This window comes from Tiliqua scincoides, chromosome 1 (assembly GCF_035046505.1).
Source record: "Tiliqua scincoides isolate rTilSci1 chromosome 1, rTilSci1.hap2, whole genome shotgun sequence".
In the NCBI taxonomy this organism is placed as follows: domain Eukaryota; kingdom Metazoa; phylum Chordata; class Lepidosauria; order Squamata; family Scincidae; genus Tiliqua; species Tiliqua scincoides.
Genome location: NC_089821.1, coordinates 106,708,335 through 107,276,631, shown reverse-complemented (window position 1 = coordinate 107,276,631; position 568,297 = coordinate 106,708,335). Strand labels below are relative to the sequence as shown.

The following is a 568,297-nucleotide window of genomic DNA, read 5'->3' as shown; positions in this document are numbered from 1 at the left end:
AGTTTGATCTTCTTTCCTAACACTAGAGGGCAGAGACTGATTAGGTGCCCAAAGTTGGGCACTGTTAACAGCTGTTCATAGTGTTGTTATCAGATAATAACAGATAAAATCAGATTTAATTTTATTAAATGTGGAATGAAATAACACTTCCTGTATTGTAGTAATGTTTCTCTTTTTACCAAGATGTTCTGCTCTTTGAAACCCATGAAGCAACGCTTTGATCTTTAGTGTGCCATTGTTTTGGCACTCTTGATCTGTTTGCTAGCATTGTGAAAAGACAAAAGAGCTAAATTTTAGTATACTGAAACATTCAGAGCATTCTACCAAAATGCGTTAAAAGACTGTCGAGACCATGTTTCTTTCATTGTCTTCTCTTTGGTAACGTTTAAGGTGTGTAATACTGTAATTTCAAATGTAGGTTATTCTCAGTAGTATCGCTAAAGAAGATTGCACTGAGCCAGCAGGGTTTTAATGGGTCTGTTTGAACCCTAGGAAGAGTGTGTGTATGGGTGAGGTGGGGGTGGGGAATCCCATTCTAATTGGTTTGTTGTGGCATGTGAACTATTTTAAGAAAGGGAAGTTGAGCTCTAGCCATACAAGTAAACTACAGCCATGAATAAATCATGTCTAAAAAAAGAATGAAGAAGCATGTTTACTTGTACAATTGTACCAGAAGGGCCAGTATAGTTGTGAATATGTCATGTTTTACTTGAGAGCATTATTGTGATCTTTAAAAAAAATAGATTTTTTTCAAGATGTTTTGATTTAAATCTTACATCATATGCTTGCCCAAAGACATTTTATAAGCTGTAAATCATAATATTAGGTATATAAACATGCAAAGTACACTTTATACATTCAGAGTTTTATGAAATTATGGTTTGGGAAAAAGCCAAGCATTGCACTGCTGTACATTGGGATGGATTGGTATTGTAAGCGAGAAAGGCCACCATTTATTTCTGTTTATATTATAGAACTGATTTTGAGAGTTTCCAGATTCAGCGGAAACAACAGTGGTCATGGGTGTTGCTTGCTTTGTATGTAACGAAACTGATCGATTTTTAAGTTTATTTTGTGTGGGTCTGACACCAGTACAGCATAACTAATTTAATGCCAGTGCTGTGAACTATACACTGAATAGCTCTGTGTGGGCTTTGTAGTCTACAGGGATATCACATTATTAGCAATCATATCTGCTTAGGCAAAGCTGGCTTCTACAGATGGCTGCTTTCAAGTGCAAATGAACTGGTTAGACGTGTCTTGTTTAATACATACTCAAGATTCACAAATGGGTATTGATTTTTTTCAGCCAGTGTTTCTGATAGCAATGAAAATGGATTAAATGGCCTCCAGGGAATTTAAAGGAACACAGTCACTTTTAATTAATTGTGAACTGGTAGCTAAAATACATAATACTTGTATTAGTATGTCAGAATGTATTTAATTAAAAGTGACTGTGCCCACTTTGCTAAAACAATGAATCTAGCCACTTTGAATGGAACAGGCTATTCCAAGAATACTTGTACATTAAGCACCTCTCCTGTCTACAACAGAAAATCATACAATGTTCTGGTCAACAGCTATTTTTGCTAGCTGCCATTAGCATAGTTGCCTGCCACCAAGCCCTATTGCTGCTGCTTTCTCTCCCCAGCTCTTCCCCCACCCTAACAGAACCACCTCTCTCTTTCCTCCTCCTCCTCTTCTCCCTGCAAAAAACAAGGAGTCTTCGTTGGAGGGTGCAAGGCTAAATAGAATACCAGATGCTGGGGAGTGTCAGCAAGATGCAAGTCTCTCTGATGCATCTGGTGGACCACTGTGAGATACAGGAAACTGGACAAGATGAGCCCTGGGCCTGATCAAGCAGGGCTCTTCTTATGTTCTTCAGGCTGTATATGAGGCATTGCCTTACAGTGGACGATCTAGGTCTCTTCCTCATCCTGGATAGCTCCACAACTTCGAGAATGCAACCAAGGCTGATACCTAACCAAGAGGAATAGCATCTGCTGCTCCTGGTTGTCACACCCAAAACAGGAGTGGGCCTTGTGTACTGTTTTAAACAGCTTGGGGGTTAAAAATGTGAGGGAGTGAAGGGGAGAAATAAAAGGAGTGAAGGGGAGAGGCCTTGCCAAACATTCCTGGAACAGTCTCTCCATTGGAAATGGCTTCTCCATCTTTGCATTGCTTGAAATGGCTCAAGGGAAAAGGAAGGAAAGAAAGGTAGACGAAAGGAGAAGGTAACACCCAACACACACCCCCATGTGAGAGAAGGATCAGATCCTGGGACCCCCAGTTGGCAATCCCTGACATAGGTATTTCATAACATAATCTCAAGCGTGGGTAAATGCAGCTGACATTTATGGACCAATTAGTATATGTCACTAGTTTTAGTTTAATTATTCTTGAGTTCAGACATTGCTGCAGTCTTCAAACTGCCCTATCTATATTAGTAAAATTTCATAAAACAATAACTTAGTTATTCCGTAGTAATAAATACACATATATTGATGAAAGGTAGCTATCATAGCATCAGATATTCATTGTCCAGCCAGTTCCTTCTGAGAAAATTGAATGTGCAGTACAAGTTGAGTCTCATTATTTGAAAGGGTTCCATTCCCAGAACTCACATGTATGACAAAAATCGCACTAAAGCAAATCAATTTTAAAAACAGTCCCTTTGTTCGAAACTTTTAAAAACAACCTTGCTGACCTTTTTGATGTAAAAGAGGCATTAGGCAGACCAGGAGGTCTGGTCTAGAGGGTAGAGCCTCCGATAGCCCGAAGATAACATCAGAAGGTCGCCAGTTTGAGGACACTGGCAGCTCCCTGAACGGCTGAGAATGGCGAGACCTTGAAGCACCGCTAACAAGCTGAGCTGAGTGATTCCATCTGCTCTTGGTGTGAGCAAGAAGCGTCTTGGCTGCCCTCCAAGTGAGAGATGGAGCTGCTTGTCAGCCTGCATGGGAGAACTGGAGGCCAGAAGTGAGACCAAACCAGGAAGAGCCGTTCTGAAATGTTGGTTCTTGAAAGAGAGAACTTCTATGATTGTAAAAATCCCCTTGAGGGATTTAGAAATGCCTGCCTATGTAAACTGCCTTGAATAAAGTCAGAGGAGTAATTCGATGACCAGAAAGGCGGTATATAAATACCTGGTTGTTGTTATTATTATTATCATCATCATCATCATCATCCATCAATCAGTCTCTCTCCAGGCAAGCCAGCAACCCCTCCCTTCACCCAGAGCAAAGTGATCTTTCTTTCAGGTGCTCAGGGGAAAGGGAGAGGACGCTTTGCCTTGGAGTGAAACCTGGAGAGAGAATGATTGATGGATTATCAACTGACTGCTCTCTCTCTCTCTCTCTCTCTCTCTCTCTCTCTCTCTCACACACACACACACACACACACACAGACAGACACATTAACGAGGCTATTGTTAAACAACTGTTTTCCTTTAATTTAAAGAGCCTTTCTCATCACATTGAGATAGAAAAATCTGTGGATAATTAGGTTATACCTGTAATTCCTTGCATAACTCTCTCTCTACAATAGTAAGAAAAGCAGTTCTTTTAAACTGTGATTTTAAAGGGATGCATTTTTCCCCTTCTCCAGGGATCAGCACATTCCTTCTCATTTGCAGGGGCCATTTGTGTTGAGTCAAATCCGTGTATTAAAAATCTGTGTATAACAAGGTTGGACCTGTATATTGAATGAACAATATAGTGCCGTATCACGTCAGGAACATCAGTAATGTTAACGGATCTTTATGCTACCTGTTGCCAAAACACAGAAAACCATTTGTTTTGCAGAACCATAAAACTGAACCACTGAGTTGAAAGGCCTTGTTTCTGTCTTAGATTTTCTTTGTGTTGTATGGAACTCTTGAAGAAAGTCATATTAACACCCTTTCTGTTCTTACCGTTATTCTGGCCCAGCCTTTCCCTGTAGTGCCTGTAACTGTTTTACACTTAGGGTACAGGTAGAAAGAAATCCTGCATGATAATTACATTCTCTGACGTTTGGGTGGCAGGTGTGTGACTTGTTTTGTAGCTGGTCTGATTACTGGGTTTAGTGATGCAAAATTTCTTTCAAAATCACTTTCTCATGCTGAATTCTGGCCTTTCTGTGTTACCCCATGAGATGGAATATGGTCTACATAGTCCCATAATATTTTTACCAACACAACCTGAATCCCTACATTTTCCCAAACAAATCCTTGATACGAGCACATTAAAATGCTTATTCCACTGTCCCATGTCTAAAGCTGGCATGAGACATTTTTATGTTCTTAGGGAAATATTAATGCCAGCTGCTGCACTGGCTTCCCACATTCAGAGCCAAAGCCCACAGTGAGGCAGCTACTTACAACTCCATTTCATGGAGGCTGCTGTACTAGTAAACTTTTCCTGTACACAGAATACCTTATACACAGATCTGGTGACTTTCTCCATGGTACTATGGCCCTTTTAAAGTTTATTTCACTGTAGTTTGTGGTGGCATGGAGAACATAATTGGATTACTGGGCAAGGCAAACCCCACAGTTTGCTGTGCGGAAGAGCCTCTACCTGGTAGCCATCTCATTGCTGCTTGTTAGTGAGCATTGGTTCTGGCAGGCTGTGTTGACTTACTCCTCCATCTCCAAATACCCCAGACTTTGTGCTTGCCATTTCCTATTCCTGTTGAGGAAATTTTGTGCATGCTTTGTGCTTTCATCAAGTCCTCTGTTCCATCAGCATCAATTGTTATTAAAGAATGGAGCATGGAAACATCAAGATTGAGGTGGAAACTAAAATTCCCTTCACCTTGGTGTTCCTGCCTGGATATAAGCCAGAGGTACCCAAACCGGGGCGCCCTGACACTCCAGCCAGGGAAGCTATGTCGCTGCCCCCTTAAGGGGTCAGGTGACAGCAACAGTGGTGTTGTGATTGCCACAATTGTGCCACCACCAGGGAGGAAAGTGGTTTTTAAAAATTCAACTGGGGGTCACTGTGACTCTCTGGAGGGTCTGGGGAGCCCATAACCCCCTATGCAGGCCTCTCCACATTTCCAAACTGTTGTAAAATGCTTTAAAAAGCTACATCCAGTTTTTGCCACGAAACCAGAAGTGGCATATTTTAGCATTTTATAGCAGTTTGAGGCATGGAAAGGCCTGAAGAGGGGATTATAGGCTCCCCGGACTCTCCAGAGAGTCATAGTGACCCCCAAGTAAATTCTTAAAAAACCCTTTCCTCCCTGGAGGTGGCGCGATTGTGGTGATTGCATTGTAACTCCTCCCTTCCCCCACAAACACCAAATTCTTCTTTAGAATTAGGGGACTACTGGTGTAAGCCTATAAAATTCACCTAGCCCAGTGACCTCTCTGCCTTTTTTCCCTGCCTTTTTTTTTTTTAATGGAGATTTTTCAAGATGATGGACATAGGTTTGCACATATAACAGCATTTATTGGGAGAGGGGGAAAGTGTTTGGTGATTTTAAGATTGGACAGTACTTTGTTTGTGGAGAGAGAGGCAAAGTCATCCTGAGAATCGTTCTTAAACCAATTTGATAATGGTAGTCACATATGAACTTTGTTGATTGGAAGATAATTCTCACATTGGTGTCTCTTCTGTTTAGCAAGATGATTCTGGAATAAATAATTGAGGAGGAAATCTAAAAACACCATTTCCATTACATACCTGTGTTTAAGGATGCAAAACAAATGCACAGTTGACATTACATAGCAAAACTTGATAGCAATGTTGTTTTCATTATTTGCAGCAAAGAATAAATTATGATTACATATTTGTCAATCAAATTCTGCCCAAGTCAAGAAGTTATAGCTAGAGAATGCTTTTTTTTCTGAGCAGATAGCATTTGATTCAAAATAAGCATTGCTTTTTAAAATACGGTTTATATATGCACTTAACATGAATGTCGTAATCCACTCTCGTTCTATTTCTTCTGTACACAGGCTGCTGGGAAATACAGACAGCAAGGCCGGAATTATATAGTCGAAGATGGAGATATTATCTTCTTTAAATTTAACACACCTCAACAGCCTAAGAAGAAGTGAATATAAGATTTGTTTGTTGATTAGAATTAAACTCTGTTACTTAAAAAAGCATATGACTTTTTATTTAGATAGGGATATCTGAAAAAAGGCTACAACATGTATGCCTAAGGACAAATAACCCCACAAATGCAGCCCCTCTTGTTTGTTTTAAATTATGACACCGTCTGTGAACGTACAAGTTCACTTAAATGTGAACAGCTCTGCATTTCAAACGATTAAGACTACTCTAAATTGCTGGAGCTTTTCAGGAACCATATTACTCTCATGATACTTCATTAATCTCCATCATATATGCCAAGCCTGACATGTTTGACAGAGAGGACAATGTGGCTTGCTCCTTTTTGAATCTACAGATAATGCATGTTTTACAGTACTCCAGATGTCTACACTCAATAAAACATTTGACAAAACCAGCCTCTGTGTGTTTGGGGATGTCTGTATTGACTGAATGTGGTGTGCTGAATGTGATACGGCACCTGGTGGATGCTGATTACAGAATTTTAAGACGTGTATGATACTGTAACTGGCAGTGGGGGCAGCTGCAATTGTATCTTAAGAGGGAGCCTTTCATTTGAATCAGATGACTAGGATGCCAATGATTTGTTTCAAAAAAGTTAATGTATTTGTAGATTGCCACCCCTTTCAAGTGGATGTCTAACACGATAAAAAGATATATGCTTTAAGTTATTTTGAGAGAAAGTAAAGAACATGTGTTGAAATAGCATTCTTTTACCACTTGCGCAAAAGAAATGTTCAACATGATTTAATACTTTCCTTGAATATTATGAAATTGTGATGCTTAATGTGCTTTCCTCTGAGAGCAAGATAGCAGGTCATTGACAGGCACAAAAACCTTTTTTTACAAAGAAAGTGCAATGTTTGAAGCTTTCTAGACTGAAAACACGCACGCGTGCATACACACACACGATTAAGAGGGCATGCGATTGAAGCTTATACAATTATGCATGGTGCAGAGAAAGAGAAGTTCCTCTCCCTCTCTCACAACATTAGATCTGGAGATCGTCCAGTGAAACCAACTGGCAGATGGTTTGGAGTGAACAAAAGGAAATACTCCATCATGTGTAATCTGTGGAATTCATTGCCACAAGGTGTAGTGAAGGCCACTAGCTTAGATGACTTTGAAAGCAGGTTTTTCATGATGGGCATGTCTATCAGGGGCTCCTGTTCATGATGGCTATGCACTGCCTCTAGATTCAGTGGCAGTATGCCTCTGGATACCAGTTCCAGGGAGCAATGATGGGAGAGAAGTATACAATTGCCTCCTCCTTATTGGTTTCCCAGAGACAGTTGGTGGTTCACTATAGAAAACAAGATGCTAAATCAGATGGGCCTCTGACCTGGTCCAGTAGGCCACTGGCCTGATCCATATCTTTTGAAGATAACCTTGAAGAGAAGGAGAGGGCACATGCCTCTCCTTTCTGAATTTTCAGTGACATGCTACAGCCGTGGCCAAGCAGTTTTTGGTGAGTTGTAGAAGAGCAAATTTCAGTAGGTTACAAGTTTTATTGTGCCCTCATTTCTTTCTCTGAACTGCTGTTGTGATTCATTTAGATACTTTACTGAACAAAGAACCATGTGGACATGAGAATTTAACTGAGCCCTGAAGGGAATGTAAAAGGGGAATTAAAAAATACTGCAGATCTGCAAGTCTTAAGTGTGCAGGCAACCTGGTGATGTTGTAGACCCAGTTGACATTTCTCTTTGCAACAGAGCAATTTCCAGGTCAAAGTCCACACTTGCGAAATACTGGTCACTGTGCCCGACAGTTTGATATGGGAAAGCTGTACATCATACATAGTGTCCTCATAATGGGAGAGAAATGGAAACACATATGTAGAGGTGCTTGTTTCAAGTGATTAAGATTACAGCCTAAGTCTTAGTGAACACTATGGGCTTACTTTTGAGAAAGGTAAATAACATAGTTCTCAAACATCTCTATGGAAAAGGCAAGAAATTGCACTTGGGGTTGCAGTCCCTGATAGAAGAAAAAGCGGTGTTGATATAAGAACACCTTGAGGATTTATTTATGGAAGTGCTATAAATAACTTTTAATAATACTGTAGTAATTTTATCCATGAACTGGCTTATTAAGCAGTTAATATTAATTAATTATTATTAATTAATATGCATTAATATTAATGCATATTAATATGCATGGATATTAAAAAAAAAAATTAACAGTTTCAATGCCACAGTAAACATGTTAACATGTAACATCAGTCCTTGTTGGGCACCTTTCTATGAAGGTGGTGCAACCAACTCCAGGTTACTTGGGAACACCCTCCGTGAAGAGTTGGCCATTGCCGATGTGGGTGGTAAACATTATAGCCCTCAACCAGCAGTGCAAGTTTACTTGGGCCTATGCACACTTTGTTTTTTGAAGTGTTGTATGAATTAAAAATTATAGAATTACTACCATTTAATAATTCATACTTCAAATGGTAGATACTCAGATCTGTGGTAATAATAAAAGTAAGTGGCTCAGTCAGTCTATAGCTGCTTTCACCACAGACTTACCCCATTCACATTAAATACTTTTTTCTGGGGCATGCTAGCTGGTGAACCATATGTGCTGGGAGCATGTGGCCTAAAAGATTCCAGCATGTCACACTGGACTTATGCTTTTAAGTCTCTTGGATTTGGTTTCAAATCTCACCAACAGTATTTGCCTATCTGGGACTTAAAAATACGGGTGCTTGCTTTGTAAAACTGTCATCAGAAAAGTGATTGTGAGTTATCATTCTCGCCATAGTTATGTTACTGTCTTTTGCTACATGGGAATACAGTCATACGTTGAGTTACGAACATTTTGAGTGATGAGAATTTGCAGTTACAAGGAGTTTTGAGAGCCTCTGGGCAGGCTGGCAACACGTGACCATGCCACAAGCCACTCAGGTTGAGAAGTGTGGTGGGACCAGGGAAGCATCTGTCTCCTGCTCAAATCTATGGCTGGAGGCTCTCGGGATATTTACCTCCCCATCTCCCCAACCAAGACACGGTGCATTTGCGACCCTGACAGGACCTAGCCAAGCCACCTCCAGTCACTCCATTCAATTTCTCCACCCTTCTTTTATTTGTGAGTAGGAATGACAGAACAATGACAGCAGAAACAAAACAATAAAAGTGAAGGGGGAAAATATGTATATAACAGTCATACAGATTACAGAACTTAACAATCTGCAAAAGAAATAAGCATTTCATGCATAAATATCTTTAAAAGGCTTCCAAATATCCAAAAATATAGTAAAGTTTTCTATAAGCCAACATTTCTCAAACTGTGGGTTGGAACCGAATAGGTGGGTCGTGACCTCATTTCACGAGGGTCGCATAGCACATAGCTCAACCACTGTCAGGTCAGCAGGGGAGGATAGCCCTTGCTTTCCGATGGCAGAGTGGCATGGGAGCATAGGGAAATAGCACAAGAAGCCGGCGATCCCAAACAGAGCCAAAGAAGCAGACACAGGCTTGTTTCCTGCAGAAGCATGTATTGGTAAAAGGAGCAGGCAGAAGAGTAGTCAGTCAAACGGTCCACAAGTCAGGGATACAGCAGGTCACAGTCACAAGAAGGCAGTCAGTACACAAACCAGCAACATGACACACAGAAACTCCACCACAACAATCCACAACTGGAGTCTGTGCTTGCCCCCATGTATACGGGGCCAGCCAGAGTAGCGTGACCTCATAGTCACAAGACAGTCTTGTGACCCACTCTGATTGGCTGTCCAGTGGTGCATTGCACCATTCCTCCATAGCCTACATGACTCAGTACTCATCTCTCCCCAAGTCACTTGACTTCCACCTGCAACAGGTGCAGTTGATTGCATCAGCTGTGCTGCTTTACATATTGTTTCACACCAGGGCCTCCTGCCACATCCTGGCTAATAATCTCAAGCCTGGGATGCCAAAAACGTGACAACCACTATCAAAAATAGCTGAAAATACAGGGTACAGAGCTGCTGGGCAGGGCCAACCCCTGGTAGGAGAGAAAATATGATACTGAATAGATGGGAATATGGAACACTGGAAAGTGGGGAGATCTGTGTTGTTGTTGAAGGATCCAGGTCTATGTTCTGCTTTGACTTTTGAGCTGGAACATTTGAATTCTGAGCTATGCAAAATAACAGCATGAGTGCACTGTGTAAGTGAGACATTTGGCTGATCATGGCTTAGGTTTGAAGTCTAAATTGATGGTGTCACTTCCAGCCATGACTTCCAGGCCATGATGTCAATTCCAGATTAATGTCATCACTTCCAGTGGGTCCCGACAGATTGGGATTCAAAAAAGTGGATCCGGGTGCTAAAAAGTTTGAGGATCACTGCTATAAGCCATACGTTCAAACGCTGATAAACTTAAAAGGTTCTCAGTTCATTGAAGAAGTGGGGTAATTTCCAATACTTCAATATGAAGCATCTGGCTACGGTTAGGGTACAAAGAATTAATATCTGTTGACCTGCAGATAACTTCCATAAAATGAGTAGATCATTCAAAAAAATATAAGCATCCATCAAATGGCATATTTACTGATGCAAGTAGATGTCCCAGACAAGCGACAAGTTGAAATTATTGCTTGATCTGCAAGAGGAAGGAAAGAAAGCAGCGCTTTGGTGTCATGTGCAATATAAGCAAGTTTAGAGTACTGAGTAATGACTACTGTGCCAGGCTACTTGGCTTTGTAAAGTTGGGGGGGGTGGAGTCATAACCCGATGCAATGTACATAGTAATTCCTAAAAACTATCTCTTTGGTTTGAATGAGAAACTGATAAGAAATACCATAGCATTGGCCAGATCTCTTGCTGTGTTGAAAGGGGATGGAAGCATTAACATTTTTAGAAAGCACTGCAGACACCCGCCTATTAGTCGATCCCACAGATAAGTCGAATGCAGGTTTTGAGCCAACAATCATGGAATTTTCTATGACCCTTGGATAAGTCAGGGGTTACACTTAGGGGGGTGTCTGACTATAGTTTTGTCTGATTTTACCCGAAGCCAGATCCTGAAAAATAACCTACCAGTAATTGTTACCTAAGAACTGTAGTTTCTAATTTATTTAAAACATAGTAAAAGATCATAAGATACATTTTTATTCTTTTTAAATTCTGGTCTTCACCACCTTTTTGTAAACACTATCAGAGTAAGTGCACTGTAAACTACATACTAGTAAAACAGTGGTTCCCAACCTGGTATTCATGTACTCCCAGGGACACTCAACAGGACCTTTAGGGGTACTTGAAAAAGAATGGAATAATGGCAGAAAAAGGCAGGTCATGCTCCAGAATGCCTTTCAAGACAGGAATGCCTTGCAAGGACCAGCAAGGCAGGAAGGGAGGTAGCTAGTTGGCTGTGAAAGCCCCACCAATAGCTAGTTTTTTTGTCATCAATTCATGTATAAAACAGTGATTGACAACCAGCACAGTAAAAAAACAAACATAATATGGAAAGTGATCAATCACCCAGAATTTCTCAGCACACTTCTCGTGCAAAACAGTGCAAAGGCAGAGTCTTCTGTTCTTCAAGCAGATGAAAAGAGAAAATATGTGATGAATACATGAAGTCTGGGCTTTCATATAGAGGAGATGAGGGCTTGTATTATTAATTACAAACATTTTGCTAATATGAAGGATACAATTTATGGAAATGGGCTGCCAAGGGATATGCAAGTGAAAAAGGTTGGGAACCACTACAGGAGAACCATGAATCAAATCCACCTTTAAGGTGTCTGGTGTGTTAAGCCAGAAGCTCTACATATAACATACAACCCATAACACATAACTGAGAGCGTGCGATTCAATTCACAGCAGAGAGATGCAGCTGCATATATTTGCAACCCCCTTTACTCAGAAGTAGACCCACTGCTTTCCATGGGAGTTATTCTTAAATAATGGTGCACTGAATTGTAGCCTGGGATTTTATTTGTAATGGAAAGGAGCATCCCATCCTGGTGCTGAAAAAAAAGACTTCTGCCAAATGGAAAAAGGAAAATTTGCAAATTTTCCATTTGCAAAAAGGAACCAGGTTGCAGCAGCAAAAGGGAATGGAGGAGAATAAAAGGTTAACTTTGGCTGGAATTTCCCTGTGAAGTTGCTGTAGAAACAAATGACCTCATCCCTGCCTGCTGCAAAACTTTTCAGAGTTGAAAAGCTTTGTCCTCTGATTGAGATAAGGCGAAGTGATAATTGGAGCTTGATTGTTTGACAAAAACTTTTCTACTATACTTGAGTATCTACTTGAGAAGTTAAGTTTTTTTTTTTTGTTACATTTTGAGTGTTAATCTACTTTTCTAGTGTTTAGGTACATACTGAATCTGTAGGCACTTTGATCTGTGGTAGTAGTTTTAGAAAGTGTAAGATGTGTACACTGCATCTGATCTGCTCTCAGAGGCTTGAAGAATGATCCTTCTTGTTGAAGCAACTAATAAACATCTTGAAGTTATCCTTGAAGTGAAGAATATACTTTGGTTTTCAAAATATCCAAAGAGGTTGGGATAGAATTGATACAGAGTGAGGCTTACCACTGCAGATTATTTTCCTCTCTCAAATATCTAGTGCACTGTTTCTCAAACTGTGGGTCAGGGCCCACTGGGTGGGTCCCCATTCATGTCAATATTTTATTTTTAATATATCAGACTTGATGCTACTATGGTATGTGACTGCATTTGGGGAAATGTTACAGATCTGTACTTTTAACAGGCTACTATGTATATGCTTTTTAACAATGATAGTAAATGGGACTTACTCCTGGGTAAGCGTGGGTAGGGTTGCAGTCTAGGATTGTTAAAAATTTCTGACGATGATGTCACATCCAGTCATGACATCACTTCCAGTGGGTCCTGACAGATTCTCATTCTAAAAAGTGGGTCCCTGTGCTAAAAGTTTGAGAACCACTGATCTAGTGGTTTAGATCTTAACAAAGGTGTTCTTTCTAAATAGTTGTAATACGTCAGTGAGTAGGATCATGCAACAAACACAGCCAGAGGGGAAAAACATGCCAAGTTACTTCTAAAGCAGTGTTTCTCAATGTTTGTCCCCCACCGTACCACTTTGCATGGTCCACCTATTGGAAGTACCACTGGAAGTAACTGGTGATGATGTCATGCTGTCATGATGTCATGGTGATGATGTCATCACCTGCAGTTGTCTAAGGGAGAATGCATCCTCGGCATCACCTGGCAGGACAAAGTTCCAAACAACACAGTCCTGGAATGAGGTGGAATCCATAGCATGTATGCACTGCTGGAACAGAGACGCCTGTGTTGGCTCGGTCATGTCATGAGAATGAATGATGGCCGGATCCCAAAGGATCTCCTCTATGGAGAACTCATGCAGGGAAAGCGCCCTACAGGTAGACCACAGCTGTGATACATGGACATCTGCAAGAGGGATCTGCAGGCCTTAGGAATGGACCTCAACAGGTGGGAAGCCCCGGCCTCTGAGCAGCCCGCTTGGAGGCAGACTGTGCAGCATGGCCTCTTCCAGTTTGAAGAGACACTTGGCCAACAGACTGAGGCAAAGAAGGAAGGCCCATAGCCAGCGAGACAGACCAGGGGCAGACTGCACTTGCTCCCAGTGTGGAAGGGATTGTCACGCCCGAATTGGCCTTTTCAGCCACACTAGATGCTGTTCCAGAACCACCATTCAGAGCGCGATACCATAGTCTTTCGAGACTGAAGGTTGCCAACTGAACTGAAGGATGTCATCACCAGTTACTTCCAGCTTAGGAGACCAGGCATGAAGCAACAAACACTAGTAAGAGACTCAGGGCATAGGGGAGGCACATGAGCATGTGTAAAGCACATGCTGGAGCTCTCTCTGCCTACCATGCTGTTTGTCACATTGCGTTTAGGTCTCACTGCCAGGTGGCAGGGTTCTGGGGATCCCACAAATACTACTGGATACCACCTCAAGTACTACCGGTGGTATGAGTACCACTAGCTGAAAAAATCTGTTCCAAAGGAATGTTACAGCCCTAACCATTTAGCATGGTACTTCTCACAAATATGGAAGCACTGATTCTTTGTAAGATGTGCTACAGAAAACGGGGATATCAATTGTTCTTACCCTAAGCATGTAACATCCTTATAGAGCGGACATTTCTTTTAATGTTTGCTTGGCAGCCTGGGATCATGTGGCTAATGCTATTCAGCTGCCCAGCAACTTGCGTCTCTTTCTGTCTGAGATGACAAGGCTAGGGGCGAAGTGCACAAGGCACTCAGCTCTCAGCAGGCAAGGCATTTGCCCATAGCAGAAACTGCTGGGCAATCATGACCATATTATTAGAGCTTGGAAGGGAGCTCATTTGAAGGTAAGCGCAGCTCAAGCATCCTCATTGGGAAAAGAATCCATTTTGGTATAAAAAGGCACATTTGCAAGGATGCAAAACAAGGCTCTTGTCTAGCCATAGTTTCACACAACTCACACCATGAGGAATGTGCTAGTGAACAGAATAAATGATCTAGTCAGCAATGTCAAACTACCTTATGCATTTACGGGATCTTGGTGAGATGTTAGGAAAGAGAAGCAGATCTTTGTAAAGGTTGGGATGCCGGAATGGCAAAAGACCAAACACAAGGGAGAGAGGGTTTTTTTGATCATCGCTCCATGGTACAGAAGGCATTGTGCTGACTCTTGTGCAATTAAGGAGCCAAGGCTAAGATCAGCACTGCCGTTCTTACCTGCATCAAGCTAACATATGGCTGTTGAACCACAAGCAGTATCAAAGGCTTGAGAGCTAGATCCTTCATAGAACACACCTCTGCTTACCCATCTCCCTGGTTTTAGTGCAGGGATACGTAGCAGGAGTTTGATAGCAAGTCTGCCTTTTCTCAAACTGGTTCTGTCACTCACTCAGTTCAGTATGAGCTGTACGCTGCTTCCTTTCACGGAATACATGCATCTATTTTCAACTGTCAATCACTATAAGGTATGAATTTAGCTGAAATGATGAACTGGAAAGCATGCAGACCAAAATAGACCAAGCTACTATAAACAATTATCATTGCAATTTATCAGAAAGGGAAGAACTGCAAGGGAAGAGATTTGCGTACGGTTTATTTTTACACAGCATTCGAGACTGTAGGGCACAAGATCCGTGCCTGTTTAATACGCATTGTACTGAATCTCATTGTTGAAGAAATATGGGGAGCGTAACTGGCAGGGCTGTAGGAGAGGCTACTGTGACCACTGTGAAAAACTTCCTCCACTAATTCTTCTAGCACTCCAGATGCACCAGGAATAGCCGGTCTCTGCAGAAAGCAGAGGAGGGGTACTTAGTGGAAAATACGAGTAATAAATAAATTGGAGCATTGTATACTCTATGAACTGTTTGAGAAACATAGGGCCAATGAAATTTATTTTATTGGAGCAATACTCATTAAAATATTCCATATTCCAGAGAAAATTCCAGAGAAAACTCATATTCCAGAGAAAATGTAGTCACCGAAGAAGCACTGAACAACATTGAGTGCCTGCCTGTGCTGGAAGAGCTTGACAGTGAACCAACCCTAGAAGAACTTCACGTGGCCCTGGACTCCCTTGCCTTTGGCAAGGCACCTGGAAAAGACAGCATCCCTGCTGAAGTCCTAAAATGCTGCAAAGAGATCATCGTCACTGAGCTGCATGAAATCCTCTGTCTCTGCTGGAGAGAAGGTGGAGTACCTCAAGACATGAGGGATGCAAACATCATCACGCTGTACAAGAACAAAGGTGACAGGGGTGACTGCAACAACTACCGCGGCATCTCTCTCCTTAGCGTTGTAGGAAAGCTGTTTGCCCGAGTTGTACTAAAGAGGCTCCAGGTACTTGCAGAGAGCGTCTATCCAGAATCGCAGTGTGGATTCCGAGCCAACAGGTCCACCACTGATATGGTATTCTCCCTTAGACAACTGCAGGAGAAATGCAGGGAACAACGACAGCCACTCTTTATAGCCTTCATAGATCTCACAAAGGCTTTCGACCTGGTCAGCAGAGACGGCCTCTTCAAGATTCTCCCCAAGATTGGATGTCCACCCAGGCTCCTCAGCATCATCAGATCTTTCCACAAGGACATGAAGGGCACTGTTGTCTTCGATGGCTCCACATCAGACCCTTTTGACATCCGAAGCGGAGTGAAGCAGGGCTGTGTTCTTGCACCAACCTTGTTTGGGATTTTCTTCGCTGTCCTGCTGAAGCAGGCCTTTGGAACTGCAACAGAAGGCATCTATCTCCGGACCAGATCAGACGGAAAGCTCTTCAACCTCTCCAGACTGAGAGCAAAATCCAAAGTCCAGCTGAAATGTCTGCGTGACTTCCTCTTTGCCGACGATGCAGCTGTCACTACCCACTCTGCCAAAGATCTCCAGCAGCTCATGGATCGTTTTAGCAAGGCCTGCCAAGATTTTGGTCTGACAATCAGCCTGAAGAAAACACAGGTCATGGTTCAGGATGTGGACTCACCTCCCTGCATTACAATCTCTGAGCATGAACTGGAGGTTGTCCGTGACTTTGTGTACCTTGGCTCAACGATCTCCGACACACATTCTCTCGATACCGAGCTAAACAAGCGCATCGGTAAAGCAGCTACCACGTTTTCCAGACTCACAAAGAGAGTCTGGTCCAACAAGAAGCTGACGGAACATACCAAGATCCAGGTCTACAGAGCTTGCGTCCTGAGTACACTTCTGTACTGCAGCGAGTCATGGACTCTTCGCTCACAACAGGAGAGGAAACTGAGCGCTTTCCACATGCGCTGCCTCCGACGCATCCTCGGCATCACCTGGCAGGACAAAGTTCCAAACAACACAGTCCTGGAACGTGCTAGAATCCCTAGCATGTATTCACTGCTGAAACAGAGACGCCTGCGTTGGCTTGGTCATGTCGTGAGAATGGATGATGGCCGGATCCCAAAGGATCTCCTCTATGGAGAACTCGTGCAAGGAAAGCGCCCTACAGGTAGACCACAGCTGCGATACAAGGACATCTGCAAGAGGGATCTGAAGGCCTTAGGGATGGACCTCAACAAGTGGGAAACCCTGGCCTCTGAGCGGCCCGCTTGGAGGCAGGCTGTGCAGCATGGCCTTTCCCAGTTTGAAGAGACACTTTGCCAACAGTCTGAGGCTAAGAGGCAAAGAAGGAAGGCCCATAGCCAGGGAGACAGAGCAGGGACAGACTGCACTTGCTCCCGGTGTGGAAGGGATTGTCACTCCCGGATTGGCCTTTTCAGCCACACTAGACGCTGTGCCAGAACCACCTTTCAGAGCGCGATACCATAGTCTTTCGAGACTGAAGGTTGCCAATACAAATACTCATTAAAATACAGATGACATTTTAGGCACATTTTCTTAAGCAAAGAGTAAAAAAATAACAGCTATTACAAGTCTGGCCTGTTCTGAGCCCAAGACTCTTGAGAACAAAGGAACAGGAAGGTTTGACTGACTAATAATAAACTAGATTAGAAGTAGGCTACTTGCACTGAGCCTCCTGAGGATTCGCCTCTTCTCCCCCACTGGTTGACAAGTGAGCTTCGCAACAAGGAACTACCATAGATACTTGCCTATAAGTCGACCCCACAGATAAGTCAAGGGTAGGTTATGATCCAACAGTCATGGAATTTTCTATGACCCTCGGATAAGTTGGGGGTTAAACTTGGGGGGTGTCTGACTACAGTTTTGTCTGACTTTACCTGAGGCCAGATCCTGAAAAATAACCTACCACTAATTGTTACCTAAGAACTGCAGTCTCTAATTTATTAAAAACATAGTAAAAGATCATAAGATACATTTTTATTCTTTTTAAAATTCTGGTCTTCACCACCTTTTTGTAGACACTACCAGAGTAAGTGCACTGTAAACTACACACCAGTAAAACAGTGGTTCCCAACCTGGTATTCATGTACTCCCAGGGACACTCAACAGGACCTTTAGGGGTACTTGAAAAAGAATGGAATAACGGCAGAAAAAGGCAGGCCGTGCTCCAGAATGCCTTGCACGTGGCGGGCCTCCCAATGAATGCTGGTGCAAGTGGGAAGGCTCCACAGAGACACAGACAAGTTATTTTGATCAGAAAATAAATGCATGAAATAAAAGAAAAAATTATGGTGCGTCCAATGATGCAAGGGTTCTAAAACAACCATTGTTCATTGGCTCTTTAAGTATATAAATCTTCGTAATCGTTGTTGTTTTGTGCAAAATGATGCCCCAAGTGATGTTCCAGTTCTCTAGCCATGGGAGCAACCCCGATGTACCCCATGTATTTGTGCAGCCTTACTTGGGATTGAATACTTCTGTGGTTGGCTGCAAAGTTAGTCCAAGTCCAAAGCTTTGTTATGGTCCTAGAGGGGGAAAGAATAAGAGGGGATTTCATTCTGTGTTCCTTAATTTCAGTGGAAATATTTTTACTTCCGCTACCTCTTCTGCAAATATAATGTTATGCCCTTATCAGGAGCAGGACTGACCCTTGACCACACATAGAATTAGGACTAAGCTCTGTTTTTCCTCCAAAGAGCCCTGAATTCCACCCCAGCTTTCATCTTATTCTGCTTGTGATAGGAACTGCCAGTGCAATGGTGCTCCTACACCAACAGAGATTTCCCACTTCATTATATTTAGGGTTCCATTTTGGACTCCATTTGGGAGTACCCCTATCCTGGACCATCAGGAATAAGCTTGGGGAATGAGCAACAGTATGTATTTCTTTTCCAGCAAGGATGCCAATAGGGAGATGAAGAGCTCATAAATGAACTGCTTGATGGAGAGTCACTCATGGATTCAAAATTATTTTAAGTAAATATAATTAATTTTTCTTTCCTTCCCATAAATGACAATTTAATACCTGTCCATGCCAGTATGTTTACTAGATAGTACATCAAATACCTGGAGACACTCAAAAGCATAATTACAGTACTCTGGACATATCATACATGCTTACTAGGGAAAACTCATCATACTGGATGGAAGTTTGTTAAATATATGTTACCAATGACAATAATTGATAGCCGATATACCAGCCACCTCTCTCAGTCAAAATAAGCTTGCACCAAAATGCCCATTATAAGAGGAATGAAAGCAACGCTAGGCCAGGGGTGTCAAACATAAGGCCCACGAGCCAGATGCGGCCCCCATTATAATTTGGCTCTCCCAGCATGAAAATTGCTCTCCTTCTCTTGTATCTTGAAATTATTAACAAGATTTGCACATTTTATCTTGCCTGTCATCTGCTTAAAGATGTCACTTCCTGCTTAATTATGTCACTTCCAGCCGTCAGCAGGTGCCATGAATGCTGTTTGACCCACTATACAGAATAAGTCTCATACCACTTTAGGCCAAATTGGATGTTACTTGAAGCAGATGACTGGAGCTAGTGTGCTCATTTGTTGGCTAAACAGTAGGCAAATAGGTACCCTCTATGAACTGGGACCATGATGTACACTTATGAGTTTTAACCTTTTGCCCTGGTCCCAGTGTGGATCTCTCTGTCCCATGGCTTCTCTGTGCCCTGGGGAAAAATGCTCTCATAAGATGTTAACCCCCTCCTCCCCCTTCTATTCAATCTGAATAAAAACCAGAAATCTAGTCTTAGTCTGATGCTTAAAATCATGTCTAGTTTGACCCTTGGTCTTTCCATTCAACTTCTATGCTTGTCCTCACTTATTTCAAGCATACAGTTACACTAGATATTTGGTATCTATTGGGTAAGAGTCACTTTTTCAAGTGGGTGCTCCTCTTTTTTTTAACAGGGGGAGAGTAACTGGCCCACCTCACCCCAGCAGTGTCTGTTCTAGTAGCTGTCTGCTGGTATTCTTTTGCATCTTTTTAGATTGTGAGCCCTTTTGGGACAGGGAGCCATTTAGTTATTTGATTTTTCTATAAACCGCTTTGTGAACTTTTAGTTGAAAAGCGGTTTATAAATACTGTTAGATGTTAGATGTTAGATGTATCTTTGGGGTTTTAGAAAGTAATTGACTAATTATGAGGACTCCCATTTTTCAAAGACATGTCATCTACAAATCACTTTTTAAAATGCCGCCCTACACTATGAAGCTAGAGATTTTTGGAAGTGCTTATAGGTTATAGATGGCTGCTTTGCAAACTTTTAATGTTGGAAGGCAGGATAAAAAACTCCTAAAGAAAATGAACCAACAGCCACACAAAACACACTAATTGTCCCTACTCATGACTATGCCTTTGCAACCTATTGGGTTCATGCATGCACACACCCCCCCTTCCTTTTCAAGACATCTCACTGGTAGCAGTAGTTGTTCCTGTGTTGTCATTTTTGATTCCCCAATTTTTTTCTAACCTTTTAGAGATCTGTTACAGGATTGAAGGTGGAACTAGTTTCACTGGAGGAAAGAGAATCTGACACTGATGTGAATTTTTAAAAGTAAAGATGAAATATCTGTTGGTATGTGCTGGGTGACGGATCACCTTTCCAATGTTGCTTGCTGTGACTTTGAGATGGCGGCAGCTGCCAGTGCTGTCTCAGAGAAAGGAAGCCATGGACAAAGCATTTCTAAAACAGAGCCAGAGCATGAATGCTTCCCACTTGTACCTGAGACATTGTGGCATGTTCAGTTATCCCACAGGCACACAGAGGGAATGTGCAGGGGTCAGCTGCACATGCATCTGAGACCCTGCAAACTGTGTGACACTTCTACTCAGGCTACCAGCAACCTCCACTGATCTGTACATTCTCCATGTAAGAAAAAACTCAAGGGCCAAGTCACAGGCAGCACACTTCAGACAATGCTGATCTTAAAAATGTATAGCTTATCTTGCTTTTCAGTTATCAATAGCAATCTCATTTAAAAGCAAAGGAAAGCATAAACAGCCCTCTGGATGGGAGGGCAATCTGGCTGTGACATCTGTCACCTCATTGATCGCCAGGGTTGATTCAACTGATCTGGCTGGCTAGGTGGGTGTCCCTTTCCTCCCTCACTGCTTCATGTGCGTCCCTCCCAAAGCTGCACGCTCAGCGGAAGAAGATGACCATCCCAGACAGGAGTGTACCATTCTTCATTCAAGGGTATATAATAGCTGCACTCCACTGCTAGAACCTCTAAACAGCCCTCTAATCAATGAAATACTTAAGGCAGAACCATTACCATTTTCCCCACTTCATCCAGAAATTCCCAAGTCTTTGATCAACCTCATTGGACATGGCTTCTGGAAATGGGGCAGCACAGGTTCCGGGGCTGCAAAAGAGAAGGTGCGGTTGGTTCTGTGCACTCTGCTTTCTTCATTCTGTAATATGGTGGTGAAGAAGATCAAAAGCAATAACAAGACTGGACAAGGGTGTCTAATGAACTGCAAGTAGCTCCCACTGGGTTACAGCCAATAGTTTCCTTCCTCTGAAAGAAGAAGCTTCCTCTGGAGAGACTTTCTGCAGAGGAAGAACTTTCCTCCAGCATCCTTGTTGTAGACATCTTGCTTCAGAGGAAGTCAAGGACACAATCTGTTTTTTAACCCATTGCACTACATTCAGAGCTGTGAATGTTGCTGTCAACTTGAGCAGAGGTTGCTTTGTTGCCTTGCTGACTGCAAGCATTTCTTTTTGTAGCTGCAAGTTTGGTTTGCAGAGGTAGTTGGGAGAAGACCATCCTTAACTACAGGATCCTGAGCACAACTGTTTTCCCCTGTGGCTGCAGGTTACATGTGTTTTAAAAAGAACTGCTGGTGACAAAGCAGACCAGGGGACAGTTCATAGAATCAGTTTCAGCAGATTCTTAACCAGGTCCACCAGTAGAAAGTGTCTGGCAAATTGGAGAAAAAATTGCAAGCACTGCTCTACCACTGTTTCTCAAACTGTGGGTCGGGACCCACTAGGTTGGTCGCAAGCCAATTTCAGGTGGGTCCCCATTCATTTCAATATTTTATTTTTAATATGTTAGACTTGATGCTACCATAGTACGTGACTGCATTTGGGGAAATGTTACAGACCTGTCCTTTTAACAAGCTACTACAGGTGCAACCTATTTATCCACGGATTTTTTATCTGCTGATTTGTCTCAATTCGAATGGGGGTGGGGGGAACTGAAAGTCACACACACCTTTGACTCCTTTGCCCTGCGCTCCCTTTCCAGGCAGCCCAAAACACTGCAAAAAGGCTCTGCCTCACCCAGGCAGGGAAATAGCCCTGGAGCCATGGAAGAGGTTCCCCTTGAGAAGGAACAGTAACACTCTTGGAGCCCCTGAGCCTGCAAAGAGGCTGAGGAGGGGAAGGGGGGCAGAAAATCTCTGTAGCCAGAGCAAGGAGCCAGAGCACCTTGCAGCAAGGTGGAGCTCGTGCTAGCTCGCTCGCTCTCCCCCTCTCCCTCACACACACACACAGGTGTGGTAGCAACAGAGGGGATTGCTTTAAAAAACCCAGGGAGTGTTTGCCCAATTCTCCCCCCCCCCCCACTGAGGTGCTGTAGGCTCTCCATGCTCCAGCCTGGGAGAGCTAGAACAGACAAAAGAAAATATTTCTTTACTCAGTGTGTGGTTGGTCTGTGGAACTTCTTGCCACAGGATGTGGTGATGGTGTCTAGCCTGGATGCCTTTAAAAGGGGATTGGACAAGTTTCTGGAGGAAAAATCCATTACCGGGTACAAGCCATGATGTGTATGTGCAAACTCCTGATTTTAGAAATGGGTTATGTCAGAATGCCAGATGCAAGGGAAGGCACCAGGATGAGGTCTCTTGTTATCTGGTGTGCTCCCTGGGGCATTTTGTGGGCCGCTGTGAGATACAGGAAGCTGGATTAGATGGGCCTATGGCCTGATCCAGTGGGGCTGTTCTTATGTTCTTATGCCTATGGAAACAAAACAGCCCAGCAAGCAAGCCTTCCCAGCAAGCAAAGCATAAGATTTAGGCAACAATCCTCTCCACTCTTTCCTGGGAGTAGGCCCCATTGACTACAATAGGGCTTACTTCTGAGTAGAAATGCATAGGACTGGACTTTTAAAAGCTCAGCATCCCACCTGTGAAAGGGGGAGGAGGGAGAGGCAAAGGAGCAGCGGGAGGGGATTGATAACAGCTGCCTTAGTTTCCTTCCAGCCCCAAGTGTCAGGCTTCAGCGTATTTGCTTAACTTTATGGCAGTGTTTCTCAAACTGTGGGTTGGGACCCACTAGGTGGGTCACAAGACAATTTCAGGTGGGTCCCCATTCATTTCAATATTTTATTTTTTAATATATTAGACTTGATGCTACCATGATATGTGACTGCATTTGGGGAAATGTTATAGACCTGTACTTGTAACAAGCTACTATGGATATTCTTTTAACAATGACAGTAAAGGAAACTTACTCCTGGGTAAGTGTGGGTAGGATTGCAAACTAGGATAGTTAAAAATTTTCCTGCTTGATGATGTCACTTCCAGTTATGACATCACTTCTGGTGGATCCCGACAGATTCTCACTCTGTCCCAGTGGGTCCCAGTGCTAAATGTGTGAGAACCACAGCTCTATGGAATTTAGCACAGCACGTTTTTTTGTTAATTGTGCCAGGTCCCAGAACGGAACTAACATGTATAAATAGGCTCCACCTGTATATATATTCTTTTAACAATTATAGTAAATGGGACTTACTCCTGGGTAAGTCTGGGTAGGATTGCAGCCTAGGATAGTTAAAACTTTTCCTGCTTGATGATGTCACTTCCAGTCATGACATAACTTCTGGTGGGACCTGACAGATTCTCATTCTAAAAAGTGGGTCCTAATGCTAAATGTGTGAGGACTATTGCTCTAGGCTATGGTGGTAAGGATCTCCTCTATGGAGAACTCGTGCAGGGAAAGTGCCCTATAGGTAGACCACAGCTACGATACAAGGACATCTGCAAGAGGGATCTGAAGGCCTCAGGAATGGACCTCAACAGATGGGAAACCTTGGCCTCTGAGCATCCTGCTTGGAGGCAGGCTGTGCAGCATGGCCTCTCCCAGTTTGACGAGGCACTTGCCCAACAGACTGAGGCAAAGAGGCAAAGAAGGAAGGCCCACGGCCAGGGTGACACACCAGGGACGGACTACATTTGTTCCCAGTGTGGAAGGGATTGTCACTCCTGGATTGGCCTCTTCAGCCACACTAGACGCTGTTCCAGAACCACTTTTCAGAGCGTGATATCATAGTCTCCCGAGACTGAAGGATGCCAATGATGACAGATTTGATTAGCATTCCCTCTACTCCCTCTATAAGTGAATGAGGGAGTACTTGTCAACAGCTCATCATTACCCTGAAGGGGAGTAACAACTGGTTTGCTTTGGGGCTCTGGCCTGTGTCCCCGTGTTCAATATCTTTATAAGTGATGAGCTGTTGACAAGTACTCTCTTGAGTATAGTTTGTCAGCCAGCCACTGTTTCACCTGACACCTAATCTGCATCCCACCAACTTGTACACCAGGATGATATGGAGAAAATTGTCCAAAGCCTTACTGAAGTCCAAATATATAATGTCCACAGCATTCTTCCCCCCCCCCCCAATCTACCAATCCAGTCACTCTGACATAGAAGGAGGTAAAGTTGTCAGCTGGAACACTGTTGCTGCTGCTGAATCAAGAAGAAGAATCAAGAATAAACCCATGTCCACCACCATGGTAAGTTGGGTACCCAGATAAGAGGCTGCCTACCAGACATCACCTTGAGAAGGTTCCCCTCAAATCTGGAGTCAATCTTGAGTTGTTGCATATGATGCATTTTTAGGACATCTCTACCTTTCATGTTTATGTTGTTTACTTCAGTATTAGACCAGTGTTTTCCATAGCAGACATATAGTGCATTGTATACATGTGCCATTAACCCTTGAGACATATATTTGGTCCAATTGTGGTTCTTAGAGTCTTTTGCCTTCCCCTCCACTTACATTCACATGTATTTAAAGATGCATGTATGTGATCTACACTTTACATTTTTTCTTTAGGGAAACTGGCATCTGTATAGCAGACATGTTTACCAGGCAGACTATGGAGCTGCCCTGATATTGCTTCATTCTGGGTGCATGCAAAATGGTCTGAGGTTGGGAAAATCTGGTGCGCCCTCTACAGGCTTCCCCCCAAAAAATGCTGTGTGCATACAGAGGTAGTTGGAAGTCATCAAAGGTCTTCCTAGCCCATTGACACAGTGCTATGGCTGAGTTCTTACTCAGTGTCTCGGCACAGTGCAACCACCTGCAAATTATCCTGTTTCTTTCATGCCAGCCGCTCCAGTAGCAAACACAAAATCACTCTAGGAACACCACCTGCAACTGCTCCACAGTCCTTCATCAATGAGGTCGGAGGATACAAGCAGTGAGCAAAGAGCTCTGCATGTTAAATTGACTCCAAATATTGAGTTCTGGAATGGAAATTAGCAGAAAAACGTAGATGGGAAAAAAATGACATATGTGTTCAATTAGATAACTAAATGGTGTTTGGAATTCAATACCAAAGAAAGGGGTTAATTCCCCAAGTTGGAATGGGCTGTAGGGTTATGGCCAAGACAAATGCCATTGTGACCCTAATCATTGGGGAGATAAGCATTTTCCAATGTGTTCCTGTAAGGCAGGGGTGTCCAAAGTTTTTGGCAGGAGGGCCACATCATCTCTCTGACACTGTGTCAGGGGCCGGGGGGGGGGAAATTAATTTACATTTAAAATTTGAGTAAATTTACATACGTTTACATAAATGTATATATTAAAGATGAACTTATATGAATGAATGAAGGTCTTGCAATAGCTCAAGGCCTATAAAAGGCCTTGCACAAAGCAAGGCCAGCCTCTCCTTCGCTGCCACTGCTGCATCACAGATGTGAAACTGCAAGCAGTGGAGGAAGCCCTCATCCCACAGCTCACGCAAGAGGTCAAACAGTCGCCCTCAAGCTGAGAGCAGTTGCGTCGGGCCAGTGTGGGCTCCAGCAAATCTCCAGAGGGCCAGAGGCTCATTGGAGACTGGGGGCTCCCTGAGGGCCGCATTGGGAGTCCTCAAGGGCCGCAAGTGGCCTCTGGGCCGGGGTTTGGGCACCCCTGCTGTAAGGCAATGTGATGATGATGATTAAGAATATTTATAGACTGCTTTTCAATAGTAGTAGTTCATTAAGATTGGTGCATATTTGAAGGTTAAAATACATCTCAGTATATATAGTTATACAAACTACAGTCCTTGATGGACCTATTCTGTGATTCAGTAGCCCCTTTTTGGCATATAGCAGTATACTGTGTACAAGCAAAATGTACTCTTATTAGTGCAACAGAACAAGACAAAGTACAAATGCTATAGTGCACATAAAACAAACAAAAAACCTTTTTAAAAATGCCCAGTGCTGTAAAAGTATATATTATTATTGATTGATTTATATCCCGCCTTTTTGCCCCATGGGCACACAAGGCAGCCTACAATTGAAATACAAAATTGACAATTAAAAACAATAATTAAAACAGTTTTCAAATAATTAAAAATCTAAAACAAACCCCGTGGATTCTAATATAAAAGGAAAAAGAAAGCCAGCCAGCCTGTCGACAGTTAAAAGCTTTTTGAAATAAAAAGGCCTTCAGTCCACGCCGAAATATTAGTAAAGAGGGAGCAGTTCTCAATTCTAAGGGGAGGGTATTCCAAAGTTTGGGGGCCACCACCGAGAAGGCCCTCTTCCTGGCCGCCGCCCCTCTCACATCTCTTGGTGGTGGCACAGTCAAAAGGGCCCCCCCCCCGATGATCTAAGAGCAGGGGCAGCATTGTAAGGAAGGAGGCGATCCCTCAAATACCCTGGGCCCGAGCCATAAAGGGCTTTAAAAGTCAAAACTAGCACCTTGAATTGGGCCTGGAACAGAACCGGAAGCCAGTGTAGTCGCCGAAGCAATGGCTCAACAGAGTCAAACCGACGTGCCCCAGCAACCACACGAGCAGCCGCGTTCTGTACTAGTTGTAATTTCCGGACCGTCTTCAAAGGCAGCCCCACGTAGAGCGCATTGCAATAATCTAATCTAGATGTCACTAGGGCATGGGTTACTGTGGCCAGGTCCTCGCAGCTCAGGTACGGTCGCAGCTGGCGAATCAGCCAAAGCTGAGCAAAGGCTCCCCTGGCCACCACCGCCACCTGGAACTCCAGGTGCAGCTGTGGATCCAGGAGAACCTCCAAGCTGCAGACCTGCTCCTTCAGAGGGAGTGCAACCCCATTCAGAGCAGTATACTAACAGAATATTAGTAACTGAGGTTCTACTTTAATCAAGTGAAGTGTTTATTTTTTTAAACTGAATGTTCTAAATATTCTTGTCAGTTGGAGAATACACATATTGCAGGTATAAAATTGTACCATGATTGTTCCATCCTTTAGAAAATGAGGTTGATCGTTTTGTATTTGAAACATTTAAAAATCTTAGTCAATTTTTGAAACATTTTAATATTTGATTTCTTTTTAATGGAATGTTATACCATTCTTCAGCAAGGCTGTCAGGGATGATGACAAAAAAACCCCCAAAACAACCAAGTCATATCGGGTGTACCAGTCATATTGGGTTGTGTCCAGTGTTCCCCCTGAGGTGAGCAGCTGCGTGGCTGCACATCTCTCAACCAAGCTCTGGGCAACTTAGTGTAGCTTGACTCGAGTCAAGTCACAAGTCTTGATGATGATGTGATGAAATCATTGATGATGTGATGATGTCATCAGCAACCACCAGGAAAATGCCAACATGCTACTGTGTAGCACAGAAGGACTCTGTGCAGTGGTGCTGAATTTTAGAGGTAATACTGGTTGCAGGGATGGGAACTCATCAGGTGACTCGAGTCCGAGTCACAAAAACATGTGTTTTTCGCTGACTCATACAGAGTTGAGTCACCTGCATTGATGACTCGGGCATTGACTCAAGTCTGAGGCCACTGACTCAGCACTCAGTCCCTATGCATGCAGAATCGAGTCTATTTGTGAATGTGTGTGCTTGCTTGCTTTTTTCATGGTGAGCAGCAGGGAAGTTCTAACCAGGAGGCAGGGAAGGGTAAATGTTTTGCTTTTGCATCGAGTGGGGGGGGGGCGAGGGAGTGGGCTCTCTTGTCCATCTCAGAAAGAACCAATGGTCATTGGATGAAGGATGGTGGTCTGATTTGTTTCTTTGGATGAGGTTGAGCAGAAGGAGGAGCGTAAGGGAGTTCTTGCCTTAGAATTGGCTGGAGAAGATCAGGGAGGGGAAGGGAGTGGGGAAACCAGGGGGGAAGGCAGTTGGTAGCGATCATGCTTTTCAACCACATGGCTCCTTTGGGTTCCATTGTTACTTGGGAGGAAGAAGCCACATTGAACAACTAGCACAAATGCGACTATTTCTGAGTAGTGCTGCAAAAGATCCGGTCATACTGGCAAGCCTCCCAGCTGCTGTATGTGACACTCCTCTCTCATAAGATACATCATAAGATACATTTTTATTCATTAACTTTTTAAATTCTGGTCTTCACAACCTTTTGTAAACACTATCAGAGTAAGTGCACTGTAAACAACATACCAGTAGAACCTGTAATCAAATCCTTCTTTAAGGTGCCTGGTGTGTTAAGCCAGAGGCTCAACATATAACATACAACTTGTACCACATAGCTGGGAGTGTGCAATTCAATTCACAGCAGAGAGACAAGCAACAAGGCATGAGCAAGTGCAACTACACATGGTTGCAACCCTATTTACTCAGAAGTAGACCCACTGCTTTCCATGGGTGCTCTTCTTAAGTAATGGTACACTGAATTGTAGCCTGGGACTTTGTTTCAAATGGAAACGAAGATTATATCATGGTGTTTTAAAAACCTCTGCCAAACATTTGCAAAATGGAATGAGGGTGAAGAAGGGTCTGCAAAAGAGAACGGAGCTTGCTTGGTTTCAGTGGAAGCCTTGAGCCCTGGCTTATGTTTTTTTTTTTTCTCAGAGGAGAACAGAAGGTTAACTTTGGCTGCAGGGTTCCTTGAAGGGGTTGCTGTGGAGACAAGTAGCCCTCTAATTATCTCTGCATTGTCCTCTTGCTTGTCCCCCTGCCCTAAGCCCTGAGTGAGCTTTCCGGTAAGGCAGGGGTGTCCAAACATTTTGGCAGGAGGGCCACATCATCTCTCTGACACTGTGCTGGGGGCTGGGGAAAAAAAAAGAATTAATTCACATTTAAAATTGGAATAAATTTACATAAATGAATTTATCAGAGATGGAACTTATATGAATGAATGAAAGTCTTGCAGTAGCTCAAGGCCTATAAAAGACCTTGTACAAAGCAAGGCCAGCCTTTCCTTCACTGCCACTGCTGCATCACAGACGTGAAACAGCAAGTAGTGGAGGAAGCCCTTGTCCCACAGCTCAGGTGAGAGGTCGAGCAGTCGTCCTTATGCCGAGAGCAGTTGTGTTGGGCCAGCACGGGCTCCAATAAGTCTCTGGAGGGCCAGAGGCTCATTGGACACTGGGGGCTTCCCGAGGGCCAGATTGGGAGCCCCTGAGGGCCACAAGTGGCCCCCGGGCCGGGGTTTGGGCACCCCTGCGGTAAGGCAAGGGTAAGTTGGTGAGGAGATGATCTAGGAGATGAGCTTGATTTATTGGCAGAAATTTCTCACCTTATAGGTGAATATCTATGGTAATTTCAATAGTGCTTTGTGATAATATTTCCATTGTTTTAATTCACTTACAGCCCAATCCTATTGGAGGATTATCCTGGCAGAATGGGCATTCTGCCAGCATAACCTCCTTTACAGCCTTCACAAATGCAACTCCTTCACAAATGCAACTAGGCCAGTGCGGTGGACTGACAACCCCTGCAAATGACTTGCAGTCAGCTCTACATGCCAATGGAAGCCAGAAGCCCACCCAAAGGATGTGAGTTGGCACAGGGGATTGGGGGAAGGCAGGGTGGGGATTGAATTCAACTGGAGGTAGAATGGGAGAGGTGGGTAGAATGGGGTAGTAGTGGTGGCAGGGAGGACAGACTCAGGAGGAGGGTGGGATAAGTTATGGCAGTGGTGCCCATCAAATGGTCAGCGCCCTCCTGGCCTATTCTGCCTTCACACAGCAAAATGGACTTTCACCAGCAATTGAGCTGGCACAGGTCGAAGTTGTCCCATGGTGGCTGCTGCAGCTTGTTGAGGACAAATGTCCCCTTACGCTGAAGAGACCTGCAGCAGCTGAAAATCCCCCTCGGATGTAGCAGAAACCACACTGGAATTTAGGTAAGATTAGGCTGTTATTTCCAAATCCTGTCTCCCACCTCCTGTGCTGACTTTTGCATGCCAAAATGGTGTCTGCTGCTTCCTGTGGTGGGGGGCACTCGGATAGCCTGCAGGAGTTAAGTAGAAATATTTTTACATACCACTTGGTAGGAGCAATTGCTCCCCTTAGGCATATACCACCACACCACTTTTGATGGTGTAAGTCCCAAGAGAGAAAAGGGGCAGGGAAAAGAAAGGGATAGGAGCCAACGTATGCCAGTGTCAGTATCCATGTCCTCCTGTTCCTCCCTGCTCTGGTTCCTCCCCCCTCCCTACCCAGAAACACCTTCTGTCCTTCCATTCCCTTCCCCATCCTTCCAACCACCCACTCCCACTGCCAGCTCACGTTTTCCAAGTGAATGGAGGCCTTGCTACTGGCCCGTGTGCATGGCCACCAGTGACTCCACAGATGGCTTCATTGTGCTTGCCTGCAGTGCTGGGCTGCACAACAGTGGGGCATGGCATCTGCCAGGATCCAGGTACTTCTGCATTCTGCATTCCTCAGCAGATAGGTTTGAGCTGCCCATTGTTGTTGTCAAAGTTCACCCAAGACCATTTCAAGTTTTCAGCGATTAACTGAAATGCATTGTTGTCTAAGCAAAATTCTCATTGGCATTCCATTCTTCTTCATAAGACAGAATCAGCTGATATGGAAATTAGCACACAAGAACTCCACACCCTCCAAGAATAAAACCCCACATTTGCAACAAGGTAGCTGATTTTGGCAAGGTGCCCGTATATATTTTTGTGTGTTGGCAGAATTTTCAATTTTGTGGGTGAGGAGCAGAAAAGTCAAGCGCAGGAGAGCACACATAGAACAAATGCCGCTTGTTTGGCTTTAGATACCTGTGTAGTCATGTCACCTGTCATTAGCCTCAGCACCGAAACATGGTGTGCTATATTTTCCTATGCTTGAGAGAAAAAGGGAAGAGAAGTTAGTAGGGGTCTCAACTTCAATAATGGGAGATGGAGTCTAAATTGGAAACCCTCTGAACCACCACATAATTAAATAAGAAGAAAAACACCATCTAAAAAATTCAGAGTGAAAAATTAAATGTCATTTAGCAATCCGCGTGTCCCAAATGAATAGCAATGCATTTCTCATGCCTTCCATATCCATAGTTCTGCTCAGAATGACCTTCATTTGCTTGATCCGCTCCTCCTTGGACAACAGAGAAGCATTTTTTGGCAGTGCTCTCTATCATGTTGATAAGCTATGAAAGATTTATCTATTTTACACATGCCTTCTTTCGGAAGTCCAGGAGTCGGATCTCTGAACTGTGGATCCCCGCTGAGCCTATGCTTATAGTCATTGCCACTGTTTGTACAAAGCAAGGTGGAATATCTGCTCCATAAAGATTGCTCTCTCCTTCGATGTCTTTCGACATGCAGTTGTGTCCTTATTTTCCAAGCCCAGGAAATGCTAACAAATTGCCATCTCTACACTTGCACTTCTTCTGATTCTCAGTGCAATCAAGGTTGCCATTGGTGAAGACTTGAAGGTGAATAGAAATCATTCGTTTGTACTGATGGGGGACTCTCTCTTTCTCTCTCGCTCTCTTTTTGCAGAGGTGATGTATTGATAAAAATAGCAGATAACAGTCCACCCCATAATAGCTTCGTCTTTAAGTTCATGCAAGTTTAGAGAGTTGTAAGTGGACTAAAAAAGACGACTGGCTCGAAGATTCACTGAGTGATACTGAAAATATAAGGACTGAAATACTAAAGGAGTACATAGACCTTTGCCCATTACATCAAGAAAATGAAAAAAAGTTAGAAAGGGGAAAAGGGGGTGATTCCTATCTCATATATTTCAAGTCCTTCTCCAAAAGGAGGGGGAGCCAGCCTATTAGTATAGGTGCCGGGAAGCTTGCTTTTCTGACATCTTCCCAAACACACCTACATTCACTTGACCACAGAAAGATCAATCCTGTTTGAAAACCACCCATTACCTAAGACATCTAATTTATATTAGAAGCTCGCTAAAAGGCACTGTCTGGCCTCCAACCTTCACTTCCAATGATAAAGAGGATGTTTTACACCATATGTGACACTTAATCAAAACCAATATTCTTTAACAAACCCTTAACCTCTCGCACGCAAGAGTCACCTGAGGCCAAGGGACAAGACACTGAGCCCGCGCAGGGTGGCATATCCTTTGATTAAGATGATAAAGATTTCCCATTTTTATCAGAGCGACAAATTCTGGATATGCCCCTTTTTGATTTGTCAGCATTACATTTCACTAAGAGGTTCAAGCCAGAGAGAGACCAGGGACTAGTTCTATCTTCAACTGGGTATTAGGAGATAATTTCTAAGAACCCTTGACTGTAATGATCCTCAGTTTTTCTGATCTTTTGGTAAGCAAGTTTTCCAGAGAACCTGGATTTAAACTGGTACAAGCCTTGCTTGCATCTGGGTCCTTTCTGAAAGGGGGAGTGTCTAAATACATTTATTCTGTCAGCCCAGATTGAACCTCCCCCTGCCTTCCTTGGGTCTTTTTTTTTCTTTTCTTTTCAAAGAGACCGATCTTCAAGTGAGTCCTTTCACCTTCTCTTGGATTTCTGGTGCAGGAGGCTTACTTACCCAGCCTACAGTACTTTAGGCAGGGGCTCTCAGGCTGTTTCGATTACCGGCAGTACTATCTTTACCCAATTCTTCTTTCCTTCCTTCCAGCACAATATTGCTAGGATTTAGAGAGAGGAAAAAAATACCTCTCATACAGGGAACTTCAGTGGTCACACATGCAAATGAGGAAGCCCCTGCACAAGAGATGTGTATCATTAGCAGTGTGAAAGAGACCTCTCTTTGCAGAACAGAGCATCTGAGTATGATCTGATTTTCTCATGTGCTAATTTTTCATGAACTGGTTGCATCAGAAAAATAAAGTAGTTTGCATATTGAAACCTCTTTCTTTATCTGGAAGGGGATCTGCATGTCTAGTTCTAAAAAACATATTTCTTCTCAGTTTCCTGCATTGAGAGGTGAAAGGCTGACACTCTCAGTAGCCTAGTTGTTGTCAGATCATGTTTGCTTGCATAAAACCAGGCCATATGCATCCAGAACGTTCCAGAAACAAAAACTGGTAGTTCCTGGGCACAATTGTGTTTCTCCATGAAATAGCGAGTACAGTATATGTGCATACTAATTCCTTAGCAGAGTCAATATTCTTAATTTGAAAAATGAATACAGTGTAGAGCACAGACAGTTGGAGAACATGAGTTACAAAAACCCTGGTAAGATTCAGGATGGAATCGACTACATCTCAGCAGCTTTGATGACTGCATTTGATAGATGGCCATGATTCCGTTTTAGGAGATTGAAGGCTAAGCTTTACTAAGTTTGTATTAAATTCAGATTTCATTTTAAACCAGATTGTTGATTTTATTTTAAAAGGATACTGATTGTCAAAGTTGCTGTAATTCAGGAGATCTGTTCCGATCTGATCCCCCCCCCCTTTTTAAAGTTTAATAACCTGATTTTTGGAAGGTTGTGCACTGAAGAAGGGAAGATTAACTTTCCCCCTCCCCAACCTGGGCCATTTTCCCATCTGTAAATAGCAGTCTTAGAAAGAGTATTTTAATTGAACAAATGGGGCAGCAAAAATATTAAATTAAAAAGAAAGATTTGAGATCTTCAAGCAGAGGCTCAAAAGCTACCTGCTGGAGATGCTGTAGGAGGATTGCCTCCTCCAGGGAGAGTGTTGGACTAGATGACCTTAATGGTCCCTTCCAACTCTATGAGTCTTTGATTCTATGATTCATCCACCTTGGGTCTATGCAATAAGTGCTTGCTACCCATTCCCAGGCACCAAAGTGCCTCAGCTGTCTCTCATTTTAACATCATCCTTGCTTACCAATACCTTCAGCAAACACACACATGCAGGATTAACTTGGTAGGTGCCTTGATATCAATAATAAGTGCTGAGACTAAACCAGAAGTAACTTGACTTGAATGAGGTATAGTGATGAGGTATAGTGCTTGAGGCATAGTGATGAAATGTGCTGAACATGTTTTCTCGTTTGAAAATTGGGTTGATTTTTGTTATTTTGCTTTCAGTCATGCAAAAAAAGAGGACATGGAAGACTTGATTGAAAGCTCAGCCCCTTACAATGGTAATGCAAGTTTTCAAAAAAGTTACCATCTGCTCTGTAGCAGAAATAAAACAATAAAAATGCTGGGGCATTCCAGAGTCTAGCTGGATTTTTGTGTCCTAATGGGAGCAAATTGGATTATGAAAGGAAAACCTTTATGTCCAGAATGTTCAGAAAGCTTCATTTTTCGTAATACTTGTCCCATTGCTCAATTTTCAGCTACAAACTGTGTAAACGAGTGATGACCCTTAAAACATCCAGAGTATCCCTCAAGTACATAGAAAAGTTAAGAATCAACATGCCCACCTTCTAGGAGCCATTAGTTATTTGATTTGCTCTGTAAACCGCTTTGTGAACTTTTGTTGAAAAGTGGTATATAAATACTGTTAATAATAAATAATAATAATAGGAGCAACAACAACAACAACAACAGTATTTATATACCGCTTTTATAAATATATGAAATAAATGTCGTGTGTTAATGCATGAAGTCTGTCTTCACCAAGAAACAAAAGGGGAGTGTAAAGCCATCTCCATTTGCAGCTGTGTCTAAGATCAAGGGAGGAAATATCTGTGGTCAACACAGATGTCAGCATGTTAAATGAGGAAAACAATGCTGACAAGCTGAAATTTAGAAAGTTGGTCTAGATTAGAATGCCAGCATATATGAAAGGTCAGTTTCTGCTTGGAAAGTTAAGTTAGTATATTTTTAGCATAACAACAAGATCACTAGATTGCATATGTACATTATGGCCCATTCATCTCTTCATCATAAAGCACACTGACATTTCCACCCACATGTTTAACAGGACACTGAGTTCAAAGCCTTCCCTGTGAAGGTGCAGAAAGGAACAAGGGCATGCTGAATCCTCCAGGATCAAAATCAGCACATCATTTGGGTAGAAATGGGCCTGTATTAACTTTTCTGGGATTGAAAAGTCCTGAAACACAGTTCTAAATCTGAAGAACTGGAGAGTTTCTTGATGGTATGCATATTGAATATGCCTAAGTGAGACCTAACTGAAGATTCACTTAGAGCCCCATCCTATGCCTCAGCAACGGCCACCACAAAAGTGCCATGGCAATTCGTGATGGCTGGGAGTCAAATGGCATGGCCACTCAGCACTGGGCCTCTGTGCTGGCTGCAGTGGTGTTGCTAGGAGGGTGCGGGCTGCACCGGATGATGTGCCAGCGGGGTGACGCGCCCGGGGGGGTGTTGCGCTAAAATCGCATCTTTAGGAGCTACTGCATCATGCCATACACTGTTGGATGCTGAATGGCTGGTGGAGTACAGTGCAAAAAACAGAATTGAAATAGCTCCTTTCCTTCAAAAGTTATGGCCAAAAAACCGGAAAGAAAAAATGCATGGAGCCCTATGGAAAGTGAAAGTGAACCATATTGTGCGTTTACTCGTGAATAGGCACACTTGCTATAGTCTGTCAGAAAGGGCAGACTGAGAGGACTCCAAGGACTTCAGAATGGTACTGATCCAATGAATGCAACCCCCAAAACACCTGAGAAGGAGGTCCCTCCCTCCCAGCTGCAGTCTATTGAGCCCTATGGAAAGCAAAGCAGCCTCAAGGTCGCGTTTATTCACGAGTAGGTAGAGATGCCTTGGCTGATGGTCAAGCCAGGCAAAGGGGAATGTGAGGACACCAGAATGGTCCCAATCTGATGGAGCTGGAGTGCAACAAATGCTCCAGAAGGCAGCCTCTCCCCCCCCCCCCCTAAAAAGGACAAAAAAGAGGCTTCAACTGGTAAGGGGCATGTTTTCTATTTTGCACTTGCAAAGCCAGGTGGGTCTTTATCTTGATATGACTGAAATAGAAGAACTTTAAACTGGCCACTGGGGAGGGCTGAAGATCTCACTGATTCTTTTTGGAAGGGGGATTATTCCAGGCAAACTACAGAGTAAGCTCCATTGACCACTATGGGACTTACTTTAGAGTAGACATGCATAGGTTTGGACTCACAGGCTGCAATCCTACCCACACTTTCCTGAGAGTAAGCCCCATTGACCACAATAGGACTTACTTCAGAGTAGATTCACTTGGTGGAACAGGACTGGCTCCCCCTTATTTATTTCTTTTATTTTAATTTAATTATTTATAATTATTTATTTTAATTTGCTTGATGATGTCACTTCTGGCCATGACATCACTTCCAATGGGTCCTGGACAGACTGTCATTCTAAAAAGTGGGTCCCAGTGCTAAAAGTTTGAGAACTGCTATAATAAGGTGCAAGTTGACACAGGGTGTGTGTGCGACTCTACAAGTTTTCAAAATCACTAAAATCAGAATTCGGAGGAATAAAACCATCATGTTATATATCAATCAACGCGTAATTTCATGCAGAATGCAATGAAACAAACGACATTGAAATATCTGTGTTCTAACAAAAGGTACAGCCAAAAAACAAGTGGGGGCGGGGTGATGGTACGTGGGGCGTTGCTCTGCCCACTGCATGGGGTGATGTGCAGGTCTCCCGCACCAGCTGATGAGAATCCTAGTGATGCCACTGGCTGGCTGGACAACTGGTAGCACCTGCCAGTGGTAAGTTCCCCACTGAGCAGTGGGGAGGCATTCTTGTATAGGAAGAAGGCAGAGAGGACAGCCCAGGGGCAGTTCAGGCCCAGCAGCGGAATAGGGACAGCAACAGAGGCTGCCACCAAATCCTGTTTTTCCCCAGCAGGGATGATGCGAGTTATGGTGGTGATAATTAGCATCTGTACAGTGCTTTCTAAGGGGAGCACGAGTTAGATCAGGAAAACAGCTGGGGGAATCTCCCTTATCAGAGAGGAAGCCTAATGGTGCAAACCTACCCTGTGCTGGAACAGGCAAGCCAAGAGGCTTGCACTGTATCCAGCGCAGGATAGGGGCCCAAAGCGGCTCAGCCAGAGGGAGCTTTTCCCCTTACCTCCGGGTAAAGCGCCCTTGCCCCAATGGGTCTCCTCAGACTTGTGCCACCTCCTGAGGCGGCACAAGTCTGAGGAGAGCGGAGCAGCTTGAAGCCACTCCAAACTCCCTGGGAACGGGGATTGGGATTCAGCATAAGTGCTGGATCCCAGCCCTGCCTCCCTCTCTCCACCCGCCTGCCCCCAGGGCCGCCCACCACCTGCCCTCCCCCTGGCCAGGAATGCCTCCCTCCCGCCTCTTTCCCACCTCCTCCCCACCCACCCCAGAGCCTCATGTAGGCCCATCCGGGCTGCTGCAAGGCTCACTGAGCAAGGCGCCACAGAGGCTGGATTCAGCTTCCATGTGCCAGCGCATCTACGTGCGCCAGCACGGCTTACTCCCAAGGAGGCGCAAGCATGTCTTATGGCACGTTTGCTACCCTCCTGAGCCGGTGCAAAGGACTTGCGTCAGCCCAAGTGAAGGGCAGGATTGCACCCTAAGTGTGACTGGTTCATTAATGGCCAGCCTTCTTTGACAGGTGACATTGATGCAAACTCATTTTGTGGAATCCAAAAAATGGGTGACAGCAGCAGTCTGCCTTAGTTACTGCCATCATGGGAATGGTTGCTAGCTGAGGTCTAGTCTAAGCAGCTGCCTATAGGATATTTCTGCAGTAGAAATGAATGCTCATTTGTTTTGAAATATGAAAGTTAGTGGTATTTTGACAAGAATTGTCTTGTAAGAAAAAACACCAAGTACTGACAGAATTGCAGAATTAGCCAGAGCACTGTGGGAAGGGACACTTGCTATGCAAGAGACCATGGGTCCTGCGCATAGCTCAGTTCCTTTACAAATGGCGCTGGAGCTCCAGTTACACAAATGCCATGTGCCACTGCAGTTTTTGGTAGGCCTCATACCATACCTCTGGGGTCCCAAGGCCGGTAGCTGCAAGGCCCCACAATAATAAGTAGTCACCAAAAGGAAGCCTCGTGCAGCTTTGTCCATATTCCACTGCAGTCATACCACTGGGGGACTCCTGCCGCTTGTTCTGACAACCACCTTTCTGGAACTTTTAGAGTTATCATAAAATAAAATTGCTGGGAAGGCTGCTTTAGTATTTGAATATGGAACATCTGTAGGACAAGGTAATTGGTGCAGGGGTCCACTTTCTTGACAGTAATTCTTGACATCAGGCTGGAGCCCACTGGCTTTCCGCTCCATTGAAGGCCATTTAAGAGAAACCGTTTTTAACTTCCAAAGATGTGGGCAGCCTCAGATCTGAGGTCCGCCTTACAGCAACTAAAAGAGAGGCTGTCAAGAGGCAAAACTAGAGGGAGAAAAATCATACTATTAGATGGCAGGGGATTTAAAAGTAAGGCTGTCATCTGTCTTCTATCCATTACAGCAGAATAGAGACAAAAGGCATCCATTACGTTCGGCGGCTTCACAGCCCAGTGTTGACATTTCCTGTGTTGAAGTGTCGACAAATGTTAATAGCTAAAACTCAATTAAATATTAGTCTAGAAAGCAAACACAGTTTATAATGGCCTGATGCTCTGGGGGAAACTTTTTTTGAATGGCAAGCGTGATGTGTCTATTTAAAAAAATTGTAAGAATATACCTCAGCTGCCTGTTTTCTGAAAAATAAGGGGAGTAAATGACCACTTACTTGTGGCTGCAATTAGGTGCGAGTGTAAATTGCTGACAGTTTCTCAAAATGATCAACATATCAAATGTCCCAGCTTGTCATAAATTAAAAGGAGGGAAATGGCAAAAATGCTCATCTCATCAGATAATAACTTACCCGATTCTTTCAAATGCAATACAAAATATATTTCTGGGTGTTCAGAATGTCTCTTCCATGGCAGTGGAACTTTGTAACAAATGTCCCCGACAAGCCGATTCTGAAAAGGAGAGAAGTGTAAACAAAAAGAAATGATACACAGCATATTATTAAATCCACTAGAACTGGTGAACCAGAAAAAGTCTTCATGCGGTTTATTAATAACTTACTCATCAATTAAACACAAGATAACATGGTATGACATCATCAATATCATGGCATGACATTGCTCATCAGTTACATGGCACGACATTGTTGCACAGTGATGCACAGGGATGGGAACTCGAGTTAAGTGGCTTGAATGAGAATCGAGAAAACACACATTTTTCGCTTTCTTGTGTGGACTCAAGTCATGCATGTCAAAAACTTGTGCAAATACTGTAGTCTGGGGCTCCTGACTCAGAAAGCACCATGGATTTGGATGACTTGAGTCATTCAAACACTGCTTGGGGGTGCTACTTTTGTATTCTGATGTTGTGCGCTTCCATGTCGCCTGAAAGACCTCATGTGGTGATGCGGAAACCTGGCATTCAGATCTGCGCGAGCAGTCGCAGGGTACATTATGTTCAGTCAGATGGCAGAAACAGGCTGGGGTGGAGGGAAATAGTTTGTTGTTGTTGTTTGGGTTTAAGGGTATTGGGCTGCAGATGCCACTAGCTGCAGAAATTAGCTGGATGCTGTGCATGTCCAGAACACAGGGAAGGATCTTGCTTCTTCTTGTCTCACGGACTATCCATTGGACGGAGGATGTGTTCTGATATTGTGTCTCAGGGAGAGGGGGGGAGTCTCACAGATGGGGAAAGGGGGTTTTGGCCATAGGGACAAGTGGGATTTTGCAAGCAGGGAGGAGCAGGAGGAGGCAGTTCCTGGAGCAACAGAAAACGAGCTACCCACAGCTTGTCTGCTCATCGAATCACTTGCTCCCACGCTGCAACAGTTGGTCTGCACGCTCTCTCTCTTGTGCATTCTCTGCACCCGGGCAGCATTCCTTTTGGCTGAGCAGGCAGGCAAGGCAGGGGTGTTTTGAGATATACTTCTGCAGCAAGCCAGCTGGCTTAGCCTTTCTGATGTGAAGGGAGGTGGGTTTCGTCGCAGCTGGGGATCATACAGAAGGAACCTATCCGTGCATTCTGCACTGCTGCCTTCACTTGAAGAACAGTGTGGCTTTTGTTTACTGATGGGATGAGAGGGGACATCAGGGGAGAGTTTAAAGAGAACTCCAACACACACACCCCATCAGCAGCTCAATTTTTTTCTGCTGAGCCACAGCTGACTTTTCTTGCAGAAAATGCTCTGGGTAACTTAGAAAGTCTGCCCCATAGGACTCATTTTCAAGTCAAGTTAAAGGGGGACTCAAGTTAAACTTGAGTCAAGCCATGCTGGATTTGTCTATTTCTGGTAATACCTCCCTTCCTCCACATCCATCTTTAAAATCCATCTTTTCCATGAGCCCTTGGGCACAACTTCTTACCCATGCTTGCTTTGTCAGCATATATATTAAAATTGGTACCTCATCCCTTCTTGAATGTAAGCCAATGTATGTATAATTTCAATGAATGCATATTCTTTTTCAGCTTGCCATCCCTCTTCCTAACATCTCCCCTCCCTAGTGTTTCCTTCCCTATATTGAATTATAGATTGCAAGTTCCTAGGGGCAGGGACCTAACTTTTCCTTATTGCTCTATAAATCTCACAATGAGCATTGATGGAAATAATATAATTATTATATTATACAGGAGTGGGGAGGCCTGCTAGCAAATTGCACCACCAAGGGGGCAGGCGGAATGGATCATTCCTATAGTTCCCTCCATTGTACATTCTTCACAGAGTCTTTCAGAACCCAGTCACGTCATGACAGTGACTGTTGAAGAAAATCAAGCTACACATTATGGCAAATGCAGAATGTGGCACTGTGCTTTGAGATTTTTGTAAATACTGTACTGGTGCTCAGACAGAGCAAAACCATGGAGGGGGAGAGGGCACTTTAGCACTTTGCTCTGGTTGCAATCCTAATCATGGCCCCAGATACATTAATTATATTAGAAGATAGCCAGTTCGAGGCCACCGGCACCGTGCGACCTTGAAGCAGCTGGCAAGCTGCAGCTGAGCTGTTCCATCTGCTCGGAGCGTGGGAGGATGGAGGCCAGAATGTTAAACCAGATCAGAGTGTAACATCTTGAATGTGGTGGTTCTTGAAAGAGAGAACCTTCTTTCAATTTGTAAAAATCCCTGCGTGGATTTAATAAGCCTGCCTGTGTAAACCACCTTGAATAAAGTCTTGAATAAAGACCAAGAAAGGCGGTATATAAATACTGTATATTATTATTATTATTATTATTATTATTATTATTATTATTATTCAACTCAATACAACTAATGAGGAAGAGGGTGTGGTCAGAACCATGCAAGTGCAAAGTGTTAAACCTCCCACACATTCCCCCATGGTTTTATCCCATTATTCCCCCTCCTCGTGTGCTATTTTGCCTTTCAAAATACAGTCTGTGTAATTTCTAGTTTGACCCTTATACAATTCCCGTCATGTCAGCCTGCAACAAAACAACAACAACTAGGGATCTTATGGCTCCTTACAAACCAATAAATGTATTGTAGTGTAGGCTTCCTGGAGTACCACTGTACAGCATCAGATTTATTATTGTACTCCATGAAACCGTATGAGACCATAAATGTGTTGGTCTTTCAGGTGCCACAAGATCTTAGCCAAGCTTGCTCTCAGACATCCTGCAGCTAGTATTGAGGAGAAAGTGGAAATATACTTTTGCTCCTCTATTCTCGTTGGAGGAAGAGCAAGACAAAAAGAAAGAAAAGTTAAACAGGGGAGCTTATACAGGAAAGAAATAATAATTACAAAGGGCTGAAGATAAATCATACTGATTAAAATAGGTGTCGTGGCATGTCTACTGATGCATCTACACTGAGCTTTCCTCAGGAAACAAATCTGATTAGCAGAGCTCAGCCCTGGCTGGTCCCTTTGCTAAATGCCATGCCAAGAGTGGGAATTGCCTGGGCTGTCCTGAATACGCAGTACTACAGGCCTCCTCTTCTTATGCATTTATATAGAGTTATCTATCTCAGGTGAAAGGCACCAATCTATCCAAGGAGGATCATTTGAAAGTCCAGTATCATTTTATCAAATATTTCTCAAGGACCTTGGAATGCATGTTCAAAGATCTCTAATGGCTCTCTAGGTCAGTGTCATAGCAATGGAGGGGGGCACAGGGTGGTCCTCCCTGGGTATCAGCCATTAGAGGGCACTAAGGGGGTGCCCTCTTCCTGCCCCAGTCACACCAGACATGGTGTAGTGGACAGGAGAGTCAGCAGAGCTGACGCACACCCTCCCTCTTGGCAGCGAAAGCTCAGCAATTCTGGCACACCCTCCCTCTTGACAGTGACTCCTCCCTCCAGCAACCTGAAAGTGATGTGATGATGTCATCACATTACTGCCAGTCTTTTGGGTTGCTGAGCTCCACAATGCCACTGCCCTAGTCTCACTGTAACATCAGAACAGGAAAGTCTATAATACTTTTATGGCACCCTTGCCTGCAAAACTCCACTATGACATCACAACCACTCATCCATTGCCAACGAGACAGGCAGAGCAGGAAAAGGAAGACAGAAGCTGAGAGAATCAGGCTGTTGCACAATGTGATGAATGTTCCTTAGGTAAGATTGAGGAGATGCTATGTTTTGAGGCTTTAAGATTTAAATTGGGTCATATGCAAAGAGCAGTAGTACTAATGACTTACCTTCAGCATTGGTTTAAATCCCTCCATGTTCTACACACTGCCTAAAACATAGAATGCAGTGTAGCAGTGCTGCAGTAAAATGAAAGGTCCACAAGAGAACAATTCTGCGTATTAACAGAAAAATTGGGGTGATCTAATAAGTCTTCCCCACTGTAACTTCTTGCTGCCCACCCCTGTGCACGTTGACTCAGAAAGTAATCCTACATTCAGTGGCACTTACTCCCATGTGCATAGGATTGTAGCTTTGGAAAACTTTCACATTTTTAAAGAGTCTTTCTGTTTTTCTAAAACAATTCATGCTCCAATTATGACAAATTATAGCCCCGATTAAATGTGTTTAAACATTGAAAGCGCCTCTTTCCAGGATTGGCATTATCCTCTGCTGATGTTTTCTGTTTACTGGCTCTCTTCCATGGCTTCGGTCATGGATTTGTTAATTCAGGATAGGGTTATTATTAAATTAATTGGGAAGCTTTCGACTGTCATTCCAGTTGTCAGTCTTGGACTGTCACAGCTGCTGTCCATTTGGTTGTTCTACATTATTTGCTCACAGTTAGCTACTTGCTTTACATTATTAGTTAATATTGATTTCTCAAATGCTTGTTCTCAAGCCAGCATTCAGCCCAGCACAACTACAGAATTTTCATTTCTCATTTCTTATCAATGTAAATAAAATATACATAGCCTGCATCTTATGCAAGGGTTAGGTTCTGAAGTTAGCACATAAAGTAAAAACCGTGTATAATCAAAATTACTCTGAAATCCAAAAAAATAACTACTGTCTCTTTAAAAACAAAAATCACACAAGAGATGCATGGGAACAGAGATGACAGCAGGTTCATTCTCCCATCTCATGCTCAATTCAAGGCATATGCTTAGTGAGTGGAATGGCAGGCTGAATTGCCCGCATTATTCAAACTGTTATTCTTTTTACCTCTTTTTTATTTGTTTGCCAAGCAGGTATGCTTGAATTTGCATGAGTAAAATGTGCATAAGTTGCAGTCTGAGTGTACTGCCACACAATCCAATTCCCAGCTCACAACTTCTGCTTTCATATTACATCTGTATTCAGAGGCATTGCTTGCTCCTGTGAAGATCTGGGGCTTAAACCTATTTTCTTCTTATTCTACTCTTCTTCCAAGGACCTCAGGGTAGCATACATGGCTCCCCCTTTATCTCACAGTAGTCTCCAAGTACTGTGGAGAATACTGCTGAGAGCTGATGATTGGGCCATGGTCTCCCAGTAACGTGAGTGAACCAATGTCTCCCTTTACACCTCACTGCTCTTTTAATATATGGACTTACAGCCCAATCCTATCCTTGTGTAATACCAGCGTACTGCAAGGCGTGCTGGCATTCCGCAAGGTCCACTGGTATGTCAGCCACTCCACCAGTCTGTGCAGTACTGCTGCCAACATGGCAGCTTGGAAAGCTGCGTACTGCCTGCAGGTTTCTGCTGATGGAAGGGAGGAGACCAGAACGAGATGGGGTAGGGGCAGGTCATGTTGGCATTGGTGTCTGCCATGTCCCAAAAGCCCCTCCCATCTCAGACACACCCCCAGCAGGCTCCTTATAGCTATGCCAGCAAAAACACTGGCATAGATTTGAGGAGTCCCATCAGGGACCATGCAACACTCAGGAAGGTAAGTAAATTTTTTTCATTTCTTACCTCTCCCAACCAGCCTGGTCCCCAATCTGCACACTGGATGCAGAGAACGCTGGAAAGCAGGGGGTGACGTGATTATGTCATTACATCACCCTTGAATTCCTGGAATGCTAAGCTCCTCCAGATAAGTGCTGCATCTGGTGCCACTCACCAGGGACACCTCTAAGTGTACTTGAGCATGACATCAAATAACTAAGGGCCCAATCCTATCCAATTTTCCAGTTGCAGTGCAGCCATGCCCATGGGGCATGCACTGCATCCAGTGGTGTGGAGGCAGTCACAGAGGCCTCCTCAAGATATAAGAACATTTGTTCTCTTACCTCAAGGTTGCATTGCAGCTGCACCGGTGCTGGAAAGTTGGATAGAATTGGGCCTGAAGACCACATTTCTAACTGAAGAGAAACAGGAGCTATTTTGAAAGATACTTCATTGTGGAGGCTCTGATCTAGGTCAGACTCTGAAAGTCCAGTGAACGGGATGGTGTACTTATGAGTATGTCAGGAATGGCTTCCTATATGGGCTGAGCAAAATCAAATTGTTAGATTTTAAGGATGTGTTTTCCTGAGTTGCTCTTTTCCACATCTGTTCCTTAACAATATGAAATTCAAAAGCAACAGTTGAGCACTTTGAACATTTTAAACACGTCCGAAGCCCAACAATGGATTGTGATTAAACACATGCCCATTTATCCTAATGAACCAGGATGTGACCTTGATTCCGACAATTGGGCCCTCACAAAAATGGTACCATCTCTTCAGCATTTCAGTGCTTGCTGGACAATCATGATGCTGAAACATTTTGAGTTCTGTAATTTAACACATCTTAGGATAATAGCAGGTTCCTAGAATGCTCCAGGTAATCGTACATAGGCTTTTAAGTATTTCACAGATTGCTATATGCTATAGGTGCTTGGTTCTAGGTGATATTGGTCATTGTCACAGCAAGAGTTACTCTGGCTACCCTCATCTCTAGTCAGGAGGATTGATACTCAGTGGGCTCCCACAGTTCTTTCTTCAAAAAATGGATTCTTTCAGCTTCTATAAACACCATCTGTGAGCATCGTTTTCTGTGTAGCAATTACTTACACAGTTGAGGTGATCCTCCTAATGCACTGAGTGGAACAGTGTCTGCTTCCTTTTCTACTTTCTTTTTTTCAAACTTGCCTTTGATTCTGGTAATTTGTGCAATTTTAACGCCCAGAGCAAACTCTTCATGAGGTCTTCTGCACAGGCTCTTTTATAATGCAAACCTTTCAGTCTTTAGGTTTTGTGGGAAGAGATGCTGTCAAGAGCTAGCCTAACCCATTGTAAAAATGTAGAATACGTTGAATTTTCACTATTATATCGTATATATGACACGTACATAGAACATGTAAACACATAGATAAAATGGCCACACTCAACGTTATAGGTTCTTCAGCCCATTGCCTTCAATTGACTTACAGCGCAATCCTAACTTACCCCAAAGGCAGTGGCCTAGGTGCACTGGCATAGTGTAGGCCATATCCAGAGGCAACAGTTGTGCTGCATCCAAAGGTGCTGGGGCAGTTGACTGGCGTAAACACCAAAGAGGACAGAGGTAAAAGGCACACAGGGAATGGGGTGGCACCGGCACAGCATCTGGGGCATGTCTGTGCAGCGCCCACCAGGTGACCGAGCCCGGGCATCCCTAGTGACCAGGGCACACCTGTGCAGCGCTTACTAGGTGACTGAGCCCAGACGTCGCTAGCGACCAGTTGTGCCACTGCCAGGAGGAGTGCAGGAGGGTGGCATGGACAGTCAGCAGCAGTGGCATGCCAGTGGTGTGGGCCACACTGGGTAACACGCAAGGGGGGGTGACGCACCAAAATTGCGATGGTTAGGAGTAACCCCATCATGTTATATACTGTTGGATGTGGAATTTCCAGCAGAATGCAATGAAAAACACTGGAGTGAAATATCCCTTTCTATCAAAAGTTATTGGCAAAAAACCGTAAAACAAAAAATGCATGGAGCCCAATGGGAAGTGAAACCGAGTCGTATCGCGCAATTACTCGCGAGTAGGCAAACCTGCCTTGATCCGTCAGAAAGGGCAGGCTAAGAGGAATCCAATGACACCAGAATGGTCCTGTTACAATGAATGTAGCCCCCAAAAAACACCCGAGAAGGAGGTCCCTCCCTAATGCATTAAGCCTTATGGAAAGAGAAACTGAGCCACACGGTTGTGTTTACTCGCGAGTAAGCAAGCGTGCCTTGGCTCCTGGGCAGGTCAGGCAAAGGGAAATGTGAGGCCACCAGAATGGTCCTGATCTGATGGAACTGGAGCTCAACAAATGCTCCAGAAGGCAACCCCCCCCCCCATAAAAAGAATGAAAGAGGCTTGACCGGGTAAGGTGAATTTTTTTCTGTTTTAGGCTGCAATCCTATCCATACTTTCCTGGGAGAAAGCCCCACTGACTATAATAGGACTTACTTCTGAATAGATAGGCATAGACTTGGGCTCTCAGACTTGTAAAGCCAGGTGGGTCCTGATAGTAATATGCTTGAAATATAAGAACTTAAATTGAACTGGGTATTGGGAAGGGGTGAAAATCTTACTGATTCTTTTTTTTTGGGGGGGGGGAGTGTTATTGCAGGCAGGCTACAGAGAAAATTCACTTGGTGGAACAGTGAAAAAACACTTCTTGTTTACTTTAATTATTTATAATAATTTGCTTTATGATGGGTCCTGGACAGTTTGTCATTCTAACAAGTGGGTCTCAGTGCTAAAGGTCTGAGAACTGCTCCAGTAAGGTGTTAGTAAGTTGACAGCCTGGGGGGAGGTGACACCACTAGTGACCAAAATCACTAAAATCACAGTTTGTAAAAATAATACCATTATGTTATATATCAATCAATGTGTAATTTCATGCAGAATGCAATGAAACAAACTGTGTTGAAATATCTTTATTCTATCAAAACGTGCAGCCAAAAAACCAGTGGGGGCGGGGCAATGGTAGATCACCATGCCCACCACCTGGAGTGTTGCCCCGCCCACTGCATGGGGGTGACATGCTGGCCTCCTGCACTGGGTGACATAAACTGTAGTGACGCCACTGGGTGGCGTGGGTGGTCAGCAGGTCCAACACCCACTCCCGCAACACACCCCAGCAGGGTGTTGTGGGCCTCCAGACATCTGGCATTTGCTCCCCAGGGCTGCTGTCACTGCTGCCTCCATGTCAGCACCTATGCCCCCACCACCTATGCTCCCCACCACCGAAGTCCTCCCCTGAGAGGACAGGGTGATATAGCCCAGGCCATGCACCCTGTTCTCTGAGGGAGTGTAGGCCCTGGGGCAGGGCTTTTATGGGGAGGCAGGTGCAGCGGAATTGGTTGCCAGAATTGGACCGTATCCTAACCTTGTCTGGCTGGGGCAGTGGCTGAGCTGGTCTGTGGTTGCTATGTGTTTTCTCCACTGTAGACCCTTACATGGACTCCTATGGGTTTCATTGAATCTGCACCACCTCCATCGGCGGCCATCTCCTTGGAACGGCCCTAGCGCCGGACTTCCTGCATCAATGCAGTGCTTCTCCCAAGTTGTGCTGGCCCAGCGCCCCGGAGGGATTTGTGTCAGCACCCATGGTGTGCCGGATGCTTACGGTGCCGCTCCACTGGCATACCTACAGTTGCGCCAGTGCTTCTGTCATTCTACCAGTGCATCTGCAGGTTAGGATTGCACCCTTAAGCACATAATTTATTTATGTCAAACTATGGCCAAATTTATTGTTCTTGACGTTTTGAATCTTATAACAGCTTCTCATTTACAAACATATTTTCCACAAAAAGGTTCTCCTATGGGTTTCTGTTATGCAATAATGCAAGTCTTTTTAAAAAAAGCCATGTGTCCATAGTTATGCACTGATTCAGGTTAAATCTGTCTTTGCAATCCACTGTAGTTGCTGCTTATGGTAACATGCTTGGATTGGGATTCATTTTCTAGTTATAGAATGAAACTGATCTTTTTAAATTCCAAGGTTTATTTTTAAAATGAGGAAAACAGTGTTCCTAGGTTATGCTGAGCAATTTCTATCATCTGACAGGGCTGCTTTGTAAAGGGAGATGTGACATTAAGTGAAAGAATTCAATATATTTGGAATTATATATTCTTGCTTATTGCTTATTCTTAATTAAGTTTGGCAGAGCTATTCAGTTTGTTCTTGCTTGCTCAATGTCTATCTGTTCTTTTCTATTGTTTTTCTTAATGGTTATGAATGGGAATGTGCTACTTAGGGCACAATCCTAACCATGTCTACTCAGAAGTAAGTCCTATTTTGTTCAATGGGGTTTACTCTCAGGAAAGTGTGGTTAGGATTGTAGCCTCAAGCTATTAAAATAGCTGCCGTTCAGCTATTAAATTAGTTTCGTGTTCTGTGTTCTGCCACTCTGTGGCTTGAAACTACAGGTACCGGAACATATCATCCCTCAAAGTGGTATACTCCATATTTCATCCACATTCTAATATGAAATGTAATGATAGGCACTCCTTAACAGCGCAATCCTATTTATCTCTAGCAGCAGCGCCGCAGTAGCTGCGTCGTTGCAAATGTTCTGTAAAGCACATTCATGACAACTCACGTGTAAATAACACTGGTAGAAAGGCCTGCAGCAGGCCCGCTGCCACTGTACCCAGAAGAAAGGCCCCTGGTGGAGGTGAGTACTCTGCTGAGTGGTACCGGAGAAGTGGGAGGTGGCAGGAGGGCGGAACAGAAATGGGGAGTGGGTTAATGGGGCAGGGGAGGGCAAGAGGGTGGATCAGGGCCAGGATGGGGCAGGACTGACAGAGGAGGTAAGTAATTTAAAACTTTACAATAAGCATAAGTTTAAAAAATTTAAAATAAAGAGGAACCCTCCTAACCTTCCCAAGCAGTTGCAGATCTGTTTTAAAAAAAAAATATATCCCAGCATTCCAAAGGCTGCAGTTGTATCCACACTCACCTGGGGAGTAAGCTCCATTGACTAAAAGCATACACTGCAGATAGTAGCCTGTTAAAAGGACAGCTCTGTAACATTTCCCCAAATGAAGTCACATACCATGAGAGCATCAAGTCTAATATATTAAAAATAAAATACCCATTGAAATGATTGGGGGCCTACCTGAAATTGGCTTGCCACCCACCTAGTGGTCCCAACCCAGTTTGAGAAATGCTGGGAGAGTACATGATTTTTCTGTACAAAATAATACTTCAGACAGGCTATCACAGATGAGGATTTCCATTGTCTCAGCTTCTGTGATTTCACAGAATATTTATAAACATTTTAACTGCTGTGGGGGATTGGCTAGTCATAATAGCAGCAAGCAATAGGACTGCTGCGAAGGAAGAAAAAAGGTCCATTTGCACTGGGGCAAAAACCTCATGTTAGGACTTGAGAATAAGAGGAGCATCATGTAATGTTTTTGGGAGTGTTGACCAAATTTCTCATGGCACCTTTGGTCACTGGCTGCTAAACTCAGCCCTACTGGTGAGAGGGTCACCTTTAAATGACCATGGGTAATAGAAAGGTACAAATTTATTTCGCAGACACCAGGGTGAAGTTGAACAAGAATAAAAATTTTTATTGAGATATAAAAGGTAAAGCTTTGTTAAACAGAACAAAGATCCCCTTCCTAAACCCTCTGCTGGGCAGGTTATTGGAATGGAGGGGTAAGCATGGTTTTCTCCTTTGGCTGGTACTCTGCTACTGGAATGCTAGATCTTTGGGCAGAATAGTCTCTGGTAGGTAACTTGGACCACGGATGGAAGTTTGGGTCTTGGCTGGAGCTCCAGTGAATCTTCAAGACAAGTAAGGTCTCTCCCTGTTAGCCCTTCTCCAGAAGACTCTTTGCAGACCTCCTTCCTTGCCCACAGTGTGCCTCCAGCTGCAGTTTGCTCTCCTTTTTATATGCTAGTCTCATGGAACCTTCCAGCTGTGCAGCCAATCACAGCCCACTTATTTGCATAACTGTCACCAACTGTCTCCAACTGTCAACTGGGAGGGGCTGTCAACAGTCAACTGGGAGAGGGTTTAACTTTCTATAAACCAATTACATAGGTTTTAGAAAGATACTTTGAAACACAGAGAGAGAGAGAGAGAGAGAGAGAGAGAGAGAGAGAGAGAGTGGAAACAGAAGTATAAGCAAGCTAAGGACTAGACACTAAGGAGTCGAAAGACAGGTGTCTTGTGTGCTCCTTGAGGCATCTGGTGGGCCACTGTGAGATACGGAAGCTGGACTAGATAGGGTTTCTGGAATGGCTCCTGTTTGGAGCCAAACCAGTGTAAGGGTGGGCAGGAGGGCCCAGATCGCAACCCACTGTGTTTGGGCTCATGACCCACCAGTGAGTCGTGACCCACACTTTAGGAAGCGTTGCATTAGGCTATCACCCATCGAGACCAAGACCAATTTTGCTCCTGCAAAAGGACCTCAGCTGTGCCCCTCAAGATCAAGTTTATCTATGCTCCAGCACTACGACAAAGAACCTATTGTTACATCTGAGGTAAAAACATAACCTACGCACATAAGTACACATTCTGGGGTCTGCGTGTGTATTAATTTTTAGAAAATAACTTGGGGAGGAAGCAATGAAAGTGCTCGAAACTTAGAGGGTAAGAGGGCTCTCATACTTTGCCCCACCATGGTTTTGATCCAAACTGCAGTCCTGCTATTTTTAATGGGGAAAACGTTTCTATTGGCTTTCAATGTCAGTGTATGCGGTAGGTCATGACCAAGATGGAGACCATAGTGGGGACATCACACTAACCCTCTCCTACTTCCCACGGTGGTCTTAGTCCATTTTGTAACCCTCCATGCATTTCCTAAAGCAAAAACAAAAACTCAGAAGATTAACTCATGTGTTTAGGTCACATCTAGTTTGACTCTCAATTAACAAATAAATATAGGTTTTCAGCTGAAAGGAGGAAGGAGGATTACAGTTTTTAATGGATCCTACTTTCTGGCAGAACAACAAATTGGTGGGGGTTTTACCCTTCAAGCTGATGTTCCTGCTTGCAGAAACCTAATAATTACACCAAAGCATGTTAAGGCTGGGTGTCTACATGAGGAGTGCCCTGTGTCTGTCGAGAAAGAAAACAAAATGTATACTGTAAGTCACAGCACAAGCAGGGACAAAAATTACTGTATGTTAATGAGCTTTCCTTATGTTACCTTTCCCTCTTGGGGGGGGGGGGGGAGGAGACTGCTGTGGAACTCTGCAGATGGCCCCTGTTCTGCCGCCTTAATAATAAGGTAATAGTGCAATCCTGGAAATAAAAGGGAATCAGATGAGTGTTTTGCCAGCAGCAGCAATGGTTAGAGTCCCTGCCATTCACTAAGAAAGAGTAGATACTCCCTGCACATAGCTGTTGCAAAAGGAAGGGATGATTAGGCAACATGGCTTATAGTGAAGACACATTTGATAATTCTGGAGTATCAGTATTGGAAGGTGGAACAGAGACATGAGACAGAGATGCAGCAAAAGGAGACTGCGGCATGAAATTCCCTTCCCTCCCTGGCTTACCTTACTTCCCCTGTTGGGGCAGTGAAGTAGAAGTTCCATGTGGGTACTTTTTGTGTGGAGCCCTCCTGGGCAGGACGAATACCTACAACTGGAACTCTGAGAAGACAAGCAGCACAATATCTTGCTGTCCTTGTTGTGAGAGGCATGAGGTTGTTCAGAGTATTGGCTTTGTGCACCAAATGCGCTTTTACCATGGTTCCCATAATCAGTGTTTCCTTTAGATAGACCAGAGAGGTATAGCCCCATGCTGCACTGTTTCTTGTCTGAGCTGTAGTTTCCCAAGTAAGGACTTACATACTGGGGCCAGAGTGCTGTAATTGGCTGCTAAATGTAGTCTATGGATGCTATTATGTTCTGTTGTGGAGAAGTGGGCAGGACTGGACTGCAGGAGATGAGATTTCCTAGTGTTTTTCCCTTCCCCATTGTTCCCTATAGAAACACCTACTTACACCAGATCTACTATTGGTGTATAATTTTTCTGGCACTGGCAGCATATCCGTCATCTGAAGGGTGAGTTGGTATATGGCTTGTATCAACTCCCCCACAACCCTCCTATATCCTTCCCACATCTCGTCTTGGTCTCCTTCCCATTTTAACCTCTCAGATGGCAGAGTTATGCTGGTGCCTGAGCTATGTCCGAGCTACATGTTGGCACGACCTTTTTCTAGTGTTGCACTGGTGTCTGTGGTGCAACTGTTGGCACACAGATCTTTACGCTGGCGGGTCTGTCATTGCACCAGCATGCATAAAGAAACACCAGCATATCTCGCAGATAGGATTGGGCTGTGTTTTATAGATTAATATATCTGATTGATGGATTAAATGTTGTAGACCTGGTTTATTTATTATGCCTACATCATGTTCTTACACAGAGCTCCAAGCAATCTCCTGTCCACAGCTGCCCAGCTTTGTCAACTCTGCAGTGCCAGGTGCTCCCAGGTGATTCACTGGGTCCCAGTTGACTCAATTTTTCTTCTTGTTCAAAAGCCTTACTTGAAGGTTTGCAATCCGGGAGACAGTGTCGGAATCATTATCTGACAGGTACCCATGAATGATAGATTTAATTAAGAACAGACAGCAAGAGGAATATATCCATTGATAGTTCTAGAAATATGAATGTACATAAAATCATATCATTACCCATTTAATTCCTCATGTTGAATTATGGAACCTATAAATACAATATCGCACAAGAGCCAAACATATGTGAATGGCATGATATCCTATTATTTCGACAGTAAAGAGAATTTTCATAAGTCATTCATACTCAATTGAATAAATGCTAAGGCTTACTGCTGGCTGTTAATTATCCTCTGTAAAGATCTGGATATTGTGTTCAGCTGTCATAAAGGGAACAGTTGTTATTGTGCATGTTGAAAGAATGGTACCTAAGGGAGAGCTGAGGAAACATGCTTGCCGAGAATTTTAACAAGTGAAGCCCTGCAGCATGGAAGGAATCCTGAGACTGTGATTTTAGTTCTGAATGCTGAGCTTTGGAAGACTAATGTTTCCTCTTGAAAAGCCACGGACAGGGTGTTTATGTGTCCCTATTACAGTTGTGTTTATTAAGGACATCAGTAGTTCAGATGGAGCATGCACTGCATCCTGTGGGGAAGGTGCAGACCAGAGGTTCCCTTACCCAGCAGTAAGCCTCTAGTGCCAGAATGGGTCTATGATTTCACTGGTGCAAGTCTGAGTGAACCCAGGAAGGCAGACTGAGGCCTGGAACAGGGATAGGATATTAGCTGCCACTAATATCAACCAATTCCAGGTCTTGTTCCACCCCCTGTTCCGTACCATCTTCTCCCTGTTCAGCCCCTCTCTACATCCCTCCCACCTTTTGCACTAACTTACCAGTGCCAAGGAACATGGATAATGCTGTGGAGCAGTGGCCAGTTGCCACAGCAACCCAGCTCCACAACATGGCACGTCACCTTTTGTGACAGCTGTAAAGGATCTTACAGCATCAGAACACTAGTTCAGGTGGTATAAGGCCCACATAGGATTGGACTGTAAGTTCCCAACATACTGTATGTACTGTTTCCATTATGGAGGTCTGTCCAGAATGTTTATACCTTGAACAGAATGAAAGCACTACAGAGGACCTCCATGAAAGTGCCAATACAGTCATCTGTAACTCAGACATCTGTAAGTCAGATGTCCATAATTCAGAGAGCCAGAGTATGTCAGAAATTGAGCCAGATTTATGAAGTGAGGAGTAAAAAATAACCTATTGCAGTTTAGTGGGCCCTTGGTATCCATGGGGATCAATTCCAGGATCCAAGTGAATACTGAAACCTGTGGATGCTGGAATACTTGGGGGGGGGGGGGTGGCACAGCACCACAATTAATCACCTTAGGGCTGCACTGGGTTCTCTGGAGGCAAGCTCCACAGGCATCCCTGCCTCTTCAGAATGCCTCTTCGATATGACTGGAAGTCACTTCCAGTTTGTGGTTGCAACTTCCAGTCACGTCCAGGTGTTCTGAAGTTGAGGAAGGCCCATGGAGTGGGCTGTGGGCCTCCCTGCACCCAGAACACCTCCCAGATGCAAACAGGAGTGGCTACTGGCCACCTTGGAGGCCCTCTGAGGCATGGGCGTGGAATCTGCCGATGATAAGCCCACAGATACTGAGAACCCACTGTAATGTTTTGCATGATGCTGCTTCCTTCAGCGCTACTTGTCACATTGCTCTTTGACCTAGCATTTGACGGCTATGCCAGCAATTGAGAGCAGTGCATTCTGGAAAATGTGGGGCCAGTCAGCACCAGCTTCCTGCCTTATCTTTATCCGTATCTCCTATAGACTGTTTCACACAGTGCTCAACCCTCCAGAACATATTCCCCACTTTTCAAGTCTTCTTCATCACCTCTTTTCAAGACCTTTCTGTGGTCCACAATGCTCCTCTCCATTTCTTGCCCCATCCTGATTGGCTCTAGCTGGAGGGCTGTCTGCATCTTTCCTGGCTCTGTGATAGGGCAATTACATCACTGCTCTGCTGACTGAACAGAAAAGCCAATGGCTCCCTGTGGCCAGGATGATGGATGTGCTGGATACCACAGCTCAAACGCTGGCAAATATAGCCATTCATGCTATTGAATTCCAGATCTGCAGTATTGCAGTACTCCAAGTAGCCTTTGTTTTTGTTCTTTTTTAAAGCCCAAGTCAGGTTAGAACATATGAAGAGCCTTGCTGGATTAGGCCAAAGACCCATCCAGCTTCCTATATCTCACAATGACCCACCAGATGCCTCTGGGAGCATGCAAGGCAACAAGATACATGTATTCTGTTACTACTCCCTTGCCTCTGGCATTCATAGATAGGCTACCTCTAAAATCTGAAGGCTGCATACAAGTCATCATGACTTAAACTATGTTCACTGTGATCACAAGCAGCAGCAAAAACACAACCCACCAGCCCTTCCTGTTTCTCAACCCATCATCTTTACTTAACAGTTCTTGGTTAATAGCTACTTCCCTCTTTATACTAAAGCAACCTTTGATCTACAGTCAGAACATGCCAAGAGGTCTGTTGAAATATTATGGTGTTCAAATGTAACAGTCTCTCAGACAAGAGCCACAAACTCTAGGATCACTTTGAGAGTTTCGCAGTTGCTAATTCTCATTAACATTTGTAGATATCACTGCTTAAGTGGTTAAGACAGCCCATGAGAGTCCACCAGTGTCTTTAAAAGATAACAGGAGAAATAGCCCACAGTGTGGTTCCTGCTTCTAAGTAGGTGGCCCTCTGCCAGGGCCTGAAACAAAACTAACTTAGCTGAAGTTCACATTTGATGTTGTGCAGTTCAATCCTGAGCTGACCGGTATGTGGGGCTGCTGTAATGCCAAAAATGGCTGCCGCTGTATCCAGCACACCCCAGGCAGCCGCTGCCACCTCCTCAGGAGAAGGGGACTTTTGTTCCCTTCCCCTAGGTCAGGGGTGTCCAAACCCTGGCCCTGGGGCCACTTGCAGCCCTTGAAGCCTCTCAATGCGGCCCTCAGGGAGCTCCCAGTCTCCAATGAGCCTCTGGGCCTCCGGAGATTTGTTGGAGCCCACACTGGCCCAACGCAACTGCTGTCAGCGTGAGGGCGACGTTTGACCTCTTGCATGAGCTGTGGGATGAGGGCTCCCTCCACTGCTTGTTGTTTGACGTCTGTGATGCAGAAGAGGCAGCAAAGGAAAGGCCGGCCTTGCTTTGTGCAAGGTCTTTTATAGGCCTTGAGCTATTGCAAGACCTTCATTCATTCATATAAGTTCATCTTTAATATATTCATTTATGAAAACTTACATAATTTTATTCAAATTTTAAATGTAAATTAATTCTTTTTTCCCCCGGCCCCCGACACAGTGTCAGAGAGATGATGTGGCCCTCCTGCCAAAAACATTGGACACCCCTGCCCTAGGTAAAGCGAGTAGCCCCACAATGGGGAATTACAGGGCTTTTCAAACTGGGGCTTCATGAGGCCCCAGCCTGTGGGCCCTGGCCTCTTTCCCCTTAAGGGGCAGGGGTAGCAAGGACACAAGGAGGAGGCAGCAGCGCGATCCCCAGGATCGCACCACTCGGGGCTGCAGGGGCTTGGCTGTGCTTACCAGAGCCTCCTGCAGCCTCCCGGAGGTGCGGGGAACCCTGCACGACTATCTACAGGGCTCCCCAATGCTTTAGAAGTTAAAGTGAAGCTATCGCGCCCCACCTCTGCTAAACCGGAAGTGGAGCACAATTGCTCCATTTTCACTTTTGAAGCATCCTTCCCCCACCCCTGCTGCCTCCCTCCCACCCCTGCAAGAACTTAGAGCAGTTTCCAAACTCCCAGAGAGTTTGAAAACTGCTGGGCTATTCAATTCTATGACAACCTGAGGGTCTGCATATAATTTAGAGCCTCCATGTCAGGAAAACGATCTGACACGGAAGCTCAGGATCTGGTGGAGCAAAGCTCCACTGGTCCCGCCTCCATCCCGCAAGCCACCACCCCGCCCTCCTTCCACCTCCTCCCACTCTGGAAGCATCCTCCCTGCCTCCCCCCACACACCCACCTACCTCTCTGCTGCCCAGCGGTCCATGCAACCGCCAAATGGCAGAGGTCCAGTACTCCACCTGCGCTAGCCCAGTGCTGGGCTAGCGCAGCACTCCATTGGCGGTAGGGCCCACAAATGTGGTAGGGCCCCCTTATGGCATATTTACTATATTGCGTACCAGTGATGAGCCAGAGCACACTGAATAGGAATGGGCCCTCAGTCTTTTACAGCCAATCCTACCTAAATCCCTGCATGGCAGCAATGGCACCGGCTATGCTGCATCCCACAGGGAATTTTTGGCTGCTGGAGGTTCCCTCAGGATAAGGGAATATTTGTCCCTTTGCCCCAGGCTAAGCCCAGCAACTGCAACAGGTCAACTCAGACCTGTCTGCTTTGATCCGTGCTTTGATCTGGTTGGGATTTGGCATGCATCGCCACCACCAAAACTGCCACCTCCCAGGTCTGATCTGCCAACCTGCCCCATCTCCTCCCTGTTCTGCCCTTTCCCCCTCCAAGCCCCTCTTCATCCTTCTGCTGCCCAACTCAACCCCCTGTGCCAGGCTTGCCTGCTCTTTTGGACCTCCACCTTTCTACTGGCACACACGGGAAGGCTCCAGCCTTCTGGCTGGTGCACTGACTCCCTACACTGCTGTAAAACATTTTATGGTGCTTTTGCAGCAGCCAATGCTGGAGAATGCAGGTTTATGTCTTTATTGATGTCTTTATTGGACATCTTTACTTTGAATTAATGTATTAATACTCCATGGATTATCACTTCATCAAAGCTGTAATTCCTTGGATCAATACTAACATATCCCAAAGAAATTTAACAGTGTTAAATGTTTATAGTTTTTGTTCTACGTGTTCCTCTAACCTGAGAAAAGGGAAAATGCACTTGTTTAATTAAATGGTGAATAAGATTGGATGCAATTATTTACTCTTGTTCTGTTGAATTGGAGAGTAGTATTAAGATTAATTTACTTCTCTGATTTTATTGTAGTTAAAAGAAAAAGAAAAAGAAGAAATGGCCATCCTAATGTGCTGAAGAGGGTTGTTATTTATTGGTTCATAAAATGGTAAAATGTAGCTGATTGGAAAGATTGTAATTTAATTCCATTGCTCTGAAGCATGGGGTTCCTGTTATAAAGCTGATCATTATTATCATTATCTCAGCAACAAAAGATGAAAATGAACTTTTAAAAAACTCTTCGAAACATCTTGCACCAACATAGCACAAAAATAACGTAGAGTGTTACATAAAATGTTGTTTAAAAACTGAAACAGTCACTCAATGGCCCAATCTTTTACATGTGTAATCAGAAATAAGTCTCATTTTGTTCAGTGGACCTTACTCCTTGATAAGTGTGTTTAGGATTGCATCCTTTATTTTTCTTTTTGCAAAGTAGTACGAAGAAGTAATCTTTAGCTTTTATATACATGCTTTAGTCAGTCACAAAAAAGATGTTGACAGCTGGATGGAGATGCCAGACTTGTAGCCCAATCCTATGCTTCCTTGCACCCGCTGGGGCAGCGGTGCCAAAAAAGCTACTGCTGTATCCAGCAGGTGCTGGAAGCTGCTGGGAGTTTCCTCCCTAAGTGCCGCAATGGGGCTTCTCAAGTCTGCGTCAGCTATTTTGCCGGCACAGACTTGAGAGACTCTGTGTCAGGCTTTTCCAGCCCAACATGGAGTTTAGGATTCAGCAGAGCAGAGCTCCACCAGTCCCAACCCCCGTGCTCATTCCTCCCCCACCCTCATTCTGTCCTCCCTGTCCCCCAGAGGCTGCATCGCCACCTGGTGGTTTCATTTACCTGGCAGTGGCTCGTAATCCTCCTGCCAGCATGGGCCTGGCGCCTGATTGACATGGACCCAGCACCAGCACTCCTTACTCTCCTGGTGCCATAAAAGCACTTTACGGCACACTTATGGCACTTGGTGTTGGGAGGGTTCAGGTTTGGGCCCTTAGAGTCACCTGGTTGGCCACTGTGAGAAAGAGGATCACAGACTAGATAAGTCTTTGATTTGATCCAGCTTGGCTTTTCTTATATCTTTTTGAGATGCACATTTAATTCAGATGCACATCCCATACAAAGCACTACGATGTAGGGAGACTGCGCCTTCAATTGAGTATGCATTTGAATGCACAATTTAGTTCCCAATCTGGCACATAACATGGGTATGTAATCTGTTTCTGCACATGGATCTCCTTAGATGAATCAGGACACTACTCTTTTGTGCAGGGCATGAAGTACATACAGTCAGGACAAGATGGGTCTATCTTGAGCATTCAGCAGTGGCTATGTGCATTAATGTTTGTGGAGTATCTAATAGCAAGACAGCTGAAAAAACTCATTTCCTTTTCTAGCTTCCCAACATTAACAAACTGGCCATGGATGAATGAAGTTGCTGAAGGCTGGAACCATACAGTGTATAGAAGAGTTGCATTGGAAGATGGCCAAACAAATCCTGAAATGAACTTGCTAGGCAATTGCTCAGTTTCAGCAGAGTTTGGGCCCCTTAATCAAGTGTTTCCTGCACTGTGCCACTTCAAACTCTCGCATGTTTGAAAGTCTCCAATGAAAAAAATCTTCCAGCAGACAGAAAATTTGCATGTATGTGAGAATGTCTAAGTTTTTCCTTGACACACGATTTCTCTATGCAGAGGGAAGCTTCACCCCCATGAGGAGCATTCATACAGAATGCTGTATGAGACCGTGTTTAGAAAAAAAGTAGCAGCACATAGCCTCAAGGATACCCTCCACAAAGTCTAACAAACCAAAAACCTGTTTATGCCTGTTATGTATGGGTGAGATAGTGTTGTTATCACTAAGGCTTCTTTTATTGTAGTATTGCTGAATGGCTAAAATGCTTCTGGGGTCTGCTTTGGCCAGTGGAAAATTGTGCTTTTCTGTCTGAGAGACTCTCTCATTACCTATTTGAAGTTCATGCGTCTCACCAGGTCAGAAATGACCACCTTCACACTGGAAGTAGGAAAGGGAAGGTGGCAAAGAAAGAGACTCAGTTGCTCTTGTTTTCCTCTAACTGCGATTCTTTTGCCATCCTCTCAGACTAATGATATCTGTGGAAAGCATTCTCCAAGTTGCAGATAATTTTTCTTACTATTCCATATTTGGATTCCATGACTGGGAGATATAGCAGTACAGGAGTAGTGTCACCAGTTAAGAAGTCAGGGCCCAAACCTATCCAACTTTCCAGTGCTGATGCAACCATGCCAGCAGGGCATATGCTGAATTTTGCAGTCTGACAACAGTCTTGGAGGCCTCCTCAACTTATGTTCCCATACCTCAGGGCTGCATTGCAGCTGCATTGGCACTGGAAAATTGGATAGGATTTGGCCCTCAGCTCTCTGTAACTGCTCATCAATTCCTGTTTATAGTTTCTTTCCCATTTCAGAAATGCAACATCATTCAAGATCACGTCCAGCTGATGTCTACTGCAACCTCATCTGAGTTAACACCTTCCAGAATTCACTGTCCTACTTCCTTATGTGGCTTCCAGATAAGCTGCTCCAAGATGAACACATTTGCAGTTGTCTACAATAAGATGTACAGTATCATGAGGAACAAAAGGTGAATTGTGACACAAAACCAGGATGGAGTCTCTTAAAACACAAATACAGGTTAGTCAAAGTCGATTATTTGATTACATTATCTTCAGTACTTTGGTTCATTTAGTTCCCTGACTGCAACTCAAACTGCAGCTCATATTTTTCTTCTCTTTGTGTGTTCAAATCCCAAGGATCTGGGCAGATGTAGTCAGGGGTTTTCCCTCTGGTTGTTTTCAGTTCAAAATAACTCTCTCCAAGCTTATTTAATAAATTGCAGGGATGAAGAAATCAGGGAAGATAAAGCAGCCCATATTACCATGCCTCACAGTATGAGGGTGACTAATAGCCCAATCCCATCCAAGGCTTGTGCTGGTAATAAGGTGCTTGGTGTCAGTGCAGTAAGCAGTTGCATGGGGAAGCTGGCAGTGCAAAACAGTGACAGAGGGCCCACCAGAGCAGGTAAGCTTGGCACAGGATGGAATGGGGTGGGGGAGGGCAGAGCAGGACCAGGAAGGAGCTGGATTCAGGAGGGGGTAAGGATTTGGCAGGTGCCAAATCGTAACCCCCTTCCCAGGGCCGATCCACCTGCATGGGTCAGGTCGGACATGCGCCAGCGATATTGTTGGCACAGGTCCAAGTTGACCATCACAGCTGCTGGGGATTACCCTGGGTCAAGGGGAAAATGTCCTTTTACCCCGAGGAGATCTCCAGCAGCCAAAAATCTGTGGGACACAGCAGTCTTTGGCAGTGCTGCTGCATTGCCGTGTGGGGATTTAGCTAGAATTGGGCTGTTAGAGTGGGAAATGAATAAAGTTGAAAAGGCTTAAACAATTTTGTTCACCATTCTTCTGCCATGACTTGCTGCCTGTCCATCCTGAATTTAGCTTTTAAAAAAGGAGGGGAACCCATTCACACTGGTCTAGAAATGGGGACACTGCTGAAGGGACACATGTATGAAACTTTACCATGGCCTGATCATTATCTGGTAAGGGCTCAGATAGCAGCTTCTTGGAATTCCCAACATTTCTATATATAGATTTTCCCTAAAATACATGTGTTACGCAAAGTGGTGGCTCATCCAAATCACTCCTCCATGCACACTGATGAACCCATCTTGAAATCAGAAGATTGTTGTTTTGTCTGAATAGGCCCACTGAATATTTGGCTTGCTTCTTCATAGTGAAGTTCACGTAACGCTTGAACCAGCCCTAAGATTGATGTTGGAGTTCAAAGTTCAAAATTAATATGGTAAGGAAAAGCCAACAAACCAGAATGTCTGTGAAGTTGCCTCAGGCAATTCCCACAAGGCAATCACCCATTGTGCTTATTGCCTCACATTACTTAGTGTGTGATTAACCTGTGAAACTTTGTGCAACAGGATGTGGTAATGACACCTAACCTAGATGCCTTTAAAACGGGATTGAACAGATCTATGGAGGAAAAGTCCATCACAGGTTTCAAGCCACAATGACTGTATGCAACCTTTGGGTTTAGAGGAAGCCTATCTCTGAATGCCAGTGGCAGACAGGGGCAACAGGATACACATATCTTGTTGTTGAGTGCTCCCTGAGGCATTTCATAGGCCTCTGTGAGATAAAGCAGGCTGGGCTAGATGGCCCTTTGGCCTGATCCAGCAGGGCTCTTCCTATGTTCTTATGACAGACTGGAGGGGGCTCCTGCCTCCTCTGCTCCTACTCCTGCTTCCTGGATTAAACAAAGGGTGAGGACAGCAAACAAAAGGAGAGGACTAGAGTGACTTCCTTTTCAAGTTCAGGGAGTGGAAAGAGGAGGTGGGGTGCAGGAGTCGTCCAGAATACCATCCAGTAAAGAAGGATGGCATTTGGTGCATTGCTTCAGACACTGGTATCCTTGGGGGCAGCCCTGCCCAAAAGGTATCTGAGATTAATAATTTTTGATAAATTAGAAGAAATGTCTGCTGGCATAGTATACATTAAAAGGAAAATTGCTTAACTGAATAGAATTCTAACCACCATAGCCTAGTATAGGTCCAAATACAACATCTGCAAACTCAGTTTTTCCTTCCTTGATACCAATAAATGAATTCCAGTGTAACTCAAACAACAAATAAAGTAACATAATCCCATTTTTCTGTCTGTAGAAAATTAAGTACTGTTTTGTGATTTTTGCCCATCAAATAAAGTTGATGATGCCACAAGAAAACAAGCTCATATTTCACAGGAAAATGAGCGTCACTTTTGCTTTTGTTCCTCTATAAAGCCACACAAAAGTATGAAAATAAGATTAGTAAAACTCAAAATGTAAACAGAAAGCAATTTTTCATAATATTAATCATGTTCAGCTTTACAACAGGAAAATAACAGCGGATTTTGATCTTTAATGTCTTGCTTGAGGTTGAAGTTTGTTCCTTCGCCAAAAGCAAAAGCATGTGCCTGGTTAAAAGCCCACTGACTATATATTACAAAAGCAAAATATGACCCAAAGGGAAATGTTGATACATCATTAAAAATAGAACTTGGTTACTTTGTGTAAGGAAATGTTGTTGGCAACCTTCAGTCTCGAAAGACTATGATATCGCGCTCTGGATGGTGGTTCTGGCACAGCGTCTAGTGTGGCTGAAAAGGCCGATTCGGGAGTGACAATCCCTTCCACACTGGGAGCAAGTGTAGTGTGTCCCTGATCTGTCTCCCTGGCTATGGGCCTTCCTTCTTTGCCTCTTTGCCTCAGACTGTTGGCCAAGTGTCTCTTCAAACTGGGAAAGGCCATGCTGCACAGCCTGCCTCCAAGCGGGCCGCTCAGAGGCCAGGGTTTCCCACCTGTTGAGGTCCACTCCTAAGGCCTTCAGATCCCTCTTGCAGATGTCCTTGTATCGCAGCTGTGGTCTACCTGTAGGGCGATTTCCTTGCACGAGTTCTCCATTGAGGAGATCCTTTGGGATCCGGCCATCATCCATTCTCACGACATGACCAAGCCAACGCAGGCGTCTCTGTTTCAGCAGTGAATACATGCTAGGGATTCCAGCTCGTTCCAGGACTGTGTTGTTTGGAACTTTGTCCTGCCAGGTGATGCCGAGGATGCGTCGGAGGCAGCGCATGTGGAATGCGTTCAGTTTCCTCTCCTGTTGTGAGCAAAGAGTCCATGACTCGCTGCAGTACAGAAGTGTACTCAGGACGCAAGCTCTGTAGACCTGGATCTTGGTATGTTCCGTCAGCTTCTTGTTGGACCAGACTCTCTTTGTGAGTCAGGAAACGTGGTAGCTGCTTTACCGATGCGTTTGTTTAGCTCGGTATCGAGAGAAAGAGTGTCGGAGATCGTTGAGCCAAGGTACACAAAGTCACGGACAACCTCCAGTTCATGCTCAGAGATTGTAATGCAGGGAGGTGAGTCCACATCCTGAACCATGACCTGTGTTTTCTTAAGGCTGATCGTCAGTCCAAAATCTTTGCAGGCCTTGCTAAGACGATCCATGAGCAGAGTGGGTAGATCTTTGGCAGAGTGGGTAGTGACAGCTGCATCGTCGGCAAAGAGAAAGTCACGCAGACATTTCAGCTGAACTTTGGACTTTGCTCTCGGTCTGGAGAGGTTGAAGAGCTTTCCGTCTGATCTGGTCCGGAGATAGATGCCTTCTGTTGCAGTTCCAAAGGCATGCTTCAGCAGGACAGTGAAGAAAATCCCAAACAAGGTTGGCGCAAGAACACAGCCCTGCTTCACTCCGCTTCGGATGTCAAAGGGGTCTGATGTGGAGCCATCGAAGACAACAGTGCCTTTCATGTCCTTGTGGAAAGATCTGATGATGCTGAGGAGCCTGGGTGGTCATCCAATCTTGGGGAGAATCTTGAAGAGGCCGTCCCTGCTGACCAGGTTGAAAGCCTTCGTGAGATCTATGAAGGCTATAAAGAGTGGCTGTCGTTGTTCCCTGCATTTCTCCTGCAGTTGTCTAAGGGAGAATACCATATCAGTGGTGGACCTGTTGGCTCGGAATCCGCACTGCGATTCTGGATAGACGCTCTCTGCAAGTACCTGGAGCCTCTTTAGTGCAACTCGGGCAAACAGCTTTCCTACTACGCTAAGGAGAGAGATGCCGCGGTAGTTGTTGCAGTCACCCCTGTCACCTTTGTTCTTGTACAGCATGATGATGTTTGCATCCCTCATGTCTTGAGGTACTCCACCTTCTCTCCAGCAAAGACAGAGGATTTCATGCAGCTCAGTGACGATGATCTCTTTGCAGCACTTTAGGACTTCAGCAGGGATGCTGTCTTTTCCTGGTGCCTTGCCAAAGGCAAGGGAGTCCAGGGCCACGTGAAGTTCTTCTAGGGTTGGTTCACTGTCAAGCTCCTCCAACACAGGCAATCCTTACACAGTGTAAGGAAATAAACACTGAAATAGTGTGATTATTGGTGTGCACATTGTATTGCATACAGCAAGCTCTGTATTTTCAAAGTGCAATCTGAATTTCAAAACTGGGGCAAGTTTTTTTCTGTTCTACAACAGAACAGAAACAGTTCTACAACAATTTCATATGTGGTCAAGTGAAAAAAACAACAGTCTAATGACTGTCTCAGCCATTGATGGGAATGGGAGCAGATTTTCCATATTACGCTTATGCTCCCCTTCCATTGTGCCAGAACACTCCCCAAAACAGGCACCAGCCAATGAGGAGGACTGGTCTGTTCTTTTGTTAACACGTGGATGCTCTGATGTCTCCCTTTGAAGTGTGTTCTCCGTGCCTCTTAAACTATCTGATGTAGTGAATTGGCAATGCTTTTGCCACAATGTGTCAGGGTATCATATCTGTGCTGTATTATTACTATTGTTTTTCTTTCTTGGAAATTTACCACACAATGGCAGGTGACTGCTTGTGGACCAGTACTGGCCAGCAGACAACCACTTTGAGTAGCACCGTTCTAGGCTGCAATCCTAAAACCATGTAGTTGTGAGTAAGCTTACTGAAGAGATCCAGATTTCCAAGGACAAGGGTTGCAGCATTTTCCATATTCATAATTGTTGTTCAAAAGTCATATTGAACTGAATGTATATTAAATGAAAAATGATTTGCTTCTGCTTCTCAGGTAGGAAGCTTATTTGGCCTGGAATAACAGCATTTTACATAAAGCATAGGCAGCTACCTTGCTTTTAATTTCTAAAACTGCCTCATCAGATTGAACAAATTCAGAAGTGGCATAGTATGGATTAAAAGCATTTTTAGCACCCTTCCAAAATCATGTGTCATATACTTCTATAGGAATCTTTGGCAGAGACCCTGTTCCATGCCCCACAAAGGAGGACCCAAAATCATTTGCTGCTTCAAACTGCAGCTAATGTGTTGTCCTATTCCACAAACCTTGTCACCCTCCCACCCCCATATATGTGCTAGTTTGAGCACACTAGCTCCCCAGCAGCAAGCAGAACACAAGTGCCTATGTGCACATGCATACTCCCCTTTAAAAATATATAGGTAGAGTCTTGTTATTCATTCACGTGAATGGCAACAATGGATTTTTTTTTTGCTCAGTGATTTAAAACTCTTTGCTCAGTCATTTAAAAACAGCCTTGCTGACCACTGTAATGCATCAAGCAGACAATCAGTCTCTCTCCAGGTGCTTAGAAAGGCTTCACTCCCAATCCCTTCCTTCACTAGGAGCTGCAGCATGGGAGGCGGTGGAGGAGGTGATAATCACTGCCATTTAGCATTCTTTCATGTGCTCAGGGTAAGGGAGGGGCCACTTGCCTTGGAGTGAAGCTGTTCTAAGTGCCTGGAGAGAGAATGATTGATGGATTGTCAGTCAGCTGCCCTCTCTCACATTAATGAGGTTACTGTTAAATGACTTTTCCCTTTAATTTAAAGGGCCCTTCTCATCACGTTGAGCTAAAACCCGTGCCAGAGTGTCAGAGAGATGATGTGGCCCTCCTGCCAAAAACTTTGGACACTCCTGCTCTATTCAAATATTCTAAAGCACTGTCCCAAGCAAAAAAAAAAGAGTGTTTTCCTTTTTGGAAGTGGGGTAGTGCTTTTCTTGTCTTGCAGCTAGCTCTGCTGTTCTGTTTGCAAACAGGGCAGCAGAGCAATGTACTTGAGAATGGACAAGGTGAGGCAGCTGTATAATAGTCAATGGGTGCAGGATGCTGCCTGCACCCACCCACTACCCAAGGCAGCCTGCCTCACCTCACTTCATGACAGCCAGCTCTGGCTCCACCATTGACAAAAATTCAGTTGGTGGGATTGCTGTAACAGAGGAAAAAATAGTTGAGCAAGCAAACAATAAAACAGTTTTGTTTTTAAAAAAATGCAAATCTAAGAACATAATTTTATAAACTTATTAAAAATAAGAAATCATGAACACATTAAGCAGTTACGTTACTGGAAAGTGGTGTGAATGTGTACACAGTGTGTCCTGTTAGAAGAACCATACTGAGTTTCACTTATATTTCACTTTATGCTCATATCAGCAAAAAATCAGCAGTAGAGACAGAATTCTGAGAGCTATTCTGAGAGCTATTGTGATACCATGGAAGGGTGAATATATTAAATGGGATGATCCGCCAAAAACCACAAGGAAAAGTTGATACATGAAAAATGCAAGATGGTTGCTATCAAAGAGTATTTTAAGACATTGTCTTTTTACAAGAAATCTAAGGAATATGTTTTTGGTATTTTAGGTTCATTTTTGGCAACATAAAACATTCACTGACATTTCTAAACTTCTAAAATTATTTAGCTTGAGCTTGAAAAGATGTTCACCTCTTGCAAACCTCAGCAATGATAATGTTATGTAGCCCCCAAATAACAATAGGATTTCTGAGCCATTTTCCACATTTTGGGCGCAATCCTAACCCCTTATGTCAGTGCTTTCCAACTCTGGCATATTGGTGCCAATGGGACAGTTGGGTGTCACCGAGGCCTCCTCAAAGTAAGGGAACATTTGTTCCCTTACCTCAGAGCTGCATTGCCCTTATGTCAGTGCTAGAAACATAAGGGCAAACATAAGGGCATAAGGGGTTAGGATTGTGCCCTTAGTATATCATTAGGCTTTTTTTTGTTTTCTAATGTGGTGACCACATCAGTCTTGCTTCACTGACCAGAATTGTCTTTATCTGTCTGGCAACTGTATTCAGTAACTATTCATCACTGATACACCTACCACACAAGCCTAGATATGTCTGTTCAGAAATAAGTTCCATTGAGCTGAGAGAAACTTACTCCCAGGTAAGTCTGTATAAGATTGCAGGTTAAGAATAACAACTTCAGTGCTACTCCCACCTGCTGATTTGTTGTACATTATGTTGCTGTACATTATGTTTCCATTCTTGTGGAAACAAACATGAAACCCAAGTATGTTGGGAAACTCATATGCTTTAGCATATTCTCTATTTTGGCTAATTTTGACCCATGATTTTAGGCAGTGGTTCTCAAATTCTCTGGGAGAGTTTGAGAGCCACTAAGTACTTGCGTGGGCGGGGGGGAGGCAGTGGGGGCAGGGGGAAGGCAGTGACACGAACCCCAGGATCGCGCTGTCCAGGGGGGCTACAGGGGCTTGGGTGCACTTACCCAAGCCTCCTGCAGCCTCCCCAGGCTGTGGGAGCCCGGCGTGACCTGCAGCAGGGCTCCCCGCAGCAGTGAAAGTAAATGCGGAGCGATCATGCTCCGCTTCCGCTTTAGTGGAGCGAAATCGCTCCACATTTACTTTCACTGCTGCGGGGAGTCCTGCTGCAGGTCGCGCTGGGCTCCCCGCAGCCTGGGGAGGCTGCAGGAGGCTTGGGTAAGTGCACCCAAGCCCCTGCAGCCCCCCCTGGGCAGTGCGATCCTGGGGGTCATGCCGCTGCCTCCTCCCTGCCTCCAGGCTGCCGCCGCCCCTTAAGGGGGCAGAGGCCAGGGCTCACAGGCTGGGGCATCGCAACGCCCCAGTTTGAAAAGCCCTGATTTTAGGGGACAGAGGATCTCAAACAGACTCAGTACCTTATTTTCTGCACAAATGAGAGCTCATAGGGAGAAGGGCTAGTTGATATGAGCTTTGCTACTCCACAGCATCCCTAACAAGGGCAAGAAACTAAACTATACCCAGCCAACTTAAGGAGACTTGAGTATCTTGGGGAGCTAATAGGGTCCTTGCTGACCTTATATAAGGATTGCTCTGAGCTGTCTGGTCTGAACTTTCCAACCACAGAAGGTGGTGCTAACAGATTCTTATTTATTTATTAGTAGAATTTATATCCCACCTTTCCACTCCAGAAAGGAGCACTCAAGTAAGATTCTTCTTGCCTTACTTCTCCAGCTGTCTACCCTGAAACCTGACCACCAGCCTCACATAGACCACATTATCGAACTGTTGTATCCCCATTTACCCAATGGAAATGATACTAAAACCTGACTACCAGTCCCTATTGGTCTGCTTTGACCATGCTGTTTACATCCCACCTCTGGGCCCTTACAATAACATTCATAGCCAGATTTTTTTGTAAGAAGATTGGAGTAGCGTTTGAGAAGGCTATTCACAGTTCCTATACTTGTTTATTTCAAATCAGAGACAATGGCATGGACATGCTTGATGAAAATTTGAAAGTTGTGCCATTTCATAATAGTTACCCATCACTTTGATCTTAACAACAGATTGGTGAAACATATTTCCTTCAAAAAGAAATATTATTTTTAAAAAATCTCAGCAGCATAAGGATTGACAGTCAAACCGATGAAGGTCAAGAGTCGAATATGCGTTGTAACATCTTGAGCAGTAACATCTCTAGCAGTCTTAAATGTCTTCTGAAGCAGACACTATCTATCATCACCTTGATTTCTTATGTCTTTTGTTTTTCTGCACCATACACAGATTACACAGGTCTGCAAAAAAAATTTTTTGGACAGCTGTTTTGGTTTTGTTGACTGATTCTTACATTTTTTGGTGCACTGAATCAAAAAATGATAGCAGTTTTGTCCTGGGACGTCAGGTTTTCGAACAAACGGGTGGTCATCGTTTTAAAAAATCTCTTATTTACATGAAAAATATTAACTCATTTGCACAGGTGACAACAAAATTAACACCACACTCAAGTAGATTGCTTGTGAAATCATCCTTTTTTAAACTCTAAACTTCTTTTTGAGCTTTTCCTCTTGTAGGTGGCTTCCGGAAGATCCCTATACAACATCCAGCAGTAGTCAGCCATCATCGTTACACTCCATTTCCCTTGAAACCTTCTTTCCATTTCTTTTATATCTTGATGGAAACATTCTCCCAGCTCTTCACTCACTGCTCCCAAATTTTCAGGAAAATAGTCAAGGTGTGAGTTGAGAAAATGGACTTTTAAGCTCATGGAGCAACCAAGCTTGTAGAACGCTTTCAACATTGTTTCCACTATTTCCTTGTAATTTGGGTCCTTTTGGTTTCCCAAAAAGTTATTTATGACCACAGTAAAGGCAACCCATGCTTCTTTTTGAGTTGGAGTCATTGAACTGATGAAGTCTTTGTCGGATATGAGTTTTCTAATATCCGAGCCAACAAAAACCCCCTCTTTCAGTTTTGCCTCCGTTAAACCTGGAAACTTGGATCCCAAGTACTTGAAGCATTCGCTATCTTTGGGAAGTGCCTAAACAAATTGCTTCATTAATCCTAATTTTATATGGAGTGGTGGTAATAAAACCTTCTTAGGGGGTACCAATGTATCTCTGAGAACATTCTTTTCACCAACAACTAGACTTCTTGGTGGCCAATTTTTTTGCTTCCAGTGATTTTGTCGGTCTCTACTGTCCCATAAACATAGAAAACAAGGGTATTTGGTGTACCCAGCCTGTTGTCCCAGCAGCATACACAATACTTTTAAATCCCCACATACCAACCAGTTTTGGTTTTGATAACCCACTTTCTTGAGTACCAACTCCAAGTTCTCATAAGTCTCCTTCAAGTACACCGAATGAGCAACAGGAATGGACGCATAATGGCCACCATTGTGAAGTAAAACTGCTTTTAAGCTTCTTTTGGAAGAGTCAATGAAAAGCCTCCATTCAGAAGAATCATACTGAATGTGGAACTGAGCCATCAACCCCTCTAAATCAGAGCAAAACACCAAATTGCCCTCATGAAAAAAGACAGAAAGTCTTTTTCCCGATGTCTGTACCATGCAAAAGATGTACCTTCCATCAACAAATTTTTGCTTTTAAGTCTAGAACCAAGTAATTCAGCAGATTGCTTAGGTAGATCTAGGTCTCTCACCAAATCATTGAGTTCCTCTTGTGAGAAAAGTTTTGGTTCGTCAACTTCAACATCTGAAGAACTTGATCCATCTTCAGGCTGAGGTACAGTTCCATTCTCGTCAGGACAATTGACTTCATCCAGGTTTGTAGGAGGGTCGGGCACAGGGATGTCTGGACCATGGGGAATGGGACGAATAGCAGAAGGAAGATTGGGATACGTGATGGTGTACTTCCACTTTGAATTGTACCCCTTCACATCACAGGAACAGAAATAACAATCATCACTATGATTCTTTTGCTTGCGCCACATCATAGGAATTCCAAATCGAAAAGCTTTTATCTTGCCTTTTGACCAATTACGAAGATTTTTGACGCGCCGCTTACATACTTTATGAGGAGCCCAAACTTTATCTTGGTCACCAAGTTTTAATTTAAAATAAACGAAATAAACTTTCTTAACAAAATCCGTAATATTCAACTGCTGCTTTTTCACCATGAACTCTCCACATATGAAACAAAAACTGTCAGGCGAATTTACACACTTTCTTGGAGGCATTGCACTAATTTTGAACCACACAGACAATAGCAGGATGACGACTAAAATGATTCTAGATGCAAAGGTAGCTTTGCACGTATAACTTTCTTGAAGGGTTACCCCAGTCTACATCCCTGTATACAATTCCACTTCTCCACTTCAATGCTTGACTGTTTCATTCCACAAATCCTATAAGACTTCTGTCATTCTTGCATTGTTCATGACATAGCGTACACAGCCCATGCCCAGAGTCTTGTCTTCTATCTGGATGAACTCCCAAGAACTGCTTTTAGTACAGGTGTAGACATGGTTGGATTGCTACTTGATTGTATTGCATACATGTTAGAAGCACTGTAAAAAGAAAAAAAGCACAAAGATACAAAATTACAAATATTTCAGTGAAAAGCTATGTACCTATAAAAGTGCATTGTTGGACAGAAAAAATATGAGAAGTTTCTATGAATGTTTTATGTTGACAACAATTGATAACCTAGCCCCAACTACCCCTTTTAGACACCAAAAACAAGGTGGGATATAAATTTCTTAAACAAAAATTTGGGGGGGGGGGGCAGCTATCTTGAATTTTAGACCTGACCAATTTTCTTCACATCTTTGGGACAGTCACTCTAGTAGTTCATTGTATTCTCTGTCAAAGCAGCCATTAGACCTTTGGAGCAGTTAATAGGTCATGGAGTAATACTGCTCTTATTCTATAGCCTAGTAGTGTGCTAGCAGCTGTCCCTATGCTGATTTGTTGCATTAACTGTAGTGGTCAGTTATTTGATCAAAATATATTTCACAATTAAAATCAAATTTGTCCTGATGTTAGACCTATAATATAGATAGCCCCAAATATTTGTTTACTTATGACCACTTTTGTTCTAAGAAATAATTAATATTAATATTAATGCAGTTGCCTTTAATCTTAGGCTCAATTGACTTTGTGAATTCAACAATAAGTGCTTGGCAAAATGACAAAACACAGGAAAAAAACCAGTTTAAATAGTGAAGGTAATTCCATCTACTAAATACATGCCTGAAACTAAGCCTTCTATCAGAGAATGATGCAGCTGTTCTTTCAGTTCTGCTGGATCTTTATAACTTTTAAAGAGACAGTATCTATTTTTCAATGTCAGGGATTTTTAATGTTATTTTGAGTATACATGATTTTAGCCTTACGTGCTGACTCTGGAACACAGCCCTTGTGTAAGATGTGGAGGGTGATTGTAATAATGAATTCTGCAGGCATGAGCCTAGGACTAAGGAACAGAAAACAGAAAATAACAAGGAAATCGAAGAGAATTGGAAGGATTTTTCAAAGGGAATTGGGATTTTTTTGGCCAACTATTTCCAAATGTACCTGCCAGTATGGTGGCGGGGATATTGCCTGCAGATGACTATGACCCACAAAATGCCTGAGCCTATCATCCTTTCTCACAGTATTTCCCTGTTGTGGTTGGCCACTGAAACTTTGACATAGAAAGACCTGAAGAAATATATATAACAGATGCCATAGAGTGACAACACCACATATTACAGTACTGAAAGCTTCCCTGAAGCCTAAGTATTTTGATGACTCACTTCCATCTCATAAAGCAGCCCAATCTGGACTGGGGCACAGTCTAGAAAAAAACTTAAGGTACTATGAGCAATTATTGAAAAATGTTGCTCCTGTTAATGACAATCATAATCAAATGGGCATGTCCCACCCAGTTTCACTTATGACCTTGTGAGAGTCTTCAAACCACACATGTCAACAGCTCCAGCTGTGCTGTGTGATGCAATACAGATGGACAGCAGCATAGGCAGATTTATAGCTAGGTTGTTATCCAGCTATGCTGGATAAAAAGCAAGATAAAAATAAAGAAAAAATTTAGTTATATGTAACCTTTAAAAAACCTTTTGCAGAGAGTATGTCTGGGAGTCAGCCGATTCTAATACAATGGGCCTTACTTCTCTGTAAACATGCATAGGATTACACTGCACAATTGAAGGTTACATAAATACATTAAAAGTTAACATTCAGGGTGCAATCCTATACTTAAATGTCAATGCAACCCACACACAAAAAATGGAGATGGGGAAAAAACCCACCCACTGGAATACCAAATTTGTCCTGCCCTTTACACCCCACTATACCTAAACTCTACAGCCAATCACAGCACTCCTGCACCACAAATGAAATCAGAGACCAGAACGCTTGACAGGGTCTATACCTCTCTGGCTTCATGTTGTGTACACTTAAGAGGACAAATTGTTGAACTTTGGTGAGAATATATATGGGAAGAGTACTTTGTTAACATTTGTCTCCTCCAAACTTGTATTACAAGTACTGTACTCTGCCCCAGGAAGACAACATACAATACCCCAAAACCCATAGGGAATGCACGGACAGTGCACCTCACAAAGGAAAGTGGGGCCAGGTGAAGAATCTCATGCCTAAAAGTATGAATGATGCATAGATCTCTCTTATTCTGCACCCCCATTGTCACTTTTCTTTGCTATATAAACTGTGTTGATCTTTCCTCTCTCCCAAGAGCTAATAGCAGTGAGTGCCGTTGCTTTGTGAATGCCAGGAACTCCAACCATTGCTACTGCTGGCCAAGCACTCACCATGACCCTGTTGTGTTTTCAGGATTGCAGCCTCACCACATGGAACAGACCTGGCACCACTACTGTGGCTCCACAGGAGAGGGAAGGCCAGAAGTAGCAGGGAAGCATGGCTTAAGAGAGCTGCACCATGCTTGCACATTGGTGACATCACTCAGTCCCAGACACTGATCATGCATCCAGGTACAGAAAATGTATTTTGCTGCCAATGACTGTTGCTGAACTCTGTCTTTCTTTGCTCTCTGATCTATTCAACAGGGACCCTATTCCTGTGCAGCCCACAAAGGATGCCCACAGCATTCCTGGCAGCAGTAACCAGTGTGATTCCAGCTGTTTCTCTATGTGGCTGTCAACCTACTTATTCCAGATGGGTTCCTGTGGGTTGGCAAATTCCATGACAGATGGTGATGTAACTAGTGTAGTGGATCCCACTAACACCAGCTGCCTTGCTATCTGTCCTGCAATGTGCAAAGGTGTAAGAGCCCTGCTGAGAAGGAAGGGTTAGCAACTTATGTGCCTTCCTTTGAGATACCACTCAATATCTAATAGTTCAGTAAGTTTTGACACTTGCACTTCTTGTCACTTTGTTACTAGATGTAAGCAGATAAAGAGCCCTTTCCCCTACCTGTTTACTTCAAATGGCCTCAGGGTGGGACCCTGCAAAGAAAAGGGCAGAAACTGCTCTGTTACCAGAGCAACGTCTGCATCATCTCAGCTCTGATACATTTGCTCCAGGGTGGGAAGAGAGCAGACTCCACAGGACATGGAGGAAAAATCCATTACAGTTAACAAGTCTTGATGATGGCATGCAAGCTCCGGGTTTTAGAGGTAGCATATCTCTGCATGCCAGATGGCAGGGAGTGACAACAAGATACAAGTCTCTTGTGCTCTTGTGTGCTCTTAGATGTATTGGTGGGCTGCTGTGAGATGCAGGAAACTGGACTAGATGGGCATTTGACCTGATCCAGCAAGACTTTCTGTATGTTCTTATATGATTTGTAAGCAGCGCAGTTACTGCAGCCACAATGAATGAAGCAGTCAGTGGGGTTGGACGAAGGGCAGCATAGTACAGCTCTGCAGGGGAGATAACCAACAATGTGTGCAGATTGATGCTGTGTATTTGGCTAGATGGGTCAGCAGATGCAAAAGTCAACCTGTCAGATGCCAGCCGAATGACTGGTGTCTTCACACCTTTTTGGTGTGTGTGGGGTCACACTGTAGAGTCAAACCTATTCCACTGTGCTAGTCCTTTATACATAGTCACTGTGTTCCTGGCTGGATCAGTTGGGTAGCAGTGCAAAATGCTGAATACTCCTGCCTTTGCTCCTGACCTGTCTTCTGCTGTTGCTGAAGACTTATCTTATAGACTAGCTAGTATGAGTTTGAGACCTAGCTATTCTTCCTTTGCCGCAGTCATTTCTGAGTTCAGCCTTCATTATGGAAACCTCCCTAGTTAGATTTAAATTAGGCTTTTCTGGATCCTTGTGGAGTGAGCTACCCGCTTGAGTGTAGTTGGGGTTCCCCTTGTGGCTTGTTCGAAGTCCTCTCCTGCAAAATGAGAGGACCTTCACAGGGAATGAACCCTTGACCTGGAGTCACCTGTATGTATTCTAAATGGCTTGTGCTCTCTCAAAAGAGCCATTGGTGCTTTCCTTGAGCTAGTACATTCAGAAAGGTTCTTCTTGACAATGTGTTTTTGTCATAAGGTGATCTGAACAAAGAACTAAGATTTCTGGTACTCTATTTTTGGTCCCTTGCTCCATTTCACAGTAGCTCCTGCTGTGGGAGGCATGGTGGCATCCTTGTGTCTCGTGGGTAGCGTGTGGTATGTTGACATACTGCTGTCTCCCTCTCATCATGCATTGACTGGCTCCTTCACAGTCCTGCCCATGTGGGGCACCATCAGCATGTTGCCCCATTAACACTGGTTTACAAAATAAATTTTTGGCACACAAGAAAAACTGTACAATCCTAACAGTACTTTTTAATGCTGAATTCAAATATGTTACTAGTGTTTCTCTATGACACTGGGATTTTTAATGACACACAGGTTAAATCTGAAAAGTTGTGCATTTACATATAATTCCTTTTATTAGCTAAAAAGTGGCACTTGATTATTTTCTTCTGTATTTAGCATCTGGAACATCCTTCTTAAGTGTCAGCAAGCATGCTAGAACTCCACTTTTCCATGATCAAAATGTCTTGGTGAAATAGCTTGCCATGTTTGTCGCTGATGGCACTGAGATTATCAGGGAAGAAATACAAGTGGGAGTCCAAGAATTTTAAGGGACATATTACACCCCATATCTTTGATACATTAGTATAAAAAAGTATAAGAGTTAGTGAGACACTCGTTAGTGTCTCACTGAAGTAGATTTCAGCCTCTCAGTTTTTAGACCCCAAAAGTTCAATCTGTGTTTTGGACCAAATCCCAAACAAGGTTGTTTAAATCATCTTGAGTTAAAGGATGTGGTTCAAAAGAAGAGGTACTCGCTTCTCAGTACAAGTCATGTTGTACTTGTACTTGTACTGTTGTACTTCAACAGTACAAGTCATGTTGAACCAGGCGAGCTACACTGTTTTCTGAGTATTCATTTTCAACAGTTACGTTTACTGAAGTCTGTGGTATTGGTAAGGCTCACTGTGAGGAATTGGCCTGATAGCAGATGGTATTAGGATTTGTTATTCCTTTTATGTCTCTTAAACAAAAATAACAGTTCGATGAATGACCTTTTCCTCCAAACCATGGGAACTGCAAACAACATAGGCCAGGCACAATTTACACATTTTGTCAGACACTTCACACAGGTTGAACAGCTAAATAGGGGCCTAGTTCTTTTCTTGGTCACATACCTTTTAGCAAAAATAAAGCTCATAACTTTTTTAATGAGTTAAATGTCAGTTTCTCACACACATAACAAAAGGTATTTGGGTGATTTAAAGGACTTCCTTGGCATAATGGCATATTATCAACCACAACACAGTTGCACAACAATCTAATCACTAGACAAAAGCGAACTCAAACTCTCTCATAGTGCAATCCTATCTCATGCTGGAACAGGCAGGCCAGGAGGCAATCCAGTGCATGATTGGGGCAGAAGTGGCTCAGTTGCAGTTGCTCAATCCAGTTGCAGAAGTGGCTCAGCCGGAGGCAAGGGGAAACTCTTCCCCTTACCCCTAGGTAAGCCACCACAGCCCCAATGCATGTCCTTGGACTTGTGCCACCTCACGAGGTGGCACAAGTTCAAGTAGAACGGAGCAGCTTGCAACTGCTCTGCACTGCTTGGGGAATGGGGTTGGAATCCAGCGTAACAGCCAGGTCTCAGCCCCACTTCCCACTCCCCGCCTGCCCGTCCACGGGACCACCCTCCCCAGAACATCTTCCTCCCCTGTCCACCCCAGACGCCTGCGTCGGCCAAGCTCAGCTGATGCAACCCTCTCTCCCCCAGTCAGCATGGAGGCTGGATGCAGCCTCTGTGGGGCAGCGCACATCCCTGTGCCAACCCAGCCAACTCCCGAGGTGGTGCAAATGTGCTTTATAGCACGGGGAGTCAGGATTGCGCCCTCTGTGCATAAACAGTGAAAGCCGGCTCACTACTGGCACAAGTTGCTGAGACTAGGGACATGTTTATGTCAGATCATGCAGCATACCTCATCTGTCTGCCACTAGCCTATATATACTAAAGCAAAAAAGCAAGCATCTGGTGAAAAATTACATAACCAAATGTGACAAAATAGGTCATATTCAATATATTTATTAATAATGAAAAGCTTCATCACAGATAAACAGTGGGCGATAGAAACATTCTGATTCTGATTGTATATTCGAATTCAGTGTGAAAACTTATGTTAGAAACATCCTCATTGTTCTGTGTGCCAAAAATTGTGTTGACCAACTGTACGTACTGGAGGTGTTGCCAAATATGCTGAGGAAGTAGCTGGCAATTGCTCTTTGCTCCTCCACGCTGTATGGATTAGTATAGGATACAAACTAGTTAAGCTAACTGGGTAAGTAGTGGTTCTTATATTTAACAGGGTTGTGTGTGTGACCATGACAACAATTTTCCCTATCCGTACCAACACAATTTTTTTTCCAGTGAACATTTACTACTGCTGCTCTCTCTCTTTAAAAACTGCAAGTCCTTTGGAGCCAGGAAGCTATGTATTCATTTAGCAATGTAACGCTGCAATCCTAACCACACTTTCCTGAGAGTAAGCCCCATTGAATAAAATAGGACTGACTTCTGAGTAGACCTGGTTAGGATTGTGCCCTAAGCTATTTTGTAAACTTCTTTGTTTCAGTGGCAGTTAAATATTTAATAAATAACAATAAGCTTTGTGAACAGATGACCCAGTTATGACTATATTTATTTTAAAAAATTATATCCCGCCTTTCCCATGCTGAAGGAAATGTCCAAAGCAACTTACAAAGTTCCACACTAAAATGTACAATATGTAAAAACAAATAAAATAATAAAAATGATAAAGGCATGGGGGGGGCAACTACTTGGACCAAAACACTATTACAGAGACACAGAGGGCAGACATCAACAAATGCCAGATGAAACAAAAATGTTCTGAGAAACAGAAATGTTTTCTTGCCACTCTCAATAGGCAGGATACCTACTCAGAGAAAAATAAAAATCTAACTTCCTTCATGTTCTGTGTAAGTTATCCAAGTTACAGCACAACCTAATGTACAGCACCTACATTGACTTCAATGGAACTTACTCCCAGGTCAATGTGTATAACATTGCAGCATTAGTTATTTTAATAGACATCAGAAAGTCTTGAACAAGCTATTGATATTTTTAAATTCATGCAAACCTAGCTGCTTTAGGGTGCAATCCTAACCAACTTTTCAGCACTGGCATAGCTGTGCCAGTGGGGCATGTGCTCCATCCTGCAGTTGGGAGGGACAATCATGGAGGCCTCTTCAAGGTAAGGGGATGCTTGTTCTCTTAACTCAGAGTTGCATTGCCCTTACCTCAATGCTGGAAAGTTGGTTAGGATTGCGCCGTTGATCCTATATTTATTCATTTATTTATTATAGCACACTACTACACGCTCACTTAAAGTACATATTTATTTAGAAGTAAGTCCTATTGTGTTCAATAGGGCCTACTCTCAAGAAAACGTGCATAGGATTGCAGCCTTAGGACCCAATCCTATCCAGTTTACCAGCACCGGTGCAGCCGCAATGCAGCCCCACGGTAAGGGAACAAATGTTCCCATGCCTTAAGGGGGCCTCTATGACTGCTGCCCTACCACAAGATGCAGTGCATGCCCCATTGGCACAGCTGCTGCACCGGCACTGGACAATTGGATAGGATTGGGCCCTTAGACAGTTATGTCCCATGAACCCATTTCTGCCCAGCTCATAGGTGTACACGTTTGATCCCTGTTGCGTATATGCAACGTTAGGCAGAAATGTTAAACTCAAGCCTTACATCCAAGTAAAAACAGATGGAATCACCTCCAAATTCTGTAAAATTCACTGTATTAGGAACATAAAATAATGGCCTTACTATTTGAATTTTGTTGTCAAATATTAGCTGATCCATCTTACTAGGCCACAATATATGAAAAGCTCTAATATTCCATACATTTATAATTTTGACAAAATAATACTGATCCTAATTTGACAAGCACTTGAGGATTAAAGCATGATCCATCAGAATAAATGGAAATGTCTTCACTGATCTCAGTGGGAGGTGGGATTGCTTTCCTGGCAAACAATTCAAAACCATTAAAATTAATGGCAGCTTCAACATGGACTTTAAAGGGATGTGGTTTGTGCCTTCTGTCCTTAAGGCCCAGTTCTTCCAAACATGCTTGCTCTGTAGACTTACAACTTGTAGTCTGAGGGAATTTTTCAAAGTAGATACAATCCAGACACTTAAACTTTTTAATTATTTGTATGAAACATTTCAATATGCAATATGACTGATTGTGCTGCAAGCTCCTGAATTTTGGATACAAGTCAATGGTTGGCAACCTTCAGTCTAGAACAGGGGTGTCCAAACCCCGGCCCGGGGGCCACTTGCGGCCCTCAAGGCCTCTCTATGAGGCCCTCAGGGAGCCCCTAGCCTCCAATGAGCTTCTGGCCCTCCAGAGATTTGTTGGAGCCCACACTGGCCCGATGCAACTGCTCTCAGCGTGAGGGCAACTGTTTGGCCTCTCGAGTGAGCTGTGGGATGAGGGCTCCCTCCATTGCTTATTGTTTCACGTCTGTGATGCAGAAGCAGCAGGAAAGGAAAGGCTAGCCTTGCTTTGTGCAAGGCCTTTTATAGGCCTTGAACTACTGCAAGACCTTCATTCATTCATATAAGTTCATCTTTAATATATTCATTTATGTAGATTTATTCAAATTTTAAATGTAAATTAATTCGGCCCCCGACACGGTGTCAGAGAGATGATGTGGCCCTCCTGCCAAAAACTTTGGACACCCCTGGTCTAGAAAGACTATGGTACAGCAGCCACTATTCCCAGGTGGTCTAAGGGTAGAGCCCAATCCTTGGCATGTTTACTCAGAAGTTAGTCTCATGATAGTCAATGAGACTTACTTCCAGGTAATTGTGGATAGGATTGCAGACTGAGAGCCCAATCCTATGCATGTCTACTCAGAAGCAAGTCCTGTTGTGTTCAGTGTGGATAGGATTGCAGCCTCAGTTGTGAGCCAGTGTGGACTAGAGAATCTTCCTGCCGTGTGAGAGTGAGGCTCAGTACTTTCAAATCACTAAGGGTGCAATCCTAACCCCTTCTGTCAGGGCAATGCAGCTCTGAGGTCAGGGAAGAAACATTCCCTTACTTTGAAGAGGCCTCCGTGAGTGACATCAACTGCAGGATGCAGCACACGGCCCATTGGCACCACTATGCCAGTGCTGGAAAGGAGTGTGCCCTAACAGTGGAGGGGCCTCAATGTTGCCTGACTCCAACACCTCCGCCTGGCGCCCTGAGCAATCCTTAGCATGTGTACTCCAAGTAAGCCCGGCTGTGGGGCTTCGCTGGGCCTTGCTCCCAGGGAAGCGCGCCTAGGGTGGCAGCCAGCGAGGCCTGCCTGGGCCAAGAGCCCAGCCAAGCCGACATTTTAAGTGCTTCCCCCTTTCTTGCAATAGGCGCGGCCTCCGCTCCGCTCCCTCCGCCTCCCCAGCGCCGCTGTCAGCAGCGCTGAGTGACAGCCGGAACGAGGGAGATTTCAAACCCCGCTGAGAGGCTCCCTGGAAGCCAAGCGCCGGCCTGGCCTGGCCTGGCCCGGCCCGTCTCCGAGGCGCTCCCGGCACCTTCCTCCAGAGCTGCAGCGGGGGGCTCGCTAGGAGGGAAGGCCTCTGAGGTTCACAAGGCCCCTTGAGACGGGGAGAGCAACCAGGACCCAAAGGACCGGGGAGCCGCCTCAGGCGTCGCCGGGGTCCTCTCAGCGAGCACGACAAGGCGGCAGAAGGCCTGCGAGCCGTCCCGGCCTCGCAGGCCTCGGTCATTGTCTCTCACACAAACCCTGGCAAACAGGAAGCCACCTCGGCAGGGGAAGGGAGGGGGCGCGCGGCAGCTGAGCGACAAGCGGCGCGGGCCAGTGAGCGCTACGGCCAGGGAGTGCCTCAGCCAATGAGCTCGCGGGAGCGCGGTAGAGGCGGGAGTTCCGGACTGGCGGGCGGGCTGGCAAGGCGTCGGCGGCGTCGGCTGGGCCCCTCTTCCCCGCCGCAAGCCCCACCTTTCGGCTTCCTCACACCGTCAATCAAAACAGGGGAAAACCCTGGAGTGGGCTCCGGGCCGCCGCCGCCACCTCCGCCTGCGCGCACAATAAGCATGCCCCCCGCGGCAGCCGCCTAGCCCCAGCGGCGGTGGCGGCAGCAGCACGAGCGGGGCCTGCGCGCGAGAGACAGCCAGCGAGAGCCTCCCTCCCTCCCTCCTTCCTTCCCTCCCTCCCGCCAGGCAGAGGCTCCCAGTGCCGCCGCTCTCGCACACCATGACTGGTACGTACGGGCCGTGTCGCCGCCGCCGCTGCCGCTCCTGGTCCGGCGCCGGGCAGACGTGTGTCTGCGGCGAGCGTGGCACTGACTGAGAGCAGCAGGAGGAGCAGCGCCAGGGGGAGGAGGGAGAAGAGGGGCAGGGGCAGCGGCGGCGGCAACAACAGCGCGGGGAGGAGGCAGGGGAGGAGGAGGGGAGGGGAGGCTCCTCTGCGCGGGAGGGCGGCGGGAGGGCGGGCTCCTCTGGCGGGCGGGAGGGAGGGAGGCAGGCCGGGGCTATGGGGAAGGGAGGGGGCGAGCGCTCCCGGCGGTGACTTCCCCTCCCCCAACGCCCCCCCCCCGCTGTGCCCGCAGCGCCCGAGAAGCCCGTGAAACAGGAGGAAATGGCTGCCTTGGACGTGGACAGCGGCGGCACCCACGGCGAGTATCTGCAGCACGGAAACGGCGGCTCTGCGGCCGCTTCTGCCGACGCCTCTGACGAGGCCGGCACTCCCCAGGTGAGCGCGGGTGGACGGGCCTGGCCGGGACCCTCGGCGCGTTCCCTCTCCCCTCCTCCCCGAGGCGCGTCGCAGGCGCGGGACTCGGTGGCGCCGCCGCCTGCGCGTGAGGGGGTGCGGGGGGGCCGCGAGAGCCGCGCGCTAACCGCCCTCCCTTCCCCCTCCCGGCCGAGCAGGACGCCCAGCCGTCGCCGCTGGCGCTGTTGGCGGCTACCTGCAGCAAGATCGGGCCGCCGTCACCGGAGGAGGAGGACGACGACGACGAGGCGGCTCCTCAGTCTGCCGGAGCGGTGAGTGTGCCCGCCCCGCCGCTGCTCGCACGGCCTGCCGGTGGGAGAGTCAGCCAGATCGCCCGCCCGCCCGGGGGGAGGGACGGGAGACACCGCACAGCACTGCCCGCCCGCCCGGGGGAGGGACGATCGCAAGGCCGACCTGCCAAGGGGGTCCCCAGGCTCCCCTGCCTCTCCAGGGGGAGGCGGCGCCGGCACTGCCCTCGCCTCCCGCAACACCTTTCTTGCCCGGGGGAGGCGGTGAGCCTCGCTCTGCCCTTCCCCAGGGAGGCCGAAGCACCGTCCTCCCCACCGCCTCCTTCCCGGCTGCGCTGCCCGCCACCCGCGCCACACAAAATGAAGGCCGGGCAGAGCAGGCAGAGGATGCGCCTCGGCAGTAAAATGGCTGTTGAGAGGCGCTGGCGGAAGCTGCCTGTTCCCGCTGCCTGGGCGCCTGGACCTGCGCTGCGGGTCTCCCCCTTCCGTAGCCCAGCCTGCAGGCCCCCTTGAGAAACTTCCTCCTGGCCTGTCGCCGGTGGGGCTGCCAGAATAGAGTGCTGGTGCTGGCAGGGACACCTCACTCCACACGCCCTTCCTGCACATCTGCAGTTTGAGCAGTTAGACAGGCAGGGAGGGGGACGGTGGTCGAATTGACGCTAAAGTTTGAAGCAGCAGCTCTGTGGTTGCTTGATGGTCTTACCTCACACTGAAACGCATCTGAAATTTGAACTTAAAGTTCTTGCTGGATTGTGCAGCGAAGGTGGCGGAAACGAGCGCAAGTCTTTTTTCAGATTTTTGGAAGCTGTGACGTACACTGGGCTGTCATGTGCTTGATGATTAATGGAAGCCTCTTATTTTTGTGTGGTTCTTCTAGTTGTGCTGCAAATTATATTAGGCGTTTAACGACCAACGCAAGATAGGAATTGTAGGGGAAGAGTGACAGGGGCGTTCTTTGTACTTGTTTAAAATTGCAGGTACCACACTAGCTTTAGTGGGACCTTAGCTGCACGTTACACTTAGCAGGATTTATCTCCATAGCACACCAGGAACCTGAGATGTAGTTCAACTTAATCACTTGCCCACAGCCTCAGTGAGTTAGTGTCAGAACCTGGAACAGAGCCAAATTTTAACTTGCTCATCTGTGTCCTTCCAAATGTGACGCAAAGGAAAAATAATGTAGCAGTGTGGTCTCCGATTCTCAGGCAGTCTGAAGCAACGTTTTGACATTGCTGAAGTTCTCCGTTCCCATGATAAGCACGTTAAAATAGGAACTAGAATGACGTTCAAAGTTAGTTTTTAATGTGAGCTGTGCTTCTAAAATGGGTGAGGTTTTTTAAAAAGAGGGAGGAGAATCAGGAAATGGGGCTGGGGGGCAGGCAGGCAGGAAACAAATATATGAGAGAGACAGTAAAAAAAGACTGGCGAAGAAAGAAACTGGTAGAAAGATTTTTCCACACGCAAAACAATTGCTTATAAGGTTCTTAGGGTCCAATCCTATCCAACTTTCCAGCACTGCTGCAGCCGCAATGTAGCCCCAAGGTAAGGGAACAAATGTTCCCATACCTTGAAGAGGCCTCTGTGACTGCCTCTCCACCACAGGATGCAGTGCATGCCCCATTGGCAAAGCTACACTGGCACTAGAAAATTGGATAGGATTGGGCCCTTAAATATTTATGCAGTGGGCAGTTGTTGGCATAGTTTAAGTGGTGATAGAGGTATTTCACTTACTTATGTCTCTCCTTGTGTCATCCTCAGGTCAGTACTTTTGAAACTGATCTAGTATGTATCTGAGACCCATATGAAATTCCTTTGTGTTTTTCTTATTGTTAGGAATTTTGGACTTTTTACAAAGATTTTTTCATCATAGGTATAAACATTGGAAGTAGTAGAAGAGAATTGGGGCGTAAAGCACTGGGTATGAATCTCTTAGAAAGGAGTCTTTCATGTCCTTTGAATATTTTTTTAATAAACATTTATTGGGGGTGTTCTTTAAGGAAAGAAAATTGCAATTGAAAACGCCAACATAGTAACAAGAAAATGATTTCATTTTAATGCAAAATGCAGAGATCAGTAAATTTTCATGAGTGAGAGAAGAATTCCAGATGCATGCTTAGGCACACAGGTAAGTAAGGGCCCAGTCCTATGCACCTTTCCAATACCAGTGTAACCACAATGCAACCCCAAGGTAAGGGAACAGATGTTCCCTTACCTTGAGGAGGCCTCTGTGACTCCCCACCACAGGGTGCAGCACACACCCCATTGGCATGGCTGCACCAGCACTGGAAAATTGGATAGGATTGGGCCCTAAAATAGAATCAAGGCTTCTATGCCCAACTGTTAATCAGCATTGAGAAGTTACTAGAAGTAGTTATTGACTATATAATTATTGAACAAAAAGTATTTACAGGTTTTTTTGGTCCGTAATTGATGTGTGTCCGTTTAGTTTTTTCAGAGCTTCTAGTTCAACAAGGTAGGAGAGACTGGAATCACTAATTTAGCTTGTATAGGATCAAATCAAATATTGCCAAATTGAGTTTTACCAAAGTGTCTTTTCTGGCATTCAGGTTATTTTGGATTACTACGCTGAAGTTTACTTTAAATTTTTTAGCAGGGAGTTGGTTTCAAATGTGTTGGTATGTAGTATTTTGAGGTGGGCACGTAGTACAGGTTCTTCTCTGTAGCAGCACCCAGGCTGTGAAATTCCTTCTCTCAGGAAAGGAGAGTTCTGGTCGCCGCATCTCAAAAAAGACATAGTGGAAATGGAAAAGGTGCAAAAGAGAGCGACTAAGATGATTACGGGGCTGGGGCACCTTCCTTATGAGGAAAGGCTACGGCGTTTGGGCCTCTTCAGCCTAGAAAAGAGACGCTTGAGGGGGGACATGATAGAGACATACAAAATTATGCAGGGAATGGACAGAGTGGATAGGGAGATGCTCTTTACACTCTCACATAATACCAGAACCAGGGGACATCCACTCAAATTGAGTGTTGGGCGGGTTAGGACAGACAAAAGAAAATATTTCTTTACTCAGCGCGTGGTCGGTCTGTGGAACTCCTTGCCACAGGATGTGGTGCTGGCGTCTAGCCTAGACGCCTTTAAAAGGGGATTGGACAAGTTTCTGGAGGAAAAATCCATTATGGGGTACAAGCCATGATGTCTATGTGCAACCTCCTGATTTTAGAAATGGGTTATGTCAGAATGCCAGATGCAGGGGAGGGCACCAGGATGAGGTCTCTTGTTATCTGGTGTGCTCCCTGGGCCATTTGGTGGGCCGCTGTGAGATACAGGAAGCTGGACTAGATGGGCCTATGGCCTGATCCAGTGGGGCTGTTCTTATGTTCTTATGAAATTCAGGCTGCTTGACATCCAGTGGTTTTTACGCTTATGTGAATTTGCCAGCAGCCTCTGCTACCATCCCTGCTCCGTCCCAGGCTTTAAACCATCCTGCCCTAGCTCTGAAATGCCAACCAACTGAGTGGTGGGGACACTTACTACCTCATATAAGTAAGTAAGTACATGTCCCTCATGTAAGAAACCTCTTCCACGTCCCGCCAGCACAGATTGATTCTCTTCAAAATATTTGAGGTATTTTCTGCTCGCCTCATCCCAAGTCTCAATATTTGGTGTTATAGGCCAGTGGTGTGCTGCAGTACTGAGGCTCAGGGCTAGAAAACCTGAAAGGTACTCAACAATCTTGTGCTATATTCTAAGAAGATGGATTTCCCAGTTTATCTTCCACCTCCACCATTTCTTAAGTACTGTATATCAATTTATATGCATTTCTCAATGTGTCCATCCATGCCCCCCCCACTTGTTCTTACCCTTCCTGGGGGTGGGTGGGGGTGGACGAGTTTCTTCTCAGTACAAGTGCCAACTCATATTCACCATGATCGTGAAGGTATAAGGCAGTGGTTTTCAAACTCCTGTGGAGAGTTTGAGCCACTGTAAGTCCTTGCGGGGGTGGGGGGGAGGCAGCGGGGGCGGAGGGAAGGCAGTGGCGCAATCCTGGGGATTGCGCCGCTGCCTCCTCCCTGTCTACAGGCTGCCCCCGCCCCTTAAGGGGGCAGAGGCCAGGGCCCACAGGCTGGGGCGTCGCGACTCCCCAGTCTGAAAAGCCCTGGTATAAGGGCACACAGACCTTTGTTGAACTTAGTAGATAGTCTTTTCATGCTAGCTAAGTATGCTCATTTGCTTCATTAGTGGTCTTAGCCACTGTGGCACCCAGGTATGCCGCAGTCCCAGAGGTCCTCAGAATACCTCCAGGAGGAGGCATTGGGCGCAGGCGGCACAGCTTGGAAATAAAGGCTTGCTGAGTTGGACTCCAAGACAAAACCTGAAAGCCAGAGATCAGTGCACAGGGAGCGCCAAATGCTGCCCCTACCCCACCCAGGAACGCCAGAAGTACCTCCAGTCTCCCCCTGGAACTCTCTCCTCCCCGGTACACCTCTGGTTTTTACCTTTTCGGTACTCTTCTTTCTCTGGCCACCTTGATCTTTTTGGTGGTTTTTTGAGTTTTTGCTTGCTTGGTGTGAACCTTTTGGCTTCATCTTACTGTTATTTTGCCTTTCTGCTGGCAGCATTCCTCTCACTGTGTACTTTCTGTACTAGTTTTACTCTTACTCTACTCCCTCACTCCCAATGCTGTTCAACAACTTCAGTAGCTCAACTGCCATAGAATCTGGACTCTTAAAGGCCCCCAATGCATTCTGTGTTTGAGGAGAAGCTTTGTACCTTTGTGCACTTTGAAACTTTTTACTGCTTGTGTGGCAATAGTGATGATTTTATAGCTTGATGGCAAATTTCACAATTCAGGATGTCTTTGCTTTAACTTGAAGCTTTTGCGTGGGTTTCAGTATTAGCAGTCAAACACTCTTAAGAAAATCTGAACTCTGTAGACTGATTCATTAAATGAGTTGTTTACCAATTTGTTGTACTGTATTTTCAAAAGGAGTTTCCAATAACTAGGTATATTGAAGGTTTCAAATGTAATATTCTAGACTGTTTTTGAGAATAAAGTAGCATTATAAGCTAAATCAGGGTTGCCCAAATCCTGGTCCGGGGGCCACTTACAACCCTTGGGGACTTCCAGTCTGGCCTGTGCGGAGCCCCCCAGTCTCCAGTGAGCCTCCGGCCCTCTGGAGACTTGCTGGAGCCTGTACTGGCGCAACGCAACTGTGCTCAGTGTGAGGGCGACTGTTCAACCTCTCACATGAGAGGTTGGAAGATCTAAGTGATTTAAGTTGGTTCAAAATTAAAGGTGGAACCTCCTTATTTGCAATATTTTTAATGGTGAAGCTGACAATGCAGGTCCCCAGGACCTGAGCCCCACCTGAGCCCTCTGGAGGTGACAGGAGCTGCACTAGCTGTCCAGTCGCCTCTGGAGGCGTTCTAAGGCCCATGGAGGGCCTCTGCAGGTCCTAGAGAGGAAAAAAATCAGAAGTGCTTCTCTAGGACCTCCGAAGGCCTTTCCAAGGCCCGTGGAGGCTACGTGCAACCTCCACGTGCCTCAGAAGGGCCTCCGGAGGCGACTGAAGCACAGGCCTCTGAGGCATTGGCCAAAAACTGGAACTGCCCTTCTAGGACCTCCGGAGGCCATTTTGAGGCCCATGGAGGCTGTGCGCAGCCTCCATGGGCCTGAGAACAGCTCCGGATGCAATGTCGTGTTCATAGGTGGGCGGAGCCCAAATTTTACGTGACTTGGTTCCATACGAAATTTGGACTTCGCATGGGTTCCAGGCACGGAACCCTCGCAAATAACAAGGCTTCACCTGTGTGTGATACTTAACAAGAGCAGGCAGCAAATGTATGTGTTCTACCTAATCTGTTTCCCCAGTATCTTGGTTACCAGAATGACAGTTAAACTTCCCCTCCTGACTGATGACTTTTTTCAAATTTGGAAGATGTATCTCTGGACTAATGAAAGGAAGGAGATTTTCCCTCTAGGAAGGAGGTTGATTGAGCCTTCAGAGGCAAGGCTTAAGTTCATGATGATCACTTTATGCATTCATATGCTTTAGCCATCAAAGAAACAAATAATGCCCTGTACTTGTAATTTTAAGAATGTTTAATTTGAAAGGTATATTGAAGTTAATGGGACTTTCTTCTTAGTTACTACCTAGATTTAATGGGTTTAAGCTGCAGGAGAAGATATTTTTTTTCTGGATATCAGGCAGAAATTTTTAATGATAGGAACACTTCAACAATGGAACCGGTTATCAAAGAAGGTGTTGGGTTCTCCCTCACTGGAGGTCTTCAAGCAGAGCCTTGGCAAATGCTAATTTGAGATGCTGTAGGAAGGATATTCCTGTTTTTAGGCAGGATGTTGGACTAAATGACCTTGAAGGCCTCTTCTAATTGTGATTCTATGCATTGAGGTGTGCATCTAATAATGTTTACAATGCACTTTAATAGTGTGCTATTATGTGCATGTTCCAATTACATCGTGGCAATATCTAACAATAATAAGGTGCTCTTAGGAAGCTTCTAGGTCACCATATATTGATTGCTTGTGTCTTTGGTATGCTTTGAAGATTGGGAATGTGAGTGATAGTGAGCTTACTGGTAGTTGTATAACTGTAGTGAGTACTTACGCATCTCATAAGATAGGTGCCTGAAATAGTCCCTGAAAACAATCTCCTAGCTTTTCATCTTCTGTGATTTTCATGTCCCTAATATGACTGAAAGTCTCAGAGTTGGTTTGTGATAACCAGCAGTTACGCATGTAGAGCTAGTTCAAAATTAATGTAGAGTTTAAAGTTGTTTGAAAGCTTTTCCTTTCTATTGTAGAAGCAGTTTGCTTAGTGATTCCCTTATTTTAAAGCAGGGTGGTCCAACACACAGTCCATGATGCCTTTTTTGGTGGCCCTCAAAATTATCTGTTGTACTCACCACCTCCTCCTGCTTCAGTGGCTTTTCAATCTCCCTGCTGTGCCATTCCAGCTTCTCCTTTGGAGAAGGAGAAGCCAGAATGACGAGAAGCCCCACTGCCGCCGCTTCCTCCATCTCAGCCTGCTTTTCCTCCTGCCTCCTCTTCCCCCAAGTGACTTCAGTGACTCAGAACCTGGAAACAATTGGTTAGTGATGTTGTCATGTCACTGCCAATTACTACCATATCTGTGCACTTGGTGTGGGGGTGTTTGGGGTGACGTCAGGGTCTTATGGGTGCCCTTAGTATTAAAAGGTGGACTGCCCTGTTCGAAAGCATCTAAAAGTGCTTATACAAAATTAAGTGTTAAAACTTAGAGTAGCCTTGTACATTCACTGGTGGTTCTTTTCTCCATCGTGTAGAGAGAAGCATGTGCAGACTACAGGAACATGCTTTTAACATTTCCAGATCACTGGAGCTGAAGTGTTTCATATAAACCTTATAGGGCAAGTTTGGGTCTGAATAATATCAATGAAACGGGCAAGTTAAATTCAAACTTGTTGCCTCTTTATTGTTCGCTTTCCTCACATGAACAACATTAGGAGGCCTTATGCCCATCACTGCTTCCACAGGTTAATTGGTTTATGGTGGATTGATGGGATCTAGTCTCTATTAGGCTGGTAGAAATTGAATGGAAAGGGAAAAGAACATGTATGTTATATGTTGTTAGCCGCCCTGGGTCCCTTTGGGGAGAAGGGCGGGATATAAATAAAGTTTTTATTATTATTATTATTATTATTTATTAAAAGAAGAAAAAAATTACCAAATTGCCGCATTGCATCTTGTTAGATGCTGTTGAGTACTCAAATGCTAGAGGGCTACCTGCATCCCTTAATTGTGAGAGCTTTCTAGCAGTATGTTCTGACTGGCAACAGCAGTCTTGCCATTTTGAGAGAGAAGGAAAGGCACCAAGTCATGGCGCTTCTTAATGTTCTTAGCTATGATATAAATAATTCTTTCTTTGTTGCTTTTCTTGGATGTTCTCCATCTTCGTAAAATAATGCAAGTCATAGAATCACCTCCTTTTTGTAGTCATTTCTGAGTTTACATTGGTATTTGATGTGCTGGCATATATTGGCATTGAGAATGTGTGAATATTAAAATGGTGTTTTGTTCCCAGTTTTGTTCCATTGATTTTGTTTGCATTTCTATGTTTGTATGCATTTCTAGGAAAAAAAATTGATTGGATTGTTAATAAAGAGAATTTTTTTTCCTCATACACATCAGTGTCCTTATTTATATGGATAATATGGAAAACCAACATGCTTCGTTGTAATGCTCAGGCATTGGTTTACCCATTGCAGTTTCCCCCCTTCTTTTATACTTTGTCTACTGGAAGAGGAGTGTTTTGAATATGCGCTTGGGAACTGGCATTCAGCTAGATACTGTGTGCCAATAATTCCTTGGAGGCTAACTCCTTGTATCTCACTTGTGCAAGAGTTGATTCTACTGTTTTTTTTTTTGTTCATCTGTTAACATGAATTTATTGAGCAATTTGAGGGAATAACACCTTTCTGATTCAGTTCTCTGTCCTTATCTTTCTGTATTTTGAAAATAACTTTAGTGAAGGGGCCAGAAAATGCCTGAAGGCATGCATACTTATTTCGGAAAAGTTAGGTGTGAGTAAAGAATTATGAACTTAGGAGAGGTTGTCTTGCTGGAATCTTGCTGTTGTAGAACTTTCCTTCTTGCTGCTGAATATGAGAGGAAGCTTTACAGTTCCTGGCCAGTTAACGGAAGTGCCAGTATTCTGATCCTCAGAGGAGGAGCTATCACTTTGACATCTTACAAAGAGCAGGAGAGCAGCTTCACTGTTACTTGTTTTTTTTATTGGCAATGTTTGTACATCATATCTATGTATATTTAAAAAAGTTAAGGAAGAAAATCTGCATGGAGGGACCATGCTGTCTGTCCTATAATAGAGACCTTGCCTTCTGATTGGTAGCTTGAGAAAATATAAGCATTTTTTTAGCATTAGGAAAGATTTGGAATATTATTTATTTAACTCTCAAAATTGTGCCCCATAGTCAAGGTGTGGGTTAAAAATGCATAAAAACACAAAACACTGTCTTTTTGGTGTTAAAATATCTGAATAAAAACACAAAACACCACATTTTGGTGTTTAAGATATTTACCAGAAGTTAAGAGAGATTACTTTTCCAGTTAGAAATAATACTGTGGCTGCATCTGCTGACACTATATTGTCTATATCAGTGGTTCTCAAAATTTAGGAGATTTACTCCCAAGTAAGCCTTTACAGGGGTAGGGGCGAGGACAGTGACACAGTCCCAAGGATCACACTGCTAAGGGGAGGTGCTTTCACTTTCATTCATGTACGGCTGCTGGAGGCTCCAGGAGGTGCGGGGAGCCTCACGCAGCCCTCCTCAGGGCTCCCGGATGCTTGGAATGTGGAGAAATAAGCAAGCACAAAGAACTTCCTGTTTGTGATGCAAAGAGGAAGTGCTTTGCACTTGCTTATTTCTCAATTTTCCAGGCATTGGGGAGCCATGTGGAGAGTTGCACGGGGCTCCTTGCACCTCCTGGAGCCTCCAGCAACCCTACATGATTAAAAGTGAAAGCACCCCCCTTGGCAACTGATCCTGGGAATCATGTTGCTGCCTCTCCCCTTCCCCTGCCCCTTAAAGGGACAGGGGAACCTTTATACAAAGTGGTGGGTTGTGACCTACCAGTTTGGGAATCACAGGTCTATATCATCTGCAAAGTACATTTTTAAGCAGTTATAATTTATTAAAATATGCCCTTGGAATAAAAACATGACACCAGAATTTCCTGTCTTAAACAGGAAACTTTAGAAAAAACTTCACCAAAACACAGTCCTACCCATTGTAAACTCTTCTTGGAAACGTATGTAAACTAAGGAATGATTCAATAACATTCAACGTAATACCAGTGGGGTCTCTTCATCTCCGGATTCATGACCCGCTGTTTTACCTCATCTTGGGTCCTGAATCTGTGAGTCTCTTCACCTACTGTCCTCTGAATGTGACAGGAGCTGTGCTTTTATTGTATTCTGAGGGCCTATTGGGCCCCTGGAAGGCCAAAAACCAGCACTTCTAGTTTTCAGCCAAAAATTGAAGAGTCTGTTTTTGGCCTTCTGGGGCCTCAGAAGGCCTCCAGTGCAGTGTTTCTCAAACTGTGGGTTGGGACCCACTAGGTGGGTCGCGAGCCAATTTCAGGTGGGTCCCCATCCATTTCAGTATTTTATTTTTAATATATTTGACTTGATACTACCATGATATGTGACTGCATTTGGGGACATATTATAGACCTGTAGCTTTTAACAAGCTATTATGTATATTCTTTTAACAATGATAGTAAATGGAACTTACCCCTAGGTAAGTGCAGCCTAGGATTGTTAAAGCTTTCCTGCTTGATGATATCACTTCTGATCATGACATCACTTCTGGTGGGTCCTGATAGATTCTCATTCTAAAAAGTGGGTCCCGGTGCTAAATGTGTGAGAACCACTGCTCCAGTGGGTTGGGGTTGCCACCCACGGCCTCTCTAGCCCTCAGAAGCATCTCCAAACGTGACCAGAGCTCAGCAGGTGGAGAGATATGTGGATTTGGTTATAAGTAGGAGGTCTGGGAATGGTTCCTCCATGGATAGTGAGGCACCACCAGTACAGGGGCCCCCGTATCCGTGAATCCTGTATACACAGTTTTGCTTAACCACAGATACACTACCCCTCCTGCACCCTCTGAAGACTAGGGAAGCCCCTGGCTTCTGCAGGCCTCAGAATGGCCATTTAGTCTAAAGTAACTTCTGTTTTTTGTGTGTAAAACCAGAATTTTTTTAGGGCTGGGAAGTTATTATATACACATAATATAATTTAAAAGTTTGCTGTGAGAGACCTCATTGTAAATGACCTTATCTTCTTAAACTTTACAAAGGTATTTACTTTACAAACACTTCTGTTGAGCTGCAAAGCTGAATTTTTTGACTCTCCTCTTAGACATCAGCATTCTAATACATTCAGCAGCTGTCTGTTGGGATGCTATAATGGTGTATCCAAGCTTTGGATGCATTGTGCTCGAATTTGTTTTTCTTCTGCATTATGAGTTTGCTTAACCTTTCTGATTGCTTGTAAAACATGGTAGTATTTCATCCACCTTAATCTGTAGAACTAGGTTTGAAGAGGAAAAGAATAAGAAATGAAGACTGAGTAATGAAATGAAGGCTTCTGTTATCTTTATGTCCTGATTCAGTATCATATTTATTTTTCGTATAATGCTATCTGTGTACATGGTGCTTTACACAGGTATAGTCTCTGCTCCAGAGTGCTTACAGTCTAGACATGAGAGACAATAGAGGGAAATGGAGGAAAGGATAAAGAAGGAGAGGAATATGCATTTGACTCAGTAATGCATACCTAAGATTTGTTACAGTAAGAAAAGAGAATGAAGGTGCTATGGAAAAGGCTTTATGGAAAAGGAGAACTTTAAGAGGTTTGAAGGAAGTGAGTAAGGAAACATTATGCAGGTGTTGCAGGTGGCATTCATATAGGGCAGCAAAGGAAAAAGGGCAGAAACTTTTGTGAGAGCAGAAGTCTTGAGTGCTTGTAAACAGTAGAGCTAGAAAAAACGAAGGACATGGTTGGAAGATCATGGGAGTGAACTGAGAGATAGGGCAGGGCAATATCTGAGATCTTTGAAGGTAAGAGCAGGGAACATGGTATATCTAGTACTGGGGAGGAATCCAATGAAGGGATTTAAGGAAGGAGGTGACATGATCAGAGTGACAAAAGAGGTGAATTCTTTTTTGGCAGCAGAAAGTTGGATGGAGATGAGGGATCAGAATGAAAGACCAAGGTTGAAGTAGTTAAGGCAAGCAATGACCAGGCATGAACTAAATTTTTTGCTGAGGGAATACATACAGATGTACTTGTGTGTGTGTTCGTGTGTAAGGAACATCATGTTTTGGCAATGGACAATACAGGAATAAAAGGGAGAGAAAGAAGCTGAGGCTTTGAGCCTGATCAGCAGGGTAGAAAGATGGTGACATTCCACAATTTTTCAGGGATATTCAGGAGGGTGTGGTATTTTAGTTTGGCTGTCTTAAGTAGAGAAGAAATTAAGCTGAAAGGGTAGCATGTATTATGTCTTGCCTTAGTTTTAACTAATTTCATGAAGAATTGTTTCTTTTCATAGTCTTCAAAATAAATGTCAGTGATCAGCATTTTTTTCACTAAACCTAGAACACTGAGTGTTTTTCTAAAACACTTTTAGAAATATGAAATAACTGATTCAGAAGCCAACATTTTCAACAGAGTACATTTGACTAAGGAACATGCAGCATATTTGGTCCCCCTTCCCCAATCTGTATGCATTCTGTATCTGTATGCATTAATTCTTTTCCATATGCTCCTTGGCCTGGAGTCAGGGGCTCAGTGGGGAAGCAGTGTCCCACATAGTACAAGGAGCTGTAACCAGAGGGGGAAAATTCTCAGTGTGCATGCACAGACATGCTTGTCCATGAAAAATGGACTCTTTAAATTCAGGCTTTAGTGATAAAAAAACCCAAAATATTTCAGGATAGATCTTTTGTGACTGCTGACTTCAGAATTTGGCAGCAGGCATCTTAAAAGTACGTATGCGATATATTCACTGGAGTGGGTGGATAGTTTTAAAATAAGTTATTTGAACAAAGCCCAGTGCATTGAATTACCGACGGAAAAGTAATGGTGGGACAACAAAATGCTTTATATAAATTTAACAGAGTCTTAACAGTTACTTTTCAGCAATTGACTGTTGACTTGGGGCCCAATCCTATCCAACTTTCCCGTGATGATGTGGCCATGCCAGTGGGGTGTGTGTTGCATCCTGCAGTGGGGAAGTAGTCATGGAGGCCTCCTCAGGGAAAGAGAACATTTGTTCTCTTATCTTGGGGCTGCATTGCAGCTGAATCAGCACTGGAAATTTGGATAGAATTTGACCCCTAAGGTTCTTGACCAATAGAAGTGTCTTCAGCAGTTTTAACATAGCTATAAGCCACAATCCAGCACAGACTTAAGTATGCTTAAACCTCACTGAAGTCAGTGAGTGTATTTAATTTAAGTGTAAATCGCATAAAGTGTATTTAAGTGTAATGCAACAGCATTACAATTAAAGCTCTTTGCATATTTCATTTAGATTAGAAGGATAATGACCTATAATTCACATGTAAGTTGGCATAATGATCTAGATGTCCTAACTGTGTTCTTTCTCTTCAGACAGGAGATTTGGCCTCTGTACAATTAGCAGGAACTCCAAATAGATGGGAGGTGTTGTCTGCTACACCTACAACTATCAAAGATGAAGCTGGAAACATAGTACAGATTCCAGGGTCTGCCACAGTAACATCAAGTGGGCAGTATGTTCTTCCCCTTCAAAGTTTGCAGAACCAACAGATATTTTCTGTTGCACCTGGATCGGATTCATCAAATGGTACTGTGTCCAATGTCCAATATCAAGTAATACCGCAAATTCAGACAGCGGATGGTCAGCAGGTTCAGCTTGGTTTTGCAACCTCTTCTGACAATGGTAGTGTAAATCAAGAAACTGGTCAAATTCAAATCATTCCTGGCTCCAATCAAACCATTATTGCCTCTGGAACATCTTCTAGTAACATTCAGAATATTTTATCACAGACTGGCCAAGTCCAGGGGGTTGCAATTGGTGGTTCATCTTTTCCTGGGCAAGCACAGGTAGTTGCTAATGTTCCTCTTGGACTGCCAGGAAACATTGCTTTTGTTCCCATCAATAGTGTAGATCTAGATTCTCTGGGACTCAGTGGTTCTCAAACCATGACTGCAGGCATTAATGCTGATGGACATTTGATAAGTACTGCGCAGGCAATGGATAGTTCGGACACTTCAGATAGGACTGCTGAACAGGTTTCTCCTGAAATGACAGAAACCACCACCGATACAGACTTATTTGTGCCAACATCATCTTCATCACAACTGCCTGTTACCATAGACAGTTCTAGTATATTGGAACAAAATGCGAACAGTTTACCCGCTACTCCTGGGCAAGTACACAGTTCTGATCTTCAGGGAAATTACATCCAAACATCAGTCTCGGATGAGACACAGGCTCAGAATATTCAGGTCTCCACAGCACAGCCTATTGTACAGCATATACAACTTCAAGAATCTCAGCAAGCCACCAGTCAAGCCCAAATTGTACAAGGTATTGCGCAACAGACAATCCATGGGGTGCAAGCCAGCCAAGGTATATCGCAGCAGGCTTTGCAGAATCTTCAGCTTCAATTGAATCCTGGAACGTTTTTAATCCAGGCACAAACAGTGACCCCGTCCGGGCAGATAACTTGGCAGACATTTCAAGTGCAAGGAGTCCAGAACTTGCAGAACTTACAGCTTCAGAATGCTCCTGGCCAACAGATAACTTTGACACCTGTGCAGACGCTCACTCTTGGTCAAGTTGCAGCTGGTGGGGCTTTGACTTCAACTCCCGTTAGTCTAAGTACTGCTCAGTTACCAAATCTACAGACAGTAACAATAAATTCCATTGATTCTGGTGGCATTCAGCTGCACCCAGGAGAAAATGCTGACAGTCCTGCAGGTATTTATTTCACTATAATCATTTGTGTAAAGCTGTCTGCACTCCTTATGCTTTGAATGCTGATAAATGCTAATCACATTCGCTCGCCCTTGAAGCACCTAAGCCTGCTTGTAACCAGAAATATTTTCTTTCAACTGCTGCAACTCGCAAAGTAGACAGTTTACTTTCTAAGGTGTACAATTCTATTTCTTCTGTTTGCATTAATTATCCTGTTCATGCTGTCAGAAGTTCATGTTTTATTAATTGTATTCAGACTTTAGGTCTCAAGATTCCAGGCACCAGGTTTAGAAATGCTCCCTTGCATCACATACTTCCAGGTTAATGACGTAGGTTTTAAGACCTGGTGCAAAGGCAAAACATTGATAGTACTTTTTTGTTCTTCATTTAGCTTTTAACTAAAGGCCAGGATTTGGAGAGCCTATGACTTTGTTCCATGAGGTCAAGGGGGCTTTAGACTTTTTTCTTCAAACATCAGCCCATCGTGCCATATGACAAACTGCTTTTGAAGCTAAGGGGAGTTTCAGTAGCAGTCATATTGTTGGCATAGGAATTTGCACTTCTGAGTAAATGTCAAATAGTCAAATGAGCTAGAAGATGTTCCTTGCGTGATCCGAAGCAGCCGCTTAGAAAAGTATTCACATGTATTCATCTTTAAGACCTCTTCTCTATTTATTCACTGTTTTTATTCACATGATAGGGCCATGTAGCTATATCAATCACCTTGCTATTTTGAAAAACTGCTTTCTTTCCTTTTTTTTTTGGAAAGGAAATTTTAAAATTTACAATTTTGTATAATATAAACAAAGTCCAGATACCTACATCAGTTTTTAGAGATTCAAGTGCAGTTATACTTGCACAATATTATTTATTTACTTACTTATATCCCACTTTATCTCCCTAGTACAATATCTCACTTGCATATACATTGAGCTAACAGTTCAGTGTTAAACATAGTCTTTTTTTCCTAGTACAGATTGTTGCTATTTATCCAGCAATCAAACTTTAAAGTTCTATACCAAAAGTACTTGCATAAATCAGGGTTACTGAAACAGATTTTTGATTTCAGAATTCACACACACAGTTTTTATTCTCCACATGAGCCATACGTGAGAGGAATTGTGGGGCAGAAACTTCAGTATGAATTGGGCCATGGGTGAATACTGTCTGCAACCATTTCTGTGCTCCTGGTGGTCTCTCTTACAGTCAGTAAACTTTTCTCATGAGCACTTTCGAGAGTGAGCCTGATGTCTTATAGATGCTAACAAAGACTTCCTGAATTCTTCACTCCTAACTTTGGGATACCTCAGTTCTTGCTGCTGAGTTTAAAACAATATTTTTTACATCTTTCCCCAGAACCAATATATGTATGTAAAGTTGGAATACAAGTTTGAACTTTTGCTTTTTAGTTGGACTTCAGCAGGTGCATATATGCCCTAGTGCATTGTTTCTCAAACTGTGGGTCGGGACCCACTAGGTGGGTCGCAAACCAATTTCAGGTGGGTCCCCATTCATAAGAACATTCATTTCAATATTTTTAATATATTTGACTTGATGCTACATTTTATAATGATTTGATGAAAATTTGATTTGAATTGATGATACATACATTGTATGTAACTACGTTTGGGGAAATGTTACAGATCTGTACCTTTAACAAGCTTCTACATATAGGCTTTTAACAATGATAGTAAATGGGACTTACTCCTGGGTAAGTGTGGGTAGGATTGCAGCCTAGGATTGTTAAAAATTTTCCTGCTTGATGATGTCACTTCTGGTCATGACATTACTTTGGGTCCTGACAGATTCTCGTTCTGAAAGGTGGATCCACGTGCTAAAAGTTTGAGAACCACTGCCCTAGTGTAACATTTCCAGAGAATGTAAAATATTGTCAAGGGGCTCAGGGCTAGAAACAAATATGAGTGAAGGTTAGTGTGTTCCATGGATTAAAACACAGATTTTACATGGCTTACATTGTGATGTTTGATCAGGCCAGATGCAAGGGAGGGCACCAGGATGCAGGTCTCTTGTTATCTGGTGTGCTCCCTGGGGCATTTGGTGAGCCACTGTGAGATACAGGAAGCTGGACTAGATGCGCCTATGGCCTGGTCCAGTGGAGCTGTTCCTATGTTCATTTGCCCCAGTATAATTTGGTTTCAGTTTTTTATTTTCAGCACAAGAGCAGAGGAGTTCGGGTTAATTCAGGAGTGATAAAATAAACTGCAGAGTCCACTACTATTTCCACTTTCACTCCAACTTGGTGATCAACTTGTTCTGGCTAGTTAGAGAGCAGAAACACTGCTGGCTTACACATTTTTCCCTGCAACTTGTCAGTGTTATAAGCTAGTTTTGAAAACTAGATTCCAAAAATGTAAGTAAGATCTTGTATGCTTTCTTCAAGTAAAGAGTATCCTGTTCCTAAATTCACTTTAAATCCAGTTACACCACATATCAAGCCATTTGTTATGCATGCACAGGCAGAGAGACAATGTGCTAACGATTTCATTAAAGAGGTGGATTGAAAATGTCAGTGTTGATAATTTAAAAATTGGATACCCAGAGTAAAACAAGCACACCTAGTAGGACCAGTCTCAGAATCTGCATCTTTTTTCATGTATTATAGCCTGCAGAGTTACTATCAACATCACTTGCTGGATGCAAGAAGGAAGCAAATCTAAAATAAGTGTAAAGAAATAATCTGTAAATGAAATTAAATCCATCACACATGCACACTTACACTCTTTTGCTGGATTTATTGTCTCCATTTATAATATGTATGTTTTGAATGCATCTTCTACAGATCAAATATGGAATCAATACAGATCAAATATGGAAAAAGTGAAAAAAAAGTGAAAGTGAAAATCATTTCTGGTTAAAAAAAAATCAGAATATAATCCGGGTTAAAAAAGAAAACTAAGTATTAAGTAGTGAGTTATCCCATTTAATAACTTACCAAAGTGTTAAATTTTCATATTTAACCTATATTGACCATGATTGTCAAGGTATAGCCAACTTAATAACTCTTACTTCCATTTTAAAAGGGTGAAAAATTCACTTTGGGAGCCAACAATGCTTGACTGTCTTGGTGTTTCTATAGGGTCTCTGGTACTTAGGCAGCAAAATTTATTTCTTTCCCTTACCCTGCCTGTTTAATAGTTGCTAATTTGTTGTCTATCATGCAGAACCCAATCCTATGCAGAACTACTTCGTAGTAAATCCTATTATAATGATGAACATAAGAACAGCCCCACTGGATCGGGCCATAGGCCCATCTAGTCCAGCTTCCTGTATCTCACAGCGGCCCACCAAATGCCCCAGGGAGCACACCAAATAACAAGAGACCTCATCCTGGTGCCCTCCCCTACATCTGGCATTCTGACTTAACCCATTTCTCAAATCAGGAGGTTGCACATACACATCATGGCTTGTACCTCATAATGGATTTTTCCTCCAGAAACTTGTCCAATCCCCTTTTAAAGGCGTCTAGGCTAGATGCCAGCACCACATCCTGTGGCAAGGAGTTCCACAGACCGACCACACGCTGAGTAAAGAAATATTTTCTTTTGTCTGTCCTAACCCGCCCAACACTCAATTTGAGTGGATGTCCCCTGGTTCTGGTATTATGTGAGAGTGTAAAGAACATCTCCCTATCCACTCTGTCCATCCCCTGCATAATTTTGTATGTCTCTATCATGTCCCCCCTCAAGCGTCTCTTTTCTAGGCTGAAGAGGCCCAAACGCCGTTGCCTTTCCTCATAAGGAAGGTGCCCCAGCCCCGTAATCATCTTAGTCGCTCTCTTTTGCACCTTTTCCATTTCCACTATGTCTTTTTTGAGATGCGGCGACCAGAACTGGACACAATACTCCAGGTGTGGCCTTACCATAGATTTGTACAACGGCATTATAATACTAGCTGTTTTGTTCTCAATACCCTTCCTAATGATCCCAAGCATAGAATTGGCCTTCTTCACTGCCGCCGCACAATGGGTCGACACTTTCATCGACCTGTCCACCACCACCCCAAGATCTCTCTCCTGATCTGTCACAGACAGCTCAGAACCCATCAGCCTATATCTAAAGTTTTGATTTTTTGCCCCAATGTGCATGACTTTACACTTACTGACATTGAAGCGCATCTGCCATTTTGCTGCCCATTCTGCCAGTCTGGAGAGATCCTTCTGGAGCTCCTCACAATCACTTCTCCTGGGACTTACTCCTGGGTAAACATGGATAGGATTGCATCTATCATGCTCTAACAGAATTCCCAGTTCCTGCCCAGATAGGTGTACATTTGAAAAGCTTTAGTTTCTGGATTAACGTGAGTGGTTCAGTAGTTGGAATTGCTTATTTGGAATCAACCCTTTACCTATCATTGAAAATTTTAAAATGCTCGTTTTGAATAAGTTTTTGTGGTTCACTTTCAAAAGTCCTACCTCTTACAGGACTAGTGTCTGACTTTTAAGATATTAATTGGTTTGGCTGGTTTGTCACTCTGCCATATCTCAGCTTTTCTCTATTAAAGAGGTACAAACCTTTTCCCAAGATAGTCATTTGCTATGGCTAAATTCTTTGCTATTCTAGTTCTTTGACAACATATGCTTTAAGGATAATGGAGGCTGGCTATTTGTCTCCTAGCCCCATAGTTCCAACTGGAAATGAACTGTGACTTAGAATACTGTCACTGAAGAGCATGGAATAGAAAACTTTTTATATATTTATTGTAATGATTTATATCCCACCTTTCCATGTTAAAAACAGGCAGAAAGTGACTTGCAATATGAAACTAAGTGCGCAATCCAAAACTGCGCTGGAGCAGGCAAGCCAGGAGGCTTGCACTGCATCCAATGCAGGTTCGTTGGCTGCAGCGGCTCAGCTAGAGGCAAGGGGAAGCTCTTCCTCTTACCCCTGGGTAAGGGCTGCCCACCCCAATGGGTCTCCTCGGACTTGCACCACCTCTGGAGGTGGTGCAAGTCCGAGGAGAGCGGAGCGGCTTGAAGTCGCTCCGTTCTCCCTGGGGACAGAGGTTGGGATCCGGCATAACCACCAGGTCCCAACCCCGCCCCCAGCTCCCTGCACGCCAGCCCCCGGGGCCGCCCATCACCCACCCTCCCCCCACCCAGAAACACCTCCCTCCCGCCTCTTCCATGCCCCCCGCCTACCTTTGCCGCTTATGTCGGCGCAGGTGCACTGACACAAGCAGCGGTGCGGAAGCCGCTGCAGAGGCTTCTGCTGGCCTCCGTGTGTCACTACATCTAGATGTGCCAACGCAGCTTCCTCTCATGGAGGCACAAACGTGCTTTACAGTATGTTTGCGACCCTCCCGGGGCACCTCTGCCGGCCTAAGTGCTGGTTAGGATTGTGTCCTAAATAAAATACTATGCCAGTTAAAATTAGTATATGAGCACTAGTCCAAAATGTACAAGGTTTGTGCTGCATCCAAACTTAGGATACAACTCCATTGCTGGCAGCGCTTTCCACAGAATGAAGTAGCTTCTGTTTTACTCTCATCAAGACTTCTCTGCATGGCAGTGAGTTCCCCTTAAGTGAGCATGATGCACCTTCTGCTCCCTGAAGGACCTTTTCACAGAGCTGTGCCATGTCCAGACATAGGATACACTCAATTACAAATAAAAATATAAAATTAGGAGTCTGAAAAACAGATAAACTTCATTGATCTGATAGGGTTGCAATCCAAAAGCCAGACAAAATATTCAGGTACCATTAAAAAAAGCAGCAGAAGGAAGGAATGGAACCGGTTGTATGCCCTTGAGTGCTGAATTCCACAGATGTAGAACTGCTGCTGAAAAGGCCCTGTCTTGATACTTGTCAAACATACTCCATTTAAAGGCAAGCTAGAAATCAGGGTCTTGGTCACCAATCTAAGGGCTTGGCAAGTTCACACACTGTTGAGTGGTCAGAGGCTCTGTTCAAGGTGGCAGGTCTCTTTTATTTGGCAGGGGGAGAGCAACTATACCTATTCAACTCAGCATGGTGTCTCTTTCAGTGGCTGTTAACCCCTGCTAATTGGGTAAGAGGCACTTTTTCAAGTGGGTGCTCCTTTTTTTAGCAGGGGGAGAGTAACTGGCCCACCTCACCCCAGCACTGTCTGTTCTAGTGGCTGTCTACTGGTATTCCTTGGCATCTTTTTAGATTGTGAGCCCTTTTGGGACAGGGAGCCATTTAGTTATTTGACTTTTCTCTGTAAACCGCTTTGTGAACGTTCAGTTGAAAAGCGGTATATAAATACTGTTAGTTAGTTAGTTAGTTACTTGTGTCTTCCTTCACAGTTTTTTTCAAATTGATTTTCTTGCCCATAAGTGGCTCACATATTCATTCCATTAGCTATGAAGCTGTTTTGTGAACTCACTTTTTAAAAGTGGTATAGAAAATATGAGAGTAATGGTTCTGCCCAGCCCACAGGTGTACACATTTGATCCCTGTTGCGTATATGCAGCATTGGGCAGAAATGGCTTAAAGCAGTGATTCTCAAACTGGGGCGCTGTGATGCCCCAGCTAGAGAGCCCTGGCATCTGCCCCCTTAAGGGGCAGGGAGGGGGAAAGGCAGTGACATGATCCACTGGGTGGTGCTGCTTTGGAGGGGCGCAGGGACTTGCTGCACTTACCAGAGTTGGAAGCAGCCTCTTGGGGGTTTGGGTAGCCCCGTGCGAGCCTCCACAGCGTCTCCACGCTGCAGTAAAAATACGATTGCAGCCACTTCAGTTTCATGAATGCAAACCGTAAGTGGTTGCAATCACAATTTTGAGGATCTCCACAGTGTGGGGAACCCTGTGGAGGCTGGTGCAGGGGCTTCCAGCACCCTGGGAGGCTGCTGCAGGCTCTGATAAGCGGCAGCAAGCCCCTGCACCCCTCCAAAGCAGCGTGACCCAGCAGGTTGCGTCGCTGTCTTCTATGTACCCCTACACACACTTACTGTGGCTCAAACTCTCCTTGAGAGTTTGAGAACCGCTGGCTTAAGGTTACCTACCCCCTCTTAAAAATATCTATTTTGTTTATTTCCCAGTTGATCAGATTATCTGAGAATAAATGTATTTTTTCACATGCCTGATCTTGTCTGATCTTGGAAGCTAAGCAGGGTCAGGCCTGGTTAGTACTTGGATGGGAATACCGCCTGGGAATACCGAGTGCTGTAAGGCTTGTACCATAGTCTTTCGAGACTGAAGGTTGCCAACCATTTTATAACTTATACCTACTTGCTAAGCACTTTTCTTAACTGCTATGGGTAAACAATTTTTGAATTTGTAAATCTCCTAAGAGACATTGAGGTGTTTCTAAAAAATCTAGAAAGAAAAGTATTAAATGCACATTTGGTGCAGTGGAAAGCTGTTACTACTTGTTAGATTTCAAAAATTACAGTTTATGTTGCAGTATAAGGTAGCTGCTAAAAAATAAACAGCCCAGCACCTTGTAGACCCTGGATTTCTTATACTAGGGGCAGGCAGAACTTTGGGTGACCTGCAGTAGATTGGCAAGGAATTCTGACACTGAATTGTTAAAAGAGTTGCAAGAAAATTTTTTTAAATTTACATTAAACTGTTGAAACCTTAGGTAAAAACTAGGAGGGATTTTTATATGAAAGTACAGGCTTCCCCCCTTATTAAAGTAGGTTCCATTCTGAACCACCTTCCCCCCCCCCCGATAGCTGAAACCACGAATACGGGTGAACACCTAGTCCTAGGGGGCCACCCCCTTCCAGAGGTGCAGGGAGCTCCATTCCCCTCACCTCTAGCCTCTGCCAAGCTCAGACTGTAAGCAAAAAAATGCTACTTCTGGTTTAAGTGAATCTGCAGATATGGGCCCCCCCTGTATTAAGAACTTTCTGGTATGGAAAGCACACGCCCGGGGGAGCATACGTTCACACCTGTGCCCTTCAAATCTAAGGCAGGTAGCTGAGAAAACAATATGTATCAGACGTGTATAGTTTCTGTGTTTTTGTTTTTTAAAGAGAGGGCAAACCTGAAATAGCATAGAGCCTGTGTACTGTATGGATTTTAAACTGTTGCCAGAAAGGGAGTGGGTTGGCAAGGGAGGATAGTGGGCCAGGAAGCAAGGTAGGCATTGCATTGCAAGCATACTTCCTTATGAGTGGCATACCAAGGACACCTCTGGACAGGTATAGTTTCTTCTATCACTGCACTGCCATGGAAACAACAACTTCTGGTTAAATTCTCCCTTCTCTGTATTATGGAAGAGTTTGAACCTGGAAATCTTAAAGGGCAGCACAGCTGAGAGACATGGAGAGAGACTAACATTACTAGAAAAATTAGGATTCAGTGGATGGAGATAGCAGCTTGATGGGCCCGGCCAATAGCACCAGGATTTGCTTTGTCCATGTCATTTTTCATCTTGATAGATAACTCCATCTAGGAACAGCTTTTATTGGTAATTAAAGTAACTATTTAAAGTATTGGCTTGCTACATCCTCGAGTGTATCAGAATGAAATAAATGAAAACCAGTCCATGTATAATGGTAAATATGAAACTTGAGAACAAGGGCTTTTGAGCATTGTTCCCCTTGCAGCCTCTGACATCTGAAAGAAAAAAAAAAACACTGGTAAGTTTGGGAGCTCTCCTGTTCGTAACAGCACAAATAATAGTGTTTGAAGTATAAGTTATGGAAGCCATGGTGTGTGCATAGAATTGTTACGGAGTTTTGGAACCTCAGCTTTTTGCATCCTTCAAAATTCTGTCAGTCTTATTTGACTGATGGGATAAAATAGGATAGCCAGGATGGTGTTTCAGTGCTAAGCCATGAAGCTTCCTGGTTGACTTTGGGCTAGTCACTATCTCTTAACAGAATTGTGAGACAGATGAAGCTGTGAGGACAAGAGAGGAGAAACCATCTATACCACCCTGAACTCCTTGGAGGAAGGATGGTATAAAAGTGTGAAAAGTAAAAAAATAAAGTGTTAGTATTTTTCAAACTTATCTTTCTATCCTAGCTTGTATAGCAGGAGTAGCAAATGTAAGCTGTAGGTAATTACTATAATTCAGATCTCCTTTTGTCTTTTTTGGTAGTAAAGAATTCTTTTATGTTTAATTAATTGAGCCTTATTGATAAAGGATCTAGGCAGGGGCTAATTGTTTAGTAGACTCTTGGTTTTGAGAATTCTGAACAGTGTATTTGAAAACTGATCTGTGTTATTAGAATTTTAACGGCAGAATTAGAATTTTAACTTTTTCTTTTCCTGATCTTAGGGAAGCGACTTCTATCTCCTGAGTTTATCCTGGGTACAACAGCCATTTCTAAATTATTTTTGCTACTTGCTTTCTTTGACCAGGATCCAAAGGCTGCGTGCATCAAGGGTTTTCAAGGGGACCAGAGCAGAATGCAGTGTGTTGTGAGGCGTTTCAGGAGCGGGAAAAATACACAGAGTAGATGTTCGTGAAAATATCTTAGACGCATGTATTAATTTTTGAATCCTATGACCCTCCTTTAGTTTTCTTGGAAATATAGGCTGCAGTGCTAACCACAATTTCCTGAGAGTAAGACCCATTGAACAAAATAGGACTTATTTCTGAGTAGACCTGGTTAGGATTGTGCCCATAGACTCTGAAGCAGAGAGGATCCCAAAAGACCACCTGGGTGTTTTGTTATGAAACCATTTATCTGATCTTCAAACACCAATGAGAGTAGATAACATTGTCTTAGTAATTGCAAAATAAAATGACATTTTAATTCCTAACACATTGGGTTTTTTCTTAAGGCAAGTGAGTGGAAGGAAGGCCGTGCAAGTGAACTTTGCTGCCCCAACACAGCAGCTTCCTGTGCCAAACAAAAATCCACTTTGAGTTAGGGGATATTGGAAGCAGGGGAGTGCAGGTGTAAGGGGAGATCAGTGAATATTCCCCTCTTGTGTCAACAGAAGTTTCCACTGTTAGGATGCAACTCATTCTGTAAAAGTACTGCCGACAAAGGCTCAGTCAAATGAGGCTGCACGTGTGCACTCTTTTTCTTGTAGTTCAGGAATCCTTTTTATACCCCGTGCTGGAAACCTGAAATGTGATTTGGACGGAGAGACGGGGAACACTGTACTGTTGTACATTCCTGTGATACAATGGTACTTATATGCTTTTCACATTTTTCTAGCAGTGAATTATTTAGTATCTGCAAACACAAGCAATGAAGACACCATTTTGGGGGTAGGAGGGACATTAGTTAGGCATGGTTAATGACAAATGTATACAAAATAGGAAGAGGATGACTAAGAAAGGGAGGTAGTTCTTGTTTTGGAAAAGTCCTTACAAACTAGAATTAGTTCCTTCTCCATGCAAGTGATTTTCCCAGACTTGGAATGTATTATTCAATGTTCAAGCAACTAGTACTAAACTACACATATCAATAAATATTCAAGCAAAAATGAGTAGCAAGTGTATCTCTTTTACCAGTTATTCCTGTGTATTTCTTGAATCAAATTCTCAATCTATAATGATTTCTTCTTGGAATTGCCATATGAGGCCACTTAATAGCTATAGCTGGTGCACTGAACAGCTGCCCTCATTCTCAGCATTGTTGGGAGGCCTTATTTCTAAATATGTACACATTTTGGATTGTCATATATTATTAAGCAAGTAGTTTTGAAGGGCAGCACAGTAAGTTGGTGTGTGTGTGTAAATTTTCTTTTAAATAGTGAGAGAATTAATTAGTTGTATGCTGCAATGGCATTTAAAAAAAACTTCAAACTTCATTAGATGGACCTCCTTTCAGGGATGGAAACATTCAGGCATCAAGTCATTCTGGAAACCTGCTACTGATACAGAGATTTATTAGTGCTTCTTTAGGAGCCTGGACTTTGTACAAGAGAAAGCTACCACCATTCTCCTTTTTCTGCCTCACAGCCTCGAGCTAGCTCTCATCCCCTCAGCTAGCACTGATAAAGTGTTGTACTGGGTTCTGATGTGGTTCTGTAACTGCAGCAACAAGAGAGAACTAAGCAGCAGCGGAAGGCTCTAGAGATGAGCATTGTGTTGAGTACATACATGAGAACAGCCCTCTTCTCACCAGTACAACTGTCATAGCTGTAGAGGTAGCACTGCTGCTTTGGCTGAGACATGCAATGGTGTTTCATACGCCATCAGTCTAGTATCTTTATTTTTATTTTAGAAAATTTATATTCTACCTTTCACTGGAAATTCCCTTGCTGTTCCGGAAACATGGGCATTCTTCTTGCTGTTGTACTAGTTCACAACTGTCAACTCATTTGTTGCATTAATTTCAAGAGATCTGCAATTTGTTGGTGATTCTGTTTGCATGTCAGCTAATGAAACATACAATGTATCTATTATTAAATCATTTTATTGAACTTTTGCCATTTTATCAGCTTTTTGAGTGGTGACAGTTTTACGTTAAGTTTGCATAGCAGTTGCAAAGAGTAATTTAGAGGGATTTTAATAAGCATTCTTGAAACTTTTTTCATCTTTGAGTTCCTCTCTGGTTTCAGTTAAAAGCAGTTATTTCATTCAGAGTTTTTGTGATAATTCGCATTAAAGATTGAAACACATCTTTGTAGTAGATCAAGGCTGTGTTTTTCCATATATGTACTTTTTAAATTCCATTCCCCTCCCCCCACACAGTTGTGTTTCCATCAATTGAGTATTTGAAGCTTATGGCTAAGTATACTTTTTAAACACAGTGCAGGCACCAAGGATGTAGCCATAATACTGACAAGCAGTAAAAGCCCTGACTTTTCAACTGGTGCGCAAAGCTGTATATGGTAAAGGGGCAAGATCATTAAGTTTTGCTTCTCTTATTTTAATAGGCTAGCTACTGATTTGTGGTTCTTTTCCTCAGATATTAGGATTAAAGAAGAAGAGCCCGATCCAGAAGAATGGCAGCTTGGTGGTGATTCGACACTGAATACCAATGATCTGACACATTTGAGAGTACAGGTGGTAGATGAAGAAGGGGACCAGCCACATCAAGAAGGGAAAAGATTGCGAAGAGTCGCTTGTACCTGTCCTAATTGTAAAGAAGGTGGTGGAAGGTATGCACTTTTTGACTTCTGTGTAGTGGATGTCCTTAAAATAAATGAGGCAATAGAGAGCGGGAGAGAGCTCATTAATTTGCTCACCTGTAGCTATGGGAAATCTATGCTTCTGGTACTTCCATTGCAAATGGGCAGACAACTAACGGAGGGATGTGGCCTGTACTGTGGTTCTTTAATTCAGCTGTGACAACTCCTGAGCCAGTTAGAGTAGTTAATCCTTATCACTGTATACTGACATGTTTGCATATCTAAAGATGGTTATTCAAACATGTCCGTACACATTTATAGTTCAGCGAGTTCAGCAAAATGTACTATGTGCTTTAGTTGACAAAAATATGTTGAGTAACTTTGTTTTAATGCATAACTTGACAGGGGCACCAGTTTGGGGAAAAAGAAACAGCACATCTGTCACATACCAGGTTGTGGAAAAGTATATGGAAAAACATCACATCTGAGAGCCCATCTCCGCTGGCATTCTGGAGAACGTCCATTTATTTGTACTTGGATGTTTTGTGGCAAGAGGTTTACTCGCAGTGATGAGCTCCAGCGGCACCGGAGAACACATACAGGTTACCGATAAACCCCCCCCCCCATTTTTCTTTTGGGTTTAAAAGTAAAACACCAATCAAGTGTTTAAAATGGCTTTAAAACTCCTGTTGTGAATCTCTGAATGTTTGGGGGAAGTTTAGCCTATAATGGCTTCTTCTTATAGTAGTGCACTTAAATACATGGCAAGTCTATGATCAATTAAGATAAGTTTAACCCCTAGCTCTGTTGCACTGGAAAGCATTTTGTGGGCATTAGTGTGAAATAACTTCTTGCCTTATATTTTCCACAGGTGAAAAGAAATTTGTCTGTCCAGAATGTTCCAAACGCTTCATGAGAAGTGACCATCTTGCCAAACACATCAAAACACATCAAAATAAAAAGGCTATTCATGCTAGCAGTACAGTGCTAGCATCAGTAGAAGCCACACCAGAGGATACTTTGATTACTGCAGGCGGAACAACACTTATCCTTGCTAATATTCAACAAGGTTCTGTTTCAGGGATAGGAACTGTTAACACATCTGGCACCAGCAATCAAGATATTCTTACCAATGCGGAAATACCTTTACAGCTTGTTACTGTTTCTGGAAATGAGACAATGGAATAAATATTACACAAGATACCTATTAATTGTGGTTATTTTTATACAGTAGTGAGAAGAATATTGTTCCTAAGTTCTTAGATATCTTTTTATTGATGTGCAAAAATTTTTGGATTGACAGTAACTTGGTTATACATGACACTGAAATGCCTTACTTTGTATGATATTCCATAGTATATTAAAATGGTAAAATTGCATGGGTTTTGTAGGTACTTTTGGAATCTAGAAGAGATTAAATTTTACCAACTTGTATAAAAAGAAATTTAACGATGGAAATGGTAGTCTAATCAAATGCATCAATCCTTTGTGGTTTAGTGTAAAAATGAGAACATGTTGGTATTTATCTATTGTAAGATAAAAAGTTGATTGGTGAAATGAAATCATGTTATGATAAAAGAAATTTTGTAATTTTCTTGATGACTGGAATTTTTATTATGCATAACTGACAAATCAAGTTTCCAAGCAAATGTTACATAGTGTAGGCTTTACTTAGCTCATCAAGTTGTCATTTTGAGGCTAATTATTTTAATTAGGTTAACTATGTACAATATTTTAAGCATTACTCTTGTAAGATTTTGAAAGCTACATTTTAACATGGAACTCTAGGGATAGTCACCTTTTAAAATCCTGTTGAAAAGCCATGTTTAAGGTTTAATTTTGCCAAAATAATGTCTTGTTAATATTCTTTCAGTAACCATTTGGGAATATAACCAATGTTTAAAATTATTCAAAGACTTAAAAAGGTTGCAGCATTTGGTGGTAAAACAACGATAAAAAAAGAGATCCCCTTTTCTTGAATATTAGAGGACCAAAACCTAAGGGGTGTTCATTTCAACAGTGGTTTTTATTTAATCTTGTCTCCAAAAACATCTGTCTGCCAGGGCCTTAAAAGCCATCATGTAAATTACCAGTTAAAAACAAACAGCATATGCAAATAATAGAAAATCAGTTCCATGGGGCAATACTCCAAATCATATTGATACTAGTCATAGTGAAATAAGGGTTTTACAAGGCTTTCTTCTGTCAAGCTTTTGGTTAGTTGATCTGCATTTAAATGTCCACATCTTTCCTTTATGCTTCTTCCCTTAAATTGTATGTATCCAGTACATTTAACTGATAAACATATATGTTTTTTATTAAGCTGAATTCTTTTTTATTTTTTAATTACTGTTTATATTTTCAGTTATAGATAAATGTACAAACTTAATTTGCATAGCCAATCTGTAAGTGCTATCCCATTTTACAGAAAAAGTACAATAATTACACCAATTCACCTATTTACAAACATTTGGAAATCTGTTCATTTGTTTAAACCACCTGAAATTTAAAGGCTACCTTATTGTACGTTTAAAGTGTATTATAACAGTGTGGTAGTTAATAAAACACTATTTTTTTTTCCTTTTGACTTGGAGTTGCTAGTTTTTGTTTTTTTTAATGTTCTTTTATGTTAAGCGTGACAAGTTTTTTCTGTGCTAGTTGCAGTTTGGTAACAGGTGATCTATATCATTTATTTATCTGAATGACCACCCAGTCCTGAACCCTCGCAACGAAGGTACTGAGCCCTAACACGGGTGCTGTGTGCCATAAGTGTGCCACAAAGCACATTTACAGCACCAGAAGAGTAGAGAGCACTGGTGCTAATTGGGCCGGGCCCAGCACCGGAAGAGGAGGACCCACAGCACCAGGGGTTAGTGAAACTGCTAGGCAGCGGTGTGGTTTCCAGGGGGAGGGTGGAACAAGAGCAGGGTGGTGGGAGGAACCAGGGCAGGGCGGGTGGGATAGGTGGAGCTCTGCTCCTCTGTATCCTGAACGTAAAGTTGAAGAGCCCAACATGGAGTCTCAAGTCTGCACTGGCAAAATAGCCAGCGCAGACTTGAAAAGTTCCATTGAGGGGGGCTTCCCCCCAAGAGACTCCTGGCGGCTTCCTGGCTCCCACTGGATACAGTGGCAGCCACTGCTCCAGTGGGTGCTGGGAGGCAGAGGATTGGGCTATGAATTAAGTACAAGTCTGCTGGTGAAACAGAAGAGAAACTTCATTGCTTGTACTGGAAAATGAGTTTTCTCTTGTAGAAAGTTTGTGATTCCCATGGACTCAACTGCAACAGTGGACAGAGCTACTATCTACATGTGGGTAACTGGAGGAGACAATTCATACAACTGGTACCTCATTGCAATTACTTACATGTCACGAGTCTACTCGTGGACCCACGCAATCCTGCAGGCAAACCCGTGGGAACTAGTGAGCATCTTTACTGGTTCAAAATTGTGCTATTTCAATACACAACTTTTAATACTTAGATATATTATACCAAAAATGAAGCTTTGTTCCCTGCTATGACAGCCATGCAGGGAAATGAAGGATGACAATATTTGTTTCTGTGGCAAAACAAAGAGCTCTTATGTGGACTAATTTGATCCAAGTTTCATTAACTCTTATGTGAAAAGTATAGACTATGTAGGGCAGATAAATAGGTCACAAAAGACCTTGTTTGAACAATGTTTTTAGTTCCTCATTAATAGAGACCCTGGCCACTGTTATCCATACTCTAGTAATCTCCTGGTTGGACTACTGCAGTGTATTTTACATAGGGTTGCCTTTTGCAGATTGCTTGGAAACTGCAGCTGGCCTGGAATACCTCAGCTAACTGGAACCAGATGTTGACCTTACCAGTGCCTGTCATAAGCCCTATATGCTCTGGAACCTGGGTACCTAGAGGTATGTCCACCTTCACATCAACCTACCCATGCACTGAGCTCATCTTCAGAGGTTGTCCACCAGACACCACTACTATCTGAAGACGTGGCTGGTGACTAGGGAGAGAACCACCTTGATTCTGGTACCCAGCATTTGAAATTCTCTCTATATGTAGGGAACCTTGCTTGCACCTATGTTCGTGATATTTTTCGTACCAGGAAAATATTTTTTTCCAGGGCATTTAATTTCTGATATAATTTAAATACTCCCATTTTGTGTTTTTTTAATTGATTATTTTTGTCTGGTTGTATTTACGTTGTTTGGTGTTCATTGTCCTTTGTAAACTACCTTATTGTTTTTTAACTTAATGGCAGTATATAAAGTGATAACTATGTTAGAAAAAAATCTGGTAGCTTATTCCTATAACTGTTGCATGACTTCTGGGAGTTTAACCTGGCATCCCTAGAATCCCACTGTTTAAAGTTTTATACACAGAATGTCTGCACTGTCATGTCCCTAATGTGCATATCACATAGAACCTTCTCTTGATGGTATCTTATTTGTTCACCCATTTGAACAAACATCTCAGCAGATTAAATCTGATTTACATTAAGCAGATATATCTAGAGACCTTCTCTTATCTAATAGTCTGCAGTGCAAATGTCCTCAATCTTGTAATTAGCTTATCAAGGTCATAGCTGTATTGTGAAGGAAATATTAGGATCACCTATATTTTTCTTGAGTACAGGCGTACACCACAATGATGGGGGTATGTTCTCCAATCCCTGTTATGTGATTAGGTTGTTAAGCGAACACCCAGCCCTATCTAGTGCCTTTGTTGTGTAAACAGACACTCTCCTGTAGGCTATGGGAGTCCTGACTGCCTCATTAAGAGCCTCTTCGTTGTGCTTTGACCACCATCATTTACGCGGTCTGTCATTAAGCAGAAGGTTGCTAAGTGGCTCACACCTATATTGCAGTTTAATTTTTAAGAGTTGCTATGGTGTGTACTTAAGAGAGTTCTGCCTTCATTGCTCAAGCCCTAACTGTGCCAAAGAAAATGAACCAGTCAGCTACAGAGACATTTGCAAGTTGGATGCTTTGTCTAAGAGGGTCAGTCCTCTAGCTATGTCTGCAAAATAATGTAGAATTGTTGGGCATGGTTCATTCTTGAGCCCTTGTTGCTTCCTACTTTGAGCTGTCCATCAACTGAAGCCATTTATGAACCTAGGGTCTCTGGCTCGCATCCTGATCCAAGCCTGTGATTCAGTGAATGCTCAAGATAGTTTCAGTTCTTTCGGAAATTTGCATGAAAATGTACATGAAATATACATGAAAATATTTCTAAACATGAACAAAAATGTGCTTTCTGCCCATGATGCTTACAACCTATATTTAGACTCTGCTAGTGGTGAAGCTACACTGCCCCATGGGAAACACAAATGGCTTCACTTGAGGGCAACAACTACCAACTACTTTTGACTATACGGCTTGGCCACCACCAGTAGCCAAAGTGTGCTTGATGGATATTTTAGGGGCAGCCCAATCCTATCCCACACGGGAACAGAAAGGCCAACTGGCCCGTCCCGTATCCAATGTGGGGTTGGGGCCGAATGTGGCTCAGCCCGAGGCAAGGGGAATTCTCCATGGGGCTAACTGGATCTGTGCCACCTAAAGAGGCGGCACAGATCCTAACTGCTCTGGGCTGCCTGGGAGTGGAATTAGGATCCGATACAAGTGCTGGATCCTGGCCTCACACTTCCCTGCTCACTCGTGGCCCACTCATGAAACTGCCCCCCCACCCCGAAATGCCTCCTTGCTGCCCTCCCAGACCCCAACACCAACCTGATTTGGCTGGCATGGGCTTGCCTTTCCACCGGCCCAACAGGGCTTGGACTGGACTCTGGAGGCTGGCACAGGTCCCCCTCCTCAGATGGTGGCGCAAAAGTGCTTTATGGCAAGGGACTTGCGTCAGCCTAAGTCCATTCCTGATTTGAGCCCTAAGTCTATCAGTTGCTGAGTTCTTTATGTTCTATATCAGGGGTGTCACTCGTTTCATAGAGGGCCGAAGTTAGCATTCAGGGCTCCAGCTGAGGGCCGGAAGTGATGTCATTAAGCAGAAAGTGACATCATTAAGCTGCTAATGGCCAGAAATCAGACCCTGTTCTCATATAGAAACCCATTAACTGCAAATGACAAAAGAGAAAGTATGCAAATTTTGATCATATTTCAAGATTTGGGAAAGCCCAATTTTCATGTGGGCTGCCATTTCAGCTGTAACACCAGCAGCTGAGAGCCTGAGGGCCAGATAAAAAGCTTCTGGGGGATGCATCTGGCCGGCGGGCCTTATATTTGACACCCCTGTTCTGTATTCTCTGGCATTATGCATTATTGTCCTGTAAAGTGCACTGATTTGATTAAGAAACCAAATCCAGCATGGAGCTGTGCAAGTTGGAGCAGACTCAATTGTCTATAGCTCCTATTAAGTTTTGTGGGATAAAGTAAATTGGCCGTAGTTAGTAAAGTGCGAAAAGGCATCTTCACATCCACTAATTGGATGACCACAAATTCCCAGTCTTCATCCCAACAGTGTCCCCTTTTATAAATGAATAATTACTGTTTGTTCCTATGGAGAAAGTAGAGTACTGTACATGGGGATATTGTGATTGGTGCCAATCACTGCAAGATATTTTCTCTGTGTGTGCATGTGCACATGCCCAGGAAAATTTGTCGCAGTGTGTGGCATACAGAGTCTCTCTCAACTTTGCCCCACTTGTCATGAAGGTAATTTATTCATATTCCATAACACCTAGATTCTGATCACAAACTTGTGATCAGAGATCTAGAGTAGGGTGGGGGAAAGGAATGGGAAGCTTGTATGACAGCCCCAGGGGGCTGTAGAATGTGCTCAGTTGAATGGTGCTAACCATTTTAAAATGTATTAATATGATCCTCATTTCTGCATCAAGAAAGAATAGGGCAGATGATTAGTCTGTAACACAATTTTTAATTTTTTTTTTTAAAGGAGTGAAATTGCTGAGGTGCTGTGATTAATCATTAACCACGCTGTGGTGCATTGTAAAAATTTCCATATGTTTTCATACCAATTTTTATGTAGGAAATGTGTCCTAAATATATAATTATTTAACAGCTTGGAATTGCACCAAAGGAGCTGCCATTGCCCAAATATAGATTTGCAAAGAATAGCTATTTCTTCCTGTAATGTTTCCCCCTTTAATTAGTTGAATATTTACCTGGGGTACTAAAAGGGGCCCTTTTTGAAAAGGTTAATTAATTATAATTTTTTAATTAGCCATATTATTATGTACTTACTCAGATTGAGTACATTACCATATTATATAGGTTTTTTAAAAAAAGAGTTAACAGACCAAAGCATTCAATAAATAACCTGCTCTAGAGGAGCTGACTTTCTGTTTTTTATTTTATATTAAAATTTGCACAGAGGCACATGTACAAATGGGGAAGTAAGAACTCTTAGCCATACAAAATGGGATTCAAACACAGCCTAATGGGTTACATGCTGGAAATGTTACTTACGTGCCACCTGAAAGTGCTCGCTCTCGGCGAACATGCTGAACAACCCCAGGGCTTTAGCTGACATTTAACAATTTATATTTGAGAGTAACTCTATAGAACAGGGGCTGTATGTAGCTCAGTGTACAGCCATTCTATGCAGCTTCACTTCCTGGTATCTCCAATTAAGTTCTCTGATATTGTCTTGGAAAGACCTTTGCCTAAGACTGTCAGTCAGAGCATATTTTGGGTTAGATTCACAATTGGTTTGATTCCATATAAGGCCATTCATTTGCTATTTCAGAAATAGGTCTATGGGTCAGAATAGGCCTTCCTGTTTGAAAGCCACATTCCAGTAAAGCTTTATTAAGATTCTTCTCCAGGAGTTGGGCCCCTGGCCAGCCTGCTTGCTGGAGTAGAAGAACCTTCACTATCGCAAATGGCCGCCCACAGTGTGCAGAGTGTTCCATTGATGACCATTTTGGGCGTGCTGCTGCAACAGGTGGCAGAGCTCCGTTGTCATCATCAGTTCCCACCATGCCTGCTAGAGAAGGTAAGGCAGGGGTGAACAGGGAGAGATGCAGGGGTGAACAGGGAGAGGAAGGAACAGGATGGGGTGGCTGCAGGAGGGGATGGATCCAGTGACATTGGCACCTGCTAGATTCTATTTCCTCTTAGCAGCCTTCCCACTCCTTCCTTCGGACGTGTTCCAGCAATGGGTGCAGGGAGACTCATTGTGGAGCTGGAGGCTTACTGAACAGTAAGGGAAAATAAATCCCCTTTGCCTACCAAGTTTCCCAATTCACACACACATGCCCCACTAGAAACAACGCGCTCGTTTTTGGGACAGCTGCATCAGTGGGGAAATGATAGGATTGGGCTCTAAAACAACCTCCACCTTGAGACTTATAAATGTGGACTTTTGGGTCCTAGTTGATCAGGTTCAGCTTCTGCCGCTCCTCCTTTTTCTTTTCTTACCATCCAGCCTAATAAAACTTTCTCATGAACTTGAAACCTTACTGGTCAAGCTTTTGTATAATTTTGGTTGATCTGAATAAAAGTATTTTTTCTAGAATATTCCTTAGGGGCCAACACTGTTGCCTACATTTTCACCCTGGTTGGCATCCCTAACGTGGCAGCTAGAGCTATTTGTGGCAGACAGCATTACTTTTAAATGATGGGGCTGTAGATCACTGACATGGCTCATCACTGGCGTACCCTGGAGGTGTCAAGAGGGGGCAAATGCCCCAGCATGCCATACATGTGGGGGCACTGTCACCTTCCTTACCCTCAGAAGGCCCCTGTAGTGGGAAGGGGCAGCATTCTGCAGTCCTGGCTCCAGCAGCACAGGGATCAGGATCACCAGTGTTGCTCATGCTTTTCAGGCAGAAGATTTCAGGTTCAACCTCAGGCCTTTCTAGTTGGAGCTGGGGAAAACCCCTCTGAAAATCTGCTGCCAATCAGGGCAGATAATACTGATCTAGGTGGACCAATGGCCTGCCATGGTATAAGGCAGGAGGAGAAATGGAAGAAAAGGTAAACACAATAATAGAGACATCTTTATACTTGTGCTCCGATCACCTCTTCCAATCTTAAGGTTCATTTCCTGTATGGGTCTCATAAGTTAATTACTTCCGTTTGCTTTTATGTAGGTTAGTTTGATCTAAAACACTTTGGTAATTCTTTCAGTAAGTTTCTGGAAATAATAGTTATGGATAATTGTGCTAAAGTTTATGAAGAGCTAGGCTCCCGTGTCAGATTGTCTTTCACAAACTCCTCTGCAAGTTAATATAAGCCTTGAAAGGGGTCAGTTTTGGGTCAAGATTAGAAGGTTCAGCAGAGCACACATAACATCAACAAGTCTCTCAGCTTCCACCATTGTGTTTTGACTGTGGCCAGGGGCTGCTTCATAAATTTAAGCATTAGCTATCTGAATCATTTTAATTACTCAGAATTCATTTTCCAAATTGGCACAGTAAGTGATGATGGGTACTTGCAAACATCAAAACATCTGCACATCAGTGTATTACATTTGTGACACCATTTATAATGTAATGACTGGTGGATGTCTGCACCAGTGGTTCCCAAATGTCTGCTCCAGTGGTTTTAGCACCGGGACCCACTTTTTAAAATGACACTCCATCCAGACCCACCTAGCTTTGTAAGACTTAAAAGAAAGATGGTCTAGAAAGAAATGATATTCTTATTTATTTATAAGAATTTATTATTTATTATAAGAATTCTTATTTATTTATATTTATTTATAAATATTTTATTTATTTGTAAAAAAAACTCAATCCATTTCTCATAATGAGGCAGCCCTAATGAATAACCTCAAGGCCTGAGGGGCAGGCAGCCTAATCCTAACTTGCACTGGAACAGGAAGGCTGACTGGCCTGCCCCATATCCAACGCAGGGTTGGGGCTGCATGCGGCTCAGCCCAAGGCAAGGGGCTTACCCCAGGTAACTCTGTGCAGCCCCAATGGGGCTACTTGGATATGTGCTACCTAAAGAGGTGGTGCAGATCCGAGCAGCTTGTGGCTGTTCCAGGTCGCTTGGGGCTGCTCAGGTCACATAAGAGCCAGATCCTATCCCCACCAACCATGACCCACCCACAGGCCCAACCATCGCCTGCCCTGTTCCCGTCCTAGAATGCTTCCTTCCTGCCCTCCCCAAGCCCCTGCGTCTGCCTGCCTCAATGTGGTGTGGCTTACTCTTCCACCAGCTGACCGGGTCTCTCTTCAGCCTCTGGAGGTTGGCACATGTCAGTGCACCAGCCTAGCATGGTGGCGCAAAAGCACACCTCTGGGCCAGTGCAAGGGACTTGCACTGGCCCATCTGCAGGTCGGGATTGTGCCTTTAGTTATGTGACCCAGCCTTCACCTGTCCTCGCTACCTGTCATTGACATACTTGGGAAAAAATACCAGAAAAAAAGATACCCAAACATTTATTTCTGTATATTTACACAAGCTTGTAAACTGCAGGAGCTCAGCTCTTTGCAGTGCAGTTAGCAGCTATCTGATTTTTGAATAGCCTCAGGGGTTTAGGTAATTAGTTATCTGATCTTTCCATCACCTTTTAATGAAAACATCAATGTGTTTTCATTAGAGGCTCTGTGGGACCCATTAGGCCACAAGCCATAGTTTGAGAAACTCTGGTCTACTCCATAGGTACCTGTTTAAAATTATTACTTCTTATGGTCACTTGGGAACTGCAAAGTTGAAAAAAAAATGCTTTTTGGAATGCAGAATTGAGACCAGACTGAAGAAGCAAAAGTCTGACCATCATTTGTTTGTTTCTTTAAATGGAATCTGCTGTCCTTGTAAATCTAATAATATCTTCCAGAGTTATTTAGGCTATTTCTATCCCACCATTCTATGTGATGAAAGTGTAAGGTGGCTTAAATAAAATATAAAAACCTAAATTGAATCAAATAAAATAAAGTCTCATCAAAAACAGAAATTAAAAGCAAAAAAGAAAAAAGAAAAAAAGAAAAAAAACTAAAAGACAGCAAATAGAGTCAATTAATTCAAAGCCTGTGAAAATAATGAAGTTTTTAACAGATGATTATGCAGCAGCTTATTAATTAGATGGTTGGGGGATAGGGAGCCAACTGGATATCCTGGATCAGGTAATTTGACATTTTGGGGGGCTACCACAGGGAAGATCCTTCTCACACATTGCCACCAACCAAACGTCTGTGAACGTGGTGGGAAAGGTGTGCGGAAGGCCGTCTCTGGCTGATCTTAATCAGTGAACAGGTTCATATAGATCCAGTTAGTGAGATAAAAATGCAGTGGCAAATGAGAAAGCCTTGAAAAAGGCGACAGATCCCTGGTCACAGCATTTTCCATATTATATAACACCCATTCAGACAGCTTTGCAAAGCTGCTGCTCAGAGATGCAGGTAGGCCCCTAAATGAGGGATATTGGCTACACTAGTTCTCCTTTTACAACCCCAAATTCCTCAAAAACTCAAGAATTACATGTAACTAATTGAGCACCAGCTGCAGATTCATAGCTGCAGATTCAGCTGCTCGGACACTGATTCATAGGATAGAGCTATAGCCTGCCCAGAAACTTTTCTTTCCTTCGCAGCTTCCACTTCCAGTCAGGTTCTTATAATGCTGATCTGAAACAGAAAAACTCAATGAAAAGAACTGCATTATAAGAACCTGACTGGAAGTGGAAGCTGTGAAGGAAAGAAAAGGTTCTGGGCAGGCTATAGCTCTATCCTATGAATCAGTGTTTCTCAAACTGTGGGTTGGGACCCACTAGTTGGGAACAGGAGGTTGGTGGTACAGAGTGATGCAATACTAGCCACTCTGGCAACAGTGTCTGCCTACATCCTTATGTAGGAATGATCAGAGGAGGCATCCAAGCATCCAACTTGATGATGTTCTACTTTTAACTGTTTATACTGAGAAACAGATTTCTCCATATACTCACAGTCTCTAGGTTCTGTCTCTTTGGAATGGTCAAAGTTACAGTGTTTCTCAAACTGTGGGTTGGGACCCACTAGGTGGGTTGTAAGCCAATTTCAGGTAGGTCCTCATTCATTTCAATATTTTATTTTTAATATATTAGACTTGATGCTCCCATGGTATGTGACTGCATTTGGGGAAAGGTTACAGCTCTGTACTTTTAACAGGCTACTATGTATATGCTTTTAACAATGACAGTAAATGGGACTTACTCCTGGGTAACTGTGGGTAGGATTGCAGCCTAGGATTGCTAAAACTTTTCCTGCTCGATAATGTCACTTCTGCTCATGAGATCACTTCCAGTGGGTCCTGATAGATTCTTATTCTAAATAAGTGGGTCCCAGTGCTAAAATCTGAGTACCACAATCATGCATACTGTCTGTACATGCTATTGTTGCAGCATCAAGGGGAGGTACTTGCTGTAAATCTGCTTCAGGTACCTGGAATGCTGTCCATGTGACACTGCAGGAGAGGAAAAGTTCTGGCTGCATGTGCTTAAACAGTAATTGGAGATGGGGTGGAATCAATGATACCTGGTCTAGGATGTTACATAGGAGACTCACAGCCCAATTCTATGCATGTCTACAAAGAAGTAAGTCCCATTAGAGTCAATGGGGCTTACTCCCAGGAAAGTGTGGCTAGGATTGGGCTGTCACTTAGTTCTGAAAACTACCACTTAACTTCAAACAAATCATTTATACACACACACACACACACACACACACACACACACACATTAGATTAGGGTTTTTGTTGTTTAGTTTTGGGTGTGTGAGATCCATGGAAAACCATTAGCATTATTGCTAACAAGAATTTGAGCTGCATGACTTTTGAAATGTGTGCTAGGATTTCTCCCCCACCCCTTCTGATGGTTCTCAGCAGTTCTCACCTGATAGCTTCATCTCCAAGGTTTAGAGCTCGAATTCTGCCTGGAAAAACAATGCCTTATGTGCTCCCAAACCCCTCTTTCTACCCTCCAGCCTGACACTTCCCTGATCATAGGAAGGTTTTTCACGTTTTTCTTGCGCTTACTAAGCGATGAGTTTGAACTATAAACTCTCTGGCACTGGCTTGTATTTGCCCGAGCTCTTACGACAATTACTGGCATTCAGAAGGTCTTGCCATTGTGTTTATAAACAATTGTTTCATTGTTTACTTATAAAAGAGATGGTGCAACCTTAGGCAACTGTTTTGCTCAAGTTGCAGTGACTGAAAGGTCTTGTACTGCTCAGCTGTCACTGTTTCAATCACAAGGAAGATCCATTTACCCAGAGCCTGCCTTAGAGAGGGTGATATTAAATAAATGGGCAAGGGAGGATCATTGTCCCTGTTTGAGGAATGCTTAAAGCGTTATCTCTTGTTAGTGTGCTTTGCTATTTGACAGCCCTCTGAGAACAGCATGGTGTGATGCACCTCAATCTCAGAGTGTTTCACGGGAGCTGTTAATGTGCTTGTTTCATGAATTGGTCCTGTGTGTGTGTGAGAGAGAGAGAGATTCTTTGCAGCACTTTCATTGGAGAAATGTTTTCTTCTCCCCTTAGCCACAGCTGTCAACTGGAACAGTCTACCCTGTTGGAATCTGGAAGGCATAGCAGCTCAGATTCCTTCCTAACACTTGTCCAGAATACAGCTAGCAACCTGAATTTTACCTTGGCCAAGGATGAACGCATAGATCACATCAAAGAGCTAGCCTTCAAGTCTTTTAAACTGAAGGCTGAGAAATGGAATTGCTTCATCTCAACAGAGGGGAACCAAAGGCTTTTATTGGATTTCTTGGATGAAGGCCAACAACAGCGACTGGTCCTTTTCACTGGTCCTGGTGGCAACTTGTGTTCAGGTGATGGGCAGGTAAGAGAGAAAATACAGATAGTATATATTCAAAATTATAAGAACCTCGAATAACACTTAATTCCTAGTGACTTTTGAATCACCCAGTATACTATAGGATCATCTATAAAAGGCAGTCGTCTCTTGGTGTGCATAACTAGGGGAGGGCTTGTTCAATCAGCTAGTCTTATGGACATTGGATGTTCTGAGTCAATTGTTCTCAAGAGGAAGGTGAGCTCTTTGAATGTTTGAGTTGGCAAGTGTGTGGGAGAGTGGCTAAATAAATATTCATTTCCATAGTTTATTGTTCTGGTGTTCTAACTGTAACACAAATGTACGTGTGTGTGTGTGTGTGTGTGTGTGTGTGTGCGTGCCATGCGTGCATGTACACACATACTGCATATACATACATAAAGAGACAGAGAGAGCTTAAGATGTATGTTTTATAAACTTATGTATCAGTCCACCAGCCAAATCCACCAAAATGAGAAAAACGGTCATTTTTGGTTTCCTATGCCACTCTTTTATACTTAAAGCAAATATATTACATGATTTCTCATGTAATAGAAATTACATTACATGTAGAAAAAGGGATTATGATTGAAAAAGATACTGTTGTTTTTTTTCTCTGCTTTGGAGGGGGGCTATCTTATGCAATTTCGTAGTTTATTGTCACCCACATTCTTTTCCAAGTACCTTTGCAAAAACTGAAATGGGGGCAGTTGTTGCACCTTGGGTATAATGAATCTCCTGACCAGAACTACAACTGCGGTCTCAACAATGTAAATGCAGCGTCTTAAATGTTATAAAAGCTCTTGGATGGCTTTTGGTGCTGGTGGTACAAGCAAATATTGTATGTCACTCAGGCATCTATTTCATGGAAAACAAAGCTTTTGTATGTTTTACGGAAAATGACAGTGACAAAAGTATCCCAGTCTGCCTACAAGCAAGAGATGGAATTAGGAGAGGTCTCATACAGGCTTCTTGAGCAAGTTCCCATTCTCATCAGCCAGGTAATGTCAAATCTGTAACTACATGTCACTTATTTTCTTTCACATTTTCTGCATGATTTCATTCCACTTGTATTCTGTGTACAGATTTGTATCTAACAGGGTTGGAGGCAAGGTACTGGACAAGGGGGGGCAACTGGGCCCTTGCAATTTATATTGTCTACTTGATGCTCCTTAAATTCCTTTGAGGTGTCTTTGGTGAAATAAAAAGAGCTCATTACAAAGGATGCTGAGAGGGCCATCTCATCTTTTCAGCTACCTTACCAAAATTAGCTATATGCGCAAATATATGCCATCAGCCAGCAAATATTTTGCTGAATAGTTAAAATGAAGTTTGTTTAAGTGGCTCAGCAAATTTAGTGCTTGTGTGCACAAAAAAAAAAAAAAAAAAACTAGATAAAGGGGAAAACATTTTGCAGCTATCTTCCTATTATGTTTCATTACTATTTTGTAGGATCTAGTGCTACTAAGAATAGTCCTCTTTCCCCCTCTCCTCCAGATTTTAATTCTTTACCAAATCGTAAACATGTATTCATCTGGCTGGCAGGTTCTGTTGGTTATTCTTTCCAACCCAAACTACTACAGTGACTGGCCCAAAGTCATACTACAAGATGCAAAAAAGCATGTTGAGATGCTGAAAAGTACAATGTATGTTCTACAAGGACGTGTAGCAAAACTAACATACCTACCGCTCCCAACTTCTATGGAACACATTGATGAAGTGGCAATGTAAGTAAGCAATGTTGTTTCTGTGCATAATGACCAACTTCCTCGCATTTGCCTCTGAGGAGACTTTGAAATGAGGTGAAATGATTCCATCACCTTTGGAAATGAGGTGGCTAAGGCCAATGTGGAGGGATGGGTTGCCCAATCCTGAGCTGCCCAGTGCACAGGGCTGCAGTGGCACCGAAAATGGCTGCCACCGCATCCTATATACTCCAGGCAGCTGCTGCCTCCTCCTCGGGAGAAGGGGGCTTTCGTCCCCTTCCCCAAGGCAAACTGAGTAGCCCTGCAATGGGGCTACTCGTAGAATCAAGAGCCTCCGTGTCGAGTGGCCAGCCCAGCACGGAGGCTCTGGACCTGGTGGAGCAAAGCAGGTAAAGTTCCACCTCCCTGCTGCTCCCTCCCCCAGCACACCTCCTCCCCTCCCTCTCCTGCCTTCTCCCCACCCCAGAATGCCACCTCCCTGCCTCCCCCCACACCCCACCTACCTCTCCACTCAGTCCTCATGACCATCAAGCTGCAGAGCTCTTGTGCTCCACTGATGCTAGCCCAGCACCGGCCAGTACTGGGCTAGCACCGGCGGAGCACCAGGTCTAAGACCCTCAAACCCATCCAACCTTCCAGTGCCAATCCATCCGCAATGGAGCCCTAAGGTAAGGAAACAAAGAGGCCTCTGTGACTGTCCCCCCACCAAAGGATGCAGCACATGCTCTGTTGGCATGGCTACATCAGTGCTGGCAAGTTAGATAGTATTGGGCCCTAAACTGAAGATTGTTTAGTTGTGTTGTTCTGAGTTCCTTTAAAAGACAGTTATTCAGGGTCACAGGTTTACTAACCAAATTCTTGTTCTTCAACACTTTGCCATTTTAAAACACTCCAGGAATGAAAAACCCAGAGGACTGAGTTCAGCTAAACACAATGCAAATGTACTTTAAAAATGTGCATTGCCTTCCCTTCATCTCAACTGCCACAAAATCTACAATCACTTTCATTCATCTTATTCCCCTCAGTCACCTTGGTGAGGGTGATTGAGGAGTTGATGCATGACAATGTGTGTTTGAAGCCAAGATGACTTGTGAATGTACAGTGGGACATCTTAGCATATCACTGCCTACAGTGCAGTAGGCCAGGGGTGCCCAAACCCCGGCCCCGGGGGCCACTTGCGGCCCTCAGGGAATCACAATCCGGCCCCCATCTTCAATGAGCACCTGGCCCTCTGCAGACTTGCTGAAGCCTGTGCTGGCCCGATGCAATTGCTCTCAGTGTAAAGATGGCTGTTTGACCTCTTGCATGAGCTGTGGGACAAGGGCTCCTCCACTGCTTGCTGTTTCACATCTGTGATACAGCAGTGGCAGTGAAGGAAAGGCTGGCTTTGCTTTGTGCAAGAACTTTTATAAGCCTTGAGCTATTATTGCAAGACCTTCAACCATTCATACAAGTTCCATCTCTAATATATTCATTTATGTAAATGTATTCAAATTTGAAATGTAAATTAATTCAGCCCCCCAATGATGTGGCCCTCCTGCCAAAAAGTTTGGACACCCCTGCTGTAGGCCAAAGTAGAGTGCTAGAATTGCACAAGCGTAATGGGTCTGAATGAGCACAGAATGGATTTTGACATTGGAAAGAATTCCAAGCATATCAGCAAATGGGCCACAGTATCTGAGGAGCTAATTCAATACAGTCATCATTTATAACAGGATCGGAAGTAGACACAGGATCCTTGTGCAGTTTGAGAAATTCATTTGCTATAATTAAAAAGGTGTATAGGACCTTTACTTAGTGCTATGCCAAATGCTGAGGGGAGTCAGTTTTTTTGTGTGAAAGTGGAGGGATTGTGGAAAGGGAGAGGCAAAAGTTCCACGTTTTAAAAAGCCTATCTTCCAATCCTTTGCACTTTTCCCACATCTTATAGTAGCATTTGCTTCCCTGATATGCTATGTGGACAGTTTCACTGCCTGACAGCAATATATGGCAAGACTTTTTTTTGTTCCCAATTCAGTTCTAACCAAGTACACATTGCAGGCTGGGTCAAAATGTGTTGGGGATGCCTTTTCAAATGCACATGCTAATGTGGATCCCATAGAAAGTAATGCTGTGTGAGTGGATGACGTTTATATTTGGAATGCATCTGCATTGGAGGTTGTCCATCCTCAATGCATAATTTCTGATGAGATGCACATCACGCAAAGGTGCCTTTCCATCCATATTCTGCTCAGAATGTGTCCATTCTCCTCATTGCTAGTCATACTTGACTAGTGTCAACTTGGTTGCCTCAGTAATGGGGACATCGTCCAACTTCCAACCTGATTGGCACTCCTTTTCAAAAACAGTTTTGTATCCTTTTGCAAAAAAGCCAAAAAGAAAGGGACTATGGTTGTAGGAATGAAAATGTCCATGAAACATGCCCCCTCACTTCAGCCACTGCTTTGAATGTTCAAGATATTGATCTGAGTTATCTTCCCAACACTGGGAAGTAGGGCTCCAGAATTCCCATTTGACTGGTGAATGCTGAACCTTCCCAAAGTTGCACTGGGAGTTTCTGGCTCAAATGAATTTGATTGCAGGTGTTCTAGGATACAAGTTCCAACTGACCTTGATAATTTCAAACTATCATAGCATAAAATGTAATCTCTCTCTCTCTCTCTCTCTCTCTCTCATATGACCATGTAATTGGAGGAATGGAATCTGTACTCTTACTCGGTATAAATAATAGAAGCGAAAGTTAAACGGTTACATGTTTCCAGTAGGAGTATTTGATTCCTGCTTCTTTATTGCCCCAGGATACCATACATCGACACGACTTTGCTGTATACAATTGAAACCATGGTAGTCCAGTGGACCCATCTGATATCTGATGTGTTAAAAATGGATTCTGTATAGCTGCTCTTACAGGGAGAAAACCCCGGACCTGCTGAAGAAATACAGTTCTGGCAGAGGCAAAAGGAAAACCTGCTGGGGATTTTTGAGCAGGTGAGACACTGCTAGAAAAGCTGTATCAGTAGAGAGTGAATGTGGAGTTTCTGTTGTGAATCATCAATTAGCCACTTTATGGCAAGTGGAGAAAAGGGGGATCAATATATTGCTGAGATCCCTGCAGTAGTGCCTGCAATTATTCTCTCCTCCCAACTGTGTTCCAGGTTAATTTTAACTTGTCCTTTAAAGTTCAGTGGGAGACCTGAGCATTTGATTTATCTGCATAGCCCCACTCTTTTGTCTACATAGCTCTGCTCTGGGTTTTGTTTCTTACAGCAGTAGTTCTCATACATTTAGCATCGGGACCATTCTCATTTTAGAATGAGAATCTGTCAGGACCCACCGGAAGTGATGTCATGACCAGAAGTGACATCATCGAGCAGGAAAATGTTTAATAATCCTAGGCTGCAATCCTACCCACACTTACCCAAGTCCCCTTTACTAGCATTGTTAAAAGAATATACATAGTAGCTTATTAAAACTACAGGTCTGTAACATTTCCCCAAATGCAGTCACATACGATGGGAGCATCAAGTCTAATATATTAAAAATAAAATATTGAAATAAATGGAGACCCACCTGAAATTGGCTTACGACCCAACTAACGACCCAACCCACAGTTTGAGAAACACTGTAACTTTGACCATTCCAAAGAGGCAGAACCTAGAGACTGTGAGTATATGGAGAAATTTCAGTATAAACAGTTTTTCAGTATAAACAGTTAAAAGTAGAACATCATCAAGTTGGATGCCTGGATGCCTCCTCTGATCATTCCTACATAAGGATGTAGACAGACACTGTTGCCAGAGTGGCTAGTATTGCATCACTCTGTACCTCCAGTCCAGCATTTCTAAATGTTTGTCCTCCGCCATACCACTTTGCATGGTCTGCCTATAGGAAGTACCACCAAAAGTAACTGGTGATGATGTCATTGCCAGAATTGGGAGGCTAGATGCAATGCAACAAACACTGGTAAGAGGCTCAGGGCAGACAGGAGGGCATTCAGGCATGCGAAAAATGCATGCTGGAGCTCTGTCTGACAAGCCAAAATTCCTAAGGCTGCTTGTTGCATTGCATTTCTGATCTCACGGGGCTCTGTGGGTCCTGCAAGTATCACCTGACACCACCTCAAGTACTACTGGTGGTACGGTTACTACTGGTTGAGAAACACTACTCTCGTCTTTGCTGAAAGAATTCCAATTGGGTCAATACTCATTTCACTTTTGGAACAGTGGGAAGGTGGAGGGGCAGGTGGTTCTTTGGGATCAGGAAGTTGCTAACATTCCAAGCTTCTAAACTATCAGGGTGCTGCTTACAGAAAGGTGGTTGGTTTTGTATGTCTGTAATTTAAATAAATAATTGGCAGCAGCATTCAGAAGGGATCTAGGCTGAATGGATTATTGTTTTAGTCATATGTTGTTTCTGCTCTGCTTTTATAGTTGCAAAACCCAAAGGTTCACAAAATAATAGAGCTTCTGAAAAGGACAAGAAGCAGCTATTACCCTAGTTTCCAACAGCTCACCTTAAAAGTGGAAGAAGGTATGAGCCATGTATACCTGCCTAATAATTTCCTCGCTTCATCGAACAAGAGGTCTAATTAGTTGAGGGCTGTGGGGTTTGTCCTAAAAAGTGGGCAGGGATGAAGCTTCCAAAGGCAAAATTCCCCACCACAGCAGAGCAACCCCCTGTGGACCCCGAAAACACACCTCTAGACCAGTGATTTTCAATTTTTTTGGTCTCATGGCACACTTGACAAGGTACTAAAATTGTCAAGGCACACCATCTGTCTTTTGACAATTGACAAGGTGCACCATGCTGCCAGTGGGGGGGGGGGGGGAGGCTCACATCCCCATTGTTCCTACTAATAAATAACCTTCCCCCAAATTCCTGTGGCACACCTGTGGACCACTCACAGCACACCAGTGTGCTACACCACAGTGGTTGAAAATGGCTGCTTTAGACAGTCAGGAGACCCTTCAGAATAGGACTGTATGGGATGCAGAAGGTTAAATTAAGTTAAATTCTGTTTGCAGAAGAGTAAGGATTAAGAGTAACCTTTTGTCCCTAACAGCAGTCAGTCAAGTACTCCTCTGAAGTCTACAAGCATAGCATGACAGAGACAGCCATCCCATGTTTGTCTCCACCATCTTGTTATAACCAAAGACTTCTGCTTCTGAATACAGAAGCTCTGTTTTTATCTGCCATGAGTAATCACCACCAAGAGTCCTCCATAAATCTGTCTTATCTGTTTCTTGTCAGACCAGTGGCCCATTTCTCTGTGACTGGCAGCAGATCTCCCACAGAGGTATTCCAATCCTTACCAGTTATCCTGTGACCTTATGCATACAAAACTGTGCTCTGCGGTGAGCTGTGAACTTCTACTCTATATGGCCCACCAAGATGTCCTTCTTTGCCAGTGCAGCAGTCTGCATGACTTCCCTAAAAACTGTATGCTTCCTAAAGAGATGGAGGAAAGTAGAGGCAGGACTGGAGCATTTAGATCAGGGTTGTCCAAACATTTTAGCAGGAGGGCCACATCATCTCTCTGACACTGTGTCAGGGGCCGGGAAAGAAAGAATTAATTTACAATTTAAAATTTGAATAAATTTACATAAATGAATATGTTAGAGATGGAACCTATATGAATGAATGGTCTTGGAATAGCTCAAGGCCCATAAAAGGCTTTGCACAAAGCAAGGCCAGCCTTTCCTTAGCTGCTACTGCTGCATCACAAACGTGAAACAGCAAGTAGGGGAGGGAGCCCTTGTCCCACAGCTCAGATGAGAGATCGTACAGTTGTCCTCATGCTGAGAGCAGTAGTGTCGGTCCAGCACGGGCTCCAGCAAGTCTCTGGAGGGCCAGAGGCTCATTGGAGACTGGGGGCTCTCCAAGGGCCTGATTGGGAGCTTCCGAGGGCCGCAAGTGGCCCCCGGGCCGGGGTTTGGGCACCCCTGATTTAGATGGATGCAATTCAGACTGTGAAGTATTTGTTACCCCAGCATCAGAGTATCCAAATCAATGGTAGATAATACAGTTTTCCTCAATAAATTTTCTTTCTACTACCATTTAGCGGTTTCTGAAGCTGAAGATATTTACTTGTATCTGGGCCCTTTAAAACGCTACATTGCCGACTTGGAAGAATCCAACTTCTCAGATGCTGAACGTCTCATTGCACCCCTTTTCCATACCATCTGTCTGATCTGGACCCATTCCAAATACTACTGCTTTCGCAACAGAATTGGTGTCCTGCTACAGGAGTTTTGCAATCTTCTAATTGACAGGGTAAGGAAAATGTACTTTACACGTTTCAGTTAGCAAGTTATATGTTTCTTTGATAAAGGATTTAAATAGCGACATCTGCCATAGTAAGTTGCAGTTTATGGATTCCAGTTAGGGCGCACAAACTATTTAATTACATTCTCTTTGCTGGTCTGAGTTGTGCTTTGCCTCGCTGAAAGTCAACATTAATTGTCAAAAGAAATGTTTGTATCGTTTACCAGCATGACATCTAATGTTTTTAAGCATTTTAGGGCGCAATCCTAACCAGCTTTTCAGAACTGAGTTAAGGGCAATGTGACTCCAAGGTAAGGGAACAAACAGTGCCTTACCTTGAGGAGGCCTCTGGGACTGCCCCCCAACTACAGGATGCAGCACATGCCCCACTGGCACAGCTATGCTAGTGCTGGAAGGTTGGTTAGGATTGTGCCCTCAGTGCCATGATTGGAATATCTGCTTATTCTAAGATCGTTGGAAATCCAGTAGTTTCATATGATTTTTTAAAAAGAAGTTCTAGATCAGGGGTGTCAAACATAAGGCCCAGGGGCCGGATGCGGCCTGCGGAAGCTTTTTATCTGGCCCTCAGGCTCTCAGCTGCTGAGCAGTGCTGTTACTGCTGAAAAGGCAGCCCGCACAAAAATTGGGCTCTCCCATATCTTGAAATATGATCAAGATTTGCATATTTTCTCTTCTGTCATTGGCAGCTAATGAATTTCTAAGTGAGAAAAAGTGCTAATTGTTGCTTATGAGTTGTTTAATGGCATCACTTCCTGCCTAATGACATCACTTCCGGCCCTCAGCAGGCATCATTAATGCCATCTGGCCGTCAGTATGAAACAAGTTTGACACCCCTGTTCTAGATCATGAAAATAATTTACGCAAAAGCATAAACATGTTAACCAGATAGAAAGATTTATGACTCAGATTTTCAAGTGTGTCTAATGATTTTGGGTACCTCCATTTAATATCATGGAGCTGTAGGGAGCCTCTGAGGCCACCTAGTCTGCTTACTGAAATATGGAAAATTCACTCTGTGCATAGTTCTTTGGGAAACCAGTTTCACATTTTAAAATGGAATAGGAGAATTAAATGTTGTCCTCCTGTCGTTGTTTATATGGTTGGCAACCTTCAGTCTTGAAAGACTATGGTATAAGCCTACAGCACCCGGTATTCCCAAGTGGTCTCCCATCCAAGTACTAACCAGGCCTGACCCTGCTTAGCTTCTGAGATCAGACGAGATCAGGCATGTGCAGGGTAACAGTTGCTTATAGGCAGCTTTTAAAATGGTGGGTCTCCAATGTTAAAGGGAAAAAATTCCACATACAGTAAGGGTGACATGTGCATAAGCAGGCTACCAATACAAATTATGATACCAATAGTGCAATTCTAACCAGCCTTGCACTGGCAGGACATGCATTGTTTCAAATGTGCCATAAGGTGTGTTGTGGCAGCGCTGACTATTGTGGTGCCAGCCCTAGTGCCTGTGCCAGTTGAGGGCCTGCGCCCAATGGAGCAGGTAGGCTCTCCATGGGCCATAGAGGGATGAGGGGAACAAGTGTATGGTTGGGGGAGGGCAGAATGAAGGTGGATCAGGCCCAGGAAGGGGTGGGAACTACTGCTGTCTCCTATTCCCCCTACTGGCATGAGGCAGCTGAGAACTGCATCAGTGATTTTGCTGGTGTAAGTCTGAATTGCCCCATAGTGGCTGCTGGAGCTTACCCCAGGGCAAGAGAAGGCTACACCAGAGGCTATACCAGCACCACTGTATTGCAGCAGAGGCTGGCCCAGCTCCACTGTATCACAGCACAGCATATTCATTAGGATTGGGCTGTTAGACCCTGCCACCCCAACTGGTTGAATTTGGATTTTTATGTCTATGAGGATGTTTATCTCTTTCTCCACTTGTTGTTACACATGGCAAGGTGTGCGTTACTAGAACTGAACTGGAACTATAGTCTGCAGGAACATGTTCAATCTTTCCTGATAATACAAGATTTCACTTGAAGCATGCAAGTGCTTGAATTATAGGGAGGGGACAGTGCCCAAAGCTTTTGTGCCAGCCATCCTAGTTACTACAGTCCCATTCTATCCAACCTCCCCAACACTGATGCAGTGGTGCCAGCGTGGCCTCTGCTGCATTCTATTGGGCTTGTTGGAATGCTGGTGGGTTCAGTGAGATAAGGGGACATTTGGGGTAAGCCTGAGCCATGTCAACCAAGGTCTTCTCAGTTCCATACTTGCTAAATCTCTGGTACAAGTCTAAGTGGATCCATCTTCATGGATCTGCCCTGGGAAGAAGGATAGGATACAGTGTGCACTGCTGCACTCATCCTGCCCCCCTCCCAAGCCTGACCTGCCCACTCTGCCCCGTCCCCATCCTCTTCCTGCCTTGTTACACCCCTCCCCCAACCCCTCCACTGCCCAACTCAGAGCTTACTTGCATGCGTCAAGGCCTGCGCTGGCACCAGCATGATAGCGCAGGCCTTCCTGCTGGCACTATTAACTTCTGTGCTGTCACAACATGCTTTACGGAGCAGCAGCACTATAGGATTGTACCATTAGAAGGCTATAAGGTACTATGATGCATATACACATACATGGTGTGTATAACACAAACCTATGCATCTGTCTGAATCAAGCCATTTTGAGATCAATAACATAAAAATAGATGTAACTAAAATGACCAGTCAGTTTCTAAAAAATAGTTAGCAAATATATATTGATTTAGCAAAGTCCCTTATTGTATTTATATTATTTACTGTAGCTGATATAAGGACCTCAATCCATGAAACATTTATATGGACATCACTGGAAAATCCATGAACAGAGCAATAACTGAAAACATTGTATTTGGATGGCCATTGTATAAATCCATTACATTTTATGTGGAGACCAATGCACATTTTTAAAGATGGAAGGTACTCATTTAAATTTAGGCCTTCAACACACATATGTGTGTGAGTGAGAGAGGGAGAGAGAGAGAGAGAGGGAGAGAGGGAGAAACATACATACACAGTTCTTTGCAGGGTACCCACCCTTCTCTTATGTTTAATTCCATTACTCAAAAATGCAGAAAACTGAGCAATATTTTGCTCTGTCTGTAGAGCATGTAGAAAATTACATTTTCTGTATGGCCTTGATTTCTGAGGGAACTCAAAGGCTGATGGAAAGAGGTAAATTTTAAGATGCTGTTTAAATAGAAACAAGTAAAGGAAGATGACTTCAGGAGGGCCAGACCTCCAGAGAAAAAGGGAGGGGGGGAGAGAGAGAGGTGTACAACAGAAGATGTAACATGATGTTGAGCCAAGAGGATAGTTTCAACTGAACAGAAAAAAGAGAGGACAAATAAGAACAAAGACATAATAAAGGAGGGCCAAAAGAGTGAAGAGATTTAAAATCAAAAAGTATATGGATGTATAACCTACTACAAGAATTCAGCAGCACAGGCTAAATCCTAACCCCCATTCCCAGCCCATCACCCTTACATGGGCCATTTGGATTTGTATCAGCTAATTCTCAAAAATTACAAATTTGAGAAACCCCATAGGGGAAAAAAAATCCCTTTACCCCGAGTTGTGCTCCAGTCAGCACCTATCTTGTGCTGGATACAGTGCAAGCCAGTTGGCCTGCCTGTTCCAGCGCAAGTTAGGATTGGGCTGCCTGTAATGGTATGTTTGAATCAGTAGACCATAACATTTGGTTGGTAATGTGTAAGCTTAAAGTTTAACTACATATATACTGAAACCAATTGAAGCATTTAATATACAAAGTACAGACAAATGCTTTTGCAGTTTGTGTGTCTTTTTCAAAACTATGTACCCGTCCTTTCTTCTTTCTTTTCCCTTGCCTCCATTGCTCCTCTGACTTCCTGAATAGGAAATGAAGGAGGGGAAAGAGCAGAAGAGGAAGTGTGAAGGAGAGGAAAGTGGTGGCCTAGAGCACCACTGACACTTGGAACATCAAAGACACTCCACCACACCACTCTCCTCTCCTCCAGTTGTTTTCTTCTGCTCCTTCCTGTAGCGTTGCTATATAAGTGCAGGGCATAGCAAATGCACCAGGCTATGGCTGCTGAGAGGGGCAACATCAGGGGCTGGGGGGCAACATTGGGGCAGCCCCACCTGCATGCGAGTTGCCTTGGGCTGCTGCAGCCCTGCCAGGTGCCCTCGCACTGCGTTTGGGCAAGAAGGAGGCGAGGAGACGCACCGCGTGTCTGTTGCTGGTGGAGCCTGGACAGGGGTTGAGCAGTAGGCACTGAGTGGAGAAAGTTTGCAGCTCTGCTCCGTTGTGCCTGAGACCTCGGCAGGGCTTTGGAAGGCTTTCGTGGGGCACTTCAATGCGGGGAGAGGAGGTGCAGGAGAGGAGGCAGCTGTGACAGGGCCTCCTTCTCCTCCCTCCCTCTGCTGAGAGCCAACAGCTGCAGGCGCTGAAGGCTTTGTTTGCCCCTATCCCACCAGAGCCAGCAGCGGGAGGGAGGATGAGGCGCGTCGCCCCCGCCGCTGCCACCACCACCAACACCACCACCTCCTGCACGGCCTCAGAGCACAATCCTTTGCATGTCTATGTAGAAGTAAGTCCCATTGTGTCCAATGGGACTTATTCCCAGTAAAGCATGGACAGGATTGGAGCCTCAGTCAGATAGGCACAACTTCCTCCTGCCTGCCTGCCCCAAGACCCAGGTCCTCCTCCGCCCCCCCCCAGCTGCAGCAGGAAAGCCTTCCTTTCACTCACCCACTCAGAGCCAATCCTTGGCATGTCTACTAAGAGGTAAGTCCCAGTGTAGCCAATGGGGCTTACTCTGAAGAAGGTGTGGAGAGGATTGCAACTCAGAGCCCAAGACTGTGCTGGTCTACTCAGAAGTAAGTCCCATTATAGCCAATGGGACTTACTCCCAGGAAAGTGGGACTGGGACAGGAGCCTGACAGCCCAGCCCAGCTCAGGCAGGTCTACTCAGAAGTAAGTCCCATTATACCCAATGGGGCTTACTCCAAGGTAAGCGCAGATAGGATTAGAGCCTCAGTCAGTCAGGCGCAACTTCCTCCCCCCTGCCTGCCCTGAGTTCTCCTTCCCCCATAATCAATGTGAACAGCGGCTTCTCCACAACCTCCTCTCCCCCCCCCCCCAGCGGCTGGACCCAAGCTGTGCCACCAAACAAAACCCCACCTCCCCTCACACGCACAGGGCTCTCCTCAATGTAGCCCATGGCCCAATGTGCCTGGCTGGTGGGGTGTGTGCCAGTGGTGGCAGGCTAATTCTCCCCCCCCCCCCATGAGCCTGACGGGGCTGCAGGAGCAGCCCAGTGTAAGACCTCAGAGGGAATGGAGGTGAAGTAGGAGGGAGCTGGTGCTGGGGGGAGGCAGCTTGGGGGATGTGGCAGATTTTTTATTTTTCACTTTTTAAAAAAGTGGGTGTGACATCAAAACCTGGAAGTGATGTAACTTCCGGGTGTGACGTCGCTTCCAGGGCAACATCTTGAGCTCTGCATCGGGCAGCAGGATCATTAGCTACGCCACTGGCTCCTTCCTCATCTTCCTTTTCCAATATCAGCATGTATTGGGGGGAGCAGAAGCAAGCCCATCACCAGGTAAAGGGGGAGGGGGTGACATTTGGCACACTGCCTCAAACACTGGGAGGTCTTGTGCCAGCCCTGAAAACAGTATCTCTTTACAGCTAGACTCACATAACAAGAAAGTTATGGCAGCCTTTGGCAATCTGGACCTGCGTGAATATGTGAGGCTTATGCAAGCAAAAACTTAGGAGGCCTGAAGTCTCAAAAGCAACTCTGAATGTGCATTTCAAGCTTAAGTCCTTTCTACACAGTGCTCAACACTTTTTACTGCTGTGGCTCTTGGAGCTGTTTTTGTTTAAAAGACCAGAATAGCTGTTCCTCGGCATGTGGCCCCTCCCATTGTAATGGAGACTCTCATGCAGAGAAAACATGAACATGTGAAACTGCCCTTCCTTCTTTCATCCATTGCCTTTTGCACTAGCTTTGTTTCTGGGACAACTGCACATGAAACTGCAAACTTCACAAAACTAATAAACAACAGGAGGGGGCAGGCTTAAACTGACAAAAAGCAGGGAAATCAGGCTAACTGTGAGCCTGTGAGCTCTTGTCCTTGCGTGCACAGGAAATACAGCACATATGGCAGGCAAAATCATCCTGTGTGTGGAATCCCTGCTGTATGTTGCCATGCCAGAGCCGAAGAAACACAGGCTTTCAGAGTTAACTCTCAACTGCCTGGCCTGCTGGTGTCAAGGCCATACAGGTGAGGATTGCATCAAATGGCCCAAAGCATTAAATTGTTGCAGATCGCTCTCTTTTCTGTTAGGAAACAATTCATTTCATTGGTAGCAAATTCAAATTCAGCCATTGGGAGCAAATAATTTAATAATATTAAAATTCTTGATCAAGTTAAAAAATGGAGAAATGTCATTAATATATATTCTTTTCTTTCTTTTTTCCCTTTCTTTTTTTCTTTTTACATTTGTTATTTTGTTCAGCAATTGTATTATTGTATCGTTGGTTTATTATTCACCAAATAAAGGAGAAAAAAGTAAAAGTGCTATGAACCCAGCTCCTTCTACCTGAAAATAGCCATCCGAAGCCACATAAGATCCACTGTACACACATTGTCTATGCTGTAAGGGATGCAAACTAAACTAACGGATTCCTCCACTGCAATGAATGGATTATCACTTGCAGAGTTCAAAGCATTTGAAGGAGAAGCCAGAACAGTGCAGCCACACCCAATGCCTCCTCTGCCTGATTCTCCTGCTGCCTCCTCCTGCAAGTGATTTTGGTGACTCAGAACCTGGAAGTAATTAGCAGTGATGTCATCATGTCACAGCCAATTATTTCCACGTCTGCCCAGTTAGGGGTGATGCTGGGGTTTTGTGATCCCCTTTATAGTAAAAGCTGGTCAGTCCTGTTCTAGACAGAAAGGACATTAATACATTGTACAAGTAAAATTGTAAATGCATTCTACTAGTCCATCAGAATTTGCTCTAGAGCAGTGGTTCTCACTCCTTTAGCACCAGGACCCACTTTTTAGAATGAGAATCTGTCGGGACCCACCGGAAGTGATGTCTTGACCGGAAGTGACATCATCAAGCAGGAAAATTTTTTACAATCCTAGACTGCAATTCTACCAGTATTAAGTCGAACTTACTATTATTGTTAAAAGCATCTTCATAGTAGCCTGTTAAAAGTACAGATCTGTGACATTTCCCCAAATGCAGTCACAAACCTTGGTAGCATTGTCTAATGCAGGGGTCTCCAAACCCCAGCCCGGGGGCCAGATGCGGCCCGCAGCAAGCCTCTATCCGACCCGTGACAAGCCTCTTGTCCCCTGAAAGCTTCTGGCCCACTTGGCTGAATGTGACAGGAACTATGCGCTTGTTGTGTATGGAGGGTGTTCTAAGGGCCAGAGAGGTTGAATGAATGAGCCCATTCATTCATTTATTCACTCATCTAAGTTCTATCTTTAATTTATTTATATAAATTTTATATTTAAATTCTTTTTCCGGCCCTCAACACTGTGCCAGGTATTTGCTGCGGCCCTCTGGCCAAAAGGTTTGGAGACCCCTGGTCTAATGTATTAAAGATAAAATATTGAAAGAATGGCAACCCACCTGAAATTGGCTCATGACGCACCTAGTGGGTCCTGACCCACAGTTTGAGAAACACTGCTCTAGAAGATTGGGCTGAAAGTGATGTTAGGATGTGAATTGTTACAGCAAAGGAAAATTGTGACTGTGAAGAGAACGCTTGAGTAAGATTTTGAAATACCGTTTAAAAAATAATTTCAATTTGTTGGGTCCTTTCTATCAAAATAGGCTTTTGCATATCTGATCCCTGAGGAGATTTTTACAATGGACCTAGAAGAGGGAATGGAAAAAATAAAGCAAACGCTACGGATATTCAGAACTTTCAAGAAAACATTCTTTACATATCGAGAAGAAATGGTTTGTGAGCATGGTAGCGAAGCCAGTGTGAAGCCATGGGACTTTCCCTCTCATTTGGTGTTCTCAAGATTTGATAAGATCCTCCAGAGGCTGCTGTATATTGAGGTAAAAAAAATCTTACTTTTAATTAACAACTTTTAATTTGTCAACATTGAACTCCAGTGCCTATTTATCATACCATGTGCTGGTGGTACTGTTAGGCTCAAACTCTAAACATATAGGTACTACTTCTGTATTTGTTAAAGGAAATAGTATGTTTGAGGATAGAATGAAATGGGTTCCAACCACTGCAGGGGATAGGGGGATCTTTAATTCTTTGCCCAGGGGTGACCAAATGTCTATCTAACTTTTGAACAATTTCCCCTGATGAATATTAGAATTGTCTAAACAGGTTAGGCATGATTTATTACATAACAATTGCACTTCGTTGGCTTTACTTGTTATTCCACATTTGTCAGACATCTTTCAAGTCGCATTTGTATTGTTGGTTGTATCTCCTCAAGTACAGGATAGTGTACTTCCATTATATTAATTCTGTCTGCACATGTTTCCTATTTATTATTCATGTCTTTCTCGGCTATGAACAAGGTCTGTCAGATATTGAAAACTTTTGTCACACTTTAATGTTTGTCCTGTCAGAGCACACCCATGACTGAAAATTGTGCAGTACTGAATTCAGGAATGAAGTGCAACCTACCTTGTATGCGTCTGTGCATCATTATTCAATTCTGAGATCATTTGTCATAGAAATATTAACTTGTCACTGCTTTAATCTTCTTCTTAATTTAACATTATTTCAAATTGAAGACCATAAGATGCTTTGCCACATTTTTTTAGTGTAAAGAATTAAATGTACACAATGTGTAATATTGTTCAGTTCAAGAGTTTAAGAAACCTTTATTGGCATATTTAAAATACAAACAGTGTAAAACAAAAGACTGGATGGATGGATGCATGAAAGACAGTTCACCTCCAGCTGTAACCAACCAGATCTTACTACATAGGCTCAACCATTTGTGACCATCATAGAGATACATCTCTTGATTATCATATTTATATACTTAGCTACCACCCCAGAAAGCTCCTCATTTGCCCCACTGAATGTAATATTGTAATACAGGCATGCCCTGATATCCACAGGGGAGTCTGTTCTGGAACCCCTCATGGATACCTGAATCCATGGATACCAGGGATGCCCCCCACCTCTCAGGCCTGCAGAGGCTGCAGGTGGACACATGTGGCCTCTACGAGGCTCAGAAGAGCCTCCGGAGGATGCAGGGGTGCAGGGACCCCACAACCATGGTTAAGTGAAACTGCGGATACGAGAACCGCAGATAAAGAGGGCCCTGTATTTGTTATACTGGTACATTTACCATACTGGTGGATAACCATAACTAGAGTAATTTTAAGATAAAATTTTATGTCCCAATTCTATCTGGGATTGGCTGGCGTGAGCAGGGTTTGCCACAATGGACCAGAGTTCTGTTGTTGTAAAATAGTTTCTAGCAGCTCACACATTTTAGGTGTGCTGCCACAACCTGCAGTAGTGCAGGAGACCTACTATGGGACCAGCACAGGTAAGTGTGGAATGAGATGGGGTTGGGGAGGAATGGGGATTATCCTAAGTGGGATGGAGGGCAGGGAGGTAGTTGGACCATGGGTGGTATTGGAATCACTCGTGATTGCAGCTATTCTAATCCAGGGGTGTCAAACATAAGGCCTGGGGGCCAGATGCGGCCTGCGGAAGCTTTGTATCTGGCCCTCAGGCTCTCAGCTGCTGAGCAGTGCTGAGGTGTTACTGCTGTAAGGACAGCCCACATGAAAATTGGGCTCTCCCATATCTTGAAATATGATCAAGATTTGTGTATTTTCTCTTCTGTCATTTGCAGTTCCTAAGTGTTCCTAAGTGAGGAAAAAGTGCTTATTTTTGGTTATGACCTGTTTAATGACATCATTTCCTGCCTAATGACATCACTTCCGGCCCTCAGCATGCACCATGAATGCTGTTTGGCCCTTGGTATGAAACGAGTTTGACACCCCTGTTCTAATCCCATCTGTCTCCCTTACCTCTGCCACTACACGTCTCAAACTTACAGGAATATATATGAGGAAATCCATGGTGGTGGTGAAGGCTTTCCCTGGGGTAAGTGAACAAAAGTCCACTTACCCTGATGAGACCCTTCTGACTGCACAGCCCAGGAGATACAGTGCACACATACTCCATTGGCTGCATCAGCAGCAGGATTTGGGTAGGATTGGGCTGTTAACAATATAACCTATATGGAAGAAAGAGTCCTAACTGAATCTGTTTTTAATTTAAAGGAACTTTTTACGTCAGCTATTGACTTTATTAAGTTAGAAAAAATTGAGATTGGGGGCCTGAGAGGGAAGATCCTCAGTGAAGAGATTCACTGCATGAATGAAGAATTTCATGAAAGCTGGAAGATTCTGCAAGAAAGTAAATATGATCCGCTGGACTACAACTGCATGGTATGCAACAATATATTTTGTGAATATAGGTTCCCCTGACCTAGCTAGGAGCCACAAACATATGGAAACAGGCTGTACATTGGTACAGTACATGAAGTGCCGCTTCTGATCTAGCTGTCAGGGCTACAACAGTGCTTGAACAATGAGAAGAGGATGTTGGGGTGGGGGATCCTTAGTGAAATCCACAATCTTCATTCCTTTAATTATAGGGGGAAAGCTAGGAAGCCCTAAGTGAAATTTATAAGCCTCACCACTAACTTCCCCTTACTGTATCCAGATCATGCCTTTCTAATTTTCTAATGGCTTAGCTAATAGCAGTAGCTAAGGGCACTGTCACTAATGGAGGTTGGGCCTCCTCTAAACCACCTGAGATAAGGCTGTGCAGGAGGTGGGAGGGAGGCGGGAAAGGGAAGGAATGGGGTGGGCAGGATGGGATGGGAAGGCAATGGGGTGGTGAGGAAGGGGGATCATGCCCAAGAAGGCAGAGGGTTTGGCAGCAGTGGTACCTGCTGAATTCTGACTCCCATCCCAGGTCTGATCCGCCTTCACTGGTCCATGCAGACTTGCAAAAGCGGTATAGCTGGTGCTGGTCCAAGTAGCTCCAGCAGCTGGGCACGGGCTCATTCTGTGGCAAGGGAATGAATGTTCCCTTACCCTGTGGAGCCCTTCTGAGGCTGAAACTTCCCCATGGATTGCAGTGGACACCATGTTGGCATCACTGCTTCACAGTGCAGGGAGTTAGGAAGGATTGGGCTGTGTGTCAGCCATTCAAACAATATGTATCGCAACATACAAAGACTAAGGATGTTATTGGTGTTGATTAGACCAATGAACATGACCATTTTCATAGTGGGATTTGTGCTGAAATATACATTTTTCAGTTGTTAGCAGTAGTTTCTAAACATACGGCTGCATATTCAACTGTAAACTGAAATGCAAGTTTATGTTTTCTATACGTTGTCATACAGGAATTTCTCTCAGATTACACAAGATGTATTCAGCAGATAAACGACTTTGATAACCGGTTAGGAACAATACTAAATCTTGCTTTTCAGGAGCTAAGAGGACTTGAATCTGCTTTTAAGGTAAACATATTTATTGCTGTTTTAAAAACTAAATTTTTTTGGGACCTCTGTTATATAAGCTTGAAAACTCCACAGATCTCCACAGTGTCTGATATGGTGTCATGATGTCTAGGATAGCACTGAAAGAAACCACATTCAACTCTGTGAATCTGTGCTTCTTTCTACCCTCAGATCACGTCAGCACATATATTGCACACTCTGTCATACACGCATCCAGTTTTCTTTTCACTGCCATACTGCCAATGTGAATTTATGGCCATGTTACAGGCCTTCCAACCCAACTGATGGGATCTGTCTTTCACCAACAGCCCTCACACTGAGTTACCTGAGGAGGAACCAAAAGGAGACAAGATCTGGATGAATGGCTCCTTTCTGTTCCTCTTTCTCCACAAACATACACATATGTTTCTCCACAAACATACACATATTCAAGACTTTTTGTGGGTAGGGCTTTGATGGAGACAGGCTGTAGAGAAGTGGACCTAGTTAACCAATTGTTCTATAGGTTAAAAAAAAAGTGAAGTTTATATCATCCAAACAAAAAGTTATACTGAGAAATAAAGCAGGACAAGGGAAGAACAGTCAAAAGTTATCCTTGAGATCAAAATGTCAGGTTCAAAAGAAATTTAAGCGAGTTCTAACTAAGACTTCCCTGACTTAAATAGTACACATTCAATTAAACATCAGGCACCAGGGAGAAATATCTTCTTAAGAATCAACCTTGTCCTGGATAGACCCCAACAAGCTTTCATCCTGACTGAGTTCCTGCAATTTCACCTAGTTGGTTAGTTTCTTTTGCCCTATTTTGGGGAGATTAGCCCCCAAGGTCCAATAGGATGGCGTGAAATTAACAGTTCTTCCACTTTCAAGTAAAGTAAGCTGACTGGATTAATGACTAGGCGTGACCTAAACCCAGCAAGGATCTTGGAAGGTTTTGGTTAAGGCTTTTATTTCCTAGGCAATACCAGGCATCATAGGACTTAATAAACATTTAAGGGGATGTTGGCATCCTTCAATCTCGGAAGACTATGGTGTCACGCTCTGAATGGTGGTTCTGGAACAGTGTCCTCTCCAGTGCGCGAAGCCTGGGTAAAGTAGGTATGGAGGTTAGGCTGTTACCCATGCAGCAAATCCCCCCTCTCCATGTCACTGAAATGGTCATTAAGGGGGGAATGCTATATGTAGTACATGTGATACATAGCTTTGGACAGATGGGGGCTGAGTCCCAAGTTAGTCTCAATATACACAGAATGCTGTCATTTAGGGGGAAAGGGGGTCCTCAGTTGAGGCATGCTTCTTCATGACACATGGATAATTATTGATTTTCAAAAATTCAGTAGAATTCAATCAGTATAATTGATAACAACATACCCTTGAGCTTTCCAATACATAGGGATAACTACATTACATACTCTTAAGAGGATTAGAATGTCACTCCTGTGTTCTTAATTTTTGTTCAGCTTTATTTTCCTATCACATCTAATTTGACTCCATCATCCTACTTTTCTCTCTTCACACCAGAGACAGGGCTGGTCAATTTATGAGGCCCACTGAAGTGGTCACTTCAGGCAATAGGTTGATGGGAGGCAGCCCAACCCTGTCCACTTATATGCCTTCTCCTGCTTCTCCTTCTTCTTCCACTCTTTCGACTGGAAAAGGAAGAGGGGGACAGAGAAGAAGAGGAAACATGGAAGGAAGGAGAGTACTGGGCTAGGACATTGGAAAGTGGGAAGAGCAGAAGCTAGCACATCATTGGGTATGGAGGGCAGCAGTTGGCATGCCACTTCAGGTGCCAGGACATCTTGGGCTTGGGCTGGCTCTGACTAGAGATATACTGCAGACACTCACCCATAAATCAATCCCACAGATAAGTCGAGGGCAGGTTCTGAGCCAACAATCACGGAATTTTCTATGACCCTCAGATAAGTCGGGGTTAAACTTAGGGGGGTGTCTGAATATAGTTTTGTCTGATTTTACTCAAGGCCAGATCCTGAAAAAATAACCTACCACTAATTGTTACCTAAGAACTGTAGTCTCTAATTTATTAAAAACATAGTAAAAGATCATCAGATACATTTTTATTCTTTTTAAATTGTGGTCTTCATCACCTTTTTGTAAGCACTATCAGAGTAAATGCACTGTAAACAACATACCAGTAAAACAGTGGTTCCCAACCTGGTATTCATGTACTCCCAGGGACACTCAACAAGACCTTTAGGGGTACTTGAAAAAGAATGGAATAATGGTAGAAAAAGGCAGGTCATGCTCCAGAATGCCTTGCAAGACAGGAATGCCTTGCAAGGACCAGCAAGGCAGGAAGGGAGGTAGTTAGTTGACTGTGAAAGCCCCACCAATAGCTAGTTTTTGGTCATCAATTCATGTATGAAACAGTGATTGAAAATCAGCACAGTAAAAAAACTGAAACATAATATGGAAAGTGATCAATCACCCAGAATTTCTCAGCACGCTTCTGGTGCAAAACAGTGCAAAGGCAGAGTCTTCTGTTCTTCAAACAGATAAAAAGAGAAAACACTGTGATGAATACATGAAGTCTGGGCTTTCATAGAGAGGAGATGAGGGCTTGTATTATTAATTACAAACATTTTGCTAATACGAAGGGTACAATTTATGGAAATGGGCTGCCAAGGGATATGCAAGTGAAAAAGGTTGAACCATGAATGAAATCCACCTTTAAGTTGTGTGGTGTGTTAAGCCAGAAGCTCTACGTACAACATACAACCCATAACACATAACTGGGAGTGTGCAATTCAATTCACAGCAGAGAGATGCAGCTGCATATATTTGCAACCCTTATTACTGAGAAGTAGACCCACTGCTTTCCATGGGTGTTATTCTTAAGTAAGGGTGCATTGAATTGTAGCCTGCTTCAGATGGAAAGGAGGTTTCCCATCCTGGTGTTTCAAAAAACAGACCTGCTTTGCAAGCATTTGCAAAGCAGTACCAGGCTGCAGCAGACGGAAGGAGAATAAAAGGTTAACAAATTGCTTCTAAGGAGCTGTGCCTGCCTGCTGCTTGAGAAACTTGGCCCTGTCTGTCGCTTGAGAAACCAAACTGTTCAAAGGCTTTGCCCTCTGATTGACCTTGAGATAAGGCAAAGTGATAATTTGAGTTTGATTACTTGGCAAAAATTTCACATACTATAGGCGAGTATCTACGGCAAGGGTGCTCAATACGTCGTTCGCGATCTACCGGTCGATCGCGAGGCAAAATGAGTCGATCACAGGCTTCTCTCCCGTCCACTCATTCCTGGGAGTGAGCCCCGTCCTGGGAGTGAGCTCCCTGGGAAGTGACGCATCCCTGGGAGTGAACTCCTGTCCACGCATCCCTGGGAGTGAGCCCCGTCCTGGGAGTGAGCTCCCAGGGAAGTGACGCATCCCTGGGAGTGAGCTCCTGTCCACGCATCCCTGGGAGTGAGCCCCGTCCTGGGAGTGAGCTCCCTGGGAAGTGACGCATCCCTGGGAGTGAGCTCCTGTCCACGCATCCCTGGGAGTGAGCCCCGTCCTGGGAGTGAGCTCCCTGGGAGTGACGCATCCCTGGGAGTGAGCTCCTGTCCACGCATCCCTGGGAGTGAGCCCCGTTGACTTTACTGGGGCTGACTTACCTTTCTTCTGTTTTTGTACTGGTATGTATTGAGATCCCCCCCCCCCAAACTTCCATCTGTTGGTTCTGTGTGCAAGGGGTTTTGCAGTGGTCTTGCTGTGATGTCTATATAGAGATCTTCCCTCCCCCACACCTTTCCCCTGTTTTTGCACTGGTCTGTATAGAGATCTGCTATTGTGTATTGGAATCAAGGAAGAACTGGTGAGGAGGTAGATGTGGTGTCAGCAGTGGCCCCTTTAAGGGTAAGGTCTGGGCATCCAGCAGAGTGTGCTGCACAGCTGCAGCCACTTGAAGGCAATAGGGCCCTCAGGGATATAAGAGCACCTGAGGCAGGAAGGGCTCCACTTATTTATGTGAGTCAGCCTTTTCCTACATGAAGATCATTAAGTCCAAGTACCATTCCACCATGACTGATGAACATTTGGAAGTGTGCTTGAGGCTGGCTGTCAGCAGCTACTGTCCGAACTATACATCCTTGGCTGATTCACTTCAGTGCAAGTCATCAAAGTAAACTCAAGTAATTACAAAAAATGTTTATAGTTAATTATGTTGTGTTGTGCAATATTGGCTCATGCGGTTATGCAAGGTACACCAACATACATTGTACACATAAATGTTATATGTTATGATGGCGCGAACATTGTAAAAAAAACTCTGGTAGATCTCTGGGCCTTGCTGGGTTTCAAAGTAGCTCTCGAGCCAAAAAAGTGTGAGCACCCCTGATCTACGGTATACTCCATGACACTGGGAACTGATCAAAAGCACAATTAGGTGTTACATGGAATGTCAACAACTCAGAGTCTATTTCTTATTCTTCTGTGACTACAAATGTTCTTGCTACATATCCACAGAAAATTCACTTAATGGACTAATATGATATTGGGTTGCAATAGCAATCATTATTCTTGCTTCACATGTAGGAAACTGAGTTTGAAGAGGATGTACCCCCAGGGTCACCCAGCGAATATATGGTGGCACTGAATTTAAAGTCAGGTCTCCCATATCCAAATTCAGCACTCTGTCCACTAGGCCACACTGGGAAGTTGTACCCATATTCTTTAACTTTTCCAAAAATTCAAAGACAAAAGAGAGTGGAGCCATTATGCTTTCAAGCTACAAAGAAATTTCAGGGCATTAGAAAGAAAAAGAAAAAAAAATGAATTTCTAACCATAAGGCCCTACACTTTTCAAGAGTTGCCTGGATTTAGCAGCACAAATCCCATTATAGTCAATGGGGGTTATTTAAGTCAGTGGGAATTGTATGCCTGGATCTTGTGCAAAACCTTTGAAAACCTAAAGGAAAGTGACATTCTGTATAGGGGAAGAAGCCAAATATAAAGTATCAAAGAACAGCGTTACATGAGAAAATTAGGAAAATGTCTCACAAAATGGAAATGCTGATGGAAAAGAGAGATGGGAGGAAAGGAGATGGCTGAATCGCTGAGTTAGGTAAGAGTCTGAGAGAGAATTCATAGGGTTTCAGAAAATACAATTTCATCAAAAGCTGAAGGGAAATGAAAAGGAAGACAGCAGGTGTAATTGCTGTGAGGAACAGTTTCCTGCTGAGACAGGAGAGTTTTACCATCAGCTCTGTAAGAAAACATCCAAGCAAATACAATAAACATAGAAATAAATGTATCATGAAATCAAGAAGGTAGGACAAAAAGGCTTGACATATGCACTGGAGAAGAGTCAGAGCAAAGGGTGAATAGGATGACAGTAGGAAAAGAGAAGTGAGAAAATTACATCTCCATGGCACCCAACAGGAACAGGGGAAGAGGACAAACAAGAGGATAAGGATACTTAAAATGTAACAGGAAGAGGATACTTAGGAGCATACTGCAGAAAGCAGCACAAAGTAGTGCTTCTGCATCAGAACTATGGTGTTGGACAGCTGTAAAGCATGGCTTCTGAATGTCACCATTTTCACCAAGAACAAGAGAAATCTGGTAGTTGGTTGTAACAGATTTGGTGACAGTTACAACCGATTGCCTAGTAACACAATACCTAACACTACAGAATTGGACTTCAGTGCTTTTCTCACATTCTGATTTCTAGTCATGAGACTGCTGTTACACCTCTCCAGCAAAAATTATTATCTGGGAAGGGTTTATCAAGATGGCTGCTTGATAAGAATTCAGGGGTGGCTTGGCATCCTGAGTGAAATCATTCCACTTTATATCTTCGATCATGGGAGTTTCTCTCAGACACATTTCTGTGACGGAAATCATCCATTGAGAAGCCACCGTGTGATTTGTATTTCAAAAACTTGAAGATTTATTCATCTGGAGCCTATAAAAAACAAATGGCATTTAATGGTCTGACTTCTTAAAGCCCAACATTAAGGCCTAATTCAACAGCCCCCCAAAGCATAAAATATAGTGTAACCAAGGGCCAATGGGGGGGCCATGGGACAAATTCCTGAGGTCTGACAGTCCAGAAGGGCCTACGGTCAGACTATGCTACATATATTTTTGTCTTGTGTAAAAATGTTAAGCCAGTCTACCATTGCTGGGGGGAGCCTGAATATTTTTTCATTGAGTTCCAAACCCACTCACAGCAGTCTGAATGTATCAGCTATTGTATTCATATAACATCAAAAGCATGATGTGATTGTTACAGTTACATCATTTCATATGAACCCAGTCTAACAGCACAATCCTAGACATTTGTATCAGAAGCAAGTCCCATTCAATTCAGTGGGACTTACTTCCATGTAAGTGGGTTAGGTATTGTAGCTAGGCAGCCCAAGCTTATATTCCACCATCCCAAACCATGAAGTGCAGTTGACAGAGTGCACGCTGCATGCTGAGGGTGCATGTGACCAGATAGCCCAAAAGAGGTAAATAAAAATATTTTTTTTACATTTTACTTACCTCCCTGTAGGTCTCGAAAGGATCTTCTTGGGTCTGTGCCAGATCTGTTTTTCTGCTGTAACTCCAAGGAGATACCTGGAAACAGGTCTGGGCTGAGAAGATGCAGGGGATAGAATTGTGACATGTGCCACTGCCACTACAGCTTATATCCTCTTCCTCTTGCCCATGAACCACCCCCAGCCTAGCCAGCTTTCCACCCTGAACTGCCAGCAGTCCTCCATTGAACTGCCTCCACTGCAGACCGTCCTGTTCTGGCTGTTGATGGGTGGCTTGCCACAGTCACCATGGGGCTTCCTGGCTCCCATGCCACTAAGAATAGCTCTGGTCTACATTGTGCAGATGCAGTGGTATCAGGGAAGTGTGTACACTTCATGTAAATGCCACAGAGCAGGTCCTGAGATGGATTTGAGCCTATGTTTAATTGGATTGTCACAAGTCTTCAGCATTGCTTAAGTCCTTGTTCAAATTCTTGCATTGCCCTCAGCTCCCTGGAGAGCTGAGGGAGCTATACAGACTCCATCAAGTTGGAGACAGTACCTAGGAGATACTATATCGATGGTCCAAGTTATTTTTTCTATATCAGGTTGGCACCAAGGGTTGGTTGGGATAGCTACTAGCAGGAGGCTCATGCCCATCAGAGGGCTCATGGCTGAGTGACCCCTGAACCCTCAGTATGATAGCTGCACAGGGGTTTGTTCCAGGGCCCCCAGAGACTTGGTGCTGACATGGCTGATTCTCCTTTGCTACAACCCTCCAATTCATTAACCCCATCTGCACCTCCTAAAAAGAAGCTCATGCAAAAGCAAACAAAAGGTGATTTCAACCTTTCAACCCAGTATACACTCAGTCATTTTCACAAACCTTCCTTCCTTGACTGAGCAGGGAGTTGGATCTAGAGCTTCTCAGGCATTCAGGTAAATAAAAATTCTATTTTTGTAGGGCTATGTGGGAGACATACATTATGGTTTGGGGTAAGTGAGATATTCATCTAATGGGCATGTTGCATGACATAATTGTCTAAGAATTCAGATTGATAAATTTTGTTGCAAACAGCAAACAAGAATGACTAATAAAAAAGCAAAACAAACTGTAAAAAGCACACAACAGTTTGCCAGAAGGACAAACAGCAGGGGGATACAGGTAGAGGGCTTGAATTGATGCCAAAAATGGGAAGGCGCAACAGAGATAAATAAAACACACAGCAAAGATGCAATATAATAAAATGCTGTAATTTGGACTGCCAGCATGAGAGTGTTGAGAGTTCACAAAAGCAGGGAGTGAGTTAGCTTTTATGGGATATTTAACCACAACCATCAGGAGAAGCCACTGCCGTCCGTATTCAAATAAAGCAACCATGCTATTGAGGAAAATGATATAAAATCACTTCTGTAACTTTTTGGTTCCATTTCTTGTGTTTGTCCAAAACACATCTGCATTTTACTTTTTGGTGGCTGTATTTCTGACCGTTCCCAGAAGGTTCTGGCTGGCAAAATGTTCTTCACAGTATCCCAAGCAACGATACTATCAGTTCCTGTGTATAATTAAGTGTTGCATTCCGACACAGCAAATTAACTGTGTTCTGTCTGCTTAAGTATGGTACAGCTCAACCTCCTCATTCCCCCCACTTCTTTTTCCTTAGAAACTCTACTGCAGGCCTATGCTTTAGAGCAGTGATTTTCAACCAATTCCATCTCACTGCACACTGACCAGGCGTTAAAATTGTCAAGGCACACCATCGGTTTTCTGATAATTGACAAGGCACACTATGCTGCTGGTAGAGGGCACAAATCCCCCAATTTCCCTACTAATAAATTACCCTCCCCGAACTCCTGCAGCACACCTGCGAACCACCCACAGCACACCAGTGTGCCACGGCACAGTGGTTGAAAATCACTGCTTTAGAGCCTGTTTGGGAACGGTATATAATAATCCTGTTTAATAAACTTGCCTGTTATGCTAGTGGTTTCCAACCAGGGTCATGGCACCCCCCACAGCCTCTTCTTGCAAAATCTCACAGCACCCAAATCTCACAAGATCCAAGATGGTGGCACCTGGGAGAGTAGGTAGGGGGGTGCCTGATGTGAGCTAGTAGGGGTGACCTGGAAGAGCTGGTAGGAGGATGACTGGGTACCCCACCTGTGAGTCTGCTGCGATACCCTAAGGCACCACAGTGCACAGTTTGGAAACCACTGTGTTATGCTATTGATGCCTATGGAACTTGAATTTAGTAACCAGAACAGCTTATTTCCAAACAGGAAATGCAGGCAATTTATTTTCTTCAATAACTAGGTAATACAAGTTTATGTCTGGATTGCATGCTTTCAGGAAGCATTTGTGCATATTGAAATATAAAGCAAACTGAGCTTTAATTTATTTAATTTTATTTTTATTTTACTTTTCATTTTATTATGTGGACTTTCACATAATAAAATTATCAGAACTTTGAATTCTCATACAAAAGAGAAAGCCTGAACCTGAAGCCGTTTTGAGTTGACACTTGGACTTTCCAGGGCAATTCATTCCTCTGTAAACCATTGTTTGAGTTGTCAAAGAACATAGCTAGTGTCATTTGAGTACAAGATGCTGAGCCCGAGCACTGTTTCTTTAAGTTAAATGTGATCCCAGGTTGACTTATGATAATCTACAAAGGCCTCAGTTTCTGCACTACATTTTTCTTCTGCATAATGGGGCTTATGTACATATTTCTTTCCATTTCAGAAAGGTAGAATGCTATGTTAATTCAACTCAACTATCTTGTGATAAAATGCACTGGAGTAGCTAGAGGGGGGGCAGCGCACTAAGTTTGCAATGCTTGAATTTGCTCCTCTTCTGGTTCCGCTCCCCCTTCCCACCAGCATAGTTCTTTCGTGTGGCCACATGGTTTTAAAATAGTATTCATTGGAATGCTAACATGATGAACCAGAGTCATTGTTGATCAGGATGCAAGTGAAGTTGCAAGTTTTTACCGAAACAGAACACAACAAATAACATAAATATGGCAACCCTAGCTCCCTATCACTCTGCAGCTTTTCTATCCCTCAAAAGTTATAAGGGGCAGTGTCATGAGTCAGGCAGGCCATGTACTGGCCCAAGTGAAGGACTCAGGTGCATCAGTGGGCCCACCTATCCAATGTGATCTCCAGAAACCTCCAATATCAGGAGTAGTGGTGGCAGGATCGCTGAGAGCTGGCATTGGTGCTCTGTCACCAGTAAAATGGGGATGGGGTTGTCCCAGGGCCTTCAACAGCCTAGTGCTAGCTCTGATGAGAGGTGTTGGATGAGAGTGAGCACAAGTATGAATGAAATTGGGAGGGGGTGAGTGTTAACAGATCAACAGGAAAGACTGAAAATAACTGGATTTTGTCACGTAATATCTGATTTCTCATGACAAATTCTGCTGCTGTTTACTAAAGAGATTATGCAGGAATGTAAAGAAATAAATTTAGTTATAAAATTCTATTCCATTTCAAACCCATATAGTAATTTTACATGAAATACTGTACTGTTCAAAGACAAATCCGCAAATGACATTCTTTCAAAACATAGAACACAAAGAAATTATTTGACCCTTCATATTTTTTTTAATAAAACTTCCTGAAATGGCATTTTTAAAAAGAGACAGATGAGAACTGATACAGGTGCTGCTCGTCTTAAAGAAACTATTTCTCTAAAGATTTTGCAGATATTTGGAAAACTTCTGGAGCGGCCTGTCATCTACTCTCACTTTTCTCCACACGTTGCTGTTCTTCTTTCAATGTTTGATGAGGAAATTACCTGCTGCAAGCAAATCTTTGACAATCAGATAGAAAAAGTGGATAACAGCCGTTGGCATTCTAATTTATTATTGCTCATTATTTACTTATTTATGATGAAATTAATTTTATTTTCTCCTCAGTGGGGCAGCTATGGGGTTAAACCAAGTTGATGTTTGCTTGGTGTTTTAGTACAAATGGAAAAACAATTCTCAAAAAGTTGATCACTTTCTATGTGTAGCTTTCCAAGTTACAAAAATATGTATCCAACATGTCCAGGCTGGGCAACATGTCAGGCTGGGCAACATGTTAAAATGCAGCTTCCCAATGTGTTGTTCTTATTGTTCTTATGTTCTTATCCTACCTGTCCTCCAAAGAGTTCAGGGTCATAACTGTGGGTCACCCCATTTTATCAAAATCCACCCTGTGACATAGGTTGGATTAATACAGGAGTGCTGTATTAATACAGTAAAGTTTTTAGCCAACACATATTTATTTATTAAAGTACTCATGTCCCACCTTTCTCCTCCTGTAAAGGAGGTACTGAGGTCAGCTTACAATCCACATAAAAATAACATAATAAAACACAACAATTAGGCCCAGTGGATAGAATTTCCAGTGATGATGCACCTGCCTTGAGGAGGCCTCCATGACTGCCCACCCACCACAGTGGTAGGGCCCAGTACTAAGCTAGGCAGGCGCAGAGGGGCCACATGGCCTTTGCTGTACCCAGCACAGCTTCAGAGCAGGCTGGAAGTCTCCTCAGGGTCAGGGGATATTTTTCCCCTTAACTCGAGTAACATCCCTGCCTGCCCTATGGGGCCACTATCTGCGCCTACTAAATAGCATGGATGGACAAGTCCAGCACAGCTTGAGTCGATCATAAGTCTCTGTCCCCCATGACTTGACTTGAAAATGAATTCTAACAGGTGGACTTTCTGAGTTGCCCAGAGCTGTTTCTCGACTCGAAAAGACTCAAGTCATGAGTCTCTTTGATACATGTGTCAAGTGCGGCTCTGCAGAAAAAACAGAGCTGCTGCCAGTGTGTGTGTGTGTGTCTGAGTTCTCTTTAAACACTCCCCTGATGTCCCCATCCCATCTGTAAACAAGGCAGGAGGGGGTGGGACAGACTATGTGAGAGAGGGGACAGAAGCTGCAAGAGGGAGGAGGGTCACGTGCAGCAGCTGGAAGGCTTATCAGTATGACCCAATCCTTTGCAGCTTTACTCAGTAGTCCCATTTGTGCCAGTTGTTCAATGAAGCTTCCTCCTCCCAGGTAACAGTGGAGCCAAAAGGAGCCATATAGTTGGAAAGCGTGATCGCTACAAACCGCCTCCTCCCCCCAGCTTCCCTGCCGTCTTCCCCATCCTAGGCTTCTGCTGCCAATTCTAAGGCAAGAACCCTCTTGCGCTCCTCTTTCTGCCCTACCTATCCAAAGAAACAAATCAGACCACACAACTTTCGTCCAATGTCCATCGGTTCCTTCAGAGACAGAAAAGAGAGTCCATTCCCGCCTCTCCCCCCCCCCCCGATGTAAAAGAAAAATATTAACTCTTCCCTGCCACCGGGTTGGAACTTCCTTGCTGCTCATCCAGTCTGAATGATGGCCCTCACGATGTCGTTCACATTGAAAAAAGTAAGCAAGCACACCCAGATATAGATAGACTCGAGTACGCATACGTGGGGAACCAAAGTGCAAAATCAGTGGCCTCAGACTTGAGTCAATGTCCAAGATCGATGCTGGTGACTCGAGTATGCCCAAGTTAGCAAAAAAACATGTTTTTGCGTCTTGGACTTGAGTCACCTGACTCAGGTTCCCATCCCTGCTAAATAGTCCTGATTTGCCCCCATTCTGCCTGGTATATCCCCTCCCTGCCTCCAGAATGCCCTCCTTCTCCCACTCTCTGCACTACTTGATGCTTCATTTACCTCCACCTGCAGCTTGAGGCTTGGATTCAGCAGCTGCAGGTTGGCTCAGGTCTTCCCACTGATGCTGCCTGCACATCACAAATGTGCTTTATAGTACATTTGCAACACTATAGGCCAGCACAGCTGGTGCTGTGCCAGCAGATAATCAGTAAAGGATTGCACTCTCATTTGCTTAATGGGTGAGAAGGAGAATATGGCAGCTGTGGCAGCCGTGGGCATGTGTGAGGTTTAGGGGGGAGGGCAGCAGAATTTGCATGCCACTTCAGGTGCCACTTTGGTTCAGACTGGACATAGGTTTAGTGCATTTTCAGAGACTGCAATATAGAAAACCAAGGGAAGAAGGGCTTTGCTGCAAGATGCAGTAAGAGGAGAGAATAATCACTGGACGGCCTTGGGGAAGATGAGAGAGGAAGAAAGTTGGCAGATTTCCAGTCATGAGGTGAGGAGGTGAAGAGCTTAAACAGCTTAAAGGGAAGAGATAAGAGATATAAGCAGATGATGCAGGAGCGAGGGTAGCAAAGGGTTTCATTCTGAATGATCTGGTTTTTACCCCAGCATACAAGTATGAGAATATATTGTCAGACAGGGGACTATATATCAGATAAGACAACCATATACTAAATTTCTCTTTAAGGGAAGAAGCTTTAAACAATTATTGTAAAGCCTCTGGTTTGTACTTTGGCCCAATTAAAGACATCTTAAGGTCATCTTGGTTTAATGTTCTAGAGCAGTGTTTCTCAGACTGTGGGTTGGGACTCAGTAGGTGGGTTGCGAGCCAATTTCAGGTGGGTAATCATTTCAATATTTTATTTTTAATGTATTAGACTTGATGCTACCATGGTATGTGACTACATTTGGGGAAATGTTACAGATCTGTACTTTTAACAAGCTACTATGTATATGCTTTTAACAATAATAGTGTGATTAGGATTGCAGCCTAGGATTGTTAAAAATTTTCCTACTTGATGATGTCACTTCAGGTGGGTTCTGACAGATTCTCATTCTAAAAAGTGGGTCCTGTGGGCCACTAAAGTGGGCCACTAAATGTTTGAGAACCACTGTTCTAGAGAGTATCCTGATGCTCTCTTCCAGTGTACCTCTTAATTTCAGGAAATGCAGCCAGAATAGTCATGGTGCTATTCTTCCCTTACACTAGGTATTGATGGGAATTTTCTCAGCTATGTCAACAGATAATTTTGGATTATTTTCATTAATACAAGATATTTAAGGAGCCTAATTCCTCAGTTTTAATCCCGCAGCCCTAACAACATGCATTCAGAAGTAAATCCCACAAATTTCAGTGGGATTTCATTCCAAGTAAGCAGATTTACAGCCTAAGCCAGATTCACTGGGTAACTTTTGCATTCACCTCCAATGGGAACATTCTTGCAGGTTTTACTGTGGTGTATTGACAGTCCATCATCATAACAGTTTCTGTTTATTTAAGTTAAGGAATGGAGGCAATGTACTTCATAAAAACATGCCAGTGACTGCAGGCAATTTAAAATGGTCTCAGGAGTTACGAGAGAGGCTGCTGAAGCACAGAACACATTTTAGGCACATCAATCATCTGTAAGTATTGCTATAAAATTGTACAATAGGGCTTAAACCACTTCCCAAAGCACCTTCCACTGTGTACTTAGAAATGACATTGAGGAAAAAATCCTTTCTGTCTCTCAAGGATTCTGCAGACAGAGGAAACCAATTTTGTCTTCCAAAAATGTGAGAAAGTGTTGGAATTATTGGATAAACATGATGAGGAAATGTATACTTCATGGAAGGAAGATCTAAGCCTTCTTTGTGAATCACATCTCAGTCAACCAATTCTCAGATATGATGACTGTGGATTATTTGAAGTAAACTTTAATGAAAAGGTAACCGAGGTAGTTAATTTGTCCTTTATGATAATCATTTAAACAACCATCAATCTTTATGTGCCTTTCAGGGGATTTAGACTAGAACAGAGGTTGACAGAGCAGCACCCTGGTGAGCTTCAGAACTAACAAGATCCTCTACAACAGGGGTGTCCAAAGTTTTTGGCAGGAGGGCCACATCATCTCTCTGACACTGTGTCAGGGGCCAGGGGAAAAAGAATTAATTTACATTTAAAATTTGAATAAACTTACATAAGTTTACATAAATGAGTATATTAAAGATGAACTTATGTGAATGAATGAAGGTCTTGCAATAGCTCAGGGCCTATAAAAGGCCTTGCACAAAGCAAGGCTGGCCTTTCCTTTTCTGCTGCTACTGCATCACAGGTGTGAAACAACAAGCAGTGGAGGGAGCCCTCATCCCACAGGTCACACGATAGGTCACACAGTTGCCCTCACGCTGACAGCAGTTGCACTGGGCCAGTGTGGGCTCCAACAAATCTCCGGAGAGTCAGAGGCTCATTGGAGACTGGGGGCTCCCTGAGGGCCTCATTGAGAGGCCTCGAGGGCCGCAAGTGGCCCCAGGGCTGGGTTTTGGGCACCCCTACTCTACAAGATCACTCAGAGTTCAGGCCTAGTAGGAAAAAGTACTCCTGGTACTAGTCTCATTGATAATCAGGCAGAAAGAACCCTCCAGACTAGATAAACCAGTACGAATGCAGGACCCTGGCCTTTAGCTATTGTTCCTGCTCTTTTCTGCTGTTTTCTAGGTGCCAAACTTCTTGCCAAGAGTTCTTGCCAACTTCAGCCAAGGCCAAGAGTTCTTGCAAGCTTCAACATTCTCTGGTGTCTTGCTTTTCTTTGATACAACTTCTGTCCATGTTCCAGTTATGGTTGCCCTACTTTATTATTGTTTCATCCACTCCAGCAGCTCAATTCCGTATTGGGCCAGCCCAGCATGTGCAGTGATGCTGATGCAGCCTCCACTGCATGCTATGGGCTGGCTGGGGGCCAGACAGTGATGGAGAGGTAAGTAAAGATACCTTTTATTTACCTACTCTGCCACTGTCTTGTCCCCAGTGGGCTTACTTAGGTCTGCATCAGCTCTTTGGCTGGCTTAAATCCAAGGGGGCATGTTAAGCCTGGGCTAGGGGCATGGGATATTGGCACTGCCACTGATACCTGCTCCCAGCCCACCCTCATCATAGCTATTCTAGATCCCCTACCTAATCCTCCTCTGGATGAGTCTGGAATGCCCCCCCCCCCGACAACTTACATGCTCTGGTAGGGGCTCCAGAAGTCATTGGCACACAGTTGCAGCTGCCAGCCAAATGCCCTGTTGACCCCCAGCCTGTGTGCCGTTGCAGTGGCTATTGCACCAGCAGCTCAGGCCTTGTGCTGACAGAACATGAGTTCCATCAGCATAAAGGTCTGGATCTGATTGAGCCATAAGTTGCTTTCTTTGCTGTGATCTTCTGCAGGTTGGGACTCTGCTCCAGTCCCTGGAATGCTTCCTTTACTGTTTTCTCAGACCATTCCAGCCTTTGCTTCCAAGATGATCTGCAGTAGGCCTTCATCAAATCCAACACTCCACTGCCCCCCCACCCCCACACCAATTTCAGGAAATACGGGCCATAATCCTTGCCAGGCCTTGACAATACATTAGATATTTTTTTATTGCAAATATGGATACAACACTTTCAAACTGAGTTTTCAGATGTATCCAGAAGCACCCCTCCTTTGGTGTTTGTGATTATTTGTATGTGAGAGACAAGAGCAGTGAATGTCTCTGTTGCTTCCTTAGAACATAGTACCTTAGAAAAAAATTAAAGGGAACCTTGCTGGATCAGACCATCTAATCGAGCTTCCTATTTTCCAGCAGGGTCAGCCAGATGCTTCTGGGGAACCCATGACCAGGATATCAAAACATGACCTCTCTCCCACCATTGCTCCCCTCAACCTGTTATTCAGAGGCACACAAACAGGTCATCGTCATCACTAGTAGCCATTCATTGATTTGTCCTTCATAAATTTGTCTAATCCTGTTTTAAACCATCTAAGGTAATGACCATTGCCACATCTGGCATTATTCTTCCCTCTAGCATCTTCATATCAGAGTGTACTACGCAGAGGGATAAACATAGGACTCAGTGTTTCTTCTCCCCCCATCTCCTTGAGGAGGACACTTAGTTTTGTGTGTCTAAAAAATATATTCATGCTCCTTCCATACACAGGTGCAGAACCCACAGGCGCTCAGAGCATCATGAGACATAATCCTTGTTTTTTTTCCAGGCTACTCTGGGGGACAGAAGGCCTGGGGCACTTCCTCTGTGCCATCCAGTGTACTTTCTCTACTCAGGCGAGATGGGGATATCGCAGGCACTATTGTTCCCTAAAGATTATCTCCATGTGTAGGGACTGTGCCTACAGGGGAGGATCATGCCTTATAAGTGTTTGCACATAAAATCTCAATTAGTAACACAATGAAGAATGTGTGGACAGACATGAGTCTGCATATGGAAGATCTGCCAGGCATCTGAAGCAAGATGTCCCATGAAGCAGCTGGAGAATTTTGCCAGAGGGAAGTTTGAATGAGTGCGCTCAAGGTGAGGACATTTGAAGTAGCTTCTTGTAGCATAACAAAATCATTTACATCTTTCCACTGCAGCTCTCTGCCATCCTCCGGGAAGTGAAATACCTTGAGTTTTTAAAACATCCTGATATTCCAGAGGTTGCAGTGCAATTGTATTCCAAGAGAGAAACTCTTTACAAGCTAAATAGAAGTGATTCTATATGAAAGATGTGTGCGAATATAAAGAAAGGGAAGAAAATTGACATAACTGTAGTAATCTGTTTGAGTCTCCAGCCGTCCTAAACCCAAAGCAGAGTGCACAACTATTTTTCCTAATTATTTTGTCAGCTGAATGGTTGTTATATTGTAGTTTGTAGTTAATCTTGTATTTCAATCTTACTGAACGCATCTGTGTTCCTTTGAATACAACGGGCTCTCTTCTCCTTGCCATTGAATTAGTTTGCAGTCCTATTGACAGCAAAATAGCAGTGTTCAAATTACAAAGGGGGTGGGAGGACCAAGCACTTCTACTACATTTAGGGTCTCCACACTTTCCTTTTCTTTAAAGGTACTGAAGAAAAAGGGCCCTTTATTCTTCCCCACTTCTCCAATAAAAGCCCTGGAAAATAGGTTTCTCAAAGCAAGAATTCACAAAAGGAGGTGGAATAGACAGATGCCTTAATGGACCGTAGATTCTTTATGAAGACAGTGCCTAGTACTAATTCAGATTTTGTCCAGTAGGGCTGTGTCAGCAACAGCAGCTTCCTGTAATGTTGAGTGCACAATTTAATGGTGAGCCGGAAGTATGAAAAGCACGAAAGGAGGTCCAAGATTTTGTGGGGTTTGGTGCTAAAATTTCTGACCAATCCTGTGTTTGGACTTTGTCAGCCATGTGGGACTTGTTTTTATGTATTTGAAAGACCTGCTTTTTTAAAAACAAGAATGGGGAGAGGAGACTGGGGTGGGGATGAGCATGTGTTAAAGCCAAAGAGGGGGCAGTATTGACAGCAGCATCACCAATATCCTATCATACTTCCCAGCCTCATTCCACCTACCCTGGTCCACTTGGACTTGCACCAGAAAAATGCAGGTCCCAGTGGGACTGCAAAGGCTTACCCTGGACAAGGGAACAAATTTCCTTTACCTTGAGGAGGCCTTCACAGCTTGAAACTTCCCAAGGGATGCAGGATGTGCCAAGTGTGCATGGCTGCATCAGCACCAGAAGAGTTGCTGTGGATTGGGCTGCCTGTGTAGGATTTGAGGTACAATTGTACCTTCCTCAGTATAGCTGCATGCTGAGGAGAGTGTAGCATCTGAGAGCCCAATCCTGAGCTCTGCTCGCCAGCTTACCACTGGCGTTCACTGTCACAAATGTGCTGCAAGACACGTTTGTGGGGCTTAGTGCTGGCCCAGTGCCAGAGCTAGCCCCAGCGTGAGCTCGCGTTGGGCTAGCACCAGTGGAAAGTCGGTGCTCTGCCACTGAGCAGTTGCTTGAACTGCTGGGCGGTGAAGAGATTTGTGGGGGTGTGGGGGGAGGCAGGGAGGAGGTGTTCTGGAGAGGGGGATGTGGAGGATGGGGAGAGGACGGGGAGGAAGCGTGCCGGGGGAGGGAGAAGGGAGGAAGAAGCGTGGGACCAGTGGAGCTCAGCTCCTCCAGATCCTGATTGCTGGGCTGGGCTGCGTGATTCGATGCCACAGCAGCCATTTTTGGCACCACAGCAGCCCCACGGTCTGGGCAGCTCAGAATTGGGCTGCCCATCAAATAGCTGATTGCCTTGTTCCAGCAATCTATTAGTCATAGGTTATTGCACATACAGAGCAAGCCAATCCTCTATGGTTTCCAACTCATTCCATTTAGGAAGCCAATCTATGCATAAAGTCTTTGGTTCCTACAGCTTTGCTTCCTCCATTGGAAGGTAAGTATCAGCTCTGAGATTTCATTAAGCCATTTCTGCCCAACATTGCATAATCGCAACAGGGACCAAATGTGTTCAACTGTGAAGAGGTGCTTTTCAACCTCTTCATAAATGACCTGGAGACAGGGTTGAGCAGTGAAGTGGCTAAGTTTGCAGACGACACCAAACTTTTCCGAGTGGGGAAGACCAGAAGTGATTGTGAGGAGCTCCAGAAGGATCTCTCCAGACTGGCAGAATGGGCAGCAAAATGGCAGATGCGCTTCAATGTCAGTAAGCGTAAAGTCATACACATTGGGGCAAAAAATCAAAACTTTAGATATAGGCTGATGGGTTCTGAGCTGTCTGTGACAGATCAGGAGAGAGATCTTGGGGTGGTGGTGGACAGGTCGATGAAAGTATCGACCCAATGTGCGGCAGCAGTGAAGAAGGCCAATTCTATGCTTGGGATCATTAGGAAGGGTATTGAGAACAAAACGGCTAGTATTATAATGCCGTTGTACAAATCTATGGTAAGGCCACACCTGGAGTATTGTGTCCAGTTCTGGTCGCCGCATGTCAAAAAAGACATAGTGGAAATGGAAAAGGTGCAAAAGAGAGTGACTAAGATGATTACGGGGCTGGGGCACCTTCCTTATGAGGAAAGGCTACGGCGTTTGGGCCTCTTCAGCCTAGAAAAGAGACGCCTGAGGAGGGTCATGATTGAGACATACAAAATTATGCAGGGGATGGACAGAGTGGATAGGGAGATGCTCTTTACACTCTCACATAATACCAGAACCAGGGGACATCCACTAAAATTGAGTGTTGGGCGGGTTAGGACAGACAAAATATTTCTTTACTCAGCGTGTGGTCGGTCTGTGGAACTCCTTGCCACAGGATGTGGTGCTGGCGTCTAGCCTAGATGCCTTTAAAAGGGGATTGGACAAGTTTCTGGAGGAAAAATCCATTATGGGGTACAAGCCATGATGTGTATGCGCAACCTCCTGATTTTAGAAATGGGTTATGTCAGAATGCCAGATGAAGGGGAGGGCACCAGGATGAGGTCTCTTGTTATCTGGTGTGCTCCCTGGGGCATTTGGTGGGCCGCTGTGAGATACAGGAAGTTGGACTAGATGGGCCTATGGCCTGATCCAGTGGGGCTGTTCTTATGTTCTTATGAACCAGGCAAAACTGTTAATCTGTCCCTAATTAACTAATTTTATTATTTTTATTTTCTTTTTTCTACTTCTTCTTATTGTTATGTCAGTACATTGGAAAGTTAAATTTAATTACCAGGCAGTATGACCGGCTAAGGAGGACAATTCTGCCTGAGGAAGCAGAGCTCATAGCACATGAGATTGGGAGAATTAACCAACAGTTAAAGCCTGCTTTTGATGCATTGACCTGGCAGACTGAAGACCTGTGGACTTATATTGAACGGACCAGGGTACTTGTTCAGAATGTAGGCAGCAGGCTCCAAAACGTCAAGGATAATGTCGAACTGATCCAGATGCTGCTGCACAGACTGAGTGAAACATCATTTCTTGTTCAAAAAACTGGTGCCACATCTTCCCTGCTGTGTCTTGTTAACAATGAAAAAATGTGCCATATACATGGGATAGGTCGAGAGATGGGCGAGAGGATCCATCAGTTAGTTCAGGTGACCATGATTTTTAAAATAATAATTACTGAAAGTTGGTATGATATAGCACAGTGTTTCTCAAACTGTGGATCGGGACCCACTTGGTGGGTTGGGACCCAATTTCTGGTGGATCCTACAGAGCCTCTAATGAAAATAAGGATGATGGAAAGATCAGACAACTAATTGAATGAATCACTGAGGCTATTCAAAAATCAGATAGCGGCTAACTGCCTAGCAAAAACTGCTCCTGCAGTTTGCAAGCTTGTCTAAATATATGGAACCAAATGTTTGTGCAACTTTTTTTCTGGTGTATTTTTTTCCAAGTTCGACAGTGACAGATACTGTGGGCAGGTGAAGCCTGGGTCACATAACCAAGCCCTTCAAGCCTATTCATTAGTCCTGCCATATTATGAGAAATGGAGTGGGTTGTGTTTTTTTTTGTTTTTTGTTTTGCAAATAAGCAAATAAATAAATAAAATATGTTTGGTGGGGCCCTGGTATCTGCAAGGGATCAGTTCCCGGACCTCCCGCTGATATAGAAAACCACAGATACCAAAATCAGTAGTTTTGGCCCCTTTAAAGCCTCCAAAGGTGACTGGAGCTGTGGTCGCCTTTGGAGGGCTTTCTGAAGCCCACAGAGGCTGCACATGTCTGCCTGTAGCCTCTATGGGCTTCAGAATTGCCTAAAAGGGCAAAAGTATGTGACTTCCAGTTTCTGGAGGGAAACTGGAAGTGACATTTTTAATGCCTTATAAGGCTTTGGGAGGCCTGGGGAAGACCTGGAGGCCCAGTAGTTCAATTGGCAGTGATCTGGAATCTTCCCATAGTGGGATCCTATATTTGGAATACTTTACCATTAGATATCAGGTTGGCTCTCACTGTGCCTTTATTTCAATGGCAATAATTTGAAATTTGTTTTCTTTCTCTTTGGAGACTTATAATTTTTTCTGTGGCCTCTTTGATCTATTTTGTTCATTACTGCTTTAGCAAATTGCTCTGTTCTCTTTGTTTGGTTTGGTTGTTTTAATGTTTTATTGTATTATTTATTGAAAAGATTTCTATCCTACCTATCCCAAGCTCAAAGGGGCTAAGAAAAATTAATAATAAATTTTATTATAAACAAATGATAATAAAATACATAAAAATAAAACAATAGAATCAAAACTAATCTGTGTAAAAACCCCATTATTACAGTTTTACTTTTTTTTCAAATTTGTTGTGATCTGCCTTGGACATCTCATGATGGGGATATAAGTATTTTAAATACTTAAAATACTTGGGATATAAGTATTTTAAAGTAAATAAATGTCCATAACCGTGAATAAATCCAAGGCCAGTAAGTCCCCATATCTTACAGGTTTGGTGTGAGGATTAAATAAGAATACACTTAACTATACCAGCGTCAGCTTCTTGTAACAATGATGACAATTAAATCGTAAATTAAACTACTGTAAATTTCCATTCTAGTAGATTCCCTTTTGCTCCTTTATTACCCTTCTTCATTTAGTTCCCCATCCTGTCATCTCATTCTGGGGCTTCCATTTTAGAGTCTGAATTATATTTAAAAGATCACACTTTTAACAGTTTCCGGAGACAAAAGATCTGTTGGCTACAGTGTAAAATGTTGTATGCTAATATAGCATGCACGATTTGCATATTCATAATTTGCATAACCTTTGCAGCTCCCAGATGACCTCCCACATTGGTGTTATCTTTTATTTTGAACATTGTTCAGTGGTCACCCTAGTGATCAGGCAATTAGGTTGTAAACAGTGGGAGAGCTTTTCTTCCTCCTGGAAAAGTTCTCTGTACTTCTGAAGTGGTTAATTAGTTGGAATAGGGAATCTTTGCCAGGAACTCCAATTTTGTTGCTCACTTCTAAATTGCTTCCTCCAGAACAATCAGGACTTGCTTCAGGCAGACCCTCTTTCTGCTGAATGGAAGGCCTACACTGAATACATAGATCACATGATTTCAGATGGACTGTTTAAAGCTATCAAGTGTTCTCTTCAGTATCTGATTGAAAGTACTGAGACAACATCAAGATCCTCTCCTTTGTTTGAAGTGCAGCTCATCCTTGATGGCAGTGAAATGACATTTAAGCCTTCTTTGGACTGTACCATCAGAGGCAATTTCTCTGACATAGTGGAGGGTCTAATCCAAAACATTTACTTGATTGCATCAAATATCAACAGAGTTGCCAAGCATCTTGGGCAGGACACTTATCAGGTACTATTACCTCTACATTCATTATCTTTCTTTTGGGTCACTGTCCCTTTTAGCAGTCATATTAGTGGGAACATCTTGTCCATTCAGGCAGGTCAGGTCCATACAAGAGGCCAACTGACCTGGGTGTCTCAAGAAGCAGCAGAAGGCACCCACATCTGTCAGCCCACATTTGTTTTCACTGATCCTCCTCCATGGATGGGGAAAAGAAGAGGGGAACCGGATAGAAGAGGGAGTGTGGAGTGGTGGGAGACACTCTAACCTCTCCAATCTCCTTTCTTCCATGCTTCCACTTTTTATCCCTCTTCCTTTTCCCATACAGGGAATTAGGAGCAGAGGCTGGCATATCGCCAGAAAGTGGAGGGCAACATTTGGTACTTAGGTACTTGGAGGTCTTGGACCAGCCTTCCATCCAGATGACCCTGTGAGTGCTTTTTAGTGTGCTGTACTTGTGATGAACCAGGTCCATATTGTCGACTGTTAAGGTCTGACTGGCTTGATGGCTTAAAATTCTATTCTGAAAAACACAAAGCAGTCACCTCTAATAGTTGTGTCTTTTTCTGTCACCTAGAAAACACAATCTAGCTGTCTCCTCTCCTCTCATGCTCATTCATTTTATACACCAATAAATACCCTGGGAGGAACTGGTCAGATTATCCCATTGAAGTGTAAATTAGGAAGTTTTTCCTCCCTGGATTTTGAGTTTAAACATTTAAAGAGGTGTGATTACCCATCTCCACACACAATGTCATTCATGACTTGCTCATTTCTAATTGGTAGAGCACTGGAGACATGATCTAAATACCAAAATAGGGTATCTTAAATTTTAAAACAGATGGGATTAGTAGTTTTTTCTGTTCTATCTCTTGCTTTGTGTTGCATTCAGATGGCTAGATTGGTTGGGTTGAGAGCCTAGAGATTGTGAGGTTAGTGCCATTTTAGAGTCTCTGAAAATTTCTGAACAAGGGGTTGTTGAAATTGCTAATTTTTTGATACTTTCTTGGTAATTCAACTTGTCAAGAATTGAAGAAACAGATTTCCTAAATTTTAAATTAAAAATATCAAAATGGCCTGCAACGTATGCATTAGAATAAAACAGGTTAAAAAAAGAACACATCAACAAATAAAAAATGAATGGCAGCAGCCTAATACAGCAGAAAATAAAATCACTTTGAGTTGCAGTGTAATTAGGATCAAACCATATATTACATGTAACTTGTTTTGGGTGCTCTTATTCTTTTTCTTAAAATATTTTGTGACACAGTTACTCATTAGAGTTATTTATAAGAAGGGTGTTCCACCTTTATGGATACAATTACACATTAGAAATGACTATGTTAAGGAAGAATGGTTTTCCAAAATATCTTGCAAAAGACAAAAAGGCCCATTATTACGTAATAGAATCATTTGATGCTGGCAGAAAATGTTGTCAGGTTATTAGGGTATAATTGTTTAGACATTTTTGGATAGGATTCTTTTTAATTGTTTTCTTTTATGCATTATGGAAACGTTAGTTATTTTGGGGCACAAACCTATGCATGTCTACTCAAAAATAAGTCCTGTTGTGTTCATTGAAGCTTACTCATAGGAAAGTGCACACAGGATTGCAGCCTTTATTCTGTAAATTTTAATAACAGCAAAAAAAAAAAAAAGTTTTGCACCCAATTGTATTCAAGGTGTTGAAGATATCTAGGTGTTAAATGCTTTCTTGAGAAGAACCTTGTTTTGTTTTGTTCTTTTAAAAAACTCTGATCCAAGGTGCCCTATCTCCCTGATATAATTAAAGATAGGCTGGTAGCAGCAATTAAGAAATAATCCTTCCTTTAAGTGGCATCATATTTTATCCCATTTGAATTATTCCCATACTTCATATTTGCAGGAATCACTTATACGCAGCCACCAGGTGCTGATGCGAAGAAGTATGTCCCACTTCCCCCCCCCCCTCAAAGCTAATAGCAGCTTTGGGCACTGGGAGGGGGGGTGACAATTTAGATCTGGAAAATGCCACAAGAGGAAACCCCTTTTCAGTCATTTGGAGTAAAATAAAAATACCACAGGAGATCCTAATCATAAATCTCCCACATCAGATCACTAATTGAAAATCAGAAAATTGTTGTTTTTATATAAATATGCAGTACATATTCTTTTGGACTATCTGGTCTTGCATGTAGTGCAAGCCAGCCCATCTGTTTTATACTGGCTCATATCTTCAGGCATCTTCTCCCCCCCCCCCCTTGTCAGATTTTGTTCTTCTACTTAGAAACAGCTTGCCATGGCAACAGCATTTTGTGCTGTAAGTCGTCACTTCTGAAATTGCATGCCAGCAGATTCTTGGGGGAAAGAGCCCAGGCTGGAACCTTGAAGAAGATTTACGATGTGGCCTCTGGCACTTTGTTCATAACATAATTAAGACGTCTATCTGTTTTGTGGCTGTTTTCCCTGTAACCGTGAGATTAGTTTATATATGTGTGCAATTGGACTACTATCTTGAACTGGAGGTCTCGCTTGCAGGCTAAATCTGAATCCCCCCCCCCCCCCACACACACACAATTTATATTAAATCATTGGTCTAACTCACTTGGTGGTTTTATTTTCACATTTAGCATGATATGGACCAGATGGATACACTGGAAGAAATGCACCAAGAAATCATGAGCAGGGTGCGCTCGGTCACTGTTAATGTTCAGGAATATCAAAGGTACTTTAGGAAATACAGCCACTTATGGATGGATGATAAAATCAAATTTATGAAGCAGTTCCTTCTCTATGGACGATTTCTCAGTACTGAAGAGGTAGAATTATATGCAGACTATGAACTTCAAAAATGCTCCCCGCAGTTAGATCACTTTAAACAACAGGTGCTTTTCCAATATTTTTTTAAAATCTTTTGATCTATTTCTATTTGTTCTTCTTATATTAAGTTATTACATTATTTTGCTCTTCCAATTAAAATTCAGAATTGTAATCACCTATTATTCCTTAAGATCAGCATTTATGAAACACTGCATCAAGAAGTAAGTGAGTTTGAAAATCAGAAGACTTTTAATGGCTGGTTCCATGTTGATATTAAGCCTTTTAAAGTATCTTTGATGAATACTATTAAAAAATGGAGCTGGATGTTTAAGGAACATCTGCTCAACCATGTGACCCAAAGGTAAGCTACTTCTGATGTCTTTTAAATAGACTCTGCAGTTTTACATTTTGAAAAAATCCTGTTAAATATTGAGTATGGTAGAAAAGAGAGTATGAAGCAAGTGTGCCTTTTTCTCAGTACATAGAGTCCTATCTCTGTTTCCAGCTGCTGACAGCATAATAATAATAATAATAATAATAATAATAATAATAATAATAATAATAATAATAATGGTAATGGTAATGGTAATAATAATGGTAATAATACAGGTATTTATATACCGCCTTTCTTGGTCGTCAGATTTCTCCTCAGAATTTATTCAAGGCAGTTTACATAGGTAGGCTATTTAAATCCCCGTAGGGATTTTTACAATTGAAAGAAGGTTCTATCTTTCAAGAACCACAGCATTTCAGATGTTTCTTTCTGATCTGGTTTCACATTCTGGCCTCCATCCTCCCACGCTCAGAGCAGATGGAATAACCCGGCTCAGCTTGTCAGTTGCTTCAAGGTCGCACGGTGCCGGTGGCCTCGAACTGGAAACCTGCGGATGTTATCTTCAGGCAAACGGAGGCTCTGCCCTCTAGACCAGACCTCCTGCCCTATATGTAGCTTTGGATCTGGAGTTCCATGTACAATGGCACAAGGGATTGTCTCAAACTCTCCTTCCCATTGCAGTTTCTTGAAAAGCTGATACTGAGGGTTGGGGGCCCTGGGAAAAGACTATGTGTGGAATTCCTCCCACAGCTCCTCTCTGCATGCACCGCATCCCATTCAATTCCCATGAGTCCCCTAACCTGCAGAAGCAGCTTTGTTTGAGGGGGGGAACGAGGATTGTAGTGGGGATGAGTGTGCAGAAAATCTCTTGCCCTTGAACATAAATCTGGATTCAAGACATAGCATTCCAGGTGACCTTGTGCAGGGGACATTCTCTGTTTGATACCTAAACATCTTCATCAATAAGATGAAGTCTGTGATATCTTTCTGGTTTCCAGAGCTGCTCATTGTAAACCTGATCCTTCAGGTGCATGCTGATGGCCACATGGAACTTCTACCATCTCAGAACAAGCAGACCTAATGTTGAAATCCCTGATGTTGGGAGCCCTAATGTTGAAAGATTTGGTCAACCCTGTGCTAGCGTTTCAAGTCCTTTGCTACAAGCATATTTTATCTGCTGCTGTGCGTAACTTGCTTCCATTGAAATAAATCGAAATTTAATTTTAGCTATATCATTGTAGTGATTTTAGTGTATATAATTGTAGTGATTTTGAACAATAGGTCATATAATCATTTTAAATTTTCTGTACACACACACACACACAGACACCATTAACAGCCTAATTCTATCCTCCCCCCTCCCACAGTGGTGCAATAAAAAATGGGTGTGCTGTATCCGGAGGGGGACAGGAGTGGATTGAGAAGCTTCAGCAGAGAAAGGGGATTTAAACCCTTAAATCCCCTTCCCCCTGTGTAAGATTCTTGCTCTACAGTGGGTGCCCTCGAACCTGAAGTAGGTTCAAGGACAGAAATTGGGGAGAGAAACTCCTGCCAGAGGGGATAGAATCATTTAGTGAAGCTCTTAAACTATCTTGATGGGGCAAACTATTGAGATGTTTTTGATAACTGTTGTGATTATGGGCTAGGCTCTTAATATGTGAAAAATAGCAGAAGTGAATGGAGAAAAATGCAGAAACAACAGAAATGAAGACCAATTAACAGTAATTGTTTGCAGCAGGTGTGGATATATTTTCAGATGATATTGTTCCCAAGTTTGAATTATTTTATTGGTTAGTGGAACAGTTTCTTAAATAATGACATAGTATATCAATTTTTGGTAATAATTTAATGAAGATCAATAAAAGTTGACATCACATTGATGTTGTAGGACCATAGATCAGTGATTTTCACACATTTAGCACTGGGATCCACTTTTAAGAATGAGAATCTGTCAGGACCCACAGAAGTGACATCATTAAGCAGGAACATTTTTAACAATCCTAGGCTGCAATCCTACCCACACATACCCAGGAATAAGTCCCATTTACTATCATTGTTAAAAGAATATACAGAGTAGCTTGTTGAAAGTATAGGTCTGTAACATTTCCCCAAATGGAGTTGCATACCATGGTAGCATCACGTGTAATATATTAAAAATAAAATATTGAAATGAATGGGGACCTACCTGAAATTGGCTCACAACCCACCTAGTGGGTCCCAACCCACAGTTTGAGAAACACTACCAAAGATGATAGTGACAATAGTGCAATCACTATTCTCATTAATGCAGTAGTTTGCTTGCACCTGGAATAAACACACTTTTACACCACTTTTATTGGGGAAATAATATTTCATCATAATTATTCATTCATCAAATTGGACCGTACTGGCATATTTGGATACCTGCCAACTGAGCAACCCCGATACTTTCTCTTGCTTTCCTTATTATTAGTATTACGGAGCTAGCAAAGTTCATCCATGACACTGAAACAGGGTTAGCTAAGAAAGTGAAAGAAGGAAATTATGCAATTTTGGTTGAAATAATGGGACATCTCATGGCTATCCGTGACCGACAATCGACCGACAACATTTTCAAACACTTAAAATCCATGGTTGATCTGCTACGAAGTTATGGACAGCAGCTGCCGGAGAAGATTTATACAGAACTTGAGGTAATGACTCAACTGGTATTGTATACCTTCTGATTTTCTCATATCCAAAAATTAATCTTTCGTATATCTCATTGTTTTTAGATATTTTTCTAGGTGAACCTTTTGCAGGTCCTGCACCCGTCCCTAATTAACAGCAGAATCCTATGCAGGTCTACTCAGTTCCATTGTGTTCAATAGGACTTACTTCCAAGAATGCATGTACGGTATAGTGTCTTAGTCCTATGACAGTGTCCTATTAGTCCTTAGTCCTATTCACTTTCCTGGGAGTAAGCCCTGCTGAACTGAATGGGTCTTAGTTGTGAGTAGACATGCATAAGCTTCCCAGTGCTGTTATTGACATCTCCCCAGGAAAGCACTGTTGGCCTAGTCCTAAGGAGCCTTTATGCTGCTGGAATGAGCATTGTAACCCCTTTACGGTTATCACAAAAGTGACAGCACTGACAGATACGGCCTGGTCAGCATTGCAAGTGGCAAGCAGCAAACAACCAGGTCAGTGCAACAACAGACAAAGAACACCCACTGCTGCAGGTAAGGCCGTGAAAGTAAGGCCATGCAGGGGGTGGGAAGAAGGTGGGTTCAGCAGCAGAGGAGACTGCCAAATCCTAACTCCCTTCCCGGGTCTGATCAGCCTTCCTTGGTCAGCATGGACTTGCGCCATCGGTATAGCTGGGGCAGGTCTGAGTTTACCCATGGCAGCTGCTGGGGCTTAACCCAGGGCAAGGGAACAAAAGGAGGCCTCAACACGCTAAAACCCCTCCATGAGATACAACAGAAGCCACATTGGCACCACTACATTGCTGCATGCACGGAGAGTTACATAGGATTGAGCTATGTATTGGTTTGGCACCTGAGGAAGAATGGTGAAATGAAGGAAGGACTGAAACAAAGATTATCTTAACTGCTGTGCCTTGGAAAACAAAAATGTTACACAGGCAGAATTGCAGGAGAGATAACAAAGAAAGGGATAAAACAATTGTTTAAAAGAAAAGAAAAGATTAAGACAAATCAAACATTAGCATCACATTTGTTCTAACATTTTGTTCTAATTCACACTATCTGTGAAATGCGGCAGTATTACTGGGTTAACTGGGCCAAATTTTAAAGAAAGGTCCCATTCTGGGCATACAGCTGCTGAGCTTTTCCTATTTTGTTCCTTGTTTTTCTTTTCCCTAGTTGCATGATTTCCAAGAAATGAAAATACTTCATGCTTGATAAGAAACTTGGAAGCCTATCTCCTTGATTGGTTTACTCTTCAGTTCTAAATTCTCATTTACTGTAAATACTTCATTGGAAAACATATTTTTACTATGGAAATATTGTCTTTAAGTTGCAATTTATAGGCAGAAATGTCTTTGTGCCCTCATTTATGGATTCATTGTCAGTAGATTGCTTATGTATATTGAATTCTCTGCCCAAGTGAATGAATGACACATTTTACATCCTATAAGAATCTGGTTTTTCAGCTGTAGGATTTCAGGGAAGTGGCAAGATTTAGCAGCAGGAAATGACTTTCCTTGCTAGTAATAATAGTTAGTTGGCAACCTTCAGTCTCGAAAGACTATGGTATCGCGCTCTGGAAGGTGGTTCTGGAACAGCGTCTAGTGTGGCTGAAAAGGCCGATTCGGGAGTGACAATCCCTTCCACACTGGGAGCAAGTGCAGTCTGTCCCTGTTCTGTCTCCCTGGCTATGGGCCTTCCTTCTTTGCCTCTTAGCCTCAGACTGTTGGCCAAGTGTCTCTTCAAACTGGGAAAGGCCATGTTGCACAGCCTGCCTCCAAGCGGGCCGCTCAGAGGCCAGGGTTTCCCACCTGTTGAGGTCCACTCCTAAGGCCTTCAGATCCCTCTTGCAGATGTCCTTGTATCACAGCTGTGGTCTACCTGTAGGGCGCTTTCCTTGCACGAGTTCTCCATAGAGGAGATCCTTTGGGATCCGGCCATCATCCATTCTCACGACATGACCGAGCCAACGCAGGCGTCTCTGTTTCAGTAGTGCATACATGCTAGGGATTCCAGTACATTCCAGGACTGTGTTGTTTGGAACTTTGTCCTGCCAGGTGATGCCGAGAATACGTCGGAGGCAGCGCATGTGGAAAGCATTCAGTTTCCTCTCCTGTTGTGAGTGAAGAGTCCATGACTCGCTGAAGTACAGAAGTGTACTCAGGACGCAAGCTCTGTAGACCTGGATCTTGGTATGTTCCGTCAGCTTCTTGTTGGACCAGACTCTCTTTGTGAGTCTGGAAAACGTGGTAGCTGCTTTACCGATGCGTTTGTTTAGCTCAGTATCGAGAGAAAGAGTGTCGGAGATCGCTGAGCCAAGGTACACAAAGTCATGGACAACCTCCAGTTCATGTGCAGAGATTGTAATGCAGGGAGGTGAGTCCACATCCTGAACCATGACCTGTGTTTTCTTCAGGCTGATTGTCAGTCCAAAATCTTGGCAGGCCTTGCTAAAACGATCCATGAGCAGCTGGAGATCTTTGGCAGAGTGGGTAGTGATAGCTGCATCGTCGGCAAAGAGGAAGTCACGCAGACATTTCAGCTGGACTTTGGACTTTGCTCTCAGTCTGGAGAGTGAAGTCTGCTCCTTGCTAGATAGCCCTGGAATCAGAATCAGTCTTGGCTATTACCCAGTGGCATAGCTAACGATCCTGTTGCCCGGTGCATAGCTCAAAATGATGCCTTGGCAGTGACATCACACCCGGAAGTGACGCCACTTCCAGGTTTTGATGTCACATCCAATTTTTTAAAAAAGTGTAAAATAAAAAATCTGGCACCTTTCTCCAGCTGCTCACTGCCTCCCCTGAGCACGAGCTCCCTCCCACTCACCCCCAAGCCCCTGGAGCAAGGGGCAACAAGCTGCTACCACTTTTCCAAAGGTTGCTCCAGAGGTCGCTCCCCACCTCTGTTCCCTCTGATGTGGACTCCTCCTCATGTCTCCTCTTCTGCTGCCACTGCCTTGATTCCTCTGACCAGACTACTTTTGGCTGCGCCCCCAGGAGCAAACATCAGGGTCAACAAAGCCCTTGTGCAACTTACCTCAGGCTACTACAGCCCCACCAGGCACACTGAAATACGGGGGGGGGGGAGTCATCCACCCCCATTGCCATGCGCCCTGCCAGGCACACTGGACTATGGGGGAGCAACAGTTGCCCGCTGCTATCACCATGCACGAGACTTACATTCGGGCTAGATTGTTGCCCCCCCCCCCGAGCTGTACACAACAAACAGTTCGGTTGTGTCGCAACCAGATTGCTTGTTGTATGCTGCTGACTGCGGGTTCAATTAACCCTTTTGCAAGTTTCATTTTAATGGACTTATAGAAAAGTGTTGATCGACTTTGATCTATGAGGCTCAGCCCTTGCAGAAATATTTTGTATTAGTTTGGCTGCATCTGTCTGTCTACGCAATCGTCACCAACTTTTCAGCACCAAGGTAAGGGCAATGCAGCTCCAACGTAAGGGACAAACATTCCCTTAATTTGAGGAGACTCTGTGACAGCAGTATCAGTGCTGGAAAATTAGTTAGGATCTGGGCCTAAATCAATCATATTTTTAACCGGCCTTTCTCCCCCTAAGAGGACCCAATGCAGCTACCACAGCTAAACAAAATCAATAGTTCACACTTCAAAGTACAGTAGTAAGGAAGTAAATCTGAAGTAGGTCTGCAGAGATCTGATCTGGAAATGGCCCCTTGGCCATGTGCCTGATCTAATTGATTCTGGCTTACACCATATGTGGAAACAGTTTTCAGAAATTATGAACAGATATCATGGAGTGACATGCACAAGCATTTCAGGATATAACTCTAAACAATAGTCTTGGTATAGTTCAAGCTGTTTCCAAGCAGCAGTTTCTCCAGAGACTGCAGTAATATAGGAACTGGGAGGAAAATATGCCTCTGATGTATTCTCCCAATATCTTTGTGTACTGCCTCTTTTAAAGTCAAGCTCAGAAGGCCTTGGGATGAGGAAGGCCATGTGAGAGAAACAGGGAATTAGTTTCAGTTTTGCAACAAAAGCCTGTCTGAGTGGTTCAGGCTCTGATCTCCTCAGAACCTGAACAGTTCTAGGCCTGTGTATAGATGTGGTTTTGACAAGTTGCTTCCCATGCAATTTTGTGTCCCAAACTTTTCTGGCAGGAATGACAGAGGCCAGGACATGCATGTGTTGTAAGTGCACATATCCTTTTATCATATGAGGCTGGTCAGGCAATAAGGGTATCATCCAAGCTGGCCCACTGTTAGCTTTTAAAAGCCTTTTAAAAGACTACTGCAGAGCATACAATATATAAGAGATGGGAAATACAATATACAGCATTGAGGGTAACCTGAAGCATGTAAATGGGGGGGGGGGAGTTGTGCAGCAATCTTGAGTATGGGTATGTCCCTATTTTTGTCTGCCCTCCATGTGAACTAGTGGTACTGGTTCTGAACCTGTGAGCAGGGCCACTGATTGGGCCTGGGGCATGATGCCTGATTTTCCCCTGCCTCCCTAAATGCACCAGAGTAACAGAGGTGTACTGAAAGTGGATTTAAATTGTAGTGGAAATGCAGTCTGGATAAGCTGAGATTGAGGTACCCAAATTGGTTTTGTAATAAATTTGTTTTGTACTGTATAGTATGGTCATGGCCCTGGAAACCTGGGCCCTGGGGATTTTGCCCCTCCCCTATGCCTTTCTCCTCAGACTGCCTGTGAGGGTTTAAAAAGCAATCACTTGGAGGGTTAGTACCAGGCATGTGCCTTGCAGGTGAGGCAGAACCACGCCATGTGGTGCAGGTGTAGCAGGTGAGGCAGAAAAACCTCATCATAGTCCATCGAAAAGCACCACAGCTGCCCTGCCTGCTTACACCTGAGGAGGCTCTCCTTACACCTGAGAAAGCTGGTGTAAGGAGAACCTCTTTGGTTGTAAACAGGCAGGACAGCTGTGGTGCTTTTCCATGGACTAAGATGGGGTTTTTCTGCCTCACCTGCTACACCTGCACCACATATCCCTGGTTAGCATAGCCCTCTGGGACCTTCCAGTGTCTGACACTTAAAAAAAAAAAAAAAAGTCCAGAAGAGTTATCTGACAATATCCAAGATGCTTGGAGATTTTTTTTTTTTGTTATAGTTCACATGACATCACTTTGACATGAATTGTGTGGGCTATTCATTGTGGATTCCAGTAATTGAGGTTCAGAGAGGATGGTCTCAATTTTCTATAGATGTCAATAAAGTGTAGCTACAGAAGAAGTACTACTCAAAGGAATGTTGAGTTCATTTGCAGGTTGACTATACATGAAACACATTACACTCAGGTACAGACTATTGTACCCAAACATTAACTTTTTAAAAAGCCATTTACAAAAATTATATATTTTAAATTACCATGAGCAATGGGTTGCAAAGAATAAATAGGTGGAGAGTAAAAGATACATATCTACTAGAGTGGAATAAAAGGGACATTAGAATAAGATGTCTGTATACTCCTTTGTGAGAAGGAAGGGTTGCTGGCTCGATGTGCAACTAGCAAACAATATCTGTTTGTGTGTTGTTAGGAATTACCTGAAAAGTGGAAGAATCTTAAAAAGATTGCCTTCACTGTGAAGCATGAAGTGGCTCCTCTACAGTCCAATGAAGTGTCTGTTATCAGAAGAAAATGTGTACTTTTTGAGGTGAGATCAGTTCTGTGCTGTGAACCAAATGATTTTTTCGTTTTTTGTTCCGATAACAAGCTGGTGGCAAGCTTCACTGAACTGAGAAATTGTAAACTCTTAGAAAAGGCTGTCTAAAGATAACAATTCAATGTTTCTTGGTAATATATTCTGGATGAATCTGATAATGTAAAGCTCACTTTGCCCAAAATGGGAGTGATGCTTGTGTCCTCTTTATCTTCAATTATGTCTAATCTGTTTCTAATTCAAACATGGTGCTGCTGTTGTCACATCAACTGTAGATTCGAAATTGTTTTATGCTTATCCACTGGGAACGCCATCAATGCATGTGAGCTCTCTGTTGGGCCTGTGCCAGCTGTAGCTAATGAAGGTTTAAGTAAATTTAAAGGAAGTAAGAGTAACTTAAAATGAAATGGTTCATGAGATGGAACATATTTAATGGACTGGTGGCAGCTAAGGAAAGATTATGGTATAGTCTTAATGGATCACCTGCTTAACCTTTCAGGAATCCTACTTCAAAAAATATTTGGTGTCTTCCAGGTTAAACAGCAAGAGTTTAGAAACAGATTTAAAAATGAAGTCATCTTCAGGTTTGATGCCAAGGATCCTTACTCATATATAGATAAGGTAAAACTGTGTTTTTTTTCCTGACAGTATCCTCCACAATACACGTGTGACACAAAGAACATTAAGAGCCATGTTTATAGTTTATACATGGTAACCCTAACACTAATAGGAATTCCTAGTACTGTAGATCTTCTGTTTTAAACAAGGATTTCTACCCACTCCTAACAATTTGCAGTTTGCTTCTGCAATACCTGTTCACCTCAGAGAAGAACAGAAGCAAAGCCTTAATTTGAAAAGTTCATATTCTGACCCTTTCCAATGTATACAAAAAGCCCTGCTGTTTTCGTTTGATAAAATGTTTCAAGATGGCTTCCTTGCAGACTCATAAAGACATTGCAAAACTGGAGGCAGAAATGAAAAAGCTGCAGGAAACAGCTGACCTTTTTGAAGTGAGTGTGCCAGAATACAAACAGCTGAAACTGTGCCATATTGACATTATCTTGCTGAAGTCTGTCTGGGATATGGTGGTGTTTGTCCAGGTAAGGGCTTTCTTTTGCATTACAAAAGGGATGCTTATTAAAAGAGGGAACATCTAGGACAAAATGCAGGAATGCATTTTTATTTTGTGAATTGGTCATTCCTGTGGAGAGATTGATTTTGTTTGTGACTTGCTGGGTCATGGAAGCAAGTGACCTGCTTCAGATGAAGACTGGAGCAAAGTGTCTAAAGACAATTGAGAACCGGACATGAAGGTGAATCATATCTTTGATAACCTTGTCCCCACCTCCAGCTGTTCAAAAAACAGTTAGAGTGCAATCCTAAAATTGCTCTTGGGCCAGCGCAGGTCCCTTTCACCAACCACCAAGTGTTGCAAAAGTACCATAAGACACTTCTGCGCCACTGGGAGAGTTGGCATGCTGGCACATGGAGGTGCATGCTGGCCCAAGGTAAGTTTGCACAGGTGGTGGGCTGCTGGCATGGGGGTCTGGGGAGGATGGGGGGAGAGCATTCAAGGGGTGTTCCAGCACTGGCAGAGGGTGGGCGGCAGGTGGGCTGGTGGAAGGACCAGATCTGTGAGGGGGCAGGACCAGGATCTGGCACGTAGGCCAGATCCTAACTCCCCTACCAAGCGGCCTGTCCTTCCATCAGGCCGTTCAGATCTGTGCCACCTCTTTAGGTGGTACAGATCCAAGTAACCCTATAGGGGTTGCAGCCATGCGTCACGGGGTAAGGGGAATAAATTCCCCTTACTTGGAGTTGCGTTGCAACCCAGGCCAACCCTGTTCTGGATGCAGTGTAGGCCAGGCGGCCTGCCTGCTCCAGGGAAGGTTAGGATTGGGCTGCTCATCTTACAACATTCCAAACACAGCTGTATCAGGTCTAAACTGTATCTACTCCATCAAGGGCCATTTAAGGTTAAAAGTTTTTACTGAAGTCATAAGCCATCTTGGTGACTATTGGAGTAGGGAATCAGCCTGTACACTTTTAAAATGAAAAAAAATAAAAATAAATGCTGGTGCTTGTTCATGCACTGGAAAACTTGGGGTAGGCCTATTTTTTCTCTTGTATCCCTGGATTATAGAAATATTCATAGCTAATACCCTACAAATGTGACGCTGTATGTTCCGCCTCTTATTAAGCATTGATAAAAGAAGATTCCCTTGAAAATTAATTCCATTCTTTCTCTGCTTAGTGCCATGTGGCAATTGCATGTATGACAATGTTCAGTTATTTATGGATATGTGACTAAAACGCATGAAGCACACAGGAAAAATGCTAAGAGAAACCAGATGCTGAAGAAGCACATCAATATTCTATTTGATGAACTTCTGTCTCTAATGATCTTCGGATTTCCAGTTTGTATAATTTCCAAGTCTGTTTTCAGGAAAAAAGCTAAATAGGGGACTTTAGTGATAAACTTTGAGAAAGGAAATAAAAGAGGAGGTTCATGTCTTTTTCATATATATCTACACTTCGCAATATCCCATGAAAATATTTTAGAGTATGTTTATGTTATGTTAATTGATGTAGCCTATTTTTTAAATTAAGGAACAAACAAAGTTAGAGCTGTTTGAAGATCCATTCGTTTCATCTTTGACAACTTCTATTTTATCAGACAGATGAGCCTATCAGATGCCGAGTCATGCATTTCTGTATTCGGTGGTGGATAATATGATGAAAGAGAATTTGCAAGCACTGTGAGCCCATGAACATGATTGCTTTTTAGGCAGAGTGGTGGCTCTGTTTGAAAGGTCAAAATTGAAAGCAGAGTTGCTGAAACTCTGCATTCTGCCATGGGCCCAGATGCTACCCTGAATCTGCTGCTGCAAATACTTCTAAAATATCATTTCATAGTGATTTAGTGAATTGACATCTGAGCTAGTGATGGCATGGATCACGCTAACAGCTCCACATTCAATCTGTACTGATTCTTTTAAAAAGAATCTTAAAAAGATTCTTTAAAAAAAGAATCACAGATAGAAAACAAGTCTCATTTTACATGCATTAGTATAAAGCAGTGGATTCCAAAGTACTGGGACCCGTGATGCTCCATGCGCTGCTTTTGCAGTGCACAGCTCCCAGAACTGACTGACAATGATGTTGTTGCCAGTCACTTCCGTGTTCAGAGACATCTTGCCTGTCTTCAAACAATGGCAAGAAGATCAGGGCGGGTGGGCTTTTCCCAGTGTGCAGTTTTCATGTGCTGGAGCGCTTCCTGCCACAGCAAGCCTCCAGCCACTGTTTGGAACAGTGTGGTGCAGTGCAGTTTCCCTGCCAGAGCAGCAGGCAGCCTTTGATACACCTGCAAGCGCCACGCAACACCCCAGGGCATTGTGGCACACAGTTTAGGAACTACTGGTCTAAAGATAAATTGACTGGAAACTTTAGCCACATATTTTTGTTTTGTTGTAGATTGAGAGCCCTTTTGGGACAGGGATCACCAATTTAATTTATTTTACTGTATAAACTACTTTGTGAATTTTTACGTTTGAAAAGCAGTACAGGGAGGCCCCAATATCCGCAGATCTCATATCTGCAAATTCACTTATCCGCGGATCAGGTCCTCTGAGGAGGACCCTCTTGCAGGGTCCTCTGAGCCCAGCAGAGGCTTCCCCAGGCCTCCTTAAAGCCTTATAAGGCATTAAAAACGTCACTTCCGGTTTTATGGAAAACACTGGGAGTGACCTTTTTTGCCTCAAAGGCTCAGTCTGAGCCTGGCAGATGCTGCAAACACCTGACTGTGGCCTCTGCTGGACTCAGAGGACCCTTCGGAGGTGATTAGGCATCCCCTTGTATCTGCAAATTCAGGTATCTGTGAGAGAGGGGGTTATACCTCTATATAAATATTCTAAATACTAATACAGTTATGCCTTCCATAATGTTGCTTCCTTTAGTGCTGATTCGTCACAGTGCTCTTTGATTCAGCATGATTGACAGCTATTCAGAATGCACTGATGAGAGCAGTGCATTCTGGGACATGAGGGACCATTCGGCACTAGTTTCATGCCTTAATCTTAATGGTGTCTCCTATAGCCCTGTTTCATTCAAGTTTACAGAATGTATCCCCTGCATTTTGAGAGGTATTATAGTACATGGAATAAATGTGGACATACCTATGATCACACAGAATAATAAAGATTTTAGTCCACACTGATGCGTTGTTAGTATATTGTGACATGATAGGATGTTGGCCTCTCTTTGGGCTTCTCATGAAATTTTGCCTCTTGCCTTTGTCCTACCTCCCTTGGAGGTTTCAGTGTGGTGCAATGATTAGAGTATCTGACTAGGCTTGGGGAAAACAGAGTTAAAGTTCTTACTCAGCTATGGCACTCACTTGGGCCAGTGACTGTCTTTTAGCCAATCTTACCAATCTTTAGGATAAGATGTGTTTGGGGAGAACCTTATGCATCACCCTGTGTTCCTTGGTGGAAGGGTGGAATGAAAATATAATGCATAACTACAGAGAATCCCACATTCTCTATAGCAGGCATGTCCAACAGGTAGATCGTGATCTACCTGTAGATCGCGGAAGGGTCAGAGGAAGATCGCCAGCCCCACTTGGCTCCATCTCTCCAGCAGCTCGCCCTGTCACTAGGAGAGAGCACGTGCTGGCAGGTTGTCTGCCGAGGGCTTGCCACCGCTGCTGATCCTTTGCCTGCCTTTTTTCCCTGCCTGCCGGAATCTTGCCTGCGGGCGTATTGGGGGCGCTTGTTGTTTTTGTGCCAATAGTTTGTGGGTACCCCAGGGGGCTGCCGCCCATGCCCTGCAACGAGACACCACAGGCCCGGCATCATACCTGGCCTCCTGCCTCTCAGAATCACCCATTCCTGCCCCTGCCCCAACACCGCTTAGAAGTGTGTAATATACCGGGCGATATCCATTCACCCGGGCTTTAACTGAATATACTTAACGTATTAGTTGTGTCGTGTGCTGGTCGTTGGTCGCTTTATAGTTCGCTTTCATTAAACGTTTTCAGGCAGACACAACAAAGTGTTAAGAATTTGGTGATTTTGGCGGGCTTTTCTAATTTTGTTCTAACTTGCCTACGCCTTGCCTTCGAATTGGTTCAAACAATTTTATTTTGCCTAGCCTTTGCGTTGATTCTACACTGTGTGCAGAATTTATTAAATCGCATGTGGTGGTATTTGAACTTGTTTGGTGGTATTTGATTTTATCTTGTTTGCTGGACAGGTGTTTGAGTTTTTTTGATGATTGTTTGGTGGTATTTGATTATGGTGCCAGTATGATGAATTCTTATTTTTACTTTTAGAACTGCATGTGTGGTTTTGGCTTCTCAATCCTTGTATTGCACATCATCCAGAGGTCTTCAGTTCCTGTTGATCTTTAATACTTTGGGACAGTAACAGTTTTGGACTAGATTCAGCCAGTGTTTATACTAACTTAGCAGATTTGGCCTTCTTACATCCAGCCACCCCAGTACAATGAAGATGAGTGTTCCAAAGAAGAGCAAAACCTGCCACTTTCATGATGAATGGGAAATGGACTACTTTTTCATCATGGTGAAAGACAAGTGTTGTTGTATAATTTGTAATGCCCCAGTATCCTTGCCCAAAAAGGGTAATCTGGAACGTCATTATAAGGCTCTGCCTAGCAATAAGTTTGATGCTGATTTTTCACCCAAAAGTGAAATTCGTAAACTGAAGCTCAAAGAACTTAAATTGAAATTGGCTACTCAGCAACAGTTGATAGTGAAGCCAAGATCACATTTGGTCAATGCAACCATAGCATCCTTCAAGGTCAGCAACCTGATCACAAAGAAATGCAAACCTTTCACTGAAGAGGAATTTATAAAAGATTGTCTTTTTGAAGCCGCTGACAATCTTTTTGAAGGATTTAAAAATAAGAAAGAGATCATAGCTGCTATTCAAGATGTACAATTGTCAAGAAACACAGTCGTGCAGCGAATAGAAAAGATGTGTGGAGACACAACTGAACAATTGTTGGAGGATGTTTCAAATTGTGTTGCTTTCTCACTCCAACTGGATGAATCTACAGACATAAGAGACATAGCCCAGTTACTAGTCTTTATCCAGATGGTTTTTGAAGACTTCAGTGTTAAAGAAGAACTACTTGGAATGATTTCTTTAAAAGGGAGAACTACCGGTCAGGAAATATTCAGTTCTTTCCATTCTTTTGTGACAAAGTGTAATCTTCCATTGCATAGACTTGTTTCCATCACTACTGATGGAGCAAGAGCAATGACAGGTGAGGTTAACGGTTTCATAGCCCTCTGTAGATAGCATGATGACTTCCCAGATTTCGTTTCTTACCACTGCATCATTCACCAGCAAGTTTTGACAAGCAAGAGACTCAATACAAAGACTGTCGTGGACATCACTTTCAAAATTGTAAATTCAGTTCATGGAAGATCACTTCAAAGACGGCTTTTCAATCTTACTCTTGATGAAGGGGCAGCGGAAATAATTTTGCACACAGATATAAGGTGGCTACGTAGGCACAAATTTCTGCAAAGATTTCGTGATTTGCTGAATGAAATAAGAAGTTTTTTGAAGGAGAGGGGAGATAACCAAGCAGAGTCGGAAGATGAGGAGTGGTTATGTGATCTGGCATTTCTCACTGACTTTACAGGCGAACTAAGTGATATGAACCTTGAACTACAAGGTAAAAACAAATGCATTGGCGAGATAATAAGTACAGTTTCATCCTACAAGAGCAAATTAGAGCTAATGATGACTGACCTTGCAAACAACACTTTTGATCATTTTCCTAATATGCAGGACCATCTGTGACAATATCCAAATTTTGTTTTTCAGAATGAGAAGTATGTGACAGAAATCTGTTCTGTTATCCAGGAATTCGAAAATAGATTCTGTGACTTCCAAAAAATTGGAACAGTTGTGGAGTACTGGTCATACCCATTCAAAGTAGATGTGGACATTAAAGAAACTGCAGCTGCTATCAGTAAAAATTACTCATTGAACAAGCCATCTCTTAAAAACAAAATATTAACCCTTAAAAATGACGTTTTTCTCAGGACCCGTGCTGAGCAAGAATCGTTTTGGAAGCTAGTGCCTAGAGACAAATTTCCCAACTTGAGAAGATGCAGTGAAGCTGTACACTCCTGTTTCGGTTCAACTTATTTGTGTGAATCTGCGTTTTCCCATCTGAAAATGACAGAGTACACAATGTTCCAACATGACAGATGAACATCTCCAGGATTCCCTGAGACTGGCCCTCACGCAATATTCACCCAACTTCAAAAAGCTGGTGGTTGAAATGCAGGCTCAGACATCTCACTAAAGAGCAAGAGCAAAATATTAAAGATTGTGCAAGATCAGCCTGGATCAATACTCAACCTAAATTTAACACAAATTACTCAATAAAAGTTAAAGAAAGTTATTAAGACAGTTAAAGAAAGTTATTACTCAATAAAACTTTAAGAAAAAATGTACTTTCCATTTCCCCTCGCAGTTCTTACTGGATCTTCGTCTCTGTGTTTTGTTTTTGCTTAATTTGCTTGACAGCTGATCACATCCAAGTAAATGACAGAAGGTTCATTAAAAATGGGGGGGGGAATTCCTCCAACTTCATTGGGTTAAAATTTAATTTGAAACTAATTTGAAACTTAATTTTCATGGTGGTAGATCACCGGCACTTTTGGCCGGAAAAAGTAAATCACGACCTGTTTGAAGTTAGACATGCCTGTTCTATAGTTCAAAGATTTGTTTCATGTCGTGAATGTTATAAAGTAGTTGAATTTAGGCTTTTGTTTGTAAACATAGGGTCATCATATGAATAATGCTAAAGTGCCATCCTATATATGTCTACTCAAAAGTAAGTCCCATTGGATTCAGTGGGACTTATTCCCAAGTAAGTGTGTATAGGACTGCAATCTAAGAAAAATTTCAGATGGATGATACACAGAGTTACAAAAACAAAAACAATGCAATCATCTTATTTGTCAAGAAGAATTCTCAAGGAGACTTTAGATTGCAAGAGTAATGAAGTAACTGTTGGCATCCTTCAGTCTCGGAAGACTATGGTATCGCACTCTGAATGGTGGTTCTGGAACAAAGTGTCCTCTCCAGTGCGCAAAGCCTGGGTAAAGTAGATATGGAGGATAGACTGTTTCCCATGCAGCAAATCCCTCCTCTCCACATCGCTGAAATTGTCCAATGGAAAGGCAGAGGCCAATACGGTTGGTTCCAGCAGCATCGTAGGAGTTGCCAGAACGTGACTGTGTTCAGCCATGAACTGCCTCAGGGACTCCAGCTCTGGATTTTGCCTCGAGGCTGACTCCTGAAGCCTTTTCCATAACTCAGTGTAGCCACAGGCAGTGGAGGTTTGGGATCAGAGTTTTCCTTCTCTCAGATGAGCTGCCTTCCCAGGCTGATGAGTCCCATCTACCCGGTGGCTGTTTAGTCGCCTCTTACGACAAGTACAGCCAAACTGAGGGCCTATTCTTATCCCCAGCCCCCAGGGGATAATGAAGTAACTACAGTATACATATTTACTAATAAGAACATGTATATCTTTTATTGGGTGAACATATTCCTTTTATGATTATTACAGGAGCCATTCAGGATAAGGATGAAATTCACCTCCCTGCCCTATTGCAGGCCATATATGAATTTATCATACTTCTGATTATGAAAAAATTAAACAATAACCATAACAATATGCTCTTGGAACATACATTTATTTTTCTTAAATAAGTATGATAGCAACCAGATAACTTACAGCCCAGTCCTGAGCTGACTGGTGTGTGGGGCTACTGCAGCGCAAAAATGGCTGCCATAGCATTCAGTGCGCAACCAGGCAGCCGCCGCCGGCTCCTCAGGAGAATGGGACTTTCATCCCCTTCCCCCGAGTAAGGGAAGTAGCCCCACAATGGGGCTACTCAATTCTATGGCAGCTCTGGAACTGCCACAGTATCGGAGAATCCCATATCAGACTGAGTTGTCCCACATGGGGCTCAGAATCCAGTTTAGCCAAGCTCCATTAGTCCCGCCCTCCTCCCACTTTTTTCCTTCCCCGATACGCCTCCTTCCTGCCCTCTGCCTGCCTTCCCTCCACCTCCCCCTGCCTCAGAATGCCTCCTCCCCCAACACCACTCCACTGCTAGGCAGTCCGGGCGACCGCCGGGCAGCGGAACTGGCCCAGAGCTGGAACTGGCCTTACGCCACATTTGCAGTAGTACACGCCAGCAGTGAACTGGTGTGCACTGTTCAGGATCAGGCCCTTAACTGGAGGAAGAAGAAGCTAGCTAGGGAATGGCTAAGACATCAGCCTCTTCCTTTCCCCTCCTTTTGATGAGGACATCTTGTTTAAGGTAGTAGGAGAGTTTCTATATGTGGAAATGTAATGCATTTGGAATATGAATTTGGACAATGTTTTCTCTGTTAAAATGCTAGCAAAATATTCTAGTACACAGAATGAAAAATATGAATCCCCTTAGATTAGATTTCAGCCTCAGTAGGTTTCAGATTCTGAATTCCATTTTGCTGTCTTTATACATATTTATATAGAAAACCTACAGTTGAGTTTGAAAACTCTTTGAATGATAAAATGCCTCAATAAGAGTTAGTTTTTTCTCCCATAGATGAGCATTAAAGACTGGATGAAAACTCCAAGGAAACAAATAAATGTTGAGCAAATGGATCTGGATCTCCGAAGATTTGCAAAGGTGATTACTCTTGAATTACTGTATTAATATGCTTTATGTATTAGAAAACCAGTTGTAAACTAACTTTCCCATACAGCAGAATCGTCAGTGACTTTTGCTTTTCCAAATAAAGTAGTAAGTAAGGAGTGATGAAAGTTCTTGCTGTTGCTTACGTAATGCTAGTTTAACAGTAATTTTTTTACTTCTGGGATTTATGTTTTTATCAGAGAATTCTCACCAAACCACAAATCCCAGGACTCCTGGGCAAAAACAAAAAAAGTTAATTGCAGTTAAAAAAAAAGGGGGGGGGAACCTCCATACTTCTTACGTTTGCATGCCAAATCCTAACCTCCTTCTTGGGCCTGATCCGCTAGCACAGGTCAACTTGGACTTGCACCAGCTATATTGTTGGTGAAGGTCTGAGTTGATCCATAGCGTCTACTGGGGCTTACCCTGGGACAAGGGAACAAATATCCACTTACCCTGAGGAGACCTCCAACATCCAAAAATCCCCTGTAGGATGTGGCATTGCTTTGGCTGCATCACTGTGTGGGGAATTACAGCCCAATCCTATTTGGGGTACTGCCACCAGGTGCAGTGGCACCAAAATAACTACCGCTGCATCCAGCAGAACCACTGGGCCTGCCGGAAGTCTCCTCAGAGGAAGAGGACTTTTGTCCAGTTCCCCCAAGGAGAGCCCCAAGCCCTGCAGTGGGGCTTCTCAAGTCTACACTGGCTATTTTGCTGGCGCAGACTTGAGAGCCTCCGTGTTGGACTTGTAGCCCAACCTGGAGGGTTGCATACAGTGGAGCATGCTTTGCCACTGCTTTCTCACTCTCCCAGCTGCTTAAGAAAGCAGCCTGGTGAGCAGGGGAAGGGGAGGGGAATGAGTGGTGGAGCCCACTCCTTTCTTTTCACTAGGGCACCACTTCCTTGCCCTTCCTTCCTCTGTGTCTTATTTATGCTTAAAATAAACATACTCCCAGCATGCTCCACTTTATCTGTTTCTTTTAAAAGGAAGAAATGTGTGTGGAGGCAGGAGATGGAGCTGGAGCTCCACGTAAGGGGGGAAAGGCTCCAGATTGCTGTGGTTCTCTCTCTTGCCCACACCCAGCTGCTTTCCTAAGCAACAAGGTGTGAGTGAGAAGGTGCTGACAGTAGGATGTGCATGATTTGGGAGAATGGGATGGGGAAAGGGACAACAGTACTGGGCTTTAGCCTGAGACAGCATTCGAGCTTCAGTCAGACCTCCTTCAGGAGTGATGGCATGTAGCCTTTGAAACATCTCTTTTTAAGAAGAACTGTTGTCTTTCACATGTGTCATCACCTTTCTCCTTCTTTGTTGCGTTTTGTTGGCTTCTATCGCACACAGGACATGAAGTCTCTGGATAAAGAAATTCGTTGTTGGGACGTTTACATGGGGTTAGAATCAACAGTAAAGAATTTGTTAACCTCCCTAAGAGCTGTGACAGAACTTCAGAACCCTGCAGTCCGGAAAACACACTGTCAACAGCTTATGATTGCAACAGGGGTACAGCTTTTTGGCTTTGCGCACTAAGTTGTTTGTGTATCATGTCTTATCCTGAGGTGCAAATGACTTGTTTCTGTTTCAATTCCTAGGTCTGCTTTGTCATGAATGAAGACACTACACTAGGGGACCTTTTAGCTCTTCAGCTTCACAGGGTGGAAGATGATGTTAAAAATATTGTGGATAAGGCTGTGAAAGAAATGGCAATTGAGAAGGTATGCCTTAACAACTGTTTTAATGGGAAATGACACGCAGTCCTCAGGATGGTGAAGTCAATGGATAGGGTGTGCTTATTGTTAATAGAATCAGGGCTGCCCCCTAATCTGTTAGACCTTCCTGGTTTTTCACAGGCACTCATGGAAATCAGACTTGGGCTGTTATGGATTTCTCCTATGAGCAACATCATGGCACAGGCACACCCTTGTTGAAATCAGATGAAAACCTAATAGAAATGCTGGAAGACAATCAGGTGATGACTAACATTCCAGATTGGAGAAACGAAGTGTTTGCCATCTGTTAGATTTTGAATCCCACTCTGGGTTGCTCTGTTTGTCCATCAGAAAGCATTCCATAAAACACAAAGCAGAGATTCTGAACTCTATAGCAAGAGCGGCCAAACATGCTTAATGTAAGAGCCACATGCTGTAAACTTCACATGTTTGAAAGCCGTATGAGAGACGTTTCAGATCCGCAATACTTAAGCATTTCAATTCTTAAATGTGTTTACTTAACGTGAACATTAAACTTATATTTTAATCCAGTGGATTCACAGTTTATACCTGGTAAATAATTATAAAACTTGAAAAGAAGCTTAATAAATACATTGATGACAAAAGTCTTAGCTCCATTCATGCTCCACATCTCACCTTATCTCCTCAAGGAGTGCCATCAGCAGCCAGAAATACTGATTTACTGAAGCACTGCCTGTAAAGCAGAGGTAACCAAATGGCGGCTTATGAGCCACATGCAACTCTTTGATATATGATGTGTGGCTCTTGGAAATACAGGGCCACCCTCATTGTCCGCGGGAGTTGTGTTCCCAGAACCACACAGATACTGAAAATATCATCATCATCATCATCATCATCATCATCATCATCATCATCAAAAACAACATTTATATACCACTTTTCAATGAAAAGTTCACAAAGCGATTTGCAAAGAAAATCAAATAACTAATGACTCCCTGTCCCAAAAGAGCTCACAATCTAAAAAGATACAAAAGAACACCAGCAGACAGCCACTAGAAAAGACACTACTGGGGTGAGGAGGGCTGGTTTACTTTCCCCCTGCTAAATAAAAGAGGAGCACCCACTTGAAAAAGTGCCTCTTATCCAGTTAGTAGGGGTAATCCACAGATGTTGGAATCAGCTAATTTCAGGGAGCCCCAAACCTCTGAACCTGATCAGAACTGTGATCCAGTTGGGTCCAGCGGCTCTTCTGAGGGTCAAAAACCTGACTTCCAGTTTTTAGCCAAAAAAGAGAAGTTGTACTTTTCGGCTCTTTGAAGGCCTCCAGAAGGCTGAAAAGCATGACTTTGGGTTTTTGGCCAAAAACTGAAAGTCATGCTTTTCTTCCTTCTGTAAGTCTGACAATGCTTCTGAGGGTGGGGGAGGCCATGTGTGGCCTCCCCAGCCCTCAGAAGGGCCTCCGTCTGATCAGGGCTGCACGTGGCCCACCCACAGGTTTGGAACCTGTGGTATTAAAATCCACAATACCAAACCTGTAGATATGGAAGGCCACCTGTATGTTAGCTGAGCTTCTTTTTGCATTACAATTAATATAAAAAGTAAACCAGAAATTTCAGAATCCAATCACATGCCTACTCAGGAGTAAACCCAACTGAATTCAGTGTGGTTTACTCCCAGTGAAATCTGTATAGCAGTGATTTTCAACCTTTTTCGTTTCATGGCACACTGACAAGGCACTAAAATTGTCAAGGCACACCATCGGTTTTGACAGTTGACAAGGCCGCATACTCTTGGTGGGCGGCTCACATCCCCCAATGGCCCTGCTAATAAATGACCCTCCCCCAAACTCCCGCAGCACACCTGCAGACTATTCGTAGCACGCCAGTGTGCCACAGCACAGTGGTTGAAAATGGCTGCTGGATTGCAGCCCAAGTCAATTCACTCAACAATTACATTTTCAAATATGTAAGCAATTAAACATGGCTGTTTAGACAGAGGAGGAAAAGCTTTAAAAAGAATAAAAGTGCTTTCTAGCTTAGCTGGTGCACTTCAACAATGCGTGCTTACTGGAGACAATTTTTATCAGTAAACAGGAACTGGAAATAGTTTACACACGCTCTAGGCTGGGTGGTCTGAACACAGACTTCATTATAGATACAATGGTTGTTGGATTTCTTAGATTATTACTGCAATGTGCTCACTGGATTCTTTGATGCCACTTGTGTCTTGGACCCTTTCATAAAATTGAGTTTTATGTGGCTCTCACTGTGGGGTAACTGCAATGCAACAAACATGCAATGGTGTGAGAAAACTGGTCTTAATTAAATGCAGAGTCATCGTTTCTCTACAGTAAATGATTGCCACATTTTATTTGACATAAGTAGTTTCGTCACTGAACTTATATTAGTTAACCAGAGCATCATTTATATATGGTAAAATACAAATATTAATGATCATGCTAAGTTGTTGAAGAGCAGTATATAATATTCCTCATAATTACAATGTTAAAATTAGTATTAATGTAGTTAATTTGTGGCTATTCCATTACAGGTGCAGCTGCAAAACATCCTCATGAGTAAATATGTGGAATATTTCTCTGGGGAGGTTGGCAGCTGGCAGAAGAGGTTAATGGTGGCAGATGCAGTCATTTCTATGTGGCTGGAAGTGCAGCAAACCTGGGCCCATCTCCACAGTATTTTTACCAATTCTGAGGACATACAGAATCAGCTTTCAGAAGATACTAAAAGACTTGAAGGAATTGATCAGGATTTTAAGGTATGATCCAGCTTCCCTACTTTTTGTCTATGGGAGAACATTTAAATAATTTTTAAAAATACCATCTGCTATTGCAAATTTATATGTGAGAAAATGAGGGCAAAATTATTAGAAGTATTGTTACTAATATTTCTATGTCATTTTTGAAAAAAAAATAATAATAATGGAAGCCCCCATGCTATGCAGCTGAGTCAGCGTGGCTTGTGCTGTATCCTGCGGGGGAATTTTGCAGTCTGGGGTTCTCCTCAGTGAGAACCCCCAGCTTTGGCAATGGGTCTACGTGGACCAGCACCTGCTAAAGGTGCAAGTTCAAGTGGATCCATGTCAGCGGATCAGACCCAGAAAGGGTGAAGGGTGTGCGCCAGGGCCTCTAATCCTGCCCCTTCTGGGCCTAATCACTCATTTCACCCCCTTTCCATCCTCCCCTGCCCCATTCTTGAAAGTGGTTGAAAATGCTTCTGTTTACTTTGTTGAAGTATCTGCATACTCAAAAATACTTTAAAAAAAAAAAAAAAGGAGAAGGCTGTGAAAACATGAACTTATCATTCAGTTTTAAGTGCTCAAGCCAAGATGTGAACCAAATTAGGGGAGTAGTTGAGAGGGAGTGAAGCTCTGGCACTTCTCAGAGCAGTGATGTCATCGGCAGGAGTGCTCAGGTGCTACTTTTGAAACTTTGTAAAAGGTGGTCCTAACTGAAAATAGCATCAGACTCAGCAGGAGACGTATTGAGAAATTTGCCAAGGAGTATAAGTTAATTTCGAGGCCATCATCTTTCCCAAAGGATGTCTGAGAAATAGTATAAAGCTCCTGTTATATTAACGTTGCAATCCTATGCAAACCTACCTGTGAGTAAGTTCTATTGAACATAGTGGGACTTATATCAGAGTAAGCATGCCTAGGTTTGCGCCATAGTAGTGAAATATAAAATATATGCTATGACACTAACCTAGGGGATACTAAACTGGGATTTTTTAGACCAGGAGCTAAAATTGGCGCTCTCTCTCTCTCTCTCTCTCTCTCTCTCTCTCTCTCTCTCTCACACACACACACACACACACACACACACACACACACACACACACACACACACACACCCAGTTTAAATCACCATGTCTTATGCTAATCAACATGGAGGAGGACAATTTTAGCCTTTAGAACAGCAGAGAGAGGTTGAAAGAGCAGAGCATGCATTGAATAAATGACTTCTGAGTATATTTGAAATGTGTTGAAAGCGGATTGTCGAAAATGAACTGTCAGAAAGCAGAGGATACCTGTATAATGTTCTAAAATAACAATGGCTCTCTATCTAAAAACACCTCAGTAGCTCTCGGAAATGATTCTGATTCTGTTTTAAAATTTTCTCTTTTGATTTTCTTCTTGTCTTCTCTCTTGGCTGTTCAGGAGCTTATGGCTGCAGTGGTGAAGGCAAAAAAGTTATAGAAGTAACAAACCAGTTGGGGTTGTTGGAAAGATTAGAGGTTCTTCAACAAAGGTTTGACTTCTGTGGGGTGTAGATCCCAAACACAAAGTTTCATTTTAATTCCTAGACAGAATTGACTTCCACATAGGAATTCCATTGTTCAAGTCGCTAAACAGTTCAGATCAGTGAGAGCCCTTTTTAACTATGTAAGTCTCTGCGGGCTTTTTGCCTTCCCCTCTGGAAGAATAGAAAGGAAGAAGTCACCTCAGATGACCCTCTCAGGTTTTTTTCTCTCTTGGTGCATCAGGTATATTGGAGGGAGGGGAGGGGAGGGGGTTGAAACATACACCTGTGCCCTCCTCCACCTTCTCCCAACTTCCCTGAGTCTACTGTAAGCTAGTGGGGTCCTCGTTTGTCTACTTCTCTGTCTTTTTAAAACCAGTGTGGTAAGCTACACAGACACTGTGATTGTTTCCCATTCACTGGGAAATGGGATTCCCTAGTTCTGATGTCTCTGTCGTCTTGGAAATAGGTTAAAGTCCAGGAGGAATCTCACATAATGCAAGATCCATGTTACCAGCAAGCAGCTCCAACCGTGTTTGTGTGTGTCCATACATGAATCCCTGCTTCATCCCACACGGGGCCGCAAGAGACTGGACAACACCACTCTGCTGGTGGTCCTTGACACTGATGCAGTGGAGGAACACTGTTCATGCATACATTCCACTCAACTATAGCTGCACATGTTCAGAATTATGAATTCACTCACAGTGTACACACCATCATGTTTGAAGTGGGAACAAACAGCAGAGTTCTGAAGTTAGTTGCAGTTCCCTATGACATGTGCAGCTCTTTGACATGCAATGAATTAATAATGCATATTCGCTTCAAGCATTACAGTGTACATGTTGTGTACATTCATCAGAGGTGACATGTGAATTAGTCCTATGTCAGGCTGTGATCTGGGTCAGCTAGGTTATAGTCATGCTTCCATATCTCTTCTTTGTTTTTCCTCCTTTTCTCTAAAGCCTGAGGGATGATATCTCTCTTAAAGATGTTTTAGCTGAACACCCTTGAATCATTTTAAGGCATTAATACACTTGAATTGTGAAAGAATTTTAAATAAAAAGTTGAGAACTAATTCAATGACATTACACTGCTTTTATTGTTTTTTTATCTCATATAATTATGATTATTATGGAACAGATGTTATCAGATAACCTCTGTCAGATATTATTCTCTGAGATCCAGCATGGTGTACTGATATAGACATGGTGTACTGTCTCTGGAGACATCTAAGTTCAAATCCCTGACTATGAAGCTGACCTTGGTGACCTTGGTCCTCCATGTATCAGCCTAGCTTACCTTAAATCAGTGATTCCCAAACTAAGCATTGTGGCTAACTCACAAGGGTGCCATGGGATGTCTTCAGTGTCCTCTTCTTCCCAGTTCTCCCGGATACTGCCAACTTGGATCACTTGAGATCTTGCACAATCCGAGATGCAAGATGCATCTAGCAGAGCTGGGAAGAAAGCACCACTGCAAAAGAAGAACGCAGTGACTTGGGAACCACTGCCTTAAAGGATTGTTGTGAAGATAAGGGGGAAGTGAAGAGACATGAACACCAGTCACAGCTCCTTGGAAGAAAGACAGGATATCAGTGTAATAAATGCATCTTAAGGTGCTCTATCAGAACTGTTCAGAGAAGTTTCTATAAAGGTCAGTGGGAAAACTAAGTCAATATTTTCATTACCTTTTTTTTAAACAATTCTAATTCTGCTGTTTTAGGGACTAATTTAATGCATCACAGTTGCAGCTTTTATATTTACAGACTCATACTTTGTGAGAAATCTTTGGCAGAATATTTAGATGTCAAGAGGCTCACGTTCCCAAGATTCTACTTTGTCTCAGCCGTGGATTTATTAGAAATCATTTCAAAAGGAACTCATCCAAAGCAGGTAAACTTTTCATTTGTCAGCCTGATATGCTTCACTAATACTTTGTAGCATTGAACTGAAGCATATTATACATGTTGTAATCCATATTGATAGATTACAAAGCACTTGGTGAAGCTCTTTGACAATGTGGCTGACCTCAAATTTGAGGAGGACAACAGTGCAGAAATACAGATGGCTGCAGGAATGTACAGCAAAGAAGGAGAATTTGTGGACTTCACAGAGCCCTGTTTCTGTGAGGGGCAGGTAAATAAATGATCTGGCAGGGGGCAAACTGGGGCATGGGCAATGCAACTGGATCAAATGAATGCCAAGGTGCGATAGTTGGACAGATGTGTTCAATGTGCAATTTCTTTCTGAAACTAGCTTTAACTGGGATGGTAGACTGCTGTCAATACCCAAGACCAAGGAAATCCAGGCAGAAGAATGGGGTACCCACAAACCTCGGGGTTCTCTTTAAAGCCAGACAGTAGTCAGAACTGGTGCAGGGCTCCCCAAAGTTGCAGAAGTGAAAGTGGAGTGATCACGCTCCACTTCCAGTTTAGTGGAAGTAGAGCGCGATCGCTCCACTTTCACTTCTGAAGTATCCAGAAGCCCTGCAGATGCTGGCGCAGGGCTCCCTGCACCCCCGGGAGGCTGCAGGAGGCTCTGGAAAGTGCAGCCAAGCCCCTGCAGCTCCCCGAGCTGCCTTACTCCCTCCTAAAGCCCTGCCTTACTATAACTTTCAGACAGAGAATGTAGCCAAAAAGAAGTGCTGAGCTCAATTTGATAAAATGACCTAAAACAAATCAGCCTAATGTAGAGAATCCCTCCTTCCTCAAAGAAGAGATTTCCTCAAAGAAGAGAAGCCCATAAGAACATAAGATCAGCCCCACTGGATCAGGCCATAGGTCCATCTAGTCCAGCTTCCTGTGTCTCACAGCGGTCCACCAAATGCCCCCGGGAGCACACCAGATAACAAGAGACCTGCATCCTGGTGCCCTCCCTTGCATTGGCATTTTGACATAGCCCATTTCTAAAATCAGGAGGTTGCACATACACATCAAGCCCAATCCTAATCAACTTTCCGGCACTGATGCAACCGCAGTGCAGCCCAGGGAACAAATTTATTCTTACCTTGGGGAAGCCTCTGTGTCTGGCCCCACCACCACACGCCCAATTGGCACAGCTGCACCAGCACTGGAAAGTTGATTAAGGATGGGCTGTAAAGGAGATCACTTCAATTCGATTAAGGCTGCAATCGTATACATGCTTTCATGGGAGTAAGTCCTATTGAATTTGATGGAGCTTAGTTCTGAGTAGACATGCATAGGATTGTGCTGTTGTACTTTTTTATTATAAAACAATAGAAATAATAGTACTATATACAAAAATAACCTTTTTACCCCAAATTAATAAATACTGTGATACCTTAACGATTATATAGTATGTTCCCAGCCTATAGCATTGAATGCACATAGTAAAAGAGTATTTGGTGCATCCAAAGAAATTAGGAAAGCAAATTTTAGAGAATGAGTTCCAGGAATTTCTACTCTTCTAGTCCCTAAAAGCTAATGATGGGGACAGAAGGGAGAGCCAGAGGGGAGGGGTGAGATCCATGAGTGAGTTGCATTTTATATTTCAAAATCCCCTTGAGAAAGAGTTCTTAATTTGAAGCACACTGGGATTATCTATATAAGCTTCTGCTTATTTATACCAAACCTTTCAGCTGTTTTTCTATGTACTGTACTGTATTTGGTGTTCCTTGCTGATCCTCTGTTTTGTTTATAGCTTGTATGTAATAGCTCCCCCTATTGAAGAGCACAGGGAATGTGAAGGTAGACTCAAATCAATGTTTTACTAAAGACATGCCTGCTCCAGTGACTTCCCTGCTCTTTGTTTGGCTGCGCAGGTTGTATGAAAAAGTCACAAAAGTAGTAGAATTTTTTTGACAACTTAATTGTTTTTTGCATATCTATAGGCAGAATGCTGGTTAAGCTGTTTGGAAGAGGCCATGCATGTGACAGTGAAGCAGAAAATCACAGAGGCTGTGGCTGCCTATGAGGATAAACTTCGAGATCAATGGCTGTTTGACTATCCAGCCCAAGTGGCATTGACAGGCAGCCAAATCTGGTGGGCTGCTGATGTTCAGATTGCTTTTGAGCAGCTTGAGGAAGGGTTTGAAACAGCTCGGAAAGACTACAACCGCAAACAGGTAAGTGAGACAGCCCCTGATGAATGCAGTGTTGTTGAAGAACAAAAACAAAATTCCTACAAGGAAGAAAGAGACCTCAGCTATTTGGATGCAATAATGAATCCAGATTTTCTGAGCATCCGTTTTGCTCTTCTAGACTCTAATGCTGGCTATGCCTTGACTCTGGGTCTAGTCTGGTTTAAAATGACAGGGCAGCGGGAGCTGGTCAGGGATAAGCCGCAGCCTGCTTTAGAAATTGGTGAGGCTCCTCCAAGTTCCATGCTGATTTCCATTCAGCTCAATTACCAAGTTCTCCAAATTCTATGTGTTTCTTTAATCCTTTAATTCTAGTCAGTTATTACTGGTTGGACATCCCTTATCTGAAGTGCTTGAGACCAGAAGTATTTTGAACATTGGATTTTTCCATATTTCTGAGTAATTGCGTATATATTATGAGATATTTGGGGATGGGGCCCAAGTCTAAACACAAAATTCATGTATGTTTCATATACGCCTTTTACACAAAGAATGAAGGTGATTTTATGCAATATATTTAATAATTTTGTGCAGTTTGTGTGGCCCATCACATGAGGTCAGGTGTGGAATTTTCCACTTGTGGCATAATGTCGGTGCCCTCAAAAGTTACTGTTTTTGGAATACTTTGAATTTCAGAATTCCAGAGAAGGGATGCCCAGCCTGTATTAATATTTTGGAAACATTATTTTTTGTGCGGTATCTGTGGGTGTTGTATAGAATTCAAAATTCAGTTTCTAAATTAGTCAACTTCTATTTTTTTCTTCTTCTGTCAATACTAGATAAAAGGCACAGCCCTATATGTGTCTACTCAGAAGTAAACCCCATTGACTTTAGTGGAACTTACTTCCATCTGTCTGTATAGGATTTCAGAGTCAAGATACCAGAATATCTGAAAACAAACCTCTTTTGGGGGGTGGGAAAGTAAAGGAATTAAAAAATTACGATTTAGCTTTGTGATTATTTATGGACTATATATTTTATTTTTGAAACTCCTGATAATACTCTCACACTGAACACAAATGCAGTACAAATTTATAGTACAATTAAACCTACACACAAGTATTTAATTCATATTGAAGTAAAAGTAATGGGTACTAGCTGAAAAGTGTATTTTTGTTATTAAGGAAGCAAATTACAATTATGAGAAAACAATACCATTATTAGTTTGCAAAAGTTATTTGCATTGATTAAAAGCACCAATAAGTGTGCCTTGCTTCCAGAACTGCTCCATTTAGCACTTGACATATAATAGGTTTTTTCCCTTCACAGTGTAATATCTCCATTGAAATATAATTATTTTGCAGATTGCTCAACTGAACACCCTTATAAACATGCTGTTAGGGGAACTCACCCCTGGAGATCGTCAGAAGATCATGACAATATGCACAATTGATGTACATGCTAGAGATGTTGTAGCCAAGCTTATAGCACAGAAGGTAATTTGTTGCAGAGCAATTACCCTAATGCATTTTTAAAAGCGTAAAATAAAGAATAATTTCATTTGTTGAAAAGATATTCATGTTGCTTATGTATAATTATGACAGAATATTTTGATTCAGTCAATTTCTGTCCTTTTTCTTAGACTTCAGACTGTAGATAATTACATTTACCAGTTTTTTTAAAAAAAATACTATTTAAATATATAGATACTTGTGTATATGTGTGTCCGTGTGTGTGTCTAAATGTTTAAAGTATCTGTTAAAAATGTGTGCTGTAAAGTGACAACAGGCTCTCAATGATCTGTCCCAGTCCTGTTAAATGTTACTATGAAAATGTGCATTTATTATAGCAGCCTTTGCAATTTAAATTGTACAAAATACTGTGATTGTATAATGATTTTGTAGAGTACTTTCCTCTTTTTTTTTTTTAAAGGATTGTTGATTTGTATGTTTTCAGAAGGATGGAGGCAATGACAGCTCCTTCTAGGTCTTGCTCGAAATCCATGGCCCCCACATGTATCCATACTTTTGTGTTAGGGCACAGACATTACATGCGGATACCTCAAGTTCAGTCCATGGTATCTCCCATGTAAAAAATTTCAAGTAGAAGGGCTAAGAAAGCCCTTGGAGAATTGCTGCTGGTTGGAGTAATCACTTGGGAATTTGGAGTACTAATGGGCTGGCTCCACATAGAGCAGGTTCATATGGTATGATCTGGATATGATTTGGGGACAAAGTATGTAGATACTATGAAGCTAATCAGCTCAGTGAAGCTATGGAAGAACTGTGTGAACCAGGAAACTAATCAGAAACCCAACATTGCTGAACTGGAAATGAGAGATTGATTATTTAAATGCAGTTCCATGGGAAGGACCTTTATAAATTGCATGTTACCACATGAATTGGCCTACGACCAAGGGACTACAAAAGGAGGAAGTTTGAGAAAAGAACTCTTTCTTCATGGAAACTCTGTGTGGCTTGCTAAATTTGCCATAGACACAATCATAAGGTTTGAAGATGTAAACATGGGTGCTTCACAGTCCATTTTTCATAGAACTTGAACACAGTTTAGGCTGCAGTATTAAACACATTGACTAGGGAGTAAATATATTTAGGGTTGCATCATAGATTACTAGGACGTAGCATTTGACCACTTATAAAGTTAATAAATATTCTGTGTAGTTGACATTTAGAGAGAAAAGGTTTCTGTTGTCCAAATGGGAAAATCTTAGGTAGACTCCCGAATAAGTCCATTCTAACTTATTGAATAGTATTCGGTATATGAGTGACTGATGGAAGGAAGGTATTTGAACATTTATCATTTGTTATGTTGACAGGACCTGTTGTTGCTACATGAGGTGCTCTATGAATAGCTGGATCCAGAAAATGTACGCAGAGATTGCAAAATATTTTCTTCTTGGTTTTTGGGTCATATTTAAGCATGACTGGTGCTTGAGGGACCCTGGTATCTGAATATTATTTATTTATGATATTTATATCCTACCTTTTTCATGCTGAAGCAAATGCCCAAGGAGGCTTACAGAGCTTTATAATCAGGTACAAAGTATCACAACAGGTAAAAACATCAAACTGGGGATTAAAACATTAATTTTAACATTACATAATGAAATGTAAACCAAAAACAGAGCAAAAATCTAACAAAATTCATTGAGCCAATTGGGAAAAAATTAGTCCAGGGAGGTAGTCAAATCACAGCAGTGGCACAGAGAGCAAATAACCACTCAGCAACCAAATGCCAGACAAAACTGGTATGTTTTGATCCTTTGCCAAAAAGCCATGAGAGAGGGAGTAATTCTCAATTCCCCAGGAAGAGAATTCCATAGTTGTGGTGCCACTTTAGAGAAGGCTTGTCCCAGTGCCGACACCCCTCTAACTTGGGACAAAGGCAGCACTTGTTGAAGAGCCCCCTCAGAATACTTAAAAGCTGGAATGTATGGGAGGAGACGGTCTTGCATATAGTCTGGACCCAGATCATGGAGGGCCTTAAAGGTTAGAACTAGCTCTTTGAATTGGGTCCAGAAGTGAATGGGCAGTCATTGTAGCTGTTTAAGCAGTGGTCACAGTGTGTTATGTGCACACAGCAGGAGTTCCAAGTTCTTCATGTCCCTCCCCTTTTGTAGCAGCTGTATGTGCCATTGGATGAACGGTTTTTAAAATTCAGGGGAGTTCCAGAAGTGGATTATAATGAAGCATGGAAAGTTGCTATAGGAGGAAGATGTGAGAATGTTTGTCTAGATCAGTGATTCTCACACATTTAGCACCGGGGCCCACTTTTTAGAATGAAAATCTGTCTGGACCCACCAGAAGTGACGTCATGACGGAAGTGACATCATCAAGCAGGAATATTTTTCATTATCCTAGGCTGCAGTCCTACCCACCCTTACCCAGGAGTAAGTCCCATTTACTTTCATTGTTAAAAGCGTATACAGAGTAACCTTTTAAAAGTACAAACCTGTAACATTTTCCCCTGGTGCAGTCACATACCATGGCAGCATCAAGTCTAATATATTAAAAATAAAATATTGAAATGAATGGGGACTCACCAGAAATTGGCTCGCAACCCACCTAGTGGGTCCCAACCCACAGTTTGAGAAACACTGGTCTAGATCATGGGTGTTAGACATAAGGCTTGTAAGCCAAATGCAGCTTCCGGAAGCAATTTCTGTGGCTCCCATTATAATTATAATTGAGTCCCATTATAATTGGTCCCATTATAATTGAGTCTCCCAGCTTGATAATTGGGCTCTCTCATATCTTGGAAATATGAACAAGATTTGCACATTTTCTCTTCTGTCATTTGCAGCTAATGAGTTTCTATGTGAGCACAAAGTGCTTATTTCTGACCATCATCTGCTTTATGATGTCATTTTCTGCTTAATGATGTCACTTCCGACCTTCAGCAGACACCATGAATGCTAACTTTGGCCTTCTGTTTGAAATTAGTTTGACAGCCCTGGTCTAGATGGTAACCTCCCTCAAGGGATTTCCAGGCGTGTCTATTAACCTATTACACTTTTTTTCTTTTACTTTTCAGGTTTCTAATGGACAAGCATTTACTTGGCTATCACAGTTGCGTCACAGGTGGGATGAAGAGCAAAGTGACTGTTTTGTCAACATTTGTGATGCTCAGTTTCAATACTGTTATGAATATCTGGGGAACAGTACCAGGCTGGTCATCACACCTCTTACTAATAGGTGAGAACAAATATCTAAAATTGTTAATATTAAAACTAAAATTTAAAATGGCTGATGGGGCAGCTTTGAAAGAGGAAGGCCGTGGAACTCTATGATCTATATATAAATGTTCTGGTTTTGGAGTTGTCTCTTTGTTCATCAAAACAAGATGTTGTAATGTGTGATTTTAAAAAATAGTGAAAATCAAGAGTCTGACAAATTGCCAAATATTAGGAATGGAGGGAAGTAATTGTGCTCTGTTGATCATCTGGCATAAGGGACTGAAACTTAGAAGTTCAGCAATGTTTTGCATACAGAAGCTTGTAGGTTCAAGTCTTGGCATCTCCAGGCTGGGTGGGAATGACTCCTGCCTGAGAATGTGGAAAAAGAGTACAATTCAGTGTAGATAATACTAACCTGGATGGACCAATGGTCTGATTCAGTAGCAGATAGCAGTGTATGTTCAAGGTCTTGACATTTTCTGTTTTTGGTATCAGGGCCAGCAGAAGAAGTGCTGAGTAGGTCTAAAGTAGCTTATTAATATGAGCAAAATGTATGTTTTGCTTGAAAGAAAAGAAAGCCCCTTAATTATTTTTGCATGCTAGGAAAGCTCTTTGTCCAGGACAATGGTCTTTTAGCCTTGTTAACTGTCATTCTGTTTAAAAAAAAAAAAATCGCGTAGAACTGTTCACAGTTGCTGAACAAAAAAATCCCTTTCCACTGAACATAATCATTTTGTTGTGGTGCGATGCATAATAGCAGTTGCAAGGGAAAATTTGCAGCAATTTTAAATATTCTTTTCACTGAAATTGTTTATCCACATTGCCAAAGCCTTTAAGGAAGTACTGATGTTTTCTACATTGTCGGGAGCAGCTGTCTCTGTCTCCTGCGGCTGTCTGCCCGCTAACTAGGCAGATGGCAGACAGTAGCTGAGGTGTGTCTGCTGCATACAGGACTAACTTCTCTGGCTTCCAGAAAGCACAGCTGCCACACTATTATGATGGTGATGATGATCCTTCTGTATGTGAGACATGGGAAGCCTTGTGTGGAGCCATGTGCTTTGAAGGGGTGATTAGGATTTTTTAATGCACTGAATAAGCACTTAAATAATCAAGCTGCTGAGCTGCATGAAAATATGGAATTCCTATTCTTGTGCGGTTTTGGATGAGGGTAAGGCAGGCAAAAGGTTCTAAGAATTGAGCGAGGTTGGTCACAGATCAACATCATGCAGGCAGACATATTCTAGACTACCAAGAAAAGACCATCTCATAGGGGTGCTGCCCAGAGAGGAAGAAATACCTCATGTGCATGGTAATTCATCTCAGTGCCTGCCAAAAATAACTAGCCCAGCATTTCTCAAACTGTGAGTCATGACCTACTGGAGGATTGTGACCTAGTGTGCAGTGGGTCATGAACTCATGTGTTGGGCTGCAATGTGATGCTGCTTCTAGCACTGCAAGGCCTACTTGGGAGGCACTTCAAGCCTCTTCTGGGTGGCGTCAGGCCAGTGACCTACTTTATTGACCTCCACAGGCCTCAGAATTGTCCACAGAAGCGACTGGAAGTGATCTCTGGTTTGCAGACACAACTTTTGGTTTGACTGGAAATAGCTTCTGTTCATTTCTGCAGGCCATTCTGAGGCCCGTGGAGGCCAACAGAGTGGGTCACCAACCCAGTGTGACCCAAAGAGGCCTCCAGGGCGTACTGAGGAGGCTTTGCAGTTCTAGAAGAAGCATTGCATTGCAACCCACTGCAGAGGATGAGGTGGACTGCACTGTTGAAAAGTCTGAGAACCACTGAATTAAGCCATTGATTACAACAGGAGTTGGATTTTTTAAAAAGCCAAAATAGTACCAAGCCCTGAATAGGTCATATCAAGCAAGTATAAAGCTAGACGTTCAGGCATCATCCTATCATATCAAAAAACTGTTGATACAAGAGAAACTAGAAGAAGTGTATATTTAGGGTTTTCATTTGCTTCAAATCAGTCACTTGGGGTACATGTCTGTAAGAGTAAGGGGGTGCAAGTGATGTACCTCACTCAGGAACCTGGGAAGTATGATTGGGTGAAATTGGGACTAGGAAAACCAGGGCAGATATTTCCATGCCAGCACCTTTTGATACAGGCACAGGTTGATGCTAGCCTGGAAATGAGCACATGATGAGGAACAATGGAATCATGAGCTGTGTTGAAGCTTGAATATCCTGTTCTCATCTAATTTTGAGATAACCTTTCTCTGCAGACTTGGCTCAGTGGGTGTACAGAATTGGACTTCTAATGAATAAGTATCTTGTTGGACATTGTATGCTTTGACCTGTCAATCACAAGAGCATAAAAACAAGAGGTGAGCCTTTGTGCATCAAACCAAAGGTCCATCTACGCCAACATCCCATAGTGGTCAACCAGATGCTTCTGAGAAATCCCCAAGCTGGAGATGAAGGCAATACCCCTCTCCTGCCATCACTCCCCTGCAAGTGCTATTCACATGGCACGACCTTTATGGTTTTCATCAAATTCAGATTGTTAATCTTGGAAATAACTGTTAGGATTGATCATATTAAAAAAACACACATGTGAACTAAAATTGACATTGAATTATAGTCTTCATTTCTGCAGTGATGACCAAGTGTCTGTAGAACAGAATATTTTGTTTTATTAGGTCAGTTGTCCCAGGGTTTCACCTTCAAACTACTGGGTCCATCTCGTTGGTGGAAATTCAGGAAAAAAAGTCACCTTCCAAGTTTCACATTATTTAGGCCAAACTAGTCTGCCAAATGCTGGACCCAAAGGAGTTACTTGGAGAAGATGGCTAAGAGATAATTCTGTTAGGAGTATCATTCTATTGTTCACACGTGCTGGGACGTATTATCCTGTTAAGCAAAGCATGTCTCATTCTCATGCCCTTGTTCAGACTTCACAGAGCACTTATTTTGACATAGAACACAAGGGATAAAAGCAATAGGAAGATGCTCTCTTGACCACAGGCATTACTGAAGAATTTTTGTACTTCACCCAAGACGCACCTCTTATCTCTTTTAGTATATAGGCAAAAAATTTATGTTTCCATAATTGCAAAAAAAAAAAAAATTATTTCCCCGCAACCTAATATATATATAAAAGCTATAATACCCCATGCTTCCCTCAAAGTTATGCATTCAGGGGAAAAAAAAACTTTTCCCCCCTCTTTATAATGTAGTGGGGCATTTCTGTGACCTTGAAGGGAAAGGTGGTAGGGACAAAATTAATTTTTTTTAAACGACCAAGCAGTCCACCTAGTTGTAACCGAATGCCCCATGTATCCTTCTCCATGTCCTTTTTTTCTTGTAATGTTAAAAGTTTTGAAAAGAACAATAGCATTCTTGTACATGACAGAAACAGCTGGTTAAAAAAAGATAGGAAAGGCCGGCCACTTAGATTGTGCCAAGCGGGCAGAGAGCGACATGATCAATTATATCTTAGTAAAGCCGTAGGATCAATGTACTGGAGGAGGGTGTGTGAGAACGAACAAAGGAAGACACCTTGTGGAGTTTAAGGGGAAAAAAGGTAGAGCATCGTGATCAGGAAAGGACAAAGGAAATAACCCACTTCTTCAGAAACCAATGGAGGCAGACCTACTAGCAAAGTACAAGGAGAGCAGGTATACAGTAATAACAAGAAGTACTGTAGGGTTAGGGGATCATGTGGAGATGGTCACGATAGAAAGCAAAAGTACCGTAGCACTAAGGGAAAAGGTTTTCTGGAAGTCAAAAATATCAGAGCACACAAAAGACAATCACAAAGGTGAAGCAGATGAAGATCAAGGGTGGAGAAGAAGACTAATGAGGAAGAAGAGGTTTTAGAGAAAGCAGGAAGACCTGGTGGGGCCAGCTAGCATGAAAGGCCACGGGGTGGTAAATAGAGGAAGAGATTTCTTCAGGTTGGGGAACAATGCCCATGGCAGGTGGCCAAGAAATTGAGGCAAAATAAATGGTGAATGGAGAGGCCAGAAACATGGCCTTGGAAAGTACAAATGTTGTCAAAAGTTCTTATGTGGCAGTTTTAGTTTGAAAAAAACACACGATATGGATGCAATCCTATAGGCATTTACCCGGAAGTAAGTTCCATTGAGCTCCATGGGACTTGTTTTTTTAGTAGGCATGCATAGGATTGCACCATAAGTCTCCCAAAACATTCATCTTGTTGGCCAGTGTTTAGCTCTGTAGTACTGTACCGGGTTTAGAATTAATGCTTGCAAGGATTTGTCTAGGGAGGAACTTCTTCTGTGGGTGGACGGTTCCAGTAGAAAGAAGTACAAGGTTTTGCACAGATTAGATGATGATTTTGGACTCTGCAACCCATGCTGATCCTGCTGAATTCTGATCTTGTAGTTGTACTAGCAGTGATCAACAGGAAAATCAGTGTCCTTCAGGTACTCTAGAAGGACAATGTGTCTAACTGGGATCTAATCTAATTGGTGGGATCTAATCTAATTGGTGGATTCACACGTGATTGCCTCCTCAACAGGCAAAGTCTAAAAGTATGACTACAAGAGTCTGTTTTGTGTTGCTTTGTGTTCTTGTTGTTTCATAGTGCAGCTGTTGCTGCCAGATCTCTTGCAGCCATAAGTTGCTTCTGCATTTGAGACATTAATGCCTAAATATTGTTCACTGGCAATTCTCTCTGTGCGCTGCTTTATTCCTATGGAATATGGAATGTACTGTAATATAGCCATGAGTATATCCATGATAACTATGAAGATTCTGATTTAAAATATGCAGTAGTCTATCTATTGCAATCCTAAACTCACTCACTGGAGAGTTAGCCTAATTAAACACAATGGGACTTCTCAATCAACATGCATAGGATTGCACTGTAAGCCTCAGTACAGGCTTCTTGATACTCATCAACTGTAAAAGTGATTCCTTCACCTCTGAACTCACCAATTAGAACCTTAACTATGGCACTACATCTTTAGGCTTGTTGGGAGGGCCAAGTGAAAGCACTGGCATTCCTGGAGCGGGGGGGGGGGGACGGGACGGGACGCTAGGTTTTCCAGGTGCCTAATGCCAGTGTAAAGTGCCCTCTCCCATTCACCTACAGAGCCATTCGGAACAGGGAGAGTGAAGTGGAGGAGTTGTCTCTGCTTTGCTCTCACTGCTCCAAATAATTCTGCAGGTGAGGGAGAGGGGCTGCTTTACACCAGGCACCTGAAAAACTTAGAATTTGGCCCCCCTCTCAGAACTCCAGTGAGTAAAAATTTGGATAGTGAAAAAGGAAACCATATTGGGATTGGCACCAGGCATGCTGAAAGAAAAGAGCCTCCATGTCCTCATTACGACTGAGAAGGTTACCCTATAGCAGCTTCCTCAACCCAGGACTTGTAATTTTCACAGCGTGCGTGCGTGTGGTGCAAAATTGAATGGTTTGCAGGTGCCTTTGTGTTCAGCAGGTGACTTGTAGTGTTAGACACTTGATACAGCAAGATAAGGGGATAGAGGGATGGAGAGGTTTAGCATGCTTGGTATGTGGCATCTAGCGGTCTCCCTTCTGAGGTTATCTTTTTCAAACCTCATAAACAACCTCAGCTTCAGGCACTTCCAGATGGCTCCTTTCCTCAGCCTCTGTCATCACTAAACAGAAAATGGGGTTTAAAAGACCCCATTTAGACAGAGGTACCCCCCCTTGTGTGCGTGCGTGCGTGTGTGTGTGTGTGTGTGTGTGTGTGCTGCTTCTACTATTTCTGTGCCACAGTGCTGTACCCATCTACTTTGATTCAGTAAAGAGATCAGTACTATTCCCCTTTCAACTGCAGCTTTCATACTTGCTGTTGCAGAACACTGTCACTCCCAAAAGTGTCTTGGAAACAGTTGCCTGATTAAACTTTTAAGTGCAATTCAGACATTTACCTGTCCTTTCATGACAAACCCCAAAGCAACCTCAGAAAGAATGAGAACATTACAAGGGTTAATAACAAGAAAGAATAACAAGGGTTATTTCACACCTGTTTCCTTCTCCAATCCCTTTGGTTTCTCAGCCACATGCTCTCTGGTAGGTTTGCAGCTGCTTCCTTACCCATAATTAGTCTCCCACTCCCCTTAATATGGTTTAATAAAAGTATGGCATGCTGCACATACTTCATAGCCGCTCTCAGCTCTTTTGATACTTTTGGGTCCTCCTGTTTGAGGTCAGTCGCTGCCATAGTCTCACTTGCAAATGTGCTGGTGTCCCGTTCCGAGCCTGGTGATGTTCCCATGGCCCTTCCTTGGGTTGTCCCATAAGTCTTCTCTCTCCAGATGTGAGCTGTGGTGCTGTCCAGATCTGAGCTGGGCTGGAGATCCTGGACACTGTACTATATTGCTGCTAATTCTGCCCAAAAGGCTTGTCCTTTCAGGAATCAGTCATGTTCCTGAAATCCTGTTGACTGCTGCCAAATCCACACGTTCCTCCCCAACACGCCTCCTGGTTCCTCTCCCAAAATGCCCTGTTACTCCCCTTCCCCACCCACTGCAAACCCTTGCTGCCAATGTACTTCCTCCTGTAGTGGCTAGGTGGCATTCATGCTGGTGGCTGCTTTTAGAGTGTCATCTCTGTGTCTGCAACACTGACAGAGATAGTCTTACACTGATGAAGTGGTAGTGGATGGGGTCCATAGGATGGGAGCCCTGACTTATACATGGGCGGCCCAAGCCTATCCCCTGCCAGCCTATAGCATGCAGTGCCACCAATGGAATGCAGGCTGCATGCTATGGTGGGGGATCTGACAACATGGCTTGGGAAAGGGAAGTAAAAATACTTTACTTATCTCCTAGATTTAAAAAAATACTTTATAAGTATAAAATACTTTATACTTACTTCCTGATAGACTGCCTAGTTGCCAGTGGGTCTCCTTGGAACCACACCAGCTCTCCTAAGGCATGTCTCCTCTCTCACCAGCTCTCCTAAGGCATGCCTGTAATGGGGGGGTAGGACCCAGCGCATGCTACTGCCACTAAGATCCACTCCTTCCCCAAACTGGCCACAACCTGCCCCCTCCCACAACCTTAGCTGCTCCATTGTGTTGGCCTTTAGCACACAGACCCTCTGACCATTTGCACTGGAAGCTCTGGAGCATCTGACTGACGCATCTTTTGCACCACCATAACTGAATGTATATGGCAGCAGATTGCGAGATCTACTGCTGAAGGCCCAGGACAAGATTGGATAAAAGAAGTGTAACTCTGTTCACATTCATCTCCTTTTTGGATTTGCTCTCATGTGTTTTCCTCCTCTAGCGTTTATTCTTTTGCAATCTAGCTGGATCAGTCTCATGCTTGTACAGAATGTCAATATTGCCTTCTTTAAGACATGATTAGTATGAGTTATTGGTGGATTGCAATAGGGTCTCCAATTCATGTGCATATAATGATGGCTTGATTCTAATATTTCTTATGTAGGTTTTACGAATGTACACCTACACTTTTTGTTTCCTAAAGGTGCTATATTACATTGACACAATCTCTTCACTTGATTATGAGTGGTGTGCTGTCGGGCCCTGCTGGAACTGGAAAAACAGAAACCACCAAGGACTTAGGCCATTCTCTTGGAATGATGGTCTATGTCTTCAGTTGTTCAGAACAAATGGATTATAAGGTACTTTTTCATTTAAAGATCTTGTAGTCCACTAATACATTCGTGACTCAAGTACATCAGCAAATTGACTAAAGGCTGACGTCTCTAAACGGAATGGTGAAAAGTGATGTACAAAGAGAACCTTATAGACATTGCCTTGAATATTTGGAAGGCATTTTTTTCAAAGTTTGGGTTTTCCTAACAATAGTGTTAAGCAACAATTGACACTTAAAGACAAGGAGTACTCTTATGAGTAGCTTTAGTTAAAACCAGCAGAATAAGCACTCAGATAACACCTATTTAATCAATCACCTGTTTACATAGTTCTCATGCCACAGATGGATTAGTCTTGATACTAATAATGATAATAGTTGTAGTAGTGCTTTTTGAGTGTGCAAAGTGCTTCACATGTATTATTTTGACTGAATCCTTACAAAGGAATGGTAAGTATCCTAATGCCCATTTTGCAGCTGGAGGAGTGGCATTTCTTAGACCATCTCATGTGTTCATGATAAAGGTGAATTTGGAAAAACTATGGAAGTCATGATGTGCAGTGCTGGCCCCAATGGGGCCTTTTACTGCTGGAACTAGTGTTCCAGCAGTGCAAAGTCTTTTATGGCAGCACAAAAACCAGGCTGCTGTTTTGTGCTGCTGGGCCACTGTAACAAATGGGCAGTGGCAGAGTACATGCAACAGTAAGTTGGTGGTGAAGGCGTGTCATGGGCAGGAAGGGGGAGGGCAGGGGGCATGGAGAGGGAGTGAGGGGTGACTCTTGGCAGCACCAACATATGTCAAATCTTATCTCCTCTTTCCCAAGTTGCCCTGTCCCTTTTCTCTCCTTGGACACACACCAGCAAAATGGCTGGGATATGTCCAAGGAGATTCATAGGTGACCAGACAGCCTACTGGGGAGGGGGGGGGAGCAAGTAAAAAACACTCCACCAGCACCAGAGGTGAGGGATAGGATTGGGCAATCAGCCTCTTAACCACTAGACCACACCAGTTCTATTGGTGTCAATTTCTTATATGACTGAAGTCTCTGTCACAGTGAGAGTAAACATGACAAGAGTTCAAATTAAAAGTCTTGACGAATGAAGCCTGCAGTGTCTCAGCAGGCACTGCATCAGAAGCCAGTTCACTGCATTTTGCACACTGAGACTTAGCTTCAGTGCCAGTTGCTCATATGACACGCAATGATACTTAGCTTAGTGTTTATGTGACAGTTTGACTTGGGGGGTGGGGGTGGACAGGGGCGAAACTGCCCTGAGCACAGATTGTCCAGCTCCCTACTGTTCTGGAAAGATGAATTAATGTTAACATGTTCACTAGTTTAATATTGCAATACTTGTGAGGTTTGAGATTTACTGCAAATGCATTTTCTGATAAATGAAACATGCCCCAATTTTAGTAGTTGTGCAAAATGATACTGTGAGAAGGTTACCTGGATTAATATTATGAGCAAAATTCAAATTTGTGGAGACATGTTATTGAAAGAATTCCAGTAGCTCAGCTAACTTTCACTGAAACAGTCCTTTAAATAAGATTAAAATTGGTACAGTTTTATATACAAATAATTCAGCTAAGCAACCCTGCACATAAGAGTGATGTGCAGATACATACATTAAGGAGGTTTGAATACTATGATAATGGAGACCATATGAGTATGGAAATTAAATAGGTAGACCCCAGGTCTTGTTAATTGAATTCTGCTAATTAATTCCACAAAATTACAAAGCATGAAAACATTTGCATCTAGTTTTATGAATATAAAGGTGAATAGCATTGGAGAAAAGAGGAAACTCAAACCTTTTCATGAACTTCAGTCATCTAAAATTGGTTGAGATACCTGGCCATCTGAAGAGCTTTTTGCCCACAGATCAGCCACTGGTAAACACGAGCCTTACGGATGGTTCCGTAAATGCTTTGTCCCTGTACAGTCTTCCAAAATATCTGTTCTAGAAAACTATTTTAGTATATTGCATATAAATGTATTGGAAATTGTGCAACCCATAGTGTTTACCTAAAGAAAGCACGCTATTTGTAAGGCAAAGACTGTTCCGCAATTCTAGCATATTCTGGAGTTGCATCCAATTTATGGAACAAAACAGTAGTGCTGGCCCCTAGAACACTCAGAAGAACTGGCCTTAAGACCTGTGAGGCCCAATTGGAAACATTTTTGCAGGGCCCCAGGTTCACAGCCAAGGTCTGCAGAATCTTAGAGAATCTTATTAGAAGCTTAGAATCTTATTATAGGCTTTATATCTCTGTAGAGGAATGGAAAGCAATCAAAAAGTGCCCTTAAAAAGTGCATGTGAGTTAATGGACCAAATGGATCTAAGCACATTTTAAAAAGTCAGAAGAAAATTAAAATTATTGCTGTTCACTGTAAAAACTGCTGTGTGGTGTAAGGTGTCCATTGCAATGTGTTTGACAAGACTAGGCCCCCTTAGGTGTGGGGCCCAATTAATTCAGGGTGCAACCGTAACCCCTTACGTCAGTGCTTTCCAGCACTGGCATAGCAGTGCCAATGGGACATGTGCTGCATCCTGCAGTTGGGTGTCACTCACTGAGTCCTCCTCAAAGTAAAGAAATGTTTGTTCCCTTACCTCAGAGCTGCATTGCCCTTATGTCAGTGCTGGAAAGCACTGACATAAGAGGTTAGGATTGCGCCCTCAGTTGGCTTAAAGCTGGTCCTGACTGACCTTTTCATTCCTAAATTCATTACTAGTAAATTTTTCTGCGAGTGGACTCATCTATTAGCGGCAGTTTCTTCTCATGTAATCTAGCGATGTTTAGATTCCAGGAGCACAAGGGCAGGACCTTATTCATGCACACTGAACTTCTGTACCAAATGTATTGATTCAAAGTTAGTCTAACCATTGGCCATACAACATGTAGTTCCTTCCTTGAAACATTATGTACAGATTATATCATTTGTGTTGGTGTATGATTATTGTTGCACTTTATGTAGTCTTCACACCCACAGTTAGAAAATCTGAGCCAGCTGAATAAGCTTTATACCACACTACTTCTTTGTTTTATTACACTTGCTGCATCCGTAAAGAAAAAACAGTACACTGCCTTGTGTTCTGTGGTGAAAGAATTCACCTTCCCTGTAAACACTCTTCACATGCTTGTTGCAAACTAAGGCAACATCATTCATTCTGAAAACAAAGAAAATGCAGCTGCCTTTAAAATCACCTCAGCATAGAATTCTGCTCAGTAATCTTGGCTTAGATTTCACCTATATGGATGCCTTTTCTTTCCCCCCATCATTAGTCCATTGGAAATATCTACAAAGGTTTATGCCAAACAGGAGTGTGGGGATGTTTTGATGAATTCAATCGCATTTCTGTGGAGGTACTGTCTGTTGTCGCTGTTCAGGTGAAAGCTATTCAGGATGCCATCCGGCACAAGAAGGAAAGGTAGGCTGAGAATGAAACATGTTCCAAAATTTAATTTTCTGTCATTCATTATTAAAAACTTGCTTTGTCACAACATCACTCCCCCTTTCCTGCAGATTTAATTTTTTAGGTGAAACAATTGAATTGAAGGCAACAGTGGGGATCTTCATAACGCTGAACCCTGGCTATGCAGGGAAAGCAGAACTGCCAGAAAACCTTAAAGTTCTCTTTCGGTAAGAACAATCCTAAGAAAAGTGACACAGACCCACTAAAAAACCACTGTGGAACGAAATCAGTTTCTAGTGCTATTCTTCATCTGTTGGCATGAGAGCTTGTTTCACACAGTGCTAAATGCATGAAAACAGCCCATTGTAGCACTGAGCTTCTTGCTCAATCTTTTACACAAACAGAAGGGTTGTTGTAGCACACTGTCCAAGGAACTGAGCTATGAATTGGGACGCCCCTGGTTCAATTCGTGCCTCTGCCCTAAGCTCACCCACAGTCCAATCCTATGCTTGCTGGCCCAGATTGTGCAGTATTGCTGTCACATCCTATGCTGTTATTGAAGAACCTCTGGGTCAGGTCTGATCCAGCAAGGGAGGATAGGATCTGGGGTGTGTGGCTGCCACCAAGATCAATCTCTCTCAATTGGCAATCTCTCTCCTGCTCCTAAACCTGGCCATTCCCCATCCTGGCCAGCCAGTCCCAAGCTGCAATATGCATCTCCCACAGGAGATCTGACAGCATAAGGCCTGGATAAGATTGGGCTGTCAGATCTCCTGTGGGATGCTGCCACCATCCAGTCCCAAGCTACAATATGGGGATCATGATATGCCTCTTATGAGGTTGTTATAAGGAATACTTTAACAGAATACACATGAAGTGCTTTGCATAGCCAAAAAAGTACCATACAAATGCATCTTTGGATTCAGATTTTTGTTGTGTGATGCTGGAACATGACACACAAAGCAGTCCTTTGCTGAACCAGAGATACTTTCCATGTGCAGAATTGTGTCTAGCAATTTTAGGTTTTTATTCCTGGCACTTAAGATGCATTTGTAAATGAATAATAGTACAATATCCTGTTAAAACTTTTGAAATTTCATGTGGCTCGTAATGGGGTCTGGAGTAAAAGACAACATTGTGTGGTAGATGCAATTGTTTGGTAAATGGGTACTACAATTTGGAAACAGCATGATCCTTGGCCAGGTGAATAAATTGCCCATGTATGGAAGAATTGTCAGAGGATGTAACCAATCCCTGTTCCACATATAGCCAACATTCAGGCTGTTATGTAGACTGGGATGCTTGTTTGTACCTCTGAAGAACTGATGCAGTTCTCTCTCCTCCCTCTACTTTTTCCTTGACCAATGGAGGGAAAAGTCTTGATAGACTTACAGGAGGTATACACAGACCTCTCATTCCCTGTGCATGTACCTGCTCAGTCCTTATGAGGACTGGTGATAAGAATGTTCCTCAAAAGCATTCATGTGCAGACTTCTCTTCCATGCAGTGACAAGAAATCGGCATGAGCAATGGGGCAACTTTGAAAATTGGCCCTCTGTTGTAAAATGGTGATTGCCGGTATTATTAGCATGTACATTTTAATGCATTTTCTCATTTTGGCAGACCCTGTGCAATGGTGATTCCAGACTTGGAGCTTATTTGTGAAATAATGCTGGTGGCAGAAGGATTTGTGGATGCCAGAATGCTTTCTAGAAAGTTTATTTGTCTCTACACACTTCGTCGTGAACTCCTGTCTAACCAGGTGGCAGAGGACATAGTTTTGTTTTTTTTAAATACTGAACACTTCATTAATTTATTAATTTATTTGCTTGCTTGCTTAGAGCCCAGTCCTCCCCCCCTCCTGCACTGATACTGCGGCAACAAAAAGGCCTTTGTTGTATCTTGTTGGGTAGGGGAGGATCAGGAGGTTTTGGAGAGAAAGGGAGATTATTTCCCCTTACCCCTCTGTAAGCCATCCACGCTGCAATGAGTCCACTCAGCCGCTGTGTGGACCCCTTTGCTTACTGTGCAGCAGTTTCTTGTCATCTCTGAACTCACTACAATGATGTAAAATATCATCACCAGACTTCCTGGAGCATCAAGCTCTAAACTGCATGCAGCTTGGCTTTGACGGCGTTTGAGCCACATGGCTGTGCAGCGTAACAAAAACAGCAGTCATGCTGAGGACCCAATCCTGTCCAACTCTTCAGTGCCGATGCAGCCAAACTGCCTCCCTGAGGTAAGGGAACAAACATTCCCATACCTTGAGGAGGCATCCGTGACCACCACCCCGCCCCCCCCACTGCAAGATGCAGCCTATGCCTCATTGGTATAGCTGTATCTGCGCTGGAAAGTTGGATAAGATTGTGCCCTGAAAAGCTCTGTTCTCACCCCCTCATTTTTGTATTGGCTGAAGTGGTACAGTCCAGATACAGGTTTAATATCTCAGTGAGAAGTAGACCACAGAGACTGTCAATTGAAAATGAGGAGGTACCTCTATACCTCATGGCACTTTTAGTCTCAATGCATTGGAGACAACTGAAGTGAATGTACTAAAAGAGTTTCAAGTCCATTTATGTTTAAATGTAGGATTTTAGTCTGAAGCCAAAATTTCTTCTTCAGTGGAAAGTGATTATTTATAAATTATAGTTTCTGCCAGAGCATGTTGAGTTGTCTAATTATTGACTAACGTTGAGAACCACATCAGAGATGCTTAATCATGCCTTCTATATTTTTACACTTTACTCAAACTACACGCCTCTGTGGCAAATGTATGGAAATGTTAAGCTAATAATAGCATCTGAGAAAAAGGCAGCTATTTTTAACACATTACTTGTCTTAGCCTTCCAAAAGGATTAGATGGTAATTCATAAAAGATTAGCTTAATCCTTTTATTCAAACATTTGTACTTGCAAGTTTGCTTACATTATTTGATTAAGGAATAAAACACGACAGTCCTTGGGTATCTACTAATTGCATCTCTCCTTAGATGATTCTACTAGGAGGCATGAAGGACTGAGTGACACTGACTAGTAAATTAGAATGTATTCATAGAATGGTTGGCCTATGTTTATCCTTCCCCCCACAATATATGCAATTCAATAAACTGAATCTTCAATCATAATAGCAATAGCTAAAATTGTCAGTAACAGAGGAACATGTACTTCTAGTGCATTCAGTGCAGGGCCTCCAAGAGGAATTCTATCAGGGGGTACAAAGTTTCTTTGGGCCCTCTTCCCAAAGAGGGAGGGGATGAAACAGAGTGGAGGGCAATGGGGGTGGGTACCACTCCTACAGCAGCTGTTACCCTACAGCTGTGTCCCTGAGCTCCCATCCACTCCTTCATTGTAAGCAGATCCACAAGCCAAAGAGCTCCTAGAGCAGGTCAGCTTCCTCCCAGATGTGACACTGTTAAGGAATGTATGCATTCTTGGGCCTGGTGCATGTGGCTTCTGGCAGTAGTTGCTGCCATGCATATCCCATGTGGGCAGTAAGTCTGAGATTGGAAAATGTAAGATCCCAGGAAATTTCTGGGCCCCCTTCTTTGGCTCCTGGCCCCCCTTTCAGACCCTGGGCCCGGGTACAAATTACCCCCTTTACCCCCCTCTCCTAGGCCCTGATTCAGTGATGGTTTTATAGATAGTTGGTCTGACCTTGTGAGACAAATGCAACCACTTGGTCCTATCTTCAGGACAATCTTATACTGGTTTATATCACTTTAACTGTCATGGCTTCTCCCAGAAAAATCCAATGATTATCATTTGGTGAGAACTTTTTGTTAGAGATTCCTATCTCTTACAGATGTATAGTTTCCAGGGTCTACTGAGAAGAGTGAATGGCCTTTTCTGTACTGTGGATGTACTCTAAAAATGGCTTAACTATTTTTAATCAATCCTGACTTGTTTGTAACTTCTTGGATCTTTACAGTGTAGGAGGTGCAAAGTCAAAAATTATTATGGATACTATTTCCACAGAGAAATGGATATTTTCTAATTTTTGACCTCCAACCGGGACTCATAACCATGACTTCACAGAAGACTGACACTGCATTTATCTAGGTCTCTCAAATCCACTCCAGTCCAGGATTTGTATATTGCACAGTCCTTTCTATTCCACTCATCACTTCATTGCAAACAATACCAGTGCTCCCTTCAAGTGTGGAAGAAGGCCATACATACTTTTTTAACTGCATTTGCTCCTCAGAAAATATTCAACCTTTTAAAGTGTGGGATTTAATAATTTTTAAGCCGTTATTTTAAAAATTATGTCAATAAACCACTTGAAAAGTGGTTTTTTCACCCCAATCCCAAGAATGACTGAATAAATAAAAAATAGATGCTTGCTAGAATAAACTGGACTATCTTCTACACAGATATGTGTAGGTTTCAGTTTATTGTTGCATGATTAATGTATTCCATTTAAATTTGCTTTAGCAGTTCTACAAATGATGGCAAAACTATGGAGTTTACTAATAGTTTGTTTCTCTTCCATAGGATCATTATGACTGGGGTCTTAGAGCTATAAAATCTGTCTTGGTTGTGGCTGGATCGCTAAAACGTGAAGACCAGAGCAAACCTGAAGATCAGGTTATCTTTTAAAAGTGGCTGTTCATCTGGTGTCAGCTGATTTGGATTAAGATTGATGCAGAATTGCTGTTGATGTCAAATTAACCATTATTTTAGATCTAATTTAGTACAGTCTCATTTTGCAAGATTATTGCAACCAAAATCAAAACCAGGATCTGCTACTCTCAACCCTTATATATCTCATCACTTACTCTCATGTCTCATCTACTTGTTCACAAGACATGCAGCCGACTTTATTTTTTCCTCTTGTTTGATTCCCATATTCAATCTGGGCAAAGTCATGACAGTGAACAATAGCAGAAATTTTCCATCCATTCCATCTCTTCAAGTAAATCTCTGGATCATGCTCTGATAATCTTCCACCTTAACTGCTGAAAAATTTGGTCTTCCCCTTCACACTCAAGTTCTCTCACCTCTATGCCAAACATTGCTGTTGCTGCAGTTATTCGTTTCTCCTGTCACTTAGATAGGAAGTGAAACTTTCCTTAAATCTCTTCAGTAGCTTCCCATTCTCTTCTACATCCAGCAGAAACTCTTTGTCATTACCCATAAGGTTCTCCACAGTTCTGTCCTACCCCTTCATTCAGCCCTTGTTTCCTGCTACATCCCTGCCTGTGATATTTGCTCCTCCTACTCTTAAGGGACCACTTGAAGGTCTTGGGCTCTCTTAACACAACTCTGGTCATTCTCCCTTGCTGCCCCGCCCCATGTATTGAATTCTATTCCTGAACATGTATGTGGTGTCACCTCTTTAGCTTCCTGCAAACCTCTTCTCGATGCCTACCTTTTTGTTTGGCTTCAGCCTTTAATCCCCTTTCTCAACGTTATGAGTAACTACATCCTTTACTATCCCTGTTACTCCCTTCCCATCTTCTGTCAAAAGGACATTTCTCTGTTTCTCCACTCCCTAATCTCTGTGAACTAGGAGGTAGAGACCTATAATTTTTTTTGGGTGAAGCACCATGTACAGTGATGACATGGTATCAATATTCAGGGTATTCCTATTAATCAACATGTTATCAACCTCTAATTATGTTGGTCAAGTCTTTTTGGTAGATTTGGCTGTCTCATCATTGGAGTGTGTTGTTTCAATGAACTACATAAGCATCTTTACATTAATGGAATATTCTGGTTTTTAAAAGAATGTGGCAGACATTCACAGACTCTACTTAAGTCATGGAGATAGATGCAATGTTACAAACATGCTGGCTTTTAAACCATCATTTTCTCATTCAGAAAACAAAAGTAACTGCAACATGATGGGGAAAAAATGTTACTGCATTAGATTTACAGGGCCCGGTCTATGTCACTGCAGGTAGCAGATTGAATTTAACAAGCCATATGGGTTGTAATTGTTTAAGTATGATTAATTCATAATGTTTGTTAATTTTATGCCTTATATTATGGTTTGTTATTATTTCATTTAATTATAGTGTCATGTTGTGTTTTTTTAAAGGTTTTGATGAGAGCCCTCAGGGATTTTAATTTGCCTAAGGTAGTTACTAATGATATCTCTATATTTCTGGGCCTGATCAATGATTTGTTCCCATTGCTGGAAGTTCCACGGAAAAGAGATGTGAAGTTGGAACAGCTGGTGCGTCAGGCCATTGCCGAACTCCGTTTGCAGCCTGAGGAAAACTTTATCCTAAAGGTGGAAATAATGGCTTTCTGCTTAGCTTGTTGAACATTCTAAATGGGGTGATTGAATGCTATAATGATCACCATAGTTTGATTTCTGTAGGGTTCAACATCTGGCAGCAGCCATTACTAGGTTCAGGGATACATGGCTTCCTGTTTCCTTGTTAGGAGCAGCCCATCTACTAATATTTCTGTTTTAATATCAGGAAATAATTCCAGTTTGGGGAATTAAACCCTCATTAATAATCTAATTGTGTAATGTGATAACCCTGTGTAATGTGTTGTGTAATGTGATAACCCTGCCCATCTTATGTGTTCAGCTTTTGATGACCCGGATTTTATTACAGCCTAAAAGGTTTAAAAATGATTGTGAGTCCCCTATTAACCTCTTCTAGACCTGAATCCCAATCATAAACAGTCACAAGTTAAAATTAGCGATAAGTGGGCTTTTGTCCTAAGAAAAGATCAAGAAGGGATGACAAGGGAGACTGACTTTTCTACTCTCGGGAGGAAAGGTAGAATGGGGTGGGTCCCTGGGGTTACAGAGAAGGGAGGGAACAAGTGTATGTTCATTATTCCTGCTCTCATCATTACCTGGCCTTTGTGCACATGCTGCACTTGAGTCACCTAAGTGAGTGCCCTATTCCATCCCATTATCACTGGACTATAATTTGGTTTTAAAGGGAACCCTTTTCACAGAAACCTCACTGAAGCAAGGTACATTATGTGCTCTTTTGTCCTTTGAGTCACTTAGAAATTAGATAGGGTTTTTGTTTTGTTTTGGGTCAGTGTCACCATCTATTCTGTTTTTCCTGTTGTAGCCCTGTCAGATAATCAGCACTGATAAATATCTTAGAAGGAGATTGTATGTCCTAGCTTTTGAAATATACATGTGCGCACGCACTCGCAAATACTTACCTTTTTTGCCAATGTTCTGCTGGTGTCTTGTCATAAAAAGTGCCCACTTGCATCAGACCAAATGTCCATCAAATCCTGCATGTGGATTCCCACAGGGGTCAGTTCTTATGACTCCAGAAAACCACATGGAGGACTGGAAGGCAATAACCTTTTTCTGCTACTCCCATGCTACCACCTACCCCCATGGCTGGTACTCATAGCAGTTTCATGCTGCCTCTGATCCTGGAGATTGCGTTTAGCCATCATGACTAATAGGCAGTGATGGACACATTTGTTGTGAATTTTTCTGATTCTCTTTTAAAGCCAGGAGCACCATCAAATCTGGTGACAAGGATAATTTTATAAATTGGTTACTCATTGTGTGAAGAATTGCTTTGGTTTGATTTGTCCACCTGAGCATCTTCTGGTAGTGGTCACAGTGGCATTTTGCTTTAGGCCAGATTAGTTCTTCCAGTTTAGCTTGGGCTCAACTTTGTATGCTTGTGCTTGCCTCATAAATGCTATGCATCTCTGTCAGCAGTAAAAACTTGATATACATGAGCCACATTCAGGAATGACACAGCTAGCAGTACAATGTGGCATTTTATAGCTTTGAGTTCAAATTTACCTGATTTAAAAAACTCAGTGCTTTAATGGCCCAATCCTATAGAGGTCCCACAGCAATGGCTCTTGTGACCCACAGCTGTAAGTCCTCTTACAAGTGTCGTAAAAGCTATAGCACTATCAAACACTTTGGGGCCACTGGCACAAATGGTTGGAGGTCCTGCACAGGCAACAGCACTGTGCTGGAGCAACAGGGGCAGTTTGTGGGCAGTTTGGGGCAGGATTAGGGTGAAGAGAGGGGTAGGCAGGGGGCTGCTTGGGGATGGGATGGGATTCAACAGCATTAGTGTCTGCCAAGATCTTATCCCCATGGTCCTGTCCCAATGTGCCTCCTGAAGCTTCTTGGACTTATGCCAGATAAATAAATGGCATAGGTTCAAGGAGACCCATTGATGGCCAGGTGGCCTATGGAGGGATACATCCAAAATATTTTTACTTACCTTTCCAGGCTGTCTGGTCACCCCGACAAGTGTCATTCGCTTGGCTGAAATATGCCACTCCTACCACTAGTACTGGGATGATGGTTTGGGTGGGGTTTCTGGTGGGTGCATGTCCTCAGCCAGTGCCCAAGCATGTTACTTTTTTAATAGCTCTCACATTTTCTGCTTGTTGGTCCCAAATTTGTTTTCAAATTTGACATCTGAAAAAACCGCTTGTACTTGATTCTCCACACAGTAATCCATTGGTTATTACACCATAAGTCATTTATTAAAGATAGCATTCTCCTATCTTTACTGTATCCAGGTATTATTCAGCAATTCAAAAATAATCATTACTGAAGTCTGTCTTCCAATGATTTGGAAGGTGATATGGGATACAATCAACCTTTTTGAAAAAAGGATCTAAAACTTATTTCAGACATAAGCTATATGTATTGGTTATTACACGGAAATAAACAAGATGCTGCTGGTAAACTATAGTGCTGTTTCTTTTGTCAGCTTTGAGTTCTTGGCAAACTGTTTGCAAACTCTCTAGAAAGAGGTTTAGACATTATTCACATGTTTATCATCAAACCTATTTTCCCCAATCTTTTGACTGCTTTTTTAGGTTATGCAGTTAGAAGAACTTCTGGCTGTCAGACACTCAGTCTTTGTGATTGGAAATGCTGGGACAGGGAAAAGCCAGGTAAAGCAACAAGACATTAATTCCTTCAGCAAATAAAGAGAGCATGAAGTGGTAATTCTGGGAGCAGCACACTCACTCAAATTCTTTTTCAGTCTTCTGCTTTGTATCCCCAAAAAACAGGGAGTAGCAAAAACTGAAGAACTATCTCCAGTGCTGTGAGGAAAGAAAACTGCTGAATAGCTGTTCTGTGGGCTGTTTCACACGTGACAATAAAGCTCAGCCTAAAAATGCAGTGTATGAATGTGGCATTTATTTAGTTATGTATCCTGCAGGTACACTTGTTAGGAAGCAGCAGTGGACTTGTTGAGTGAACACTCAGTAGCACAGCTAGGTTTACCTCTGTGTAGTGTGGGAAATAACTGGTGCAGAAGATAAGTAGTTTTGATGCATGATGCTTTTTCACTGATACTTCCGCTTACCTGCAATATAGGTATAATAATGTGTTCTGATTTTAGATATTAAAGGCTCTACATGTGGCTTACTAAAATATGAAGCTGAGGCCAGTGTGGAGTGACATCAGCCCAAAAGCTGTTACCACAGATGAACTTTTTGGCTTTCTTCATCCATTAACCAGGGAGTGGAAAGATGGTATTTACAAGATGCAGTCTGTCAGAAAATTATATTACTTGTTACTTTGTTCATAGCAGTGATATGCCACCTTTCTGACAAGCTTACAGTTTAATTGCTTTATATTTTAATATGAAAGTGAACAAAAGTTACAAAAGACAAACTGTTAAAAGAGCTGACTTGTCTCAGGCAACTCTTGAAAAGGTGATGGCGTGAGCTCCTTCACCTGGGCTGTCTCCTCTTCTGCTTTCACGCAGTGCACACAGAACTTTGGATAATCCCTGAGGAGGTGTGGGAAAGGCTGCCTCAGTGGAATTTTCTCAGGCCATCAGAGTGTCCTGATGGCATGAGTTCCCTGACATGGAGCTGTCTTTCCTGGGGGCATAAAAACTTAAGTGGGCCCTGGAAAGGTGGGAAGAGGGCTGCCCCAGATAGGTGTATGAATATGTAGAACATTTTTTAAAGTTGTGAATAATGAACATCTATTTTGTTTTCATTAACTTGAAGGTTTGTTTTCATCCACTATGAGAGAATTGTCTAGTATTGCCCATGATGGTCCGAAATGGATTGTACTAGATGGGGACATTGACCCTACGTGGATAGAATCACTCAACACTGTCATGGATGACAATAAGGTTTGTGGAAATCACATTGTTAGTCACTGTACTTTCTGTATGTACTGTCAGTATGCCAAAATAGCCTTCTTTAGCATCGTTGTTACAAGCAGATGAGATACTCTGCTTGAATTTTGTTCACCTTCATAGAAACTCTGTACAGTGTCTTCTGTTTATATCATACAGATGAAGACTGGTGACAGATAATAGGTTTTAAGAGACTTTAAGAGACTTTACCTGTGCTCTGGTAGTGTCCCAGCTGCATTCCCCTGCCGTTTGTATATTTACAGCCAAATTATATGCTGGGGCTGTGCCAGCAGGCAGTATGCTGCCCCGGCAAGTGCTGTAAAGCACTTTGCTGCTGGTGGGGAGTGTGCAGTGCTGGTGGAGAGGCCAGCACCAGTTAGTGCTGGGCCTTAGCACTGGAAGGAAGCAAAAGATGACTACCAAGTAGTGGGAAGGCTTTTGGGGGGAGAAGGTGGGGTAAGGCGAAGAGGGGGTGGAACTGGGTGAAGGCAGGGCTGGGGGGGGCGGTTTGGGCCCAGGAGGGGAGTGGGGATGCCAGCAGAGGCTGCTTCTGGATCCTATTCCCCCCTCTTGAGCCAAGCCACACAACACAGGTCTCCTTGGTTCTAGCCAGTGCAGGTCTGAGTAGACCCGTCAGGGCCAATGGGGTAAGGGAACCGATGTTTACTTACCCCATGAAGACCTGTAGCACCTTCCCTAGCCCCACAGGATACCATGGTGACTATTTCAGTGCTGATGTTCCTTCAACACTGGAGAGGAACAGGATTGGGAACTTAATCAGCAATCCCACAGTTTCACCCTGTTTCACTGTTCCCCACTGCTATTTTTTTTTTTAAACCAAACGATTGAACCACATTACACCTTCCATGGAAGGTCTGGTTTGACCCAGATAATTAAGTCAGTTTGTTTTGCTTTTCCAAGCACTTAACAGTAGATTGTTCACTCTTTCTTCTCTTTTCATCTTGGGGTCGGCAAACCTTTAGCTTTAGGGATCTGAACCTTCAACAGTTGTGTAGAGGAGGACATTTCAGCAGGTACAGCTTGTCACCTGCTGAGATTCCCTCTTCTATACAATTGTTAAATGTCCAGGAGTCCTAAAGCTGAAAGTTTGCCCACCCCTGACAGATTTCATAATTTGGTATGTGAAATTGTGTTTCTGAATTTTTACTGGTAGTTTGATTTTTGTAGTTTGTGAAGTGCCTCAGGATCTGTGAAGAAAAGAGGCAGGATGTAACAGGCATTGTTGCCTTGGGTGCATATGCACATTGTCCCACTGTTGTCTGGTCAAATCAATTTTGCTGAGTTTTGGAGCAACAAAAATCTGTACTGCAAAAGGGGTTGTGCACATCATAGTCAATTATGTTTCTATCATGCCACCGTTAACACTTAAAAAAAAAACCCCTATGATCTGTGTCCTGCCTTACTAGAGAGAAAACTGTAACCATTTGCCATAAATGGAAGTAACCAAGGATCTTTGTCGTTGTAGGCAATATTCATAGAAAGCAGACAAAAAGGTTTCTCACTGTAAAGTCCAGAATGAATGTAGATTGATATAATTCATTAGAGTTCACAGGCAATCATATGTGTACAGGCAATCAACAGTGTAGTAAATATGAACATTTATGTGTAGATATAAATTATATGGTACATTGTATAGTAGACAGAAACCTAGATAGCCTACCCTTAATACCCATTTAGATTTTTTTTTTTTTTGTAAATCAAATGTATCTTTAACCAAAATGAAATGCAGAGTAAAAGTGGAAAGGTCATGGTTCAACATTGGAAGTAGGAGGAGCAGAAAGTGGTATCATTTTTTGTGTGTGCACTTATTAATCTTCATTGATTAAAATATCACCTTTATTCACCGTGGCAACTCAGTCTTTCTTCAGATGGATACAACAGCAGGAGAGCAAACTGTTGGAATTGAGATACTTTGTGCAAATTGAAAAGACATTTTTTTGCCCTAATTTTGCACAATGGTAGAAACCTCCTTTAAATCACATTTTCCTAACCAGCTCCTAGAATCGCTCTTGTTGTTAGTTTTTAAGGGCTCTATTGTAGCTTTTAAGCTAAAGAGCTCAGTAGGGAATGTGTTGAGTTGCACCACCCCTTTGGAACACTAGAAGAATGGTGGCTGATGGCAAGTACAATCATAGAAGTTAAAAATGGATCAGACAGAAACAGGTTATCCAGGTCCATGGTGAACCAATGCTGTATTGTATCCCACTAGATATACAACATGCATTGTGTGGCCTATTTTACCAAGTGTTGAATAGCTCTTGCTATTTTATGGTTTATAACAGGGGTGTCAAACTCATTTCATATACAGGGCCAAAATAGCTTTCATGGTAGCTGCTGAGGACCAGAAGTGACATCATTAAATTAAGCAGGAAGCGATATCATTAAGCTGATAATGGCTGAAAATAAGCACTTTGTTTTCACATAGAAACTCATAACCTGCAAATGACAGAAGAGAAAATTTGTAAATATTGATCTTATTTTCTTGGTATGGAAGAGCCCGAGTGTCATACAGGCCACCTTTTCAGTAGCGCCGCTTCTGATGAGGCATCACTTTGCAGCTCAGCAGCTTGAGTAGTGGTCTGCAAATTGATGCCTCGGCAGAAGCGGTGCTGCAGGATAATTAGGCTCTCCTAGCACCTCTTCTTCTCTCACTTCTCTTGGTCTGCCTTTACACCGTAGCGTTCCTCGACTTCTGAGGCCTTCTTCCTTTTTTCCTTTCCAGAGCCTTAGCAGAAGGGGTGCTGCTGAAAGGGCAGTGCTGGACTATAGCTATAGCATGGAGCCCTGTCCTCTCCCCTTAATTTGAATGGGACTCATGCAGTAGAGTCCACTCTGGATTGGCCTCTAACAATGCAATCCTGTGCAAGTTTACTCAGAAGTAAGTTCCACTGTCCTCCATAGGGCTTGCTCTCAGGTTGAGTATAAATAGGATTACACTGGATGACTCATTTCTGCTCTTTTCTTGAATACCATACTAGATAGCCACGGTTGTAAGGTATGTTATTTAGGTCACAATCCTAACCAACTTTCCAGCACTGACCTAGCTGCAATGCAGCCCCAAGGTAAGGTAACAAACATGCCTTTACCTTGAGGGGGCTCCCCACTACAGCTTGCAGTGTACACCACATTGGCACAGCTATGTCAGTGCTGGAAAGTTGGTTAGGGTTGTGCCCTTAAACTAATAAATAGCTGCAACACTCTTCTGAAAGGAAAGTCTTATGCTTGTGTATCAACTATGTGTAAAAATGTACTATATGTTTCTTATTTAATTACTTAAAAGTTTTTGCTTCGAAAATTAAGAATCACATAGCACATTTTTGTGCATGTAGCACAAAACAAATGCCTATTGTAGTGACTTTTTGTTCAGGTTCTAACACTAGCAAGTAATGAACGAATTTCATTGACGCCTTCAATGCGACTGGTGTTTGAAATCAGCCATCTTTGGGCAGCAACTCCAGCCACTGTGTCAAGAGCTGGCATCCTCTATGTGAATACCCAGGACCTAGGATGGAGTCCGTGAGTACAATAAAGAATGTCACCAAAATGGCTGGCGTATGTCCAAGTTGATCAGGTAGTCTACTTGAGGGTAACTGAAAAATATTTCTACTTAACCCTTGCAGGCTGTCTTGCACCTGCAACTTAGCATGCAGTGCAGCCTCCATTGGTGCTATAACTTGGCGGTGGATAGGATTGGGGCCTTAGTGTATAATTTGGCAATAACTTACCAGTGGGGCAGCCATATTATTCTAGGGCTCAGTGGAACACTGACCATACTACTGGACTCCTTGAAATACAAGTGTCTTCCACAATGGCACTACAGGGTGGTCAGGAGAAATCTCTGGACTAGAGAGCTGGTACTGCATGGAGGCAGGCAGCCCAATCCTAACCTGCCCTGGAGCAGGCAGGCCGGCTGGCTGGCCTGCGCTACATCCAGGGCAGGGCAGGGCAGGGCCGGACTGCAACGCAACTCAGAGTAAGGGAAATTCATTCCTCTTACCCCGTGTTGCATGATAAATGCCCCTATGGGGCTACTTGGATCTCCACCACCTAAAGAGGTGGCTCAGATCTGAGCAGGCCAGTGTAAGGCCAAGCCGCCCAAGAGGGAGGTTAGGATATGGCCTAAGTGCTGGTTCCTGGCACCACCCCCCTCCCAGTCCAACCGGCCCTCCCCCACCATGGAATGCCCCCAAATTCCCTTCCCTTCCCTCCCCGAACCCCCAATCTGCTGCCTGTGCAAACATATCTCCAGCTGGTGTGGATCCAGCGTGAGGAAGCTGGTGTGTGTCCTCATGCCAGCCTACCTGACTCTCGAGTTGTTGTGAATGTCCTTTATAGCACATTTGGGACACTTGTAAGCCAATGCAGGGGACTTCTGTCAGCCTAACCCAAGGTTAGGATTGCACTCTAAGGGCACAATCCTAACCAGGTCTGTTCAGAAGTAAGTCCTATTTTGTTCAGTGGGGCTTACTGTCAGGAAAGTGTTTTTAAGATTGCAGCCTAACAGACGCAATCCTAGGTCACCCTTGGGCCGGCGCAAGTCCCTTGTGCCACCCTTATGCTGGCACAGGAGGGTTGCAAATGTACTGTAAAGCACGTTTGCGTCTCCTTGAGAGTCAGCTGGGCTGGCACAGGGACGCACACTGGCTTGTGGAGGCTGAATCTGCATCAGCTCTGATAGGGAGCCTTGTGTTGGCTGAGCTCGGCCGTCACAAGGTTCTGGGGTGGGCAGGGAACTATGTTAGGACTTTCCTGGTTTGCATCTCACTTCTACCATAAACTCATTAGGTAGCCTTAGGCAAGCCGCTTCCTCACACTCACCTTTTTAGGTGGTGGAGATCCAACATTTCCGTCTGCCATTTGGAGATAATAATAATACTTACCTTACAGGATTGTTGTAAGGACCACATCAAATAATTCATGTGACAAACTTTGCATGTTCTTATTATTAACTATTTAAGGATAACCAATGAGAACTAAAGGCAATGGAATGAAATCCTGCTGCCAAGAGCTAGGAAAGCAGGGGAACCCCCGTGATAGAAAAGCTGTGTTGGGGGGTATAGAAGTATCCAAGTGGCAATATGTCTCATTCTCATTTTATATTCAGATTATATTTGAAGTTTTTTTTAAACATCCATCAATATGCCATATTCATCTTCAAAGCAAACATTACAGTGTTTTTTCTTTTTTTTTTTAAATGGTGAAATTTCAAATAACAGAAACGTTCACCTCTGGGTTGACTATTCGCATTGAAAGAGTAACATACTGATAAGTAGATGTGTTTGTTTCTGGTGAGTAAGATAGGATTACAGTCTGAGTCTTACTGAACACAATGGGCTTACTTCTGAGTAAGGTACATATCACCATTTTCAAACACCTCTACTAATAAGCAAACATCAGTTCAGGCCCACTAGAACTGCACCAGTTTACAACACTGTAAGAAGATGGAGTTTAATAAACAAAAGAAGCTGAAAAAGATGCTGATGTAATATCAGAAATGTAATGTATTACATATGCAGTAAATGTAATGTGATAAGACACTGGCCAGATGGTGAATGGGCAAAAATAAATGGCTCAACTCACAGCCCCCCTTTCAGCCCTAATAAATGGCAGGGGGAGAAATCATAAAGCAAAAAATAATAAAAAAAAACTGCTACATAAATTTGTTTTTCCACAGATATGTGACTAGCTGGACTGAAACTCGCAAAGCACAGTGTGAGAGAGCAAACCTAACCATCCTCTTTGACAAATATGTTCCATACTGCCTGGAGCAAGTCCGATGCAACTTAAAAATGATCACTCCAGTTCCTGAGAACAGCATGGTACAGGTGAGAACAACTGTGGTAGGATCTTCAGTCTGCCATTCTTCCTGAGATATGATTTTGAGATTGTTCAAGGAAACGGAGCTACTGTGAAGGAATTTCATTATCGCCACAGCATGGCTTAATGGTTAGGAAGTTGTGATTCACGTGACAAAGCAGACACAGAACATCTCTCTATTTACTCCTGGATTAGGACTGAATACAGTCTGGATACCATGCTTTACTGCACTAATCTCATTGAAGTCAAAACAAACCAAAGACGACTCCTGGAATCACGGGACTGGAGATTGCTGTGTAAGCTGCAGATGCCTTCAGAAGTCGGTGCATTTTACCAGTCCTTCTGGTTACATTATTTTGCAGTTATGTCCATTCTCTTACTGAATGATGGTAGATTTACACAATCTAGTTAGTGAATATGCATGGCACAGTGCATTAAAGCACAAGAGCTATTTTCTGCTCTTCTCTGAAAAAAATGCTAATGTGTCTCAGCTTTCATGAGGAATTTACATTGCACTTGAGGTTGTATAGGTTTTCTAAGCATGTTTGTTTTGCTTTACACAGATTCTGGTTCTCAAATCCCATGATTTGTTTCACAAAGCACAAAAGCCATGTTATCATTCATACAAATAGTACAGGATTTGAGACCATGGATGTTTTCCTGTGTCTTTTTACAAAGGGAATTCCTACCTGGTTGATGATCAAATTGCGCCCAGTTATGTTAGCTGATATAACAAATGCTGCAGTTGGGCCAACCTGTACTTATTAACCTGAAACTATTTCAACAAACTTCTGTATAGGACCTCTGGAATACAATGCTAATTACTGCAATCCCCATAAATGGCATTATTTAGAAATTGTTATATGCATTTCAGAATGAATGCAGAAGTAATACCCTTTTATACTTATTAGTGGAGGAGGTTTCTGAGGGTTTTAATTTTTTTTTAACTTTCTGGATCAAATTATTTTTAAATAAGAGAAAAACAAACTCAAGAAATGCAAACAAAGTGCTCTCACTAATATACACGAGAGAAGAACTCAAACAGCAGACTTTTAGATGTGGGTCTTTTGAACAGGCCAGTTTTGCTGAGTTTGGATATCCTGTTTTTGTTTTTAGTTGCTCACATACTCACGTAAGCATCTGCACACCAAAAGTGGTGAAAAACATTGGGGTTTTCAAAAGGGTCTAAAACATTGTTGTTTAATAACAATAAAACTTGCTTTTAAGATCCTTTGGCTAGAGCTCCATGTGGGTGTATCCACAGTGGTGGAACAATGCAAGGATGTGGAAATGCAAGCCCAAATGGGAAACAAAGGGGTGAATTCTGAACTCATTTCCAGGCTCTGAACTGGGCAGCAGATAAGACTGTGAAGCTATGTCACTATGAAACTTCTTATTTCTCCACCATTTGAGAATAGAGCCAAATATCTGCAACTGTCAACTGCCACATTCAAAGCAAAGACTTTATAGCTTCTCAGCCTAAATTACAGAGAATATCTGTAACATAAATTGTACTTTCTAAAGTCAAGCAGAGAGGTAGCAGGATTAAGGCCTAATCCTATTCGGACACTGTGCTGGTGTCACACAGATGCCAATGTGATGTCTTTTGTATTCTGCACCCATCCTGGCTATGCCACACCAAAAGTGCATCATCACTGGCACAATGGTCAAATACCAAAGCTGTCCTGGAAAACTAACACCGGTGCAGCCCTTCCTAGCAACACCATCAGTGTCAAAACATTGGCACAGCCCGATATAACAGAGTGGCATCCTGATGGCAGTGCATCATGCAATAACATTGGCGTGCCATCATCATAACATAAGAATGATATCCATGTGTCATTGTCATGATTTTGATGCGTCATCTGTGTGATATCCATGTTCTAGCCTTGTGATGTCCAAGGTATCAATTACTGCATCCAATTAGCCCCAACACTGGCAGCCAGAGAAGTACCACCAGGGTGAACTGAGCAGGAGGTGGGGGCAAATGCTGGAGGGAAACCCCCCTGTCAACCACTAAGACTTAGCAATACAGCAAACAGGCACTGCCCCCAAACAAGGGGATATGCCTCAAGGACAATACATTCAGACACAAATGCACAGGCACAATGATAATAATAATAATAATAATAACTTTATTTTTACCCCGCCTTTCTCCCCGAAGGGACTCAAGGCGGCTTACAAAATATTAAAAACATAATTTAAAAACAAATAAACATATTAACACATCATAAAAAACAGCAGTCAGAGTAAAAAAAAAAAATAGGTAAAAAGAGCATAGGGTATTGGCAACCTTCAGTCTCAAAAGACTATGGTATCGCGCTCTGAAAGGTGGTTCTGGCACAGCATCTAGTGTGGCTGAAAAGGCCAATCCGGGAGTGACAATCCCTTCCACACTGGGAGCAAGTGCAGTCTGTCCCTGGTCTGTCTCCCTGGCTATGGGCCTTCCTTCTTTGCCTCTTAGCCTCAGACTGTTGGCCAAGTGCCTCTTCAAACTGGGAAAGGCCATGCTACACAGCCTGCCTCCAAGCGGGCCGCTCAGAGGCCAGGGTTTCCCACTTGTTGAGGTCCACTCCTAAGGCCTTCAGATCCCTCTTGCAGATGTCCTTGTATCGCAGCTGTGGTCTACCTGTAGGACGCTTTCCTTGCACGAGTCAGTCACCCTTGATAAGGCGTCTCTCTGTCTACTAAGGCGCAAAACATTCCAATTGGTTGTAATTCTTGTTATCTGTCCTTCCTGGCCAGCAAAGGAGAGACAACAATCCTTTTGTTTATTTACTCACATTCCTGCAGCTGGGAACTGCTAGCAACTTTTCAGTCACACTATCTTATTTTGGTTCAGGCTTCTCATGCCAACCTAGGCCTAACATGTACTTATTCATGACAGAGCCCCCATCCTTCCAGGGTTCAAATCCCATCATCCACTCACACAAATACATATAACTAAGGAATGTTCCCCCTTTCAGATGAACAGTTCTTTGGATTTTGGAGGTATTGCTTAGGTGTGCCTGACATGTTGAGAGAACACAATTCCTTAAGGGATTGTGGTTTGCTGCCTAGTGAGGGGCATTTTGGCTGGACTCTCCTTCACATCACTGCCCTGGTTTTGTGTGACTTTTTCCAATTCATTTAACTTGCCTATTCTTCTATTTAGCTCTCTCTATAATGAGGTAATTATAACTACCTCACAATGGTTATGTGAGACCAAATTAGTGTTTTAGAAGACTATTACATCTAGATAGTAGGAGCTATAGAAGTGGAAATTATTATTATAGTATTACTAAATAGAAACTGCAGGGACTTTATTTAAACTTCTTTATTCCTTCTTCCCCCTCTTACTGCAGACTTTGTGTTCATTACTGGATTGTCTTCTCACCCCAGTGAACACTCCCCCAGACTCTCCTCGTGAACTCTACGAAATATTTTTTGTCTTTGCGACCATCTGGGCTTTTGGTGGTGCTTTGTCCCAGGACCAGGTAAGTGACTGATTTTGCAAAAAAGGTATAGTAGCTTGGCATTCTCTCCAAATTTGGCAGCTCAAATCTTTCAATAAGAAAAAAAGAATGGGAAAAAATGAGCATGTGTAATATCTGCATTGTGTAATATCAAAAATGGGGGGAGGGTTTCTTATATCTAAATCAAGACCCAGAAGGATTATTCTAAATGCTAAGGAGCAATGATTTCAGTGTGTCACCTGGGATGGATCTTTTTTATCACACCTAAATGATACATTCAAAGCACTCATATTCAAATTGACACTTATGTAGGAAAATCACAGGCAGTAGTGCATGATTTTGGACATTACTCCTTTGTGGATTATAGGGTTCAGAAACCATTGTTCATGATAAGAGATAAGACCTGTACATACAGGATCAGTTCAAATGATTCTTTATCACCCAAACCAGTCCTGTGCAGTAAAAAACCTGAATTTTCACTCCTTCTGTAACTTCTTAGAGAGTCCAAGGCAAGTGTCCTTACCACTAGAGGTGTTTCAAATGGTTTGTTTCCGTTTTTGAACTCAGAAGAAGTCCATTGTGCTCAGTAAGACTTAGGCTGTAATCTTATCTTACTCAAAAGGTGTAAGGCAGTCTAGAAAACTTTATGGTTCCTTCTTGAGCTGTTTTCCTTTCCTTAAATCTGTTCAGATAAGGTTGAGGAAAGCATTTCAGTCCTGAAGTTCCTCTACCTTACAAGGTTGCTGTTGCAGCTTCCTCTCTTTCTTAGAGTGAGATTAGCACATTTCTAAATGCTTTTTATTTTTGACTTCTCTTTGTTCTGTTTTTCAGCTAATTGATTATCGCATGGAGTTTAGTAGGTGGTGGATCAAAGAAATGCGAACAATAAAATTTCCTTCCCAAGGGACAGTTTTTGATTACTTCATTGACCCTGATACCAAAAAATTTACTTTGTGGAGTGAGAAAATTCCAAGCATTGAAATGGTACCAGATGTCCCTCTCCAGGTAGGATGATCTACTGCAATTAGTAATTTAAAAAAAAAGAAAAAAAAAAGAGGCAGCATATTTCTGGATAATTATGACTGGATTATGGAGAACATAAAGTGCATAACAAGTTGAGGTTCAAGTGTTGCTAATTATCAAAGCAGTGTCACAATAAAAGAAATACTGTGCCACTAGAAAATATGTTGCTGTTATGAAATAAAATTTTCCCAAGCCAGGGTCTATGTTAGACATGATTGAGTTTTGTCTGCAACCAGAGCAGGTAAGGTGGCAGTGGGTTTGGTTCATGGGTGGTTAGGGAGGAACAGGATGGGAAGTGGTGTGGTAGAGGGGTTGTTTCAGCATGGGAGGGGGTGGATCTTGGCAGCAGTTGTGCATTGGATCCTATTCACCTTTTCTTTGTCCAGTATACCCCCTAAGGCTCCTCAGACCTACACTAACTATTTAACTGGCATAGGTGTGGGGAGACTCATTGGTAGCCCAGTGGCTTATGGGGAGGTAGTTAAAAAGTATCTTTACTTACCTTTCCTGTACTGTCTGGTTGCCCCCTACCATGTGATGCAGGGTATGCCCATTGGTGCTGCTGCATTGTGTAAGCTGGTGGGGAATATGACTAGGTTATAAGCACCATTGAAATAAGTGAGACAGGTTAGTCATTACCAACTCAAGAACCATTAATTCTTAAAAAGAACCAAAGGGGCTAACCAACTTTTCAGAACCAAATCCTAACCAACTTCCCAACACTGACATAGCTGTGCCAATGGGCATGTGCTGCATCCTGCAGTTGGGTGGCAGTCAAGGAGGCCTCCTCAAGGTAAGGGAATGTTTGTTCTCTTACCTCGGAGCTGCATTGTCCTTACCTCACTGCTGGAAAGTTGGTTAGGATTGTGGCCTAAGGCTGCAGTCTTATCCAGACTGAACTGAGAGTAAGCCCTATTGACTGTAATGGTACTTACTTCTGAGTAGAAATGCATAGGATTGGACTGTTCAGATATGACTATCTGACTTTCTTTGGATACAGCCCAGTGTATACCTGCCCTAAAATCTCTTCCTTTTCCACTATTTGTAAGGACGATATACCAAGGACAAACTTTCATTTTGTTGTTTGTGTAATGAATGTAACTCCAGATGGAAGCTTTTAATGCTGTTCCTACTCTTTCATTAGCAGGCACGAACAGGGAAATGTAATTAATTATCCATCTTTTCTCTTTTTCTTGCTTGTCCCACATCTTACTTACTCTTCCCATGTCTCAAAATGGACTGTTTAGAGACCACGTATAACCTTATACACGTTACAAAAAATCTTTCCTAAGCAGGTACCAGCTGATTGAAGTTAGTGGCATGAGGAAAGGGCCTAGTTTTTGAGGGCCTAGAGTTTGGTTTCTGATGTGTGTGGTGCAGTGTTGCTCCTGTTTAAGATAGTGCCCAAACCGCTCCCTTTTTGGAGTGTCTTCTTATCAGAATTAGTTTTTGTGCATTTCCTAATTCTACTAAAAGAAAACCCTCAAGGTTGACATGGACTGGGATTGACAGAACGATGACTCTTGGAAATCCCTGTTGTCCATTTAAATTTTAATGTTTCTATCATTTGTTCCTCTGTGTAAATTAACAGCCATGGCAGTATGTTGGGTTTCTTTTCTGGAGTCAAGACTTTAAATTTAATTCAATAGCCTAGATTTACAGCTATTCTATATTTCACAAGGCAGAATCAATAATGTGACTGAAGTGAAGAAGATAAAAATTTATGGTATCTTGCAATTTAATGGTTGAAAAGATGCAATTGGAGAGATCATAAATTGTGAAGGAGTTTATGCTTCATTGCTCCTGATTCAGTGCTTGCTGTTAGGACTTGATTTGTGACTATTCACAAGGTGTGATTAATGGTGTGATCGATGCTTGCTTCAGTGCAGTAAAGCAGTTGTAATGCTCTTCATTAGAATAAATAAAATAAATTGACTGAAGCTTTATAAAAACTGTGTAACATTTAAAATCTAAAATGTCATTTTTTTTCCCTGTTACAATTTAGGTTTCTTCAAGGCAGTTTCCACCTACAACACATTATTCATTGTCATTCTTTTTTTGGATATTATAGAAATCCGTGTGGGTTTGGGTTAGCTTTATGCAAAGCTCACTGAAGAGGAAAAAAAAGGAAAGGAAAAGAGAGAGGGTAGGGAGGGACTGGCTGGAGCCTAGGAAATGGTGATGGCTGCATTTCGCCATCTTGCAAATGTACATTCTGTTCTCTAACAGTTGAAGGCTAAGGCTGAAAAAGGCAGAATGTATTCTATACGATGGATAATTCTGCTAAAAACTAGACAAAACAAAAGTTTCCATTGTTCTTAAATGGCGTGACCATGCAATTGAGTTCCATAATAGCAGCAGTGGAATTGTACAACACATTTCAATAGCATTCCATTACTTTTCATTTTTATATTATTAAAACCAGGAGGGAGAATAATTTAAAAAAAACAAAAACAACTTGAAATAGTTTTGGTTTTATTATTTTTTTAATGAACTCCAGTATATACGGATTAGGTAATCAAATCAAAGAATTCATAGTGTTTACATTCCATAGAAGTTAGTGGGACTTCAGTATTTCATGATTTTGCCTCATTATCCCATAATTTGGTCCCATTGCTTTCAATGGGATTAAGCAGATCCTTAGGACATAACTGTACTGTAGATACACAAGCAGCCCAATGCTATGCCCCGGGGCCGCCACAAGGAGCAGCTGACAAAGCTGCTGCTGCATCCTGTGGGGCTGGGGCAGCTGCTGGAGTCTCCTTGGAGTAAGAGGACGTTTGTTACAGAACACTACAGAACCTTACAGAACTTTTGTTCTCTTAGGACCAAATCCTAACCAACTTTACCACACTGACACAGCTGTGCCAATGGGGCACATTCTGCATCCAGCAGTTGGGTGGCAGTCACAGAGGTCTTCTCAAGGTAAGGAAATGTTTGTTCCTTTACCTTGGCGCTGCATTGCTCTTACCTCGCGGCTGGAAAGTTGGTTAGGATTGCACCCTCACTGCATGTAAAGGCCGGGTGGCCTCAGTGGGTTTCCAGGGAGCTGCACCAGCTATTTCGCTGACACAGAACCAAGGAGACCCGTGTAGGGCTCTGCAGGCCAGGAGGGAGCATAGGATTTGGCGGCAGAGTCTGCCACCATCTTTGCCCCCCTTCTGAGCCCAATCCTCCCTCTGGCCCGCCACCCCCACCCAGTTCTGCACCCCCCTACCTGCTTTCCCCTCACATTCCCCTGCCCCAAAAGTCTTCTTCGCCAACCAGTGGGAAAACTTACTGCTGGTAATCATCTTGAGACTGAGGTCCAGCGCCAACTGGAGTAGACCTTAGTGCCGGTGCTGCATCTTCCGTAGGGTAGGGGAGGAGGCATAATGGGGTGAGAAAGGGCAGAGAGGAGGGTGGATCAGACCCAGGAAGGGGCAGGATCAATGGTACTGGAATACACCAAATCCCGTCCTGGGCCTGAAAGCCCAACAAGGGGCTGCTCAAAATTGCGCTGGCGATTTTGCTGGCGCAGATCTAAGTAGCCCTATTGTACAGGCTGGGGCTTCACCTGGGATAAGGGGAAGAATGTCTCCTTACCCCAGGGAAACTTCCAGACTGCTCCTAGACAGCATAGGATACAGCATGGCTTGTGAAGCCCCAATGCGCTGGCTAGGGGGCTGCGTGGGAAGCTGCCTAGGAAGGAGAAGCCAGGAAATGAGCATTCATATCATTATGGTCATTCATGATCATACAGTGAACACCAATTTATGCTCCTGATGAAATAAGCAGTGGTAACTGCTAGTAGATACTGCTTGTATCAGCACATGCTCTTTGTTGTCTACTTTGCAATGCAGGGACGTGCAATGCGGGTGTGGCAAGTGAGGCAGAATCATCCCTTCATAATCCATGGAAAAGCAGTTCAGCTACCCTGCCTTCTTACACCCAAGGAGGCTCTCTTTAGACCAACTTTCTCAAGTGTAAGGAGCCTCAGGTGTAAGCAGGCAGAGCAGCTGTGCTGCTTTTCCATGGACTACGATGGGCTGGTTCTGCATCCCCTCCCACACCACACCTCCCTGTTGCAATGCCTGTCACTTTCATGGGTGGAGTCCTGGGGGACTCATGGACTGCAGGGCTCCTCAAGAATGACACATTTGGGTTATACAGAGGTGGTTGGCTGTCCTCTTTCCCAGGGAGAACCTTGGCTATCACTTTTTACTTGGAAAGGTGAAGATGTTACAGTGGCTACATCACACCAATTCATTTGTGTTCCTCTCAGCTCTGAATATGTTACTAAATATTTTTTTTCTGATGAGTGTTTCCTTACATTTAAAAGGATATAAGCAAAGAAGAAATTGATTCTCTTTCTTCAGTGATGTCTCACCTGTACAGCCCTATATCAGATTAAGCCTTGGACAGCGCAATCCTATGCATGTCTACTCAGAAGTAAGACCCATTGAGTTCAGTGGGATTGACTTCCAAGGAAGTATGGATAGGATTGCAGCCTCAGCCTGTGATAGTCCTTTGCACTCATTCTCTTCCTCAAATTGCCAATCTCTCAGTCTTGGAACCTGCTTTGCACTTTGTTATTAAATTTTAAAATAGCTTAGTAATACGTTTCAAAATAAAGAGTATACGTGTGGCAAAGGGTATGCAAAAAGCATCTCTTCCTCTGTGTCTGTCCAGCATTTCCTTCTAGATCCCTCACAGTTCATTAGGAGGTTGCTCGATTTATTAGGAACCAATCATGCATTCATACATTCTTCCATCTGAAGTGCACTTTTAAATGTTAGACTATACACTAATCAAGTTGAACATGATAATGAGAGCACGTTCACATTGTTAAGGTAAATGATCCAATGCACTCATAGTGAAGACGTATTTGAACTACAATTGGTACTTTTCATTGCAATATTGAACATTCCAGGGGACTTTGAGTGCGTTGTTTGGTGGCTGACTTGCAAATGTCTGATTAGTGTTACCCTTCAGGCAGCAGGTTGGCTATTTCACTGCTGCTTTTGGTTGCTTTTCTAGGAGCCATTAGGAGTTTATGGCAAATTGCTGTTGGAAGTTGAGTTCAAGATGGCATGAATTTTAATGCTCCTTTCTCTTACATAGACACAGGAAGACATTTATTGATTGATGCTTTAGGTTGAGTGAACATTTGCTGTATGCTCTGAACCAAGCAACACCTCATAGTCACCTCAAAAGCAAAAAAGGAGTAGAACCCCACCGACTTGTCATTGCTGTTCTGGGGAGACTTTGGTACTCACAGAATAGATTGAGGGCCCAAACCTATCCAATTTTCCAGTGCCGGTGCAACTGTGCCAGTGGGGCATGCACTGCATCCTGTGGTGGGAAGGCAGTCACAGATACCTCTTCAAGGTATGGGAACATTTGTTCCCTTACTTCAGGGCTGCATTGCAGCTGCAACAGTGCTGGAAAGTTGGATAGGATTAGGCCATAAGCCCTGTGTTTGTGATAGAAGGGGCGATGGTCATATTCACACTGGCCAGTTCCAGCCTCTTAGTTTGCCCAATGGCCACACATTGGAATCTTGAGTGCATAGAAGGCTACATGCGCAGCAATCAACATCTATACATTCAATCAGTTAAATGATATATTGATCACTTAATTTGATCTTACCATGCACATGTCTCATCCAGCACATAGATATTGGATATGTGGAAATGGGGGTCAGCCAGCATTATTACAGTTCCCCCTTGATGTAGAGCCTAGCATGGGGAAAGGAGATGAGGGGGAAAGAGAAAATGGGCTGTACACCCATTTCAGTGAGGAAATATCTGGCCTAAATTGTAGACCATGATGAAGTTTATGGAAGCTGATTTTCCTGTATCTATATGAGTGTCTAGATTATGAAATGAAGATGGGTAGAATGGGGCAGGGGAGTGTGGGGGTGGGCAGATTAGCCTGTCCCCCCTCCAGGACCTGACCTGCCAATGTGGGTGCGGCATTTGAGCTATATGGCTTGCACAGGTTCAAGTAGACCTGTTGCATGGGCTGGAGCTTTCCCCAGGGCAAAGAGGCAAATGTCCCCTTACCCCAAGGAGACTGCCCACCTGCTAAATTCCCCTGTGGGATGCAGCACAGCCCTGGTGGCTTCACTGCATTGGTGCAGGGGAATTTGTGGTTTATCAGGATGCCCTTCTTTTTCAGGGCTCTTGTATTGTTATTTAAACAATTTCTCTTTGAAGTTCATTCTGTTTTACTCTACTTTCAATTGGTCCTGACTGCAAGAGTAACAGTGAATCTCCTATTTGTTGTCCCTCTTCGGCAACCCAATCCTATGGTCTAGCAGTGCCTGGCAATACAGTGGCACTGAAATGGTTGCAGCTGCATCCAATGGGGCCAGGGCAGCTGCCAGAGTCTTCTCAGAGTAAGGGAACAGTTGTTCCTTTTCCATGGCCAGCAATGGGTTTCCTCAGATCTATGTCTGTTATTTAGAGAGCACAGAAGCAAGGAGACCCTTGTTGGCCTTACAGGTTCGAGAGGGGGCATATGAATCAGTGGCAGTCTCTGCTACCATCCCTGGACCCCTCCCAGACCAAATCCTCCCCATGGTCCGCCCTCCCTCTGCTTAGTTCTGCCCTCCCCCTGCCCCAAAACACCTCACTGCAGGCCAGAGGTAGCACTTACCGCTGGTTGCTCCAAACCAACAGCTTCCCAGTACTGAGGCCCAGCGCTAATTGACTCTGGCCTCAGCGCTGGCACCACATCCTGTCCGCTAGCACAGGAGTACCTTACAGCACTTTTGCAACTGCAGTTGCTGGGGCAGCATGCTAGCTGCTGGCGCTGCCCTGGCTTAGGATTGGGGCCTTAATTGCCTTGGTAATTGTTTATGTTCAGGCAAGGCAAATTCTTCAGTTACTGGCTTCCTTGAATTTGTCTTTTATTTCCAAAGCAAAATAGTGCTATTTCTTTATAAAAGTGTTAAAAAGATATGAGTTCCCCATGCCCAGTGCTGGAGCTTGTTACTAGTTGGAATTCTACAGGAGCTTCTTCATAGTCTTGATTGACAGCTGTTTCAGTGCTACTTTCTTTCAAAGGAGGTCTTCTTTTTCTTAGGAATAATTGACTGCGTCCTGTTGCTAAAGTTTGGCCACTGAAAGCAAACCAAGCAAATTCAGAGTGAACCAAGCACTTGACCTTCAATGACACTGTAACATGCCACAGGCTACAGGGGCCACTTGCTCAAATGGCTTTTAGAGGAGAGACAAATTCATGGAGGACAAGCCTGTCACTGCTGACTAGTCATGATGGTTATATACTATTCCAGGTTCCTGACACAGTGGGCTTCTGAATACTAGTTGCAGGAGAACAGTGGCAAGATTTGGATATGCCTTTGTCTTCTGTTTGTGGGCTTCCCAGAGTCACCTGGTTGGCCCCTTTGTGAAACAGGTTGCTAGACTAGATGGGCCTCTGACCTGATCCAGCAGGGATCTTCTTCCATCCTTTAATCTGATGTTACTGATCACTATTGATCATGACTACAACAGTGCTCTGAACCATTATGAAAGAGTAGTGGGGGGGGGGGAGGTGTTTACAGAACATTTTTACTCCCTGCAAAAGTTGCTAAGATATTTAGTTGTGAAATTCAGCTCAGTTTTAGACTTCACAAATTTCTCTTTAAATGTTGAACATCAATTCTGCCTCATAATATTAGCAAGCACTGTAGCACAAAGTCAAGACACAGATAGCTCTGGGAGTTTATGAATGGGAGTCTTCCCTTTTACGTGCTTTAAAAATCCTTGGAACAGAGAAGGGGAAGGAGGAGTTACAACAGAACCAGAAATACACTAGTATCTACCAAACACACACATCCTTGCTTTTGAATCACTCAAAATGTTGTACAAAATGTTATAATGTAGTTTCAAACTATAGGACTTGGGGACATTATCTCATATATACTTGTGGGGGGAGAAAAACAGCCCTGCATCTCTTCTCATTTCTAGGGAAATACAGAATGATCACGTTATCATTCTTAGGATATCTTTACACTTCAGTTAATTGTCCTGACTCCTTTGTAGTACAGGATTAAAGAATTCTGGACAGCCTGCTCTTATGTCCTACTGTGTCTATGATGGTGCAATTAGGGGTTTATGCTGAAAAAATTAGAACAGCAACCTGTGCCAAGCAGGGAGGACACAACTGGGTGCCTGCTCCAGGAACCTCTTCCATAGTGTTTCTGTCTCCAGCTTAGGAGCTTTGCAACATCATAAGAGTAGCAGCACTGATGGTCACTGCTGGTTTGGTGCAGGGGGCAGGACCCATTCCCAGCACTGCACAGAGCTCCTTACACTTTTTATACTATCTCCTGCTTAACAGAGATGGGCATTCATTCACCTTCCTTTGAAATAGAAACATTCTTACATTCAGAATTCTTCAACAAATCAATATTTCAACCAAAATAAGCATTTCAACCAGCATGCTTTTTTTTAGTACCATAGAAATAGACTGCAATGGTTTCCAAAGGCTGTATTTGTGTATGTCCTAGTAAAATATTTTGCCCTTAAATGGAACTTGTGACAAAATGTTCCAAAGCTCTAACCTTAATCAAATCTCACAACGTTCCTGTGATACAATTAAGTAATAATATGTCCATTTTCCAGTTGGCTAAACTAAGCACAGATAAGTTAATTAACTTACCCAAGACTATACAGTATCAATTAATCACTAAAGTAGAAACTGTATCCAGAATCACAATTAATTATAGTCTTCCTCTGATTATTAGACATTCTTCAATATAGTGCATGCTTTTGCAACCCAAACTAAAAGTGAATTCTCTCTCTCTCTCTCTCTCTCTCTCTCTCTCTCTCTCTCTCTCTCTCTCTCACACACACACACACACACACACACACACACACACACACACACACAGGGGAGTGTTGGAAAACACTTGACATTTTGAGATTTATTCAATATGCAATAGGCATATTTCACTTCAAGAATGCCATTTTTCTATCTGCCTCCTTGGGTTCTTTGTGGGCTTGTAAAAATGATAATCCATTATGAACCTATACTTTATTTTTTTCATTTGGAACCTTGTAGAGAGAGCTATCTGTTTCCCTCTCTCACTACCTTACCAGATTCTAGTATTATCTCCTACACAAGCTGACTTCATACTTCATTTCTGCCATTGATATGCCTATTTTCTGCAGTGTGAATGTACAGCCTGGGGTGATAAATATTAAAGTATATCTGCAAATTCATTTTCCAAAGAAATTGGGGCTTTTCTGAGAATAAAACTATTGCTGCCATATTTACTCAGTTTCTCAATTTTAATTCTGATCTTCTTGGATTGAATTCTCAGTCCAACTTACTGGGAAAGGCAATTCAACATCATTTCTCTTCATTTATGTCCATGTTATATTATTTCAGCATAATCATATGGTAGCACTATGACTTATGTTTATGGCGTGTCATTTATATTTGAAAATGTGAATATAGATATTGCAATAATTCTCATATTACATTTCACTGTATTTTAAGTGACAGCAAAATGCAGTATTCTACCACGTTGAGTTACAAATGCCATATAACGTAATCCTGCTAAAACAGCTATTTAGCTTCTGATCCTTGCAGTGTCAAAAATCATTCATTATTACAAAATTAAGATTATGACAAGTATCAAGTCTGAGTAACCGTTATATATTTCCACTTGTTTAATCTTAATGTATAAATTCATTTCTGTCACCTAAATTGAAGTATAAAAACAATTACATTGATTTACATTGTGAAAGAACACTCTTAACTGCATAACATATATCTTTTTCACTGACTCTAAAAAGCACATCCCTTTGTGCTTTGTCTTTGGGAACAGACTGTCTTGATTCATACACCTGAAACCATTCGCTTGAGATATTTTGTGGATTTGCTGTTGGAAAAGGGTCAACCAGTTATGCTGGTGGGCAATGCTGGTGTTGGAAAAACAGTCCTTCTATCTGACAAGTTTACTAAGCTGTCTGAAGATTTTATGGTGCTGAAAGTCCCCTTCAATTATTATACAACATCTGCTATGCTTCAACGTATGTACTTAACACCATTTTGCAAACTGCTGTAAAATGCTGTCTTTATATTACCTGTACATTTTCAACTATTTCAGTAAAGCCACCACAGACCTGGCAATTAGGTACAAAGATTGCAAGAAAAGGCTGCAGCTCAGTGGTAGAGCCTAGGCTTTGCATGTAGAAGCCAAGATCTAGCTTTTTCAGAAGATTTTTGGGCCCAACTAATATTGTGCTTATTTGGATTTACCTTTCTTTTATCAGTCACTTTTATCATAGACTGTATCAGTAATTTTCAATCTTTTTCATCTCATGGCACACTGACAAGACACTAAAATTGTCAAGGCACACCATCAGTTTTTTGACAATTGACGAGGCACACCACACTGACAGTAGTGGCTCATATCCCCCCTACGAACAATTGATCTTCCCCCAAATTCCCGCAGCACACCTGCAGACTGTTCACGGCACACCAGTGTGCCATGGCACAGTGGTTGAAAATGGCTGGTCTATATGATACATAGACTTTGTTTTTACATTTTTTTTTGCTTGTCTTGTTTTTTAAGCTTTACCTGATTTACAATGCAATCCTAACCTGCCCTGGAGCAGGCAGGCTGGCGGGCCTGTGCTGCACCCAAGGTAGGATTGGGGCTGAAAGCAGCTTAGCCCGGCGCAAGAGGAATTGCTTCCCCTTATCCCAGGTAAAGCCACAGCAGCTTCAATGGGGCTGCTAGGTTCTGCGCCTTTGAGGTGGCTCAAATCTGAGCAGCCCAGGACAGCCCCGGGCTGCCCGGGAACAGGGTAGGATCTAGCATAACTCCAGATCCTGGCCCCATAAGAACATAAGAACAGCCCCACTGGATCAGGCCATAGGCCCATCTAGTCCAGCTTCCTGTATCTCACAGCGGCCCACCAAATGCCCCAGGGAGCACACCAGATAACAAGAGACCTCATCCTGGTGCCCTCCCTTGCATCTGGCATTCTGACATAACCCATTTCTAAAATCAGGAGGTTGCACATACACATCATGGCTTGTACCCCATAATGGATTTTCCCTCCAGAAACTTGTCCAATCCCCTTTTAAAGGCGCCTAGGCTAGACGCCATCACCACATCCTGTGGCAAGGAGTTCCACAGACCGACCACACGCTGAGTAAAGAAATATTTTCTTTTGTCTGTCCTAACCCACCCAACACTCAATTTTAGTGGATGTCCCCTGGTTCTGGTATTATGCGAGAGTGTAAAGAGCATCTCCCTATCCACTCTGTCCATCCCCTGCATAATTTTGTATGTCTCAATCATGTCCCCCCTCAGGCGTCTCTTTTCTAGGCTGAAGAGGCCCAAACGCCGTAGCCTTTCCTCATAAGGAAGGTGCCCCAGCCCCGTAATCATCTTAGTCACTCTCTTTTGCACCTTTTCCATTTCCACTATGTCTTTTTTGAGATGCGGCGACCAGAACTGGACACAATACTCCAGGTGTGGCCTTACCATCGATTTGTACAACGGCATTATAATACTAGCCGTTTTGTTCTCAATACCCTTCCTAATGATCCCAAGCATAGAATTGGCCTTCTTCACTGCCGCCGCACATTGGGTCGACACTTTCATCGACCTGTCCACCACCACCCCAAGATCTCTCTCCTGATCTGTCACAGACAGCTCAGAACCAATCAGCCTATATCTAAAGTTTTGATTTTTTGCCCCAATGTGCATGACTTTACACTTACTGACATTGAAGTGCATCTGCCATTTTGCTGCCCATTCTGCCAGTCTGGAGAGAACCTTCTGGAGCTCCTCACAATCACTTCTGGTCTTCACCACTCGGAAAAGTTTGGTGTCGTCTGCAAACTTAGCCACTTCACTGCTCAACCCTGTCTCCAGGTCATTTATGAAGAGGTTGAAAAGCACCGGTCCCAGGACAGATCCTTGGGGCACACCGCTTTTCACCTCTCTCCATTGTGAAAATTGCCCATTGACACCCACTCTCTGCTTCCTGGCCTCCAACCAGTTCTCAATCCACGAGAGGACCTGTCCTCTAATTCCCTGACTGTGGAGTTTTTTCAGTAGTCTTTGGTGAGGGACCGTGTCAAACGCCTTCTGAAAGTCCAGATATATAATGTCCACGGGTTCTCCCGCATCCACATGCCTGTTGACCTTTTCAAAGAATTCTATAAGGTTCGTGAGGCAAGACTTACCCTTACAGAAGCCATGCTGACTCTCCCTCAGCAAGGCCTGTTTGTCTATGTGTTTTGAGATCCTATCTTTGATGAGGCATTCCACCATCTTACCCGGTATGGATGTTAGGCTGACCGGCCTATAGTTTCCTGGGTCCCCCCTCTTTCCCTTTTTAAAAATAGGCGTGACATTTGCTATCCTCCAATCTTCTGGCACCATGGCCGTTTTGAGGGACAAGTTGCATACCTTAGTCAAGAGGTCTGCAACTTCATTCTTCAATTCCTTAATAACTCTTGGGTGGATGCCATCAGGGCCCGGTGACTTATTGATCTTTAATTTATCAATGAGGTCTGAAACATCTTCTCTTTTAACCTCTATCTGACTTAACTCCTCGGTCAGGAGGGGCCGTTCGGGCAGCGGTATCTGCCCGAGGTCTTCTGCCATGAAGACAGATGCAAAGAACTCATTTAATTTCTCTGCCATCTCTAAGTCTCCTTTTATCTCCCCTTTCCCTCCCTCACCATCCAGAGGGCCAACCGCTTCTCTGGCGGGTTTCCTGCTTCTAACATATTTGAAGAAGCTTTTATTATTCCCCTTAATGTTGCTGGCCATGCGTTCCTCATAGTCTCGCTTGGCCTCCAGTATCACCTTCTTACATTTCTTTTGCCACAGTTTATGTTCCTTTTTATTCTCCTCATTAGGGCAAGACTTCCATTTACGGAAGGAAGCTTCCTTGCCCTTCACAGCCTCTCTAACTTGGCTGGTTAGCCATGCGGGCACCCTCCTGGATTTAGTGGAACCCTTCTTTCTTTGCGGTATACACCTCTGCTGGGCCTCTATTACTGTTGTTTTAAGCAGCCTCCATGCATTCTGGAGAGATTGGACTCTTTTTACCCTCCCTTTCAACCTCCTTCTAACCAGCCTCCTCATTTGAGGGAAGTCCGCCCGTCGGAAGTCAAGGGTTTTTGTTAGAGATTTGCCTGGTATTCTTCCCCCAATGTGCACGTCAAAACGGATCGCAGCATGATCACTGTTCCCCAATGGCTCATCTCTTGCCCATCACCCACCCACCCTCCCCCAGCCCTGAAACATCTCCCTTCCACCTCCTCTCTGCCCTTCCCAGACCCCTGCGTCAGCCGAGCTTGGCCAGTGCAACTCACCCTGTTGGTTTACAGCACTTTTGCAATGACAATGAGCTGGCACAAGGGACTTGCATCAAACTATGGCACCCTCCGGATTGTGCTCTTAGTTGAGTTTTTAGTCCCCTTCCATAAGTCTCCCAATATCCAATGGGCCCTCTACCTTGGACCTTTGCCTGGGGCTGCTACTGGAGGGCATCAAGTGCAAGTCGCCTGAGCTGGGTGTCACTTTCTCCCACCTCCAACATCCCTCCCATCCTCCCCCATTCCACCCTGTCCTGCCCTCTCGCCTGTTCTGCCCTTCCCACCAACTAACTTTTGTCAGTGGGTGCTCCTTTCCCCATCACCATGCACAAGTCCTCTCCAACAGTGGTCCAGAAGTGTATGACTTCACATGCTTCCAAAGTGCTGTTTACGATTGCTGTAAAGCATTTATTGATACCAGCGCACTAGTTTTGGCAGCAGTAGAGCCCAATAGGATTGAGTTGTGAATCACTGATTGACAGTGTTTGGCTGCAATCCTAACCTCACTTTCCTGGGAGTAAGTCCCATTGAACACAATAGGACTTACTTCTGAGTAGACCTAGTTAGGATTGTGCCCTTTGACAAAGACAAATGCAGAATGTACGTAACTTATCCTGGACCAGCAGAGGCTAATTCTGAGCCTATGAAATTGATCCATAGGAAACCTTTCCTTAAAGTAAAAGTAGTGTCTGCATTCTTCCAAAGGAGCAGCAGTTTACATTGCTGACACTTGGATCTTTAACCCCTTAGAGATAATCTATTGAGAAGCATACATGATACCTGATATTTCTATAGGTGCTGTGTTTGAATGCTCCAGATACATGAACCATCTGTCTTTTCTTACAGCCAAACCAGCACTTGTTCTCATGCATCTTCTGTTCTCTTGACAGGAGTTCTTGAAAGATCCTTGGAAAAGAAAGCTGGCAGAAATTATGCTCCTCCAGGCATGAAAAAATTAATTTACTTCATTGATGATCTTAATATGCCTGAGGTTGATGCCTATGGAACTGTCCAACCTCATACTCTAATTAGACAGCACCTTGACTATGGTCATTGGTAAACTTTTCCTTTTTGATTTAAAGTTTGTTGGTTATAGAAGCACATGTGATGTGATCAACAGTTGTTAACTTGGCCAGTATTTATATGAACTGAGAAATAACGGATGTAGAATGACTCAGCTTTAAAATTATGAACCCACTTTCTACCCACCTCGAACAGCTGGGAAAAGCTTCAGTATTTATAGATTTTGGTATCTTGCATATAAATTGTCCTAATCAATGGAAAACTAGGTGGTTTTTTTTGTGTTGTTTTTTTTTTTTGCTGGTCAGCATCTTTTTGATCTGTGTTGACAGTTGGACTTCAGGTCCCACACGTATATTTGCAACTTAGACCCGGTCTTAACGATATGAATGCCACTCAATAATTTTATCACAGAAATGAACTGCAGAGGATTTGAGATGGATTCCTGAGGTGGAACAGTAAGGAAATCTCATACATTTACCATTTGCAAACAAGTGCAAACCTCACATGATCAGACAAATAATTATGAGCTGGACCAGTGCACCTCTAATGCCGGGCGAAGTGGCTAAGCAACAGGCTGGGGGAGGTGGTGAAACAGTAGGTTGTGTCTCACTCCCACACCTCCCTGGTATAGCTAGAGGTGGGCTGCCTGTTCAGCCGCTTCACCCTGCCACTGCCTCTTCACATGTCCAAATGAGAGAGGATTGGGGAAGCAGCAATTCCACTCCAAACTACTCTTATCCATCGCAGAACTGATGCTGGAGAAGTTGGTTGTAATCCACTATAATCCTGTTCCAATCACTTTCCTAGAGTGATTTGAACAGGATCACACACCCTTACAGTTTCATTCTTTACTGCCCTGCTCCTTTTTTCTAACCAGACCTGGTGAGAAGTGCCCTTTGCTGGGGCAGATGTGCCTAGCACATTTTTTTTTTAAAGGTAGCAAAACATTTAAGCTCCATTTCAGATGTTGATCCAGCTTCTGTCCAGTTTGCTGATGAGTTAAGTTTATTATTTAGCTAGAGTCTTAATTAGTTTTGTACATAGGGGTTCTGTGCAGTTCCTAGCAGGATCTTTAATGTAGGCCTATTTAGGTTTCCTCCTAAGCCAGGGGTCTCCAAACATTTTGGCCAGAGGGCCGCATCAAATATCTGGCCTGGTGTTGAGGGCAGGAAAAAATTTTAAATATAAAATTTATATAAATAAATTAGAGATGGAACTTAGGTGAGTGAATAAATGAATGAATGGGCTCATTCCTTCAAACTCTCTGGCCCTCAGAACACCCTCCAGACACAATCAGAGCACAGTTCTGGTCATGTTCGGCCAAGCGGGCCAGAGGTTTACAGGGGACAAGAGGCTGGCCGTGGGCCGCATGTGGCCCCTGGGCCAGGGTTTAGAGACCATGTCCTAGGCTAAGGGGCTTCACTGTGGCAAGGTGAAAGTCTGGGGAATGGGTTGTACTATGAAGCAAAGGTGAAGTTAATTCACTGTGCCTGCAACACCAGCCCCATCTCCATTTTCACCTTTGTAAGTTAGCCTTGAAAAGCATGACAGTGCAATGGACCACCTTCAGGTAATAGTTGGGTGGAGATAATCTGTGGGCAGAATAGCTGCGCTGCTGCTGATACTCCCCTCCCCCTTTCAAAGGCATCTGGCCAGATGTGCGCTTCAGGAAAAGGAATAGGGGCACACAGTCTCCAAAGAAATAATAACTTAAACTTAAAAAGCTCCAGAGAATAGTGGAGCATTGTTCTCTGTATGTGTTGTGGAGGTAGCGGGAAGAACAGCCTTACTGGTATGGGCCTTGCATGTGTGTGTGCGTGTGTGTGCGTGCATCAGTGTGAATTATTGCACTCCAAGCCGAAGCTGTCTTCCTGTAATTGTTTATTGTGGCTGCTTGTCATTTTGTTTGTTTCATTATATTTTAACATTGTTTTTAGTTATTGTGAGTTGACTTGAATTAATCTGAGGAAGGTGGGATACACAATTTTCAAACAAATAAGCTGCAGAATGCCCATCTAGAGAGTTGTGATTGTGTGGTTGTATAACAGCTCATATGACTGAGAAGAAAAAGATGCTAATTCTAAATTGTTTGCTGGAATTATAGCAGGAATTAGAAGCACACATTTTGTACCGGCGCACAAGCCTGGCTTAAACTGTCAATACTGTCCTTTTCACTGAGAATCCCAACTGTCCTACAAAATAATATAACATCTGGGCCCTTCACAAGTATAGCTGCAATTCCCATGGACAGCAGTAGCTGAGAGATGTGCTGCCATCATAATGGAAATTTCTGCTGAGAAGCTGTGGCTGTTTGTTTTATTTTTAAAAGTCATACCCTATCTTGCTAGTCCCATTGGATTCTTGAAACCACTTGCAGCGAAGTATAACAGCATCACCATTTTAAAAAATGTCAATGGCATTGAAACTATAGAATGACAAGAATAAAAACAGTCTTACATAGTGGAGGAGTATGTCCTTTAATGGGTTGCTCCTCCCACTTGAACAAGACATAGGGACAGCAGGACATAAGACATGGGCAAAGTTTTTGACAATGGAAATGAATTTACGGTAGCTCTGAGCAACACAACCATCTGTACTTGAACCTCTTACCATGTGCAGTTTGCTTGCTGTCTTGGGAAGCCACTTGTCAGAAATAAATGATTATGTGTCTCAATGGCCTTGTTTAAGAGAAGCCAACAGTGAAAATTCTTTTCTTATACTGTGGATGCTTGAAAACTACTGTCATAATTTGATGAGAGGAGGCCAAATTTAGGTCCTGTCAGTCTTCAGAGTTGCTTAAGAGATGGAGAATTACAGAAATCTTGTGTAAGAGAGCAGGAACAAAAGAAAAGGTTTTCAGATCTTTTAACAGAGGGCTACATAATCAGACGTTCTTGCCGCAGCCTTCAGTGTGAAGATCTGTCAATAGGGATCTCAAACTGTGAATATACAATTGAGTTTTATTATCCCTTTGTTATTTTGTAACTACATAGGTATGACAGACAGAAACTGATTTTGAAAGAAATTCGCAATTGTCAGTATGTCACTTGCATGAATCCCACTGCAGGAAGTTTTTCAGTAAATCAGCATCTTCAGGTGGGTAACCATAAGTGCCAAACATGAGCGAGCTCTTCTTCTTCTTCTGAATAATCATGCTTTTTTAATTTCAGTGGAGTGAAAATCATTAACTTTTCGGTGCACCCTGACACTTACACACCTGGAGAGGGTTTAAAAAATATTCAAGGGGAGGCTATTTCTCAGCTTGCTTGCTTTAAAAAAAAAATGGATGATGAATCATAAGGCTGGATATAGAGCTAAGTACTTCCTATCCATGCACCAGCCTTCCCCCTATCAGAAATACTGTAACCATTGATCTACTAAGGCAGCCTTTCAGCACAAGAGTCAAATGAGGAAGCCAAGTGACAAACTTCAGGAGGCAACAAAACCCACCAAAAAACCCAAACAAAAATATAATGAAACAAAATGCCCTAGAATCTGACATGCAAAATGGAGGGCAGAAGTCTGGCCTGACTCTAAAACCAAAACAATTTAAACCTTGAATATGCAGGGTAAACCATCCACTTCTGGAAGGAAACTTTATTGGAAATCAAGTTTGTCCCACTCAATTTGTCTCTGTTCCAGTTTCTGGTAACAAAAAAATGAACCGAGGGAGGACCTATTTCTTGCATTTGAGGTGCTTTAGAAATGAACTGTGGCCCTTGCTGACAATAAGTATTGCCTTCCTGGTCCCTCCAGTAACAACTCCAGCAGGTGACAGACTAGATACCAAGGACCCAGAAACCTTTCTAACAGCATAATCCCATGTCTTCTGAGAAGTCCTATTAAATTCCAGTAAGTGTGTAATGTGTCCTCAGAGCCATCAAGGATCACAACACGGGCCTACAAAAACACCCCTTTTTGTTTTCAGGGATGTTTGAACAAATTTAGGATATTTGGGGGCTTATGTGTCAAAAATAAGACATGAGGGATGCAAGACATGCACCTCAAGACATGAGGGATGCAAACATCATCACGCTGTACAAGAACAAAGGCGACAGGGGTGACTGCAACAACTACCGCGGCATCTCTCTCCTTAGCATTGTAGGAAAGCTGTTTGCCCGAGTTGTACTAAAGAGGCTCCAGGTACTTGCAGAGAGCGTCTATCCAGAATCGCAGTGTGGATTCCGAGCCAACAGGTCCACCACTGATATGGTATTCTCCCTTAGACAACTGCAGGAGAAATGCAGGGAACAACGACAGCCACTCTTTATAGCCTTCATAGATCTCACAAAGGCTTTCGACCTGGTCAGCAGAGACGGCCTCTTCAAGATTCTCCCCAAGATTGGATGTCCACCCAGGCTCCTCAGCATCATCAGATCTTTCCACAAGGACATGAAGGGCACTGTTGTCTTCGATGGCTCCACATCAGACCCTTTTGACATCCGAAGCGGAGTGAAGCAGGGCTGTGTTCTTGCACCAACCTTGTTTGGGATTTTCTTCGCTGTCCTGCTGAAGCAGGCCTTTGGAACTGCAACAGAAGGCATCTATCTCCGGACCAGATCAGACGGAAAGCTCTTCAACCTCTCCAGACTGAGAGCAAAATCCAAAGTCCAGCTGAAATGTCTGCATGACTTCCTCTTTGCCGACGATGCAGCTGTCACTACCCACTCTGCCAAAGATCTCCAGCAGCTCATGGATCGTTTTAGCAAGGTCTGCCAAGATTTTGGACTGACAATCAGCCTGAAGAAAACACAGGTCATGGTTCAGGATGTGGACTCACCTCCCTGCATTACAATCTCTGCACATGAACTGGAGGTTGTCCATGACTTTGTGTACCTTGGCTCAACGATCTCCGACACTCTTTCTCTCGATACCGAGCTAAACAAGCGCATCGGTAAAGCAGCTACCACGTTTTCCAGACTCACAAAGAGAGTCTGGTCCAACAAGAAGCTGACGGAACATACCAAGATCCAGGTCTACAGAGCTTGCGTCCTGAGTACACTTCTGTACTGCAGCGAGTCATGGACTCTTCGCTCACAACAGGAGAGGAAACTGAGCGCTTTCCACATGCGCTGCCTCCGACGCATCCTCGGCATCACCTGGCAGGACAAAGTTCCAAACAACACAGTCCTGGAACGTGCTGGAATCCCTAGCATGTATTCACTGCTGAAACAGAGACGCCTGCGTTGGCTTGGTCATGTCGTGAGAATGGATGATGGCCGGATCCCAAAGGATCTCCTCTATGGAGAACTGGTGCAAGGAAAGCGCCCTACAGGTAGACCACAGCTGCGATACAAGGACATCTGCAAGAGGGATCTGAAGGCCTTAGGGATGGACCTCAACAAGTGGGAAACCCTGGCCTCTGAGCGGCCCGCTTGGAGGCAGGCTGTGCAGCATGGCCTTTCCCAGTTCGAAGAGACACTTTGCCAACAGTCTGAGGCTAAGAGGCAAAGAAGGAAGGCCCATAGCCAGGGAGACAGACCAGGGACAGACTGCACTTGCTCCCGGTGTGGAAGGGATTGTCACTCCCGGATTGGCCTTTTCAGCCACACTAGACGCTGTGCCAGAACCACCTTTCAGAGCGCGATACCATAGTCTTTCGAGACTGAAGGTTGCCAATACTAATGTGTCAAAAAATGGCATTGCTTTTGCTCAATTGGCTCTAGTGTTGAGGGTGACTCCGTGGCTTTCCCATGAGGAACCTGCTTGAATTCAGCATATAAGGTGGCTATGCCATATCCCCAAAACTAGAGCCAGTTGGGCAAAACTGATGCCATTTTTTGATTCAGCTTCCCAAATATATCCAAGAATAAGTCTGACCTTTAAGATAACAAAATGTGTGTTGGCCTGTAATAGATCACAGACACACACAAGTACTGATACTTGTCCTGTTTGCTTGCCCCTCCTCTCTTCCAGAGACATTTCTCTGTGTTTGCAGTCCACTTTCCAGGAGCAGATGCTCTATCAACCATCTATGGCACAATACTGAATATGCATTTCCAGCAAGGAGACTTTGGTTACAGTATATTGAAATCGGTCAGCGCGCTTATTCAAGCTGCCATTTTTCTGCACCAGAAAATGACCCAGAATTTTCTACCCACAGCCATTCGGTTCCATTATGTTTTTAATCTACGAGATTTGACCCGCATATTCCAGGTAATAGTCTATTATTCAGCTTGTTTGTATTTAGCTAATTTTTTAAATTATTTGTGTGTGTATGTGTCTCTCTGTGTGCGTTTGACAACGTCACCACAAGGTAAGTTATGTGGTTATAGTGTCATATTCTCCACATAAATTGTGCTTACAAAAAAAATATGATCTGTGCAGGGAAAGTAGGGTCAGGATTGGATCCACTTTATGAAGTGTGTGTCTGTGTCTGTGTGGAATCTCAACTCTAGAAGAGTCTCCTTGGTGTCAATGGGAGTTTTCCTCCCTGGGAAATCCGCAGCTACAGGGAGACTGATCAGGACTGGGACTATGGTGGGGTCAAAGAGTAAAAGCCCTCCATGTTGTGGTCCTGATCTGTAACATATTGTACCTCCCTATATCTAATATTTACAGTATAGAAAGACAAGTGTGGAAGCACTAATTACACACTTCTCATAACATGGCATTTGATGTTCAGTGTGCTTTGTCCTAGGTTTTGCCCTATGCAGCATCATCAGTATGTATCAGAGGCTCAGCCAAACTCAGATGGGCATAATCTTCTCACTCTTGTCATGGCTGAGAACTGCACCTAGTGCAAAATACAGCTTTTACCTTTAATGGCTTAGGACCAAGGTATTTGAATGAACATTTTCTTCCCTATCCACCTGCCTGTACACTACATCAGTAGACCTTCTCTAAAGGTGCAATCCTGTCTTGCGCTGGAACAGGCAAGGAGGCTTGTGCTGTATCCATTGCAGGATAGGTGCCCAAAGTGGCTCAGCCAGAGTTAAGAGGAAACATTTCCCCTTACCTCTGGGTAAGCCACCCTGGCCTCTATTGATCTCCTCGAGTCAGAGGAGATCAGAGCAGCTTGAAGCCACTCCAAGCTCCCCAGGAATGGGGGTTGGGATCCAGCATAACTGCCGGGTCCCTGTCCTGCCTCCCACCCGCCTGCACCAGGGGCCGCCCACTGCTCCCCACTCCCTGGAATGCCTCCTTCCCGCCTCCTCTCCACCCACCCCAAAGCCTTGGGTCGGACCAGGTGGGCCAATGCAAGGTTCGCCCGCAAGCCACCACGGAGGCTGGATTCAGCCTCCATGTGCCAGCACACCTCGATGCACTGGCACGGCTTGCTCGTGAGGAGGCTCAAACGTGCTTTACAGCAGATTTGCAACCCTCCAAGCCTGACCCTCCACGCCTGACTCAAGATTTGCAACCCTCCAAGACTTGCACCAGCCTAACGTGCAGTTAGAATTGGGCTGCAAGTGTCCCAACCATCTGAGGTGATGGAGGTGACAATGGGATATTTCTTCCCATTAGATGCCTAAATAGCTATGCCTTCATGGCTCCCAACAGTATATGCTGACTGCTATTAAGTGTCTGCAACTTGCCTCTCTCCTAGTGAATTTGTCCTGTCCTACCAAGACAGTACAAGCTGTGCCCCAGCTGGAAGTTACTCCACCCTATTTTCTGTGTGTGCCTCTCTCCCTCTACCTCCCACGCCAAGAATTCCTGCTTACCAAGCTATTGGCCCAATCCTATACCAATCCTGTCTCATGATCCGCTACTGTAGGCCCTGTTCCAGTGGCACAAAAACCACAGTACCACCACATGTAATGGAGCTGCTGATGGAAATGGCCTGCAGCTCCATGATTGTGCCAGACCTGCCTCGATGCTCCACCAACCCAAGTAAGGTGGCAGAGGAGGTGGTTTGTGGGCAGATCAGGGGACGTTTGGTATGGCGGAGGGTGAGAGCAGGGGCAGGCAGCAGGCTGGAGGAAGTGGATCTCGGCTGCAAAAGCGCACACTAGATCCTATCCCCAATTTACTTATTTTCTCATTGGTCTTCTGGGTGCCCCCCCCCCGTACCATGCCATGCACATTGTGTTGGCACTGCTGCATGCAATAGTATGGTGGGGGATAGGATTGGGCTGTATATCTGCCTGGTGGTGCAGTTGACCCTGACTCAGCTTGTAGCAGAAGGGAAAGGAAATGAGTCTTGGGGAAAACCTAGGGGGATAAAAAGCACATTACCTTAGTGGCATGTGTGCATTCTTCGTAGCACACTGCAGTAGCCAATTTGGAACCAGGCTCTTGCTGGTGCTATATGACTTTGCCTGCTTTCAGGAAGCAAGGAAGGGAGAGGAGAGGAAGGTTCTGATAGGAAGATACCTGGGAAAGAGACCAAGCAGATTAAAGCAGCAGTGTATGGGCCCAATTCTATCCAACTTTCCAGCACTGGTGCAGCTGGAATGCAGCTCCGAGGGAAGGAAACAAATCTGTGGACGCCTCTGTGACTGCTTCCCCAACACAGGAAGCAGTGCATACCCCATTGGCACAGCAGCACCAGCACTGGAAAATTGGATAGGATTGGGCCCTATGTGAATTGTTAGCAACTGTCAGGGTCCCCACCCCGCACCCGGGACCCCGCCTTACCTCAGGAGAGGGCTCTGGGGCTGGGGAGCCAGGCAACATGAGAGGAGAGAAGCCAGAAGGGCAGGACAAAGGGAAGAAGGGAGGCCTTTAAGCCAAGGGAAAGGTGGTGCCCAGGGAACCACCCTTTTTACCTCTCCTGAGAGGAAGGGGAGGAGCTATGGGGGGTAACTGGCCCTACAAAAGCTGGGAGGCCAGTGATGCAGGGGCTGGTTAGAAGCTGGGAGGCTGTGCAGCCAACAGGCCCTGCCCAGGACCCAGACAGCAAAAGCCCAGCTAGGGAAGAGGACCAGGGTGCTCTCCCTGAGCCTGTCTGAGGCCTTCTCAGGACTCCCTTAAAGGGCCAGTCAGCCAGAGCAGAGGCTCTGCCCCAAGAGCCTCCCAGCAACTTGTAAAAACCACCTTTGGTGAGGTCTTCCCTTCAGCTCCTCCCCATGCCCGTAATACCCCACTTCCTCACATACAAAGAAACACATACGTAGCATACGTAGCAGCTCCCAGAACCAGATAAAGCAGAATAAAAATGGAATGCAATGAATGGAGCAAAGCATAAAAGACAAATAAAACCACAGATTTTCAGGACAAATAAAAATTATAGGCATACAGTGTGGGAGGAAAAGGAATCAATGTTCCTGAGGCAACCACAGTACCTCATTATAAGCAATGTGTTGCTTTTAACCACCAGCTATTAATTGCCTATCAAACATGCACATATTGCGAATAACAGATTCACACATTTTTGGTGTCACAAAAGTACAGTTAATTGAATGGCATATTTTACCTAATAGTTCAAAACTGATAGTATAATGTTCAGGAAAGATAACGTGCAAATAAACACTTCTTTTGTAGGGCATGTTTTTTGCAATGCCAGAATGTGTGCGGTTCCCTATTGACTTGGTGCATTTATGGCTTCATGAATCATCTCGAGTCTACTCAGATAAACTCATGGCGGAAAAAGATATCGAGCTTTTTAACAAGGTTCTTATTGATACAGCAAAAAGGTATTTTGAGGTATGCCTAGTCTTACTTTTGACTACAAAATGTTTCTCTCTAAGATGCAGACTTCATCTTCAGAATAATCATCAATGAATTGCTTGACCAAAGTAGTACAAGCAGGTTGGATGGAGCTATTGAATATTTTTTGTGACTGTTTCTTAGTTGTCATCCCCAGCTGTCTCAGTGTTCATTATTTGAACTAAGACAATGGGAAGAAGAATATCACAAAAGTGAGTCCAAGTCATTGTCATAGTCAAAGATAGTGGCAGGGTTTTGAAGTTAACTCTAGATGTTTGTAGTAACTGTGACCATCACCATGTGTATCTGGGTATCCTTCAGAGTATGAGTATTAACTAAGTACCCTTCCGAGTATGGACATTGGACCCAAAGTATGTGCATTTAGAAGTACAGGATGACTTGTCCAGGTGTGTGATATGGGAAAAGTAGCATGACAAATTTAAAACGTACAGGATAGTTTGAGAAACATTGTGATAGTTCTTACTCAAATACTATTATCTGTGATCTGTTCTTGTTAAGTGCATTAATGCCATGAATTAATGGTTCATATAACATTACTGCATTGTTCCATTGCCACAGAATAATGCATTGTGCATTTAAAGCATAGCATGGACAGGAGGAAAGAGCTGAATCCTTCCTACGATCATTCCCCTGAAACCAGTTGCTTCACATCAGGGAAAAGTGTGCCAAAATACTATGTATCTGTCCTTGCCTACCCATGCTGCACTTTAATCACCCTTTAAAGCACTTTAACTTTATTTGGGTTGTTCTGCTATAATTTCTAGTTTGCCCCCAAATCTGTTATTGTTTTTATTACTCCTATCAGAGCTAGCACCAGGTTTGTGGGTCTGTCAGCAAAGTGCCATCCCAAAGGCCTCCCTCCTACCTGACTAGGCTCCCTTTGTAAGGAATTTACTGCCTCATCCATGCCTCCCAGTTTACAGAAGGGATGGGAGGGAGGAGACAGTGACAGAACTCAACTGCTGTCCCCTCCACAAACAAGACCTTCCCCCGCACAGTCCTCTGCTTTTGCAAATGCTTCTGGGAAAAGATGTTCTTTGTGGATGGGAGAGAGAGGAGGTGAAAATGGAGAAACTCTTTCAGCCAAGGGTGTTATTCTGTCACCACCATAAAATAGGCACAGGTGGGCTTGGGAGATCAATGATGGGTCCCTAGCAGCTGCCTGAGGATGCTAACCTTGAGTGGCTGTCCTTGGCTTCAGCCACTCAATCTTGAAAATATATGACAGTGGACATCCAGAAGCTGGTTTAAGGAGCCATGACTATGTTCTTTTTTGTCTATGTTTTTGGTGAACCATCCAAAGTCATGGTCCAAATTGCTGGTGCAGATCTGAGTAGCCCCATAGAGCAAGCTGGGGTGTTACATGGGGTAAGGAGAGAAATATCCCCTTACCCCAGAGTGACCTCCAGCAGTCTCCCAACCTGCTTAGGATATAGCACAGACCAATGCAGCCTGGCTGAACAGCGCAGATTAGGATTGTGCCATCAACAGGACATTTCTGAGTAAATTTGTGTAGGCTCTAGCTACAAGTTAAATCTTTTACATTGTATTGCAATGAGAAGAAATGCTTGAGCAGCCATTGTAATATTTGTTAAACTGAAATTTAAATTCAGAGTCCCAGGGCATCATTTCAGCACTATCTCATTATTGGTTAAAAAAGTTGAAATGAGGAGAATCCATCTAGTAAAAGGTTAATGTGCAGGTTGAATGCTTGTTTGTATCTCTGTATTGTTACCACCAGGGTGTTGATGAGCACATATTTATCCATAAGCCTCTAATTTACTGCCACTTTGCCCATGGTGTTGGAGAACCGCGTTACTTTCCAGTATCTGATTGGAAGAAGCTGACCAGAATTTTAACAGAGGCATTAGAGCACTACAATGAGCTGCATGCAGCAATGAATCTTGTTCTCTTTGAGGATGCCATACAGCACATGTAAGTTTCCTTGTTTGGGGGCATGCATGAGAGGTGCTTCAACACATGCAATCACTGAAGCGCAAATTTATCTACAAGTAACCTATGAAGGTCTTTAAGATTGTACTCATGCAGAGGTTTAGAAAAGTGTTGGAGATGCTCTGTAGGTTGGAGATGCTCTGTAGGCCTAAATCAAACATTTAATACAAGCTTTTTATAGCAGTCTTTCAAGTTGTCACCTTCCTTCGCAGTTTCAAGAAGCCTGGGTCTTTGATAACCTGTTGGCCCCTGTTCAGTCTAACCAACAGGTATTCTGTTGGTGATGTCAAATTTATAGTGAAGCAGAGAGGAACAGGCAGAGGCAGAGAGGAACAGGAGCATGACCTGGAAGGCTATTTTAACATTTGTTTTGTAAGGTATTACATTTGTTGCAAATATTTTACACTTCTTGACGCATGTGTGACGTGGGAGGAAAAAATTCTTTGCAGTTACTCTGTAGATGTCAATAAGAATGAAAACTATCAATTTCCTCACTGTAGTCTGTGCTCTGTTGGCTTCTGCAGCCTTTCTGTTTGGTTTCACTGATGCGATTCATTTATAGTAGGGAGAAAGGGAAATCAAGACACAATTAATGAGACATATTTAAATGTTTAGTACTTTCCTGTTGACACATATAATTCTGTCCTTAACTTTACAATTCCATTTTCAGTTTGATGGTGCTATAGGAATAAACAGTGTGCACAACCCTATGCAATAGAAGAGGAAAGCTGTGGCGTGCCTTTGCATGCTGCATCCTTATTGCCCTGCTCCTCCCCATGGAGGCATGGGACAGAAGCACAAAAAGTGGGGCAGCCTATTGGCTGCAACCAGCAAAGGGGGTGGAGGCAAGGAGGCAACTGAGGGGATTGTTACTTACCCCTCAATTGTGTTCCAATTTTTGACCCGCTCTCCTGTCCGCTCTCTAGTCCAAGATTCGCTGGTTGCCCTTCGGGGAGCCGGGTAGGAATTTTTTGCTGCTAGCCATATTGGTCTTAGGCTGGTAGATTTTTCCCCTACCCTGGACTGGCATTGATGGGAGAAACAAAGTCAGGATGTTGTTGAGGATGGTCACTTTAGGCAGGAGTTGTGCGGGTTTTTTGAGGTTATTTGGTGTCCATCTTGAGTCAAAGAAATTGACAGGTGAGCCAGAACTGCTCACATGTTGCTTGTCTGACTCAGAGAGGCAGATTGGCAAGCCCGTTGACTGACCAAGGTAAAGTAGGCTGTTGGGTTTCCCCTGGAGCCTTTGGCATGGGCCGGCGGTCTTGACCTCATATAAGAGTTGGCTGTGAATAGCTTTGAGGCAGATGGCATGCCCATGGTTAGCTCAGGGGGAACAGACAACTAGCGCCTTTCCCCTAGCTTAGTTACCACACAACAGTGGGGTTTGAGTTCAAGTCCTGCTGCAAAAGTTTTTTTGGTATTGAAATTAAATAAAGTGGCTCTAGTTTAAACCCACTGCACCTGTTTAATGCCTCATTTCTCTGGGGTTGCATGGGTAAAGTCCCTGACCCCAGAGGCTCACAATCTAAAAATAGGTAAAACAGAGAAAGGGGAAGATGATGCTTTTATTTCATGTGCATGAATTTAGGCAGTGGTTCTCACAAATTTAGCACTCACTTTTAGGACCCACTTTTTAGAATGAGAATCTGTCAGGACCTACTGGAAGTGATGTCATAACCGGCAGGGACATCATCAAGGCCATTTTTTCACAATCCTAGGCTTCAATCCTACACGCACTTACCCAAGAATAAGCCCCATTTACTATCATTGTTAAAAGAATATACATAGTAGCTTCTTAAAAGTACAGGTCTGTAACATTTCCCCAAATACCATGGTAGCATCAAGTCTAATATATGAAAAATAAAATACTGAAATGAATGGGGACCCACCTGAGATTGGCTTGCGACCCACCCTAGTGGGTCCCGACCCACAGTTTGAGAAACACTGAATTTAGGTGTAGGTTTGGTAGTGTAAGAAGCTGCCATCATTATGGTAACTTTAGGGAGGTTGCCATTTCATTTCTCTAGTGTCTGCATGAACAATTAATCATTGGAATTCCTGCAGCCCAGTTTTGTTCCCTTCCTGATGCAGTAGCACCAAAATGGCTACCACTGCATCCTGTGGGGGGGGGGCAGTCCAAGAAGTCACCTCTGGTTATAGGAACAATCATTCCCTTACCCAGGGATAAGCTTCTACAGTGCAGGGGGTCTACTCGGACTTGCACTAGCAAAATCACTGGCACAGGTCCATATGGACCCACACCACAAGATCAGGTTGAGGAGGGGGTTAGGATTCTGTTGTCTGGACCCAATCTGGGAAGAGGTCTGGCAATATATTCTTCTCTCCCACTTTTCTCCCCTCCCCTGCCAGCATGCAGAGAGCAGATGGTAGAGCTTGCTGCTGATATCAGTACTTAAAGGGGTCTAGCACTGTTCTTTAGGTTGGTCCCCAGGGGTGAGGTCCAAGAGTCCTTTGGCTTGTGCTTCTGGCCATACCAGAGACTTCGTACCTGAAGGAGGAAAGCAGGGAAGCTGATCAACCTCTCTCTCCCACAAACTCAGCCCCAAGTGCTTCCATTCGCCCTTATTTATTTTAGACTATTTGTATATTGGTGGAATTGTTTCTCAAACAAAAAGGCCCTTTCACTGGGATCTGGAATTGAAAAAAAATTAATTTTTCATCTTTTTTCATTTTGTTTGTTAATCAAGAAAAATGTTCTTCTTAATTACTCTGGCAGGAAGTCATGCATGTAGAGGCTGAGCTCAGCCTGGGGCCAGATGTCAGGTAGTCTGAACTAGGGTAAATTCTTAAGGAAGCTTCAGTCCCTGCAGAAAATAATCTAATCAAATGTAATAGCTAAATGAATTTTATTCTGTTGGAAAATCACGCTCTTGTGTATGAAATCTCAAGTTTCACAGAGCTGTTAAATCTGGTGCTGGCTCAGGTTTGTTAACAAATAGCTCTGCATATCAATGATAAAGTGAAGTAGTAATGAGGTCAACACTGAGAAAGGCCCTGATCCATAGAACTATATGTATATGAACAGCAGTGCGTATGCAGGTGTGTACAATGATCTACATTGTAGGTGTAGATCACCTACAAAACAAATGGCTATAGTGGCCAGCATTAGTCACTTATAAGGAAGAAGGGATAACCCTGTTTCAGTCCCCAAAACTCCCAACACAGTTGATCATCACTGTCGAAGTTCATCACATCAGCTCCCTCTTCCAGGTGTCCAGCCTAGATCCTGTGTTCAGTGGCTCAGTGCTGGATGTAGGTTTACTTGTCTGTTTTTTTTCTGCACAGCATGCATTTACACAAGTGGGTCACCATCCAGAGGGTAATCAGGTGCCCACTTCCATGTACAAATTGCCCATACTGAGTCAAGGTAAAAATCTGTTTTTACTTAAGTGATATGGTTGAATCCTTCTCTGTGAATCAAACATAGGCTGAGATTCCTCATCTAAGTTTGTTGATGAACAGCCCAATACTGCCTAAATTCCTACACAGCAGTGCTGCATCCCTGCCCTGAATCATCTTTGCTGTCAACCTACCTGCTTTGTCAGAGTGTCTGGGAGCCACTGTGACATGCATGGGGCCTCCGGTCATTTGCACTAGTGACCCCAAAGTGCCCAACAGCAGTGTGGTTTTCACTCCACTGGATTAGGCTCTATAATGGCACATTGCAAAATCTGCAGCCTGAAACCGTGAATAGGATTGGGCGGCCTGACTGAAATGCTGTACATACCTACCTGAGAGAAAGTCCCATCAAAAGCCATGGGACTTATTTCTGCATAGACATACGTAGGATTGTGCTATTAGTTTCTCTTTCCTGAGCTGGCCTTTTGACCCTCATGATGCTTAGGCCAGTTTAGGGTTGTTTTTTAATTCCCCCTTTTTAAAACACAGCATTTAGCCCTATATGTAAAACAAAATGACAACATGAAGAAAAGGAAAGGCAATCCTTCATGACTGTAAATTGCACTGAAATTTTACCTTGACAGTGAAAAGAATCAACCAAACCCTAAAATTCAAGATCCTAGAAAGTTCAAAATGAAGAAAGTTCTGAAAAATCGCAGTTGCATTTTTTTTTTTTTTTTGGTTTATGGGTCTAAAGAGGTTGATTGTAGGGCTACAAAGTTTTAATTAATTCTGATAGGTATATTAATTAGTGGAAGCTATAATCACAGGTTGGATCCCCCCCCCCATTAATTGATGGGAGGCTGGTTGAAGGGCAAACTGCTTTGCAGACTGCACAGATGCAAGAGTTCCCTCCCCACATACCACATTTGATGAACTTTTCATCTTAAAATTTAAATATAACATCTTCAACACAGTAATTTAAGAAAAACTTCCTTCTTGCAATATCTTTAAAAGCCACTCATATAGATTATTTGCTATTTTATATATTTGTTCAAATGTAATTGATTGATTAACATTAATGAACTAAATATACTTTTTAGATACCGTATTTTTCGCTCCATAAGACGCACTTTTCCCCCCAAAAAAGCGGGGGGGGGGGAAGTGTGTGCGTCTTATGGAGCGAATACTGGGGGCAAGGTCCTCATTTGCGCAGGTGCCACAGGGGGAGGGCAGGCTTACTTTAAAAGTAAGTTTTGTTCCTCTAAAAACTAGGTGCGTCTTATGGTCAGGTGCGTCTTATGGAGCGAAAAATACGGTAGTTGATAACTACGGGCCCAATCCTATCCAACTTTCTAGCACTGGTGCAGCCGCAGTGCAGCCCCGAAGTAAGGGAACAAATGTTCCCATACCTTGAGTACACCTCTGTGACTGCCTCCCCACCACAGGATGCAGTGCCTACCACATTGGTACAGTTGCACCAGCACTGGAAAATTGGATTGAATTGGGCCCTTAATTGCCACAAATATGTCAGTTACCAACCCCCCCCCCATGCCTAAATCGTGACCAAATGTAATCTGTTCCTTTGTTATAGTTGTCGCATCAGCCGTATTCTTGAAGCCCCATATGGAAATGTCCTTTTGATCGGTGTTGGAGGAAGTGGAAAGCAAAGTTTGTGTCGCTTAGCTGCCTTTCTCAGTTCACTGGAAATCTTCCAAATAGCCCTGCGCAAAAACTATGGTATTCATGATCTCAAAGTAAGTGTCAGAGGCAGCTTCATTTATCATTGTATGTTCTCTGTAAGGTGTCTTCTACATACTACAAAAATAAACATCTTCCTAAGGACCCCGTTTTCAAACTGAGCTTTCTGAACCAGTGTTAGAAAAACTCATCACTCCATTTCCCTGAGTGGTAGAAGGTTCCAACTACAGCTGCTTTATAGGGCCTGTTATTATGGAATCTGTAATATTGACTTATATATTTGTGAATAAGCAGAGTATATTGCAGGCAAGCAGGCTTCTAAAACAGGCAGCAAAACAACTAACAGCCCAATCCTATGGACTCTTCATGCTGGTGGAATATGCATTCTGCCAGTACAGGCTGCTGAACAGCAGCCGTAACACATGCTATGGCAGTGCATACTTCCAGAGTGCTGGCGGGAAGGCTAGAGCCTTCCTGAGTCTGGTGGAGGAGTGCTAGCCACCCGCAGGAGCAGGTAGTCCTGTGCAGGGGGTTGGAGGGAGATGGGGGGTTGAATGGGATGGGGGTGGGCAGAACGGGGCAGTGATTTGGGTAGGGAGGATAACAGATCAGGTCTGGAAGGGGGGGGTTTGGCAGCAGATATACATGCCGAATCCTGACCCCTTCTTGGTCCTGATCCACCTGCACCGATCAACTTGAACTTGCGCCAGTGATTGAGCTGGTGCAGGTCCAAGTTGACCCATAGTCTCCCAGTGATAACATGAGAATAATAGTAGTGTTACCTTATGGGATAGGGACACTGTTATGTGGAGCTCTTCATCTCTTGTGGGAAAATGCTCTAAAAACACCAGATGTACTATGTGTGAAATAATAAAATAAAACACTACACAGAGGGCAAGCAACAAGGGGTTTGGAATGATCTCTAAGTTCTAGCAATAAATTAGATAGCATTTTCCCCCTTAAGGCCTATGTCTTCAAATTGATAATTATGTGCTGCCCTCTAGGGAGATTTGCTTTTTGCTTGCACCAGCCTGCTTCCAGATGCAAAGGGATCCATTTATCATCTTACTGCAGTCTGATCTTCTCCAGCAGAGAGCTTTGTTTCTGGCAAACCCTTCTTTGCATTTGTTTTCATTTTGCAGGTAACTTTGAATATTAGTCCATGCCAAGTACAAAGGGCATGTTTCACTTTGGGGTTTTGTTTGTTTGTTTGTTTGATTTTGCTACATCTCAGTTTTACCTGCTCAGTGTGGACTCTCTGTGTTTGCAAGTTTATCGTTTGTTAATGGATCTGCAAAATTACCTTCCAGCAACCCAGTTTCTGAACATTTGTACTTGAATATCTTCAAGTGATAGTAATATAACTGTAGGGGCCCACCCCTGGAGGGGCCTGGAGCAGGCTTGTTCCACCCCCAGGGAGGCCTCAGATTGGCCTCAGATTGGAGGGGAAGGGGTTCCAGCACCCTTGTCCTCCTCCTTAGCAGAGCTGCCACCCCTGGCTTGGGAGCAGGAGCTGTTCACCTCACAGCTCCCTGCTTCACACTGCCTGCCTCTCATCCGTGGCTTCCCTGTTTTATGGAGCAAGCCTGCCCCCTTTTTGGCCCCTCCCCTTCCTCCAGGTGGGGCAGAAAAGGCCTTTCCTGTTCCTGGCTTGTTTCCTTCTGTGTTCCTTATTTGCCCTGCCAGCCTCCTCTGTCTGGTTGGGGTGAGCCAACCTTCTTTGCCGCCCTCAAGGGCAGAGAAGCCTCCCCACCCTGGGCATGGGGTGCCTGCTCCAGGGTAAGTCGGGGGTCAGGGCATCTGGGAGGGGTCCCAACAATAACATTACTGCTATATGTTAAGAGATAGAAGAGGGGTATCTAACATAAAGGCCTCGTCGTCGGATGTGGCCTGCGGAACCTCTTTATCTGGCCTTGTTTTCTCCAAGTATCACGATCAGCTACTCTCAGTTGCAGAGTTGTGCTGAGATGTCACTGCTGAAAGGGCAACCTACACAATGATTAGCCTCTCCCATATCTTGAAAATATGGTCAAGATTTGCATATTTTCTCTTCTGTCATTTGCAGCCAAGTTCCTAAGTGAGAAAAAAGTACTTCTTTGTGGCGATGACCTGCTTAACGACATCACTTTCTGCTTAATGACATCACTTCTGGGCCTCAGCAGGCATCATGAATACTATTTGGTCCTCTGTATGAAATGAGTTTGACATCCCTGAGGTAGAACAACAGGGATAGAAGGAACCCATGGGTGAAAAATAATGCAATCCTGTTCAAGGGAGGATGTCTCCTTTGTAATGCCTTCCCATTCTTTCCTTAAAAACCTCCAGGAAAAGATTCCTTTCATGCCTTTCTCATGCCTTTAAGCTTCCACAGGCAACTACAAATCAAGTCCAGGCAGGTTCTCAGACTGTTAATCCATTCTTGCCAGCTGACTTCTCCACACTCCTCTGCTCTCTCACCATGGCGGTTCATTTGCAACTCCATTCTCTCACAGTTGGTTATTATAGCTTGTCAGTGGCTTCCAGTCTCCCCTCCAAAGGCATGACCAAGTTGATCCCACTTAGCTTCTTCAGGCAGGGTGACAGCTCAAACTCCAGACTGTACCTTCTGCCACACCTCCAATTGGAATCTCAGTGTGACCAAGATGTGGAAGTCCTATGCAGCTTGTTATATACAAGATTCTTATCAAACCAGTAAGTAACTTAGGTTTCCACATTGTACACAGAGATGTAATTTCTCTTTCAGATAATTTGAATGTAAAAAATTGGATCTTTAAATTTCCCTTTCATGAGGTTGCTTTACTTTTCAGTACTGTTCTGTATGCATATTTTGGTAATGATCTAAACTTCCTTTTCTTCTACAGAGCGATATTGCAACACTTTACTTTAAAGTTGGCGTGAAGAACATCGGGACTGTGTTTCTTCACACAGATGCTCAGATCCCTGATGAGCATTTTCTCATTTTAATTAACGACATGCTGGCATCAGGTAAGCAAAAACTCACAAACAGAAAAAAAAAGATGGAAAGGCTGTTTCTTTTGTACTTTATTGAAATAACATATTTTAAAGATACCATTGAAGTCTTCTTGGACTTTTTTTTAATGTAAAAAAAAACCCTTTGAAAAATATATTCATGATCAAAGGAGTTGAGAAATAGATGATCCTGAAACAAGCCAAAGGCCACCAGGCTTTGAATAGACTTCATCAGTGAGGGGGAAAGGTCAGCTGTTGAGATGAGTTATAGGAGCTATTAAGTCACCTTTGTGACACCGGCAGAACAAGCTGCATAACATAATCAGTTGCAATCAGGAAAAAAGTGCTGTTTATTATAAAACGCTTCCACTATTTTAATATTCGATATTGTTATATAAAATGGCATGGTTTGAGTCCACACACATCTCACCAATGTAAACTGTCAGCCATTAATGATTTGTGGTGCATCTTTTAGAGTCAAAAATTGCAGAGGGATTACACTCCACATTGTCACGAACCAGAACTGAATGATCCCTTAAATTATACTTACAGATACTGCAAGTACAAAGATGTCCAAAAATTCCTGCATCAGGGACCCTCCTCTCTCATTTCATTTTATATTGCCTGTATTTGTATGTGTGTGGCTTTCTGAACAACCTCATAGATATAGTCTTCAAAATTTATCCACATAAAATGGTTTGTGCTAACAAAGCGTTATGGTGTTTTCTCATTAAATATACTTAGCAGTAAGAATATGTTTTAGATTTATAGAATATTTTTTGCACTCTCCATATTTTGCATGTCTCTGTTTTTGCCAGCACAGAGCATGACGATAGGGGTTCTTGTTCTTACATCAGTCCAGGGATTCCCAAAAGAACAACTTCATTTTGAGATGGTTATTGGATGGTCTCATGTGCTGCAATGCCTAGAGTAGTGAACTGCTCTGAATGCGATGCACACATGCATTTGTGTTTGCATATTTTCATTGCCAGTTTTCTAAATTGTAATAATGTGACTTAAGGTCCAATCCTGATCTTCACGTGCCAGCTCACTGCCAGCATGCACTGTTGCAAACGTGCCGTAAAGCATGTTTGTGTGCAGGACCATGGCTCAGTGCTGGAGCTAGCCCAGCTCTGGTGGTGGGCCTGCAGTCTGCCGCCAGGCACTCTCCCAGAGCGCCAGGCGGTGGAGAGTGGAGGGGGGCATGGGCGCAGCGGGTGGGGAGGTGCAGCGGGGGGAGAGAGTGGGGCAGGACTGGCAGAGGGGGTGCAGGCAGGAGGGGTAGAGGCGGGAGAGGGGCAGAACCAGTGGAGCTCATGAGGCTTCTTGAGTCTACGCTGTCTAAATAGCCAATGCAGAATCGAGAAGACCCATTGCTGGGCTGTTTCCCTTACTTGGAGAAAGGGGACAAATGTCTCCTTCTCTCGAGGAGCTGCCGGCAGCTACCTGGTATGCCTAACTGCCTGCACATCAGGCAACTCAGGATTGTGTTGCCTTTATCACATAATCAACAACTGATACCATTGAATAGCCACACAAAATTATTCTTGAATAGTTTCATGTGGCAAAAAATGCCACCAGATCAAAATTTGTCATCTGAGTAGAAAAAACATTTCCCAACCTTGAGTCTTCTTGAGTCTGTGCCATCAAAATGGCCAGTGCAGAGTTGAGAAGCCCCATTGCTGGGCTGTTTCCCTTACTCGGGGAAAGGGGACAAATGTCTCCTTCTCTTGAGGAGGCCTCCATAACTGCCCCCTCCACCAGTATGCAGTGCATGCCCCATTGGCATGGCAGCATCAGCACTGGAAAGTTAGATAGAATCGCATCCTTATCTTCTAACAGCCAGAGTTTTAAGAGGCACTCAAAGGTACCTTTCCAAATGCAGAAGACATCTTCTGGTCCTGGAATGACACTTTTGCCCTTTGGGAAAAGTGAAACTAACTCCAAAGTAGTTCTTCCAAGTTCACAAAAGCTTCCATAGCCATTTGCACAAGGGAAGCATAAGGAGAACTGCCCTGGAACCTGCCTAATACAATGCTGCATAAACTCTGACACAAAATTTTGCTGAAACATTTGTCAAACAGCTCCTATGGCTGTTTCCACTCGTAGTTCTTTGGATCTCTCCAAGGACCAAACACGTTTTGATAAAGTGAAAGCTGTGTTGTTGTTTTTGAAAACTCTTTCCATTAAAAATGTTGTGGCAATTTTGAAAGAGGAACAATGTTTCTTCTTTGACCTGGCTTGGGATAATTCATTGGATATATTCTTGCCAATTTCCACTGTATATGATTGATTAGACAACAGAAAGTCATTTATAGCACAATGAACTTCCTCAGTTCATCTTAGGGGGAAAATGCCAGAAGTTGAAATCTGACCACTGCTTTACTGTCTGATGACTTCCTTCATCTCTTGTTGGACATCTCTGTAAATCATGTCAATTCCAACCTTAAGTATTACCATACATGCTCTATCTTGTCAGTGCACAACAACTCTTTATTTGTTTCTGTGACTGACGAGCATTTTGTCACTTACTAGACTATAGTGAAAGCTTGAGGGGAATTTCAATGTCTGTGTAATACTGCTCAAAGCTGGCCTTGCCATGAAGTAACTGGAAAAGAGCATGGAGCAGCACCATGGTAAACGGGCAAGACCCCACCTGTTTGTCTACCACTCTCTCTAACCTGCTGGACCTCTGTGTGTTTCAATCCTCTTCCAGCTTGCTGGGAATGGCAGTTCTCTCTCCAGTGCTGCTGTGAGGAGAAGGGGGTAGAAAAAATGCTCCAAATTGCTTCTCACTGCCTACCTGGTGTTTACAAAGCACCGAGTAGGCAGAAAAAAGCAATCTGGTGGTGCTGCAGTTCCCCTCTTCCCTTCTCCCTCCAAAATAGCCAGAAGGGACTTCCACAGATCTCTTCTCACCTACTTGGTACTTAGAGGTGATTTGGAGCCTGCCCTCCTATTCCTTCTTACAAAAGGTCTGGCAAAAAGAAGCTGTGTGGAACTGTAGGCTGCATGCTGTGCTCTTTGTAAGTAAAAAGAAGGATGGGCAGAGATGCACTCGTTCTTCTGCATCCATGGAGGTGTGTGCACAGAAGCAGCATTTGAGGGAATTTAGGCTGGCTGGGGGTACATGCTGCCCCTGATACTAGCCGATTTTAGCTGATATTAGTTGATTTTCAATGAATGTTGTAGTCTTTCATCAAATATCAGTTTCTTAAAAAAAATTTCTTAATTTAATTCTGCACGATTGTGCCAGTTCAGGGACTGCAGATTTTTTGGTTTTCAAGATATAAACACTATATGTGTGTAACAGAGCACAGTTTTAACTGCGTTGTTGCTCAGGTCTGGCCCTGCTGCCACAGGTCTCCTTGGGACCCAGGGTCTTCTGAAGAGCAGGGGTCTCCTCAGGAGCAGGGGAAGAGACTAAGTACTGCCCAGATCTGGCCAGTCCTGAGATCTCAAGAGATCTCAGACCGATCACATGACTGGAAAGGGTGGGAACAGCTGGGCTGGCTGCAGGGTTCATAAGGCAGGCAGCCATAGGAAGAGGTTGCTCCTCCCTGGGCTTCAAACCAGGGGAGAGAACATGGGGAGACTGTTGACCCGGGCCCTGCCCAATACCTGTTCCTGGCCTGGAAGGGGCTCAAGGAGCCCTTTGGGGGAATGGAGGACCCTACCCATCTGGGGCAAGCAAACCCCGGTAGGGCAGGAGGACCACCCAACCCCCAGCTGCCCTGGGGTACCAGGCACCCAGCTCCTCTGGGTCCTGGGGGCAGCCCCTGGGAACTCATCCAGACTACAGCCCCCTGGAAGAAGCCCTCCGGAGGTAGTTCCTCCATGGCTGCCATCCCAGGCTGGCAGGGACAATACCACCTGTCTATCACCAGAGGCAATAAGCCCACCAGGGGGCAAAGCTCCAGACGCCGCCTACTTGCGGATGCCTCCTTCTGTGAGGCGCAACTGGAGAAGGTCTTTTTGACAAGGACTATCAGCAAAGTCTGTTGGACACCCATGATCCCTGAGACGTAACAAGACCGGGCACAGACCTCTGTAAGTACTATTGTACTAGCATGGCTTTTGAGAAGTAACAGGGCCAATGAATATAAAAGCCTTAACAAAAATAAACTGCTTGTGTCAACCTCTCCAGAGACCTTCTCCCCTCCTTCTTGGCCAGGGTAAGTTGGGAAAGCCCTGAACCCTTGACAGTAGAGCCCAACCCTGGGGAGGGGGGAGAAGCTGAGCGGGCCCCTGCCATGGACACAACACAATGTATATCATTGTGAAGCAAAAGAGTTCATTTAGCCAAAGAGATTGAGAAATGAAACACAAGAAGCAACCATTTCCTATCTTCAATGCAAAGTTGTGCAAATTTCCTTAAATACTTTTTTTTTTTTTTTTTTAAAGATAGAGGTCTGGGAGTCACAGCCACATGTGCTGGGGATAGGCTCATTGCCTCATATGTGATACAGTTCTAGTACAAAGAGAGTTGGTGAGGACCAGATGCAAACAAGCTGACCAAAAGAAAGCAACTCATGGCACCACAACACCAAACAAATTGTAGGCAGACTCATAGGGTACTTTCACCACTTATTGAAATCAACTATGAAACTCCTGTGGATTTAATAGGCCGGCTTTGCACATATGGTCTCAACCCAAAAAACCATCTCCCCTTTATTCATCATCATGCATAGACCTTTATTGGCATTAAACTCCCCTTTATTCTAGAGTACATGCTTTGCTGTGGTGGGGTCAGGTGCTGCTGTGAAGCAACTTCCCATCTGATCCCTCAATCAGAGGAGAAGGGAATGCTCCTGAGTCAGTCAACCTCAAAGTTGACTGTTTCAGGTCTTGTCCAGTCAACTCAAATGCCCTCTTCATACTTTCTCCCTCCAGGGGTTCAGTGAACAGGTGGAGAGTAAGTGGCATTGCACCTGCTGGCCCTCACCTTCCTGATCCCCACATGGAAGGTCTTTGAGGGAGGAGTCTCGGAGGCAGAAGGAGAGGGGGAGGGAAGGGGGAGGTGAGATAGGAAGGAGTGGAGAGACTGGGAATTGCACAGGGCTTAAAACCTGAAGCTGAATGAGGACCACTGGAGGCCTGGGAGAGCACCTGACCCCTGAAAAGGTAGGGAAAACCCAGAGCCCAGGGAAGGAAGGTCTGAGGAGGTGGTGGTGGAGGAGGAGAAGTGATGGAACACTTCCCACCCTGCTCTCTGACACTTTGATGGAGCCAAGGAGCAGGCAGCAACCAGGATTTAGCCTGGGCAAGAAGGCTCTCCTCATGGGGTCCTCTGTACACTTGTGGGGTTCTGCCTTCTTGCGGGGGGGGGGGGGATTTACAACACCATGCTATTGTCTTTGTGTTCTAGTACTTAGCAATTGTATGCTATCCAGCTTCATCAGGCCACACCAAAATGCATTTGCAGCACAAATTAAAATGAGAAGCCAGTGATTATAGATTTGCATTTCTTGTATTATTAACTTTTTGATGTTTTATTATTCTTCCAATAAGAAGTGCTCTCAAGGAGCAAAGGATGCTATTTCAAATATATTTATGGATATTGATAAAACTGCTCAAGAGGTGTTTCCCCTTTATATGTTCATCATGTTTCTTTTCAGTATTGAATTGGGATAATTTTTTTCTGCTTTGAAGAATACCTACTGGGTGCATAGCATAGTTTAATGCACGGAGTTTGGCAAATAACATAGTACAGTGGTACCTGGCATAACGAATGCCTCGTGCACCGAAAAACTCGCAGAACGAAAGCGTTTTGCGAAGTTTGGTAACTCGCACAATGAATTTTTATGACCCGTGCTTCGCAAGACGAATTTTTTTTTGTTTTGCTTTGGTTTGTTTTAAGGGGAAGATCTTCATGTCAGTTTATGATCCCGCCCACCCTAGTAAGGGGAGGATCTTCATGTCAGTTTATGATCCCGCCCACCCTAGTAAGGGGGAGGATCTTCATGTCAGTTTATGATCCCGTTCACCCTAGTAAGGGGAGGATCTTCATGTCAGTTTATGATCCCGTTCACCCTAGTAAGGGGAGGATCTTCATGTCAGTTTATGACCCCGTTCACCCTAGTAAGGGGAGGATCTTCATGTCAGTTTATGTAAGTAAGTCCCATTGTGCTTGCTCCCAGGAAAGTGTGCACAGGATTACAGCCTTCAAGCTCCCCACTCAGCATCCCCCCCCGTTTTTGAAATCCTCAGTACAGTATGTATGCCTTTAAAGAGCACTTAATAAACACTTTGTAAACCAAATTTGACTTTGTTCTGACTTTTCTTGCCCATAGGAACGCATTAATTAAATTTCAATGCATTCCTATGGGAAAACGCGCTTCGTAAAACGAAAAACTCGCATAACGAAAGGACTTGCGGAACAAATTAATTTTGTTATGCGAGGCACCATTGTATGTTTTTAATTGTGATGGTTTTAATGTTTTAATTTGTTTTAATTGTGATTTATGTATTTTGAGTTATGTTGTAAGCCGCCTTGGGTCCCTTCAGGGGGAAAGGTAGGGTGGAAATATAGGGCCCAATCCTATCCAATTTTCCAGTGCTGGTGCAGTTGTGCTACTGGGGTGTGCACCACATTCTTATATTCTTATGTTCTTATCCTGTGGTGGAGGAGCAGACACTGGGGCCTACTTAGGGTATGGGAACATGTGTTCCCTTACCATGGGGCTGCATTGTGGCTACACCAGAGCTGGAAAGTTGGATAGGATTGGGCCCATAGTCAATAAATAAATCAGATACAAGGTAAGTTGAATTAAATTCTTACCATTTTTTCAGTGGATAACAAGGAAAAACAATGTAGATTTTAGTATTTCACCAAGCATGGATTGCTGATACGGCAGTAGAATATCTTTGTATTTCCTTAAACTATTGTAAGATAAGTTGGTTTTGTGTTTAGAATTGAGATGAACAGATGGTGAAGACTTCATTTAAAATAATACTGTACACCCATTAAAATAATCTCTGCTGACAGTGTTTCTTCACTAATTGCATATATAACACAGTAAAAAGATCTGGAGCCTTTTCAGCCATTTACGATTGTTGGACAATAGTATAGTCTTGTAAAAAAAAAAAAAAGAGAGTTTTTTTCAGGGGAGTCCCCCAAAATAATAGATGCAATTCTTCTGTCTGTACTGAAATGCCCATTAAAAATGAATATTTTATGATTATCATTGGAGACAGGAAAAGCTATTTACATACAGTTGGAAAGACAGGGGATTGTATTTGAAAAACCTGCCTGAACAGAATATAGGTTAACAGAGGAACTAATGTTGCAAGTTGTCCTAAATCTAATTTTGTTTTCAGAAATTTTAAACTACAGTCAAAGTACTGCCAATATCTGTTCTCTATGCTGCAGTACATCTAAGCATTTGCATTTCTCATGAAACTGCCCTGAATTGGCCCAGTATGGGATTTTCAAGGCCAGTTTTGTAATGCCAGAATTCAGGACGAATGCTGCTAAACAGTGACTGTGTAGTTACCATTCCTTGAGATCTATTTTTATTTAATTTATTTATTTCAAACATTTCCGCCCTGTCTCGTTGAAGTTCAAGGACTCCTAACAAAAGTGGTTGGAAAACAGAGCAATTGGACAATAAATCTGGCAAGCAACAGAACCAATAAACAGTAATTGCAACAACAGCAAAATTGGCAGCCAAATGCCTCGTAAACCAGTTTTATATACCCTATTACCCTATTAGAGAAGACCAGGCCTTCACAGCACCTCATGAGGGCCAACATTCCAGAACTTCAGGGGCCTCTGCAGTGCAGGCTCTGATGCCCACAGCTAATGTTCTTGCATCACCAAGTGGAAGTCTTTGGGAGCAGAGCCTGTCCGATACAGACTGCAAACTGCTAGGTGGTCTCTTTCAATAGTCATAATTGCACCATCAATGTACATTGTGGTTTACAAAGAATGAGAGGGCAGGACTCTCCCCTGAAGGGCTTATAATCCATACATATGAGAAAAACAGAGAAGCCACTGATTCCTGACATTACTCTCCAGTATAAAACCTGATATCCCACACATGCACAGAAGAACCTTCACTGCCCTTGTGAAAGTTGGCATTGCCACCATCTTGGAAACAGCAATGCCACCTGTTCCCTTGTCTTTTCTTGGGGAGCCAGTCCCTTCTCCCCATCTGCTCCCAGGGCATGGAAGAAGGATGACAGCCGGGGTTGCCTTGCTCCAAGGGAGATCCTGAACCCATTCTTATAAAAAATGAACATTTAACTGCATGGCAGCTGGGCAGCCTATTGGACGTACACAAGAATTCATACATGCACATTGGCTTTAGAATGGAGCAGGTTAAGTGCTGTACAGCCCAATCCTTGGCATGATTTCTCAGAAATAAGCAGGAGGTCTGGTCTAGAGAGTAGAGCCTCTGTTAGCCCGAAGATAACATCCAAAGTTCGCCAGTTTGAGACCACCGGCAGCTCCCTGAACGGCGAGACCTTGAAGAAGCTGACAAGCCTAGCTGAGTTATTCCATCTGCTCTGAGCGAAGAAGTGTCTTGGCTGCCCTCCATGTGAGAGATGAAGGAGCCGCTTGTCAGCCTGCGTGGGAGGCACAGGAGGCCAGAAGTGAGATCAGACCAGGAAGATTCACCTGAAATGCTGTGTGGTTCTTGAAAGAGAGAACCTTCTATGATAGTAAAAATCCCCTTGAGGGATTTAGAAATGCCTGCCTATATAAACTGCCTTGAATAAAGTCAGAGGAGTAATCTGATGACCAGAAAGGCTGTATATATGTAAATACCCAGTTATTATTATCATTATTATTAAATACATTCCACTGAATTCAGTATGGTTTTGATCCACGTAAATATACAGAGGATTGCAACTTTAGTGAGCATGTGTAACAGGAAGAGAAAAAGCTCTTTCCCCCCCAAAATGCTACAAGCCAGCCAACCACTCAACAACAAAAAACCATCCTGGCCAGGAAAAAAAACAGCAACAACTAACTGGTTGGCAACCCTAATTGGTAACTGTTTGCAAATAAAAAGAATAAATAGGAGGGGTTAGATTGGAAGAAAGGCAGGCTGGGAGCCAGAGGACCTCAAAATATCACGAAGTTTTAGAAAACATTCATTTGCCTAATTTGCGTAACATAATAGAGAAAGGAGGGCTTAATTTTTAGACTTAGTTGTAGTGATTGATTAGATTGATTATTATATTTGGAGGTTGTGGGAATGAATAATTGCTGAGAATGGTTATAGGAAATATTTTATTGAGAGAGCAATAATGCATAACTTATATGAGGCACAGCACAAAATACCAACACACCAACATAGAGTGAAAGGGTTTAAATAATAACCAAACCGATCTTGGAAATGTTCCAGAGAAACAGGGAATAGAAAAGAACTAAACAGAGAATAATGGTTTTTAGACAATAGGGAGAGAGTGGGAGGGAATGTGGCTGCACATGCTTTCCAATGCACATAGAGCTTTAATTATAGTAATGATTTAAGTTTAGCATCAAGATACACCGAGTATCACTGTCTGTGGAAAGCTGATAAAACGCTGAATTTTTTAAAAAGTTGAAGCAACATTCAGAACTGTAATGTTTCGTTTGCTTATCTATGTGAAATGCTAACATGTATTCCTGTTTTTAAAAATGATGGCACAAAAGCCCAACTGACTGTGGGAGCTATTGTGTCCTCATAAAAGCATTAATTGTTTTGTTTGAGAATAGTGCTGGCTAGAATGTTAGACTTTAGAGCTTTTTATATGTTCCTCACACATTCAGTGAATGTTTGTGTGCGTGGGAGGAGAGGATACAGACTACAATGGTAAACACTTCCCCTTCATACTAAGGGCGCAATCCTGACTTGCCCTTGGCCCAGTGCAAGTTCCTTGCACCCGCCCAGGAGGGTTGCAAACATGATGCAAGGCATCTTTGCACCTCCTCAAGAGCTGGCTGGGCCAGCACATTGAGGTTGAATTCAGCTGCCACGCCCACGGAGGGAGCAAGCCTTGCATCGGCCAAGCTCAGCTGATGCAACACTCTGTGGAGGGTGGGGAAGAGGAGGGCAGGAGGCATTCTGGAGTCGGGGGAGGGCGGGTGGAGGGCGGTCCCGGAGGTGGACGGGTGGGGAGTGGGAGGTGGGGCTGGGATCCAGCTGTTATGCCGGATCCTAGCCCCCATACCTGAGCAGCGTAGAGAGGCTTCAAGCCACTCTGCTCTCCTCTAATTCGTGCCACCTCAGGAGGTGGTGCAAGTCTGAAGGGACCCATAGGGGCTGCAGTGACTTACCCAGGGGTAAGGAGAAGAGTTTCCCCTTACCTTCAGCTGAGAAATTTGCAGCCCTACCTTGCGCTGGATACAGTACAAGCCTCCTGGCTTGCCTGTTCCAGGCAAGATAGGATTGCGCTGTCTGTGTGTTCACCAGATCGTCTATATGTCCCTATGTACGTGCATAGGAAATATACAGATGTTACAGTGCACATGCATAGAATGTAACTTAGAATTTAGAATGTGGTAGAATGTAGCTACCACAGTCTGTTCTCCCCACCTGCACCAGGTGCATTCAGGGACATGTGATCAAAGATCCAGGTTCAAATCCTTGCTCAGCCATTGAATTTACCCAGTGAACTTGAAGCTGTATAAAATGAGAACAGTGTGGGCAAAACTGCATACAATGAATGCTATGGGGTCCCTGGATAAAGAGCAGTATAAATACAGGTGGGGAACATAAGAAGAGCCCCACTGGATCAGGCCATAGGCCCATCTAGTCCAGCTTCCTGTATCTCACAGCGGCCCACCAAATGCCCCAGGGAGCACACCAGATAACAAGAGACCTGCATCCTGAAGCCCTCCCTTGCATCTGGCATTCTGACATAACCCATTTCTAAAATCAGGAGGTTGCGCATACACATCATGGCTTGTACCCCGTAATGGATTTTTCCTCCAGAAACTTGTCCAATCCCCTTTTAAAGGTGTGCAGGCTAGACGCCAGCACCACATCCTGTGGCAAGGAGTTCCACAGACCGACCACACGCTGAGTAAAGAAATATTTTCTTTTGTCTGTTCTAACTCTCCCAACACTCAATTTTAGTGGATGTCCCCTGGTTCTGGTGTTATGTGAGAGTGTAAAGAGCATCTCCCTATCCACTCTGTCCATCCCCTGCATAATTTTGTATGTCTCAATCATGTCCCCCCTCAGGCGTCTCTTTTCTAGGCTGAAGAGGCCCAAATGCCGTAGCCTTTCCTCATAAGGAAGGTGCCCCAGCCCCGTAATCATCTTAGTCACTCTCTTTTGCACCTTTTCCATTTCCACTATGTCCTTTTTGAGATGTGGCAACCAGAACTGGACGCAATACTCCAGGTGGCCTTACCATCGATTTGTACAACGGCATTATAATATTAGCTGCTTTGTTCTCAATACCTTTTCTAATGATCCCAAGCACAGAATTGGCCTTCTTCACTGCTGCTGCACATTGGGTCGACACTTTCATAGACCTGTCCACCACCACCCCAAGATCTCTCTCCTGATCTGTCACAGACAGCTCAGAACCCATCAGCCTATATGTGAAGTTTTGATTTTTTACCCCAATGTGCATGACTTTACACTTACTGACATTGAAGCGCATCTGCCATTTTGCTGCCCGTTCTGCCAGTCTGGAGAGATCCTTCTGGAGCTCCTCACAATCACTTCTGGTCTTCACCACTCAGAAAAGTTTGGTGTCGTCTGCAAACTTTGCAACCTCACTGCTCAACCCTGTCTCCAGGTCATTTATGAAGAGGTTGAAAAGCACCGGTCCCAGGACAGATCCTTGGGGCACACCGCTTTTCACCTCTCTCCATTGTGAAAATTGCCCATTGACACCCACTCTGTTTCCTGGCCTCCAACCAGTTCTCAATCCATGAGAGGACCTGTCCTCTAATTTCCTGACTGTGGAGTTTTTTCAGTAGCCTTTGGTGAGGGACCGTGTCAAACGCCTTCTGAAAGTCCAGATATATTATGTCCACAGGTTCTCCCACATCCACATGCCTGTTGACCTTTTCAAAGAATTCTATAAGGTTTGTGAGGCAAGACTTACCCTTACAGAAGCCATGCTGATTCTCCCTCAGCAAGGCCTGTTCGTCTATGTGTTTTGAGATTCCATCTTTGATGAGGCAGTCCACCATCTTACCCGGTATAGATGTTAGGCTGACTGGCCTATAGTTTCCCGGGTCCCCCCTCTTACCCTTTTTAAAGGCTTTAATAATAATAATAATACAGATATTTCTATACCGTCTTTCTTGGTCCTCAGATTTCTCCTTAGACTTTATTCAAGGCCGTTTACATAGGCAGGCAATTTAAATCCCCGTAGGGATTTTTACAATTTGAAAGAAGGTTTCTATCTTTCAAGAAACCACAACATTCAGATGTTTCTTTCTTGATCTGGTCACACGTTCTGGCCTCCATCCCCCCACGCTCAGAGCAGATGGAATAGCTCGGCTCAGCTTGTCAGCTGCTTCAAGGTCGCACGGTGCCGGTGGCCTCGAACTGGCGACCTTTGGATGTTATCTTCAGGCAAATGGAGGCTCAACCCTCTAGACCAGACCTCCTGCCCTTTAATATCTGTGGGGGAATCCATTTTCAGATCCATTCCCCCCCCCCCCCGTGAATATGGAAAACCTCGGATAAGGAAATCCTCATTTTTGGCCCCTTAAGCCCTCCGAAGGGGCTTAAGCCCTCCAGGGATTCCTAGCTCACCTAATGCCTTTTAAAGGCATAAAAATGTCACAGTTTTTGCCTGAAAACTGGAAGTAGAGTTTTTTTGAAGCCCACAGAAGCTGTGAGTGGATGTGTGGGGCCTCTGTGGACTTCAGAAAGCCCTCTGGAGGAGACTAGAGCTACACTTCAGAGAGTTCAGGTGGATTCAGGTACCTTTAAAGGGTTCAGGTGGAGCCAAGTCTGGCTCAACATGGTTCTGGGGAACTCGTGTTGAACCAGATCCGTGGATGAAAAATTCACAGATAAACAGGCTCCACGTGTATGTGATCATAAGAAGAATATAATCAATCTGTATCAAGGATATTAAATGTTGACTAGACTTCATATGTGAAATTCTACATAGAGACTTTCCCCCCTTTTTTTGAAGGTGACATCCCTGATTTATTTAGTGAAGATGAAGTGGATAGCATCCTTTCTTTTACCAGAATGGAACTTTGGGGACTTGGACAAGTGGATTCAAAAGAGAACTGCTGGCAATTTTTCATTGACCGAATTCGTCAGCAACTAAAGGTAAAGCTAGAAAATGGGTATAGAGAAAAAATATACAGATTCACATATTACTGCTCTAGGATAATGCACACAAAATAAGTTCTAATAACATTTTTGGTGGCATATTATCTTTGTTACTAAAGAAGGAAAATCAATATATTGATTTTTTTTTTAATTTACAGAATCTAGTTACTGACTACCATAATTTCCAGAGACGATCCTGTCTTTGTATTAAGTTCAAAACAAGACTGAGTTATGAAAGCTCAATTGGAATTGTAGTGTTGCATCTCCTTTTTTTACTGATTAAGAAGTCTGTATCAGAGAACACAAAGTAATATTGCCATTGATTTTTTAAAAAAGAAAATATAGTAGCTTCTACAGTTGTACAGCACTTAGGATAGATGTTGAGGCAATTACTGGGCTGGAAGCATCAAACATCTATAAGCAATTTTTCATATACAAATATCTCCAGTGAATGATTATTCTAGACTACCCATATGAGTAAAGTTATTTGTGAGTATATGTACTTTTAGAACAGATGTTCATTCTTTGCTTAGAATATAGCATTAAATGCAAAGTAATTTTCTATACGTTTAAAACATCTGGCATCATGCCTTTTAGCACTATGGTAGCCTCACACAAATACCTCAACATGCACAAAAGTGTGGAATTGTGTTTGCTTGTTCTGCAGTCAGTGATCCAAACAGAACAGAATCTGAGTCTTTCTGAAGCTTTCTTGCCCTGATTAGTGACAGCAACCCACCAGCTGAAAAGGATTTCTGCTCGTCAGTCTCTCCTGTCACAAGGAATGGCCCATCTGTTGGGCCAACTAAGGCAGTTGCTTGTCATAGCAGATTTATGGAGAGCACTCAATACATGCCTCTGCCCACCTGTGCCACTCCCTCCAGGTTTAGCCCATCCATTAGGTTGATTTAGGGCCCAATCCTATGGAGTGTGTGCCGACTCACCGCCAGCGCACGCTGTTGCAAATGTGCAGGAAGGCACATTTGCAGGCCCTAGTGCCGGTGCTCTGCCATTGCTAGCCCAGTGCTGGCTGGCACTGGACTAGTGCCAGTGGAGCACTGGAGTTCAGACGCACATTGTGTCTGTGGTCTTGTGTGCTCCCTGGGGCATTTGGTGGGCCACTGTGAGATACAGGAAGCTGGACTAGATGGGGCCTTGGACTGATCCAGCAGGACTCTTCTTATGTTCTTATTTTAGAGAGGTAGATGGGGAGAGGCAGGGAAGAGGCGTTTCAGGGCAGGGGGAGGCGGAGGAAGGGTGGGGAGATGGTGGGGAGGAGGCATACTGGTGGGAGGGAGTGGGGCAGGAGAAAGGCGGGACCAATGGAGCTTTGCTCCTCTGGATTCAGAGCCTCCATGTCAGGCTGGCCACCCGACATTGAGGCTCTGAATTCTACGCTGACCTTTGGGTCATTGTAGAATCGAGTAGCCCCATTGCGGGGTTACTCGGTTCACCTAGGGCAGGGGTGCCCAAACCTTGGCTCGGGGGCCACTTGTGGCCCTCAGGGGCTCCCAATCTGGCCCGCAGGGAGCCCTCAGTCTCCAGTGAGCCTCTGGCCCTCTGGAGACTTGCTGGAGCCTGTGCTGGCCCGATGCAACTGCTCTCAGTGTGAGGACGACTGTTCAACCTGTCACCTGAGCTGTGGGACAAGGGCTCCCTCCACTACTTGGTGTTTCATATCTGTAATGCAGCAGAGGCAGCGAAGGAAAGGCTGACCGTGCTTTGTGCACGGCCTTTTATAGGCCTTGAGCTACTTCAAGACCTTCATTCATTCATGTAAGTTCCATCTTTAATATATTCATTTATGTAAATTTATTCAAATTTTAAATGTGAATTAATTCTTTTTTTCTTGGCCCCTGACACAGTGTCAGAGAGATGATGTGGCCCTCCTGCCAAAATTTTGGACACCCCTAACCTCGGGGAAGAGGACGAAAGTTGTCTTCTCCCGAGGAGGCAGCAGCTGCATGGAGTGCGCAGAATGCAGTGGCAGCCATTTTCGGTGCCGCTGCAGCCCTGTGCACCAGGTAGCTCAGGATTGGACTGCCCAAGTCCAATCCTATGCATGTCTACTCAGCTCCGTTGTTGTCTGGAGGCACTTATCTTCACCTGCCCGCTCACCTTCACTGCTCATCCTCCTGGTCTCTGGGCTGGAAAAGGAAGTAGGCGATGGAATGGAAAAGGAAGTGTAAAGGAGAGTGGTGAGCTAGAACTTCTCTGACTCAGTCCAGGGAGTTGTAGGAGCACAGGGTGGCTCGTGCCACGTAAAGGGGTATAGTTTTTAGCAGGTGCCAGGAGGTGTAGGTCAAGTATTCCTTCTCCGCTTTCTCCCTGAATTAAAAAAGGAAGATGAAAATAAAGAGGATGTGAGGAAGAAAAGACAGTGGTGAACTAGAGTAGTGGTTCTCAAACTATTCTATCTCTGGAGCCATTTCCATTCCTAAATGGTCTAAGTTGTGTGTGTGTAGAGAGAGAAAAATAAAATAAAGTATGTACACAGTGGAGCTAAATGGAGCTAAATCCTAGGAGCTCCCTGGCTCGGTTCCCTCCCTCCGAGGCCCCTAGGACCCTTTTCAGGTTAGGGATGTTGGAGGAATCTTTAAAAAGTGGTTTCCTCTTTGGGGGGAAGCAAAGTAGCTTCAGCAGCAGACCCCCCCTTTGTTGGGTATCAACCCAGGGAAGCTCCCACACCCAGCTGACTGCTAATCAATAAAGACAAACGACAATGGCTGGTTGAAGTTGCAAAAGAGAGTCATTTACTCACGGTTCCATAGAAGCAGGTTTACAGCATCTGATTATGATCAGAGGTTCACTAACTTGAGATAGCAAGGTCCTAAAGCTGCCTCGCCCTGCATGCCATGTGGTCAACATGGCAGCACCAGCAGAGCCCTGCTAGGTGCCATCTCAACAGGTCGGTGGTCAGTGAGAAAGAGAGACAAGAGAGCAAGAGAGTGCGTGCTTGGAGCAGAAGGGAAGGTTATAGGGTCTGGGCCACACCCCCACATAGGTCAACAAAAGGGGACAGGCAAAGTGTAGGGTAACTGGGCCATGGCTTAACTCTTTCAGGACAGTATCCTGCCACCTCTGGACAGCAGACGGATTTGCTCCAAACTCCAACAAGGGAATGGCGAGGAAAGGACAGTGTCTAAGCCCCACGTGGCTGCCCCCCCCCGACACTGCAGCTGCCTGGAGAGATGTGACTTCTTTCCCCTGCAACCAGGCTCCTAATGAGCCCTCCTGCCTCTTCAGTCTGCCCCGCCCCTTCTGGTCTCGCTGCTGGGCTGATATCTTGCAGAATTTTGGCCCCACAGAGAGACCAAGCAGGCAGTTCCTGTTGCTGGCTTTCTACCAGGTCCAGCTGCCTGGCAGGGCGAGTGGTTCGGCAAGCAGAGGCCGTCTTGCTCCACCCTTGCTCCCCACCCCCATCTGGGAGCCTGCCGGGCTACTCCCCAAGCCACCACCGAGGGCTAGCTCCCTCTCTTTGCCTCCTTCCCGGTTCCTCCAAGTCCTTGGCAGGGCTGCCTGACTCTCCCCAACACTGACTCTCCTCTCCCTGCGTCGGGGGGGGGGGTTGCGCTTATCTTTTTCTCTTATCTACTGCACACCAATATTAACTGCTTACCTAGTTTGTAAGCTAGTGGACAAGGTTTAATTCCTGGAGTACATGAAGTATTGCTGCCAGAATGCACTTGACACTCTCCCTAGAAGAAAAAGCTAGAAGCAGATTCACCTTTTCGACTGGCTAGTACATTTGTCCTTGATAACTTAAAGTGATAGAGACCAATAAATAGCTGGTGGGATGCATTACATACTGGAAGATGGTGACAAAAGGTTAATATACTAGACCAGTGGTTCCCAAACTTACCAGGGCTGTGGCACCCTTTGTGTCACAGGGGTGCCATGCAGCCTTCACAGCACAGGAAGGTCCCTGGATAAAAAGAAGTATAAATAGGTAATCATAAATAGAATACAATCAAAAAATTTTTGCAATATTTCACATTATTTGCACAAAAACTTGGTTTATTTGCATGAGATTTTGAGCAGTGTCAAATAGTAAGCTGGGAAGAAGATGCCATGTGGTGCCCCGGGACACTGTAGCTCACACTTTGGGAACCTCTGTCCTAGACTGACAAACATTTTCTCCATCACAGTTGCTAACATTCATGGGAAGTGTAACAGCTGAAAACACTCTTCTGCATTCTGCTGGCCTGACAATCTCATCTTCATTGCATGTGACTTTGATGAACAAAATGAGTTCATCTGCTTTGCTATTCATAAGGGAATGAAGTCAAGTCTAGAATTATTTTAAAACTATCAGCATCTCAGGCAATGTCACTGCAGGTTTGGGGTATAATTTGCTGTGCATAACTACATTCATTCTTTGCCTCTTGAGCTCAGTCCAATTCTCTCATGGATCTTGTATCTCCACGGTGACCTTGCCACTTCCTTTCAGACTTTCTCCAAAGGTCTGATCAATACCTGCTGCTTCTCCATTCTTCAGATGATGGATAGCCTTGGTAAATCTTTAATCTTTATTGGTCTTCTATCAAATTCTTCATGGTGACCTTCAGATTTGGGTTCCTCATTGGTCATTCCAGGAAAGTTTCTTTTTAAGAAATAAGGATCATTTACAGAAAATGCTTGTGCATTTGTATACTTTAAATTGCCTTTTTTAGCCAATTGTGATTGCCATAATGTTTCTTGTAAAATTGAGACTTCTTTGAACATGATTCTCTTATGTTCAGATCCACTACTCTGTCTGCTACACTTACGAGTGGCCCAGTTCTAATAGGGCCTTATGCTGTAGATAATAAGGGGAACAAGCATAATGCCCCCTCTTCATTGGATACAGCCGCCGTCACTAATGGTGGGAGATATGATCAGGCAGTTTGGATTGTGTCCTACCTACTGAAAGTCCTAGAAAAAAGGCAAGAAAGTTCTGCTGGATACTACAGGCTAAAGACTAAGGGCTCAATCCTATCCAGCTTTCAAGCACTAATGCAGCCATGCCAATAGGTAGCATACTGTGGTGGTGGGGCAGTCATGGAGGGCTCTTGAAGGTAAGGAAACATTTGTTCCCATATCTCAGATCTGCTTTACAGTTGTATTGGTGCTGGAAAGTTGGATAGGATTGAAGCCTAAATAGACTGAATGGATAGTAAGTGCTTAGTTGGGAAAGCAAAAGTGTTGAACTGATGGATTTAGGGCAATACCTTTTAAAGTTTTGGTTGGAGTGACAAACTAATTAATTATATGAGTAGTGCCATTTGTCTTTGACATTGATTTGAAACTGAATTAATTGCTGAAGAATCATTTATGGGGACAGTTTTTGCTTCCCAGGTTGTGTTATGCTTTTTGCCTGTGGGTTTCACCCTGAGAACGAGAGTGAGGAGATTTCCAGCCCTGGTGAATTGTACTGCTATTGACTGGTTCCATGCTTGGCCACTGGCGGCTCTACAGTCTGTTAGCACCAACTTCATTAACAAGATAGATTCACTGGATGTAAGTACAACTCTAGTTTACTGTTAGTTTTCCATGAATTTTACAGTGTTTTATTTTACAAAGTTGTCTTTTAAAATAAATTACTACAGAAATACATTCAGACCTTTTGCTCACAGTAATAAATGGTTTGGTTCCCCACAACCACAGTGACAAAGAATCACACATACTGTTGCTTCTCCAAATGCTTATTCACTGGGCACAGAAATACTGATGTGTTGAATTGTTTATATTCCAATAGGACATCCAAGGGAACTAAGATCAAGTCAATTAAAAATATCAGCGTAAAAAACAAAGTTGAATAAAACGGCACAGCAAATAAAGTCAGGGTCAATTGAAGCAAAAACAAAATTGAGGATTCTGGATGGAAAGCATAACATAATGAAAAATGCTTATATAAGGTTTTGTAATGCTTTTGGTTGTGGGCCTATTCAGGGTTCACAGGCCAAGAGTTCCAAAGGCTGGGTGCGAAAACAAAGAAGGCTTAGTCTTGTATACCCAGTAACTGAACTTCTCCTTCCACCTGCTTCATAGATCCTATAATCTTCTATAGGATGAATCCCCAACACATAGTTTCTTCAACAAGCCACGAAGCAACCTGTACAGTCTGCCTGGCTAGGGTCATCTGGGCATATGCAGCTGAGATGGTCATGTCTGTCATGTTGCAGTTAACTGCCTTAGATCTCATCCCTGGTTGTTTGCCTCCACATCCCCACCCAATGCGAATTATTCATCCTTTTATACTGCATCTTTCTCATTTTTCACAGTCCTTATGTCACCTGCCCATATCTTGCTCTACTTCTCATCTTAGCATAAACCTGATTCATCATCTCAGCTGAAACAAAGCCAAAGTACATGTGTCATCCCTTGTCCTTGCCTCCCCTCAAACATAATGTTGTGAGACTGGGATTTGATGTTGTGAATGAGCATAGCACTAAAACCAGGCTCTGTGTGTCACTGCTTAGCCAGTTGCCTGGAATGGACAAGAGAAACATTTAAAAATGTGAATGGCCCAGGAAATTTCTTGAATGGAACTCTCCATCAATGGACTTCAAGTACATCTACCTGAGAAGAGGGCCCAAAGCATAAATGGATTTGTCCCTCTCTAAGAGCCCAATCCTGTCCCCACCATCTTCCGCCATGCTGGAGCACGTGCATGTGGGAGGCTAGCGAGAGGTAAATAAAAAACTATTTTATTTTCCTCCCAGTAGGCTGCCCAAATGCCTCTGGGCCTCCTTGGATCCACTCCAACTATTTTGCTGGCATAAGTCTGAGGAGAGGAAGGGGATGTGATAGTTTGAAAAATAGGAGATAGAATCTGGCATGTACTTTTCCCACCAAGATCTGCCCTTCCCAGCCTGCTCCCTACCCCAAACTTCTCAAACCTCCCCCTCCTGTCCATGATCCTCCCCTCCGCTGGTGCGTCTACTGGTGACTCCCTTGAGCTCAGCAGTGGTGCTCCCTTTATGGCAGTAGCACACCATTTATGACAGTGTAATGTGAGTCTGACTATCATAACTGATAGATTGTACTGGGTCATGAGTTAGTAAGAAAGACAAAGGCAACCTGTGCTGAAGGAAGAGATAGACACAGGATTTTCTACTACAGGCAGCAGTAGAACCTGAGAGGAAGAGCAGGCACTTAGCATCTGCAGACTTGCTTGGAACACACCCAACAGGCCTTGTATGCAGGAACATATGCTGCTTACGTCCATCCAAAGCTCAAATCTGAACATTTGTAGAAAGACATCATAAGCTTCCAAGGAAGCCCAAACCCGGGTTATGTTGCTGCTCCTGAAACATTTCACCACGTAGAGGAGTGGGCCATAAGTACTAACAATAGGAATATGCTTTTTACTGAGCCAGGCCATTTGTCTGTCTAGCTCAGAATTGTCAACACAGACTGGCAGCAGCCCTCCTGCCAGGGTTCAAGACAGGAATCTTTCTTTGTCCTGCGTAGAGATGCTGGGACCTTTGTCTCCCCAGTGTCAAAATGTAGATTGTAAACTTGGCTTACGGCACAATCCCAAATTCTTTTTTCCCCTTACCATATTTTGTAGAGTGTCATGTGCACCAACAGCCTTGTACAAATAAATAATAACAACAGTATAATCATTATCATTATCCTCACTTTTTGGGTGCTCTCATTTTCTCTCCCAGAATTTGCAACTGAGGTTTTGATTTATTTTGCTATGAAAACAAATAAAAGTATAATATAACATAATATAATATATAAACAAATAATATAGTATAATAATAAACCACTAAAGGCGCAATCCTAATTCACTTTCCAGCACTGACATAAGGGCAATGCTGCTCTGAGGGAAGGGAACAAACATTCCCTTACTCTGAGGAGGCCTCCGTGAGTGACATCCAACTGCAGGATGCAGCACACGTCCCATTGGCACCGCTATGCCAGTGCTGGAAAGCTGGTTAGGATTTGGGCCTAAGTGAATTTCTTTTTGTTGAAAAGTGGTATATACATATTTATTTTTATGCTGCCCTTCCTGTAAGGAGCTCAGGGCAGCTCAGTACATGGTTCCTCCCCTCCTTTTTGTCCTCACTACAACTCTATGAGATAAGTGGGGCTGATAGAGAGTGACTGGCCCAAGGTCACCCAGGAAACTTCACGGCTGAGCAGGGATTTGAACCTGGATCTTCCATGTCTAAGTCCAATTCCCAAACCACTACGCTACACCATAATAATAATAATAATTTTCAGCAATGATGAGATGATGGGGTATTAGATGCTAGCGGACTTTGTACTGAAAGATCTGTAGGATATGATAGCCGAAGGTAATAATAATATATACAGTTTTAATATACAGTTTTTATATACCGCCTTTCTTGGTCTTTATTCAAGACTTTATTCAAGGCGGTTTACATAGGCAGGCTTATTAAATCCACGCAGGGATTTTTACAAATTGAAAGAAGGTTCTTTCTTTCAAGAACCACTACATTCAAGGTGTTACACTCCGATCTGGTTTAACATTCTGGCCTCCATCCTCCCATGCTCCGAGCAGATGGAACAGCTCAGCTGCAGCTTGCCAGCTGCTTCAAGGTCGCACGGTGCCGGTGGCCTCGAACTGGCGACCTTGTGGATGTTAATCTTCAGGCAAATGGAGGCTCTACCCTCTAGACCAGACCTCCTGCCTCTAGACCAGACCTCCTGTAGAGTGTCACCACTCACCCAGATTTTACAAAAGCTTTTCCTTTGGAGCCTGTGAGTGCTCACTCTCAGCATGAAGGCAACTCAAATGAAATTGTTATTGCCTGCCAAGAAAGCCTGTAGCAGACTGTTACCTAATGACAATATTAAACGACAAAGTATTTTGCTGTCCTAGGTCTTACCTAATGAATTGAACCATTTTTGTTTCAAATATAAAAGCTAAATGATGGCAGTTTTTCTGTTAAAAGCAATTCCCCATCCTAAGGGAAAAGTTTACTTATTTCAAGTATCGTATTTTTCAGTAGCATTAACATCATGGAAATCAAGCAATTATCCTTAAATTACAGAGCTAAATATTGTGTCACCTTTATAGAGAAAATGGTATTGTTATGCGCTACTTCAAGAATGTCTTTGCTTCATAAAAGCTCCATTTTCAGGTTTTCAATCTCAGCAAAGTCTTTTATGTCAACAAGCTACCATTTCGACTAAATTAAGTAATAGTGCTCATGCTGTATTTTAGTGCTCATGCTGTACAGAAAGCTTGTACAATTGTAACACATAATTCCTCAGAAAGATCTTTGTTAATTTAGAACAGCCATCTGATCCGCATATTAATCCAATACAAACCATGACAAACAATAATAAAGTGAGCAGTTATGTGGTCATCTTTTTTTGCATTTAATTCCTGGGTCCTCCTTAGTTGAGCTAAACTCCCTGTAGTTATCTTCATATATATACTATCTTCATCTATGATGATGATGACGAATTTTGGGACTATTTCACTTTAGTAAACATCTACTAAATAACACCCTGTTTACTGAAAAAGTCTGAGAAAGAAACATATCTACACACTTAAATGGGGGCCTTCAAAATGGTTAAGGGCCCAATCCTATTGGGCCTAGTCACAAGTGAATGCACGGAACCCACCTAGGAAATCAGCAGTGGAGAAGGACGTCAAGGGGGCAGGTAGGGAGGCAGAACAGGGGGCAGGAAGGCTGCGGGAGGAGGTGGATCTGGTGTGTGCTGGATCCTATCCCCCCCACAGCAGCCTCCCTGCCCCCTTTCTCTCCTTGGACCTGTGCCAGCGAAGTCGCTGGCACAGGTCCAAGGAGACCCATTGTGAAGTGGGATGCTTAGGGTGGTGTGAAGGAATCTTTTCTGCTCTGAAGCCTCCTGATCTGTACCCCGGCTGCATACAATGTGGCTGTTTGGGGCTGTTTGATATACATGTAGCATTACTGTCTTCTGCCCTGAACCTGTTACCTAATGATAGACCTACTGTGAAAATGAAATTCAAAGTTTTGAGGTTTTTACAACTGCAATTCAAGGATGTTTTTAAAGTGCAACTCTAGTCTGCTTTTAAGTCTTTATTTATTCAGTCTATAATCTGCTTTTCCACCAAGGTACCCAAAGCATGTACAATTAGATAAGTAATTCTTCAGGTGTATGTTTTGCAAACAATTGGGGAAACAATTGGGGTTGAGTTTCTGACCAGACATATCCCTCCCAGTTCAATGTCAAGCTGAAGACCAAAGTAAAACATGGGTGCATGGAACCTAATTTGTAAAACCAGTATAATGTAGAAAGCTGTGCAAAGTCTTTACTGCTTACATGGTTCAGGTGACTACCTTAATTCCCAATGCCTTTTGTAGCACAGGGAAACATTTGGCGCAAAAGGTAAGTACTTTCATACTTATTGATCTTTAACCTGTGCTAAGACTAGTCATTCACTCTTTGGCTCTTCAGATACATTCTTTTGTCAAGCTATAGAAATACCCATCATCATTTATACATACCACTCACAGACAGCCATCAAACCTGCAGTATTAAATCCCCATTTTCTGCATTTCAGCTGATGCTTACGGAGCAACGAGCTCCTTTTTATTTTTCATGCTGCTTTTCCCTTTGTCAGTACTCTGGGATCTGGACACATAGCATTCTCAGCTGCTCACCCAAGGGGAGGCAGTCACAGAGGCCTACTCAAGGTAAGGGAATGTTTGTTCCCTTACCTTGAGGCTGCATTGTGGCTGCATTGGTGCTGGAAAATTGAATAGGATTAGGCTCTTACAATCCAAGGGCACCACTAATTTTATACTGGATATGTAGAGCAGTGGTTTCCAAACTGTGGGTTGGGACCTACTGGTGGGTCACGACGTGATTTTTTGGGTGAATTGCCAAAAGGGTCATGGAAAGATCAGATAACTAATTACCCCAAGCCCTGAGGCTATTCAATACTGTAGTTGCTAATTACTCTGCAAAGAGCTCAACTCCCGCAGTATGCAAGCATGTGTAAATATAGGGAGATAAATGTTTGAGGGTTTCTTTCCGTCCATCCGTCCTTCCTTCCTTCCTATATCACTTCTGGTCATGACAGATTCTTGTTCTAAAAAGTTGGTCCTGGTGCTAAATGTGTGAGAACCACTGCTCTGTTGGGACTGATCGATTGATCTCATTTCTTAAAGTCTGGTAAACCTATATGGGTCCCAATAATGCCTACAGTACATGGTAGCTTGTTAAAAGTGCAGGTCTGTATCATGGTAAGACTGCATCGGATGAGCTCGGCCAATACAGGAATCTGAGGGGGTTTGGGTAGGGCAGGGAGGAGCAGGAGGGAGGCATTCCAGGTCAGGGGAGGGTGGGAGGTGGGTGTTCCCGGGGGCAGGCAGGGAATGGGAAGAGGGGCTGGGACCTGGCAGTTATGCCGTTCCCAGGCAGCGCAGAGTGGCTCCAAGTCGCTCCGTTCTTCTGCACCATTTCCTGAGATGGCGCAGATCTGAGAAGACCCATTGGGGCTGCTTTGACTCACAGTCAGCCCCAAACTTGCGCAGGCCCGCTGGCCTGCCTGTTCCAGCGCAAGTTAGGTTTGTGCTGCCCCAGCATAAGCAAAGTTTGCCCTTCTCTGTAAGAACCAGTGCTGCAAATAGGAAACATCCTCCTTCTGTATTCCTATCAAACTACGTAGATACATTAGCGATCCAGTTCTATTCCTTTGCCTTGTTTCTACCTTAACTGGGCAGTGTTAATTCAACTTCAGAATGGAAGGAGCTGTTTTATGTTGGGTTTCCCTTACTCCCTATCAGCAGCACCCCCCCATTCCCTTGAAACTGTGTCAAGAGTTCTGCGCCTGATACATTTCGCTTGCAGTTAAAGTACCAGAGTTTTTTAAACGTTTAACTTATAGTGTGTATTAGGAGGAAACGAAGTTGAGCAGAACCCATTAATGTCACAGTGATCGGTTACCAATGGAAATAAATAATTCATGATGAAGGGAATTAGTCTAATTAGCAGGCAGTTTGAGTCCTTTGATAAAACCCAGCTCTAATTCCGTGAAGGGCAGGAAGTGCTGTCATCAGTCAGCCCTGAAAAGATTAGCATCTATTATGAATGAGGTTAGACACCCTCGTGAAGTCATGTGTGTCCAGGAGACAAACTTAATATGTTCCAGAATAGGACACAGTTTGTCTCTCCAACACATCATGATTCCTACTGGGCTATTGTATGTAATAACAAGTAAAAGATCAGTGCGCTTTCTGATCATTCTCCCCCTGTCCATCATCCTGACAACTGTGCAAATACATTTTCCATGCAAAGCAGGAAAGTGCTTGGAATGCTTGTAAGATTGCAAGAGATGTCAAAGAAAACATGTTACTGGAGTTCAGGACTGAGAAAAAAAACATGCATAAACACATCACAATATCTCTTAGACTAAGGATTTCAAAGTGCAGCTGACAATGGTGACTCACCTGCAGTAGATATCATATACTACAGTATATTTATTTATTACATTTTTTTCCTCCACCCTTCCTCTAAATTTCTCAGGGAAGCATGTGTAGGATTTTTTCCATTTATCCTCACAACTTTGAATAGTATGTACAATTTGAATGCAAGCTCATCTCTCATTCTCCAATCTAATATCTTTATTTGTACAGTTTCATTTTCATGTGGTTTTATGGTTTGCATGTAGGAATCATGGTAATGGAATTATAAAATGATTCATGGTTATTGTTACATTTATAACTTTATTATTAGTAATTGGCAACCTCCTAAATGAACCATAGATAATTGGATGATGATAGTCCACAGCGTTGCTCCATACATAAGTTCCATGCAACTACATAGAGTTATTGTCAGACTAAATGGAAAAAAAAAAAAACTCCATGCCTGCTTCACTTCTTTAGGGGAAGTGAGGGAATGCCTGGTAAACACTGGTAGCTTAAGTTAAGGAAAATTACTACCCAGTTCTACCTAAATTCCTGTGGAATGATGTAGCAGCACCAGCACGGCCTTTGCTATGTCCCGCAGGTGCGTTTTGGCTGCTGGAGGTCTCCTTGGGGTAAAAGGACATTTATCCCTTTATCCCAGGGTAACCCCAGCAGCTGCTAAGGATCAGCTCAGACCTACATCAGCAATATTACTGGTGCAAGTCTGAATAGATCAGTACAAGTAGATTAGGCCTGGGAAGGGGATTAGGATACAGCGTGTGCTGGCGCTGCCAATTCTACTCCCTTCTTGGGCCTGATCTGCCCACCTCCCACCCCATCGCTGTTCCACTGCTTCCCCCCCCGCCTTTCCTCCACCCTCTCTCCAGCCCTGCACTGGTCTTACCTCGTCAGGCAAGCATCCCAACAGCCATCCCTCACACGCAAGAGGGCTCCTGCCTTCCTGTCTGCATGCCTGCTATTAATGCTGTCACATAGCACTTTACTACACCTTTGTGACAGTGCGCACCAGTGGAACACGCATTCCACTGGTACGTCTTCTAGTTCAGTATTGGGCCATTAGTTCACTTGAAAAACTTCATTTATTTTGAGTGCAGTTCATCCTTGAAACCAGTGCAAGTTTGACTACTGGTTTCAAAGGGCTGGTGGTTACACCTGTACTTAGAATCTCTTTTCTGAAAACTTTTATTTGAATTCATGATAGCTTTAGAAGCCTTCCTTGTGAAACCTATTTCCTAATGATGCGACATCAGCTGTGTTTCCATTTTTAGTTATGAGTCTTTTCAAATTACATGTTTCCATTTTGCAGTTTGATACACTAATGAAAAAAACTCTACTCTTCTGAGTTATTGTATTGTGAGCCTTTGTTGTAGGAAATTTACTTCTCTTTTCAGTTATGCTAATTTTTCTAGACAACAAAGACATTTTGGGGTATTTTATCTTTTTTTCTAAAATAATTAACATACTAGAAATGTACTGAATGCTGTAGAGATATTAGGTAAAAAATTTAATTCAGCGGTTTGAAAACCACTTAACAGGCTGACACTTGGTATCCTATTCATAGGTAGATTTTAAAGGTAACAATAATTTGCTAATAATATTTTAGGTGATATGCATTGATATAAATCTTTAAAATAAGATGGATGATGTTAGTGTAGTCAACTCAATAACTGATACGAGTAGAAACAGCAATCTAGAATATGTACTCTGAAAACCTCTAAAGTAATTCCATTCTGTGATTTTTGGCAATGGACATTACTATAGAAAATTCTGCTGTCAGTTTGAATTTCAGTGGGTTACCATTGCACATCATCAATACTAGTAATTTCCACTTTTAACTAAGGGCACAATCCTAACAGTGCCGTAGGCCAGTGGTATTCAGACTGGGGTGTCGTGACGCCCCAGCCTGAGGGTCCTGGTCCCTTTCCCCTTAAGGGGGCGGGGGCAGCCAGGAGGCAGGGAGGAGGCAGCAGTGCGATCCCCAGGATCCCCCAGTACCACCATCTGGGACCGATCCTCCAAGTAGGAGCGGAACCACCGCAAAACAGTGCCTCCAACTCCCAGCTCAGCCAATTGGCCCAGAAAGATACCATGGTCGTTGTTATCAAAAGCCACTGAGAGGTCCAGCAGGACCAACAGGGACGCACTCCCCCTGTCCAGTCCCCGGCATAGGTCATCCACCAAGGCGACCAAGGCGGTTTCCATCCCAAAGCCTGGCCTGAAACCAGATTGAAAAGGATCCAGATAATCTGCTTCGTCCAAGACCCACTGGAGTTGAGACGCCACCACCCACTCAGTTACCTTGCCCAGAAACGGGATGTTGGAGACTGGCTGGTAGTTGTCTAATACAGTGGAATCCAGGGAGGGCCTCTTCAGGAGGGGGCGAACCACCACCCGTTTCAAAGCGCATGGTAACATCCCCTCCATCAAGGAAGAGTTGACCACCCTCCCTGTTCACTCAGCCAGTTCACCCTGGGCAGCTCTTATCAGCCAAGCTGAGCAAGGGTCAAGCAGGCAGGCAGATGGCCTCACACTCCAAAGGAGTCTGTCCACATCCTCAGGCTGTACAAGCTGAAAAGAATCCCACAACACCAGATAAGCAGTTGCCAAGGGGACATTGTCAGACATTGTCAATGTAGCATCCAAGTTGTGACGAATACGATTGATTTTATCTGCGAAATGCTGTGCAAACACATCACAGCGGCTGACCGTGTGTTCCTCCTGGTCTACTGGAGGGGCCTGATGGAGGAGGCCCCGTACCACACGGAACAGCTGTGCCAGACAGTTCTCAGCAGATGCAATGGTAGCAGAGAAGAAAGATCTCTTCGCTGCTACTACTGCCACGGAGTAGGCTCGGTAATTAGCTCTACTCCATGTTCGATCGGATTCATCACAAGTTTTCTGCCACCGTTGCGCTGGATGCCTGCCCTGCCGCTTCATCATTTGCAGCTCCTCAGTGAACCAAGGAGCCACTCGGAGCTTGCGACGAGGCAGAGGTTGCTCCGGAGCAATCTCATCCATTGCCCTGGTCTTTTCCCCATTCCAGATGTCAGCCAGGGCCTCGGATGAGATGCCAGTCTTGGCAGTGGGAAAATCCCCCAGAGCCCTCAGGAAACCTTCAGGATCCATTAGCCTCAGAATGCAGTCCCCCGCCTCTGCAAAGGTGAGCCGCAACAAGCCTAAACCTTACCAGGAAGTGATCTGTCCATGATAACAGAGTGATCCTAACCTTCTCTACATCCAGATGACTACCCCCGTGTCCAGCTGTAAACACCAGGTCCAGCATGTGTCCTGCAGTGTGTGTGTTGGGGCCAAAAACCTCTGGGACAGGCCCATGGTTGTCATGGCAGCCATGAAATCCTGAGCTGTCCCTGCTGCAGGTGCCTCGGCATGAACATTGAAGTCCCCCAGCACTAATAGGCGAGAGGACTCCAATGCTACCCCCGAGATCACCCCAGTCAGCTCAAGCAGGGAGACTGTCAGGCAGGCGGGTGGTACACCTACAGAATCTCAATCCTGTCTGGCCCTCTCAACACAACGTGCAGACACTCGAACCCAGCAAACTGCTGAACAGAGCACCTGATAAGGGAGATGGACTCCCATCTGGACTCTATGAAGACTCGCAAGAGTGAAATCACTATCATAGGTCCACATGGATCCAGGATCAAGTCCAGGAAGGGGGTTTGGATTCAGCTACCACTGCTGCCACTAAACTTACTCCCTTCCCAGACCTGATCTGCCCCATAATCTGAGTACAGCATAACGAGGCACATAACATTTAGTTATAAATTTTAGTTGTATTAACAGCCCAATCCTAAGCTGCCCCAGCGCTATGTAGGATAGCAGCACTGAAATGGCTGTTTCTGTATCCTGCAGGGCTGGGGCAGCTACCAGAGTCTCCTCCGGGTAAGGGAGCAAATGTTCCCTTCGCTCATGTCGAGCCCCATGGTCAGCGGTGGGTCACAGAACCCTGGCACAAAACCAAGGAGGCCCATGTCAGGCTTTCAGGTGCAAGAGGGGACATAAAATTTGGTGGCAGACTCTGCCCCCATCCCTGCCCCCTCCTGGGCCCAATCCCCCCCCCAGTCTACCCTCCTCCACTCAGGTTTGCCCAGGTCTGCTTGTAAGTGCCTCACTGCTAACCAGTGGGAGAACTTACTACCAGCTGCTTCAGCAATGCATCTTCTAAGGATTGGGCCCTTAGTTCTATATTTATATATTTAGTAATTTAATTATACATCTTAGTTACCATTCTAATCATAAGAACAACCCCTCTGGATCAGGCCATAGGCCCATCTAGTGCAGCTTCCTGTATCTCACAGCGGCCCACCAAATGCCCCAGGGAGCACACCAGATAACAAGAGACCTCATCCTGGTGCCCTCCCTACATCCTGGTGCCCTCCCATGATAGTTTACATGACCCTTTAGTCATGTAAACTAACCAGAAATTGAAGCTAATTAGAGGTGCTTTGTTGCTCCAGGATATAAGATCAAGTGAATAAATAATCCAATTCTACCCATGGATTTGAGCAGCCAAGGACAGGGTGGTGGGAACAGTCTGTCTTGGATCCCAGTGGTGCTAAGTACACCACTAGTGGCTCCTTAGTGGCTCTTACCATTTTGCCTGCCAGCCAGATCAGGATTGCCAATGGTAGCATAACAGGTAGGCAGTGCAATCTGTGGATACCAGGTAGGACTGAAATGTACTGAGCCTGTGATGTATTCAGCAGAGCACCCCAGCACACTGCTCTATGCTGCTTCGGAATTGTGGATCTGGCCCCTTTGTGTGCAAGATTACAAGGTTTTAGTCACAGTTAATGGTTTTGAAATAAGTGACAAGCCCTGGTCTTAATTTACAATTGCTAACATAATTTTGAGATTCATGCAGTACTCACATGCAATCATTGAAAGAGCAGAAACTGTAACTGCTTCCTAACATCTGTTTAACCACCCGATTAGAAGTACAAAAAATATTTGTTAGTCTGCAACACATGACCCTGCATATGGACTCTAATTTTTTTTCCTCCAATGAATTCTGTTTCTTGATGAGGTTCCATTATATACTATGCCTTCAAGGAAAATCCTGAAGCAGAATTTCCCTTCCCTTTCCTTCCCTTCCCTTTCCTTCCTGAAATGGCTGTAGATTGTATTCAGTGGTTTCAAAGTCAAATTCCTAGAGTATTTTTTTTTAAATAAAAACATGGCAACCCATAGAGAACTTCTGTACACATCCAAGGTCAGGGTTTATGCTGCAGTGTCTCTACATGAACCGTAAATAAATACCTTACATAGCTAGTGTTGCCTATTTCTGGGCACAGCAGCATTTGATTCTGACTGAGTAATTACAGTCACATTGTGACCTTCTCTTGTACTATAATCTGTATGAATGCAAATTGTATTTCATTAATGCACTAATATTTTGAAGCTAAGAATCCTCCTTCCTCCCAGCAGTGTACTGTATCTTCTGCTCCATGACTGAACTGATTCCTTGTTCCTGGACAGGTCTGCTAAATGACAACACCTTTTGAGTAATTCCACCTTCAAACCAGTACCTTGCTTTGATGTATTACAATGATAGACTGAAGTGTTCATGCAATACATCATGACAGTCAGTACTTGCTTGATGCCAAGGATTGAGAGACTGAGCCAGCTTTTCTTTTTTCTTATGCATTCATATGATGCATCAGCAGGGTATGATAACCGGCAACACACATAAGAAAAGTAAGGAAAAAAGAGAACCCCAAAATTCAGTTCCTGAAAAACGACAGGCAAGATTAGGAAAAACAGCACAAAGTTCAGGATGATGCTCGCGTGGCTAATAGGTAGGACCAAGGAAGCTATGAAAGGCAAGGTGTCCTCCCACAGAAAATAGAAGTCTTGTCCAAATGAAGAGAACAAAAAGGAACACAAGCTCTGACAAAAGAAATGTAAGTTGACAATTAGGGATGCACACTTTAAATACTTCAAAAACAGGAAATCTGCCAGGGTGGGCCATGGGAATAAAAGAGAAGGTTGAATAGGATATGGAGATGGCAGATAAATTAACAGCACAATCCTATGCATGCCTATTGAGTCTCCAAAGTAAGTCTCATTTAATTCAATGGCATTTACTCCAAGATAAGTGTGTATAACTTATCAACAAATGCAAACAAATGACCCAATCCTATTGAGTCTTGCACTGATGGAACTCAGGCTCCGCCAGCATAAGGCTCAGGCTTGGCTTGGCTGCCACTGTAATAGCATGTTGGCCAGGGCTGCCAGCACAAAGGGTTGGCAGCCCTGGGTGCATGTCAGCAGCCTCCAGAGCCATTGCCAGAGCATGTAAGTCAGCAGAGGTGGCATTCTGGGGAAGGATCTGTATAGGGATTGGGAATGGCTGGGATGTGTTGAGGACAAGCTGGTTGCAGGCGGCAGCAGCAGCAACAGCATATCCTAGGTTTTTGAGTATATTGACAATTTAAATTTTAAAAAAAATCACTAGGTCCAAGAGATCTTAAGGAACTCAAATGTGAAATCACATGAAAATATGAAATTTGTTCTTTAAATCAACCTCTTTGCCAAAGGACTAGCAGGATGGCAATGTAACACCTATATTTTGAAAGTGATCCTGAAAATTCAGGCCAGACAGCATAATATCTGTTCTAGGTAAAATGGTGGAAAGCATAAATAAAGATTACTTGATTAAGCTTATGGAAGAACAAGCCTTGCCGAAAGAGAATCAGCATAGTTTCTGGAAAAGGTAGGTTCTGTCTCATTAACCTTAGCCTCCTTGGGTGCCCTTCGGGGAGAAAGGTGGAATACAAATCTAAAAAATAAATAAATAACTTTCTAGAGCAGTGATTTTCAACCTGTTTCATCTCGCTGCACATTGACATGGCATTAAAATAGTCAAGGCACACCATCAGGTTTTTGACAACTGACAAGGCACACCATGCTGCCAGTGGGAGTTCACATCCCCCATTGGCCCTACTAATAAATGACCTTCCCTCAAATTCCTATGGCACACCTGTGGATCACTTGCGGCACACCAGTATGCCATGGCACAGTGGTTGAAAATGGCTGTTCTAGAGGTTGTTTTTTAAAAGTCAGCAATCCAGCTGGCATTGTATACCCAGACTTTTTAAGAAAAAACAAAAACCTCAAAACTCTTGAGTAAACTTAGCAGCATGGAATGGACAGGTCCTTTGATAGTTTGGTAACTGATAGAAGAACAGAAAATTGCAAGCAAGAATTAAATGGGTAGGGTTCACAGCAAAAAAAAGGGAGATGTGGGGTCCCCCAATGATCCATACTGGGCTGGTGTTTTTTAATTTATTTATGAATTATCTGGAATTAGGGGTAAACAGCAATATAGCCAAGTTTGCAGCTGTTCAAGATGGTGAAAACCAAAGCAAGATGGTGAAGTGCTCCAGATAGACTGAATGAATGCACCCATATGCACCATATGCACCCATATGGGACCCATACAAACTGGGTGAATCGGAAACCAAATGACAAATGCTGTCGATGTCTATAAGTGTACATTGATGCACACTGGAGGAAAAAAATCCCAACCACACATATACACAGATGGGGTTTGAACTATTGGTAATAAACCAGGAAAGAGATTTTGGGGTACGGTGGGTAGTTCAAAGAAAATATCAACCCAGTGTGCGGAAGCTGCAAAGAAGGGAAATTCCACACTAGGGATCATTAGGAAAAGGATTGAGAGTAACTTTGCTAATATTATAATGCATGTGTAGAAGTCTGTGGTGTGGCCAGATTTGGAATACCGTGTACAGTTTTGGGTACCACATCACAAGAAGGATATTGTAGAACTGGAAAAAGTGCAGTAGTGGGAAACAAAAGGCTGGGGTGCCTTCCTTTTCCAGAAAGAATCTTTGGGGCTTTTTAGCTTGGAAAAAAATGTGATTCAGGAGGGACAAGGATTAAATTGGGGATTAAGACAGGGATTAAGGGGGACAGGGATTAAGTCAGGGAATTAGAGGGCAGGTCCTCTCCTGGATTGAGATCTGGTTGAAGACCAGGAAACAGAGAGTGGGTGTCAATGGGCAATTTTCACAATGGAGAGAGGTGAAAAGCGGTGTGCCCCAAGGATCTGTCCTGGGACCGGTGCTTTTCAACCTCTTCATAAATGACCTAGAGACAGGGGTGAGCAGTGAGGTGGCTAAGTTTGCAGACGACACCAAACTTTTCCGAGTGGTGAAGACCAGAAGTGACTGTGAGGAGGTCCAGAAGGATCTCTCCAGACTAGCAGAACGGGCAGCAAAATGGCAGATGCGCTTCAATATCAGTAAGTGTAAAGTCATGCACATTGGGGCAAAAAATCAAAACTTCACATATAGGCTGATGGGTTCTGAACTGTCTGTGACAGATCAGGAGAGAGATCTTGGGTGGTGGTGGACAGGTCGATGAAAGTGTCAACCCAATGTGCAGCAGCAGTGAAGAAGGCCAATTCTATGCTTGGGATCATTAGAAAAGGTATTGAGAACATAACAGCAAATATTATAATGCCATTGTACAAATCGATTGTAAGGCCACACCTGAAGTATTGTGTCCAGTTCTGGTCACCACATCTCAAAAAGGATATAATGGAAATGAAAAAGGTGCAAAAGAGAGCGACTAAGATGATTGCTGGGCTGGGGCACCTTCCTTATGAGGAAAGGCTATGGTGTTTGGGCCTCTTCAGTCTAGAAAGGAAACGTCTGAGGGGGGACATGATTGAGACATACAAAATTATGCTTGGGAAGGATGTGGATAGACAGATGCTCTTTACACTCTCACATAACACCAGACCTAGGGGACATCCACTAAAATTGAGTGTTGGGAGAGTTAGGACAGAAGATAATATTTCTTTATTCGGTGTGTGATTGGTCTGTGGAACTCCTTGCCACAGGATGTGGTGACAGCATCTGGCCTGGATGCCTTTAAAAGGGGATTGGACAAGTTTCTGGAGGAAAAATCCATTATGGGTTACAAGTCATGATATGTATGTGCAACCTCCTGATTTTAGAAATGGGCTATAACAGAATGCCACATGCAAGGGAGGGCTTTAGGATGCAGGTCTCTTGTTATCTGGTAAGCTCCCTGGGGCATTTGGTGGGCCACTGGGAGATACAAGAAGCTGGACTAGATGGGCCTGATCCATTGAGGCTGTTCTTATGTTCTTATGACATAACTGAGACAGAATTAGGACACAATCGTAACCAACTTTCCAATGCTGGCATAGCTGTGCCGGGGGGGGGGGCATGTGCTGCATCCTGCAGTTGAGGGGGGGCAGTCATTAAGGTCCTCCTCGAGGTAAGGCAATGTTTGTTCCCTTACCTCAGAGTAGCATTGCCCTTACCTCGGTGCTGGAAAGTTGCTGAGGATTGTGCCCTTATGCATGGTGTGGAGAGAGAGAAATTTATAACTTCACAATACATCCTAGAACAAGGGCTCACCCAGTGAAACTGACAGGCAAAAGGAGATACTGCTTCACTCAGCACAAAATTAGTCTGTGGCATTCATTCATGATTCCCAAATATTTTCAGCTGGTGGCTCTCTTAACCTTTTGGGCCATTGGCTGTGGCTCCCTATTAGGGCTACAATCCTATACATTGTATAGGAAGATAGATTTTTCACGAGGATTTCGTGGCTCCCCTGACTGGTTTCCCAGGAGAACCACTGCCATAAGATGTGGTGATGGCCACTAGTTTGGTTGTCTTTAAAAGGTGATTGGATACATTCATGAAGGATATGTCTATCAATGGCGAGTCATGATGGCTTTGCACTAACTCTGGGTTCAGTGGCCATATGTCTGTGAATACCCATTGCAGGGGAGTAATGCTGGTTCAGAAGTCTGCCTTTTTCTACTCCTTGTGGCCTTCTGAGAGGCAGCTGGTGGGCTGCTGAGGGAAACAGGATACTGGACTAGGTGGGTCTTTGATCGATACAGAGGATATTTCTTATGTTCTTCCAATGAGCAGCTTGTTCACGCTAATGGATGTGGTGGAATGATGTTAGTATCTATACTTTAACACGGGCTTCATAGGTCTTTAGGCACATTATCTGGGGGCAGTGTGCCTGTACTTAGTTTTCAGCTTTGCAAAAAGAATTCTAAATCAAAGCAGCTCAGGTAGATGCATAACATTATCACCTCTGCTACAGCCTGAAATCCAGTGAAGTGTCATTTACTGTGGATTTGTTTTTCAGCCTCATGTGAAGCCTTCAATCAGCCACTTTATTGCTTTTGCACATACAAGTGTTAATGAAGTAAGTGTCAAGTATCAGCAGAATGAGAAGTGTTATAACTACACAACCCCCAAGAGTTTCCTGGAACTGATTAAACTGTACCAAAATCTCCAAGGAAAAAAGAGGAAAGAGTTGGTTCACAAAATGGAAAGGTTAGAAAATGGCTTGCAGAAACTGCAAACTACAGCTTCACAGGTGGGTTCTTGGAAGTTTTCTTAGAAGATATAATAATAATAAAGATCTGAATTAGCAGGCACAGCAATGTTCCAGAACTATAACTGTCTTGGTGCCAGATTGTCTATTTCTTGTTGACCTCCCCCTTTTCATTCTTGTGTTCTATTTTGACCACCGTTGGTCTACATTTTCATCTACACTGATCTACCATGGGTGACCCCACACCAGGCTGAATGCTGTCATCAACCATGTATGGCAGCCTGCTAGTACTGCAGCAAAACACCTGTATTTGTTGTCTCCCTGGGCCTGCAAAATGGGATGAGGGAGTTGTCAGATATCTAACAGAATGTGACAGGTGGGCTTGTGTTCAGCTTGATGGGTCTCAGATGCACAGTCCTGATGTAGACCAGTCATCAGCAACTGGTTTGGCAGCGTCAGGATCAAAATGGAACCATTATTTGAATTGAAAGGCTTCTATCAGTTTGCATTACAAGTTATATGAGCCCTAGTGGTCCATTCTAGCCAGTAACATCACAAGCAACTGCTAAAAGAAAACCAACACCTCTTGAACTTGGCAGTGGAGAAAAGCAGGGATTCTAGCCACGAGAAGCTCTCATGCACTTTTTATAAGCCCTAGAACAGACTAAATGGTCTTTTACATGGGATCTTTGGAATGTTGAAAAAAGCCAAGCCACACAACTCAAGAGAATGTCAATACATAGATCCCATCCTCAGCACTGATCCAGTAATTACCCTCCTTGGCACTGATCCAAGGCTGGCCCAAAACCTCCTGAAGCCTGAGGTGGCATGCCAAAAGCTCTCCCCCCCCCCATACTCAATGATATGCCAGACTCTGCTTCTTCTACAAAGTTCTAGCTCAGCACTCTTATCCGCATTTCATCTTCCTTCTCAATCTGTGGAAGGGAGAGGAATGAGATGGAGGAGCAATTGAGGCAACTTAGTGGAGAGAGATGGATGCCCACCTCCAATCTGCTCTCTGATATGACCACTTCACTAACCTCACAGATGGGTTGGCCCTACATGATCCAATAACATTAGTGGTGAAAACCTCAAGCAATTATAAAAACTTTAGAGCTAAAAATTACTCTTTTGTTGCCTAGTTCATTGATCCATGGTATGAATGTTGTATTAAAAACTCATGCCAGTTGGGCAGTTGAAAATAAATGCAATCCCGTTCTCATTTCCGAGAAATTAATCTAGCATATTAATTTCATATATTAATCTAGCAATGCAATTTGGAATTCCCTTGACATTCTTTCCAATAACACCTTATGAGAGGAGGACATTTCCAAAGTGCTTTGAATTCTGCTTGAGGCAAAATTCAGTCACAACCTAGATATGTGCAGGATTCCCCAAGGAAAATAATGGAATCACTTTTTGGGTTCCCTTAGAATTCTGTAAGTATTGTGATGGGAGAAACCCCCATTTTTACTGCCTTTCATCTAGTGGTTTATAATAGAAATTAAAACAGTACCTAAAAATAAAAGAAATATTTAAATCAATACAAACAGCTATAAAATAAAAGACAACAGCAAATATAAAACAACTCAAACACGATCAAAATATTTTAATAGTGTCTTTGATACAGTAGCAAGCATTTAAAGACACTTTAAAAACTTTCAAGTACTTGAGAGAAAACAAGTCTTTGCTTGGTACCTAAAAGATAGTAAGGGAAGCAACAGGCTAGATTCTTGGGGGGTGGGGTGGGTACTAATGATGGAATTCCATAGAAAAGTTACTCCCTGATAATCTCCTACCTAAATTATGAAGGCAGGGTAACCACAGAATGGGATCAGCTGATGATCACGGTGCACACAAGGTTGGTATGGGAGCAGGTCCTAAACCATATAGCAGTAGCTTAGCTGGGGGGGGGGGCAAAACATCAAATACTGCAGGCCATGTAACAACCCATGTAAGCTGCCCCTCCCACTTGCAAACAGATCCATTCCAGGCAGTGAGGACATGGTCACCTACCCATGAGTAAACATGCACATACTACTCCTTTTGGTTTCCATTGAGCTCAGTACATTTTCCTTGTCAGCTATCAACTTGCCAGTTTCACAACCCACCCAAAATTGTGTTGTGACCCATTGGTGGGTCCCAACCCTCAGTTTAGGAACCACTGGTGTAGAGACCTTTGTCGTGTGCTTCTGATTATGCACAGTACCTGATCGTGCTTTTTTGTCTCTGGATTGGTCTGCAAGTAGCTTATTTCTGTGGATTTTACCATGCAGGAAGCACTGCTGAGCAGTTTATCAAAGTGTGTAGGCATGTTGTAGAAATTGTGTTCCTATTGTGTTCCTATGGTTGTCAAATCTGGGTCTTCTCAAGTTTTGGATAGCAATATTCCTGTTGTTTCCCAAAATTAAATGATTATCTCTTCACAACTGTTCTTTTCATATACGAAAAGAATATAATTCATAATATAAATATTTATTCTGTTTTTAAAAAATTGATTCATTTTAAAGGTAATCTGCTTTTAGAATGGCATTTCAAGAGATGTAAGCAACATTTGGAGAGTATCAGTTGTATATTCTCTCTATACTGTAACTAAATAATGACCATTAATGTCTCTTTGAATGAGATTACATGAAAATTGTGGTTGTGAACATGCAATCAGCTCATTTATGAACTAACAAGCATTGCCCTGGGGCAGACTCACTGCCACTCATAATTTCCCATAAACTTCACCTCTATTAATAGCATATTGTGTGCAAGTCCTTTTAGCATCTTAGGCAATATGCAGGAGCAGGATTTGCAATTAGGTTTTCAGGTATAAATGCGCCCGACAGATTCTAAACGTGCATCATTTGAGAACTAGATTTTCACAGAGCAGTCAATGAGTGCCTCCCCTGGATGTCACCTCACCAAGGATGCTGGCATCATAAGTCAACATTGATGGACAGTTGCTGAGGGTCTAGAAAACACCTCTATGTCCATAGCTTCTCTCTGCCTTGTTCCCAGGTGGAAGACAGTTTGCCAAGGGCCACTAATAGCCTGAATTGGTGCAAATCACTACTATCTCAGGATTCTATTACCTCATTCTGCTGCTTGTTCACATAAGACCTTAGTATCACTCTCTGAGAAGTGAGCAGCTCCTATCTGCTGAGTGGGCCCTGGGTTCTGTTTCTTGGTCAACTAAAATTGTGACTAAGAGATGGAACACAAAAATCTATTCTTTACACATGATACTCTTTTATTTAGGGGACAGCCCAATCCTATGCTGCACTGGTACAGCCAGGCTGCATGGCCTGCTCAGCATCCAGTGCAGTTTGGGAGGCAGCTGGAGGTCTCCTCGGAGTAAGGAGATATTTTTCCTTACCCTGAGTAAAGCTTCAAACACCCCATGGGGCTTCTCAGATCCACTCCAGGAATATATCTGGCACAAATCTGGGAAGCCTATGTAGGGCTGCCCAGGACAGGAATGGGGGTTAGGATACTGCAGAGGAGGACTCTTCTATCCTATCCCCTTTCCAGGCCCAATCCACTCCCCTTTTGTCACCCCAAAACTTTGAGGTCCTCCATTGTAGGCATGCAATCTGAGGTGAGTCAAATTCATGGATTGGAAACCTGTGGATGTTGAACACTGACCATATAATCCATTGGTTCAGTATTAAAATGTGTAAATAAAGATGCACAGTAAAGTTACGAATCAAACAAGAATGAAATCCTCAAACAATAAATGGAAAAAAACAAACTCCTCACTCCTTCCTAGCTATTTTCATTTTCCTCCTCCCTCCCTATGTTTACTTTCTATGCAACACCCGTAATCTTGGCCTCCTGCCTGTTCATTGCAAGACTGCAGAGATTTATTTATTTATTTAACAAACAATGAAATCCAAAGATATACCCACACAAACTGCTTTGGATAGTTTGAAAATTGTTGGTGACATTTCTTTATTGGGAACATTTTGACCCCACATTAATATGCTAGTCAATAGACTGTAAAAATCATCTTGGTTCCTTCAGGGCAATCTTTTTATAAATACAGAAATGTAATTATGCATCCTCTAGAGGGCTGAAAATAATTATACAAGTGTACAACAAAGCCCAAGGCAATGACTCCTTTTAACTGGTTGTTTTGAATATCATTTAAATCTTGTTAAAACTTAATTACCAGATTATTCTTGTTACATTTTAGGTAGAAGATCTGAAGTCTAAGCTTGCCATTCAAGAAATGGAACTTCAGCAGAGAAATAAAGATGCAGAGGCTCTCATTGACAAAATAGGACAGCAGACAGAAAAACTAAGTCGTGAAAAAGCAACTGCTGATGAGGAAGAGCAGAAGGTACATATGTCTTTACATACATGTATGTATACCCCTGTGCATGTTTACTTGAAAGTAAGTCCCAGTGTTCAATGAGACCTACAACTCAATTGTACCCAAATCCCCCACTGATGCAGCTGCACCAATGGAGTTCACACTGTATCCACTGGAGGGGGGCAGTTGGAAAGCTCAGATCAGTGAACTTTTGCTCACTTACCCCAGGGAAAGCCTCCACCCCCTCCTTGGGGCTCCTCAGATCTATACCTGCTATTTAGCAGGCGTAAATTCAAGGCGTGTAATGGTGGCAGTAAAGGAGACAGATGGGGCTAGTATATCGGCTCCACACCTCCAGTGCCTGATTCCACCCCTTCCAAATAGTTCCACCCCTGCTGCTCTTGCACCTACCATGATGCGCCTTCATTGCTGCCATCCAGTGTGGAAGCGCACCTAAAATGACCACTGGAGGTCATTTTATGACAATAGAATTTTGTTCCACTGTAGTAAACCCTTCCATAGCCGTGATAGTTTTGGGCAGTTAATCCCAAGTGAGTGTGCGTAGGCCAACGTCAATAAATCAAACTGATATTTCTCATTTGTGTATGTGTGTGTGAGAGAGAGAGGGAGAGAGAAAAGGAGGGAAAGAATGGCAAAACTCTTTGTTACTTAGATGTTTGTTAGTTAAATGTGTTGGCTTTTGCATTCCACAATAACACAGTGTGAACCAAGGTGACAGTTAAAAGAAAACTGAAGATGGGAGGATTCATAGCAAAGTGGCACTTGCAAGACAATTCATAATACACACATGCACACTCGTATATTCTGGTAGCGTCCAAAGAGCTATCTGTGAGTTAAATGAGCTTCCATGCATACGGTGTGTGTAGGCGAGGCCTGACTTTCTTAGGGTGCAATCCTAACTGTCAGTTCGGCCGGCCCAAGTCCCTTGGGCCGGCCGGGGAGGGTTGCAAACATGCCATAAAGCACATTTGTGCCTCCTCGAGGGGAAGCCAGGCCAGTGTTCCGAGAAGTGCCAGCCTGCCGAGGCTGACAGACGCCTCTGTGCTGGCTTCCCTTCTGGTGCTTGCGTTGGCCCCACTGGGCTGACGCAAGTGAAAAAGGTAGGTGTGGGGGGCGGGGAGGAGGAGGGAGGGAGGCATTCCTGGGCAGGGGGAGGGCGATGGACAACCCTGGGGGCGGGCGGGGAGCAGGAGGCAGGGCTGGGATCCAGCAGTTATGCCGGATCCCAACCCCCATTACCAGGGAGAACAGAGCAACTTCAAGCCGCTTCACTCTCCTCAGACTTGTGCCACCTCAGGAGGTGGCGCAAGTCCGAGGAGACCCATTGTGGCCAGTAGCCCTTGCCCAGGGGTAAGGGGAAGAGTTTCCCCTTGCCTCTGGCTAAGCCGCTGCTGGCCACAATCCTGCGCTGGATACAGCGCAAGCCTCCTGGCTTGCCTGTTCCAGTGCAAGTTAGGATTGTGCCCTTAGCTACATTTCTCCCATATTGAATGAAACTCTGGTTCCCCAAGTTTGAAAGCTGAAAAGTCCCAGAATGCATTTAGGAGATCATTCATAATCCTGTGGATCTCGTCTTAACATAAGAACATAAGAACAGCCCCACTGGATCAGGCCATAGGCCCATCTAGTCCAGCTTCCTGTATCTCACAGCGGCCCACTAAATGGCCCAGGGAGCACACCAGATAACAAGAGACCTCATCCTGGTGCCCTCCCTTGCATCTGGCATTCTGACATAACCCATTTCTAAAATCAGGAGGTTGCGCATACACATCATGGCTTGTACCCCATAATGGATTTTTCCTCCAGAAACTTGTCCAATCCCCTTTTAAAGGCATCCAGGCTAGACGCCATCACCACATCCTGTGGCAAGGAGTTCCACAGACCGACTACATGCTGAGTAAAGAAATATTTTCTTTTGTCTGTTCTAACTCTCCCAACACTCAATTTTAGTGGATGTTCCCTGGTTCTGGTGTTATGTGAGAGTGTAAAGAGCATCTCCCTATCCACTCTGTCCATCCCCTGCATAATTTTGTATGTCTCAATCATGTCCCCCCTCAGGCATCTCTTTTCTAGGCTGAAGAGGCCCAAACGCCGTAGCCTTTCCTCATAAGGAAAGTGCCCCAGCCTCGTTATCATCTTAGTCGCTCTCTTTTGCACCTTTTCCATTTCCACTATGTCTTTTTTGAGATGCGGCGACCAGAACTGGACACAATACTCCAGGTGTGGCCTTACCTTCGATTTGTACAACGGCATTATAATATTAGCCGTTTTGTTCTCAATACCCTTCCTAATGATCCCAAGCATAGAATTGGCCTTCTTCACTGCCGCCGCACATTGGGTCAACACTTTCATCGACCTGTCCACCACCACCCCAAGATCTCTCTCCTGATCTGTCACAGACAGCTCAGAACCCATCAGCCCCAATGTGCATGACTTTACACTTACTGACATTGAAGCGCATCTGCCATTTTGCTGCCCATTCTGCCAGTCTGGAGAGATCCTTCTGGAGCTCCTCACAATCACGTCTGGTCTTCACCACTCGGAAAGGTTTGGTGTCATCTGCAAACTTAGCCACCTCACTGCTCAACCCTGTCTCCAGGTCATTTATGAAGAATTTGAAAAGCACCGGTCCCAGGACAGATCCTTGGGGCACACCGCTTTTCACCTCTCTCCATTGTGAAAATTGCCCATTGACACCCACTCTCTGTTTCCTGGCCTCCAACCAGTTCTCAATCCATGAGAGGACCTGTCCTCTAATTCCCTGACTGTGGAGTTTTTTCAGTAGCCTTTGGTGAGGGACCGTGTCAAACGCCTTCTGAAAGTCCAGATATATAATGTCCATGGGTTCTCCCACATTCACATGCCTGTTGACCTTTTCGAAGAATTCTATAAGGTTCGTGAGGCAAGACTTACCCTTACAGAAGCCATGCTGATTCTCCCTCAGCAAGGCCTGTTCGTCTATGTGTTTTGAGATCCTATCTTTGATGAGGCATTCCACCATCTTACCCGGTATAGATGTTAGGCTGACTGGCCTATGGTCTTATTTTTCTGGTATTTTATAATAGTTATAGCCTTTGACTATCTGCAAATGGTACAGCTGAGATATTTAAAGAATGAATAAATATACCAGCACAATCTATTTGGACATGATTAACTATACACTTTATTTTTATTGGACCAGACTAGGCAGTGGTCTCGATAGCACAAAGTCTCCATGAATTGCAGAGCCTGGCGTGTTAATGGCACACAAGGACCATTTTAAACTTAGCTCTAATATACATATGTGTATAAGATGTAATATAATTTACCTCAAAGTGCAGAGAATAATGAGGTCCTTGGAGTAAAGTAAACCAAAGTTGCCCTGTAATCTGCTTCTCTCATCGTGTCCCCATTAATGAAATTTGCTACTTGTACCTCTGAGCATATGTTGGACATAAGGCTCTGGGATCATGAAGCAGAATGTTTATCTAATGTCTGAGGGCCCAATCCTATCCAACTTCCCTGCACTGATGCAGCTCAATGCAGCCCCACGGTAAGGCAACAAATGCCCCTTGCATTGCGGAGGCCTCCATGACTGCCCCCCCACCTCAGGAGGCAGTGTATGGCCCAATTACCAGTCGGTGTCGATCCTCTGACCCACTTCACCCCATGTTCTAGTTTATTATAGTGCATAATGCAACATCCCCTGCTCTGTGTCTCATCTAGCATCTTGTTCAAGCCTAGATGAAATGAGATGCTAGTTCAAGCCATGCTCCTTGGGACTTTTCTAAGTATTTCTGTGATCAGTATGAAAAAATGCTATTGGAAAATGTAATATATTTTGTGACCAGCAAAACCATCTGAGCTTGTTGCTTCATCAGGTTATATATTGTTTTGTTAAACCTGGGTAGGCGAGAACGCATTAATTTATCTTCATTTGTGTTTCATTAACAAATTGTTTCCTGAACCACTTTAGCCACCTTATATTACCCTCTTTTCAATTACACTTTGACAGTTCTCTCCATATTGGTCTTGCCTGTCTATCTGGCAATACTTTTGGGCCCTGTAAGCACTGAGCTAGGTCCATTGGTGGTGCTCTGTTAAATAATAGAAGTTGTCAGTGCCTACATATGATATCTACATATAAGTTCTTGAACATGAACCTACCTTGTACTGAATCAGACTACTGGTCCACATGGTCAGCATTGTCAAGGCTGCTTAACTGCAGTTCTCCAGAGTTTCAAACAGCTCTTTTACAGCCATACTTGAAGATGCCACAGATTGAACCTTCTTCGTGCGCAGTGTGTGTTGTACTATGGCACTACGGTCCCTGCCTTCTTGGTTTCCATGAATTGGGTATGCATCCTGCATATAAGTTTTCAGTTTCTGTTTGCAAGACTGCAGGGCCATAAGTGGTATGAAAATTATTGTGTGATGTTTTCTAGGTAGCAGCTATTCAAGCAGAAGTGACAAAGCAGCATCAAGCATCTGAAAACGACCTTGCTAAAGCTGAGCCAGCTCTGAATGCAGCAAATGCTGCCTTGAACACACTGAACAGGGTAACAGTACTATTTGCTTTGCTGTTTTAAACTGTTCCCACAGTTGCGTCACATCCATTGTCACTGGGGTACCAGTGTGTGACTTGTTCACTGCTTTGGGGAGTTGGCCGGGGCCACGGCTCCACGGGCCTGCGCTCTGTGATGACATCGTTGTTGAATGAGCCCAGAGTGACAAGATGCTGGTGGGTCACCAGCTGATGGCAATACAGCAGAGGACAAAGGGGATGTGGGGGTGGGAAACTACAAAAGGGAAGGCAGGCAAGGAAGAGAAGAGGAGAGAGAGAGAGAGAGAGAGGTGAGGGATCAAAGGAGTTCACAGAAGTCAGGAGGAGAACCAAGACAAAGAAGAAGTATGGACAGCAAGTGAGAATGTGCAGCACAGCAGGAGGTTAGGAGTGGAAAGAGGAAGAGGACAAAAGGCAGATAAAAGGCCAGTTCAGGGCCAGGGATAAGGGTCCTGAAAAAGGAGCTAGAAGAAAGGAGGCACAAGGGGAAGCTGGAAAGGTCTGAATGAGGGATATCAGGACAGATGGGTGTCCTGGTAAAGAGACCAGGGGCCTTCCAGACCAGGCTCATGCCAGAAAGAAGATCTGACAGAGGCGGGGACTTTCCTTATCCACAGTGCCCAGCCCCAGACAGGGGTCAGCTCCTGAAGGCACCCACTTTTTGTGTCTTCCCAAAACCCTCAAGCAAGTGAGTGAACAGAGCAGCCTGGTGTAGTGTGCAAGTGCCATCTCCAGAAGTGTTGTCCTCTAGTCCATACAATGTTGACAAAAATGGGTGCAAATCCTTGGCAGATGGTAGAGGTGGGCTGGGCACCCACCCAGTGGTTAGGTATTGCTTGAGGATAGATCAGAATTTCCAACACAAAATGGGGTGCAAATCCTAATAGCTGGCATGCTTCAGCTAGTTAGTCACATGCAGTGTTTATCTGTTATCTATCCGAGGAACCGTGTGGTTCTGGGCCTGCTCCTGTTCAAAGATTATTTAGATTTCCCCCAACCAGTGCTAGAATAATGGAGAGGGAAAGACAGGAGGCCTTTCACAGAACCTTCAAACCCCACTCCCAGATTCTTTCTAATTTCAGTCAACTTAGCCTTCCCCTGGTAGCCTTCTAAAATATGTAGCTCAGGTGACCTGCATAAAAAGTAAAGGGTCTGGATCCCTTCTGCCCCCCGTAATGTGAGCATGGCCCACAAGTACTATTTTGAGTCCAGAACCACACAAAAATCATTCATGTGAAATACTGCATGACCTTAGCAACAATGGTGCAGGGCTTCTTTGCCAGGCCCCTTAGAGCAGGGGTGCCCAAATCCTGGCCCTGGAGCCACTTGCGGCCCTCAAGGACTCCCAATCTGGCCCACGAGGAGACCCCATCTCCAATGAGCCTCTGGCCCTCCAGAGACTTGCTGGAGCCTGCACTGGCCCGATGCAACTGCTCTCAGCGTGACGGCCAACTGTTCAGCCTCTTGCAAGAGCTGTGGGACGAGGGCTCCCTCCGCTGCTTGCTGTTACACATCTGTGATGCAGCAGTGGCAGCAAAAGAAAGGCTTTTATAGGCCTTAAGTTATTGCAAGACCGTCATTCATTCATATAAGTTCCATCTCTAATATATTCATTTATGTAAATTTATTCAAATTTGAAATGTAAATTAATTCTTTTTTTCCCGGCCCCCGACACAGTGTCAGAGAGATGATGTGACCCTCTTGCCAAAAAGTTTGAAAACACCTGCCTTAGAGGAATGCCTGCCTATTTGCTCCCAACCAATCCTGGTTGAGCAAATTATCCATGTGTAAGCAGGGGGAGCATGCAAGCTAGTCCCACCTACACATGCAGGTAGAGTGGTATTCACATGAAGTACCACATGCTCTTTTTCTTACTGTGCTCTCATTATTTGAACAAATATTGGTGTATGTCTAACACTGAAGCAACACCTATTTGGCAAACATGATGCTTTTTGGTCTGTTGCAGTTTGGCTAGTATGTGCATTGATTTTTGGAAATGCCAGAAGATGTAACATTTTGCATACTGAGGTTGCCACTATGAACCCAATCATGAGCTCAGCGCACCAGCTTACTGCTGGCACTCACCGTCGCAAACATGCCGTAAAGCACATTTGCCAGGGTTAGCACCGGTCAAGTGCTGAAGCTGGCCCAGTGTGAGCCTGCACTGGGCCAGCACTGGTGGGAGGCTGGCGGTCTGCCGGCCAGTGTTCTCCCAGACCACCAGGCAGCAGAGAGGTGAGGGGGCATGGGGGAAGGTGGAGAGGAGGTGTTCCGGAGGCGGGGGAGGGCAGGGAGGAGGCATGGGGGAGGGAGCGGAGCGGAAGGGGTGCAGGACCGGTGGAGCTCAACTCAAGAGCCACTGCAGAATCGAGTAGCCCTATTGCAGGGCTACTTCCCTTACCCAGGGGAAGGGGACAAAAGTCCCCTTCTTCCGAAGATCTGACAGTAGCTGCCCAGGGTGCGCTGGATACCACGGCAGCCATTTTTGGCGCTGCAGCAGTCCCGCACTCCAGGCAGCTCAGGATTGGGCTGTTAATCAGTAATGTTTATGATACCCAAATACGAAGATATGCTTGTCCTTGTGTCTGGAAATGTATCATTCATTTATATTTCAAGGTATGTGGTTTATTTGGTGAGGCGCACCAGCATTCTGTTGAACATGGATTTCCTTTTCTAAAGTGACGCACCTGTGAGCTTACTTCCATGCTGTAATCTTCTTGCTTCCTTAACATAAAAGCAAGTATGCATCTTTTCTTTTAGCAACAGAAAAGTATGATACCCTTGAAATAACTATGGTTTTTCTTTGTGGAACTATAATTGACCTTTTAATACTGGTGTGCGTCCTATATCATTTCAGCTGAACCTGACTGAGCTAAGGACTTTCCCTAATCCGCCTGCTATTGTTACAAATGTGACAGCTGCTGTTCTAGTGCTTTTGTCTCCCAGTGGCAAGATTCCCAAGGACAGAAGCTGGAAAACCACAAAGATGTACATGAGTAAGGTAATGTGTGGTAATGGAGTACTAGTAATACTAGTAATACTAGTAATGGAGGAATCTTCTATTAAAGGACAGCAGACAAAAGAACATACAGACAAAAGAAAACATTGCAGACAAAAGAACATATTTATATACCCAGCATGTGATTAATCTGTGGAATGCCTTGCCACAGGGTGTGGTGATGGCATCTGTCCTACATACCTTTAAAACGGAACTGGACAAATTTATGGAGGAAAAGTCCATCATAGGTAACAAACTATGATGAGTATACCTCCTAGTTTCAGAAATAGGCTTATCTGAATGCCAGATGCAAAAGATTGGCAACAGGATACTGGTATCTTGTTGACTAGTGTATTAAGGCATCTGGATGCCCACTGTGAAATAAAGGAAGCTGGAGTAGATGGGCCTTTAGCCTGGTCCAGCAGGGCTCTTCATATGTTCTTAATGCAGTGCCATAAATGTGCTGCAGCAGTCTAAATAAGTATTTCTTAGTTTCTAGAACCTGGCCTACTAGTTCTATTTGAAGAAAATGCCAAAGATAACTTGTATGGCAGGGATTTGTCAAAGAACTTCAGAAAATGCTTCAGAGTAATTACAGGCACCTTTGACATTCTGTCATCGAGGACAAAAAATGTAATGACTCTCTCTGTACAGCAAGTTTTCCCAAATCATGCTTATTAAATGTCAGTGCAGCCCCTGGAAACATAGTCCTTGAGGGCTGTGTCTCAAGTAAACATTTTATGGAAGAGGAGATGCTAAAAAGTCAGTATGTTCTAATACAATCTGCAGAGTTTTCAGTGTACTCTGTGTCAGTGCTATTCAAACTGTGGTCCGCAGTGGTCTTGCCACTGGCCAAGCCTTGCAAGAGTCCAGAAGACAGCTAAAAAGGAATAAAGCTCTCCATTCCCTAGCACAGTTTTTGTCACATTTCATGCTCCCACCCCTGCTTGCTATTTATAGACAAAACTAGTCATCCATATGGCCATGATGTGCTGTTAGGAGAATGTTTAGTTAGACCCTAAGAGCGCAATCCTAACTTGGTCGTGAAGCACGTTCGCGCCTCCGTGGGAGGAAGCCGCAGCGGTGCATCCAGATGCACCGACACACGGAGGCTGGCAGAAGCCTCCGTAGTGGCTTCCTCACAGCCGCTTGTGTCAGCACCCCCATGCTGACAGAAGCGGCAAAGATAGGTGTGGAGGAGGCAGGAGGGGGGCATTTCTGGGTGGGGGAGGGTGGGCGATGGGAGGTCCTGGGGGCGGGCATGTGGGGAGCTGGGGGCAGGACTGCGACTCAGCAGTTATGCTGGATCCGAACCCCCGTCCCCCGGGAGAATGGAGTGGCTTCAAGCTGCTCTGCTTTCCTCGGACTTGCGCCACCTCCTGAGATGGGGGTAAGGGGAAGAGTTTCCCCTTGCCTCTGGCTGAGCCGCTGCTGGCCAGAAACCCACGTTGGATGCAGCACAAGCCTCCTGGCTTGCCTGCTCCAGCACGGGTTTGGATTGCACCCTAAAGTTAATCTGTTTTCTGGTGGAATTCATATACCACTGCCCACAGTGAAATAAGGAATTTCATAGAGATTATCTACTTGTAGCTAAGACCATTCTCTGAAAACAAAAAAAAGTTTATTAGGCAATTCTATTATTGATTCTAGTCTATTTTCAGTACATCATTTGGACTTGGATCACATGATACTTCTATCTGCACAGGGGAGGATGCCAACGTTTCTCCCCTGGCTGAACTCTCCTGCACCTCACAAAAGCCAGGGGTAGGGCCTGGACCCGGTGGTTATGCCGGATCCCAACGCCCGTCCCTGGGGCGAGCGGAGCGGCTTCAAGCCACTCCGCTCTCCTCAGACTGGTGCCACCTCCAGAGGTGGCACCAGTCCGAGGACACCTATAGGGGCACGCAGCCCTTACCCACGGGTAAGGGGAAGAGCTTCCCCTTGCCCATGGCTGAGCTGCTGCTCGCTACAATCCCATGTTGGATGCAGTGCAAGCCTCCTAGCTTGCCTGCTCCAGCGCGGGTTAGGATTGCACCTTAAGGCCCTTGTGCTGGCTCAAGTCATGAGTCTAGTCAAGTCAAGTCATGGGGAGAAACATTGGCATCCTCCCCTGTGCAGATAGACTTGAGTGTCATGAGTGTGCTGTAAAACATGTTCACTGTTACTTGGGAGCAGGCTGAGCCAGTGTACAGATGGGTGCTGGTATAGCAGTGCCAGAGAAGATATTTTGGGCTGGCCCAGGGAGGTTGGCATGTGACATGGGGTAAGGGTTGGTTGGCATGTGACATGGGGTAAGGGGAATAAAATTCCCTTACTCAGCCTTGCACCTACCTGTTCCAGCACAAGTTAGGATTGCAACCTTAATCTGCTTTAATCTTCCTGCCAATTCCAAGATGTCCAACACCTCACACCAGCCATTTGAGGGGAAGGATGCTGGAGCAGCCATTAATGCCACCTAAGTGCCGTCCCTGTTGTTAATGGAGCTCCAATGGTAGGCAGCTTCGTACTGCTTGCTTCAGCGCCATGAAGGGGTGGGATAAACACCAACCACTTCAAACGCTTGCGGTCAGCCTCATAGTCAATCCTGTATACTGTATATGTAAATAAAACAAACTATTACAAAGATGCTGTAAGCCTACAGTTATGTCTCCTCCATTGGAAAGCCTGGACCCTCTCACTATTGGAAGAAGTGGGACACAGACATGTAACAGTATAAGCAAGGGAGGCTTGTTCAAAACATTATGCCAGTGGTTTTCAAACTAGGCCCACTTGGGGATGCCCCATCCAGAGAGCCCTGGTCACTTTCCCCTTAAGGAGCAGGGACAGGGGGGAGACAGCGATGCGATCCCCAGGATCGCATCACTAAGGGGGGGGTGCAGGGACTGGCATTTACTTACCAGTCCCTGCAGCAGCCTCCCAGGGGTGTGGGGAGCCCCAGGGGTTCTGCAGGGCTCCCCAGGTCTTAAAAAGTGAAAGGAGAGTGATCGTGCTCCACTTCTGGTTTTGCAGAGGTGGAGCACGATCGCTCCACTTTAGCTTTTTAAGACCTGGGGAGCCCTGCAGACGGTTGCGCAGGGCTCCCTGCACCCCTGGGAGGCTGCTGCAGGGACTGGTAAGTAAATGCCAGTCCCTGCACACACCCCCTTAGCTACGCAATCCTGGGGATCACGTTGCTGCCTTCCCCCCCCCCCAAAGGACTTTCTGTGGCTCTAACTCTCTGCAGAGTTTGAGAACCGCTGCATTATACCTTTACATTCAAACAAGATGTTTAAAAAAATCACTTCAATTAGATGGGTGTTCCATGTCATTATTTGCTCTTTAGGTGGATGAATTCCTTCGAAGTCTTGTCAATTTTGATAAAGAACACATTCCAGAAGCAACGGTTAAAGCTGTAAAAGAAGATTATCTGAGTGATCCAGAATTCAACCCAGAGTTTGTACGGGCAAAATCTTCAGCTGCAGCTGGCCTCTGTTCATGGGTTATTAATATCATTAAATTCCATGAGGTAAGAATTTAAAAAAAATTTCTTAACTTTACATTGTTATTTAATCTCTTTGCATACAGAATTATAACCATAATTTTACCACCATGGTGTGCATTTGGAAAAATAGTCAACCATTTTGGGAGGGTCTGGAGAAATTTGGATTTGATCATTTTAAAGGTTGTAGCTGAATGTAGGCTGGTATGGCATTTAGATACAGGAAAGATTATTCTTAGACAGAAATAACCCTAACGATAGAGAGGATGATTAATCTTTTGTGAAGAACTTTAAATATCTTTAAATATAAGGAACTTTAAGTTCACCCACACAAAGCTTTCAGAATTAGGTCAAAGCACACACCTGTGGTTGATGTAATACTGATTTAAAAAGTTGCATTTAGCTGGCACACTTAGCTTACCCTGCAGCTATGATTACTTCCACACTGTATGCTGTGGAATAGTCACTTTGTGCACTCACTTTCGATGGAAAGTCCATGTTACATTGTCAGTAGATCATCTGTTCTTTCCCATTCCATTGCAATTTCTTCTGGGAGCACACTGAGAAAATGGCACGGAAGCACTGTCTTAGCAGGCATAGGTAGCTTTAGTGCTACCGGGCTGTCTTTCTGCAGGGCATGGTCTCTGACTGTGGTGATATTTTGGGCAGCTGAGCCTATTTCTAGACCGCTTCACTTCTGTTCCAGGCAGGGCGTACAAGAGGCAGGTGCAGGGAGTACGTGTATCTTGTCCCAGGGTCAAAAAAAGGGGGCCTAGGTGCCAAAGGAGCCAGAAATTTTCTGGGATCTTGGCTGGCCCCATGGAAAGTGAAAGACAGAGGCAGGGCCAACCAAGAGACCAAGTGTACTGGATGAAATCTGAGCTCTGCATCAGGAATCCCAGTAGACCTCGGTTCTAGAGACTTTTCTGGCTATTGTCCTTCCCCCATTTTGTTTCACTCTTTTTCCTCCTCTTTTGGAAAGGGGACAAAAATAAACTTTGTAGCCCCTGATAAAATTCTTCTTGGAGGCCCTGATTCCTGGGCATACCTTCACCATTACCGACAGGCACACTGTTAACAGCAGTATGGTTATTTTTTGTCTGTTCCCCCCCCCCAAATACTAAAATACTTGTTCTTTTCCTTTCTTTTCTTATTACTTTATATAAAATGAATGTCCTTTTCACCTACATTTTAAAAAATAGTAAAATATTTGTGAAATACCACTAAGTCAGAACTGACCTTACTGAATATTTGGGTTTTGAGTTATTGGTTGTTTTTTTTTTGTTTGTTTGTTTTTTGCGCAAAATGGCTGGAAACTATTGCTTCACAGGAAGTGCTAAAGGCTGTAATGTCTCCTTGAACTAGAAGTTCCTTTCACCCCACAGGGCTTGATTTCCAGCCTGTCAGGCTCCAAAGGGAGAAGAGACTTCACCAGGTCCTGTTGTTTTGGGCTTGGCAGAGGCAGTAAGAAGTCCATCATATGGATACCAGATGAACTCCTCCTTCTGGCTCCATGACAGACTCTCTCAATGACTGCTTCTGCACTTTTTGTATAGCTTAATTGAGACATGCCCAGCTGGAGCATCTGTGTCCAGGCTGAACCCTGTCTGGATAAATGTCAGCTTCCCTTTGTAATTCAGAATGCACACATGCTCTCTCTCTCTCTCTCTCTCTCTCTCTCTCTCTCTCTCTCTCTCTCTCCTGCTGTAACTAGGGCTTCTGCCTTTCTCAAGAAGCCTGAAGTCCAAATCCTAAACACATTTTTTTTTCCAAGAGTGACAGTGCAATCTTGTTCATATTTACTCATAAGCAAGACCCACTGGATTGCAGCCTGAATCTTAATGCACTAAGGGCGCAATCCAGCCCTTGACTTGGGCCAGCGCATAAGGCACGGCCATAAGGCACGTTTGCACCTCCTTGGGAGGAAGCTGGGCCAGCGCTCAGAGAAGCACCGGCCTGCGGAGGCTGATGCAAGCCTCCATGCCAGCTTCCTCTAAGCACCTTGCATCGGCCTGGCTGCACTGACAAAAGGCTCTGAAGTAGGCGGGGAGGAGGTGTTCCTTGGTGGGGGGTGGGGGGCTGCCCTGGGGTTGGGAGGGTGGGTGGGGAGCAGAAGGCGGGGCTAGGATCTGGCAGTTATGCCAGATCCCAACCCCCGTTCCCAGGGAGAACGGAGTGACTCCAAGTCCGAGGAGACCCATAGGGCCCAGCAGTCCTTACCCGGAGTTAAGGGGAAATGTTTCCCCTTGCCTCCAGCTGAGCCGCGTTTGGTTCCTATCCTATTCTATCCTATACAGCACAAGCCTCTTGGCTTGCATGTTCCAGCACAGGACAGGATTGTGCCCTAAATTAGATGTTTTTGTGAGACTGCTCTCCTAGATCAGTAATACACCTACTTTTGCCTCTGCTGCGCATCTACTTGGACTTGTGTTAGTGAAATTGCTGGTGCAATTCCACATGGACCACAGTGGTGCAAGAATTGGACCACCATGGGATTGGGTCTGAGAAGCCTCCCCCCACCTCTGCTAGGCCACCTCTTGCTACTTTAAAAACCCAAGTAGGGCAGGCACTTCAGAAAGTGTTCAGAAAGCACTTGGTCAGCCTCCCACTTCCAAACAACCTGTCCACATCCTCAGGCTGAAGAAATTGAAACATAGCCATTAAAACAGGTCATGCAGTTCCAGGGTTCTTTATGGAAAATTACAATGATTTGTCATGTAGCTTTCTCTTATGCATTTTGACTGATAAATATGCCAATATATTTTATTTAAGTGTTTATATACCACTTTTTTATGCAGAACTCAAGGTGATTTACACAGTGAATTCACTATTCACAGTGTGAATTATACAGTGAATTCATTATTCACTATTTTACAAGTCTTCATTCTGTGAAAAGAATTCACACTCCCTCAACACAGATGTTTCCATCCAAGTGCAGCCATAGTGCTGGTTGTGCTATGTACTGTGCAAGCTCTCACAGCAGCCACATTTCCCCCTCGGTCAGTTCTCAAGTTGTTATCCATCTCCAGCTGACTCCTCCGCATTCCACACCCTCTCACAGTGCCTTCATGAGGTCTGTCAGCTGCTTTCTGGTCTCCCTTCCAAGGCAAGAACCACCAGACCACACCTCATCTCTTGCCCTGCTAATGAATTTTCTTTTAACATTTTATTTGAATCTGAATTTGTATAGTGTTATCGTAGAGTAGATTTTGTTGCAAACCCTGTCTTATGAGAGTGATTTGATGCATGCCAAACATGTACTCTTCTACTAAGCCCTCCTGGTCTCCTATTTGCTGGAACCAACTCCTGTTAAAATAAGTTAAATTGTATGCTGACTTCAGTGCGATTTGGATCAAGCCCCCAAAAAGACTTGTTTGACTACCTCACTGCTCTCACTTGAGAAGGAGTCAGTGTGTGTTTTGCACTGAGCCAAACACACCCTTTCTATTCAGAAATTGTTGTTGCTGTTTAATTAAAAGGTCCATAAACCACATTATGCTTCATATGGCTTGAAGTACAATCCTGAATACTGCATGGTTACAATGACATAAATTTATTTTAGTATGTACTAACTAAAGCTGGATTGTAATGTTTATACCAGGTCCGGTTTCTTTGACATATACATGAAAGAGGATTTGCTGTTGGGTGTGGTGCCGTGTTTATGATTAAATGCTTTCTTCATACTCATGTGTCAATCTATTAGTGAGCTGTTAATTCAAATGCTACTATGATATATTTTATCACCATTAGCACATTTATCACAGGTAGATGTGAAACTTAGACAAAGGTGTATGTTCTCATTAATGTTGAGCAGCCTATTCATCTTACTAGAATGTAATTAATGTAAGTTACAATACTTAATTTTTCACTGTTTGTCATGATGCATATTTAGCATTTCCTCTATCCTCTATCAATCTGCTTTCCTATTGTGTGAACACCTCCAAAAGATATATGTAAGTATTTGGCTTGAATTGATCCTCTCTGTGCATGCATGTGTTTATGCGTATTTAAATTGGCAATTTATTTTCTCTCTAATTTAGCCTCTACCATTTGTGCAAACTTCAGGGGTGTCCATATTGATTATATATTCTGCATGGTTACATATTTACTATTGCTTGGTTGAAACCATAAAGCAAATAAAGAACATCATTAATTTATCTCATCTTCTAAAAGATTTCAGTGTTCCATATTGTACTTTTCTATCGTACGAAAGACCGAATCTTAACTGCAAGTGCATGAACGCAACAAGAAAAGGTTTAATAGTGTAAAATATAGGGGAAAGAAACTACTAAACCTCTTATCTAACCTAAACCTTTGGTTCCTTGCATTCTGTGATTAAAACAAATAATCTCAATTCGTGGCAAAATCCTAAGTATCAGTATGATGTCCTAAGTATAGGATGATATCAGTATGGTAAGTATCTCTCTCTCTCTCTCTCTCTCTCTCTCTCTCTCTCTCTCTCTCTCTCTCTCTCATAGAATAAAATTGAATGCTCTTAAAGCTACATGCAGAGGGCTCCTTTTAATCCTGAGCAACAGTCACTTACACTGGCTAAAGGGGAACCAGGTTCATCCTGCCATTAGTCATAGCCCCTGCTAATCCAAGCCACCAGAAAACTCTGTGTAGGAATGCATGGCTGTACAGCGCAGCTTCCCGACATTTTTTGGTATGCTACCCCCTTAAGGAGGGTAGGTGCTGTTAGCACTTCCCGGTTTTGCCACCACCACTGAGCACATGTAAGTAAAAAAATACTTGTTTTTAACATACTTGTGTTCAGTGGTGGCGACGCCCAGAAGTGCCATACTAATGGCACCTACATTAGTATGACCTAGGTCTCTGGTCAGGTTGCTATCCTCCTTAATGGGTAGCGTCCCAAATAAAAACATGCACTCCTGCCCTGGGAGATTGCGACCCCTCGCCCAGGTTGGGAAACACTGCTTTACAGCAATACCTTGCACTTTTGTCTGGTTAGTGACCAGAGCAAGGCTGAAAGTAAAAAAAATGAATGAATTTCAAATCATAACCTTATATACTGTAGCTTGCAAATTTATTTTGGCCACTGAAAAATGTAAATAACTATATAAGAGCCTGATCCTGTGGTCTGTGCCGCGGCTCCGTGCCGCGAACTACAGTCGCAAACGTGTCGTAAGGCACGTTTGTGGGGCTTACCTCTAGGCTCCCACCAGAGCTAGCCCAGCGCCGACCGGAGCTGGGTTGGCATGTGGCGGGCACCTGGATTCTGCGGATTGGCAGTCTCCCAGACTGCCGGGCTGCGGAACGGAATGTGAGGGCGTGGCTGGGGGTGTGGGGGAGGCGTGTCAGGGGAGGGGGAGAGGAGGATCCGTGGAGCCGAGTTCCACAGGATCCAAGGCACTCGGGCAGGGCTGCTCGCCATACACGAGCGCCTTTACTTTAGCGGCGACCAAAAGGTTGCCGCTAAAGTGAGTAGCCCCATTGCAGGGCTGCTCCCCTTACTCGGGGGATGGAGACGAACATTCCCTTCTCCCGAGGAGCCTCCTGCGGTAGCACGGGAGGCGCAGGATCCGGCGGGAGCCCTCCGTGGAGCTGCTGGATCCGGAAGCTCCAGGCAGCTCAGGATTGGACTGCCCCACATGAGAATGTGTGCAAATAAACAGAAGTAAAATAAACATGATGAACATTGTGGAAAGTTGGATGAAATTGGACAAATGAGTAAAGCACACGGACAAAATTTGAATGAGGCTATAATTTAAAACCGTTGAAGGAGCAAAGCAATGTCAGTCAAGTGAATTAAAGTCAAGGTATCTGGGCCTACACCACCTTCTCAGAGCCCAATCCTGAGCTCAACACGCCAGCTTACCGATGGCACGCACCAGGTGAGCACCTGTGCTAGCCCAGCGCTGGCTGGCGGTTGTACAAACTGGTTGCACAAACCGCTGAGCAATGGAAAGGAAAGTGGGAGGAGACGGGGAGGCGGAGTTCCAGGGGGAGGCAGGTGGAGGGCGGGGAGAGGGAGGGGAGGAGGCATGACGGTGAGGCGGGAGGAGGGAGAGGTGGGGGAGGCATGCCAGGGAGAGGGAGCAGGAGAGAGGGAGGTGGGACCGGTGGAGCATCGCTCCACCAGATCCTGAGCCTTCATGTCAGGCTCAGTGCCTGACAAGAAGGCTCTTACCTCACCGCCAACCTTTTGGTTGGTGGTGAATTGAGTAGCCCCATTGCAGGGCTATTACCTTTACCCAGGGAAAGGGGATGAAAGTCCCCTTCTCCTGAGGTGCCACCCACAGCTGCCGTGGGCATGTAGGATGCTGCAGCAGCCATTTTTGGTGCTGCCACAGTAACGTGCAACAGGAACTCAGGATTGGGGTCTCAATCACCACCTGAAAAGGGCAAACAGAGTCAGATCAACCATCATTTGCTGCTGAATATAGAGATATTTGGAGCATATTTTTTAATGTATTTTTAAGGTGTTTGTAAGCCGCCTTGTGTGCCCGCTGGGCAAAAAGGCAGAGTATAAATTAATAAAATAATAATAATAATAATAATATTTTATATCCAAGTTTGCAAAAGAGAATTTTAGGGTGTGTATTTGTTTCAGTTCTAATTCCTGTGGTCTGAACCTTCATTTAAAATAAATCCTATGATAAATAAATAAATCAAATGTGTTTGTTTATTTGTTTGTTTATTTATTTATTTATTTTCCTGCTTGCTTACTTACTTACTGCATTTGCATCCTGCCTTTCTCCCTGAAGGGACCCAAGGCGGCTTACAACAATAAATAAAAAATACAAAAACATGAATACAATTGAAAACACAATTGAAAAACAAATTCAAAACACTTCACAATATGTAGCATCTTAGAAACAGCAATCAGACATTATAAAGAGTAAAAAGAGCAACAGCAGCAAATCCTCTCCTGTTTAACTTTGTAGGTATATTGTGAAGTGGACCTAAAACGGCAATCCCTGGCTCAGGCCAACACAGACTTGGTCATTGCAGCTGAAAAACTTGATCATATCCGAAAGAAGCTCGAAGTAAGTCTTATAGTCTTCTGTCTAATTATGTTGCTCATTTCCCACCTGCTAGATACCAAATATGACAACTTCCTTATAAGCCAATTTAAACTGTCAATTAAAAGTGTACAATATTTAAATGGAGATAATTGAAATTTCAGACTGAATATTTGTTGAATGTATTCCATTTTCTTGGTGCACTACAAAACACTATTACATGACTTTCTCTTCTGACCTGTTGGCTAAGTAGAGGATATGTAGGTGAGCTTTCTCTTTGGTATCTGAAAGGAGTGCTTCTAGTGTCTGTGCACTTGAATCCATGCTTCTGTTGGGTACATGCAAAGAAGTAATATAAAATAAAACACTGAGGCAGCAGCCATGTTGGATTGTAGGCTAGCTTAAACCACCAGTCACAGAACAAGTTTCTCAGATTAATGCACTTTCCTGCCATAAATGGTCAAGTTTCCATTTATCTTCCAGTGACAATTCAGGGAAGGATATATTGGTACTGTCAGTTTAAGCTTTCTGTTCCAGATAATGTATCAACATAAAAGGGAAAAGAATTGCTCCTTCTCAATAGGGCAGACCACACCTGCTAGATTCGTTCAACAAGTGCTACATATAGCTGCCAATGTGTATTGAAAAATGACAATTAAACCCTTTTTTTATTGCCATTCGCAATACAGTGTATTTAAATTAGTAAGAACAAATATGTATGTAATTGCAAAATACTGAATCTGTTTGGTGGGAATTAAGAACCAAATTTAACATTACCCCAATGTGCCCATAGTTGTTGTTTCTAAATTCTGGCTGGGGTGGGGGCATGAAAGAGAGTTGAACCACAGTAGGGGCAAATTCTTAAAAGCCCCCCCCCAACCCTCTTACCACTCCTGCCATCCTCTTCCATGGGTCCCTCCAGGTTGTGATTTTCAAAGCAAAAATCAAGGTGATTCCGTTTTGGGTAACATGTGATTTGGTTCTAAGATTGCAAATAAAGGCCTCCTTTCTTAGAAGTAGCAAACCTCTTTGAAATTCAATGGAACTTATTTTCATGTAAAATTGCATAATAATTGAGCAAACCAATGCCATTTGCAGTCAATATTTGTAACTGTATTTACTTCAGCTAATAATTTAAACCTCATAATTTAAAAATTTAAATCTTTTTTTAATTACACCACCATGCAGCTGTTTTTTGACATTAGGACTAGTGGATTATAAAAGCCATGCTGGTTCAGAACAGCAAGCCTGAGCCTTTTGGCTGATAAGGAATAATGAAGTACAAAGTTGCCGTTAACCTTTCTGACTTTTTCCAAGTTAACAAAGCTAGTTATAAAAACAAGGGATAAAATCCACCAGTAGGTGAACATTTCATTCTATTTATGATATGACCATTTAACTTCAAACAGGAATTTGAAATAATACTAGGGAACAATGAACATTTGAACTCAAAATGTTCCAGGTTTTTCTTAAATTCTATAAGATGGTTTCTCAATAGAGATATTGATTTTTCAGCGTTTGTCCAATAATCCACAGAAATTGGCCTGGTCATTCAGCTGTAATGCTAGTATTAATTCAATGACTTTTTACTAACATACATTCTCCTATTGTTTTTTGGTTTGATCATTTGTGGGGAATTTTGTGTGTGTGAAAGTGAGAAAGGTAGAGAAAGCAATGTGATTGACAAATCTATCTCACTATTTTCTTGTCTATAACAAGAAACCTTGTCTATAACAAAGTTTTTAGAATATTTGTTTTCACTTTTCTTAGAACACTCTCAACACCTTGAGGCACCCGTGAGGGTCATAATCAGCCCCAAAGCAGACAAATACAATGGACCTTTATAATGGGTCAACTTTACAATTAAATCACTTTACAGTGAACTCACAAGTTTCACTTTACAATGGGCTTACAGTTGCTGTCAACAGGGCCTTGTGCGTTATAGACAGGTCAATCAGCTATGTGGATACAAGCATTTGGTGGCATCTCAGGGTCCAGTCCTTTGTGGGCCAAGCGCTGGCACTGAGCTCCAGTGCCAGTGCTGGGTGCCGCAAATGTGCCATAAGTTATGTCCATAACACCTGGAAAGGAGGGGCTGCCAGCACCAGACGGACCCCCCCGGAACAAGGTAAGAGCTGTGGGTGGTAGTAAGGGTCTTGGGGACAGGGGAGAGGCATTCTGGGGTGGAGGGAGGGTAGGGCAGGGCAAGTGACTGATCCGGAAGGGAATGGGACCAGTGGAGCTGCTGTACTGTATCCTATCCTCAGTGTTGGGCTGCAAAGCCTGATGCAGAGGTTCTCAAGTCTGTGCTGGCAAAATAGCTGGCACTGGCTTGAGAAACCCAATTGCATGGTCTGGGGCTTTCCTCGGAGGATGGGGATGAAAGTCCCCTTCCCCCAAGGAGACCTCCAGCAGCCCCAGCAGTGTCGCTGGATACAGCAGTCACCATTTAGGCGCCGCTGCACCCGGTGGCAGACCCAAGTATAGGATTGGGCTGTCAGAACTTAGCAGCACTTTTAACACTATGGCTGTGTGTATTGAGGGAAGGATGTAGCCTTGTAATTTTAGTTGTAGCATTACAGCACTGGGTAAACTGGTAACCATGGCTCCTACAGAGTGCACATTTAAATCACCCTTTAGAGTGGGAAATAGCTTGGTTCTGTGGCAGAAACTTCAACCTCTGAAGTCTAATGAATTATTTTTAAAAAAAATCCATTACAGGGTTCACATTACAATATTTTCACAATCAGATGCAGAGCTAGAGGGGATGAAGTGGTAAGTATGGCATGCTCTGCATCATGCCATGTAGATGCCCCTCTGCATCATAGCCATTTGGGGCAGCGACGGCAAAGTACCATTACTACCCTGAATGGCTCCAGCTCCGACGCTGAGGGGGAGGGGTTCTTACATGGTGCATTGCAAAGTGTGCCGCATTTACCAGTCCACCCCCCCAGCTCCCCTTTTGTTCACAATACAGTGTTGTCTCTGGAATACCATTGTAAAGCAGGAGTCCACTGTATTGTACTAGGTATGCTCACCAACCACACAGATGAAATAGATGAAACATCTACATAAATGGACTCAGTATTGAAACAGGTTAAACAGTAGAAAATAAATTAAATGCCTGTCCAAATACATGTATTGGCAACCAAATATTTTCCAAATCCATCTAAAAGGAGGAAGAGAGGAAAGCTCCACTGATCTCCCCAGGAAGAATATTCTAGAATTGTGATACCACTATCAAAAAGGGCTTGACCCTTCTTCCTGCTTACTTTTGCCATGTAATGTTTGTTCCTGCCATTTCTAACAAGTCACTATTTTTCAGTCTTTTGAACATGGCCTATACTTATGTTGCTTTCTATACCTTCCTCCAATGGTTGTGCAACCACACATATGGCATGTGCACAAAAAACTTTGTGAAATTGTGTGTGTGCAAGAATTTGTGAGTTAGGGCTAAAGGAGTGTAATGAGCGAGGTTGTGCGTGTGTTTTGCAAGGCATCTCTCTTCTTCCCTTTCCCCATCATTCCCACACTCTTGCCTGTCTCAGGGCTTCATTCACACTCATCCACCTACCAAACCTAGCTTGGGAAGGCTCTAAGAATGAGGCTTGCTGGAGCTGGTATTGATGCCAGGTGATGAGTTATAGTTAGAGCTGCCTGCTCATCTGGAGGGTTTGGAACTCATGGCCCCCTGCCGAAGTCGCCGCCGCCGCCGCCACCACTTAGTTCTAGTCCTCTTCCTGGGTCTTTCATAGCATCTTGACACACACAAAATAATTGCTGTGTCTTAGATCCAAAGGTGCCCTTCTGCTAGCAAAAAAAAAACCCCACCCTCCTTTGGACAGACTGTTTCTGACTTAGTGTAAGTAGTGAAAATAGAATTAAAGTGACCCCCCCACACACTGAGTCCTTCATTTGCACAAGTCCCTGCACAAGAGTTATAATGCTGTGCTGGAAAAGTTTTCCACTAATGATTGCAGAATTGGTAACTGTACACCATGAATACATTTTCTTCATCAGTTTATCATTTTTTGGATCCATACCTGTTCAAAAAATGCTACTTTGATATCAATGTAACAGGAGTAGGGCCATAAAATGGTGGCAATGCTATCTACAGGTTCCTACCAGGCATCTTACATCTCACCCAAGATGGTCTGCTCTACAGTTTAACAACATAAATCTGTATGTCATGGATGCTGCACTGATTGCTAACTACCAGAAAATCAGGTTGCAGTAAAAAATAAAAATTTTTTTAAGCAGTTGAGTTTTTTTAAGCACAATCCAGACCAGTACATGGGCCAATGCAAGTCCCTTGCGCCAGCCTGGGTGTGTCACAAAAGTGCCATAAAACACTTTTGCATCACTCTGAGGGGATATAGATTGGCACACAGATGTACGCTGGCCTCCCCATGCTGACATGGGCCCCAGGGAAACAGTGAATGAGTTCGGCTGATGCAGGGGTCTGGGGGGGACATGAGGAGGCTGGGGAGGAGGCAAGAGGGAGACAGTTTGGGGCAGGGGAGGGTGTGCAGCGGTAGGACCATGGATGGGCGGGCAGGGAACTGGAGGTGGGGCCAGGATTCTCATCAGGTGGTACAGATCTGAGTAGACCCATTGGGGCTGCTGCAGCGTGACACAGGGTAAGGGGAAGCATTTCCCCTTGCCCCAGGCTGGTCTGCTGTCAACCCCAAACTTGTGCTGGATGCAGTGCAGGCTTGGTCTGCCTGTTTCCAGTGCAAGTTAGGATTGTGCTACACAAGCCCAGATGGGCAAAATAAAACTGCAGTATTTTTATTGCCTCAGGGACTCCGGCTCCGGATTTTGCCTCGAGGTTGACTCCTGAAGCCTTTTCCATAACTGGATGTAGCCACAAGGCAGTGGAGGTTTGGGATCAGAGTTTTCCTTCTCTCAGATGAGCTGCCTTCCCAGGCTAACGAGTCCCATCTACCCGGTGGCTGTTTAGTCGCCTCTTACGACAAGTACAGCCAAACTGAGGGCCTATTCTTATCCCCAGCCCCCAGGAGGCAAAATCCGGAGCCGGAGTCCCTGAGGCAGTTCGTGGCTGAACAGAGTCACGTTCTGGCAACTCCTGCGACGCCGCTGGAACCAACCGTATTGGCCTCTGCCTTTCCATTGGACCATTTCAGCGACGTGGAGAGGGGGGATTTGCTGCATGGGTAACAGCCTATCCTCCATACCTACTTCACCCAGGCTTCGCGCACTGGAGAGGACACTCTGTGCCAGAGCCACCATTCAGAGCGTGACACCATAGTCTTCTGAGACTGAAGGATGCCAACAGATTTTTATTGCTCTGATTAATTTGGTTTCCTCCATATAACAGACTACCTGGCTCTACATCCCTGATTCCAGATAGTTTACAAACAATTATGAATATGACAAATAGCATCTGTCCAATACAGATCCTTGGGAGGTTTCACTCCTTACTTCTTTCCACTATGAAAACTACCCATCTATTCGTTCACTTTTTACATGTTTCTAATGTTGTAATCTTCTGGTGTGTCTGCTTTGCAACATTGATATAATGTTTCAGAAATGTTAATATGCCATCATGTTGTGACATCAAATGAGGCCGTATTAAGAATATTTTAAGAAGAGAAAGAATCAAACAACAGTACAGGGATTTGAAATATGTTTTGAAGGTAGTGTCAAAACTGTCACAGTGCTCGGATGCCAATAAAAGCTGGATGCATGCAATCTTTAAGAGTAATCCTTAAATTAGATGGTACAGACTTGAATTCTTTGGTGATTTTGGGAAACTGAAGCACTTCAAAGGAAGTGGATGTTAGCCATCTTCAGGTAAACAGGTAAAAAATGTACCTGTTTTATTTATAACCCACCCTATTCAGCAAGGGCCTGTGGATGTGTAAGGGAAGAATCTCACACAAACAAAATGACAGCATAAAATTTTTCTTTCTCCTTTCTGCTCCTTTCAGTCAAGATGGAGACCAGTACACAACTTCCAATGTTCATAGCTCTCTGGATCTTTGCTTATGTATGACCTCACGTTGCAGTTAGGAATTAGGGTGATTGATCTTGCAGACAGATGGTCTGCAATCCTATACACACTTACTTGGACTCAGTTGGACTTCTGAGTATATAAGCAAAGGATTGCACTATGCATTGAGCTATGGATTACACAGGCCTACAAAAAAAAAACACCTCTTTTTTTGTTGCCAAGGATGATTTAATAAATTTAGGATCTTTTTGGGTGCTAAATCCAAAAATTACATCAGTTTTGCACAATTGGCTTTAGTTTTGGGGTACGGCATAGCCACCTTATATGCCGATTCAAGCAGCTTCCGTATGAGGAAGAGCAGGCTTCTGCGCAAGGAAGCTGCTTGAATCGGCATATAAGGTGGCTATGCTGTACCCCAAAACTAGGGCCAATCAGGCAAAACTGATTCAGCACCCCAAAAATACCCAAGAATAGGTCTAACTTTTAAGACAACAAAATGTGTGTAGTCCTGTGTTATCATTCTTTACAGGTTTCTTCTTGGCTTTGTCTCCTAGAGGTGTTCAAGAATGTATAATTGTTGGAATTCATGATAGAAATAGCTGTATTTCACTAGAAGTAAGTTGCCCTCCTCCTCAGATGCAGTTTTTAGACTGATAATTATTTACTGAGAAACCCCAACAAAGCAGTTTCCAGTGGCACTCCATTTCACATGAGGGACTGTGGTGTTTTTGCCGAGGTTTTCCCTTTTCCTCCTCCAGCGCATTAAAACTGTGCTGATATTTGACGGTTTTCACTGCTTCCATTTTCTGAGAGGGCGGGCACAGAGCATTTTGCCCATTATTGCTAGGTTGATTGTTATATTGTGGCATTCCATGTTACTACCTCTGCGCTTGGCTGGCGAGCAGAAGTCCCAGGTAGGTTTAAAGAAAGCAAAAATGACCAGCAGGCAGCAATAACACAAGGGATTCCTATCACAGTGGCTCAGAATCCTGCAGCACAACACAAACAGATCTTTTGCATAATGACTAGGGGGGGAAAAAACCCCTGTTAATAACGGTTATCTTTCAGTAACGTAGCAACAGCCAAATCCTTGAAAAGAGGAAGTTTTCATTTATACAGCATTTCATTTAAACATTGAAATTTGGTATAATGTAGAGTATGAAGCAAGTTTTGAAAGGAAGCTAATGATTAAGAAGAAATGCTGTGGGCATTTAATAAGTAGAAGGAACTGCAAGATAATTAACTGGCATGCATAAAGATTCATGCTTTATACCAAAATTTTAATTTTGCACATAAATGTGCCTGATGTAGGCAGCATTTAATCACCTAGCTGACAGGAGTAACTACTTTCATTTAACCTTGACTGAAGATCATGAATTCTAACAGGTTTAATTGGATACATCATTTAACAGAATGAACAGAGCAAATTTTTCTCAATTCATAGGTTCTGATTGACATGCACCAGCAATAAGGCGTTGCACAATTAAAGCTGATCTGTATTCTTGGCCTGGGCACCAATTGCCATAGTGATGTGACACTGTTTGATCACTGTGGCACTGAAACTATACTGAATTTCCCCTTGTTTTGAAAAGGGCAATGCTTTAAAAGAAAAAGAGAGAGGTTTTGGCACTGCAAAAAAATTAATCACATTGATATGCACAAACTGTAAGGGAAGGGACATGTCTTATTGGTAATTCAGGAAAAGGAGGGGAAAAGTGGTGTAATAAGCTAACTTAATATTTTTCTGGTATATTATTTAGTTAGTATCCAAAATGTGAAGAGTTCATATGGATGTGTTATCTCTCATGGGGTGACAAAAACACAAATCACCATCTATTTGCATATGCAAATGACTGTGAATAAATTTTAATTTTACCCATTACAAGACAATTAGAAAAAAACAGACTGCACCAGTAATCTTCCTTTTTTTACCTTGGACTACCCAATGTTGGACCAGCTACTGAGCCTCTGCTGTGGGATCTGTATAGCAGGCGGGGTTTGAATTGTGTTGGAACCAACTATCTCCTGGCCATCTGTTTGCACTGTTCTTTACAATCCATGCTCATAATCTGGCCAAATACAAATGACCTGCACGGACGTGCTTCTAACATGTTATGATGGTCAACCTCAGTATGTTTTCAGAGCTTATGGGGTGCAGGATGTGGATAAAATGGGTGTAATCAGGAGTGATGACTATGGATTTCTTTAAAAGGCCCCTACTTTTCCTCTTGCCATTTGAGCACTAATCCTAAAAAGTCAGCACAGTATCACAGAGTCGGCAAAGTGTAGGTGTTTGGTGTGAAGGAATATGCACTGGAGGACAGGTGCACACATGTTTCTTCACTCCTGTAACCCAGTGGTTGCCAAACAGTAAGTCATAGCTCTCTGAGGAGTTGTGGAAACCAGCTAGGAGAGCTGCAGAATCTGCATGAAAAACCTGCCACCCTGTACAATGTATAGGATTGTAACACTAATGGGGAGCTACGACCAATGACCCAGTAGGTTAAGGGATCCACCAGTCAAAAAAGTTTGAGAACCACAGCCATAACCCTCAGCCTTTATGGCCTTTCTGAGCGAATGGGCCTCTGCTGTATGGTTCTCTGCATTCCATTGAAGTCTGTTCTCTCCACCTCAAATAATGAGTATGCTTCCTCCCCAACTTACCATTTTATGGCGGAGAAGTCAAGCAGAGCAAATATTTCAAAGAAACCTGAATGAGGAAAGGGAGAAGCAGTCTTCAAGATGGAGTTGCATACATTTTCTTTGTCCATATTTCATACTATGAAATCTTTAGAAAATTGCTTAGGTAAGTTAATGCTGCCCCCAGGCAAATTTCAAGTCCCTAAACAGCTCTTTCTCACCAGCCCACCAGAGGTTTTGCTACTTCTGGCAGCATTCCACAGGTCGTATTTTTTTACCTAGATGAACTCAAACTCTTTCTCCCATCCATTAATCACTACAGAATTTTCTACAGCTTTACAGTGTCTGTTTAAAAAAAAAACCAACTCTGGAGTTGCATTAAACCAAAGTTCTAGAGTGGAAATATAAAATTAAATTCTAAACACAAGACTTAAAGTATGCCATAGATAGAAACAGAAGCACTTTAGCACACCAATCTGAATTATTCCCACCTCTAACAAGGACCAACAGATCTTATGAAAATCTTACTTATCTATACTTTCACCCATTGTAAGGGTTCATAACAATGTTACTGCACCTTTGTATATTTCTATGTTTTTCTATCTGAGATATTTCAATCCTTCAAGGGTAAACTAAAAGGGGGGGGGACTATACCTATAAAATAATTTAATGCATTGCAATATTTTAATGCATTGCAATATCTGTGAAATATTATGAGCCCAAATTCCCAGTGCCTCTAGCAACCCAATGGAGACTCAAAGTACTGCATTAAAAAATGGTACCTGCAAATTTCCAAAAGAATGAATTGTTGTTTGTTAGGAACTTCCTCATGGTGGACTGTGGTGTGTACGCTTATAGTTAAAGTTCAGTGTAATCTTCCTGTCCTAGTACAAAGACCCTTTTTACGACTATGTGACTGATGCAAGCCGTTACTGCAGAATTCTGCTTACACAACATAACTGTGCCTATTATTGGTCTTGGCAGCAGATGTGGGACATTTCTAGGCTTTGATTTTGCAAACAAGGCTTTGGGATCCACCCAAATTGAATTAACTAGTGAGTATGTACAAAAATTTGTACATGGAGACTTGATTGCTGATGTCTACGGGCCAGACCACAGTCCACCACATTTGAACCGGATAAAGGAGAGGTGAACCAATAAGAATCAACCCTCTTTGAAAATAAGCAACAAATGAGGTTGAGTGAATGTACCCTTGGTGACATATACCGCAGAATCTTATGCATATTGACTTGTAAGTCGGTCTCACAGAGTTCAGTTGGACTGACTCCTAAGAAAGTGTACATGGGATTGCAACCTTATTGACTGAAAAGTTACCTACATGTTTGCAATCTACATAAGTGTTACCAATAAATGGCATGTTCAGCCTTTTCTGTTCACCTCTCCTGATCATGTGAATTGAGGGCGGGGAAAGGGAAAGGGATGCTTAGACCAATCACATTTGTCTTTTTCTGTCTCTCTAATTGAAGTTACCAAAATATAAAATAAGATGGCAGTGGTATTTTTGTTGCTTGTTCCTAGAATGTCTAGACTTGTTTCTTGCTGTTTTTATTTGAAGGAACTAGACACAAACCTGGCTGCCTTCACCACCGCCTTTGAGAAGGCTACAGCTGAGAAAATCTGCTGCCAGGAAGAAGTGAATAGAACTAACAAGACTATTGAGCTGGCCAACAGATTAGTGAAAGGTCTGGAGGTGAGGTCCTACAGGGCAGCCTAATGAAGCAGCTTACAGAAAGCACTTCTTTGTTATACACTAGTGATCTGACAATAACAGAGGCACTTAGCAAAGAACCTGATGAGCTGAAAAAAATTATGTCATTATCATTCATTTTTTTTCATAAAGGAAACATGTTTTTGACCTTTACATTTTCTTACATTTTGCCTCACTGTCGTATATATTAACTGCAAAATTACCTACTAACTAACATGTCTGAGAATGTTAAAAGAAAGAGGAATTGGGCGCCCTTGGGTCTTGGCAACTGAAATGGTTTTTAAGATGCTCAGAATGTGAGATGCTCTGAGACAACAGTTGGACATTTCTTATGATGACTGCTTTTGATTGGGTGAAATAGGGTACAATAGTTTGTGCTAGTTTCTTAAGTAATATGATAATTCTCTAATTATTTCCCTGGGATGTGGAATGAAAATATATTCAGCCAAACAGTGGATAAGGGCCAAGAGCATGTCATGGCAAAGCCCAACAGGCAAGCATTCTGTTGCTGTTAATTTTTAAAAAGAGGACCGCCAATGCTCAAACATGTCACATCTGACCTTAAAATTCTGGCCCCCAGATTCAGCTGCACACAAATTGGTGGCCCTTATTCAATTATTATGGAAATTGTTTCCATACATGCACAAGAGTGCTTGCATTCAAAACAGGGTCTTCTAAACCCAGTACAAATCCATATTGCCTCCCTGATCCAGATGTGCCCAGTAGAATCCATTTGTTTAAAACACACAGTATTATATATTTAATACTATTACTATTTATAATAGTAAAGGAAGGCACTATAGTTCTAGGGTCTAGTTTCATCCACACTTAGTCATGCTTAGTCTAGCTGTTTTCATGTTTTTAAAAAGGTATTTACATGTGTCTGGTTGTGCAAGACTGTAGATGGGGATGTGCAGTAAATTCTCATTTAAGCATCCATGAAAGGAACACAGTGTGTCTAGATCTCTTTTAGATGCACTTCTGACTTTTGCCCATGGTTTCTGATTGATTAAACAAAGTCTTCTTTCATAGGTGTCTTTCTTTCATAGTCTTTCTTTCAAGACTTTCAAGACTTCTTTCAAGACTTCTTTCAAGTCTTTCTTTCATAGGTGGCTCTTCTTAGCTGGACTATCTTTTCTAAAAGCCCAATTCTGTTGGGCCGCTGTACCACCAGAATTCACATTCCAGCAGCTCAGCATGCTTTATGGTTGTCGCAAAAGGTGACACAGCTGAGCACCAGTGGCCTGCCAAGAAGCCCCGGTGCCAGTAAGTCAGCACAAGGTGCGGGCAGATCAGGGAAGGATCTTGCAAAATCTCACAAGATCCAAGATGGTGGCTTCCAAATCTTGTGAGATTTAATGAGATCCAAGATGGCAGCGCCTGGGAGAACAGGTAGGAGGGACCAGCAACACCATCCTGTATAGTCCTGAGACTGCGCCTTGATGTCCTAAGGCGGTGTGACACACACACCTTGGGAACCCACTAAGCCTTTAATCAAAGCTTCTCTCTTATAGTAGAAAAAAATTCATAAGTAAAAAACAATACTAGATAAAATAATAATAATAAAACTTTATTTTTATCCTGCCCTTCTCCCTAACGGGACCCAGGGCGGCTAACAACATATTAAAAACAATAGAATTTAAAAAACATTAATACAAACAGATAAAAACATTTAAAAACACACTACAGGGCCATAAAAACAGTAGTCAGATTAAAAGAGTAAAAGAGCAGATCACCGAGGAATCAAGCCTGTAAAACTAAAAGATGTATAAAAAGTTAAGAAGGCCAGAAATCAGAAGGCTTGTTTAAACAACAATGTTTTCAGGCCTCGCCGAAAGCTCTCAAGAGAGGGAGCCATTCTCAAGTCAAGGGGAAGGGAGTTCCATAATGTTGGTGCCACTACCGAGAAGGCCCTATTTCTTGCAGCCACCCCCCGGACCTCCTTGGGTGGCGGCACTTGCAAAAAGGCCTTCTCTGATGACCTGAGATGGCGAGCCGGATTGTACGGGAGTAGGTGGTCTCTAAGATATCCTGGCCCAGAGCAGTATAGGGCTTTAAAGGTCAAAACCAGCACCTTGAATTGGGCCTGGAAACGAATGGGCAGCCAATGCAGCCCCCGGAGAAGCGGGCTGACAGAGTCAAACCGCCTGGCTCCGGTGACCACACGGGCCGCCGCATTCTGTACTAATTGTAGTTTCCGAACCGTCTTCAGGGGCAGCCCCACATAGAGCGCGTTACAGTAATCTAACCTCGATGTCACCGTGGCATGGATCACCGTGGCCAGGTCTGCACGATCCAAGTACGGTCGCAGCTGGCGCACCAGCCGAAGCTGAGCAAAGGCCCCCCTAGCCACAGCCGCCACCTGGGAATCCAGGAGCAGCTGCGAATCCAGGAGGACCCCCAAGCTGCGAACCTGCTCCTTCAGAGGGAGTGCAACCCCATTCAGAGCAAGTCGATAATCCAGCACCTGCATCGAGGATTTCCGAACCAGGAGAGCCTCTGTCTTATCCGGATTTAATTTCAGCTTGTTAGCCCCCATCCAGATCCTCACTGCTTCCAGACAGCGCTCCAGGCTCTCAACCGCCACCTTGGAGTCTGGAGGAAAGGAGAGATAGAGCTGGGTGTCATCAGCATATTGATGACACCTCACTCCAAACCCCCGGATGACCTCTCCCAGCGGTTTCATGTAGATATTAAATAGCATGGGGGACAGAATTGAACCCTGCGGCACCCCGCACCTCAAGGGCCAGGGTGTCGAACAGGCATCCCCCAGCACCACCATCTGGGACCGACCCTCCAAGTAGGAGCGGAACCACCGCAAAACAGTGCCTCCAACTCCCAACTCGGCCAATCGGCCCAGAAGGATACCATGGTCGATGGTATCGAAAGCCGCCGAGAGGTCCAGCAGGACCAACAGGGACGCACTCCCCCTGTCCAGTCCCCGGCGTAGGTCATCCACCAAGGCGACCAAGGCAGTTTCCGTCCCAAAGCCCGGTCTGAAACCAGATTGAAAAGGATCCAGATAATCCGCTTCATCCAAGACCCTCTGGAGTTGGGACGCCACTACCCACTCAATTACCTTGCCCAGAAACGGGATGTTGGAGACTGGCCGATAGTTATTCAACACAGTGGAATCCAGGGAGGGCTTCTTCAGGAGGGGGCGAACCACTGCCTGCTTCAAGGCGAGTGGCAATGTCCCCTCCATCAAAGAAGAGTTGACCACCCTCCCCGTCCACTCAGCCAGTCCCCCCCGGGCCGCTCTAATCAGCCAAGCTGGGCAAGGGTCAAGCAGGCAGGCAGACGGCCTCACACTCCAAATGGGTCTGTCCACATCCTCAGGCTGTTCCTCCCTATTTTACTAACAATTTGATAGCTATCTTAATAAGCTACAGTTACTATGCATTAACCTCTGGTCCTTCATCCTTGTATTTTAGTCTGAAAATGTGAGATGGGCTCAGTCTGTGGCACAGTATCACGAGCAAGAGAAGACATTGTGTGGAGATGCGTTGCTGACGGCAGCTTTTATTTCGTACGCGGGACCATTTGCAAAACACTACCGGCATGAGCTAGTTCAAAATCAGTGGCTACCCTATTTGAGAAGGCAAAAGGTAACATGCACAGAACCTTGTCAGTTGAGATTATTTTTGAAAACATCATTATTTAGCTAAAAATTGTGTGTTTTCAGTAAAAATGTTTTACAATACCTGGTGAAATAAGGATGGGGGGCATTTTGAGAGAAAACCGTGAAAATGTGATACACCTGTGCATGAGCAAAATACTTCGCTGACTGATGCTTGCTCTTCACAGCATTTATAGGTATCAGAAACACTCTTTCCCCAAAATTCTTCTGTTTTCATTCAAATGCCAACATGTGGCTTCACATTTCAAAATTATTCCCTATAAAATGTGCTGCTCTTCAAATATTTGTCTGCTGTCCCTATACCTGTCTTCTACATGTGTTCATCATGATGTCTGAAAGAGCCTACATATGTCCGGGATTTCAGGTATTGTTCCAAGTGTGTGTAGGGCATGAAGCTATTTGGAATGAGAGGCACCATCCTACCCCTATGTGCATTCAGGTGAGTTTTGCTAGTGGTCCGTATTGAAATGCACGTATGGAACCTGAGACATTATTCTCTTACCTGTTCAACTGTCCAGCCTCTTACTTCCAAGGAAGGAACTGCATATTCTGCAGTCAAATTGTACATTAAAACTCCAGTTGCCACTTCTTCTCTGAAAAATAACATTAGGAAAGGGTGATTTGCAACAGAGAACCAGTGGGTGGGAATGGGGGTTCAACCTTACCCACTGATACCTTTTCCTCTACAACTTCCCTTCACTTTTGCCCAACAGAAGTTCCAGATACATATTTGATAGGAGGACTCACTCAGGCTGGAAGGCAGATTACACCCTTGTAACACCTACCAGTCTTCCTATGGCCTTTCTATGGCTTTGTATAGTCCTCCTGTCAGCCAGAGCATTTGGAAATGCACTTTATGATAGTTAGTGCATGAGGAGGGCACAATCAGCAGTGAAACTGTGGTGGGGGCAAAGTCCTAAAGTGCTTCAAACCCTCCTCACTGTTATTTTTCATATAAAAAAACAACAACCAGACCACATCGTACATTCAGTACTCGCATCAGGTTGCTGGGGATGCTAGGAGTAAAGACTTGTGGTGGACACTCAACCTCTATTCATGCACTTCCTCTGCTACCATGGGGTTAGGGATTCGCCTAGTCAGATAGACCCTCCATGGGTGTGACCTGACTGACTTCTGACCCCTGTTTGGTCATACAGCTCTCAGAAGCAGAGATTATCCCTATAGTAACAATGGTACTATATATATGCATCTATGAATGCAGCCCCTGTTCACCCCCCTGTACCACATCCTATGCAGTTTTTTAGGATCCCCTGACTCATTAGCCTTGCTAGAGGGGTGCAAAGTCATAGCTGTTGCAGCTGTTGCTGCCTGAATGGCTCTGAGGGCAAGTGGGAGGGGCTGCTTACATTTGTGGTTGGGAACCTGAACTTACTTACGATTTTGCACCCCTCTAGCTATGTTACAGCTCTGACTTCATGAAAGGCTTTGTGAGAATTCAGGAAACTGTAGGTGGAAGAAAAGCAGCAAAGCTCAATTCTTTGAGTTATACTAATGATTCTTATCCTATGATAAGAAGACCAGGAGACTCAACATTAGACCAAAAAAAGAGAAAGAAATCGATTTTTTTAGTGTGGCATTCCTGTGTCTAAAGAAGAAATATATGGTGAGGTGTCTGTAAGGCGTGTCCTCCTCTGCAATGGTCCTACTGTAATATCAGCATAATTTGCTATAATTGTCCTACTTTGAGATGCCATTAGTCCTATTCTCAGTGCTTTTTTTGTAAAAAAAAAAAAAAAAAAAGGTGCAGGAACTCACAACTTGTTAATCTTTTATTTATTTTTAAACCATTTTTTTATTGGTTTAAAATAAGTAATAAGATACAACTAGACAACATGTGATTAACACATACAGAGAGGATAACAAAAAGGCATTCAACACTATTGAGACATATAGCTCATACAAAAACAAAATACAAGGTGCATATTCATAATATTAATACACTAAATATATAAAAAGACATATATTAACTGAAGGCATAAGAACGCAATTAGCATAACAATGTGCTTTAAAACTTCTTTGGGTGTATCTGGAGCCAAATAAAAAATCTGTTAACATCTGTTCAAGGGAAAAGAAAGCATAACATATCATAGCCAATCATAGCATGGAAGCAACCGCCTCCTAACCATTCCTGTTAATCTTTTACTTTAAAAAAAATGATAGAATCCACGGGGTTTGTTTTAGATTTTTAATTATTTGAAAACTGTTTTAATTATTGTTTTTAATTGTTAATTTTGTATTTTGAATTGCTGTGGGCCGCCTTGTGTGCCCATGGGGCAAAAAGGCGGGATATAAATCAATATAATAATAATAATAATAATAATAATAATAATAATAATAATAATAATAGATTCAGTTCTTAAAATGAATGAATGCATCGCTCCTGGAGAGAGAGAGCATGCGCGCAGGATGGGGTGAACAAGATATTTCTCAGAATCCCAAAGATGACAGTGCTGCTCCTGGAGATGGGGATCAAAGGAAGACCCTGGTGCCCTAAGGTGGTTGTCATATCCTATATTTTCCTATATTTGGGGGTGTCTGGTCCACTTTGGTGGTCGAGATATCTGGCTACCCTGTGACTGCAAGGAGCTGGGGAACCAGTGACAGTCCGTGGAATAACAAATGAAGACGAATGAGTGTGTAGCTCCTGAGGGGGAAGAGAGAGAGGGGGTGGGGGGAACACAACACTGCCCAGAAGGATCCCACAGTGCTGCTTCTGGGGGCGATCAGAGGAGCGCCCTGGTGCCCAAGGCGGTCGGTCGCCTGCCTGTCACTGCTGCCCTCGCGAGGAGGCAGAGGGTGTCTGGTGGGGGAACATGCTGTCCTGCAAGCAGAAATTCCTGCGGAGAAGAGCTGAACGGGCGGGGAGCCTACCTGATGATGTCGTCCTGGTGCACCAGGTAGAATTTCTGGCGGTGCTCGCGGGGGCTGTAGACCATGCCGATGCCCGCCACAAAGTAGATGATCTCCTTGGCGGTGGTGTAGTAGAGGTTGTTCGGCACTGGTGGCCACAGTAGCCATAGACCCAATCCAGCTGCAGGTGGCAGTTTGAGGGGCTGCGGTCGGCCATGGCCTCCTCCCTGCCTGCAGTCAGGTCCTCCTGCCGAAGGAGCCTTGGAGGAGGGGGGGCTGTTGCCCCCGCCCGGGACAGTCGCCTCCCCGCTTAATCCCTGGCCAGCGACATCTAGCCTCCTCAGACAGCTGCCACTGCCACCTGTCCTCCTCACAGAAGGAGGGCAGCCCTCCTGCCAGCCCAGCGGCTGCCGCCGCTAGACATGACTGCACAGCAGCGGCTCCGCGATGAGCATCCACCCGAAGGGCAGGTGGCAGGGGGTGAGTCCAACCCAAGGCAGGTGAAGAGAGAGCGCCTGTCCCCTTCCAGCTGCTCCGAGCCTCCCTCGGCTCCTGCTGCCTCGCATGACGTCAACCCTGCCCCCCACCTCCACGCGCCAGCTTCGTCTGCGCATGCGTGATCTGTCTACCTTAGTCCCCTCGTGGTGCCTTTTGAGCGGGCAGGCGGTTTCTCTATCTAAAAGGTGCCAGAACGCCGTTCTGGTGCGTTCTATTAGAAAAAAAGCCCTGCCTATTCTGAAATTCATTTGAATGCAAACAGACACATGGAGGGGGCTGATTGGGAAGGATTGTAGCTCAGTGCAGAAGGTTCCAGTTTCAACTCCCTGCATACCTACATAGGGCTGGGAAAAACCCCTGTCTGAGATCCTGGAAAGCTGCTACCAGTCTAACACTAATACTGGCCTCTCATGACATGCCCTGATATATCATTTCCCAGAGAGTTTGGGAAACAGCAGAAGTAAGAGTTGAAGTCCTAACTAGCAGGTAAATCTCTGAGATGCAAAGTTCTCTCCTGCTAACTGGTTAAGAGGCACTTTTTCAAGTGGGTGCTCCTCTTTTATTTAGCAGGGGGAGAGCAACTGGCCCACCTCACCCCAGCAGTGTCTTTTTCTAGTGGCTATCTGCTGGTGTTGCATCTTTTTAGATTGTGAGCCCTTTTGGGACAGGGAGCCATTAGCTATTTGATTTTCTCTGTAAACCGCTTTGTGAACTTTGTTGAAAAGCGGTATATAAATACTGTTGTTGTTGTTGTTGTTGTTCTCTCCATTTAGTAGCCTTTCAGCCAATATCAAGCTGGTGCAGCATTATTAAGGTGACAAATCATTTTTAGATTTTGAATAATAGGGTTGATTGTTTAGTTGACTGACATTGCAATCGTAGGTATGACTACTCAGAAATAAGTCTCCTTGTGTTCAATAGGGCTTACTCCCAGGTAACTCTGCATAGGATTGCAGCCTGAGTTGCCTTGCCTAAGGGTCACCCTGTTGATTAGTTTTCCTTAAAGGAAATAAAAAGCCACCTACAGCTCCAACATCATTGTTGACCAAACCCAGTGTGAAGAAGCCAGTGGTCTCTGAGCATCACCAGACTTCTGCCTTGTGCAGGCGCATGCACACATCCTCATAGCATTGTTAATAACTAATAAATGAATAAAATAAATTCTGAGTCCTATAAATATTAATCCTGATTCATTCTCTTCATTATTCTAGTCACAAAAATGTAGAAGGAGGGCAAGTGGTGCCACTACCTATCCATCAGAGTGGGAATCTTTGCTTGACTGGACAAGCTTTCTATGGGAGGGTAGTGGGAACAATCTGGTTGGAGGACGGGAGTGGGGCAGAAAGACTGCAGCCAAGTCACAGGCTCACACAGCCTAATGCAGGGTGTAATGAATTTGAGAAATGAATTTCAAAAAAAAAAAGATTACCAGGTACTGCAAGCAGTTAATGATGGGTGGGGAGAAGAGGGAACAACTTAGGAATTTGTACAGTGCAATCCTATGCATGTCTACTCAGAAGAAAGTTTCATTGATCACAATGGGGTTTACTTCCTGGAAAGTAAGGGCATAGGTTTGCAGCCTGAGTGTCAAATCCTATCCAGCTTTCCAGTGTTGGTGCAGCTGCCATGCAGCCTCTAGGTAAGAGAACAAACATTCAGTTACCTTGAGCAGGCCTCCTGACCGCCTCCCTAATGCAGGATGCAGCGCACACCCCATTGGTATGGCTGCATTGGTGCTGTAAAGTTGGACCTTGTCTGCCTCCTTAAAATCTGATTGAAGCAGGAATAGTAATTGGGGGGCCCAATCCTATCCAATTTTCCAGTGCTGGTGTAGTTGTGCTAGTGGGATGTGCGCTGTATTCTGTGGTGGAGGGGCAGTCACTGGGACCTTCTCAAGGTATGGGAACATGTGTTCCCTTACCATGAGGTTGCATTGTGGCTACACCAGAGTTGGAAAGTTGGATAGGATTGGGCCCTAAGAGTCAAGAGTTCTTGGGCAGTGGTGAAATTGACACATGGCTTGTCCTCTTTCTCCTCTGTTACTTTGGTTAGGCATTTTGTGCCTGAAGTGAACTTGATCCAATTGAAAATATAATTTGACAGTTTCAGAACTTGCACCACCCACCCTCTCCAGGTTGTTGAACCACCTTCATACCAGAAGAAACCCAGAGGTTGTTTAAAAAAAAGAAACCACATGCAGCTTTTCAAATAAAATGAATATAATGCACATGTCTTCCAAGCTCACCTTGAGCAACCAGACTCCTCTGAAAGGAACAGAGCAGTGGAAGCAGCAGCAAGTGTCATCAACACCCTATAGAGTCGGAGGAGGAGGACCATCTCCTCTTGTCCACTGCTGCCTCCTCTGAAAGGGGCAGCCACCAAGGATGCATAACAGGAAGCAGAGGTGTCAAGGCAGGGCTGTTGCAGAGGTAGTGAGTAGCTGTGGAACACTGCCTACTACACCCATCTTCTACCTAAGGGGGCTACCTTACCATGTCTCATTAGTGAGGCTGATGGTAGGACGGAAATTGCAGTCCAAGCACCACCTTGTGGTTGATGGGCAGAACTGCATCGTTGAGTCAAAAGGGTTGAAAAGCAAAATCAGAAAACTTTGTCAAATGCAGGTGAATTTGTTGACTTTTTCTATGAAGCTATTATCAAAGTAATAATAATGTTGAAATGCCATTCAATTTTCTCCAATTCAAAAGTTTTGTGTCATCACTATGCCCAAATGCACAGTTGATACTCTTTGAGCAATTATACATATTATTATTATTTTATTAATTTGTACCCCGCCTTTTTGCCCAAAGGGCACACAAGGCGGCTAACAAACAATTTAAAAATACAACATGAAAAACAGTTAAAAACAATTTACAATGATTAAAAAGCTAAAAACAAAACAAAACAAACCCCGTGGATTTTCATATAAAAAGCAAGAACGCCAGCCAGCCTGTCAACAATTAAAAGCTTTTTGAAATAAAAAGGTCTTCAGTCCACGCCAAAACATTAGCAACGAGGGAGCAGTCCTCAGTTCTAAGGGGAGGGTATTCCACAGTTCGGGGGCCACCACTGAGAAGGCCCTCTTCCTGGCCGCCACCCCTCTCACATCTCTTAGTGGCGGCACAGTCAAAAGGGCCCCCCTAGAAGATCTAAGAGCACAGGCCGGATTGTAGGGAAGGAGGCGGTCCCTCAAATACCCCGGACCCGAGCCGTAAAGGGCTTTAAAAGTCAAAACTAGCACCTTGAATTGGGCCCGGAACAGAACCTGCAACCAGTGTAGCCGCCGGAGCAACAGCTCGACAGAGTCAAACCGACGTGCCCCAGCAACCACACGAGCAGCCGCATTCTGTACTAGTTGTAATTTCCGGACCGTCTTCAAAGGCAGCCCCACGTAGAGTGCATTGTAATAATCTAATCTAGATGTCACTAGGGCATGGGTTACTGTGGCCAGGTCCGCGCAGCTCAGGTACGATCGCAGCTGGTGAATCAGCCGAAGCTGAGCAAAGGCTCCCCTGGCCACCACCGCCACCTGGGACTCCAGGAGCAGCTGTGGATCCAGTAGAACCCCCAAGCTGCGGACCTGCTCCTTCAGAGGGAGTGCAACCCCATTCAGAGCAGGACGATAGTCCAGCACCCGAGCTGTGGATTTCCGAACCAAGAGCACCTCTGTCTTATCCGGATTTAATTTCAGCTTGTTCTCCCACATCCAGTCCCTAACCGCCTCCAGACAGCGATCCAGGACCCCAACCGCCTCCTCAGAATCAGGGGGAAAGGAGAAATAAAGCTGGGTGTCGTCAGCGTACTGGTGGCAACCCACTCCAAACCCCCGGATGACCTCTCCCAGCGGCTTCATGTAGATGTTAAAAAGCATGGGGGATAAGATGGAACCCTGCGGCACCCCAAACCTCAGAGGTCGGGGTGCCGAACAGGCATCCCCCAGCTCCACCTTCTGGGATCTGTCAGCCAGGAAGGAGCGGAACCACTTCAAAACAGTGCCTCCAAGCCCCAACCCGGCCAGCTGGCCCAGAAGGACACCATGGTTGATGGTGTTGAATGCCGCCGAGAGGTCCAGCAGGACTAACAGGGTTGCACTCCCCCTGTCCATCCCCCGGCGAAGGTCATCCACCAAGGCGACCAAGGCAGTCTCTGTCCCGAACCCCGGCCTGAAGCCAGATTGGAATGGGTCCAGATAATCAGTTTCCTCCAGTACATATAGGACCTTGTGTATATTTGGGTATATGTGGATAAGCTCCATGCAAATGTGACCTATGAAGGCAACCAGGTATGATCCTGATCTGCCTCCTCCTCATATTCATTTATGTCCCAATGAACATTTGAATAGAGTTCTTAATTATAGAATAAGTTCTTAATGGTTTTCTCGGTGCTGCTAAATGTGAATCATTTCTATACATCTATATCTTTCAAATGTTTGAAAGTCAGCAGGTGTTTGAGGATCAGCTTCTTCCATTGCTTTCTGATTGTGGCTTTTTAATGTAATCATAATTTGTTTGTTTATTTGGGGGAAATGTTTTAATTAAATTGTCTTATGCTTCCCTGTGCAGGAAATGCTGGATACAAATTCTGAATGTAAATAAATAGGCATATTGATCATTCTGATAATGATCTGAATAAGTACTATATAAAGAACTGTATTTTGTTACATGATGGATGACAAACTGAATGAAAACCTATTTCATTTTGTTTCCTAGTTTGAGAATGTTCAATATTATAAGATTATTGAATCATCTACATTTGTAACAATTACAGTGAGCATAAGGAAATGATACATTTTCTTCACTTGGGGATCGTATCAGCATTTTTTTTCATGCTACAGACTTGAGTGCTGTATCATCACAGGGACAAGACACTGAAACTAGGCATTTTTAAGTTAACCTTTATTATTTTAGGTCCCCATTCCAATGACTGAAGGTCTTGATCCGATCTCCATGCTGACGGATGATGCAACAATTGCTAAATGGAACAATGAAGGCTTGCCTAGTGATACCATGTCCATGGAAAATGCCACTATTCTTACAAACTGCGAACGTTGGCCTCTATTGATTGACCCTCAGCACCAGGGGATCAAATGGATAAAAAGCAGATATGGCTCCGATTTGAAAATCATCCATTTGAGTCAGAAAGGGTAAGCCTTCATTGGCAACTACTGCTGTTAACAGGGATAAAAACAATTCCTTTGAGTTGGGCTTTTGCAATCATATATGCTAGATTGTTTTATTCCAAGGTTACTTTCTTTGTGCGCTAGAAGAACAAATGAATTACATCACAATACCTAATGAAAACCCTTTAGCAGAATGCTCTGCTATTCGGCTGCCCTGTGCCTTTTTCTTAGGCCTTCTGTTCTCCTTAAGCTTTCACTGGGTTGTGTTTTTTCATAGATATGTTGATATCATAGAAGAGGCAATTGTTGCTGGAGATCCGATTTTGATAGAAAACCTAGAGGAGACCATCGATTCTGTCCTTGACCCTCTCCTTGGAAGAAGTATGCTGAAAAAGGGAAGGTAATCCTTTTTTGTTTGTTTGTGTACTTTAACCTATAAGCAATTTCTGGTTCACACCTTCTTAAATTTTTGTAATAGAAGTTCTTATCCCTCCCTAAATCAAGAATAAAAATGGCTAGGCTTCCCCAAGCCTGTCTGTCACTATGGGACAGGAGTCCCCCAAATAAGCAAACCAAACTCACAAAATGGAGAAGGGTGTTACTTCAGTGATGCCAGCATAAATCTAGGAAGTGGCAACAAAATACAGGTAACTTGTTGTCTTGTGTGCTCCCTGAGGCATCTGGTGAGCCACTGTGAGATACAGAAAGCTGGTCTAGATGGGCTCTTCTTACGTTCTAGTTAGGAGAGGATGATGGAGCATCCACCATTTCTGAATGATATGGAAGAGGCAGCTGGCACTTCCATCTTTTCATGCAATCAAGGCACAAAGAAGATCAAATATGAAGAAAGGCCACCAAAGAGCACTTGTTTTCCCTAGGAACTGCCCAGAGCTTCGTCAGCCTTCGGATCTAGTTAAGGCCTTTCCAGAACGATGAAGTTCATATTCAGTTGCGTGGCATCTAGACCTTTTCACTTCTAGGTCCTGTTGCAACAATATCAGTGTTTTCTCAGTTGAGAGTTTTGTGGCTGAGAAGAGAGTCATGTGTTCTCTCCACTAGCAGTGCAAGTGCTATGTGCAATTTTTTTTAGTCTCATGGCTCATGTGTGTGACACAATTCAATCACGCACCCATGTCATTTCCTTGCCAATTAAAAAAACTTGATAGTCGGTTTGTTTATAATTATGTTTTTGTTTTTGAGAGGTCAAAGTTGATCCAAGACCATCTATCCTTTCTCTGTTACATTTGGACTGGATATGGCAGTACTTGACCATGTCATGGGTTATATGCATGTAGCATAGGTAGGATGTTGGAGGAAGCAAAGGGGGGCATGGAAAATAGCACAGGACAAAAATGTAAATGACAGCTGCTTCAATACAAGGGGGGCATTCAAAATAGAAAAAATAGGGAAAAAATTGTGCAAAATCTAGAACATCCAAACAGGGTACAGAACAGAGGCGATTTTTATAGGAAAGAATTCACAGTATGCATTAATAGGCAATTTTACCTGGCCCACCCAGAATTCTTTTAGCTCAAAGTGGTAGGAGCAATCTTTTATCACACAACTACAGCTTGTGTGCTTGTTTGCAATGTGCAGCACCTCACCTTTTGGTAGTTGTATAATGAGACTATGAGAATTAGCCCCTAAGAGAGGAATGGTGCCTTCTGAATAATGCAAGCAGGAGGCAGGAGCGTAGGGCATAGGGCATGCATGGGGCAGGAGCTGGCTGCAACTCCTGGGCCACTCTCAACAGCCCCCTGCTGGCTGTGGGTTGCTCTCCAAGGTTTCATGGTTGCAGCACTGCTACAGCCACAACTGGCCCCACCAGAGTCCTTGCAGCCTGCAGCTGCATACTCTGTCAAGGTGCCTGCTGACGTCTGGCTGCGCCCCTCCTTGACACAGCTGGGAGAGGTGCGACTACAAAAGCACTTGGGGGGTCCCAGGTGGGTCCGTTCTTGGACCCTCTGCTTTTAAGTTGCTGGACAATCTGCAAGATTCAGACGTGATAGCTGTTTCTGATGCCAAGATCACACTTTACATGGTGACACACGGAATGGCAGCCCAATGGCTTGTATAGATCACAGTTAACTGTTTCTGGTGGGAGCAAACAGAAGCAGAGAAGTGGAAGAGGACTGCTGAATCCTTTGCCCGCCTGCCATTTCCCTGCTCCAAATTGGCTCCTCAGAGGCTTCTTTCATTTTGCTTTCAAACACTTGTTTTCCTGTATTTAAAACTTCATGAGGAAAATGCTGCTTGCAGAGCAACTTGGAGTGGAAAACAGTGAACAGGGAAAGAGCTAAGTGCTCTGCCATTTCTGAAAGTATTTCCATCATGTAACACTTGGACTGCAGTCTTATACACACTTCTCTGGGATTAGATGTCATTCAACCCAGTGGGACTTACTTCTGAGTAGACATGCATGGAATTATGCTCATAATAGGCATAATGGGCAGGAGGTCTGGTCTAGAGGGTAGAGCCTCCGTTTGCCTGAAGATAACATCCAAAGGTCGCCAGTTCGAGGCCACCAGCACCATGAACAGCAAGACCTTGAAGCAGCTGACAAGCCTAGCCGAGTTATGCTATTCCACCTGCTCTTTGGCCGCTGTCAGCCTGTGTGGGAGGAAAATGGAGACCAGAAAGTGATACCAGATCATAAAAGATCCATCTGAAATGTTGTGGTTCTTGAAAGACAGAACCTTCTTCAATTGTAAAAATCCCTATTGGGATTTAGTATTGCCTGCCTACGTAAACTGCCTTGAATTAAAGTCAGAGGAGAAATCTGACGACCAAGAAAGGCAGTATATAAATACCTGTATTATTATTATTATTATTATTATTATTATTATTATTATTATTATTATTATTATTATTATTATTATTATTATTGATAAAAATAGGGAGAGTCAGCATGGCTTCTGTAAGGGTAAGTCTTGCCTCACGAACCTTATAGAATTCTTTGAAAAGGTCAACAGGCATGTGGATGTGGGAGAACCCATGGACATTATATATCTGGACTTTCAGAAGGCGTTTGACACGGTCCCTCACCAAAGGCTACTGAAAAAACTCCGCAGTCAGGGAATTAGAGGACTGGTCCTCTCATGGATTGAGAACTGGTTGGAGGCCAGGAAGCAGAGAGTGGGTGTCAGTGGGCAATTTTCACAATGGAGAGAGGTGAAAAGCGGTGTGCCCCAAGGATCTGTCCTGGGACCGGTGCTTTTCAACCTCTTCATAAATGACCTGGAGACAGGGTTGAGCAGTGAAGTGGCTAAGTTTGCAGACGACACCAAACTTTTCCGAGTGGTGAAGACCAGAAGTGATTGTGAGGAGCTCCAGAAGGATCTCTCCAGACTGGCAGAATGGGCAGCAAAATGGCAGATGCGCTTCAATGTCAGTAAGTGTAAAGTCATGCACATTGGGGCAAAAAATCAAAACTTTAGATATAGGCTGATGGGTTCTGAGCTGTCTGTGACAGATCAGGAGAGAGATCTTGGGGTGGTGGTGGACAGGTCGATGAAAGTGTCGACCCAATGTGCGGCGGCAGTGAAGAAGGCCAATTCTATGCTTGGGATCATTAGGAAGGGTATTGAGAACAAAACGGCTAGTATTATAATGCCGTTGTACAAATCTATGGTAAGGCCACACCTGGAGTATTGTGTCCAGTTCTGGTCGCCACATCTCAAAAAAGACATAGTGGAAATGGAAAAGGTGCAAAAGAGAGCGACTAAGATGATTACGGGGCTGGGGCACCTTCCTTATGAGGAAAGGCTACGGCGTTTGGGCCTCTTCAGCCTAGAAAAGAGACGCCTGAGGGGGGACATGATTGAGACATACAAAATTATGCAGGGGATGGACAGAGTGGATAGGGAGATGCTCTTTACACTCTCACATAATACCAGAACCAGGGGATATCCACTAAAATTGAGTGTTGGGCGGGTTAGGACAGACAAAAGAAAATATTTCTTTACTCAGCGTGTGGTCGGTCTGTGGAACTCCTTGCCACAGGATGTGGTGATGGCATCTAGCCTAGATGCCTTTAAAAGGGGATTGGACAAGTTTCTGGAGGAAAAATCCATTATGGGGTACAAGCCATGATGTGTACACGCAACCTCCTGATTTTAGAAATGGGTTATGTCAGAATGCCAGATGCAGGGGAGGGCACCAGGATGAGGTCTCTTGTTATCTGGTGTGCTCCCTGGGGCATTTGGTGGGCTGCTGTGAGATACAGGAAGCTGGACTAGATGGGCCTATGGCCTGATCCAGTGGGGCTGTTCTTATGTTCTTATGTTCTTATGTTCTTATTATTATTAATATGCTGAGGGCGCAATTTAAAAGGTGCCTTATGCTGGCCCAAATCCCTCCACAGAAACTTCCTCACCACCGTTTGGGTCGGCGCATGTGCGCCGACGGAAGCAGCAATAGTAGGCGTGGGGGGCGGAGAGGAGGCGGGAGGGTGGTGTTTCTGGGCGGGGGGAGGGTGGGTGATGAGCGGCCCCGGGGGCGGGGCTGGTACCCGGATCCTAACCCCCATCCCCACAGAGAATGGAGCGGCTTCAAGCCGCTCTGCTCTCCTCAGACTTGCGCTACCTCCAGAGGTGGTGCAGGTTTGATGAAACCCATTGGGACCAGCAGCCCTTACCCAGGGGTAAGGCAAAGAGTTTCCCCTTGCCACTGGCTGAGCTGCTGCTGGCCAGAAACCTGCATTGGATGCAGCGCAAGCCTCCTGGCTTGCCTGCTCCACCAGGGGTTTGGATTGCACCCTAAGGAACCAATCCTGTCCCTCCACCACCGTACTATAGCATGCAGCCACACTGAAAAGGTGCACACTGCATGCTATGGTAAGGGGGCAACATGAAGACTAATGGAAGCAAAATAAAAAGTATTTTATCTTTCCTTTGCATAAGCCTACAGGCTGCCTATGGGCAGTGCCTAGGAGAGGGGGGTAAAGGGGGTAATTTGTACCCAGGCCCAGGAGCCAAAGGAGGAGGCCTAGAAATTTCCTGGGATCTTACATTTTCCTATCTAATCAGACTTGTTGCCCGCATGGAATGCTGGGGTCACTACCACAAGTGTGCAGCTGCAGCTACTGCAGCTACTGGCAAGCCATATTTGCTGGGCTCAGGAATGCATACATGACACTCCTTTACACAGTGTCAAATCTCGGAAGAAACTGGCCTGCTACAGTAGCACTGATAAAATTCCTCTCAGGAGCCCTACCTGTGGGTCTCCTCGGATATATGCCAGCCATTTTGGTGGCATATGTCCAAGAAGAGAAAAGGAGTGGGAAGGTTTTGAAACAGGGATAAGATCCTGCATGCTCAACTGCTGCTAGATCCATCCCCTGCCAACCCTTTCCTTCTCTGGTTCCTCCCCCAACATGCCCCATTACTCCCCCTCCCCCCTCCATGCCAGCATACCAACACCAGTGTAGGTTGCCAGCCAAGACAGCAGGCCCTCTACTCTACTTCTTTGTTGTGGCTGCCAATGGCACACAGCAAATTTATGACAGTGGGAGAATGTCCCACTGCTCTAAATCAGATGTTAAGATTGGTCTGTAACACTTATTCCAGCCAGGCAACACACCCCTTGTTCCACTGATTTGATTTCAATGGAAGAAGGTTAAGTATATAATTAATCAATGGGATTTAAAATATGCTTAACTTGGGCTGGAATGTGCTCTTACTGTCTGGACAAGAAAATAATCATTCAAACAAATATTTAGTGTTTCTTTGCCTCTTTTTTCCATGCTTATCCTGGGGAAGAATTCCAGCCACAGGACTAGTTTTCTAGCCCTAGAGAACTTAGGGACAGTTACTGGAGCTGTGAAAATGTCTAAGGGAAGATGACTAAACCAAGAAGCAAAGTTTGTCTGAGCCAGCATAGTTGCCCACAATTCCACAGATAAGCCTTCTAATATGTCTCACTTTGTAGCCTTAATTTCCCACCTAAGTTCAAATCTTGTTTGTGAGTTTGGTTGCCAGCTGGGTCCATCTTCTCTGAGTGGCATGTTTGCACTAGCTGAGCCTTCTTTACGCTGAGTATTGATCCACTGTTAAGCACTGGCTTGAAATGAGAAAAGGTATCTTTAATGTTTTGCTCCCTTGGGAGCATTTGATTTCAACATGGGATTTTGTGGCCTGTTGTGAGTTATTACATTTCGGTTGTTGTAATTTTGAATTTGAATGAATGCTGAAATCTTTATTGTTTCAGTTGGAACAAATTCTGTAGTCATCCCCCCCTTAATTAACTGCAGATGGGATAACTTGCAAATTTCTTCTGCTTTCTGTCATTGTCCTTCTTCTCCCTGCTTTTCCCCCTGCAAAAATGCAATTCTGACAAGCACATTATGGCAGTCAGTGTCATCTTTGGGCTTCAATAGGCCCTCAGCAAACTGCCTTCCATGGTCCCACCTACCAAGGTAGACCGCAACAGACTGGCATTGCCACGACAACACCAAGGCTATGGTGTGGTTGAAGTGATCAGATGTGCTCTCAGAGATCTATAGGCCCTTTGGAGAGCCCTGGGATTTCAGCAACTGCCCATTGATGACCCTGATGCCACCCTTAATTGCAGTCCTGCCCAGCCCCATACAACTTTCCAATGTTAATGCAGCTGTGCCAATGGGGTGTGAGGTGCTTCCTGCTGTGGGGAGTGGTAGTCATGAAGGGCTCGTCAAGGTAAGGGAGCTTTTGTTGCCTTACTCAGGTCTGTGTTGCACCTGCATCAGTGCTGGAAAGTTGGATAGGATTGGACCCTGAGACCCCTCCCCTCCTGCATAAAAGTTTTAAAATTTGAAAATATTGTCTCCACATTATTTTTCCTTTTGCAGGTACATAAGAGTAGGAGATAAGGAATGTAAATTTCACCCCAAATTTCAGCTCATCCTCCATACCAAACTTGCCAATCCCCACTATAAACCAGAAATCCAGGCACAGACAACTTTAATTAATTTCACTGTTACACGGGATGGTTTAGAAGACCAACTGTTGGCAGATGTTGTCAGCATGGAAAGACCAGACTTAGAACACTTCAAGGTGTGTGAGTTTTTATATGCTTGCCAATGTCCTTGGTCAAGTTGCATGTGCTTTCAAAGGGGGGGGGGATTGTATTACCTTGACTGAAGTTCAGGCATCTTGAGTGTTCCAGCGCAAAATTGATAGCTCTGTTTATTTGCATCACATGCCTGGCAAATACTTGAAGTGTTCTGCCATCACCACCCCTGAATTTCCCTTTGTTGCTTTAAAAATAAAGCTTTTGTGGTTTTTACATCTCCTTTTCTCATTCAATCTGCATTTGCTTCTATAGAAGACACCATAGCTGCGGCAAGAAATAATTATGTAAAACCAGTAGACATAAATCTGGATGTTCGGCTTCACAGTTATTGGGGTGGAGAAGGTTCTATAGTGGAAATTTAGCTACACCTTTCACCATTTTTTCTTATTAATCCATTGCTTAATTACTAAACACTAAAATGGAAGGTTATAATAAAAGTCTTGGGAGATCAGCAAGTTTTGAAGTTCAGTGATGCGTACTTCCTATATTAATGGCGCTTGAATTATAGGTTTGCAACCATACCATTTTCATTTCAGTCTGAACTCACAAAGCAGCAAAATTATTTTAAAATTGAGTTGAAAATGCTTGAAGATGAATTACTGACACGCCTTTCAGCTGCCGAGAGTAATTTCCTTGGGGATACCCTTCTGGTTGAGAGGCTGGAAACAACAAAACACACAGCAGCAGAAATAGAAATTAAGGTAAAATTATAAATCAGACGAGATGGTGGTCTGCTATAAATAGTCAAAAGACCGGTGCAGAAATTACTAATGACTGACTATCTAAAACAAAGCTGTCTCTTATTCATTGTGACTATTAAGTAATCCTTAGTGTTTTCTGATTTGATAAAAATAGTGATCTGGCATGGTTGTTTTATTGTGTAAGATACCATAATCCTGTGTAGCAGAGTCTCCATGCAAGTTTTTTTCTGTGGTTGTTTAGAAATGAATCAGCTTGGCAGAGTGAAATATTTGCATACAGTCAGAAGAAGGGTTAATAAAACAAAAGGGTAGTGGAGTGAAGGGTTGCTGTTCATGTTCCCTTTATATGCGAATTCAGATTCTCTGTATGTGTCTTTTTACACTGCTAGGTACGAATTTAAAATAAAACATAACACTGGCACCTACCATTATTTCTCATGAATGTAAGGCCTTTTTTTAAAAAAAGGTTATAATGAAGACACCGTACTTTATCCTAAAGTTGCATGTTCAGTATGTTGCTAGACTATAAACAAGTGGTAAATTAGACCAGGTGAGAAATGGGAAGGATTATCCTCCTGATATACAGGCAAATTGGATGACTTAAGTGTCTTGTTCTGAGGTGAACTGTCAGTCCTGACAGCAATAAGATGACAACCAGCGCTACAAAATGAGGTGCTGCAAATGAACACGAAATGCAATAAACGTACATTTCGAATACCGTGACTTGATATTAATTTCTGCCATTCTGATGCACATCAGTGAATATTTGGTTCAGTCAGAATGCAGAATAGTAGCAAGCCAGTTAGCAATCACTGCTTTTTTTTTTCAGAGCTGGTTACCACTTTCAATTACTGTATGTATCTTGCGTTTCCTTAATAATGTCATACAATACTAGCAATAAATTTGCCTATTAAAAGTGACAGGCTGATAGCACTAGGTATAACAGTGTCCTACACAGGTGGAGTCTGATTATCCGCGGATTTTACATCTGTGGATCTAGTTCAACATGGGTCCCCTGGACTCATGTTGGGCCAGACTCTGCCTCACCTGAACCACTGAGGGGGACCAGAGCTGTGCTCTGGAGGGTTTTCTGAAGTCCGCAGAAAGCGTTTTCCGAAACCTGCAGTGACAGCATGTGTCCGCCCGCTACCTCTGCAGGCTTCATTGTGGCTCATAGAGCTGAAAGAATGACGTTTTAATGCCTTTTAAGGCTTTCTGTAGCCCAGGGAAGCACCCCCCCCCCCGCAGGAGGGGTGAAGGGAATACAATGCCACCAGCATGCTCCTGATGAATGCAGAGCCCAAAAAACACTCAAAAAGGAGGTCCCCCTCCCCGGCTGACAAACAAATTGTATTGAGCCCTATGGAAAGTGGAACAGCCACATGTGTGCTTTTACTCATGAGTAGGTGAATAAATGGCTTGGCTCTAATTGAAGGCCATGTGAAGGGGAAAGCAAGGCAACCAGAATGGTGCCAATTCAATGAACAGTGGGTCCTGTTTGTAAAACTGGGTCCTAGTGCTAAAAAGTTTGGGAACCATTGTACCAGCTTATTTTTTCTCCTATATACTTGATGGCAGTTTTATAATTGAGAAGACCATTGACTCCATCCCCACAAGTTTATCCCAAGCTATTAAATGGTTAAGAGTATAGTCATGTTTCCAGATGCCTCACCCTCCACAAACACTTGTATTTGTTCTGGTCATAGCCAAATAATTCTTTCATCTCCAGTCTCAAACGCTTCTTGGGAAAATGCTTCTTTTCTTATTTCTTTTTCTCTCTTCCTCCTACAGTCATTTAATAAGGTCTCAGTCCAAGGAGGACTGGATCCAAATGAGTTTAATGGAAACACTCCACATCTGTACTGAACAGTCCAGAATTGACTGCATAGTGTTATCCCCTCTCCATTTGTTGTTATACTTGTTCAGCTAATCCTATACATGTCTACTCTGAAATAAAGCTGCAGTCCTAAACACACTTCCCTGAGAGTAAGCCCCCATTGAACAAAATAGGACTTACTTCTGAGTAGACCTGGTTAGGATTGTGCCCTTAGTCTCATTGAGGCTTACTCCAAGGAAAGTGTTAGAGGATTGCAGCATTTATCTCCTAGTCAATATGGCATGCTTTGGTGTAGGTATTTTTTGGTCTGAGACCAGTTCATAGCATCAGTAGCATAGCCAGAAGGGGGCAACACATTTTAACACTCCAGGAACCGCAATGCGCCATGTGGCTTCTCCCACTTACAGTTGGAGCAATTCTGGGCATAGATGGCAATGCACAGGCACTTATCATTTGTTTCGGTGAGTGCCTGAATGTTGCTGTTGTTGCCTGGAATAGCTCTGATGGCTAGTGGGAAGAGCTGCTTATCATGTTGCATTGTGGTACCTGTAGTACTTACCATGGTACTAACCCTCTGGCTTACTGCATAGCATGAAGCTATTTTACCTCTGGTATGTTGCAGGTTATGGAAGCAAAAGTCAATGAAGTGAAGATCAACGAGGTTCATGAGCACTATCGCCCAGTAGCAGCAAGAGCCTCCCTGCTCTACTTCCTAATGGATGAGCTGAAGAAAATCAATCCAATGTATCAGTTCTCACTCAAGGTTACAGTTCAGGAAGAAATCAATACATTTGTGTGCAGCTGTTTTAATCTAGCTTCACTATTGGCTTACATGCTTGTCCATCTCCTCACACAGGCATTTAATGTTGTATTTCACAAAGCAGTGCAGCAAGCAGAACCTTCCAGCAACGTGAAGGAGAGGGTCAACAGCCTGATCGACAGTGTGACATACTCTACTTTTATTTATATCAGTCGTGGCTTGTTTGAGAGAGACAAGCTGACTGTAACTGCCCAATTAGCTTTCCAGGTATGCTAGCAGTCGTTTTTCAGAGACTTGAAAGGGGTCAAGCCACATTTGACCATTGTGTAACCAAATTCATTTGTTTTTTTGTTGTGCAACGGCTTCTAGGTTTTGCAGGATTTAGTACTGTCTTTTAACATCTCTAATGATGTGGCTCAATGGGCTGAAAGCAGGGTCACAAAGTGTGCGTTGCAACCCCTAAAGCTCTGAAGAACTGGGTTTCTGTCCCTGGAATTTCCAGGTTGGGCTGGGAAGAAACTGAGAGCCCAATCCAATGCATGTTTACTCAGAAGTAAGCCCCATTATAGTCAATGGGACTTACTCCCCGGTAAGTGTGGATAGGATTGAAGCCCCCGTCCTCTATTTGAGAGCTTGGAAATCCACTGCCCATAAACACAGGCAATACTGAGCCAGATGAATCAATTGTTTTACTCCAGGGGTTCTCCAAGTGTGGGTCACGACTAGCTGTAAAATGAGGGAGCGTCGCATAAATTTGTATATTTGGAGGGTTGCAGTAACATAAAATTTGAGAACCCCAGGCTTAAAGATATCTCTATTGGATGGAGACCTTTGTCTTTTATACATTCCCTTTTTGTATAATTGATTGGGCTTCATGTCTTGCCAAAGGTTCTCTTGCAAGATCAATTGCTTTAGAGAGAAAAAGGGAGAGATGCAGAGATACTTTTGTTTTTGGTGGTTGCATGATCTGGTTTTACCTGAGAGCTCATTTGATCAATTCTACTAAGGCACTCAAAGCTTGCAAGTTAATCAGTGATGCCCCTAATGGCACAGTCCTAACTTCTTCCTCTAACTGCTGCGGTGGCTGAAGGTGTTGTGAACATGCCCTAAAGCACATTCGTGACACCTTGGGAGTAAGCAGCACTGGTGGAATGGTCTGTGCTGCCCCGCCAACACTGAATCCTGATGATCGGCTGGGCAGCATAAGGAAAGTTGCTCTGTATGGCCCAGGGGCATGGGGAGGGTGGTGAGGAAGTGGGGAGGAGCATTTCTGGGTGGGTAAAGGGCAGAACAAGGGGTGGCTAGGGCCTGGGGGGTGGGATCAGCAGAGTAGGCATCCACCATACCCACCCCTTCTTGGCCTCTGTGGCACTACACTGAATTTCCCGAATTTGCACCAGCTAAGTAGCTGGTGTGGATCTGAGAAACCCCATAGGGATGACTGGGGCTTTACTGGGGTAAGGGGAAATAGGTCCCGTTCCCCTAGCCTAGGAGACTTCCATCTGCCTCCTGAGCTGCATTGGATGCAGCATAGGCCATAAGGCCCCAAGGCACCAGCACAGCTTAGGAATGGGCTGCCCAATGTGGTGATGTGAAAAGGCTTCCCACCCACCAATCTCTCTTTTTACTAACAACCAGACCATGACTGCTCTGTGCTCTTTACTGTCTTTTCAGCTGCATCAGGTTTTTCACAGTTTTTCAGAAATTATTTAAACTGGGAAGTCATAACAAGAATGTTTAGGCAAATAAAACCAAATACATGGTTCACTGAAAAAGAGATCCACGTGGCACATTTATGAATCCTTGGTTTAATTCAGATTCAAATTGAAATGGGGCACAAAATTCAGTTCATACCCAAGGAGAAGTGCATGCATATATAGTCATGCTGTTCAGCTTTAAAATGATACCCCCCCCCCAAAAAAAAAGATCTACAGACTCTCCACAATATAGATTTTTGCAGAAATGTTATTTTATTGCTCATCTGAAGTCTCTGTTTCCAGCTTCTCCAAATAGAAACGGCAGGAATATTGAGGTGCTTCAAGTTGAAGATAAAATAGCTCTTTCAGAGACTTGAAGATAGCTTGAAAGAGGGATTGCTGCTCAGGTGTGTACACTTCTGCAGCACTATAAAGCAGATTTTTGTAGTGTTTTTAAAAAATCTATGACACATGCTTCACCAGAGGTGGAAATGGAACAAAATAAATATGTGTGTATGCAACTGGAAGCAATGTCTCTCTCAGGCCATTTTCAACACTCTTAAAAAAACTATTGTCTGATTCTAGCCTCAGAAAAGCAGAGGCTTGTTTAGCTTTTACTCTTTTCTGAATTTGACGCTACAAAATAATCCATGCAAAATGATCCATTTTCCACATTGAATCAAAAACTAATTTTCTAAGCATTTTTTTTTCCTGTCCACATCTCACTGTTATTCTGGTGAAAATCTATGGATTTCCCCCCACCCTATCTTAAAATGGGCTAAGCCTGCATGTAATTTCCTTTCATCCCTTTTCACCTGCTACCCCTCTTTTGATAAAGGTCCTTATCTATTTTGATCTTTGACCTGCCTGCCTGGTTGACTCAGCATGTCACTTTGACTCTGTGACCTCCTGTCCTATGCTATTGCATCAATTTTGGGGGGAACCTGGGCTTCTGCCATGCAACTGGGAAGGAGGATCTCTAAGGCGGCCTTCTCTGTCTGGTGGCAGCTGCAATTATTTACTTTATTGTTCACCTTTTTATACTGCCCTTCCTTCAAGGAGCTCAGTGTGATGTTCACAATTCCTCCCTTCCTTTGTCCTTACAACAACCCTGTGAGGTAAGTGAGGCTGAGAGATAATGACAGGCCTAAAGTCACCCAGGAAGTTTCATGGTTGAGCAGGGATTTGAACCTGGATTGTCCGGGTCTAACTCCAGTTCCCAAACCTTACACCATCCTGACTTGATTATGCTGGTTCTATTCTAGATTAAAGTGAATTGAGGAGAGGGGAAGAGAGGGATTGTTGGGCTCAGGAACCCGTCTCCAGATGACCATCACAAGTCCACAAGGATGTAGTTTGTTATATGCAGTGGAAATGCTTCCAGTATATTCCTTTGTTCCTGGGTTTGCTCTGCAGCTCCACTCCCTCGTTCTTCTGCATATAAGCCAAGTAGAGGCTGCTACTAGATTCAAGATCATGAATGGGGAATAGACTTTATGATAAAAATCAGGTTTCGATTATATTTTTTTTAATGGTATGTACGGAAGAGAAATAAATAAGTAATCTTCAACGAAGGAAATAAAGTCTACCTTCATTTTCCCAGCAAAAAGCCTTTATTTAAGCCTGGACTCTGCTACTTTCGGTTTTGGTTTCTCAGCAAGAGGCTTGAATTTTTTTTTTTCTTTTTTTGGTCATTTAAAGGCATACTAACCTAATTTGACTGTGGATTTGATTGATTTTTTTTTGATATAAAAATTTGGAAAGTAGCCCTGGATACAAAATTAGAAAGTAGCCCTGCAGGAAGTGGCTCAAGTTGGTGTTGATAAAAATGGCTTTTGAAAATCTAAAAGATGATCGTGAAAGCCAGGCCTTGTTGGTGGACTTTCTGATGGATTTTAGAAGAGAAATGGAGCAACAAGTCAGAGAACTCTCTGAACAAATTGGGCAAATAAGCCCCTCCCTTGTAAACTCGCGGGAACAGATTATAAACAATAGAGAAGAAAAAAGAATGAATCAGATGTCAGGTGAAGTTAAAGAAGTGGAGTATTTTGAAATGGGACACGAGATGGAAGATGCAGATGTCATAATAACTGAGAATCTTAAGGAAGAAAAAAGACGAAATGTTCAGAGAGTAAGCTGTCTCAAGAAGAGGAAGAATTTATGAATTCAAGAATAACAGAATGAAAAAGAAGAAAGAAAAACAGAGGGGGGGGGACTTAAGAAGAAAAAGAAGAAGTGGAAGAACCAGTAGGAGGACTAAGAGGGAACACCAATAAGATAGAGTACAAAGTAAACAATAAGAAGAAGGGCAAAATGGTTGAATAATAAATAGAATTTTTTTTAAAAAAAAACATATTAAATTAAAATAGATGTAAATGAAAATTTGAAATATAAATATTGCGGAAATTAAGTGGTATTAAGATATAATATTTTATTAATTAGATTAAATTAAAGTGGATGAAAAGGGAATTTGGAATATAATTATCGTGAAAATTAAAGTAAATATATGAAATAAATTAGATGGAACTGCAATTTTGGAATATAAGTTTTGTGGATAAGCGAAGTATAATATTATTGTAATTGGAGATATTTGTTTTTAGATGTGATATTAGAAATTAAGAAATAGATAAGAGATTGTATTTTAGAGGTTAGTTTAGTGGTAAGAAGAGTCTATAAGTAAAAATTTGAACCCTGTTTTGATTGGATAGTTATGGAAAATGATGTATAACATGTTATAAGAGATATTGAAGGAGGTAATACCATTGTAATCAGAGACTTCTTTTTTAGATGTCATATTAGAAATTAAGAATTAGATAAGAAAGATTTTATTTTAGAGACTAGTTTAGTGGTAAGAAGAGTGTATAAGTAAAAGTCTGAACTGTTTTTTTATGATGGGATAGATAAGGTTAGAGGAAAAATATGGAATGTTAAAGTATTAACCAGTTGGGTTAAAGAATATGATAATTTTTGTATTGATTATTAATTTTGTTTGGATTAATGTTTGTTGTAATCGATGGCCACCACCCTCGTGTGTAACCTATGTAGTCCTAGCCCTAAGTCTATCCAATTTTCCTTACCTGTATCTGTAATAAATAAAGCATTATAAAAAAAAGAAGATAAAAATCAGGTTTTAACTGGGAAAAGAGAACATAAGAATAGCGCTGCTGGCCATTGGCCTATCTAGTCCAGCTTCCTGTATCTCACAGTAGCTCACCAGATGTCTCAGGGAGCACACAAGACAACAAGAGTCCTGCATCCTGGTCCCATCCCTTGCATCTGGCATTCTGAGGTAACCCTCTTCTAAAAAAGGGAGGAGGCATAAACAGAAAGTGGACAGAAGGCACATGAAGTGATGGACTGAATGCAAAGAGAGCAGGTGGGAACAGGACAACAGACAGTGACATAGTGATGAAGTGGAAGAGGGCATTCAGAAGACCAAGACGTTGTGAATCTACCATTGTGGATCTAACCAAAGAATTTTACTAAAAGAAAAGCAGCTTCCCCAGCAAATCTTGCCTGTACACATATAAGTGTTTTCAAAACAACTACCCCTGCTTGTCCAAGGTACAAGCTCTGTTTTACTCTGTCCTTATAAACTTTGTTGATAAAAAAAAAACAACTGGATGATCACTGGACTGAGTTGCCCTTGATAGACCAATAGTGGATAAGAGAGAAAAAGCTCTTACTCTGCTCTGCCCATCTCTGAGCCTCTCAGGTGAAGCCGAGTGGCTCAGGAAGATGCATGGCTGCCTGTATGGAGACAGGCAGTGAAACTTCCAGACACCTGGTCAAGCAAGTAACAACTCACCCCGCCCTTCCTTTTTCTGGTCCCCATTACCAGGGTTACGCAACACAAGGATAGATGAGTAAATGCAACATTGCTCCAACACTTGCAGGTTGTCTTAGCAAGTGATGTCTGCTTGATTGCCTTAGGTTTTGGGAGCTGCTCAGTCTTTCTAACAACTCCATTGCTATATGCCAATTTTAATTTAGGCCTGTTCTCCACCCTTGCACGTATTCTTCAGAGGCAGCTGATCTCAATCCTTTTATTGCATTTTATATATCTTTCAACCAGCAGGTGTACTAATGCAACATATGATCCTTTAGAATCATACCATAATCTTTTTCTCTCTATTATCTACCACTGAATATAAATCAAACATGTGCATATTAAGGTTAGGAACAGATGGCACTTCTGTTGCATGAAGAAGAAATGAGGGTGAAAGAGCAGCAAAGTTGAAAAAATATATATATTTATTTTTAAAATGCTCCTTCCTAGCTTACCAGGAGCCTACATTGTGTCGCCCTCCTGTTATACTGAGCTATGAATCTGTATTGTCATAAGGAGGTGTTAGAAGCTAAAGAGAAAGATGGTAACCTCAAATCTTTTGGAGCTTTTTAGCGGGTTTCATTTCCATCCAAAGAAAACAAAGCCAGCAAGAGAAGCCAGCAAATGTCAGCCACACATCACAATATAAGACCAGAATACATTTCCTGACCTTCCCCCTCCTCCTTCCTCCTCTTTCTTCAGATGGATTAGTTGCAGTCATGATAATAGCATGGGTGTCTTTTTTTAAAAAGCACTGTTATGTGCCTACCAGGGATAATATAGCTGTTGCAACATCACCCTATGTAATGTGGAGATGGAATATAGAAAAACTTGACACCCGTGCTCAGATATTTGAACATATGAACATTTTCTGCTTGTGGCATATTCTTTCCCAGTCAGGCTTTCCCTATGGCCTTAAACATTTTAAGGAAGTGCCTTTTCTAATCATTTCCCTTGCCCATGCACTCAAACACACCTTCCTCCCCCACCCACCCAATGGCCTGTGTCATGTGAAATGTGAATGCTAAGAGGAAAGCAGCAGTATTTTGAATGGTCTAATTTGCAGGAAGGACATAAAGCCCTTGTAAGGTGATCCCAAGAGAATCAACCCGTGAATGTTAATTTCATTTTTTTTCCCTTTTCCTTTCTTTTTCTCTCTCTCTTTTTTTAAAGCTGTAAGTAATCTGGCACATTTCAAAAGCGAAACATTTCCTATTCAGAAGTGCCTTCAGTAGTCTGGGTTGCTGGGAATAATGAACTTTACTAGAGTTCAGTCTTCTCCTCCTTGAGTTGTTTCAATGGGTGTCGACACTCAACCAATCATGGCCTTGTATTTATTTGCTATTCTGATTGCTGACATTTGAGTGGTAACTTTGACTCTCCTCAACGTTTTCCGGAGTACATTGCAAAAGTAGATACAGATCAGATGTTGCTTTAGGGGTGAGGAGGCTGTTATGCCACGTGCTTTGCATGCAGAAGATCCTAATTTCCATTCCTGATATCTGGACATACAGAATACACTGAAACGCCAATCAGAGTAAATAACACTGAACTAGGTCGGACAATGATCTAATTCAGTTGAAAGCAGCTTCTTGTGTTCATATGAAGAGCATGTACTTGAGACCAATTTGACTTTATAACAGCCATCAGAAAGTGTGGTTCCTTTGGATGATCCTTAAATTGCTTTAACCTGATCCTAAGAGCCTAATCCTCAAAGCCCAGCACTGGCCCTCTGACGGTACTGAGTGTCACAAAAGTGCCATAAGGCACAAAAGTGCCATAAGACTGAGCCAGTGCCAGCCAGAGGCCTGTTGCATGCCACCCAGAGCAAGGGTTGAGCTCTGGGTGGCACAGAGGTGAGTCAGGGTGGGTGGTGAGGTGTTCCAGGGGGATGGAGCAGGGTGGGACCAGTGGAGCTCTGCGCTGACAGATCCAGATCTCTGTGTCAGGCTTGCCGGCCTGACATGGGGCTGCTCAATTCTGAGCTGGCTGAATAGCTGGCGCAGACATGAGTAGCTCCATTGCAGGGCTTGAGCCTTCCCCCAGGGGATGGGAATGAATGAGGAGCTGCATCCAAAGCCCTTAGGATGCAGCAGTTGCCATTTTGGCATCACTGCTCCTCTGGGCAGCTTGGGATTGGGTTGTAAAGTCCCTTTTGCCAGCTCAGCTTCCGCTGCATTCTTAGGGGGATTTTTGGCTCCTGGAGGGAACATTTATTCTCTTGCCCCACGGTAAGTCCCAGCAGCCGCTATGGGGCAACTTGGACCTGTGACAGCATGTTTGGAGTCTCTTCACATTTGTTTTAAACAGACTTTTTCAACTATGTGAGATTTTAATATCTTTTTTATTGTTAGCTTCTACTTATGAACAAGGAGATTGATGCTCATGAACTGGACTTCCTTCTGAGATTTCCTATTGATCACAGTTACAACAGCCCATTAGAATTCCTCTCCAACTCTACATGGAGTGCTATTAAGGTACGGGGTCAGGGGCAGACCAAGGCAGTCTGCCACTCAAACCCACCCCAAATTCTACCCCAATACAATTCTGCCCCCAAATTCTACCCCTCCGCAGTGCACACAGCACCCTCTTCATCAGCGAATCGGCTGCTAGCTGCTTCCCTTTGTATTGTAACGGGGGGGTGTGTGCTGCTTATCTCACTGACTGGTCTTGAGAAGAAAGGAGCAGAGTGGAAATGCAAGGTACTTTTTGTTTTTACTTGTTGGGTCACAGGTGCTGAGCCTGCTGCTCTGCCTCCACTTTGTGAAAGGTGACTCAAGAAGAAAAATGTTGGGAGCAAAACCTCCCTGCTTCCCAGCATTCTCTCCACCAGCTAATTTACAAGAGGCAATGAACTCTCCCATCCCCATCCTTGTCTTGTGCATCCTCCAAGCTCACATGACTAGAGTGAGACAACTGTGTGGAGCAGCCAGCCAGGCAGCAGGCCAGGGAAGGTTGTGGGTAGACAAGGCTGTGCCTCTGCCACTTTACCACCTCCCTTGGCCTGCCACCAGAGACAAAGAGTTCACCTGGCCTCCTGGCTGTACCAGCCCTCTACCAGATCCACGCAACCACTACATTGGGAAGATCTGCCCCAAAATATGGGGAAAAAAGTTAGGCATATTTTGAGAGTAGGGACAATTTTCCATCAAAAATATTCTGAAAAGTCTGAATGCTTCTCCCATCATTTCCCATTTAGACAATGAGCTTCATGGATGAATTTCGTGGCTTGGACAGGGATATCGAAAGATCCCCAAGACGATGGAAAAAAGTAGTCGAGTCGGAATGTCCAGAGAAAGAGAAGTTTCCACAGGAATGGAAGACAAAAAGTTCCCTCCAGAAACTAATTATGATGCGAGCCTTGAGACCAGATCGAATGACTTATGCTGTCAGGTTGGATTATATGGACTAGCTCTTAAAATACATTGAGGAGCAGATGTGTGTGTACTGTACACTGCTCAACTTCTAGTAAATAACAAGATAGAATGAAATGCTGTGATGTTGAGACTGTTTTTGTTTACATCTGAGATGCAATTTCCCCTGGGGCATTATTATCTGCAATTCTTCATTGCAGGAACTTTATTGAAGAGAAACTTGGAACCCAATATGCAAAACAATGCAAAACTGACTTTGCAAAATTATTTCAAGAAACTGGGCCTTCGTCACCAGTAATTTTCATTTTGTCGCCTGGTGTTGACCCACTGAAAGATGTTGAATCATTAGGTACATTCAAGTTTCTTAATATTTATTTATTTATTTATTTATTTATTTATAAAGTACTAGTGCAGCAGTTCTCAAACTCTTGTGTAGAGTTTGAGCTGCTCTAATTGTTGTGGTTGCATTGCCGCCATCCCCTGCCCTTTTAAAGGGGAAAAGGCAGAGCTTCTCAGACTGGGGCATCATGCTTAGAACAGTGTTTTACAACATTTGTCCTCTCAGGTACCACTTTGCATCATCCACCTATTGGAAGTACCACCAGAAGTAACTGGCAATGATGTCATCACTAGTTACTTCTGGATTGGGAGACCAGCTGCAATGCAACAAATACCTATAAGAGGCTCAGGGCAGACAGGAGGGCTTTTCTGAGCACATAAAAAGTGCACACTGGAGCTCTGCCTGCCAAGCCAAGCCTCCTACCACTGCTTGTCACATTGTATTTCTGGTCTCACTGCCAGGCAGCAGGGTTCTGGGGGTCCTGCAAGTACCACCGGATACCACCTCAAGTCTCACCAGTGGTATGAGTACCACTGGTTGAGAAACACTGCACTAGAATGCAACTCTATAACAATAATGTTAGGATTGTTTCATATTTTGTGTGGTAATGTCTATTTACCAGCTCAGAATTGGTTCACCTCCCTAGTGCTTCAATATATGTACTGTATGTGGTGGTAAAAGTACATTTGCTGTATGCCTAAACAATGGGTCCAATCCAAGTTAAGCATTTTAAGTCCCACTGCTTTAAGAAGATGTTTGACATCTCCCATTTAAATCAATAGGATTTCAAAGGGCTTAGCTTCAGCCAGATTATCTCAATGATATTTTCCTTGAATACATAAAGCAGTTTGTGTTATTGCATCTCTGACAGGGGGTGGGGGGTAGGCTTGCCCTAGCCCTGTAGCATGAACTTGCTTTCTTTAGCTACATCTTCAGTGTCAAACATGGGATTCCTAACTCTTTCCCAGCCTCCCACTTTTCCTCAGCAATCTCATTCCTACAAGGAAATAAGGGTTGCAGAATTGAAGCATTCGGTAAGGAAAAGATCAGCAGCTCTCCTTTCCACTCACCATCTGTCCCCTGCAAGTGTCCCTTTCTTCTCCTCTTTACACATTGGTGCAGGAGCCAATGTGGGTTCAGTTATTACTGAGAACTTGTACGATTAACACATCAAATGCATTGCATTGGATGGAGAATGTACTTTGATGTACAAACAGGCAGGCATTGTGACAAGCAAACAGTGTGCAGTAAAAGCCAACTTCTCCTCTCTACTATACCTGTGAAAGTCATTCATTTTTCAGTGGAAGAATTTTTATTAAGAGCCAGTATTATATCTTTATGCTGAGTTTGTTTATCCCTACCCTGTGCCCTCTGTTTGAGTTTGTTTTTTCCCTACCTTCTGCCCTCTGTTGTGTAATGCAATGACATTTTGTACAGAAAAGATATATTCATTGTACTTTAGTTTTATCAAATATACAGTAAATGTTTTTTTTAAAAAACTACCTTGCAATATTGGCAAAGAATGCTCTTGTATAGTTTAACATATTTTATCCTGACTCTGCAATCTCGGGACTAGGATGTACATACCCACCAGAACTTTTCCTCCTCCATATATGGAAGCACCATATAATCCTTATGGAATATTCAGAACTCCTCATACTGACTTAAAACATTGTGCCGCCTATTATAATATTATGATTATTACCACTGTTTAGCAAAAACGTATCCCAGCAGTTTCCATCGCAAAGGGAATATTTTTGCATCTACCCTGGGAAGCATCAACTCTTTCAGGTCTTAGATAGAAGCCTTCCCCATTTTTTAAAAATGCTAGTTCTTGTGGGTCACACAGTTCATTGGGTCAGGCCACAAAACTGTATTCAAATACTAATACAGTAAAATAATTTTGTATTACTGAGAATTATCACATTGGTAGGTCCACAAAGTAAGCAAAGAGTTGAGTCCCCAACTATTTTGCCCCAAACAGATGTGTCAAAGTCTGACCTGTCTGAAATGAGGAATTTGAAGATTCTGGCATAAATATTGCCTTATAATAATAACAGATATAATAATCTACCACTTAATGAAATGCATGCTGAAAATTTTATGTATTTTAATGGGTCCAGATGGCACATAAGTCATACTTACACTATTTGGTCTGTATCTTTCCATTTTCCACACGTGACGTAATATTTGTTCAAAAAGCCTATGTTCTCTGAGAGTGTACTGGAGCGGTTTTTGTTCTGTTTAGGGAGCAAGCTTGGATTTACCATTGACTCAGGAAGGCTTTTCAATGTGTCTTTGGGTCAAGGGCAGGAAGCCATAGCAGAGATGGCAATGGAAAAGGCATCAAACGAAGGCCACTGGGTTATACTTCAAGTAAGTCCAAGCCCTTCATTACACCAATTTTGCCTGGTAGCTTTGTGCTTTTTTGTAAGGCTTTCAAAAATAATGTCTGCATAGCTCTGGCAGATTAGAAAATGCCTTCCTTTTTAGGCTGTTCACCCCTTAAAACAGGGAATGCATAACTTCACATTTATGTTTATGTAGCATTGACTCTTGTGTAAATAAACTCGAGTTGCAGAAATGACTTTGTACGGCAGGGGGATTTATTGGAATACTTTCTCTAATGCTTGCTATCTGATTTACTAATTTATTGTCTTTTGGAAAAAACCCTTTAGTAAATATATGTGTGGAAGAAAGAATTGTTACTCTTTATAATCAGATGAATAGATACAAACAGGGAAGATTGCTGTCATTATGCAGTACATTGTACTAAACAGATGCGTGTAATCCCCCCCCCTTAAATATTGTGCTACATCAGACTGCTTCCTTTGGCTCATATCAATAAAATGTTTCATATTTCAAATCAATTGCTCACTGGGAAGCCTATTTTTATCTTCCCTCTCTAGAATATTCATCTTGTTGCAAAGTGGCTTGACACATTAGAGAAATTACTGGAGAAGTACAGTGAAGGAAGTCACCCAGCCTATCGGGTGTATATGAGTGTTGAGCCTACCCCCACTCCTAAGGAACATATCATTCCACAGGGAATCTTGGAAAACTCTATTAAAATAACCAATGAACCACCAACCGGGATGCTGGCAAATCTTCATGCTGCGTTGGATAATTTTGACCAGGCAAGTAAAATTATCACTTGAAACAATCAGCCGCAAAAATTAGATTTTTAAAGGTCTTATTTTAAAATCATCAGAATACTAAAAGACTGAAACATTGGCTCAACTTTTATTTTGTATATAGCCCCCGCCCAGTCTCATAGAATAACAAATACATGTATACAACAGCTTCCTTAATATGATTATCGTTAACAATGATCATAATTCCGAGGCAAGAATTGCTGTTGGTCTGAGTTAGCTACTATTGAAAAGTGATTCTGTGCAGTGGGGTGAGGAGGACAGCGTTATAATATTTGTGCAGAATACTGTACATTTCACTGGAATGGCGTGACTTGGAGGCAAATATTTATCACCAGCTTGGTGCAGTTTCTTTGAATTTACTGGCGGAACCTTGATTCATCTCTCACAATGTCACTCTAATTGTGTTGTAAACTAGGAAAAAGAAATGAGACTGGGACTTTTTGAAGTTGAATATTTGTAATGCTCCCTTTTAGAATAAATTCCAGGACATATTTCTCTGTCTTCAGGCATTTAAGACAGAGAAGTAAAACCAGTGCTTGAAACATACAGCTTGGCAACCATTGCTATTTAACTGGCATTGCATTCAAGATGTTACACAGAGATAGTTAAAGATTTTGTTAAGAAGAAAACATAAACTGCACAATGTACTGTATTTTTCTGAAAGTATTTTTGAAGGACTTTTTCAGGGATTGAGGAGATTGTCTTAGATATGTTTGCATATCCTCGTTAATTTGGGTAGGCATATGGGAAGAAATATAAAATAGGTGCTCTCTGTACAAAAGAAAGCATCCTAGAGAAAATGCCAATCAATGCATTATATAAAATAAAATGCTTTTTTAAAAAGATGAAATATTTTTGGCACTGTATTCCGTCAGTTAATTGTTCAAGTTCTTGTTTTCATTGTCACAAATATATTGTCTATAGCCTTAAGTGTAATATCCCAGTTCACAGGGTCTCTTTCATAAGGGAGAATAAAAATCTTGTTTTTCTTTCTTTAGAATATTCTCGATCAGTGTACTCGAGAACAAGAATTTAAGACAATCCTGTTTTCACTCTGCTACTTCCACGCCTGTGTGGCCGAGCGACAGAAATTTGGACCTCAAGGCTGGAACAGGAAATATTCTTTTAACACCGGGGACCTGACCATTTCAGTCAATATACTGTTCAATTACCTGGAAGCAAACTCACAGGTAGGTCAGCATTTCATCAAATCCTCTTGAGGAAAATGTGCATCCATGAAATATTTTGTAAATACTGTATACAATGCTCAATGCTCTTATTTCTTGGATGTACAACACTCAGGTCATTTCTGAAGATTATAATACTCTATAGATTTTGAGGATGGGTAACACGTTCTGTAGAGGGTGATTCTGGGTGACCTTTTTGTGTGTGACATACGGAATGTGGGCGGTTTGCTGACATATCATTCAGAACCTGCTTGTTGGAAAAAGCTCAGTCTTCCCTGTGGATGACAATTATTTTGCACTAACTAATGTCTGCCTTTCTGGGGACACTCGTGTGTGTGTGTGTGTGTGTGTGTGTGTGTGTGTGTGTGTGTGTGAGAGAGAGAGAGAGAGAGAGAGAGAGAGAATATCTCCAGAATATCTTTTTAAAATGCCCTTCTTGATTCCCAGGTACCCTGGGAAGATCTCCGGTACTTGTTTGGTGAGATTATGTATGGTGGTCATATTACAGATGACTGGGATAGGAGACTCTGCCGTACATACTTGGAAGAGTACATGCAGCCCAATCAGGTAACAACTGCTTTAGCAAACACATAGTACGTTTCCTGAGTTAGAGCTCCCCCTACTGGAACCTGATGTATTTTTAGTGTGCTGTATTTGCTATTAACAGTGTTGATAGAATACTGTAATATATATTCCTCTTTATCTTTTCCTTATTTATGATGGCAGGCATGTGAGGATCATAACGTGCAAATTTAGGTGTCTCCCTGTATTTTACGCTGGCATTGAAAACAAATTTACTTTACAATATTGTTTTACCCTGCATTTATTTTAGTGTGTAATAATGAACAGAATCCTTTCCTCTAAAATAGTATTATATTCATCATATAGCTTAACAATCTGCAATAGATTTACAATATAAAGCGGGGGGGATAGCTCTGTGTTGTGGGCTGTTTGTTTTATGAGCTGTCTGTTGATTGAGATATCAGTTTCTTAAAATGGTATCTCTTAGTAGATGAAATGGGAATAAGTACTCCTTATACCTGTTTGTGCAGTGCCAAACTGCAGTGACCAGGTGATTGCTTGGTTGTGGTCAGAAGTGTATTTTTTCTATATGGAAGCAAGATGTCTTGCATCTTTCTAGAGTATAAAAAGTCATGATATCATGGTTAAACATTATAATGGCTGGTATATTTAATTTCATACATTGGTTTTGTATCAAAATCCCCTGTTCAATTGTTTCAGATTATAATATCATAGACGGCAATCCTGTTCCCAGTTTCATTCTGTTAAACCCACTTACTAGGGAGTGAGGCTGCAATCCTATCCACACATACCAGGGAGTAGGTCCCATTGGCTTTTTTGGAAACTACTTCTGAGTAGGCATGCATAGGATTGGGCTCTGAGTTACATTGAATTGCATAGGGCTTACTTCTAAATAAACATGCATAGGCTTGCACTGCACAGTTGTTCTCCTGTACACACGTACAAGGGAGTAAATTCCAGAAAATCCATCATTAGGGCCATTGATTTATTGCTAGGTGTATAGTGTATTTCAAATGTTTGACCTACCTATGGCTTATAATCATGTTGTCTCTGATTTAGTTTATGGGTTTATGTAAAAAAAACAAAACCTGAATGTGTGTGAAGGACACATTCACACAACCTGAATGTGTGTGAACAAACCTGAATGTGCATAGATGGCATTTTATTGTATTTCAATGAACATGTTGAGCTTCCCTGGCACCCTGTTATCAAGAGAGAAGGATGGAGTCAAAATCTTTTAAATAAATAAAGTGTAAAAATTTTCACCAACTGGTCACATTTCTAAAGCTTTGTCCAATGACTTTGGATATGTGTGTACTGCACCACTGGTGTTAATCACACGACAATCAGCAGCATTTTAGAGGAGAGGTGCTCCCCACCGTGTATGCAACCACATTGCAAAGCACAGGCTTGAGGTCTTTTCTAGTAGCACAAACAGACCCAAGCCATGCAATTCCAGCAGTAGCATGAGAGCTGCTGCTCCACACCACTTTGTTACACCTCAAAGAAACAAATTCTGCTGGCTGGCCAACCATGGTTTGCTTTCTACTCTAGCATCCTCAGCCTGAGGATTTAAAAAGAAGCGTGCGCACCCCCCAAAAAATCAGAAACCGAATTGTTGGTTCTATTTGTGTAATTTTGTTCCTTGATAAGTTACCAAGCTGAAAGGGTGTGGCCACACTGCTGTGAGTCCCACACCACAGCTGGTAATGTACAAACCGGCTTTGAAAGCTATTGCATTCCACTAATAAGCAGTCCGAGCTCTTTCCCACTTGTTGGTACCTTTTGTATCATCAATGACCAGGAGCTCTCTCTTCCCAGTGAATGGACTTTGAGGGTTTAAGTATTGTTATTAAGTATCCACCGAAAAGTATTGAAAGAAATAACCAGAAAACAGATGACGCTGCTTTCTACAGAGTCAAATCATTAGTTCATCCGGTACAGTATTGTCAACACAGAGCAGTGGCAGCTCTCCAGCGTTTCAGTAACAAGTCCTTTCCAGGTCTACTTGAAGATGCTGGAGATTGAACCTGAGACCTTCTGCATGCAAAGCATATGCTCTGCCATGGAGCTATGACACCCTCCCACACACATACACACGTGCAGGAAATATACATATACAAACCCTTGCCCTAAGTGAGCAAGAAGGCACCTTTCAAAGACGTTTCCTCTTATATTTGGCAGGGGGAGAGCAATTGTCCCTCTTCACCCCAACATGGCATCAGAAGTCATTGTTTGCACTGTCTGCAGTCAGAATAGGGTCTCACTTAGTAATACCTTGTAGGTATCAGAAATGCTTAATCAGCATGCCTGGCACTAGAATAACCCTCCACTTGAAAGCACCCACAATTATGTTCATCCCACACAAATCAGATGCTGTCTCATTTCCAGGATTTTAGGTGGCTTCCCTTTGAAATGCTGAATCATAGAATGCAGGTTGGAGAAAATAGTATTTATCCTTCCGAAGTGAGAATCCCATATTATTTTAAGGTTCCAACATTGATCATTATTATTATTAGCATTATTACCAACATTGTTGTGTGATCTTGGCAGGCTGATAAGCATTTCAAAACTGTAGGAACTCGGCAGTAATTGAACATCCCACTGCAGTGCTTCAAAAGCATCAAACAGCATTGTGAATATCAAGTCAATTCAACCCTCTACAAATAAATAAAAATCCTCCTACCTGCCTGTTGTTTTTAAACTTGAGCTGATGCTCAATATTTGCTTAGCAGTTTCTTTTTTCTGAGTCGTAGTCAAAGCAGAACGCATACATCTACAGCAGTGCGTTAAACAATTGTCAGACTGTTCCATAAAGGACCTTGTTTGGCTTCTGGCAAGCCATTTGAAACAGAAATCATTATTACGAAACTGCAGTTCTATTTTATTTTATTTTATGAGAGCATATTGATTGTCAAATCATAATGCCTATATTTTGGTAATAGTCTAAAAGAAGAAATTTTGCCTGTTTTATTTTAAAATCCTTATGCCATTACTCGCTTTCATTTCAATGAAAGATGGCATTTTCTGAGATGCTACCGTAAATGGCTTCATTTAGTAAAATTGCCACATGGAATAATAATGTTACACCAGAGAGCATCACGTTGTAATCTGGAAGAAATAACATTTTTCTTTTTTCTTTTTTTTCAAAACCCATCTCTTTATTTTTAAATTAAAATTACCTTCCTGTTATTTGCTAACAGGAGAATAACCTGTGTTTCAACAAAATGCAATGGAATGTCAGGGTCCGTGAGACATGGAAGAGCTAATTAAAATACAGAGCAAATGAGATCAGTTTTCACGGATATAAAATGTTACAGAAGTCTTGTCATTCTCAGCAATGGCTCCATAAACAGACCAATTTGATTTATCTACCTAGGCTTGCTCCATAGCAGGGGGTGATTAATGAATGTTTGGGGTTTTCTGATAGTTTGATAGGAAGCTGGTCCTAGCTCCTGGCTTTGTGGTGCCTTCAGACCTGGATTCCCAAGGGTACCACAAATATATCAATGAAATGCTGCCCCCTAGAAGTCCAGTCCATTATGGCCTTCATCCCAATGCAGAGATTGAATTCCTAACAGTGACTTCAGACAACCTGTTCCGTACTCTTCTCGAATTGCAGTCCCAAGAATCCATTATTGGGGAAGGAACCTCACAGACAATGGAAGAAAAGGTGAGTTTTAAAGCACAAATCACATGGCAAATTGTTTTACAGACTGGGTGTCCAGCCTGCACAAAAGCCTGGGGAGGGAGAGATGAATGGGCAGATGGGGGGGGGGGGAAGCTAACTTATAGTGCCTTGTCACAAAATAAGGCTTTGAGCTTGTTTTTCCACAAGGGATCTGACAATAGAATACTCCCCTTTGTCATCACTGGATAGGATGCCACTGCAATAAATACGTGGAACACATGCCCATCCAAACACATGCCCATTGTGTGAAAACACAGCTTCTCAGACTGCTCACAGGCTCTTCCTCTTCCCTGCCCTGGCTCTGCCCTCCTTACACTCTTGGAGTGCCCTGTTTTTGAAGCTATTCAAAAATCAGATACTGTAGCTGCAAATTATTCAGCAAAGAACTCAACTCCTGCAGTGTGTAAGCATGTGTAAATATAGGGAGATAAATGTTTGATGGTCTTTTTTTCTGATTATTACATACAAACAAACAAATATTTCTAGCTCTCCTTTTTTTATAAGTCAGGTAATCCTCGGTGGATCCCAACAGAGTGTTGTTTAAAAAAGTGGCTCCAGGTGCTAAAACGTTTGGGAACCTCTGATCTACATAAATATGCACACATGCTTTTCCTTTAAATATGTTAATCACTAGTACTATAAGGTTTGTCTCTATCATTATAGAAGAGGCCATTCTCTTATTCCTGGATTGGCAAGAGTCAAGGTAGGTATAGGTAGCCTTGCATTTTGCACCCAGTCTGTTGTGCTTGTTGGAACCCTTCTAAAAATGGAACCCTTCAAAAGGCTCTGTGGCTTTTCATATGTAGAACATGTTTACAAATAAGAATGCTACATTATATCTAAGGTTATAAGACATCCCAGAGAGGTATGTTTTTGTTCCCTTTCCCTTCTATTGATTTTCTGGGTATGTCGAGTTTCTTCAGCCCAAATAAATGTTCTGCAGAAAGAAGTTGTGATCCCCCATTCCACGCACAACACAGCTATTTAAATCATAAGCATGTCCCACAAGCATCTGAGGATAGGGAACAAGTTGTCCCAACAGTCTAATTTTTCTTAAAGCACAAACTGTAGCATTTATGAATTTAAGAGCGCAATCCTGACTGCGCCTCTGCGCCTCTGGCAAGTTCCATAAAGCATGTTTGCGCCTCCTCAAGAGTCCGTTGGGCACGCCAGCCCGCAGAGGCTGCATCCAGCCTCCCTGCCAACTTGGAAAGGGAAGGTTGCCTCAGCTGAGCTCAGTCGATGCAGGAGTCTGTGGTGGGCAGGGAGGCAGCAGGGAGGAGGTGGGAGAAAGGTATTCTGGGGCAAGAGGAGGGAGGGCAGAGGGTGGACCTGGGGTGGGTGGGCGGGGAGCAGGTGGTGGGGCTGGGACCTGGCATGCAGGATCCTAACCCTGTTCCCTGAGCAGTGTGGAGTGGCTGCAAGCTTATGCCACCTCCTGAGATTGCGCAAGTCCAAGGAGACCCATTGGGTCTATGGTGGCTTACCCAGGTGGCTTACCTGTTGTGGCTTACCCATCGGGACTGTGGTGGCTTATCTGGGGGTAAGGGGAAAAGTTTCCCCTTGCTTCTAGCTGAGCCACTTCAGGCCCCAATCTAGTGCTGGAATCAGCGCAGGCCTCCTGGCGTGCCAGTGCAAGATTGTATAGCGTGTAAGATGTTATTTCTTAAACTATGTATCTCCATCAGTGATTTTGTGCATAAAGAATGCACAAAAGGTCAGACACAGAAAATGCAGTTATATATGCAGCAGAGTAAGATGGTAGAATGGACTATACCATTTCAAACTGCACTTTTGAATGCTGCCTTATATTAAAAAAGAAAAAATCTGCAAGTAGATAACTTGCAAATCAGGGAAAGGGCTGGGCTTAGTACCTTAAAATTGTAGTATTCTGCTTATGGGGACTTGTTCACCCAGGACAGGGTATTCCACACTGGAATGCGCCATCAGCATCTTGGTCCAGTCTACTCTACCAGCTCATTCTGCTTCAAGTTTAGATATAGTGACAGCCCCAAATGCTGAGCTAATCGTTTCACAACTGTTCTTCACAGCACCTCACTGAGGGCCAAATCCCATCCAACTTTCCAGCCCTGTTTCAAAGGGGTGTATGCTGCATCCTTTGGTGGGAAGGTAGTTATGGAGGCCTCCACAAGGCCCCTCCATGTTTGTTCCCTTGCCTTGGAGCTGCATTGCAGCTGCAGCTGCAGCTGCACTGGAAAGTTGAATAGGTTTGGGCCTGAGTCCTGTAATGTGTTTCTGTGACAAGTCTGGAAAGCAGTTGGTCTGATTTAAGGAGTTATCCCCCTATGTTTTTAACTCGTCTGTACTTTAGGGTCTTAAGGGCTTTTAATGTCAAAATTGTTAGTATGATTAAAGGGTCTCCCATTCCTGCAAAGATTTTTCTACATCTCTGCCTTTCCCTGCTGTGCGTACTCTACCAGAAATCAATGAAGCAATACGGCCTGCGTTATGTGCGCATTAAGGCTCATGTACTGTTCTTTCCAGGAGTGGACCTCATATCTGAAAGAAGAAAATATCAACTCCCCTCTAGCTTATGTTCACTTAGCTGGATCCCAGTGAAGCATTTGCTAAGCTCTTCCCTGTCTCTTGAAGGTAAAGGAGATATTGGATGACATACAGGAGAAGCTTCCAGAAGAATATAACATGTCAGACATTACCTCAAAAACTGCAGAACGTTCTCCATATATTCTGGTTTGTTTTCAAGAATGTGAAAGAATGAATGTACTCATACATGAGATAAGACGGTCTCTTAAAGAACTTGACCTTGGACTTAAGGTGTGTGTACTTTACTTTATCTTGGGGGTGCATGCCATTGTTAGGGATGCATGCCATTATCAACTGCAGGCATTCAGAGTGCTGGATGAATACGTCACTCCCTATGCCTTAGCAGCACCCATTCTATTCTTTAGTTGCTCTGCTATGTGACACAATGGGGACACCTTTTTAAGCGCTGGGATAAATCTTGACATGATTAGGAAAGTTACCAACTGCCATAATTTTGGTTTCTCATTAAATGGAAACAAAAGTGATCCTCATTCAAACAGGGATTTGAAATTTAATTTCCCACAGAGCCTGACTGATTTAGCAGGTCTCTTTGAAAGTCACCAGGGCACTGAAAATCCTAGCATCATGAATCAAGTTTCATATTTTAGGTGGCTAAAAACGTGAAGGAATTGACAGGTTCTATCGAGAAGATTGCAATTAGCCACTCAATATGGTACGCTTTCAGGAATGTATTCGGGTTTAAAGCAAATGTGTACAAAGTCAGTGGCGTAGCAAGTGGGGGCGGGGGTAGTCTACCCCTGGTACCAAGCCAGAAGGGGGTGTGGCATGAGGCCCAACCAAAATGGAAGCAGTGGGAGAAGCAGCAGCAGCAACACCAAAAGCTAATGATGAACTTACTTGGGGATAATAACACCTTTGCTGTAAGATTCTTGTAAGGACTCATGAGAACACATGAAAGGATTTGATCAATCTAAAGCACCATACAAATGCTATAGGCCCACTTCAGAGACCTGTCACATCCTACCCTCTCCTTTGTGCATGAGCTGAGATTTTCTTGCCATCAACTTCCTTCCATGTCAACAATCTCCCACAAGTGGAGAACCTAGAGGTCAGTTGTTATTGTTTTAACCTGGGGACATTGTCACAAGCTAATAGGCCTGTTTACCAACTCTGGCTGCAATCCTGTCCTCACTTCTCTTGAAGTAAGCTCCACTGACTGTAATGGAACTTACTTCTGAGTAGGAAGGTATAGGATTGGGCTTTCAGTTATTTATGGTTATATTTAAGGTCATTGTTTAATTATTTGACCCTATTTTTATTCTGACTATACAAGATATAGATATAAAATTGATCTATATATTATATCTCGTAGATATAAAATTGTTGTTAAATGTGAATTTTCCTCACATCTGGTGATTATATTTAAGAAATGAGGATGAGCTGGAGACTGGTGCTCCTGTTTGTATGATCACTTCACCCCTTTTTGATAAATGACTCCCCCCAGTTTTTAGGAGCCAGGATATTCTTTACATTTGAGGATCCAGCAACCTTATGTGTTTTACTGTAGGGGGAAAAAAAAGTCCTCTATCATTTATCATGTCATCTTATCACAGTCTCTTTGTGAGACGCAAATAGCACACTAATGTTTTCTTTTGTTAGGGTGAGTTGGCAATCTCTGCTGAGATGGAGCAACTACAGACAGCTCTTTTTTTTTGATAATCTTCCTGACACTTGGATGAAACTGGCGTATCCATCAACATACAGCCTAGCTCAGTGGTAAGTCACATGCCAACAGATCAGTGTGGCTTCTTTGTTCACCCGCAAAAATAAAAAATAAAAAACCCACCCAAAATAAAGCAGAATATGAACTATCCAATCTTGTTTCCTGCTAAATAGTCTATTTCTTTTAGCAATGCATAACTGCTTTTCACAGCTGGATATTAATCATGGTTTTTAAAAAGTTTTGGTCTCATCTGACATATCATGGTGGATTTTTGAAAGATTTTACAAATCAGCTTCATAGTTGCATGTTAATCCATGTGAACGCAGAATGTGCATTTGGATGTGCATCGGCATTGTAGAGGCTAGGTGCGGCTTCGGATCGGGATGGCCAATGGTTATAGCGCAACACCAGTGGACCATAGTGTATTAAAGCAGATTTTGTAAAAGGATGCAGAAGAATAGTGGGTTAAAGTATTCAAAATGTTGAGGAGCAGACATTGCTACATGGGATGCCAGGTCTACAGCTGGTTACCATAGCAACTTCGGGAACAGGGTGGTAGGATCTGGGGTTGGCTCAGAGGAGCTCTGCTGACATCTGTAAAAAAATAAATGTGAAGAAGTCCTTGTTATAGTTGAACAAGTGGGATCTGAAACAAAATGTTGCATCTCCTCAGCCCTAATGCACACTTCCAGGATGCATCAGCAGAGAAAGGCTCAAACAAGACAATTTACTATTCTTGTCCTCATCCACATATCTGTTGTGTTTTTCCAACTCAGCATTCTGTGGCTCCTGAGATCCATTGAACATGCTCAGTTCACATCAGCCTGGCTAGTGGAGAGAGGTTCTTATTTATTTGTGAACCCAGAAACCAATACCTTTTGCTTCCAATCGAACTGCTACTCAAGCAACTGAATTTTCTACTAGTATATATACATATTGTAGTCATCCATTGGGAATAGGATCCACAGAACACTGGGAAATTAAGGCTGAAATCCTATACCCACTTTCCTGGGAGTAAGCCCCACTGAACTCATTGGACTTACTTCTGAGTAGACATACATAGGATTGCACTGTAAGGGCATGTCTGCATATTGGACTCAAAATGCTCATTCATTGAAACCAGTTCTACAACCTATATTTGTGATGGTTTCCCAGCCATGGACGTCGTGAGTGATACAAAGTGACAGAGAGGCAGACTTCACAAGGACAGAATGCAATGTCAGTGCAGGATTGTGAAAATTGTACCTTCATTGATGGGGTGGGGGGTGTGACTTAACCTGAAATTCTGGTTTGGAAGTACAGAACCTGGTTTCTGAAATTGCAGAACTAGCAAAATCTCCTGTGCAGACATATCCTACATGTCCCTTACTATCACCTAGTTTAATAAAGCATGGCTAAACATAATTCTAAACCCTAAGCCATTACTGTATCATCACTACAATCTTCACTACAATTCAGAAATCTGCTAAATGTAGTATCAATATTTTTCAATGGTTTCACATAGACAAGGGCGAGACATATGAATAAATTCCTACGTTGTACTTCATAGGAAAGATCACAAAGATAGGATATAGGAGTGAGTCAATTAATGAACCTGTGGGAGTGCCATTTGTGATCTGTCTGACTTAAAATAGCACCTGGTTTCTAGTGGCTGTTTGCTGGTAGTGTTCTGCATTTTTTCATATTGAGCCCTTTTGGAACATGTAGCCATTCAATTATTTGAATTTATCTGTAGCCTACTTTGTGAACTTTTTGTTGAGAAGTGGTATATAAATACTCTTAACAACAATGCCAACAACAATTTACATGATTTGAAACCTCCAGCTCAGTTGTCCTTTAGTGCTATGGGGTTACTTCTCCTTTTTTTCCTGAAACAGCTAACACTCAGGATTTTAATGTGTTTTTAATATTATTGAGAGAATGTGTGGTTATACAGTTGCAGGAAGAAAAACCCAATCAATATAATATTTTAGCAAACACCACTAGAACAGCTGGCCTTAGAGGCTAGCCAGCATTTATTATTACTGTAATTATGTTTGGGGGAGGGGGAACAGGAGCCCTATTAAAATAGCCCTGATAACAACCACTGAGACGTTCTCAAGTTCCATCGTAGTGAATGGAAACTTCACTACTTAGCATTGTTTCCGTTCATTTTTAGTGAGCCTTGAACAGAACAAGAATTTTTCAATAGATTGTTCTCTTTATTTTTTGTTTTTGTAAAAGAAGAACCAGAAGTTTGCAGGCTTCTGAAGAGGTGCTTCATGAAATTCAAGACATAACCTAACATCAAATGCCGCCTTTGTTCATCAGAAGACAATGTGTGTCTTCTCAGTCAAGTGGAAGGATGGCAGCATCCTTGGTTCCATCCAAGCAAACTTGGTTCCTTCCAGACAGGTAGCTGTGTTGTTCTGTTGAAGCAGAAACAGCGAAGGATCTTAAAGCACCTTAAAGACAAACATCTTTCAACATACACTGCTGTGAACTACCATTCATTTCATCAAGTGCATGAAGTATTATTCTCAGAATGTGATGAATCTGACATCTGATGAAGTAGATTATAGTCCCCAAGAGCTTATGCTGAAATTTAAAGCTACTAGAAGACTCTTTTTTGCTTAAGATAAGCAGAGCACCTGAAATGAAGGGGAGTGACCATAGCTCAATTATACAGTGGCGTTCCTGGAGGGGGGCAAAACGTTAGGTTTTTTCAGGCACAGGGATGCCTGTATAAAGCGCTCCCACCCCCTTGCTTTCAGAGCCAGTTGCGGCTGCGAAAGCCTGAGGGTGACATACCGGGGGGGGGGGGGGAGATGATACCACTACTGGCCAAAATTGTGAAATCTTGGTATTTTCAAGTAATACCATCATGTTATATATAATTTGATGCAGAATGCAATGAAACAAACCATGTTTAAATATCAGTATTTTATAAAACATTATGGCCAAATAACCAGAAAAGGAAAGCACAACTGCCTTATGTAACAAAAAGTGGATTTTCTTCACTCAATACTGACCAATGAAACTGATTGTTCTGACAGCCAATGTGGTGACAGGGAACTAATAAGATGCTAGTTCTCATTTCCATGCATCAGCACTAATACTAGAACTCTTACTCAGTTGTGTGAGTGACATGACAAGTTGGCCACTGTTTTTTTGTTAGTTAATTGGGTGACCCTATGTAAAATAAATACATAAATAAAGTTAATGGAGGTTACACCAATCCTAGTGATGCCACTGCATTTAGGCTGTGCATATGATATTGTAATTTATTCTATATGGTCTGGTAAGGGAGGAGATCCATTATGGGGGTGACGCAATGAGCTTTTGTGCTGGGTGATGCAAATCCTAGTGAGGCCTCTGCTCTTCTTAAACAATACTGAGCTAGAAAGACTCAAGGACTGACACTGTATAGGGCTGACATTGGACCTTCAGGCAGCATCACATGTTTGTACCATTTTATTCTCCTCCTCCTCCCCAGTCATGCTGCAGAGTAATGGCGACTGAAGAATTGCCAATGAAATTCTCCTGCTAGGAAGCAAATAATATTCGCTTGTGGATGCCTATAGGGGTAGAGGAGAACAACCTAGGATTTATGCTTGGATGTAGCATTTTTCGAATTCCTGCAAACCATGTGTAACACTCTCCTCTCCTAGTACAGTCCCCAGAGGAGACCATTTACAAATGTTACCAATTAATCCTTTTCTTTAGTAGTTGACAGTGATGTAGATCTGTGTTAATGACCACTGTGTGAAGCTTCATGATTTTCCATAGCAGGACTGTGACTGATGAAAAAGAGATGTTCATAATCTTACTGTTGCAATGTTAAGATTTCATAGGCTGTATCATTAGTAGATTAGGAGTCTATTATTGTTATTTAAAGATCCATCTCCTTAAAAAAAATTCTTTTTTCTTCTCAAGTTGAACTAGTCCTGTGATTTTGTGACTACAGGTAGAAAGGGGAATTATAAACACACACAAAAACCTGTAGTCTATATATTACAAGAAGGGGATAGGCTGCATACGTTCTGTGTTGTTTTATTGTAAAGTTAATACAATAAACAAAAAAAGTAAGCCAAACCTGGAAATATCAGATCTACCTTGATTTAACCAATCTTGATCTCCCTGGAATTCTTGGTTGTCTGGATTTTAAACTTGGATGTGCTAAGGTGAAAGTCAGAACCCTAATTGCTGATCCTCGTCTTTGGGGAGGGATGGGTTTGTTCCATCTCATGAACACTCTAATGATGCACCATTCCTAAACACTTCTTCTATCTGAATGAAACCAGTACCCAGGCATTTGTTAGCAGTGGAGGGCAAAACCATTTGTGAATGCTTGCAGTGTAGGCAAGTCTCTCGGAAACAGAGTAAGTAATCTGCTGAAAAGTATTGGCTTGAAAAAAAACATGGGTCATAGAAGGAATACTGATAATGCAGGTACATTATCTCTCAGTGGAAATGACAAAAATCAGAGTTAAATAGGAAAGATATGTGAGGTGGAGAAAAGTGGAAGAAAGTGTGTGTTTTAACTAAATCAATTTTCTGAAATACCATGCACAGGTTAATCCTTTATAAATATGTTCAGGGAATATATTAGACACTGGCCCACCTACACAGAATGAATGCAGCACACCCTTGGATGTGTTTCAGAGGCAGGATAAATGAGGGAACTCTTCTGTATTTGATGTGGTTCTGCTCTATAATTCACAGACATTGCAGATAGGTGGTGATTTTTTTTCTTTCACTCATCTCTGAGGACTGACAAATCTTGCAAGGTGTCGGCTTTGCAGATAACTGGAGACTCTGTGTGAAGGACGTTTTTCACTTAGTTTTTAAATACAAAACAAAGACCATATTTGCTGCAGGACTACCTTTAGAAAAATACACACCTATGAAAGAAAAAAAAACCTTTATGAACTCGGGTGTCTGCCGAACTGTGTTTAAAATATGCCAAGTATTGAAGTCCTTGCGCCTAATTATCAATACCTTAAGGCCCTACACCTAATTATCACTCAAATATGTTTCTGAGCGTGAAATGCAATTTTGGAAAGTAGTCTCTCTCAACAGGGCCAGTTATGGAACATAGCTTTTTCGCTTTGAGGAAATCTGGTTGGGCATGGCAAGTCTTGATGGTGGAGTGGGTTGTTCTTTGCTTAGGTCCCTAATTGCTTAATGCATGCTTAAAAATAAATGCTGAGGAATGCCTTTTTCTATGGCAGCACAGCAGCACATTATTGCTGCAGTATGCTAGTGTTCCAGGACCATTTGTTTTTGGGGGGGGGGGGGAACATTGCATTTGGAGGCACAATTGACTTATAACCTGACTTTCACCATCTGTATGCTTCACATGGGAGCAAGTCAGGTGTTTCTCTGTATCCATTACTAGCTTAGGAAACAGCTGCGTGTGCTACACAGCAATGGAAGGAGGGCAGGTATAATGTTCCTAGAAGATGGAGCCAACCTTCTCTTCACCTAGCTTGGCCAGCCACTTAAAAGATGAAGCCAGCGTAAAACTATGTGTTACCTCCCTGGAGTCCACGCCAAGTGAATTTGTTCCATGGACTACTTCAGTGAATCAGACACCAAGTCAGTTCTTGGATAGTGGTTTCGAATGGCACAGAGCTATCCATAAATCTAAATTGAAGCAACTTCTATGATACACGCAGTGTATTTGCCTGGGCCTACTTCAGGAATCCCTTGTCTTTTCAATAAAACACACAGGGGTAATCTCTAGAGAGCTGAGCCACAGTATCCCATGGTAGCCAGTCATACATGTGTGTTATAAAAATTAACATTTAGATTATTTTTTTAGTTCCATGTAAGCAGAAATGTTCCTGCCACAATCTTCATTTAGACTAGAGAATGCTCTTTCCCCCAGGCAGTTGCTTCATTGAGGGTAGATAGGCTAGTCTGAGGAACAGACTTTTCTGTGCCAAAAAGGTCTCAATCCATCAAGGCACTGACTGCAAAATGACCAGAACGGAAGGTACAGATGTGCATAGAAAGTACGTGCACTGCATGGTAGACTTTTAGCCAAGGGGGAAAACAAGAGCATCTCACTAAAGCTCTGGGAGGTGTGGTCTAACCAGCCCTGGCTCTCTCATGCAGGCTTGTACAGAAGCCACAGAGGTACTCAGTGCTTTTTTTGTAAAAAAAAAAAATAGGTGCAGGAACTCACAACTTTTTATTTATTTATTTATAAACCATTTTTTATACATGAGCGCGCGTGCTCCCTGATAGCAAAAGCACTCCTGCCACAGCTGGAGTGAAACACCCCATTTTTTTTAGGTGGGGAGGTGCTCCATTGGGCTATAGGAAACTCTCTCCATTGGGCTATAGGAAAGCCTATACAGTAGTTAAAGTGTTCAGAACAAATATATAAGGTCTTGAGCCCAGCTGGTGGCCATCAGTGCCTCAAGTGTTAGTTCCAAACACTTTGAGCCTAAGATCTCTGGTGGCTCAGTGGTTAAACTGTAGATCTGTGAAGCCACGCTTGGGGTTCAAATCCCACTGAGGACTAATATTTTTTTTTAAGGTGGGAAGGTGTACCATGGCTGCAAAATATAAAGGTTGGTTGCTAGTTGCCAAAAGGGGGGGCCAGTTGAGGCTGCAAAACACCTCAAAGTTCAGTCCCAGGCAGGCTCTTTTTTGAACTTTTTTTTTTTTAAGTCCCAGGTAGGACTTAACCCACAGCCTCCAGCAGGGGGCTCACTCCAGGAGCTTAATTGTGGGTTAAGTCCTAACTGGAACTTAAAAAAAAAAAAGGTCAAAAAAGAGCCTGCCTGGGACTGAACTTTGAGGAGTTTTGCAGCCTCAACTGGCCCCTTTTGGCAACTAGCAACCAACCTTTATATTTTGCAGCCATGGAGCACCCTTCCCACCTTAAAAAAAAAAAATTATTCCTCAGTGGGATTTGAACCCCTTGCCTCTGGCTTCACAGACCTACAGTTTAACCACTGAGCCACCAGAGCTCTTAGGCTCAAAGTGTTTGGAACTAATACTTGAGGCACTGATAGCCACCAGCTGGGCTGAAGACCTTATATATTAGTTCTGAACACTTTGACAATAGGTTTTCCTATAGCCCAATGGAGAGAGTGCTGGGCTGTGGAGCACAAGGTTGGAGGTTCGAATCCCTCCCTAGCCAGCAGTGCAGAGCGGGATGGTGCAGGCAGGGGAAAAAAGGTGGGGGCAAGGAGGAGGGGAAAAAAGGGGGTGGGGTGGTGCAGGCAGGGGGGGAAAAGGTGGGGGCAGAGAGGAGGGGGAAAAAAGGTGTGTGTTCCATTACAAAAAAAGCCCTGGAGGTACTTAAGAGATATGAACCCAGCATTGATGAGCACATCATATGGAAAGCTCATGTGAAGAAAATATCAGTGCAGTGGGTGAGCACTGATGTGCAGTCTCTGGAAGTCAATAAGCTTATTCTGTTTGTGTAACAGCCTCAGACATATGTCACAAACGCATGCATTGTAAATATATTTCAGCTTCACTGTGGTCATGGGGGTGTTTGATGTATGGGAATGGCCATTTCCAACCACATCTTCCTAAGCTCCTGTCTTTTCTGTTGCTCTAAGGTACAATGATCTCCTTCTGCGCTGCCGTGAACTCGACGCCTGGGCACAGGCTCTCACCCTCCCTAGTGTTGTCTGGATATCAGGCTTTTTCAACCCCCAGTCCTTCCTCACAGGTAGGAAGCACATCACAACTCATTAGTAATTTACTGCTACAGTAATTTTTATAATTACTGCCAGGAGGCTTCATTAAATTTGATCTAATGAATAAATATTGTATTTTCAACGTGATTACCAGCACAGCTTAAGCTGTGTGCCATAAACAATTATTTTCCTCAATACACAGTACATCCGTAACTATTGATTTTTTATTTTTTATTTCTCAAAGAGTTTACTGCATTTGTATCATAGGGCACTCAATAATAAACGGAAAAAATCTATTGTCAAGGGACCAACAGCCAATGAAGAAATAAAAGGGGATAGCAATGGCAAAAAATTAGTAAATATTAGTATTAATTATTTCTATAAACACAAAATAGCTATGCACATTTAATGTAGATAGATACAAGATACAAGAAACCTTTATTGGCATGTTTAAAATCCAAAAGATTTAAAACAAAAGATTGGATGGAGAGAGACATAAATCAGTTCACCTAAAACCATGACCAACCAGGCCTTGCTGCCACGTATCAACCATTTGTGACCATCAGAGAAATACGTCTCTTAATTATCATATTTATATATTTGGCCACCACCCCAGAAAGCTCTTCATTTACCCTACTAAGTATGTACACAATTTTATTCTGGTCATTCCAACCCCAGAGAGCGGCCAAGATTGGCGATAAGTAACTTATACAAAGATCCTGATGCAATATGATATGCATCATATTGGGCAATATGATATGTAAAAAAAAATGTGGTGGTGAAGAAAGGTTAATCAGCATGGTTGATTTTATTAACCTAGAGTGAATTCCCTGAAACTGCCTTAAACATGTCCAAGGAGACTGTTTTCTTTGAAAAGCACACAATCATACCACAGCATATTCTGCTTTAGTGATTTCCCTCATTTCAAATTATGCCCTAAGCAACAAGTTTGGGGAACCTTGTTCAAGAAAAAGCAAACTAAAAGAAGACCAGTTCTCCTTTGGTACAAGAAACCAGTTCCATTAATCTCTGATTCTGAGACACAAAATTTATAGCTCTGTGGGAACAAGGTAGGATTCATATTTGAAATCAGCACTACCAAGACATAAGGTCTTCTGCTGCGGGGAATTTCTACACAAATTGTTCTCAGCCCACTGTTATAACTCATGCCCAGGTGTAAATTTTAAATCCTTACATCTGTGTGGGTGTTGCAATCATGGAATATCACAATTCAAATCAACCTTGCAGGTGGAAATTTCAGCTTTTTAAAGTCAGCAAGATCTAAACATCAAGTTCAGCAATGTCATATTTAGTATAGTTCTTCCTGGACTGTACCACGGTGCAGGTGATGTGCTTCAGTTCTCCATATCAAAATGCTCCCTGCCTTTGGAAAGCAAGTACTGTATATAAGGGAAACAGGTTCCATTTTAGTGTTCTCCTCTACATACTGGGTTGCCTATATGCAGTATATTAATATGAGAATGAGCAGTCCAACATGTCCTCTTTTCCATCTCCAACAAGTAGTTTAGCTCAAGTAGAAGGTAAGGCATGCAATCAACATTGGCAACAGGCCACTGTGCCAAAAACCTTATTCCCATCAGTCACCACTCCAGAACACCAGTCTGAAATCATCTATATTTTTGTTATATATTTGTACCTTGAGAGAGACAGAGCACCCAGGAAACATTCATGGCACAAAGCAGTCTCTTCCTTCACTAAAAAAAGTGATCAATACACTACCTTCATTGACAAAACTCACAGGGAAGTTTGTGTTTGACCCAAACCTACCATAGATATCTAGCTTCACTCAACACATGAGACTGTTTTATCTCCATTAGACTACTTGTCCATCCAGTACTGACTAGCAAAAATTCTTCTCCCTGCCTCAAACAGGGAGCTTTTTCAGTTTCCCAGCTATGCAAGATCCTTTTAACTGGAGCTACCAGCAGCCAGTGCATCTACATCTAATTGTTTCAATTTTTATTTCAGCTGTCATGCAGAGTTTAGCTCGTAAAAATGAATGGCCTTTGGATAAAATGCACTTAACAGTAGATGTAACAAAAAAATATAAAGAGGAGTTTACGCAGGCTGCCAGGGAAGGGGTGTACATACATGGTCTATACTTGGAAGGTAAGTGACATTTTTTAAGGTTTTGTGTTTTTTTAAAATAAACTTTGAATTTCTTATTTGCAAGTGCCTTTTAAAATCAGAAATATATAAGTGCCAAGGATAAAACAATTATTCCCCCCAGTTCCTGCAGATAAAGATATCCCTTGAGTATTCAGCTTTTTGCATTTTCCTAATTTATGTTGACCTGAACAATGCATTTATAACTCAATAATAACAAGGTGCTCCTTGTAATCAGAACTGAATACACAATATTATGAGACAGCCCCATCCCTCCAGCTCAGGCAGGCACTGTAGCTCAAATACAAGTGTGGCTGCAATCCTATACACACTGATCTGGGAGTAAATCCCACCAAACACAATGGGATTTACTTTCAAATAACTGTGCCATTTGTTTTATTAATAGATTTGTACTGTTTATTTTTTGCCAAAAGGGCAGTCCAGCACCTCTCATTTCTTCCATTATAATTTACATTATTAATTATATCTAGAGGTGTTAGTTTCCAGTGAAGAAGATAGGATTACAGCCTTATTGAACACAATGGGCTTCCTTCTGACTAAGATAAATAACACCATTTTCAGACACCTCTAGTTATATATTGTTTCTCATTCTCTGCTTGCAGGGGTGGGGAGTGAGCTGCACTAATTTACCCATAATCTAAGTCCTCCATGCCCCACAAATCCTGCTCTGCAGAGTCCCCACCTCTCCAGACTGGTTTATGTGAGGGCATGCAAAGAGCTCTCAAACCAAGGCGGTAGGGAAGTTACCTTCCATGTGCACACACTGTATGTGTCCCCTTAGGATCCATTGCAGTCATTGAAAGAAGACTTTTAAATTTGATTCTCTAAATGTCAATCAATAGGAAGGCAGTGGGAGCTTTAAAAGAAGAAATAAATCCATTGTATAAATGGGATAGAGGAGACATGCTGGTCAAAATTTTTCCCTTAGCTAAAATTACAAAACCAGACCCAAAAGTCTAGGGTGCTACTTTACCATGTTTTTGTTTGATTCGCAATTGAGAATTATCCTTGGTTTTCTTCAGTCCTCAAGTGGTAAGGTTAACCACAGAACTTCATAATTGTTATTCCCACTTCATGTGATTGTTCTCTTTAGTCATCTCACAGTTGATATTTGCAAGCATTCCAGCCTCATGGATTGTGCAGCATTTTGATTGCATGCAATTAGAATACAAATTCAGAAGAATGCAATTCATCTATTGCAGTAGTTCTCACACATTTAGCATCAGGACCCACTTTTTAGAATGAGAATCTGTCAGGACCCACCGGAAGTGTTGTCATGACCAGAAGAGACATCATCAAGCAGGAAAAATTTTTACAATCCTAGGCTGCAATCCTGCCCATACTTACCCAGGAGTAAATCCCATTTACTATCATTATTAAAAGAATATACATAGTAGCTTGTTAAAAGTACAAGTCTGTAACATTGCCCCAAATGCAGTCACATCCCATGGTAGCATCAAGTCTAATATATGAAATATATATTTCAAGTCTAATATATAAAATATTGAAGTGAATGGGCACCCACCTAAAATTGGCTCACAACCTATGTAGTGGGTCCTGACCCAGTTTGAGAAACACTGATCTATTGGAATGGGCAAATTTGTGGGTGGTGGAAAAGAGCCCCACCTACCAACAAGAATCCATTTTACCCATATGAATAATAGGAGCAGGGAGGGCAGACAGGTAAATGTAACTATTATGCTGCTCTGAATGCAAATAAGGATTGCAGGGACTTGCTTAACGCTATAATATTTTGGAAACATACTTAATTCTATAAAACCAAAGCTCTCCAAGTGAAGTAAATGGATTAAGGCACAATACAAGGACTGTTGTTTTATCCAGCCAGCAGAATGTCTAACCCTAATTGGTGAAGTATATCAAACTAACCTATTAAATAGGTACCAAGTTTCTTAATGGGAACTCTTATGTTACAATTCCACTTATATACCTTTTCCACAGGTGCTCGCTGGGATGTCCAAGGGGGGGCATATAGCAGAAGCTTGCCAGAAAGCACCAACACTAGTGATGCCTGTTATTTTTTTGAGAGCCATCCCTAACAACAGACAAGAGACAAGAAATGTTTATGAATGCCCAGTATATAAAACAAAACTCAGGGGTTCCACCTATGTATGGACCTTCCATTTAAAAACAAAGGAAAAGCCAGCAAAGTGGATTCTTGCTGGTGTTGCTTTACTTTTAAGTATGTGACTATAAGGCATTTACAAAATCTAGACTTCAGTCAGCTCTCTCCAACAATAGCTTAGGATTCCACTTCTTGCCTTGGTGAGTTTTTGTGCATGACTTCTGTGTTGTTTTAAGACCATGTGAACATAAATGTAAGAACACAGTTATTTGATTTTCTTTATATATACCACACTGTATGCAGGTTGAGTCTCATTGAGGGTTCCGTTATTAAAAAAAGAACTAAAACAAATCAATTTAAAGAACAAAGTCCCTTTGCTTCCTGATTTAAAAACAACCTTGCTGACCTTTTGAAATGCACACAGAGGCAATCAGTCTCTCTCCAGGCACTTAAGTTTCACGGACAGGCACCAATCCTTCCCTTCACCAGGGGCCACAGTGAAGGAGAAAGAATGGAGGTGATAATCACTGCCATTTAGCCTTCTTTCATGTGCTCAGAGGGAAGGGAGGGGTTTGCCTTGTGCCTGGAGAGAGAACAACTGTTGTATTGTCAGCCAAATGCCCTCTCTGGAATTAATGAGGCTATTGTTAAAGGCCTGTTTTCCTTTAAAGGGTACTTCATATCATGTTGAGATAGAAAAATCTGTGGATAATTAGGTTATACCTGTAATCACTTGCATGACTGTCTGTCTACAACAGTAAAAAGTAGTTTTTTGAACTGTGATTTTTAACAGGTGCATTTTTCCCCATCTCCAGGGATCAGCAAATTCCTTCGCATTTTGTATAACAAGGTTGGACCTGTATGTCCTTGCCTATAGGTTCAATATTTAGAAAATTCATAAGGAAAAAAGGTTTAAGCATTTGCAGTTCTATTTCAATAAAGTATCATCTAGCAAATCAACCAAGCATCCCACTGATATGCTCAACCAAGAATCTGAAAGGTCAAGATAGTGACACTTTAGTCGATTTCAGGGGTGCTCAGTACGTTGATCGCAATCCACCGGTCGATCGCAAGGCAAAATGAGTCCATCGCAGGCTTCTCTCCCGTCCACGCATCCCTGGGAGTGAAGCTCCCTGGGAGTGACGCATCCCTGGGAGTGAGCTCCTGTCCACGCATCCCTGGGAGTGAGCCCCGTTGACTCTACTGGGGCTGACTTACCTTTCCCCTGTTTTTGCACTGGTATGTATGGAGATCTGCCCCCCCCAACTTCCATCTGTTGGTTCTGTGTGCAGAGGATTTTGCACTGGTCTTGCTGTGATGTCTATATAGAGATCTTCCCTCCCCCACACCTTTCCCATTTTTGCACTGGTCTGTATAGAGATCTGCTCCCCCCCCCACTTGTATTGGCATCGAGGAAGATCTGGTGAGGAGGTAGATGTGGTGTCAGCAGTGGCCCCTTTAAGGGGAAGGCCTGGGCATCCAGCAGAGTGTGCTGCACAGCTGCAGCCACTTGAAGGCAATAGGGCCCTCAGGGATATAAGAGCACCTGAGGCAGGAAGGGCTCCACTTATTTATGTAAGTCAGCCTTTTCCTACATGAAGATCATTAAGTTCCACCATGACTGATGAACATTTGGAAGTGTGCTTGAGGCTGGCTGTCAGCAGCTACTGTCCGGACTATGCATCCTTGGCTTCAGTGCAAGTCATCAAAGTAAACTCAAGTAATTACAAAAAATGTTTATAGTTAATTATGTTGTGTTGTGCAATATTGGCTCATGCGGTTATGCAAGGTACACCAACATACATTGTACACATAAATGTTATATGTTATGATGGCGCGAACATTGTAAAAAAACTCTGGTAGATCTCTGGGCCTTGCTGGGTTTTAAAGTAGCTCTCGAGCCAAAAAAGTGTGAGCACCCCTGGTCTATTTCCAATTTACTAGCTTCTGGTAACAGAGCTCTTGGTAACTAATACCTTGAGAACCAACAAGAACTCTCAGATGCAGGACTTGAATATATGTGAGAACCCCTTCCCCTGGCGTTATCTGTTGAAGGAACCTAGCAATGCACATTTTCATCTGTGTGCAGAGGTTGGCATCCTCTATGGAAATTAATGGGAACTTTGTCCTATATGGAGTGCATGCACATCACTCCTAGTAATATAGGAAACAAATGAAACTGAACCTGTTTCAGGGACACTGTGAATGGAATGCTGTCCAATGCCATGCCACCTTGAGCCCCATACCACCATGGCATGCTAAAAAAGCCCCTTACAGTGCTCTGTTGTGCAGTTTTCACAAACCAGGAAGTGCAGCACACTCAATTTATTTAAAGGGACTGCACAAAGGAATACCTTTTAGCAAACAAAGTGGATCACATCTATGGCAAGCTGGAGGGAGGCAGCGGCAGACTCAAGGTGAATGGGTACCCTGGAACTGCTGTAACCAGCCACTCACACAAGCTGCATCAGATTGCTTTATGGCTGGGCGGGTCCTGAACCATTGGTACTCACCATTGGCAGAGGAATTTCTGCCAATAAATTGTGTAAATCAAACAGACTATACAGTTCTTAGGTAACAATTACTGGTAGGTTATTTTTCAGGATCAGGCCTTGGCTAAAATCAGACAAAACTATAGTCAGACAACCACCTAAGTCTGACGTATTCAATCTTGTGCATTGGGCCTCCCTAGTGAGACATGGCTAGTGAGATGTGGCTAACCTCCAGGGGCATCTTGAAGCACCTGTGGGGAGGTAGCTGTAGCTGCTCAGCTTGGCTCAGCTGCATGCGCTGCCTCCCTACTTGCTGCTTTTCTGTGGCTGTGAACAAGGTGGGTAGGGAAGTGAGGTGGGGAGGGTGTGTGAAACATGGTGGGGGGAGGTGGGAGAGAAGGCTGGCTGGTCAGTGGGGGAGGTGCTGCACGCTCCTGGCAGGCTTCAAACTGGGAGGGAAGAGTAAGTACAGGCAGCGCAGTGCTTTCCTTAGCTTGGGGAGCCCAGCCTGCATTCCTCCTCTTGCCTGGGGGGAATAGGGTGGCATCTGCATGTTCAGGGGTATGTGTGTGAGCATGCCCCCATCTACTTTGGGGGTGAGTTGTAATCTTGCTTTGTGTGGCTGCAATCCTGTCCACTTTCCTGGGAGTAAGCCCCATTGACTCAAATGGAACTTACTTCTGAGTAGACTTATATAGGCAACGGGGTCTGTGTCCATTTAACCAAGGATCTTCACCTTTCTTTTTCCTCCCCCTTCAAAAAAGAAAAAAGGCCATTCTTGATGGCTCTGTCTTCAAAAATTGATTAAAAAAATAAAAATACCCTTTTCCTCCTGCCTCCTTTTGGGGGAGGGGAACTTCCCATGTTGGCTGCTGTTATAAGACAAAAGGCACAATCCTAGCCAGGTCTACTCAGAAGTAAGTCCTACTGTGTTCAATGTGACTTACTCTCATGAAAGCGAGGTTAGGATTGCAGCCAAACAGTCTCTGGCTGTGTCACATCAGTTTGCAATTAGCAGATACACACAAAACAGTCTTCCCCTCCCCCAGCAAATTTATAACTTCTCCCCCCTCCCTTTCCAAAACCCTCCAGGTGTGCTGCTAACAAACTCAGGGCACAATCCTAGCCAGGTCTACTCAGAAGTAAGTCCTACTGTGTTCAATGTGACTTACTCTCATGAAAGCGAGGTTAGGATTGCAGCCAAACAGTCTCTGGCTGTGTCACATCAGTTTGCAATTAGCAGATACACACAAAACAGTCTTCCCCTCCCCCAGCAAATTTATAACTTCTCCCCCCTCCCTTTCCAAAACCCTCCAGGTGTGCTGCTAACAAACTCAGGGCACAATCCTAACCAGGTCTACTCAGAAGTAAGTCCTATTTTGTTCAAAGGGGCTTACTCTCCGGTAAGTGTGGTTAGCATTGCAGCCTCAGAGTGCTGGCAGCTTTTTTTTTGTTTCTAGTGTATAATTATAACACCTCTATCCCCATTTTGGGGGTAACTGAGGTGAGGTGATGTAATGGGGAGCCTTGGCCAACGGCCACAAGGATCAGGGGAGGCATGAGCCAGAAAAGTTGGAAAACCACTGCCCTAAGTTTAAAACAACCCCCCCAACTTATCCAAGAGTCATAGAAAATTCCATTATTTTTGGCTCAAAACCTGAACTGGACTTACTGTGAGATCAACTTGTGTCTTCTGTGCATGCAGAGGTCGAGGCCACTGGTTCATCTAGCTCAGTATTGTCTCCCCTATCTAGCAATGCCTCTGCAGGGCTTTGATCCTGGGTAGCTCTACCACAGAGCTACAGCTTCCTGCCTAGTTGCAATGGATATAAATCTCTACGGGTATGAACATTTAATGAAAAGAGGATCATTATTTCTAAGTAACATTTTTATTAAGAAAACATTTTGTACATAAGAGCTTCACAGATCACAGATCTATTCACAGCATTTATGAAGCCACAACGAAAATACAAATCACTGTCATTTTAGTAATTTTAAATTTTAAAAAAAAAATCTTGAGTTGCATGAGCCCAGCATACATACACGGGAGATTTACCTTCCTAAAGCATGTGCTAAATGAGAATTTTTGGATATTACTGAAAAATATCTACAATGAAAGTTGAAAAAGCAGAACAGATATATCTGTCCAGGCTGCAATATGATTTAGAAGGAAATGCAGTAGCTAAAATGTTTTTTCAGATACTGTTTGAAAACTAGAGATTCCTAATTGCCTTTTGTATTTTTCAGTGGCGCTTATGTTGAATTGCATTCAGTGTGCTAAAATGTAGCCAGACAATATTGTGCTCAAAAAAACAAGCAAAATGCTGCATTAAAATGTGATACTAGAAACATGTTTTTACATATAATCTCAACAACTCAAGATGAATTCAAATGCCCTCTTCTATAATATTCAACATTAATTTCTGTGGTCTTTAAAGTACATTTTATTGCACTGCTCAAACTATAATAGCCTCCTCATTTGAACAGTACAGTATATTGCGTTTAAACAGCTACATCAGTCAGTGACTCTCTTGAAGCACACTGTCTGACTGGATAAAGTCCCTGTCTTTAATTGATGTACAAAAGCATGAGCCCAATGTTCTATTAGCCACTGTACTTTGGGACATTACTGGTTTCCTGCTTTCTCCTCCTTAACTGGTCTACTCTGTAGTTGATGAACCTCTTACAGCTGAGGTGCAAAAGATCAATGTTTGTGTAATTGCCACCACAGACACAGCACCTACATGGCACAGACCTACATAGGCCTATATCCAGCAATGGATAAGAGCAAGCCTCTGGCTTGAACTAATGACTTCACCTAGTTCCATCATAAAGTACAGTGCAAGGCTCACATGCATACACACCTGTAAGGTCAGGTAATGGGATCCATCCACCCCAGGGAAATGAATTGCATATTAGTTTCCATATTATAGTCTATGCATGGTTGGAAAAGTAAAGGAGTTTCTGGTTGCCTAAAGAACTTTTGATGGCCACTGTGTGGACTGTCCACAAAAAGCTTTCTGCATGCACTGCTTCTTGCATGCATTTTACATACAAGAACCAGACAACTAGTTTTGGTAACTTAGAACTTTAAACGCTTCAATAACTTCTTAACAAAGCAAGACTGAACTTTTACCATCAGCTGCTCACTCCTTTGTTATTTACCATTTTAAGTACTGTGAAAAATGTATTACAAATCTATGAATGCTTCAAGATGAGTAATGGCAACTAAGTGCTCAACTAAGATGAGTAATGGCAACTAACAGGAATACTACACTAGACTTTTATAGTTATGGATACAACTTTTGTTTCTCACAGCTCCCCATTTATGAAATTAACTTTTGTTAAATCTTGGCTGTTCAGAAGGCTTAAAAACCAATCAAACAAGAATTAGCTTTTTAGTCTTTTAAAATGTTTTTCTCTTAAAACATTTTAAAAGACTAAAAAGCTAATTGTTTGATTGGTTTTTAAGCCTTCTACAGATGATAACTTCATAAAACTGATGTTCAGACACGAACCACAAATGAAGTCTTTCCTCCTTTCCAACAAAAGGGAAAACACACTGAACTGAAAGTAAACAGGAAAAGCAGATTTACTTGATTTGGGTGTGATGGCAACAGTTCCAAGGGGAGAACAACATACAGAGCCATTTACATGAAAAATCTCCATGCCAGCTGCCACCAGGAATGCAAGGCCCTGGCGTGGTCACAGTCAGGACCTGTATTTTTATAAGTTATAGCCTTTATGCAAAGCCACTGCCAAGCTGATGTGTCAATTAACTGCCTCCACATGGTGGCATAATGCAGGTAACAATGAATAGCATTCAGTGTGAAGCAAGGCAAGAATGCCTTCTTACAGCACTACAGATTCATGTCTTGTAACATGGAACTCCAATCAAAATGACAAAATGGTTTTTGTTCCATTGTTAAAAAAACTGCTAAGATCACAAAAGAATTAACATTTCGAACAACCTTAAAATCTGTACAAGTAGAAGTGCAGAATGGTTCCAGAACTTTATTCTTGCATTTCAAGTTCTTGTTTCAGACTGTAAAAGGAACACACAAAAATCAATTACTGTATAACAAGAAGAAGCTGAAACACTTAATAGTCTAGCCCCAAACTGTTAAATTAGAAAGGTTTTTTTGGTGTTTTTTTTTACATCTCCCATTTCCAGAGACCCTTTAACAGAGGTGGTTCAGTTGAACCAGGATCTTCAGTCATGGATACCCTTGGATATTCATGGGTACCCTTCCCACAAATCCACATACCCTTTTTCAACATGAAAGCAGGACTACTAGACAGATGTTTACAGCTTTACAATTCTTACAAGATAAGAAAACAGGATCGAGGGGGAGAATAAGAAAAGCACAGAAGTTACCTTTTCAAATATGCATGGACGTTGTCATAACCATGGTACTTGGCCAAGTAAACCAGCACACCTGTTGCACACCGTCCTTCCCGCTGCCTGCAGAAGCTACAGTTGCAGATCCCACGGCAAGGTGGGCAGTGCCAGTTCTAAAGAAAAAAAGCATATACAGTGTGTATATTTTATATATATATTTATATATATAGCTAGAACTAAAGCAGTTTCAGAATGACTCACGCTTTTGTTTAAACAGATATGAGGGTTGTGCCTACATTATAAAGTTTAACTGAAAGCACTCCTCTCTCAAATTTAAAATGGGAACATGGAAGCAAATTATCTTACTGAATCCAACAGAGCAGTCCTGACTTCTTCACCATATCGATTGCGAAGGCAGGGTCCACAGAATTGACCACGTACTCCAAAACATTCTGGATTACGACAGTTGGTCTTGGTATCTATAGTCTTCTGGCGACACTGGTGACAGGTAGAACCCTACCAGATGCAGGAATAGGAACAAGAGAAATCAGGTTTGTGGCTTTTGCAAGAAATAGCATAAGCTGTGGTGCTCAAGCCATTGGTCAGTTTTGCCCCTACTATGCAGACTCCCTTATCTACGCAAAGCAAAGCCCTCTGAAAGGTCCAGTATAAATGCAGAGTTAAGGACAGGGATGATTCAGCACCTCACCTTTGAAATGGGGTGCCATCTTCCATGGGCAGGGAAAGGATGGCTGCCTTGAATGAGGAAAACGGCACAGAGGGAAGTGTTCAACCTCCTTGTACACCATAGTCCTATGCCAGATCCCATGCCAACCTTCTTTGTCAAAAAGTGACACTTCCAGTCCACCTGCAGTTTGGCCCAAAGATTGCAATGTATTCTGAATTTGTTCAGAATACAAAGCCAGCCTACGGTTTTAGCACTATGACAGCAAGCTCCATTCTTGTGCATTGTTCCCCCTTTTATGTTAAAATTTCTCTCTCATTTTCAACTGACTAGCAGACCATAATCTGCTTGATATCAGACCCAGACAAACTATGATATTTGCAAGATGTATAATTTGGCTAGTTAGGATACATCAGGGATGCCCAAACCCCAGCACAGGGGCCACTTGCGGCCCTCAGGGACTCCCAATCCAGCCCGTGGGGAGCCCCTAGTCCCCAATGAGCCACCAGCCCTCCAGAGAATTGCTAGAGCCCATGCTGGCCTGACGCAACTGCTCTCAGCATGAGGGCGACTGTTCGACTTCTTGTGTGAGCTGCAGGACGGTAGACTTACTTTGTGCAAGACCTTTTATAGGCCTTGAACTACTGCAAGACCCTCATTCGTTCATATAAGTTCCATCTCTAATATATTCATTTATGCAAATTTATGTAAATTTGAAATGTAAATTAATTCTTTTTCCCAGCCCCCAACACAGTGTCAGAGAGATGTCGTGGCCCTCCTGCCAAAAACTTTGGGCACCCCTGGGATACATCATCGACAACATATAATTTGACTTTCCTAAATTGGAAGTTAAGAAGAGTATCTAAGCATGCATGAGGGTTGGAAAATAGATACAAGCACAGGGCTCATTCATATTGTGCCAAACCAACATTTTGCATGATTTAGTATTACACCCAAACCAACTCTTTATTATAGGAAGAGGATCATATTTAGAAACAATGTATATTCATAGTTTTTGCAGGTACCTAAAACTGCATATAGAGAGAAAGACAGAACAAACATGCAAGAAATGGGACCCAAATGACAATATCCACGGCTCTTGTGGCCTGATCAAAGACTACAATAGCATCGTATGAAAACAAACAAGGCAGAGGGCAGAAAGCTCTGCTTTATGTAGTATAGCTCCTTGGCTAGATATGGATACTGAAAGTTCATATCTGCTCTGTTAGCCCTAATAATGAAGTGTAAACGATCAACTGTGGTAGCTTCTACCTCTGAAGCAAGGGGATCAGGGCTCTCTTAGCAAAAAATACACTGAAATAAATCCTCAGGATCATGTATACAGTATAGGTTCAAATTCCTAGTAGCAGGAAATAAATAGAACTCTTGTGACCTTGGTTCCGTTACTACCACACAAATGTGCAAGTACAATTATTGGGGCAAAGAAAATATCTGCATATGTGACATGCATATTCTTACCATTACACGATTATACACTTTATCACTGGCAATCTCACATATATTATTCAACTCTTCAGCAGTTATTTCTTCCACGGGACGGATAATGTGGGGGAGAGTCATTCCACTGGAACGCTTTCTTCTGGGAGTATCAATTTCATCCTGAAAGCCGTCAAGAAAACCAAAATACAGTGGTGCCTCGCATAACGAAATTAATTCGTTCCGCGAGTCCTTTCGTTATGCGAGTTTTTCGTTTTGCGAAGCTCGTTTTCCCATAGGAATGCATTGAAATTTAATTAATGTGTTCCTATGGGCAAGAAAAGTCAGAACAAAGTCAAATTTGGTTTACAAAGTGTTTATTAAGTGCTCTTTAAAGGCATACATACTGTACTGAGGATTTCAAAAACGGGGGGATGCTGAGTGGGGAGCGTGAAGGCTGTAATCCTGTGCACACTTTCCTGGGAGCAAGCACGATGGGACTTACTTACATAAACTGACATGAAGATCCTCCCCTTACTAGGATGAACGGGGTCATAAACGGACATGAAGATCTGCCCCTTACTAGGATGAACGGGGTCATAAACTGACATGAAGATCCTCCCCTTACTAGGGTGAAAGGGGTCATAAACTGACATGAAGATCCGCTCCTTACTAGGATGAACGGGATCATAAACTGACATGAAGATCCTCCCCTTACTAGGGTGGACAGAATCATAAACTGACATGAAGATCTTCCCCTTAAAACAAACCAAAGCAAAACAAAAAAAAATTCGTCTTGCGAAGCACGGGTCATAAAAATTCGTTGTGCGAGTTATCAAACTTCGCAAAACGCTTTCGTTCTGCGAGTTTTTCGCTGCGCGGGGCATTCGTTATGCAAGGTACCACTGTATATAAATCCTTTCCCAAAACAAAACCATCAGATTTTGCACACAGTGGCACCAGTGAAATTCTATCTTGTTTTTGGGCTTGTGTCACTACCACTGCATGGAAGAACCATCCTTGTCAATTTCTATTGAAATCTGGGGATTCCTCTCAATCAAAACTTGAGGTTTTCTGTTACAATATTCCTAAAAAAATTCTATTATCCTATCTGTTCATACGTAGTGGTCTGCATTGTGAACTAACAACCTACATTTCTATTTTTCTGCAATAAACTCATCTAGCTATATTTGAAACATCCAGGTTAAGCTTATATTTTCAGTGCTTCCATCCATTATCACTTGGAATCGTAATCAAAAAAATAACCAGCTCAAACCTCAGAGAAATCGTCAGTCTTCCTTCTCACTAACATATAAGGATCCTCTTCATCCTTTACTGACACAGGACTTGGAGGACCTTCAGTCAGAGACCTGGATCTTGTGTGAGGCCTAGAACTTCTGTCTGGATTTCTCCTTAAAGCACTTCTCGGAAATGACTTTCTTGGAGACCGCCGTGGTTTCTGGGATGAGGGACAAAAGATATTTCCAACACATTACAACTTACGCCATTTAATATTTTAGCTATAGTTCCTCCTATCCTGAGCTTCCAACCGAGTAAGCAGGGAAACTATGGTTTAAGGTCATTTGTATGATTCTGTTCTTCACGTACTCAACATTCCCATTGCTATGAGAAGCTGTGCTATGAGAAGAAATTGAGAAGCCCTTGTTAAATGAAAATTAAACAACGTCCTCTCAATTTAGACATCATTTCACACCATAGTTAAGCTTCTTCAATCATGGTTTGGCATAATGTCTAAGACGAGTCCAATGCATCATCAGTTAAGACTAAACAAATGCAAGCTACAGACAAATGTAGTTTTTAGTAAGACAGAAGGGTTTTATGAAACTCCATTTTCCAGAGACCTAATCAACACAGCAGAAACTAGGCTAGACCATACAGGAGAAAGGAAAGGGTAGGCCAGGGGGCCAAGAAAGCAGAGTGTCTACATAAGGAAGATGGGGAGAGAGTGATCTAGAATAATGGCCAAAAATTATTGGGGAGAATTAGGATGATGAGGCTTCACAACAGAATCTAAACCTCTTAGGGTCCCAGTAAGTTTCCAGGTTTGACTAAGCCACACCTTATTTCTAAATCAAAGCATCTTTGTATGCAAAAAGTTAAGAAAACCAAATCTGAACTTTGAAGCTTAGGCTCATTTTTACTGTTTGTATAATATGCAACTGAACAGGACTTTGCTTTATTTGTTTTAGATATAGGGACTTTCAGGTGCTTTTAACTGAACAGAGGTTTTAGAGAATGACAAGCCACCGGCAATCACAGCAGGTGGCAATTGGTTTATCACTTAATAAAGTTAGAAGAAACAGGACTTTGATTTCCACAGCCTATCTTTCTACTCACCAGTGTAGGAGTTGCCAGTGGACCCTTAGTAAAAATCCCAGGTACATTTTTTAATTCAGCCATTAGTTTTGCAAGCTATAAAAGAAAAACCAAAAAGCAGGTGGTAGAATGTTTACTACACTACAGAATTTTGTACTTGATATTTATATCAGACATTCAGATACAACCATTTCTTCTGCATGCAAGAATTTACTATACTGGAAGATCCCTGCTAATCCTCATTAAGTTGTACAGCAGGGTCCTCTTGACCTCCCAGAACCAGTTTTTATTGAAGCTAATCTGAGCATCATTCAGGAAGAGTACAAGTTTCCTATTTAAGAGACTTCTTAAGGTTAGAAGATGGACATACTGAGGAATTGGATAATTTTAACATAAAATATAGAAAAGGAGCCATAATGTTTTTATTAAGTCACATATGGAAGTCTTAATCTTGCAGAAGAATCACTTTTCAATTTGGACAGGGAAAACAATGCTACTACAAGGTTGAGAACTATCCTTTGTACTTACCATAGCCTTGTTCTCCTTTATGTTTAAAGCTCTCTTCTCCAAGAAGCTGGAGCCTTTTTCTTTTTCATCAGAGTCTGACTCCAACTCCAGTTTACACAAAGGTTTACCCACTGAAGCAATGCCACTCTTCACCCTCTTAGACCTTCGAAGTGGAAACTTCATAGCAACTTTTAGAGGAACTAAGCATTTCTGTGGCCTCTTGCCTGAAAATGTATCTTCGTCACTCATATCACTTTCTCCGGAGTTCAGTTTCTATTCAAAATTAAAATGAGACTAGGAAATCACAATTGCTGTTGTGATAGGGCGCTTAATCACAATTCCAGTTTCTTAGAATAAATTCCAGCTGAAGACAATGGAGTTACTCGAAGGCAAGTGAATTTAGAACAAAGCCAATGGCAGAGCACACAGGTTGTCTTATCACTCATAAACCTATTCTAATTAAACTTTGTCAGTTGCTTTTCAGTTACTTAGCTCTCACACTTCTTCAGATCCAAAGTCAAACACTACACTGGAAAGACCCAAAGGAAATTGTAGTGAAATACTTAATCATAGTACAGCAGTCAAGTCATACGGAAGGTAACTGAGGTGTAATGGTTTGCATGTCAAGACAAGAAACCCAGTTGATTCATGTTCAAATCCATGAAGCTCACTAGGTGATCTTGGATAGGATTGTGCCCTAAGTATAGTAAGAGCTTAGATGACCTCTGGGTAACTTTCACAGAGAAACAATAGGATAAACATGCAAGAATAAAATATGCTGCTCACACCCAGTAGGCCCCAACTGTACATTAGCATTTATTCTAAAATAGTGTTCTTCAACCTTGGGGTTGGAAAGCCTCAGTTGTGGGATTGTGGCAACTTACAGGAGTTAAAAAGTTTGAAGACAGGAGGGCAGGAGGTCTGGTCTAGAGGGTAGAGCCTCCATTTGCCTGAAGATTAACATCCACAAGGTCGCCAGTTCAAGGCACCGTGCGACCTTGAAGCAGCTGGCAAGCTGCAGCTGAGCTGTTCCATCTGCTCAGAGCGTGGGAGGATGGAGGCCAGAATGTTAAACCAGATCGGAGTGTAACAGCTTGAATGTGGTGGTTCTTGAAAGAGAGAACCTTCTTTCAATTTGTAAAAATCCCTGCGTGGATTTAATAAGCCTGCCTGTGTAAACCGCCTTGAATAAAGTCTTGAATAAAGACCAAGAAAGGCAGTATATAAATACTGTATATTATTATATTATATTATTAAGACCACCTGACTACAGCACCACCAGGAAAAGGGGAAGGCATCTGGTGTACCCCTTCAGGTACCAGGAGATTGTGTTCCAGTCCTGCTCAGTTCTTAGCAATTGCTAAAATAGTTTTCACTAGTGCCAGCCTTGCTGGTAACTTGTCACAGGGGCAGGGAGTGCACGGGGCAGGCTGTCAAACTTTATTGGGATCTTGGCACAAAAAACAGTTGAAGACTACTGTTCTAAATTATTCCTCAAAGCAGACGCAGCTTCCTGTCTTACTTCAAGACTGCAAATGGAAGGGGAAGCTCCTATTGCACTACCCTCTCAATACTAGTTGCCAAGCCCCATTACTATGAGCTTGAGTAGTCTCAGAGTTTGTGAGGAAACATCTGCAAAGGCAGTAGAATGTGGGCACCACTTGAAGGAGGAAGGGGGAGGGGAGAAAGACAACTACAAGCTATGCAAAAAAAAATACAGCAGGAGGGAAGAGAATGACACACTGAGGATCAAGTAAACTGAAGATCCAACTATAACAATTGCTTGCAACTGGCTCCAGGCTTTAGGAAACCAACACATTAGAATCCTTTCAAGCAGCTGACATTTGACTTTCTCTGTTGTGCTGAACCTATGAAATTCTACCCCTCCTGAAAGCTTGCTTTTATCAGGCCGGTGTTGCTGGTGTTATGATAAATATATTCTGAAAGGGATCTTATGGTGCTGTGCAATATGATGCAACTTAAATTATGATTTATTAATTTTACTGCTTTGGATGCATTGATAAAACTTTTGTATAGAAATAATTGTTTTTAAATCAATATTTTTGCATAATTTAGTCTTTTCCCATTTTCAACCCATTATCTCATCTGTGCAAAAAACTGCTTATACAAATGAATGATCTATTCTAATAAGTTGCATAATACTGAAACCACAAGTCTCATGTTAAGAGAGATTGTTCTTCTGCCATGTGGCAATTTGCCCGTTCACAAATAGCTCACAAGTATTTGTGAGCTAAAAATCTGTGAGCTAAACTAAACCTGAGAGAAGACTGCCTGCATGAACAATGTTTGGCCAGCTTTAGGGGAACCTTTCCCAGGTCTGCAGTGGGGGCCTATGCATGTTTACCCAGTAGTAAGTCACACTTTGTTCAATGGGGCTTACTCCTAGGTAAATGTGCAGCCTTAGTGTAGCTTGCATAAGTCTGCCGTGGCTTCATTGTATATGTTTGGTGTGACAGTAATTAGCAAGTTAAGCTGTACAACTCACCAGCACATCCTGAATCTCACTTTCTGAAAAACCACAGAATGATTCATCATCTGAGTCCTCATGAAAAATTTTAGCCATTTCTTCTGCGACTTCTGGCTTGAAGTTCGGTTTCTTAAAAAGAATAAGTACACTAGGTGTTTCTCTTTTTTAAAAAAAGAATCTATTTTCCATAAACTGTTCAGAGAGCAAATCACATTTTACAAGTGCACTACAAGAGAATAGCTTTTGTAACAAAGAAAAATGGTTCAGGGGGTTTACAAATGGTTTCAGAGCTGTTATGGCAAATCATCAGGCATGTTAGGTTAGGCGACATTTCAAAAGGATAGAATAAGTGGCTAATCTACCTCCAACAATTACTACCTAGAAGCACAAGGGAAAAAGTGAAATGAAATTACAGTACATACTGTATATTCATAACTGCTGTATAGAAATGTAAGCAAAGCATTTTAATAGCGCATAGGGCATTTTTCAGGACTGCACATTCAATTCTGTTTATTCTTGCACTTTTTACTTACCGTGTTTGCAAAATTATCAGAGCCAAAACTGTCACAACTGTCATCAGAGGATGAAGAGGTTTCCATGGGGATCTGTTTTGTATTTCGGAATGCTGCAAATCTCTTCTTTCCTGATAGGTTGCCCTGTGAAATTAAGATGGCAGTTCAATTAGTTACTATAATAAGATTCAATTTCCAAAACAACCTCATGAAACTGATTAGATTATACTAGGTATCAGGACCTGTTATGAAATGGCTTGGTATGGGCCCCAACAGAAAGCAAAACTTTCATCAAATTTTGGGCCACACCAACATCCACAAGCAGCTGCCAAGTACAATCAGCCCACATCTTATGAACAATTGACTTTACAAATTATAAAGTATATGCATGCAATCCCCCCCCCCCAGCCTAAATAGTGCAGGCAATTCTACCCACCACTAGACTTAGGGCCCAATCCTATCCAGCTTTCTAGTGCTGGTGCAGCCTGTAATGAAGAAAGTGTCAATAACTTTGAGGAACCTTGAGGAACCTTGAGGAAGTGTCAATAACTACCTCCCCAACACAGGATGCAGCACATGCCACACTGGCACTGGAAAGTTGGATAGGATTGGGTCCTTACACTGTTTAAGTTCCAGAGCAAGTCTGAAATGAGAGAATGAACCTGCTCTCAGTCATCTCAGTTCCTGCTTATCTCGCATACCATGATTTTAGTTATTGAAAAGACAGGACATATTTGTTGGATTTAAGGGAATTTCAGCTAAATGTGATTTTGGTTTTACATGCTGCCATTGGAACATAATCCTTTATTTCTTTCTAAAGCATTATCACCATAACAATTAGTATCAAAGAGTCTGTCAACTGTATTGACGCCTACAAGTTATTTTAGTTTAGATTTAAAATGTCTAAAGTTAAACCTGTTGATCAGTTTTTAAACTAACACAATGGCTTTGCATCGAATATGGCACATCTTTTCCCTATGTAAATGCCTAGCTTTTCTGGTTAACTCTGCCAGTTCTATTAGGAACACAGAACTGTGGTCAGTTCCCATACCTGTTTTAGCCAATGGCACCCATACCTCTCACTCAACGCTTAGGGACTGCCAGCATTTCAGTTAATGCAGAACCAGATCATTCATGAGATTGTATCGATACAAGTGGAGTCAGTCCAGATTTGGAAGTAGCATAACAAAAGTAAAATTTAGCTGAATACAGTTGTACAAATTGGTTCTTATTGCACAGAGTCAAAGTAAGAGATAAAATTTATTCGCCAGGTCAATAATCTACTAAGGAAAATGTGTGTTCCTACAATGAAACCTGGGTTTGGCAGACTTCCAGAGAGTTAAAGTACTTCTATAGGAAATGCATGCCAACCTTTCTCTTAAGCCATTTCTGCACAACGTTGCATACATGCAACAGGTATCAAATGTGTATACTTGAGGGCTGGGCAGAAATGGGGATCTGTGTAGACAGAAATGATCATAATACAATTCAATATGACATACTATCACTAGAGTTGCCTCAAATATTCTTCCACCCATAGAAGGCTCTTTACAGTTACTGTTCCACCCAGCAATGCAGTATTAGATTTTTGTTTCCTTTACCAAACTGCAGCAGCAGCAGCAACAACAGTATTTACGGTTTACAGAGAAAAGCAAACAAAAAACTAATAGCTCCCTGTCCCCAAAGGGCTCACAATCTAAAAAGATGCAAAAGAAAACAAGCAGACAGCCACTAGAAAAGACACTGCTGGAGTGAGGTGGGCCAGTTACTCTCCCCCTGCTAAAAAAAGGAGCACCCACTTGAAAAAGTGCCTCTTACCCAGTTAGCAGGGCTGCACATACAAGCTGGACTGGAATGCTTTACAGGTAGTGGGGGTAAGCCCTAAATACACTGTATTTACAGCCCAATCCTATCCAACTTTCCAGTTGTGCTAGTGGGGCATGTGCTACATTCATGGAGGCCTCCCCCAAATAAGGGAATATTTGTTCCCTTAACCTAGAGGTTGCACTGCTGCTGCATTAGCACTGGAAAGTTGGAAAGGATTGGGTTGTTAATGGGTTTTAGTTCTGAGTAAAGGTCTAGCAATTGGAGTACTAAGACCACAATCCTATGCACATTTACCTGGGAGGAAGCTTTAATGAATAGAGTACAGGTGGAGCCTATTTATTAGTTCCTTGACTCGGCACAATTAACAAAAACGTGTTATGCTAAATTCCATAGTTATGCAAATACACTGCAGCCTGACACTTCCGGATGGAAGTAAACTAAGGCAGCTGTTATCAATCCCTCCCCTCAGTACTCATCCCTCCCGTTGCCAGCTGCCCAGCTTCTTTCACATAGGATGCTGTCCAGCCCTATGCATTTCTCCTCAGAAGTAAACCCCATTCCAGTCAATGGGGCTTACTCCCAGGAAAGTGTGGAGAGGACTGTAGGCTAAATCTCATGCTTTGCTTGTGTCCATGATAGCCTGCACCATGGGGGGGGGGAAATTTGGCAAACACTCCCTGGGCTTTTTAAAGCAATCCTCTCTGTTGCTACCACACCTGCCCCTGTGTGAGTGAGGTGAGAGAAAGAGAGCTCCACCTTGCTTGCACAGTGTTCTAGCTACAGAGATTTTTGCCCCCCCCCCCTTCCCCTCTTCAGCCTCTTTGCTGGCTCAGGGGCTCCAGGAGTGTTACTGTTCCTTTGCAAGGGGAACCTCTTCCAGGGCTCCAGGGCTATTTCCCTGCCTGGGCGAGGCAGAGCCTTTTTGCAGTGTTTTGGGCTGCCTGGAAATGGAGCGAGATGCCAGCACAGGGCAAAGGTGGTGAAGGTGTGTGTGAATTTCAGTTCCCCCACCCCATTCTTGTTGAGACAAATCTGCAGATAAAAAAATCTGTGGTTAAATAGGCCACACCTGTACAACCTACTTCCAAGTAAATATGAATAGATTTGTGCTACAAACATATTTGTTCTTTTTTTTAAGCCAAACATTTACTAAAGTAGATGTTATGAAATAAAGGATCAGCACATGGAAACAACCAAAGATTTTTAACTCAAAGGATGACTGTAAACTGACCAAACACCAATACACCAACTGACCAATACACCATGTTTTTGTCCCTCCTTTTGTAATGTTTTCAGTGCCAGCTACACACTTCCTAGTCTTTCAAAGTCTGAAATAAAATAAGTTCCAAATCTAAAGCACAAGACCCTTAAGGCCACCTTGCAATGTTTTTCCTCAAATCCCAACTTCTACCATGTTGTTCTAAGAGGGTAAAAACCAAAGGAAAGAATCACTCTTCACTATAAAGCATTTTTCCTCTTACAGGTTTAAACTTGGAACTGCTTCCCCAAGGCCAAATATTTATCACTTAACAGAACTGTAGTGCAGAAAAGAAAAAAGACTAAGGGAAAAACCCCTGTTCAGTTGCTGATAGGTGGCCCCAAACAGAAGTTAAATCACTGTCTCCATACTGTTACTAGAACTAAAATGAGGCCAAAGGCATTTCCACAATACAGTCTGTAACTCATAAAATAACAGCTTAAGTGGAACTTGTCCAAAGTACATATTAAGATTATTATTATTAAGGCTATTTGTAAACCAACAAAGTAATTTGCATAGAAAACAAAATAAATAATACACTCTCTCACTTTAGTGGGACTTACTGCAGGTATATGTGTTTAGAATTAGTGTACAAGTTAATAAGGCAAAATCCAATGGAAGGCTTGCTTCCATTGCTTCCATAAAGTAAGCACAACAGCGTTCAGCAGGATTTACTTCCAAATAAGCAGCAGGGTTGATGGCTCAGCTCTGAAACTGGCCTTCAATTCCAGGATGCCACCCTGCAGCATATACTGTACAGTATATGTTGCACAACATATGTACACATGCTGTACATGTGCATGCACAATGTTGCACAACAACATTTTGTACATATGTATATGCATATACATATGCCTATATGCATATGGAGCTCTGAAACTGGCCTTCAATTCCAGGATGCCACCCTGCAACATATACTGTACATTTTGTACATATGTTGTTGTGCATATGTTGTACGTATGCATATACATATGCATATATTGTACATATACATATGTTGTACAACAACACAGCAAAATTCCTGCCTGTGAGGATGTGGCTTTTCTTATCACCAAGGAACCATTACCCACAACCACTTCCTACAGTTAACAACCATCTGGGATTAAGGAATTTAGAGGGAAGGATTTCCAGGCCTGAAAAGATGCCTCCCAGACAAGTTGGAGCCTGTTGTGGAGCCAAACCTTGAGAAGGCAGGCAGAGGTTAACAAATGAATAGAGATTTTCTTGAAACTACAGACCCCACAGAAACCACTTGCAGCTGCCTCTTTCAACCCACCTACTCAAAACTACTGAAATGAAACAGCAGCTGCTTAGGCTGCAATCCTATACATGCTTACCCAGGAGTTGGTCCCAGTAAACCCAATGAGACGTACTTCAGAGCTGACATGGCTAGGACTGGGCTGTGAGAGGACTCACCAACACCGATCTAAAGCCCGATCCTAAGCATATCTACTCTGAGGTAAGTTCCATTAGAGTCAATGGGGCTTACTCCCAGGAAAGTGTGGCTAGGATTGGGCTGCTACTCTTGGTTACTTTTGCAGTGGGACACTAACAGGACTCTAGGCATGTCTACTCAGAAGTAAGTTTCACTGAGTTCAGGGGGGCTTACTCCCAGGAAAGCGTGGAGAGGACTGCAGCCTCTACTACTGAGGGACAGAAAGAAAATCACAGCCAAGGCGCGTGGCGGGTCAACTCTCTGTGCTGGAGACGTGGCTTTGAGGCGGGGGGGGGTCCCATTGAGGGCTGCAGCCAGAGGCACCCCCTTCCCTTCTTGCGAGGGTCTCAGTTAAAGAGGACCCCACGCGCCCTACTGCCTGCGGGTGCCCAGTGCGAGCGACTCTCACCAAGTGCGCCCTGCCCGTGGAGCTGGCGCAGGAAGGAGGCCCCGGGGCGGCATCTGCAGCTCCAGCACAAAGGGAGGGGCACGTCGGGTTGGGGGAGCCTCAGGGGGTTGAGTGCGCAGGAAGGGCGGGCGCTCGCCCTACTTCCCCGGCCAGGGAGGGAGTCGCCTCCTCCATCTTCCTGACTAGAGAAGCACATGGCGGGGGGGCGCTGGTTCACCAATTCTAGGCATGCCTACTCAGAAGTAAGTCCCACTGTGTCCAATGGCTCCCGCTCCCAGGAAAGCGTGCATAAGGCTGCACGCCTTCCTGAGAGTAAGTCCCACTGAACGCAACAGGGCTTACTTCTGAGTAGTCACGCGCAGGATCGTGCCCCAAGGCTGCAATCCCGTGCACGCTGCCACGCGGCTGAGGCTACGAGCCTGTCCACGCTTACCTGGGAGGAAGCCCCATTGGCTATGGTGGGATGTAACTTCTGGTAGACATGCAGAGGCCACGAAACGCAATGGGGACTTTGGGCTGAGAAAAGGCGCAGGATCGCGCTGTAAGGCTGCAATCCTATGTACGCTTTCCCGAGAGCAGGCTCTACTGAAGACAATGAGACTTACTTCTGAGTAGACAGGGGTAGGATTGTGCTCTAACTCAGCCGCCCTAGGAGGGAAACAAAAGCTGTGGGAGGGCGATTTATGGGGGGGGGCGCCAGCCCCCAATGCAACTCTCACAGCCCAATCCTCTCCACACTTTCCTGGGGGTAAGCCCCATTGAGTGGGGCTGTTACTTGACTACCATTTCACGCGCGTTTGAGGCTTTGGGGGGTCCCCTTGAACCCAGCGGGGCTGCTTTCCAAATCAACTATGCCTCGGATTGCAACATTTCGGGGCTGCGATGCCCCCCGCAGAACCCCAGCCCCACACCAAGGGGATCAGCCTGCAAGGCGGGAACGGCAAGGGCGCTCTGCAGACGCTCCGCAGCTCTCTCCAGCAACACTTGCGGATCTGAAAAGTTGGTTTGCGTGCTGGAAACAGGCTAAAGCAAGAGCGAGCTTGGGCTGAAATGCAGCACGGCCACAATGCATCCAACTTTGTTCTGGGTAAAAACCCAATCCCATCCATGCCTACTCAGAAGTAGGTCCCATGCTAGTCAATGGAGTCTACTTCCAGGTAAGTGGATAGGATTGCAGCCTGGGAGCCCAATCCTATGCATGCCTACTCAGAAGTAAGTCCCATGATAGTACTCCCAGGAAAGTGTGGGTAGGACTGCAGTCGAAGGCGGCATTCCTAGGCACACTTTTCCACGTGGGGTAGGACCCACTGGACGTGATGAAGCTGCCCAATGCATAAAGCTGCAGGGGGTTCGGCTGCAGTCGGCATAAAGAGCGCTCGGCTGAGTCGTGGGGACTTGCCGGGCTTCCCAGCAAGCATGCTTGCGGGTGCTCTGCACAGAACTCAAGGGATGCATCACTCCCTCCCCCCCTCCCTCCCTCCCTCCCTCGAGTCCCGCTCTGAAGGCAGGCCTTTTCCAACTCCCCTCCACGCGGGACCACCAGAAACTTTTCTTTGCAGTCCCATCGAGAGAGCCCTTTTCTATGCAGAGCCTACTGGGGAAGCCAACTCCGCCGCTTCCAGTGGGGCGCACTCCCAGGTGTGCATGCCCTGCCCACGCACCTACCTGCACAGCGAAGGGATTCATGCTGCTGATGCCTGAGTGTGCCACTCGCGGGGGTGCTGCAGCCACTCAACCCGCCGGGGAAGGAAGGCACACGCTGCAGGCTCGCGCCAAAGCAGCTCTGAACTCGCCGGGGGCGGGGATGGGGGTGTGTGCGCTTTTTCCCGCGAAGATGCCCGGGGTCCTGAAAGGTTCGCAGAGCGCTCTTGCTGGGCACTCCTGGCTCTTGCAGGGGCGCTTCCTGGTCCTGTTTTCCTCCAGGGAGACAAGAGTGGGAAGCGCAGGGGAAGCACAGGTGACAAAGGAGATCCTGGCTGCCTTTCTTTTTGAATCGTGCCATCGTAGCCTCTGTGGGGCTGCAAGGACCCAGCTCAGTGGCGCGAAATAGCAATGCAAGTATTTGCATAGGGGATGGGGGGGGAGATCAGGCTGCAACACGACTGGGGAGGAAGCGGCAGGCTCAAAGCTCCATTTCTTTTTGCTCCTGCCAGAACAAGTCAACCAGCAGAAGTTAGAGTATGCAATGGCCTCCCTCCTCTTTAGTGAACCCATTCTGAGCCATGCTTTAGCCGCCAAAGTGGAGCACACAACTTCCCAACAAAACAAACATTCACGTTGCAAGGAATTTTTTTTTAGGGGGGCGGGACACTTTAAGTCTGCAGTCCTATGAAATGCAGCACGGCCAAAATGCATCTAACTTTGTTCTGGGTAAAAACCCAATCCCATCCATGCCTACTCAGAAGTAAGTCCCATTTGTCAGTGGGGTTTACTCCCCAGTAGGTGTGGATAGGATTTTACACTACACTTTGTTGAAAACACTTACTGACTCCAGGAGAAGCTGACATGATATTGATTTGATTTGTTTTGGGTGGCTTCCCTATGTGATGGTCAATCACGGGCGCATACAGTGTTCTTACTTTTTCCTGGGAAAAATACAACAGGAAGGCTGTTTTCTAGACACACAATATGGATTCTTTCAAGCCTAGAGCCTTTTACATGTGGGAATCAGTTGAAATGTGTACACAGGGCATGACGTCACAGGGATGGGGTCCTGTGAGTTCCTGAAGTTCGTAAATGTGAAAACAAACTTAACACTCTGTAATACTTCTTCAGGTGGTGCTCTGTGTCTTATTGTAAAGTTGACACAAAAAAGTTTTATGGCAGTTTATTTATTATTTAAGAATTTGTATCCCTCCTTTCTCCTACACATTAGGGGCATCCAAGGCAGGTTACAAGGTAAAAACAAAACTTAGGGCACAATCCTAACCAACATTCGAGCACAAGATAAGGGCAATGCAGCTCCAAGGTCAGGGAAGGAACATTCCCTTACTTTGAGGAGGCCTCTGTGAGTGCCCCCCAACTGCAGCATGCAGCACATGTCCCCTTGGCACAGCTATGCCAGTACTGGAATGTTGGTTAGGATTTGGGCCTTAATTTAAGAAATAAGCTTTTACAATCCTGTCCATCAGTTGCATGAAGTACTGTATTTATTCTCATTTGACTGGTGCGCAACATTTTAGGCATCTGATGAAGTTGGCCATAACCTGCTAAAACATATACTACAATAAATTGTGTTAGTGCTCTTTAACGTGTCCTTAAAGGTGCAAGATGCTCTCTGGTGTTTTTGCTCCAACAGGGCGATACCTCTGAAAAGTATTGCACAGAGTAATGCAATGTGAAAAAATAGCACTGAGCCTCTATACACCTGAAGAGATTTAAATATAGTATACTGCCTTCAGGGATGACTGCCAAGGTGCAAATGTAGTTACAGGTCGCAGTTCGCCTTTTTTGCTATTCTTTCTACTCCACAAGCGTTTAAGAAAGGCACTCATTGACTTTAAGTCAAACTGCGCTGCACGTGTGTGGCACACACAAGCCACATAATCTGTAACATGAACCAAGAATGATCCAGAAAACAGAGATCTTACACAGAGCCCATCACAATAGACTATGAAGAGTATGTAAACTCTCTGTGGGTTATTATTCCTTGTGAGCAGGCTGACATGTAAAAGACTCTCCATTTTAAATAAGCCCTTAATTACATACTTACCTGCACCAGTGGCTTCTCAGAGTGCATGCCAGAGCAAATGAACTAAAAACAGTTCTCTAGAGAGTAGAGCACACTCCATTCTCCTAAATCCACTCAGGAATGTTTTTTCAGCCAGCAGAGAAAGGAATTTCTCCCCACCCTGGTTGGCCTTGAACACTGTTTAGCTTCCCAGAAAGCTATCAGAAAGGGAAAATATATCAAAAAGTAAAATATTTCAGCTAACCAGAAACACTTGTTGATGATGTCTAAAACTAATTGCTTCTTAGAAGTCTTATGAGAATAATGCAGACATTTCATAGATTTGTGTTGGAGAGGCAAGCAGGATTGAAATCACGGGGGACTTAAAACTGGCTAGATTGTGCTTTTTATGTTAATGGAGACACTCCCTGCTCCAAAATCATCTTTATATTAGGCAGTGCTTATCTGTGTTAGGAGGAAGGCCTTAACAGCTCTTTTCCTGAAGGAGAATTTTATTTATATGACACTTTTAAACAGAGTTCTCAAAGCAGTTTATGCAGGAAAGGAAGAGGATTCTTTGTCTCAAAGAGCTCACAGTCCAAAAAGAGATGCATTGAAACAACATAGGAAGAACAGGCTGTTATTTCACATCACGTACCGACAGTTAAAACTGCCGTTATGCTGTAGCATGATGTGAGGACTTTTTGGATGTCACTCTTCACAGGTGGGGCTTGATGGAGTTGCCCCTCTCCTTCACCAGTGTTGGCAGTGACTGTATTGTGAGAGCACTTCAGCCAGTAAGAGGAAAATAGGGATCCCAATATCCACCCCCCATGTCAGCCATTCTCAACCTTTTTTGGCTATGGCCTCTTAGACACTGACAGATAAATATAAAATCATTTATTATTGAACAGCAAGTCTGTGGCCCCCTTCAAATGTGCCAGGGCTCTCCAGGGGGCTATATGGCACCTGCTGAGAATGGCTGGTTTAGATAGTTATGAATGAGCTGTGGTAAGCTCACCTTTGGCTCTCCACCACCAGCAAAAGTAGAGTGAGAGCTATTCTTTTCAGAACAAGCCACTGGTCTATGTTACTAAGGAAAAAAGCTGACAAATTGTAGTTTCTTAACACATCAGAATTTGATACTGGCTTGTTCTAGTCGGTTAACAAGTTGGTGTGCTCAGAATGTGTATGTAATGGAGAACTGCGGCTTGTTCTTAAAATAAAGCAAACAGTTATTGAGCTGTCGTCGGTGCACTGTCAGCACATCATCCAAATAGGATTGGGCTATTAGTTCCCTTGACTTGCAGTCAGCCAACCTGTTCACAAACTAATTACCCCTGAACTAACATTTTTGCTGTACTGCAATATCTTCAGTGCACAAGGGCCACTAATGCAGAGATCCTGGTCATGATCCCTGCTTGTTATTGCTTGAGGCTACAGCAGGGCTCTCCAAAACCCAGCCCACAGGCTGGATTCTGAGTTTGGAAACAGCCCCCTCCCTGTGTGTGGTGCTTACCGTTCTGCATCCCTGTGCCCAAATCAGCTTGAAAGAAGCACAGTGTCATGGCAGAACGGTAAGCACCAATCGGGACAGGGAGGACTTTTTTGGGACACCACAGGTTCCAGTTTGGAGACCTCTGGGCTATACCATATTCTCTGCATCCAGTTGTGGTTTTAGAAGTCATCTTTCATGTAGATGGAGGAGACTGCGGAGATGAGCCTGATGAATCCTTTTGCAAATATTAAGATAAGGAAAACTCATAAATGTAGGAACAGTATTTCAGCTTTACTTAGCCGTGGAGCGAGATGCTCAAAGGACAGATTGGCTTGATAGAGATCAAATGCATTATAGCACAAGCCACAGTTGCATATAAGAACATAAAGAAAGCCCTAGTAACTCAACAGCTGCCTCTGGAAAGTTGATAAAGACAACCAACGGCATACTTCTCTCCCACCACTGCTCGCTTGCAATTGATATTCAGAGGCATGCTGCCACTGACCCTAGAGGTAGTGAATCATCATCATAACTAGTAGCTGCTGCTAGACATATCCTTCATGACTTTGTGCAAACCCACCACATCCTGGGGTATACTAATGTGAGAGGGGGAATAAAATTCACCACCAAGATCCACCCCCTCACTGCCCTGCCCCATCCCTGCCCCAACCCTATCCTTCCCCACCCACAGCCTTATTTAACTATCCACCATAGCCCCAAAATTTATTTCCTGGTTCATCATGACAGCTTAGTTGCCATCAGTGTACCATGTATGTGAAGCTGGGATTTTTTGCTCCAATCCAATCACTTTACACTTGTTGACATTGACCTGCATTTGCCATTTCATTGCCAATTCATCCAATTTGGAGAGGTCTTTTTGGAGCACTTTGCTACATGTCATTCATAAGATTTATTCTTTAATAGTAAAAGGAGTTGTTGTTTTTTTGCATTTATGGTTTTACGAAGACTCAAGTTTTCAGGTTTAATTTGACAATGGGTGCAATCCTAACCCCGTATGTCAGTGCTTTCCAGCACTGACATAGCGGTGCCAATGGGATATGTGCTGCATCCTGCAGTTGGGTGTCACTCATGGAGGCCTCCTAAAATTAAGGGAATGTTTGTCCCCTGACCTCAGAGCTGCATTGCCTTTGTGTCAGTGCTGGAAAGCACTAACATAAGGGTTTAGGATTGCGCCCAATATGTGATACTGCTATTCTTGAGAGTACAAACAAACCTAGGCATGTGATATGCAGTGTACCCAAAGCATTAAAAAAAAAACACTCTTTAAAAGTTACAAAATGAAATAACTTCCTCTTTCCAATTCATTCATTTATTTAATTAAACTTTTGAAAATTGACAGCTAACCAATTTTGGCAAACTTTTAAAAGCTCTGCCTCAATGAAGAACTTTAAAATAATATACATGCACAATTAAATTAATGCTTGCCAATGTGAAATTTCCATTTTCTTCCTCACTCTTCTGTTCTGAGAACTGACAACCCTACTATAAAAAGAAGTGGGGCGGAGAGGGATGGACAATTACCAATGGTTATTTAACAACATATTCTGATTCAACCTTTTCTGCAGCAGACATTTAACATGATTCTGTGCTTTCGTGCATATATAGGATCCTAAACTATTGTTATCTGAAGCTCCTGTTTATACAGGCTGTCTACTACCCTTTCCTCCTCATGTAGTTTCCTGAAATGCTGTGTCAAGCAACACACCCAGTTATCAGAATCTCTATCTGTCTAGTTATATGATACATCTTCCAGTCTCTTTGAATTAGTGAGGCTGTGCATCATCAATTTTGAAATCATTTTCACTTGGATACGGGAAGAAGAGTGAATCAACAAATCTTTATTAGTGGCATTGCCATGAATGAGTCCTACAGAACTCCAGTGTCTCACAACAAATTGATCTGAACTGTTGACCTTTGGTAGTTTATCAGAAAAGGAAAATGTGTGGGCACACATACAATGCAAATGTACAAAACTAATTCTGATTCCCTGAGAGACCTTCATTATGTGCCATTTTATTTATGCAAAATCCATAAATACTTTTCCTGGGTTCTCCCCCAGCACCCTCCACACCATTCCTCATATTCACAAAAGCAAGAGTGTGTACTGTATTTACTTATCTGAAAAGTATATTATTATAAGGGCAAAGACCACAAGTGAACTTTTAAAAAAGAATTCAAATGCCTCTTTTGAAGCAGAAACTCTGTATTCTCGAATTAATAGATCACACTGGTGTCGGAAGGCAGGCTGTGGTTTCAGCATCAATGGCGTTAGAAAAGGAGAATGGTTCTAAGTAGAGTAACACACAGAGGTCATTGTTTTGAGTGATTTCTCGCAGGAGGAAAGAGAAGAACAAAGTATATCTGAGCAACTTCACCTCATTAAATCAGCTCAGCAAGTTGCTGGATAATGGTCAGTGGATGGCGGTTTGATGTTCGCCCATGTTAGCGAACCTGCTAACCTGCTAGTACCTGCTAGCACTGTTGTCAGCAGTTGTCAAGTATGGTCAGTTGCACTAGAGACAGGCACTGGGAATGGATCCCAAGAACATTTAAGCAGTAACTTTATTTGGGGGGGGGGGTGAGGGAGTGATTGGCGCAATATTTGCCAATGGAGAGTAATGCACCACAAGAAAAAAGGTGATCATTGTAGGATAACAGCAGTCAGCTGAGGAGAAAACCTGAAGAATCTAAAGACAGTTTGGTTTTCTTTAAAACAAACAAAAAACAACCCACCACATATATAATTAGAAACGAAGATGCTTTATATACATCATTTGTTCTAATGACATTTCACCAGACATTGTTTGAAATAACAGCAGTTCGTAGTTGTACTGAAGTTTAAATAATCAGTTTGTAGTGCTCTGTAATTGTATGATATTTAATGGCACATCAGAATAAAATCATATTTCGTTACCTTCCTGTAAATCTGTTTGCTGAGGTCAAGCTCAGCTGCTAATTGTCCCAGCTCCCAGTTTTAACAAAAAATGCCATTTTGGAATGTGGTGGCATACTCATAAGGTGCTATTGTAAACAAGAAAATCAGTTTTTCTGCTATCACTTCCACACTCAGACTGAAAGCAACAGAATGTTGTCACTGATAAATCCTGAAATATTTTCCCCCTTGTCTGTCTGGCCCTCAGTTGGAAGACACTGGCAGCCAGTCTTTTGTAATTGTTCATTCATCATTCTTCTCTAGAACAGGTCACAGTTTAGCCAGTGCTTTTTGTCCCTTATAGACTGCAAAGAACAGGAGTAAAGACAGCAGTCAAAAAAGTCATCAACAGCAGTGATGGTCCCTACTCCCAGTCTCTAACTTGAATACACTTGTGTGGCCTGAGATCTCTGGGATGGATATTTTGCTTGAGGCATTCCAGAAAAAAAGTGTTCTAGAAGTTGATGAATTTCACGTGGCAGATAAAGCAAATCTGAGTGTATTTTAATGGTAAGAGTAATTAAGGATCAGAGAGGCAGGTGCCTGAATTACTAAAAAATAGTTACATCTAGTTAAATTGCTTTCAAACCACTGTTGGCTATACCACTTCAGACCTTGGGTTGGAGTGTGCACAATTTAATGGTCCTTAATTTTTTTTAAAAAAAAGGCGGGTTCCCTCTATGTAGAAAATTGATTGTGAAGCAGAAAGACAATCTGTTCCTTGCCATGCTAGTTTCCTACACAAAGGATGTATTTTTGTATGGAGGAGCACTCATGTGAGACATAACCTGCAGCCTCGTGGTACAACCCAGAAAAGGATTATCACATAGCTGGGGTGACCCCAAAGCAAAGTGGGACTGGGTTCCTGTGCTATAAGTAGCTGTACAAAAGAGGCATTTATCAAGTGCATCTTCTCTTTACTCCTGTAAGCCTGGCTAGCGAAACCTTCTGAAATCTGCTCTTTGACATAACTATGAGAGATTCAAGAATTCTTTCCTCTCAGCGCTATGCAGGTAGCCCTGCAAGAATATGGATATTCTTCAGTGGATTTTACTTGTCTGTAACACAGTGAGGACGTTTGAGTTAATGTATGTCTATGAATTAAGACAAGTTTCTATTGGTGTTTTTTTCATTAAACCTATTAAAAAATATTCTAAGTAAAACTATAATTTCCATTTAACTCCTTTTTGTTCCTAAACTGGTATAGTTTTAAAGCTTCTCTTGTGCCCTTAGGCTGCAATCCTATACACACCTGACAGTAAGCCTCCTAGAGTTTAATGGGACTTATTTCTGAATAGACATGTATAGGATTGTGCTTTTCAACTCCTCCCCCCTTTTGCTCAATTCTCTATTATTTTAAGAATGATTCCCACCAAAGATGATGTTTTCTCGCCAGTGAGTGTGGCATGATTGTTCAGTTTTAATAGGAGTGATCAATACCATCAGCTTTCCCTTTAAATGTTAATGAATGCTTTAACAGACCAGATGTGGACACACAGTATAGTGCAGATTAAAATTAGGCACATAATTAAATTGCTTACAAACAGCAGGGGAATTCATTTGGACATCTTGATAATCAACTGCAACAAGCTGACAAGTCCTTAGGACCGCCAGTCACTATCCCCCAAAAATATTGGGCCGACTCAGCAGTATTCAAAACCATCACAATATACATTTGTATCCCAACCCAATTAGAAATTAAAACCAGCAGAAGAAGGTCTTTTAAATGACACAAATGATTCTCTGACCTGGTTTACAGATGCACCTGAATGAGATGATGGAATTCTGAGGTGGTAGAATGTACCGCTTCAGTATTGAGATCACGTCTCAATACTGCCTGACTTGGAAAAACTAACTGTAAATACAGTATAAAACTACCACAACAGCAAATGAACCAGACTAGAATGTTTCTGCTTGTGTGCTTTTAACATTATTTTTTCCTTGCATGAAGTTTATACACTTGCAAGCAGTTGAGGGGAGTATTCACAGCCAGTATCCCCACCAATAATACCATCCACTGTACTGTCTCACTGGTTTATTCTGCTACAGGAATAGACAAGGCCTCTGTTTTCCTTAGTTTCAGATAGCCTGGCTGCACACATTACAATTGCTCATGTGAAAGCAGATTCTTTAGAATCCTGAAATTTCCTTCCTACAATGTTCTCAACAGGCCAGGAAGGTTGGAGTAGCCTGAAGTGCTAGCTCTCAGCCCTCACTACTACTACTACTACTACTTTTTTTAATCTTCTGGCAGAGTGGGGAATGGAAAAGATATCCAAAAGATATTCTGGAGGAGTAGGAAGAGAAAAAGATAATATGGGAGTTATAATATTTTCCACTCTCCATAAATACAGAAGATTAAAAAAAACAAAAAACCTTAAGCTTTTTCTTTTTGCTTTCATGAGTAAGGGAAGGATAAGTATGTTGATATTTGACTTGGTTGGGTTTTTTTTCACAGTGAATTTGAAAACTTATGTAAATATTACAGTTGCATTTCAACAGTAAATGCATGCAACTCCTGAAATGCAAATGAAATGCAACATTCCTAAGCATGTTTTTTGATCCCCTCAGGGAGCAAGGTGGGGTAAAAATACGATTAATAAATAATAATAAATATATATCTTTTGGAATAAGATTCCAATTAGTGTAATGGGATTTGTTTCTTGACAGATCTGTTTAGAACTGCAACCTTAGAAAACAAATCCCATTCCAAAATGGCAGTGAAATCTCAACTCATACGAATAATAGTTTGTCTTTATTACCTGAAGACAAAGGCAGCACAGCAAAGTGAGTACAATTAAAATGCTGTGAATAAAATATTTGTAAGTCCATATATATTTTTGCATTCACAAAATTAGGCACTATCATCAAAGCAGTTTCTCCTTCTACCGTTTGTTCTACGGAATGTTCCATTATTTCCTGGTCATAAGAATTATTTTGTTGAAAATGTCTGTCTTTACACATGAATTTCCCCAATTATCAGAGCAGTCTGTTGGGGAGGTGGTGATAAGGAATGGAAACAGGGAGAGGAGAACTCAAGAAGACTGAATACTTTATCAACAGCTGCATGATGAAGAAAGGATCCTCTTCCTAGGCTTGTCACATTTTTTTCAGTTGTCTTCAGGTTAAGAGTGAGAAACTGTTGCTTTGTGCAAACATGGCAGTACTAGGTTAGGCGATCTCTATGATGCAGTGATCTGTTATTTAATGCTTGTGGAGTTGACTTATTCATTCAGATTATTTGGCACCTGACTAGAACCAGACAAAACACAGAGGGAAAATATGTTGCATAGTGATAATCAGCATGAAAACAAATCTATTTTATCTACGGAGGCTGCAGTTACTGGAACCCCTACTCCACCTGCTGTGGACTTGTGCTATGGCCTCCATGAGAGGTAGTGTCTTCATGTTAAACAGCTCATTCAAAACGATTCCCAGTGCCGGTAATTCAGTCTCTCTCACATTCAAATAGTATAAAATAATATGTAAAATAGAATATGTCAAATATTTTAAAAACAAAAATAATGTTGTATCTTTATAAATGAGAGCACCTGTTTCTTTGGGCAACATCAGTGGGATGTTTTCTGCCCCCTTCCAGTTCCTTTTGATATCTCTTTGCTTTGTTTGCCTGCATTATGTCGGTGCAATTTCTTTGAATAATCAACTTTTGTCCATCCACCTTCACTAACTTTGCTCTCTTCGTCTTCCCCTTCATTAAGTTTACTTTCTGTTTTCAAGGGCATCCCTGGTATGAGCTTGGGCTGCTGTGGGTAATGTGTTTGCCTTCTGTGATCATGTGATCTTGGCAGATGTTGATTTTGACTTAGGGTTGACTGCTGGGAAGTCCTGTAAAATTTTTCAGTGTTTCTGGGTATTGCTTGAGCACCTGCTGGGTTTCTTCCAACATGCCTTCCACTCTGGGGCACGCTTCGAGAGCCACCACTATGATAGTTGTTTCTCCTTTTAGTTTTGGACCTGTATTTTTCTGAAGGGCTATCAGAAGCTGTACTGGAAGTACTGCTCCCCTTTGATGATGATAAATGTAAAGACGATAAATATGGCGTTGGAGATGAACTTCTTGACTGATTTAAAGAGGTAATCTGATAGGTTACGGGAACCTGGGTCCGTCTTACAGCAGCAGCATATGTGTCTTGATTCTGAAGGTACGGCAAAAAATTTGTCAGGTTGTTGGGACTGTGGGGACGAGAATGTTGGAGAGAAGGGCTACTTGACACACGACGCATTTGCAGTGCGTTCAACAACTGGCAGTCAATACCTGAAACAAACACAAAGGGCAACATCAGTTTCAAATTTCAGGTTACAGCTCTCCTGAATAAGAATACATTTTGTATTACTCAACTACAGCTTCAAGGGACTGACAGTTTGCATGGGCAGCAGTGAGATGTGTGCTTAATTCTTTTCCCCATCAGTGCTTTACCTGTATTTTTGTTGTCATGGAGCTAACAGGAGGTTTTGGGTGGGAGATCAATAAATATTGAGGAAAGGATTAAGTACCAACACCCACTAGTACTACTGTTGTGATCAAATATGAAATATGTCATGGCTGTTTTAAAGTAACTCTATTTTCAACCTTTTTCATCTCATGGCATACTGACAAGGTGCTAAAATTGTTAAGGCACACCACTGGTTTTTTGACAATTGACAAGGCATATCCCACTTCTTGTGGGGGACTCACATCCCCCATTGGCCCTAGTAATAAATGACCCTCCCCCAAATTCCCATGGCATACCTGCAGACCGTTCACGGCGACCAATGTGCCACAGCACAGTGGTTGAAAATCACTATCTTAGGGAGATCCAATCATATATCTCTCATGTTGCCTTAATTTTGACCATACACAGTATAGGAGTTTAGCCATGCATACGACTAAGCAGCAAATCTATGTACACTTGGAAATAAGTACTATTGAACAAATTAGGATTTCTGAATAAATATACATATGATCAAGCTATTCATACTGAAAAATGAAAAAGTCTTTCTTCACTGATATTTTTCTCTTTGGTTGGAAGAAAACTTTATATGCTGTGATATTCAAGTACTATTTTTTAACCTACCAGCAATCATCTGGGGGGGGGGGGAATGTATCATCCTTAAAAATGCCATTTAAAGTAATCCACTCTGTTCCTTTACTCACACTGTTTTGGTGTCCCTGGTGCATTTTGTTTTAATTGTCTAGATTTAACTATACCATACAAATATGACGACGTTTCTGTGATCTAGTTAGATTGTCATAGATTTACACCACAATCGAAAGCAAGCTTCACTATAAGTCCCAAACTTTTCAGTATGGATAGGATTACAGCCTCACTACCTAAGAGCTGCCTCGGATACTATAGGGCAGCAAAATGGGCCATTTTCATATGACTACAAGTGACCAAATTACAGATGATCCTGAATTTTTCTTTCATTCCCTTTATCAATGGAATCTATCCCTCTGATCAGTGTCATCCTGCGTGATGGACGGAACTGCATATGGCTGCATTTTTCCCTCCATCCATTGACATTCTCTAAATTTCTTGATTTTTGTTGTGAGAATATTTCTGATTAACAACCCCGAATGGTCAGCTACTTGAATCTTTCTGAAATATTAGTTAGTTGGCAACCTTCAGTCTCGAAAGACTATGGTATCGCGCTCTGAAAGGTGGTTCTGGAACAGTGTCTAGTGTGGCTGAAAAGGCCAATTTGGGAGTGACAATCCCTTCCACACTGGGAGCAAGTGCAGTCTGTCCCTGGTCTGTCTCCCTGGCTATGGGCCTTCCTTCTTTGCCTCTTAGCCTCAGACTGTTGGCCAAGTGTCTCTTCAAACTGGGAAAGGCCATGCTACACAGCCTGCCTCCAAGCCTGCCTCCAAGCTCAGAGGCCAGGGTTTCCCACTTGTTGAGGTCCACTCCTAAGGCCTTCAGATCCCTCTTGCAGATGTCCTTGTATCGCAGCTGTGGTCTACCTGTAGGGCGCTTTCCTTGCACGAGTTCTCCATAGAAATCTCTTTCTGAAATACCATGCTTGCATTCTGAATGTCTTTCTTCACACATTCTCAGAATTGTTGGGAAAAATGCAGCCATATGCAGTTCTGTCCATCATGCAGGACAACACTGATCAGAAGGACAGATTCCACTGATAAAGGGAGTAAAAGAAAAATTCAGAAACATCTGTAATTTGGTGACTTGTGGTCATATGACAATGGCCCATTTTACTGTCCTATAGTATTCCAGGCAACTCTTAGGTAGTGAGGCTGCAATTCTACCCACACTGAAAAGTATGGGGCTTATAGTGAAGTAAGCTTGCATACGATTGTGGTGTAAATCTATGAAACAGTCTAACTAGACCACAGAAACTCCATCATATTTTTGATGATGTTGGGTAGATGAGTTAGGAACACTCCCTCAGACTCAGGAGGCACAGGGCAGGGGCTGCTTGCTTACCCACAAACATGGGAACTTTTTTCTTTTAAGTGCAAATGTGAGCTATTCTATCCCACTGTCTGTTGTCCAGTGGGTGAATGATATTTGAGGGAGACACCTACAGCAGTGTTTCTCAAACTGTGGGCTGGGACCCATCAGGTGGGTCACGAGCCATTTTCAGGTGCATCCCCATTCATTTTAATATTTTATTTTCAATATAGTAGACTTGATGCTACCATGATATGTGACTGCATTTGGGGAAATGTTACATTTCCTAACCCCTTATGTCAGTGCTTTCCAGCACTGGCATAGCGGTACCAATGGGACATGTGCCGCATCTTGCAGTTGGGTGTCACTCACTGAGGCCTCCTCAAAGTAAGGGAATGTTTGTTCCCTTCCCTCAGAGCTGCATTGCCCTTAAGTCAGTGCTGCAAAGCACTGACATAAGGAGTTAGGATTGCACCCTAAGGCTACTATGTATATGTTTTTAACAATGATAGTAAATGGAACTTCCTCCTAGGTAAGTGTGGGTAGGATTGCAGCCCAGGATTGTTAAAAAATTTTCCTGCTTGATTATGTCACTTCCAGTGATGATGTCACTTCTGCTGGGTCCTGACAGATTCTCATTCTAAAAAGTGGGTCCTGGTGCTAAACGTTTGAGAACCACTGGCCTGCAGTATTTGCTGAGTCAACAGGACAAGCATAAGGGAGTGGGTAAATTTCTGAAACAGATGGTATTAATGCAGTTTGCTTGTGTCCTTCTGACTTCAAAGCTTTGCACTTGTAGACTTACTAGAATTGGATCTGCTCCGAGGTTTGCCTTCTGAGTTCGGGAGCGATGTCTGTATTTTAAGCAGTATTGACTTCACCTCATCCTGAAGTTTCACATTACTCCACTGCACTGGCTGGATATGTCTGGTGAATTTTGGAGTTTTGACCTCGGTCTGTTAAAAAAAAAGGAATAGAACTAATCAATGGTTCAGAAGGAAAAAGAAAAACTCCATAACAAGTGGGCAACAATTTCCCCAGATGTTGAACTTACAATTGTGAAATTGATGGTACCAGAAATTCATATGCTGAGTTCTTTGATACTCTCCTCCAGCCTGATCTCATATTTCTGAGTTGTACAACTAAGTGATGGCAAATTATGTCTCTTTCCCCTCCCCCACCCCCTGCAATAGTGTACTGAACAAGGGCAAGATTTTAATGGCTGGCTTTTAACAGAATAGTTTAGTAATTATGAGATCATGTGGTGCTTCAAGTAAATAATCTTTTCTGCTGGGAGAGGTAGGCACTAAGCATGTATTGTTGCAGGGGTTCCGTTGTGCTAGCTTGCCTACAGTGGCCAGCTCTTTAGTCCTGCTGTCAGACTCTGATTCCTATGAGGAGCTACAGTCTGAAAGGAACCTAGGGTTATTCTTCCTGTTAATAGAAAGCCACTGTTCTTCACTTCTGAGGCAAGCAAGCAAGGTCCAGAATTTTCCTATATCGCTCTCTCACGGCTTGAATCCATGCCACAGGACAGAACTGAATTTTCAATTATTAGCCTCAGTGTGAAATATCCTATTGGTCTTTATGAAACACTTTTTTGTAACTATCCAAAAACCTGCTCATACAAAGGCTAATTTCCATCCTATTATACATAGCTAAATTGCTTCTAGATCTTATTTTATGTTTTCCTTCTCACCCTTTCCCTTCTCCTGTTGTTCCTCCACTCTGCTCTGCTAATTAACGTTTCTGCAAAAAGGTAAGAAAGAGGGTCTCTTCAACTACCACCACCTACACCAACCATTACTCAAAGAAAAAGTTTAAAAAAATTTTTATTTAAGGGTGAGAGCTTTCTCAGCTAGGAGTCTGGACATGGTTTCTGAAGACAGCATTCAAATTTATATGAGAAGTTTGTAGTTTAAAATTAATTACAGCATTTGGCCTTTCCTACAGTGGGTAACAAAGTTAAGAATTATCAGTTTCTCATTATGAGATTGTACTGACAGGAGGGGTGGATTGTTTCTTTTTTCCCCCCTTTTCAGCACTTACCTCATAAGTTATTATACATTCCACAATCTGCTCTTTTTCTATTCCCACAATCCATTTCTCCATTACAAATGGCGGCTGCAAGAAAGGAACATAACGGACACATATATTTTAATAATTTGTTGTTACTGAGCGGGAGCTGTAGTGACAAACAGATGAGAACTTCTACATTCCCACTCTGGGGCTTTATTAGTTTTTATTCTTCAAAAAGAACCCCTCCCCAAAGACTTGTAAGTATAAAAAAATTGTCTACAGCATCATGTTTGACTTGTACATATTTCATTATTCTAGCACCCAATATAGTGGATCCCTTTTTATAATGGTAATCCATTCCAGAGATACTACGTACAGTGAAAATATTGTAATGTGAACCGAATAACACATTGTTCTTGGGTAATTCATTTCAAGACCTCTTTAAGTTGAAGTTTTTATTTCCCTCTCTAAAAAGCTTTTAAAATTGTGCCTACTGCACTCTTTAGAGGCCATGGTTATTGGTTTACACAATGTAGTAAATATACAACATAAATTATAAGGCTTTATCCTCCCCTCCTTACATACAGCCACAATGTCAAAAACACTGCTGTTTGCTGAGATGCTACCAAATGCTTGCATCCGCAGTGCTGATTGACCAATGAGATCCTATTGGTGGCAAATTTGAGACCATTATAAACCTATTGTAAAATGCGGATCCACTGTGTGGCTGTGGCACTGCTTGATTTGATTCCCATATGCAATGAAAGGTTGCTAGTTCTCTAATAATGTTGTAGCTGTTTTTACTCTTCCATCCCACACTGTAATCTTACTTACAGTGCAATCCTACTTGCGCTGGAACAGGCAAGCCAGGAGGCCTACGCTGTATCCAGTGCAAAATAGGGCCCCAAAGTGGCTCAGTCGGAGGTAAGGGGACACTCTTCCCCTTACACCTGGGTAAGCCACAGCAGCCCCAATGGGTCTCCTCTGACTTGCGCCACCACCAAAGGTGGCATAAGTCTGAGGAGAGCAGAGTGGCTTGAATTTGCTCCGTGCTACTCAGGGGCTAGGATCTGGCATAAAAACCATGTCCTCCTCCTGCTCCCCGCCTGCCCACCCAGGGACCGCCCTCCCCCTGCCCTGGAACATGGCCGAGCTCACTTTTGCAACCCTCCAGGGCCAGTCCAAGGGCAACTCTGGATTGCGCCCTTATTAACATTGTATTTCAGATTTTCTTAGTCCACTCCTTCAACTGAGGTTTCTCCTTACTTTTCTTTTAGCTACTATAATTATGGCCAAGGCTTTATTGCTTTCTATGCAACTAGTTCACTTCTTTGCATTGAATGTTCACTGCTGCTTAAAGCTAGTTTGCATAGGCATGTTGCTTAAGGGAATCTTACCTTTTATATAAAATAAATATCACAGCATCACTGTGGATAAAATTCAGGCAGAAAGTTTCTATTAACCAAGCTGTGCTTAGGACAGCACCTATGTATCAGTAGGCCATGGGAAGAGCAGTACTCTGGCAGAATGAGGAAACCCCCCACTGTCCCAACTCCTGAGCACTCTTGTAGTCCCAACACTACAACAGTGCTACCTGCAGTGCAAAGAGATTTTGGGTGGCATGTCATGGCATAGGGAAGCTGCATGGCATAATGTGAATTGTGCCATTGTGACAAACTGCCTGGCATGATGTTGCCTTCACAGTTGCCCCAACTGACAGCAATCCAAGCCTGTCCTGAGCAAAGAGAAGTTCCCGAGCTGCTATTCCCTTCCTTACTTGCAGTGCTGTCTTCCTTTTTACTCAGAAGCCTGACTTCTGTTTCTGTGTTGCACACCTTTTATGGAAATCTGGCAGAAGGGAACGGAACAGAGCCCAGTGGTAGAGAGGAGTAACTAAAGAAGTATTTGCAGTAAAGATGTGATGTGTTATATTTATCAGTGGTTTGCAGTTGTGTGTACAATATTTAAGAAATTTATTTACCTGTGCACCTCCCACCGATAAGCATGCTAGTCACAGGCTTGGACGTTAGGGCCACTTTATTACGATATCACAATCAAACTGCAGCAGGTATTAAACTAAACTACCCCTCATGCAGGCACTAAGGCTGGGGAAAAGCCAACAGTTATCCCCATGTAAAGAGGGCATACCCATCTGACTCCAAGCCAAACTGGGGCTGAGCCCAAGTGGCTTATCATCATCAACCCTAAAGGGTCAAGGTGGCAGGATAAGATCAATGCCCCTCAGGTAAACTCTAAGAACATTTAGCTTATCCAGCCAAGGGAACTGCCAGCCAGCCTCACTGACCTGGTGGGAATCGTGTATGAGTGGTCCTGGCATTTCTCTTGACTTCACTCACCTTCTCGTGGACATCATTAAGATCAATCTACCAGCCCATCCTGCATGATACCTGCCACATGGGAAGATCAGCCTAGCACTTGACCCCCACCTTTCCACAAAATAAAAAGCTGAACAAGACCTGCTGCAGTATATCCAGGAAAATGTTGTCCCCCTCAATAGAAAGATGCACAACAGGGCTGGCAAGTCAAACCCAATCCTAGGATTGGTAACAAGCGCCCCACCCTGCCTAAAAACCACCCCCTCAGAAAAGAACTTATACCTGGCCAAATCAACTTCGCGAGGGCAACAACCCCCTCTCCACATCTTATGGTGCAGCAGGCTTGACCACAGGATACAAATCCCCGGAATCCATCACCGATGATGTTAACATCCCTGCGAACTTGCTGCCTCAAGGACAAAAAAGTCCTCTGGCAGAGGTCATTTTCGCCAAGGTGGAGGAGCAAAACTTGAGAGGGGGGCCACAGAGCAAGCTCCAGCAACAATGTGAAGCTCAGGGGTGGGGTGGGACCTGAGGTGGCTGAGTAGCTGTGCTTTTCTGAGCTCCTGGGAAGCTCTTGGAAAGCACGCTATTTCTTCCCAGAATCGCGGTCCTGATGAGATCCGAGGATCAGTGGTAAGGATAGGCCTTGATCCCACAGATGGTGTATGGTTTCGGTGAAGAAGGGTCCAAACAGGGACTGTTTTTTCTCCAAGGGAACCCAGCCATCGATGTAGGTGATGGTGAGGATTCAATGTTGAAATTAAGCCAAAGGCTCCAAGCAGGGAAAGAAGTTGAAAGAAGCAAGTGAGTGTTGTGTGTGTCTGGCATTAATTGACTAATTGACTGCCTGATTAAGCTTTTGCCAGAGAGAAGGAGAAGGAGGGGCAGGCTTTCCCCCTCCTGGGAGAAGAGGAAGGAGGGGGAGCCTTTCTCTGCTTATTTGTTTGTTTATGTGAGAAGAAGCTTTGGAGGAGATCTGCTGAGCTTGTTATGGAAATATGAGTGCATAACTAACTTTATAAATCTAAAATTTGTTGGATTACAAATTAACCATTTTGGAATACAATTATTGTTGTGGAGTGTTCAGTTTTGTTTTCCTGTGGAGAGCTTGTGGAATGCCCATGGAGAGCAGCTGGAGACCTGCATTTTTTTGTTGTTGTTGCAAAAGTGGTTGATTATTTACATTCCTTTGATTATCACTTAGAAAAGAATACGGTTGACATAGAAACAAATATAAATAACGGAAATGAGATATAAACAACAGAAATAAGAACATCAGGGACATCTAGTGGACTAAAAAAGATACTACAAGGACAAGAACAGGATTTGACAAGTGAAGTAAGAAGAAAGAAGATATAAGAAGGAAGAAAAAGGATGACAGGAAAAGGAGAGAAAGTTAGGAGCTCTTCTGCCCTGGAGTCCAGCTTGGGAAAACTAACACAAGAGGAACCGAAAGGGAAAGAATGGAAGCAGATAATACAAGACAATATAGAGAAATTAGTGGCGATGGGACCGCAACAAACAAATCAATATCTGCGGGTTCAAGCTAGTTTGGATGCGTTAACTACACAACTAAATGATCTTAGTGTGCAACTTAAAGATGTTATATCTGAATCACATGAGAAAAAACAAAGGATTATGGAAAAAGTACTGGAAATGGGAAAGCAACAAGTAAATCGATATTTACAAATCCAAATTAGCCTCAAAATCTTAATTCAACAGACAAATGAGTCTAATATGCAACAAACAGGAGAGGATAAACAAAAGAGCAAAGAAGTGGAAGATAAATCCAAAACACTGGAGATATGACAAAACAAACAATTGGAAGAGACAATGTTAATGGAGATAGCTTGGAAGATAAAGACTCAAAAGTCACCAGACCAGAAAGGAGAAGAAATACTTCAACTAATTGATGCAGATTGGTTTGATCAAGTGAAGGAAGAAGAAATACTTTCACCAACTGACATAGATTGGAATGATCAAATGAAGGAGATGACTCATCAAGATGTTGATTTAGCAAGAAGAGTGAGTACATTAAACCGTGATCTGTTAAGAGGAACTCATGTGAAATTTATTAGAAAAAAAAAGATGGAAAGGTAAAGTCTAGAGAAGAGAAGAGATTTGGCAGTCCTGTGGATATTTAGGTTGGAGACAAGGGAATAGATAAAAAGAAAGACAGTAATGTGTTAATTTTGTATGTTAGAAATTAAAGCTTACTAAATGTCAATGAGAATTTATATAAGCTTTATAGATGATATTTAATATTTATAAAAAATTTAGTTAGTTTGATATTAATAGATGTTAGAGTTTTAGAGGATAATTTCAATGAATTAGAATTAATTTTAGGTGATTGTTTTGGATGTTTACGTATATGTTTATGTATTTAGTCATGAGGATATATTAATTTTGGATGTTATAGATAGGGAAATGATATATGTAATTATTAGGATATTAAAAGTTGTTAGAATTGAGTATGTTAGATATTGGATTATGATATTAATTTTTGTGAGGATTTTATATGCTAGATATTGGAAAGACACGAAGATCCCAATGAAAGATGAATTAATAGAGAAAATAATGAATGTGGTGGAAATGGACAGATTTTGAGAGAGCTTGGATCAACAGTGAAACTTATATAGATTGAGTAATGAAAATTATTTTTGGTTGAAAACAAAGTTGCAGAAGTATAAGATAGGGCATTTAGATGAATGTATTATATACATGATATATTATATATTATATATGATATGATAGATAAATGATAAATGATATTAAGAGGCTAACGTAGAAGAGGAACTGGATGTGTTATGTGTGTTTGTTATTTTGTTTTTGGAAAAATTATTAAAAATTAATTAAAAACAAACAAACAATGTGAAGCTCACCCTTCCCCCCAGGAGGCCCCAGTGGCCAATCAGAGGCTGCCATTTTTGCACCTCCGCCTCTTGAGCTGGGATCAGGGCAGGGTAAAGGCGGCAGCTTGCCTATAGAACACATCACTGGAAAAATTGGCTTTAGGCACATGACTCCAAAGTAGCTTACAAGGAATGTTAAAAATGATTCAGTGTACAGCAATTGACAAAATAATTTTGTAATGAAAAATCAATAGCACCGGAAATAAAGCCCAACAGATAAACTAATGACTACTAAAAGTTTGGAAGCATAGAACAGACAGGTGCCCCTCTGAGAAGGTTGTTTGGGGAAGACATACTCAGGGTGTTGTAATAGGTAAGGCTCACCTCACCCAAAGCAAAGCTTCAGTAGATGGTCTAACTGTATGGTCAATTCATATAGGTACTTCAGATGCCCCCTTCCCAGGCTGTTTTGTGCATACTAATAATAATAATACAGGTATTTCTATACCACCTTTCTTGGTGCTCAAATTTCTCCCTAGATTTATTCAAGGTGGTTTACACAGGCAGGCTAATTAAATCCATGTAGGGATTTTTACAATTTGAAAGAAGGTTCTACCTTCAAGAAACCACAACATTCAGATGTTTCTTTCTGATCCGGTCGCAACATTCTGGCCTCTATCCTTGTCAGCTGCTTCAAGGTCGCACGGTGCCGGTGGCCTCGAACTGGCGACCTGCGGATGTTATCTTCAGGCAAACATAGGCTCTACCCTCTAGACCAGACCTCCTGCATGGTGAGTTTTCAATCTATTTTACTTTTGGGTTGAGGGAAGAGAAACATCCCCTCAACCTGAAATGAGGCCTTAGATCAGGGGTGTCAATCTTGTTGCATACCAAAGGCCGAACAGCATTCATGGTGCCTGCTGAGGGCCAGAAGTGATGTCATAAGGCAGGAAATGATGTCATTAAACAGGTCATAACAAAAAATAAGCACTTTTTCTCACTTAGGAATTCATTAGCTGCAAATGACAGAAGAGAAAACACACAAATCTTGATCATATTTCAAGATATGGGAGAGCCCAATTTTCATGTGGGCTGCCCTTTCAGCAGTAACACCACAGCCCTGCTCAGCAGCTGAGAGCCTGAGGGCCAGATAAAAAGCTTCTGCGGGCCACATCCGGCCCCAGGGGCCTTATGCTTGACACCCCTGGCTTAGATCTTGCCTCCTGGTAGTGGTAACTCATCAAAAGTAAGACACTGATGGCCCAATCCTACGGGTTGTTTGTGACAGTGGGAGGAGCATCCTGCTGTTACAAAATGCCCAGTAATGGTATATGGAGTATACCACCACCAGGCCAGTCTGAGCTACCACGGCAAAGCACAGCAGCATTGGAGACCCACTGCCACGGACCGCTAGCTGTATCAGCCTTGATACATTAGCAGCGAGGAGCACATTGTGGGAGAGGGCAGGGAGGGGTTTTGGGAAGGATTGGAGAGGGCAGAGGTTGCTTCAAGAGGGAGGCAGTAGATCTCAGTGGCAGCAATTGGTGCCAGGATTCTATCCCCAGAACTCTGCCTCAAAACTCTGCCTGGCTCTCTGTGACCTTACACCTGCAAAATGTTTGGTGTCGGTCCAAGGAGACTCGCAGGTGATTGGGCAACCTACCAGGGTCAAGTAAAAAAAATATTTTTACTTACTGCTGGCTGTACAATCACCACTACCACCCCAAATAGTTTGCAGCACATGCCCTTTTGGCATAGCTGCATGCTATAGCATAGCAGCGCATAAAATTGAGCTGCGACTCTTGCATGTAAAATGGCACTACTTAAACACCTGTAACAAAACCACAATATCCTTACTATTTTTTGTTGATCAGTAGCAGTTTACACTTGGCTGCCAGCATACACATCCTGGTATATCATATTAAATCTCCTGAACCTCTACCTTGCTCAAAAAATTCACTGGGAATATGTAACACTGTGAGCCATTTCACTTACATCCTATTCCTCTCCTCCAGTAAGTTCAGATAGGCCACAGATTTCAAGGTAGTAGCCTCCACAGGGGTCAAGCTCAGACTTGCTTATCAGTAGTAACTGAACCAGGTAATGTGACCAGACTTTTTTCACAGAAAAATTTGGGGTCATCTTTGATACAGGTTATTGACCCACACTCTAGGTCTCTTTGGAAGGACAGTATTGATGTCGGAATAAGACAAGTTTTCACTACACAAAATGTTTGTTGCTGTTGTGATGATGATGCTTAATTGTTTCTGGCTAATACATAATTGAAAATATTGTCTGGAAATAGACTTGGAAACAAAGAGTTGCCTAGTTTCCTGCAAGGGGTTTCTCCTAATTCAGTGGAATGTTTAAACTTTTGTCCTCAAATAAATAACTTGCCTCACCTGCCCCCTCCTCATTGCCACATCACACACTGCTTTGGAAACTCTTCCTTTCAAACCACCAAAAGAAAGTTTTGACATCTGAAGAAGGGTCTCTAAAGATGATATCAGTGTTTGAACTATCTCATGTTGGAGCAGGCAATCCTTCAGCTTCCCAGATTCCAAGCTGTAAAGTCTTATAAGAAAGCACCACCGTTTTTGAATTGTGTCTAGAGATGAATTAGCAGCTGGTGTAGCTGGTGAGATATGTACCCCATAGCCAGCCCCACTTACAATCAAGAAGCTACATTTTGTGCTAACTGAAATTTCTGAGAAGTCATCAAAGGTAGTCCTATGTACAACAAATTGCAGTAGTCCAGTCCAAGGTATGGGCTGCCAAGGGTTGCCAAGACATGGATGACTCTGATCAGGCTATCAACCCGGGAAGGATGATGGCCTGTGCACCACTGTTTAATTTGTGAAAACTGCTTCATTCCATGGATGTCAATTGGGTCTCTAATGACAGTGCTGGATCTACTAGCACCTGCCACTCCCAAACTGCACATCTGACTCTTTGGGAGAATCATCCAAAACTGGTTGAATAGCACCTCCCTGGTCATATGACCCAGGTACTTAAAAAATCTTTATCTTACTTTTTTCTGGGCACAATTCAAAATGCTTTAAAGCCCTTCCCAGCTTGGAACCTAGGCAAAGGATTGCTTACACTAACACGTGCTGATCCCATACTCTGAGGTAACGTCCAGGCACCTCTTCCAGGTGCCTCCTATGTCTGAAGTGAGGCAAATGATAACTGGGGAGTGGGTCTTCTTAGTGGTACTCTGTGTTACAGACACCCTCTTTCCCCAAACACTTGTCCAGTTTAAACTGACTCCATCTTGGTTTCAGAGTCGGGCAGGCCTCCCTGAAGTGAAAAGGGATGAGATTTAGCTGGCTCCCAAGGAAAGGCCCCTCTATGGTTGATTAAATCTGGGTGCTTGAGGTCTGACAAAAGATAGCTAGCAAGAACAAGTCCTGCCTGAATGTTAAATTGAATTACAATTGCCCAACTGGGTAGTTCCTTTTCAGACTCTAGGCCAAGAGGTCTTTCCACCTGAGATAACACACCCTGCCACACTATTGTTCAGTAGAAACTTCCTGGATGGGCCATCAAGCTCTTTTCTGATCACCTAGAAAACTCAATCAAGGCCAGGAAGCCCAAAATGCATCACTCAAGAAGCTCTCCAAACTCCTTTGTCCTGCAGATATTCCTTTCTTTCCTTTGTGAAAAGTCCTATAACTTCCCTGCTCTAGAAGCAGATAACAACAAGAACAGGAACAGAAGAGAGAGTTTTGTTCACTCCAGAGGCAGTGGGGAAGTACAGCCTGGCATTTCACTTGGAACGGGGTCTCCAAACCCCAGCCCAGGGGCCAGATGTGGCTCGCAGCGAGCCTCTATCTGGCCCGCAGCGAGCTTCTATCTGGCCCGCAGCGAGCTTCTATCTGGCCTGTGGCCAGCCTTTTGTCCCCTGAAAACCTCTGGCCCACTTGGCCAAACATGACTGGAACTATGCTCTGGTTGCGTCTGGAGGGGGTTCACAGGCCAGAGAGGTTAAATAAATGATCCCATTCATTCATTTATTCACTCATCTAAGTTCTCTCTCTAATTTATTTAAATAAATTTTATATTTAAATTTTTTTTTCTGGCCCTCAACACCATGCCAGATATTCGATGCGGCCCTCTGGCCAAAAAGTTTGGAGACCCCTGACTTGGAAGAACCTGGGAACTTTGCAGCCCTGCCTTGCTGTTCAAGAAGGACTTCACACTTAAGCAAACCAGCAGACTAGGATAGGTGATCCCCCCCCCCTTTTTGGTCTCTCTCTTCCCAAGAGATTATTTCTTTAATAAACTCTTTTTCTTCTTTGAAAAGCTCTGTCATGTTGTTACTGTCAGCCTAATTTTGAGGCACTTTGAGATTGGTTGCACTGCTCATCCATGTCAACGATCCCAAACCTTGTCACACTGCTAGATTTGACCTTTGGCTTGCTAATTTCCCCAATTTCAGGTATTTGTGTACGTATGCATGACACATGTAGGTCACACATGTGCATGTGAAGGAGCAGTGTTGGCAAAACCTGTTTGTGGAATGTTGTCCCCAGGAGGGTTTCCCTACTGCCTACTTTACAAGTTTTTCACTCAGCCCTTCACTGAATAATTTCAATGCTGCTTTTTCTTGCATTTAAAAAAAAAGTCTGTTTTGTATTTTACTGCTTCCACTCGGAAGCTGCCCTGAAAATATTTTTATTGAAGAATTGCATGCATATAGTATACATTTTGTTTCTATATACTTGTATATACCTATATATAGAAACAAATAATATAAGCTAAATCAAGTTTCAGCTGACCCTCATCCAGTCAACTACTGGTCCATGAGGTGATTCAGGGCTCAATCCTATCCAATTTTCCAGTGCCGGTGCAGCTGTGCCAATGGGGCATGCACTGCATCTTGTGGTGGGGCAGCAGTCACAGAGCCCTCCTTAAGGTATGGGAACATTTGTTCCCTTACCTTGGGGCTGCAGTTCGGCTGCAGCAGTGCTGAAAAATTGGACAGGATTGGGCCCTCAATCTTTCCACCTCCTTACCCAAATTTGATGGAGAGCTGAGTCAGCATACTGATGGCACCTCACTGAAAATCTCTGAATGACTTTGGTTAGTGACTTCATGAAGATGTTAAAAAGAACAAGGAGGAAAGATGGAACCCTGTGTGCCTCCACAGGACAAGTGCTATGATGCTGAAGAGTAGTCTCCCTGCACCACCTTCTGGAATCTGAAACCACTGAAGTGCAGTGCTTCCAAACCTTTCCCACAAAATGAATGCTTTGTTTTTCTCCTGCAAATACAAATTCCTGTCAATAGTGTATTTTTCCAATATCCCTTGATGAACATTCTCTGTTACTTTGGGCTAGTCGATGGGTTGACTGCAGTACCACTGACTTCATTATGGAACCCAGACATCACATACTTTAACTGCAGTATCTTAAAGTTGCCATCACTTTAGTATTAGCATGATAGGAAAGGCAGTGTTTAAAAAAAACAACATGCACATTATGATATAAATGTGGGGAAAAAATGTGGGGTGGGGGCTTAATAGCTGCCTGCCGAATGAGTTTCTCTAGGCACAAAAGTCTGCTGCTGTGGTATTTGAATGCCTTTGTTTGAGATCTAGGCAATCATGAAAGTTTCAAGCCTATAAGCGGAACCTTACCTTTGTCATCTTTAAAATCTCAGCATCAGGTAGGTTAGTGTTGAATGTCACATCTTTTATGTAAGCGATTGCAATCTCATCCCCATCCATCTCCATATACATTTTCCATTTACAGTTCTGGTAGTGAAAAGAAAACACAAAATTCCATAATTGGAAGTGGAAACAGTTCTCGATTTCCTCTCTAGGCAAACACACAAATTCCAATATGTTGTTCATGTTACATATTTCAATTGATTTAGGGCACAATCCTAAGCAGGTCTACTCAGAAGTAAGTTCTATTGTGTTCAATGGGACTTACTCCCAGGAAAGTGAGCTTAGGATCGCAGCCTTAGGGCGCAATCCGAACCTGCACTTTGGCCAGCCCAAGTCCCTTGGGCCAGCCTGGGAGGGTCGCAAATGTGCCGTAAAGCACGTTTCTGCCTCCTCAAGGGGAAGCTAGGCTGGCGCTCCAAGAAGTGTTGGCCTGTGGAGGCTGACAGAAGCCTCCATGCCGGCTTCTCCTCCTTGTGTTGGAGGAGAACACTCCTCCAACTCCTCCTCCTCCTGCCTGCGCCAACACAAGCGGAAAAGGTAGGCGTGGGGGGGCAGGGACGAGGAGAGGTGTTCCTGGGCGGGGGAAGGGAGGGCGATGGGTGGCCCCAGAGCCGGGGGCGTGGGGAGCCAGAGGCAGGGCTGAGACCCGGCAGTTATGCCAGATCCCAACCCCCGTCCCCAGAGAGAACAGAGCAGCTTAAAGCCGCTCTGCTCTCCTCGAACTTGTGCCACCTCAGGAGGTGGTGCAAGTCCAAGGAGACCCATTGTGGCCAGCAGCCTGTACCCAGGGGTGAGGGGAAAAGTTTCCCTTTGCCTCTGGCTAAGCCGCTGCTGGCCACAATCCTGCGCTGGATATAGCACAAGCCTCCTGGCTTGCCTGTTCCAGTGCATGTTAGGATTGCGCCCTTAGTCTTATACATGTACATTGGTGGTTCTTAAATTGCGGTTTGCTGCTTTCCAGGGGGTTCCACAAAACCACTTTGAAAAGGAGAACATACTGACAAGCCAGAGGCTTCTTTGGGGAGTCTACAATATGATGACGAGTAAACCTGCTTTCCAGTTTAACATAAAATTGAAAATTGAAAAACAGCTGGCCTCTTCAGCAGTGCAAGTGGCTGCTGAGAAAAGAATCTATGTAAAAATCGCTGGTTTCAGGCTGGCTCAGAGTAACAAAATACACATGCGGCATGAGGTTTGAATTTGGAAACCTCAGAAGGACCTTCCCTCTTGGTGGCTGGAACCTAAGAAACTGTAAAGATGTGCAAGGAATAAGCAAACCTAGCAGAGCCAGGTTGAAGAAAAGTGTCTATACAAAAGCAGAAGTCACCAGAAGCGTAGTATGAGTTATAATCTCATTTGGAATGTGGTTTCCTGGAAAGATCAGAGAAAGTATTCCAACACTGTATGTTCTAACTGGCAAGTGTTATTTCTGAAGCAAGCAACTACAGTATTAAGTGTTTTTTTTCACAAGCAAATTTAGGGAAATTTACGCATCAACAGGAAAGTAACATGTTAAGTGGCATTAAAGCCACATGACCATTCAAATTATGTCCTATGTACTCACTCTCTCCATCACAGCGTATCCCTCTTATGCTCCCAGAAGCTCAGTGCAACTAACGCCTCTGTGTGTGTGTGTGTGTGTGGGGGGGGTGTTATCCTATTTTATTTTCACAATAAGTCTGTGAGGTTGTGATTTTTGGATGAAAAATTTTTGGACAGCTGTTTTGGTTTTGTTGACTGATTCTTACGTTTTTTGGTGCGCTGAATCCAAAAACGATAGCAGTTTTGTCCTGGGACATCAGGTTTTCGAACAAACGGGTGGTCATCGTTTTAAAAAAATCTAACGCAAATATTTTATTTACATGAAAAATATTAACTCATTTGCACATTAACAAAATTAACACCACACTCAAGTAGATTGCTTGTGAAATCGTCTTTTTTTAAACTCTAAACTTCTTTTTGAGCTTTTCCTCTTGTAGGTGGCTTCTGGAAGATCCCTATACAACATCCAGCAGTAGTCAGCCATCATCGTTACACTCCATTTCCCTTGATACCTTCTTTCCATTTCTTTTATATCTTGATGGAAATGTTCTCCCTGCTCTTCACTCACTGCTCCCAAATTTTCAGGAAAATAGTCAAGGTGTGAGTTGAGAAAATGGACTTTTAAGCTCATGGAGCAACCAAGCTTGTGGAACGCTTTCAACATTGTTTCCACCATTTCCTTGTAATTTGGGTCCTTTTGGTTTCCCAAAAAGTTGTTTATGACCACAGTAAAGGCAACCCACGCTTCTTTTTGAGTTGGAGTCATTGAACTGATGAAGTCTTTGTCGGATATGAGTTTTCTAATATCCGGGCCAACAAAAACCCCCCCTTTCAGTTTTGCCTCCGTTAAACCTGGAAACTTGGATCCCAAGTACTTGAAGCATTCGCTATCTTTGGGAAGTGCCTTAACAAATTGCTTCATTAATCCTAATTTTATATGGAGTGGTGGTAATAAAACCTTCTCAGGGGGTACCAATGTATCTCTGAGAACATTCTTTTCACCAACAACTAGACTTCTTGGTGGCCAATTTTTTTGCTTCCAGTGATTTTGTCGGTCTCTACTGTCCCATAAACATAGAAAACAGGGGTACTTGGTGTACCCAGCCTGTTGTCCCAGCAGCATACACAATACTTTTAAATCCCCACATACCAACCAGTTTTGGTTTTGATAACCCACTTTCTTGAGTACCAACTCCAAGTTCTCATAAGTCTCTTTCAAGTACACCGAATGAGCAACAGGAATTGATGCATAACTGCCACCATTGTGAAGTAAAACTGCTTTTAAGCTTCTTTTGGAAGAGTCAATGAAAAGCCTCCATTCAGAAGAATCATATTGAATGTGGAACTGAGCCATCAACCCCTCTAAATCAGAGCAAAACACCAAATTGCCCTCATGAAAAAAGTAAGACAGAAAGTCTTTTTCCCGTGTCTGTACCATGCAAAAGATGTACCTTCCGTCAAAAATTTTTTGCTTTTAAGTCCAGAACCAAGTAATTCAGAGCACTGGCAGTGAAAATAAATTTGTTTTTCCATGTTCAGTTTCCCCCCCCCCCCAAGTATGATGAATTTGAAATTTAGCGATTTCCAGCTACCTGTTTGACCAAGGCACATTTCGATTGTGAAAAAACCTGACATCCCAGGAAAAAACGGTGGTCATTTTTGAATTCAGCACACCAAAAAACATAAGAATCAGATAAAATTATGAAAACAGCTTTTTGGTTGCAGACCTGTGTAATTAATTATTATTATATATGTAGTGCCATCAGCATAGATGGTGCTTTGCAAAGAGTAAAAAGATGGTCTCTGCCCCAAGGAGCTTATAATCTAGAAATTGACATGAGGGAGCGAAGGGATGGGGCATACAGGAAACACATGCAAGTGTTTCAGTGACAGGTACTTAGATACAACAAGGAACGGGGACTCGGGGACTCGTGTGTTGCAAAAGGGTTCCTGGAAAAGGTGAGTTTTCCAATAGGATATGAATGTTGTAAGAGAGAGAACAACCTGCAGGCATTCTGAGAGGCAATTCCAGGCATAAACGGTAACCAAGATAAAAGGACAAAGTCATTCAAGGAGTCTTTGGAGACCTTGGGATGGCTGAGGGTGGTAGAAGCCAGGCAGAGCGAAGATCATGAGCATGAGAATAGCTGGATACAAGAGCCAGGAGGTAGGAAGGGGCAAGGTTGAGAGTGGGGAAGTGTCTCAGAACATAAGGACAAGGAGCTTGTATTGGATTCAGGCTTGGGCCGTGAGCTCCAATGATGAGCTGACATTTGGTCTCAGGTATTCTCCAGTCTAATTCCAGTGCCACTCTACACTGGAACCTCTACATCGCATTACCACCTTTGTTTATGGGCCACCAAAGAACATTTCTTCTGGGGAAAAATATAAAATAGCTTTGCATTTAAAAAATGGCAAAGGGACCTAACTATATTCTATTTACAGCACAATTTTATGCATATCAACTCAGAAGTAAATGCCATTGTGTTCAATGGGTCTTACTCCTACAAAAGTGTGTATAGGATTGCTGCCTTAATCCAATAAAAGACCCAGCTTTTTTTTTCTCATCTGTAAAATTCATTTCTAACAACTGCACTGCTTTCCTAAGCCCAATGCAGTTCACATAAAATAAACAGTTTAAGATCACATATCCTCTTCTAAAACAATGCAGGAATTACTGACCGCTTTCAACAACATTCCTAAAAAGAAAAAAAAAGGGCCAGCTTTCTTTTTGCATGAAAGCCACCTGTGTTCACACGTTTCACTGTAGTCAGGATAATTAAACATTGCTAGAGAGCTGCTAGAAAAAGATTGTTGCCACTTCATGACTCCCAAAGGGCTTTCCTGCTCTGTCTACCACCTAAGAAAGCCCTTAAGCACTAGTTAGCATTGCTCTTACTTCTTATGAAGCCAATCCAAGATATTTAGGGAGTATGAAATTAAACTGCCTGATCTATACTGATCAGTGACCATCTTGTACCAATTTGATAGTTTAAAAACAATTTTGATATATTAAAGTTAGACTTTGGGTATTCATTTAAAACCTGCTACCTATTCACATAAGATGACCCCTGGTTTTTGTATGCACAAGTGTGAAGAATTTTTCTTTGCCACTCTCTTTATAACAATCATCCATCACCATCCTGCAGCCTCCACCTTTTAGGCCTCAGTGCCTGAATAGCACCAGATGACGTACAGCATGCAATGAAAAATATAGAAGTTTAGCAAAAAATTTTACTGAAAAAATTTCAGTAAAAACAGTATAACTATTCCCAGCTTAAAGTGTCTTTCCACAAGGTATAGGTAACGGCGCTGTCCACAGTACAGCATAAAAGTACAGAAAATTGCATAATCATTACAAACAAGAAAAGTATTTTTTTAAAACTAAAATTATCTGGTTATGGTAGAAAATTTGGAAAATAGGGAATGAACGATTAATAGAGCGTTTGAAGATGTGAGATCAAGCCTCTTGTGAAGTCTGTATATAGTTATGCATCAAATAGGTCCTCTGAATAAGTACCAGTTATAGGCCTAGGAACCACCGAAACTGCTCACTAGATAGGAGAATTGGTTTGTATAATCTTTGAAGCATATTCTTAGATGAGTAATGCTTCTTGCTTTTCTACAGGCTTCTGGAGTAGAATATAAGTGGACTGAATCATGAGCACTCACCTCCATACAGAACCAGTGGTATCATGGAAAGACTGCTAGAGTTTGGAGGTCTGAATTCAAATCTCCACTCACCCATGAAACTCACTGGATGACCCTGGCTACTCAACCTCCTGTCAACCTAACCTCCCTCATAGGTTTGTTGTGCAGAAAAAAATGAGGCAGGAAAGACGTATCTATGCTGCCCTGACCTCCTTGGAAGAATGGCAGGATATAATTGTAATATATAAAGAACAAACCCAAGTTCCATTAAAACTTTAAGAATGTGGTTGAGGCTGCCATCCTAAACACATTTACCGGTAAACATGCTTAGGATTGTGTTGGAAGTTCAGCAAATCAAGGAAACGGATTCCCCTCTGAAATGTATTTGCTAGAAGAAGATCCCAACAATCACTTGTAATCTTAATGAAGTTGTTGGATAATTTGGGGGAAAGGATATTGTTTACTTGGAGCAGCTCCAAATTACCCTTTGTCAACCTATTCTGGAAGTTGATAGTCCAATACCAACCGCTAAGAAACTCCAATACCAACTTCCCTTTCTGTGCTTCTGCTGCTAAAAGTGAATCTACAACAGGGGCAAGCGAGGCAAAACTAGAGAAATCTGCTCTACCTTTCATTTGAATAGCCCCATACTATTAAAACAGCAGCCTTGGAGCCTTTCAGTGTGAATCCAGTATTATACTATTGGTCCTTTAGAACTGGAACAAGGACCCCAATGCAGTCTCACTACCACGTACCCTGCCTTGCACCATCCTTGGGCCATAAGAGAACACAGGCACATTATATTACACATGGACATTATAATGGTTAATAGTGACTTAAACCATTCTCGTAAATATTACTGAAAGAATACATGGGAAGCACTTTCAGGACTTCTGAAGAGTGCTCTCTCTCTCTCTTTCTCTCTCCTCTCCCCACACACACCCCACATCTGTAAGGTAAGTATTAGTATGCCCTTGCTGGAAATGGGGATGAGATGGAATGGCTTGCCACTTAGGCCCAAATCCTAACCAACTTTCCAGCACTGGCACAGCGGTGCCAATGGGGCATGTGCTGCACCCTGCAGGTGGGTGGCACTCACAGAGGCCTCCTCAAAGTAAGGGAATGTTTGTTTCCTTCCCTTGGAGCTGCATTGCCTTATGTCAGTGCTGGAAAGTAGGTTAGGATTGCACCCACAAGGAGTTAATGGTCAACACTGATTCACAGCACAAATCTCTTACAGTGCAATCCTAAGCATGTTTATTCAGGAGTCAGTGTCATAGAATTCAGAGGGACTTACTCCCAGGTGAATGTGTATTGGATTGTTGTCTTAGCCACTACGCTACATGAGCTATTACAAATAAAGCCCTATGGCTGGGGATGTACCATATCAGCTCTGAGATGGCAATCTATGACCTAGTGCCTCCGCACAGCAGATCACAAGCTTGGGCTACAAGTCTAATAATCTTTAAATACAAAGAGGCACTTGAATTGTTGAGTTGTGAAATCCAAATCTGAGAACTCACAGCTGAAAAACAGAACCTTGAATTCCACTCAAGTAAAGCCAGTGATTCTGGAGATTCTGAAATGGCTGGGGAGATGCACGAGTGTGGAAAATATTCCAACTACTTCGTATTCCCAATGGTGGTAGCACTTGCAAGACTTTGGAAAAATCAAACTGCTTCTTCAACATGATGCCCATTCCTTACATGATATGGGTACTGAATTCCACTGTGAATGAACAATGGACAGAATTTGGTCAAATAAAACATGTTATGTGACAGAAGATTTATATCTTGGGGGGGGGAGTGATTGTGAATTTTGAAAGAGGTCTATATTTATAATTTATTTTATAGTTTATGCTCTTGATGGTTTGTTTTGTTTTAATTCAGGAGTTAGGTTGCAGTAAACTAAAATTTAAAAACAAATGAAATGAGGGGAAAATGGAAGTGCTATTTTAGCGGGCAACTGGGAATTGAAAAATGTAAGATAAAACAAACATGAAAAAAGCCTGATCATGCTGCTTGTAAAAGTAGTAGCATGTTGATAATCGAGGACCCCAGTAGCTTCTTTACATTCTTGGCTATTATCTATTTCAGCTGCTGAAACCTGCTGTTAGACAGGCAATAAGAGTTGGAACATCTATAGTGTTAGCACCTGGGTTATTTATCATTAAGGCTAACTCCGCTACACTACATTTTTATTATGCCAGATTTAAAGGGAGATAACACAAGTGTGGTTAATTTGATTCTCTTCTTTATATATAGTGTCATGACCCACCACTGCTTTGTCCCACGAGATTTTTTTCCTCTTTTTTGGGGGGGGGGGAGGGGGGCAACTAAAAAGAAATCTGCAAGAAACTCTCCCGCAAAATTCCATTAATAACCTCTTGTAGCGTGTTTAGGTTGCAGGGTCTGGAACTCAGAATGTTTTAATCTCTTTCAGCAAAACAATGTCTCATAATGATGTACAGGGCTATTGCTGCACTGATGAAGAATCATACATAATTCAGCACCTTTCACTTGGCACCACTGTGATATCCTCATTAGTCGTGGCTCACAGTGGCTGTCAGATGGTGTCCATGCGAACGCAGGCATTATATTGTCTTTGAGATGTGCAGCTGCTTCCATGACACTGCCAGTATATAAAAACATGACGCCAGTTTGTTTTATTTAGTGCGAAACCTTCCAGTTTGTAAAAACAAGGCTGACACAGAGCCTGACATGAGGCAGTGAAAATAATTAGCTCTCATTTTCTCAGACTCCCATTTCCTTCTGCCTGCTGTGTTCCCTTTCCACTAAACCACCACATGTCAGTCGAAATGGGAGGCAATTAGTGGGCTCATTTCAGTCCCCACAACTGTGCTGAAAAGAAAGTATTTATGATGGCACAATGAACAGCTGAAAGATTAAATAACATTTGCCTTTTGAAAAGAAAATGACTTCTAGCTAAATGGGCAATTTTTGATTATTCTCAAACAAGCTTAGAGTAGTTTGGTTTTTAAAAAAAAACACAAGAAAGGAAAATGAGTCATTTTTAGGTGAAAGAATCAAATAAAACTTGACACAGTAATGCAAATAACTGATGTTTTATTGCAAAATATGTAAATGTGTTATAGCCTTAACAATGGCCCCTGTCTCGGGTCAAGGAAGACGGCTGCCAAGCAAGCAGCAGTACAGAGAAGGTTGCTACAGAGCCGGGGTTTTATTATTGTTTTGGAGGTTTTTTGTTTTAAAAAAAATGGTTTTAGGGAAGAGGTGTTCATTAAAAATAATAAACAAATGGGGTCAAACATCAATAGAGATGAGAAGTTGTGGGCTTTCACGACGAAGATCGTCAGCAAGATCCAGGCAAGCATCTCAGATCTGCTGCAGCACTGGCTGCGAGCGGCAGAATTAGGCCCCAATGTAATTAAAATGGGCACTATTTTTTTATGATGCTTTGCTTGCTGCTCTCTTTGTTTCAAATATCGTGAGCTGGAATTTATGCATAATGAGGAATTGCTTAGGTAACTAGAAATAGATGTTTCTGACACTTTTAAACCAGCAGGTTTCGGTGGCTGAGGGGGATAGAATTCTAAGACCAGAAATTTTGTTTCAAGAGGAGCTGTTGTAGTTTCAGGATTTCCCATTGCCTAAGAAATGACCAGAAGATGTTTCAAAGTCTTTAAGGCTGATCTTTGCTGCACCACTATATAAGTGCTTAGGGTTCAGGGGACGGCACTGTGCCATGTCATGATACACGATGTTGCCGTGGTGCTCTATGATGTTAGGGTCATGTACGGAATGATGTTGCCTATCATAAGCACAGTCATTTTTAAGAGTAGTAATTCATCTTCTGGAAAATGCATTAATCGACTTATGCCTAAAGAGACGCTTTGTTATGTGTCCCAACTTTTGTTTCTATTCAGTTCATCAACTTTGAAGATCTGTTTCTACACAAAAGGGTGCATCATGGCCCAGTGAGCCAAATATGGTTGTTTTCATAAAGGCTGTTTTTTGTTTTGCAAATTTGTAGTACCTGCTTAAGGACTTCCAGAATCATGCTGAAAGAATGCGTATAACACCTAGCGCAACCCTCTGCCCAAAGACAGAACTGCCTGCATTTAAAGCAGGAGTGGGCAAACGTTTTGGCAGGAGGGCCACATCATCTCTCTGACACTGTTTTGGGGGCTGGGAAAAAAGAATTAATTTACATTTCAAATTTGAATAAATTTACATATATTTATATAAATGAGTGACTATAAGAGATGGAGCTTATATGAATGAATGAATGAATTTTACTGAGCCTATTTATAATACTCATGAGAAATGTAATACAGTCATGTACAAGCGCAGAGAACTATGAACTGTTTGCCACACACCTCTTGCACAGTGATATCACACAGACCAAACCAGAAACACATGGAGACATAAGTTGTTCAGAGGCAATGGGGGAGCTGGGTTAAAACAATGCCCAGGGAAAAGCATAAAACACATGGAAACTATAAAAGGCCTTGCTCTAACGCAGCCCGCAGCTGAGTCTGGTGGTCATGACTAGAAGTCACAGGCCAGTGCGGGCTCCAAAAATCTCCAACGAACCAGAGGCTCATTGGAAACTGGGGGCTCCCTGAGGGCCTGACTCAGGGACCCCAAGGGCCATAAATGGGCTCTGGGCCAGGGTTTGCCCACCCCTGATTTAAAGTGTCAATAAAAAATGTCTCCACCATGTTTCCTTTATAGATCTTCAAGGAGGGCAACTTAAAAAACTTCTCCAAAACAACTTTTTCTGTTGCTGAGCTGGTTTTATGGTTAGGGCATTATTCCCAATATTCAAATTAAATAAATTGTATTCTAATAATAAAATATTTATATACTGCTTGCATTCTGGGGTGAACTTGGGAGAAGGAAGGAACCTCTGCATGACCTGGGTCTTTCAGGGCTTAAAGAAAGCTCCTCGGGCTTGGAAACACCAGGTTTGGCTGCGAAGAGGTAGGAGCCCCATTTTTTGTGCCTTTTTTGGTTTCTAAAGGCATTTAAACTTGGACCCTGGTATCCACTGGCATTTGTGGTGAGTCACATCTATGGATGCTGGATCCGTGGATATGGGATCCGATTGTATTGTAGACAAATAGGCAGGTAGCTCTGTGGCACTCTCTCACCAGACTGCACACTATCAGGATGTGTTATGCTGCAAGCCACAAATATTTCTGAAGATCATAAATATCTGTGTGTAGGGGTGGGGGCATTTTTGTGAAGGGAACAAATAACAGTAACTTTCCATCATTCATTTACCTGCGGACCAGTTCCAGGCTTTAAGTGATAACCGAAAACCAGTTCAAGGTTCACTACTTTCTCCTCGCTTGCCTCACTTTCACTGGCAGAATCCTACCACAAAAGAGAAAGGATAAGTGTCACGTCCATTTTAATTCTCATTTATGTAAGAGCAAAGCTATTACTGGCCAGTTTTTGTCAAATAATTCAGTTTTGAATGTAATTAGCCAAGGAGAACTCACCTTCATTCTTCATGGTAATAAAGGTTTTCTATTTGTACTGTGAACGTAAGGCAGTTTCCAGGCATCACCCAAGCAGCAGTGGTCATGCAGAACAGAAAGTGCCAAAGAAAGTACTTCAAAGAAGAAATATTTTCTACTGCGGGACTTTAAAGTACTGGCACAAGATGGGCAGCTGTGCTGTTCATGCTGATCATGCTAGTCTGTGGGATCAGAATATGGATCAGCTCCCTGAAAACATGGATTATGTTTTCCATGGTGTGCCAGCTCACAGTGCCAAGAAGATGCCAAAGATTATATCTGAAGGCATCCTTATCGTGCGGTGAAAAAACAAATCCACAGAAATCTGAGCATTAATGCAATTTTAACTGGCAAGGAAACAGGTTTTTTGGAACCAACTTTTATGCCAGTAAAAAGGCTTCAACTTTAGGAAAATGCTCTTCAGAGAGAATGAGAAGGCCAGAGTTGTGAGAAGGCCAGGAGCTTAAATACTCACTTCGCCTTTTTTCCTGCAGAATAGTTCTGTGGAGCTCAAAAGCCCGTTTGCCTGCTGCTAATCAAGTTGCCCTTCTTCATGTCTCAAATATTTATGGTTAGCGTGAAAGCAGTTTATGTTGGGAAGATAAGAATGCCCATAAAGCGAGCTGATACAACACTGTTGACCTGTGATGTAGCAAGTGGTGGTAACTGCATGCTCACATGAGCATAGCAGACACTGGTTATATCCTCAGGTGTTCTTCCCAGTGGCATCACCAGGGTTTGCGTCACCCGGTGCGGGAGACCAGCGCGTCACCCCCATGATGAACCTCCTCCCGTGCAGTAAGTGGGGCAATGCCCCAGGTGGTGGGTGCGGTGATGTACCATCACCCTGGCCTCCAGTGGTTTTATGGCTATATTTTTTGATAGAACACAGATATTCCAATGGGGTTTGTTTCATTGCATTCTTCATAAAATTACACATCGATTGACATATAACAAGATGGTATTTTTCCTACAAACCGTGATTTTGGTAAATAGTGGTGTCACACACCCCACCCCACAAGGGTGTCACCTTACTAACACCTTATTGGTTCCATGTTGAGTCATAACAACATCTCATTGACTCTTCAAACAGTCAGTCCCATTGGTTCGTTTTGAATTCAGAAAATGTACTTTTTGTTACATGTTGCATTTTTGTTTTCTGTTTTTTGGCCATAACTTTTGATAGAATGGAGCTATCTCACTACGGTTTTTTCTCTGCTATAATTTACGCATCAAATGGAATATAACGTGATGGTATTCCTACAAACCATGATTTTAGCTATTTTGGTCACTAGCGGCGTCACACATCCCCAGTGATGCCACTGGTTTTCACATTTATGGAAGAAGCCTCATTTGCACATGGCAGGAATACATTTTACTGATCTCCTTTTCCCACTGCAGCTCCCCAAGAGCAGAAGCGGCAGCAACTCTATTTCCATTTCCCGATCAGAAAGAGATCTGCTGCAGTCTCCTCTGACAGAGCTGGTGGATCAAGCATGATGCTTACCTTCCATAGACTCAGTGCAGATTTTTATTTTGTAAATAAAAGCTTAGTTACCTTAATCAGAGGCGGAAAATGAAACATATTGAGGTAATCCTCACTTAATTTCCCAATGGCAGTCTGAGGAGGGAAAAAAAGAAAAAATAAATGCAGGAATGAAACTATATGGCAGTAGATGTAGATATTTCTCCACGTAGACAACTCTGCCAAAGAATATAATGCTCCCTTTAGAACAGTGGTTCTCACACTTTTAGCACCAGGACCCACTTTTTTGGAATGAGAATCTGTCAGGACTCATTGGAAGTGATGTCATGACTGGAAGTGATATCATCAAGCAGGAAACCTTTTAGCAATCCTAGGCTGCAATCCTACCCACACTTAACCAGGAGTAAGTCCCATTTACTACCATTGTTAAAAACATATACATAGTAGCCTGTTAAAAGTGCAGAGCTGTAACATTTCCCCAAATTCAGTCACATAGCATCAAGTCTAATACATTAAAAAATAAAATATTGAAATGAATGGGGACCCACCTGAAATTGGCTCACAGCCCACCTAGTGGGTCCCGACCCACAGCTTGAGAAACACTGCTTTAGAACAAACGCAATATGCTCAAGATGTCAGGTGACTATAACATGGCAACAACTTTGGTTGGAGGATGGTAATTTTATGCTTTGTTTGTTAGCCTCCTTGAGTTTGCCACCTTTCCCAACATACCTATGTTGGTAACCTTCAGTCTCAAAAGACTCTGGTATTGTGCTCTGAATGGTGATTCTGGAACAGCGTCTAGTGTGGCTGAAAAGGCCGATTCGGAAGTGACAATCCCTTCCACACTGGGAGCAAGTGCAGTCTGTCCCTGGTCTGTCTTCCTGGCTATGGGCCATCCTTCTTTGCCTCTTTGCCTCAGACTGTTGGCCAAGTGTCACTTCAAACTGGGAAAGGCCATGCTGCACAGCCTGCCTCCAACGGGGCCGCTCAGAGGCCAAGGTTTCCCACCTGTTGAGGTTCACTCCTAAGGCCTTCAGATCCCTCTTGCAGATGTATCGCAGCTGTGGTGTACTTGTAGGGCGCTTTCCTTGCACGAATTCTCCATAGAGAACATCCTTTGGGATCCGGCCATCATCCATTTTCACGACATGACCGAGCCAAAGCAGGCGTCTCTGTTTCAGCAATGCATTGTATTGGCAACCTTCAGTCTCGAAAGACTATGGTATCGCGCTCTGAAAGGTGGTTCTGGCACAGCGTCTAGTGTGGCTGAAAAGGCCAATCCGGGAGTGACAATCCCTTCCACACCGGGAGCAAGTGCAGTCTGTCCCTGGTCTGTCTCCCTGGCTATGGGCCTTCCTTCTTTGCCTCTTAGCCTCAGACTGTTGGCAAAGTGTCTCTTCAAACTGGGAAAGGCCATGCTGCACAGCCTGCCTCCAAGCGGGCCGCTCAGAGGCCAGGGTTTCCCACTTGTTGAGGTCCATCCCTAAGGCCAATGCATGCATGCTATGCTAGGGCATATGCTATGCTCAGCAATGCATACATGCTAGGGATTTCAGCACGTTCCAGGACTGTGTTGTTTGGAACTTTGTCCTGCCAGGTGATGCCAAGGATGCATCGGAGGCAGCACATGTGGAAAGCGTTCGGTTTCCTCTCCTGTTGTGAGCGAAGAGTCCATGACTCGCTGCAGTACAGAAGTGTACTCAGGACACAAGCTCTGTAGACCTGGATCTTGGTATGTTCCGTCAGCTTCTTGTTGGACCAGACTCTCTTTGTGAGTCTGGAAAACATGGTAGCTGCTTTACCGATGCGTTTGTTTAGCTCGGTATCGAGAGAAAGAGTGTTGGATATCGTTGAGCCAAGGTACACAAAGTCATGGACAACCTCCAGTTCATGCGCAGAGATTGTAATGCAGGGAGGTGAGTCCACATCCTGAACCATGACCTGTGTTTTCTTAAGGCTGATCATCAGTCCAAAATCTTGGCGGCTTTGCTAAAACGATCCATGAGCTGCTGGAGATCTTTGGCAGAGTGGGTAGTGACAGCTGCAACGTCAGCAAAGAGGAAGTCATGCAGACATTTCAGCTGGACTTTGGACTTTGCTCTCAGTCTGGAGAGGTTGAAGAGCTTTCTGTCTGATCTGGTCCGGAGATAGATACCTAGGGTTTGCACATACCTAGGGTTTGCACCATTACCTCCAATTTTGACCCCATCATTAAAAAAACAAAGAAATGCTTTACATGACACAGAAGTGTCAGTAGTGTCACTAGGGTTTGTGTCACCTGGTACAAGAGCTCATTGCATTATTCCCATGATGGACCTCCTCCCATACCAGACCGTACAGAATAATTAAAATACCATACACACAACCGAAATGCAGTGGCATCACTAGGGTTGGTGTAACCCCCACTGACTATTTATTTTTATATACCACCACACTACAGGTCACTCAATTAATCAGTAACTAACAAAAAAAAAAGTGGCCAACTTAATAACACTCACACAACTAAATAAGAGTGCTATTATTCGATCTGATACATGGAAAAGAGAGTTGACTCATAGCTTATACCTCAAGGGAACCTTATTGGTTCCCTGCTGTGTCATAGTAACACCTCATTCGCTCTCAGAACAATCAGTTCCATTGGTCAGTTTTGAGTTAAGAAACTCCACGTTTTGTTACATAAGGCAGTTTTATTTTCCTTTTCTGGTTATTTGGCTATAACTTTTGAAAGAATAAAGATACTTCAATGGGGATTGTTTCATTGCATTCTGCATTAAATTATTCATTGAATGGTATATAACATGATGGCATTATTCAAAAATACCAAGATTTTCACCATTTTGGCCAAAAGTGATGTCACACACACACCCGATATTGTCTGCACCCCCACACTTCCCTAGCAATGCCACTGGCCCTGCTCCTTTAACAGTTGGCAGCGCCTCAACATTGCACCAGCTCTTCCAAGGGGAGGGGTTATCCTGCCCTCCCGACCAGCAGACAAACAGAATCATGTAGAACTCCATGTTTTTTCTGCTACTTTTATGTATTTCATTTTCCACCTTCTCTCTTCCCCGCTTCTTTCTCTGTACCCCCCCCCCCACTCAATACTGTAGCTAGAGCAGTGGATCCCATAACAGCAGAAGAGAATAAATTAGCAGCCACACGCTGTCCCCACTTGCAGTGGGTCAGCCAAGTGCCCCTGTGCGTCATGCAGCAAGGCAAACACCAACATGTCACACCTTCCACTGATCCCTCAACAAGCCAATGGATCACAGCCTTTCAAAAGTCAGCATACGGCAGAATGTTCCAGGGGACAGGAAGGGTGGGGTGGGGTGCGATGGGCATTCGATTGCCCCGCAATAATTCAGCCCAGAGCAAGCATTTTGCACCAAAAGAACCTCCAATGTGAGGGGGGAAAAATAAGAATATTGAAAAAGATTAAGAATATTGATTGGTATCTGAGTAAGGGCTCAATCTTAACCAGCTTTCCAGTAGTGAGGGAAGGGCAATGCAGCTCCGAGGTAGGAAACAAGCATTCCCTTACCTTCAGGAGGTTTCCGTGACTGCCCCCCAACAACAGAATGCAGCACATGCAGCACAGCTATGTCAGTATAGGAAAGTTGGTTAGGATTTGGGCCTAAATAATCTATTATTCATTCATTCCTTCCTTTTGGTAAGTGTGAAGAGTTTTTGCTCTGAGCTGTAGGTCTTGAATTACTTTAATACTTAAAACTGGGTAATAATTCCTTTCAACAGCTTTGTCATCACTCAGGCTCTGTTATCATTGTTAAAATACCTTCAAATGAATGATGTGACCTTTGGAAACAATTCCCATGTCCTTCAAGTCCTCTTCTTCCAGAAGTAGTAATCGTTTTCCTGTGATGTGATGTTCTTTAAACAAAGTGGCATAAATACCCATTTCACCAGAAGTGTCACCTTAAAAGAACAAGACATAAGCCATAAAACTGGGCACTGAAAAATAAACTCTGGATGCTAAACATATATAGAACATTACCTTTGCTAACCAGCTGTTGCATCCAAAAGTACTGCAAAGAGAAGACACAGATGATATTATGAAATTAGGCATAGCTTGATACATAACAGCTAATTAGAAAACAAGAGGTAAAGTGGAATCCTGTAAACTTCGTAAAAACGAATAAGCGGCGTGCAAAAAGTTTACACTACTGCAAGCATAGTGGCAGTGTATTTCAATTAGGCCTGCACTATAGCAGAGCTCAGGAAGTAGCAACTCCAGGTCTGCAGTTCTTCCTAAGTACCAGCTCCCCATTCCCACACTTGCCAGCTCAGAGGCATGTAGATTGAGTGGGAGTTAAGGTAGAAAAATTTATTGCAGTGGTTCCCAAATCATGCACCCCGGGACTCAAGGGCACCACAACTAACTCACAGGGCACCATGGAATCTCTCCGACAGCCTCTTTTTACCAGCTTTCCTGGGCACCACCATCTTGAATTGCACAAGATGGTGCAAGATCATGTGTGATTCAAGATGGCAGCACCTAGGAGATCAAGGAGATGGCACCGCTGTGACAGGGCTCTAGAACTGCAGGATGCCGTGACCGCGGTAAGCTTGGGAACAACTGATTTATTGGAATCTGGCTTTGGGGACATGACAGAATCTTGACCTATCTCCCCACATTCCATCCTTTAAGTGGCTGGTAAACCAGGGGACTTGAGAGATCATATTCAAGCTCTTTCTTCATTACAAGGTGCAGAACCTTTTCCTTGCCAGCATTCTTGAAACTCCCCCACTCCACCTCAAGCTACTTTTATCTCACCAATATTCCGAATTTGTATTTAGCTAGTAATGGGAAAATGGAACCCAAACATCCAGGTGAATGGAGCTTTAGGGATAAACAACACTTTCTCCTGTCTCTCTTTGTGGCAATTCACCCCATCTTAAGGGTACATCACAGGGGAGAAAGTAGCACTGGTTAATGTTTTGAATGACTTCAGGCTTTATAGCCATCTAAAGGGAAGGTTGTTAGCAAAACAGAAAATGACCAATATCATTCATAGAGAGTACTTACCACATCCTCTTCTGTCCATGCACAAATATCAAAAGAAGGCAGCAACTGTGTAAGAAATATGAATTTGAAAGTGCATTGTTTCTTTTCTTGTCCTTCAGTCCCTATTTTGCTTTGGTGGCTGAACTTTAATTAGCATGTCCATTATAGACAGACCTTGAAGGCATACCAATATGAGTGATAGAACTCCTGGACTCAAAACTAAATCATGCTCTATTTAGCCAAACCATTCCAGTTATCATCATATTTTTGTTTGCTTGAAAACTCAAGGGAGCAGGATGTTTTATGTTTATAACTTACATTTTCAACTTACTAGACTGCCAGATTCCAGAACCCTTTCCTGTTGATACATGAGGAAATCAAACTAGAGCTCAACCAAATTATTAGGGGTCGACTCTGAAATAATAAACGGCAAATTCTAATTTGAACTTGCTTTTAGGTTTGTAAACTTAGTATTGACTATGCTGTCTGAGATTCACATTTCAATATTTGTGAATTATGTAAACTGCAATGAATGTTTAGTTGATTGCCTGTTGCAAATCCTGCAATGATGAAGAATGTTGTTTCAAAAGAAATGAACACTCAGATTTGCCTCTCAGATCTGAAAAGCACTCTGCATTTTAGTAGCAGACGGGATGAGAGCAGGAATGTATTAGTGTAACAATGCTTCTAGAGCAAAACCATGGACAATTTAATCAGACAATCCTAGCAGATGAAGGCTATCCTAACCACTATGGACTTTTTAATTGTGGAAGTAAATTAATTCATCCTATATGTCAGTGATTGGCAACCTTTTCCATCTCACGACACACTGACAAGGCACTAAAATGGTCAAGGCACACCACCAGGTTTTTGACAACTGACAAGGCACACCATGCTGCCAGTGGGGGCTCACATCTCCCATTGGCCCTATTAATAAATGACTTTCCCCCAAATTCCTGTGGCACACCTGTAAACCACTTGCGGCACACCAGTGTGCCACAGCACAGTGGTTGAAAATGGTTGCTCAATGTAGTAGAACTGCCAGCAGCATTAAAACCCATGTATCATGCTGTGAATGTAATTTCATTCAGAATGAATGAAAACCCCAACATCACTAATAAAGCAGTACCCTATGGAACCAATTCTAAGCTTTGCACGCGGGCTCACCGCCAACACACACTGTTGCAAATGTACCATAAGGCACCTTTGCTGGCCCTAGCACTGGTGCTCCACCACGCTGGGCTAGTGCCGGGTGAGCACCGGAGCTCCGACACTCAGCAGTCGTGCAGACCGTTGAGTGGCAGAGAGGTAGGTAGAGATGTAGAGGGAAGCAGGGAAGAGGTGTTCCAGGGTGGGAGGGAGGGCAGAGAGAGGGCAGAGAGGAGGCGTTCCTGGGGGAGGGAGTGGGGCGGTAGGAAGGCAGCTCCACTGGATCCAGAACCTCCGTGTTGAGCTGGCCACCTGACACGGAGGATCTTGATTCTACGTCGACCTTTGTGTCACTGATGAATTGAGTAGCCCCATTGTGGGGCTACTCACTTTACCCAGGGGAAGGGGACGAAAGTCCCTTCTCCCACGAAGTCGCTGGTGGCTGCCTGGAGTGTGCAGGATGTGGCAGCAGCCATTTCTGGCGTTGCTGCAACCCCACACACTGTGCAGCTCAGGACTGGCTGCCCATCTACTATAACATCTCATTATACCCTTATATAGAAGAAAGGTAGGCTGCTAAGGGTATAGTATACTGAAAACAGATTTTATAATCCCAAGCCTGAATGGTGATGCAGTAAATCAGAATTTCTCAACATACCACTTTGTATGGTCTACCTACTGGAAGTACCACCAGAAGTAACTGATGATAATGTCATCACCAGTTACTTCCATACTGGGAGGCCAATGCAACACCATACACACCAGTTAGAGGCTCAGGAGAGGGGCTTTTTCAAGCAAGCAAAATTACACGCTGGAGCTTTGTCCGCTGAACCGAGCCTCCTACCATTATTTGTCACTTTGTATTGCTGGTGTCACTGCCAGGTGGCGGGGATCTGGGGGTCCCATGAGTACCACCAGACACCACTGGAGGTACAAGTGCCAATAGTTGAGAAACACAGTAGTGAATTATTACAAGGAAAGTGAGTTAATTTAGAACAAATGTTTACACATTTCACAATTTAATCTACATTTTAACCCCTTAACACTGCTATTGGACTATCAGCTGAACCCTATGGATCTGCTATGCCATGAGAACTCGTGTTCCGGTGGCACAGCATGCTTTCTGGCTGTTACAGAGTGTGACCTGCTATTCCATGCAGTTGGATTGCTACTGCAGACAGTGAGAATCTGCACACCATCAGCCTCTTGAACAGCCCTTGTACCAGTAAGCTGGTGCAGAGGCAGGTGGGGGGCAGAGGATGGGTGGAACGGGGAGGGGAGGGATGGAATGGGCTGGAGACCTGGTCATGTTGACACTGAGAAGGGGGTCATCCTATCCCTGTCCCATCCTATCAGTATCATCCTATCCCCCTTTCTGGCCATGATTCACCTTCCCAGGTCTATTCAGACTTGAGCTATTCAGATTCGCGCCAACAAAATTGCTGGCACAGGTCCTAGTAGACCCATCGCAGCAGCAGAGGCTTATCCCCAGGCAAGGGAACAAAAGTTTCCTTACCTGGAGGAAACCTCTGGGATTGCCCCTCGCAACAGGATGCAAAATGCACTCCAGGGGCATGGCTACATTGGTGAGAATGGTTTAGATAAGATTGGGCTGTGAGTCAATGAGGACACAAGCTGTTTCCACAGGAAATTAATTCATAGTTTTCTGATAGCAGAGGAGCTAGCCGTTGCATATAAGTGGGCCAGCAGAATGCAATGATCTGGGAAAGGGAGGCAAAAGGATCAGTTTTTAGAAGATTGGTGGCAAGTGAATTACGCATTACAAATTACACATTTCAAGAATGCTTTTTGTGTGTTCTTTTTTGCTTAAATAGAGCTGGGGAATACCAAAAACAGTGCGCAATCACAGGGTGGAGTAGAGATGTCTTTAACTTTGCACTTGCCACAGTTCCAGTTCTGCTTGCATGTCCTGCCTCATGTCATTTTAATTAGAAAAAAAGCTTCAATTGAAGTCTCCCCCCATTAAAATAGTGCATGGGATGGCCATGTGATAAGGATCAAAAATATGGTGGGCACAAAGTTTTTAATCCTCTATCCCCCACACTACAGTTTCAGAATATTTAGGGTGCCTCCTGTGCTATTGGGGAGGGTAGGCCAAACAGACCCTTTCTTTGTAATGGGTTTGCCTCTTGCTTAAAGACCTAACCCTGTGCCCTGGGATAGGCCAAACAGATACTGTATTTATATGAAGAATTTCAATTGAGCACCTCTTCTGTGCTAACTTCAAAATTTTGACCTTTAAGGAATGAGCAATGCTAGTTCAGAAGGATTTATAAGTTTTCTTTTCTTGTTTGTATTGCTAAAAAAACACAATAAAACAGTAAGCTAAAACTTATTTTGTAACCTGAAACTGTGATCCTATTGAAAGCTACACATCTTGATATTTGTATGATTTCTATCCAATCCTATCCAACTTTCCAGCGCCAATGCAGCCCTGAGGTCAGGGAATAAATGCTTTCTTACCTTGAGAGGGTCTCTGTGACTGGTTCCCCATAGAAGAATGCAGCACACACCCCATTGGCATGACTGCATCAATGCTGGAAAGATAGATAGGATCAGGCCCTTAATCACCACAGTGAAACTTCATTCCAACTGGTTTTATATTTAACATCCCACTAGGAAAGCTACTTGGTTTATTACTGGTTTAGCTACTTTTGTCTACTTGGTTTATTAAAACTGTAGAACTCAGGATTGCATAAGTTCAGCAATCCAGTTGTGGTTTTCAGGAAAGGGAAATGTAATGAATCAAAGGAATTTAATAATATTTTGCAAAAGATAAATCCATAGTTTGTACCATGAGAAACTAACAGTAGCAAGAGACTGTGGGCCAACCTGTGTTATATTAAATGTGTAGTTTGGCTCTGTGTGATGCACAGGGAATGGACAATCCTTTCCCTTTGAGTTGTGGTCCCAATGAAAATGGCACCCCAGAGTTGCTGCCCTGCTCCCTTCCCCACCACGCCTTCCCCCCGCCCTCCCCTCTGCTCAGACTTACTTCTCCACCACCCTGTTGTTGCCTGGAGCTCCGAGCAGCAGTCCCGTCCACCGGCCAGTGCTGACTCTGCATGGGCTTGTGCTGAGCCTGCTCCGGCACTGAACCAGTAGAGACTGTCACAGGCCTGCCTTATGGCATGTTTGCGACTGTGCGTGCCAGCACTAGACTGATATGAATTGAGTAGGATTGGGCCCTGAATTTCCCTAAAGTTTCTAGGAGACATGGACGTGCCTCCATGTCGCCCCCTCTCTTGAACCAAAGTGTACCATAGCTGACTAGTAGCTATATTTTGCCCTCTGTTCCAAACTAAACCTGTCATTTTCCCTTCACACAGTCCAAGGTACATTCTTTCTCTTGTAGGAAGGGGGGGGGGGAGAAATGATGAACCACGTACACAGCAGCATCCTTACTCTCTAAATAAAATACTGCACTGGGGAGATTTACACCTTTCAGCCCCAAATCAGTTCTAGCTACACACAAATAGTTGCATGTAAACAGTAAAGTGTCAAAGCAGAAATCTGCACCTCCACCAAGAAATACAGCCAGAAAGTTCAATGGAGAGTGGATGAACATCAGGCTGGGATTGTGAATGCACAGCCAGAAATATATTGGTCATGAGTAAGGAAGCTTGCACCCACATATATAGTTCCAGATGCACAGACAACACTCCTTGTTGAATTTTGTTGTTCTGGAATTACTATCATATACAATTCATGTACATATACGTATGACAGGTGCGTTTTTAAATTGAAGAATTCAAAAGATGCACAGTTGTTTTCAGAAAAGAGCAAGAATAATGACACTTCTTGATATTCACAAATAAATATACCTGTAAGTAGGAAAGTAGCTCTCCACGTGATCCTACACATTGGTAATGGGAGGGGGGATGGAACGAGCAGAGGAAGTTTCCACCAGATTCTATGCTCCATGTCAGGCTCAAAAGCCCGACAGAGCTCCTCCAATTTGCACCAGCGAAGTAGCTGGACCACGTTAGAGAAGACCCATTGTGGGATGTGAGCCCTTACTTGGGGGAAAGGGACAAATGTCCTCTTTCCTCAAGGAGACTTTTGGTGCCGCTGCTCCACTGGGCAGCTTAGGTTGGGCTACCCATCAGACCATTGATCTGTCTAGCTCAGGGTGGTCTACAGGATCTTAGCAGCTCTTCAGATCTAATTAGAGATGCCAGAGTTGAAACTAACATTTTTTGCATGCAAAGTAGGTGGCTCTACCAATGAGCTGTAGCTCTCTTCGCAATAAATTAAATTTACATGTATGGGCAAATGTTTTTGTCATATCAAAGGTGATTGCCAGCACTTCAAGTGACACTACAGAAAAGTCTATCTCTTTTTAATGAAGTACTGACTGTCCAAGGGAAAAACTCAGAAGTTGAATTCTAATCAGGGACATGACCAATGATGTTGGTTTGTTGTGTACTGTAGGATTCAGGCCATGGTATACCTTGAGGTCCCTTATTTAAATTGCTGGTTTTGTTTCTAATTTTAATGGAGGACAACAGTTTCTTTTTTTTTTTTTTACTGTCAAAAGGTTTATTGTAAAGTTGGAAACGGAAACAAAAGGAAAGAAAAATCATTCACAACAAAATGGAAAAAAAAATATTGATTACATTGTAAGGGTGTTCAGTTGTTAATTAGAAAAGCAAATCCATTATACAGATGGAGCAAGATATCACATGATTAAGTGATGAAATGGAAAAAAGAATAACTACTACAAATCTTGCCATGCAAGAGTGTAACATTTCATATTCCATACACATTAAATATTCCATTTATACACTGCAGTAGTTTTGGCACAGAGTTCACACGGCACAGCAGTTTTGTGGGTTTTTTTTTTCTTTTTTAGAAAAAGGAGGTTGAACTTTTCTAAACATTGTGAAAATACTTTCCATTTACATTTCTTACATGTCTGGAATACAAACCGTATTGTTTTCTTATTAATCTGTATAAAACATTTCAACAGTGCAAACACATAAAAATGTAGTGTGCTATATCAGATTTCAACAGCGAGGCATTAAAGATTTCTCAAGCAACTTAATATGTTTACTGTAGTTTGCCTCTATGTTTCCAAAATTACTTCTCACCAATTAAGGAAGCTCTAGGCAGATTTTGCAAATGGTGATTACATTAGTCTGGAGGGGAAGGGGAAGCTGTTCTCTCCCTGTATTTCTAGCAGTGTGTTTTATGGACTGGAAACTACCATTTCTGTATCCTACTCATCTTCTTTACTGAAACTAAAGGAGGAAGAAGGTAATGGTTTCTGTGCTCTAGTGTCTTCAGTATCCTTCAAGCAACAGATGCTATTAAAATAGTACAGATGAGAGTGATGGGGAGGCATGAAAGCAAAAAGCTACAGTCGCTTCTTATGTGCCATGGAGATGTCTCTGTTTGGTATGGGTCTTGGGTTGTGCATCCCTGTACTTTGGAGGGGTGTTGATTAGGTGCAGGATGATCAAATGTCATACCGGTAATTGCAAAAGAGGACAAGGCAAAATGTAGGACATTCAAGAAAAATGTAGGTTTTGACAAAATAAAAGCTAAAAATACTCATACCCTGATTTCATATGATTAATTTAAACATTATACTACTTGTTATTAAATTTAAAACTATATTACATATAATTTATTAATTACAAGAAGGCAATGCACTGCCCACTCAGAGGAAAAAGGGGGACAGTTAAGTTCTTTAACCAGGCACAAGGCTAAAAAAGAGGACATGCCCTGGAAAGAGAGGACATCTGGTCACCCTGAATAGGTAGCAAAGGAGCTACTGTTCAAATCAATCACAGTTCATTCATTACTTTGTCCATACAGTGAGAGTAGCACACTGGCCCAAGACTCGTACGTTTCTAAATAACAAGTGAACAAGACCATCTTTTTTGTAGTACTAATTTTCTCCATTATGGTTTCTGACAACACAGGGTTTTACAGCACTTCAAAACTCCTGAAAGCCTATTTGACTACAGTGAAGCAGAAATAACTAACACATGTACTACTTGGAATGAAGACTCTGCAGTCTTCATGTATCTGAAATACTGTTGACTATGCCCAGACTTTAGTGCTACCTGATTACAGAATGCAGCAAGACTAGAGAGAGATCTCATTGTAATTAGATACCTGAAGTGAGGTGCTTAATAATAATAATAATAATAATAAAACTTTATTTTTATCCCGCCCTTCTCCCTAACGGGACCCAGGGCGGCTACACATCGTGCTTTAAGTGCACAATAATTCACTCAGAATATTCAGCGCTAACTAAGCTCCTAACTTTCTACAAGCAAACATCTTTGTAGACAAAGTACTCATGTGTTGGCATAGTGCACAGTCCAAAGTACTGATCAAGCGTACTTAATCAGCAGATAGTGTTTTTAGATTGTTGAAAGGAAGGTGCAATAGGAATGAAGCTCACTGGCATCCAAGATACTTAGTGTTGCCATTAAGTCTGCAAACCTCAGCATACTTATCTGGGAGCAAAACCCACTGAACATAGTAGGGCATGTTTCTAAGTAAACATACACTGGATTGAGCTGTATGAAGACAGTAGGCTTTGAACTTATCCGTAGTGGGCAAAGTCAGGATCAAAGTCAAGTCCCAATCCAAAGATTCATATGAATTGCTCCCCAAGCTGGTATGAGGGGAAGGGGATGTCTGCACTGAGTCCAAGCACCAGAGAATTACGGTACTGGCACAAGATGGGGTGGGGAGCCATGCAAATATAACTATGTTTCAGTACATCAGGGCTTCTCACCTCTTATGCAGGGACTCCTTGTGCAGTTGCAGTAGTTGGGTCCCTTTAGGGAGAAGGGCGGGATATAAATAAAGTTTATTATTATTACTATTGTATTCGTTGCATGTGTGTCTGTATGTGGGGGGGGGTTTAGACTCAAGTTTTAGAAACATTTTGTGCATAGACTTCCCTTCCCTATATATTGGGTCTAGTGCATATGGTTGGCAACCTTCAGTCTCGAAAGTCTATGGTATAAGCCTACAGCACCCGGTATTCCCAGGCGGTCTCCCATCCAAGTACTAACCAGGCCTGACCCTGCTTAGCTTCCGAGATCAGACAAGATCAGGCATGTGCAGGGTAACAGTTGCTGCATATAAATGGCTTCCATTAGATTATACTAGAAATATGGTAGGGTAATGTTATAATTCTAGACGCAAATATAAATAATTGCACATTTTGAAAAATTACATGGACTGTGTTCTTTTTCTTGAGTGTCACACTCACATAAGTATTACTGATATAATTGTCAACATACGAAGACAAAGCCTACATAAGTTTCTTTTCCATTATTACCCTTCTATTTTCTCCCCCTTTGAACCATTTTTCATATGTTTGTATGAATTTATTTATAGGCTGTCCCTTCCCAACATGGTTGGGGAAGAGAACCACATGTAAATTTAAAAAGCCCCAATGACAGTAATTAAACACTCATTTTACCTTCCAATCCTAGGTCAACAACCATCTTCTCTGACCTAGAAAATGCCTTAGTATCTAGCAGTGATCATAGAGATGAAATACAATATAGGCCGCTAATAATACAATCCTATGCATGTTTACTCAGAAGTAAGTTTGTGTTCAGTGGGGCTTACTCCCAGGAAAGTGTGCACAAGATTGCAACCTAAATTATTTTAGTTAAATGGTCATTTTTTAAATATAAAAGCAATTTTAGAAGTGATAGAAAATTGTATCAAATATCTGAAAGCTAATTAGAATAAGGTGATTGTTTTTAAGTCTGTGAATGCATTTTGTATTTTAAAAAAACCCAATAATCAGAAATGAGAATATGCATTGTATCGCTGAACTGAAATTCTAAACTCTCCAAGGTTCAAAGGTATTTGGATTCATGCTATTAAATCAGTTTACCCCTCACATGCATTCCACATTCTGACAACTTTGCTGGAGTTATTTAGTTCTCTTATTAGTGGAACATGCAGTGTTTGTTCTATATTATTTGAGATTTAATTTCAGAGCTATTGTGATCTCTTTTAATCAAATTTTTATTTTTCATGGTTTTTAAAAATACTATGTCGTAAACCATCTGAGCATAGTTTTGTAGTTTTGGTCTTTCAAAGTACATTTTTGAACAAAATGCTATAAACGTTTGTAAATTGTTTTGGTATGTCACTTTAGTAAAAAATGCTGGCTTTATGTACCACAAGTGGCTCTGACATTATATGTGGAGGTTTTGGTGTGTATAGATAAGCCTACAAAGCTAAGTACTGCTTTCTTGTACTTTCTCATTTGGGAAGTGTTTTATAGGAAAGACCTGTGCATGTATACAGAAAACAGTGGAACTATGAATGTGTGGGCCTAACTTACAATCCTGAAAATGAATAAACCAGTACCACTGAAGAAAAAAGTAAGCTTTACTAGTTTTTACATTATGCACACACGTGTCACAGCAGGGCACTATCTTAAGAGGCATTCCAGCCTGCCTCCCACTTCAAACAGTCTTGCAGTAAAATAATGTTTACAAAAACCTGCTGCCTAATTAATTGGAAGCACCTTTTCAGTTAATCAAAAGATTTTAATCAGACTAATATACTTAGGGCCCAATCCTATCCAACTTTCCAGCATCAATGCAGTTGCAATGCAACTCTGATGTAAACATTCCATTACCGAGTAGGACTCTGTTACTTATCCCCTTCCCCCGCAGGATGCAACACATGCCCCATTGGCATGGCTGCATTGATTGGTGCTAGAAAATTGGATAGGATTGGGCCCTAAACGTTGCAGCTCTACTATACTCTGTCATTAGGTTCTTTGGCATCTTCTATGCAACCGTGTTTTAAGGGTAAGGGCCCAATCCCATCCAAATTTCCAGCGCCGGTCCAGCCACAATGCAGTCCCGAAGTAAGGGCACATTTGTTCCCTTACCTTGAGGAGTCCTCCATGACTGGTCTCCTACCTGAGGATGCAGTACATGCCCTGTTAGGAAAGTTGCTGGAAAGTTGGATAGGATTGGGCTCTAAATACATCATGAAGAAAAAGAAAGCATCAAGGAGTTCTTAAGTTTCATTTCCTACTCTAGACACTGCAGATCCTTTGGATCCACAAAGAATCGTGAGTGGAAGTAGCAAATGGTTCAGTATGGTTCTGTGAACAGTACAGCATCAAGCAGTGCAAAGCCACAATGCTGTCAGGAATTGCATTACAGTATGAAAAACTGAGTGAAGAGATAATGGTATGGACCTAGTGGGTCATAAAAGAGCTATGAGAAAAGCTTGTGCAAATGGAGGAAATCCTCTGGATTTGTGGATTACTTTTTCATGCAACACTCTTCCACTAAGTCACAGCCTGTCTGTGAATGGAAGAGACTTTGGGCACAATCCTAACCCCTTATGTCAGTGCTTTCCAGCACTGACATAAGGGCAATGCAGCTCTGACGTAAGGGAACAAACATTTCCTTACTTTGACGAGGCCTCTATGAGTAACACCCAACTGCAGGATGCAGCACATGTCCCATTGGCACCGCTATGCCAGTGCTGGAAAGCACTGACATAAGGGGTTAGGACTGCACCCTTCAGCTACTGAAAAGGTGCCTCTGGATCCAAGCCTGTGTGTTTGAACACCTTCATATTAAATTCAGTTTCTCCTTCCTCGTTATGAATTTACGTTACCACCCTGAAATATACCAAAAAAGAAAGACCCTAAAACACAAAAAAGCTGGAGACAAATAATGTGCCCAGTCCTGCAAGGGAAAAATCAGAAACAAGCTGCTTCCCTGTCTACGTTACCCTTTTGGATCAGGTCCTGCATGTGCAAATGGATGCTATGGAGGTGAAACCTCATCACATGTGCACTGGTGAACATATTATTAGTGTTGACTCCTCCAACATTTGAGTGGGGGAAAGTACTGAATCTGGTCATTTTGGGATCTGTCATTTGGGATTTGATGATCAGCATGTCAGGTATGATCACATACTCACAGACCTTCTCCTCCTCTTCCCACCTCTGCTGCAGCTGTAACAGAAGTGGGTGTGCTGTATCCAGAGGGGAGTGGCGGATCAGGAGACTTCAGCAGGGAAAAGGATTTAAAACCCCTTATCCCCACATAAGCTCCGGTTCCACAGTGAGTCTCCTCAGACCTGAGACCTCCCCCGCCTCCTTACCACCTTTAGCAGGGGACTGGGGAATCCAGCAGTGTACTACTTAATGTGCTACTGGAAAGCACTTCATGAATGCTTTCTGCCAGTGCTTACAGTTCTACCTGTGCTTACAGCCCATAGGACTGGTTTGCAAGTGAAGGGGCAGAAGGCCAGATCCTTAAGCACAGATTGCTCCTGGCCATGAGCATCTTTGGATTGGGGCCACAGGACTGACAGGGAAAAACCAAAGGGGAGCATATTCTGTTTTCATTTGTTAATCTGCTAAAGAAACCTACAAGAACACCAATATAATATGCATATTGAACAACAGTTTCTGTAATTTAAAAATATCCCTGGGAGAGTCTGGTAATTTCTCATAGCATTGAGCCATAAACATTTCCATACTCAAGCTACTAATACTGCAGCATAAAAAGAAAATTTATTTTTAAAAGTCATGATTTTTTTTTTGACAATTTACTTCTAAGTTTTAAAGAAAAATGTAGATATATAGGCATAAGTAACATGACTTCTGACATACAAGAAATAAAACTGGCCTACAAAACAACATGGTGCTGGGTTTTTATAAGTGACTTTAAATCAAATTTGCAGAATTCTTTTTCTGGATATCCCCCCCTTTTGGTTAGATGCCACATTAAAGTTCTTGGTTCTTTCATTCACTGCTATCAGTGTCATCATCAAAATCAATATCGTCATCGGTATCCTCATCACCTGAGAAGTCGAATTCATGGAACCCCACGGCCATGTTGACTCTCTTTCCTTTTCTCATAGAGGTGGTTTTGGAGGAATTCTTTTTGGCTTGCATATTGATCTGCATCCCAGAATGCAGGACAGATCCTACTTGGTTCATAGAGAAGACATCCCCAAAGTCCTTCATCATCAAGGCCTTCAGACTTTGGTTCATGCCAGCTACCTCCCCGTTACTTGTTGCTGTGATCTGACACGACATTTCTGCACTGTTTGATTCCTCTGTTTTAGATTCAAAGTAAGACTCCTCAGACATTCTTGCAGCAAAAGGGAAGCAAAACTAGTGAAAAAGGAAAGGAAGGATAGAGGAGAAAAAAAGGAAAGTTAGAACCAATTTAAAATCCTGGCAAAAGACACCACCAGATTAGTTAGCAATCAAGAGAAAGTAAAATTATTAGTGAGTCTAAACATAAAGGCCAAGTAAGAATTTAGACTAAAAAGACTTGGCTGAATTATTTTTCAAAACAACAAAGATAGCGTCACCACCACCAATGAATATGCAAGCCACCACAGGTAGCGCAAAGCTTTCATGTTGAAAATGGAAATGTCGCATTGTACGAGGTAAAAAATTTTGCAGCACTGCCTGCCCTGATAACCCAATTCTTCCAATGCAACAGACACAACTGTGTTGTTCTGCTTCGAAAAACCAAATGGCAGATTTACTTAAAATGTTTTAAAATTCCCAATGCTAGGGATGGAAAAACCTATTCATGATCAGATGTCTCAAGTTATGGCCATAACAAACTTACCCACAGATTGTGTTGAATTCTAGTGTCTCTTTTGATGCGAGAGTCAGAGTTGTAAGTACTTGGTTCAAAGCTGGTGAAAAGCCCTGGCACTCATGGAAGGCCTTACCCATGGAGTTTGTGTAAGGAAAATTCCAAATCCAAACTCCTTGCATTTATGCAAGGAATACCTTGCAATCATTTTTAACATCAAATCCCTTTTGAAAAATTTAACAACTGCTGGGGGGGGGACTTAACTTTGTTGTTGCTGGGGCTTCCCCCCCCCCCCGTGCCTCTGTGCACAGTTGCACAGAGTTGCAACTTGAGCATCACTGACAGAATTCACAATGGCTATTTGTTTTTTCTCCAGCATGTACCAGGAAATGGTCCTACAGCATGTATTCTAGTTTTTAAAAATTGTGACAGGGCTGGCTGCCAAGAAAAGTTCAATAACTGCTGGCAGCAGTGTGGAAGTAAAAAGAAAAAAGGGTTAAAAATGGGGGTGGGGACCTCCTGCCACTGCCACTTACCCCAACTAACTCTGTGGAACATCACTAGAAGTAGGATTCCTACCAGAAACATAACTGTGGATGTAACCCTTGATGTCAAAAGACATACTCTCAAGAATTTCAGTGAAAGTAGAACTAACCCTTACTTTAAGTATGTTTATTAGTACTGATAAACTAATAAAGCATGTGTAAACATTGTGAACTTTTATTAGAAATTAATGTACATAAGATCTTTGACTGGGAGCTACATGTATACTGTATGTACACAAGGTACGTACAGAGTACGACTGCAGATTCTCCATTTTCTCCTATAGTTCAATTAATACTCTTTGTTGCATTACCCTGGACTTACAAAGGCTGGGGTAAACAGCCACCATGTGACAAATGCTCCATGCTCCATAACTATAATATGGATAGCAGAAAGGCTTCATGCCATTGTCATGTGCTGCCAGGAATAACCAGCTTGCAGATTGTCCACAAAAATGGTGGACAATCATTCTTGATTGGTAGACTGATAAATCACTCTATATCTGGTTCTCACACATTTAGCACCGGGACCCACTTTTTAGAATGAGAATCTGTCAGGACCCACTGGAAGTGATGCCATGACTGGAAGTGATATCATCAAGCAGGAAATTTTTTTGCAATCCTACCCACACTTACTCAGGAGTAAGTCCCATTGACTATCATTGTTTAAACCATATACAGTGGTGCCTCGCAAGACGAAATTCGTTCTGCAAGTCGTTTCATATTGCGAAAATTTTGTCTTGCGAAACGCCGTTTCCCATAGGAATGCATTGAAATTTAATTAATGCGTTCCTATGGGCAAAAAAAGTCAGAACAAAGTCAAATTTGGTTTACAAAGTGTTTATTAAGTGCTCTTTAAAGGCATACATACTGTACAGAGGATTTCAAAAATTTCAAGCACAAAACTTCAACTTTTTAATTTTAAAAATTCGTCTTGCGAAGCACGGCATAGAAAAATTCGTCTTGCGAGTCACCAGAAAAAAATCGCAAAAGCGCTTTCGTCTTGCGAGTTTTTCAGTGTGCGAGGCATTCATCTTGCGAGGCACCACTGTACATAGCAGCCTGTTAAAATTACAGGTCTGTAACATTTCCCCAAATGCAGGCACAAACCAGGGTAGCATCAAGCATCAAGTCAACCCACCCAATTTCAGGTGGGTCCCCTTTCATTTCAATGTTTTATTTTTAATATATTAATTAAAAATAAAACATTGAAATGAAAGGGGTCCCACCTGAAATTGGCTCACGATCCACCTAGTGGGTCCTGACCCACAGTTTGAGAAACACTGCTCTATATGTAATAGCTGCAAAGCATGGAGCACTGAAATGATCTTAGCATGCTAGGACATAGTAAGCACCTTGAGAAAGCTTTGTCCTGGAAACTTAAGAGTCACACCACAGACCATGTGGCAGGAACTGCACATATATATGACAGGGAGCCACAAAAAATTTCAGCTTCCTGGTGCTTGTACCTATGTGGTACATGTAACTGAAAACATATTCTGAAGTTTCTACACTAAGCTTATACACAAAATGTTGTGTGTGTTTATATGCACGCGTGCATGTAAAACAAAGGCCTACAAAACCGAGGGTCAGAAAAGTTTTTCCCAAACTTATGGTGGTTTGATATGAATTTGGGGTGCTGATTCCAAAAATGGCATCTGTTTTGCCTGATCACGTCTAGTTTTGGAGCTATAGTATAGCCTCATTAGTGAATGGTTCAAGCAGCTTCCTCACGAGGAAGCCATGGTGTAGGCTTCCTGATGAGAAAGCTGCTTGAACCATTCACTAATGAGGCTATGCCGTGTCTCCAAAACTAGACGTGATAGGGCAAAATGGATGCCATTTTTGGAATCAGCACCCCAAATATACCCAGGAATTGGTGTAATGTTTAAGGAAGCAAAATATGTGTTGGCCTGTGTAAACTGTAAAGTAATCCTAAATGATATGAATCAGGGATGTTTACATGCTGTGATTTAAACATCAGGGTCTTGTCAATGACATGTTCAGACTATTGAGTCCAAACTTTGAATTCCCTACCACCATGAAGCTCACGGGGTGACTACACCAATCATTAAGTCTCAGCCTAACCTACATCATAGGTTTGTTGATAGGATAAAACTGGCAAGAGAAGAACCATGCATGCTTCCCTGAGCTCCTGGGAAGATGGATGGGATAGAAATGCACTAAATAAAAAAGCATGAGTTATACTGATGGAACCAACTGGCAGTGGAAATTTACTCAGAAAATGAATGAAGAGATTCTGTGGCAACAGGGTGGAGAAAGACATTAGAATTGAGGTTGATACAGCTAATGATCTGAGAACACTCAATGGTCTTTTAGGAGACTCACAAAAGTTTATTGTACTAGGAACTTCTGCTGTGCCTCTAACAGTGAGTGCTTTTTCTTTCGCAAGGTATTTGTTCCACATTCCCCTTATCCTACTTACCTTAAGGTCAATAAACTCTTTTTATTCATTCATCATTGGGTTTGAAATGGGACTCCTGCTGTGGAAGTGGTAATGTGAGTGGTAATGTGACTTTCATTTTCTAATTCTCTTTCTGCACCCTGATGAACTCAAGGTTTAGAAAAGCCCTGCCTGGGGTCCTCAAGAGCTGAAACCCAATATGGTAAAGGACCTTGCTTGTGTCTCAAAATGGTTGAGTTGAGCTCTGGAGACTGGGTATGAAAATCCAGAACAGGGTGAACTGGAATTTGCTTATTCTGTTTTGCAGATCAGTAGGGCTTATCTGGACTCAGGGTGCTGAGGAAAAATGAGATGCTCCCCAGGTGTAGCAAGATGTGTTCTTATATGTCAACTGCCTGCTAAGTGTGCAAAGAGGCACTTTTTCAAGTGACGCTTATCTTTTATTTAGCAGGAGAAGAGTATCTGTCCCTCTTTACCCCAATGCAGTGTCTTTTCTAGTGGCAGCTGTTTCTTCATTTTTTTTAGATTGTGAACCCTTTTGGAACAGGGGATCATTTATCTTCTCTGCAAATCATTTTGTGAACTTTTGTTGAAAAGTGGTATATAAATATTCTTGACTATAACAACTCTGGAGGAATAGTGTTCCGGGAGGGGGGGCACAGCACTAGGTTTTTAAGGCCCAAATCTTAACCAACTTTCCAGCACTGGTATAGCTGTGCCAATGGGTTGTGTGCTGCATCCTGCAGTTGGGTGACATTCATGGAGGCCCCCTCAAAATAAGGGAATGCTTGTTCCCTTACCTTGAAACTGCATTGCCCTTATGTCGATGCTGGAAAGTGGGTTAGGATTGCTCCCGTTAAGGGTGTCTCAACCCACCACGTAAGCTGCTCCTACCCCTCAGGGCCATTCCAGGCAACCAGAGCAACACAGAGAAGACACCTTTGTGTTACCACCTAGAATGGCTCCAACAATGAGGGCGGTCAGCTTACATGATGTACTTGAAGTGCCCTGCAAAACTTTGGTGTAACTATTCTTGAATAAAAGGTCTGAGGATTACAGCCTGCTTTGCACATGCCAATACAATAGGGAGGAGTTTCATGCAGCAAGCCAGTGATTTGAAGCAACTTGTCGTGCAGTTCAAGTAATTATAACATGTCACTGCAAACTGATAAAAAGTGTTTGCATGTTGCATATATTTGCAATGTCATGGAAAACACTGCTGGAAAAATCAGATAGCAAGTTGTTTCACATTAATGGCTCAATGCATGGAGTACCCTTCAGCTGCATTAGAAGCAGTTGCTGCATTAGAAGCAGCCACTATTTGCATGTGTGAATTGTGACTAGGAGAGAAGAGTTTCCATCATATAATCACAAAAAAGCCAGTTCAATTTGTCCTCCTTTCAATTCCATTTCGATGTCACCGCAGTGTTTGACAATGGCAAGAGCAGGTGTCGTGCAGCTGCCGCTTAGTACCCTTAAACTTGACAACTCTCTGCTTAGCATGTGTCTCCATCTGCTTCCAATTCTTGACATAAGTTTCTATGTGCTAATTCTTGCATATTAATTAATCCTTCCTTTTTACTTCAGATACAGTTTGCTGCCTGAACTGACACAGAGCTGAGCTCCATGGCTGAAATTTACTGAGTATAACTGAATTGAGGATGTTCCTGTTGAAGAATTGTTTGACTGCAGTCTTTTTTCCACATGATGGGCTTGCAGTCACTTTAAAAAACAAAAGTAATTCTGTTCATAATGTTTCTCCAGCCATTCTCTGGTTTTTACCATGCCCTGTTAAAATCTAAGACTGCAAAATTCTGTCCTTATCCGGCAGTAAGCCCAGCATGATTTATTTCTAAGTAAACATGTACAGGATTGTGACGTTGGCATGCTAGCCAAAGTAGCAGCCTTGGAGTGACCGGAGAACAAAAGTCATGTGTAATTTCTAGCTTTTGGGGCCCAAGCTGGACTGCAGCCCCCTTTGTCCAAGAAGCACTTGTTTCGTTTTTTAGGGCTAGATGTGTCTCACTCGGTGATGAGGGAGATTCTCCCTGTATAATTCTTATATTACAGAGATTAGGCTTGCATTCAAAATCAACCCCTAGGGATTCAGCTCTGGTAGGCCTGTGCTGAAGTTAAACCCTACCTTGTTTAGACACATTGCTGTGTGTTGTATGCTTCAGCCTTGTGCTGCAGAGACGAATTGCAATATCACAACTTCTGACATCACCCTGCCCTTATGCTAACTAGCCTGCCCTCTCTAGCACCATCCTTGAGGCTCACACCATGACTATGGTGTGGTCCAGGCCTAAGAAGAAGGTGATTGAAACCCTCATTTTCATCTCGCAAGGGCAAGATACCAGCTTCTCTGAAATGGTATGAAATGATGGTTCATGGTGTATAATAATCCATGAATAAAGGCAACCATTAGGGAGATTTTGCTGCTGACACATCATGCAATTCATTTTCCCACAAATATCATGCATTCCTGTACTGACCATAAACTTTGAGGAGGTTTTCTTTTTTAAAAGGTCAATAATCAGGTGGCCTGCTGCATACCTCTGGCATTGCACCTCTCTTATGTCTCACTGCATTTTTTCTTAAACTTAAAACAATCTACTTTTGTCTCTCCCTGGAAAATACAGTGTGTCTGAAATGAGGGACACTTTTGCCTTACAAACATCTGCACCCCAGCTTCTTTATATCATATAACCCAAGGGGAGCCAATAACAACTGACACAGCCCTTATGAACATCATCGCATTACTTCAACCTCATAGCACTGCCCAGAAGTTTGATTGTTGGTAACAGTGACAGAGTCTCGGAACTGGCTATTATTTATAGGGTAATATGTATGTGATACAGAACCCCACCCCTAATTTGTAGCAGGTTGTGTATATGAATTTCTACAGAAACACACACAAATATACATGCACCCTCAAAATTACAACTCATGTAAAAGGAAGAAATTACAATTTTTTTGAGGGGATGGGAAGTTTGAAAAAAGGGGGCTATGCAAAAAGGACTAGATAGATTCTCTGATTCTGAAAAGTGCATTTCAGACTGTATGTGAGGGTTCAAGATGACTGAATGTCCATTCACAAGACTAGAAATCAGGAAAGGGGTTGTAGCTTAGACTTTTTATGTGAGATGCTACGTAGTTTTCTATGTGGAAGATTTTTTTTTTTGAGAGGGGGACACATTCAATCATGCAAGCTTTATGATCGTCCCCTTAAGTCACCTTCTACTGCCCCTCGTTATGGATGTTCAACCATATGGAGCTGTCACAAAGGAATTTTCCATAAGAAAAGGAAAAACAATATCCACATTAGTCTGCCAGTTTATTTTCATTCACCTAAATTTGATTCTGCTGCCACCCTTGCAAAGGAATATCACTTGTCAAAAAGTCTCATCATTTTCAAGAAACACCTTAAAGAAGAGACGTTATTTATAGCCATGTTTCTAGGATCTGTTTTTGTTTATGGAAAAAATATGGAAGAGAATTTCTGAAAGGGGGAGGCAGTCTAGGAAACAGGAAGACATTCCATTCTTCAAAAATCTTCCAGCTGTACGACCATTCATTAAGAACTTTAGAGACTCCTCTCTCTATTGTCTGCATTATTCTGATTTTTTTTTTTCTGATGGGATTGCATGTTCTTCTAAACAGGAGAGCTGGGTTAATGTCTGACAGAAAGAAAGTTTATGCTAAGCACAACTGGCCTAACACAACACCTTCCTTCCAGCAAAGCCAGCCAGTGAAAAGCAGAAGCAATAAGCAAGTGCGGCATAAAAACTCCTAGCCCTGCTGGTGGAAAGATTGGCTCATTAGGGCTATGTTTCATGCTGTGCACCGTGTAGGTGATGGCCCATATCTTAGCTACTGGATCTTTGCAGACATTAAAGGAAGCCTACAGGCTACCTACTGAGAACACAGAGCACCTTGCTTCTGGGAAACACTCATGCTTCATCATTATACGCTACTACATGTTCACAGCTGGAATACACATGCAGTGTCATTCATATAGGCACCATTAAGTTGTGCCTCGGAAAGAAGGTGCAGAAACAGCGAACAGGCCAGAATCGTTACTTGTACTAAAAATTATAATGTATATACTGCAAAAGTCAATCAAAATAAGAACAGCATATTGTATCAAATGCAGAATGTATCAACATTTCAAACAGATGTCGTATTTGGGGTGGGGTGGAGACAATTATCCAATTACTTCGGCCTAGCTCAAATACTACACAGTTAAATAATGGGAACAGGATTGCTTGAAGCTTACATACAGTAAATGTCACAAAATAATAACGCAGCCTTGCTATGCTAGAAATACACATGGCCAGTTCTGGCAGTTCTTTCTGGTGCATATGAAATCAAGTGGGAATTATTGCTGAAAGAGGTATTCAAGATCACATGGAAAATGTTACTTATGTTTTGCTCTTTAATTTATATGGGAAAATACTGAGTGGAATGCTAAGATTTCCTTCTTCCAGAGGAAGGAAACAATTGTATCTCTAAGAAAATTATTATTGGCATAGATTTCTTAATGCTCATTCCTGCAAGAGACTACCCTTTCGGTTCTGCCCTATTCACAATAAAACCTACAGCAACAAAATTGCTGGTCTTGAAAACAGAATCCAAGCTTTCAAAAAGGTTTCTGGCAGGTAAGCACCCTCTCCAGGCCGTTTACTTGAATGCAAATTTTTGAAAAGATCATGATCTACCAAATGGTCTGAAGGCATAAGATGCTGATACACTGTTATGATTAAGCAATGCACAGCCTGGTCATGTCTTACGTGTCGGTCCCAGGCAGTCGCCCATACAGCTGCTCGGTATTTCTTGAAGGAAAAGTGGGATGTAAGTATAATATAAATAAAAATCCCTAGTATTACTACAGTTGCAGATTAAATTTAAAACAAAGCAAATTGCAATGATTCCGAATTTTGTGACAGGAATAGGAGCTCTGCTGCCCTCATAAGTCTACAATGTGTGTGCGGGAGGGGGGCTTCAGCAGTCACTTGTTCATTTATTTATTTTTCTGACTGAATATATACCCCGACTTTCTCCCAGAAAGGGCACCAACTTCAATGGAGGAAGCCAGTGTGATTGTACATTCCTTCATACACATGGGTGTTCTGCTTCCATGAAGCAGATCTCATTCAGCATACATCTGCACAAGCTCCATTTCCATATTAAACCACAAAAAGGAATTGGAACATTATGTTGGGATTTTAGAAATGCTTATCTTGTTATTACTACAACATGAGGCACAAAGAACAATAGTGATCTGCAACAAAACTAAAGAACAAGTGATCTGAAAGAGCAGGGTTAACAAATGCACCAAGACTTCCCTGTTTTCACCTTTGGAAAGGACCAGATGCATCTGTGGCTCTTTCCCTTCATGAGCCAGAAATCAAAGAGATACATTTACAGAATTTTGTCCTTACAATGCAGTTAATGCTATAGCCACTATTAAACTGGCCAAAATCCAAAGAACCAGGCAACTAGTTCTGTGTACATAAAGGTCCTCAGGGAAACAATTAAATCTCTAAAACAGTTAGAGGTTGTTTCTCAAACAGCAAATCACTTTTGAAACTGAGGGGAGTTCCAAAATCCATCTGTGATAGAGCAAGACAGTCTGCTAAGGAAACAAATTCCGTAACGGAGGTGTGCAACCCATTCGGCACTCCAAAAGCAGTTCTTTGGATCTCAGCCTTTGTTGGAATGTTACATTCTTCTACAATTATGTACTGATAAAAGAACATGCTTGTGTGTACTTACAGGTGTATTGGATTGTTCGGTGAGCTTCTGCTCCCACATCCTCAAGCGCCTCTCCCGTTCTTTCAGTTCCTGTTCCTTAAAGCTCAGGTCACGTTCCAGTTTCTTTAGCCTCTCTAAGGTTGCCTCAATTTCACATCTGCACAGAGACAATTTGTTAAGTCGGGTCTTTTCCTGACAAGTACAAATTGTTCATAAAATTTTTCCACATGAATATTTAATTAAATGTGAAAAGGGTAAAAAGTACAATACTAACTCAAGCAGGACATTTAATTACCACCAAGAGAGGGTTTTTGAACCATAAACAAAACTAAAATATTCATACTAGATTTTTAAAAGCTCAAAAGAATCACTTTAAAAAGAAAAAAAGAAAAAGCTACCCACCTCCCATTTTGACTTAAATTAAGCTGGGTCTATACCTTCAACAGAATGAAGAAGAAACAAGGTGGTCTGTGCCACTTCAGACTACAAGTATGGAATACAGTTTCTGAATATTTCCAAAATTAAATTAAAAAATCCACATCTAGGAAAAGCGTTTTAACCCAGTCTGTTGCCTGCAATGCTGCATAAGAAAAGGCTCCAAATATGGTCCCCCACTCTGAAGTGGGTAGTTCTACCACTTCAGAACTCTACTACCTTACTTATAGTGTAATCCTATCTTGCGCTGTATCAAGTGCAAGATGGAGCTGCAAAGTGGCTCAGCCAAGGTAAGGAGAAACCACTGCAGCCCCTATGGGTCTCCTCAGACTTGCACCACCTCCTGAGTGTGCTGGGTTCCAGCCCCGCCTCCAGTTCCCTGCCCACCCTCCCCCCATCCCAGAATGCTTTCCTCCCACCTCTTCCCCACCCACCCCAGAGCCTTGCATCAACCTTCCGACTCAAGGCTCAGTCCCTCTGTTGGGAGGGAGGGATCTCTGCATGCACACCTCCACATGCCAGCCTAGCCAACTCACCAGGAGACGCAAACATGCTGTAAGGGCGACCTAGGATTGCGCCCTTAATTGCATGTATAGATTAAGCCTCAGTCTGTGACAAAGGGGTTGTGGAGGCATGGAGTCAAAAAGAACTCTGTGTATCCATAACTTGATCAACTCTAATTACTTTCACAGCTGAAGCACTGCAGCTTCAAAACAGCAGATAGTTTTACTAGCCATTTTACATCTAAAGTTAACCATGACACTTACTTAGCAGCATGCCCCACTGAACAAATTGGAACTTCCGGCTAAACATATAGATTAGGCTATAATTCACAGAAGCTATATGTTCCCTAGCTTCCATGGGATTTAGTCATGACTGACTTCAGATGGATTGACAACACTGTATCTTGTCTATGTTTGTACCAGTATTTTTTTGAGCTAGAAGCAATCAAACAAGCATGATACAGTACAGCTGTGGGCGAAATGACATCAATGCAGGTATCTAGCAAGTAATGACCTCTCCAGAAGTTCATAAAATGGATGATGGAAGGGAGCTGTCTGCAGGTCCCATTTCATGGAACAGATGAAGCTGCTGTTAGGCACTGCCCCCATTCTACCAAGTGCAAAGATATACATGCTTCATATCTAGTAAGGAGAATAACCTGTCCAGTGCCTTTTTGCACTTGGGAACCTGATCCATAAAGGAATCTGCGCAGAGAAGCCTGCTCATCCTTGCAGTGCCAATGTATAGAGTCAATTTTCCATATTTAGAGTGAACATAGAAATTTCCAGTTGGTACCATCTTTTTAAATGACAGCATGCATGGCAGACTGCTTTGAGGATTATAGTTGGGCCAAAATGGCACAGTATTCATTTGGAAAAAATCATAAGTAGTAAATCAAATTATTACATTTTGACACTGAAGGTATGGTATATGAATGAAAATCAATAGTAGCCTAAAGAGGACTTTAAATTGTTGTATTCAGAGGACCAAAGCATGAAGCTCAAATTTTACTGGTCTCAAAAAACAGCGTGTTTTTTTTAAAGTAATATAAAATTAAGGTACCCTTGTGTCTTCACATGTTTTCAAAGAACTGATCTCCTTGGCTCCCCACAAAGGAAAGAAAATCTAAACTGCTAAATATATTATTTTAATACCTCATTTTCACTAGTCAATAAATTGAAAGTGTGCAATTAAACCCTATTTTTATTCTTCTGGTGAATTATTTGAAGGGATTCCACTCATGAATTTTAACAGTAGGCTTCTCTGTCTATTTAGATGGTCAGGACACCAGATTTTTTATCTCACACACTCTGGTGCTTAGGCAGAAATTATGCCTGAAGAAAAAAAAAATGAGTGATGATTCAATATCAATTATTGCCAAGATCATCTTGTGTCTGAATTACAGGCCCAACACCAAAATGACCCATTTTGGGTCACAACTGTCACCAACTGTCACCAGGAGGACCCCTGTAAAGAAACATCAAATACTTGACATGTAGTAGCTGAGCTTCAGGTTTGCCAAGTAAAATACCACGATCTATTATGCACTTGGGACCCAATGTAATTCTAATGCTTTAGCTAGGCAACATGAGACTTTCTTGCTGAGAATATTTATATAGTGCTCTTCAACAAAAAAGTTTACAAAGCTGTTTACAGAGCAAATTAAATAAATAAATGGTTCAGTATCCCCAAAGCTCTCACCACCTAAAAAGAGGCAGGAGAAACACTGGCAAATTGCCATTATCACTACACAGAAGTTAAAAGGTACAATCATTATATATGTTTGTAGGTTTTCATGGCCAACAACAATCCAACAGTTTAATATATCTTTATTTGGGTGAGAAGGCTATGGTTGTGCTGAATTGCAAGAAACAGCAGTTAAAAACCAGCACCCTCCAGGAGCTCAGAGTTCCATTATACTGCTGCATTCTTAAAGCAAACTCAGCCTAATCAGAGCATCCATCTCTGCTGGAAACTTCTTCCTTATAAAGCTCTTTATTGTCTCCTCTTTTTAGGACTGGAAGCCAGGTATTGCCAATATGGAGAACCTCTTCTTTTCTGTTGATGCTTTGGGGGTGTTTAACTGATAACTGAATGTTGTTATTTTGGTACAATTGCTCTTCTCCCGTTAAACATAAAGAGCAACACCACTCTAAAAAAATGACTCTTTGGTGTTAACAGGGATTCACCTTCTGTCCCTCTCCTTTTTGTCTTATCTTTCTTACCACATCTAAGAAAACACATGTGGCACTTGATCACATTGCACATTGCTTAAACCTGCAGCCAATGAGGTGAGGACGGAGTGCTGCCCTGCCGGATCTTGAACTACAACATGGGATTGTTCAAGTCTGTGCTGGCCAAATAGCCAGTGAAGACTTGAGAAACCCCATTGAGGGGCTTGGGGCTTTCCCCGGGGGAAAGGGCAAAAGTCCCTTTCTCCCAATGAGACCTCTGGCAGCCGTTTTGGCATTGCTGCACCCAGTGGACCTGCCGGCTTTAGAATTGGGTTGTTAATGGGTTGGGGTGAAAACTTAGATAAAACAAAGAATAATTCTAAATTTAATTCTCATTTTAACTATCCTATTTCTGTAGCTTATTATTTATTTTCAATTAAATGTGTTTGGATTATTTTTCAACTTCTCCCACCAAAGAACACTTTAGTGTGGTTCCACTTCCTTATATTTATTAAACTTGCTCATAGAGAGAATATTGCATTTTAACTGTACAGAGACCTATTATTCGAAGCCACAAACTTGAATGTAGACAGTGGTATGATAAGGACTAGTAATGGAAGATAAATACTAATTTGCAGACTTAGAAGCCTGGATGTGCGTGTGCGCATGCACACACATGAAATTTGCAACTTGCATTAAAACTTAGTCTTTCAAAACACAGAGTGCCTCTTCTCAAACATAATTCAAAATGTATGGAACTGCAAACCAAAATGAAAAATAACCTAAGTAGCTGAAATTTAAACTCTAGCACATTCTTAAATATAAATACTTTTGGGCTATGAAGATTGATTTTTGTCTAAGCTCAAGAATGTTCATAAGATAGAACTTTCCTCCAAAACTTTTAGCAAGAAATTCTAAAATGTGTTTTTCTCTTTTGCTCTTTTTTCCCCTTCTCTGCTCACTAGGGGCGCAATCCTAACTAACCTTTAGGTCAGCACAAGTCCCAGGAGAGTCACAAACGTGCCGCAAATGTTTGTTTCCTTTTGGAAGTCAGCTGTTGGCTGGGAGCTGAGAGTTGGCATGGGCCGGCCCATGGAGGTTGCATCCAGCCTCCACGCCAACACAGGGAGAGAAGATTGCATCAGCCTAGCTCAGCCAATGCAGGGGTCTGGGGTGGACAGGGAAGAGGCAGGAGGGAGGTATTCAGGAATGGGGGAAGAAGGACATTCCAGGGGTGGGCAGGTGGGGAGCAGGAGGAGGGGCAGGGGCCCAGATCCCAACCCTGTTCCCCGAGCAGCGCGGAATGGTTCGAAGCTGCTTTGTTCTCCTTGGACTTGTGCCACCTCTTGAGGGGGTGCAAGTTCGAGGAGACCCACTGGGGCTATGGTGGCTTATCCAGGGGTAAGAGTTGCCTCTGACTGAGCCACTTCTGGCCCCAATCTTGCGCTGGATACAGTGCAGGCGCCTGTTCCAGCGCAGGGTTGGATTGCGCTATAAGACATTTTAGATCTCAATCTAATGAAGAATGGTCCAATTCATATTTCATCCAATTCTCCTAAGTCAAAATCACTCTCACCCAAATTTCTTAACAAGATTTTTTACATACAGTATTGTTTTCCCTTTGATTCTGACTCAGACTATGTACATGTCTTGCAAATGCACAGTGAGCCTCCAGGAATAATGATTTCTAAAAAACATTTATTTCTGAAGAGATGTTCCTGTTTAGAGCTCTGAAACATCTGAAAATTTTAGCAACCATTTGCAAGCATCACACAGGATATGTTTTGGCTTGAAAGGGTGAGCTTCTGAGAGTTCAACAAAAGCTGTGAGCCTAAGAACAATGACTAGGAAGCTACTCACTGAAGTCTGTGGGATTCCAAGTACACATATTTGGAAAATTGGGTTGAAAATTGGGTTGCAGGGTTTGATGGGATATTATAGCAAGTTTTTGAGTGCAATCTCAACTGCCTTGATAACAAATCTCAGAATTTTCCAATGCAGTTTTCATTTTCCATCAGGAGATGGCGCAATGCATTATACTCTTCAGTGCTGTGCTGCAGTCCCTTACTCTGCTGAGTCAGTGGAAGAATAATGTCAGTTCTAAAACAGGCTATTTATACTCCCATCATGTGACCTGGCTCAAGCTTCCCATCTTGTGCTCACTTTTTCCACCCATGCAATAAAATTCCTTGTTATCAGTTCACTTTTGAAGTTCTCTAATTCAAGATGTTTTGTTTTGATAAATCCTATTCCTATAAATCTCTTGTTTTATTCTCTATATATTTAGAACCCTCTACTTTTCTTGTGTGTTTTACTTTGCTTCTCCGAACAGAGGTTGGCACATAACATAACAATTCAGTATGTTACTAAACTGTGCTCCCTATTTACCTGGAGAGTGGCCAAAGACTCTTAAATTAGACTACTGCAAAGATCTGGTTACAATCCTCTGCTTGTAGAGCTCTGTTTTCAATAGGTTTGCAAAACACACAGTAAGCAGCAATGTTTTAAATTTTGCATTTACAAGACAGTTGAAGGGAATGTTAAAAAGTGATACAAAGAAAGCCTTTAAGCCTGGAATGTGCCACTTATTTATACAGGGTCACCAATACAGGGTCAAAAATGGAAGAATGAATGAGACATATCTCAGGACAAGAAACAGGCTGAGGTAGTGAAGGGAAAGTCAAGTTATGCATTTCCATCCAACAGGTGCTTAATAAACACCCTATTATATGGCCTGCTTGGAGCAACAGCAAGAAAATGGAAAACAGGCCTGAAAAATTATGCATGTGCAGTTATATGAAAATGCCCAAATGATTGCAAAATTTTCTGATGGCTACACTGCACATGCATACCAACTGCTCAATAAAGTCCTAGGCCTACAACAAGCAAGTGCATTTCTCTTCCAAAGTTCTAGTCATGCATGGCACCAGATGCTTAAAACTATGCCCTTCTGGTCTTGCTTATGTGCAGATTATATAAGGATTTTTTTAAGCATTCAGGAACAGGTAAAATCAGCCTCAAATGGGCAGCGTTGTGCACCTGATGTATACCATACTGTTTGGAACACATTCACCCCAATCTACTCAGTTATAGAAAACTGTCAATTTAATGGACCTTCATTTAACAGACTTTGGAAATAATGGACAATGTTCTAGGTCCCAGAGGTCCATTCAACCCTAACATGAGAGAGCTCCCGCAGCAATGCCAAAGGAGCGTCATAAAATAGTTATCGGTCAGAAAGTGCTGGGGGGCATGCTGGCGCTGCTATTCTCCATTTTGCCCCAAGCAGGACACACTAGGAATGCAAGTTCCTCAGGAAGTGGGTTCCAGTAAGTTTCACTTCTTGAAGAACTCTTCATCACTAGAGCTGTTCAGGAACAGAGAAACATTAAGGACAATATTGGGTGCATCAGTTCCAGCATCTGTCCTGGAAGATAGGTAAACTAGACTCCCTAGTCCACTGCCAACCATTACCTACATTACCTACTTTGGTGCTACTGCTCCTCTCTCCACCAGGGCACTCTAGGAGTGGCCATTCCTCAATTCCTAGAGCACCCTGGTGGGGAGCAAAGCACACCAGGACTGCTGACAGAGCTTTCTAAGGTAGGGGTTTAATGGACTAATGGGAAAAGGGTGTATTTAATGGGTTTTTGGCATTAACGGACACCCTATCTGTCCTGTTAGACCATAAAATTGAGAGTTCACTGTATACTTATAACATGAGGATTTGCAGGAAGATGGTATCAGTGAGGGAGGGAGTCACAATCGATACTTTTGTATTAAAAAAAATTGTATGGAAAAAAAAAGAATGGGATCTCACAAACTGTGTTTAAGTACCTAAACTTGACAGAAATACTCTGCTTGGGCCAAACATAAGTATTCTGCTTTCAGCAGTGGTGCATAGAGGGGACAGATGGTTATAAAGGCACAACAATCAATACCAAGTCAAATCTACAATCTTTGACAGTACACAATGAGAAAAATTATCTATGGCATTAAATTTGTAATTAGTATCAAACAGAGTTCCACAGTGGTAGGATTTAGGTCTACTAACACTTCAATTTTAAACATTCATACTGGTATTATCTGACATACTGTTGTGATGCGATACCATAGGACTCAATGCCATCCAACTTTCCAGCACTGATGAAGCTGTGCCAATGGGACATGTGGTGCTTCCTGCAGTTGGAGGGGGGGGCAGTCACGGTGGTAAGTGAACATTTGTTCACTTTCCTCAGGGCTGCATAGCGCTTGCATTGGCGCTGGAAAGTTGGACAGGATTGGGCCCTTAGTCCTTGGCACTATCCTTAATCATTTATGGTCTAATGCAGGGGTGTCCAAAGTTTTTGGCAGGAGGGCCACATCATCTCTCTGACACTGTGTTGGGGGCTGGGGGAAAAAAAGAATTAATTTACATTTAAAATTTAAATAAATTTACATAAGTTTACATAAATAAATATATTAAAGATGAACTTATATGAATGCATGAAGGTCTTGCAATAGCTCAAGGCCTATAAAAGGCCTTGCACAAAGCAAGGCTGGCCTTTCCTTTGCTTCTGCTACTGCATCACAGACGTGAAACAGCAAGCAGTGGAGGAAGCCCTCATCCCACAGCTCACGCAAGAGGTCAAACAGTCACCCTTACGCTGAGAGCAGTTGCGTTGGGCCAGTGCAGGCTCCAACAAATCTCCGGAGGGTCAGAGGCTCATTGGAAACTGGGGGCTCCCTGAGGGCCACATTGAGAGGTCTCAAGGGCCGCAAGTGGCCCCAGGGCTGGGGTTTGGGCACCTCTGGTCTAATGCACCTAAGCCACAACTTATCACCGAATTCATTAGTGTGCCTAGCTCTGTACTGAACTGCATCTAGTACAGAATTTGGACTAACAAGTGCCACTGGAGACAATACATGACTTAAATCCAAATGGCCCAGCCATGTGTGGTTCATAGTTTAACAGGATTAATGTAAATACCCTTCATCATTTAAATGCACTACAGGCAAAGCATGTATTCCACTATGGGCTAAATAATTTCTATTCCGTTTATTAAGGTTTAAGAATAAACAAATGTGAAAAAAACGTGATGAGGCACATATTCCACAATGAAACTGCATAATTAGGTGGACAATGTCAAACAAATGTCATCTCCTGCTCCCTTTTAGAAATATTTAAACTTTTTTTCAAGTCATTTCATATCCATTGGAAGAAGGCATGAAGACTCACCGCCACTCTGCCTTGTTATGCAGGAATGAGTTACATTGGTCAGGAAGGTTACTATCATTTGACATGGAGTCCAAAATTGAAATGATCTGCTTGAAAGCGGGTCTTTTCTAAAGGCAAAAAGAAATAAAACATATACTTTATAATGGACTTTCATCATGATTTTTTTACACCACAGTTAATAGAATTCTCCAAGGAAAGTTGCAAGTAGAAGACTGAAACCAGAACACAAATTGCACTGCTGATTCGATAATAATTATCAAGAAAAATATATTATCTACAGTCTTAAATTTAACTTTGAATTTTTTTACACATTTTAATAATAAAAATTGTCACAAAAAGGTACCATAGTAAGATAGTGACCATAGTAAGGTTTGCAGCTAAGTTGCTTGTGTACAATAATAAGAGGCTCCAAAATAGATTTTGTTGTTCTCAAGTGTAGGAAATAGAAAGAGATGCAGCGCAAGCCATTTTGATGCAGCTGCACTGGGCTGAAAAAGAGGGTTTACTTGTTAAAATCTTATTTTTTTTATGATAGACTTCGAATAAATGTTATGTCTATCTTCCCTCACAGAGTTGTTGTGAGAAGAAAAGGAAGGGAAACCATGGTCTTCTCTGAGCTTCTTGGAGGAAAGAGGAAATATAAATCCCAAATAATAATTATACCCTATTGCTGTTTACGAACATCTAAGTAAAACACAGTCGTAGTCAAAATCTTGGAAGCATTTAGCCAGCTCCCAGGATACTAATACAATGCCATTCATTGTGACAGTTGACCACAGAAATACTGAGGATAGTGGTGTTTTATTTGTATTGTATTCTATTTTAGTGTTTCCCAAACTGTGGCTCATGTTCCGTCAGTGGGTCCTGAACTGATTTTTGGTGGGTCGTGAAACTGACAAGGAAAATGTATTGAGCCCTATGAAAAGTGAAACTCACACATGTGCATGTGTGACTCATGAGTAGGTGATTGTGCCTTAGTTTCCATCGAAGGCCAGGCAAAGGGGAAAACAAGGCCACCAGAATGGTCCTGATCTGATGAACTTAACTCTCCAGAAGGCACTTTCTAGCAGTAAAAGGGATGAAAACAGGGGCAATTGGCAAGGTGAAACTTTAAAATTTCATAAAGCTAGGTGGGTTCCAACAGAATGTTTATTTTAAAAAGCAGGTCCCTGTGCTAAGATGTTTGGAGACCATCCTTGCCCAGAATTTGTCAAAAGAATAGTATAGCTGTTTACAATATTTCTATTTTACATGGGCAGCCAAAATATTTTATTTCCATGTCTCCAAATCAGCTCCTTGAAAAACCAGTTATACTACCAAATCAGTATTTTCTTATTATTTGAATATGCTAATTTACAGTTCATTTATGCCCCACAAAAAAAACTGTTTTGGTCAATTCTAGCACTGCCATTATCAGACAACTCATTTTAGATGGTGGTCCAGAGGAAAACTGTGCAATGCACAAGCAAAGCCAACCTGATTATTTCAAGTCAAAAACTGACTCAGACAAAGCAGTCATAACTTCCCTGCTTTTTCTCCTGCCTTTATAGCTTCTTTTGTTACGCTGAAAAAGTGGGATAATTGTTGAAAACTGAAAAAGTCACAGTTAAAATGTTTCGAGAGAGCGAGTATCGCCTCCTAGTCTGTTTGACAGACCCCAGACAAGGTTGAGACAAAAGGTTGAAACCAAAATGTAGATACATAATAAAGGGATGATGCACATTCTCTCTGCATCACGCCTGTAATTATACCATTTCTGCTAAAATTACAGATGCAGCAATTAAAATGTGCATTTTAATTTGGGTGCACAAAAACAATTAGGAACAATGCTGAGGTGTCTCTCCCAGGCAGATCCAAGTGATTTTCATATTATAAAAGAGAGACAATTTCTTTATTTCAAATGTCAAACAACATAAAAAAATGTCAAATGTATAACAAAAAGAGACAAGTGCTCTTCTATGCAAGAACTGCACTATTCAACACTTAGCTAAAGGGATTTTTTTTTTGTCTGTGGTTTTTGGTCCATCTGTACATGATTATAAGACAAATGCTTAAAGCAAAGCAATTGCTATTCTCTCTACCCCACCCAGAACTGTTCAGCATATTCACACCACAGCTATTTCCCCCAACTGTTCCAGTAAAACCCACACTTTAGAATCTAGCAAACAGTTCACTGCTAATTGGCTTAAGAGAAAGAGCATAGCTTGGCTGCAGGTTGCAGGTGTACATGTGAAACTATATTATTTCAATCTGTTGATACAATTTCATAATTGATTCTTAATGTAGAGTCCTAATGACTTTCTTCAGTAGCTCATGTTTTCCTGCAGTTCCCACATGGGTAACAAGTGGCTACAACCTCAAAGTAATGAATACGAATGAGGGCATAAGGGAAAGTCTGAATTCCTGTACACCCCTGCAAAGCATTTGGTGATTCAAAATACAGCAATCGCAACCAGTTTTAAAGAGTTTGTACTTACACTGGTGAATACTCTCTCTCTCTCTCTCTCTCTCTCTCTCTCACACACACACACACACACACACACACACACACAGCATCAAAAAAGGCATCCTATCCTGAATTAAATTTCTACCATGGTTAAAAACCCACCAACCAGTTACTATATTGCCAACAGTGCCAAAGGCTTGTTCCCACCAATAGAAAATTAAAGTATGTGCTATAGTAAGAAATATATAATGTACACACTGACACAGATGCTAACCAGAGAACTGCTGGACAGGATATTTGCAGAAGCAGCCCACTTGAAAACTCCTTAACAGGCTTGTATACAGACAATAAGATGCACCATAAAAGAGATTGATGCAAACATTGCTCTCCCTCTTTCAAATAGGTTATATTGACAGAGTGGTGGAAGATTAGGAGTGGTCGGAGTACATCAGACACCCATGCCAGTTTGAACCTCTCCTTAAAAAAAAAGAAAAGAAAAACAGAAATAGAGAGACTTGAATGCATACCCCACCACCAACGCTGCTGCTACCTCCTTGCCTGCCCTGCAGCTTGGGGAAGCACCCAGGAGGGCAGGAAGAGGGGGCTAGGACTAGGTACAGGGATCCAGAGCCTCACCACCACCACCTTCCTCCAGGTATGTTGCCACTTGCTCCTGCCTGCCCTGTTGAAACAAAAAGATGGGTGGAGCATGCAGGGAGTGCTCCCAGGGCAAGGTGGAGCAAGCGGAGGTAGGAGGAGGCAGCAACAGACTTGAAGTTATGTGGAAAGTTTCTGGAGGCTCTGCCCCCTTCTTATTCTTGTCCACCTGGCCTTCTTGCTGGGCAGGCCAAAAGGAAAAGGTGGAGCTAAGTGATCTTATTCCAATAGTTCACAAAAGTGAACAAAAGGAACAGTGTGCTGCATCTTTTCACAGCTCCACTGCTGCAGCTGCTCACAGCAGCAGCACTAGAGAAACAGGTGGGCTGCTGCACCCCAATCCTCTTCTTAGCTTCTTCTCAGTGGGGAAGAAGTGCCTATCAAAGGGCTTTACTTTCAAGATGACTGAGGTGGCATATATGAGGAACCATTTTTCTTCTGTTACAAGAAGTGTGGATTTGGTTGGGAATAAATCTAGCATACGAATGAGTATTTGGGAACATGTTTCAATTGCTGAAAGTTGGGGTCTGCTATTTTAAAAAGTCTGCATTTAAAAAGTAACAGCAGGATAGCAAATAAACCACTTTGGGGCAGCATCAGAGGCCTTTTGACATTCATGGTGAGAAGTGAAGTTCAGTGCATAAGCCATTAAGGAAAAGGAGAGAAACTTTTTGGGTCCCTTTTTGGGAGAAGGGCGGGATAAAAATAAAGTTTTATTATTTTATTATTATTGTTTTAAGTTCCAGCTTCCAGGCTGCATCCCAAACAGAGAAGTAAAATTTCTGTGACCTCTTTAAACAGTGCTACAATTCTTAATTCCAGGTTGGATTGGAAAGGCATCAGTTTTAACAAGATAAGAAAGCTCTCATTCCTTTAAGAGCATCTGGAGGTGAACAGCCTAATCCTAACTGGACTGCCCACACCGCAATGCAGTGGCACTGAAACAGCTACCTCTGTATCCTGCATGGGCAGAAAGGCAGCTGGAGGTCTCCTCAAAGTAAAGGAACATGTATTCCCTTACCCCATATCAAGCACTACAGCCACTATGGGTCTACTCAGATCTACACCAATGAAATTGCTTATGCAGAACCCAATAGTGCCAATACTGTAAGTGATTGGATGCTCCAATGGCGCACACACACATGCCAGCCATTCATGCAGGCAACCTTGTTCCACGTACCATCACTGCAGATGTAGTGCCAACAGCCTGGGCCTTCCATTGATGGAAGGCAAGTTCTGTCAGTAGAAGGTCCAGATAGGACCAGCCATTATACAAACTCACCTGGGATTAAATTCCATTGAACTCCTTTTGGAGTTCAATTACTCTGTTTTGGAGTTTTGGATTACTTCTGAGTAGACATGCCTACGACTGCCCTATTGATTTAATTCCTATCACTTCAATGGATTTCTTCACTGCTTGTATTGTGTGTGGCCAGAATCTAACTATTTACTCACAGAGTATTTCATGATTTCTCATAGAAACAGTGGCTATTTGACACAGAATTATCTCATACTATGACCAAGACCTGACGAAAAAAGACCAGAAGAAATCTAAATCACCTAAAATATGTTTTGCTTTGGGGTATAATGCCACCACTTAGGCCAGAAGAATGGACAGAGATTCAGTGGCATGGCCTTTCTCCGGGATGGCTTCTGGTAAAGTTTTTGAGCTGAAAAGTTTCTTAGAACAATAACAACTTCTCCCTGCCATGTCAAGCAAACATCACTTCAGTTCCAATTTTTTAAAGTACCTCAGGAATATAAAATAATACCAGAAATGCCTACAGAAAACAGGATATAATGCCATGTCTTCTTGATGCAGAACAGAAAAGGGGAAATAAGACAGCCTGTGGTGTAAGGAAATACAGCAGGGAGATGCATCTCATGTTTGCTCCAAGGCTCATGAACCCTCTCAATTGTTCTGCCACCAAGCAACAAGTCAAAGTTGCTCTGTGTATTCAAGCATTAAAATGTGAAACAACACAGATCTTCCACATATTTCAATAGGGATGAAATTTTCTTCCCTTCTACTGACTTGAGTTCAAGAATGCTGCATCAAACTATCATTGAAGGGAAACAAAATGCCTGTTCACATTTGGTCACAATGCTGAAACTGGTTTGATTTTCCTCCAACTCTAAGGAAGGACACATCTCTTGTCCTAGTCTATCTCAGTATGACCCAACGATCAACTAAGCATGCTAAAAATGTGTGGAATCTGAAAAGCCAACACTCAGTTTGCCTTGGCTGAACTAACGTTCCTCTGAGATATTCCCATCATTGATTCTGGACTCTTTAACTAGTTAAAGTACTTCTTCTTACATTTTGCATTCTTGTCTGGCCTGGTGTGAGGAGATAGTTATCACTGTGCTCATTATTTATGGTGAATGTTGTGCAATACTTCACTATGTAAATGTGTGCCATATGAGGAAATGGATACCATAACTGAGTCTTTATTACTATACTTCATACATTCTAAACTCATACCGTAAAAACTTCTGATTTGCACGTAAAGGGGCTTGCTGTCAAAGATAAATTGTGTCAGTTCTTTCACATCTAATCTCTTATCCAAATAATTCAGTAAAAAAAGAACTACTGGCTTCCCTAAACATGTGATGTGAAATGAGCGATATGCTTTCAACCATATTAAATGCAATTTTCCTATTTAAGAGCTCATATTTAAAGTCTCCAATTTGCAGTGGCAAATTTTTAGTACAGTAGAATCAGAATACACAGTGAATAATAGTAAATGTAATACTACATCTGCAAAATAAATACCTTTGGATCTGCTTCCCAACACTGGTGCATCAGTTCTGCAAAGCTTCCAGGACAGCTGCTTGGAATGGTCAATCTCTATGATAAAAGCAAAACATCAGTCAGACAATCAAAAGATCAAAATGAACAGCAGGAAATCAAGCCCACTGCCCCGTGCGGGACTAGGAGTTTTCAGATAGCAACAGTCTGTAACAGACCTAGAAACAAGACTTCAGTTTACCACAGAGTGTAGGAACGCACAAGTAACACCACACTAAAAATGCCAGCAGACTGGGTGGCACATCTATTAGGCAAGGTGATGTGGGTGGCATTAGTGGCATATTGCAAGGGTGGTGGATTCAGGGTGCTGTGGATGTGAGCCACACTGATCCACTTTTTGCCCTCTAAAAGCCAGTAGAAAGGGAAAAATGCCCAAGATCTTAACCAGTAAAATCCCTGTATGACTCCATAACTAATATACTAGAATAAAAATAGCCTTTCTAAAAATATCCACTTCTGCATGGAAACCTCACTCTTCAAAACTGTTCTAGTGATACGATTCTAGAATTTTACACAGTGAATGTTTAAAACCATTATTTTAATTTCCAACCAGATATTACACCCACAGTGCACCTCTACACAACTCCACCAAAAATATTCTGGAAATGTGTTTTCTCAAGTTGTTAAGAAAAATGTCTACATTTCTTCAGCTTATTGAGATGATCTTTATTTCCCTTGTTCTAGTTTGAATTAATTCTATCAGACACATATGTTCAAAAATTCAGTATGAGCTTTTTGAATGTGTGCTCATATTTTCTGTTCAAATGAACTACTGGAATTCAATTGTGCTGTGGTTATGTGATCTGCTTTGCACATGATGAAGTCATTAAAAGTTTAAATGCATGCATTAATCATTGTCCCACATTAACCCTGAAGTCTACCTTCCTAATGGATAATCAATGAGTATGTTCTTGAATCCATTCTATCCAAACTTTTATTCAGACTGGCAGCAAGAAATAAGTACAGAAGGATAAAGTGAAATGATCTGGGAATCTCTACTGCATTATGGGGAGTTCATAGGCAGTGGATGGATGGTACCTCTACAGAGATTTAAAGGCAGTATTGTTGAACTGATTCAAGATACTCACATTTCTTGCCTGTAACCTACTATTGTCTCTAATCAAATCAGTTTGGCCAATATTCTATATCCTAGAATTGCTAAACTACTACCACAGAAGCATCATCAGTACTGCTACAAGAGAAGTTTGTGCATTCTGGCATGACTGTTGTAGGATGCTACTGGAGAGTGCCCATAATGAGTCACATACATACCCACGCCTTACTAGAAGTACATTTGGAACAGTTTTTAAAGTCATGGTTAAGTGCCAATATTTCTATCAGAAGTGAAACTGAAAGAGGCCTGAAGCTCCTTGTGCTTGAGTCAATCTCACGCTTCACTGATTTGAGGACTAGTAGTTCTTCGCTAAAAAAAAAAATCAGGGCAAATACACCGAGGCTCACTTTCACCCCTTACATATGGTTATCAAGTTGTTGATGCTGGATAGTGCCATGGGAGAAGCAAGAATGAAGTCACTCCTGTTCCTTCAAAGGTATAACTGTACACAATAGCATGGCAGCTAATCTTAAATGAGACACATTAACCAATATGAAAGCCAGCACATTACACTTACTGGCAGATTGTCAAAGATAACATTCATACAAGAAGTTTCATGGATCAGCATTTGAACACATAAACTGTTAAAATACTCAGGGGTGGATGAAAAGTCTCATAGTACACAAATAATGACATTAGATTGAAAAACTTACTCCCAGCCAACAGTTGTAGATAAACAATAACCAAGTGACAGGAAACTAAATATGGTGCTGAAAACAATTTTGGCCACAAGCACAAAAAACTGTTATTTGCATTTCATGCTCTTAAACTCTTGCATTTCATGCTCTTAAAGTATGTCCTACATCTATGAAACTTTTAGTAATGCAATTAACTGACTTCCAGGAACAAAATGAGCTAGTCATTTGCTAGGGACAACTGCAGAAAGATTCTGTAGATTCACAGATGGACTTCATTATAGAAAACAAATTCAAAATTCTATGTTCTTATCTACTCAACTTGCTGCTTCAAGTTGGGTCAACAAGCACTGCTCCTTTCAAAAGGCTCACAAAGTAAGTGAAACAAAATGGATCACTATAACATTGTAATGGAATCTGCAAAGCTTTATGAACTGCTGTGTGCCAAAACAAAAATGCAATATAAACTTACACAGTAAAAAATGCCGGAAGAGAAAGGACACCAGGCAGCAAAAAAATATGTATACTGTAAGTGCATAATCAGTTATGCTATTGTTAAAATAATGAGTAGTATAAATGTGAAAAAAAAACTTCTGCACAAGAAGTATATTCAAAAAGTCTATCTGGCATAAACAAAGTGGCACTGACACTTGATACTCAGGCAAGTCATTTGCCTAAAAATACACCTGATAGTCTAGCAATGGCATTTGTCTGTAACCCTCACTGTTCCAGGAGATGGAAAATTAGTTACTAAAAGACACGTAATCATCACTTACATCTGTCTTACTTGAGTAGAATGTTATTTGTCGGTAATATATAGGTAGCAGGGCCCAAGAGTGTCATACTCTAATAAAAGTGACATTTCTCAGTAGTAATTTGATGTTAGATAATGACATCTCTAATATGAACTTTCATACTTAGGATTCTGTTTTGAAGTTTTAAAACATGCAAGCGCAAAAAAAATTTAGTCAAATACCTATACAAGTCCTTTAAATCACTGAGATTTCATTTAAGAGCTAATATGGTGTAATGGATAGCACACTGGACTTGGATTCTACAAATGTGGGTTCAAATCCCCAGACATGAACTTGGCCTTGATCAAGTTTCTATTTCTCAGCCTGACAAACATGACATAACTGATGTGATGTTAAAAAGTGCACTGTCCAGGGCACCCTTGAGAAACGATAGGGTGCAAATTCTTCTGGCTTTTTTTGTAGTGAGGTTAAACGCCCACTATCCTATAGGCTACGTATTCACTATGTTTTATGAGTGCCTGACACAAAATAGAAGCTTTATTGTTCTCTCATGGTAGTGTAAATGCAAAGCAATACATACAGTCTGCAGAGTTACAACTGGCAGGAACTTTGGCCTTAGTTACTTCAAGCCATACAACCATTTAGTTCCTAATTTTTTTCTATTAGAAAATAAAAGAACATGCAGGTATTCCACAACTTTTATATTGGACTATGATCTTCAATCAGTTTAATTTTTTTTTCCAAAAAACCTCACCTGTGCCATTATTACTTCCTGTGCTCACTGATCTATCAAAAAACATGGGCACCAAAACTTTTGCAAAGTTATTGTTTGGACAAAAAGAAAAAATTATTTAGACACTTCTAAAGCATTGTATTATTTTTTTCTTGCATTTCCAGTTTCTGCTGAGGAGAAATTGGCACACTTCTGGTTCCATTAAAATGCATTTCAGTGCTTTGATTTTTAAATATAAATAACCCAACATTGTGGTCTTATGTTTCTACTTCTACGCAAAATTTGCCTAAGGGAACAATCCTAACCAACTTTCCAGCACTGAGATTAGGACAATGCATTTCTGAGGTTAGGGAACAAACAGAAGACCTCTGGGACTGCCACCCAACTGCAGGATGCAGCACATGCCCCATTGGCACAGCTGTGTCAATGCAGGAAAGTTGGTTAGGATTTGGTCCTAAATAATTCAGCTAAAGTTAAGGGCTTCAAAGTCCTATATAGTTCATTGGGTGTAACTTGGACTCAATTAGCATTTAACGTGAACAGTTTTGGCTGGATCATGCCCATATTAACTACATTAATGATCTAAACGGCAGAAGCTGTACACCACAAATGTATATCAGAATCATGCATTCAATATACGCTATCACAGCATTTGCACATACGGGTAGAGTTTCTTCCTTGCACCCAGGAAATCAAACCTTCAACAGAATCAAGAGTGTTTCCATTCCTCATGCTTAAACATGGAGCAGACACCCATTACAACTTCTTGTGCTAAAATATTATCTCAAAAGAAGTCACAAGTATAAAGTAATTCTGAGTGAAGGAAAAATTTCCAACTAGGTTGGATATTCCATATAGACAGACTCACAGACAGTGCATTCAATCTAATAATCAAATAAAACTTTTAAAAGATAGAATTGTATATATGCATTAATTCTCTCCCTTCCCGATAATAATTTAAGTTTAATTCCTGAGAGCTCTAAAGTACTTTGCCAGCTATATAAAAGAATAAAGAACCTGTACTGTAGAAATTACCGTAGTTGCTTTTATAATGGTACCCAACCTTCCAGCCTGCCTAGACAGAGAAGGATTTCCATACTCTGCCTCCATGCGGTACAGCCACAACTTTAATTTTTTTTTAATGTACTTCCTGTCTTTGATATCAAGGAACCATGCGTTCAAATATACGCTCACATGTTCAACTACCTGAAAGCCTCAATTTGTAGGAAGAAGAAGAAAAGCAAGGCTGGGGACACGGTACAAAGGGTGTTTACTCCACTGAAGTTCTTTTGAAATGGAAAGACACTGCATGAAGAAGCTTGCAACTATGGCACAGCCTTACCAGTACCAGTGAGGAGCTCATCTTCAATGTAGTGGAGAACGTAGGTGGCAAAACTGTAATTTCCCTCTTTTTTAAACTATTTTTTCTTCTTTTATTTTTGAAATCCTCATCTAAGTGGCAGTTTCTTGTACTATAGTGACTCCTGCTGGGAGAGTTAAGTTGAAGTAGCTGAAGGTCTCTTACAGATATATCAACTCCCGGCCAGTATAAAGATGTCCTAAACGCAGGAGATGGAGTTAAACTGTTCCCCTACCTTGGACGCAATGGCTTCTTTCATCACTAAGAACAAACCCCTAGGTTTCACAATTGAGACTGAGAAACTAGTACAGTACTTGTACAATTTTTGATCTACAGCATCACGACGTGAAGCTGCAACAATTAGATGTAAAGGGTCCATTCATGAGGAATAACATCACTTTGACCCTTTGTGTTAGCTCCTACTGCTAATCTTTCCATACGCGTGAACTTACTTTCAATTTGAAGAAGATGAAAAAGTCTTTTGCAAAACCCAATACTGTTTTCTGATCTATGTACCTGAATGTAGAAACGTAGTCTTACCTCGTTTTTTTCTACGACAAGCCAAGCTACTTGTAATCCTTCCAAGCCTTTAAAGGGGACCTCCCTTGTTAGCATCTCCCAGAGAACCTGGAACAAAAAAAAGAAAGAATTTTTATTTCTGTACTTTGTATTTTAAATACATTATTAAACCTTGATACAGCACTATCTGTATCCAATTACCAGGCAACCAGAGCCCACTTGCAGGAACCTGGATACATGTTTGTGTGCAAGATCCTCACACTAAATTAATTTTGGAATATTCCTCCCTTTTCTTTTATAATAAACCCTGATTTAATAGTTCTTTAAAAGTGTGGGGCTGGATTTTGTTAATATACAAAAATACAACCTTCATCCTTTGCTCCTCAGTTGTTCAAGTATGATGGTTGAAACTTGCCAAGTAATAGTTTTCTTCTCTTCAAACCACACTAGAAGATATTGGTGCAAAATAGCTAACTTATATAATCTGTTGTACAAAAAATGTTTTTAGGATCTAACCGTGAATCTTAAAGGTCTGTTACTTCCTGAGTTAGTTTGGAAGAAAAGTAGTTACTTCATAATGTGGCATGCTTTGTAAATAGCATAAAAATGCTTCCATCTTCTAAAATGTTTCTATATTAATCCAAATGATAAAACACAAAGAATTTATATATTTCTATTTAACTGTTTAATATCCATATTTTATCTCTAGCTATGGAGAATAGCAACAGTTTATACACCGTACATTTTTAATAGAATGACTCCAACTCATTCACTTAATGGTACTGTAGGAACTCAAGTAAGTTTCACTGAGATGGTGCTCATCATTATACCAAAAGCTATTACAGTCTATCACACATAAAAGGCCAGAAAACTTTGTTTTCTAGCCAAAGAATGTTGCAGAGTTCAACCAAGTAATATTCTTAATTGACTACTTCTCTTCATATTTCTCTAGGCAGCCGTTCCACCTTTCTGATAGTATGATGATATGTACTGTTTAGCGAAGCTCCAATAAAAAGCCTATTGATCCTTCTTTTAAGCTCAGTGTTGAATTCCAAGATTCATTAGTCTCTGTAAGTCCTTGCCATTCCGCCACCTGGGCAAGCATTCAGGTTTATTTGGGCTATGTAACTTTTTTGGTTTCTTGCCAATTTTGAAAGTAATCAGTAGAAAATGCAAACATATTGCCAGATACTGTTCATGAGTGGGGGAAAAAACCATTGAAGCTTAGTTGGGCTATCAGTCAAAGAAAAAATCAACACAGTTGTTGAATAATTATGTTGCAGTTCTGGTTAGGAAAGTTAAAATGGTAAAAATCACCATGAAAACATGTTAAGGGGACACAAGCAATCTTGAGAAAAAGATCAGATGTAGATAACCGATTGTTCAGGTCTGGAGTACAGCAGACTGGAACAAAATAGATGTCATTCTGTTATTCTAATTAACCCAGGATCCGATTGGCCACAACCATGTGGACAATTTCACAGAAATCAAAAAACCTAATTCTTACCATTCCCATGCCAAGAATTCCAAAGCAACTATGAACTGAAAATGTCAAGATAAGTTCCCAACATGCAGTAGAGATATTTGGGGGGGGGGGGGTTATTAAATTAAGCACCTTAGCCCACCAAAATCTGGAGTAGAAAACTCTAATCACTGCTATCGTGGTTGCCAATACCTCAGGCTGGTATGAATTGGTTTGACTTGGTTCTCTAGCTTGTCTTTTCACCTCTGCCTTTGTCCCATTTTCCCTATCATAAAAAAGGATTTTCCACCCTGCTTTGGAATACAAGTGTGTATAGAGTTATTTTGTTATATTTTCTCTGTTCTCTGTGCAACTAAGCACATAAAAATATGCATATGCAATTGTATTACCTCTGGTACAGCAACTCTAACAATGACTACTGTGACAACAATGAAAGTGTCAAATAAGAAAGGGAAGAAAGTTATATCCACAAAGCTAGAGAAAAGCCCTTGCTGCAAAGGATAACTCACTTTGGGCTCAATCCTGTCCAATTTTCCAGTACTGATGCAGCTGTGCCAATAGGGCATTCACTGCATCCTGTGGACAGGAGTCAGTCACAGAGGCCTCCTTAAGGTACGGGAACATTTGTTCCCTTACCTTGTGGTTGCACTGGTGCTGGAAAATTGGATAGGATTGGGCCCTTTGTCCATTATTGTAATGTTTGCTTCTAATTCAGTGTTACTGTTTTAAAAAAAGGGGACTCGTGGTGATTCTAGCCCACCAAAAACACAGAAGTGCACTGCTGTGTATACAGCCTCACAGTTTAAGCCTAAGCATACGTACTCATAAGTAAGCCCATTGTGTTTAATGGGATTTACTCCCAGGAAAGCATTGTAGGATTGCAGCCTCAGTGTTACAGGTCTATAAATCTAGTGAGCAAAACTCATAAAACTCAGTGGCCAAAACCAAAGCCTGAAGTGCAAAGGAGACTCCAATAGTAGTACCAGCCATGGCATCTGGGGCTTCTCAAGTACATGGGGCTCTTTTTTCCTACTTTCCAGTGAGGAAATCTTACTGCTTCACTGGTTCAGTTACTGACTGTAGTCAGCAATGAAACATGGGTGTTTTTTTTTTTCATAGTTCAACAACTATCTTATGACAAGGATTAAAATAAACACATCTCTCATTCACACTATAAATAGGTTCTCATGCCCAAGGCAACATATGCTCAGTGCTGTTGCTTGGTGCAGTGGTGTGCCTTCACAGGCTCCACATTTCCAAAATTACATTTATTATATAAACCTCCTGCAATTAAATACATTTGCAAAAGCTTTGGTAAAAGGAATACTATTGTACGTTTATGATTTCAAAGGTCTGTGGACAGTTATCATTCTGCCATACATACTTTCATATCAGGTAAAAAAGTGCATACCATTTTTTGCTTAATACAGAAGAATATGCGACTTGGGAGAACAATTTGTTAGGTGCTGACACACAGCGTTGTTTGGAATAGAGACATTTTTAATGGCTTAGGAATCCTAAGATTCAAGTGAGTGTATGGAGTGTCTGCCAGTTATGAATTAAAACTCTGTAAGGCTGCAATCATATGCATATAAACCCTGCTGAACACAGAAGAACTTTCTTCCAAGTAAACATGTACAGGATTCTCTGCATGACCTTTATCCTAAATTCATTTACTTAGAAGTCTGCTTCATTCATATCACTGAAAACCACTTACAAATAAATGTGAGTGCAATAGTTTACTCAGAAGCAACTTCCACTGATTTCAATAAAACTTACTTGTAAAAAGTGTGTCTGGGATTTTCAGCCTTAAGTCTCCCCCTATCACAAAATTTACCAATGCTCAAAAAGATAAAAACAGGCAAATTGGTCAATCATAAGAGGAAGAAGCAATATATGTTATCCTCAATTTTCATGTAGCTTATTCAGGCAAAGAAAGTTCAGGTTGGACCTATGGGATGACAGCCATACATTGTACTGTGGTGGGAAAATGACTTTTCCCCCTAAATAAAAAACAAAGAACATCATAATAGTCCAATGAATACAATCCATTTTGACAAGGAAAATACAGGAAAAAGAAAAGCCATGAATTCTGTCAACAGAATGCAATTTCTCAACTTCTTACTAGTTTACATTTTAAAAGGATTCTGCTCTTTGTTATCAGAATTTGAGCTGCACTTCAGCTGATGAAAAGCAGATGTCTGTCTGGTACAAAAGCCACTTGTAAGTGCCCTAGATTGTGATACTAGGCTGTTCAAAACTTGTATTTATAGATGAGATTGTTTTAACCCTGGGACAAAAAAAACAGAGTCTTGGGGCTACCTCAAGACTTAAAAAAAAAAAATCATAGACCTTCAGGGTAAGTTTGCAACTCCAAGTATTCCCCAACCATGACAAGGTTTGAATGACCATGTGGTTGGTATTTCAGGATCTAACGTCTTAAATCTATTGAAAAAATTATGTGTGCATTGTTATAGCTTCAGGAGTTACACAAACTCCCCTCTGAAAGACAGGCAGCTGGCAGGCAGCTGTCCGGCGCGTGGGGCTGCTGCGGCACCGAAAATGGCTTCCGCGGTATTCTAAGCGCTATCTGGGCAGCAACAACAGCTCCTTGGGGGAAGGGGACTTAAGGGAAGTAGCTCCACAATGGGGCTACTCGATTCTACAGCAACCCTTGGGTCACCATAGAATCAAGAGCTTCCATGTCAGGTCAGCGGCCCGAAACGGAGGCTCAGGATTCGGTGGAGCTGTCCCACCTCCCTCCTGCCCCGCTTCCTCTCCCAACATGCCTCCTTCCTGCCCTCTCCCCACCCTCCACCCGCCTCGCCCCACGCCCCCACCTACCTGTTCACTGCCTGACAGTCCATGCGACCGCTAAGCAGTGAAGCACTTGTTATCAACTGGCGTTAGCCCAGTGCTGGCCAGTGCTGAGCTAGTGCTAGCACTCCACTGTTGCTAGGGTCTCACGGCACGTTTGCGACAGTGCATTCCAGCAATAAGCTAGTGCACACTGGTTAGGATTGGGCCCTAAGAAAACTTAAAAATATGCACATGAGGTGTTAGGGGTCAAAATGAACCCACAAAACGTTGCTTAATATCTTAGTTACTCTTTATATCTATAGATGTTTAAAGGGGAACTTGTTCCTTCCATACACAGTCAAGAAAATAGCATAGAAGATAATAATAATATTTTGTCTATGTTCAAAATAGACACATTTCTTATTATCACCACATATGATTCTAGGGATCAGTAGTACTTCTCAGATACACAAAACCCCTTATAAACCTGAATTTTTCCCAGATGAAACTTCCTTCACCACAAAACTGTTTTATGGTTCTCATAACTAACTGCAGAGTTCACATTGACGAATACTTTGTAATTTGACTTCTGAGATCCTGACTTTTTGCATCTGCAAATTTTTAAATAAATAAATAGATCACCCTCCAACCTTACCTCTGCAGATGGCCACCTCTGCAGCTGGCCAGTCTCAATGGCACCACTCAATCAAGGACCTTTTCCTTTGTTTACAGAAATATCCCTGCAAAATTTGTTGTTGTGCATCCAGTATCTTTGTAATTAGCCAGCCCAGAATAATACAAATGCAGATTCAACAACGTGGTGGAAAAGAATTCATCATAACATTTTAGGTCTTATAAATCTTTTCTACAACTAAAGATGTCCTAGTCACACAGTAAGGGCTAGCTGGTTTGCTTACTGCGGTTGGCTGTTTCTTTTTGCTTGTAACTAGCAACCTGGAAAGAATCCCCTGTTTATTCTGTGCCACCTCCGACTAGTAAACGAGAGAAGAAAAATGGGATGACCAAACAGTATTCCATGGAAGAAACTGTCATGGCATTATTGGAATAACCATCTGGATCTTATTGTTTCCATTAAATGACATGATATGTCATTTTATGTTTTAAACATAAGAAATTATTTGGGCCTTGCACTCAATTTTAAGTGCTATGTATAGTAGTCCCATGGCATCCGCAGGGATTCGGTTCTGGCCTCCCTCTACGTATACTAGAGACTCTTTGAAACATGTTTTAAAAAGTAAAAACCAGTAAGAGAATAGCCTTCCCTACCATAGTGCTGCAAAAATGTTCTATTTGCAGGGCAGTCTTCTGTGCTCCTGTAAGCCACTTCAGGGTTGAGCGACCCCCTCCCTTGGCCATGGTTCATCTTAGAATGCATCACACAAGACCTGACAAACATCCACAAGGTGGAACGTTTCTGGCAGAAGAGGTGCATCTACGGGACTGTGTGAACAGTACTTATCACCATACCATCGCTATAAGCAGAGAGAGTTGGGGAAGGGCCTCACGGTTCAATTTTTCATTTCAAGACCTCTCCCACTCTCCTACTGCACACAGAAGTAATGTTACAAAAAGGAGATTCCTATTTATTTTAAAACAGAAACTCCTTAACCTCAGACACTGAATCCATTCATACAGAAGTAAAGAGATGGGAAAAGATGGATGACATCCCAATTAGCGCTTCTGCTGTCAGGAGCTTCCTCTGCGAATGGAAGCTTCTTCTGTTAACAGAAGGAGCATTCCACTCATGGAAGAAGTTCATGTTCACAGAAGAAGCTTCTGTTTGCAAAAGGAGCTCCTGACAGCAGAAGGCCTAAACAGAATGCCACTTAATGTCCAAACAGGCTGCATGAGAGAGGCAGGCAGGTAGACAAAAGGAAAACTTGCATCACGTGGACCTTGTGAAAGAAAACAAAAAATGATGGAATTCACTTACACTGACACACAGAAGAGAGCTCTGAAGAAGAGTGTGTGTACCCACGTAAGACAGAGAAAATGTACTTTCTGTGTAGTATTTAGGACACAGCACATGCATCATTTTACCCAGAACACTACCTACGTAGTAAAGTTTAACTGACCCTAAGCTGTGCTTCAATGGATTTGTCAAATGTTTTGAACCTCAAGGCGCACACAAAAAATAAAAATAAAACACTAGGATACTCACCACACCATATGAATATGTGTCACATGTTTCTGATACTGGAAGACTCTGGATAACCTCTGGAGCCATCCAAGGAAAGGTACCAACTAAAGACATGTGCGTTGTATGGGAATGGAACCTTGAAGCACCAAAATCACAGATCTAGAAAAAGCAATAAATAGAAAATAAAATGACTGCTCACAATACACCAAATACAGGGCTAAAGCAAGAACCCTTTATGTATGATTGAAATGTTCCTACCTTTAATACTCCATCACCAGCTATAACCACTGCAAATAAAGAAACAAGTATTAAGAGAAAATGACATTACAGCTATGAACAAAACATTTATATTCCCTAAAGAAATCATCCCATCATGTTGATGGACATGTATATACAGGTAAGAACAGTTCGAATTCTTTCTCTGGCTGAAATGACTGACATGAAATTGAACTGATGCTGAACTGCCTCTGACTGAACTGGCTGTGACTACCCAGGAAAGAGATCCTGGGGTCATGGTGGGTAGATCACTGAAAATATCAGTTAGAAAGAAAATATCAGTTGGGCAATTGGAAAGAAAAATCAATGCTGGGAATTATTATGAAAGGAAATGAAAATAAAACTATCAGGTGGAGTATTATAATGCCATTATATAGTCACATTTGGAATTCTTACAGAGGATATCACAGAGCTGGAAAAGCTACAGAGAAGGGCAATCAACAACCAAATTATCAGGAAGTTGGAGAATCTACCCTAAAAGGAAAGGCTCTAGTTCAGAAAAAAGACAACTGGCAACCCTATGCAACCTTAAATGTAAGTCCTATTGTGCCAATTGCAGCCAAAGGCAAGATGGAGAATGATACCAGTTCATAAAATCACCAATGTTGAGAGACTGGATTAATGTTTTCTCACTCACTCATATTAAAACCTGGGGACACCCAATAACAGATTGATGATAGGTTCAGAATCTGAAACAATAGTATGTACCCAGAGCTTAACACCCACAGGATGTGGTGGCAGCCATTAGCATAGGGATAAAAGACACCTGATACAAAAAGGATAACAGAGCTTCCATATTTCTTTTTTCCAAAGAAAAATATAGCAGTCGTGGGGAGAGGGTGATCTGGATTACAGCACTGGGGGAAGGGTGGCTCCCAAACCCAGTGGCTCCCAAACTTTTTTGACTGGCAGCTCCCTGATCTACTGAGCCGTTTGCCGTGGCTCCCCATAGGGCTACAATCCTATACATTGTCTAGGGCGACAGGTTTTTCGAGAGGATTCCGCAGCTCCCCTGGTCGGTTTCCATGGCTACCCAGGGAGCCATGGCTCACAGTTTGAGAATCACTGGTTTAACCCTTTCACCCTGAGATACGGCCACAAGAAAATATGCCCTCCTCCCAACTGCTATTTGGTCCAAGAGGGAAGTTGTCACTGGTGCCAACAGCCAAAAAAAATCTGCTTATTGAGCAACAATACAGGGGTGCCCAAACCCTGGCCCTGGGGCCACTTGTGGCCCTTGAGGCCACCCAATGCAGCCCTCAGGGACACCCAATGCAGCCCTCAGGGACACCCAATGCAGCCTCTCGCCCTCTGGAGACTTGCTGGAGCCCGCACTGGCCCAACACAACTGTTCTCAGCATGAGGGCGATTGTTTGACCTCTCACATGAGCTGTGGGATGAAGTCTCCCCCCACTGCTTGCTGTTTCACGTCTGTGATGCAGTAGTGGCGGCAAAGGAAAGGCCAGCCTTACTTTGTGCAAGGCCTTTTATAGACCTTGAGCTATTGCAAGACCTTCCTTCGTTCATATAAGTTCATCTTTAATATATTCATTTATGTAAAAATATGTAAATTTATTCCAATCTTAAATGTAAATTAATTCTTTTTCCCCCGGCCCCCGACACAGTGTCAGAGAGATGATGTGGCCCTCCTGCCAAAAACTTTTGACACCCCTGAACTATACCATTGAAGAGTAGGTGCTGGGGATAAACAACAAAAAGGTTGGTGCCTTCATACTGTAATTTCACCCTGATAGGGTCCTTGCAGTGCTGTAACAATTTTTTGTTTGTACAGGTGAGCGTCGCTTAGCCACGTTTCGACCAGTGACAGACGTACGTGCGACGACCGCCACCAATCCCTGTTCACCCTCCCCAGCCTCTGAAGGTGAGGGAAGCATGGCTCCCATCACCTCTGGAGGCTTTCCTGAGCCTCGCAGAGGCAGCATGCATCCTCATGCTGCCTCTACAAGGTTCAGACTGGCTGTTTCAGGCAAAAACATATGACTTCCGGTTCCTGGGAAACCGGAAGTCACATGTTTTTGCCCGAAATGGGCATTCTGACCCTCGTAGAGGCAGCACGCATATGCTTGCTGCCTCTCCAAGGCTCAGAAAAGCCTCGCCTCCAGAGGTTTTGCATAACATCAAGCCTCATTTGGCAACGGAGGTACCAGTCTGCATCCTGTCACTAAGCGACGCATGACTGTAATACATAGTTCTGACACCGATGCTCTATTTGTATTGAATTCATGTCCATTGTTTTAGTTTTAAAGCCATGAATATTACCATTTTCATTGTTCATTGCTAAGCTAATGTTCATATTTATAATGTCAGATAAGTTTTTGAAACAAATTTTTAAAAATTATTCCAAAAATAAGAAAAAGAAAATTTCTGAAAGCTTCCTAGAGCAGTGTTCTTCACCCTGGGGGTCAGGATCCCAATGGGGCTGCAAAGTCTCAATTGTGGGGTCGCAGCAACTAGTGAGAACGAAAAATGTTGAGGACTACTGGACTGGACTACTACCACTGGACTAAATCCAAAAAATTGTTCTAAGCAATATATATTTGCCAAATACATTCTAAACATACTTGTCAATGTTTTCTTTTAATTACGTAAGCCAGAAGTTGTCAAACTATGGTCAGGACCCACCAGTGAGTGAGTCAAGAAATTAACAAGCTGACAGCTGAAAAGGAAAATGTATTGAACCCTATGGAAAGTGAAATCCCTATCGAAATCATGAACTGCGTGATTGCATTTACTCAAAAGTAGGTCACAGTGCCTTGCTCTTATCAAAGTATAGGCAAAGGGGAACACAAGGCCACCAGAATGGTCCCGATGAATGTGGAGCTCGACAAACAACCAGAGGGTGGCCACCCCCCATCATAGGTATAAAGGATAATAAACAGAGGCTTGGGTAGCTGGTAAAGTGAAACTTTTTTTTGTAAAGTCTTGTAAAGCTAGGTAGGTCCAGAGAGAGTGTTGTTTTAAAAAGTGGGTCTTGATGCTAAAAAGTTTGGGAACCACTGATCTAAGCTATTTTAAGATACAAATTCTATTTGGTGAAACAATCTGATATTGGTTCCTGTAGTTAAAAGTCACCAGAAGAAAATACAGCACAGAGTTTTAAGAGAAACCCTTCCAGTCTTAATAAATAATACAAGCAACAACAACTCAGGGCACAATCCTAACCAGGTCTACTCAGAAGTAAGTGCTATTTTGTTCAATGGGGCTTATTCTCAAGAAAGTGTGGTTAGGATTGCAGCCTCAATGAAAGAAAGTACATCTTGCATTTTTCCGTCACATGTCATCTATGGACATATACATATTGTGCCAATCCCACTCGGCATAAGAGAATTCCATCAGCCAAACAGAGATAGGAAATTACAAAGTTTTGGTATCATGCCTTGGTATGAGTGGCTTCTCATACGGAGCGTTAACAATAACCAAGGTCCTGTTCTTAAGAAGGTCATGTCTAGTTTGCAAAGGTAGCTGCATTCTAGCACGGTTTTCACAGCTGGGTTACTTTTGTCATAACATATTTTAACTGATCATTCAAGGGGAGAAAAATGCCAAGGAAGAAGCACTGCAGCCTGCACAGTTATTGTTCTGCTAATTCTTTGTTGCTTATAGTTGTATAAGTGAGAGCAGCAGTAACATACAGAGGGTGCCACCAGATTATATAATCTGTTCTTTACCGTATATCATTAGCAGCACACATTAAAATTAATGGAGGAAATTGCCAAGACTATTTCTGCAGGAAAAGGTTTGCAGACAGAATGACTAAAGATGTCTGACAATTAAAAAGAGAAGAAACTTTAGCTTCAAAGGACATTAATGTACAAGAAAGCACTGTTTGGATCACTGCCCTTGTATATGAAAAGCAAATGTGGCATTGACATGTAATATTGAACAACAGGTTAATAACGCACAGAGAGACTCTATGGTCTTAATCCACAAAGGGACTGTGTGTAGCCATGTGTTAGCAGGAAAAACACATGGCTTGTATATGAAAAGCAAATGTGGCATTGGCATGTAATATTGAACAATAGGTTAACAACGCACAGAGAGACTCTATGGTCTTAATTCACAAAGGGACTGTGTGTAGCCATGTGGTAGCAGGATGGCAGCAGCTTTCACAGTCCCCATCACTTCTGGTGGTGGAAAAAGGGAAGAACTGTTTTGCATCCCTCCACCCCATATACCCCACCACCACCACCGATGTAAACATGTGAAAGTGCTCTGACACACAGTCCTGGGAACCAGATGCAGCTTTTCAAAATCCTATTCAGCACCTTTTTGTATTGCATATTGCTGCTAGCAAAGTGAGCTGAGCTTAGAAGCCTGCTTCTGCACAAGGATCACACTTGCCAGTTCAAAATCAACAGCTTTGGAATCAAGAAGGATTTTTCTTCTGTACATTTCATTGATCCATCTTTTTAACTCAGATTATAAGGTATACAATTGCTGAGAGCAAACCACTCTGTCAGTGAACACAGATACTAAATACTTCTTGTGTAGGAGCTAGACCTAGATTATTTTAGATCCTAGTTTTGAATTAGCCTATTCAGTTTTAGTAGAAAAAAATTAACAGATAAAAGGTATTGATTTATGTGAAAATGGACCATTCCTTGTTGTACTCAGAAGGTACCAGAAACAATATTCAGTGATGCAAATTCCATGAAGTATGTTGATTTTGGCCATGATCCAGGTCAGGAATACACTTAAATTTTTTTTAGAATAATTTTACAGAAGGGTGAATATCAATACAATTTAAACACACATGCAAGTAAATTTTTCTTGAGGACAAACAGAATTAGAGGCAAACAGAAACATGTTTTGAACACTCAGAGTTACTTAGCAAAGACGCAGACAGTGCAATCCTATGTATGTCTACTCAGAAGTAAGTTCCACAGAGTTCAACAGAGCTTACTGAACAGGTAAGCGAGTATAGGATTGCAACCTTAGAAACAAGGCTTAGCTACAGATTGTTCCGTTTCCAGATATCAGTATTAAATTTGCAAAACAACATGCAAGTTCATGACTGTATTACCATTTCGAGACTTCAGATCTCTGTGGATTACTTTGACTGGAGCCTCCATATGCAGGTAGTGCATTCCTAAAGACAATGAGAAAAAGTGTTTTATTTTTTTATTGTAACAAGGTCACAGCTCCTCAGTATTGTTAGTACCTTGTTCAGAAAATGAATGCAAGTAAAATGGCTCTACATAAACTTTGGTAGCAATTAAGTGATATTAATGTGACTGAGCCATGCTGCATTGTGTCCTATGGCTCCAATCCAGCACCTAGGTAAAAAGGAAACTTTCAAGTGGAAATTGCACATGGGTATTTTCCACTGCCTAAATCAATTGTCTGCCTATAGGCAATGTGGACCCCTTTCACGTTGTGGTCCATGCACACAATCAAAATTAATGAATGTTGCCACCTTTATGAATCAGAGCCATGTACACAATCAGAGCCTCACTGTTGAGCTGAAATATACTGCATGTACTTGAAAATCAACGTTGGCATCTCAATATGGAGAGTTTTCCCTGTTGCTGGTTGGGGAACAAGATGCAGTGGGGTAACACAGAGGTGGGTGACTGCATCACATCTTCAACTCCATTGACTTAAATGGAATGAAACCAGTTTAAGTCTTTAGGATCTCATATTTGGACACACACCAATGAATTCCACATCAGTTCCAATTGCTTCCACTTCAACCTCCAGGTCCACAATGTGCTTCAGTGTATGTATGGAACTGCTACAGAATGGACTTCTTTGCCCCATAAATGGAGAACACAGTTCAATGTGTGCACTGGAGCTCTTGAACCTGGGAGGAGTTCCTAGAATTTAACACTGGCACATCTGACAGGAACTTCTGTGTTCAGACCACATTATAAATTTTACTTAAAAGCAATTGAAGGGACGCTTCAATTTTGAATGGAGCAGAGGCATGGCAGAAAACAGAGTTTTATTCTTTCCATCCATAGTAACAAATACTGTAGTTTGGTTCTCAGAAGCTTATGTGTGTGCTTAGAAAGCTCTGGATACCCTCTGGCTATACATAGGACAATCATATCCTTTCTCCCCATAGAAAATCTACGTAGGTGCTACCTATTTTCCATCTGTAAAAAGGCACCCACAGGAAATAGCATTATTTGTATACAAGTATATTATGATGGTCAGATCAATCAATAATATTTTTCTGATTTGTCTATAATTGAGACAATGGGACTCCCCATATCCATACCCACACATAAGGCACTGTTATGGAACATTCTGCTAAACTAAATCAACAAAAGACAATAGCCATTAAGAAAAACAGGAAAATTGGTTGTTCTGAGCATCAACTGTTAACAATGTGTGTATTTTACAGGCAGCAAAATCAAAGAAAGGCACTATATAAATACCTGTGTGTGTGTATTCTGATACACCAGCTGAACATATCTTCAAGAACTAAAGCTAACAGTCTCAGTAGGTGAATCAGAACTCTCATTCAAGGAGAGTAATCAAGTTTCCAGAAGTGGAGAATGTGGGCAATTCAGACTGGAAGTGTGGCAGAAGTGTTCTGGGTTGAGATGATTGTAGAACAAATGTAAGATTCTGATGGTGAATGATTTACTCCTTGATAAACAATTTTGTGAATTAGACCACAATCTTAACCAACTTTCCAGCACTAAGGTAAGGGGAATGCAGCTCCAAGGTAAGGGAACGAACATTCCCTCGCCTTAAGGAGGCTTCCGTGACTGACACCCAACTGCAGGATGCAGCACAAGTCCCATTGGGACAGCTGTGTCCATGCAGGAAAGTTGGTTAGGATTGGTGTCGTGCAGCACAATCCTATCTTGTGCTGGAACAGGCAAGCCAGAAGGTCTGTGCTGTATCCAGTGCAAGATTGGGGCCAGAACTGGCTCAGCCAGAGGCAAGGTGGCACAAATCCAAGGAGAATGGAGCGGCTTCAAGTCACTATGCATTGCTCAGGGAGCGGAGTTGGGATCCTGCATAACAGCCAGATTCCAGCCCTGCCTCCTACTTCCTACCTGCCTGCCCCGGGACCATGCTGTGCTCGCCCTCCCCCCCCGCCGTAGAATGCATCCCTCCCGCCTCCTCACACCCCTGTGTCAGCTGAGCTCGGCCGATGCAACCCTCCCTCCCTAAGTCAGCGTAGAGGCTGGATACAGCCTCCGTGAGCTGGCACGCATCCTTGTGCTATCCCAGCCAGCTCCCAAGGAGTTGCAAACGTGCTTTACAGGACTTGCGCCGGCGTGGGCGTTGTTAGGATTGCGCCCTTAGTGTCATATCTCACTCACTATGAACCTCACTTACCTTTAGCTATATCAGTTGCCCATGTCATTATATGATCCATATCCATCTCTTCACTTCTGTTGCTATTAATGTAGTCATACAGCGATCCAGCAGAAGCATATTCTGTTAAGAAATAAAAATGCTGTATCTAAAAATCTGGATCATGGTCCCTAAATGAGTGGTAATAACCTTCAAATGGGTAGGACTTACATTTCATAATGTACTACTTCCAGAAAATTATGGTCCAGTCCTAATGGGACTGGGCGGCAGAGAAATGCACACACGTGTACATGTGCATGTACGTGATGATGCTCTCTAGGCCACCCTAAGCCTCTTACTGGTGTTTGTTCTGTTTTATCTGGCCTCCCAACCAAGAAGTAACTGACAGTGATGTCATCACCAGTTACATTTGGTGGCACTTCAAATAACTGGACTATGTGAAGTGGTATGGCAGAGGACAAACAATTAGAAACACTGCCCTGAACCATCAGATAACTCATCACAACATGACAATATATTGGCTGTGTCTCTATTCCCAAGATAGTGCCTTCTGAAAGTAATTCCTCTAGGAAACATTTTGAATGCAGCCATCCTCCTCCTCCTCAACGGGTACAGATGGAGACATTCCAGGGAACTGAGGGTAAAATCTGTCAATGCCAGCTTTAATTTGTTACTAAAAAAGGCACCTATGACTGCCATAGTGACAGAGGGCATTACTAGGTCAAAGTGTGTAGCAATAATGGAAGCTGTTCACAGTAGGTGATGTCTGGATTCTATCATGTATTACTTTAAATTCCTGAAAGCAACACTAGCATGTCACAAGCTGCATCCTGGAATCGTCTGTTTAAGACTGTGCTTTCACTAGTATCTTTCTACAGGTCAATTAAAATGTCAACTAAAATGCCACCATCTCTGAAACATCTCTATTCTGGTTTCACAGAAAACCTTGCACATGGTATAATAAATGAAATGAATCTATATGATTGTTGCCTAAAGTTCATATTCTGTTAAGATACTGTATAAAAATCTGCAAGGGTTTCCTTACTCATAATCCTCCTCCACTTAGCTCTTGTTATTGTACAAGTTACCCATCCTGTTTTTGCAGTTTTATTTTTCCACTGCTTTTCTTTTTCAAACTCACCAATTTGTCTTGTTCTGTACACAGCATATGCTTCAATCAAATGCAGTTCCACCAAGAACTTGGATTTGTTTATGCCACACGGGCATATACAATATACAACTTGCAACCTGCATAATAGAGCAATCCAAACCCTCTCCTGAGCTGACGCAAGTCCTTTGCACCTGCTCCCAAGCACTCTTATTCACATGCTTTATTTATGTGAATAAAGCATATTCACAGCTACTCAAGGGCAGGTTAGGCCAGCACTAGATTTAAGTGCTTATGGCCCAATTCTAAGTTCTAATTGCAACTAAGTGCAATTCTAAGTTGCACTGTTCTGAGTGCAACAGTGCCAAAATGGTGACCACCGTATCCAGCCACCCCACCGGTGCCACCAGAGATCTCCTTGGGGGAAGGGACTTTTGTTGCCTTCCCTTGAGGAAAGCCCCAGGCCTCGCAATGGGGCTTCTCAAGTCTCAGTCAACTATTTTGCCAGCACAGATGAGACAACCTCTGTGTCAAGCTTTTCAACCCAACATGGAGGATAGGAGCTGGCGGAGCAGGACTCCGCCAATCCCAACCCTCTCTTGGGCCGATTCCTCACTCTCCCTACCCTCCTCCCACGCCAGAACGCCTCCTCCTGCCCCAAAAGCCCTTACGACCACCTGGAGCTCTTACCTTGCTCAGGGTGGTATCCATCTGACACTGGGCCCAGTGCTGATGCCCCCTTCTCACAGGGTGCCATAAACGTGCTTTATGGTACATTTATGAAACCCAGCAATAGGGCTGAATTGGACTGGGCCCTTAATTTGTATCCGAGATTGGGCTGTTGTGCACAGCCATTTATGATAGTTGTAAAATGGGTGCCAAAGGAGCACCCAGCATTCTGTCAGTGGCTATTTTGGAAGCACTGTTACAAGAGGCAGCAGCATTCCCTGTTCATCCCCGGACCGCCCTAGACCTGTCAGAGCAGGTAAGGCAGCAGCGGTGCAGAAAGAACAAACCTGGGTAAGGAGGGGGAGGAATGAGGCTGTCGGCAATAGCACACCAGATCCTATCTCACCTGTTTTGGGATTCTATGCCCTCTTTCTCTTCTTAGACTAGCGCCAGCTAAAGAGGTGGTGCAGGCTCAAGGAGACTCATTGCAGAGTGGGAAGATTACAGAGGGATAAGGGGATTCCTTTCCTTTTCAAATCCTCTTTCCTTCCAAAATTTCTTGATCTGCCCCCTCTTCCTACTACATACAGTGCACTCATTTTTTGCACGGCTGTACCAGTGGGAGGATTGGGCTGTAACTGTCCCAATTGTTGACGCGAAATGCCTTTATTAAAACAGGTTCTTACTGATTCTGTCAAGCAATATTAAACAACAGAACAGGTAGAAATTTATTTCTTGGTAACATTGAGCTAAATGTGACGCAGCCAAAACCTTCTGACTACTGAAGTTGCATAAGGCAACAGCAGGCTGATTACTACAATAGGCACCCAGTACTTCAGAAACATCAAATTTCCTTGAACATCAAAACACCAACAAACCCCAAAAGGAAGGCTTGTTACTCACCTGTTACTATGCCATAGTTGGGAGGTTCAAGAACAGCTCCATAAAACTGAATGATGTTTCTGTGACTGAGCACACTGAGTATTTCTGCCTGTTTAAAATCCAAAAAGAGTGTTAGATGTGAATACAAAAAAAAAATCTGTGTACAGTTATTGTAAAATAAATCAGATTTTCCATGAATTAGGGCACAATCCTAGCCCCTTATGTCAGTGCTTTCCAGCACTGACATAAGGGCAATGCAGCTCTGAGGTAAGGGAACAAACATTTCCTTACTTTGAGGAGGCCTCTATGAGTAACACCCAACTGAAGGATGCAGCACATGTCCCATTGGCACCGCTATGCCAGTGCTAGAAAACACTGACAGAAGGGGTTAGGATTGTGTCCTTAGTCACGTAAAGTACATCAGAACAGAAAAAATGGCTACTAAAGTTCTTTTCCGCGAAAGCAAAGTGTAGCAGTTTATAGAAACAACTTTCACGTACTGTAATCCTTCCTATCTGCTCCCTTAGTGTAAGGAAATGTATGCCATATAAATGACACTATACAGATACACAAATACAGAGTAAGGAATATCTGGAATCAGTCTTATTTTGAAGTATAAGACCCACAGTACTCTGATTTTGCATTTCCATTAGGGAAAAGGCCAGAGAAAATTATGGAAGAACTAAAAAAGGAACAAATAGTTGGTTCTATTGTGGTCAATCAAATGAAGCCTACAAATCAGTCAGTCCAACTGTTCATACATGCATACATGCATGCTGGTACCCTGGCAGCCTAAAGACCCAGCAGGGAAGGACAATTACTATGGCCCTCAAACATCTCACCAAACCACAACTCTCATGATTCTTTGGAGGAAACCATGACAGGTTAGACCGCTATAAGAAAAAACCGACATAAGCTTACAGTGCAGATATGCCCAAACTGAAATGCCACAGTCAATTTCTTAATTGTTTATAGTGTGACAGAACTTCTAAAGACAGTGGCCAAAGGTCAGTGTGCCTATAACAATTATTTAATGAATAATGCTAACAACAATACTCAGTTACTTTTTACAATTACGATGATTACAACACAATAATACACATGAAATGCACCAGACTTGAAAGCTCTATATAAATGCTAATATCAATCCTCAAGTATTGTATGAAAACAAAACAAATTGAGCTCACTGAAATGTATTTATATTCCCAACAACTTGTCTTCATTAAAGAAAACTTTCTTGCTTCCATTTGTCTGCAGCTAGAAGTCATTGCCATCCATTCAATGATACGATATATTCCTTTCCAGAAACAAAAGGTTGTAAACACCACTGAAATCCATGAAAAACCAAGAACAGTGTGTTTTATCCCAAAAGAGGAGCAAGAAAGGTGCTTTTTTTAAATTCAGTGTGAAATTTTAACCAATGTTTGGCAAGAATCAGAAGTATCACATTACATTGTGTATTGTGTCCAGTTCTGGTCGCCACATCTCAAAAAGGACATAGTGGAAATGGAAAAGGTGCAAAAGAGAGCGACTAACATGATTACTGGGCTGGGGCACCTTCCTTATGAGGAAAGGCTACAGCGTTTGGGTCTCTTCAGCCTAGAAAAGAGAAGCCTGAGGGGTGACATGATTGAGACATACAAAATTATGCATGGGAAGGATAAAGTGGATAGAGAGATGCTCTTTACACTCTCACGTAACACCAGAACCAGGGGACATCCACTAAAATTGAGTCTTGGGAGGGTTAGAACAGACAAAAGAAAATATTTCTTTACTCAGCATGTGGTCAGTCTGTGGAACTCCTTGCTGCAGGATGTGGTGACGGCATCTGGCCTGGATGCCTTTGAAAGGGATTGGATAAGTTTCTAGAGGAAAAATCCATTATGGTTACAAGCCATGTGCAACCTCCGGATTTTAGAAATTTGTATTGGCAACCTTCAGTCTCGAAAGACTATGGTATTGCGCTCTGAAAGGTGGTTCTGGCACAGCATCTAGTGTGGCTGAAAAGGCCAATCCGGGAGTGACAATCCCTTCCACACCGGGAGCAAGTGCAGTCTGTCCCTGGTCTGTCTCCCTGGCTATGGGCCTTCCTTCTTTGCCTCTTTGCCTCAGACTGTTGGCAAAGTGTCTCTTCAAACTGGGAAAGGCCATGCTGCACAGCCTGCCTCCGAGCGGACCGCTCAGAGGCCAGGGTTTCCCACTTGTTGAGGTCCATCCCTAAGGCCTTCAGATCCCTCTTGCAGATGTCCTTGTATCGCAGCTGTGGTCTACCTGTAGGGTGCTTTCTTTGCACGAGTTCTCCATAGAGGAGATCCTTTGGGATCCGGCCATCATCCATTCTCACGACATGACCGAGCCAACGCAGGCGTCTCTGTTTCAGCAGTGCATACATGCTAGGGATTCCAGCACATTCCAGGACTGTGTTGTTATGAACTTTGTCCTGCCAGGTGATGCCAAGAATGCGCCGGAGGCAGCGCATGTGGAAAGCGTTCAGTTTCCTCTCCTGTTGTGAGCGGAGAGTCCATGACTCGCTGCAGTACAGAAGTGTACTCAGGACACAAGCTCTGTAGACCTGGATCTTGGTATGTTCTGTCAGCTTCTTGTTGGACCAGACTCTCTCTGTGAGTCTGGAAAACGTGGTAGCTGCTTTACCGATGCGTTTGTTTAGCTCAGTATCGAGAGAAAGAGTGTCGGAGATCGTTGAGCCAAGGTACACAAAGTCATGGACAACCTCCAGTTCATGCGCAGAGATTGTAATGCAGGGAGGTGAGTCCACATCCTGAACCATGACCTGTGTTTTCTGTAGGCTGATCGTCAGTCCAAAATCTTGGCAGGCCTTGCTAAAACGATCCATGAGCTGCTGGAGATCTTCGGCAGAGTGGGTAGTGACAGCTGCATCGTTGGCAAAGAGGAAGTCACGAAGACATTTCAGCTGGACTTTGGACTTTGCTCTCAGTCTGGAGAGGTTGAAGAGCTTTCCATCTGATCTGGTCCGGAGATAGATGCCTTCTGTTGCAGTTCCAAAGGCCTGCTTCAGCAGGACAGGGAAGAAAATCCCAAACAAGGTTGGTGCAAGAACACAGCCCTGCTTCACGCCACTTCGGATGTCAAAGGGGTCTGATGTGGAGCCATTGAAGACAACAGTGCCCTTCACTAAAATTGAGTCTTGGGAGGGTTAGCACAGACAAAAGAAAACATTTCTTTACTCAGCATGTAGTCAGTCTGTGGAACTCCTTGCCGCAGGATGTGGTGACGGCATCTGGCCTGGATGCCTTTGAAAGGGATTGGATAAGTTTCTGGAGGAAAAATCCATTATGGTTACAAGCCATGTGCAACCTCCGGATTTTAGAAATGGGCTGTCAGAATGCCAGATGCAAGGGAGGGCACCAGGATGCAGGTCTCTTGTTATCTGGTGTGCTCCCTGGGGCATTTGGTGGGCCGCTATGAGATACAGGAAGCTGGACTAGATGGGCCTATGGCCTGATCCAGTGCGGCTGTTCTTATACATAAAGGCTTGCATTTTTCTTCAGGTTGTGGTTACTGTTTGAAATATGATCTTGAATATAAATTAAAACACCATTTGGCCACAGATCAGCCTTCAACAAACCAACTTTGTATTAAATACATCAGCTAATTTCACAGCATGAAACACTTTCTCATGACACAAAATTACAGGGTCAGATGTTTTAACTATGCCAGTACTCTGATTAGAAGAATATTACTAAGTACTTCCTAATGTTTTATCACTGAGGGTTTCATTATTTATATGGTTGCAAAAATACTTGTGATGCTTCTTTCTGGAGCATCAAAATAGTTTAGAAAGAATTGAAGGTAGTTAAGAAGTGTAGCCCAAACATTTTACAGCATTTTAAGACTTAACTACAACATAATCTTTGAAGGGTAATCAGCCACCCCCTCCACAACATTTAATGGAAGACCCTCTGAACAACTTTTTGCTGAATGATCCTGAATTAGGCTGTAGTAGTCCAAAAGGGGTTCTTCAGTTTGAATGTCAACTCAATGCCCTTTCATATATACAGTACAGGAAAGATTGCTTCCTCCAACAACAAAGGAGTGCAACTGAATCCTATGGTCATGATAACATGGCAGCTGCTGTGCCAGGATCAGGTGAGCATAAAGACAGTTTAACCAAATGCAATCCTATGCCCCTGTCAGCAGCAAAGTAGAACACAAAACAAGACTAGTAAAAGAATGAGATAGTGTTATACCTGCATGTATACCTGGTTTTTGCAATGACATTTACTGTTGGATAGAAAAGGGGAGAAGCTGGGGGACTAGAAATGACACATCCCACTTCAAAGAACATTATTTTGTTCACACACCCAGAGACAGAAATTTGAATTTTTCCAGAGGCCCAGTCTCTCTTCTCCCCTACCTGCTACCCATCATTTATCACTCCCAGCTACATACAGCTCAAATATATTTTTATTTTGTTTTAATGCTTTTTTATTGCACTATTCTTTACGATATTTTACAATTACTGCACATTTTGTTCCCCCCCTTTTTGCATCTGTTTTTCTCCTATCTCGTACACCACCATGGGTGCTCTGTTTATTCAGAGGGAAAGGTGGAGTATAAATCATTTCAGTAAATAAAAGAATCTTCTATAAATCCATAACTCACTGGAATAGTCCCTCAGAACACTAGGGGCCCCAGATTTGATCCCTGCCTACTGGTTCCCAGGAAAACAGACCAAGCACCCACAGACAGAGCAATGAGATAAGCATCCAGAGTGACTAGAATAGCCTCGCTTAAGTAATACAGACTGACCCAGTCAATGCTCAGCATGCCTTGCATTTTGATCAGCAGCCATCATTCCACGCAGCCACAACTCCTCCATATTCATGTCACTGAGTGGCAATGTCTGGTGGATTCTTCATTCAAATACTGCCACCACTCATTCCCAATCCACCACGCACCAACAACATTTCTGGCTTCTACTGTCACACCCAGCAGTAAGGGGGGGGGGAGGGAAGAGTCAGGAGGTTGCTGGAATGCTAGAATCTCTCCCCTTCCTCTTGCAAGTGCTTTAATGGCATGAACATGGGCCACCAAGATACACATAGTAAATAAAATAAAATAAAAACAAAAGCCCTCAATTCTGGCAGGATACTTTGGTGAAGAAAGCTGCTGCTCTATCACCCTCATAATATGGTATGAGGAGTTCCATCAGGAAAAAGAGAGATTTTACACCAGTGCAGTTTAATTGAACAATATCAGTGGTGAAGTCAATTCTGAGAGAAACACAGACACGTGGGGTTACCATTTTTTTTGTTATTGTAGGGCTCTTCTGCCTCATAAAGCTACATGATCATCAGCAGAGTAATAGGTACTGCTGCACCTGTCATACACTTCTGAGAGGCAAAGAGCCTCAGGAAAAAGGCGGTTGCAAGAGCACACACGAACAGTAAGGGCACTGGCAAAGGACTCCATGTGTGGTTCTTTAGATCAGGGTATAAGTTTTGTACATTAAACAGTAAATACTTACATTTACGGTTCAATCCTATTGCTTCCTTGCCCTGCTGATGCAGCATGTGCTGCATCCTGTGTGTGGGGGGGCAGTCCCAGAGATCTCCTCTGGGTAAGGGAAGAGTTGCTCTTTCCACCGGTGGAAAAGCACAATTCTTGGACTATTAGTAGAGGTGTTTGAAAACTGTTACTTTATTTTATTCAGAAGCAAGCCCATTGTGTTCAGTAAGACACAGGCTGCAAACCTATCTTAAACAACTCTAGCTAGTAGTGTTTCTACACTGTGAGCCAAACTATACAAGACAGGAGATCCATGAATGAATCTCTCAATACCTATTGTTAAAAGCAATCCTGGAGAACCACAATTTGAATTGGGACCATGGCATACAGAAGTTTCACCCTTTCCTCCTGCAATGCATCTCTGATCCAATCACACAGACCTCTCCAGCTGCTAGTATCTGTGGGAAAGAAACACATTTTTTCCTCCATAGATAATAACAACTTTGGGGATGGGCCAATTTACACCAGGAAATCAGCACAGGGAAAAGGGGTACACTTCCTCCCCTCATTCAGATTAGGTCCTTCTATGGCTGCTTCTAAGAAAACAAGAAGAACAAGTTAAAGATCCAGTCACGTATCTCCCACATTACATTAGCTTGGCCTAACTGTAAAAGTAATTTTCTCCTCTGAAAGGTTATTCACCATGAAGAAACCCACATTGCTGTAAGTGGTCTAATCTTCATTATAAGTGTAATACTTGAACTATTCAGAAAATCATAAGGTTTATCTGGTATTAATCACACTTATCTCTACCAAAAAGTAACACATAAACAAACCCGTTAACCCACAATCCATACACCATTCACTTAAAACATTCTTTCTTAAGTCACATAGGGATTATGGAACGGTTCCAATGCTGTTCCAGAATAAAAGGCTTGATTATTACAAGCGTTTACACAGATTGCATAGATCTCTAAAAGTACATAACATAAGATAGTCTGAGACCTATAAAAGTAGACTTGCAAGACGTCCAAGACAAATCTGTCCTACTAGGAAATCAGGAAGCTGCTTTAATACTGAATCAAACCACTGATCCCTCTAGTTTAGTATCCTCAACACTGACTAGTAGTGGCTGTCCACAGATTTAGCTAGGAATTTTTTCTTTTTCTGCTCCCTGGGATCGCCTGCTCCCGTACAATCCGGCTCGTCCTCTTAGGTCATCAGAGAAGGCCTTTTTACAAGTGCTGTCGCCTAGGGAAGTACGTGGGGCGGCTGCAAGAAATAGGGCCTTCTCAGTAGTGGCACCAATACTATGGAACTCCCTTCCCCTTGACTTAAGAATGGCTCCCTCTCTTGAGACCTTTCGGCGAGGCCTGAAGACCCTTCTGTTTAAACAGGCCTTCTGAGTTCTCGGCCTTTTAACATCTTTTTAACATCTTTTAATATTTTTTACAGGCCTGATTCTGTTATGACTTGCTGCTGCTCTATGCTCTTTTTACCTATTTTTTACTCTGACTGCTGTTTTTTATGATGTGTTAATATGTTTTTATTTGTTTTTAAATTATGTTTTTAATATGTTGTAAGCCGCCTTGAGTCCCTACAGGGAGAAAGGCGGGGTAAAAATAAAGTTATTATTATTATTATTATTATTATTATTATTATTATTATTATTATTATTATTATTATTTTTCTCATAACTGGAGATGCCAGGGATTGAACCTGGCACCATCTGTATGAAAGCACATACTCTGCCATGGAGCTACAATCCCTTCCCTTATCGTTTCACCTAACTATTATTTTAACTGTTTCCTACAAAATATAAGATATACTGGTAGCACTCTTTAGCTAGTTCTGCGGCAGCTAAAGAACCTTCTAAGATGATGTTGTCCCATGTCAACTTTCAATGACGCATGCCACTTTCTGCATATGACTGGCGGTTACCTCCAGTACTTTTACTCTAATCAGCCTGAATTGTTAAGTGCAAATCGTGACAATGCACTAGAACTGGAGTGCCTGTCCCTCATCCAGCATCATTGTTACTCACTATGTTGACTGCAAAATCAGTCAACAGTCTTCATAAATGCACAGAAGATCTTTATTTTTCACATCTTAAAGCCAGACAAAAGTTTTTCTAACTGCTGCCTTATAAAAATCACTATTTGTACAGTCACTAATGGTGTCTGAAACACTGGAAAGCAGAAGAGAAACTGCATGATACACATTTTGTGGCTACTTTATATTTACATAATCCATGCTTTCTCTCACAAACTGAAAATTTCTCAAGGTTAACTGCAAACCTAAACTGTCATATAAGTCACCCATGCAGCCATCTATTTAAATGGATTTGTTTCTTCATGGTATCTTTTTAGGAAATAAAGGCCCCAATCCTATTGGCATCTAGCACTGCTGGAACGAGCATTCTGGAGGTGGTAGGTATTTCCCAGCTGTCACAAAACATGCCAGCTCCCCATACCAGTGGACTCTTGACGCTCACTTGCCCTGGTAAATACTTGTAAGGTGTGGAAAGGAGGTAGGGGGTGGGGGCAGTGATGGGGCAAGGAGGAGGGCAGATTGGGACTAGCATGCAAGCACCCACCAAATCCAAACCCCTTTCCCAGGTTCAATCCGCCTTCATGGGTTCACATGTACTTATGCCAGCAATATTGCTGGCACATGTATTAATTGACCCAAGAGGCCAGCCGGGGCTTACACCAGGGGAAAGGAACATAGGACAGGGGAACAATGAGGCCTCTAGAGGCTGAATCGAGGCATGAGGAATTCCATATAGTAGGACTTTTCAAACTGGGGCATCGCGACACCCCAGCTTGTGGGCCCTGGCCTCTGACCCCTTAAGGAGCGAGGCAGGGAGGAGGCAGCGCCGCAAACCCCAGGATCGCGCTGCTTGGGGGCTGCAGGGGCTTGGGAGCACTTACCCAAGCCTCCTGCAGCCTCCCCGGGGTGCAGGAAGCCCGGTGCGAACCTTTGGCAGGGCTCCCTGCAGCAGTGAAAGTGAAAGTGGAGCAATCGAGCTTTACACAAGTACTGCCTTTACACAGGTAGCCTTGCCCTAAACCACCATTTTTAATGGGGTTTTTACAATACTGTGAGAGGAACTCACAGAACCCTCAAGTAAATGGTGATCCTGGCCCCTGTGCAGTTCGGGGTCAGGACCACAAAATGCCCGTTCCTCCCCCTGAGGAAAATGCTTCCCCCTACTGGTCGTGTCTGGAGGCCCTCTAAGGTTCCAGCTGCATGTAGGCCCTACAGCAACAGAATTGTGGGGTTGCCATGAAAGAATTACCTCAACACTAAGGGCATCATGACCAGGGTAAGCTTGGGAACCACTGCTCTAAGACAATTAAGTCACTACTCTGAGACAAATACAAAACAGTAACAATTATTAAGAAACTGGTTTCTTCCAGGATTGTGAAATATAATTTGGCCTTTTGTGATGAATACAACTCGGTAATGAGTCAAAGGACTGCAGATAATTTACATATTTTGTGGCATGGAGTCACCAATTTGCTTAAACCATATGGGTGCAAAAACATACATGAATCACATATTGTATTTATTCCACACTTTATTTTGCTCGTTAAATATGAAACTTTGAGATTGTCCTTTTTAAATCTGGATAAATAAATAAAGATATTTAATAAGATCAGTTTCTAATGGGATAAATGAGCCAGAAATCAGGAGATTTGAAATGCTGAATCCATACTGATGTTGGATCCCTTTATCCTTTACTGCTTATTATCACTTTAAAAACTCATTTCTGTAACTATAAAGTCTAGAGACATCATGAGATAGATTCAAAGAAATACATTCACAAATTTCTTCTAGAAACATTTCCTCTTTTCAAATGTTATAAAGAAACTTGCTAAGGAGAAGCTGTTTCACTGCATCTATATATTGTTCACACCAGACCCCTGTGGAGTGGTCACGCTTCCAGAGCAAATTGACAAGTTAGTGAGTTTCAGCTATCTGATAAGCTTGCCAATTTCAGGTCTTCCATCACCTTTTAAAAAGCTTTCAGCTGCACCCAACTGCCTCTGAGGATACACTAATACTAGTATAAAGTTGGAAGGAAATCAGCCTGTAGAAATAAGGATGGAGTGCTGTTATACAGACACTGCTGACTCACCTGCTCAAAAGTCAGGACAGTGTTAGATTAGGGTCTGAAGATATGTTTTTGTTTACCTCCCAAAATAGTGCATAGATAAGGGTGCTTTTTTAAAAAAAACCTATTCGGTAATGTTGTTTCTCCATATTCAACTACCTGGTGTAATTAAATGAGTACCATAACCACAGGGCCAGTACATGTTTGATGAAAAGTCAGCCATCACACGCTGATTCCTCTGAGGCATCACCTCACTAATAATGGCACTTCCCCAGCTCAGTCCCTTAGGATTTGCTGGTTTACAAGGGATGACTTGGGACCAGGTGGTTTCACTAATCGGGTCTGAAGAATGGCAAGTCTGCTCATTTCATCTTATAAGGGCCTTACAGTGTGTATTTGAGACATTCCGAGGAGTCAGATCCAACTGGGATCACTTGGGGGAAAAAGCAGACAGAAAGGGACAGATGTGGTCTTCTCTGCAACACCCTTAAAAGTAGTCAGTAACAGCAAGGAACAATTGGGCACATTGCAGGTCCATCATATTCTCAGTTGCACCTGAACTCTAAAAATTCAGACACAATGTTACTTAAAAAAAACAAAACACCAGTAATGTACAGCCTTGATTTTGTGTCTGAACTTTTAATGAGATTGCAAGACAAACCCAAAAAGTGTCATACACACCTGATTCCTACCTTAACACAGCTAATACCTTCATTTATAACTATGGAATGAATCATATCGTTTTGCCATAATAAGCAATACTTGTCATATTTGCAGCAATGCCTGTAGACCTGTGCTGAACTCTAGGCAGCTAGCATGAAATCTAATGCTTTTGCCATTTGACAGTAAAGAGAGTGTAAGGGAAAAAATGAAACAGATGCAAAAAAAATTGTCGTTCTCTTTGGTGAACCTTGTCACTGAAGCTTTTAAATTTTAATTTTTGAAATTATAAAAATTATAACACTCCCTTTGAGGCAGCAGAGTGACTGAATCATATTTTCTTATGTGTCTTTAGAAAAAGTTTTCTCAAAAATATTTCTTTTCAAAAATTATTCTTTCATTATGCTAATTTTTCACTTTGTCCTGTACAGAAAAAGTATGCCTTTGTTACTTTACACTCACAAAAAGGTTGGCAGGAGTCTACAAAAGAGACACCATTTTTGTTCAAAGATCTTATCCAATTCAAACTTTATAGCATAATTAGAATCATAATGAAGTTGTGATGTTCAAATCTTGTTTCTTCAGAAAGTACATTTTCTAGTGAATGTAGTTATTTTTTATATTAAAAAATTAAGATTTCTCTTTTTTCTTTTAAGAACAGTGGAAAGAATTGGTTTTGCCCTGAAGAATCCTCTACAGTCCAATCAAGCAGAAGGATGGAATCTTCACTTGAAGACTCACAATCAAAGAAACCTCTCCATCCCTTCTAAATTTATCCACTGCCACAATTCCCTTAAAAGGGGTGTCTGGCAATAGAACCTCAACACTGAAATATTTTAAAAGCCTGGGACAGAAATTTACCCATCAAAATCTGATTGTGGTCCAAATCTAACCAGCTGTTAAACGAAGCAATAAGAACATATGCACACTTCTGCCTAATAAAATTTGAATCAAACACTTTGCATCCAATTCTCCATGTGAGCTTTTATGCAAACTTCTAAAGTGCAAGGAATCCTGGGGTGGAAAAGCTATTCTGAGAGATTTCACATAGTTCATATAATTAGGGAAACCACTTCCTTTGATTGTAAGTGTTCAAAACAGCTGAATTTCTCCTATCAAAGGAACTCTGTGATTTGGGTCATCTCTTTTACTTCCTCTTTCATGTTTCTCAGGATGAGAGGTGAGAGGCTGTGGAGCACATTATTGAAAAAAAAAATCACTTTTTGTTTTAAGGATTGAACTTGGACTATTCAAAAGGTTGTCATTTGGGAGCTATCTTTCTTTCCCTCCCTCTGTTTCCTTTCCTTTTCTGCTGAGGTCCTTTAGTAGCTCTAGTGAACACAGTCCAAAATGCCAATTTAAGACTGAGAGAAAACTGGTTTATGGTTCATAAAGAAAGGAATTGTATTTTTGCTTTGTACTGTTTGGAATGAATGTGTAATTGGAAGGGGCAGAAACTGCAAGGTCTTGGTCTTTCTATTCGGATTTCTTTTACCAGTTCCAAATACTGACCGAGCCAAAAAAGGAAAATTTAGACATGTAAAACAAGATAAAGAAGAGAGAGCTGTTCTCAAAGGTAAGGGCAATCTGTAAGTGCCTCAAAAAATAAAATTAAATAAAATTAAAAGAGAAATCACCTAACCTGTTAGAGGAGAAGAAATGTGGCTGGTGTATAATAGTCGATGCCAGTGCCGTGACTCTATGTGTCACTTATTTTAAGAAATTTTCACCTGATAACCATCAATTCTCACCCACAGAACAGATCTTCTTTCCATAGTATCTCTGTTGCAATTAAAGATATGAAATGACAATACAAAATAGTAATTTGTAAAACTATTTAATCTTCCATTAATCTGTGTACTTAGGCCACAATCCAGTTAAGTGTGATCAAGGCCACAGGCTTTATTTTTTATTGAATAGTGGCCATAAAATGCAGGTAACAAATTATTTCTGAGAATCATCATTAGCATGGTATAAGCTAAGATCAGACAACTCGTTTGTCTACTGAACATTTTTATCATATGTTCTAAAATTATTTCTGCATTATAAATTTGGACAAAAATCCAATTTGGCAGGCTATCGTTTGCCCACCCAGTAATATCTTTAATGGGACCACCTGCTAAGCACCATGTTTGTACATCTCCAGAAATCTTTACATAGCAGTGAATTTTGCATTATTAAATGAACTGTATTATCCTAAAGGCAAAGACTCAAAAATTAGGATTGTTTCAAATACAGTGGTGCCTCGCTTAATGAAATTAATCCGTTCTGCGAGTCCTTTCGTTATGTGAGTTTTTCATTTTGCGAAGCACGTTTTCCCATAGGAATGCATTGAAATTTAATTAATGCGTTCCTATGCGCAAGAAAAGTCAGAACAAAGTCAAATTTGGTTTACAAAGTGTTTATTAAGTGCTCTTTAAAGGCATACATACTGTACAGAGGATTTCAAAAACAGGGGATGCTGAGTGGGGAGCTTGAAGGCTGTAATCCTGTGCACACTTTCCTGGGAGCAAGCACAATGGGACTTACTTCTGAGGAGACACGCACAGGATTGTGCTCTAAGCTGGGGAGGACAGAGCAGCTGCACTCAATTGCTTGCTTTTGCCATGATCATGGGGGGAAACGTGAAGGAAATGGGGCAGTGAGAGGGTGAATGAGTGATGGGGGGATGCTGAGTGGGGAGTTTGAAGACTGTAATCCTGTGCACACTTTCCTGGGAGCAAGCACAATGGGACTTACTTACATAAACTGACATGAAGATCCTCCCCTTACTAGGGTGAAAGGGATCATAAACTGACATGAAGATCCTCCCCTTACTAGGGTGGACGGGATCATAAACTGACATGAAGATCCCCTCTTAAGACAAACCAAAGCAAAACAAAAAAAATTCATTTTGCGAAGCATAGGTCATAAAAATTCGTTGTGCGAGTTACCAAACTTCGCAAAACGCTTTCGTTCTGTGAGTTTTTCGCTGCGCAGGGCATTCGTTATGCGAGGTACCACTGTACTGGGTTATTCAGTTGTTACAGTATTTGCTCTGTGGAATTCTAGCCAGGAAGAGATTGGTGCAGTTCTTGAGCTCTCACACTCCTTTTTATGACCTAAAAGGTAATAAATATATTGGAAGCCTTGAGTTAATTTGAATATATTTCCGTATCTGCTAGACATTCAAATAAATGCACAACCTCTTGACATCCATTAATTTCTCCCATAGTGATAGCAGGTTCTCAATCTCACCCAGGGTAAAAGGGATCAAGTAATGTTTGAACAGAGCAGCTAAGGGGTAACAATGAAAAGCAAGTGAAAACACTTCCACACATCTTTATTCAAAGCTTTGAATACTTCTTGAAAAAGTCAATCTAAAAGTCATCTCAAGTTAATTATCTTTGCTTTTAACAAAGAATTGCTACAGTTGACTGGATTTGTTGAAGCCAGTGGCCTAGCAAGCAGGGGAGGTGGGGAGAAGTGGCGGGGAGGCCTGCCCCAGGTATCAGGCCAGAAGGGGGTGCTGCATGCGGCCCAACCAACATGGAGACAGCAGGAGAAACAGCAGCAGCACCAGCTGTGGTCGCTGCTATGCTTGCAAAAGCACCCTCTGGCCACTCTGAGCCTTGCTGCTGGCACTGCAGAACACAGCTTCACCACGATAGCGTGTTTCTTGTGCCCTCTGGAGTGGCAAGAAGGTTTACCGTCCTTCCAAGGCTTGCTGAGCATCATGTGGAGGTGAGCTGCGCCATAACACTGCAACTCCTGTAGCCAGGTAGCAAGCCTTCTCTTTGCTCTGGAGAGTGCTGCAGAAAGAAGGCTTGCCATTCTGCCCAGGTTTCTGAACATGAAGAAGCAACTGAAGAAACTCAGAATCCAAGCTCCAAGTCCGGCAGCTGCAGAACTCAGAGCAGCCGCTGCAGAACTCAGTTAGTCACTTCTTCATTTCGCTCAGAGTTCTGCAGCGGCTTGGCTTGCAAGCCGGAAGTAACTGGCGGTGACGTCATCACTGACACACAAGCTGTGTCGCAAGCCTTCCAGCTCACATGACACAAATGTCAATTACTTCTGCATCTGAGCACTCAGTGGGGTGAAGCCACAAGCAGGGCAGAAGACAAGGTAGTGATGCTGCTGGTGGCACCCAAGAACAATATCTCCATACAAATACTTGTCTGTCTTTGTGTAGCAAATGCTGGTCTTTTTAGATGGCCCAAGCAAAAACATTAGGTCGCCGTCCATCCACCCCACAAATTCTCTGCCATTTCCTATATGGCTTCCACCCATGGATCTTGCCCACTGATTCATGGTGGCAGCTGGGGAAACAAATGTTTCCTTACCTCGAGGAGGCCTCAACATACTGAAACTCCCCCATGGGACACAGCAGATGCCATGCTGGTGCCACTGCATTGCCATGCAGGGAGTTATGGTGGATTGTGCTCTAAGTGTAGCCAAGTATGAGTCTAGGTAGCTTGCATTAGGATTTTATTTCATTTTGCCTCTAATTTCAAGTGCCTGCTTTTGCCCACTGGAACCTTACCTATTTTACCTGTTTTTAATAAACTATTTTTATTTTTTGAAAACTCAGCCCAGCCCTTTATTCACTCCAGAACAGGGAGTTTGTGTCTCTTGTTCTCTTACAGACTGCTTATGTTGAACACTGTAAGTCCTTATGTGAATACTGTATGTGCAGAGGTGTTAGGGTTGGCCATGTCAGTTGGCTTCCTGGACTCTTCTTTGGCAACTAGCATCTGTGCCGAGGGAATACTGGTGACTGGGCTCACCCCAGAAGGGAGGGAGCATGTGGCAGGGTGGCCCCCCTCAGGATGGTTTCCTTCTAAGAGACAGTAAAGTGCTCCTTGCAGAACAAGCTGTTTCAGGGAACAATGTCTGTTAGTCACCCCGTGGGATACCTGAGGCTATGCAGGGGCTTCAGATGCATAGGTGGTGTGCTTTGCATCTTGCCCAACCCTACGTGGCAGGGTGCAGCTGTCCTACCAGATCACCACACACCCATTTACCCTATGTACTGTACTCATTTGCTGTGGCTAAAGAAAAACCTCAGAATCCATCAGCAACACCCAATGGTAATATTACTTAGCATGTGTATAGTGCTTCTTGCATGTGCAAAGCACTTCACATAAATTATCTTGATGCTGTCCATACAACAATCTTTAAGATTTATTATCTCCATGATGCAGCTGGAGGGTTGAGGTGGAGAAGCATGCCTAAGGCCACAAACAGAGTTCGTGGAAGAGGTAAGATTCAAACCTGGAAGACTCTTAACTACTACTCCAGTGGTTCCCACACATTTAGCACTGGGACCCACTTTTTAGAATGAGAATCTATCAGGACCCACCAGAAGTGATATCATGGCTGGAAGTTACATCATCAAGCAGGAAAATTTTTAACAATCCTAGGCTGCAATCTTACCCATACTTACCTAGGAGTAACTCTCATTTATTATCATTGTTAAAAGAATATACATAGTAGCTTGTTAAAAGTACAAGTCTGAAACATTTTCCCAAATGCAGTCACATACCATGGTAGCATCAAGTCTAATATATTAAAAATAAAATATTGAAATGAATGGGGATCCACCTGAAATTGGCTCACGACCCACCTAGTGGGTCCAGACCCACAGTTTGAGAAACACTGCACTACTCCATACCAGCTCCAACACACTACATCCATGTTTCTGGGGTATGAGCACAGTTGTAACTGAACAAATTCAACATTTATGAGTGACATTCAAAACCTGAGAAGTGAAAAGACGGGCAGCCCAGACAGCCTTTCGCTGACATCACATAATGATGCATGATTATGGATAACCCAGTCAATGCATTTGCACTGGTCATCAACTGGCATGAAGGTTGTGGCATGACGGCAAAAGCAGTGTGACTTATGTTTGCTAGCACAGATGTCCTTATATTATACTAACCCTTGCGTGCTGACGCAGTAATTCTTGTGATCTATCTATCTGTATATTTTTGTAAGAGTGAAATGAGTGGTAGCTTTCTCTGTTTCCCTGCAGCGCCCAGTTAAGATAAACAGGTGCTCAATGTTTTCCTATAACTGTTTATACTGCACTCTTAAAAAGGAAACTTGCTTCATGCACATCTTAAATGGTCAAGTGCAAGTATGGAAGAACATTTATATGACCCTCAGTTGTGTTATTTTACTACATGATTCCATTTAACTTTTTTCCTCCTGCCTGAAATGCTAATATATAATCTGGCTGTATGTTTTTATCAGAGCTGTTTCTCAAACAAAGGGAGAAAAGATTATTTGACCATGAAAACTGCAGCTATTTCTGCCCAGTGTTGCATATATGCAACAGGCTGTGGGCCGGGCAAAAATGTGTTAATAATTCAACCAAGTATAGGACCACTGTCAAGAATTTTACTATACAAGGACACAGCATATACTGTGGAGCTAAATCATTATGCATTTGTTCAGAGGTGCAATCCTGTCCTTATTGAGATGTCATGAGTCTTATATGCAGCTGTAATGAAAGCGTAGCTCTTTCATCAAATAAGTAAAATTTCAAGGCCATACAGTGCAAAAACACTAGACCTTTTAAAGATGGTGCTGTTGCACATATTGTAAGCCCTGTGATTACCATACTATGCATATATTGTCACACATCTTGATGTATGATTGATCATCACTGATAACAAAAAGCATATATACCAGAATAGAAATTTCAACAGCAAGAGGAACCAAGATGCAAAGAGATCATGCATTTGTTCAGAAATAAAAAAAAACATGGTAGTAATGAAAGAACTGTACTAATACTGCAGAATGTGTGACTTAATATTCCTGCAAGGATAAAGCTCCCTACTCGAGCTTTACTTGGTGATTCAGGGAGAAGGTTGTCCTCTTCCCAGATATGTGAGGTTTTTGCACTAGCAGTCCAACGTGTGTGTGTGTGTGTACGGGGGGGGGGGGGGGAGACACTAAGTTTCTTCAGGGTTCTGTCAGCTAGTGTAGAATGGTCTCTCCTTCTCCCCTTCAGAGCCAGTCATAGCTGCAAAAGCAAAAGGTTTTGCAGCAGTGATTGACTTTGAAGGCGAGGAGGAAGGACCTCTCTACACCAGAGGCCAGGACCCTGAAGTTCCCCCCCCTTCCAGGAACACCAGTAGGTTTTTGCAACGGAGTAACATTCAAACTTGCATTTCCTTAACTGCATCCCGATATGATGCAGTCCCATAAGGGCTCCACCACATTTCTGTACAAGTTTAAAAAAAAAAAAAAGCCCTTAACCATCTACTGTCCTTTGCATACAAGCATTTGTTAGGAAGCACTAAAGATTTACTGTCATTGTCAGTGTCATTTCCATCTCTCCTGCTACATTCTCTACACCCCTGAAGAAATGCAATACTTTTCATAGACTTAAATGTGTTTGATTTCCTTTAAAAATAACAGTAACACGTATTTGTAACTTTAAGTGGACCATGCCAGCTAACTAATGCTAGATACACACTTTCCTAGGAGTAAGCCCCATTCAACACAACAAGACTTTCTTCTGAGTAGACATGGTCAGGATTGTGTGTAAATTTGATATTCAAGCAGGAAAATAAATAGAAATAAACCACTTAAAATAAGCTAATAATAAAATTGCCACCAGACATCACTTTTTCCTCCATGGCAGAAACCATTCCAAGGGAAAACCATGCAAGGCATGGCATACCATGGCAAGGAGCTAAGTGTCCTTATAAACTGCAAGCAAAGAGAACATGTCTATATTTAATCCTGCAAGAGCAGTGTTGTTACTGGTTATTTTATGTTTTGGTACTATATCATTCTATTAATTTCAGTAGGTAGAATGATTCCTTTTCACTATTTCTTTTCCTGTGTTATTTGTCCATGCATTCCAAACACCTGTTTCTGTGAGCCATGTTTATGGTCCGATCCAGCTGCAAATGTTCTGGCATATAAATATAATACTAACTCATGGAGCACCACATGCCATTTCTGTTGGGGTATAAATTATTGTAATGAATGAACAAATTAATAAGGAGGGGGGGAATGCCGACTTTCCTAAAAGCAGCAACAAGAAATGCATGCAAGAAGTCAAGGCCTGCCTAGAAGCAGCTGCACTGACAGCAGATTGTGAGGGACAATCTTGGATTGTGCCTCCCTCAATCCAAGTTTCTTTTGCACTCATTCAAATACAGAGCAAATCATTCTTGCACTCTGCGCATGAAGAGTATGGTAAGAGTTTGGGAGTGGGGGATTTAATGCAGAGACAGCAGGCCTGAGCCGACATCAGGTGGCTTTTCAGGTCAAATCACCCCTGCAGGAAGTTGTCTGACAAAGCAGTATATCTTTCAGAGAAGAAACCTCTATGAGCTTTGGCTCTTGCCCTAAGGCTACTGATGTAAGGGCTGCTACCAAATGACCGCTCAGGGAATCTCGCCTTGTCTCTAGAAAACCAGTCTTTGGGAAGGAGCAGAGGCAGGAAGTTTTCTGTGGCTGAGCGGCAACCACAAAAAACGCCTTTCTGCACACCTTTGCAGTATGAATTTCAAATGTGAAAGAAATAAGCATCTGAATTGCATGGATGGTGGAAACATAATTAAGCAAATGTCTTAAAACATTCCTAGGGATAGCAATGACAGAGGTGATTTCAAATGAATGCAGAGCTGAAGTTATTTTAAGGCTATCTAAGCTGAAACTAACCAGTATCTTCAGTTGCACTTCAAGGCTGTGGGAAAGCAGTGCCCATCCTAGAGACCCATCATGGCTTAGCTGCAGGCTACAAACAACTCTTCAAAGACACAAGGCAGCAATCAGGCACAAGATGATGAGCAGTAGTTGCTCACTCATAACTTGAGAAATATATAGCAAGACTTCTGAACAGACAATTCTTACTTACTGCCATTCTAGGCATAGGCCAGGATTGCTCAAAGTAGCCGACTGGAGTTGCCTCAGACAGCCAGGCCTCTTTATTCACATGATGTGGAGGTGGTAATGAAAATTCACACAATTGAATCAATAGTATTGGTCTTTCCCCCATTTTTACTGGTTTCATTTGCAGCATCACTTTGGTTGAAGGCATTTTCTTCATAAACTTTCCTGATTTATTACACCAGTGATAAACTAGTGTAGCATACAAGGACTAGCAAATTGGACTGAATGTGGTAAATCTACACTGAAATTATGTATTCAACTCTAAAATTTACTGAATGGCCTTGGTAAAAACAGAGCCACTCTAGCCTACCTCACACGGTCACTATAAAATGAGATTATATGTGTCAACCTGAGCTCCTCCAAGGAAAAGTAGGAGTTATTTAATTGATTTTTTTTAACCCTGCCCTTTCTGCCATGTTTATGAATGTCCAAGGTAGCTGTATAATAAAATATAATATCAAAAAGCAATATAAAACTTACAATAAAACACAAATCATTAAAACCAAAAATACATTTTGCATGCAAAATCTCAGAACAGCATAAAATCAAGTACAAAGCAGTGAAAATCTCCCCTAATAAAAAAACAGCAGCAGCAAATAAAGGTATAAAATAACACGGTCACAAAAAGTGCCATAACATATGTAGACAATAAAACAGTAGCAAGTAACATAATAAACAAACCAAAAGCTTAGCTCAAAAACACATACACACAAAAAATCATACCAAACATTGCTGCACCTCCCCACCAAACATAAAACACTAGGAAAAAAAGTTTTTAATCCCCACCAGAACACACCGAGAAAGGTGGCAGTTCCTAATTAATCAAGAAGAGATTTCTTAACTGTGGTGCCACCACGGGGAAGATCCTTCTTGTCATCAACCCCATAAACTCCATTACGGGTAGCCCATGTAGAACAGCCCACCCACAATATCTAAGAGAGTGGGCTGGAACATAGAAAACAATAGTAAATGTGATAAACCAACAACTCATCTAAACTCGTAATAGATATTTTAGGACTGTGATTGCTTACTGTAGATACACTGTATAAACAAAATTATCTTCCGTCACTGTTGATGCTTTTGTTATTAAAGGCAATTCAAACATATAGTATAAATTAAATACACAAACTAGAGATACATAATACTAAAAATTCCACAGTAACCCACAACATGCAAACATGGCCCTTTCTTTCTCTTTCTCTCTGAACCAGGATTATCAGAGTTGTTAAATTTACATACAGATATGTTATAGATGCAAGAAATATGATCAATATGTGAAGGAATGAAGCCAAATCCCCATAAGTGGAATAGGTATTTTGTCTGCTGGTTGAAACAACAGCAAACAAAATATTTTAATTCAGCATTCCCAAGACTAAAATTGCTCTGTACTTAACAATGGTCTGCCAAAAAATATAATTATGAAAATTAATTCCAGCAGCATCTCAATGACCTTAAAATAAAAAGCCATATCTGATATTGCATGCAGCTGCTCAGAGCAATCTCTACAGTCACCATAAATTGCAACCCACAATAAATGAATTTTACAGACTGAATGATGCAAAAAGAAAAAAAAAAGAAAAAAAAAAGAAAATCCCTCAACAATATTTAACATGAATCAACCCTGTCAAATGGAAGGCAAGGTAAAGCTGCCTTTTCATACAGACCTGAGCAGACATGCACGGGTTTTGGCTGTTATTCAGAAAAATGTTGTTTCTAGGCCTGTCATCCAGCACTAGCTAGATGCTCAGAGTGGACCACACCAACCATCCCACCTTTGGTTGCTTGAAGCCATGGGTAGACCTGGCCTCCACACTGAGATCCCCTGGTGAAGACTAGGGTACCAGCTGTCGAAGTGAAGGGTAGATCTCTGCTTCAAGATAGTCCGGGTGAGGCCAAGTCTACCCAATACTGAAAGCAACATGCACACAGTGTGGGAACTCCATTATTGCTGGCACACAGGGCGGACTCCCCACCTCACCCCATCCTTGCTATGTCACTGCTGTCACCAAATTGAAAAAATCTTAAGACCATAAGTGGATGAGTTTTCTTGATTAACTGATTATACTACTCGATTAGCAAATTAGTAAAAATAATACATATGAAAGCATACTTTGTTTCTAAATTATACATGCATGTGTCTTAACAAGTATGATCTTAGACGAGCCACTCCCTGCCAAACTATGCTGGATGTCCAATGACTGCACTGGTACTGTGCAGGCACAGTACATACTTTCTAGTGCAGTGATTCCCAAACTGGTGGGTTGTGACCCCCCCCTGGGGGAACTGGAATAAGGCCATTCCCCCTTAAGGGGAGTGCCCCAGAAATGAGTGCCCCAATGACCACAGCCAATTGCATAAGGTGGGAGTAAGGGGCTTGTCTACTTATCTGGGCAGTCATGTTGCCCTCCAGCAGGGTGTGGGAAGCTCTGATTTGCGACTGGAGTTATTTGTAGCAGCAGGGAGGCCCGCAGAGGGGGCTGCAAACCTTCCACACCCTGCCATAGGCCAGCGCAACCCCCAGGTAAGAAAACATGCCCCTCACTTCCATCACCACATTGCCTGCACCGGTGCCACCCCCTCCCTACCCACACAAAAACTTACCTGGTTCCCAAGTCCCTTGTAGGAGTTTGGGAACCACTGTTCTAGTGGTTTTGTGCAGGCATGATATTGCTGGGCTGATAACAGCTAGTTATTCCGAGCTACATATGTTCTGACTTTTGTCAGAACTTAAAGGGCCTTTAACCCTTTGCCTCCACCATGGACTCAGTCTGGATTGTGGGTCCCACTGGCAGATACTTGCTCCGGTAGGGCAGCTGTCATTGGTACAAATGGCAACTTGTATCTCTGGCAGCCTTGACAGGATCCAGTCGTAACAGGATCTATAGTGAAGATAGAAAACATTGATCCTCCTTCCCAAATACTATGGTCACAAACTAGATTTGATTACTAACTCATACAACTAATATTTTGAAAAGCAAAGAAAAGATTGACACATTCAACATCAGAGGCAGAATCCCGATCGCCCAATTAAAAAGGTGATCGGAGTTTGTTTGGCCTGGCCAGGGCACAAGAGTCCGTCCCCAAGGGGGAGGGGGAGGGGGCTGGGTCTGGCAGCTATGGCGGACTTTTTAAAAGGGCACGAGGCCCAGCCCTCTTCCTCCTTTGCAAGTGGGCACCGTGGGAATACCCGCCCGCCCGCCCTAGAGGCAGGTGGTGCGGGTTAGGAGGCGTGAATGGGACTTTGGCATGCACCTTCAGGCGGCATAGGCAGGGCAGAACCCTGTTTCAGTCCTCAGGGGCTCGGCAGCACAAGGACGTAGATGGGGCCCTGGCCGGGACCGCGGGGCACACCTCAGAGGCTCAGCGGCTCGAGGTGGCGCAGTCCGCGGTCCGGCTGCCTTCCCCTTAAGGGACAGACATGGATGAGACGCGCCGCCCCAGCAGCGGGGCACGACTTGGAGTCGGGTGCATGCCCACCTGGGGGCAGAGTTTTCTGGTACCGCCCACAGGTCCCTGCCCGCACCACAGGGGCTTTCGCTGCCTCAGATGCTGCAGGTCTCAGCCTCTGCTTCTCTTGGTAACATGAAATAAAGTTGCCCTTTCTCCCAAATCTGTTGTCTCGAGTGTTCATTGGACAGTGCCGAAACAATACCTCTTTTAAGATAGTGCTCACCATGATCAGCTTCTACAAGTGTGATGTAGTTGTTAAAATATCAGACATGGACAAGAGGAACTGTCTTCAAATCTCTACCCAGTCATGAAGCTGGCTGTATTTGTCCTAAGAGGCGACTAAACAGCCACCGGGTAGATGGGACTCGTCAGCCTGGGAAGACAGCTCATCTGAGAGAAGGAAAACTCTGATCCCAAACCTCCACTGCCTTGTGGCTACATTCAGTTATGGAAAAGGCTTCAGGAGTCAACCTCGAGGCAAAATCTAGAGCCGGAGTCCCTGAGGCAGTTCTTGGCTGAACACAGTCATGTTCTGGCAACTCCTGCGACGCCGCTGGAACCAACCGTATTGGCCTCTGCCTTTCCATTGGACCATTTCAGCGACGTGGAGAGGGGGGATTTGCTGCATGGGTAACAGCCTATCCTCCATACCTACTTTACCCAGGCTTCGCGCACTGGAGAGGACACTCTGTTCCAGAACACTATTCAGAGCGCGTTACCATAGTCTTCCGAGACTGAAGGATGCCAACACACACATGAAGCTGATTGGATTACCTTGGACCAGTCACTCTCTAACTCTCTCTTTGTCAAACCAACCTACAGACTTGCTGTGAGAGTAAAATGAGGCGAAAGAGCCCTATATAGGATTGGGGTACAAGTATTTCTTAACCCATTCACATCAATACCACATTTCTAATATTATGGGATTATTTTGATACTGAATATAACCAAAGTTGTTGAACTGAGTTCTGTGGCCTTCTGATGGAAGGTCATGTTCAGGCTGAGAATATCTGTTAGTATGACAACATGTTTCCATAAATACGTACCTGAATGAAATATGATGTTCAACATGGAGGCTGAAATCATGCCCCCAGTAATGAGAATGGGAAATAACATGACAGGTACTATTCAGGGTGACCCAAAAGTAGGTGGACAGTAGGTGGAATAAATGTTATCATTTACTGTCCACCTACTTTTGGGTCACCCTGTATATCTGAGTGCAAAAGCTCAGCTGTGATCTGGTTGCTTTTTTAAATGTTTCTATCAAACAATTAAAACAAAAAAAGAATCATTCTATTTGGCTATTGCCAGACTTCTACTGAAGAAATAGGAAATGAACAATAATTCTGAGTTTACTCCATTCAATTGTATACTGATTACTTGAGTTTATATTTAAGCATGCTATTACTACACAAATGTTTGGAAAAATTTGCAATTTCACTAAAAGATGAAAACATAACTGAGAAAACATGAAACAGCTTGTTGCTTTGTGTTAAAATCATGTTGTTTGTCAATAGTGAAAGCTTTGACATATTGACAAAAGAAAGAAGTTTTTGTCCAAATGCAAGTACAATAATTAGTTCTCAGTCATTTTTTTCTAATACTAAATTAAGTAAATGCTTACCTCTTTTTCTATCTTGAGCAGCTTCTTCACAGCCACCTCCTTGTCCTGAGAAATCCATCGGGCTCGGTACACACTCCCAAAACTTCCTCCACCGCAGTTTTCAAAAAACTGCAAGTCTTCAAACTTAATTTGCACAAATGAAGCACCGAGAGACAACATCTCATAATGACAAAATATACCACAACAAAACCTGTAATAAAAAAAGGAAAACCTAATTAACACATCAGATGTCACAATTAATTGTATTAATTTTCCTTTAAGTGATAATGCAAACAAGGTCCTAGTGGTATAAAAACTTGCAACACTCACACTTTGTATATATTGTGACCAGAATCTTGAATCTTCTTTTTGCAGAGAACTAGCTAGAAAAACCACTACATTCTCTCCTGGATTTTAGATGTTGGAGCTGAAGCACCTCGGGAAAAGGCTTTGTGTGCATGCAGCCGGTTCCCTTATAGTGACGTACACTGTCAAAAGGGAAGCGCGTTTGCAACTGTCAGCTTGCCTAGGACCTCTGGAATCTGGGATATGCTATGTATCCATGTCGTGATCACTTCTCGAGAAATATACATAACCTAAGCCCCTAAACATTCTGGCACGACGACTTCTTTAGATCTCTCCAGATCAAGCAGTCTGTCTGCAGACATTCACTGTGGTAGAAGCACTTGATACACAGATATGAGAAAACCTGGCCAAAACACGTCTCTTCCAGAAGTGGCTTAGTTGTCCCTTCAGCAGCAAGTGCAGAATAATTTATCTTGCTTGCAACACACAAAAACCCCATGTGTATGCCAAGAAAAGCTTTTTTTGTTTTTTAGAGCTCAGAGATCATATTTCCTACCAGTGGAACAGAATATCCTTCCTTTAAAGTCGCAAATCACAGGGGCTCTTCAAATCTTCTTAAAAACTATTATCTAGCCTGCAGATGGATCAATTGAGAAGACTGACCCCTGACCAAAGCATGATCAAACCAGAAATTCATGTCACATTCAGGTTAAAACCAAAGGCTAAAAATAAGTTTTCAGAGGCAAATCAGTGTAACTGAAAAGCCTGACTCAGGTCACACTGGCTAGATTTCACTGTGGATTTAATTTAGAGTTTTTTAAAAATGCTCAGCAAATAGCACCAGAATTTGTGCATGTTACCTTAAAATCATTATTAGGAGGTCCATTGGTTAAGACTGGAACATCTTTTTTAACAAATTGCAGTGCCAGCCTCTCCCGTCCAGATCTTGTCAGTAGTCAAAATCCTGGCCCATGTGCCGCCTGGGGCCAGGACTGCAGAATGCCAACCCTTTCAGAAGACTGCTGCATCCCCCCCCCCCAGTTATCAGAGCCTCTGGAGCCTTGCGTGACATCCCCTGACCCTCCAAAAGCCTTCTGATGCTTCCAGAAGGCCTTTGAACACTACTTCTGGTTTTGTTGGACGCAGTGCAAAGCCCCTGGCCCTCAGAAGGGATCCGGAGGGCAAGTAGTGGTGGCAACAGGGGGCGACCCCCACAGGAATCAAAAGTAAAATGCCCTGGGGCATTTGCCCCTCCGCCCCCCTCCAGGAATGGCACTGCTTGTTAGTGATACATGAAAAGGGGCTTTAACCCTTTTCCCTGCATTGTTTTCTGTTTTATTTCTCCTTCTGAGGTCAGTTGCCCACAAAGCAGTTTCCTGCAGCAAATAGTTGCTTCAAGAGCAGAGTTTGAGGGACAGGATTCTAGGGAGAAAACAACACAGAGGTAAAGTGTTAATCCCCCCCCTTCCTACACACCACAGGTGTGATCTGAATCAGATAACCCCATGGTTACGTTGTTAAAAAAAGAGATGTTGCCAACCTTAAGTACATATCTTAAGGCATAATCCTAGTCGGACACCACACCAATGCTGCACAGATGCCAGTGCAATGTCTGACATATTGGGTAATTGGGTAAGAGGCACTTTTTCAAGTGGGTGCTCCTTTTTTAGCAGGGGGAGAGTAACTGGCCCACCTCACCCCAGCACTGTCTGTTCTAGTGGCTGCCTGCTGGTATTCCTTGGCATCTTTTTAGATTGTGAGCCCTTTTGGGACAGGGAGCCATTTAGTTATTTGATTTTTCTCTGTAAACCGCTTTGTGAACTTTAGTTGAAAAGCAGTATATTAATAATAATAATAATATCCTAATTCCATTCTGGCAATGCCACACCAAAACCAGAACAATGAGGGCCAAACACCAAGCCTCTCTTGGCAAAACAATGCTGACTCAGCCCCTCCCAGTAACACCCCAACAACACCACCCATTATCCACAGAGCAACACACTGACAGATGTGCATCGCTGCTGTGAAACTAGCATACCATCAATGAGACATCTGTATGTCATTGCTGTGAAGTTGGAACATCATTCATGTAACATCCATGTGATGTCCAAGGAGCCAATCACTGCACCCAATCAGCCCTAACACAGTAGCCAGAGAAGCACCACCAGGGTGAACTGAATAGGGGGTGGGGACTGCTCCAGGGCCAGTGAGTGGCCAATGGACAACCCTCTGCTAGCCACTAGGAAAGAACAACACAGCCATAGGCACCATCCCCACCCATGGGGAGATACCCCAGAATCACTACAAACAATATGACTCGCAGATGCCACAGTATCCCCACCTCCTACAGATGGCATCAGCAGCAAAGGAACTAAAGCAATGAAGTGCTAGGAGCCCCTGCATTCAAGGTTCAAGATTCACTCACAAACAACTTATGCTTCCCAAACAGAACTCTCTCAAAAACTGGACTCATAACTTGCAGGATCAGCACTGATTGTATATTATTATTATTAACAGTATTTATATACCGCTTTTCAGCTAAAAGTTCAGAAAGCGGTTTACAAAGAAAAATCAAATAACTAAATGGCTCCCTGTCCCAAAAGGGCTCACAATCTAAAAATATGCAAAAGAATACCAGCAGACAGCCAATAGAACAGACACTGCTGGGGTGAGATGGGCCAGTTACTCTCCCCCTGCTAAAAAAAGAGGAGCACCCACTTGAAAAGGTGCCTCTTACAATACAGATACCGGTTTCTAGATGTGTGCTTTAAATATGAGGAATAACACAGGCCTACAAAACTGAGGGTCAGAAAAGTTTTTCCCAAACTTTATGGTGGTTTGATATGAGTTTGGGGTGCCAATTCAAAAAATGGCATCTGTTTTGCCCGATCACATCTAGTTTTGGAGATATAGTATAGCCTCATTAGTGAATGGTTCAAGCAGCTTCCTCGTGACAAAGCCATGGTGTAGGCTTCCTCATGAGGAAGCTGCTTGAACCATTCACTAATGAGGCTATGCCGTGTCTCCAAAACTAGACGTGATAGGGCAAAATGGATGCCATTTTTTGAATCAGCACCCCAAATATACCCAGGAATCGGTGTAACGTTTAAGGAAGCAAAATGTGTGTTGGCCTGTGTAATAGCCAGTCAAAGACAAATTATCTGGGCTGAACTGACTTTAGTACCCACTGGGCACAGCAGAAAATTTGCAGCCACTTTTACCAGGTTCTAACAAGATTACCTGTTAGTTGGTGGTTAAAACTTTTACATTTGTCATTGCTGCAATGGAATACTGCTGAATTGCAATGTACAAGGACTGCAATGTACTTTGTTTTGCCTGCTGCTGACTTTATGACAAAATAGATTCACAGACAGCATTCTAGCCGCTCACTTGTCAGTTCAGCTCCCAAGAAGGCAATCTCTACAGCTAGGGAATAAAGCAGGGGTGCAAACGCTTTAACTAGGTTTTATAAATGGTAACAGTGTACAGTACAGGAAGATTTACAATATATCTGAATGGGGTCCAAACTACATGTTATAAAAGACACACAGCTGTTCCCGCTCCAAGTCTTTCCTCCATTTCTGTCTTGCAGTGTCTAATACATGACATCTTTGGGTTGTGCCTCTCCGCACTCCTGTGTAACATCATTGTGGGATGTGGGCAGAAAGACACATACTGCAATGACATTACATTCTGGATGGTTTGTGATACAAAAGTGAAGGCAGTTCCATGTTTCTTATAACATTTAGTTTGCTCCTAGTGGCAAGGGAAAGAGAGGCAGAACAAAGTTCAGACAGAAAAAGGAAATGAGCTTTTGCAATACTTGGGTCAAGATCTAGGTTGGCACATGTGCAAGTAACCGATAATTTCTACATACATTTGAAATGGTTGATGGGGCAACACTCAGTCTGCAGTCTTCCATTAAAAAAAGGAAATGGTTGGTAACTTGTGATAGAATTGGCCTTAAGATTGGTCTAATTAATTATGGATTGAATGATATGAAATTTTATAACGATATTAGCATTCTGCAGCAAATCTGGCCTATATTCAAAACACAGATATCATAGAATAAAGTAAAGTTCTGAGCCTAAATACACATGGAAATACATTTCACTGAAATCAAGGGAAAATGCTTCCAAGAAAATGGATTTAGGATCAGAATGCAAGTTTTCTTTGTATTTCAAAGCAAGTCTGAAGAGCTAACTGTTTGGATCTTAAATATCCCTCTACATAACACTACATCTTCAGTGATAATTTTCAAGCAGTGCTTTCTTTTGAAATAAGGAAAACATCGTCCTGAACCTTCCTGGGTCCCACTATCCTATCATTTGCAGAAACACAATTGGGAGCTCCCAGCTGCTATTGTACAAGAGCTGTGGGGAAGGTTATGGCGATTGGCTTTGTTGTCTGCAACAGATTAGTAACACAGAGCCTGATGTGAATTTGAAGAATTAGTTCTGTCATTATCGACCATATAGAGACATTTCTAAAGTAACTATCACTTCATGAAAGGGAAATGCTTTGTTTTCATAAGGTGACATTTACTATAGAAATGTCTCTATATGATGGATTGAACTTCAGTTTTGATCTAAATAAGTTAATGTAGCTTGGAAGTCATGCAATCCAAGAAGTGAACTTATATTCTGTAGATATGCTGAAGGGGAGAGGAGTGAACTTCATGGCAATTATTTTTATAGAGAGCTTAGAAACTGTTGTCTTTCACACGAAAGAGAAAAGACTCAGGAGAAATCTTTTGTTGCATTTTGTATTTCAATTTTAACGCCCAGCAGTCTATTGTCATATGTGCTTTGTATGTTCAACTCTTTAGCAACAGCAAGCTTAGTTCAATATAGTTAAATAGATGCTCAGTGGGTTCCCATAGTTTGCTTTCATGCCCATCTTTAACTGTAGGCTTCACTTGATCCAAAGTGAGAATACTAGGCATAGGAAAGAGACAGCGCTCAGCCCTGTGCATAGTACCATATAGTATAATGTGCTAAAGAAAACTACAGAGTAGCGATCGTTCCCCCCTCCCCCTGCTCTGAAAATGCCCAGAATTGGGATTCTGGTTCCCTTGAGGGTTGGTCACCTACCAAAATTTGCAGAAGATTAAGTTTATAGATAGCTATTTCATTGGTTACTTGAGGCCAACAAGAACTGTTTCCTGGCAACCAGGCACAGAAGATTTACAAAGTTTATTCCTTTCTTTCCCTTTAGGTCACAAAAGGCTAACATAGATATGTTTGGGCAAATGGGCCAGTAAACATTTCTGCTGACTTATTTTCAAGGCTGGATTAGACTTTTCACATTCTAAGGCTTGATCAGACTTGGAAAACACAGAAACAAAAAAGTCCTTCTTGATTTAGTCTATAACTTGTCCTGGAGTCTTCTAATGCTCTCTAACTTTCCCCCCCATGGGTCTGTTTGTAAGTCATTTTATTAATAAATTCTGTTCAGTAATGCCTGTCTTTGCTATTGCAGCTGTCAGTTTCAGTTGGGACACTATCAGTGCTATCAGTTTCACTCCCAACTTTCACCCAGGACACCATTCCATTTCACTCTGGATGCTGCCAGTGTTGTCAGTTTCACTACAGAGGTTCTGGGGATTATCCTAAGCAGCTTCTCTACCCAGCAGCATCAATTGCAAATCGCAAGTCAGGGCTGAAAGTGTTCGTTCATAAGCTGCGCATTTACACATAGAGAACTTCTGCGCTAAATCAGATCCCTGGTCCATCTAGCTTAGTGTCATCTACACTGATACAGCAGCTCTCCAGGGTTTCCCAGACCTACCTGGAGATGACAAGAATTAAACCAGGCACTTTCTGCATACAAAGCATGCACTATTCCACTGAGCTACAATCCTGTCTCAACAGTTGTCACAACTTAATACATATGAATGCCCTGCTTGCTTCCCCCACTCAGTCCACAGCATCTCCCTAATTTCAACAGGCAGGAACCAGGGAAAGGGTTTTTCCTGTGGCATCCCCTGATTCTGGAATTTACTCTCTGGGGAGATGAGTCATATCCCTATGCTCCCTGCTTCTAAAACAATGTTTACCTCCTATCTTTTCTGTCAAGCTTTTAATTAGTGTGCATGTGGCTGTACAAGTGCCGACTGTTTCTAAGAGACATCTTTCTGACAGACTTTTATTTTTGGTTTTCAGCAGGATTTTAAGTTTAAACTGTTTATATGCTAATGTTTTTTGATTACTTTTTTATGTTGTTCACCAACTTCTGAGGCATTTTGCTTGAAAGGTGGAATTTTTAAAAATCTCTTTGTTAAATGGTGAACAAGATATCATGGGTAGAAGATGCAGTTTTCATAATCAACCTACAAAACTACCACAAAGGAGGGCATTTTGAAAATTGATCATGGTCTACCTTTGTTCCGATTCACCTGCCACTTATGTATTCCTAGGTGGATGAGAAACCACACACATAAACTAATATTTCCCCTGTCAGTTGGTAAAGGTGTTAACAAATTGCCCATTCAGAAAACTGGCACATTCTCTCTGCCATGCTCCCTCCCTCTCTCAAAGCTGCTGATCAGCACAAGAGCAGATTTTCTTACAGAGTTAAATGCACATGTGTGGTCTGGATCTTTTAGACAGCTTATTTTTCTGCTGCTCTCAATTGGTGTTTTATTGAGCTTTCCAGAGTTATGAATTAATAATTTATTTTAACTGCATTTTACTGCCATTATATTTCATTGATTTGCAAACTGCTTGGATTGTAGATGAGGAGACTAGGTGGGTAAAAATAGTATCAGTCTAAATAAAGTGCCTTGTGTTGCTATGCAAAATCACAGATTTTTCACTCAGATCTAGAAAGCTTTTTCTAGATGGCTTGGAATCTGCTTAGAGAGGAAGTACCATTCCACCATGTATTAAGAAAGACCAAATTATCAATTCATGAAAGTACCACAAGTTCTTTCTACTAGAACATTATTTCAAAGAAAAGGGCCTTCTTCTGTGTAGATTTCTGTTCCTTTTTCCATGAAGGCCCACCATAGCCTGTCACTGTGGATGCCAAGAAGAAGGCACAGATGTATTAATTCCAACAAGCCTTTGGAGAAAGTGAAACACTTGGATTCACTGCCTTTTAAAAGGAATAGTAGTCTAAATATAGGTGAAATTGTATAAATTGGCTTTGAGCTGTCTGTGACAGATCAGGAGAAAGATCTTGGGGTGGTGGTGGACAGGTCAATGAAAGTGTCGACCCTATGTGTGGTGGCAGTGAAGAAGGCCAATTCTATGCTTGGGATCATTAGAAAAGGTATTGAGAACAAAACGGCTAATATTATAATGCCATTGTACAAATCTATGGTAAGGCCACACCTGGAGTATTGTGTCCAGGTCTGGTTGCTACATCTCAAAAAAGACATAGTGGAAATGGAAAAGGTGCAAAAGAGAGCAACTAAAATGATTACTGGGCTGGGGCACCTTCCTTATGAGGAAAGGCTACGGCATTTGGGCCTCTTCAGCCTAGAAAAGTGGCGCCTGAGGGGGGACATGACTGAGACATACAAAATTATGCACGGGAAGGAGTGGATACAGAGATGCTCTTTACACTCTCACATAACAACAGAACCAGGGGACATCTGCTAAAAATGAGTGTTGGGAGAGTTAAAACAGACAAAAGAAAATATTTCTTTACTCAGCGTGTGGTTGGTCTGTGGAACTCCTTGCCATAGGATGTGGTGATGGAGTCTGGCCTGGATGCCTTTACAAGGGGATTGGACAAGTTTCTGGAGGAAAAATCCATTATGGGTTACAAGCCATGATGTGTATGTGCAACCTCCTGATTTCAGAAATGGGCTATGTCAGAATGCCAGATGCAAGGGAGGGCACCCGAATGAGGTCTCTTGTTATCTGGTGTGCTCCCTGGGGCATTTGGTGGGCCGCTGTGAGATACAGGAAGCTGGACTAGATGGGCCTATGGCCTGATCCAGTGGGGCTGTTCTTATGTATGTTCCTTGAAAATCACCTTGAATCTCATCAAAAACAGGGAGTCTGGTATGACCTGAACATGGGGGAAAGGGTTGACTATTTATGAGTGGTTAATATCAAACCCTACATACACTTGGTGATAAAACAATCATGGGTAAACGATCACCATGTGACGGTCATCATTCAGGGTTGAAATTTTGAGCTTTAGTTCAAACTTTGTTTTTCATTACGATGAGAATGTTTGGACTTGAAACATACCTGGATTCTAATCTTTGTAATCAGATAGAAATCAGATAGTCACATGACATTACTTTTTTTTTACATGCATTCTTCCTCTGCCTGAATTTTTGACAAATTCTTCTTCACACTGCATTTGTACTTTTGACTTTGTAGGTTTAAAAGAAAAATTATACTAGCAAGTCATAGACACTTTAAATTTACCATTTCACATTAATTTTATTTACTGAATTGTAAATGATTGGCTAAACATAAAAAGTATCATAACAAAAGAAAAAGAATAGCACATATTTCATGAAATGAATACACCATATCACCACCCAATGAACAAACTATGTATCTCAACAGAATAACAAATTTTTGACACTACCTGTTATATACAAACATGCACAAACACCTGGTTATCATACTACTAATTTATTTGGACCTTTCATTCACTATACTTCCAAAGTTTCAAAAACATGAAATATTCTTCACTAATCTTTCTTTTTCACTTTAGATCTAATCCAAACAAGGCATAAAGTAGCTTTCAGTGTTCCTTTTGGAAGGAAACGTGCCAATGTATTGCCAATAAAGCAGTACTACATTTGAGCTAGCATATACAGCAGAGTGTGCCAAGTTTCCTTATTTGGAAAAAACAGTCCCATGGCTTTCAAGAACTTTGACCATCCATTTTTAGATTCATGATTTTGTATCCCAATACCGCACTCAGCTCTTCAAATGCAGTCCCTTCCAAGCATCCAGAAACAAAATGAACCAACACTTTAACAGATAGATAGGAAAGAAATTCATGTAATATTATGTTAAGCTACTATTTCATGGGGTGAAATGCATTAGAAAGTCCTACTGATAAAATCATAAACATAGCTTTGATTTGTTTAATATAACTAAAGGCTGACACAAACATTTTATGTGCTGTTAGGAGGCCTGCCATCTTTATATTTCCCAAGGAATCATGGGGTCTACAATAGCTGCCTAATAGCAGAAATAGAAAAAAGTTTCACCACCTAATTTCCTGCCTGTTAGCTGCTATTAAAAGCACAAGAGTCTTGTTAGGAAAAAAAGTTGACAACCCTAGCCCTTAACACAGCCTATCACTGAATTTTATCTCTGCTTTTATTTTGTTATTCCTTAACTTCTGAAAAATCCAAACTCAATTGGTTAGCTAGGCACTACAGAAACTAAGCTGACATATGGACAGAATTCCAGTAATGCATGTTCTCTCTCCTGTTTGAAAACTAAGGAATGATCTTTTTAAAAAATCAAAACCTTATCCAACTCTGATTTCTAGTTTTATCTAAATAACCATGATCTGCATAGCAGAGGTGACCTATGGGCAAGAACTGGTATTGCATAGTGGCTGCAAGCACATGCTATGTGCTGGATGCGCCTCAAGCTTCAACATGAACATAAAAGCTGGTCCTTATCAGTAAGGCCCTATTAGAGAATGTCCTCCCCAAGGAGACTCAGGGCCCAAACCTGAACTCTCTCAGCATCTGTGCTAAGCTCCAGCACTGAACTCCAGCGCCGGTGCTGGTTGTTGCAAATGTGCTGTAAGGGATTCCAGAAGCACCGAAGTTTCAGGGTGGGGGGAAGTACTTTTGGATCAGGGGAGTAATTTCGGGATGGGGGAGGGCAGGACAGGGAGAGGAATCGAGACAGGAGGGGGGTGGGACCGGTGGAGCTCTGCTCCACAGGATCCTGAACTTCCTATCAGGCCAGAATGCCCGACACGAAGTCTCTCGAGCCTGCACTGGCAAAATAGCCAAACTCTGGTGCCCTCCACTGTACCGTTAGATGCAGTAGTAGCTGGTTTGGCACCACTACACCCAGCGGAACCACCAGCTTCAGGGTTGGGTTGCCCCTCAGTGTTCTTATTAGTATGAATTATTGTATATGCCAAGTTAACATCTGTTAAGACCAGATATTTTAGTAGCAGGTTGCCTGAACAGTGACCTGATGGATCTATGCTATTAGGGTTTTAGCTTTTCAAACCACTAGTGTTATGATTTCATTGATGCTTTTAGTAACATTTTAAAATACTGTATGTTATTTTAAGCATTTTAAATAAAGTTTGTGAACTGCACTTAGAAAAAGCACAGTGAGGGCACAATCCAGACTGCTGCAGGCACAGCTTCTGTGCTGGGAAGATTCCCATAGGCTCAGCAGAGCCCCATCCCCCTACCTGCACATGCACACAGGCAGTACTGGGGGCCCTTGGGGTGAATGGAACCTTTGCATGTACCTTCCACATTCTCACTCCAGCTCTCTCCCTTCTGCACACTGCAAGTTATCTATGATCTGAAGCACTGGTATCAAGGCTAGAGGGAAGGCTGGCTGGGGATACAGGACATACACACAGACTTTCCATTCCTCCTTATGCCCCTTGTGTTACCTGTGCACACCTAGCCATGCAGGAAATGAGACACTATAAAGCCTATGGAATTTAGATGCCACCTCTGAAGATACAGCGGACTAGACTGTGCCCCTAGTATTATTATTACTACATCTACATGTGTTCCCATTTTAAAGAATTGTAGTTAAACATAGGCATTTCAAGCAAAACAACAGTTTTATTATAGGTCTTGGGTATGACAGATTGGAGAGAAAGAAACAGATACTTTCTGTTTTCCATATGGACATGCAATCCTCAATAAGTTGCTAGATTTTTTTTTTTGCATCATTCAAGTTCCAGCTGTATAATGGTTTTAGAATACTACAAAGATTCAAACAAAGCATTTCAATGTAAGGTTACAATTATGCAAATAGAGCTACGCTAGGGAAGATACATCTGTTCCACAAGGTTATGCCCCAAACTTCTGGATAAGGCTTAAAAATTGTGTTAGGTTTTGATGCTTCTGCTTGTTACAACTGTTCAGGCTTTGGAATTTTTAGATTACGAGCCCATTAATAATACAAGCTGTATTGAAAATGTAGACTTTGAAAACCATTTTCTTTTCTTCTGAGTGAAACTGGCCATTTTTGAAAAACTGAATGTTCTGGTCTTTGTGCTTTAGCCTAGTCCTTCAGACCCATAATCTGCCTTATCAGCTTCTACTTTAACTGCTCAGTTGCAAACCAGTGGCCGTCTACCGCAAGCACTTGGACTTCTCCAGGACTAGAAGGTTCTTCCCATATTCTAACAAGTTCATTGAGGCAATTATCCCCCATGCCCACAGAATTATCTAATGCAGTTACATAAACATAAAGGTTTATTATTTTAAAAAAAAACCAACTGAAATACCTTACAGAAGTCCCTTTACCTTCCAATAAGGCAATCACAAGAGAGCTTTCAGAAAATAATACATAACAAAGGCAGCAAACATCATCTACATATCTACAGTTGCAGGCTTACTGAACTCTGGGCCCACTTGGTATTCCAATAAATAGTAGAACTCCTGGCTGCAAGACTAGCTATATCTCTCCGCAAAACACTCAATCTAACTTAAATACCCTTCTTCACTATTGCAGTGTGATTTTAGATCTGTTACTGTAGGATTTAAACTATGCCTTTAGAATCCCAGGAATGAAAAATTGGTTGTACTAAACATTAATAAATAAAATTGGTTATAATGTATTTTGAACCCTCTGTTTCAGGCAGCAGCCCTATGAACACTTCTGTGGGACAGTCTGCATTTCAACATTACAGCACTTTGGGTTTTTTATGCAGTGTTCCACCTACACCAAACCAAATTGGATTTGCGCCATAACCTAAAACTCTGGGATGTACATTCAAACAAACATACCTAGAATTGGCCTGTCAAGAGCTATGACATGGCATATTATATCCAGGGCTATTGAAATCTTACCCAGAGGATCAGACCGCATTCTTTAATACTAACAAACATAACTAAATAGTTTCCCAGGGAAGACTTTTAGAAAACATTTCCAAATGCTAAGCAAATAACAAGGTTTTTAATCTTGGGCATTTTTCATGAATGCTAAAGTTTTTCATATTGTTTGAGTTTTTTATTTTAAGTTGGCTTGCATGCAGGCCAATGTCCTAAAGCAGTGGTTCCTAACCTGGAGTACATGTTCCCCCAGGGGTACTTGACAGAACTTTTAGGAGTACTCAAGAATTGAATAATGGTGGGAAAAGTCAGGTCTGTATTAGAATGACTTGAGGGGCTGGCAGGGCAGGGAGAAAGGCAGCTAGCTGGCTGAGAAAGCCCCGCCAATGGCTAGTTTTTGGTAATCAATTTGGGTATTATCAGATATGGATCAGTAATTGAAAACAAATAAATTTGAAAGAACAGCAACTATATTAATTACAAACACTTTGTAATTAGTTTATGGGTACAATTTATGGAAGTGGGCCATCAACTGAAAAAAAGGTTGAGAACCACAGACTTAAAGTTTACTCTTCATCTAGAAAAAAAGTAGAGTATAGTATTGCAATAATAACTTTCTGTCAGATAGACTCAGCCTTGCAGGCTGGGAAATACCCAAAAGAGGAGATGACAGATGACCTTAATCATGCCAGCAGCACCTACCGCAAGGGTGGGTGGGGTTGGGTGGCACAGGTATACCCAATTCTGCAAGAACCAGTAAGGCCAGGGCCTAGCGGGATAACATCTTTCCCATCTCCCTACCAAGTTAACTTGGGAAGAGAGAGAGAAAGTAGGCAGAGAAGAGCGCGTGTGGACCTCCCTGAGCAGGAAATGATCCTTTCAACTTGCTGCAACAGTTACATAAATCCTCTTGGCAGGCAAAGGGGGCTGCGTGTGAGCACTGCCGCTGCCCCCTTCCCAGCAGGGCGAGGCTTAGAGCACAATTCTAACAGGGACAAGCAGTGGGGGGGGGGAGAGACAGGTGAGGCAGAGCCTCCCCACCAGAAAGCGCTGCCCCCGTGGGAGGCGCCCGAGCACCCTGCGTAGGAGGTGGGTGCTTCCCACGGCAGCGGAGCTTTTCGAAGGACTCAGGTGAGGAGGTTCGGCCTCACCTGCCTTCCCACCCATCCCACGTGCCTGAATCCTATGCATGTCTACTCAGAAGCAAGTCCCATTATAGTCAATAAAGCTTACTCCCAGGGAAGTGTGGACAGGACTGCAGCCTTCATTGCCAGCCTCCCAAGCGCCCCAGGAGCGGGCTACGGTGCCAGCCAGCTTCCAGGGTTCTTCGGGCAGCCAAGCAAGCACGCCTGCCTGCCTGGACCGACCCTGTCCAGAGGACGCACCAGCGGGGTCCAGCCTCCGGCTACTCTCCACCCACCGCACCGCGCACCCCTCCCCAGCCCCTGGCGCACTCGGCAGCGCGCGCGCTCCCTTACCTTGCTCAGGGGGCTCCCGCTGGCCCGCGCCCGCCCAGAGAAGTTGTGGCCAGCAGCAAGTGGCGCTCCTGCAGCCGCACTCGTGGGGTGTGTGTGTTCTGCCTCCCACGCTTCCGGTTAATGTCAAAGGAGTCACACAATCCACCCTCTCGCTGCCTTCCCAGCCTGCAATCGCAGCACCTCCCCGCGCACAGCCGAAGCCAGGGGCACAGAATGGCCCGCCCACCCGACTGGCTCGCGAGCAGCTGCGGGGTCTCTCTCCCTCTCACGCCGTCCTGGCCTGAAGGGCTTCTTTGGCTGGGGGGGCGGCACGTTAGCCTTCCCTTGACCCCACATGCGCACGCTGAAGGAGAAGAGACGCCCAGCCCTTCCTCCAAACTTGTTTCTTAGCCCCAAGTCCCTGCCGCACGATGAGGGAAGAGCCCCACACAAGCAAGCCAAACACACTGTAGTGCAACAGAAACTTCCAGTGCTGGGGAATGCCTTCCTCCAAAGGCCTCAGCCCTTGGCCTCCTCCTCCTCATGTGCAGGGCTGCTTGAAAAACAGGCTGGCAGACCGACTCCTCTGCCTGACTTTTGTCTTTTAATCCATGCAAACACTGCTTTAAGTGACAACAACAGCAGAACAAAGTCCTGTGGCATTTTTAAATTCTACCAGATGTGTTGATGCATAAGCCTGCCGTAATTTATCTGGTAGTCTTTCCAGTGCCACAAGCCTCTTCCTTGTGATTGCTCTTAACAGGAGAGTGCAACTACAGCCTAGATCAGCCATTTTCAGCTTTTTTCATCTCACGGCACACTGACAAGGCACTAAAATTGCCAAGGCACACCACTAGTCTTTTGACAATTGACTTCCACAGCACACCTGTGGACCAGTCACGGCACATCAGTGTGCCATGGCACACTGGCTGAAAATCGCTGTCCTAGATTGGCAGCCTAATCCTATCCATATTTTCCTGGATATAAGCCCTGACTTAATGGGACTTACTTCTGAGGAGAAATGCATAGAATTGGGCTGTTAGGCTGCAATCCTAACCACACTTCCTGAGAGTAAGCCCCATTGAACAAAATAGAATTTACTTCTGAGTAGACCTGGTTAGGATTGTGCCCTAAAGCAAATACAACCCAGTACAGAAGAAAGCAAAAACTGAAGATTTACAAATAAGAATCCATTCATTTTAGCATACTGCAGAATGACATTGTAAAATGTAAATATTTCTGCACCGCCCCACCTCTTCTATGGTTCTGACAATGCATGAAAACCTTGTGGGCATTTGGGGCAGATGCTGGGGGCTGAGCTATCCATGAGGCCAACTGAAGTAATTGCCTCAGGCAGCGGCTTGATGGGGGGGCACCCCACCTATTTGCCCCTACTGCTCCTCCTCCTCTTTCCACTCCCTGGGTTGGAAAAGGAAGTGAGGGATGGAGAGGGAGGATAGTGCCAAGCTAGAACATTAGAGAGTGTGAGGTTAAGAGGCTGGCACACCATAGGGGAAACATCATTTGGCATGCTGTGTGGCATCATTTGGCATCAGGTGGTCTTGGGCTGGCCTTGGTTAGGTGTTTTTAGCCTGTTTCTCAGTGGTTTTATATTGCTTTTTAGTGCTTTATTACAATTTTTACTTTTATTGTAATGATTTTATGCTGGACGCCCTTTTGAGCCAGCCAAAAGCAGCTTAAATATATAAAAATAAAAAAGTTTTGTAACTGCACATTCTTTTTCTGTGAAATAGTAAGAAGAAGACTGTTCATTAGCCACCCAGAATGCCCATCAGGGAGATCAAGTGGGATATAAATTTGTAAATAAATAAATAAATTTGTATTTATCAAACTCACACTGAATGAAACATCTCTAAAGCATCTGTTAAAAACCAGGTGCCCCATATATTTTCAAAAGAGCAGGATTGTGTCACCTTATAGCAAGCTGATAAAGTGAGTTATAGAATTACACTAGATCAGTTATTTTATTAACAGGGACATGCCATGACATTCTGTGCCAGTGAGACACAGAACATTATATAACTCATAAGTGACGTAACACTTCTGGGTCACTATGCCCCAAACACAACTGGAAACTTGTTCCGGTCACATCTGAGCAGCTGCATGCAGCCTCGGCAAGCTTCAGAAAGCCCCCCCCCCATGTATTTTAAAAGCACATCTGGTTTTTGCTAAAAACCTGAAGTGCTTTTAAAACACCTCCAGGGGGCTTTCTGAAACTCATAAGAGGCCACAAGCAGCCTCTGTAAACTTCAGAAAGACTCCTAGTTGGACACAACCAGAGAACATCTCTGGTCATGTCTGGGAACTCAGGTGCGGGTAGTCCTGAAGCTCAGGTGAGGCTCTGCTTCACCTGCCTGCAATGTCCACATGTCCCAGCTTACTAATTTATCAATTAATATTAAGCCACATTTTCAAACAACTTTTGCTCAACATGGCTTACCATTCAATAAAAAGATTAAACACAGTTTGTAGTACTATACAAAGTTAAGCTGTTCAGCTCCACACTTGCTTTTATGGGATTGACTCATCCTGTGTCAGGACTGCAGCCAAAAACAAAGCAATAAACCAATAAACTAAATTATAAAGAATTCAAATACATAAAAGAATAGTTTCCATGAAACACTTTTTTTCAAGGTGAAAAGGTAAAAGTCATGTGATTCAAGGAGAACTTTCTTATCTTAGACATGCTGTGAAATGAAATTCATACATACAGTAAAATTGGGAAACCTTCTACTCATCTTTTTCTGACCAAGTCTAACCCCATGAGTAATGCTCTCTACTGGACTTGTAAAGGAGGTTTGGCATTCAGAAGTCATTTACCTTATGCATAGCTCTTTGGGCTGAATTAACAGTTTTTACAGAAAAAATCTAACACTGAGTAATTATTACAGCAAAAATTGATATAAGTACATTTAGAAATTCTACTCTGGTTACATAAAAGTAAACTTGGTGATGTATTACAGCACAAGTTAATTCTCTCACAACCTTAAAGCATGTCTGAAATTGAAAACTATTCAAAGCTATTTAACCGTAGGTCTCTATATATTATCATTGATGGAGAAGTTAGTCCTGGATACCAGCACCTGCCTCCTTGTCCATGTTAGGGCCAAAATCAGTAAATTCTGCTACCTCCACAAGGAGAAAGCAAGTCAGTCCTCTGAAGCCGCCGTCCCAGTTAAGTGAATAATTCCCCCCTCCCAAAAAATAAACCTAGATTATAGTGGGCAGTTGCATATCTAAGGTATTTGACACCTGGGGTGGGTCTCTTGCGGGGGGGGGGGGGAGAGACAAGGGCTGCTAGGCATTTGACATGAAGGGTAGATCTGACCTCCACCTCAAGATCCTATAGTGGAGGCAGGACTAACGGCTGCTCAGTGGCACATTTGATACCCTGGGAGTATTTGATACCCAGGGTGGACCGCCCCACCTTGCCCTTGGTATACTATGGGTAGTGACTAGTCAGAGTCCAGGAGAAGTGTGGTAAGACTCTTAAGGACAAAAGAAGAGTTTAATAAAACTGAGGGGGTAAGGATAGAATAAGCAGGCTTGGGAAATGGCTTGGGTATTGGTAATGCCCCAGTGCAATTCTTAGCAAAAATACAAGCTGACATGTAGCAAGGTGTTTCATAGGTTATCACAATCCAAAACAGGTTCAAAGCATAATATGACTAGTTACAAGGTTACATACATGAGCAACTTACAACATAGCAAAATGTCAGAAGCATAACAGTGAATATGAGGTGATTATACAATCTTTTTCTGAAAACAAGTTAGCCCAGACCTGTTCTAAAGTGTCAAACTTTTACACTGGTTCCTAACAACAGAATCAAAATGCAAAGCATCACATTTCCTTTAAAAAAATACTTTTAAATCATAGCATTTTTCCCCCAGGAAGACTGAACAAAGACACAGGTAACTTTTGTTCAGGTTAAGTAACAGCAGCATACAGTGGCACACATGGGGATCTTGGCAACTGCAGCTGGGCTGGCAAAATCTGCTGAAATGCAGGCTGCCAGGTGAGTACAGCTAAACAGATGGAAAATCTTGCAGGTTTCAGCAAGAAAATGACCACTCACAACATTGTCCAGTCTAATCAGAACTGAAGTTAACCAACAACCCCTCTCACAGAAAAAGACTGTCCAAAGTCAAAATGAGTTGGGGTCTGGAGCTGGTCTGGCAGCTTCACTGAATGCTGGCTCTCCAGTGTAGTAAGCATGATGGAGGAGATCCTGCAACCTTGCTCTTGCTGGAAGCAACTTGGACAGGAACAAAAGCAGACTTCTGAGTCACACCAGCACTTTTGTCTCCACCACCACTGTCCCAGGATATGGCACAGAACACAGAATACTGCATCTCATGGGTGACAGGTTCAGTCAAAGTGTATGTACATAGTTTCTGGTGAAGGGGTTTGGAGGAATTCTGCTTCATCAAGACTGAAGCATACAGAGAGATGTTGTAACCCAGAGCATCATATACACTCATGTATCATAGTGATTCACAAAGGTGATGAGTATCACAATGAATCATTAAGGTATATGTAGAAAAATATAGCTGAATGATTTCAGTTGCTTTTCTAATTGCATACAAAATGAAGATATAGGAAAAAATATTTTCCTAAGACTTCCTGATAGCCAACATCATTCTAATTCTTATCCAATTAAAATGAATGACTGTAGATCATTGTGAATAAGTCTGTATTTAATGACAGGAGTAAACCTTATGGTCCATTCCTTTTCCTGGCTGCCCAGAGCATGCAGCACTGCCAATGGAGTGTGCACTGAATGCTGTGGTTGCAAGGGCGACCAGACGGCCTGGGAGAGGTGGTAATGGGGGTAGGGAGAAGGACTGATCAGACCTCTTAGGGAGATGGGATTGGCAGAGGTGCATGCCAAATCCTGACCTCCTTCCCAGGCCTGATCCACCTCCCCGGGTCAGCGCAGACTTGCACCAGTTACATCACTGGCACAGGTCTGAGGTGACCCATAGCAATTGCTGAGGCTTACCCTGGAGCAAAGAGGCAAATGCCCCCTTACCCTGAGGAGACCTCCAGCAGCCAAAAGTCCTCTATGGGGTGCAGTGAAATGTTCTTATGTTCATATGTTCATATGAGCTGGATAGGATTGGGTCATTTGTTTTGTTTCCAATTTGTTTTAAATGTAATTGCAAACCCGCTTGCCTCTCTGACAAGAGGGGGAAATGCCCAATAAAAACTAGTTTTATAAATAAAATAAATAATAACTGGGCAGGTGTATAACTTCAAAGTGTGGGGGGAAAAGCAAGATGTCCAATGCTGAAAGACAAGTCCAATGCACTGAGACTGAGTCTAAAGAGTACAATAGTCACACAGAATGGGCTCTGACAGAATGTTTTACTCTTTTGACTAAATCTCAATGCACTTCATTCAACTGGCCATCTTGCTTTTATCCACACTTTGAAGTTATCTAGCTTCCCTGTTATTATAATATAATATGTATTTCTAAAATAGTGTATATATGATAAACACCTCACAAGGCCCAGTTATTAAGCCCAAATCTGATACTGTCAAATCTACAGATTCTAGCCTCAATAGCTGCATGCTGGAATCTCCCTTTCAAACCATTTCAATGAAGTATGGAAGCTTTCAAGACTGTTACAGAATGTCTAGGGAAACAGAAGTCATTTTCCCCCCACTGTTTCTCTGTGTTATTCTTTATGCCTGATTTGAGTCCTGAATGGACTGAATGTCCTTGTTTTGAGACAGGTCATCTTGGCCTACATAAAATGGCAGAAGGGCATTGCTGGCACACAATGGCATGTATCACAATGACATATATGGAAGATGTGAAGGTGAACAAGACCTTGATGTTGTTGAGTTCCATGACATTTGCACACAGCATGAGCAAAATGCACCCACTGAGACTGGTTTTTCTCTTGTAGAATAATTTCTCACCATCCAAAAGCCCTCTTTGCTAGAGTGGAGGGAGGGGCTGGGACAGAAACACAAATAGGTCACAACTGAGGCACTAGAATAAATATATCACAGGATATCCTTCATCAGTTCAACACTGTCATAAATCACTGGATTTATTCTAGCTACTGTTCAGCTACTATGCCTGTTCAGGGATACTATTCCAGAATACTATTCCAGATTTCTAATAGAAAAACACTTCTCTAATTCCCAGATTAATGTTAGAAATTTATCCCCCCCCCCCCCACACACACACACACTTGAATCATTTACTGCCAATCCTATGTGCAGGCTCTGCTGCTGGAACTACTGTTCTGGCAGCGGAACATGCTTTATGGCATTGCAAATACCAGAATCAGCGAGTGGCACACTGTGCTCAGTAGCAGCCAGAAGAGGCTCCCCCAGACCCATTGAGCTGACAGGGGCCAGAGGATATTCCCGGGCAGATGAGAGTGGAAGGGAGGCATCTTGGAGGTGGGAGGCAGTTTAACCCTGCTCAAGCAACCTGCACCAGGATGCTATCCCCCCCAGAACCTCATCACACACCCACTTTCTCTCAGACTTTCCACAGCTATATAGCTGGCACAGGTCTGAGGAGACCCACAGGTGATTTAAAGGCTTATGGAGAAGGAAAAATATTTTCCCTTGCCTCTTCCACACCTCCCAATTGCCCCTCCCACCATAGCATACAGCACTGCCTGTTTCAGCACACCTGTATGCTGTAGTGGCAGGGGGGGGGGATAGGATTGGGCTTTTACACAGCTAGAGAAGCCGTAAAGCATGTTTGCACCTCCCTTTGAGTAAGTTGCACCAACTCAAAGAGGTGCGCCAGCCTGAGGAGCCCAGATCCAGCCTCCATAGTGGCAGCAGCAGGTAAGTCTGTCCTTGCAAAGATCAGCCAGCATGGGAGTCAGGGGGTGTGAGGAGGGCAGGGAGGAGGAGGAGGGGAGGAGGTGTTTCGGGGTGGGGGGAGGGACTGTGGGTAGGTGGGGAGTGAGAGGCGGGTCCAAGATCCAGCAGTTATGGTGGATTCTAGCTCTGTTCCCAGGCAGCTAAGCTAGCTGGTGCAAATCAAAGTAGCTGTTGTGGCTCTCTCGGAGGTAAGGGGAATTTCCTTCCCTTGCCTCAGGCCAAGCCTCAGCCAGCCCCAAACTTATGCTGGATACAAGTTAGGATTCCACTGCCCATCATCCAGGTTCACTATGAGTATACATTATGATAGATTTATTTCAGTTGTGGAAACATCCTCTGCAAAAGCCTCCCGACTCAGTGCCTTTTATGCATATGCGAAAACATACAGAAGCTGCAAAATTAAAAAATGAATCAAGTAGCATCACTTCTTCCTCCCACTCATCAGAGAATAATTATGAAGATTGAGGTGTAACCCACAGAACCTGAATCGCCACCCTACATACCTTCCCAGTAGGCAGAAACTGCCTTCTGTGATTTCACCAGTCAGCATTTCTCAATTTTTTTGAAATCAGGCGCTCCCTTTCTGAATTTATTTTCTACAGGAAGGTAGAGAGTTTTTCATAGCCTTGTTTGCATAGTCTGTTATTGGGCACAGGTGTGTGAGCACCCAATTTCCAGATCCAATGGAATAAAATGCTAGCATTAGAAGAGGAGGAAAAAATTTCCAATCTCTTTCTAAAATAGTGCACAGACAAAAGGCCTCAGAACAAAGCACAGGCTCTTCCTGAGTTAATTCTCCAAATCATATTGGAGCAGTGAGGGTGCCCAGTGTGTGCAAGAGGGTATTTAATACATCCAGTTTTTTTAAATACATCCAGGTTGCTGGGAGAAGGAATAGGACCAATGCTAGGTTGTTCTGAGCCCTGGGACAAAGGGGGGAACTAAGCCCCTATAGTGTACATATACAAAATTCCTGCAAGGATAAAGGTCCAGGGACACCTCAATGTTACATGAGAGACTTCCTCTCATGCATGGGCCCAGAATTTTTTCCATGGTGTATCCCTATGGAGTACCCCCTCTATGGCTATCTTAAAAGGCAACCAGCAGCAACTCCTCTTTCTCATTCCTCTCCCACCAGCCTGGAGCTTTATCCCAAAGGCCCCTGCATTCTCAAAGTAGCTCAGGGCAGAACAAGGAGCAGTTGCAAGAGTTATATATAGAAACAAAAGAATACTGTATGCAATGTTTCTCAAACTGTGGGTCAGGACCCACTAGGTGGGTCGTGAGCTGATTTCAGGTGGGTCCCCGTTCATTTCCATATTTAATTTTTAATATATTAGACTTGATGCTACCATGGTATGTGACTGCATTTGGAGAAATGTTACAGACCTGTACTTTTAACAAGCTACTATGTATATTCTTTTAACAATGATAGTCAATGGAACTTACTCCTGGGTAAACATGGGTAGGATTGTAGCCTAGGATTGTAAAAAAAATTTTCCTGCTTGATGATGTCGCTTCCGATCATGACATCACTTCTGGTGGGCCCTGACAGATTCTCATTCGAAAAGTGGGTCCTGGGGCTAAATGTGTGAGTACCGCTGCTGTACAGAGTCCACAGGTGACTGTATATTCTCTTATCTGTTCGTACAGGACTCGCATGGTAGCATCCCTAGGGCAACGATACCAGATTCATTTAGAGTGAGCCATGATATGTAGACCTAGGCCTCAAACCTAGGCCCAATTTAGCCCCACCCATGGTATCTGCCCTGGGAAGGAAGGTTGTATCAATCAAGATCCAATCCCTCTCTCGAGCTCCATGTTCTCTCTCCAGCTATTCCCATACACCCCAAGAGGGCTATGGGCCCAGTCCTGAACAGTGCACACCCGGGGGAAGGATCATGGCAGGAGCCAGATCTGGCACACGGACCAGGTTTGGTGCCTGCTGCTCTAGGACATCACAAGATCTTACAACATCTAGACAAATTCCAGGAAATAGATTTATATAAATATTCTGATCCATGATCTACAATTTAGCCTGGTTTGTCTCCGCACAGTAATGAGTTTGCATCCCAGACTGGACTCCTCTGGATGTTCAGGTTTCACTAAAGTATGTCATTTCCCCTCCCCAAAATGGGAAGTGCTATATGCTCAAAAGAAGCTAGTGCATGAGCACATCATTAACACATAGTGCATCTAGTTTCTATCACCCTGCTCCATTTGTATATAGGCAACACTGAAGTTAAACCATTTGATCCTTTAATATTTTTCCTAATATCACAGTTTGTAGTTGAGGGCTTTACTCAGCTGTATGCTGGCAGTTACTCTTACATTGTAAATATTTCCAAACATATTCTTAATCCTATATATAGCCCTCATGCTAGTTCTTATATTAAACTTTGCAGTCTAATAGAGTTAAATTGCTGTTCTAATTTCAGAGCAGCTTTTCTCCATGGTATAATGTAGCTTTTAACACACTTTATGTTTGCTTTTGAACCCACACTGAACGTCTCATTGTTTTATCCATTTGTGTTATCTAATCTAATCTAAAAGAGGGCTCATGCTGATCCTTTCTACAGTGTGAGCTACCGTTCTTGCTGTTGGCCCTACTGTGTGCCCTAGTCCAGCACACTTCAAACTATGTCATCTGAAATGGGATTTTGGTGTTATTAGTTTTCAATATATATTAAATGGACCCCCCCCCCCCACTTTACAATGGTAATCAGTTTCAGAGACACATTGGTTTGTAAAAATATTGTAATGTGAACCAAATTATGCAGTTTTTCAGTAATTTGTTCCAAGACCACAGAAATTGAAGTTTCTGACACAGAACTAAGGTCCCTAGACTTACCGGTACCTAGGTACCTAGTGCTAGTGCTGAGCCCCAGCACTGATGCTGGGTAACATAAACTGTTTATAGCACCTGGAAAGTAGGGAGAGCTAGGCTGGTGCTAGTCAGGCGCTGGGCCCAGCATCAGCAGGAGGAGGACATGCTGGGTAAGTGAAACTGCTGGGTGGGAGTACAGCTGGGCACATTATTGGAAGAAAAGGGGTAACTAGTATATGGCTTTATAATACATAGTATATGACATATAGCAGGGGTGGGCAAACTTTCAACTTTAGGGATCCTGGACCTTTAACAATTGTATCAAAGAGGGAATTTCAGCATGTGCAACTTGTCATCACACAGATGATAAGCTCCACTTGCTGAAATTCTCTCTCCTACACACATCCAGGATCCCTAAAGTTGAAAGTTTTCTCACCCTGGTATATAATATATGACTGTATATGGCTTTCAGCCACTAGAAAACTAAAGCTGGATGAGTCTCTGGTGGGTAGGTGGAACCACCCATGGTTGGAAGTCAGGGGTCTTGGCTGGAGGCCTGCCTTTTGTTCTCTTCCTTTTGCTTCAGAGAACTGTGAGCTCTGAGTTGTGGGTTGTCCCTCTTTTTATACTCTGGCCCCATAAAACCTTCAGTAGAGCAGCCAATGAAGTCACTCCCCTTCTGGCTCATCTGCATAATTGTCAACCAACTGTCAACCAGGAGAAGAGTTTAATTCTGTACATACTATTCAGTATGGGCAGGAGGTCTGGTGGGCAGGAGGTCTGGTCTAGAGGGTAGAGCCTCCATTTGCCTGAAGATAACATCCACAAGGTCACCAGTTCGAGGCCACCGGCACCGTGCGACCTTGAAGCAGCTGACAAGCTGAGCCGAGTTATTCCATCTGCTCTGAGCATGGGAGGATGGAGGCCAGAAAGTGAAACCACATCAGAAAGAAACATCTGAATGTTGTGGTTCTTGAAATATAGAACCTTCTTTCAATTGTAAAAATCCCTATGGGGATTTAAATAGCCTGTCTATGTAAACCACCTTGAATAAAGTCTTGAATAAAGACCAAGAAAGGTGGTATATAAATGCCTGTATATTCCCCGCCCCCTTACATAAGTTTTCTGCCTTGTGTTTCTGAGAAGGGAAAGATACTTTTTGTAACAATGCAATCTTAACTATTTTTCTAACAAGATGTTGATGAGCCCTCACTATCACCCAGCCCCATAGACTTCAAGTTAGGATTCAGGTTCATAAAGTGTATGATGAAGAGGGTCCCCTGGAACCTAACCCCATTTCCCCCATAGGTTCAATGAGTCAGAATCCGCTAATTCGGTATCCACTAGGTTTTCCAGGAAGCCAACCTTAGCAGATAATGAGAAGAACTGACTGCATATGGTTTTCTGATCTTCAACCCTGTACTTACCTTATTCCTTGTAACTTCACCCTACCCTCCCATCTATAGTTTAATAAATTTGTATAGTTTAACTGCTCCAAAGGTATCTGCCTCTTTCTGCCTGAATCCTTGGGTCTCTCCCTCTTAATGGCAGAAATCCCAGCTGGGGTAAGGGGATTTTCTGTCACAAGGGGGAGGGAACATTTGTTCCCTTTCCCAGAGGTAAGCCCTCACTGCACCTATGGGTCAACCTGGACCTGTGCCAGCGATATTGCTGGCATAAGTCTACATGGACCCACAGAGGCGGATTGGACCCTGGAAGGGGGTTAGGATTTGGCTGGTGCCACTGCTGCAAAACCTGCCCCTTCCTGGACCCAATCCATCCTCCTCCCCACTCACTGTCACCTCCACTTTCCACCAACCCCTGTCCCATTCCACCAGCAAAGAAGAGGAATCCATTTCCACATGGATAAGATGCCCTTGCAGCTTGAATAGGTTTTCTCTTGTTCCATTAGCAGTCCTTGCATCTGTGTTCATTGCATCTCTAGTGGCTAGCTTTGTTACCACAGTTAAAAAGCAAAGGTTTTCTCAGTTTAAAGTCTCTTGAAAACATTCACTGTGCTATCCACATACAAACCTCTCTCTTAATGCTTCATTAAGGCACTCCTTGAAGGCACAGTGTTCTCAAAGCCTTTTTAATTATGCTGCAAATGAAGAGATTCTCTTGTACTGCTGCTGCTGCCTCTTGTGAAATCTGAACCTTTCTGTTATGATCAGGGATGTTGATAGATGGAATTGAAAAATTTGCATTATTTCTTTAAAAGACTTGCCTGCAGGCTTCTCCAGAGCAATTAAATCGTGTGTAAGACAATAAGAGTTTCCTTCCATAATATTCAACACAATACCGCTACATGTTTTTTCTGGAGGAACCTCACTGACTTCAGGATAGTGCTCCAGCCTTGCTACATAGGCCAGTCTTTCACAGCACTGTCAAAGCCCTCTTTTTGTTCAGTATAGCTTGCCCTCTCACACAGCCTCAAGGTATTTACAGTATTACCTCAGCACATTGTAACATGAGAAGATTCTGGTATCTTGTTTGTGGAAAGTCAGTGTAAATATGGGCCTATATGGGTGGAATAATGTAACATCCAGCCTTAGCATACAATACAAAGGAAGCTTTCACAAGCCTTTTAAACATGTTTATGGTCACTGAATATGAGTGTTTAAAACCTAGTCCAAAGGGGTAAATGGTATTATAAGGGTTAATAGCTGTGACACATTTCCCGCCAAAAGTGGCTAACTGCCATGATGGTCAGTAACTGTCAGTTGGCTAACTGTAGCCATGACTAAATAAGGGCATACTCTGGAAAGTTCAGAAACTATGACCATATAAGAGCATGGCGCTCTTGTCAGCCCTGTATAAATAGAAGAGAGAAACTGTTTGGGGCTCAGTCCTCGGAACTGACGCCAAGGAGTAATCGTGCTCAGGGCTTGGTCTGAAGGACAAAATAACCTGTTCTATTGTGTTCTGCTGTGTTTATTATGGTCTGATATATTCTGATATGGTTTCTTGTTTCAGTTTGAATAATCTCTCTGTTTCTCTTATATTTTTTATGTTAATAAAGTTCCTTACCATGTTTGATTATACTCCTTTCTCTACTGTGTGGTTTCTGGGACCGGGCCAGCATTTCAGATACACAGGGTTCAGTACATGAACCAGTAATTTGGCTAACACTGTCAAAGGCCTCTTTTTGTTCAGTGTAGCCTGCTATCTCACACAGCTTCAAGGTATTTACACTGCAGCACCACTTGAAGTTTTCTGGATGTCATAGTTAATTGTAAGGTATTTGTTGGAAATTTTTGAAATAATCCAAGGATGGAGACCCCCCCCCACAAACTTAGACACTATATATAAATATATAACATTGGTGCTTCTAGGTGATTGTGGTTTTTTCCCCAAATCACACTGGGGCTCTCATAGATTTGAATCACCATTTTTCTTCATTTCACTAATCGAACATGGAGCTGGTACCTGAAATGTTTATGCTGAAAGTAGTGTCAGGGTGCTGGATAAGTTTCTCTATTTTTTTTTAAATGAAAACTTTTTAATCTGGCTCTTATTTCCTTTGATTGCTAATATGTTGACCTCTGGTGACCCCTGCTGCTTGTGCCTGCTGAACTTTAATGCTGATCAGAGTAAAGAACACTATGGTTATTTGAAAAGGCAGGGTGTAATGCATTTCAGATTAACGGTGAAAGAAAAGCTATTCAAGGAGGCAGAGGTTCACTTTGCTATAGCACACTCTATGTTGCTTTTCTTATTATCAGTAGAAAAAAATGAAATGAGAATAGCACGTCTTTTAATTTCCTTCCACTATTACCTCTTGATCTGCATTCAGGTCTCCCAGAAGAAATACCTCTGAATTCAGAAGAAGGCTATTTAAGCTGCATGGTGTTTAAAAATTGCTGGAAGAGGTTAAGGTACCGTATATTATGCAGTTGACCTTACTAAGAAGCTAAGTTAACAATTTAGACTTATAATTTTCTCCAGTTACATTTTGTTAAAATATTTCTTCCTTTTTTCCATTTTATTTTTCTTGGCAAAACTCATTATCCCTTCTGAATACCCCTGCAGGTTAAACCCTTCGATTTTCTCCTAACTTGTTTTGTTAGATTTAAATGGCATTAACATTATATGAAAAGTTATTTTACTTGCAGAGAATTCTCTGGCCTCTTTTCCTTTCAGTGGAGAGAATTACCTGTATTTTGTTTTGTCTTTTTATCTCTTTTCATTGCAAGAACCTAGCAGCAGATAGCAGTCTGTAATACTAATACTGAACACAGTATTTCATAAAGATTTTTTTTTAATGTTGAAAATAATGATCATTGCCATTCAGTTAAAAATTATGAAGTCTATTAGAATGAAAAAAATGTGACCAATTGCACAAGAGGTTGGAAGCTTCTTCCAGAAATGACCGATATTAGTTTATCTCAGACAAATGTTAAAGAGATCTACAGGCATGCCCCCATATCAGCGAGTCCCATATCCACTGTTTCATTTATTCGTGGTTCTCAAAATCCCTCCCATTGCACTCATGACTTACCTCTCTACATTTGCAAATGCTTTGCAAAAAGAAACCTTTTGGAAAAGGAAGCAAACAGCAAACACCTAGAATCTTAGCAGCTAAAGGAGGCAACATTGAGAATGCTAACAGGAAGCAGATAGCAGAGGAAACAGAACGTATGTCAGTGAACCAGTGCTGCCAATTCCACCTGCCCCATCACCGCCCTTCACCTGCCCTGTTGCAACTCCTCCCCACCCTTCCCCTGCCCTGCTGCCCCATCAATCAGCATAGAACTCACTGTGTCCAGCACACACTGGTCCTTCGTCCATGGCGAACTGCTACACTGTCGCAAAACACTTTATGGCACTTTTGTGATGGCCAGCACCAGTGCTGTGAATGCTATGCCAGTGAGGAGGCCAGTTAGGTTTGGGCCCTAACTCTTTGTAGGAGAAAAATATCAGCAATGGAGAGCCACATAGAGGAAAGCAGCAAGCAGGAAAAGGTTTTGTATGCCTTGCCCATGTGCATCACTGTTGCTTTTTATATTGGTTTTAGACAAGTCTGGGGAAGACCTGAGTTTCTCCAATCTAGTGCTGTCCTCGGTATTTAGGACTTCAAACTCTGAAGAATTCATTCTTTTTCTTGTCTACATCTTATGATGGAAAGATGCTCTTCCTGGATACAGTGCAGTACACCAGCAGTATAAATGTGGAGTTTGCAATGGATTCTTTCTAATGTACGTACTTTCTGTACTATACTGATTAGGCCCATCTCTAGTACATGTGTGCCTGAGAGAGAGAGAGAGAGAGAGAGAGCGCGCAAGCATTAAAGTAAGCTATTCAGTGAAAGGTGTGGCATTGTTTGACAAGATGACCTGATACTAGGTATAAGATTATGTATGAATTGAATTGTGTTCATGGTTTGTGAACACTAAAATCCTGTTGTTCCACAGTACATTGTTCTTGCTGTTCTTGATATTCTTTCTTATTCTCTCAATTCCAATGATATTTTTGTTTTAAGTGCAAGCAAGCTCTCAGTATCATTTTTTAAAAAGCATATGAAAAATTTGCTCTAAGAGATGTAAATTGTACTCATCCTTGATGGTGGATGTTGATATGAAATTTAATGAGGAGGATATCAATTGTCATAAGTGTTAATTTAAACTGTTCATTTTATCAACATCTAGCTCCTTTGAGACCATGGGGGGTGGCTTGAGTAGCACAGAGGAGAATACTGTTGTTTCAAAAGCAGCATTAGTTTGATCATTTATAAATTCCTGCACACCAGCTGTGTTCGTAGATTATTCATGCTACTACAATTAACACCATTAGGAAGGGAACACAGACATCCTTGGAGATTATTGCTGAAAAGTGTCAGATTACATTCTGCCTAAACCAGGTCCTCTTTCTCTGAGTGAAACATACAGGTGGAACCTCGGTATCCACTGATATGATATTAAGTGGTTTGACTCATGACTGATACAGAAGTCCACTTTTAAATGTCTTTTAACAAGGAAAAAAGCATCAAACTCCAATTTCCTACCTTGATGCTGTTAAACGATTATAATTTCGTTCCTCTAGATTCAATTATTCATCCCATCTAGTGGCTGAATGTGTTATAGCACCTATATCAATGCATTCTGGGGTGACAATGGAGGAACAAGTAACGGTCTTTAAAGCTATTTTTCCACTGATTTTTTTTTAATCCACTGGGGTTTCTGGAATGGATAACGGCACAACCTGTATAGTCTAAGTTTTCATTTTCATTTTAAAAGGGGGAGGCCACTGAAGTCCTATCACATTCCAGTTTTGAATGAAACTTCTCCAGTCAGACCCTGGCACACTACCTCTTCACATAGGAGTGACACTGGACACAAGGAGTGCAGTGTGACACTGGAGAAAACCACATGGGGGAGTATAAGAGTGAAGTTTGTCCCACATGTTAGATTGCTGAAAGAGTCATAATACAGGTTGAGCCTCATTATTCGCTTGGGTTCTTTTCCAAGCACTCACTTGGATGGCAAAAAACGCACTATAGCAAATCAATTTAAAAAACAAAGTTTCTTTGGTCTGACCTTTCTGACAGCCTTTCTGACCTTTGTGATGTAAGATAAGAGTCATTAAGAAAACAATCCATCAATCAGTCATCCTCCAAGGGCTTACAAAGGCGTTTCACTCAGTCCCTCCCTTCACCAATGCAAAGTGATCACCTTTCTTTCATGTGCTCAGGGAGAAGGGAGGGGTCGCCCAGAGAGAGAAGGATTGATGGATTGTCAGCCAGCTGCCCTCTCTCTCTCATTAAGAAGGCTATTTTTAAAGGTCTGTTCAGTTTTTAAAACTGATTTTAAAGGGATGCATTTTTCCCCTTCTCCAGGGATCAGCACATTCCTTTTCATTTGCAGTGACCATTCATGATGAGCCAAATCCGTGTATAAAAAATCCATGTATAAATAGGCTGGACCTGTAGGATCTTTCATACTAATGTTCCCAACTTAAACATAAATGGAAATGAGCCAATGGGAGACTGTTCTGTCTCTACATTGATGCTGTTTATATACGTACTGATGATATTAAAGAAAAGCTCTTGGGCTATATGAAAAGTATATTTCCTTTAGGTAACCACAGGGGTCTAAGCCAGTGGTTCTCAAATTGTGAGTCAGTGGCCCACCAGTGGGTCACAACCCATTTTTTGGTGGTTGGCAAAACTGACAGGGTAGATTAGATGATATGCATCAAGAGTTAAACAACCTACTGCTTGGGGTGAGTACTGCTGCCCAATAACTATTATAGCCACAGAGGCTTGAACGGTAAAGGGAAACGGTTTTTAGGTGGTTTGAATGCGAAAACATTTGGGAATCACTGGTCTAAGCAATTGAGGGTGGGGACACAATAACCTACTTGTCCAGGGGTGGTGGTGGTTTTTCTTGCCTCCCTCCTTCTCTCCTCCAGTATCACTTGTGTTGCACTGGTTGACTAAAATATGAATTTCCACAAATTCTGACAAGCACTTCTTTTCTCCAACTCACCGTCCAATCCTATTTAACTCCCTACTTGGAAGTGAAGTTGTGCCAATGGGGGACACACTGTATCTCACAGGGGGGTTTCAGGCCCCAGAGGTCTCCTCTGGGTAAGGGAACATTCTGAGGTAAGTCTACCCAGACCTGCACCAGATATATAGCCAAGTAAACTTAGGATAGTGTATCGAGGCCAGCAAGGGGAGATAGGATAATGGTGGTGCC

General features: G+C 42.9%; 5 protein-coding genes, 1 long non-coding RNA gene and 2 pseudogenes across 6 annotated transcripts in view; 3 read left to right on the top strand and 5 right to left on the bottom strand.

The window, feature by feature from the left end:
* Positions 1–6,459, top strand: part of OLA1 (Obg like ATPase 1) — a 110,600-nt gene extending 104,141 nt beyond the window's left edge. Inside the window, exon 11 of the mRNA XM_066634773.1 lies at positions 5,945–6,459. Within this exon, the coding sequence (XP_066490870.1) occupies positions 5,945–6,046 (102 nt within the window). The 3' untranslated portion in view covers positions 6,047–6,459. The remainder of the gene's footprint in view (positions 1–5,944) is intronic.
* Positions 6,460–69,010: 62,551 nt separating this feature from the next.
* Positions 69,011–82,957, bottom strand: LOC136636905 (uncharacterized). Its single transcript, XR_010793568.1, has 2 exons — positions 82,525–82,957; positions 69,011–71,590 (listed from the first exon to the last, which is right to left on the bottom strand). It is a non-coding gene; the product is annotated as an uncharacterized lncRNA (long non-coding RNA).
* Positions 81,739–111,646, top strand: SP3 (Sp3 transcription factor). Its single transcript, XM_066612244.1, has 7 exons — positions 81,739–81,819; positions 82,168–82,310; positions 82,487–82,600; positions 95,738–97,091; positions 108,897–109,089; positions 109,465–109,661; positions 109,931–111,646. Exons 1-7 carry the CDS (start codon positions 81,813–81,815, stop codon positions 110,245–110,247), a joined length of 2,325 nt encoding a protein of 774 aa, XP_066468341.1. The 5' UTR covers positions 81,739–81,812; the 3' UTR covers positions 110,248–111,646.
* Positions 111,647–126,690: 15,044 nt separating this feature from the next.
* Positions 126,691–391,175, top strand: LOC136645409 (dynein axonemal heavy chain 11-like). Its single transcript, XM_066621643.1, is given in 82 exon segments — positions 126,691–126,707; positions 127,299–127,488; positions 128,931–129,030; positions 130,562–130,773; positions 138,607–138,840; positions 141,058–141,225; positions 142,194–142,310; positions 155,935–156,059; positions 156,169–156,361; positions 159,030–159,132; positions 162,094–162,488; positions 164,367–164,699; positions 167,300–167,554; positions 167,681–167,850; positions 170,276–170,495; positions 176,031–176,147; positions 176,688–176,774; positions 177,095–177,253; positions 185,800–185,883; positions 187,235–187,393; positions 187,483–187,609; positions 187,741–187,859; positions 190,132–190,356; positions 191,758–191,779; positions 191,782–191,848; positions 193,608–193,734; positions 193,828–193,977; positions 195,692–195,925; positions 197,245–197,376; positions 200,435–200,595; positions 208,027–208,183; positions 211,442–211,587; positions 211,683–211,799; positions 213,196–213,334; positions 216,066–216,158; positions 217,615–217,809; positions 220,365–220,442; positions 220,898–221,030; positions 221,517–221,644; positions 225,039–225,187; positions 227,346–227,496; positions 230,833–230,964; positions 231,775–231,948; positions 241,793–241,997; positions 246,204–246,369; positions 249,330–249,432; positions 252,253–252,492; positions 255,766–255,927; positions 257,693–257,886; positions 262,862–263,024; positions 265,830–265,953; positions 279,043–279,185; positions 284,526–284,687; positions 301,766–301,999; positions 306,141–306,287; positions 310,706–310,819; positions 313,682–313,825; positions 317,145–317,327; positions 324,209–324,310; positions 334,480–334,614; positions 338,067–338,240; positions 346,549–346,784; positions 347,038–347,160; positions 353,587–353,791; positions 354,347–354,511; positions 356,971–357,111; positions 357,205–357,375; positions 364,989–365,111; positions 365,834–366,027; positions 366,209–366,357; positions 368,597–368,724; positions 369,258–369,485; positions 370,502–370,693; positions 371,138–371,257; positions 374,664–374,906; positions 377,538–377,720; positions 379,110–379,157; positions 379,159–379,226; positions 386,739–386,851; positions 388,809–388,949; positions 390,927–390,955; positions 390,957–391,175. Coding segments are annotated over 82 exon segments (12,708 nt in total).
* Positions 131,920–132,040, bottom strand: LOC136638120 (5S ribosomal RNA; annotated as a pseudogene).
* A 6,309-nt stretch (positions 391,176–397,484) lies between the features above and the next one.
* CDCA7 (cell division cycle associated 7) lies at positions 397,485–412,510 on the bottom strand. The gene is made up of 10 exons (XM_066636507.1): positions 412,445–412,510; positions 405,872–405,994; positions 405,357–405,467; positions 402,872–403,123; positions 402,365–402,439; positions 401,283–401,465; positions 400,049–400,189; positions 398,251–398,400; positions 397,921–398,057; positions 397,485–397,587 (listed from the first exon to the last, which is right to left on the bottom strand). The coding sequence occupies exons 1-10, from the start codon at positions 412,463–412,465 to the stop codon at positions 397,557–397,559; spliced, it is 1,224 nt and encodes a 407-aa protein (XP_066492604.1). The 5' UTR covers positions 412,466–412,510; the 3' UTR covers positions 397,485–397,556.
* Positions 412,511–421,711: 9,201 nt separating this feature from the next.
* On the bottom strand, positions 421,712–550,820 carry MAP3K20 (mitogen-activated protein kinase kinase kinase 20). The gene is made up of 20 exons (XM_066612242.1): positions 550,667–550,820; positions 537,172–537,361; positions 512,951–513,038; positions 510,292–510,393; positions 508,016–508,081; positions 502,954–502,982; positions 502,717–502,854; positions 496,274–496,360; positions 491,101–491,175; positions 485,222–485,328; positions 476,912–477,047; positions 455,430–455,474; positions 454,398–454,428; positions 454,179–454,318; positions 450,455–450,517; positions 448,658–448,750; positions 438,162–438,278; positions 427,360–427,434; positions 426,116–426,266; positions 421,712–423,176 (listed from the first exon to the last, which is right to left on the bottom strand). Exons 1-20 carry the CDS (start codon positions 550,699–550,701, stop codon positions 422,470–422,472), a joined length of 2,475 nt encoding a protein of 824 aa, XP_066468339.1. The 5' UTR covers positions 550,702–550,820; the 3' UTR covers positions 421,712–422,469.
* On the bottom strand, positions 463,570–463,689 carry LOC136637009 (5S ribosomal RNA; annotated as a pseudogene).
* Positions 550,821–568,297: the final 17,477 nt, after the last annotated feature.

Bases quoted from the DNA above. Each gene is read 5' to 3' on its own strand.
- MAP3K20 (XM_066612242.1), bottom strand. From the start codon at position 550,701: ATGAAGGCTGCAGTCCTGTCCACACTTCCCTGGGA. The intron at 510,394-512,950 runs GTGAGTAACAAG...ATTTCTTAACAG, and splicing joins CAACTATGGCATAGTAACAG to AATATGCTTCTGCTGGATCG. The intron at 448,751-450,454 runs GTAACTAAGCTT...CTTTTGTGGTAG, and splicing joins ATTTTCCGCCTCTGATTAAG to GATTCTGCCAGTGAAAGTGA.
- SP3 (XM_066612244.1), top strand. The intron at 109,090-109,464 runs GTATGCACTTTT...ATAACTTGACAG, and splicing joins TGTAAAGAAGGTGGTGGAAG to GGGCACCAGTTTGGGGAAAA. The intron at 109,662-109,930 runs GTTACCGATAAA...TATTTTCCACAG, and splicing joins GCACCGGAGAACACATACAG to GTGAAAAGAAATTTGTCTGT.
- CDCA7 (XM_066636507.1), bottom strand. From the start codon at position 412,465: ATGAATCCCTTCGCTGTGCAG. The intron at 405,468-405,871 runs GTAAGTAAAAAG...ATTCTTTTTAAG, and splicing joins CTGATAATTTTGCAAACACG to AAACCGAACTTCAAGCCAGA. The intron at 398,401-400,048 runs GTAAGAATATGC...TGCATCTGGTAG, and splicing joins AAGTGTATAATCGTGTAATG to GGTTCTACCTGTCACCAGTG.